The 564,808-nt window shown below is 37.9% G+C and overlaps 53 protein-coding genes, 3 long non-coding RNA genes and 4 other non-coding genes across 155 annotated transcripts in view; 25 read left to right on the top strand and 35 right to left on the bottom strand.

The window, feature by feature from the left end:
- Positions 1 to 4,427: 4,427 nt before the first annotated feature.
- LOC124299425 (U1 spliceosomal RNA) lies at positions 4,428 to 4,593 on the bottom strand. The gene has a single exon (XR_006907013.1). It is a non-coding gene; the product is annotated as a U1 spliceosomal RNA (small nuclear RNA).
- Positions 4,594 to 8,604: 4,011 nt separating this feature from the next.
- Positions 8,605 to 8,766, bottom strand: LOC124299421 (U1 spliceosomal RNA). Its single transcript, XR_006907010.1, has one exon. It is a non-coding gene; the product is annotated as a U1 spliceosomal RNA (small nuclear RNA).
- Positions 8,767 to 12,961: 4,195 nt separating this feature from the next.
- On the bottom strand, positions 12,962 to 20,607 carry LOC124298730 (peroxisome biogenesis factor 1). 2 transcript variants are annotated; one of them, XM_046751138.1, is made up of 15 exons: positions 20,467 to 20,607; positions 19,953 to 20,168; positions 19,734 to 19,848; positions 18,560 to 19,526; positions 18,251 to 18,465; positions 17,990 to 18,146; positions 17,656 to 17,818; positions 17,414 to 17,573; positions 16,557 to 16,879; positions 16,409 to 16,473; positions 16,281 to 16,340; positions 15,986 to 16,172; positions 15,659 to 15,835; positions 13,242 to 13,363; positions 12,962 to 13,114 (listed from the first exon to the last, which is right to left on the bottom strand). In XM_046751138.1, exons 1-15 carry the CDS (start codon positions 20,557 to 20,559, stop codon positions 13,039 to 13,041), a joined length of 3,096 nt encoding a protein of 1,031 aa, XP_046607094.1. In that variant the 5' UTR covers positions 20,560 to 20,607; the 3' UTR covers positions 12,962 to 13,038. The 2 variants fall into 2 exon arrangements, with proteins under 2 accessions (XP_046607094.1, XP_046607095.1); XM_046751139.1 differs by lacking the exon at positions 20,467 to 20,607 and having other exon boundaries at positions 18,560 to 19,545; positions 19,953 to 19,974.
- Positions 13,813 to 13,974, bottom strand: LOC124299410 (U1 spliceosomal RNA). The gene has a single exon (XR_006907004.1). It is a non-coding gene; the product is annotated as a U1 spliceosomal RNA (small nuclear RNA).
- A 12-nt stretch (positions 20,608 to 20,619) lies between the features above and the next one.
- Positions 20,620 to 25,466, top strand: LOC124298735 (G2/mitotic-specific cyclin-B3). Of its 2 annotated transcripts, none has more exons than XM_046751151.1 (8): positions 20,620 to 20,727; positions 22,053 to 22,307; positions 22,435 to 22,761; positions 23,088 to 23,309; positions 23,447 to 23,677; positions 23,761 to 23,916; positions 24,048 to 24,328; positions 24,444 to 25,466. In XM_046751151.1, the coding sequence occupies exons 2-8, from the start codon at positions 22,098 to 22,100 to the stop codon at positions 24,493 to 24,495; spliced, it is 1,479 nt and encodes a 492-aa protein (XP_046607107.1). In that variant the 5' UTR covers positions 20,620 to 20,727; positions 22,053 to 22,097; the 3' UTR covers positions 24,496 to 25,466. The 2 variants fall into 2 exon arrangements, with proteins under 2 accessions (XP_046607107.1, XP_046607106.1); XM_046751150.1 differs by lacking the exon at positions 20,620 to 20,727 and adding an exon at positions 20,951 to 21,134.
- LOC124298731 (run domain Beclin-1-interacting and cysteine-rich domain-containing protein) lies at positions 22,499 to 33,673 on the bottom strand. Of its 2 annotated transcripts, XM_046751141.1 has the most exons (13): positions 33,263 to 33,673; positions 32,987 to 33,138; positions 31,097 to 31,280; positions 29,928 to 30,935; positions 29,662 to 29,827; positions 29,446 to 29,577; positions 29,152 to 29,357; positions 28,906 to 29,048; positions 28,643 to 28,825; positions 28,315 to 28,497; positions 28,062 to 28,215; positions 27,673 to 27,903; positions 22,499 to 22,600 (listed from the first exon to the last, which is right to left on the bottom strand). In XM_046751141.1, exons 1-12 carry the CDS (start codon positions 33,449 to 33,451, stop codon positions 27,703 to 27,705), a joined length of 2,901 nt encoding a protein of 966 aa, XP_046607097.1. In that variant the 5' UTR covers positions 33,452 to 33,673; the 3' UTR covers positions 22,499 to 22,600; positions 27,673 to 27,702. The 2 variants fall into 2 exon arrangements, with proteins under 2 accessions (XP_046607097.1, XP_046607096.1); XM_046751140.1 differs by lacking the exon at positions 22,499 to 22,600 and having other exon boundaries at positions 25,655 to 27,903; positions 33,263 to 33,672.
- Positions 33,674 to 34,179: 506 nt separating this feature from the next.
- Positions 34,180 to 36,044, bottom strand: LOC124298739 (tRNA-dihydrouridine(20) synthase [NAD(P)+]-like). The gene is made up of 4 exons (XM_046751157.1): positions 35,748 to 36,044; positions 34,893 to 35,652; positions 34,477 to 34,803; positions 34,180 to 34,397 (listed from the first exon to the last, which is right to left on the bottom strand). Exons 1-4 carry the CDS (start codon positions 35,908 to 35,910, stop codon positions 34,289 to 34,291), a joined length of 1,359 nt encoding a protein of 452 aa, XP_046607113.1. The 5' UTR covers positions 35,911 to 36,044; the 3' UTR covers positions 34,180 to 34,288.
- A 24-nt stretch (positions 36,045 to 36,068) lies between these two features.
- LOC124298752 (uncharacterized) lies at positions 36,069 to 37,674 on the top strand. 2 transcript variants are annotated; one of them, XM_046751173.1, is made up of 3 exons: positions 36,069 to 36,315; positions 36,609 to 36,777; positions 36,854 to 37,674. In XM_046751173.1, exons 2-3 carry the CDS (start codon positions 36,609 to 36,611, stop codon positions 37,282 to 37,284), a joined length of 600 nt encoding a protein of 199 aa, XP_046607129.1. In that variant the 5' UTR covers positions 36,069 to 36,315; the 3' UTR covers positions 37,285 to 37,674. The 2 variants fall into 2 exon arrangements, with proteins under 2 accessions (XP_046607129.1, XP_046607130.1); XM_046751174.1 differs by lacking the exon at positions 36,069 to 36,315 and adding an exon at positions 36,343 to 36,498.
- Positions 37,256 to 52,509, bottom strand: LOC124298726 (dedicator of cytokinesis protein 9). Of its 9 annotated transcripts, none has more exons than XM_046751125.1 (30): positions 52,295 to 52,509; positions 51,939 to 52,070; positions 51,481 to 51,597; positions 50,839 to 51,023; positions 50,674 to 50,743; positions 50,066 to 50,503; positions 49,383 to 49,877; positions 49,102 to 49,268; positions 48,862 to 49,023; positions 48,518 to 48,597; positions 48,149 to 48,402; positions 47,811 to 48,052; positions 47,528 to 47,621; positions 46,466 to 46,837; positions 46,183 to 46,380; positions 45,899 to 46,045; positions 45,616 to 45,802; positions 45,513 to 45,539; positions 45,006 to 45,184; positions 44,710 to 44,924; positions 44,208 to 44,615; positions 43,838 to 44,138; positions 43,599 to 43,758; positions 42,034 to 42,194; positions 41,362 to 41,691; positions 41,099 to 41,249; positions 40,228 to 40,490; positions 39,780 to 40,137; positions 39,409 to 39,700; positions 37,256 to 39,323 (listed from the first exon to the last, which is right to left on the bottom strand). In XM_046751125.1, the coding sequence occupies exons 2-30, from the start codon at positions 52,035 to 52,037 to the stop codon at positions 39,089 to 39,091; spliced, it is 6,387 nt and encodes a 2,128-aa protein (XP_046607081.1). In that variant the 5' UTR covers positions 52,038 to 52,070; positions 52,295 to 52,509; the 3' UTR covers positions 37,256 to 39,088. The 9 variants fall into 9 exon arrangements, with proteins under 9 accessions (XP_046607081.1, XP_046607083.1, XP_046607080.1 ...); XM_046751127.1 differs by having other exon boundaries at positions 51,939 to 52,109; XM_046751124.1 differs by having other exon boundaries at positions 51,939 to 52,198.
- A 124-nt stretch (positions 52,510 to 52,633) lies between these two features.
- Positions 52,634 to 57,503, top strand: LOC124298737 (protein phosphatase 1L). The gene is made up of 7 exons (XM_046751152.1): positions 52,634 to 53,497; positions 53,608 to 53,805; positions 53,933 to 54,241; positions 54,415 to 54,574; positions 54,789 to 54,919; positions 55,083 to 55,390; positions 55,517 to 57,503. The coding sequence occupies exons 1-7, from the start codon at positions 53,216 to 53,218 to the stop codon at positions 55,596 to 55,598; spliced, it is 1,470 nt and encodes a 489-aa protein (XP_046607108.1). The 5' UTR covers positions 52,634 to 53,215; the 3' UTR covers positions 55,599 to 57,503.
- On the bottom strand, positions 57,057 to 60,176 carry LOC124298740 (cysteine protease ATG4B). Of its 2 annotated transcripts, XM_046751158.1 has the most exons (10): positions 60,004 to 60,174; positions 59,624 to 59,751; positions 59,384 to 59,554; positions 59,092 to 59,269; positions 58,927 to 59,006; positions 58,692 to 58,843; positions 58,525 to 58,603; positions 58,284 to 58,438; positions 58,035 to 58,206; positions 57,057 to 57,945 (listed from the first exon to the last, which is right to left on the bottom strand). In XM_046751158.1, the coding sequence occupies exons 2-10, from the start codon at positions 59,724 to 59,726 to the stop codon at positions 57,878 to 57,880; spliced, it is 1,158 nt and encodes a 385-aa protein (XP_046607114.1). In that variant the 5' UTR covers positions 59,727 to 59,751; positions 60,004 to 60,174; the 3' UTR covers positions 57,057 to 57,877. The 2 variants fall into 2 exon arrangements, with proteins under 2 accessions (XP_046607114.1, XP_046607115.1); XM_046751159.1 differs by lacking the exon at positions 59,384 to 59,554 and having other exon boundaries at positions 60,004 to 60,176.
- Positions 60,177 to 61,036: 860 nt separating this feature from the next.
- LOC124298750 (ras-related protein Rab-14) lies at positions 61,037 to 66,197 on the bottom strand. The gene is made up of 7 exons (XM_046751171.1): positions 65,975 to 66,197; positions 65,389 to 65,502; positions 65,172 to 65,298; positions 63,003 to 63,120; positions 62,732 to 62,850; positions 62,565 to 62,633; positions 61,037 to 62,447 (listed from the first exon to the last, which is right to left on the bottom strand). The coding sequence occupies exons 2-7, from the start codon at positions 65,492 to 65,494 to the stop codon at positions 62,330 to 62,332; spliced, it is 657 nt and encodes a 218-aa protein (XP_046607127.1). The 5' UTR covers positions 65,495 to 65,502; positions 65,975 to 66,197; the 3' UTR covers positions 61,037 to 62,329.
- Positions 66,198 to 66,561: 364 nt separating this feature from the next.
- LOC124298725 (chromodomain-helicase-DNA-binding protein 7) lies at positions 66,562 to 88,820 on the top strand. 5 transcript variants are annotated; one of them, XM_046751120.1, is made up of 24 exons: positions 66,562 to 67,180; positions 71,275 to 74,420; positions 74,490 to 74,890; positions 74,999 to 75,343; positions 75,458 to 75,746; positions 75,827 to 76,660; positions 76,743 to 76,967; positions 77,299 to 77,615; positions 77,740 to 78,214; positions 78,304 to 78,671; positions 78,763 to 78,958; positions 79,057 to 79,362; positions 79,449 to 79,743; positions 79,848 to 80,370; positions 80,557 to 80,646; positions 81,283 to 81,474; positions 82,222 to 82,630; positions 82,710 to 82,995; positions 83,083 to 84,422; positions 84,495 to 84,738; positions 84,848 to 85,121; positions 85,399 to 85,543; positions 85,657 to 86,325; positions 86,407 to 88,820. In XM_046751120.1, exons 2-24 carry the CDS (start codon positions 71,382 to 71,384, stop codon positions 88,078 to 88,080), a joined length of 12,936 nt encoding a protein of 4,311 aa, XP_046607076.1. In that variant the 5' UTR covers positions 66,562 to 67,180; positions 71,275 to 71,381; the 3' UTR covers positions 88,081 to 88,820. The 5 variants fall into 5 exon arrangements, with proteins under 5 accessions (XP_046607076.1, XP_046607077.1, XP_046607074.1 ...); XM_046751121.1 differs by having other exon boundaries at positions 66,562 to 66,897; XM_046751118.1 differs by lacking the exon at positions 66,562 to 67,180 and adding an exon at positions 68,504 to 69,542.
- Positions 88,527 to 90,840, bottom strand: LOC124298749 (peroxiredoxin-6). Of its 3 annotated transcripts, none has more exons than XM_046751167.1 (5): positions 90,642 to 90,840; positions 90,077 to 90,233; positions 89,764 to 89,981; positions 89,621 to 89,693; positions 88,527 to 89,141 (listed from the first exon to the last, which is right to left on the bottom strand). In XM_046751167.1, the coding sequence occupies exons 1-5, from the start codon at positions 90,725 to 90,727 to the stop codon at positions 89,004 to 89,006; spliced, it is 672 nt and encodes a 223-aa protein (XP_046607123.1). In that variant the 5' UTR covers positions 90,728 to 90,840; the 3' UTR covers positions 88,527 to 89,003. The 3 variants fall into 3 exon arrangements, with proteins under 3 accessions (XP_046607123.1, XP_046607125.1, XP_046607124.1); XM_046751168.1 differs by having other exon boundaries at positions 89,010 to 89,141; positions 89,559 to 89,693; XM_046751169.1 differs by lacking the exon at positions 90,077 to 90,233 and having other exon boundaries at positions 90,642 to 90,787.
- A 153-nt stretch (positions 90,841 to 90,993) lies between these two features.
- LOC124298727 (protein abnormal spindle) lies at positions 90,994 to 98,865 on the top strand. 2 transcript variants are annotated; one of them, XM_046751135.1, is made up of 11 exons: positions 90,994 to 91,181; positions 91,413 to 91,586; positions 91,748 to 93,260; positions 93,348 to 93,552; positions 93,638 to 93,835; positions 93,914 to 94,068; positions 94,144 to 96,492; positions 96,601 to 97,299; positions 97,401 to 97,585; positions 97,697 to 97,816; positions 97,891 to 98,865. In XM_046751135.1, the coding sequence occupies exons 1-11, from the start codon at positions 91,170 to 91,172 to the stop codon at positions 98,116 to 98,118; spliced, it is 5,838 nt and encodes a 1,945-aa protein (XP_046607091.1). In that variant the 5' UTR covers positions 90,994 to 91,169; the 3' UTR covers positions 98,119 to 98,865. The 2 variants fall into 2 exon arrangements, with proteins under 2 accessions (XP_046607091.1, XP_046607090.1); XM_046751134.1 differs by having other exon boundaries at positions 90,995 to 91,181; positions 94,144 to 97,299.
- Positions 98,866 to 99,004: 139 nt separating this feature from the next.
- LOC124298743 (protein Mo25) lies at positions 99,005 to 101,853 on the bottom strand. The gene is made up of 8 exons (XM_046751161.1): positions 101,478 to 101,853; positions 100,943 to 101,065; positions 100,702 to 100,869; positions 100,493 to 100,611; positions 100,233 to 100,401; positions 99,585 to 99,749; positions 99,410 to 99,514; positions 99,005 to 99,327 (listed from the first exon to the last, which is right to left on the bottom strand). The coding sequence occupies exons 2-8, from the start codon at positions 101,042 to 101,044 to the stop codon at positions 99,145 to 99,147; spliced, it is 1,011 nt and encodes a 336-aa protein (XP_046607117.1). The 5' UTR covers positions 101,045 to 101,065; positions 101,478 to 101,853; the 3' UTR covers positions 99,005 to 99,144.
- Positions 101,854 to 102,140: 287 nt separating this feature from the next.
- On the top strand, positions 102,141 to 108,342 carry LOC124298728 (zinc finger CCCH domain-containing protein 13-like). The gene is made up of 8 exons (XM_046751136.1): positions 102,141 to 102,803; positions 103,021 to 103,096; positions 103,310 to 103,713; positions 103,781 to 105,481; positions 105,820 to 106,143; positions 106,226 to 107,010; positions 107,087 to 107,201; positions 107,398 to 108,342. Exons 1-8 carry the CDS (start codon positions 102,619 to 102,621, stop codon positions 107,495 to 107,497), a joined length of 3,690 nt encoding a protein of 1,229 aa, XP_046607092.1. The 5' UTR covers positions 102,141 to 102,618; the 3' UTR covers positions 107,498 to 108,342.
- LOC124298738 (SET domain-containing protein SmydA-8-like) lies at positions 107,754 to 110,544 on the bottom strand. 4 transcript variants are annotated; one of them, XM_046751156.1, is made up of 9 exons: positions 110,424 to 110,544; positions 109,959 to 110,174; positions 109,289 to 109,768; positions 108,838 to 109,203; positions 108,624 to 108,758; positions 108,373 to 108,559; positions 108,216 to 108,311; positions 108,038 to 108,129; positions 107,754 to 107,964 (listed from the first exon to the last, which is right to left on the bottom strand). In XM_046751156.1, the coding sequence occupies exons 3-9, from the start codon at positions 109,763 to 109,765 to the stop codon at positions 107,854 to 107,856; spliced, it is 1,464 nt and encodes a 487-aa protein (XP_046607112.1). In that variant the 5' UTR covers positions 109,766 to 109,768; positions 109,959 to 110,174; positions 110,424 to 110,544; the 3' UTR covers positions 107,754 to 107,853. The 4 variants fall into 4 exon arrangements, with proteins under 4 accessions (XP_046607112.1, XP_046607109.1, XP_046607110.1 ...); XM_046751153.1 differs by having other exon boundaries at positions 107,754 to 107,970; XM_046751154.1 differs by lacking the exon at positions 110,424 to 110,544 and adding an exon at positions 110,326 to 110,369 and having other exon boundaries at positions 107,754 to 107,970.
- Positions 110,545 to 110,578: 34 nt separating this feature from the next.
- LOC124298729 (protein eyes shut) lies at positions 110,579 to 116,339 on the top strand. Its single transcript, XM_046751137.1, has 16 exons — positions 110,579 to 110,765; positions 111,124 to 111,264; positions 111,351 to 111,505; positions 111,634 to 111,744; positions 111,805 to 111,912; positions 111,996 to 112,109; positions 112,188 to 113,209; positions 113,299 to 113,609; positions 113,690 to 113,900; positions 113,962 to 114,113; positions 114,198 to 114,334; positions 114,419 to 114,664; positions 114,755 to 114,931; positions 115,057 to 115,285; positions 115,648 to 115,788; positions 115,937 to 116,339. Exons 1-15 carry the CDS (start codon positions 110,758 to 110,760, stop codon positions 115,703 to 115,705), a joined length of 3,180 nt encoding a protein of 1,059 aa, XP_046607093.1. The 5' UTR covers positions 110,579 to 110,757; the 3' UTR covers positions 115,706 to 115,788; positions 115,937 to 116,339.
- On the bottom strand, positions 115,564 to 120,001 carry LOC124298744 (ATP synthase mitochondrial F1 complex assembly factor 2). Of its 4 annotated transcripts, none has more exons than XR_006906877.1 (7): positions 119,720 to 120,001; positions 117,093 to 117,286; positions 116,868 to 116,978; positions 116,584 to 116,764; positions 116,231 to 116,346; positions 115,845 to 116,048; positions 115,564 to 115,723 (listed from the first exon to the last, which is right to left on the bottom strand). XR_006906877.1 is itself a non-coding variant. In XM_046751162.1 (6 exons), the coding sequence occupies exons 1-6, from the start codon at positions 119,901 to 119,903 to the stop codon at positions 115,902 to 115,904; spliced, it is 933 nt and encodes a 310-aa protein (XP_046607118.1). In that variant the 5' UTR covers positions 119,904 to 120,001; the 3' UTR covers positions 115,564 to 115,901. The 4 variants fall into 4 exon arrangements, 2 of the variants coding, with proteins under 2 accessions (XP_046607118.1, XP_046607119.1); XR_006906876.1 differs by having other exon boundaries at positions 115,564 to 115,739; XM_046751162.1 differs by having other exon boundaries at positions 115,564 to 116,048.
- A 2,935-nt stretch (positions 120,002 to 122,936) lies between these two features.
- On the bottom strand, positions 122,937 to 128,845 carry LOC124299339 (disks large-associated protein 5-like). Its single transcript, XM_046752500.1, has 7 exons — positions 128,743 to 128,845; positions 128,375 to 128,625; positions 125,951 to 127,905; positions 125,542 to 125,635; positions 124,848 to 125,013; positions 123,509 to 123,916; positions 122,937 to 123,323 (listed from the first exon to the last, which is right to left on the bottom strand). Exons 1-5 carry the CDS (start codon positions 128,781 to 128,783, stop codon positions 124,904 to 124,906), a joined length of 2,451 nt encoding a protein of 816 aa, XP_046608456.1. The 5' UTR covers positions 128,784 to 128,845; the 3' UTR covers positions 122,937 to 123,323; positions 123,509 to 123,916; positions 124,848 to 124,903.
- On the top strand, positions 124,237 to 145,174 carry LOC124299341 (GTPase-activating protein skywalker). Of its 8 annotated transcripts, none has more exons than XM_046752508.1 (12): positions 124,237 to 124,257; positions 132,476 to 132,937; positions 133,639 to 133,827; positions 134,056 to 134,180; positions 134,791 to 134,937; positions 135,143 to 135,277; positions 135,402 to 135,617; positions 136,849 to 136,878; positions 138,378 to 138,464; positions 140,444 to 140,602; positions 140,809 to 141,038; positions 141,255 to 145,174. In XM_046752508.1, the coding sequence occupies exons 2-12, from the start codon at positions 132,571 to 132,573 to the stop codon at positions 141,394 to 141,396; spliced, it is 1,827 nt and encodes a 608-aa protein (XP_046608464.1). In that variant the 5' UTR covers positions 124,237 to 124,257; positions 132,476 to 132,570; the 3' UTR covers positions 141,397 to 145,174. The 8 variants fall into 8 exon arrangements, with proteins under 8 accessions (XP_046608464.1, XP_046608462.1, XP_046608467.1 ...); XM_046752506.1 differs by lacking the exon at positions 124,237 to 124,257 and adding an exon at positions 129,061 to 129,683; XM_046752507.1 differs by lacking the exon at positions 124,237 to 124,257 and adding an exon at positions 129,754 to 130,141.
- Positions 145,175 to 146,060: 886 nt separating this feature from the next.
- On the top strand, positions 146,061 to 151,346 carry LOC124299342 (bcl-2-related ovarian killer protein homolog B-like). 4 transcript variants are annotated; one of them, XM_046752517.1, is made up of 4 exons: positions 146,061 to 146,129; positions 148,287 to 148,590; positions 148,654 to 149,103; positions 149,247 to 151,346. In XM_046752517.1, the coding sequence occupies exons 2-4, from the start codon at positions 148,339 to 148,341 to the stop codon at positions 149,364 to 149,366; spliced, it is 822 nt and encodes a 273-aa protein (XP_046608473.1). In that variant the 5' UTR covers positions 146,061 to 146,129; positions 148,287 to 148,338; the 3' UTR covers positions 149,367 to 151,346. The 4 variants fall into 4 exon arrangements, with proteins under 4 accessions (XP_046608473.1, XP_046608474.1, XP_046608471.1 ...); XM_046752518.1 differs by lacking the exon at positions 146,061 to 146,129 and adding an exon at positions 147,084 to 147,121; XM_046752515.1 differs by lacking the exon at positions 146,061 to 146,129 and adding an exon at positions 148,051 to 148,192.
- On the bottom strand, positions 149,050 to 154,604 carry LOC124299340 (intraflagellar transport protein 80 homolog). Of its 5 annotated transcripts, none has more exons than XM_046752504.1 (17): positions 154,362 to 154,603; positions 153,999 to 154,177; positions 153,830 to 153,940; positions 153,430 to 153,608; positions 153,216 to 153,305; positions 152,999 to 153,136; positions 152,781 to 152,905; positions 152,420 to 152,668; positions 152,144 to 152,307; positions 151,878 to 152,075; positions 151,653 to 151,803; positions 151,380 to 151,551; positions 151,042 to 151,164; positions 150,736 to 150,875; positions 150,511 to 150,649; positions 150,277 to 150,373; positions 149,050 to 149,089 (listed from the first exon to the last, which is right to left on the bottom strand). In XM_046752504.1, exons 1-16 carry the CDS (start codon positions 154,454 to 154,456, stop codon positions 150,290 to 150,292), a joined length of 2,337 nt encoding a protein of 778 aa, XP_046608460.1. In that variant the 5' UTR covers positions 154,457 to 154,603; the 3' UTR covers positions 149,050 to 149,089; positions 150,277 to 150,289. The 5 variants fall into 5 exon arrangements, with proteins under 5 accessions (XP_046608460.1, XP_046608461.1, XP_046608459.1 ...); XM_046752505.1 differs by lacking the exon at positions 149,050 to 149,089 and adding an exon at positions 149,505 to 149,773 and having other exon boundaries at positions 154,362 to 154,604; XM_046752503.1 differs by lacking the exon at positions 149,050 to 149,089 and adding an exon at positions 149,980 to 150,115 and having other exon boundaries at positions 154,362 to 154,604.
- A 698-nt stretch (positions 154,605 to 155,302) lies between these two features.
- LOC124297970 (lysosome-associated membrane glycoprotein 1) lies at positions 155,303 to 158,936 on the top strand. The gene is made up of 5 exons (XM_046749463.1): positions 155,303 to 155,551; positions 156,982 to 157,265; positions 157,414 to 157,642; positions 157,815 to 158,000; positions 158,111 to 158,936. Exons 1-5 carry the CDS (start codon positions 155,500 to 155,502, stop codon positions 158,248 to 158,250), a joined length of 891 nt encoding a protein of 296 aa, XP_046605419.1. The 5' UTR covers positions 155,303 to 155,499; the 3' UTR covers positions 158,251 to 158,936.
- Positions 158,937 to 159,374: 438 nt separating this feature from the next.
- On the top strand, positions 159,375 to 165,088 carry LOC124297968 (transmembrane protein 164). 3 transcript variants are annotated; one of them, XM_046749461.1, is made up of 6 exons: positions 159,375 to 159,630; positions 160,341 to 160,669; positions 160,739 to 160,855; positions 160,935 to 161,013; positions 161,597 to 161,697; positions 161,882 to 165,088. In XM_046749461.1, exons 2-6 carry the CDS (start codon positions 160,352 to 160,354, stop codon positions 162,176 to 162,178), a joined length of 912 nt encoding a protein of 303 aa, XP_046605417.1. In that variant the 5' UTR covers positions 159,375 to 159,630; positions 160,341 to 160,351; the 3' UTR covers positions 162,179 to 165,088. The 3 variants fall into 3 exon arrangements, with proteins under 3 accessions (XP_046605417.1, XP_046605416.1, XP_046605418.1); XM_046749460.1 differs by lacking the exon at positions 159,375 to 159,630 and adding an exon at positions 159,650 to 159,772; XM_046749462.1 differs by lacking the exon at positions 159,375 to 159,630 and adding an exon at positions 159,814 to 159,879.
- On the bottom strand, positions 164,855 to 168,441 carry LOC124297971 (F-box/SPRY domain-containing protein 1). Its single transcript, XM_046749464.1, has 4 exons — positions 168,101 to 168,441; positions 167,680 to 167,953; positions 167,255 to 167,345; positions 164,855 to 167,171 (listed from the first exon to the last, which is right to left on the bottom strand). The coding sequence occupies exons 1-4, from the start codon at positions 168,403 to 168,405 to the stop codon at positions 167,077 to 167,079; spliced, it is 765 nt and encodes a 254-aa protein (XP_046605420.1). The 5' UTR covers positions 168,406 to 168,441; the 3' UTR covers positions 164,855 to 167,076.
- Positions 168,442 to 168,619: 178 nt separating this feature from the next.
- Positions 168,620 to 175,193, top strand: LOC124297963 (transcription factor Dp-1). 6 transcript variants are annotated; one of them, XM_046749452.1, is made up of 11 exons: positions 168,620 to 168,766; positions 168,931 to 169,029; positions 170,011 to 170,129; positions 170,714 to 170,780; positions 171,117 to 171,214; positions 171,668 to 171,831; positions 172,212 to 172,374; positions 172,558 to 172,919; positions 173,060 to 173,142; positions 173,223 to 173,306; positions 173,391 to 175,193. In XM_046749452.1, exons 2-11 carry the CDS (start codon positions 168,981 to 168,983, stop codon positions 173,627 to 173,629), a joined length of 1,428 nt encoding a protein of 475 aa, XP_046605408.1. In that variant the 5' UTR covers positions 168,620 to 168,766; positions 168,931 to 168,980; the 3' UTR covers positions 173,630 to 175,193. The 6 variants fall into 6 exon arrangements, with proteins under 6 accessions (XP_046605408.1, XP_046605410.1, XP_046605407.1 ...); XM_046749454.1 differs by having other exon boundaries at positions 168,645 to 169,029; positions 172,561 to 172,919; XM_046749451.1 differs by having other exon boundaries at positions 168,646 to 169,029.
- LOC124297974 (COP9 signalosome complex subunit 9) lies at positions 174,956 to 176,328 on the bottom strand. The gene is made up of 3 exons (XM_046749468.1): positions 176,181 to 176,328; positions 175,853 to 175,925; positions 174,956 to 175,729 (listed from the first exon to the last, which is right to left on the bottom strand). Exons 1-3 carry the CDS (start codon positions 176,247 to 176,249, stop codon positions 175,692 to 175,694), a joined length of 180 nt encoding a protein of 59 aa, XP_046605424.1. The 5' UTR covers positions 176,250 to 176,328; the 3' UTR covers positions 174,956 to 175,691.
- A 243-nt stretch (positions 176,329 to 176,571) lies between these two features.
- On the top strand, positions 176,572 to 181,517 carry LOC124297961 (golgin subfamily A member 2-like). Of its 5 annotated transcripts, XM_046749446.1 has the most exons (14): positions 176,581 to 177,013; positions 177,201 to 177,293; positions 177,401 to 177,586; positions 177,908 to 178,096; positions 178,195 to 178,390; positions 178,492 to 178,657; positions 178,742 to 178,883; positions 178,999 to 179,193; positions 179,312 to 179,533; positions 179,612 to 179,797; positions 179,873 to 180,124; positions 180,204 to 180,582; positions 180,658 to 180,858; positions 180,982 to 181,517. In XM_046749446.1, exons 1-14 carry the CDS (start codon positions 176,975 to 176,977, stop codon positions 181,173 to 181,175), a joined length of 2,640 nt encoding a protein of 879 aa, XP_046605402.1. In that variant the 5' UTR covers positions 176,581 to 176,974; the 3' UTR covers positions 181,176 to 181,517. The 5 variants fall into 5 exon arrangements, with proteins under 5 accessions (XP_046605399.1, XP_046605398.1, XP_046605401.1 ...); XM_046749443.1 differs by having other exon boundaries at positions 176,572 to 177,013; positions 177,401 to 178,096; positions 180,985 to 181,517; XM_046749442.1 differs by having other exon boundaries at positions 176,576 to 177,013; positions 177,401 to 178,096.
- Positions 181,518 to 181,581: 64 nt separating this feature from the next.
- On the bottom strand, positions 181,582 to 182,554 carry LOC124297973 (60S ribosomal protein L35). The gene is made up of 3 exons (XM_046749467.1): positions 182,428 to 182,554; positions 182,040 to 182,176; positions 181,582 to 181,887 (listed from the first exon to the last, which is right to left on the bottom strand). The coding sequence occupies exons 1-3, from the start codon at positions 182,428 to 182,430 to the stop codon at positions 181,656 to 181,658; spliced, it is 372 nt and encodes a 123-aa protein (XP_046605423.1). The 5' UTR covers positions 182,431 to 182,554; the 3' UTR covers positions 181,582 to 181,655.
- Positions 182,555 to 183,244: 690 nt separating this feature from the next.
- Positions 183,245 to 185,958, top strand: LOC124297967 (heparin sulfate O-sulfotransferase). Its single transcript, XM_046749459.1, has 8 exons — positions 183,245 to 183,439; positions 183,554 to 183,783; positions 184,028 to 184,113; positions 184,189 to 184,327; positions 184,409 to 184,506; positions 184,629 to 184,786; positions 184,969 to 185,192; positions 185,519 to 185,958. The coding sequence occupies exons 1-7, from the start codon at positions 183,328 to 183,330 to the stop codon at positions 185,178 to 185,180; spliced, it is 1,035 nt and encodes a 344-aa protein (XP_046605415.1). The 5' UTR covers positions 183,245 to 183,327; the 3' UTR covers positions 185,181 to 185,192; positions 185,519 to 185,958.
- Positions 184,977 to 186,724, bottom strand: LOC124297972 (N-terminal Xaa-Pro-Lys N-methyltransferase 1). The gene is made up of 4 exons (XM_046749465.1): positions 186,435 to 186,724; positions 186,041 to 186,227; positions 185,853 to 185,961; positions 184,977 to 185,730 (listed from the first exon to the last, which is right to left on the bottom strand). Exons 1-4 carry the CDS (start codon positions 186,600 to 186,602, stop codon positions 185,475 to 185,477), a joined length of 720 nt encoding a protein of 239 aa, XP_046605421.1. The 5' UTR covers positions 186,603 to 186,724; the 3' UTR covers positions 184,977 to 185,474.
- Positions 186,725 to 186,799: 75 nt separating this feature from the next.
- LOC124297962 (probable pre-mRNA-splicing factor ATP-dependent RNA helicase mog-4) lies at positions 186,800 to 191,542 on the top strand. Of its 2 annotated transcripts, none has more exons than XM_046749449.1 (13): positions 186,800 to 186,940; positions 187,034 to 187,244; positions 187,338 to 187,506; positions 187,589 to 187,830; positions 187,905 to 188,107; positions 188,193 to 188,488; positions 188,675 to 188,979; positions 189,094 to 189,251; positions 189,334 to 189,607; positions 190,015 to 190,450; positions 190,572 to 190,677; positions 190,774 to 190,950; positions 191,049 to 191,542. In XM_046749449.1, exons 2-13 carry the CDS (start codon positions 187,076 to 187,078, stop codon positions 191,178 to 191,180), a joined length of 2,667 nt encoding a protein of 888 aa, XP_046605405.1. In that variant the 5' UTR covers positions 186,800 to 186,940; positions 187,034 to 187,075; the 3' UTR covers positions 191,181 to 191,542. The 2 variants fall into 2 exon arrangements, with proteins under 2 accessions (XP_046605405.1, XP_046605404.1); XM_046749448.1 differs by having other exon boundaries at positions 186,803 to 186,940; positions 187,008 to 187,244.
- Positions 191,543 to 194,035: 2,493 nt separating this feature from the next.
- LOC124297965 (carboxypeptidase B-like) lies at positions 194,036 to 197,918 on the top strand. The gene is made up of 6 exons (XM_046749457.1): positions 194,036 to 194,330; positions 194,449 to 194,643; positions 196,145 to 196,278; positions 196,366 to 196,541; positions 196,630 to 196,861; positions 196,962 to 197,918. The coding sequence occupies exons 1-6, from the start codon at positions 194,066 to 194,068 to the stop codon at positions 197,325 to 197,327; spliced, it is 1,368 nt and encodes a 455-aa protein (XP_046605413.1). The 5' UTR covers positions 194,036 to 194,065; the 3' UTR covers positions 197,328 to 197,918.
- Positions 197,354 to 198,396, bottom strand: LOC124297976 (uncharacterized). The gene is made up of 2 exons (XR_006906697.1): positions 197,945 to 198,396; positions 197,354 to 197,857 (listed from the first exon to the last, which is right to left on the bottom strand). It is a non-coding gene; the product is annotated as an uncharacterized LOC124297976 (long non-coding RNA).
- Positions 198,397 to 198,457: 61 nt separating this feature from the next.
- LOC124297959 (patronin) lies at positions 198,458 to 238,835 on the top strand. 15 transcript variants are annotated; one of them, XM_046749431.1, is made up of 27 exons: positions 198,458 to 198,954; positions 199,430 to 199,787; positions 217,986 to 218,081; positions 218,180 to 218,395; positions 218,650 to 219,104; positions 219,479 to 219,594; positions 220,561 to 220,671; positions 221,803 to 221,884; positions 222,002 to 222,221; positions 222,341 to 222,857; positions 222,974 to 223,140; positions 224,139 to 224,315; positions 227,001 to 227,134; positions 227,213 to 227,357; positions 227,482 to 227,680; positions 227,766 to 227,998; positions 228,818 to 228,992; positions 229,084 to 229,364; positions 229,445 to 229,741; positions 229,866 to 230,102; positions 230,213 to 230,390; positions 231,211 to 231,330; positions 231,792 to 231,887; positions 232,448 to 232,546; positions 234,862 to 235,095; positions 235,182 to 235,464; positions 235,692 to 238,835. In XM_046749431.1, exons 2-27 carry the CDS (start codon positions 199,506 to 199,508, stop codon positions 235,834 to 235,836), a joined length of 5,295 nt encoding a protein of 1,764 aa, XP_046605387.1. In that variant the 5' UTR covers positions 198,458 to 198,954; positions 199,430 to 199,505; the 3' UTR covers positions 235,837 to 238,835. The 15 variants fall into 15 exon arrangements, with proteins under 15 accessions (XP_046605387.1, XP_046605391.1, XP_046605395.1 ...); XM_046749426.1 differs by having other exon boundaries at positions 198,459 to 198,954; positions 227,204 to 227,357; XM_046749432.1 differs by having other exon boundaries at positions 198,459 to 198,954; positions 227,204 to 227,357; positions 234,904 to 235,095.
- LOC124297975 (uncharacterized) lies at positions 226,999 to 228,236 on the bottom strand. Its single transcript, XR_006906696.1, has 3 exons — positions 227,933 to 228,236; positions 227,771 to 227,842; positions 226,999 to 227,674 (listed from the first exon to the last, which is right to left on the bottom strand). It is a non-coding gene; the product is annotated as an uncharacterized LOC124297975 (long non-coding RNA).
- Positions 236,933 to 243,513, bottom strand: LOC124297966 (translocating chain-associated membrane protein 1). Its single transcript, XM_046749458.1, has 7 exons — positions 243,257 to 243,513; positions 242,366 to 242,548; positions 242,119 to 242,234; positions 241,784 to 241,996; positions 241,473 to 241,582; positions 241,048 to 241,335; positions 236,933 to 240,929 (listed from the first exon to the last, which is right to left on the bottom strand). The coding sequence occupies exons 1-7, from the start codon at positions 243,386 to 243,388 to the stop codon at positions 240,832 to 240,834; spliced, it is 1,140 nt and encodes a 379-aa protein (XP_046605414.1). The 5' UTR covers positions 243,389 to 243,513; the 3' UTR covers positions 236,933 to 240,831.
- An 11,210-nt stretch (positions 243,514 to 254,723) lies between these two features.
- Positions 254,724 to 266,921, bottom strand: LOC124298684 (ATP-dependent 6-phosphofructokinase). Of its 6 annotated transcripts, none has more exons than XM_046751030.1 (17): positions 266,780 to 266,921; positions 265,380 to 265,506; positions 264,854 to 265,005; positions 264,526 to 264,715; positions 263,411 to 263,621; positions 262,375 to 262,483; positions 261,303 to 261,491; positions 261,041 to 261,231; positions 260,622 to 260,697; positions 260,372 to 260,398; positions 260,226 to 260,243; positions 259,730 to 259,831; positions 259,459 to 259,665; positions 259,180 to 259,332; positions 258,717 to 259,041; positions 258,394 to 258,616; positions 254,724 to 258,310 (listed from the first exon to the last, which is right to left on the bottom strand). In XM_046751030.1, exons 2-17 carry the CDS (start codon positions 265,471 to 265,473, stop codon positions 258,166 to 258,168), a joined length of 2,412 nt encoding a protein of 803 aa, XP_046606986.1. In that variant the 5' UTR covers positions 265,474 to 265,506; positions 266,780 to 266,921; the 3' UTR covers positions 254,724 to 258,165. The 6 variants fall into 6 exon arrangements, with proteins under 6 accessions (XP_046606986.1, XP_046606985.1, XP_046606984.1 ...); XM_046751029.1 differs by having other exon boundaries at positions 260,226 to 260,246; XM_046751028.1 differs by lacking the exon at positions 262,375 to 262,483 and adding an exon at positions 263,235 to 263,343 and having other exon boundaries at positions 260,226 to 260,246.
- Positions 266,922 to 268,633: 1,712 nt separating this feature from the next.
- Positions 268,634 to 297,634, bottom strand: LOC124298685 (14-3-3 protein zeta). Of its 6 annotated transcripts, none has more exons than XM_046751037.1 (5): positions 297,495 to 297,634; positions 275,893 to 276,200; positions 275,377 to 275,524; positions 273,754 to 273,917; positions 268,634 to 272,154 (listed from the first exon to the last, which is right to left on the bottom strand). In XM_046751037.1, exons 2-5 carry the CDS (start codon positions 276,190 to 276,192, stop codon positions 271,999 to 272,001), a joined length of 768 nt encoding a protein of 255 aa, XP_046606993.1. In that variant the 5' UTR covers positions 276,193 to 276,200; positions 297,495 to 297,634; the 3' UTR covers positions 268,634 to 271,998. The 6 variants fall into 6 exon arrangements, with proteins under 6 accessions (XP_046606993.1, XP_046606996.1, XP_046606991.1 ...); XM_046751040.1 differs by having other exon boundaries at positions 275,377 to 275,500; positions 297,495 to 297,632; XM_046751035.1 differs by lacking the exon at positions 273,754 to 273,917 and adding an exon at positions 274,384 to 274,547 and having other exon boundaries at positions 297,495 to 297,629.
- A 121-nt stretch (positions 297,635 to 297,755) lies between these two features.
- LOC124298686 (mRNA turnover protein 4 homolog) lies at positions 297,756 to 299,308 on the top strand. The gene is made up of 4 exons (XM_046751041.1): positions 297,756 to 297,962; positions 298,163 to 298,467; positions 298,572 to 298,808; positions 299,097 to 299,308. The coding sequence occupies exons 1-4, from the start codon at positions 297,935 to 297,937 to the stop codon at positions 299,247 to 299,249; spliced, it is 723 nt and encodes a 240-aa protein (XP_046606997.1). The 5' UTR covers positions 297,756 to 297,934; the 3' UTR covers positions 299,250 to 299,308.
- Positions 299,309 to 300,164: 856 nt separating this feature from the next.
- Positions 300,165 to 318,224, bottom strand: LOC124296912 (phosphatidate phosphatase LPIN2). 5 transcript variants are annotated; one of them, XR_006906477.1, is made up of 15 exons: positions 317,854 to 318,224; positions 311,099 to 311,388; positions 310,444 to 310,689; positions 309,700 to 309,872; positions 308,664 to 309,522; positions 308,266 to 308,417; positions 307,922 to 308,133; positions 307,503 to 307,685; positions 306,744 to 307,277; positions 306,569 to 306,662; positions 306,230 to 306,497; positions 305,597 to 306,100; positions 305,349 to 305,452; positions 303,696 to 304,390; positions 302,523 to 302,660 (listed from the first exon to the last, which is right to left on the bottom strand). XR_006906477.1 is itself a non-coding variant. In XM_046747342.1 (14 exons), exons 3-14 carry the CDS (start codon positions 310,630 to 310,632, stop codon positions 302,507 to 302,509), a joined length of 3,417 nt encoding a protein of 1,138 aa, XP_046603298.1. In that variant the 5' UTR covers positions 310,633 to 310,689; positions 311,099 to 311,388; positions 317,854 to 318,224; the 3' UTR covers positions 300,165 to 302,506. The 5 variants fall into 5 exon arrangements, 4 of the variants coding, with proteins under 4 accessions (XP_046603298.1, XP_046603299.1, XP_046603297.1 ...); XM_046747342.1 differs by lacking the exon at positions 303,696 to 304,390 and having other exon boundaries at positions 300,165 to 302,660; positions 308,266 to 308,408; XM_046747343.1 differs by lacking the exon at positions 303,696 to 304,390 and having other exon boundaries at positions 300,165 to 302,660; positions 308,664 to 309,498; positions 317,854 to 318,223.
- A 4,037-nt stretch (positions 318,225 to 322,261) lies between these two features.
- Positions 322,262 to 330,006, bottom strand: LOC124297639 (mediator of RNA polymerase II transcription subunit 15). Its single transcript, XM_046748876.1, has 12 exons — positions 329,764 to 330,006; positions 329,551 to 329,638; positions 329,374 to 329,425; positions 329,013 to 329,207; positions 324,526 to 324,800; positions 324,247 to 324,429; positions 324,045 to 324,160; positions 323,898 to 323,980; positions 323,592 to 323,753; positions 323,124 to 323,409; positions 322,874 to 322,976; positions 322,262 to 322,798 (listed from the first exon to the last, which is right to left on the bottom strand). Exons 1-12 carry the CDS (start codon positions 329,823 to 329,825, stop codon positions 322,466 to 322,468), a joined length of 1,938 nt encoding a protein of 645 aa, XP_046604832.1. The 5' UTR covers positions 329,826 to 330,006; the 3' UTR covers positions 322,262 to 322,465.
- A 192-nt stretch (positions 330,007 to 330,198) lies between these two features.
- Positions 330,199 to 332,826, top strand: LOC124297993 (cell division control protein 6 homolog). Its single transcript, XM_046749493.1, has 4 exons — positions 330,199 to 330,776; positions 330,851 to 331,771; positions 331,888 to 332,105; positions 332,175 to 332,826. Exons 1-4 carry the CDS (start codon positions 330,461 to 330,463, stop codon positions 332,406 to 332,408), a joined length of 1,689 nt encoding a protein of 562 aa, XP_046605449.1. The 5' UTR covers positions 330,199 to 330,460; the 3' UTR covers positions 332,409 to 332,826.
- Positions 332,827 to 333,074: 248 nt separating this feature from the next.
- LOC124297953 (mitochondrial fission 1 protein) lies at positions 333,075 to 335,501 on the top strand. The gene is made up of 4 exons (XM_046749419.1): positions 333,075 to 333,213; positions 334,103 to 334,312; positions 334,578 to 334,683; positions 334,777 to 335,501. The coding sequence occupies exons 1-4, from the start codon at positions 333,169 to 333,171 to the stop codon at positions 334,866 to 334,868; spliced, it is 453 nt and encodes a 150-aa protein (XP_046605375.1). The 5' UTR covers positions 333,075 to 333,168; the 3' UTR covers positions 334,869 to 335,501.
- A 1,880-nt stretch (positions 335,502 to 337,381) lies between these two features.
- Positions 337,382 to 340,021, top strand: LOC124298237 (growth hormone-inducible transmembrane protein-like). 2 transcript variants are annotated; one of them, XM_046749980.1, is made up of 5 exons: positions 337,382 to 337,548; positions 337,885 to 338,109; positions 338,571 to 338,682; positions 338,947 to 339,567; positions 339,695 to 340,021. In XM_046749980.1, exons 2-5 carry the CDS (start codon positions 337,908 to 337,910, stop codon positions 339,777 to 339,779), a joined length of 1,020 nt encoding a protein of 339 aa, XP_046605936.1. In that variant the 5' UTR covers positions 337,382 to 337,548; positions 337,885 to 337,907; the 3' UTR covers positions 339,780 to 340,021. The 2 variants fall into 2 exon arrangements, with proteins under 2 accessions (XP_046605936.1, XP_046605937.1); XM_046749981.1 differs by lacking the exon at positions 337,382 to 337,548 and adding an exon at positions 337,587 to 337,656.
- LOC124298230 (TBC1 domain family member 25) lies at positions 339,739 to 345,106 on the bottom strand. Its single transcript, XM_046749969.1, has 9 exons — positions 344,616 to 345,106; positions 344,434 to 344,528; positions 343,999 to 344,108; positions 343,824 to 343,919; positions 343,554 to 343,716; positions 342,533 to 343,184; positions 341,974 to 342,355; positions 341,135 to 341,845; positions 339,739 to 341,025 (listed from the first exon to the last, which is right to left on the bottom strand). Exons 1-9 carry the CDS (start codon positions 344,635 to 344,637, stop codon positions 340,611 to 340,613), a joined length of 2,646 nt encoding a protein of 881 aa, XP_046605925.1. The 5' UTR covers positions 344,638 to 345,106; the 3' UTR covers positions 339,739 to 340,610.
- An 8,377-nt stretch (positions 345,107 to 353,483) lies between these two features.
- On the top strand, positions 353,484 to 367,583 carry LOC124298232 (G-protein coupled receptor Mth2-like). 2 transcript variants are annotated; one of them, XM_046749971.1, is made up of 10 exons: positions 353,484 to 354,899; positions 355,030 to 355,110; positions 356,178 to 356,900; positions 358,869 to 359,157; positions 360,876 to 361,107; positions 362,710 to 362,945; positions 363,398 to 363,476; positions 364,235 to 364,422; positions 365,946 to 366,132; positions 366,492 to 367,583. In XM_046749971.1, exons 3-10 carry the CDS (start codon positions 356,220 to 356,222, stop codon positions 366,820 to 366,822), a joined length of 2,223 nt encoding a protein of 740 aa, XP_046605927.1. In that variant the 5' UTR covers positions 353,484 to 354,899; positions 355,030 to 355,110; positions 356,178 to 356,219; the 3' UTR covers positions 366,823 to 367,583. The 2 variants fall into 2 exon arrangements, with proteins under 2 accessions (XP_046605927.1, XP_046605926.1); XM_046749970.1 differs by having other exon boundaries at positions 353,484 to 355,110.
- A 101-nt stretch (positions 367,584 to 367,684) lies between these two features.
- Positions 367,685 to 440,432, bottom strand: LOC124298229 (neuroligin-1-like). 4 transcript variants are annotated; one of them, XM_046749965.1, is made up of 10 exons: positions 438,372 to 440,432; positions 428,355 to 428,501; positions 417,018 to 417,206; positions 412,644 to 412,900; positions 411,492 to 411,638; positions 409,725 to 410,152; positions 384,187 to 384,451; positions 382,614 to 382,814; positions 374,122 to 374,286; positions 367,685 to 370,029 (listed from the first exon to the last, which is right to left on the bottom strand). In XM_046749965.1, exons 1-10 carry the CDS (start codon positions 438,865 to 438,867, stop codon positions 369,496 to 369,498), a joined length of 2,829 nt encoding a protein of 942 aa, XP_046605921.1. In that variant the 5' UTR covers positions 438,868 to 440,432; the 3' UTR covers positions 367,685 to 369,495. The 4 variants fall into 4 exon arrangements, with proteins under 4 accessions (XP_046605921.1, XP_046605923.1, XP_046605924.1 ...); XM_046749967.1 differs by lacking the exon at positions 428,355 to 428,501; XM_046749968.1 differs by lacking the exon at positions 411,492 to 411,638.
- LOC124298241 (uncharacterized) lies at positions 374,748 to 412,770 on the top strand. Its single transcript, XR_006906760.1, has 3 exons — positions 374,748 to 374,803; positions 396,247 to 396,319; positions 412,632 to 412,770. It is a non-coding gene; the product is annotated as an uncharacterized LOC124298241 (long non-coding RNA).
- A 10,761-nt stretch (positions 440,433 to 451,193) lies between the features above and the next one.
- On the bottom strand, positions 451,194 to 457,883 carry LOC124298233 (ATP-dependent RNA helicase DHX33-like). The gene is made up of 7 exons (XM_046749972.1): positions 457,494 to 457,883; positions 454,035 to 454,652; positions 453,625 to 453,857; positions 453,151 to 453,501; positions 452,694 to 452,892; positions 452,340 to 452,616; positions 451,194 to 451,714 (listed from the first exon to the last, which is right to left on the bottom strand). The coding sequence occupies exons 1-7, from the start codon at positions 457,778 to 457,780 to the stop codon at positions 451,538 to 451,540; spliced, it is 2,142 nt and encodes a 713-aa protein (XP_046605928.1). The 5' UTR covers positions 457,781 to 457,883; the 3' UTR covers positions 451,194 to 451,537.
- A 954-nt stretch (positions 457,884 to 458,837) lies between these two features.
- LOC124298234 (major facilitator superfamily domain-containing protein 1-like) lies at positions 458,838 to 463,419 on the bottom strand. Of its 2 annotated transcripts, none has more exons than XM_046749975.1 (8): positions 463,332 to 463,419; positions 462,779 to 462,922; positions 462,186 to 462,462; positions 461,349 to 461,765; positions 460,704 to 461,015; positions 459,895 to 460,007; positions 459,553 to 459,791; positions 458,838 to 459,444 (listed from the first exon to the last, which is right to left on the bottom strand). In XM_046749975.1, exons 2-8 carry the CDS (start codon positions 462,918 to 462,920, stop codon positions 459,400 to 459,402), a joined length of 1,545 nt encoding a protein of 514 aa, XP_046605931.1. In that variant the 5' UTR covers positions 462,921 to 462,922; positions 463,332 to 463,419; the 3' UTR covers positions 458,838 to 459,399. The 2 variants fall into 2 exon arrangements, with proteins under 2 accessions (XP_046605931.1, XP_046605930.1); XM_046749974.1 differs by having other exon boundaries at positions 463,257 to 463,416.
- Positions 463,420 to 463,817: 398 nt separating this feature from the next.
- Positions 463,818 to 465,857, bottom strand: LOC124298240 (chromatin complexes subunit BAP18). Of its 4 annotated transcripts, none has more exons than XM_046749984.1 (4): positions 465,699 to 465,844; positions 465,189 to 465,280; positions 464,552 to 464,650; positions 463,818 to 464,442 (listed from the first exon to the last, which is right to left on the bottom strand). In XM_046749984.1, the coding sequence occupies exons 1-4, from the start codon at positions 465,714 to 465,716 to the stop codon at positions 464,124 to 464,126; spliced, it is 528 nt and encodes a 175-aa protein (XP_046605940.1). In that variant the 5' UTR covers positions 465,717 to 465,844; the 3' UTR covers positions 463,818 to 464,123. The 4 variants fall into 4 exon arrangements, with proteins under 4 accessions (XP_046605940.1, XP_046605939.1, XP_046605942.1 ...); XM_046749983.1 differs by lacking the exon at positions 465,699 to 465,844 and adding an exon at positions 465,514 to 465,683; XM_046749986.1 differs by lacking the exon at positions 464,552 to 464,650 and having other exon boundaries at positions 465,699 to 465,857.
- A 180-nt stretch (positions 465,858 to 466,037) lies between these two features.
- Positions 466,038 to 467,484, bottom strand: LOC124298238 (probable RNA methyltransferase CG11342). Its single transcript, XM_046749982.1, has 2 exons — positions 466,911 to 467,484; positions 466,038 to 466,660 (listed from the first exon to the last, which is right to left on the bottom strand). Exons 1-2 carry the CDS (start codon positions 467,130 to 467,132, stop codon positions 466,064 to 466,066), a joined length of 819 nt encoding a protein of 272 aa, XP_046605938.1. The 5' UTR covers positions 467,133 to 467,484; the 3' UTR covers positions 466,038 to 466,063.
- A 15,747-nt stretch (positions 467,485 to 483,231) lies between these two features.
- On the top strand, positions 483,232 to 505,370 carry LOC124298236 (tribbles homolog 2-like). 3 transcript variants are annotated; one of them, XM_046749978.1, is made up of 4 exons: positions 483,232 to 483,389; positions 489,929 to 491,062; positions 496,018 to 496,319; positions 502,963 to 505,370. In XM_046749978.1, the coding sequence occupies exons 2-4, from the start codon at positions 490,613 to 490,615 to the stop codon at positions 503,411 to 503,413; spliced, it is 1,203 nt and encodes a 400-aa protein (XP_046605934.1). In that variant the 5' UTR covers positions 483,232 to 483,389; positions 489,929 to 490,612; the 3' UTR covers positions 503,414 to 505,370. The 3 variants fall into 3 exon arrangements, with proteins under 3 accessions (XP_046605934.1, XP_046605935.1, XP_046605933.1); XM_046749979.1 differs by lacking the exon at positions 483,232 to 483,389 and adding an exon at positions 486,766 to 486,789; XM_046749977.1 differs by lacking the exon at positions 483,232 to 483,389 and adding an exon at positions 487,811 to 488,301.
- A 238-nt stretch (positions 505,371 to 505,608) lies between these two features.
- On the bottom strand, positions 505,609 to 509,718 carry LOC124298235 (la protein homolog). Its single transcript, XM_046749976.1, has 7 exons — positions 509,293 to 509,718; positions 508,712 to 509,065; positions 507,402 to 507,544; positions 507,119 to 507,203; positions 506,753 to 507,013; positions 506,401 to 506,542; positions 505,609 to 506,054 (listed from the first exon to the last, which is right to left on the bottom strand). The coding sequence occupies exons 1-7, from the start codon at positions 509,449 to 509,451 to the stop codon at positions 505,960 to 505,962; spliced, it is 1,239 nt and encodes a 412-aa protein (XP_046605932.1). The 5' UTR covers positions 509,452 to 509,718; the 3' UTR covers positions 505,609 to 505,959.
- Positions 506,138 to 506,219, bottom strand: LOC124299419 (small nucleolar RNA U6-53/MBII-28). Its single transcript, XR_006907008.1, has one exon. It is a non-coding gene; the product is annotated as a small nucleolar RNA U6-53/MBII-28 (small nucleolar RNA).
- Positions 509,719 to 523,637: 13,919 nt separating the features above from the next.
- On the top strand, positions 523,638 to 525,596 carry LOC124298862 (translationally-controlled tumor protein homolog). The gene is made up of 5 exons (XM_046751416.1): positions 523,638 to 523,793; positions 524,117 to 524,187; positions 524,278 to 524,465; positions 524,576 to 524,847; positions 525,125 to 525,596. The coding sequence occupies exons 1-4, from the start codon at positions 523,766 to 523,768 to the stop codon at positions 524,805 to 524,807; spliced, it is 519 nt and encodes a 172-aa protein (XP_046607372.1). The 5' UTR covers positions 523,638 to 523,765; the 3' UTR covers positions 524,808 to 524,847; positions 525,125 to 525,596.
- The window catches only part of LOC124298854 (retinoic acid receptor RXR), a 55,196-nt gene continuing 15,084 nt past the window's right edge, over positions 524,697 to 564,808 (bottom strand). The window contains exons 2-6 of one of the 5 annotated variants that reach the window (XM_046751400.1): positions 560,882 to 561,500; positions 538,486 to 538,615; positions 538,009 to 538,179; positions 533,430 to 533,736; positions 524,697 to 533,217 (exon numbers count right to left, since the gene is read on the bottom strand). In XM_046751400.1, the coding sequence (XP_046607356.1) occupies positions 532,618 to 533,217; positions 533,430 to 533,736; positions 538,009 to 538,179; positions 538,486 to 538,615; positions 560,882 to 560,966 (1,293 nt within the window). In that variant the 5' untranslated portion in view covers positions 560,967 to 561,500 and the 3' untranslated portion in view covers positions 524,697 to 532,617. Of the gene's footprint in view, positions 533,218 to 533,429; positions 533,737 to 538,008; positions 538,180 to 538,485; positions 538,616 to 560,881; positions 561,501 to 564,808 lie in introns of those variants that run through there. The other 4 variants (XM_046751403.1, XM_046751401.1, XM_046751404.1 and 1 more) reach the window with 4 other exon arrangements.

Raw genomic sequence — 564,808 nt, forward strand, 5'->3', positions numbered from 1 at the left:
CATTCATCGGCCCGCGTTTCATTTCACTGATAAAACGCATTTCGATAACGATTCGCAAGAAGCTAATTTGCGTTACGAATTGATATTTCGACGCAATCTTAAATTGTTGACCAAAGTTTCGCTATGATAGGAAAGAGTGACAATCGGTAGCGATTGTTGGAACGGTGTATAATGGAAGTAAACACCGATCTCTATTGGATGTTTCTTGTTCCTATTAATATTTTTTTCCATTTTGTAATGGGTTTCACACCTGAAACTCAAAAGTCAAATTCAGTACTGTACAAGCTGCTGGTAGGTTCTGACTTAACGAAAATTTAACCAATTAGGATAGTTGGCTAGACGTTGCCGGTATTGTCCGGTATTGTTGACTTCCGGCGACCCGCGGAGGGACTCGTGCCCTCTCTCCCGATCTATCTACTCTCTGGCGGATTGTCACATTGTTTCCGGTTCTATTGTCTATCGCGTATCTATACATATATACGAATACAACATACGGGGTTGAATAACGTTGAACTACATTACAGTTTCGCGGAGCTTTACCAACCCCGTCATTTTCCTGACCGTATTATACAGTGTACTCGCTCGTTTAGTACAAGAAGATGTTATATAAATAAAAGTAAAACGCGACTCCTGAATTATATCACACGAGATCGTTACAAGGTGACTACATTTTTCACCTTCCATCTGTGTTTAATATTTTTAAACGCATTTCCGGACACTCTCAAAATCGGTGAAAGAACGGAGCAAAATAAAAAGGAATTAGTCTTGCAATCAATATTTTGCCCGAATCGCTTCTGAATCATCTTGAATTCAGATTGAAGTACGAAAATATCGGAAGGGTAGGTGCGGGGTGTGAGCCTTAGGGTAGCCTTCAAAAATTGGTAAAATAGTAGCGATGCGGGTTGGACGGGGACGTTTGTGGAAATGTGAAAATGCAAGAATATATAGAAATATATGTAAGTAGAGATTGGCTCTAAAGCGGCGATAGAATCGCGGCATTTCCCGGGGATGCTCATATATAAGGGAAACTTATGCCGGGCGAATAGCTGAGAGGCGAGGCGAAGCGAAACGAGACACGTAACTTATCTTATCGGAAAGACACTTTGCAAGACGCGCGGACTGGACCAACCAGCCAATGCGGTACTCGGAATAACTGGACGTAACGCGAAATTGAAAAATCTGCCTAACGCATCTCTCTTACCCCAGGGTCGCCCGACTCTGACCGCGTTACCGACAACCGCCGGAAGTCTGACCAGGCCTCGATCAATTCCCGGGAAAGCAGAAAAGTAAATGACAAAAAATTGTGCGTACAAGTGACAGAAGAGAAAAAAAACAAATTTCAAATTCAACATTTCGTATCATTCGTATATCTACCGGGGTTTGAAAAAAACTGACGTATTTTAACTTTTACGAGGAGAAATTTATTTCTCGATAATAAGACGAGGAATGATGGTTGACGAATGACGATCAGTCACCATTTGAGGTGCCCAAACCCAATACGCGGCCGTCTTTTCGGAATTTATACATAGGTACATAGGCAAGCCGTAACGTGAAATAGAAAGGCGTTTACAATAGTATATACCTGTATACCTATATACAGTATGAAAAGATAGAGGAGAGGGGTAGGGAATTGGAGCGAATTTTGAAATATCAATTTGAAACAGCCGGTTATGCGTCATGCTTTCCGCGAGCCTTCCATAATGGCCGGCTTTCCATTTTTATTTCCACTTTTGGTAGGTACGAGTTGACGCGGTAGGCGGGTCGCGATTTTCCAAACTGTTTATACTATTCGGCGCGAGGGATAATAAATACGTATTGGTAGATTATACTACCGCGTATATGCAGGCGTGTCTATTCCGCGGTAAATGCTTCGCCCAATATCTTATACAGCTGGAAGTCCGGGCAATGCTTTACGATATTTTGTTTCCAATCTTCCCGGCGGAACTGGAACGCTCCTCCTTTTCAGCTTATAGCTGGAACACCCTGCAAAGACATTATATGGCCATCGGCCATCACTCGACTTTTATTACCTTTAATCGTAACGAACTACCCGGAGAATGGCTACCGCCGCCACCATTCTCCTTATAAAACACCCTCGCAACGTTATAGGTGCAACCGATTTTCAACCCCAAGTCTTATTTTTCGGCACTCCGTTTTCAACCGGCAATGGTTACCAACGTTACCCGTAATACGGCGTTGCGAAGAAAATCGACAACGGTTCGAGTATTGCTTGACGGAACTAAAAATGTAATGTATATTTTACATATGTGTAGTGAATATATGGACAGCACTTTTTTGGAGTCAAATCTACATCAATTATGGTAGATCTACCTGTAACTCTTATTATCGGATTTGCAAATCTTGTCACAATTGATGTAGATTTAACTAAAAAAATATGCAGTCCGTAAATTCGCCACAGGAGATGTAAAATCTACGATATTTTTCTTTCCATGTTCCATTGCGAATTGGTGGTAAAAAAAATAAATCGCACACTGGCAACAAACAGAATTCAAGTTATAAATTCACGCGAAAAGATGAGGATCCGTCAATTGCCTTCAAATAATACAAACCCCAGAGGGTGGAGAAAAGTTAAGATCCGTCTGAAACCGGCGCAGCACGGCTTATTTTATCACGTTCACCCTCTGGAGCATACAGACATGATTTTATTCTACATATAAGTATAGTTTTCCCCAAGTATGTACGATACAGGCTGCGACACGCGTACGAAACTTTCATATTCTCGAAAAGGATTATCTCCCTGCATGTATAGGAGTATCTTTGTAAATATATAATTTTCGTAACGTTGCAGGATATTCCGACGATTCGGTAGAATCACGCACCAATAAATGCGGCCCGATGCATGCACACACATTTATAATGATACATACGCCTCCACAATGGAGGGATTTGTCACGCATTGATACCTCCTAGTAACACAGCAAGAAAGACCCTCCTTCTGTGCTTTCTCGTCTGCCGCACCAGGCTCGCATATTATTTACGTATCGGGTATAAGTGCGTTGTACCTATCATAATGCACATATGGAACACGACAAAGCTCTTTTAACTGCATCGCAAAATACTTTGCAGTCTGAAATAAAAATAAAAGGTGTGAAAAAATAACTGAAAATGTATACTCGAGGCGACGATCGATTCGGTAAACTATACGTCGATTAACGACTATGCCATTGGGATTTGAGTGTTTCATTTTCGCTAGTGCGGGATAATTAAATACTACTATTTAGAAGCTGTTATACACATATACAGATAGATAGATACGCCGACCAGTAACTGCAGGATGTTTACGACAGCTGTGCAGGTAAAGCGTGGCTGCAGCAGCGATACGGTAAGATTTCAGCAAGATAATCATAAAAAGTATGTATAGGTGTGTGTGTATATATATACATATATAGGTAGGTATACTATATTATAGTAAGGCGCGAATATCTTTTGCGGTGTGGAAAATAGCCTAGGTAAACGAAAGCTAATCGGTTTGCGAGAATATAATTTGTGTTTTTAAATTTCCAGCACTAGGCCGGGTAATTGAATCTCTGCAAGATTACTTCGGCTTCTGAGACGACGGCGACGGCGGCGTCGCGACGTCTCGACCTCTCTCATGTTGCAGCCTCCGGGTTATTTAGGATAGATTATTATACCTTATATACCCGTGGTAAGAGGTGTATCTCAACTCAAATGAAAACGCTTTCATTTATAACAGAGTGAATTGTTGCAAAATTAATTTCCATTTAGACCGTAAAATCCGAACCATTCCAATGCCTCTTCCTTCCAAAACGACATATAAAGTAACGAACAATAAGAGACTAGAATATGTGGAAAAAAGACACAAGCGTCCGGTATAGTACTGGGCGATATCTATCGATATTTACCGATATCGATAATGACAGGTCAAAATATTGAAGTTTTTCATCGATGTTTTACATACTCGATAATCGGTAGTATCTATACTTTTACTGCAATATCGACAAGCGTATTATCAAAATTCAATTTAGAAAAACCTGAAATTCTCATATTAAATGCAGTTTTCTACCGTGTATGTAAGATAAGATCTAATTATCGAGTTATTAAGTGTTTCTACGTCGATAATTATAATAAATTTTCTGTACGGTAAAAATGTTATACAGAATAAATAATTATAGTACTAAAGTCTAAATAAATAAATCATGCCTAAAGCAGTTTTACGTTTCTTTTTTCCACGTAACATATAACCATCCGTATTTTATAGATCGAGATTCGACCAGCAATAATACTGATAAATAGTGATAGAGAAGAGCGCGACGCACATCGATATGAAACAACCGATACAACAGCGAATATCGCCCAAGCTGGCTCGGTAATCATGACAAGTGTCACTCACCGCTCAGCAAACCCGTAGCTCAAGGCACTGATTGATGACCTTTGAATCGGGTTACATCAGGAAAGCGCGAACGCAGTTCCCGACTACCAAAAATAATACGCCCGAGATATCCACATTAGGGATATTCGCAAGGTTTAGCTCGACCGAAGTGCAATGGATCCGAGCCTCGTCCTGAAGGAACCGCCTTGTTGATCGTGGTATCCTCTGCGTCAGGTAAGTATGCTCAGTGTAGGGTCACCAGACTACTTATACAAGTGGCGGTCAGTTTTACATGCGAGAAACGCCCAGGCAAGGCTGCGCCACCTAGCGGTATGTTTGCGAACTAGCCAGACTACTTATACAAGTGGCGGTCAGTTTTACATGCGAGAAACGCCCAGGCAAGGCTGCGCCACCTAGCGGTATGTTTGCGAACTAGCGCAGCTACATGCTGGATGCCGAATGTGAATCTGTAGGACAAGCCTGGCGAGTTGCGATGGCAATAGATACAATTATAACGACCATAGTGTGCTGTTTCTGGACCTTCGAGAATTGAGCCTGTGAACGGAACTACAAAACTATTCTTTCCAGGTGATTATAAACATCGCACGATGTACAATCACTCCTCGGATATCGGCAGAATTTTTTTAAATCGTTCATTTTCTTTCTTCCATTCTTTTTTACCCCCCAGGCGCCGCGACCGCGGACAAAAATCAACGTTCGGTGAAGCTTGAATAAAAAGATAGGCAGCTGGGTAAGCGGTTTGAATACAAACCCGAGCGAGTGTCTCCCCTGCCGAATCAAGACGATCCGGGAGTCTTTGCATTTTATCATATTTTCTTATAGTGTGCAGTGGCTACGCGCTTCGAGAAAGTCGAGCCAAAGTGTGAAGTGGACTGAGTTGCAAGGTTGACTTTGACGGAGTCATAGATTCTGTACCCACAATGACTAAGATTATGAATCGATTGTGTGCAACTCACTTGCTTCTGTTTCACAGATAGAATGATCGCGTCAGTGTTTATTATTCGTAGCAAAAAAAAAGTAGAAAGAACCAATCCAAGTGAGGGACTCCAATAGTCAGCCCTCTTGGCAAGTGCGTTTCATTATCAAGTTCTACACGCCGCGTATCCGTCCTGATAAGATTACGTGATTCTCTGGACGTCAGACGTACAAAGAAAGATACAAAGGAAGCTACAAAGAAAGACGTTGAAAAATATTCTTTGCTCAAACCTGAGCGCGAAACATAAGCCTGAAGAGACTTGCTTCCAGGATCATTATGAAGTTATTCATTATTCAAATACGGGATAGATTAAGCATGATTTAGTTAACTGATTACGACATGTCTACACGACGATTGATTTTTAAAACGCTTCGATAATTACTGCTGAGTGTTTCATGATATTATTATATGTCAGATGACTTCACCTAATACGCGATTTTTACGTCACAGCATTTGCCTAAACATGCTGAAAAGGCCGGAACAAAGCTGTGAAAATTGAAGAGAATTTTTTTGCATCAGTTATACTTATCGCAATGATAAGTCGACAAGCCAAGAAAAGTAAAACGATTGGTAAATAATTATCTATCGATAAGATTAAAACGGTAGAGTGCATTGCCAGGAATGAAACTGTGAGGATAAATTTGGTTTGTGTTTTATTCGAAAAAGCCATTTCGACTTTTCAATCCGTACACCCTGGAGGCAGTTACGCGATATTTACAAGGCGTCGAGGCGTTCGTAACCCTGTTTGCGGCAATTTCTTGTTTCCATCAGGTCCGCAGGCCTGCGGGGCAAATTCAACCCACCAACTTGGCACACAGCAACGCTCCAAGCTATGAAATGACGCGGGCGGTTGCCCACAATCACCTCAACTCCTCCCTGTCCCTACTCGGATAGACATATAAGTGTACCTGTGCATGTAGGTATGCATGAACGTGCACCGCATGCTACCCGACGAAGCAAATCTTGCGAAAAGTAAAACGTCCATTCCTTCGCTTTATATCATCGACGAGTAATTTACCGGAAACAAATGATCATTCGAAACAAGAATTATCACGAAATATCACATGCACCGTCATGATCTGTTGACACAAAGACATCTGTGAAGAGATCAAAGGGGGCAACCGAGCGAGTTCCCTATTCCCTGTTCTTGGTTCGATAATAATTGTAGCAATACGAGAGAAGCCCTTATGGCCTTTCCCCAAGCGCGCATCGATACTCAATTCTATGAATGGAATGAAACGAAAGCATTGATAAGTGAGCTATAACTCGGTTATCGAGGACCTAGATAAACAGGCTGACCAGAAGTGCTATATTTCTTTTCATTCGATCTCAGCACTCGAGATCTTTCAAAAACAATACGTACATGTGATGCGTAGGCGATGGTCGAATTGAAACAGAAATTGTTTTTATCCTAGACAGAAAACAAAAAAATCATGCCGAACGCATGAGCTATTTATAAAATCAACATCTTTGTGAAAAGCTTAAACTCGTTGTTAAAAATCTGTTCGGATTATTTGCCGCTTTGATAAGCAACCCTTATGTCTGCAGAAAGGCTAAAGTGAATATTGACCAAATTAAATGGAACTTTAAATTACAAACGCGATATCAACCCACAATTATATTTCTCGTTCAGGCTCTTTCTAATCAAGCTTCTAAGTACAACGTAATTTTCACATCCTAGCATTACATTTCGGCTGGAATATTAGCGACGGATTAACCCTCATTTCGAACGCGTATTTTCCTCGACATCGAATGTTTGTACAAATCCATTCCTGTAATACGTCCATGCAGATGGTGCATGGGGAATGCTGAAAGCAAACTTTTCAATTTGCCATTCTATCATTGACAATTTCACGCAAATGGAATCTTGACGCGAACCAGGCACCTCGTGGAACGGCCCCTGCAGAACCACATTGGCGTTAAATAAGTGTAACCATCCCCGCATCCTCTGTCACCCCGTACCCCCGGCTCCTACATAATTGCCTGTGAAATCGCTTGATGGGTTTGCCTACGTTGTTTTCCTACTTTCACCTACACTACACCGCACCAATCTTCGCAACCAGAAAAATCTATAGATGTGTTAATCGAGAAACATATTCTCTTTTCTTTTAAGTCGATAAGAATTGGCCAAAACCGGATAAGGATTCTCTTGCATTATCTTGTAATTACTAAAAAAATACAATGAGCAAAAGGGATGCTGTAAAAATTGAGGAACTGTCGAGGGACTTGGAGCGAAACTTGTTATCCGATAGTTAATTAATAGTCGACGACCACAAATAGCGAGGTTGACTATTGCGGAACCGCAATCGCTATGGCGAATCTGCATTACTCGAGCGGTCCCCAGCAGCCTCTGCACCCTTAGACTGTAGGCCAGTCAACCATTTCGCGGTCCAACGCTCGCCCGAAATGACATCGTGATTGTTGTCTAACAATCCCCTAGTGCTTTCGACCCCATCGTTGATGTATGTACCAATGCGTTTAGGGACCAACTCATCCGTGCGCGGAGTAACAAGGGGTAATGAAAAAGGACAAGAATCACTTTACACATTCAATATAAGTCGGTGAAATCTATAACACGCCAATTGTTGTCCATATGCAAATTTTATCAGCAGATAGAACCTTGATATTATACCTGTTTGAATAACAGACGGTAAAACGAACTAAATATTTAGCGACTTCCGGTCGCGAGAGACACGGTATAATAATATAGGAGATGAGAACGGCACTGAGCGAAGAAGGGAATGGAAGAGAGTCAAGGGGAGTGGGAAAAGGCGGTAACTCGGTGATGGCGGAGGACGATTTGAGAAGAAGATAAAACAGTTGTGGTTGTGTCGTTTGCTCCTCTTATCAGCGGGGACACTTTGCCCTACTCCACACCCCTCACCATTCATTCCCCTCAGTCCCAACCGACGCTTCGAGTTTTCTCGCGGTTTCTGCCCAGCTATGACTGTATCTACGTATGTAAAATGAATATACCAGCTGCGTATTGCATGGAATACGTACTAATCACGGAGGATGGTTGATCCCACTACGAGGCGAGACGAGACCCCGAAAATACCATGTTCGTAGGTAAAGAACGAAGGTCTTTCGGAAACACCACGTGCCCTCTATTTACCACCTCCCGATCGGTGGAAGTTCGCGCAATCGTGTCGTCAATATATCGTCGATCGGATTGATCATTGCATCCCGAGCGGATGACAGAGCAGAAGAGTTGACCACACAAATTCGCGGCTGTGTTGTGTTTGAATCAATATGTCTGGGACAGCGCGTACGCAGTCCCAACTACCAAAAATAATACGCCCGAGATATCCACATTAGGGATATTCGCAAGGTTCAGCTCGACCGTAGTGCAATGGAAGAGCCTCGTCTTGGAGGAACCGCCTTGTTGATCACGGTGTCCTCTGCGCCAGGTAAGTATGCTTAGACTCGTTTCAGCAGGCTACTTGAACAAATCGCGGTCAGTTTTACTTGTGAGAAAGACCCCGGAGGTCGCTGCCACGTACGCCACCTAGTGCCTAGCACGTTAACGGTTTCCAAAAGCCTGCGTCAATACTGGCGGATATATACAGGATGAGAAGTAGGCTGCAGTCGGTGCAGGCGCCAGTGAAAAGAACTGGCTGTTGCATATTTTTAGGCGTAGACGTGAGTATTTTCTTACCCAACGTTTCGTGAAACACTGTGGTAACTCATTGAGTTGATATACCTACATCACGGTCAACTTTGACCATAAAAATTAAGTAAAGAACTCGATTATTCAAAAACGTGGGTCTATTCTTAAGAACGTACCAAAGGTATAGTCCAGTCAAAGAGCTGTTGAGACAGAAATATGATATGACGAACGTTTGAAAATACATCTACACGGAAAAAAAATTCAGCTCGTGGAACTAAATATTAGATAGTTACTTGTAAACAGTTCGTCGAACTAAACGTTCTGTTATTGGAAGAGCACTGCATGGTTCGTATAACTGACTGTTAGTCAGCTGTCATAGCTGTACGTTGTTCAGCTCTCTCAGCTAAACAGCTTCGTTCGAAGAGCTAGACCAGAATTTTTCGGCTCCGCTCACAGCGCTTATTATTAAATAGTACAATTATATTGCTATTAGTATTATTTTTCATCATTATTATCATTATTTATTCAGTGTCATTTACATATTTGAATGGACTATTTAAACAATTATCTATCAACTGTATTTAAATCATACTCATGAAATTTGAAGGTTATGAAATATGTCAACGTACCAGAGCACAGCGCAACTTACAGCTCTTAGAGCAAAACCATTCAGCTGTGAGAGCTGAACAACTTGCAGCTATCAGAGCTGACTAATATATAGTTGCTGTAACTACAAGATAGACCGTAGAGTGCGTATAGTTACTGGAGCTGTAGAATACAGTTCGCCGAACAGAATTTTTTTTTCCGTGTAAAGTCAATCGAGTTGAATTTAGTTGAAACAATACTCCCGTAAATTAAACCCACAATAGAACAATTATTGACTTTGAAGAGATCTAATTATTAAATCATTTCTAGAATGAAAACATTTCATTGTCCAAGCGGTTTTAATCCACTAGTGCTAATTTTGTTCGTAAATTAATTCCCCAACCCAACAGCCACATTTTCTATTTGGCTTCTCAGTTGGCAAAAAGAACCATGGTTAGTCAAATCATTATAAATCATGAATAGTAACCCAATCCCTAAATACTCCACTGTCATCCAAAATCTAATTGTGTAGATTTGTAGAGACGTCATTTGCAAACAGTCCTACAATGTCATTACAGTCGATCAAAAAATTTTCTTTTTTACTCTACAAAACATTCAATGGTGAGATTCGTTTAAAGTTATCCAATAATTGTACTATTGCAGTAGGAATTTATGTCTCTCGGTTTTTTAAATGTCTTATTTTTTTTTCTTTTCGGGAATATTGCTTCAACTAGATTAAATTCGATTAACTTAAGTTGCACTTTCAAACTTCCCTGATATCATATTTCTATCTTGGCAGCTCTTTGACTAGACTGTATGTTTGGTACATCCTTAATTTCAAATTGCTTCAGTGACACATACGAATACTTATAAGAGACTATTATGCATATAAATTCATGATGCATTATTGTACGTTAGTTCAAAAGAAAAAATTTCAATAAAAAATTTACAGAGTGATCAGGGTGCAATGCACGATTGCAATAAAAGGTGTGACAAATGAACTGATCGTTTATCAGGGTACAAACTTAATTGAACGTGAAGAAAGTATTTATTCTTGCTGCCATGGCTTATAGCAAACGAATTGAATTGTTGAGAAATATACGTGCCGCAGAAAAAGAGCAAGTAAATTTTGTATTTCATGTAATGTGTCGGGGTAAAAAATAGAAGGGGTTTCTTTCGGGTAATGAGGGAACGGCTGAATGTAGGTTCGGTGGAAGCAGGGAGGTAATAACCATATTTAAAGCTCTTTGTTTCAGGTCCATTTCGCGTAAGCTTTTGGAATACATTTTAGGAGCGATTTCATAATCGCCTTAGCTCCTTATCTTGTAGCGTCCGGAGTCTGGCACAATCGCAGTTACAAGAGAGGCGCGCACTGGTGTAAGTAAAGGTATAAGGAGGGCGTAGGTAAGTATTCCAAGTGATAAAAATTGTGCAGCCCGGGTGAAAATTACCGTCTAACAATTTGTTGAAACGGCCGCGTTATATAAAATGGTGGAGTGATACGGCATAACAAACACTTGCAAAACGCGAGGACGAATCCTACAGGCTAACCGAGTTACGCGAGGTTGAAGGACATTAGTTAACGAAAATTGTGCTAGTTGTCGCATTTTTATACACCCGATGATTACAGTTTCTTACCAAGTTAATACGATTACCTTCGAAGGAGCCAAGTTTACGAAGAATCTCTGAGCTCTGGCTTAAAGGGCGGGAAGAAGGCGAAGGGGCAAGAGGTAGGGGAAATCTTGACAAGGAATGCAAGGAAAAGATCGACAATGCCTCGTGATTTCTTACTGGCCTGAATACCGCCTAATTCTTTCGAATAATCGCATATTTTAAGAACTCTCACCAATGATAAATCAAATTACATTTACTTTTATGCCAACCGTTCATTCATTTGCATCGTCGAAGAAAAGTTCGTTGCCAAACTCTTACTTAATGGAGTGTTGTTAGCTAAATTTTGAATCTTTCACGCCTTCGTCGTCAACTCGTATGTTGTGTACGATAAAAACGACAAAAAGTTAAAGAAACACAAATTGACATTGCCGCGTCTCTGCATCACTAACCATTGTACATGTACTGGTGATGTAAAGTATATTCGCATTTACATCCACATTCGTAAAAATCGGGCGAATATTTTTCGAATGTAATTGTCACAAATAATTAATATTTTGCTTAGAAAAATTATGAAAACAATATGAGATAAGACAAAACACATTAGTTACAAGATAAACTGTTATTATGAAAGTTTCTCTTCACGTTTGAATCGCACTCTAACTTCAAAATTAATTTGTTTATGTTATCAATTTGTCATTAAATAATCAAACAAAGAATTGGCTTAGTTCGGATCAGCTCGGCGATTTCCGGAACAAGATACAAACGACGCTAAATGTGTGGGTGCGACTTGCATAGTGTACCAATGTAGTATCAGTTAATCAATTGTCAACTTTTAGCCATAGAGAAATTGCACCAAATTTAGAATCTATATTCACATTCGCATTAGCGAATATCAATGATAAAATTCGCATCCGCATTCGCATTCGCGAATACTCAAAAATTTACATTCGTTACATCATTGATATACATTATACTGTATAACAAACGTAAATGTAATTTTTCGTAATATACTTTATTATCGGTTAAAAAGAGTTTTTTTTTTTTTTTTTTTTGCGCCTGACTAAACATATTACAAGTGCCGACTGAGATACATCAAATCCTTAAACGATGATGCACATATCCGAAAGTTCTGAGACAAAAATCTTGTTTGAAAGTTAAATTAAATCGTACCGAATTCCGCATAAGGCAGAGAATATTGTAGTTTATCTGTCAGGACATTAGCGTCGTGAAATATGTGCGCGTTACCAAAGTATAGAACTTGAAATCAAGATCCAGGTGAAGTTGAGCGCTCTGAAGTTGCGCGCGCTAGCATCCTTCCTGTTAAGTCGTCCGTGAAAATACTAATTATTATACTGATTATTATTAATACGAAAACTTTACTCCGCGCTGAGTCGCAGGCGAGAAGGCGGAGAAGCAGGAAAGCGAACGGGCTGGAATGAGTGAGTGTGTTTCAGACTGTTGGCGTACCGACAACTTAACCGGAATGGGGTAGCGGGCAGGGGGTGGGAAGGAGGGGGCGAAACACCGGCTCTACACAGCCCTTGGATTATGCTTAGTTGTAATTAAAGCTTCATTATGACCTAGCCAATTAAGATACGCAGCCGCGATTCAAAAATACCTTATCCACCACTTCTGTATATCCCGTAGTTCCTAATATACATGTAAAGTTGGAATTATCACAAAATTCAGATGCGATCGCAGATCATGATTTACAGAATCGACGAAAAATAAAACTCATGTCGCTGCAGAAGCGTTGAGCAGACGCAAAGTTTCACAAGAAATCAATTATCAATTTCGATACATCGTTATGCACAAAATATTTATTGAGTCATTATAATAAGTAATTATCCAATGAATTTGAATGTGTACAGTTCATTTTCATCAAGCTAGCGTAGCTCTTTGACTGTTCTTCAAAATATCCTCGGAAAAGTCTTCGGCCCTGGAGAATTTTGCATAGCTGAAAAGTGAGAGAATGAAGAAGATATTGAAATAAAACAACGAAAGACTCGGAAGAAAGAAAGAAGCGCATATCGCAACCTTCCTTGTAAAACTATTGCACGTCTTCAAAATTAGACGCAACTTACATTCTGTTATACTTAGCCCTCTCGCTCCCATTCAATGACGGTCTCGTTGATGCCAATGCATCGATCAAATGTCTCTGAGTCACACCGACAGTACCCAATGAACCGGAAATCTCCCTTCCGTGCTGAGAAATTCCCAAAATCAAAACGTCATTACAAAACACATATGAGATTGAAATACTTCTCCATATACTCTTGGAAAGCGCACGGCCTAACCTGTAGAATTGCAGCACTTGAAGCCGAGTAGTCAGACAAAAAACAGATAGTGCAGGAGGCCCCTAAAGTGTGGCAAAGAACAAGGAATCCGTAATGTTTATAAACGTTGCCCCGATTAGTATGCGGCCCAAATACTATTCTCGTCACTCCACTCGACGCATAAACGAGTCCGGCAATGCGCTTTCCCAAGTTGTATGGTTCTTCATATGTGAACTACGTTTATCCTCCTACCCCCACCTGTGATTGGCCAACGTATACTCGATATACTCGCGTATACGCGAGGATGCCATAGATACCATGAGTCGATCATATCAATTTCACCTCCGACTGAAGTATATTTCTGTGTTGTTTCATAGATCTGGGACAGCGCGTACGCAGTCCCAACTACCAAAAATAATACGCCCGAGATATCCACATTAGGGATATTCGCAAGGTTCAGCTCGACCGTAGTGCAATGGAAGAGCCTCGTCTTGGAGGAACCGCCTTTTTGATCACGGTATCCTCTGCGCCAGGTAAGTATGCTTTTCCTCGGCAAGGGCGAGTACTTGAATGCATTCGGTCAAATTTTAACTGCGAGAAAGGCGGCAAAAGCGCATGCAGCGGTGGAGGGTATGCGACTCCTAGCAGCAAGAGGAGGAAGTATCGGGGATGTGTAGTCATGCGCTCCAAGACTGTTATCCGCATGCGCATAAACTTTTAAACAATTACACACCATGAAAGCACAAGCGTATAAATGAGATTTGAATACGCATGAGCCGGAAAAGAAACGGTAAAAGCATTCGGACGATGAAAATGAAATTCAAAATAGATTTTCATTTTTATAGAAAGAAAGTGATATAAACAATAAACATGGCAAACATTGCAGGGAATAAATGAGATTCAAAGCGAAAAACGATCACATGCAATCAGATTCAAATTTTCTTTTCATAAACGTACGCAGAATAAATTCATGATTTTTCTTTTGCGAATGAATTTATTCGGTGAATGAAGTATTATATTCACTTTGATAAATAAATTATCCCAGAACAAGCAGATCACAGTGAAATTGCTTAGTTATATGTATAGATATAGGTATACGTGCACGACAGTCCCGCGTTTCTCTATGTGTTATGAGATATTCCACGATTACGACTCCAATTTGCACCACACCGGGAGAATATCGCAAGACGGAAGGGGCGCTCAGAGCGTAAACGCGAAATCAGATAGTTCACAGCACATAGCAGATCGTTGGAAGGCAATGATTAGAAACTATGTTAATTAGACATGCTTCGCTAATGTCACCATCTTATTCGCATTAGTCCCGGCTAAGGTTTAATTCGCTTCTATGATGTCTTGTTACACTAGTCTTGTATTCGACACTATTTTGATCTAGAACGTGAAAAGTGCATGAGCACATTTTTAACGGCAAAAATGGCACCCGGATTTCTTTCCAATAAACGATTCAAGTCCACTCAAATACTTTGTTCAACTTAATAGTTGGAGTTTTGCTATACAGAAACATCGATACGCTATAAGTATAGTCATTTTCAGTACCGCGTATTATGGCGGTAACTTAAAATTATCGTAACGATTCGTTTGCAAAGGTAATTGAAGCCAAATGGCCGGCAATCGAAAGAGATTCACACGTGTGCAAAATGGTATTTCTCTCCCCAAATTATATCTTCAATAACGTTAATTTTTCGACAAAATGGTAGCGCTCGAAAAGCTGCTCACTCAAATATAACTTGGCAGTTTTATTTAATTATTAGATGCTCAATTTAGCAAAAGACAGAGAAACCGAATGAGTATCATTAACCATCAACAATACAGAGAGGTTTCCAAAATTGAACAAATTCCAATTCTTGTCTGTCCTGAAAATTTCATTTTTGCATTTCTTTTAGTCTGGTAAAATTATCATGGCAAATATCAAAGAAAACTCACAAAACAGTCTATTGAAATTATCACATTTTTTTTTTACCTAAAAACTTTAAATCTCAACAGAAATGGCATTCCAATAAAATCTTGGAGTCACATGAACCGCTCTGTACCTTTTATGGTTGAACATGCAAGTCACCGTTTAAATGGCTAAGAAAATACATACACATCTGTTGATATTTCGTAGGGGTTAAAAATAGCAAAGAGTGAAGAGCGATAACACAAAAGTCCACATGATCGCCACAAAAGCATCAACCGATATATGTTGAATTATAGTTATAATAACTTACCGATTTTACAGCAGCCAAATCCTCCTCTAATACGGTAATTCTTGCTTGAGAAAATATAGAATTCAAATCAGCTCCTGTAAAGCCCATTGTTTCAGCTGCCAGGGTATCCAAGTCCAAGGAATTCACATCAAGTTTTTGCGATTCGCACAGAGCTGTTAGTATTTCTTTTCTCTCCGTCTGAAACATGTTAAAGAAGCGAGTTAGATAAATTTTGTAGGTAGCGATGTACATACGAGTAAAACGCGATACGTGGCGTATTTATTTCATCAATAAGCATGCCCATTGATTCGCTTTTTCGTCAATTAATATTTGAATACGAATTAGTACCTTATCTGGTAACGGGCAAAGCAAAGATTTGTCTAAACGCCCTGGACGCAGAAGCGCTGGATCTAGTAAATCGGGTCGTGAGGTGGCGGCGACCACGGCAACTCCTTGCCTACCTTCAACACCGTCTAATTGAGCCAAAAACTGATTCACGACACGATCAGTGACCCCCGTGCTGTCATGGCCCCGTCTGCGTAAGGAAAAAAATAATAATTTGATTATTGCCAATGATCAAGAGAATAATATTATTCACTCGTTTTCCCGGATGAACACAGAAGTTCTTAATACTGCTTCATACCTTGGCGCAAGGCTGTCGAATTCGTCAAAGAATAATACACAAGGTTTGGCGCTGTTTGCTCTGTAGAAAAGAATAAAGGTGGATAAAATGTGGCAAGATCATTTCTTGATCACAAGAAAATTACCAACTTTTCAAATACATTTCGCACAGCCTCTTCGCTAGCTCCAATATATTTCGAAAGCAGCTCTGGACCCTGAGTGGAATATAAACATTCTAGTTACTTTCCACAAAACTAGTATCTTGTCATTTCCTTCGTCTGTAATTCTTATCTGTTACCTTGACGCTAATGAAATTCAATCCACATTCTTTGGCAATTGCACCTGCCAGCATGGTTTTACCAGTTCCTGGTGCTCCGTAGAGCAATACCCCACCTTGCTGTCTTATTGGCGCATTTTTGAAAAGTTCTGGGTACTTCAAGGGCCAGTGAAGAAGCTCTATTAACGATTGCTTCACCTCTGCTAATCCACCTATGTCTGACCATGCGTAACCAGGCCCAGAATATAGATCAATGCCTTGCAAGGACATTGGTACAGATTTGTCCAAGCTTCGGGACAGATCTTCGTCGCAGGCTATCAAAGGAGTTGTCAAGCCACTATTGACTATAACAGAAAACGCAATTCTTGCTACTATCCTTTTTTGCATCGAAAGAGCTTCTCTTAAAAAATTTCCCATTTTGGGACCCGCACGTCTTTTTACGAAACAATGGTCGAATGATTCCGGAGATACGGGGGAGCAGTTTTTAAATTTTGATATATTCGGTAACACAGTAAAAATATCTGTATACTCCTAAAATAAATCAGTAAAGCCGCACCCTATTTGAGGGGTTTAATTTGGGAATATCATGGTCACTCTTCCAAGCTGGTTTTTTTTTTTTTTTTTTTTTTTTTGAGGGGGGGGGGCTAATTTACTGAACATATAAAAACTTGATGACGCTGCTCCCCCATATCTTCGGAAGCAATCGTATGCTCAGGCTAAAACTTATTTGTGAGTATTAAGAAATCATAAAGTATCATTTGACCCTTGTTGCGGACAAATTCGTGCGGACGCCAAAATGGAAAAAGATGCCCTTATTTGAGGGAGGCTCTTTTAATTAACAATCATCAATAATAATGTATCTGTTACTAAAAAATTACCGTGTCGCCTCCAAGCACTAAAGACAGCCTTTTCTACGAATTTGGTCAAGTCTTGTGCTGTCCATCCCTCAGTTTTATTGCCATAATGATTCCAATCGACGTCGTTTGATATTTGCAACTTTGACTTCATAGCTAGCTGGAGAATGTCCATTCGATCCTCCTGGATAAAAAAAAATGTTGAAGAATTCAGTTAGTTATTTAATTACCCGTCAATTTACCAATAGGTATAGAAATTAATATACCTTTTCAAATTCAGGCACTGATAGGATAGTTCTGAAGAGATGAATACCCCGTGGAGCAGCCAACTTCCTATTTATTTTGTCAATACTTATACAGGTAGCTACAACAGCAACGTAATTTACTGCTTGATACTCAGTTATAAGGTTCAACAGCATGTCAGCAGTTCTATGAGAAACGAAGATTTTATTACAAAACAGAATTAATATTGCGAGAAAAACGGCTGAATTGATTTTGAAAATGATCAGGCAATTCACAATAATACTTATTTTCAGGAGAAATTAGTCAAAGTTCATACATATCTGCGTAGTATAGTATCCATCAATGTGAGTCAGTTACCTGACAGTGTTGATTGCATCCGGAGTATTCTCTTCATCAGCCAGAATTTTTCCTGCTATACTGTCCAAATCATCGATAAATAAAATGGCTGGTTGGTAGTAAACGCACTCCAGAATAGCTGGCAGGAAGATTTTGTGTAATGTTTCCACTTTTTTACCTGCAGAAATAATTTTTTTAATACATAAACAATTACATATGATTGATCAAAATTTAGAGTTAAAAACTGGAATACATGTTTATTCGAAGTTACAATTATCCTACCTTTTAATGATTTGCAATCAATCACGTGCACATAAACAAAATTTGGAACTTCTCTAAAAGCCTCTTTCAAAATCTGGCCTACAGTTGTCTTTCCACTACCAACTTTTCCGCATATTAGAATATTTTCTCTGTCATATCCGAAATCTGAAGCTCGATCTAAGCCCAGACTCAGTCCCAAAATAGATTTACATTCTGTTAAAAGAGATCTCAAGCCTCTGAAACAATCATTACCATTATGATTGTTGAATGAAAAAGTTGATTATTTTGTTACAATAATTCACCAATTATAACAAATCAATGGCAACTTACCGCATTGAGATAGTTTGCAAGCATACACTCTCTGGATCCTGTAAGCTTTCCATCTCGTTTTCCACACTAAATACGACATCCTTTACATGTACAGGAGTAGTTTTCAAATCATACAAATCTATCAAAGCGTAGGAAGTTGGGAGTGGGCAGAATTGAACAATGCAAGACTTATCATTCCTCAAACTCAGCACGGATAATGAATTAATAAGCACTTTATCATATATCGATTGTTCTTCGAGGAAATTTTCAAAATCTTCCAAAGAAACTGGATTGTTTTGTGGAAATAATTCTATAGCCGTAACAGGCTGCACTGAGTATTCAATCAATTCTAATGTGACTTTAGCACCCACTTTTAACTTGAGATTATGCCTGAGATTTTCCGACACGTAGACGCTTTTATAAAGCAAATGATTGGCAAAATATTCTCTGTCAATACAGTATGAACACTTTTTCAAAACCTCTTCCAGTACAAATATTTTGGCGACTACTTCTGTTATTAAATTAAGTCCTGCAGTACTGTTAGTTCGCAAATAATTCGTGTTAGTTACTTTAACGAATTGCGTATTCTGCCTCACTTTCTTAACTCGGCAATAAATCTCTCCAGAATGGAAATTCTTTGGTAAAAAACGTTGATTAATAAAAATATTGTACGGCTGTCTCAATAAGGAATCTACAGTGCTCGTGGCCTCTGTGTCTTCTATCCTTTTTACAGGTAGGACCCGGAAAGTCTGAATGATATTCTTCTTTGAATATTTCCCCACTATATTCTCAACAGATTCTTCAATATTTGCCTCTTTTTTCTTATCTGTGTCAGAAAACAAATTCGGTACCACATTTTTAAACGTATCCCAAAGACTATCAGATGAATTTTCTTTATTATCCTCTTTTACTTCCTTTTTCGGAAATGATACTGTTATCTCTGTGAACGGTTGAAGCTTTCCATACCTGTACCTAGGTTCCAGAGACTCTGAAGAGAAAAAGTGAGCCTTAAAAGTGAAAAATTACTTTTTTCTTAGTCCTTGTGTAAGAGTTTTTGAAATGAATTGGTATTTCGATAAAGGGAAACTTTGGATCTTAGGAATTATGATCAAGATCCCTGTTGGCGACAGATTGACCATTTTAAACTCACTATCGGCTTGTGGGTAAACATTTGTGTATTATTAAATATACTCACCAACATGTAATTCAACAGACAGGAACTTTGATATCCAAACAACAATTTGCTGGTCCACCGCGACAATGTTGATCTGGTTTAGTAATGACTCTTGTATTTTGTTGCTCTGCAATTCCTGTAAAACCAAATCTATGTAACAGATAACCAAATAAATAAAAAATAAGTTTATACATTCATCATTAAGGTTTAAAATTCTATATAAAATAATGAAAAACTCACCACAATTTCCCAGTCTTCGGAGCTTTTTGGCATGACAGTGACGTTAGATACAGCAGATGGATGAGCTTCAGACGATGCAAGAACATTATCTCCTTCTTGAATGCCCAAGGCTCTTGCAAAGGTTGCACTGAGCCTTAAGAATTGATCTGGACTCGGCTGAGAGTGCCAAGAGAAATAAAAGTCGCGATCATGATGCGTGATCCTGATGGCATTAGGCTGTAATTCAGTCAACAATACTCATGTAGATTCATTTGAATAGGCCCGATTTTGGTTCAGGGCTGACATTATTGACTTATGTCGCCATCTATGGAAAATTGAGTTAATGTATCGTGAACGACTGCAGTTAGATACTCGAAGAGGGTAAGAAGATATACGCAGATATACGTCCAGTTACATAATGAATGGAATTTACAGTTACAGAAAACAGTAAATGCGCATATTGATAAGATATCAAAACAAAATGGCCGCGTAATAACAATCAGTCAGGTTTGAACAACTATGAATTGGATCATACCTTTGTCGCAAGCTGTCGTTGCCAAGTAGCTGGTAAATAAACGAAGCAATTTTGGACGGTGATATATTTAACTGTGAATCGTTCAGCCTGCATTTTTTCGGAACGTATTGATGAAAATAATGACGTCTTTCAACGTTGAATAGCCGCGGCCGTGGTGGACCTTGCTTACAAACAAAATACGATCGTATCGTTGGCACCCGAGACGCAAGGTCACCGCGGCTACTTGTTGCGCGACAAGCAACGCTTGATCATTCGCTGCCGGTAATGCAAATAGTTCTGAAAATGAATAGTTACGTAATTCATATGTACGTTGACGGTTCTCTCCACCTCAAAATGAATTAGAAAGATGTCGGGTCTTCGTTTTAATCGGTCAACAGACGTACCAAGACGTACTGAGAAGTAAAACGATCGTGCTCGGCAGCCATTTTGTCAAGTGATCGTTAGTTGCATGGGTCGTCGCTAGGGGCCGTGACCGTGGAAAAATCATTGAACCAATCGTATGTCGCGAAATCTCTAACTGTGATATTTTGAACCAGCGTCAACTTCAGTTGCTCTTGAGTCGAGACGAGCGGAAAGTAGTAAAGTAACGTACCAGTTGTTGACGGATTTTTGTTAAATGAAAAAAATTACACGACCCAGGCACAAGGAATTGAATAATAAATATTAAGGTAAAAGTCTCGCGGCTTCTCTTGATCCTTGTAACGAATATATGTGAAGAAATGTGGAGAAATAATTCCCCAAATTATATCTTTCGCTTTTAAGGTCACGATAAAAATGGTGGATCCTTTGGCCAAATTGTAGATCATATCCTTATTAGCATTTCATGTTTTTCACTTATTTTATCACCCGTACTTCATCCCATCGAGTCCTTATGAAGATTGCCTTGATAATTACACAATTATATCGAAATATTCGCGGTAAATAAATTCTCTGGCATTTTGGGCGATGCCAACGACCAACGGGACGTTCGTTCGTTACCCTCGAAAAATTTTGAAATTCCTTCGATTTCTGACTCGAATGTACCGTGATCTCTAGTCCAAAATGTCGCTAGATAATCACTTCACCTGACATCATCCGTACCTAAAATTCTTACAAAAAATATGACAAAGTCTATTACAATGTAACTAGAGGAGTTGTCTTACGCTTAATTTTGACTTATTCCAAAGAAAATATCGCATTATTTTATAAAATAAAAACGCTACTGTTTACTTTCACTAAAGCTAATCGTCAAGTTTAAGAATACTGTCAAATCTGCATGCAAACAATTCTAGTGCATAAGAATCAGTTCTTCGCATTTACTTGTTAACGTTAAAATTCATTTACTTTTGAGGTTATAGCGTCGCGTAATCACGTGACAAGTCAATACATCCGAAATACTTCTTTCAACTGATAGAAAAAAAGATCACAAACTTGACAAACTAGTATAAAAAAAAACCTCGTAACAAAAACTTACGTAATGGTTACTAAAACAGAGAAACTTAAATGCTATGTATTGTACATAGTGTAATATAATGAGAAATTTCCCTTCATGTACGGCACAAAATAGGTTTACCATTTGGTGTTTGATTTAAATAATTCGTTTGCAGAACTTTTTGGGGAACTGTTGACTGTCCCCTTACGTATTACTGAAAATGGCTCCAACCAAAGTGTTAAATGGCCAAAACAAACAGAATGCCACTGGCATAGTAATACGTAAAGGAATCACAACTAGAAGTCACAATTCAATAGCTAATACTAAGCACCTGACAGTTGCAAAAGACCCAAGGATCAAACGCAAAGCAGATGCCTCTCCCTTGAAAGAAAAGACAACAAAAAGATCAGCATTAGGAAATATCACCAATGTAAGTCAGAAAAGCAATAATTCCAAACAGTCGAATAGAGTATCAGTACCAAACTAGACAACTAAACTTAATTAAAACTAAATCATCAATAAACTGATGAATAAAACGCATTTGTCGACATTTACAGGCCATCGGCAAGTCCTTAGGCGCACAAGTCCATGATGTTAAAAAGATCACAAAGAAAGCAGCGACCCAAAACAAGCCATCCACGACTTCCCTACAGTCCCTAGGAAAGATTTTAGCTAAGCCAGACAATGTTGTGCCAATCAAGCCGAAACCACCTGCACGTGTACCTGCCAAAAAAAAGGAAGATGATAAAGTAGAAGTCCCAGCTAAAATAGCAAATGCAAGGCGCAGTTTAGATCTGGAAAAGTCTGAAGATAGTTCGCTGTATGTGAGTGCTTTAGAAGACGCTGACGAGAGTTTGAAAAAATCAACACAGAGTAATTCTAGGGTAAATAAAAAAATCTGTTGGATAGAAAGTAATTTTAAAATCAAGAAATTTGTTACATGTGTGAGAAGAAGCGATTTCGAACAATTCGAGTACACAATAATGGTCCTCACTTAAGTATTGCAGAATTTATTCGCCAACAAATTTTACTGGAAAGATTTAGCTCTGTAGAAGGAAGGTTGATGGTTAAGATAGAAAGCTGCAATTTCAAAATGAGCTGAAAATTGTTTTACATTGATTTGAAGAATAGCTGCAGAAAAATTCATTCATATTCTAATTAAAGACCGCCCTGATATGTAATCTCTAGCATTATCTTCTCTCCATAAAAGGTTGATGCCAAAGATGGTACTGCAAAAGAGCCGGAAGAGAAGGTGCAGGCTTCACCTGATCCAAAAATACCTACTCTTTCGATTGCAACTCGCCTAGATGCTCCGCCTACTAACAAATTACCCACTGGTGTACAGTGGGATTTTGATGCTGAAAATTGGACTGATCCTTACCAAGTTTCTTATTATGCAATGGACACGTTTAATTACCTCAAAAGCCGGGAGGTAAATGTTTAATTGTTATACTTTTGACTAACCTCAAGTGTAAATTAAATTCAGATGAAACAGTTTGCGGAATGTTCAATTCATTATTTATGTATTTTAGCTTAGCATAAACAGGTTATCTGTTCTATTTCTATTAGCCATTGTTCCTGATTGGCGATTATATGGAAAGACAAGTTTGTTTATCTCGATGGATGAGATCTTTACTTGTCGATTGGATGGTTGAGGTCCAAGAATCCTTTGAATTAAACCACGAGACTTTGTATCTAGCTGTTAAATTAGTAGACTTGTACCTCACTAAAGTGACGGTTGGAAAAGAAACGCTCCAACTTTTAGGTGCAGCAAGTTTATTCATCGCAAGCAAATTTGACGTGAGTCTTATGATATTTCCTACTGAAAACACAGTTTGGAAACCAATTATTAGTTCTAGTTACTCAAATTTCACTATCAACAGGAAAGAATTCCGCCTATGGTCGACGACTTTTTGTACATCTGTGATGGTGCATACACACGTCGGGAACTAACTAGGATGGAAATTAACGTTTTGAAAATTATCGACTTCGACCTAGGCATTCCACTTTCTTACAGGTTCCTCAGAAGATACGCCAGGGTTTGTACTTACGCACTATTATAACATGTAAGAATGAAAAACTGATTTGAAGGACTATTAGAACCTGATTTTCAACTTACGAGTAATTCAAAAATGATGAATTGTTAATTCACCATTGGTTTAATGAACAGTGTGCCAAAGTTTCTATGCCAACTCTAACCCTGGCTCGTTACATCTTGGAGTATTCGTTAATGGATTACGCAACAATAATGTACAGCGATAGTAAAATGGCAGCCGCTGCTCTATTCATTGCTTTGCAAATGAAGGATCTAGGTGGCTGGAATGCAACCTTAGAATACTATACGGGACTCAAACTTGAGGAGATTAAAGAAATCGTGCTGGCGCTAAATCAGGGATTACACCGAAAACCTAAAGAAGCATTAGCAACAGTTCGCAACAAATACAGTCATAAGTAAATCGAATTAATATCATCTGCCTAACGTTACCAGCTCATTGCCTAATAAACTTTTAATCTCTACAATAACTAATCGAACAATGTGCTAACAATGCCGCTTTTTTTCTTTCAGGATATTTTTCGAAGTCGCAAAAGTGCCACTGAAAGAAGTATTAGATATATAGTTAGACTTGTAAGTACCGTATTATTAGTAGTTAGATACGGGGCTTGACTGGTTTTTTTTAAATAAAATAAACCTAACTGAAATACCAACCTTACAATTTTGGTTAGGATTCCAAAAGTTTTTCAAACCTGAACATTAAAAATCTAACTGTACCCCGTTTAAAGCAAGAGAAAAGAATTGAAACTGAAAAACTTTAAGTATTACTACCTAGCTACGACCTTTCTTCTTCCAATTTTTTTTTTCGTATATTTTACATTTTAACTCTAGAAATATTTGACGCAGAAACTTGAAACTAGTTTTTACAATTTATATGCACATTTTTATCAAAGTAGAAGCCGAGTTTGTACCAATGTACACTAAGTATTACCCTTTTATTCCCAAACTATTTGTACATGACTAATTTTTCAATGATACTTTACAGTCTCAGAATTTATGAATTATTTTAGTTTTTTTTTTTTTTTTTTTTTGTCCCTCTTGTTTCAAAAATTTATTTTAGCGCCACACGCTTTTACTCAGAACTAATGACTCATTTCTGACGGTTAGAATAATTTTTTTCACTTTAATATCGGTCTTATTACGCTATCATATATATTCCGATTAATTTTATATTTTTTTCTACATTTATATTTTAATATATTAGATAAATGATAATTATTATTAATAAGAATAATAAAGGTAGCGTTATCGTTCGCAGCGCATCTAAATAATAAAGTTAGAATTATCGGAACAAGGTTGAAAATGCAGAAAATTTTCATGTGTGGCGCATTGTTATGGAATTTCGTTCCACTGGTATGATGGTGAGACTGACAGACTGATGCGATGGTAAAAATGATACCACCAGGGTAGAAGGTAAATTTTGAAAATTTTTACGGAAATTAGCTCTAATCCTCTTGTGCCTTGTGCTTATTGGATTGCTCGGGGCATAATGAAATTCGACCACAAAAAAGAGTTGAATAAACAAAATATAACCAATCCATTACTATTTGTTTCTTTGTCAAACCATAAATGTTTGCCAGCTCTCAGTCGGTTCTTCGAATGTCTTTGCAATCTGTGATAAGAATCCCAATATTACGTAAAATAATTCCTGACTGAACTAACAATAACTACATGTATTTTAACTAATGCTAGTTAGTTGTAATTCGTACCTAGAGTTTTTTTTATATATGAGTAAAATTTGAAATTATATCGGCAAAAAATTTTAAAATCAAAAGTACGCATGTGAAACCACATCAGTAAGGTCTCAATGATTTACACAAGCCTCTAAAGATATTTGTACAAACGTCACGTATCAATTTGTACAATATATACGTGACCCTTTTCCAAATGGAATAAGCTGTATATAACTCCAAAAGCTTCTGAAATTCTTTGTTACGGATTTCGAATAGTAATAACCGTAAAACAGTATTTGCGTGTCAGAGCCCCATAAATCTGAGATTTCTCTTAGTGTATATAATAACAATGGTAATAATAATGTAATGTATGTTTCTTTTTTATCATCGATGAATGTACTATGATCTATTTTTATAAATTGTTGTGTGTATGTGAATTATTATAAACGAATACGTTAATATAAATTAATAAAATCATGAGATGTGATTAATTCTGGCAATAAATTTTCCCTTGTACTTGTACGTTCGGCTGATTCCTTAACATCAAAATCGAAAATTCGTTATTCCAATTACTCTGTATAATTTAATTCACCACGATTCTGAAGACAGGACCTTTTTTTGCTTGATCCGTATAGTTGATACAATTTTACTGTGCTCTAAGCTTTACATTTAGTATCCAATTTAAAACTAAAAACGGAAAACCGTTGGTAGTTAACAGAATATTTGCCTTCATCGGCGAATCATTTGATAATTAACGAAATTTCTTTATTAAAAATTATTGATCTGGGCAGATAGTACACCATACATATATTAACAATAATTGGTATAAATTTTTAAAATGCAGGTACACTGTTATTCAACTGGATGTAACAATATTCATATATCTCCGAATCACGAAATGAGACATTTTGCCGCTCATCTTATTTCTTTGAGAACTTTGTGTACACAACCTTTAGAATTTTATTCAGGCTTTTTGGAGAAGATTAAAAATCGTGTAACGAACAACTTGGAATAGATATTGAATTCCTCCTCATTTTTACTGTATCAACTAGATAACGAAGCTTTACTGCTCATTTTGAAACAAGAGCAATAAATGCTGGAGAATTTGAAGTCTAGATGTGGGTATATCCAGTATTCTTTCATATTTAGCGAAACCTGATGATAATTTATTTTATGATTCTAAGACGCCATTTCAGAAATTATATTATAAACAGACATGTAACGGCAATTCGATGTATACACGAGTCAAATAAAATTTTTTTCATCATGTTTTACTCCAAAAACCTTGACTTATAATCAGAACAATACATTAGCAAGGAACTTTCCGGCGCCCGAAATAATGCTGAAATAATCATTTGTTTTGAATAGATTCTAAATTTACATACTGCAGAAAGTTCTGAGAAGTATACCTCAACTGACATTCAGTAACAATACGGGGAAGTTTGAACGACAAAACAGAACTGTTGTTATTGTCTGCAGAATACCATAGAACTACACCATAAATAATATAATATATCATATCACAATTTTTTAGTCATGACTTAAGCTTGGACCCTACTTATTCGGTATTATGTGTCTACTGTCTACCTAGGTCTGAAACTTATCGAATATTTGGGATTTAGAACTGCACTTGTTATCTCATAAGCAACTAGCAATATTTATTTTCAGTAAAGAAAAAGATTGCCCAACAAGAAAAATGACTTCAACTGCTTCATAGCCGCGTTTCGATTGAGTTATACGTTATCTATGTCATATTCCAACAGACTAACTTAGACAATTTTTCTATAAAACTTAATATGGATTAAATTTACATCCATGTAGAAAAAGTAAGAGTTTTTCAGTTTATCAGGTCGCGTAACTATATGTACACCTTCGAATTTATTAGATAAATTATTCACGATTCATATTTTTACAATGCAACGCGATACTGTTAAAAACTGAATTACTAATACTTGCTTCCTATGTACGTATATACACCCAAAGAATAGGTGAATAGCACTGGTCGATAGTAAACTTTACACATACCGAAACTGAATTACAAGGTGTGATGTGAGACATGTGACACCTACCTTGTGGGTGACAACTATGTTTATAATCGATCAAGATGTCTCTTCCATCGGCGTTCGTCTTGCTTCTAATCGTTTACATCTCGGACATTCCTTTCTACTGGACTTCTGTTTGCAATGGGCGTGAAAACACGCTCCGCAATCATCACATCTCATAACTTTTAGCACCTGCCAAGGAAATATAATTTCTTTTGAACAGCATAGTTCGCACACAAATCCCCGAGCTAGACAAAGCTGAAAATAAAATCACAGAATAATTATAAGCCAAAGAATTAAAAATTCACCTGTAACCTCTATTAGCGAATGTAGTAACGATTTTCTTAAAACGTAGAGAAATCGAACAATTATTGGTTGAACCGATGAATTGTGAAAATCTGATGCAAGATGCTTACTTCACATTGCACAACGTGACTGGAACAAGCTTCTACTAAGTCCTTCAATCGTTCAGGCAGCAGTCCAACTTTGACTTGGACAAAATCTTGAATAGCATATACATGTGGATCATTTAGTATGTATATTGGTTCATTATGTAAAGCTTCCTGCAATCTGTACAGAACAGGTGAAAAACCGCTCAATAAGCTATATTCTTTTACTGGAAGACTAAAAGACCTTTATAAATCGAATGCTAATACTGCCAACACTTACTCTACAGCAAATCGGCAGGTGAATAGGAAATCTTTTAGATAGAACAGCTGTGTCCGTAATATTCTAGTTTTTTCTAATTGTTTAATGCGTCTATACAGCAGTGGATTTAAGTCGTTTACTTGAAACAAAGGATCTGCTGTCATTTGATCCAACAATCGATACGAGAAATTTGATACGGAATACCTGCAATCAAATGTAGTTTCCATAGTCTCGCTATCCAAACGCTTATGTAAACTAACTGTGTATTTACTAATTGAATATTTATTAATTATTATCACTTCTTAAGAGTCTAAAATTTTAAGCTTCTAAAGATTGATCATTAAATTACCTATTAAAATCCCATTTGGAAAGAATTTTTCCAGGTAGTATAGTGAGCTGATTGGTATGACATCCAGTGCAAAAATATCTTCCCAAATATTCACAATATCGAAATCGATTCGCATATTCTACAGCAACTTTCATGCCACATCCTGCACACCGATAGTTCTGTTTGGCCATAAGTATTCTCCGTCTGTACATGAAGCGATGTAACGGATTTAAATTGAATATTCATTCGCCCTTAAGTACCGTTAAAATTTATATCAAACTTACACAGGTGCTGGTTGAGGTGTAAAAATGATTTGAGGCCGCGGAGGTGCCCATTCCATCGTTCCACGCAACAGGGTCGCCTGAGTCATGTCCTCATTTTCAGCTTCATCAGGGCTAACAGGCCAGCTAGTTGGCAATGGAAGAAGCTGAAAAAATATTATCAAACTATAAAATCTTCTACTTGAGAAGAAATTTTAGTTTAAGAAATATTATACATATAAAACAAATATTAAATGTCTCATATTTTACCTGCTGTGGGGCATCCTGTTCAGAAACAAGCCACTCCAATTCACTAGCCCTCGGCAATTGTTTTTCACTGAACCGTCTTATGAGACACAAAGCAACACCTTCAGCAGACACAATGCTTTCAGTGAGTGTTGATTCTGTTCCATGCCTCGTCAGAGTTCTACATAATTCAGCCTCCGAATATAACGGTCCCATGGACATAGATACACCTGAGAATTGGACATATTTATGTCAGAAAAAAATAAATGTGCAGTCACTACACATACATCATTGAGATTGATCACAAAGTAAACTTACCGGAGTTTCTTAGTTGAGAAATATTTCTTATGTCACCAACTTCCAAATCGTCAACATCATCTGTTGAAATACTTTCAGATGGTGTTCCTGGTGAAGTCGATAATGGACTGACACTTTGATCAGTTGTTGTAGCTGAAATATATTCCATCCAAATAAAAAAGTTGTAGTAACACAGAAAAAGCTCGTTTATTTACAAAAGTGTTACCTGTTACTTACTATCTGTCTTCCCATCACTGAGAAGATCACGACTCCATGCACCTCTTTGCTTTTCCTGTTGTCTTTGTCGCCGTCGTAGCCTAATTCGTTGTTTTAAATTATTGATCTCCTCATCACTTTCATCAATTATTTCATCAACCAAATTCAACTGATTGTTACATTTCACCTAACAATTTAATAATCAATTCAATCAGGAACAATTACAAATTAAACTGACTTTTAAAGAATAATCAAATCTTAGGCAATAGTGTAGAGTAATTTCAAACCTGTTCAATGGCTGCTATCATAGCTTCAGAAATACTGAAATGCGCGTTTTCTCTATCCAACTCTGCATTAGCCCTAGTAAATTGCGCTGATGACAAAAAGCTTGTGAGACTCTGACCCTCGAGGGGCCTGGGAAAATATCCTGTAGCCATTGGCTGCACACTACTACCGCCGTCTTCCATGAAGCTTTTTTTTGGTGTTCTATAATCCTTCTGACCTTCTACTTCTGAACTCCACGACCCCGTGAATTCCGGAGCTGAATCTGGTAGCAGAGTTGTTTTTCGTCTATCAGTCTTTTGCGTTGCTCCAATCTTAATCGTATTGCTGGTAAGATGCTTCAACTTGAACTCTACAGGTTTCTTAGGCGACTTAGGTAATGCTTCAGTTACACTTTTCACAATATTGTCGTCATAATTCAAAGTATCTGAACTCCCGTCACTTGACTTCATATCTAACTGCTTATCATGCAAGATTTTTACTTTCTTGCGAGACTTTCTTACCGGGCTATTCTTTTTAAAAACTTTTCCGTCTACGTTTGATGTTGTACCCTTAGACTGGACTTCGGTATAATCAACTTTGATTACATTTGATAATTTATACGAGTCAGTGCTACAACTGTATGATGTTCTGTTTGTACCAATAAAAAACTTGGCTGGACTCGTGGGCTGAGGTATAGTTAAATTGTGAAGGTTTTCATGATTTTCGTTTAATGTAGGAAGACTACTCCACACTTTCAGAGAGAAGTCAATATCAGTTTTCGTTATCACTGGCTCAGAATTTATTTTACATTTCCTCTCCTTCATAATACTGCTTGGATTCTCTGAAATCTTTCTATCATTCAAATTTGATTGCGCCATACTCCCAGCTACACCTGTATGATACTTTTCATAGCTATTTGTATTCTCTATATTTACAATACCCCACTTTTTATAAGATAGATTTGTGGGATAAGATGATGATCTGCGATGCCTATTCGGACTATTTTTACCCAAATCCCAATTTGGAAGAAACTGTAATTATATATAGCAAAATTTCATCATATAAATATTAACAAGCATGAGACGAAGTTAATAATATACCTAGCATACTACAAGAAATAAGGAATGGTCTAGAAGGTATCAAATATTTTGTAGTCTGGCAGTAACAGTAAGGCTCAGGTAGATAGACTTACCAAGCATGGATCAATTTCCGTTAAAAGAGAGGGCTGATTCTTTTCGACAGCTCTTAGACAGATAAGAGTAGCTTCTGCAAGACTTTCCTGGCACAAGAAAGCCCAAGGTTCAAGGCAGGACAACAAGTGCTCCTTGTCCGATAAAAGCCAAGAAAGCTTCTGAGAGAGGGAATGACTTTCCAAACTAGAAAAAGACATCAGAAGCTTCTGAATTCTATCAAATGATGATTCTATTGAGCAGATATCAATATCAAATTAATCAGTAAAGTTCACATGTCTAAGCTGTGAACATTATATCACATACCTGGTGCTAGATTAGATAGTAATCATTGTACCATTGCATAATAATAAGATAAATATACCATGAAATATGTATATACCAAGATTGCATGTGCCAATATTGTTTCAGGGGTTACATGGGTTTGGAAATTTCAAAAAATCCATTTTTAACATTTTTTTCACCTAATAGTACAACATGTCAAAAATATTTTCCCAAAGTTTCAAGTCAATTGAAGTAAACGGCTAGGGGAGAGAGCCTTCGGAAATTCCTCTTATTAGGCTAGACCGGCCAGGAGCATCGCAGGTATATCGTTCTTTCTTCAAAACAAAATTTTTGAAGTCAGTGGCCGTGATCTCTCAAAAACAAATGCACCGATCTTATAGAAATTTTGCACACTTCTTCTAGATAGGACTGACTAGTGAACGCATGAAGAATTTTTTTTTCTTCAGTCATAACTTATTTTACAAAGCAATATGTTATGTAAAGTCTACCGAAAAGCGTACTTTTTTGCAAAAAGCTTAGCCAAAAATTCAAATTTCAATTAGAAAAAAATCCTTTGTTCATTCACTAGCTATACTCACCTATTAACAGAAAATATTTGGTGTTTAGATTTCAAATAAAGCTAGCATGGGTTATCGTGACCACCGCAAGATCACTGGGTCTCCAAAATTCAGTTCTGAACAGCTAAATTTTTGAATGCAAATTTTATGAAATATCGTTTAAATATTGTTCTTTCATATGGCTTAAGCTTGAATCAAATAGTCTTTCACTTATATTTTTTTTGAATACGAGAAAATATCCTTTTTTTCTACCTTTGAAACCCATGCAACCCCTTAAATATCCAAATATGAGAGTCTTCTCTGTACTGAAGAATACGTTCTCAAACGGCCATTCTCTGAGAATTTTCAGTTCAAATTTTCAATAGTGTTTAATTCCAAAACAAAAGCTTGTTATAACATGGTAGCCACTAAAAATAGTATATCAAATTCTCTGACCAAAATATATTTTTTCCCTTGATCGAAATTAGAACCAATAGTGCCAATTATTCAAGTATCTAATAAATACAGCTCCGAATCAATCGGTATTCAAAATACCCTTGTGATCTATTTAATGGTTACAAAACCGAGCAATACAAACAATTCTTAGAATTTTGCTTTTTTGTGAAGGAAATTTATTCCTTGTCTTTTCATACGGCCACAAAATGCTCAGACTGATTTAAAAATTCACTGACTTCCCAGTTTACCCTGACTAGTGGCCACCATGTGTTGTACAACTATTCATTGTATATACTCGAATATTAAAATTTAGTACTCCGTTATTACGAGATTGAGATTCTTAGAGAAAATCGGATTTGAGAAAACAATTAGTCATTAAATTTCTGACCGATTCACAAATGCAACTGAAGTTATTTTTGTCATACATTTAGTATTTGCAATACTTACACAATCGCAAATATTTTTAGTTACTATAAAGATAGAATTTCCAGTGTTTTCAGCACTGTCTGATATATTCCTAGTCACTACAGACATGGAGGGACTGGCCAATTTATACTTATTGTTACATAAATAAAATGAATGCAGGAATTATTTTTAATAAACAACTGAAAGTACCTCTTATACAGCCACAACAGATCTTTTCGTGATCCTATCTTTACCGGTATATTTGAAAGATAATCGTCAGACTCATGGACAGATGGGGATGTAGCCAAAGAGGGTTGTAGCCAATTTAACCCTTGTATGAAAACCCAACAATCCGGTTCACCCTTGCAAGTATAGAGTAATAGAAGTAAATTACTTTTTTTATTGAAAGTTTAACTCTATACTTTAACCATTTTACGCAGCGTAATGTACGTTGCAATTTGTGTATGAGAAGCATGTGACTCTCACCATTGAATCGAAGACTCGACTCCCATGCCTGAATATTCTTTCCATGCATTTATGGAGTCGATTCAAACCTCCGTACACATTCCAGACATTAGAGACTTGACTAACTAACAGTCCTTCGACAGTAGATCGAAGGTACTGTAGAAGCTGCTGGTGTTCCCTGATGTGTGGATCTTGCATAGATGTCATCATGATTCTGCATGTAACAAGGCAAATGAGGAATATGGCGATTATATTATCATTTTGCAAACATTATCGGACTCAAGGAGAGGCCATGATTCATGTTATCGGTTTCAAATAATATCGTAATTATACAGTGAATCATAAATCACAGTGCACACTGCACAATTCTGATCTGACAGCCGGAAGCGGGAGGCACGGATCGTACGTATCACAATCGTTAAAAAGTCACGCCCCCTCGACTTCGATCGAATAACATCCTTATTTATTTGCAAAAAAAAAAATCCTTGTTACGTGGTAATTACCTCTCACTCTGTCCAAAGACCTCTGAGTAGCTAGTTTCCGGTTCTGTTCAATGGTTTTCGTATAATAATATGATTCTGCAAAACTCTCATATTTTGTAAACACTCTTCTCACGAGACCAATGTCTATATATTGGAACGTACGCAGTTCAAATTTCAACGGTCGGTAAGGCAGAGTTTGGTCAACGTGTAACTGTGGAACCATATGACCGACTGCTTCGAAACTCCTGGTAACTAGAGTTATGTAGTAGACATACACTTAGCTCGTCCGGCTTGGACAGCTTGGCGCTAGCTTCACATCGCGAAGTACAATGCTTCAACAATGTTCAACCTATAGATAGACGGGATAGACGAACTGTATCACGGTAGGTATGTATACTGTATACAAGGCATTCTATTTAAAACATTTTCAAATTGTAATACTCTGTATTTTTGTACTGAATAGTTTATTTGTTTCTCAATTTATATTTATTGTTCTTTAGTTTTCAGAAAATCTAATCTGTTTAGAAATGTTTCACTTAGCTATTTACTTCACTAAATAGCATATTCACTTAATGATACTTCCATCTTTTGCAAGCTTATCAATGTCTATCGCCCCCAAAGTGCAAAGACAAACTAGTGCAGCTCCTTGCTCAGCCCATTTCTTGTTTTTTTCCCTGAAAAATGAAATAATGTTTTTTACTGTTTGAAGACAAAACGGGTAGCATTAATTCTACACCCAATTTGGATTCTTACCAAAATGAAGAACTGTATTTTTTTCCATTCACTGATACTACTGAGCGAAATAATTTATCTTCTTGCTCAGTATGATAGACTGGGAAATTAGTCCTGTTTTCCTTGGTCCATTTCAAAAGCCTCGTCTTCGGTAGCTCTAGATCATGAGTGTAGCTATTACGTATAAAAGCACACTGCATCACAACCACATCATCCTCTTCAAATTTTCTCTTCACTCCTTTTTGTCGATCTAAAGAGGTGGGGATCACTTGAAACCTACCCTGAATGCCTCTGTCTAAGTACTCTTTCCGTTTAGTCCTGCAATAATCTCCCATATCCCAGATAGAACTGAAAAAAAGTTGAATCATTATTTGCTTCTTCTAGGAAATCTTCACATCATTGAACCCACGATAATTAATGCTTGGTATAAATTTTACCAAATCTGCTGAAGCGTTTGAGCTTCTAGAAACGCTTTTCCTTTTGGAGTTTCCTGTAACTCTCGGAGAATATTTTGTATACAGTACTTTGTATTCGATGGGGCATTGTCGTAGTCAATAGCATATTTTAAATAAGACTGTATTACATCTTCAATGGGGAGTATACCCTCTTTTCGAAATATTGAACAATTCCATTCAGCAGCTCTAGCGAGCATCACACTACTGCAGCCTGTTTCTTCTTTGAATTTCAATATGTCTGAATGTTTTTCGATTTCCTTTGACCCCCCATTTGCAATAACTGGAATCGGCAATTGTTTAGCAACTTCTCTGATTATATGACAGTGATTTACATGTTGTGGTCTTTCATCTTTGGTCCTTCCATGAATCGCGATCGCGGATATACCCGTTGAAACTAGTTCCTTGCACAATGCATAAGTTCTGTCTACCGTTGGAAATATCCTGATCTTACACGTGACAGGAATCATTAATCCATTAACTAGTCTGTTCAGAATTTCCTTGGCCATTTCTGGTTGCTCAAGAAGCGCTGCTCCCATGCCGCCAAGAATTGAAAATTTTTTGGGACATCCCATGTTGACGTCGATACCAGCTACATCGTTCTGCACCATTTTTCCGACTTTCAAGGCTCTCTCTGCATCACAGGTGCCAAGCTGAAGAACAACGAACTTTTTCTCTCGATTGCAAGTTCGGAATATTACGGTACCGTCCGTTTTATCAATAAAATCAACGGTCCCCAAGACGTCTGAAAATTATAAACGAAAAATTGTTTATTCACATTTACTTTAAATTCACCGCCTGCATTGCCATTTCTGATCTCCACTGGTAAGATAGAACTACCATTTTCTCGACGAACCGAGCGTAGCAATTTCCAATCGATAAGCTCTTCTGTATAAACAATGTCAGCGCCGTAATCCAAGGCTAAAAGTCGCATCGGTAGCGTTCCAATGCGGACCATCGGTGCTAAAATAATCTTCTCACTATAATCCAGCCTTTCGTCCATTATAAAAAAAGATGACTTGCTTATCGAACTGACGTTTCAAATCAATTCAAATAACTACTCGATCTTAAAACTTGGAGATAGAATTAAGGGTAGAATAGAATGACGATACACCGGAACTTCACCCATAATAAAGTCACAATTTGTAAACGTCAAAGATCCTTACAGGTTTGATCAACAGATGACTCTGTCCTAAATTTGCAATATGTAACTATTTCCAATTTTTTCTCCGCATCTGACGCAGCATCGGATATGTTATCACCATTCTCTCTCCGTCTGCTACCATCTGCTGGCTGCGCCCATGATCGGGTGTATCTAGCTGTTCCACGGTAGTGCACGGTAGTATGTAAGGCCGTGGGGATTGAGCTGTGCTATCGAAAACGAGTTGGGTTAGGTTAGCTTAGCAAGGTACGTATTCTTTGAAATAAATACCGATCCAAACGAAAGCCGACCTGGATATGTAAGACAAATGTGACGGACGTTTATTCCATATATATAGATTCACAGAATAATAAAATTTCATAACAAACTTGATTGTTATACAAGACCTATCCGGTAATTTGTGTACCAAGATTCGAGCATCAATGAATAGTGAGTTCTTGCCGGAGTAGAGCTGAAGCAGATACTTTGATAATACATTCTTTCTGCCTTTATTACAATTGACTTTTTTAAATAACTTCAGTCCGGGTATCTTGTTTCAGATGACAGATTTGTCAACAACTGTAGCTCACTTAACTAAACTGGGCACCTCGATTGTTTGCATGAAATATTTCAACGATCCATACTCGATTCTTGTGAGCGATAATCATTGGGCTACGAGAGCTTTTCAAATTCTGCTCTTCCACTCCATACTAGGAATTTTTCGATTTGGTAACAACATATAAATAACTGCTGATATAGCTTATTACTTAATAAGGCCAAATAACAATTGAAATTTTTACCACAGGTAATCCAAGCACCTCCAAGTATCTACGTGGATTCTACACATTGTTCTCAAAGATTATCCACACACTACCATTTGCTTTAATCGTTACAGAGATATTGCATTGGAATAAGACAAGTGAACAAATAACTCTAACGTTGTTGATTCTAACGGTTTTTCCCATTGTGTATGAGTCGAGGTCTAAAGAAAGAACAAGACGACACTTGATCGATGTTGCTGTCGGCCTAAACTTATGTGCTCTTATCTATGTCTCCCTTATAAGTAAAAATTACAGTGCTATTAGCCTAGTCGTGTCTTATGCTTTTACACATTTCTTATTAGAAGATATATCTGATCGATATGATGTACCTTACAGAGATCTTCTTCAGTACAGTCTTTGTTTCATGGAAATTTTTTCCATACTAACTCTGAAAGATCTTCAGGGCAATTACTGACCTGTTTTTATACCCATTTTAAGTGCCAAACACACAAAGCTAGGAGAAAACAATAATTGGCTTTGAGCAAATTGAGTGACCTACTTACAAGGAATAGGGTAATTAATTGAATATCAATTTAATGCATTAATTGCAAAGTTCACTGGCCTAAAAATTGGAAAAAGTCCCGTAATTTATTGAACCTTCCATTCGTAATTTGTTTCGTATTTTGAAAGATTGATTCTTTTATAACCACGTATAAGAGCAGAGTCTCTATCTACATATACGTACAATATCTCATATCATTTAGAAATTTATCCAAGTTTAATATACCAGTATATTTCTAATAATGTATTTACAATCGTTTCAAGGAAATTAAAAAATGTGCACGTTATTTTACCTGCTATTTAATCACTTTACTTTCAAATGCAAAACTCTCCATGTATACCTAGTAGCATACTGGATTCTGACCATCCCAACCGAGCTTCCGACACTTGAGATGTGGTCAAAATCCAACACGCCAAGCTTGGAAACGTTATTCTTAGAACTTGGAAAGTGAATTCGAAAAGGTTCGATTTTTTATTTGATAAATTAGATCGGTGGGAATATATGGAGCATAATCAGGATGGTTTCATATTTATCTTTTCCACTGAATTTTTATACCTATGTAGGTATATCTGTATTTTACAAAGCATTATAGATACACATGGTAACAACTGACTTGCAAAAAACGAGTTCATCATTAATTATTAGTATGGAAAAGAGTTAACCATCCCCTAAGCCAATAGGGTTGGAGAATATAACTTAGACAACAAATAAAGATTTATCAAATTCTAGAACTAATTTAATTTGTATGGATGAGAAAAGATTCCTTCAAAATTAAAGCATTTCACTTTTTTTCAAATCAGACCAAGAGTAAATAAAATCCCTAACTTTTTATCATTTTCCACCTCCCTATTTGTTACTGTATGTATATTATCTATACTTGAATATACACATAATTATATACACAATTCATTTAAATAACAAATATTAATGTCAAATAAAACATTCTAACATTTTGAGTTTATTTTAAATTTACATCAACTACTAATTTTCACATAACACTTTTTCACTAAATCACTTAACTATTCGGCAGTACTAATTGAGATTATGATCAAAGTTAGCACATCAAGGAATTGATTTCGACTATCTCATAATTAATTTCAATATAAATTGTGCTTTATACCGATTTACAATAAGATCAGGCATGTAAAATCTTACAAAAACATTTCAACACATCATTGTCATATAATTTACATATAAAAAAATTAATGAAGCTCCATAAAACTCAATTATATAAATACTTGCGGGCCAATGTGCCAATTTGTGAGGTTCCGCAGTAGCTACTATTCCCGATTGATCTATATTTTAATTGATCGAATTTTCATAGTATAGAGATACTTATATATATATTCGCTAATTAGTTTATGGCAAGAAATACAAAATGGCTTCATCGTATTAAAACATGTATCAAATATCTGCTCTAAAATCTTGTTTTAATCTTGGAATCAATTTAACTTACTATTGATCAGATAGAACTGTGTGCTACATTAAAGTAATACCATATAGAAAATTGAATACTCAAAAATTTGTACAACCAAAACTTTACGAACTAGAGCTAAACTGGCTCGAATACTTAGGACGGCTCCAAGATTTTGAAGCATAACTAATCAGTAATTACTGAGAAATATTTATTCGTACATTTGCTATTTTGAGTAATATGTCATTCATTTATTTGTTAACAATAAGCCAACTTCACTTGATCCTATGTTTTTCAATAATCTTAAGCGGTACTCGTGTGGTTATTAGCACCGCTAATAGCACTAAAAAGAGCAGCACTATTCCGCTTAAAACTTCCAACCTGTTCATCAGGCCAGACAGATTCACCTAACAGTGAGGACAAATTCTGACATAATTTTTGGTAATTCTCACGCAAAACTTCTTGATATTCATGCTGATCCGAAGTTATTAATTTGCTGTTTATCTGTAGAGCTGTATAACAGATCTTAACGAATTCCCTGCAAAGATAACAAGTCCACAAAATATTACTCGAATAACAAGTAACAGTATATTCTTAATTAATTGGCTGGCAATCACATTTACCTGAAGACGTCTTTTAAATCTTCAACTTTATCATCGGGGTATTGAGGCGAAAGAGCCGGATCTAGAAATGCTGAGGCATAAGCTAACGGCCCTGCATTAACCGTCACACATACACTACCCTGAAGCCGCAGTTGAAGTTTCTTGGCATCTGCTGGAGCAATCAGAGCAACATCTTCTAGTTCTGCAACTCTTTGTCGCATTTCATCAAGAGCAACTTCAATTGGACTAAGTTCCACAACTCGTTTCTGACAAACTGCGATACGTTTTTTCACATAAGGAAAAGAATATTGTGCTGAAAATAACCGAAAAAGTAGTGAGGTAGTGCATTTATTAAATTGAAAGTGAGAAATTATAGAAATTATTTTGATTACTTGTAAGAATCGTCCGACGCTTCCACTGATCCTCAGGATTACCCCTAGGTTTTCCTTCTCTTGTAAAAGGTGTTTCAAACATAAAACAGCACACATCATGGTTCTGCTCAAATTCAGTAACTCGAATCTCAAGTTCCAATTTTTCGAAATAGGGAATGACATGGGTAACTTGTATGTATGCCATTTTCGGATCTAATTCGCTGTTATTAACAGGCACAGAATCCATTATCATTTTCACAACATCATGACCAAACTTCTCTGAATAAAGTCTATTCAAACGCTCAGATATTTCAGATAAAGATGTTACTTTCGGCTCTTTGTATATGTATTCCTGACCACTTTCATCCTCAAAATATGCCTGAAAAATATAATTTGCATATAAAAGAAAGTCTTGCATATGTGAAAATTCAATATTTAAAAACAAATTATATCCTTCTTTAATTCTCACCGAACCAAAAAAGGCGACTCGATAAAACCTTCCCAGTAGCCTTTTGCCACTTTTAGTGACCTCAACAACTTTATTACATGCTTGAGCTAGGTGTGTATAACAATTGGACAAGGCCTGGTAGTTTCTTTTGCTCTCATACATAGGAATGATTAGCCGATATAATTGGCCCAGCAATTCAAATCTCTCAGCCTTCTCTAACGTTTCTGTACATGCCTCGAGCTGTTCCAGAAGAAGGTATTCATTATAATGAATATCCTGCACACCTGTTGATAAGTTTTTTACTTGTTATGTCACATTTAATATTTTAACGAGCAGCATTCTATGATGTAAATAGCTATAATATCCTATATATGAGTCAATTTACAGGTAGTTGTCTACAAGTGAGTACGAGTTCACCAAAACACCATCAACTATTGATCCCAGTTCTAATATGCAAAAATTATGAATTTTTATCGCATATTTACAAAGTTAGGTACAAAGTGTACTGATTCACAATAAATACTGCATTACATCCTACAAGGTGCATTTTTTTATACACTAAATTATCAAAGTTTTGAAATAATTATGCATTTGTACAAATAGACCAAAAGCATTGGAGAATAAAAACTAGTTTCGATATTGCTAAGTTTTTGTTTGAATTATTAAATCACATGGTAACATATATTTAAACGCTGTCATGGTATACCAAAAATATTGAACTGAATTCCAACTAATATTTGACCGTATCCTTATCCAGATTCCATGTATCTTAAGACGTCAAAACAAAAAGTGATATCTTAATTATTTCTTTATATACCGTGACATTGTCTTTTCAGGCTTAAGCTAGTGTTAGTACTTAGTATATGAAACAAACATGTGCAAGGCAACATACAAATCTCACCAGCATCAAGCTTAAGCCCACGTTCATCTCGTGAAATGTTCACAGAGATCTTGTCAAATGCTTCTGCACCCCACGTATGGATCTTTTTCAACTTTAGATACTCTGCCATTAATGCTGCTATATGCAACTGACAACACGCAGCCTATAAGAAAGTAGTGTAGTGAAGATTTCGAATTGTATTAGGAATAAAAAATTTAGAACGAATGATATAACAATCTTTCTAATCCACATGAAAAAAATTCAATTACTCTTACCTCAGAAAAATTTTCCACCCTTGCGTGATTTCGAGCCATAGTTTCAAGCCAAGTATGTCTCAACTCTGGTGTACTGGCATACGAATTAGCCAAGCTATGCTGTAAGTCTACTAGCATCTCTGGATCATTGTTGTGTTCCCGCATCTGTGCCGTAGCCATTAATACAGTTCTGATTCTTTTAGTTAAATCTTTAACCTCGACTGGAAATCCAGTTCCTTTCATAGCTTTATCAGAAGATGCATAGCTATTGATAAGGGACAGTGATTCTTGAAATCTTGAATTGTTTAGACCGATCACATTTCCTAGCATCTGCGATACAGATATAATCACCTGTAAAGAGATATGCAACTCTATAGATTAAATAGTCTGATCTTTAAGGGAAAATAAACTGCGTACGATTTCTGCTACTTTGAAAATTGCCGAGTACAAACTGACGGGCAGTAGCAGAGGATTAAGAGTGTTTACGTGCCTACAAAGAACATTGCTGGGTTGAATATATTCTTAGAACGCGCTATTTAGACACCTCTGAAAAAAAACGTAAAGACTGACCAAAATTTCCTGCCCAGCATTCCTCAGTACTGAATTGTCGTTCATGTGCACTTTTAGATTATATTACTTCCTTTCTGGAGAAAAAGGAAATTCCTAATATTACATATTAAGCCAGTAATTTACCTGCAGATGTACCCTGGTTAATCCTTTCCTGCTGGTGAACTCAAAATTGCTCCGCATGAGCAAATATAATAAAGCACACGATTCTTGCCTGATTGAACTTAGTTTACTGTTACAGCATCGGAGCAATTCGTAACACAGACGTCCACACAAAACAGCATTACCTATAAATTGGAACGTACATACATGATGAATATTTTACTTTTATTGTTCCACAACTAAACTATAAATTAGTCCGCTTCGTTTGCTTGAATCACAAAAAGTTTACTTTTAATTTTACATTATTTTTACATCACTTTAATCAAATCTGTTAACATTTTACTATACACTTTCACATAGAATTATTTCCACACCAGTCTGAATTGTTTTGACTGTAAGGAATGACTCATGTTCTTCTTAGTATGCTGTCATTTCAATTATTTAGTTATTTTATTACGTTTTGGCTAGTACAGTCAGCTATCTTGATACCTGAAAATTTACTGTAATATATAATATTATACATTGATTTGATCGTTATGCATTCAACATTGACAGTGGTTGATTGTATTATTATTTGTATTCAAATTGTTATTACATTATATGATAAAATATACCTGAATGTAATTTTTACAAAACCTTCAAATTAAATACCGTTTCAGAGTGCTGTATCACATTTCTGTTCTACATCTGTCAACAACTTGACTACTTTGTAGTTTTTGTGAGCCCTAGTGCTTTAAAGTCGACTTTTACGTACTAGTGCTTATCAGAACTACATAGTAGTCTCGTTTTTGACATGGGGTAGCACAGAAAATACTAGGTTTGTGGCACGTGCAAATAAAGGGATTTCTTGATTCGTGTGTGTTTCACACTTGCCTTTGGCTTGTGAGGCTCTTTACATTCGTCGAAAAATCACTATTTTATGGCACTTGCCACGAAAATAACTATTTCAATTGATGGTAAGTTTGATTAAGCTACTTCATACTACAAAGGCTTGAAAAAGTAACATGGCTTACTTAAACATACAAGTATAATTAAGTATCCATTTTGCCACGTCATACCTGAATGAATTGAAAATTTTGTAAAACTAGTTTGTTTCATTTTCTCGTACAAAGTAACAACAACTTGAATACAAAAAATGATACAATTAACACACGTAGATGTTAAACGCATATAAATCTAATTCGTGTATAATATTATGTATATTATTGTAAATTCTTAGATCTGAACATGGCTAGCTGTGCCAGCCAAAACGTTATTTAAAAAATTAAATATTTGAAATGATTGCTTACCGAAATCAACCCAAATGTATACATGCCAACAAAGATTGGAGATTTGTTTCATTGCAATAAAATATACCAAAACAGTTGTGCATGAAATTAACCGTCAATTAGAATTGCAGCTAAGGATAAAAATTACAGATAATAAAAATACATTACGATGCACTATTATAGCTAATAAAATTTGCCGATCCGATACAAAAAAAAAAAAAAAAACCACACCTAAGGACTAGAACTGGTTTATACTGTGAAGACTTTTTGCAATTATTGTCATCGAGACTTTTAAACAAAACCGACTTAAAAATGTTTTACCTTGAAATAAAGTGACGGAGTAGTTGTTCAAAAAGGCTCTAAATCCAGCAAAAACATGTCTTAACAGAGTCTCAGACTGTCCTACTTGTAGAAAAGATAAATAAATGTCAAATATTTTCCGCATTACTGGATTATACCCATCTCCAGTGACAAGAGCATCCTAAGGAAAATGATATCGAAATTTAATAATATTTATTAACTCTGGTGATTTGTTACTAATAGTAAAAAAATTGATGTACCTTGAAATGAATACAGTATAATCCCAAGCAATCGAGTGCTATGAGGCCAACTTCGGTTGCCATATTAGCTTCTAATAACGCTTGATGTAACTTTCCACTCTCATTTTCAGCTAAATTTTCTCGAGCGACTGTATTATGCGTCTGCAGCGTACCAGTCCCAGAAGTTTCAGATGAGAAATCTGGTGGTGCCATCCTGGCAGGTAGAGTCATAGCCTTGACAGTACGTGGCTTCCCACCAGCGCTAGTCGAGTTACTTGCTATCTGTCGCTTTCCCACATATTTAAACTGGTAGAGGCTCATTCTGGAATGAAACGATTTATTCCAATAAGTAATTAAAAATTTTCAGAATAAATGTCTAATCTTTACTTACTCAATGACTGTGAAGAAACTAAGTAATTCAATGTCACTGCACTGCTGCCACCAAGCTATAATCTGGTGATCGCCTAAATGCTTGACAACGAATAGAAAGCAGAGGAGTAGATCTTTGACTTCGGCTGATTGAAGTTTGTCACATCTAGATGAGGTCTGGGTGACGCTTAACGATCGTGAATGACCTTTGTGTTCATGAGTACCATTTTCTGTGGGTTCTCGAATTATAGCAGTTTCCTGAGAAATGTTCGATTGAGATGCTCCGGACATTGTAGATGCATCGGATTCTATGCTTGTGCAGGAATTTCCATTGACTAAACCCTGTCCAGCAATCGCCGCAAAGTATGTGGAGTCCCGAAGATGCATGGAGACTCTGATTGGCGATTGGGTATCCAAATTCAAAGTGAATCTGTAACGGTTGGGAAAAAAATGTATATTGCTACATCGTAAAAAGAATATGGATGTTCTAGAAGAGTTTGAATATATAATTGAATCAAACGTACCTATGCATTGACCTTGGTGTACTAGTACTAGTTGTATTGTTACTGTTGGTATCTCTGTTTAGCAGAAAAGAACTACTACTTGATATTCTGTTTGACGTGTTTTGCTTTCCTTCACTGTTAGATGTACTATCATGTACCAATTCTAGTCTGTGCAAATTTTCCAGCACTATACCTAGCCAAGGTATATATATTGATGCTATTCGACTCAATTGCCCCTGAAATAATATCAATTGTATCGCTATGGGTCATATTCAAAAAATTGTCGAGGAGAAATCATAAACAAATTTCAAACTCACTTTATTTTGATACCGATCATCCAGTTCATGTTTGGCCATCAAATCTCTCAATGTTGCAACTGCAACTTTTCTAATTTGTACAATTTCATTCAACGATGTTTTCACTTCTTGTAAAAGTAAACCAACCAGGAAATGGTGCTTGCAAAAGTTCTCAGACAGGCAATACTCATTCATTAACTCTGTAAGAATTTTGAATATTTGTCTTTAAACATTTTTTTTTAATAACAAAATTCATTTGTCTAATATGGTCAAAGTGCTGGGGAAAATCAATCCACTTTTCACACGTTTGCTAATCTAATTGCCATAAATATTTATGTATGTGCAATTTTGATTGAGAATGTAAGTATTACAGTACAAAACAATGACAAAAATTCTCTGTGCTATGATGTACGAAGAGGAGAAGGAATCTTCAAACGATGTAAACCAATGTGCATATTTCTCTCAACTACTATGGCTACATGAGAAAACCATAATACAGTTTGAGATTATGAATATGGCATAACATACCATCACTATCAGGCTCTGTCTCTGTATCTTCGGAGAGAGGCATAAAATAAATATATTACAAATGTACAGATTGAAGACGTAGTATGTTGTCTGAAATGCTTACCTCTGCTAGTTATTCTTGACTGCATCATCGGCAAATTAAAGGAGACGTAATGTTCGTGGGAGCAAATGATTTGTAAGAACATGAATTTAAAATCATGTAAAGCACGGGGATCGCCAGGTGCAAAATTGTCCATATATGAATTGATTAACCGAAATACAAAGCCTCGATCCATGAATGTCAAACATTTCTGTGACAAGAACAAGAAAATTTCAGAAATTTGTGTGAAATAAACTTCTAATATGGTTCTACAAGTACATATAAGGATATGAAATATATAGCAGACCTTTAAAAAATGTGCGAGGCTTTTGTTCAGCTCCTGGGTTTCAACTGGCATTTCCTTGTATCTCTTCATAAGATATGGCATAATTACATCTAAAAGATTTTCTATGTTCTTATGATATTCTTTGGAAAACCTTTCATTTCTGTGCATCTGAAAGCATGTTGCACTATCTTAATAAACTAGGAATTCTTGGATGTCATGCATGAAGTTAGAACAGGTAAAAATAAAAGTAATCCGATTTTTATGTAAATATTGAATATTTTTTGTAGTATAGCCGTAAATCTAACCTTAATTCTGCCAGTTGTTAGCAAATGCTGTGCCATACTTTTGATCATAATATCAAAGAAAAAACTGGAGTGATGCATAAACTTATTGACTACTAAAAAGTCAGTATTACTCGGTTGTAACAGCGTCGGAAGATGTTTCCCAAGCTCTTCATGTACGGTTGTAATTCCAGTTTCTTTGGATGGAGACACGAATACAAACTATAAATGAAAATATAATTGAAAATGTTTCAAGAATACATGAATAACAAAGAAAAAAAAATAGTTGTACAGCGTAAAAAGTTACCGTAACATAAGCTTGCAGTGTTTCTTTCCGTTCCGCCTCATGCACCATATTAATGATATGTATCAATACCCTGATGATGTATAAGCTTACATCTTCATTAGTTGTAAATATCAGCAATGTAAAAAGTTGGTTCAATATCGTTGGTAGAAACGTGATAGCTGTGACTATTTGAATAGCATGAGCAGCTTTTAATATTTTGCACGTTTCTGATTCGGATGGCATAGCAGATGGCTTGGTATCTAATATTCGCTCAGCATGGCTGAATAGATTATGTAGATGTTGATCTCTGGCAAATACTGTCGAGATAAGTTGAAAGCCAACTGTGAATATTGGACGTTGTGAATCAATCCAAGTTATATCAGGTCCAGCATTCTGTATGGAAAAATACATAAGCTTCTCATGAAATAATTATATTAAAGAGAAAAAAGAGTAGTTAATCTACTAACTTGTTAGAATCTTAAACAAAACTGGGACATTGAATGAAAGGACGTTTTGTGGGTGGAAACAAATAGAAATGAAATACATTACTCTGATACACCTTACAAAAATTGAAGTGTAGTAGTGAATGAATTGAAAGAAAAAAATAAAATAAATAGAACAAATCTTACTTTGTATTGCGTGAAGTGACGAACATGAGGACTTGAACGGTTTTGAGGAAAGCACATAAAATAGCAAAGCGTGAATGAATCTCATCATCACAAAGCATTGTAAATATATAAATAATCAAATTAAAAGGGAAATGAAACAATAGTTATTGAACAGACGTCAGTACAACACATATATACTTAAACTCACGTATATCTGATGAGTGGAAAATGGTTGGTAAGTAAAAATACACACGCAGATAGTGCCCTCACCCAAATCTGCTATGCGCATTGCAAATGCTTGTAGGTAATTAGAACTACTTTGTTATATCTATTTCACATATCTTAATTATTTTTTCCGACCTAATACTGGTCGAAAGAACAAGTCCAAGTATGAGTGATAATTTGAAAGTTGATGAAATGAAGAAGGGCCTTGAAAACACAAATGAAATTAGTGGATGAATGGATATGACCTTACTCTTACCCCTTTCCCTAGGCCTAGGGGTTGGATGGACAGGTAACCGGCTGGTAAATGCGTAGCTACGGGTAACACTTGAACATCCACGTTTAGCCTGATCAAAGCACGTATTTAAGAAGACAAGTTTACGAGCATTGAAGGGTAACAGACTAAATATTTAATAAAGGTAAACACTCGTTGGACACAAAATGGTTTTAACTATTCAAACCTTGTAAGTATGAAGTCTCAATGACCAAACGATCATTTTTTTCGTATTAGTTAAATTGAATCGTGCAAAACGTACCGACCCTTATGCAGCAATGGAGCCCACGAGTATCCAACGCAATTTTCAACCCCGTTCTCTTTTTTCTTATTCATATCACAGCTGATATGATAGAAGGAGAACAGAAGATGATGCTTTGAAGACAATTTTGTCGGTAACCTCATTTTTATTTCTTCGTACCATGAAGGGACTGCGTTATGATGTAGAACTGAGCAAGATGCTTTAAGACGCAAAATCGACAAGCCAGGTTTCCCGTAAATACACTACGTACAAACATATTAATTATTAATATCACCTCATAAGTGAAGTCATGATCAATTACGCTTGTTCGAACAATTAATAAACAAATTCAAATTTACTCTTATGGGCTGAGCATTTTCGCTGTCATTGTCTCTAAGCTCAACAATACAAGCTATGTTTCTTGCTCTCGTAAAAATCTTCTGAGTGTCAAAAGAAAGAGTTTGGGGATAAACATATAGATGATTTATATAAGTGATGTAAGGATGAACTTCTCTTTCCGATGATCCTTCAAATTCGGCAATTTCCAAAGTCGGCTCTGATGTAGGAGGTATAGGAAATGGCTTCAATGGTACAAAAGAAGTCGTTAACGTATCTAGACATATAACGAATAACACAGTTTGAGTACTCTGAATAGGATTACAACGAATTTGGAAAAGACTTCTATTCTTTGTTAGCAAATTATTATAGAAAACAAGTTATGTACTCACTTTCTGGAATTTCTGTGATTGGTTCTATTTTTAGTTTCAACCATCCTGGTATAATTGTGAGCTTACTGAGCTTCTCTGGTCTGTAAACAAGTTACAGGATGATGAATTAACGGAAATTACTGTTTTAGCAGACTGAGTTTCTATGTTTCAAGAAATGTTCTGCTACCACATAATGATTATCAAGATACAGTTCTACTGAGGTTTAAGTGAATTTGTTTTAAATCAAGAAATAACCGACCCTAATATAGATTGAATAATTTTATGGAAAAAAGTAATAAACTTAAAGCACACAAGTAGTACGAACAAATTATTATCATCAATAACGTACAAAGCAAGTTACTTACTTCCTATATTCCGATAAAAGCTTTAATAATTCATCATCTTTGATTTTGTTTCCTTCCTGTCTGTATATTGCTGGGAAGTCTGAGGCAGTGTCTAATTCATTGCTGTATAATCTGAACAAAGGCCTTGCCGCCCAAGCAAAAGGCATTGTGTAATTTCCGAGCCTGAACATTGACAGAAAATAACAATTATTTATCACTTTTAGGTGTATCTGGAAAAAATTCGATGATCGTTTCATTTACCTTTGACATGCGGCTTTAACTTGTTTATGGAGTTTCAGACCAAGTCTAGGATCTTTCGTGGCTCTAATATAAGGTTCAGATGTTTGACAAATACCACCTTGTAATATTTTGTCTATTCTTACAACGAGAAATATGTCAGGATGTGGATTGCTGACGCTAAAGATCGCCTGCAAACAAAAAGAATTCAAGCAACCGCTGAAACTAATCAATGTTGAGCTTCTATGTAAAAATGATTTGTAAATCTTGATATGACATAATAAATCGTTGCATAATTTACACACTTGTTTGGGATACATAAGCCATTCTTTTGGTAGGCTTTTGATTTCTTCTGGCAATGGAACATCCTCTTCCTTTTCAGTCATGATTCCTACTGGGCTCAATTCTTTGGAAATATTTCTAACTACTTCATTGTTGATATCGAAGTGAAAGTTTTCTGTCAATTTCCTGCCATTTCTTACATCAAACAAACATAATGTAGTTTGATAAGGCTCGACCTGGCACAGAGAATCCTTTTCATCTATCGGAGCTTGCAATCTAAACTTCAAGCTCTCACATTTTATTAAAAGTCTTTGTCCAAATTGCTCCTTATAAGGATCTACAGTAGTGTCAGGAGAACTGCCTGTTGGGCTTTTAGCATGCGGTATGTGGGGATATATACAAAATAATCTACGTCTATTCTCACGCCTCGATAATGCTATACTTGTGTCGGTTTCTCTGGAATATCTTATTAACTGAGGGTTCATACTCTGCTCCAAGCCTTTCAAAGTTCCATACACCTATAAAACAGTGAAATTATTACTAATATTATTATTCATTAGAGTCACAGTACATAATAAATGCTGGAAAAATTCTTTTCACCACTTCAAAGCTCTGGTAATTCATATCAAGATGCTAAATTACAATGACATCGGTCCTTCGATAAAGTTTGAGTTTATTGATACTAAAATACAAATTATTATCTTACTTGCATAGGCTGAGGTGATGGGGGCGGTGTAGTGCAAGCTCTTTCTAATGAAGCCGATCTCTTGTCTTCCTGCTGTTTATAGTGTTGAAGTACAGAGCTTAGTTTGAGCAACCAATCTTGTAGTTCGATTTCGCTATCTGCAGCCAAGCTGTAAGACTTGTGTGTTCCTGTCATTCTAAGTTCAAAACAGTATCTTCCACGCTTAGTGTTCCTCACAACTTCAGAGCAGAAATCCATTACTATTGTTAATTTAGCTTCTCCTTTCTTTTCATCCTTAAATAACTCAAGGATGTAGGTCCCATCTACCTCTTGCCTCAAGTGACAGTAACGCCGTTTGAACGATTTGGAACCAATGTGAACAAACATACGATCGCTACCAATCTCAGGACCTTTCATTAAGTATCCCTGCTTTGTAATCCCATCACTTTTAGTTGAATCCTGTTGAGAATATAAAAATTTTACATTATGTAAATTAGCAAATGTAGTATACATATTATCCCGATTGACAAAGGTAAAATTAAAGATAATTTTCATTACCATTGTCAGTACAAATAAAACCGATCAAGATTATGTCAGTGATTATGGTTAGATGTGAGATTATTTCTTACCTCATCTACTTGATCAACTTCTGTGTCAATTTCATATACCTCATCTTTAAGGTAGTCCGAATTTGTTATTCTGCAACATAGTAAGGTGAAGATGGATATTTGTAAGTCTAATTTCAACGGGTCAAATTTTCCATGGCCTGTCACTTCAAAAACCATAATACATACTTCGGTAATTCTAAGTAACTTCCGCTATATGCTGTATATTTATAATGCACCAGGTTCCAATTGGAAGAATATGTTTTAAGGCATTCTTTAGTGAGAAGGCTACAGCCATCTTCGCTCTCAGTACTTTCAGAAACTTGCCGTACGGTAGAGACGACAGTTCTATATCTTCTTGGCAACACGACTTGCTATAAAAGAACACAATATATAGTTAAGAATTCTTTGACCACAGTAACTTTTCTCACATTACTTTCTAGCTCCTCAAAAACACAGCACAAAGATTTCCGACCAGGCTAAATCTGAACTTTAGGAGTTTCTTGTTTAGATTACCAAGGCACATATAAGCTAAATATTTAACATAGAGAGGGTGTGTTAACATTAAGTGTCAAATGTTTACAACGGGAGAGAAAAAAATGAAATTTCCATACAATCTGATAGGCTGATTCAAATCATCATCAGGCATAGTTTATATGGTGGTAATAATAGCCACTTTATTTTAGGTACTAAGTTCGTGAAAAAAAAGTTCCCTTTGTACCAGCCTGTAAATGCTTCAAGCTTTATGTACATGGACTAATCAATGACCAACAAAAATTTTTTAGTTTAAATGTGGTATGTACTGATAAGTACTATGTTTACAAGCTTTACCGAAACATCATCTTGAGGATACAGTAAAAGCTCGCGCTGTGGATCATTTTGCAGAAGAGTTTTGTTCTTCTGTACAAAATTTTCAAAGTCTATGGGATCAACAAGGTGTGGCTTGTTCTGAAATAAATCATAATATGTTTCATTATTACATGAACTAGATGTTTTTATTTAGAAAAGAAGATAAAAGATAAAAATATTTTGCATAGTAGTAGGATGTGTTAGATTACTAGTTAAATAGTGCTGGAGAATACATTTATATCACTGTCAGATACAATTGACAGTGGAATCGATACTCTAATGTATAAAATTGAACAAAGCAAAGAACATGATTCATGAAAGTCAATATGAACTTTCTTAATTACAAAGTATATTCAAGTTTATTGCGCTCCAGAGTTGTTGCATAATTAGCAGCCAGTGGACGATAAAAATAGACGAAAATAGACATGTGTTTGTAGTACCTGTACTGTGCTCTCTCTAACAACCTGTGATACAGTTTCCCTGAGTTGTGCAGCCATCCCCGGTTTTCCCAGACCTCGAGTAAACTTTCTTTCGCTCATCTTGACCGATGTCAAACCATCAATTTATTTCATCTGCATTAATATATAAATACATCACGTAGTACTATACACCTGCGGCAAAACCGACACTTTTTTATCGGCATTATCGCCATATTTGTTTAACGTAGTGTATGACGTAAAGAAATTCCACCTGCTAATCGCTGCGTACGAAAATCCGGTCGCAAAACATCAAGGATATAGAAACGACTGTATTGTGTATAATGCATAGCAAAGATTCATTCCAATTAAATGCTTACATTGGCAATGATGATGATACTTCATATTTTATTTCACTCATCAAAATTTGACGTTTCGTCAGCCATTTTACGGATAGTTTTTCTCTTCCTTATTCCCTATGGGTAACTAAAGAGGAACAAGAGGCAAGCAATCCACTGCACTTATGTGCTGCACCTACCCACTACTGGTATCAACGCATGAGTGTATGTATGTATATATGCAGTACACACACGTATATAAATTTCTAGGATCTACGAGAGATCCCGCACCGGTCCACCGCAGCACCACCGCAGTTCACCGCCGATTGCCGCCGGCTGCGCGGTCGGCGCTTACGATTAGCGCAATCCACGGAGCGCAATTCTCTGTAGGTGCGGTAGGTGCAGTCGCATCAGATTACGGATCGACAGATCGCATTTTGCTTTTCTCAACGCCCACTCCACGATCCGAGGCGCACACGTCGAGATTAGTGCTATAGGCGCTACATCAGCTGATTCTCTCGCAACAGCAGCAGACGAATTCGTCACTCGTATGGTAGAAATTTTCAAAAATTTATCGACCCGTGCGAGTGAATCTGGTGACTTCTGGATGGCCTTTCGAAATTGTGAAATCATCATTTTTGAATCACACGTGCGAACATTTCGCTAATAAGTGCTGTGAGCTTACAGCACGATCACAAATACCTGACATACATGCCTATATCGAGCACACTTATGATCACACGGATAGCCCAACATTGCATGTTTAAAAATAATTGGCTGGGACCCGAGGTTTGTTGCGTGTTACGTAGATCGTGTCGTTTTTTCGTAGACTGGTGCAGTGAATAAACGTAGATCAGTGAAGACAATTGGTAACACGAAAGGAGGCGAACCTTCGCGTCCCAGTTCTGAACGCGAAGGGAATATACTGTGCCTGGAACTGCTAGGAATAAGCTGGGCGATACTATGGAAGATGAATTGGAAGACAAAGTTCTGTACCAAACATACGTCTCACACATGAAACTTATATCAAAATTTGCTGTAGGTATTCCTACAGGGTTTAACACTGGCATTAACACACCCATTGGTTATCTCTGGAGAATCATGCGCATCTACGTTCTAAAGCCTGAAATTCTCGTCTGTGGCGCAGTACTCGTCGTTATGCTCTTTTACCTTCAAGCTGTCGATGTGTGGAGCAGAACATTACTTGGCAGAATTCAATATACTCTCGGTCGATCAACCTCAAAGGTATCAACCACACTCAAATCAAAATATAACTAGTCCTACGGTTAACCCATGCAATATTGCTTGCAGCTGACAATGAGTTGGAATTAAATTTTTTCCCGTTTAAATTCAAGGTTTCGAAGCTTCAGTTTTTAGTCAATAGTTCCGTGAGCAGCGGAGAAAAACTGAGCTGGGAATTGAAAGAAGGTTACATATCAGCTTATGCTGTACAGGGCAGACGAGCACGGATGGAAGACCGTTTCGTAGTTAATGACGATATCAACTGCACTGGTGTCTCATTATTTGCAGTTTTCGATGGACACGGAGGAGAAGTTAGTAGTGTACCTTTGGCTGTTTGTCAAATGCCATATAGAATTATGCTGTCCAGTTAGAAAAACTATTTGTGAAAGGCATATAATTGATGGTTGATGGTTATATTAGTGTTAAATTTCATTTCAGTTCGCTGCCAATTATGCCAGAGATAAATTAATCCCTAATATTAACAACAAAGTCATCGAACTGAAAGATATGATAGCTGGAAGACCGTCGAGAATTAAACCAGAGAACCCTGAGCAAATAAATGATGCTAAATCAAAAAATGATGAAAAAGACAAAACCGACGGGATCACTTCTCTCGAGCGCAAAAAGTCCTTCCGCAAAACTTTGAGCACCTCACTGACTGATGAATCTATGAAAAAAGCCGTCGGCGTTACCGATCCTGAGCTACTGGATAAATTAGATAGTCTTGCTCGTCCAATAACTAGAGAGGTCAGAGTGACAATAAATATAGCCAATATACTCAGCTACTTCCCAATTTTTAAATAATACCATGCATAGGCTATAAACCTCAACAAGTTCTAATAAATTCTTAATATGCTGGCAGTAGATTTAAATAAATTTGCTAATTTGTTAAGATATGTAATTGTAAATAATTAATTTAGGTTCGACCTAGTAGACCGGGCGAAAAGCTGCCACCAAAAATTGATACGGCTAGTTACCTTGATGGTAACAAAATAAACTATGGTAGATTGTTGACAGATGAAGTACTCGCTGTTGATAGACTGTTGGTGGATGCTGCAAAGAAAAATATGGATGTGGCTGGTAATTGTTTTCAAGTCATCATCTACTTATTATTGAAGATTGTCTCTCACAATCAGTAATATTTCATCTGTATCTTACAAAACTGAATTGTGAAATAAATGAGTTGATGGGGATTCATCGAAGCTAAATCTTTCCTCCGGGTGACAAATTCTACACAGTAAGCTTGGGACAAAAGGATCTGCTAATCTTAATACTGAAATTAATACGTTATTAGGCACTACTGCTTTGATAGCTCTACTAGAAGGCAACAAGCTGATTGTTGCCAATGTTGGGGATTCAAGAGGTGTAATGTGTGATGGAAAAGGCAATGCAATCCCACTGTCCTTTGATCATAAGCCACAACAGGTATGCCCTCAAGTGACACTATATGCAGTCAGATATGCCGTGACTTAGCAGTAAAGTAACATAGATTCACAAATTCATTTTCATTTACAGGGTGGTGTAACAATTTTCTTTCTCTGTATCAAATGATGACAAAATATTATTCGCTTCATAAATGTTCTTACAGCGACGGGAGAGTAAGCGAATCAAGGAAGCTGGGGGTTTTGTCACTTTTAATGGAGTCTGGAGAGTAGCTGGGATCTTAGCAACATCCAGAGCTCTCGGAGATTACCCTTTGAAGGATAAAAAGCTAGTGATTGCTGATCCTGATATTCTAACTTTCGACCTGAGTGATCATAATCCAATGTTCCTTGTCCTAGCATCTGATGGACTCTGGGATACATTCACAAATGAGGAAGCTGTTGCCTTTATCAAGGAACGTATTAATGAACCTCACTATGGTGCTAAAAGTATTACTCTACAAAGTTATTACAGGTAAATTATATCTCACCGTATTTCTATCTACGTTATTTTATTTCAAAACGAATAATTATAAACATGATAAAAGGCCTTGATGTTAGTTAGTATTCTTTGAATCATTTTGTCAAATTTATATTCCAGGGGATCCTTGGACAATATTACAGTCGTTGTGATCAACTTGAAGGATCGTAAGTATAGTACAGCTACATCGAAACGAGTTTAATAAACTCATGCTAAATAATGTTTGGCTCCTAAAAGTTATTAAACAGATATCAAGTGTAAAAATTTTCTAGTCATTCATGTAACTACTAGAAAGTAATTTAAATAATAACATTTCACCTTCTGTCTGCGATAATATGGTCATAATTTCAAACTATATTTGATTAAGAGTGTCTGGAAACTATTAACGGCAATTAAATTCATTAACTTTTCTAAATACCCATACATAAGACCGCAGAAACATTTCGACTTTGACTTATCAATGCCTGTGCAAACTTTGTAAGGTGACAAATCATTATATAGGCAATACTGCAAACGAGGAATCACATACTAGCATATTTGTTTAGACCACAGATATTGAATTGCCAAACACCAGGGGGCAGGGAGAGATAAGATAAATATATATACTGTTGAATAAATCCTTAATTTCCAGCTCGCGTATTTGCTTTATCAAAATTTATTACAAATATAGTGAGAACTTACATCGCTTTTTCTCCTGTACTTTTTTCTGATTGTACACGTATTACGTTATTTCTGAAACTATGCCAGTTGACTTCAAATATAATCGTTTATAAATTTGAGTCATTAAAGTTTATGACACTTCAATTATTCTTAATAAAGTGAAGCAGTTCTTAAAACAGTCGTACCAAATTCATCCATTCGATAAATTCAGCTTAGAAATCAGTACAATTATTGTTTATTAGTTTTCTTTTTGTTCTATATTTATTTCTAATTATGAAGCCACTCTTCCTTATGATATATAGCTATGATTCAAATTGTATACAGTTCTATTTTTATTGAGGTCAAATGAGAAGTAAGATAAAATAATCATTAGGCATCACAGGTTTTTTTTTTTGTTTCTTGATTGTAATATGTTTAATCTTAAAACTGGTTAAAAAAAATTTGTTTGCAAATGTATAGATACTTCCAGTAGGATTTCTTTTATTATGTAATATTTCTTACTTATCATGTAATACCACTGAAACATGTACCAAAAAGCTGTTGATTCATACTTTGAGTGGTTAGGATGAAAAATAATTTATAACAGTTTTTGGGTTCTCCTTTTCACTGTCTATAAATTATATACATGTACAATCGCATTTAGACATTACTTGCATTATAATAACCGGCAGATATTGTCGTTTGGTTGATGAAAGCATTCAAATACTTTCTGAATATATTCACATATCAATTTTAAAAAAATGCCAAGTTACAATATATTATTCTAAAAAGTTGCCTTATTTACGCTTTTATATGAATTTCTCAACTGTATCATACCTCTATTTTCAAGTAATTGAAAATATTTTGAACTATATATATAAAATAATATGTATACATGTGTACACGTGTGTGTGTCTGTATATATTTATACAGACACACACGCGGACACACAATTAATACAAACTATATATATATATTTGAAAAAAGCTATTAATCGTTAAATCGACCTTGTTTTTGCTACAAATAACACATCGCGTGTGCCAAATTTATAAAATTTCCGTCATCCTCAAGTAATTAGGGTAAGACATGTCAACCAACCATATTGATCGACAAATGAAATTTATTCGAATATCTATCAAATTTAACAAAGTCTAAAAAAAACTTAATTAGAGTCTATAGCAGTAAAATTTTCACACATATTTATTATATAATTGTTGCATTTTCAAAACCATCTCTCTGTATTTCTTTCAACTTTTTTCTTGCAACAAGTAATACTTGTATAAGAGTATTTTACTCTAAAAGACTCCACGTCTAAGGTACTGCGAAATGTTGCTCATTCTTTTAATATATATTAACAGTAAATTGTAAAATGTCTGGTATCGTAATCGCAATTTTGGCAATGTGGAAAGTTTGCTTTGATTGGTAGCATCGTGCACCTGGCTATTAAACGTTATGTATATTTTTAAAAGATCGAGTTACGCGAATTTATTTGTTCCCATCTACCCAACTCCTCCACTTAAGATTAGACTTACTAAAGCCCCTGCCTATCTTCAAAATTTTATTGAAAAGAAAATTTATAGCTATGAAGACCACGTGAAAAGCTCCAGTACCATATGACAAGTAATTGATATAAGCATTTAATAACTAATGAAGATTTCTTAAACAAAGTCTGTTTTCATTTTAATATTTTATTCTTCAACTAGCTAGCTACACTAAGGCTTACCTTAAATAATTTCAGATAAATTTTATTTTTATTGAAGTCAAATGTACAGAGACGATCTTGTATGTGCGATATTTATACTCCCTTCTCAATTAAGCATTTGTAGAATAGTGCAATTCTGCTTAACCAAGAAATTCAAACTCTTCGTCCGAAGCATCGTATTGACGGTCAAGATTTTCAAATTCCAGTACTGGAAAAATCGTAAGTGAAACTTGGTTATTAAAGTTCACCTGCATCTACTTCTATGCAATCACTGTGAATAAATTTCATTCAACATACTCCCTGAAGCTGCAGCCCCTGCTGCTTCAGCTGTGTAATCATCCACTGGAGACCAATCGGCAGGTTTTTCTGAGCATAATTCAAATAGTGGTTGTTTCTCTGGATTAATCAACTCATCCTGTATCGATTTGCATAACGATTTGAAGTCTTCCTCTGTTGCACAGAAGAAGCACTGTAAGACATTAATATCAGTATTAACGTAATGTAGATAGCTTATTGTCAACTTTTTTTTTCTAATTTACTACTTACCAGAGCAACCGAAGGATCTATTCCAGTTATAGGAATGCGGCTAGCGGATCTACAGTGATAAGTTGTGTCTGTTTCCATCTCGCCTTCCTCAGATTTTTGGTCGACAGAACCAGATCTCTGCGTCGTATGTGGATCAAGGAAAATAACTTCATCACCTGAATCATAAAGAAATTAAATAGTGAATATACAAACATCTTGAGAAAATTTTACCATTGTAATTACAACACTCATAAAAATTTACCAACGCAGCCAATGAAATACAGAGCCAAATTTGGTTTACCACCAATAACACCAAGGGATTGTTCGATTTGGAAAGAAGTCTGCAATAAGAATATTAAATTGCTCTGAAATTTGTCACTTATCTTTTCTTTAGATACGGATTATATTTTCAATAAAGCATAATAATACCTTAAGGCCGTTAACATACACTGGATTAATCTCACTCAGGCCAAGTCTTAGAGGAACGATTAACAATAATGGTTTCCATTCACTAGGTGCTTTCAAAGGCATTTTACCATCTACTTCTACAGTTGTTCCACCTTCTATTTTACACTGTCTCACTGAAATGATCATTTCCACGTATGAATAATTACGTACTACTTGATAACAGCTCAGAGCTTCAATTCCATTATATTTAACTTACTAATGTCATTAACAATTATTGTGTTATCTAGGGCTACGTGTATCGTTATCGAACTCCAGTCGTCGTAGACAACGAGCTTCCTAAAATAAAAAATCTCAGTTACTTAGTTTTCTAATAACAACATTGAGATTTCAAAAAAGTTTATTCATAATTACTCATACATACTTTAAAACCTGTGCTATTGTATTAGGTCCAAACCACTGGCCAACTTCTTTACCTTCGGATGCCCCCATCACAGCAATTTGATGAATAGAAAAAGGAGCAGCTCTACGATCTTCAAATCTATTCAATATTTTTAGATACGTGCTGTCTTTAGTTTCAGGGGTCCAGAGCCAATCTCTTCCTGATTTAATTCAACAACAATACTCCAAATGAGAAAGTGGTACAAAGAAAATCATTTTAAATATTTTAGCTATATAAAGTTAAGTTAGAGGAATTAAATGGCAAATAAAAATACCTAAATGTAAACAAACTAATGCCTGTCCTAAAACCATCTGTCCGCATCTTAGCATGCAGCCCCATCCCTTGTCAGATGTAAAACTGGAGCTAGAACCTCCAATAGGCACGAAACCCTTACGATAAGTGAACCATAATTTGGACTTTATATCACGCCGAATAGCATCAAGTTCTGAAATGATTTTAAAGTTATTATACAGATCAATCAACTGATACTTAATCATTAAAGCTGATTGGTAACCTTTTATGGCATTGTATTTTTTTCCGAGGATCCATACAGGGTCTTGAGTATGTGGAACATCATCAGGTTCATCAGATAAGTTTTGCGTAAACAAGCTGTCCATTTCGATCACCTTTGTTTACAACAGCCTTGGATTGGAATTTTCGAATGTATTGTTAATACAAAAATTGGGGCAAGTTGGGATGAATCAGCAATGTGAGAATTCGCTTAACTACATTATCCTACATGTTACAGGTCATTTTATACATTCAGTATAAATAAATGGTGACCAATAGATAGGGCCAATGTAGGTTATGGTAAGCGATGTTAAACAGCGATCTATTGTCTCCGCATATACAACACGCAATAGCGTTCCATGCTTCTCATGTGTTTTGATTTACCTGTATTTAATAAAGCTGAAAACATTCGTCATCGTATAAACGGTTGTCTAATCATGTAAACCTTTCTTGATAACAGTTTGAACACTCACGATAGAAGCTCTGACTAAGGACTCAGAACTATAAACATTGTTCAACTCTGGTGACAGGTATCAGCTGTATGTGAATATGCATACATACATACACACACACATACGTCAAGCTTCTCTCTCTTTCTCTCGTTTTTTGTCTCTCTGATCCAGCAGAGATCGAGCTTGAGTCTGAATTTTTACTGGTAACAGAATGCTGCTAAGTTGCGGCGGCATTTCGCTTGATTTCGCTGCTAGTGAAAATCCAGCTTGAGGAAGCCTCACTCGCGTTTTTCACATACTCACGGTGTGCCGACGGTCTTACGTACTTCCATATGAGTAGCTTCGTTAAAGAGCTCGCACGAAGTAATACTATTGTGAGAGCTCTATATACTTACTTAGACCCTCATTAACACCCGAATGAGCTGATTTTTTGAAAAATCGTTTGTCGGTTTTTGCTACATAGTAAGTTCCCGAAATCGAGAACATGAAAAACGAGCGTAGACTTTCTAGTACCCTCCGACAAACATATTTGGTAAAGCCCAGTATATGGTGTAACACAAAGCTACTGATCCAGAAAACGACGTAAGATATTATTTGACGATTTGGGCAACTTGATATCAACAATATGCAATCACAGCTCCATCGTAAGGCTAGAATTATGGCACAAATCAACTATAATCGCAACAGTGTTACACAAATATGAACCAATGCAACTACCGAGTCAAGAGTCTGAATGCTACGGAGTCAATATAAAGAAAAATTAATTCCTAAATTGGAAGTTCCTTTTTTTTTTGGCAGAGCTTCAGCAGATTTCTTCTTGATACACTCAGTACTAAAGTCAATATGACTTCTTGACAACACAGCTTTACATTTCCACACCTAAAATGAATGAATTGAGCCCAAAGGTTTCTCAAGCTTGCAACAGTTAAAATTTACATAAAGGAAAATTTGAAAACTTCAATAAATAATACCATACCATGTATACCTGTAATATCAGGAAAGTTTTATTTACATAATTTATTTTTATCATAATAATAATCATACTGATACTTATCAATTATCATCGTTATAATAAATAGAATCAATAGTTTCTTTTTTGTTTAAGATTCGTGAGAACTTACGCTCTCTCTATTAATATCAAATATCTATTTAGATCATACATACATATATCGTATATATATAATATATATATATATATATATATATATATATACTAATGATACGTGGAACGTTATCAAGTAATAACTTATAACAGCAGGCCAAAGCTATGCATGGTTTCCACTACGATTGAAATATGGAATTGCAGTTTAAGGATAAAAATAGGTTTGTTATTATTTTTTCAAAAAATCTTCTGTTTATCAATGCCCATTTTTAGTTGACCAAAAAAGTTCACGTTAGCATTACTGTAATGTGTTAATATGAAACCATTTGAACTAATTTATACCAATTCCCAAAGCATTGACCTCCAGTTATAAAATCAACATGTAAATTCACCTGTGTCTCACAAAAGTAACAGGGTATTGTAGCACAACGGTCTAATCAAGTCAACACCCATTAAATCTGCAGCTTATTTTTACAAGAGAAAGTATTTGTAATAACATTGTATAAATGAAAATAACCGTAGATGGTTGAGTCCGAGCTAAGTAATATAATTTAGCGTTGACGTGATTATTTATTTTCTTCATCTACTCTGGTTAATCATTACTTATCACAATATAGTGGCTATTGTAGAAAGTTTCCTCGAAATCTAAAAAAATTTCCCTTACGCACAACGAATTCTGTGTAACAACTTGAACAATTTTTATATTACTTCTACGCGGATGATACATACTGAAGTTGAAGTTCCCAAACCTTCTCAAAATCATTTAATAAGCAGTATATTATTGGATTGGAAAGAAATCGTGCATAATGTATTAGGCCCTACTAAGTGCTACTCCGTGGTGCCCATATACACATTAACCAGACAATACGTTTTACATTTTTTACACAATGTTCAAACAAAGAATTCAAGGGCAGGCTTAGTGTGAAAAAATTCGCGTATAACGTGTGAACGGTTAATCGTGCTAATATTAATTTAAAAAAAAAACCTTTCATTCGGCATGGTTTTCTGTGCTTCGCATAGTTCCCTTATGAAAAACAGAGAGTAGAAAAAAAAAACGTAATATCCAACAGGACCACTAATTGCTGAAGTTAATGTAAATAATACATGCATCATTACCATTAATGAATTAGTGGACTTATATACAGAAACCTACGGCCTAGCAGGAGCAAGAATCTTTTCCTCCTTGTTGTTCACTAGAAACTCCTTGTAAGTTGGTACGTCCAGGTTGACTTGGATTATGCTGTACTCCAGATTCTGCAGCGTTGAGATCCAGTCTGAAACAAATTAGTGTATCTTGAGAATAAAATAATGAATGACTAAATGCATACAATTGCCTGCCTAAATAAAGCCAATTAGTTTGAAACTTTCCAGTAAAAACTTTAATTATTCACCTGCCATCCTGTATGCTCTGGAATATTTTTTTTGCAGTTTCCAAGAATGCTTCCTCTACATTATGTCCTCTGTGAAAAATGTTCAGTTTTTCGCATTAATTTCTGTATCGCATTTTTGTTGATTTGAATGTCACTTGTTGAACACAGTTGAATGTAAGGCAACTCACGTTTTAGCACTAGCTTCTACGAACATGAGGCCATTTTCATCGGCGAACTGCTTAGCTTCCTCATAAGTAACATCACGCTGCCCTTCGAGATCGCATTTATTTCCAATCAAGAATATCACCTAAAATTGAAAAGATTATATTTTGATGTATTAACTGGATTTTGTGCAAATCTTCTGTCTTACCTCAAACCTTGCAATAAGACTTTATAGGACAATTGTACTACTTATAAACATTGTTCCAAGGTAATATTTGAAAAATTTATCACACTTACAGTGCTGGGATTTGTGAGATTCCTGGTATCTGTTAGCCAACTGCTTAAATGATTATAAGTAGAACGGCGAGTGATATCATATACCATCAATGCCCCAGCAGCACCACGATAGTATGACCTAGGACACAAATGCAATATCTTGTAAAAACCAGTACTTATTCATTCACATAATATTCGCTTACTTGGTTTATTAACAAGATTGAACTATGTCAGTGAAATCAAATGTTAATTACAGATTAAAAAAGTTACAAGTACTGCTACAGTACTCACTTTATTGAAAGCAATTTTCACTGAATTTTTTTCACTAATTTTCATACATATTTGTGAGTATAAGAAAAGAAGTGTACTTAAAGTTTCTTTGATTACACACATTGCTTAATAATTATTCTAATTATAAAGAAAACTTTACCACATAAATTGATATGTGGAAGTTAACACTAACTGGGATAATTCCCTCATAGCATTACTGCCTAACTCAAAGAGTACATTACAAATTGCTGAAAACAAATTTCTTTTCAAAGGGAAACGTCAACTGTGGGGTTCTGACCAGAGGTAAAAAACAATAAAATGCTCTTATGGTAATAGGGGAGCCACTGTGAAATATAAAATCACCTTGTGTAATGCGGCATTACAGCTTAACTCCACTTACCCAGGACCTTATCTGTCCAGATTCATGTCTTAATTGTTTTCGAAATTATATTTGCCGAGAAGAAAGCTTCGAATTTCTTTTGGATTTAAGATCAAACTGGTTCGAGTTACGATTTTTTTTTAAATCGCATATTATAAGAAATTACATCATTAAAGAAGACGTAGTGCTAAAAAGTGAGGTATAACAGTAAAATTTCATTAAAATAAAGTACCCAGTTCGGTTCAAAGTTTAATCAGAAAAAAAAATGGTGAAAAAATCTACAACCTTCAGAAAGGTGATTCACTTCCTTCTAAAATGAAAAAATTGATTTTTTTGTCAAGTAGTTTTTTTGAAAAAAAGGTACATTCGTTATAAACATTTCAAGACCCGGGACATTATGCACTGACTTTATTAAAGAGTGAAAATATTTTCAAGTCAATTCAGGAAAGCCATTGGGATTCGAGACTTGACAATATTTCATGAAGGAATGGAAACAATCCATCTGGGATATCATAAAAAAGGTTATTCCGATTTATTTCAACTAATAAAATTTGAAAACGTTCCCAAAGATTACCATAAGATTCTCAACATTCGAAGATAATACCAGAACATCTTCAAGGGTCACCAGAGTATTCCTGAAGTTTGTACAACATTCCAGATCATTTTCAAAGGTTATCAGAGGACTCTTGACATTTCTAGATGATACCGAAACATTTTTAAGAGTTACTCGAGTATTCTTGTAGTTCAAATAAAGTACCAGAATATTTTCAAATGTTACCAGCTAAAATAAATGGGAATAACATTCTTTACGTCATCTGAGATGGGTTGTTCATTCTTTTACGAAATATTGCTGAATTTCCAATCCTAATGAGTGTCCTGAATCGACTTGACATCATTTTTGGTCTCCAATGAAAATTTGGGGCATAATGTCCCGCGTCTTAAAATGTTCGAACCGAGCGCTTTTTAAGAAACAATTCAGGAGAAATCAATCCTGGTGTACTTCACGAAAAATGAATTTTCTTATTTCGGAATAAAAAAATTACCTTTGGGAGATTTGACATTTTTTCACGATTTTTTTTTATCAAACCTCTGACCGAACTGAGTATTTCATTTCCATGAAATTTTATTGTCAGACCTCACGTTTTGGTGCTACGTGCTCGTGAAAAATGTAATTCTTTAAAAAAAGGCAATTTGAAAAAAAAAATCGTTACTCGAAATCATTTGATTACAAAAGTCTGAAGAAAAATTTGGTAACCTTGCTGGTTAATAGAATTTCGAAAAAAGTTGAGAGATGAATCTAAACAGGTGAGGTCAAGTATAGATCGAGTCCAGCCCTGTTACTTCTGAACCAAGATTCGGCTATCTTCAGTACAGTTTAGTCATGTTCAGTGATGTTAACCTATCTGCGCCCTTCTCTAAAGCGTATAACCTCTGAACCACTCAAAGTTTGCATTCTTTTCGTAATGAAAATAAATTCCAAAAATCTAGTTTATGTTTAGAAAATTTTGACTCTGGTTTATTTGTTCCGGTAATTTACGTACCTAGTTACTGCTCTGAATCGTTCTTGACCAGCAGTATCCCATATCTGAAGCTTTATTTTTTGTCCAGCAACCTCAATGATTCTTGTCCCAAATTCAACCCCAATTGTATGGGGACAATCTGCCATAACTGTAGAAGGGAAAAGAAAAAGAGCATACATTACACAGGTTCATTATCCTCAACGAAGACTAATTCTTGCTGAAATTGTTAAGTACTCACATTTTTTTTCAGTGAACTGATGAAGCAAGCATGATTTTCCCACTCCCATATCACCTATTATGATGTACTTAAATATGTAAGAATAATTATACGGTCCTGCCGACATCTCGATATCTGTAAATAACAGAAAGGACAAATGTAAGTTTGCAGCTCGAGATATGAAAATTGTGTCCGCAGAATAGCAATTACTTGTAATAATAGAATTTTAACCTCATAAGTCCATTTCAATAAATAAAAGAAATATTGAAAAACTTATCAGAACTGTAAAATTTGGGAAAAATTGACAGTGGAAGGAAAATTTTATTCTGCTTTAAAGTATGACTTTAGATCGATTAATATTCAAATGCGTCGACGATGTTAATTCAATGTTCTGTACTTATCCCTATTTTGTAAGGACATATAATGGAAGCAGAAGTAATTAGAGTGACATTTTATCATTTGAAGAGTGATACATCGGAATCATTCCATCCATTGTGGAGTCACTTCAATTAATAATGAAACCGCGACAAAATGCCAGCGGCTGGGAGGATGATGAGCAATGAACATATATAATGTGATATGTCAAAAACGTAAACGTAGTGCCTACCTTTGTGTTTTCACGTGTATTTTTTTCCTCGTACGACTATAAGAGATTTGCCCTTTCTTGATTTTCGGTGGCTGTTATTGCTGGGAATCACGTATTTCCCGGCAGTTTCAATTTCGTTACGATATGAACAATTTTTGTTTGTGGTGTAGTGAATTATTTATCAATCTTGTATACCACAGACAATATGGCAGACTACACTGAGATCAGGCAACAACGACCGATGCACGGCTAGAATCAAACCACAAACTGTTTTGCCCACTTATTTTTAAAATAATTGTGTACAACACAATTAACTTATGCCAAAATAAACCCATTTTCAAGCCAGCTACAGCATCGTAAGAATAATTGAGCTACAATTTCATATGTTTTTGATCAATTCCTGTAAATGGGCGGGAAGTTTAAAGAGCCGGAACTTTAAACACTAATACTGAATAATGTAGTGATCATTGTTGAGAAGGTAAGAAATGTTTGCACGTATATAACATTCAGTACACAATTAGCAAATTTGGGTTAAATCAAACTTGGCATTACGTGATTGTCAGCTGGTGATTTCGCCTCCATATTTGACGGTATGCACGTCATTTCCTTTATGTTGTGGTTGAGCAGTGGCCGACAAACACACATATATTTTTGTCCAAAAAAATGCATCAATTCGAATTAAACAATCACGGCCAAAACAACCTATTGCAAATAATAACTGTCTGATATCTAACAATAAGTTTTTAATAAGCGATGTTGGGGTGTTTACAAGGTATATGAAAAAAATGTATGGCACAAAGAGCGAATACAGAGAAAGGGGGAGAGAGAAAGAGAAAGAGGGAGACACGAGTAAAGAATGACACGTACATACATCATGTATACATATACTTAATACATGGCGTAATGAATACAGTGGGGCATATTTAGATACTAAAAAGCAAAGGGTACGTTGATTGTATATAAGTTTAAAATGAAAGTACTCCATCTTCCTCGCTATTCTAGTATAGAAGTAGAAAATGCAAAAAAATAACAACAATCAAGTGTCGCCGCGGCTTTAACATCGAGTGAACGTCATATTATGTCAGGTTGGACGGATAACCTGCGGCAGCACCGCCGTCTTGTTAGTAATTAACCAAACAAAATGGACACTTAGATAACGATTAAGCGAATGCTCGTGCAATTGTTTTAATTATAATATGTGAAAAAATTGGACTGGATTGTATTATTGTAAGTCTTTTTTATTCATCTCCTTTAATACGTTAAAATAGTTACAATGCTTGGCACAAGAAGCGACGGTCGAAAACATTTTACAATAAATACTTGCACAAGTTCAGTCAAGTACACATCAGGCAGTGCCACATTTCATTAATGATTTTTTCTACCGATTTCATAAACCGGAGCCATAGTAGGATTTTTTAGAATATTTACTCTTTTTAGATGCTATCATCATCGATACTATAATAATACGCGGCATATACTACTTTTCGTAACATTTACGACTCGTGGTACAACTCAGGACTAAAACTTTTTTTTTCATGGCGAACAAGTAAATATTGCTGATGTTTCATTCGTATCTCACACATTGTTGACACGAATAAATAACTGTATAGATATATTTCAAATAAAATAGACGTCAATCTTCTAGTGAATTTTTACATAATTTCTGAAATTAAACTTTTCAGCAACTTTATACAACCTAGACTTATTATTCCAATGACACATGTATGAAGGATTGCATGATAATTTCAGTCAGCTTAATTCTGCGCTGTACTACCAACTTGAATCGTATAATTATAAATTGAACTCTTGCATATATCTTTTTTAATTCTACTGACGTCCCATAGCGATTCTATGAAACGTGCGTTAAGAGCGTATCGATCGATAAAGAGAAGAAACAATGAGTAGAATTTCTCCGCTTAAGAACAACTAGGTGTAATACATGTCGATATATCAATACGCGGAGAGTGGGTCGATTGCATTTTTACAGAATCAATACATGTGTACTCAATGCAAAATAAATATTTTTGCAACAATTGTGATCATGTAATACATGTATCTTCAAATTTCTCGGGCTTGACTGAAGAAATTCAATAGACCCAAAAGCTTTGACAAAGATTTTTCAACTCAAGCCGCGGTGTAAAAGCCGGCGTTGAGTACTTTGCGTGCAAATGAACGTGCCATTTACACACCCATCGAATCGCGCGCTTGTGTGAATATCTATGGACATACCTATATGTACAATTACTTGCCGCATTACACAGTAGTCACACACAACGAAAATTAGACGAAGGTACATATACACCCGGTCGAGAACCACAGGACGCGATTGGTTAATCAAGTATCCTGCAGTGCAATGTCGCTTTATAAGGTAAAATCTGATTGGTTCTCTTTCTCATATAATTCGGGCCTCGCCTTGCGATCGCCAATTGCTTCGTCCGTCTTTTCCACGATACGAAATACCTTATATACCGTATTATTTTCTATGTCGTGATCCTTCCAGAGTTGTATAGCGGCTTACAGCCACAGTATCGTAACAATTAAGCATTCACGGAGGTACCGTTGAGATCGCTAACCTGACGAACGCCGGGCACAGGTTACAGCAGAACGAGACGCATCTCCGAATGAAAGTCTTTGATAGGAGAAAGGATGAGAGAATTTTGAATTACATTTCCTAAAAGTAATCACCTTAGAGACGTTGGTTGGTAATTAATCAGTCTCGTTATCGATTTGTGATATGAATGAATAATTTGATAGTTGCAACGGTTGCCTTCTTGAAAATTATGTAAACTCGAATACACCCGCACGCATACGGTACTGGATTTGTACCTAAAGTACGTTTCCCTGGGTGGGGGGAAAGAGAGCTATCGAGTGAGAGTGCGAGGGAGCGAGACGGAGCGATGTATGTAGAATGATTCGGGCCTATGGACACGCTCGCACCTCGATGGTCCGTGCTACCGCCGCTAGGAAAAAGTCGAGTATCATCACGGGTTGTGTGTCGAGGGACGCTTTTTTCCTGTAAAGTTTTATATGAATTAGTGGCCGGTTCATGTGTTTTCTAATAAACGAACGGTCTGTTATTGGATTTAAGAAAGTGAGGCCGCGTTGTAGTATCGAGCGTTCGCTGTGGTCGCCTTCGAGACTTTAGATGCTCAAGCGGAAATCTCGCGATAATGGCGTACGTTCCGACGACGTTCTGTTGTTTTTTTTACAAAGTGGCTTTGGTAAGCTCGTACAGTTACCCCGTCGCACATCAATCGCGTGTATACCTCGACTGTAAGGTTTAGTGGAACGACGGTTGTCGAGCTAGAAGATCAGTGTCGTTTAATAGAGCTGCCGGAGATATAAATAAGAAGAATTGAATTCAATATTTCGGGAAAGTAATAACGAGGAAGAATGCGAAAAATCTGATAATCTAAAATGCACTGTCAGACTAAAGTAAGAATTTAATTACAAGTGTTCACCGAAACCTCTGCCGATCACCCCGTCTAGAATGTATTCCGAGTTGCTACCTTGATAATATTCAAAAGAGAGGAGCAATTTTGTAATACAAGCATCTGCCCGTAACTATAGATTCTGGAATTTTTATCAGGTTTGTACTAGCTAGCATTTTCTTAATTATCATCCCAATTCTTCCGAATTTTTACACTTCACTGTGCCGCGCACTCGATGTGCTGTGTGCTTGCGCGCGCGCGCGCATGTGTGTGTGTGTGTACCTGCAAACCTCTGTTGGCTTTGTCCGTTCGTATCCGTTTACGTAGTTTTTAATTTCCTGCTTTTCCATCCCCTTAAATATATTTTCATGGCATTGAATTTTTATCGCGACCCCATGTTGTGTTTTGTACTCTTACGCGACACACGATGGCACAGAGCACGCGATGAAGCACGCTACGCGAGCATAGAGCCTATAGATACGCGCATAAAGGGTACAGCAAAGATGATTTATTTTCTCTGTAATTAATGTTGCAACGTTCGCAGTCTTATTCCCGATTTGTTCAAGAATCTGTTACTAATCCTACATTTCCATGGCAGCCAAGTCCTGGAGTAAGTTTATTTACAGTAAAGGTTCAATTCCAAAATCCGCCTTGATCCGATCTCTAGCTTGACTTTGATGATTTATTATTAATATTGTTATTATTATTTCTTTTCTGTGAAATTGTTCGACTTATTCGACATCGAGTTCTAGGTATGTAGTTTAACAAATTTATTTTGGACAAGGTGAGTTTTGATTTTACTCATTGGCCAAGACATGTTTCTGGAATTGAATGATGCTGCATAAATGCAGTAACTTGAACATTACATTTCTAAAAGTTAATTTATGCTTTTTCAGAAATTTTAAATCCTTTTCCCAAATTACAGCATTCCTCACTAGTTTCAAGCTTCGTGTGAAATTTTTACAGATGCAGCTACTAAAAAATAACATCTATTCTATAATTTGAATATACGAGCCTGAAGTTAGCAGCCAGAATTAGCAGCCACATGCTCTAATGTTCATTTGAATAAGGTAGTGAGGTCCGAAAAACAAAATTTTGTGAAATAATTTGAATCCCCAATACTTTGATAGAATTATGAGGATGACACTAAACTGCATTTTTCTATTTTCAAAAAGTTTAACACACTTGGCTACTAACCTTGGCTGTTAGCTTCAGCTTCATTTTGAATTCACTGATGAACTTTATTTTTAACAAATTTGAAACATTAGACTATTCATTAATTTATTCCATTTTTTTCTCATTTTTAAAAAGATCTCCAACATCCTAATTAAGCATAAGTTTAAGTTCTTTCTAGGAGGCTTTGACAGCGTGATATTCAACTCTACCTCAAGATGAATAAATAATGATGCGCCCTGAAGGGGAAAGGTTATAGCGATTATGAGGTTTGAAACCATAAGCGTATAGCTTTTCCCCATTAGTGTGTATCCTAAACAACTTGAAGTGTGGTAAATCTTGTCAAATACTTTATTCATCAGGTATACAGTAATCGAAGATTTGATGATTACATTTTCATATATATATAATGTTTAATTGAACTCTCAGTATATTGTTCAGATAATTATCTTGATGTCTCAGGTCGACGTAAAAGAAAAAATGACACGATTTGTCATGAATTATCGTTGACCTGAGATGCCAAGTATTCTACACATTACATTTTCACCAAAATTTTAGTAGCAGCTAATTAATCGGTTGTAAAGTACGATTTTATCACCTAGAAGTGGTAAAATTAGAGCTGAATATTTTTTTGATCTATATCTGTCTGACAATTAAAATGTAGAATTTTGACAATGCTCAATCAATCTACAGTCATTTCATTATCTGTTGTTTCAGAAGGTATAGAGAACTAATAACGATGGGCACACTACTGGCCATAGGAAAGGTAGTAAAATTCCCTCTTGAGCCTGAGACGGAGGTGAATAGTCGTGCAGCGTAAAGACATGGACTCGTACGATCTATTTGGCGAAGATGTCAGTGGCTCAATGCTCGACGCTCTTCCAGACCTTGGGGGTACTGACCACTTTGACGCGACAGGTGCAACAAACCCGGCGGTAGTCTCCCGAGATGGTCCGAATCCTGGTCCAAATGGAGGCGGGAATTACATCAACCAACCGTACAGCATATCTCAAGAATCTCCTCTGCAAAAATTGACTTCATTCGGTGGATCTGAATTTGGAAGCTCTAACCAACTACAAAATACAACACAACGAAATATGTTCAATCAGAACTTAGCCGGCTTTGATGCTGGGGCTCCTCAGCGAGCTATGGTGCCAGGAGCATTTCAGAATCAAGCGCGTAGCATGGCTCCACAGCACAGAGGTCCTCATCCAGGGGCTGGAAGTCAGTACCCCAGTTATTCGGATAACATGTATTCAATGGAGCAGCAGCATCCCATGACTAGAGGTAATTTGTCAATGGATCCAGGAATGCAAGGATGGCCCGGAAGTGGAGGTGCTTATCCCCAAATCCAAAGACACTATAATCAAATGGCACCTCAACCTACAACATACAGGCAGCATATGCCACAGTACTCACATCAGCAGGATCAGGCGGCATTAAACCAAAAAATACAGCAGCAACAGCAGCAACAGCAACAGCAACAGCAGCAGCAGCAACAGCATTTTAACGCTCAGCAAGGGATGATGGGGAACATGGGTGTCCCTCATCAAGGTATGCAGGGAACAGGAACTGCAGGAGTCTATCAGCATATGGTGGGGCAACAACAGCATTATCAGCAAAGTAATCCTGCAACGATCTATCAAACCCCTTCGGGGTATACTGGCTTCACAAGTGCTATGCACGCGCAGCAACAACCACAGCAACCTCCACAACAGCCACAACGGATGCCTCACCATCTTCCATCTCATCAACCTCATCCCACTCATCAACAGTATCCTCAGCATCCACAGCAAAGCATGGACCCGCAATATTCTCATCACTCAGCTCCCATGTTTAATCAACCTCAACATCCAGGACCTGCGGCACAATTTGGACCAACTAAACATGCAACAAGCCCTCAATATCGAGCTACCTTTCCTCAATTATCGCCTCAAATGTCACCCAGACCTCAAATGTCGCCTCGGCCACCTGCCGTTCAACAACAAATGTCGCCAAGGCCCATCATGTCTCCAGCTAAACCTAGTACACTCTCACCTCATCCTCATTCGCAATTACCACATCAAACATCGAACCAGCCTAATGCTATGTCCGTATCTCCTTGTCCACCAACTTCTATGAATATGAATACATCTGGAGCCTCTCAGCAGAGTACTCTTCAGGCACTTGAACAAATGGTCATACCAGGAGTTGCTGTGCCTAATCCAAATGTAACAAGCCAGGATTATAATCAATTTCAACCTCGTCCTCTTATGCCTCATACGACGAATATTTTGCCCCCACAACCACCTCCACAAAATTCTACGCCGCCTGTCACAGGACCCAGAATGCCATTGTCTAATCAATGGCCGCATCCGCCACAACTGCAGCCACAACAACCGCCACAGCCACCACAACAGCAACCACAACAGCAACAGCAAATTAGATCAAATTTGAATGTGAATGATGGTAGAAATATTATTGAAGTTCAAACAACAGCTAGTTCAGAAACAAATTCTTTGTTTCCTGTCAATGGACCAGAAGGTAACAATGTAGTAGAAACAACGACGCGGGACACCACAGATAACGCACAAAGTGTAAACCCTCCGAAACAGGAAGTGGAAAGTCCTGATCAAACTTCTGCTAATCAAAAATCTGATATGCTCAATCAACCAGCAGAAACAACCCTTCAAAATAGTACGCCAGCTAGTTCTGTGAGCGAGCAAGTAACTCCTATTAAACCAGCGCCTATAGAAGCTGTACAAAGCTTGCCAGCCTCAAGCACTAGTGGCAATATAATCGAGACTGGAGTTATGTCCCCTGTGGTACAGCAATCCACAATAACCCAAAGACCTAATTCCTATCCTAATGTTGAAAGCAATGTGTCAGAGAGCAAAATTACAGAACAGTCTGCCGATGTGAGCACCATATCTTGCCATCAGCCAAATGTAACCACTCCGCCACTAATAAACCAATCTCAGCAACAACAATCGCAGCAACAGCAGCAACAACAACAGGGGCAACAATCGCTTATTTGTCAGCAAGTATCGAGTCAACCTATACCTCAGTCACAGCCTCAAGTAATTCCGACATCTCAGCAGCAGCAGGTGCAGCCGATACTGGGGCAGCAGTCACAGAATCAGCCGCCATCTCTTATGGGACAACAAACCCAACAAACTTCAATCGGGCAGTCACCTCAGGCACAACCACAGCCCCAGCATCAAGTTAATATGATGCCTTCCAACAACTCTATGATTCCACTGCCGATACAGCATCAGCCACAGATGCAGACACAGATCCAAGGCCAAACTCCACAGATACAGAGCCAACCTAGCCAAGTACAACCAGGGTTGATGAGTGTACAGCAAATGCCAGCGGTCGGTCAGGCTGGCAATGTTGTCATGCCTTCTCATCAGACTACTGTTCCTCTCAGTAACACACAACCAACGCATCCACCACATCCAGCTTCAGCAGGAGGGTTCGGAGAGTATACAAATGTTCAAAAACCCAATAATATGTATTCGAACGAGATGATTGTGGGTTCTGGGCAGCAGTACCATGCCAGTGGAGATATTATTGGTGCCAATACAATGCCAGGCATGTATGGGATACCGCAGCCGGCACCACCACCTCCTGTCACTCCAAGTGGATTTACGAATCCTTGTGCTCCCGTAACTCATCACCAGGAGAGAGCGGCTCTTCAACAACAGTTACAAGAGTTGTACTGCATGCCTCCGGCTTCTGAAAATCAAGAGAAAATTGTTAGCTTGCAAGAGCGATTACAAGCTCTTCAACAACATGAGATTAATGATCAGTGCAATGGAGGCCCTCAGTGTATTCTCCAGACGCCAATGTTTACTGCTGCTGTTGTCGATAGTCCTCAGGTAAGTAATTTTTTTTCTCTGTTCAAGGAATATGTTCAGAAAATTGTATCATGTGGCACCATTTTATAGGTTTCAAGCACGACTGGACGAGGTAGAAGTAAAGGTGCTCCTCGCACTAAGAAGAGTAGGAAAAAAGTTGACAAAGAAGTTGTAGCACCAATTATATCACAACAAATAAGTCAGCCTGAGCCGCCATCGTCAGAGAATCTCGTTACCCCTGTGGATAGTAGCAACGTAATAGATAGTATGGCAGATTCTGAGGACCTCAAGCCAACTTCAGGTGACATGGAGGAAGAGTGGAACAAAAACAGAAAGGCTCGATCACCCAGAAAACCGAGAAAACCTAAAGAACCAAAGGAACCAAAAGAACCGAAGATTAAAAAAGAACCTAAGCCACCTAAAGAAGCTAAATCTCCCAAGAGTAGGAAAAAAAAAGAAGCCAAAGAACCAGGTGGAAAACGTGGGAGAAAGTAAGCATGCTTTATTCAATTACTTGAAAATATTTAACAAAAATTGTGTCTAATTGTTCGTTCAGTCTTACTTGACGAATAATTTTTAATCTGCGGTTTCTTTTTTAGAAAAGTTGCTCAGTCAGAATCAGCCGATGAAGAGCCTGCCGTTGAAGCTGAAGAAGCTGTAGTATCTGACTCAGGAGCTGTACAAGATGCTGAAGTGAAGCCAAGTGAGCCTGTGGAAAATGATGAGCAGGAACAAGTTGATTCTTCAACAACGGAGCCAATTGTTACGGAGTGTAAAGAAGATGCAGAAGAGAAAGCTGAACCTGAAGAAGCACCTGAAGAAGATAAAAAACCTGAAATCCCAGAGGAAACCCCTGAAGTTAGTACACCAGTTAAGAAAAAATCGACTGGGAGAAAAAAGTCTGGAGCTAAGGTCAGCATCGGAAGAACACCGCGGAGTTCCAAGTAAGTTTGGTCATTATTGCCCATAGTTAGAGTTCTCTCAACAAAAAAAAAACTACTCCTGTTTCTTTGTAATGTTATCGAACCAGTATGGAAATTCATTAAAATCCATTTTAGGAAGCGAAAAAGTCGCATAGCACCTGATTCAGATGGAGAAGAATTAGCCGCAACACCTCCACCTTCACCAGAAGCTGGTGAAGATTTGAATAAACGGAGATCGGCAAGGAACACACATCGCAAAAAATATGTTGATGATGTTATGCTTAGATTTTCTGACGACGAAGTACCCCTACAAGAAAGTCAAGCTAAGAAAGCTGATGGAAGTAATATCTCTAAGCTACCAGCTGTCAGAAAAGAAGCCGAAGGTGGTGAAGTTGGCCCGAATAAACCCAACTTTGTATATATTGTAAGTGTACTCAACAGCAATTATAAATATCGAGTATAAAATCAAAACAATTATTATTATACGTTATTTTCGTATTGCAGAATACAATGGATGAAGACTCTATGGTTGTGCAACATATTTTATGCATGCGAATGGGAAAAAGAGAAGTAAAACCTGAAGTGAAATTAGAAGTACCTGCTAAGGAGGTAACGACTGAGAAAACTGAAGTTGAACATGAACCTGCACCTGAAACTGAAGCTAAACCTGATGAGGAACCAACCGAGAAAACCGGCGAAGAAGAAAGAGAAGTTGTTGAAGAAGTTACAACGCAGGAAGAAGTGAAATTGGAAACTGCAATGGAAGTGGAGGGCGAAGAAGTAAAGGAGAAACAAAGTGAAAATGATGAAGTGAAAAATAAAGAGATGGAAGTAGAAAAGAATAAAGAAGTAGCAGTTGATAAAGAGAAGGAAGAGGAGAACGAGGAGGATGAAAAAAATGAAGAAGGAAAGAAAGAGCAAGAAAAGACTGTGGTGGAGCAAAACGAAGAAGATAAATCAACCTTGATAAAAGGAGGCGAATCAGAAATGGAAACAGGTGAACAAGACTCCGTGAAAGAACCTGAGGACGAGTCTGAGGTTAGCGAGACAAAAGAAACAGATGCAAACATTGAATCCAAATCAGAAGCAGTGGCACCCTTACCTGAAGCAGAGGAAAAGGAGAAAAAGCAAGAAACACAACAGCTAGAACCAAGCTCGAGTGAAGTTAAGCCTCAGTTTATTGAGGTGGAAGAGTATCTGGTGAAGTATAGAAATTTCTCTTATTTGCATTGCGAGTGGCGTACGGAAGAAGAACTTTACAAAGGAGACAAGAGAATCCAAGCTAAACTAAAAAGGTTTAAGCAGAAGATGCAGCAGAATACGAATATATTTGAGAATGTACGTGTATTCTGGTATTCATTTATTAAATTGTTTAAAGCAACCAACCAAATTATTCACATGTTGTCTAAACTCATTACAGCCAGAGGATGACCCCTTCAATCCGGACTTTGTCGAAGTTGACAGAGTACTTGACGAAGCAACTCATACTGACCCAACAACAGGAGATACTGTCAGACATTTCCTTGTTAAGTGGCGCTCTCTGCAGTATGAAGATTCTACTTGGGAGGTAGAAGAAGATGTTGATCCCGAAAAGATTGCCCAATTTCATAGATTTAATAAAGTGCCACCTAAAGATCAATGGAAGGTATGAGAAGTTCTTTATGAAAATTGACATATGTGACAAAGATCCTGTCCAGATCTCACGAGGTTGACTTAGTACTGTTAACGCAAGGCCACATTAGGGGAAAAATCATTACTTTGCAATTTTAGAATGGTTTTGAAAGAATTAATTGCTCAAAATATGAACACGGTCTACTTCATTATGGTTTACTAAATTTCGGACAGTCCTCAATATCCCGAATAAATAATTTTTCCTAAACATGCATATTATACTAATGTTACTAGCTTCAACCGAATCAGATCTTCGGGTTGTATACATTTAAGTAATCTTTAATTTATTTTTTTATTCCACACAGCCAAAGAAAAAACCTACAGCTGTTGCTTGGCAGAAACTCGATGAGTCCCCAATTTATAAAAGTAACAACAGTTTAAGACCCTATCAGCTTGAGGGTCTAAATTGGTTGCTTTTTTCATGGTACAACGGACATAATTGTATTCTTGCTGATGAGATGGGTCTAGGAAAAACTATTCAATCGCTAACATTCGTAGACGCCGTATATAAGTACGGAATTCGCGGGCCTTTTCTCATCATTGCCCCACTTTCAACTATACCGAATTGGCAGCGAGAATTCGAGGGTTGGACCGACATGAATGTCGTTGTATACCATGGCTCGTAAGCATCTGGAAATGTTTCATTCATCGTGTTGATTGTTCTCTTTTACCATTGCTTTCTCATTTTAATTCAATTCTCTATATACGTTTATTCGTTTTCGTAAGGATTTTTTTTCTGGTTACAGGGCTGCAAGTCGTAATATGCTGCAGGAATATGAGGTGTATTATAAAAATGACAAACGCCAACCGATCAAAGATTTAATCAAGTTTAATGTGCTTATAACAACATTCGAAATAATAATTACGGACTTTAACGAACTGCGTGGCTACAATTGGCGACTGTGTGTAATTGATGAAGCCCACAGACTTAAGAATAGAAACTGCAAGCTACTTGAAGGACTCAGACAGCTGAACTTGGAGCACAGAGTACTTTTATCTGGAACTCCGTTACAAAATAACGTTAATGAACTTTTTTCCCTCCTCAATTTCCTAGAACCGATTCAATTTGCAAGTAGTGAGCAATTTTTGAAAGAGTTTGGCAACTTGAGCAGTGACACTGAAGTTCATAAACTTCAATTGCTGCTGAAACCAATGATGCTTCGACGATTAAAAGAAGATGTTGAAAAATCTCTTGCCCCAAAGGAAGAAACTGTGGTCGAGGTATTTTTTAAATAAATTATATTCATTATTTTCCTTCAATAATTACAGCATACGGCAAAGTACTCATCTAATTAATTAATAATCGACAGGTTGAGTTGACGAATATCCAAAAAAAATATTATCGCGGTATACTGGAAAGAAATTTCTCTTTCCTTGCTAAAGGAACTACGTCTGCTAACATTCCAAATCTGATGAACACGATGATGGAGCTTAGAAAGTGTTGTATTCATCCTTTTTTACTCAACGGTGCTGAAGATCAAATTCAATTAGATTATAAACAAAGCAATGATAAAGAAGACTCAGAGGGTTACTATCATGCCTTAGTGAATAGCTCAGGTAAAATGGTACTCATCGACAAACTTTTACCAAAATTGAAAGCTAGTGGTCATCGCGTCCTTGTATTTAGTCAGATGGTTAAATGCTTGGATCTATTAGAGGATTATCTTGTGTACAAAAAGTAAGTTCTCAATCTGCAACTCTTCATTCATTCATTCATTCAATCGATGACACTAGGAGAGATCTAATATGTGATGTTCGCTTTATCATAGGTATCCATATGAAAGAATCGATGGACGAATTCGTGGAAACCTCCGACAAGCCGCTATTGATCGTTATAGTAAGCCTGATTCTGACAGATTTGTTTTCTTGCTTTGTACAAAAGCTGGTGGACTTGGTATCAATTTGACTGCTGCAGACACAGTTATTATCTATGATAGCGATTGGAACCCACAGAATGACTTGCAGGTGAAGATTAAAGACCACGACGAGTTTCACATTCAAGTGTTTTTTTTTACTTAGTGAGTAAACTTCAAAATATATTCATATTATATATGTCCTGATAGGCACAAGCACGATGCCACAGAATCGGACAGCAAAAAATGGTCAAAGTGTACCGCTTGCTTTGTCGCAATACATATGAGAGAGAAATGTTCGACAAAGCTTCGCTAAAGCTCGGTTTAGATAAAGCTATTCTACAATCAATGAATACTAGTCAAGGAGGCAAGGATCCCAACAACAAACAATTGACAAAGAAAGAGATCGAAGATCTTCTTAAAAAGGGTGCATACGGAGCTATCATGGATGATGATAATGCTGGGGACAAATTTTGCGAAGAGGATATCGATATCATTCTCGAGAGGAGGACGCAGGTAATAAAAATTGTTCAATAGAATTGAAATGAAATACATATCCTATTTCTAATAAGCAGTGTTGCATTAAAATTCTCGTTCAATAGGTCATCACCATTGAAGCAGAAAAAGGCTCAACATTTTCGAAAGCTAGTTTTGCCTGTTCATCAAACAGAACAGATATAAATATTGATGATCCTGATTTCTGGAAGAAATGGGCAAAGAAAGCTGAAATCGACACAACAGAAAAAAAGGAAGAGGACGAACTTGTTATCTCTGAGCCTAGACGTAGAACACAAATTAAACGATATGGACATGATGAATCTGTTGTTGATATGTCTGAACTTGATAGTTCAGATGACAATAGTGATGATGATGTAGGAGGAGGACTTACAGGCAGAGGTACTTTGTGTTTCCTACATTCAGTATTTGATCAAAATTTGTATTGCGTCAATGTAAGAGAATCGAAAAATAAGTAATTGCCTGTTGGGTTTATTTTATTGTAGGTAAAAGACGTCGAGACAAATTTGGCAAAAAGTCTCGCAAATTCTTTGATGAATATGTTCCAAGGGAAGGTGAGGTAGTTTATGGTAATTGGGCACGCAGTGAATGTTTCAAAGTTGAGAGAGGTTTACTTACATTTGGCTGGGGACGGTGGGAAGAGATATTGCAACATAGTCAATTTCGCCGGGGTTGGAGAGAGATAGATGTCGAGGATTGTGCCAGAGTCATTCTTCTCTATTGCCTACGATTCTATCGCGGTGATGAGAAGATACGTAATTTTGTTTGGGATCTGATTACGCCGTTGGAAAATGGTGAAAAAATCAAAACTGTTATGATGAACACAACTGGAAGAAACAGCAGGCAAAAACAGAAAAAGGGTCGCACACGGGAAGGGCGTGAAACTCGAGGGTCCTCTGCCAACAATGGAACAAGCGATCCAAATCATTGGAGTAATGCAGAAAAGTACGATGGGGACATATTCCTAGAGAGTAATTACAAGAAGCATCTAAGTCGTCATGCAAACAAGTGAGTATATTATTTTCTTCACTATGAACTGAAATATTTGATGCCAACTTCTTAAGAATAGCTTCCAATTGTATTGTGTAACGGGTTTTATTTGTTAAAAATCATATAATACCTAAATCTGGTATTTGTATAATATTTTCGACTCCTTTTAATAAATCTGTGAGTGAGATTGTTTGTTGATTTCAGAGTTCTTTTGCGAGTTAGAATGCTGTATTACATCAAACACGAGATCATCGGCGATCTTGTACAGCATATCTCGGATGGTGTTCACGTTAGGTCAGTAACACACATAAAAAGTTTAATGCTACCGTTTTTATTTTGTTACCTCTTTTCTTATCAAGCGATTATTAAAAAACGTCGTGCACTTACACTTACAAGCTTACACAGTGCTTATAGTTGCATGTGCTATGTATTTGTTCTACTATGGGTCCTAATTGTGCCAAGAATGCTCATAGAGCTAAGCTATCTGTTACCTTTGTAGCCATGTCAATGACAGTAGGTCGTCCAATCATACTAATAAAATTCCTATCACCTTGCTCTACGCTACTGACCATTGTAAGCCTGTGCATCAGATACTCTCGGCAACACATCGATCTGGTAAGATCTAGAGTCCAATGCAGTGCACTGTGTTGAGAGGGCAAAAGAAAAAAAATACTCGAATTCAAATTTTAAAGATTCGTTGATATCAGTTTATGTGAGTTCTATAATTCAATTGCAATTTTCGCCACAAATGTGAATATGGTCAAATAAAAAATGGTTCAATGTAGTGTAGGCGAATTTTTCGTAACACAATGGAACTGATATCGTTGAATCGATTTCGAAATTTCAAAGAGATGTTTAAGAGAGTAATTTTCAATTGGCATATTTGAATTGGCAAAAAAAAAAAAAAATCAAAATGGAACCGCCCTACAGTGCTTTGCGGATAAATCCTCCGCAACTGGCGGAGCCTCCAGTGAAATGGTGGGACCTGATGGCAGACAAGTCTTTATTAGTGGGATGCTTCAAACACGGCTACGAGAATTACGATCTGATGAGGGCCGATCCCGCGCTTTCTTTCATTACCAGCTGTCCTCTCCCTCCCCAGACTCAGACCGTTCATGCAAAGTGAGTATCTGTTGGTTACATTTTTTAAAAAAATTTTCCACAAATCTATCCTGACATGCTGTTGCTAATTTATTTTAACACCACCCGCACGCTTACTATGTCTGCTACATATTTATGTTTGCAAAATGGCAAAACTACTGCAACTTGAAAAATGAAAGAGTACGATTTCTGATTAGTACAAGATGAGATGAATTGCAATTAGTTATAGTTAAAGCGCAGATCATTTTGGTACACTGCTTGATACTGAAAATTTGTAAGATGAAATTTCGTTCGTACTCTTCTATTTTTCTACCAGCTTAGTCTTTGAATATAAAAGAATAACGCAGCTTCTGCATTTGCCATTTCCTCTTCAAGTTCCACGTTGGATCGTTTCATTTGATAATGATTCAATTCTTGAATTCAAAATTAGCAATAAATGTGTGTATAGAAGATTCGCTTCGAACGATAGTATAATAAATCAAAACAATAGTACTGATTCTTTAACAAATGTATCATCAAGCCATTTATTCAATTACCAAATGAAATATCTTCAAATTGTATGGACATATCTTTGGCAATCAATAATGCCCGAGAAAGAATGAAAGATGTACATCGTTTTGTCAGAAGCGTAAAAATCTGCGGCAAAAAAAGCAAACATAAGCTTTAACCTTCTTTCATTATTCTCAATAATGTGTAATATTGTCTAATACAAAGTGAAGTTTGAGTTCTGAGGTCTCATATAATTTTAACAACCATGTAATTTTTCAGTAATAGGGATGATAAAAATCTGGAAAACGAAATTGAAGATGGTGAGACATCAGGTCTTGCAAGGGACTGTAAAGATTTGGAAAAATTTGGAGGAGAGACTCCGACTGATTCTCCCGCTATATCGAGTAAAGCTGATACTCCGATACCAGAAGCTAGTGGCAGTCATGATGGCAACGACGGAATAACAGAAGATGATAAAGCCTGGCCATCAGTTGTGGATCTCAATACTCGCCTTCGACGAGTAATATCTTCTTATCAACGCAGTGTGAAAAAAGATGACACGAAACCTGCTCCAAAACTTAAAACTGGAAACGATGGAGAAACTAGTAATCACAATACCGTGGCTAATACTGATCCGCCTCTTAATATGCAGGGATGGGACTTGCAGCAACTTGCTATGTATCTTCTGGTGAGTAAGAAGATTCTACGTTCGTGTAACAAGTAAGAAAGTAATTTACAGATATAATGTCTTCAAAACTTTATTTTAGAAAATGGAACGAAGAGAAAAAATGGAGGCAATGGTAAAAGAGAGAGAGCGAAGCCGATTGGAAGAACAGCGAACTAAGTGGTCTAGACGAGAGGAGAGCGAATTTCTACGTGTTATATCAACATATGGTGTCAATTACGATAGAAAAAAGGCCCAGTACGATTGGACGAAGTTTAAAAGTATAGCTAGGTTTGATAAAAAAACGGACAACGATCTTACAGATTACTACATGTCTTTTAGAGCCATGTGCAAGAAAGCCTGTCACATGAAACTGACTGATGACGATGGTATGCATTACATTGCAATAATCAATGAGAAATAATTCGATTATTTTAGGTCATTCCAATTAATGCATTTCAATACGTATGTTGCAGACATTCCTTTGGATCATCTCAGTGCTAGTAAAGCTCGACAAATATTGGATAGGGTTGATTTATTGAGCAAAATACGTGAAGAGATATTGTCTCATCCTCACTTGGAAGAAAGGTTAATGCTCTGTCAACCTTCAGCTGATACACCAGACTGGTGGCAGCCTGGTAAACATGACAAAGAGCTGTTACTTGGAGCAGCCAAACATGGACTCGGTAGAACGGATATTACGATTCTCAACGATCCTGATTTTTCATTCCATAAAATTTTGAACAAAAGTATATTTAGTGGCGTGCAAAGCGCAAGAATGGACAAATTGGATAAAGCAGTAAAAATTGAGAGTCGTGAAGATATACTGAAGTTTGACAAAGACGAGATTTTAGTGAAACTGGAAAAGGGAGAAGGAACTTTGAAGATCGAGAAAGTTGGTGCAAAAAAAGACAAAGACTCAAGTACAGATAAAAAAGTTGACTCGATGAACTTAGAAAAAAGTCAAGTCGAGTTGACTATTGTCAAGGCAGAAGTCAAGCCCGAAGATAACAGTAGTAGCAGCACACTGACTATTACTACCATTTCTAAACCAAAATCTCCCGAACAAGAAAAATCTTCTGAGGACAATATTGAGAACGAAGAGAAAGGAAAGAGTGAGGATATCAGTGAAAAAGATGCATGTGCCGAAACGATGGACAAAACAGAACAAACGGAAGTAAAAGAAAATGGTCCCATTGTAAACGAAGATCCAGCTCGAGAGATAGAGCCAAAAGTTGAGGATAAAGTAAATGTACCAGAAGAAAAGGAAGAAACTGAAAAACTCGATTCTGAGAAAATTGAAAAAGAAGAAGATCCTCCATCTGAAAAGGAGTCTGAGAAAATGGATGTTGCTGAGGAAAAGCAAGAGGAAGAAGTAGCTAAGGTAACTGAAGATGTCGAGAAAATTGAAAATCAGTCTTCTGAAAAAAGCAAGGAAATTGAGGAAATTGAGAAGCCTAAAGTGATAGAAGTCACTGAAGAGAATGCGGCAGAGAAAACTGAACAAAAGATGCCTACAGTTGTTGAAGAAAAGATGGAGTCTCTAATCGTGAAGAAAGAAGAGATAGAATCTCAGGAAGAGAAGATATCCATTATTGAAAAAGACAGTAATAAGTCTACGAACATAGAAGACAAATGCAGTGTTCAAGCTGCAGAACTCAAGGCTATGTTTCCTGATCTGGAAGTTATTCAACCTCTTTCGCGACTTACGCAAATTGACACATTTGTTTTACGTGACAAAACTATAGATTATACAGAGCCAACTGTCGCTCAGTTGTTGGCACATAGTTATCAAATATCTATAAAATGGCCAAAGGTGATAAATTTTTTTCTATTAAATAAATTTTTTTATCACAATTGTGAACTAATTTACCATTTTACTAAATAGGAACATGCTATTGAGGCTCGGCTGATGCACATTGTTCACGCAATAGAACACAAGGAATGGCCAGTTGCCATAAGTTTTAGTGCTGGCGACGAACCAGAAATAATTTCCAATGAAAAAGAAAGTTCAGAGGTGATCACAATAACCACGGATCATGGGGTAACCCGCTCCATTGGAAGTGGAAATAGCATATCTGCTGCTAAGAAACGAAAAAGGCATATCGCCATTGATGTAGAAACTGAACGAGGTGAGCTTTTTCAAGTATTGCAACACTCGTGAAGATTCAATTTTTTATCAAGGTACATTGAACAGATTCATTCATTCATTTGATGCAAGTTTTCTTAATCTTGTTCCAGCTAAACTGCATGCCCTGCTCAACAGTACTCACATGACTGCTCAACCTCCCTCGGGATTGAGTAAACCAACTGTCTTGACTAATTCAAACTGGGATGTTAATGAAGAATCACAGTCTGAAGAATCTCGTCGTTCTACGCCAGTGCAACCCCCTCCTGCTCATCAACAAGCTCGAACACCTTCGACGCCATTTGACTTCAAGTACACAGTTCCAGGAAAAACTACCATTATCCCTGGAACTTCTAGCACATTAACGCCGATTGATTTATCTGCTGGGTAATATCAAGTAGAATTAATTTTTAAAGATTCAAAGTGATTCGCCACTTTCAATAAAATAAAAAAGGAACAAATAAAGATTAGCGTCGGGAAATTCTTTGCTGGGATTTGAACACTTATTGTGAATTCCCCACACTGGAGATTTTTTCCCTCTGCTGTCTTTTTGCCCTTTTAACTTATACTTGCATTATATATAGAACATTTTTTTTTTTCTTATACATATTTTATTGTAAAAACTTCAAAGCATTGATGGAAATTTCGATATTTTTTGATTCAGATATCCTAAATCCAATCCTGAAACTAACAAAGACATGATGAACGAAGTACAAGACTTTTCTATGCCGAATAAGAGCAAGCAAGTCAGCAGTAATAAAGGAAAGCTAGATAGCATGCTGGAGAAGCTTACGAAAAGAAAAAGTTGTGTAAGTATTCACATCTAATAGTTCTTACCTTAATTGATGTTTCTTTTTACGTACAATATTCCAAGAATAGTTAAGTAGTTATGCAGCTGGTTATATTAATTTTTTTGTTTTAGTCAACTGACGAACCAATAATTGGAAAAGAGAAAAAACGGAAAAAATTAGATGAAATAGTATTAGGTTTGAGCGCCGCAAAGGAACAGCAGAGCACTCACTATCCTGAACATGGCAAAAAGAGTACAATCACGCCGAACGTAACTGTAACTCCAACGTCTGCGCCGATTGGTCTTCCAAATCAACCATCAAGTTCTCAAAAACCATTTTCCATTACCGTTACTTCGATCCCAGCTTCTCGAGCTTCTGGATCCTCGTCTGGCCTGCCACCTCCGGCTTTACACTCGCACAAAGATAGTTTTTCTGCACTATTAGCTCAGGCTGAACAGCAAAACCGTGAGCTTAAAAAACAGCAACAGCAACAGCAACAACATCAGCAGCAGCAATCTCTCATTTCAGCTCACTCATCAAGCAGTCATCGTAAAAGTTATGAAGCTATGATTGCAAATATGAACAAAGTTGCTGATTATTCTAACATCGGGACGTATTCACATGAAGCCAAAGTGAACAAATGGCTTGCTGAACAAACTGCTATAACGGAACAATTAGGAGCCGAGTATTTAAGCGCGCCGAGAAGGAGAAGACCTCGCGTTGATCCTTCGTTGTTAGACTGGAAGAAGTTGACAGGAGACGAGAATGTTGCCGTAATAAACCGACTTACAGGAAAAAAAGTAAATATATATTCTTTGAACACAGAATTCATTTGTCATTCAGTTTGACGTGGGAATTACTTATTCTATATCGTTTTACAGGTAACTGGAACTAAAGCACCACAGTTGAAGAGACTGGGACAATGGTTGATTGAAAACCCGATGTTCGATGTTGATCCAAAGTGGGCCGAACTGGTCAAAGAGCGCGGAAATCTTCCTCACGATCTACAGAAACGTTTACCAGGAGCGGACCGAAGCAGCAACAAAGGAAAAAGTCCGGGCAGGCCACCAATGATGCCAAGCCCAACAGGGCAAGTTTCCGTCAGTCAAGCTAATTTAGCTGCTACATCAATGGCGTCTAGTTTGAGTTTTCCATCGTTGGGAAATCTGAACAATTCACTACTATCAGGCTTATCTCTCGGCAACTTTGATCCCAAAAATAATCCGCTTCTCATGCCATTTGGGGGGCTGCCCAACTTGGGAGCTCTAGGAGGACTTGGGAACCTTGGTAACCTTGGAAATATGAGCTTAACCAATTCCTTATTTGCGAACCTGGCAGGGCTGGGTTTACCTTCATTAGCTGGTATGGAGGCAGCTTTAGGTGCAACGGCTACGAGCACTGCAGATACAAATACTGCGAATTCGTCTAGCGGCGGAAAGAATTCAAACTCTAACAGTGTTGGTGGATCAGGCAAATCAAGAAGCAAGATGGACATCCCCACAAGTAAATCATCTGCTCCATCTACCTCAACATCGTCATCCCTCTCTACAACAACCCCTTTCCCATTCTTCTTTCCCAATCCTAGTCTTTTATATACCCCGCTGGGTCTCGGTGGTCTCAATCCATTTTCAATGCAGCCTGGTGGAGTATCATCTGCCTATGAAAGTCTCGCTCAATGTGGACTTCTCACTCCACCAACATCCACATCGTCGTCACGGAAGACTACATCTACGTCAAACACTTCCCGCCAAAGGGATTCTATAGCAGATACCATGAAGCGAAAAGACAGCGAAAAGAAATCGCGATATGTTACAGATCCGGGTTTGAGTCTGCAACAATATGCTGAAATGGCTCTTCACAGTGATGACAAAAAGCGTACAGAGCCTGACAAGAAAGAAATAATCGAGCTCAGCCAAATTGCTGACTTGTCAGCAAGGCTGGAACGGAAATCTAAGGAACAAGAGATGAAGGAAGCTCTGGAACAGCTCAGCAGAACAAGCGCAGAACTGCTGACTAGGAACTTGGAGGATTTTCAACGACCACCAAAGCGTGGTCGTAGTGCGGATCAAACTTACGATCCACCACCTTCATTGGAAGTAACTCTAGAACCTATTGTGAAGAAGGTCAAGGTAACCGAACCTGACAATGTGAAAGCTGTTGTTACCAGTGAGCCTCTTGATGTAGAGACGCTCTTACGGCCAACAACAGTTTCTAGGCAATCAACTGAAGAAGAAACGACTCCGTCTCTGCCAACTGCAAACGCGAGCAACGTTAAAGAACCCGAAGAACCTCCTCAGGTAGAAGGTAATCCAGTGCCCACCACCTCAAAAACCGAAAGTAAACCGAGTTGCACCGAAAGCAGCGAGGACGATGTAAAAGGCAAAGGAAAGAAAACGCGGAATGTCAAGCGATTAAGTAATGATCCTCCTCCGGAACGCAAGAATCTTCGATCTAGTGCTGGTCGTCAGGCGAGAGCTGCGGCTGAGAGGCAGGCTCGGTTGGAAGGTGAACAACAGCTTGCCGAACAACGAGAAAGTCACGGTGTCACAGAGTAAATGAATGAATGTATTTTATCATCGAATATGCGGATGAATAGGTTGAAATAAGACGTTAATGGAGTACATTGAACGACGACTGATCTTACGTAGCGGTGATCGTTATAATTGTATTAAAATGGACTACGACGATTGTAGCGAGTTTATTATATATGATAATAAAATTAATGATACTATTAATATTACTGATAAAAACTAATGATAAAACTGATGGTAATTTATCGTGAGAGCTGGACACGAGGTACATACATACGAATAAAATATAAATACGCTGACAATTATAGGTATAATAATTATTACAAGTGAACGTGTGATAAGCAAACACACATAAGAAAAATGTGACAGTATTTTGCGAGGTAATACCTAGTTTGTGTGGTAATTAACATTCAATTACATGATAACATAGGTAGTATCGAGTTGAAAAAATTTTTCCCTTTTTCGTTAAATTTATTACCTTTTTTGATCTTATTGGTTTTGACCAGGGACTGTTTTATATACATGCTATTGATTATTGCTATCACTGATATACATACTTATAAAATAATACGCATAATAATCTTACTCATGAAGGTAGTTAAAGTAAACTAGGAATAATTTAAAAAAATCATGTAAATACTAAGGAATCCGATTGGTATTGTAAGCAACACGTGTACTTGGAAAAGTGTATATAAAGCAGTGTACTTTTAATTATACGTTAGGTGAAATAATAATAAACGGCTTCTTTCGTTGTTTGCAATTTATCTGGCAGACAAATTTATTCATATTGTACATACATAAGAAGATTTTATGGTTCGTATGAGAAATCAGGCAACTAAGGCACTTGCCACAAAAAATTACTCTCATTTTTTAGAATGTGCATAGTATTGATACTTGAATATTTGGTTCTTATTGTTCCATATAAAAAATTACGTACATGGAGAAAGTTAAGAGTCTATAGGCTGTTGAATGCAACGAAGATATGGTTTACCAGAAGGTAGACTTATAACTTTAATGTCATCCCCAAATAGAGACTTGGCATCTTTGTCATTGACGGTAGGTTGTATCATAACATCATCTCCGTTCTAAAAAAGTTGTGATTCGTGAATGGTATTTAGAAAATTTGTAAAATTTTTGGAAACCATCCAAGGCCAATTTGTCAAATTTATTGGCTGGCACGTAACAAATTTTGAGATAATTCAATTTTTGATGTAACTAGTATGGTTTGCAAGTCTTTTGCTTGTGTACTGTACATAATGTAATTGTTATGTGACAGTAAAGAAAAAAGTATCTAGAGAACAAAAAAAAATACACTTATGTGTTAGTACTAAAAGTATTCTTTTTTGTACTCCGTTATAAAAAAAACGCAGCCACACTTGCAACCACACTTTTGTTACATAAAGTATCGTGAGCACCATGGAGGTAAAGTCTTTTTCGCCACGTGTATTACAGTATTTGTCTGGCTCGTGCATGCACTCACCTATGACTTGTTACAAACTTACACTTAGCGTAAAAAGATCTACTTTGCCTCCTCGATGCACAATCTACTCTTCATTTCAATTACCTTCCAATCTACAGGTGTTGCTACCTTGTGTTTGTCCGTCAACTGTAGAGAATCAATAACTCTCAAGATTTCACTGTAAAAAAAATGACACATTAACATAAGATTACTTTCCTCCTTCAGACAAAGATAGGCATGATGTATACTCGAAATTCCTTCCTGTTGTAGCTGGATAAAGGATTGAGAGCCTCATTTTCTTCTTAGGGTCTATGATGAAAACTGATCTAGCTGAAACGGGCAAGCCAGTGCTGTCAACTTCATCTGGATCAAGCATTCCTAAAGCTGTCACAATTGTGCGACTTTCATCTTCAATTATAGGATATGGAAAGTTCGCCTCTGTAATTTCACCATAGGCTTTAATATCCTGAAAATGAATTATAATCATTTTATTTGGCATGGAATTATTGATTACATAGATCTTCAGTCATGTTCCTTTAGAAAGTTATCAGCTTTTCGCACCTTGATCCATTGAATGTGTGATTTAACAGAATTACAAGACAAGGCAATAACTTTGACACTTCGCTTCTCAAATTCTGGGATCAACTTTGCTACTCTTGCCAATTCTGTTGTACAGACTGGGGTAAAATCGTTCGGATGAGAAAAGAGAATTGCCCAGCTAAGAACAAGAATTGCTGATTAATATTAAACAAGAAAAAAAAACATCAATCGTTTGTAATCATTTACGAGATGCAATATATTAAAATAATTTGAATACATAGCAAAGGATATTACTGATTGCCAAATGAGAAACAAAACAGATTGATTTCGAATATCTTTTTGGAGAACCGCGAGGTGAGAAAAAAAATGCTTTGAAGTACATCTTAAAGAGAATAGTATCATGTCAACACGACTGGGCTGAGTTCAAAAACCTTACTCGAGTGACTCGAGTATCGTTGTGTCTTTGTTTAATCTCATGTGTTAGACAGAGACAGTATGATATCCGAGTTCACTCGGGTAAGGTTTCTGAACTCAGCCCTGCCGGTAAGATTTATTAGGTTATACGAAAGAGACTTATGAATCTTACGAGTCTCCAATCCATTCGTGAAATTTAATCTGGCCGATATCAGAGTTTGCTGTAAAATTCGGAAATATTTCGCCGAGTAGAACCATATTGAGGGACAATTTTGATTCGTAACCAAAAATCGTTTCGATTAACAAGATTACAATAAATTTGATTGTTTTGCCTGACAACAGAAAAAAATGTAAACAACAACAAAACGTTCCTCAACCATTACATGATTGGTAGGAAACCATCGAACATGCGATTGCTATGTGAAAGGATACCTAACATGAATTCTGGCACTTTCGATTTGATGTGAACTCGGACGTGAGGTCATTGATACAACGCAGCCTATATTCATCGCATTTCGTAACGCCTAGAGTACGTTTACAGTTGTCAAGCTTGAAATTCAAACTTGTATCTTGAGAGGCTAAACCGTTGAACGTTGAATAGTGGGTGTTTTTGGCAAAGTGTATTCATAACGACAATATTACAGATGCATTTCTTACTTTCGTGAGCCAACATTACCTTGAGCTCACTTCACTCTCAACCATGTATTTTGAGGTAATTTTTTAAGCAATTCAAATTACAGTATTACGTGGAAATTTGTAAGGTTCTAACGTTGTTATGAATTACATGCCCAGCATCTCGTTTTTCATAATTTATTGCAGGACACAACTTCATTACTTTAGTTATTTCTGAATCGTTCTTTGAATTCAACAACCAATTATGCTGACACAACTGCCATTTTTATTATTCCTAAATACCTAATAATTGTTTGTTACTTGTACATAGGTTAACATAACACCCAAAGAGAAGGGTGCTGTCATACACACAGAACCAGACACAAAGATCAACTTGTTGTTGGCTCCTTTTCAACCCCAAACTCGTATCCACATCGAAACTGCTCTGAATACAACAGCGCATTCCTACTTGAGCCTACGTAACCCCAGCAATCGTCTATTGAATGTAATTAATAGCTTGAAGCTTTTCAGAAAAATTTACAATACCGGAGAGCTTTGATTGTATCTTAAACGGCAATCTCATTTGAAATTATTCTTGATATACCAGATAAATTATTAATTCAAGCATTTTGTTAATAGAAAGTTAAAATTTTTGCATCATTCTAGATCCATGTTACAAAAAAACCACCATCGGAACGATCCGTCGTGCTCAGTTTGTCGAAATTGAGAGTTGAGGCTGGCCAGGATGTAGAATTGATCATAAGCTGGACTGCTAGGGAACATGGTACATTCCGAGACATAATACAATTAACTGACAGTCGTCGCATAAAGTATGACATTGCATTGACAACTTCTACAACATGTTCGAAAAAACATGGAGTTGTTGAAAAACACACAGAAAATAAGCAACATATATTGGATCATCGAAAAAAGATTCTTACTCAGAATGCACACCCTATGAAAAAATCAGAGTTGAAAAAAGTGTTCAATATGTCTGAAAATATATCCAACAATATCAATTCTCCCTGCAATAGGCACAAGTCTTCCGGCATTTCAAGGTATCAAGGAAAGGAAAATATTTCTACTTATCCAGTCACTGATTGGCAAACTCCAAAGAAAAGTTCCGCAGGGATTCTAGGCCATCGACAAGATTATTCATTGGATGTATCAGCTGCAAAACCTCGTGATTTTTCTATGCTGATAGAATCGGATGTATTTGCTTTAACTCCACATCCGTGGTTCAAAAACGATACAAATAAATCGGAAAATACTGCCTTAGAGAACTCAGAATCATCACCTAATTCTGAAATGCATGAACTGCGACGCCAGACTTATGTAACTGCACCTCTTTTTAAACACAGTACTCATATGAACGAAGATGATCGAGATGGCTTTGAGGATTCTTTATCCCCACAGGAGGCTAGATCCAATCCTAATTCAGATTTTTCATTGCTGCTTAATGACATAAATTTTACATCGAATACACCTCTTACCAAAACTGCTGAAAATTTTCAATTCATTACTGCAGCAAACAATAAGAACGACACTTTTGAAATTGCTAAGGGTTTGGATATTGAAGAATCCTTTCATGTACCATTGGATAAGTTCCCTGAACAAAGCGCGAGTAGTCTCCTAGTACCTACTAGGCTTTCTAGAACTTTTGCAACACTGTCTCCTGTTATGCCAGTTGTAGAGCCTGGAATGTCAAAATATGCAACGTCTTCTTCGCCGATTTGGAGCAATGAAAAACAAGACTTTAGTTCCAATTTAAGAGCTAAATGGGAAAGTTTTAATCTATCTACCACACAGTCCGATATTGGTGCTGTTCAGGAAGTTTTGGGAGCTGATTTATGGGCAAAACCAGTGAACCAATATTCTGTTTTAATAGCGAAAAGTGGGCCAACAAGTTTGGAATCAATTCGGGAGGAAAGTCTCAATTTGACTTCAACAACAAACAAAACTTATGTTAAATCGAGTAACGACTACCTAACTCCAAATATATCTACCACAGGGGCTAATTGCAGATTCGATTTTTCACCGCCTACTAATAACCTTGTCAAAAAAACCTCACCGATTAGAAAGATACCTTCAAGGAAATCTTCTAAAATTAGCAAAGAAAAAAGTATCCAAGAAATACAACATCTCAAAAAGAAAGTTGCTATGAATACATCTTTGAAATGTAAGCTTAGCCAAGTAATTTCCAGCTCACTATAGTCTAGAAATAATTTGTCTGTTAGTCTCTAATTTTTAATTTTTATTTTTTCAGGTAGTGGTAAAGTCTCTATTCCTGGGGTGCGAATCACCAAGCTGTCACTTGCTGGAGTGTCTAGAAAGAGAATCAATAGTGGATTGAACAGAGACTTCGAACCTGAACTTAGCATGAAGCTACATGATCCAGATGACTTTTTCACTACACTCTGCAATCCAGACCCATTTGCTGCAACTACGACAGAAGATCCGTTTCTTGCAGTGTAATTTCTTCAGATAATTAAAGCAGGATAAATCAAATTTGGTTTAAGTTCCGTGCATTTCTCAAAATGGTATAATTGTTTACAGCACTCTGTATTATGATGATAAATGGGTGAAAAACCAGGAATTGGAATTTAAAAAGTGGTTAAACATGCTACTGACTCCTCCTGAACACCTGACATCTAATGTCGATACTCCATTAGTTGATGTTGCAAAAATATGGCAAACATGCCGATCAAAGGAAGATGTTTCACTTGCAGAAACTAAGGAAGCTCTATCTGCCAGGTATTTTTTTTTTATACACATACTTTTATTTAAATGTTCAATTTTCAAATTTGCTAAAGACCCACACTAATTTTTCAGGTATCACACTAATCAAAGACTGAATACATTACGGAGAGCTGCTTGCACATTGCTTTGCAGCAATGAAGTTGTTTCCGTATTATCAAAAGTTACTGTATGTGTTGAAAAAGGAATTCTAGTGATTAGACAAGATCGCGATCTTCATAAAGACATTGGTAAAGCATATTATGATGGAAAAAAGCAACTGAATTTTTCCAAGAAATGATTTAATTTTTTGTACAATTTCCCAGGGTTGCAGAAATTGATTTTGGAACTACTTCTGTGCTATAACCCATTGTGGTTACGAATTAGTTTGGAAGCAATATATGGCGAAACGATCCCACTTAATTCAAATAATGATATTATTCGCTTGAGTAAGTTTCTTTTAACAAGGTTTTTTGCTGACCCACATATCGTCAAGGCTCACTCGCATCCGACAGTCCTAAATCTGCGCCTTCCCACATTTTTCACTGTCATGAATAAGTTCATGCTCAAAAAGTTTCTTTTCATAATTTATTTTCTTGACTATGCGAAGACACATAAATTGATCGGGCATGATCCGTGCCTTTTCCATAAACAGTCAGCTTACAAAGAAAGCAAAAAGATTTTGCTACGATTTTCTCAAGAGCTGCTCAGTGGTGTTGGTGATGTTACACGTGTCTTGAAACCCTATGGGTATATTTTAGTCCACAAGCAAACAGAGTTGGATGAGTACAGTTACGCAGTTGATAATCTTTCCCACGATTTACGAGATGGTGTAAGGCTGTGCAGAATCATGGAGCTCATAACAGGAAAACGAAATTTGACCGCTGTTTGCAGAGTACCTGCTATCTCAAGACTACAAAAAGTCTACAATGTTGATGTTGCCTTGAAAGCACTTACCAGTTCCGGCTATAACATTTGTGGTAATATTACAGCCAAATGTATTGCAGACGGTCACAGAGAAAAGACGCTCTCGTTACTGTGGCAGATTATATACAAGTTCCAAGCCCCACACTTTAATAAAGCTGCAGTAATAATCCAGAAATGGTGGCGGGCTACTCTTTGGTGGGTACGAATAAAAAATTTTTTATTAAAGAGAAAGCATAATGCAGCTTGGGTAATTCAGAGAGCTTGGAGATCATACCTTGCAAAAAGACAACTAAAATATCTCAGGGAAAAAAGAGTGCTTATCCTGTCATTGCAAAATAAAGCTGCTACAGTAATACAATTGAAATGGATTGCTACAGTGCAAATGTGGAAACAAAAAAAACAATTTAAACAAATGAAATTGTCTGCTGTAAAACTTCAAAAATTCTGGAGGAATTACCGAGCCACTAATCTCTTTGTAGTGGCTTTTAAACAAAAACAAACTGCTTGTCGTATTATTCAGCAGCACTGGCGTGCTACACAGTTGATGAGGCTCCAAGTGTCTACTTATTTAATTCTTAAGGATGCTGTTACAAAAATCCAGCGTTGGTGGAAAATAAAATTAATTCAGAAAACTGCCCACAACCATTACCAAGCCATTAAAAAGGCTACGCTATTGGTACAGCGCAAGTGGCGAAGCAATCGTCTTATGAAAATTGAACGGGAAAAATATAAAAAGAAAGTAATCTCAATTAAAACTATTCAGGGCTGGTGGATACGTGAACTTGCTTACAGGAAGGATCGACGAAATTTCTTACTGATGAAAGGTGCTGCACTATTAATTGAAAAATGGTGGCTGCAATGTTCGGTCAAGGGAAAGCTACAAGCTTTGTTGAAAAAGGAAATGAATGCTGTGATAACTTTACAACAAAGATGGCGTGCCATTCAACTTTGTCGGCTCCAAAGAAATGCATTCGTATCACTGAAAAAATCTGTTGTCACTGTTCAAAGGAGATGGCGTGCAATCAGAACTGCAAAATCTGTACAACAATCATACATCTTGAAACGAAAAGCTGCAATTGTTATTCAATCATATTGGAGAAACTGGAGGGTTGGGTTTCAGGTACGCTATTATTTTCTTTCTCTAAAAGCAGCAACTGTTTCCCTGCAGAGTCGTTTTAGAGCTAATAAAGCTGCGTCTCAAACTGCGGACAATTTTAACAAATTGAAACAAAGCACTGTTATTATACAACGTAAATGGAGAGCCACGCTATTGAAAAGACAGATTCGGCAAGAATTCCTTTACAAACGAAATGCAGCAATAATGATTCAAAAAAGATATCGTATGGTCGTTGCACAAAGAAAATACCAGGCGAAAAAACAGTCTGTTATTAAAATACAATTCTGGTGGAAAGCTTGTATTGCAACAAAACAAGCAAAATCTTCTTACAATCTATTGAAATCTACTACAATTCTTCTTCAGCACAAATACAAAGCACGTAAACTTGGTGGGCCGGTTAGAAAAAACTTTTTAACTTTGAAAATCAATGTTACTTTTATTCAACAGAAGTGGAGAGCCAAAAAATTAATGGAACCACACAGAGAAAATTTTATGACAAAACGACAGGCAGTTAATAAAATACAATTATGGTGGAGAGCTTGCCTAATAGCCAATGACGCAAAACTGTCATATGAATTACTTAAATCAAAAACAGTTTACATTCAGCGGCAGTACAGAGCACATAAACTTGGTAATTTGACTAGAAAACAGTTTTTGACTTTAAAACGAAATGTTATCTATATCCAACAAAATTGGAAAGCTAAAAAATTGACACAGATACAGAGGCAAAATTTTCTAGCAAAACAATGGGCTGCTGTTAAGATACAATCATGGTGGAGAGCTTGTCTAACGGCAAAACAAGCTAAAATGCATTATGATTTACTCAAATCTACAACAGTTTTAGTACAACACAAGTACAGAGCATTGAAAATAGGTTCCTCTATTAGAAAGCAGTTTAAGATTTTAAGGTACAGTGTTGTCTACATTCAGCAAAAGTGGCGAGCTAATAAATTGATGCGACTACATAGACATGATTTCGTAGCAAAACGTCAAGCAGTTGTCAAAATTCAAGGTTGGTGGAGAGCTGTAACAGCAAGACGAATTTGTCAAGAAAGTTATAAAACGCAAAGGATTGCAGCAATTCAGCTGCAGAGGTGGTATCGATCAACCATGTATATTCGCTTGGTGAAAGAAAAGTATAAGAAGATTCTACAATCTACTAAAATTATTCAAGCTTGGTGGAGAAATATTTTACGGAAACGACAAATAGTGAGGCAAAGAGAGATTACTTCGGCTGTAAAAATTCAAGCGATTTGGCGAGGCCACAAGCTTCGTCAGTCTCAGAGCCAAGAAATGGTAAAACTACGTGAAAGATCAAAAAAGGCTAGAATGGAAGCTCAACCGTCAGCAACCTTAGGCTACAGATTAAATGTTGCTATTGATGTTGTTCAAGGGTACGAAAATCTCGGAAAATTAACACAAGGACTCACAGCACTGGGTCAGTATCATTGTGTTGTCTCTTATATATTTGCTGCAAATTGTGTTATGGCTGCTTGAAATGCTTTTACAGCTAATTCAACTTTGATCACTGTGTTACAGATACAATAACATACTTGATGCCCGGTGGATGCAAGGCTTTATGTGACGCTAATTTAATTCCCATGCTTTACAACCTATTACATCGTTCTAACAGGTCTCGTCCATGGATGGACATATGTCTCCGAGCCTCCAGTATTCTAGTTTCTATTGCAAAGTATGAACGAACTAAGTCCTATGCTTGGCAGGTAAGAATCTAAGAAGGAAAGTTATACTTCTGTGATCAAAACTTGTGTTTCTCAGTGTTTTCGCATCACATGTAGATTTTAAGTTGAATGAATTTTGGTATTTTCGTTCAGGAGGATCACATTGAGACTATTATACGATTGTTATCAGCAACTATAGAACGAGAAACTAACGTATTTCTCACCTTAGCAACCTTACTGTGGCTGCTTGCTGATACTCCGGAACGCGTCAAGGTATGTACTCTGATAAGCATAATTTGCTCGACTTGAATTCTTCCTCACCAAGATACCGTCCCATATGATTACAGGCTATAGCAGAATCCCCATTGATAGTCAGATCGTTTAGCGCGATGCACAATACAGTATCTAAAAAAAAATCGCGGCTTTCTTTAGGCCCAAAACTACCGCACTTATCTTGTGTTCTTCCGAATTCTAAACCTGACTGGGGATTGAAACACGGTCGTCCGCGTTTGTTTACATCCGTTCATCACGCGGTCTTGATATTATGCAAAAAATTTAAATTGAAGCTTACATAATCGGTCTAATTGTAGTTCTAATATTTTAATAAAGGACATCCTGTACATTAGTGTATTGTTTTTATATGAAAAATTTGTAATTTACGTGTCAACTATTCTTCAATTATTAAGTGAAATAAATTTTTTATTGTATGATGAAAATTATTGCGACTTAATTGTAATTTTTCATCTCTGTACCTGAACCTAAAAGATAATAATGTGAATCAGATTATTTTTTAGTAATACTTTTAATGCAATAAATATAGTAAACAATAATTATTGTTTTGGCGTTACAGTTTAACAGTCAATTCTATACATACACATTGGATTACAACAATTTTGCATAAAATGCTGAAGCAGTAAATGTATATTAATAAAAGTGATACATTTGCTGCATATAAATTAAAAACTTGTGGAGTAAAATTAAGAGTATGGCAGCTACAATAAATTGATCAAAACTAGCTCAATCTTATCATTACGTAGATATGTAATTACGAATAAATTATATATGTATGTGTCAATGTGTATTTGTAAGCACATGGATAAAGCCTTTATGTCCCTCATTCTTAGGCATAAAAGATTTCAATTTGTCAAGAGTTCACTCTGAACCATTCTTGCATACTATTCACATTAAATCAGAAGAACAATATTGAATGTTTTGTATCTTCTTATTTAATCATCACTAAAAGTTGAGGCTACACTATCTCACAGAAGAAAAACTTTTCTAGGTAAAAAAAGTCAGACTACTATCTCGATACATGATTCCAAGTCATCTGAAAAAGGCCAAAGGGCCTACAAATATCGTGAAGAGTAAATTTTATATATTATTTTATTTTTGTTCAATTTTATTCTAAACGCATGCAGAAGGGTTGTACGAACAATTTTTTTTTGTAGCTGCCATACAATCATCTTGAAAATGAATTTATTAATAGAATTAGGAGCACAGTATATAATGGTCTCTGAAGTCTGTATATTACAATAATAAATTGTGAATGTAAATTTTATTTACATAACTACTCAAAAATAATATTATAAAATGATTCCATCTTAATTTTCATGCACAGACTTAAGCTCTTTGATCTGCTTTATTAGATAAGCCTTTTCATCGTTAAACTGCTCGTCCTCTGAACGATCCGTGTGAAAACGTGTGAGGAATTCAATTAATTTTTCTTGATTGCGAAGCAGGATATCCAAAATTGGTTTGGGCTTGTTTGGATTGGCAACAAAAACCTGAAATCATTGGAGAAAGGCAATTGAATAAACGCACTCTTGTTTCTTTGAAAATAAAATCACACTCAGGTGATTTTTCTACCTTAAAAACATGAAAAGCCTCAAATTGAATGTTACGTGACTTTTCCTTAAGCATATTCATCATCAGCTTTAAATTATCAGGATTTGAAATGTACCGAGTCATGACCTGTAACATATAAAATTATGTAGCAACAGATGTTATTTCACTATTTGATTGCTTAATCAAAACAACTTGCCGTGAAATTATGTCTATCCAGAAGGAGTTCTCCCAGTAATTTTAAACTCTGTCGACGTGTTACGTAGTTCTCAGAATTTAATAACCTTTGATAATGTGAGAAGACTTTGTCATAATTCACTTCTAAAAATTCAGCGCTAAGTATTTTATGTCTTGTTAACAATTCCTGAAACAATGAAACTCCTCAGAAAACTTTTTTTCTTTAACAATAATAAGATGTACATAGTAGAAACATATTGATTTAAATTAAATGCTCCAACTTTCTCAAGTTGAAAAAAAACCAGCACAAAATTTAGCTTTTTCTAACCCTTGGTGATGAAGTTTGAAAAATACAGTAGTTTATAGTAAAAAAATGAAATAATCATGTTACTGGGTTTTCTGTTATCATTCTTAATGGCAATCTATACTTTTTTCTAGCGTACCATATGGCATGTTTTTTACGTACATGAAAAGTTATTACATACGAAAACTCTGTAGCAATTGACAGTGAATGATTGGGTATTTCACAAAGAATTTATGAACATAATTTTCAAAGTTTCCCAGAGTGATAAAATTCTTTGACTATTGATGGTTTTTCCGATGTGTTGCCAAGATACTGTACCAACACATTAGTTTAAAAAATTACATATATATGTGTAACGACAACTACCTTAAATGTAGAAAAGGCATCTGATGCAATATCGAACGTCGAAACTTCGACATATCGAAAGAAATTATAAAAATCGTCAGAATAAATCATTATTTTGGCCAATGCCTCATATCGAGCGCATTCCCTCAGCATCGTTCCACAATTTAATGCAATATCTTGATGCTCGTAGCTGAAAGTATAGGAATTCTCTGGTTAAGTTGATTGAATTTTGTTTGAAATTAAAAAACAAAACTGAGTATGATTTATATCTCACAACTTACCCAGACATAAGCGTGAATAATATCTCTGGCTTCGTACAAATATATTCAACTGTTGGCGATCGTGTGCCAATTTGCCTCCGTAAGATATTGTTGAATACCTGAGCCACATCTTTCTTCCCCTGAAGGAATCATACAAAATTATAACAACCTTTTCATATGCACTATTTTGTACTTTATCTCGTTGTGAAAGCAGAGGTTGATGAAGTCACCTCAAAATCAATCCGACTAAGATTCTGGACCAAGAGCAATAGCAGATTGCTGTTGTACAACTCCTGAGCTAGCTGAGCTACGACAATATCAGCTTGAGGCTCTGCTTCGGCGGTCCCATAAAGCATGTTTTTAATATGCACTAAATTTTTGCTGACATCCTCTTGAGCCTGGAAAGATGATTCATGTTTAAATACATAATAGGAATTCTTTTTGACAGGAAACTGGCTACATGCTGCATACCTTCTCTACTTTCTTATCACCACGTTCCAGGGCATTAACGGCCTCTTTTAGAGCCTTTACAACCTCCGCCGGACTCTTTTGAGATTTTCCGAACAGAGGCATGATTTCTTAGAAGATGAAAACCTTGTGGAAAAATTCAAATTTCATACATTTAATTCATTGCACTGGTGAGCAAGGTATAAGTTGGAGTTTGAAGACGAGTAAAAAATATTAATTCAAGAACCAAAAAAGCAAGCCTGTGATTTAATGAAACATTGATTTGCTTAAACTAATTGTGACTAAGTATCCCTAGACTCCATAATTTTTCAGTATAGATTCAGAGATTGTAATGAATCGATTCATATAATGTTAGAGCTTGATAAAAATAGGAATGAATAGGAAAATTTATATTGAAAAGCATGGGGCTAGCTTCAAAGTTTCAGAGTTGAAAAAAATTCGGAAAAAATCTAAACAGTGTTGAGTTGTACATTAAGATAACCTATCGCATAGAAATATAGTTATGTAACTTTGTATTTAAATTATTCAATAAGCTTACCATTCAATAAGTAGTCGAATCAATGTACGCAGTTGTTTCTTAGCACTTATAGCACAGATTTCCCTTTTAGCATTTCATTTATACGTAGAACGATACTGACGTATTTTGCGGTTATAAATAAGTTATTCGAAACCTGTCGAAAATTATATGTTTAAGAAACCTGACGTAGAACGACGTTCTCTATCAATTATTCAATGTGTTTTCAACTTTCCACAGTCTTTTTAATAAGTATTAATCTTTCTTAATCTTTTAATATATCGCATAACTCAAGATTGCCATTTATTACAAGCTCGACACTGACGACTGACATCGGGGGCTGTTGAGGATTCACTATTGGTCATCCTTCTTATTACTGCTTGTTACTGACCGCTCCTATGTCCAATCAACTCGTAGATGTTATTTACGCTCCTTCAAACACGAATAATAGAAAATAATAGAGATGGTTGAAATACTATAACTTCATGATGACTCTAGTGTGACGTTGTAGTCTGACGGTCGATCACGTAACTTTAATTTGGCGTGGCTTCTCTGTGAGCGTGTTTAATACAGTAACGACCACACTGGTATAAACACTTGAAACTCCATGGCGTTGGCTTAAGTTGACTGAAGACTGTTAAACCCTAATGCGGTCTTATGTGCTTATCGGATTGCGTGTTAAACGGTTAGTGCCGATAAAGAAGCTACCGGATAACTATCCTGAACACGGCTTCTTATGGCCCAAGGCCCATTTACGCGCCGGTGTTGGTTACAAGAATTTGTCGAGGGGTTATCACTAATCAGTGGGGGTAATCGTCTTTCAGCGTTCGGGAGTCTCTTTTCTTGCCAGGCTACCGGGTTCTTTCTTAAATCTCCCGTTGAGGAAACTTCTGCATTCGGGGATGTGACATCACAGACATAACCTTTTCCAACTACCGAGAGATGGCCTCACTGCCATTATAAATGAAATAATTAATCCACGAGCTTAACACTCTTCATGGGGCTCGACCCTGCGATTTTAGATTAACTAATTTTGTATGGTGATTGTACCGGATCGTAGGTATCCATTGAGTTTGTTTTTGTGATAGAAGATAGCAAAGTGGGATTTTGCATACCGCAGTTATGTGCTTCCAGTATCAATTTAAAATCGTTTTATGGTGATAATATGTCAAAACCAAACATAAGAAAAATAACAGTTGACCCTTCGAAATGTAACACAGACTCTCGACGACCTAGCGTATTTGAGAGGTTGGGTACCAAACCACCAGCAACTTCCACCGGCCAAAACAATTCCGATTACTGTAGAAATTGGGCTCTGAATGGCAGTTGTTCGTACGGCAAAAGTTGCAAGTATGTTGATTATTTGCAACATGACAATTGGTGACCACATACAGCACCATAAATAATTGTCCTGAAATTCGATCTACCACTCTTTATCAGTAACACGTCGTTACAATTGTCAATATTTTTGTCAAATGTCATGAAACTTATTCATGATCTTCCAGTTAAAAATCAATTTCAAAGTCTTCTATGAAACAATTGGCACATTAACATTTATTTGTACTAGGTATGCAATCACGCACACACTGATCAGCCCATCAAAACGTGTGAAGAAAGATAATGCTCTTACTAATGCAACTGTGGTAAGTGCCTTTGATTCAAAGTTGTCTTCTATATTTACCAGTATTTTTAATTGAGAGATTTATCAAATTGAAATTCCTCCATCAGTTTCGATGATTATACTAACAAGTTTTTTTTCTATCCTTCAAGTGGTTTTGGAATTAATCCAAAGTATTTTTAAATATAATTAATAAATTGCGTTATGACGAATTACCTACCGTTGACTTTTACAATAGCCTAGCGAAGATCCATTCAAGCGAGTCACATCAAAAATTGTAAAAAAGACGTCTCATAGTCCTGATCTTAATTTGGAAGAGTGGAACCAGACAGATCTGGAATACGAAGACGAAAAAGCTTTAGAAAGAAGACTTCAGCTCTTACAAAGAGAATTAGAATTACAAATGAAGAAAGACAAGGAAATTCATGGCAAGGAAAAGACAACAAAACACAAAAAAAAAGCTATGAGTTCATCATCTAGTTCACACAGCTCTAGCACATCCAGCAGCAGCAGTAGCTCTAGTAGTGATGATTCCTCATCTAGCTCCACTTCGGATTCTCGCAAGAAAGTCAAGAAGGTCAAGTCTAAACGACATCACAGTGCATCTTCAGATTATGATGAAGATAAGGAACGAAAAAAGAAGTAAGTACAACATCTGGCATTTTAACTTGAGCTATGTAATGTTTGTTATTTTTAATTTGTTCAACAGGCTTAAGCTTAAAAGACTGGGAACAAAGAATGAAAAACTTATCGTAAAAAAGAAACGCAAGATTGAAGTGTTAAACAAAAAAGAACCAGTTGTAAAAGCAGCTAAGAAAGTTGCTATTTCTTCATCCAGAAAGCATTCTTCTACCAAGGTTAAATCACCAACCATGTCAGCACATGCTTCCTCCAGTAAAGTAAAGGAGCGAAATCGGAGTGAATCCCCAAAACCAAGGAGTAGGGAAGTGGAAAAAGATAAGCATCATAAAAAAATTAGAGAAGATGAGCCTTCATTGAAAGATATAGTGAAGAATAAGGCTACTGATAAATCAAAAGAGTCTGATAAAAATAAAAGTCGCATTGTGGAAGATCGTGTAAAAACTGATGATAAATCAAAACAGAGAGTAAAAGATAAAGAAAGACGTTCTAGAACGCCACCTATTGAGAAATCTAAATACCAGTATCCTAAAGATTTTTCTAATACTAAATCGAGGCGCAGTCGAACTCCAGAGAAACCATTGAGGTCTAAACGAGAGGTAACTCCACTTCGTCACCAGGAGAGTAAAACATCTTCTGGAAGATCCAGAGAGATAGATAAAAAAGAACGTGACTCATACAAAGGAGATCGAAATAAAGACAAAGACGATATTCGTAAAAATGATCCATCCAAATCAAAGCCTTCGTCTAGCCAAGAAGACTCCCATCGTAAGAATGCGGTTCGAGACATCGAGGAGAAAAATTATGTCAGTGAACGCAATCGGCAGCGTAGCAAGGAACGTAGAGATAAGGAGCACAACTTAAGGGATGATAGAAGTCATTCAAGGTTAGGCAGAGATCAGCGTGATTCTCAGCGAGAAAAAGAACGAGAAGAAGTACAGGAAAGGTGTCGAGATAGACAAAGAGAACGAGATCGTGAAAAAGATGCAGTTAAAGTTCGAGAAAGAGATATACCACCACTCATGGCAACAACTGCTATTAATCCTATGGATAAGAATGGTCGGTATGGTCGAGACAAGGATAGATTCAAAGATGGAGGGCTTGACAAAAGTGGACAGAGGGATAGACGGAGTGAGAGAGACCGAGAAAGGTCAGAAAAACCCTTAGATCGAGACAGAGCTTTACAACGATTTGATGCTCGCTATGACAGATCATTGGATAAAGAAATGCTGCCTCACAAAGGTGTGGAAAGAGATAGACAAGAGCGTTTTCCAAGAGAAAGATCTCTTGATCGAGTAGTTGACAAAAACATAGCTGCAGGAGCTCGTGACCATGTTATGGAACGAGAAAATCTTTATGATCGGGACAGGCATAGAAGATTCAATCCTAGGTTTGACAGAGGGCATCCAGCCGATCATGAGCGCAAGGAGCCACCTCATATTCCATCAAAAATAGACAGACTACCGGAACGAAGAGATGGGTCCAGACGCAGCCTAGAAATAGAGAGAAACTACGATAGGGGCTATGCTCGATTGCCACCTGAGCATTGGGAAGAGCCTGAAGAACCTCCAAGAGTTGATTATCGAGATCACCACCCTCATGAAGATGAAAGACGTAAACCAATGGAACCAAGAAGGTACAACAGCCCTTTCGAAGAAAGACGAGGTAGAGATGAACGTCCATCACGCTATGCTATGCAGAGTGAAAGGCCTTTTGAGGATCCACATCTGCCCATATTTTCGGGTGAAAAAATGAGGTCTAGTGTAAACAGGTATAGACCATATACATATAAGATGAACTGTGCATGCAAACCTAAAGCCTGTGCAACAAATATCAAAAAGCAGCAGTCTTTATATAAAAATGTGCTTAGTTAACCACACCTGTGGATAGTCATAATCACATTTTCTTTCTCATACAGTAGCAGACACATTACTTCTATTGCTTGGATAGAAAGTGCGCAGTCCATTCTACATATTAATGGTGTAGACTGATATTAGTTTACATAAAAATTGATTGTATCAGAACTGTCTGGTAGTGTACAGAACTTCATTTGAACTTTACAAATCTTCCAATAATTTTTTTAATCGTCATTTTTTTTTTATATAACAGAGACGAAAGTAGTAATGACAATTGGGATGTCCATCATGAGATGGAGCATGGTAGTCGAGACCGCAATTACCAAACTTCTGACTGGGAGGAACGTGAATGGAGAGCGGCTCGACCTCCGATGTGGGATAGAGAAAGTCCTCCACATTCAGAGGTTCATGAAGAAGAATGGGCTCCACGCTATGACAGCCCTATGCCTGATTGGAAGTTGAATGAAGGCCGAAAATGGGAAAGTTTGCCCCACAATCCACCCCACAATCCACCTCACATCCGAGGACCCTACAGAAATGACAGAATCAAAGAAATAGACTTAGGAGAACTACATAGGTATTGATGATAATAATTAATATTTCGAAAAATTTAGAAGCATAATAGTACCATATTTTATATCAAAAGTTTATGTTTCAAGCAAACGACGTCTACCCTATAGCACTCCGGAATTGAGAGATGAATGCTCTGCTCATGGGTCAAAACAAGGATCTTTACATGGCAGCATGAAGGAAGAACCGATAAATAAAAAATTGATGGAATTAGCGGAGGGTAGGGTCAGGAGGAGCAGAGAGAAATCTGTTGAAAATTTTCAGAAAAGAATTCCACAACGCGAAAAATCGGAAGTTAAAGAATCCCCTTTGGCTGCAGAACCTAAACGTCCATGCTTGGATGAATCTCTCCAAACTTTGCATACGGAGAGTGATTTGAGTGATATCAGCGATGATCCTGATGATATTTTGAATATGGAAGAAGAAGAAAGTGAAACACCAAAATTGCCCTTACCTAAAAAAGGTACAGAGATTAATGAACGAGACGTACTTGTACCAACTCCAGAAGCCTCACAGTTATCACCAAAAGAAATTGTAGAAGAGACTATATTTACCAAGGAAAAAGATACAAACGAACAAATGGAATTCCGAAATATCGAAGAAGAAAATATTGAGAATATGGACTTTGAAGAAATATCCGATGGAGAACTTGAGGAGGATATTAAGACAAGCGGCAAGGGCTTGGGAGATGCTTTGGGTGTAGATTGGGAAAGTTTAGTCAAAGAATCTCAGCCTCGTCGAGTTCTTACCATGAATCAAAATACTGCTCAAAGTCGCTGGCAATGTAAAGCTATATTCCAGCGCATTGGTATCTCTATGAAATATGCAGGGGCGGAAATGGTAGAATCCATAACAAAGAAGTACTGCATAGATGGTAAATCTATATTTTACATATTACTAGTGTTTACTATAATAGCTTCAATTACTTCTTAATTCCACGCTACTTTCAGATGCTGATAAATTTCTTCTGAATGATGTCGCCCTTCTACACAGTGCGATCATGAGGCAGCAATTTATGACTCGGACATCAAGAACTTCATTAATCAGCGAAAATTTACTATGCAGGTAAATTGAGTACAAAAGAAAATAAAGATGCATATTTAGAGAACAGTTGGAAAAGATTACCCAGATTGGTGAAATTTTCGATTACATTTACATAATAGACTTGTCCATAATTAAGATGAAATAATATGATGTGTCATTAATTGATATTTGCCACGCAATTCTAATGAAAATTAATTTTGGTTATTTCAAATTACAGAAATTATGCTGAGGCAAATGAGGACGATGATGAAGAAACTCTGCAACCTTGCACGAGCTTATGTGAAGAAGCAAAGATATTATTACAAAAAGTTACATAGACATTTCTCATATGCATTGGAATTGTTAATATTTTTATCTTTGTATCATTGCTAAGCATAGTTACTTAGTACTTAGAATATATTAGGGGAAATTGTACGTATTCGTGGTCTTAATATATATAATTCTTTTGTGCGCCTTTTTGTATCGTGTAACTTATGAACGACTCGACCGATTGAGATCATATTCACACAAGACATTTGTATTGTCGAGACGATGGTTCATAGCTATGCAAAGATTGATTTTTTTTAACCGCGGGTCAGATTAGCTTCGGTTCTAGAATAGGTCATTGAGTTTGAATGCGGGCGAAGTATGTGAATATGAATTTAATATTCACAATTTCATAATTAATTTATATTTATTTTTTTGTCATACCAGAAACAAGAGACAACAAATCTTTGGGAGCAGTTAAGTCATTTTGTAATATCAATATCGCAGTCTCAAGCAGGTTCTTACTTTCTTCATTCACCTGAAAGTACGTCACGTAAAAGAGTCAATATTCATGATAATTATTTGTTCACAGAAGTCTAAGAATTTTGTACCTGTGACTCAGACTTCTCAATATTAGTTTCTTCATTAAATTGGCGTTTGTTCAGCTCCATCAATGTACTATACAACTCATAAGAGATTAAGCCTAAAATGAGCAGTTATTGAATATTAATGTGGCCACAAAAAAAGATATGGAGAGACGACATTGCAAATATATGTTTCTTAAACTACCTTTCATCTTACATTCGCCACATTTTAAAGTCTCAATCAAGCGTAATAAATCCCTGCAGTATTTTTCCTTGATGCTGAGCTCATCCTTTGTCAAATCTGTAAATCAATTCGACAGAGATACACAACACCTTCAAGTTTGCACAGTAATTGTATTTACCTTCCCACAAAAACTTCTCAGTTCTTCCAAGACAAGATATTATTCTGAGTTTCATATCAACTGCAACGTAATTTGTTGCAGGTACCAAGACCGACAGTTCACTTTTCATGAATCGCAACATCTGCTTAGGATTTTTGTATATCATCTCTTCAATTATACTTCCCAAAGCTGATCGAATTGAAATAATCTAAAAGAAAAAATCAAACGAAGTTTACAAGTACATACTTGTCTGTTTTACGTATGTAACATACTTGTCTGTTTTTCAGGCGTAATCCACATTCTCTGCACTCCCACACTGTTGAAGTATCTAAAGGTTCAACAGCGACTAAAATTCCTGAACACTCCTTACGAGCACAACGCAATGCTCCAAGCAAAGATCCATTTTCCTACGAAGTTATAGAAGATATTGTAATTTTATATAAGTATTTAAAATTATTTAGAGGCACATAGTCAAAATTTCAGTACTAGCGGATCAGTGCATCTACTGCATGTGCAGAAGAAATGTTTAGTGGCAGCTAAATGTCGTCTTCTTAACGTTGTATCCCAAAACAAATCTGTGTAAGTCATAGTTATCTCCTCGTTTTTCTTAATGGGAATAGCAGCTATTACATATAATCTCTGTTGAGAATCGTAATAATGACGAGTATTGGGTGTACAACAATGATTCTGCAAAGCACCCATTGGGTATAAGCCTCGCAAGCTTGTGACAGACTCCCCAACTATTGCAGCTGTTTCAAACGAATTAGTATCCATTACTGCACACACTCGTCTCATGAACTGTTCCTCTATTTGATTCATTTGAATTTTTATACTGCTCTTTAAAAGATCTATCTGTGAAAATATAAATTCATCCAATGACTTTCATATTTTTAATTTGACATACAGTGTCTTTTTTTCACTCAAGTGGTGACCTGACCTCTGAACCATGCTGAGGCCCGGAGTGCCACTGCAGAGTGTAAAGTAGATCTCGCTGTTGCTCGTCTAATAGAAGTGCTCTGATTGGAACTAGTGCTCTAAGTAAGTCATTAGACCAAGAAGAACCGCAAGTGGGTTTCCATGCTTGAAGGAGAGAGCATTCAGCGTCGTGTTCAACTGAGAGTTCACAGACAGAGGAGCAAATTGGAAGGCTGCATCCCTTGTTACAAGGAAACAGAGGACAACCGGTCTTATAGCACACGATGCAGAGCGGCAAATGCTTATCTCGTGTTCTAGGCCCAACTACCAGTGGGGCGTCCACAAAGACAAGCTCTCCAACTGCAATATCTGTTGTGGCAAAAAGTCCTCGTCCTCCGAACAGAGACCCCCCAACAAACCAACTCCTTGAGCCATCCTTTGAAAGATTATTTCTTTCCAAATGAAGGTTCAACATATCTGTGATCGCTTGTTGTTCCATGGTCTGGTGCAAATTGATTTTTAATTTAGTATATTATTTCTGCATTAAAATGTAAACTCTCAGTAATACGAGATAATTTACATATTTATTATGAGTCTAGTGAAGAGTATCAACATGTACCATATTACCTAATTACGTTAGCTAGTAAAATCTAAACACTTGTTCACTTTTACTTTGGTAACATATTACTTACATTTGTGGCTAGTCATCAGTTAGAAATTTCGTTCAGCTAGTGTACTGTTCACATTGAAGGGAGTATAAATTGCACTGCACCAATGCCTCCTGTAGTATGTTTAAAAATAGGACATTCGATTCCAAAATAAATTGGCCTGAATGATCGTGGAGTAATAATTAAAAATTATCGCGACCATCTTACAGAATTCTGATATTTGTAGATTATTTCTTTTTACTGAAATTCATATTAAATATTCAATTATTAGTGAAGTAACTATTTAATATACATACTATTATTGTTATGTTTATATATGTGTTACATATATGTTCAACATAATGGATTAGAAACTCGTTAACAAAGAGAAATATCGTGTCACATTATATACCTCTTGTTTAATCAATACACTTTCATCATACAAAGTTCCTTTATTGAAGTCTGCTGCTTAGGCTACGAAAAATAAATAGAATTTCCGTACATACGTACCATTATTTACATCATTACTGCAAGCGAAAAAATGTGCGATCCTGCAAATACAGCCCGTATGGGATAATTACTTAAGAAAATAGTCATTCATTATTTGTCTAGTGTTCGATGCAAACCCAATTTATCGAACGATCATTTATTAATTATGCTGGTATGAGTATAGACCATTGAGTCGCATTTTACGCACGCGTCTTAGATCTCTCGCGGGCGTGCAATGTGTTGTTTACACGTTGCTATAGCAACTTGCATTCGAAGGACTGTACAAAATTTAGGCTACCAACTAATGTACAAATAATACCTGTTCCAACACCTTGTGATTCTCTAAAGATAAATTATGAACAGGTAACATGATTAATTATTTTTTTCTAATTAGCGCTCATCTAATTACTGTTGTATTATTATTAATTTTATCGATTGTACTTCATCTAGCTGAATAGATTTTGCCTGTAGTAATGAAATTATTATCAAATCATTATCATAATGTGAATTGCTTGCATTTCTTTTCATTGTGTATACAGTATTGTAGTGGTGTAAAGATGTTATTTTTTTAAAGGGAATTTAGCATTATCTAGAAGTTGGGTATGCGAATTGACACCAAATATGAGGACTTTTTTCATGAGAAAACAATAATCAAAGCAACCACCATGTTACTAATTATCATTTTTATTAATTATAATTTTATTTCGTTTTCAATTTACAGAAGAGGCAACCCGACTGGATTATATAAAAACTACCAAACTCTATTAGTAGTATTTACCATCTGTATTATTGCAATATCTTCGGAATCACTATGTAACAGTAATCCATGCATGTATGGAATATGTGTTGATGATTACAACAGGTATGACTCATGAATATCGTAAAGTTATTTCGTACCTTCCAGCTTTCACATGTAAACTTTTATGAATATTCACCTGTAATTTCTAGTAGTAGCTTATATTCATGCTACTGCATCGATGGATATACTGGAATAAATTGTGAGATTAACTGGGATGACTGCTGGTCAAATCCATGCCTCAATGGGGGTATTTGCAGTGATGCGGTTGCTGCTTACAACTGTACCTGTACCGATGGATTCATAGGTGAGGAGCACGTGCAGTACAATGAACAATTATATGTTTATTAGGATTATTCCGGTGAATTGGAATCTGTAGATGATCAATATTGCTGCAAACTCATTAAACCTGTAACAATATATTTGCTATTTCAGGTTTAAATTGCGATGAACGATTCGATGAGTGTTTATACACTCCCTGTCTCAATAATGGTACTTGCATCAATTTTAATGGATTTATGTGCCAATGCCCAGATGGTTATTCAGGTAGGTTGTTCGAACACCAAACGATTATTTAGAAACGATTGATTATTTCATTATTTTCAGGGAAGTATTGCGAAATTGATGCGTCTGTTTGTAATAACACTATCTGCAAAAATTCTGGAGAATGTATCGAAGGTCCTGGACTATTATTCAGCTGTCAATGTACAGATGGCAAGTAAAATACTTGACAAGCAGAATAATAGATGTAATGTTCATAAACTATGTAAACCTTATTAACATTTTTATATCTTTAGGATGGACTGGAGAGTTGTGTGAAAAAGACATAGATGAGTGCCTCGCTTCACCTTGTGAAAATGGAGGACTCTGTATCAATATACCAGCGACTTACACATGTGCCTGTTTATTTGGTAAAAAAAAATTCTTCCGAAAATTAATGTACTATTTAAATTTAGTTCTAAGCTCAAAATAATCTTTCTCATCTGCAGGTTTTACTGGTAAAAATTGTGACAAATCCATAGTGCCTTGTGAAGTAAATGTATGTGAGAATAACGCTGTTTGTTTGCTGGAAGATAATCAAACAGTTTGCTATTGTGTTCCTGACTATCATGGATCGCTTTGTGAGTTGAGATATGACGATTGCGAGGCTAAATTTGCTATGTGCAACAACGGAGGAACTTGCATCGATGGGATCAATAGCTTTACATGTTCTTGTCCTTTGAATTATTATGGTCAAACTTGTGCTGATTACAGTTCTATGGTGACTTCAGAAGAAATTCCTTATTCATCATTGGGAACACCTACCATATCTGCAGCAACATTAATTCCATTTCAAGCTACTAGCACATATAGTACCAAATCTGACAGTACTCCAGATGTTACATCTACAAAATTGATTAAACTTGACACTGAAGAGGCTGTAGAAAGCACAGTGCCGTTTAGTTCAACAAAAACAGTAGTACCCACTAGTACAATTGCATCCACGAGGGAAGATTTTTTACTTGCTTGGACTACGATAAAAACGCTCTTCTCGTCTTCCCCTATAACAGAGGATTCACATCCCCTAATAACGTATACTGCAAGTAACAGCGAAGTTAGTTCTGTTACTGATGAACAAGTTGTTCAAAAGTCCACCACTTCACCAAGCTTGGAAACGGATTTAAGTTTTGCTACCACAGATGAAACAACTCCAACTGATGAAAATATTATTACCACTTCTTCCACAGAAACGCCTAATCAAATAGCAGTAAATATGACAATGAAGCCAATTCGTGTAACAACAAAATTAGTAGATCAACTATCAACCATGACCTCGGAGAAAATAGAAACCCACAGCTCATTCCCCTTCTCAAGATCTAGTACAGATTCTTACACATTAGGAACAGAAACCTTTTTCAATCAGAGTTCGCCAACTGGGATATCTATCAGTACGGAGAGACAACTAACAATTTACAATTGCACGCAAGAACAATGTGATCATAATATAACATGTCAGAATAGCGCAACCGAGGTATATGTGATCTCAAATAATCAATATTATTAAAGACAATTTCAACCATTTGAAAATACGTCATCAATTTTGTTCAAATTTATTTGCAGTGTAATTGTAACTATCCAGATGGTTGTATTCCTAGTCCAGACATTTTGAATGCTGCATTTAATGGAAAGTCTTACATTAGACAATACCTGGCTGTGGATAAAGATGGGAAGGTTCGAATATTCATCAGATTAAAAACTCAATCTAAGAATGGGATACTTGTGCATGCTTTTTTTGATGACGATCGATATATATTGCTGCATATGGAAGTCGGACAGTTGAAATTTCAGTTTTCTTGTGGTTTACAAACAATGCTTTTGGGGGAAATTGATTCTCCAATTAATAATGGTTATGACGTGGACATTGAGATGAGGTAATGAGCTGCTTCGTTCATTCCACACATTCTTTGACATGATCAATGGAGAAAATTATAAGAAAATATCTCCTTTACAGATTCCAATATATGAAAAGCACCAACATCGACAAGTGCTCAGCAATGCTCTTTGTAAATGATACTCTGGCTATGAGCGGAGAACAAGTAGTGTCAACTCAAGATGACATACCGCAGCAAGCTAAACTGCATTTAGGGGGAATCCCACTGGCATTTTCACATTATTTTCCTCATGTTGCTGTAGGATTTATAGGCTGCATGAGTATGCTAAAGGTACTAAAGTTTAATCATTCAAATTTCCATTTTACAATAAGATCAAATTCTTATTTTCCAGATAAACGACATCCATAGACATCTTATTCGTGATGCAATCGATAGTTTTCAAATTGAAGAATGTACTTCATTTCTGTGTCTTGCAAACCCCTGTAAAAATTTTGGAGCCTGCCAGGAAACTGATGGCAAAATATCCTGCAACTGTATGGCTGGGTAAATCTGAGTTGAAATGAATTCAATGGTATTTTTTAAAATCTATTTTGTAATAATGAGCCGTATTAATTGCTAAACGCTTAGGTATACTGGAGAAGTGTGTGAAAGATCTGCGTGTGATGATAACCCATGTCACTACGGAGCATCCTGCATCACTTCTCCAGGGACAGGATTCATGTGCATTTGTCCTCTAGGAACTCATGGGCTGCTTTGTGATGAAGGTGAAGTTCAATTTTAAGTACTTGTCAAATACCTATAATTTTTATCGTCTGCATTTGAAATCTAATTTTGATTGTATTTTATAGATATCATAATCGTGCAGCCAACCTTTACAGTCTTTACACCGGGCCTTTCCTCCTACATAGCTTATGGGTTGATAGGATCTATAAAAGAAAGTCTCGAACTAAAACTAAGATTTATACCTCAATCTGTTGAACAAATATCCCTCATTGCTTACATTGGTCAAAGTGGTCCATATCGTGATTTATCTGACCACCTTGCTATCACTTATGTACGTGGCTACATCATGCTTACTTGGGATTTAGGCTCAGGTACTTTGCACGTAACATCTTTTTAACAAGCTCGAGATGGTAAAAAATTTAAATAACAAATATTCTCAAATAATTTATTAATGCTTCTAGGAGTAAGAAGGATATTCACAAATACCGCTCTAACAACAAAAATGCATCGACCCCACACTCTTAGAGTGGGTAGGAAAGGCAAAGATGCTTGGCTGTCTATTGATGGCCTTGGAAATGTTACTGGACGTTCGGCAGGTTCTATGTCAACTTTGGATGCTGCACCAATTCTTTGGATTGGTAAGTAATAAAAAATTCTTTCCGATGTATATGAAGCGTACTAACATACGTGTGCAATCGATTTATCGAAATTGGCAACAATGATAGTGCCAATTATTACCCCCAAATGAATTGCATTTTTTCAGGTGGCCATAGGACCAAAAATTTTGAAACACTGCCTCATGATTTACCTCTGCATACTGGATTCTTTGGCTGTATATTTGACGTGGAGTTGCGCATTGAAAATAAAATATACCCTGTGGCAAAGACCAACTCTGCTACTGGCAGAGGTATAGGAGAATGTCATCGTAACGAGTGCACTCACAGATCATGCAAAAATGGAGCGGTGTGTTTAAATCACGGACCTACGTACAGGTGGTTTACTAGTTATCAGTTTTACCACAATTTATTCAATGGAAAATGCTCCAAAGATCAAAACTTTTAATTTTTCGTTACGAAACAAACTGTATATGGGAAATTCTATGCCAATTCGACCTGCCGCTAATCCTCACAATTTCCAATTTTGCTTGAAGTTTAATATAGTATTTTGGTGGTCAAAAAAGTAACCCCTGAATTATTTTAGACTTTTTTGACCACTGGTTAGTGCCCCACATATTGTGTTCTTGGTAATTCCCGTAATTCTCGGGGATTAATTGAATTCTGACAAGTATTTTTTATCTTTTATGATTTTATACATTCCATGTATATTAGTGACATTGTAAAATTCTTATTTACAGTTGCGTCTGCACGAAGGATTGGGAAGGACCAGACTGTTCTAAACCAACATCAATGTAGTCATTGTCGTAACTCTTGCTGCCAAAATATATAACTAGACAGAGATTTATAGCCTGACAATTCATAGATACAAACTAAAAATGGTAATAAATAATTAGTAATAAATACTAAACCCATTACGCAATTATATTATACATACATGTTAATTTTATGTAGCAGTTATTGTTTTGCGTAGATTTCTAGGTTTTGTATTCATTCATAAATTGTTCAACTCATCATTTTTTGGTTTAGATGTGGTCCAAGATGAATTCAAGTGGACGAATAACATGGCAGCTGACAATCGCGATTGTAAATCCTGTTTGTTAAGCTCGTGTGACCACTCGACATTCCCCCAAAACGAGACCTAAACATGCAAAAATTAATGTTTCCTAACAAATAGTATTTATAAGACGGTTCCATAAAGGATAACGTGAGTGTCAGTTTGTACTCATGTCTTTAGCACAAAGGAACAAGGATGAATTATATCGTAATAGTAGGTTGTACTTCAGAAACAATTAATTGATCAAATATAAATGAATTTATTGCCTGGTATTCCTCTTCCAAACGAGCCAAAGAAACTGCTGTTTCAACTGAAATAGTTCTCTCAGCTGTGGCCAGTGCCAAAATAACAGATTTCAATGTATCAACAGCATATGTGTATCCTGAAAAATATTCCTTTAATCAATTCTATGGTTTATTGCAATAATGTGTCAACAGCCACAGCCAAGCTCATTAAAATAAAAAAGCAAAGAATGAATACAAGTCTACACAATATGAAAATAAAAAAAAAAAACAATAAATTAACGATTATAACATTCTAAATAAAGACAATACCAATCGGGTAAGTACTTTTCATTTAATGCAAATATTGTGGTGGAAAATTAAGGTACGACACTCGCCTTGCACTGCATTAAAATTGTAGGATAACAAGTGCCTGGCTAATGTTTCTTTTGTTTGCGGAGATACAAGTGGTGCTTTTATACTCAATGTTTTGGTGACATCAACTTGATAACGATCACAAAACCATTGAATTACAGGGTCCCACTTCTTTAATTGAAAATTATACAGATCGCCGGAATCCTGAAAGTAATAAGTCATCAATTATACTCGTGTCTATGACAAATTACTATGATATGATCTTTTACTATGAAATGTTACCATAGAATCAAATATAATGACTTACATTCGTTTGAAAGAGTACAGTATCTGTCTCTAAATAATTAACTATATAGTTGACCATATCCAATTTAGTATGATTATGTGGATTATCCAGTGATGTGCTGACCAAAGCAGTCTGTTGAAAAATTTATATATTATTCTTGATTGGAACATGTGTGAAAATGAATAACAAAAATGGCCATTCTTAACAAGTTTGTTATGCTATTGAAGCTGCGTTCCTTCAACGAACCAAATGCATGTTAGACCTGTCAATTATATCGACTTGGCTATCCCATTCCATGGCTACAGCTAGAGCCAGAGGTTTATTATTGACTTCAAACACCTTCCCTTTTGGAGTTTTTAGTTTTCTCTGATCTAGGGTCACTTCAAACTGATCACCGCTGGACAAAATGTTGGTTTTTCTGTAAAACCTCTTTACAGTAGCTGTTGGATGAATTGGAAATATTTTATTACTTCACAAAGTTCTGTAAGTTTAACTGTATTACTTATGAAGCATGAAATAAGTGGAAGCAGGTTAGAAAATATTGCTAGTATCAATATTCTTAATGTTTGTAGTTACCCATGTGGCGAGTGGCATGTGAAGTAGGCTTAAAAATTTTTAATTTGAAATGAAACATTTTTGAACATTAGTTATAAATTTTGGCTGATTCTAGGCAAGTAAATTTCTATCGACACTGGTAGGCTTAGTGCATACACACATCTAAGGTGTAGGTAGTATCAGGGCACATCATCAGGGACATTCTCAGAGCATAACTCACGTGTACAGAAAGTGTAGTGGAGGAGTGACAGAGAAGTTTAAAATGTTGGTTATAATCTGTCTCTCTCATTCTACGTTTGATTTGTCAATGGGTACGTTCCACTAAACGCCCGCAACGATTGTAACACCCTCTGTATCGTTCCACCTATGGCTCGTGGTCGTCGCGAGCGATCGTTCGACGTCATAGATGACGTCACTGTTCGCGACCACGGGTACGTTCCACTAAACGCCCGCAACGCCATCGACCACGACCGCTGAAATTGTCGTTCCACTAACGTAAAAACGCCGCGGGCGTTGTAGGCAAATGTTATAGTTGGAACGCATATTTGAGCGCTGTGTGCTCATAATATGGCGGCATAGTGGAAACGCGCAGCTGTGGGGGTTGTGCGTAAATAGTTCGCATGGATTCGCGTGAATTTATAGTTGCGTTTTTGATGAAACGAATGAGAGATAATGACCACTATCAGTATTTTCAGCATCTTCCTGCTGCAATTCCACAACCGTTGCAGCCTTTTCTTGTAATGCACTATTCATTAGTGCCGTTGCAAAGTGTAAATGTGGGATAAAAAAACTCAGTTCGTTAGAAAATATATTAGAAACGATGAAAATACATGACTGTTCATGAACACATCTATCGCAAGAAATAATTGGAATTGAATGAAACAATATCTCAAATAATTATTTATATTGATATTTAGAAAATATGATGAGTTCTATTTTTTTCAACAAATAGAATGACGCACACAACAAAAAGTTCTATTTGAGTTTAGGATAAGAAAAACGCAATTTTTTCCCAAACCAAAGTTATTCGATTGAAAATTATCTTTTATCTTCAAAATTAAGGGGCCACTAACCATTTTCGGCACGCCTCGCATCCTCCACTAACACTTTCACTTCCACTGCAATGTCAGTTTCAGGATTATACATAGTTATTTGTCTCGTCGCCGTTGTTGTTTTTTTCGAATTCCCGCCACGTTTTGGTGAGAGCCCACTCTGACCCACCAATATTTTGTGGGCGATGTGGGCGCGATGTGGTCGCGAACAGTGACGTCATCTATGACGTCGAACGATCGCTCGCGACGACCACGAGCCATAGGTGGAACGATACAGAGGGTGTTACAATCGTTGCGGGCGTTTAGTGGAACGTACCCCACATCGCGCCCACATCGCCCACAAAATATTGGTGGGTCAGAGTGGGCTCTCACCAAAACGTGGCGGGAATTCGAAAAAAACAACAACGGCGACGAGACAAATAACTTTGTATAATCCTGAAACTGACATTGCAGTGGAAGTGAAAGTGTTAGTGGAGGATGCGAGGCGTGCCGAAAATGGTTAGTGGCCCCTTAATTTTGAAGATAAAAGATAATTTTCAATCGAATAACTTTGGTTTGGGAAAAAATTGCGTTTTTCTTATCCTAAACTCAAATAGAACTTTTTGTTGTGTGCGTCATTCTATTTGTTGAAAAAAATAGAACTCATCATATTTTCTAAATATCAATATAAATAATTATTTGAGATATTGTTTCATTCAATTCCAATTATTTCTTGCGATAGATGTGTTCATGAACAGTCATGTATTTTCATCGTTTCTAATATATTTTCTAACGAACTGAGTTTTTTTATCCCACATTTACACTTTGCAATGGCACTAATGAATAGTGCATTACAAGAAAAGGCCGCAATGGTTGTGGAATTGCAGCAGGAAGATGCTGAAAATACTGATAGTGGTCATTATCTCTCATTCGTTTCATCAAAAACGCAACTATAAATTCACGCGAATCCATGCGAACTATTTACGCACAACCCCCACAGCTGCGCGTTTCCACTATGCCGCCATATTGTGAGCACACAGCGCTCAAATATGCGTTCCAACTATAACATTTGCCTACAACGCCCGCGGCGTTTTTACGTTAGTGGAACGACAATTTCAGCGGTCGTGGTCGATGGCGTTGCGGGCGTTTAGTGGAACGTACCCAATATGTTTCCTTTCAGCCGATCAAATGGAGGGTGAGAGAGACGGAGAAATTCGAATATATTTATATATATTTCTCTCTTCACTTTGGACGCATTTTTCGCGAGGTTGGTGGATGGTTAGCTACCTCCAGTAGTACGCTGTAAGGATGCTGTAAGCGGACATTTCATCATCCACGAATTTGCTTTCTGCAGTCCCCTTTTTGTCATAAATGTCACCAACGCTGTATAGCCACGGAGGATTAGTCCTTCGTGTAGGCAGCGTTGGCAGAATTGTGCCTGGCATGAACCTAATTTAGTCTGTAGTCTCATGACCTGCAGTGCCAATTTGGCGATGAAACGTTGCAACGTTTACAGAGACACATTGTCAATAGCATGATCTTATTTGTTGTAATTAATCCGCCCGAAAAGCAATAGAGCTCAAACCTACGCCTGACGTCACAGGTAACGGCAATTTGACAGTACCCATCGGAATTCGTTTTGCGCATGCGCTGCGCAGTTTGTTACCGGCAACCGGTCGAGACTTGCTTCGGAGCGCCACCGGTGGAATCCACTTGCTTTCGAACACTCGGAGCGAGAGTACGCGCACCGACAATCCAGTGCACCGACAATTCAGAATTCAGTTCGCACTATTTTTAATCTGTGTAACGTGATCTGATAAGTGTTTGCTGGGAAACTAATACTCTATAATAATTTTAAAAAATCGCAACATAAGTACAAGGAAAAAAGAAGTTATTGAAATAAGAACAGTGTCCAAACATTGAAGGTGAACTTCGTGCCTCGAGTTTTTATTATCCTGTGCAACTTTATCTTTAGTGATCTTGATCCCATCTCTGTGTGGAGTGTCATTTTTCTATTGTTTGTTTGCTGATTTTCGGGGACTGTTTAATTATATTCTTAGCAAGTTTGTTAAGTCGGTTCATGCAGCCAGCTACAGTACACAAAGTGAGAGTGAGCGTGAAATCAAGTGATTATTTTATTAGTTTGAAAAAGACGCAGATGCCGATTGAGATTCTAGAGAATTTTTCCAGAAGTTCTAGATATTTAAGGTTTTTTTCACAGATTATTCGGCACGCCTTTTTTCCGCGTAAATTATTCACTGGCATCGGACACGCTTTCTGCGTGACGGTTGATACGACGAATTTATCAATCGCACCATTTGCGCATTGATTTGGTGAACGGTATTTGAAGAATGAAGCTCGCTTGATGTGCTGAGTCTTCAGCTCTTCAGTCAATCTTGTTACAAATAACCAGACTTTCACATTTGACCGCGTCTTTTGCGCGGTGACTTGATACTTTTCGGTTCTGAGATAAAGCGCAGCATTTGAAAGCCAGCGCTCGACGTGCGAGGATGAAAATCTAGGAGTATACAGTAATAGTGAAAAATTTTGCCTTAAGTACACAGTGCATAAATAAGCGTATTAATGGTCGTATTATTTTCTGTTTCAGGGTAAAACACTAATTATTTCGCTCATACATTGAGATGAGAAATACAGAGCGTTCATTCGGACAAAATATTTACTTCAATAACTCTCAGCAGAAAATTAATATTTTTTTCTGGTACACAATTGACATAATATAAAAAAAAAATTATTATCATTGATACCATCGAATTAAAGACTGTTGCCGCGAATTTCATGTTGGGCTCGACATCACTCTTAGTATCTTGTATTGCGGTATAAGAAAATCCTTCCACCAATTTTCAGATTATGATAGGTGAGGCTTTCAAAAAATATTTCATCCTTCTACAATGAAAATGCACGTGCAAAGAATTTTTAGCAGTAGTAGACACAATTTTTTTCGAACGATTACTTACACATACATTTTCAATCCAGGATGTTGAAATTTTATTACACAACTTATACTACCATAACCCCAAAATTGGTGGATGAATTTTCTCGTAAGAGTTTATTTAATGATTGAAAAACGTTTTTGTGATCACAATTTCACCAAAGTATCCCCTCAACATCCACACACTTCAAATCAGAAAAACTTTGATCAAGAATGTTACCCGATGTATTCGGAAACGATTGAAAATTTAAAGGAATTGGCAGACAATATTAATGATAAGTTTTCTCCTACTTTTTCTTTTTCTAAATAATTACTGGGTCGTTTTCTGTCCTAGAGGTAAATACCCATGTTTGATAGTAGTTAGTGTTCCCACCCTCAGTTTACCACTTTTGAATGTTCATCAGATTTTGAACTTGGCATGGATCTCTTACCTTATGAGGTGAAGACTTGATATATGGAGATTCGAACTCAATCAGCAAGCAGTCTTTTCACTAATAATAATAAATCTATGACCATCCATAACAAATCAATCATCGTTGATTCATAATAAACAGACAGCGAATGATACCAACCAAGAAATGATAAATAAACGACTCATATCATAAAATGTACGAAAATAATATGTATCAAGTACGAAATAAAATAAAGCATATAGTTCCATGCCGTCAAGTAGGCCTGCTCTGGATACCAAGCTGAAAAGAAAAACACGATACCTTACCCCTTGTGGTGGTATGAAAAGAGCACATGTAATTCATTCAATTTAATAAATTTATCATTGGTTCAAATTGTCCGTATTAAATGATCCATTTTTTGATAAATGTACAAATACTATAAATATTTTTATTTAATATATGTTTGCGTATGAATATAAATTGATGGTTTCATGTGCTCAAACCCTTCCTAACGCAACTTGGGACTTTGCATGAAAAATGGCCAGTTTTTATAAGTATTTGTAAAAAGTACTGAAATCTGCATTAGGCAAGTCGTATCTTCATAAATGATAATTGTGAATGTTGTGTGTAATTGCCTTTTTTCAATTTTGTGGTACACAGATACTATACAACTAAGCATAGGTGACGTAATGTTTTACAAAGTTCAATCTAGGTTTACTTGTTTCAAATTCAGTTTCATTGGAAAACGAAGAGATACCACCTAATTATTTCCTCTACTTAAAGCACGTGAAGAATTTTTCATACCAAGATCCAATACAATATATTTTACCACAAGTTGGAAAGCAACCACAAATTCCTTGCCGTCAAAATTTATTGAATTTCTATCAGATAAAAGAGTGAGTATTTGGAGCCAAAAAGTTCACTGTAGAAGCAATTTGAATCCCAATAAACTAACACTCTTGAGAAAAAAAATCAACTTCCAACAGGCACCTAAATTTAGGTGTGGAATGTCATTTTTATACAGATATTATAATCGAATGTGGACCGTCTTGTACCCTTCACTTATGACAAATTAATAACAGTGGTTATATAATTTTTTCATACAAGGCATTGATCGTATTTTGACACCTAATGGAGCTTTTGCAGAAAACAATGTATAGTGTTACTCATATTGTACAATTTATTGATGAGCATGTGCTTACAGTCATAAATTTAAAATCAACTTACTTACGACATGAACCTGTTATAAAGAAATTGTGTGTAGCGATGAGGTTGAACAGAGTATAAATGCGATAAATTAATAAGTCATTGAAATGCGAATAAACTTAAATTTAATTACATTTGTACAGTTCAATCGGTTAGCCAAACAGTGCAATTGTAAATCAAAATATGTAGGCTAATTTTTGTAATATTATAAAACTTAAACTAAATTAATGTGAAATAAAGTTGACTTGTTTATGCAGTAATCGGTGGCATCAAATCGACTCCGCGGCATTCGAGAGCGATCCTAACCCCCAAAGCAAAAATAGCAATGCTTTTCACCAGCGACCTGCAATATTATTATCGATGAATTAACAACCACAGAAAACCTTCAAATAACTTCAAGTAAATCATCAAAATTTATCCTTAAGTTAGTTTATCCCACTACAAATAAGACTAGTACTTTGCATACAATATACACCAGAATAACCTTTACACACAGCATGTTCAAAAATATGCGTTAATAAAGCTCACCATTTAAAGGGGTCATCATAAATGCTCTTAACAAATCGGGAAACATTTGCCATCGTTAATCTCAATGTAATCTTCTTTTATTTTGAATTAATCGACTACCGAGCTAAATTGACAAATTTGGATTGCTAGAGGCAGCTAGAAACAGCTAGAAGCCAGCTGATGGGGATGGGCGATGTTTGTCGATTAATCGAAATGATCGATTATTTTCGGCGATGTTTTTCAGCTTTGATTATTCGATGTTCGATGCTATTCCGCAAATATCGATATAAAACATCGCCGACGCCAACGCCACTAAAACGGTATTAATATGGCGTAAAAATTCAGATTCAATTTCGTACCATCAACATAGGGTTCATACCCGCGTTCGTACTTCGTAAGTCGTTTTAACCGCTGTAGAGATCACCAGTCGTATAACAGTGTTTTCTGGATATGAGTGATCTGAATAGTGAAGGTAATTATTTCATTCAGTTGGCTATATAAATGTAAACATCTGCATTTTTTTTAGAATGTTGATACATAGTTTAAGCAGAGGTATAATCTAATTCGCGGTGATTCTCCACCAGGTAACACTACTATTCTGCAAAAGATTCCTCATAAACAGTGAAATATTATTGTTTTTTAGTTCAGTGGAGACACGATGGTGAGGTAACATATTAATAATTTTGTGATTTTTTTGTAGTAAATCCAGGAGCAGGCGATTGGAAACTAGATCTGGCACTCAAACTACTTAACTCCTTAACGCTTTCAAAGTGAGTGTATAATTTTTAATATTGATTGAAAATATATTAATCAAATAACGGATGAACCGGGAAATGGGTAATTTAAAAAAAATTGCTCTACGAGATAATCGATGTTTTGATTCTTTTTTCCAAAATGCATTATTTAGAAATCGAGTTTTATTCCCAACATAGCTCATCCCAGTCAAAAACTCGGCATCACAATACTGCGATAGCCTTTTGCTGCCCATAAAATTCCACCCAAAGGAGAGCAGCTCAGATACAACAGTTTCTTTCTACTAGCAATTTATCGATTAATATAAGCGCTTCTATTATCTTTGCACTTTCGACGGCCTATCGCCTGTTCAAAAAAATACCCATTAGCTGGCTGACGAGCAATCTATAATCAATGCCCACCGTCGATAGTCCCGGGCCTGATTCTGACTCATTTTTCACTCATGAAAACAAGATTTTCTGTTTAAAGCTGCCTTTTGATTCGTCTAGGTAGCTCATATCACCATTTTTACGACTGAAAAGAGAATCAGAATCAGGCTCCAGATAGCCCCCAAGCGGGCCATTGCACAAAAATACACGTGTATTTCTAAATAATGTCAGATACCCACCGAGCAATACCAGATTAACTAAGTCGCCACATATCTTCATAGGTAATTTAAATTTGTTATTGTTTGAAAGACTTGCGTCTCTCCGATGATTTAGTAATTCGTCGTTTTACGTGCGGAGTCATTGGCTGAACCTGTTCCGAACTCGAACACACTGTACATTCCTCTCCTGTGTAACATAATAGAATTAGGAAATCAAATTTTTCTTTTTCAATGCAAAACTGATTACACAAAAAAGTAAAATGTTATGGGTCAGAGAAAAGCTTGAAACACATGTCGGTAACTGAGCTGTACTCTACCATCTCTCGACTACTGATCTGCATAAATGTGTTTTGTATTCACTGCTTTCATACTATTAAATACAGAAGAGTATTGTTTGGTTACCGATATGCATTTACCGACCACGCACCTCGAAAATCAGTTCCAAAAACCTATTTTATATCAGTCCGCATTACTAAATGAGAAACATGTAAAACGCGAGGATGGACTCTTTCAGGCTCCTCTCTGCACGGGTATTCAAATATTTTTTTCTTGGCATTGACTATGACTCTTTATTGGTCCTGTGTGATATCCTTATCAGCTTAAGAGGATGCCAGAATGAGTCTCTACCAATCGAGTAACATGTCACTTATTTCAACTATTATCAAAGCCTATGCAGCATTGATGCGAAACTGCAACAGTCAGTGCAATCGTTTACCTGTGAATTTAACACTTCTTCTGGTAGATCGTCTTAGCTTTGTACTTTTTGGACTTTCCGGTTGTTTGTTCTCTTTTTGGAGCTTACTTGTTTCCTAGATATGAAACAGAAAAGATAGAAATGTTGAAATTACTAACACTTTTGAATACTATTATATCATTAATAAAATAAAATATACTGAATTCGATTTTATTCATTTTTTACCAGTATACAATTATGCATTCAAATAATCTCATGAGACATTGAGTGCAAACGTATTTTTGTTAACTTTTTGAATGGGTTTCACCTAATTAGGAATTTAAAGCAATAAAATTAACGATTCTAGTGAAGAATCCGTTTTGACGATCAAAAATTTGTTTTTGACCATTAAGTAAAAATATAATCTAAGTGATAGTACACCTGTCATTACCATAGGACTTACTCTATCATAAGAAGTCTCTGCTATATCCGAATGAATGTTTGGAATATCCAGCTTCATTTCCTTGGTAAGTTGTTTCAATACCGATTGACGAGTCGTTCGTGTTACTCTTGCTAGGCCTACAGAATTTTCACTTACTATAATTGAATCTGAAAACTCATTCCTTTCAATTTTGACAATGTTACAATCTTCCAGAGTCCGGAAATTTTTATTCTTTCTACGGTTAGCTTTATCATTGCAAGAAAGTTGAGAACCACTTTGCTCATGGATTTTTTCAGTACACTGTGTTTCAGAATCTGAATCACTTGAATCAAGGCTCAAAAAATCTAGTCTTTTCTTGACGTCTAGTTCTGCTTCAAGCTTTTTATTGATGCTTTCGGAATCGTGCAAAGTAATACTTGATTCTTTACACAAAGGATCATTACTCTTTGTAAATATTTCTTCATTTTCAGCAAAATTCACTTTATTTTGAGATCTTGTGGTACAGGATGCAGACTTGTGAGATTCTGTTTGCTTCAAAATACTTTTTCCTGGTGTTTGTTGGAAGGTCGAAAACGGGATGAGGGGTTCTGACTCAATTTCCAGTGGCTTGAGAATTTGAGAAACTCCAATTGATCTGAGTGCTGAGCGACGATGTTTAGACTCCTCCGAAAATTTTGGATGTGGTAATGGAGTTGATTTTTGAAGACTTCTTGGAATAACAATTTTCTTTGGACTTTCGACCATGAAAAAACCGCCATCAAATTTTACTGTGGGCAAACCTAACGATTCAACACAGGGTTTGCTGGATTCTGAAATGGTGACAGTTGGTGAATTCTGATTTGCTTGTGATTCCATTTTCATTTTTCTAGCAGCTAAGATCATTTCACGGATAGAACTAGGCTTGGAAGCAACATTCTTCTTAGTTACTGCTACTGGTGGCTTAGTTGCTATTTTTTTTGGTTTGATTTTTGTTTGTTCATCCTCTTGCCAATTTCTCTCTTTCAATTGGTTCAATTTTCCAAATCTGGAATCACAGTCTTCCACTTGCATGTACATCATATCCCAGAAACCTTGCAAGTCGTCACAAGTTACCAATTTTTCTCCCAAACCAGTTTCACATTCGGTTATGAGTTTTCGAAATTGTTTTACCTTTTTGTCGATCAACAAATTTGTTTGACCGATTGCTTGATTTATCATGAGTTGAGCATCTTCTGGGGTATCAGGGGCAGATTTTATCATCATCCAATCCCAACAGAGAGCTTTTAGTCTCATAACTTCTCCGTCTGTGGTTTTTCTAAAATATGTTGGCGTTCGCTCTTGGTCTTTTTCAAAAGCTGCAGCAGTTAGTAATTCATTACTGTTTAGTTGCATTGGCACACTATTAGCCATAGTGTTGGCTTGCTGCAGGCGTTTTTGTCTTAAAGCATCTTTCATTCCTGTATTGACAATATAAGGAGAGAAGAATGTAGGAGTAGCAGTAGTGTCATAATTTTGTTTTGGCCCTTGCAATGCTGCCTGGCCAAACAATGGCAAAGATGTTAAACCGATTGGTGGTCTAAACTCGTAATTATCCGGTGCAAACGAACTGTCAGGAATAGGAATTGTCTTTTCAACGCTTTTCACATCTTTGTGTATGTTTCTTTGACTGAACACTTTTGTGATTGGTTTTTTATTCCTTAAAACTATGCCAGCATCAGGTGTATGTGCCTTCATACAAGCTTTCGATGCTAGTCTTTTAGCAGTGGCTCTAGTTATTCTAGGTGGTATGGATGATTTGACCAGTTTTGATGTTGGCAGACTTTGGTGTAGGAAAACAGGAGAATTTAGTTTATGGTGACACACTCCAGCACGAAATACTGGTGGTTTCATTGCCTTTTGAATTTTTTTTTGTAAATCTCGTTCTGCCCTCCATCTTGACAATTTCATTCGTCTATCTTCTTCGATGATTTGATCCTTAGCTTCATCTGTTGAAAAATATAAATTTGTTGATGGTAAAATCTTTCCAATGTGTTAGGAGGATTTTAAAGTAAAATAATTTTTTGGTAAGAAAATTTTAATACAAAAATGTAGGCACATCATGCTATCTGATATGCTGAAAAATGGGTAAAATTGTGCAATACCCGAGGGCTAAATTTTCTACCTCTACCTATCATTATACCGTGCTGTACTTAGAATTATACCATTGGCATTAGGGGTGATCGTGAACTAAGCTGCATACTTGTATGAAATGTTATACTTTTATTTGACTAACGCAGGATATAAAACTTTTTAACAGAGCACTTAACACATCAATTGTCCGAACTCAACACTAAGTTTCTAGCTGATTATTTAGAAAAAAGTACCCGCCATGCTTGTAGCATTATGCTATTTGTTTCGTTGACATGGTTCGAAAGAGAAAATGTTACTGAATAGAAAAATGTACTAAAGTATTACCTTGTACGTTTTCAATACATCCGATGCTGGATGTAGCTGGAGAACCTGATCCGATGATTTTTCTATTAACTGCATATACGGCTGAACGACGTTGTTTTCTAGTATTTGCCTTTTCAACAGCTCTTATAATTCTCGACTCTTCCAAATTGCCGAATCCAATAGCTTTTTTTTTGTAGTGAGTTCTAAGGTCTGCCATATCTTGTCTCTTTTGCTCACTTCGTACCCCTCCAGGATTCTTACAACAACAGCAGCTACAGTAATTTCAACCGAAAATTATTTGAAATAGTGTATTATGGGTACATTCGTATAAACAATCTTCTAATTGGCCACGACTTGTGATCAAGCTATGTTTGACAAGAGAATCTTACTTCGTCCATAAAGCACAAATGGCTACAAAGTTGGTAGACATGTCGGTAGAAATCACTAGAAATGGTGGAATTTATACACCTGGCGCCACGATCGTACCGTTGCATTCTTACATAATGCTATTGTTATTGGTTGATTCCTCTTGTAAATTCAGATTTAACCTGATTTAATCGAACGACTAAGCAAACTAACAATGCACGGCTTATCAAGACCACCTTTTAACCTTAAAACGTAATCAATGTACATATACTCTCATAGCTCTCGTATATTCCACAATAAGCTGTGAAATTGCAGTGTGGCAAGCCGCGAAGAAACGACGAAGACAACTAATTCTACTACCGCTGCGCCTCACACCGGAGCAATTCGCAGTATTCTTCTTTGTGATTTACTATCTTCGACCAGTGAGACATCTGTCTGTAATGACAGTATATTTCGATGGTTGAAATATCATGATACTCGGCTCGACTGTTGTTTCATATTCACGATTTGTGGTTCTGTATTTTTGATATCTATAGAGCTGCATTCTACAATTTATCGTTAGCTAGAACAGATAATAATGTACATATAGTAATGCATCTCAGCAGTGGCAGTGCCAATAATCTAGTTCGTCGCATACGCGGGCAAAGTGGAGTTGTTATAATAAGTTAAAAGGCAGTGGGTCAATTTCAGTGAAAATTGTAAACAGTTCTCAGGTGACCGCGGGTTACGTGTTGCTAATAATTCGCGTCGGGAGTAACCAGTGTTAGCGCACCTGCGAAAAAAGCTCATATTAAATCTATAATTGTCGTCTGCGATTAATGTGTTTAAACCGGAGACTGATTTATTAGTTTTCACAACTGTACATGTTCAACGGTAAAGGATATTATAATATAACTAGAATAGGAACATTTTTGACGCTGGTCGGTGCACTCCGATTGACTCGGGGAACGATTCGGAACTGGCGGTAAGTGGAGTCTTATTTCTCGGGTCTCTAATTAAACAAAAGTCATTCGATAACTCTGACATTAGTGATGTCGATACAGATTTTAACCAGATCTCGCCTGGTTCATAATCAGAACAACAATAATGTCGGTCTTGGAAGAAGAAAAACACTTTATTGTTAACTATGAACGAAGCTAATACGGGAGCTGTGGGCTGCAGATCGCCTGCGCTTTCCGCTGTTTTTCCGCCGTCCCCGACTCCGCCCTGTTGTTAATATTATCTTATTAATATTTATTCTCTGCTTAATTCTCGTTTACATCTCCCGTCAGCCTTCGAGAATGATATCTTAGGTTGTTTCCACCACCTAGTTTCGTATAAATCGCGTATTCCTATCCGGACGTTGTTAAGTGATTTATATTTGATGTAATAAATGTCAGCCCCTGAACGGGACCCTCCCATTCAACTAAAATATAGATGAAGGTTATCATAATTTCTAATTCCTAATGCGTTCTAACAGTTTCTTGAAGCATTTCTTCACTTAAAATATTACCCTTTCATTTTTTTTTTTTTATAATTTTAATTCAACATTCACACATTTTCTGTTCCAATTTTAACACATATTGATCATACTCCACTCCGAACTACTCCTCGAAGGAACATACAGTGGGAATCTTATATGAAAATTTCTAATACCTCATAAAACTTATTACATTGTTTAGTAATTTGAATATAAAATTCCCTCCTATCATCTTTTCTTATCCCGAATCATCCGTGTATTGATATATGCTGAGTCTTCGAAATCTAAAAATTGATTAACTTAAATAACTTTAAAAAAATAAGATGCATCCATGTGCGTATTTTCTTTTGTTGTTTACCTGTGCTGTCCAGTTGTGCTGCATGTATAAATGCCAAGACCAAAAATCACACGCAGGTTCCATTAATTAATCAGCCAAAACTGAGTCTATCAAATATCTCTCTAAAAATTACCTTTGCCATAAATTTACGAAAATTTAAAATACCCAGAGTATTCCAAGGAGTGCAATTACAGTATTGCAGTATACCAGTGTGCACTTTACTTTTGGTAAATATATTTATATAATTCAAGTGCCTTGAGTGGTTCGAAACTACGGTAATAAATATCAGCTGTAGTAAAACACAAGTTGCTTGCGCACCAATGCTCTAATAAAGATACAATAATACATACAGAACCAATAGCCTATAATGGCATTCATAACTACGTATGTTTCATTTCTCAGTTAATCATTTTAGTTTACATGCATGAAGGTAAAATAGCATTGGTATCAATCCATTCAATCACACCACCTAATATCAGTCAGTAGGGAACTTCCTTCCTTGCTTCTGAGATAGTACCTTGGCTAATAATCTGGCACCTAGGGTTGGATTTAAAAGTTCAAAAGTAATCACCGCTATCATATTATTATTAACAATTGAAATATAAGTTATATTTAATTTTCTGCCCATCAACTGTCTTCGTCTTAAAAATATTCTTAGGTGTTTGAATTCAAATTTGAATGTTACAACTATAGTTGATGGTACTCTAGTAGGTGACAAAGTATGGATAAAGCTTTAGTAGATGTGAGATTATAATTATGTTTAGCTTATAATTAAACATCGAATACAAGAGATTAGTTCTATTTCTGTTCTCACGTCTGTATTTGCCTCGCTTACTCTTTTCACTTTCCTTCTTGTTCTACCCATCCATTCTCCAGAAGCAGATAATGAACCGATTCTAGAATGTTTTACCACATGTCACATGCTTTGTTCTGTTCAGCATTTGTGCCTTTGTTCCTTCTTATTTCTATCTCTTTTTATCATCATACGTATTCTTGATCGTTTTCTTATCAAATATAACTGATTTATTCCATTTATTTGTTGTCCAACATCTTTCATGTGAATAATGTGGAGATAGTAACTCAATGTTCATGGAATATTTTTCTTTTAATACTTAACAGATGTAGAAAATTCGTAAATTAAAATATGTTCTTTGATAGCCCCCAAAACTACTATATCAATACATCAAAATGTTACAGGTTCCTAACAAGTTATCATAAAACGTATCAAGTTAAAAGACCGATGAAATTTTTTGAAACCAAGGCGATCTGTTCTCCTAATCCAGATAAGTTATCTCACATGTGATTATTACATCACCGACGAAACTCTTTCCTATTAACTGAATATCAAGCAGTGTACAAGAGATTCTTGTTTGCAATTTCTCAATACATCACTGATTTCGCTGTGTCAAGTGTAATAACTCGCACGAAATTAATTTCTTTAATTCAATTGAAATTCTCCATCCTCAAACCAGAAAATTTGCTTTTCTGGCAGGTTGAAATAAAGCATAGTATATCTTACAGGTTGTTACTTTTAGCGGGTGCCGCTCTCTAATTCAGTGCCAAGTTAAACTGAGCCTAATAGGCTTGCCAATGACGAATCGTCTTTATAGTTAGAACATCTGAAGTCTAACGCAAAGTTACCACCTTGTTTATACAACCAATGAATAGTTCTTCGGTAGAGTTGATTTAACCTGATAATGTGCTCTCAATTAGCACCTGGGATTGTCGTCAAAAATTTTCAAAAACTACACACCGTGTTCCTTCATCCTCGAGTATTGCCAGACTAACTAGTAATTTATCATTTCTATAACCTGCAAGATACAAGCAGCTCCCACACCCCTTTATTTGGTATCTGCAATTCATGAATGTGCATATGATTAAAAACATTCGCATGTTACACCAAACTTCTAGATACAAAGATTGAAGAAACCAATTGGCATTCCGCACTTTTTATTTACAGATGAATATTGAGACATCGCAAGATATGACATAGGCAGACATCCATGACTCTGATCCCATTTAAGATGGATAGTTATAATCCGTAGCAGTTTTGCCATGCTGGTCACGCAATCTCTTTCTCCCATGAACAATCTGCCAAATATGTTGTCAGTGTTGGAGGAAGAATCCAATGTCGATATTGACGATGTGTTTCCACCTCATGTCGACACAACAAATATCGTTATTCATCCAGAGTCACCGACCAGCAAAAAGCAAGCACTAAAGACTTTCAACGAGGTGAATGTGCTTCTACAGTCAGGGAGGAAGAGAGAGGTCAAATTGATCATAAGAGATAATGCTTGGCCACTCAATAATGGCATCAGAGCACAGTTATGGCCAGCGCTTTGCAACCAGCATACTCACGGCAAGAACATGCTGGATGGATTCTATTGGGACATGGTTAATCAAGTATTTGGCACCACAGGTGAGTTTTCACTTGGCTGCATGATATTACAAATTTTATGTTTCCTATTGTTATCACAATTTGTCAAATTAATTTCATCTAATGACTTGATTTTTCTAAGAACTCATTCACTTTGATGGATCTATATGTGAACGAAGAGATATATTGAGTTTATGACTTAGCAGAAATTATTAATCCCTTAACTGTTGCAAAAAATGTCATGCTTTGATCTTATTTAAAAATATTTACAGATATTTGCCACACTGAATTCTATACTTTTCTGTCTATCACCTTAATGATTTTGTTGAAACCCTAGATTGTTTTCACTTTTATGACTAATTAAAATAAGTACGCATGGTTTGCTTGGTGAACTACTGCAAGTATCGATATTGGATGTGATGCTATCTTCATAACAAACTTGATTACTTCTGGCCACACTGTCGTGAAGTAGATTCTAATTTTGATAAATCGGATTTTAATACTATACTTTTATCGCCTTTCGTTTATCAGTACAACAGATACGGCGTTTGCCAGAACAGACTTTTTTTAAAGATTTTTTAAATGGTATAATCATTTTAAGCAAAAACAAATCCTCACTTGTTGAATGCATTGGAAAGTAATTACGCTTTGTTGAAAATAGCTCTTACGCTTCGTGAACCTTGAATGCCAATTTGTCAAATGTGTGAACAATTAATGAAAATATGAAATATATAATTTTACAGAATTACCAGAGAAATCCATTATGCTACCACCATTTGTTGATAGTACACATTGTCTCTCTTACAATCTGACGCGTAAGGGTCGAAGCGTGGCAGACAGAGTTGTATCAGTTCTGGGTTTTGCCTGCCCCGATATCACCTTCAGCCCTTCGCTGTATCCAATAACGGCGCTTCTTCTACACTTCATGCCAGGTTGATTATTCTTATCCTCATCATACCATTTAAGAAACACTATGAAAAATTATTTTATTTATTGAAAATACTTTATTAAGTAATTTATCTGAGATCTTGATCGTCAGCGTACTTTAAGATGAAGATCTATCAGAAATTGCACTGTATCAAAAGAGAGAGTCTATATTTAATACATATTTGCTTACTTTGTGAAAATTGATACTAAACAATATTTTACATCTTTTGCAGAGGAGGAGTGTTATCATTGTATGGCTAGTTTGGTTGCCGCCAAAGAGAAAATGTTCATCACCCAAACAAAACTTCTCTACGAAGTCACATGGAAAACTGTTGAGCAAATAACTAAAAAACATGTGGTACGTAACATGTTAATTGAATAATCTCAGCCTTGGACCATCCGAAATCTAATCAATGTTTACTACTGAAAATTGTTGGCAATAGTACCTCATTATGAAAAAGTGGATTGTCAACAAGATTGCATTTATTTAATAATGTTTATTTAGCAATCATTTTGCCTCAATTTATTAGACTACTTGTTTGAAAGACATGTTGCGTCTTACAGAAACTAGTACAAAAACGGCATGACTTGAGTCACAACACTTTGCATGCGCATCTTGTTATATTTGTACTGAGAAACATTCTGTTAATTTAAAACCAATAAACAAGTCAGTCGATACTCTAATAATTTTAAATGTCAAGATGGTACTGCCAGGATCAGTATTTACAAATATGACTCCATGAGACAGAAATCTATTACTAAGAGTCAACATTGGATTATTAATTTTGTTGACATTTTATTATTGATTTTATAATTTTCCAACGGTCTCTAAAAATGATGGAGTGCACTGTGATAATCAAATTTTCAACCTTGAAAAAATCACATGGTACAATACAAATGAAATTGTTTGTACTACTCACAAAATGCTCGAACAAATTTATAGTGTATGAGTATTTTCATTGATTTAGAAATCTGCTGCCGTACATTTGGCAAGGCATTGTTCCGGGTCAAGGGCCGAGAGAATCTACATGGACTGGACTTGGTGGATTCTGCAGCTACTTCCTTTTCAGCATCTAGTCAGGGTTATGGACTGTTTCTTACACGAAGGCATTAAGGTATTGATAAATAAATGATAAACTATTTTTAGAAACTATAATTAGTATTGAATTTCGTTACAGAAATACTCAACGAATGTATTACATTTAATGTCCAACTTGGTTGCAACTGTAGATTGGAATTGGATCTTGTTTGAATCTTCATTTATTACAATTCATGTGTAATTTCTTGTTAATTTAAAAAAATACATTCTTTTATATTCAGGTCTTCTATCGAGTAGCTATGGCTATAGTTTTGTTATTCTACAAACATTCTTCTGCGCAAAATTCTGAATGGATGAATGAAATTTCAAAAAATGGGATTGACGCAGCTCTATCAAAATTCTGCAGGCAAATTCCAGTAAGTATTGTAGATTCTACGGTAATTTGAACGATTTCAATTCAATGTTTGAAATTTTTTCAAGTCCAGTCTTTTGTTGCTAGATCATAATGAACAATATTTCACAGGCTAATCAAATTCACAGGTGACGCCAGCTAAGTTTTTACGAACTGCTTTTGGAGTGCGGGCTCTTAGTTCGGCCTACATTTCCAGAGTTTTTTTACGCACAGAAATGGCTCTCAAGAGTCGCAGTGTATTAGGATCACGGTCCTTGGCAAGGTCGAGGTCAACTGACAATCTGCCTACGAGCCAGTCTCAGGTCAACATTCAAATGATGTCGCACACGCTCACCATAAGAGAGGTATGTTCCAGAAAACCAAATTCCTAAGACTAAGAATGAATCGATTTAATAAATTTATTATTGATAGTTGTAAGAAATTGGGTAACCAAATTTTACAGCTAACAGAGTTCAAAGTCCATCTATGTTCATTTTATGACATAAAGATATTACAAGTTTCTATTGTATCATTATAAACTCGTGGATCTTGTGCGAAGTTTCACTCTCTGTATGAAGGAGCTATTCTCTTACAGTTGGACAAAGTATCCTATCCAACGAACTTTTCCAAAGACCTTCATACCTCTAATGAATACAAAAACACTGCCTTTAGAGTGTGTAACAACTTGTTTGAGGTGGTATGTACACCATCAAAATAGGCTTTAATTCTCATATACATGTACTTTTTCCTCTGGAACACTTCCGATCAGATTGAATACATTTTCCAAGATTGAAGTATAACTCTACTGCACAATGATTTTTGTTGAAGGTACATTTGGCAAGTCTCTAGTTTATTTTTATTATTACAATTTCACAAAAACGAAAAATGACTTGAGTATCAGTTGAGTCGTCAAGCTTCGGGAATTATTTCAACCACATTGAAAGTCGAATAGCGGTATGTATGCAATATGCGTATGCATATCAGCCGAAGAATTACAGACTGCATGCCTCTTCATTACTTAAAAGCAACAACAATAAGTGTAAAACTTATCTTTCAAGACTGCATCTAGTTTTTAATTTTTATACTACATGTTATATGATATCACTGATACAACCTTTTACGTGAAATTTTTCTCTTGACAAGACTATGATCTCTTTCCATACGGATTTTTGCTCTAATTTAATTTGGTTTTGGTTTATTGTCTCCTCAAAAGTATAATTTAGACATGCAAATCTTGTTGACCAACGTATGCATACTCTGTTAACGCTCTATATTGTATTTGTCAAATCTTTTTCTGCACCAGGGTCTTTGACAGTGTAATCTGTGGTGTCAGCTATACTAACCACACATTATTTCCTTTGTATTTTACTTTGTAGTAATTCTGAAGTAAGATCAATGTCTTATAGGCTTACCAAGGTTCAGGGACATCGCAAACTGATTATACATTTACAAGAAATACACACATACATTACCAGAATTCGTTGATGTACATTTTTCTATAATTCTATTCATCTCACAAATTAATGTTTGGTAAACACACAACCATTTATCCAAAAAGCGTGCGCAGGTTTTTTCAACTATCAAATTTGTTTTCAGAAAGAGTGCGAAGACACGTACAAAGACAGGGTATTGTATAATTATCTTATTGGAAAATGTGTCTTTAGTTTCATGTGCTACCTTTCTGTCCCTGAACTACCTGTTTTACTCACATTCTCATATGCTCGCTCCTTACCATCGTTTTACTTTGGTTTTTTCATCCCTTTATATTTTCTCACCGGCTTTATTATGGATTTTTGCAGCTACGGCCTTTTGACACAGTCAATTAATAATTATACTTGGGTACAGATCAATAATATGGCAGAATTTTTTTGCTCCAGCTTTTAATGTAAAGCTCTGTTTATCTCATTTAAATGCCACTCCAATTTTTTGCTATTGTTATCTCATAATGTTTCTCTTTTATTCTGCGATATTACTTCACTCACACACGAATGCACACAACCAATATTTCGTTTCATCTCGTTGAACCTTGATCTCTATTGAGGAATAATTCATTAAATTGAAAGTTCCAGAGTCATTGCATTTTATTGCTTTCAAATTTTATAATTTCAATCGCGATTGTTATATCGAACAAAACATTGTGCACAATTCTTTTAAAAAACCGTGTGTGTACTGCGATTAACATTTCATCCCAATCTGGTACACAAATTTAGTGAAATTGAAACACATTCAGTCACTACAAAATGTGCCAATATTCTACAGCGGACTTAATAAACCTTCCGAAATTCAATCGTATGATTGATGTATAAAAGTACACGCAACAATTATCAAAATATTCTTGCCAATGTCAAGCAATATGTGTTTTTTATCCAATCAATATGTTTTTATCCTAAACACTCAACATCTGTAGCATTGGGAAAGTATTCTGGTTTTGACACTGCGACATTCAATAAATACAAATACTCAGGCATGTAATAATCTATAAAATCTTCATATTAACATACGGCTTAAAAAAAAGAAAAAATTACTCAATATCTAATTATCCTCTTCACATTATGTTTATTTATAATTTTTTTTGTTTATTTTTTTTTCAGTAAATTGGTTCATTGTGTGTTACCGTAAACATTCAGCATAGGTTTCACAGATGAATATGAATATATTTATTACCTAATGGTCATATGGAGTGAAAACAAGTTGACGTATGTGAAATAGCACGCATGAGTTTTGTAGCATTCAGGTACTTCAAAAATGCACCTAACAAATTCACAGTTGATCCTTCGTATGAAACTACCATGGCAACACAATGCATTCCCTCATACATCTGATTTTTACAAACGTTAAATTCTCACAGTGAATCTGAAGTCTTAAAACTGAAGCTTGGATTTCATTGTGCTGATGCAGTGAGAACGAAAATGTTTTGCTACATTACATCATATTTTAATTCAAGTATTTATAAGTAGTATCATAACTGCTTATCATCAAGTGACACTCTGGTATACCTATTTATTATTGGGCAAAACCAAAACCCAAAAAAGCATGCCATTATGACTGATGGCGTTTGTGTTGTTTTGTGTTGTGCTGCGTTTTGTCGGATGATGACATGATGGAATTAATGGTGGTGGGTGTAGGGAGCACACAGTCCTGGACCGCGCGCTCTCTCCATGGGCGTTTACCCTATTCAAAGTATTCGCTCCCAGATCCTAGATACGCCTGACGTAAGTACCTATCGTCGATGACTAATCCAAATGTCAAGGAAATATTTTTGTAGTTGGATTTGTAAAGACTGTAGCATGTCGATATTGTACCCTCGTCGTACGTAGTGCCCAGAGTAAGTATACTTCGTTTATTGATTGCGTTTAGCAAATGTAAAACAAAAAGAATGTCAATTCTAGTTCAAGTCTGAAATCATTAGAAGCCAATAAAAATTACTTTTGCATGTATAACGGCGATACTATTAGCAGACGAAACAATTTTTTGCGAAGTATACTTTAATGGCTTGTCTACTCGAGTCCTCAAATTATAATTCAATCTAAATTAAAAGCAGTTAACCATACTTGGATATAACAGCAAGAATTCTTTTTCTCGTAATTCGTATTATTACTCCTGCATTACTTTCGCTGATATAAAAACGAAGATATTTTAATGGATTATGTAGGATTTAAAGATAATTTCAAACGAATGTAGTTCCGTTTTTTTTTCCCCCGTTTTTTAAACATTTTTTTAATTTAATTTCGATGGGTTTGAAGAAAGGAAAATGCGTCAGTTAACAGTCACTCTTCCTATAATACAATATTTCCATGCACAGCAGACCAATCCGGTTATTTCCCTCCTGAGATCCGCCAACATCAATCCATTGTATCACAATCCCTATCACACTGTTTCAAACCGACAAGACCTCACTGTGCGCTGTCTCCTGCACCACCATATGGTTTGTGTACGTTTTGTTTTTCTTTGGCCTCTTATGTATGTTATAATTACCACTATATTTAGGCGTCGTGATTGTTCCGAAGCTGTTACCAGTGCTTGTGATAACCAAATACTTGTAGAATCTATTTTGATTCTATCAAAGCAGGTATATCATTCAAGTACCTCGATGGCAATGTTTATTCATATGGAAAAAAAAAAAAATGAAAATAATTTTCATGCAGCTTCGTCAGACAGCAGTTTTTAGCAACATGTTTTGAACTGTACCCTATACGATAAGTTTTTTATATACTTTCCTTAGATTCATGAATTATTTCCAGTGAATTAACAACTATTTTCTTTAAGTTGGTACAGAATTGTAACAGATTAAGAATTGGGGAATTGATTTGGCCAGAAATTATCACATTCGTCATATCCTAAACATGTAATAATTGCCATTTATAGTTACACATACACAAAGACACCACGACTCCTGCTTCTGCAATTGCAAAACATTGCACGAATCACTCACATATTATTTCATTCTTTCCATTTCTCACACAAATATCGTGATATTTTATTGCAAGTAATTTGAGTATGTTACAGTGTGTTACATGCATGCTAGTTAATTATTTTTGCATAAAAAGCATGAGAATGTTGATATTGTTGTAATATTTATAAAACTCCTTGTATTCTTGTTAACATTATACATAAAACCTTATCTATCTTACATGACAGAAAACTATGTCATCACAGAAAGGCGCCTCAATGATGTCAAAATTTCAGGGTTGGAACAACTACCAAAATTGATTGTTTGTCGTAAAGTAACAGTCAAGATTTTTCTTATCCCTCAGAAAGTCTTGATCTACTTTTAAATACCAAACAAGTTATAATTGGTTTCATACGTCAATATTCAAATTTGCTCTGTATATACTATATAACAACTGTAAGACCTGTAATGTATTAGAATTGTTGAAGTTCACCAAACTAATGTTACACTACCTGTTAAAATCGTTCGATAAATTGATTGAATTTGCCCCCCAACTGTCTATATTTATGCTTTTTAGTTGTACTTTATTTCAAACGAATTAGATTTGTCAGCCAAGCGCATGATATGTCGCTTGTTGTGAATTATCGCATTTTTTTTCCCCCCTAATCTATATATTTTTATTATTTCGTTTAGATTGAAATATTGAATAATATATTAATATTTGTCAAGATATATACGTTCTTGGCAACCAGTGGTTTTATGATATTGGTGTCGATTAATCAATCGATACTTATTTCACAGTTATTCACCCTGTGGTCGTGGCTACCTGTACGGATTACCATGTATCAACCAATTTTATTGTATACAACTGAAGAACATGGTTGTTCACTGACAACCTTTTATGTAAGAGTTGAACAACACGAACCTACGCTGCTTATGATAAAAACATGCAACAACGAGGTAATTAGTAACAAGCCTTTTACGAAAGCACAAATAATTCTATCAAGTGCAGAATTACATAAAATATGTTTTTTATCTTAAAGTTAAAACGGTTCTAAATCGTGCGTGTATGTGTAGGTTTAATGTTTGGATAAATAAGAAAATGTGTTTAGTAACTTTGATCCTCTGTAGAACATACTTTTTAACTATTTTTCCTTCTTGGTAAGGTTTTTGGCGCTTATTGTTCAACACGGTGGTGCGAGCGCAATTTAAAAGATGACAAAGGACAGAGACAGGCATATTTCGGGACAGGAGAAACATTCCTGTTCAGTTTGTATCCTGAACGAGCTAAATATCCCTGGGTTGGCATGGATTCATCTCATAATGATCCTAGAGTTCATCATTCTGCCGAATTATTTATGGCTGCTGACACAAAAATGATAACTATCGGCGGCGGGTAATGGAAACAGTTAACTTTTCAATTGTTATGCGCCTTTGGGCATAGGTCTTCTACCATATATGACTAAAATCTGAATAAAAGTCTCGTTTAATTAAATATATTTTGTCTTGAACTGGCAATAATTTACAAAAGGTTGATATAGTTAAATGATAGGATAGAATGGTAATTATTTACTCTTACAATTCTTGTATAATAATTCCATTGATTTCTCAGGGAGGGACAAGCAATATGGATGGACGAAAACATTAGATTTGGGAAAACAGATCGGTGCTCAACGTTCAACAACCCTCCGTTATGTGCCAGCGGTGATTTTGAGATAAGAGTGCTGGAGGTATATGGTTTTGCCGGGGCTTAGTAAGATCGCTATACCGTTTATATCAATTCCCTACTGCCATTAAGCAACTCTCTATGTCTAAACTGTCTTGTCATCGACGTGTCATTTTCGTAAGTTGAGATACTTTAAAAGTATTCTCAGTTTCTGAGAATTAATAATATAGTATTATTACGTGTCTTCTATCATTATTTATTACATCATAGAAGTCATGTTAGGCGCTAATGGTAATAATTGAGATTACATTGAAGAGAAGTCAGTCATTTTTTTTGATTACCTTCGTGTAATTATTTTCTATAGTTACATTGCTTAGATTTATTATATTGTACACATATATTCATCCTTGTATATACAGACAATTGCAACCTCTCATATTATACCGTCTTATATCATGTTATATTATTGCTGTTATACATCCACAAAAGAAAACTTATGGTCAAGAATAATGAAGATATAAGAAACGGGACAGCATTCGCTTCGACAATAATTAATGTTTAATGACGTTGGTCTGGCGTCGAGTTGATTCACATCACATCAAGTGACTAAGATTACATGAATACTTAATATTCATTGGACCAGACGTATTGTTATAAAAAATGTATAATTACTCTATTATATTATTATCATTACTTTATGTTTATTACAAAAGTTTGTATAAACGTGTCGTTTCATAAAAGTTTATTTAATTAGATATTGTTATTCTTAATTTTAATCGGTTAGTAGAGTTTGTATTTATGTTTAAAGCAAACATATATTATATATACATATATATCTACATATACTTATATATTGTATATATATTTATGTACCGTTTCTTGTACATATTATAAATATTGCCCTGTGTAACATGTTAGTACAATCAAAAACATTGTGATCCATGGCCAATGAGAAATTCATAGCAATGCATGTACCCAGTGAATTATATGGCATGGAGGCTTACGCCACTATTTATAGCGAGACTTTGTATTTTTTCCGTTCACATGAATTTAATGAAATTAATCAAACGATTGATTACTTTTATTGTGGCTATATCGGCAGTCGAGTTTTAGATTTGTCTCGATTTAGCATCTCTGGGTCCAATAATACTATAACCCGATTGGAAAAATACTAGATCTTATATTCAGGGCACCCTCTACCTCCAGCCACAAATAAGACAAAGTCGTAATGAAAATTGAACACTATATGATGTACGTACAAAGTACATTTGATATATTATTAAATAATGCCATTAGATTCTACTATACCTCCTTATATACTTCGAGTATGGGAGATTTAGATGAAATATGTTCGGTTTCAAAAAATATTTCTACTTTGGTTGTAAAGACAAATTTTGCTTTAAGGAACCCGTTCATGTACCCAAATTTTATCCCGAAATAATATCTATATAATTGTTTGCTACTCTGCTCTGCAGTACTTGATATTATCATACAGGCGTATATAGGTACGACGTATATAATATCTATCAGATGTATGTTTCATATATTACTTCAAACTATTCACTATTTAGTATAATGTTATAAATATTAGTTTCAAGACATTGTTTGTATTGTATGTATATGTATGTAACAGACGTACGGCATGAGACCGAAATTAAACGCACTTCTAATAGATGATAATTAAAGATTGGCAACTGAAACTATTACGTGGAAGCGATTGACAATAAAATCAATCGTTGTATTTTTTGCTGGCCGAATCGGAATATAATGTAACGTGAAATAACGAGATACGCACATAATGTATTAATCGTACGTTACATTAGAAAATATTTTTTATTACACGTTGTATGGAATTGGCACGACATAAAAAGTTCGCACTAGTAAGCCAAGCAATAATAATATTAAAATGACATAGTATAAACAGCCTTTTGTGATCTCATCAGGGCGATAAAGCGATAACAAAACGCGATAGTATTACAATGAATTCGATTCCTAGAGGTACAATGCGTTTCATGCATGTGCTGCTTAATTTTAAAATTATTTTTATTCCTTCTCGTTACTTGTATGGATTTCACTTTCTAATTGATTTGTCGTTTTACTGTATTACACAATTCTTTTGTCATTTAAAAATATCCTCCCTACAATTTTGTTGCTTGTTCATATGGTATGTACATACATAGACTTGACTAAAGTAAACGCAAATCGTACTGTTGCATTCCAAAATTGTTTTCAACTTGCAAAATGTTATTAAAAATTATAAATATTTACATGTATTTAGCATTCCGAATAGTATTAGAAAAAGTCTCCATTTTTTTTATTACCTCTTTTATTCAACTTGGAACAAAAAATTTCATTTTCAAATATCCTAGATTTGTACAAAAATAGAAATCACGACTTAGCAGAATTTTGTAAGTGTTATGACTAAATAATTCTTCATTGAATAATCAGTCAGTACTAGTCAAGATAATTAAAAAAAATCACCGAGCAGCTTTACGTATCATGCCTTAGCGCAAACGATCGATAACAAGCTATACAAGAAAACATATTGTACCTTTATACAAATTATGTTTAACATTTGAGTTTCATATCAATTTGCTTACATCTATACTAGTGGATATTTTTTAAAATCAAAGTGTATCTTTATCAGCCGAATATATGTGGGATAAGCTTTATGGATGAAAAGTTTAATGCATGATATACATATAAGATTGATTGCTTATCAAATCAATACATCCTACTTCAAAATTTGTGTAATGATTTACAAACGAAGATAATTAATATTGGCTGAATAACCTACATTTGTCTAAATTTATCTTGGTTAAACAAATTCTTGATAAATGATAAAAAGTATTACGTGGAAGGAATGGTAGGTGTATTACGAAGGAACATAGTCTAAATTTATAAAGAAGTAATATATCATACATATGGTAAATTGCCGGTTAAGTAAAAATTAACATATATTTGTGTGCGCGTGTGTGTGTGTATATATATTAAGAATTAATTTCATAAAACAAAAATATATATATATACACACATATTTATTTCTATATGGAATGTTTTAAGGCTTTTTGTGCATAAATTAAGTGTTGCTATATTTGGTTGCTGTTTTTCGAATGAAATTGTTGCTCGTTGATACAATATATTGTTACATATTATAAATATCATTGGTTTTAAATGTGTAAAATTATACTATATATATCATTTGAAATCCTATGTATAATCTACGTACTTGTATCAGCATTGATATGTTTATGCAAAGATTTTTTTTTTTGCCATAAAACTAACTCTTATGTTCCTTTGTGTTTATTGATGTGTCTTCACACGAGTTTTTTGGCACTGCTGTGCGAATAGCTTATAAATGAAGGATGAAAAGAACAGTGGTTGTTCGGTGTCTTTGCATTCATTTCATTGATTGAAGGCAAATCGTAAAGACTGTTAATTAAATTTTGTTGCTATACATATAATCTATTAAAATGTTGGTATAGGAACATATAACAACATATCAGGACAAATGATTTATTCCAACAATCATTCGCTAGTAGAGGATTGTCGAATGTACCCTCCGTACAAAAATTAAAGTATTAACTTAAATCTAGCAGAGTTTGTATCAACGTTGTAGGACATAGCCATTAGATGAAGCAAAATAGGCTCCAACGCTTTAAAATTATTTATTCAAAATATAGCAGACATTAATAATAAAATCATTGAATTACCATGTATGAACCCGAAATTCTTTTATATTTCTCGCCCCATTGTGTTTCATAAACATTGTGCTATGGCATTTGCTACATTAACCAGTACCATCTAGTTAAGCAAATGTTTGACTTCAATAAGTGTAATATACTTGCTCGTTTTAAACAATTTTATTTACTGGTCTTTTGCTTCCTATTTTGAAACCTTGGAATGCTCTGCATCACACAAACATATTGAAACCCGAAACAATTCAATAAAAATAAAAACCTCAATTATTTGTAAAACCTTCAAAAATATTTTTTACGCACATTCATACATAGTCGATCTATATCTCACTTGCACGTGTGATATTCTCTCTCTCTCTCTCTCTCTCTCTCTCTCTCTCTCTCTCTCCCTCTATCTATACATCTGTCAATTGACCCAGATAAAAAATCAAGCTGTTTAAAAAATCAAAACTTGAACGTTTTGCATTTACATTACTATTATTGGATAAAAATTTCAAATGCTAAATGAGTGAAGGTTACAAAGGACCTAACGGTACATCGTAAATATGTTTGCTTGCGCACACATGCCGAATATAAGACCCCATTTAACGTTATATTACATAGCGGGAGGGATTCAGCGGCGAAGCACCTTGCAGCAAATATAAGCAAGTTCGGAATGTTTACTCGCGCCACGTAAGCTTGGGCCGTTAATTCTTTAACTTAAATGAATTACCTAATCCGAATGATAAGTTAAACATACCTATAACTGATATACAAATAGCTTATATAGTCTTTATAGATAATTGGTATGATTTTGGAAATGGTTGATTGTTTATTCGGTAAGAATGCAATATACTAATATTGTAGTGGTCCGCGGCACTGAGAATATGATATACCTATAGTCATTAGTCGTATCATATACGCACTTTACAACTGCTGCATATAATATGTATAGGAACAATTTAAATAGAAAAGTGTAGATATAGACGACGTATCAATATATTCAATGGACATGAGCATAACTATATGCTTATGTATATAACTTGCCTATTATGTCCTGATCATCTAGAATTGTTGTCACGTGCGCATCGACAGAACACTATAGGGATAAGTCATTACATCCTTTGGGCTGCACATTTTAAAGGTGAGTTCATACTATTTGCAATGTATTTATTGATTTTCTACCAGGTTTTATGTACTATTACATTTCTTGCATGATTATAATTACGAAGTTACAACAATACTAATTGTGACTAGTTCATATTGACATATTGGTAGATCATGAAAATCGCATGTGTATAGTATGCATATTCAGCGCAGGTATATTGTACCGAAAAACTTGTCTCCCTACAATATTTTACGACGTCAGTCATTTGTCTATATTGCGCATGTAATAGATTACATAGATATTGTCATATTATACGAAAAATGTCCTACCGAAACTAACGATGTTCTAATTTCGCAATTTCGAACCTTTTAGTCAATTTTGCACATCCATTATATATACCTATATTGAACTTGCAGGTGGCGTGTGTTTGGTTGCCAAAAGTCAGGCGTTTTTATTATCTACGTGTACGCAACTTATGCATACTTATACAGATATGTAAATGATACACAATAGAAATGAATAATTTACTGTAATATTATCTCTCTAATGGCACACTAAATTTATCCCAAAATTTAATGTTCCGTAGCAGTAAAATTTTTCGGCATTGTTGCATCTAACTTAGTAATTTTTATGTACGTTCTACCCATAAAATGACCAAACAAAGAATTATAAAATCTTTAAACAGGTAGGTGCGATACAATGATCGTTTGAAATCGTTCTGATATTTTGTTTCAAGTTACAATGGAATATACAAGTTATTAAATGAATATTGAAATACTACTTAATTTAAAAAATTTACCCAGCATCTGCTTCTTATATGATTTTATTAAATAATAGAGTAATATGTAGTAACGTGACATCGTCGGTACAGATCAAGCACGTAATCTGTTTACATTTTACAAACGAAAGGTAGCTATTTCACAAGGTTCTATACTTCCACACTTCCATGCACCTATACCTATAGAGGATTCGTGACACGTGTAGTTGCAGGCACATAATGCCTATATTTTCGCCTGGAGGAAATTTTTGTAAGTGAACAAAAATAGAAATATTTTCGACCATTAGCACTACTATGTATGTTGCAATACCGCAACCAATTTGTTTAGAAGGCCATACCATACTATACCTATTCATGTATGAGACATACCTGGCCGTCATTACTAATAGTGTAAAGATTTATGAAAATTTCTAAAAAGAATGAGCAGCTGTAATATATAGTGACCGTTAATTGAAATTATAATTAGCACTTTAATGTAGTTATACACAAGACTGTATCAACGTTTTTTTACTAGTATTAGTTGAAATTAATGATAGTAAAGCCTCTTTTCAACTGTCCAAAAATTACTGCAATACACGCATTATACCTATCCGAAGGCATAAATACGTAGCTGGGGGGTCTTGACAGTATGTCAATAGTAATAACTTACAGTACCCACTTGACTTTCATTAGGGATCAAAATGAGTTTTAGATGGCCATTTGTCAATCACAGCATACAGGTTTTAACTTGAGCATCTATAAAACTTTATTACTAACTGAGTACCATAATTGTACATCGTAATGAGAAATAATTCTTCAGTTGACGTAAAATACAAAAAAAGATCCCAACTTACACTCATGAATTAATTTTCAACATTTTATCTTCAGATGCTAATTTTAACTATCGTGAGTTTGATAAATTTTTAAACAGTGCAGACAGAGGTGTCCGACATTTCTTAGGTATGCTACAATATGTTCTCATTTGTAATATTTATCTATATTATTTATGCAACAAAGATTACATATTTCACGAAAATGACGAAAAACTTGAACGTTTTGCTTCCTTTTGCAATATTCATCCGTGTTCCTAAGCCAAAGGCCCTGTTAGCTCATGCATATAATTACAGACTACTTGTTTTTCACTGGTAGTCTGAAGAAGGTCTTCGGATCAACAACGCATAACGTGCTCCGCATGAGAATCATCAGTTCCTGCTGAACAGCTCAGAAATCGTGCCTGCTACATATCTGTGTGTATCATTAAAGCATCAAAGTGATTTAGGAGAGCATACTTTGCTGTGCATGAAATAAAGAGGAAGAAATTTCTAAAAATAACAAATTAATAGTGTGGTATTCGCAAGAGTCTTTGTTGATAGTCTAATTAATCGACATTATTCAAATATTATATCTTTTTTAAACCTGTAAAACTTGTTCAATAGCGGACAACATAATAAGTTGTTACCTGAATGGGAAGATACTTTCTTACTTACCATGTCAGGGATTGTCATGAGTAGCCGTAGCCAAGATGGTGGAGCAAAGGTTATTCATCGAAGGAGCAGTTTGGCAGCATCTTTGCATTCCAATTTGCTCGGTCTCGGATCTACCCACGAATCAACGTCTTTTCACGTAGTTGGTTCAGCACGGCGAAGATTCAGCAATGTTAGTGATGTGGTATCTAGAAAGTTATCGCACACCATTGGCTGGAGATCAGTATCTGCATCTGTGAAAATTGCAGTGTCTCAGGTATGTAAAAACATGGAATATTTAAAATAATTGTCTTCTGACAGTTGGCATATTTTATTTCAGGGAACTTCCTTGTGTGGCCAATACATTCGCAATAGATTGAAGCGTTCAGGAATCTTTCACCGAAAATTGGGATTAAAAAGATTGAGAAGCGAAATAATACTTCCAGGTGGCACAGTAGTTGGAGAAGTTTATCCGGAGCTCACAAGCATTGGTGCAGAGTTAGAGAAAATGCATCCTCATCTTTTCACAAAAATCGGACGGCAAGTGGGATGTAGTACCTTCAGTTCGGAACAAGCTGCCAGTGATGTGTTGACTGATGTATCAAGGGAAATGTTGAGAAACGGGGAAATGACTTGGAGCAAGATAATTGCTTTGTATGCAGTTGCTGGTGGAATAGCAGTGGACTGTGTTCGCCAAGGAAGACCAGAGTATCTCCCAGCTATCCAACATGGAATGATGGAAGTTCTCGAGGATGATTTGGCTGCATGGATTCAAGCTAACGGAGGATGGGTAAATAGTTAATATCAAGGAACTGCTTATCGAATGATGATCAGTAAATTTTATGTTAATTAACCAGAGCAACTGGTACTTTTAAGAATACCATATACAATGAACTAAATGTAACAGGAAAACCAAAATTTGAATGATTTCAGAGTGCCCTGACAACTCGATACAGGCCTGTGGTAAAACCGACTATTTGGCAGGTTTACGGGCTTCCACTATTCCTTTTATTGACTATCATATTCATAGCTGTGATATTTCTATATTCATAAAAACTTATTTAGGATATTTTTATACAATTGAGGAAGGTAAGAGGTATATCATCAGCGAAATTTTTTCATAAGATACCTACATTTAATATATTGACATTGTTAATAGATACAGTAGAAGACAATTTTTAACACTTTGTGCATTAAGTGTAGTATACCAAAATTCAACCAGATTCATAATGTTCTAGTAGGTATCAAACTTACGCCAATTGTTGCCAATAATATACAGTGACATATAACATGGCTCGGTCTCAGTTAGTATTATAAGAATACTTTATTCGTGACAACTGGCCTACATTGAACGACAGATATATAATATTATAATTATTGCAAAATAAGTCCATAATTATAATTTAATTTGGTTGGTTTTACTCTTTTCTTTCACTGATAAAATCGTTTTCGGAATGTCACTGAAATATGTGAAAAAGTTTGGTATATCAGAAATACTAAAAGTTATTCAGAAAGAATTAGAGAACTGTAATATGCTCATATACACATTTATCAGCCATAAGGGGTTTTCAAAAAAATTAAATACTTTTCGAGCAACTCAGAAATGATGAGATAATCAACCAGAGGTCACATTAATCTTTCACAGTCGAAATTTTTTTTCCTTCCATAAGAAATGCATAGCTTCTGGGGATGAAATCATGCCTATTGTGCCTATGTCACGACACTGAGTTAAGTATTACATTTCTCCTGTAATCTGGTAGCAAATTTTTCTCTGAAGATTACATTACATCAAACAGCATGTCCTGGAAAATTCTTATAAAGTCTCTCAATCTGCGAAAAAATTTTCTGAAATACCTACATATTTTTAGTGCTTTAGCAGTGCTTTCAAAGAGACACTTTCACGTCACTTCTATTGCTACTTTATTACAATGCTCTGATAATTCGTGATACGTAGTACACTGACCTGAAATCGTGAATTACAATTCCAAGAAGTTCAACTTCTCAGATTCGTTGTCAAGCTTTTCCGGCTCTTCAGTTGGTTCGGACATTAAGTGAACTTTCTAGCCACCCATTAAAAAAAATTTCGTTATTGACACATGAGCTGGTTAAGAATGAGAAAAATAGTGCATGATAAATGAATATCACGAGTATTTTCAATGTTGAATGGACGGACTAATATAGAACAAATAATCCTCACCTGCTCATTGAATGTATTCACCGTCAGACTTAAATACAATTGATTGGTTTCTTGTTTATTTAGAATACGAAGATACTTTTTGCGAGCCTGTAGTACCGTATCCAACTCTTTCTTATGCCTGGTTGCGAGCTCCAATGCCCTATCATGAAAGCGTAAATCAGCTGTATTTATTGATCAGATATTTAGTATTAAAATTCACAGAACAATAACCTATCATGAATATACCTGTTCCAGTTATATATTTTGATATTGGCATGAATCGCTTCAACAACTAAGCCATTTTGCAGGAGGATTCCTTCTGCAGCCAACAAATCACCTGCCAATAAAGTCATTCCAGCCAGTTTTTCGATTTTATTTGGCAAGAGCTGTCAAAAATTTAATTGTTACCGACAGTGTGGTTGGATCCTCTTTTAATAAGCATGATGTGAAATGTTATTTTTCAACTACCATGTATACGTCTTAGGTATATTATTTGAAAGAGTATAATCGCAATATCTGATTGCTCATAAGTTACAGTTGTGGTTTTCTCACCTTAATGTACTGAATGTAATCAACCTTATCAAATCTGCCTATAGCAGCATATGCCTCTTCTGCAGCACTCAACTCTTTGGCATCTGTTGCCATAACTGCCATAGAAGTCCACAGTATTTCATTCTAAGTAAAAATAAATATCTTGTAAGCTGTGTTGCATATAAACATAAATAGTCATATACTTTTAGTATGTAAAATTTTGTCATACAACATATACTATAAAAATCAAGGTTTCTGTAATGATTAATGCGATTGTCTGTAAAAATGTTCTAGATCAAACTGCTAAAGACTGAATGAAACCATTATAATTGATTATTTAATTTAAACAAGATATTTACCTGTGCAATTCGACACAAGGAAAGTGCATCTTGCCATCTATTATTTATTATATGCTGGTGCAAACTCGTAAAGAAAGTATAAAAGGCAGATGTAACCAGAGCACCATCTCCTCGCCTGACAGTAATTAATCCTCCCTGAACACACACTATATCTGGTTGCTTTCCAAATTCGCTACCGATTCACAAAGTCATTAAAGTTACATACACGTATTACAAATGAAGGACTTGTGTTGTAACTCTAATTTGTTACATGGGTTACATTATTGTTTTTACCTGTTGTTTTTATCGATTCTTGTTTTTCGAATCATTTTTTTATCACTGTAATGCACGCAACTTGGGCATAGCCAAACAGAGAGGGTGACATCTAACATCGCTGCTAAGATATTGGCATCTGTAGCCCATTGAATACTTTGAGCCATAACAGCTGTAAAGATACTTGAGTAAGAATTCAAATTTTAAGCTGTTTTGAGTATTATGTGGCTGATTCAAAGTGCATACCAATCTTGCAAACTCTTCCAAAACCACTAGTTCGAATTGATATTAGAAACAAGTCTCTATTAACATCAATGACTGCTAGTTGTCGCTCAGTAACACTACCAACATGATTCAATGCAAGCTGAGAAACTCCTTGGAGATGGGTGTGGGGTTGCCCTTCCATAATTGGTTTATTACTAGACACTTCTAAAACGTGCAGTACTGAAAAATATGCATCATCATTGGCAACTGCATTGCTACATTAAAGCTACATCAAGTCAATTACTCACATTTATTATTACTCTGATCTCGAATAACGAGCGTGTCGGAACAGAGAGCGATGCACGAAGTATGAATGGGTTCCTGGGTCATGCCTTTCCAACGTGGAATACCCAATAAGCGACCCTGATAACTATACAAGGTAGTAACATTCCATTCCACAAGTAAGAAGTGTCTAAAATTATAATAAAAATGACTTATTAATTGTGATAGCCTTAGAAAAGATTTATGGACTGCATGTTTTCTGTGCACTAATTTGATGTTATTATTCATATTTTTGCACATACTTTTCAGCTAAAATTACAGAAGAAACAGAACCGTTCTTTAAATCGAATATAGCTGGGGTATTCCAGTTGATAGTTGCATAAACATGACACTGGGATGGTGTGATGACGACTAAGTGACCAAATCCAAATTCCATCTTAACTACTCGATCTGATATTTCAAGAGTTTCATGTCGCTCGCTACCAACTTCTCTGACTTCAATCGTCTTACGTCGAACAAGAGTTGCCTCATAGTTGCTCCACTCTAGTCGCCTGATTCAACAAATTGAAATTATGCTAGTGATCAATTTATTAAATATCAAAAAAATTTTCGAAGGTCAAGTGCACTGGACTTGTAGTACAAGTATGTGAAACATTTTTATACCTATCAATAACATGTGCAGTAAGAACTCCACCACCTCCACATGCCATAGCTACCTGTGTACTATCACTTGACCATGCTATGGAATAAATACTTCCAGTGTTGACTTTCTCCAAAGCGTGGGACCACTTGAAAGATAAAAACATTTGGAAACAAACGCATTATTTTTCTGTCAACTAAATGCTAGTATAATTATGATATGACCAAATTGAATAACATACTCCAGTTTTATCACACAATCGGACTGTATTAAAGGATCCGACAGCAAAGTAATCACCGCTGGCACACCAACTAAGTGATACAATTGGATGCTCCATCACACTACTGCAGTATAATTGGTTACCTGTAGAGTCCCAAACCTATTAGAAAGTTGGTAAAATAATGAAATTTTCCATAAATTATACATGTAACCTACTTGCATAATTTTAATATAATTACCTTATATCGACAGTCTTCACCAGCAGATACTATAAGCCCGTGTTTGTGGCTCCATGCAACAGCTAGAATCAGTCCATCATGTCCATGCCACTATCAGTAAATTTAAGAAATGCCCATTCAATTATTTAGTACTCAACTGAGAATATACCCTACTGTGGCCGCAGCTGACTCCAAACAGTTTATAGTGGTTAGTAATAGAACATTTAAGCACTACCTTATGAGGTTTAGCATTTGTGTTGAAAAATTGAACCAAGAGGTGCGCACCCAGTGCATATAGAATTGAAGAACAGTCCGGACTCCATGCAGCACTTAAAGCTGGTTGTCTGCCTCTAGCCACTGTAGATCGAAGCATACCGCTGCGTGACCATATCTTCACAAGCCCATCTTCTCCTGCTGTAATTCATTATTGAGGATAAGTTTTAGAACTACGCATAGGACTATTGTTACAGAAAACATTGTGTGCCCGGCTGTTTCAGTGATTTAAGCAAACGATTATCTTAGATATGGCAGTCCTATTAAAAACGTGTGCAGTTTGAAGTTAACAAAAACAAAGTCACTGAATATTTTATTCTCACTGAATTATTTTGTATACTTGAATTTGTAAGTGACCTTACTCGTCATCAAGGCAGAACCGTCGTTGTTCCATTGGCCGACGAGTGTAGCTCCCTTGTGAGCCTCGACGCTTTTCTCTATTCGTCCATTTTTGTTAATCAAATGAAATTTACCTGTCAACAGAATTAACTTTTATTCTACAATTAAGTCTATTGAAGACAGTGGCATTACCATCAGCTGTTGTAATTAAGAGGATATCGAAAGATTGCTTTTTTGAAGACATACTCGGCTGCATAGGCCGAGGATGCCATTGCATATCCGTTGGGCAGAATTCAGATGGAAAAGTTGTAATTATTGATGAATGCACTGTGCCACCTTCCAGTCGCCAGCATAACAAGATATGGTCTTCACTGCAAGTTTGTGGAAATATGTTAAAATGGTACTTTGTCTGAATTTGAAAAACTATATTATTTTTAATAGGGAATGTATGCACGTGTGTATGTATTTGCATTTGGGAATATATTATATACATGAATAAGTACATTCACAATGGAAAATAAAACGACGTTTTGGACTGTGTGTTTGTATGCATACCCACAAGAATATATTTCTTCAGTAGAGTTCCAAGCTACACACGTGACTAAACCTTTATGTCCATTAGTATTTCGTAATGATATTTTAAATCGCATTGCTCTGGATAATATCTCACCCGTGACCAAAATGACAGAATGAGGCAAAGTGTAAGTATTGCGATCTTTGACGTTTCAGTCAATTATAATTTTCAACGTTGCGTTGCCATTACGCGGGTACGTTGTCATGACAACCAACTTCACAGTGGGTGTATTCCAAAATATACTGGCAGTACTGCAAGTACTGGCAACCGCGTTCCGAAATCGCGCGACAGCTTACTGCCGCCAGTTAGTGACGTCACGAAATTTATTGACATAATAAACTCAATTTAATGAGAAAACTTGATTTTTTTTTACAATGCGTGCATGGTTTATGCTCTGATCCACGCAAGTAACAGTAACGCATGTATTTAGCTGCCTAGTTCTTGACTAATAGGAATGCCAAGAAAATAAATAATTAGCATTCCACGCATATCTGGGTGCTTATTACGGATGTTCATTTTCCACATTTTCCACCACCTAAGCATTCTGATTGGGTTGCAAAATATAGTCAAACAATCAGAATGCGTAATAATGCCACAGATCTCTATTAGATTAGTGGGTAACGCTAAAGTCAGGTCTGTAAGGCCGACTCTAGGGTAGCGCTTCTCTGCCGAATTGGGATTCCTATTAGTCAAAATACTACAGCAGCATTTTGCTGTTTATAAAAATTTAGCTAACAACGGAAAACTACAGATTGTGCGTCTACGTAATTTCACGACATATTTCGGAGTCTAACTGTTGGACGTGTCCGACAGTGTTCGTTAGGACGTCACAGGCCTGGAACGATCGTCACAACCGTTATTAGTCACATACCTATATGTATATAGTACAGTAAAAACTGATCAGTTTGGGGACATAAATCCGTAAGCTGTGGAGACAGGTTCTTTCTTCATAGTCCTCTTTATTTTGCAGTTTACCGAGTTTACGCCATTCGAGTACCTATGGTTGAACTTGCTCAGAAAGTTCCGCATTGTTTGAGATTTGCATTTTATAAGATATTCGAGTGAATATCAGTGCTGAAGTAAATAGTTCCTGGAAATTTATTATCGTTGTATTTAGAAATGTTCCAAACCGCCTTGTTTCTTCTCTGCTCGGTGGCAGTACTGCATTCAGGTAATATCGGAATTTTATTTCAGAAGGATTTCCGAGTTCTTTACAAATCCTTGCAATGGCAGATGATCGATGTTATCGTTTCGTGACGTTGCATTATTGTTTGATGTGACAGCTCACACAAGAGTTAGCCGTGATGAATTTATGCGATCTTGTACAATTACTAATTTCCAATCTCTGAATACTGATTCAGAGCTATGTCCATCTATATGACTATACATTACTCCGTCTTGTTTAAAATATTTCTTTGGAAAAACAACATTGTCAACTTCTGCTAATCTGAATATTGCTACACATCTTTGCTCAATATCAATTCTTTACGTATTCAAGATTACAAATAACTTTTTTCCCCTCAACTTTGGCAGAATGCTGAATTAGTTTGTTAATCTCCTTTTCACATAAATCGATCATTAACAACGAGAATATTTACTTCAACATTTTAAAATGTCTGATGTGGTTAATAGTATTTATCTTTTCCAAGTTAGAGCATAATATTTTTTATTGTATGATGTTTGCCCAATCAGTTTTGAACAATAAGATATTAACTATACCCTGAAGTCAAAGGCCAGTCCAAATCGGTTTCAAATCGAAAGAACAATCCAATGTCAAAAGTATGCTTACACAAATTTAAGTATTTGAAAGTCTGGTTGAGAGACACTGTGAGGTCTGCAGATCAAATTTCACTGTTAACAGTGGATATACTTACAATATGATAACCTTCAATGTAAATATTATGGATACTGTTGACTTATGTCTTGAAAACATCCCAATGAATTATGGATAAAGCTATTTATTCATCACATTTTTTTATGCATGCATTACATGCATATCTACATAAACAATTTCATATTAATACTTCAGGTCATTAAGTACAGTACATTATACACTGTGAGTCAAGTCAGTTGCTTATCTGAGACAAGTGATAGCAATATGTGAAACCAGAACTTCCTTAGTGATATTGAATCCTCTAAAACAAAGAGTGAGCTATTCTGCTCTCAACAGGCCAGTATATCCTTTCTTAACCTTTAGAGGGCTGGTATTTTTCTCTTGAAATTCGATATTTTTTAGAGGCATGATTTATGTATGTAAATAGTTAATACCTCCCGTGGAGTCTCGTAGTTATGCTGGTTCCAAAAAGAGTCAGGTCGGCCTCTAAAGGTTAAGCCATTCTTGAAAATAAATGATGACTAAAGACCACAACAGACATATAAATCCCAGCCAACATTCAACTACCAACAATTTGATTGTTCATAATCTGCATTTTATTGACAAAGTATGTATGTCTTACTATAAAATAAACGATTCTCAACCTGTATTTCTTACAACAAAATTTTATAAGGTAAAGATATGTAAGTTAGGTAAAATTGAACACAAATCAGTCACAGAAAAAACCCATACTTATTTGTAACTCAATTCAGTTTTAATTTTCTCAGGTGCAGAGACTGTTCCAACAAGTAGTTCTATTGACACGAACAGCCTCGTGGCCAGCTCTACTGAAAACACAAATCAACCTACCAATGGAACTACAATTTTCTCATCATCGGTTACACCAATTCCAACCGAAACAACTTCAGTTATGCCTACACCAACGACCACACCCACACCTGTGCCAACTCCAGAAATAGGAAAATGGATCGTCAATGAGACTAACGAAACTTGTATTATAGTAAAGATGGCTGTTCAGTTTAATGTTACATACATCACAACCGATCACAAGGTCTGTGCTAATCTCAGATAGAAACAGATATTGATCAAAATGAAGCATAGTATTCACAGATCAGTAGACCATGTGTTATGATGAAATTATTCTTTCAACCTAATCCTTACTACAATTTGTCTATAATACATAAATTATATTTTTACAGAGTGACTTTCTTGTACTGGATCTACCTGTCAATGAAACTCAAGTCAAAGGCGTATGCGGTGCTTCAAAAGACATTGAACAGAATATTACGATTTCGTGGCTCACAACTCCCAACAGTACCACTCAAAATAATCTGACCCTTCATTTCAGAAAGAATATAACAAAAAATCAATATAGTCTTCACGATTTGCAAGTAGATCTTGCACCTGAAAACTTTCCCCACCTTACCAGTGAGTTGGTTATCTTTTTCTGTCTATTCATACGTTTAGGAGAGATAAATTTAGTTTCTTATTGATAGATATTGAGACTTTGAAGGCAACAAAATTTACATCAATAATGTGGAAAAATGTTACAGGTAGGTCAAAATCATACGATTTATAATAGCTGTTTACTGATTTACAGACTCTTCGATGAGTTTTGAGCATAGGAGCAATCAGTTTACGACAGGACTCTCCAACTCTTACCGTTGCCTGAAGATCCAAACTTTGAACCTAACAAAAGAAGATAATAAAACTGTAGGCGAAATCAAAGTGTCAAACTTACAATTCCAAGCTTTCCACAGTGGCAGTGCCACCAGTTTTGGCTTTGGTAATGAAAAAATACAATCACATAAAATCTTACTTTTATATGTAAACAGAGTACTGTCTGTGAAGAATCACTAATACTCTTGCAACAGTAATGACAAATCATTGTTACAGCTGAGGATTGTGCCTTTGATACTCCAGACATCGTTCCTATCGCAGTAGGATGCGCTCTCGCTCTGCTTGTGGTGATAGTTTTGATTGCGTACCTTGTGGGACGTAGACGCAGTCAAGCTCGTGGTTACCTCAGCATGTAATCAAAGAGATACTTGAACTCGATACAAGAAAAATAATTTTATTGTTAGCATTATCACAATACATAACTATGTATGATTATTGATTACGAAAAGGCGTTACCTTGGTAATATTTCTCATATACCTTTCCGTTGGCATATTCATATCAACAAGATGTGAAAGTTGATTAAAACTTTTGTCTTCTACACAGTTGTGTCTCAACGATGTTCATTCAGTGTTTGCTTTGGCTAGCTATTTGGCATAGGGGGATATAGATTACATATGTGTGCAAACAGTATGAAAAAAACAGCTTCACGAATTTGTGGTATTCAACAGATTTAAAAAGTTATATGTGATTTTTGGAATGAAAATGTGGTATGATATATTTCAGATAAATTTTATTTAATAAAATATCAGTGAAACAACATCAAAGCGTCTGGAGTAATGATTATAGTAGTTACGCCAAATTGTTTACAATAATACAACAACTTTATTGGTAGAATATGAGTCTGTGATTCGTAATATTTCATCCTAAGACTGAGAAAAAAAGAATTTATCCAGGATTGAACGTGGTATAAAACACTTGAGACATATTACGATAGAAAATGTATATATTATTACGATATGCCATTTATTCGATTTTTAATTGAACGTTTATAGTTGTATGCCAGTGCTTTGGTACTTGGTAATAAAATGACGTATTGTTTAACCAATGCAGGCAGTTATTCCGTTATTGGAGCTTCAATTTTCCACGTTTGGCGTGTCTGAAGAATGTAATACCATTTTTTTCACACTACGTATCCGACATTCGTGATCTGCATGCCGCAACCCATCGTTTGATATGTCCGTTTTTACGTAGAGTATACTTGCTGAGCGTATAGCAAGCACCAAATTAATCCCAATTAGAGGATTTCTCACATGAGCCCATCACGTAGTTCATAATATCGAGTCGATACAATGTAAATAAACCCCTTATCTGAATACTACCTCCGACTATTCCTATAAATTTTAGGAAATACATTTCTTTTTCCAACATTTTTAGTATCTGTTTCAAATACGTGCTTCATCGATTCAGTTTACCGCCGCAATATATGCTATATTTTGCGCGTTTGTTATTAGAGGTCGTCATGACAACCGTCTTTAATCGCCTTGCATCAACGGTTTTTAAACAAAGAAAAATTTAACAACACTGGGATCAATTGCTTAAAATTGACCCCTTCTCTCTTTCAAATTTTATTACTAATCCATTTATTATTATGTAGTTTGTTACGTAACCGGACAAAACTTCGTTTTCCCCCTAAACGAATTTCCCGAATTCTAGTAGTGTATATAATACATAAGTCGTTGCATCGCGGAGCGGAGCGAAGCTGCTGCCCGGTTTGATTATCGTATATCCTGATAGCGTAAGTATCGCAAATTTCATTTGGTATGTGTAAACAGAACAATTCTGTTTGTATATAACAATGCAAGAGTTTTGATATTCCATTCGTAATCAATATATGGTTATATTGACACGTATTCACACGTATATCTGTACAGTTCTAGGTGAGATAAATTTGACATTTCGGTTTCATAACCTCACTTAACCTCGTCCTCTTTAATTAATACACACCGTCGCTGACTAATCATCGATTAAAATTCACCTCATCACCGTAATTTCTACACATACTCAGTCATATGTTGATTATTACCGATATCAGAGAATGAGTTATTATCGGTTACGAACTTTTTTTTTGGCACAAATTCCTGGTGCCCTTAACTAAAATCAGACGCCCCATTATCATATTCTAAGAATTTATTTCTTACGAAAGCCTAAGTCTAATGAGTTTTAATTACTCCACTGATTAAACAATTGTTCTTATCCGTGTCTTCTTAAAAGCGTGAAAATTTGTCAGTATGATGAATCTGAACCTATTTGTCTTGCAACTGATAAATCTAAGCTGTCGGAGATTAATGTTAACAATAGAGATTAGTTTTACATTGATTTTATAGTAATTGATGCCCCATGACAAGAAATTAATATTTTCGTTACTTTGCTGATATTTACAGAGCCTTTCGGAATAACATATTATCTCATCAAATCTTGTCTTAGCCGAATAAATTATTGTCTTAGATTCCTTCGTCATGTTGGAGTGGGCATACAGTGGCGTAAATGCTTCTGTGCCTCGCAACGTTGGACCTGAATGTGCAGAATATTTAACGTCATCGCGACGAGTTGTAGAAACTATAGCAGCTACAATTTTAGTCGCAGTCACTGTGATTTGGGGTTTGAAGCGAATAACTCTACCCAAACCTTCACCATATGTGAATCAAGACAGAGTTGGCAAACGAGTATTACTGATATTCATGTCGCTAATCCTTGGAATGGAGATTGGCTTCAAGTTTTCCAGCAGAACTGTGATTTATTTATTGAATCCTTGCCACGTAACAACGGTGATGCAGGTACGCCTAATGAATTACATTAATGCAGTCATTTCGACAAACAAATATTCTTTATTGCTATGTTTTCAGTTGTACTTGTTGGCTGCTGAACCTAGTCAAACTGTTACTGCTATTTTTCGAATACATTTAAATCTATTGAATGGACCACTTTTAGCCTATTTATTCCCAGAAACTGCATCTAGACAAGTGAGTAGCTTATTGTAAGCTATAGTAATGTAATAATAAAGTAATAGTACATACTTTAAAATGATATATGTGTTTCTAGATATTTGTGGATAAGGCTATATACTATATCCAACATGGTTTGATGGTTGTAATTCCATATTACTTACTACGGCTTGGAGGTATGTGCATACGTCAAACTGCGGTGGTATTTATTGTAGATGAATATTTGTTCATGCAAAAAGTTTTAAGCAAAGGCTGGAATATTCTCTCGATCATTAACTTCAAGGTATATTTATATTTTCATCAGATATTTTTTTTTCTATTAGCTGTTATTGACTTGCTTTCGTACTTTGTTCATACTTCAAAAATATGATCTTAACGTATCTGCACGAAGAATTGTAAACAAAAGTGGATAACTATCATTGGAATTCATGTCTCGTTAATTAATAAAGTGGACATTACCTTATACTTATAATTGCCTTGATAACAATGTATCTTGAAAGCTTGGACTTGTTTCACATAAATTTTGCAAGTTTGCATAACTAGGCCTTCGCCTAGTGGTAAGCGATCTTTTTAAAATAATGTGGAATTTACGAATTTTTCCTAACAATATCTGAACAATGATTTAATCATTTCTATAATATAAGATATTCTATGTTATAGTTTTTTTTCTTAAACTGTATTGAATTGTATAAGGTGACAACAAACTTATCGTTCTTGCTTTACAATTTACTGTTTTATGCATTTATATCTTTATTTTAGGATCATATAATGTTGAGCCGTTGTCCGATTTGAGTTGGTCAGTCCTGAGCTATGGCTTAAATCTAGCTTACCATTTTTGGATCCTGCAGGCATTTGCATTGGTGAGTTATAAAAAAAAATCGCCATTACAATTAACATTGAAATATTGTGAAATTAATAATTGATAATCTTGAAAACCAAAAAATAGTATCTTGTATTGAAACACAGCTTAGACTACGACTTATTCAAACCAAGCAAAAATATTCCGCACTATTCAAGGATGTGATGATCATTATGTTCTTGCAGCCTGCCCAAGTGAATTTGAATCATATGTTGTGCCCAGCTGTTTTGGATCCGTTTGAAGGTCAAAATTATCGAGTTTGGGCAACGATTCATCAGTTTCTACTCTGCCCTATACTTTGTAAATTATTTTGTTTTGTATCTAATTTTTTACTCACACAGTTTCCTGTTACTAAAGTTAAGAAGTCACTCGAGTTTCCAATACAGCGTTCAGTTCTCAGTGATGATTGTCTGTATAAACCAAAAGCTAGTGACTCTTCTCTCCAAATTGGCCGTGAAAATGGTCATACACACGTAGATTAAACTCAACTCACATTTTTCGAATAAGTTTTGATTAGGTGCATTGCAATAATGTTACGTGGATCGTAACATTTATTTATATCGCTTAGCGACATGTCACAGATATACCGTACAAAAGTATCAAGACTATCTGGGCAATGATTAATTCTGCACATACCCCATTTTAGTTTATGCAATGAACTCATTATGAAGAACCTTTGATCTTAATTATAACATAGATCTGTAACTCAATGATAATTTTACTATTGAAAACAAAATATTCGTATTATGATCTGATAATTTTAGATCTGTTTGCTGGTATTTATTTCTGAAAACAATCAATTAAAATAGCAAATCATTGTGCTTCATAATTTGTTTTGTTTGGAATACCTGTCATACTACTGATTTTATTTGATCCTTGTAATTGCTAGAAATCTCTTGAAACTTACGAGTTGTGTTTGACGAAATAAAGATTGAATCATCCACACTAGCACATAACACTGTGTGATATTTTTACAAAAATGAAGCATTCATTCATTTATTATTTATACGCATTCATAAAGCATAAAGATATTGATTTTTTAATTGTTGTTCTCTTGTGCAATTCGAAATACTACAGCAATAATTAAAAAATACAAAGTAGATAAGTACAGATTATTGATTCAGTGGAAAATGTATCATATCCAACAGAAGTCGTATCTGTTTTTCAAAATGAATATAAAGTACTATACTAAGCGAATTCAGTTGATTTGGAAGCTTCTACCTAGTACAACAAATTACTTTTATTGCTGTACAATGAATGTTACAACAAATATTGATTGTAAATTTCACATTATAAGTAATATTTGAGATTATTACAGACTGTATTCTCATGGTTACTGGGCATTGAGTTTTCATATAATCTGAAGCTATAATTATTGTACAAAGCTGTGATCAATCCAAGCCTATATTTCTTGAAATTTTTGCTTGAATATAACATTAATGGAAAGATAGAACTAATCATGAATTACAAAATAAGTTTCATTTTGATCTACTGCGTGTGTCGTATCTTTAGTTCTTGCAAAGTGCATTATGCTAAAGCATGCAAGATGTACCAAATGCCGATTTAGAAGCCTAGTTATCAAAAGCCAAAGATAAGTTGATCTTCAATAAATCTGATGTTAGACAAGTATCTTGCCACATATAGGCTTGGATAACGAAATCGGATAATTCCTTTAGAATAGGGTATTCCTACTAGAAGTATAAATAGGGATAAATACATTCAGAACTCTAACTAGTAAGAATTTAAATCCTTACTACTACTTCATATTCAAAATAATGTATTAAATGTAAATTACATAAACAAGGATGTATAAGTTATTGATTTTAGGTAAAGTTCAAACGAAATTAGTAGCTTATTACTAGTCACTATTCTCCTAGTCTGTGATTAGCCAGCGTTGAATATCGCTGGATTAATTTTCAATTTGACATTTTATAGATTGGCATCATTTCACAAACCCTCCTAGCACCGTATTTGGGGGTGAATGGAAATTAATGGACATGGTTATTTAAAAAAAAAAATTAGGAAACTCTGCCACATATTAGTACGTTACGATTCAAGTGCGCGAAGTATGAGATTCTTGCACTACTGTAGTTTGTCGGCCGAGCGAAGTGCGCATGCGTTTCGTATTCTATTTTTTGTAACACCTGTAATGGGAATTGCCCCCAACCCCACCAACCCCGCCACCACCACCACCACTACCACCATTACCTCCTCACCGAAGAGGCTGCGCGAGGTAGCTAATTCCCCAACAATTTCTAAACTGTTAGGTAATGCCGTACAATTGTTAGGTAATGAATATTACCTAACAGAAAACTATATCATAATGAACATCCCCAAATAGTTTTCAATTCTAGCTAACGGTTTTTAAAGTGTAGGGGAATCGGGCGCTTTGCGCGTACTTTTTGGTATGCGAAGTTGAACTTCTCATGCAGGTGTTACAAAAAGATATATTCCTATACTATGGAAAATTAATATAGATGAATACTTTACCCAATTAGTCAGCAAACTGCTGATTATATTAATTATTTCTTATTTAAAACATACGCGTTAAGAATTATGAATTCGTCTGTTGCTGCAGAAGTTGAATATTTGTAAAATACATTTTCACATTCATTTCAAATTTAATATGACTATCAATCACAAAGTGGGCACAATTCTGCCCTGATATTTATTACCGATTCTTCAAGTTTTCCTTCTCGTTACAATTCACGCTTGGCTACAGTTCCTTCAATCTAAGCCTGTAGAATAGTTGAAACAATATTCATCCGTGTAGATATTGCAGAAAGTATAAAATGATGTAGTTACACATGATTGTATCCCCTTTAATATTTCCAAAAATGCTACACCGATTTTCCAACTGTAGATGGTGGAGGATTTCGATCTCAATTTAATCCAAATAGAGGGCTGTAACAAAGATTATCAAAAATACACACGAAAAAATAACAAGTACTTGCGGAATATCTTTTACCGATCCCAACTCTTGATGTAGTTGCCACCAAATATACATATTACCTATTTTTGATAATTGTGATACCGCGTATTAGGTATGTAGGATAGTGTTACATGCATGGAAAGCTGAATTCATTTTTTTCATTTCAAGATAAAATGATTTATTTACAAATATGATCATACATTCGCTTAAAATTTTTTTTTTTGTATTTCATTTTTCAAATATATTTCACAAAATACCCTGATGAGTAGCAGTTACCAATGGGCCGTCATACTTTCAATGAGTAAAAAGTGAAAAGCCAAAATTGAAACTTTTGCGCAGAATTATGGCAAAAAAAAAAAACTTATCTAAAAATTTTGTTAAAAAATTATTACAAGATTGCAGTGCTAGAAGGACTAGGAAAAATAACAACTTACCAGGCATCATATAAATCTTAAATTATCATTAAAGTGATACCTCGGTGGGACGTGAATATATCTCAACAACAAAATAACCATCTCAGCTATCTACAAAACAATAACTAGTCACAAGAATATCAAACGACAAAATAACTCGAGACAAAATAAACAGGGACCAAATAACATAGCTAAATAACCCGTGACAAAAGAACAGGAACTGAATAACCCCACTAATCCCACACACACCAACAAATTGCATACAACAAAAACAGTGTTCCATCACCTCGAGATGTTTTGTCTACGGTTATTTTGTGTTATAAAGTTTTGTCTCATGATATTATTGTTGTGGGTTATTATTGCTGGGGTTATTTTGCGAGATATTTTGTTGTGGAATTAGATGTTTTGAGATATTACATGTAACTGATATCTCTTCCTGTATCGTATCTGTCAGTATTTTTGTATTTGTGAAACCACATTAAAATTTGACGGTATTAAAGGCACTACTCGTTGCATTCCACAGTTTCAAATGGAAAGACCAATCGGGTTTAATGCATACTCTTGTGATTAGTTTGAGTAATAAACTATTTTGAAACACTGAGCACAAACTTAACAAACAGCATTTAAAATACACCTTAACTAAAACCATACGGACACTTCTGAAAAAAAGTTTATTTTTCACAGATGCAATAATCACTATGTACACGATTCTGTACAAAAGTTTAGAAAAAATAATCGACGAATTCTACCTAGGGTAATTCTTAATAAATAGTAATAATTACCAATAAATATGTACATTAGAACATTGTTTTGCTTATTACGACTGTCTCTCCCACTTTGTTAATTTTTAACTCACACACACACACTACCTGCTTTAGCTTTTATAAAAAGGTTGCTATTTATAATTGTCAGAAAGTAGTCGGTCATAGCCTATGGAAATATACAATTTCTTAAAAAATAATTATTCTTACACTGTGGTATTTCAAGATAACAAATTCACCGGAACTTTCATAGAATCAAGCTATAGGATACATCACTGACTTGATTGGTATCTTGAAATCAGTATTGTTATGTTACTAGCAATGAACTTCAGTACATTGTTATACATTATTCTCGCACAATTATACTCTTCAAAATTCCATGTTGACATTTCTGCATGAATCAAAAGCTCACTTACAAAGACTTTGAGCATATTTAACTGTGTAGAGTTAATATAATTAATAATATAATTTTTTCAATTACGTATAGGACATAATCGAGCGCTCAAAATATCCACGCAATAGCAATTGCTACGATGCTTAACCATCAGCATTAGCATTTAGAAGGGTAATCGAGTCAATGTACCAATACTAGCTTGGTTGGCAAGTGAGTGAAATGCAACTTAACCAGATTCAAACTACAGTAGAGCGTCTATTATTCGAACTAATTGGGGGTGGCAATCATTTAGATTATCGAGTTTTCGTATAACCAAACAGTGTGGGAATCAACCCCTAATTCGTTGAACGTAATAGAATATGTACATAAAACATCAGATTCAATATCGGGGCTCACTTTTTTCACAGCTCTGCAGATGAGTAGGAACTGACACTGGAAAGCCAAATGTGTGCAAACTCCTGTCTGGTAGGTGGAGAAGAGGTACGCCGTGCAAGTTTGTGCTTACAATGTCACACAATAATATATGTAGCGGCCTGTTATGCGAAAAACCGGAAATTCAAAGTAAATAATCTTTATGATAACTGACGATTTGGATAAACCGAATCATTGCTCTGATAATTAATATTTTGGATAACTGATGTTCAGAAAATTAATGCTCTACGGTATAAACAGTTCAATAAACAAGCTATGTACGCAATTGTCGCCAATGCTTCGAATTGCGATGCTCATTTTTTACACTTATCCATTATTTATACGCGTTTTTTTGGACTCGCCTTAGTGGAAGTTCTACTTAAACGTAGATATATTTTAACAGACTATCCTCGCGTGGCACATGCTTGAGAGAGTGTTGCAAGTTTACTTCAAAATTTTGCAAAAAGTGTTAGCCATCCAAAGGTGGTCCAAGATATACCATTGAAACTTCTGTATTACCATAAACAGCCGATACGGACGGGTATAATCTCTTGTCGGGTAATCCTGTACAAAAATGTCCACTTCATTAGAAAATACATGAACCAACTATGACAAAATTAACATTGTTGGCAAAAACAATAATATACCTCTAAACGCTACACCCAGGAATTCATAGTTTTTTTCAAAGGACAGTGTGTTGTCATCACAATCCAGTATTACTCTTATTTTCTCACCAATCTGAAATTAGATAAGCTTTTAATAAATTGATGTATCATGTGCTAGAAATTCTGAATTTTCATTTCAATAAAAATATAAACGAGCTCATACCAAGTAAATTATTTTGCATAAGTCTTTCACTCTATAGGACAGATTTGTGAGAAATTAGTAGAAGTTGATAAATTTTCAATTTAATTGGTGGAAAAATTTTTCGACAAATCTTACAGAGTACATGTTGCTGGAATTTTCATTCAAATGAACATTTGGCATTTGAGTCACACCGCGCATTGACTTTTCCTGAAATTTGGTGCCTGCAATTTGATGGATAAGAATATGTAGCAAATTATCAGCTTACCTGATACTTTGGAGCGTTGTTAAGAAGAGGATAATTGCCTTGTGCATCCCCATTGTGTAACAAATGATTGTCGACAAGGTTCCATCCCCAAGAGTGTTCGTCGGAACCAAGTAGAGCTACATACCCTTGGCAGAGTAGAGATGCTTCTTTCGTTGCTATTCCTATCACAGCTACGGTTCCCAAAGGACCTTCCCAAATTACCTCCCACGCATGACGTCCATGGCGGAATCCTATCTTACTCCGAGAGGCATCTGTACTTTGAGCGACTGGATTTCTGGAGGTTGAAAATGAAGCGAATATTGGAATGAAGAAAATCGCTTGGTTTGTGTGAAAATTTAAAGTAACGGGTATGTTGTGTGCATTGAAGTCAACTCAATCACAGCACGTGACAAAACGTAAAATATACTGCTATTGCACCTACCGGTGCAAAGTGAACCCGTTTGGTTTGATGTAAATATTGCGGGAACAATCGTCAGGGTTCCAAGCATGGTAAAAAGCTCGTAATTTGGCTTTATAGGTGGGAACCGATGACAGTAAATCCGACTTGAGCGCTTCTTCAGCGAGTTTTCTAATACAGTGTAACCGCCATACATCATTATTCTCATCGTTCAAAATTCTATACCAGTTCTTACACACCAAGGAACAATTTCGCAAATCGTGCAATTTTAAGTAGGAAAATATCACTTCTAAAACATGATCGGGAACCCTTGACGCTATATCGTCCATTTTGCCGGTCCTACGTGAACGACGGAACAAAATACAGGTGGGATGGAAAGGAAACGAAATAGGGAGGTCGTTCTGCACTGTGATTCGCAGATACATTGATTCACTGACGTTTTGTGTGGTAGCGCTGAGTTCCCCAGCTACACATAATTCGATACTCAATGACTGAAGTTTGCGGTAGACGGGGAACGATGAGGAACGGAGCAAACCACGTGATCAGCACTGGCCAATCAGCTGTTTAGCTTTGTGCTACCGCCAAGCTCGTCTCGGCTCTACTTGCACTAAAAAGCTGTATTTTACTGACGCGTTGTTAATGTCGTGATAACGATTCAACGAGAAGCTGTGTGTCGCGCACGATAGCGCGGTTAGTTTATTTTGATAATTCGCAATATTGTTGATACTTGGTAACCGGGTTTTTACAATATTTACTTCACAAATAGTGCAATGCCGGAGTCGCCATTTTGGTGATACGTCGAGTCCGACCTAACTATTGCACTTATGATCTTTTTATTTTCACGCGAATTTCAGTCCGCTTACGGGATCATATTTGATACCTTCGATATCCAGAAGCATCAGTGATGACCCAGCAAAATAAAACGATGAATTTCTTGATACACGACGCAAATGGTAAGTCGTCCAACTGGCGCGCCAACAATCGGCACGCACGGCTCCGTCTCTGAATATTCCTTGTCGAATGAAGTGTGAAACAATACCTCGTGCGATCAACCGAGGAGCACGTTTTCTAACCAAATTTCACGATTCTTATATTTCGCATATCCATTTCTATTTGGATTCGTCAATTTGATGGCAGGCTCCTTGCTAAACTCAACCACGTTAAAACGTGTGTTTCGCGTTTACTACCAGAATACCGCGAACGAAAGAATGCAATTTCTGCAATCGTTGTTTGTAACCGAATCCTACATTAATAATCTTGATCGAGATTTCTTTCTAAGGATTTACAGAATATCCCAATCACTTTCATTTACTTATCGATAACTAGAACATCCGACTGTATAGTTCTGGATTTCCTTACGTTAAACTTACAATTTACACATTGACACTGACAAATTCTCTGTTCTTTTACTGATATACTTGTGGAATCCATGAATAATAAACAAACATATTTAGTACTGCTCGCGTGATTGTAATTGGTTCACTTTCATTGAGAAATAGCTATTGGAAATTGAAGATTAATGTTAAATGATATTGCTGTTTGGTATTCCTATTTTAGTTAAACTAGCTGTATTGTTTTCACGTAATAACGTGTATTGATAATCAGTCGTACACTGAATATCATTCTTGTAGATCTCAATTAGGATATAAATAATTCATTATTGTTCTTCTTAGCAACAAGGGCATTCCTTATTTGCCTTCAAGATCAATCAGTTGATTTGCCTCTAAAATTTGTGTACTACAGCAGCGTTGACTCTTGAAGGACGAATGCCATTCAATATGAAATCTTAAATATTTCAGTATTCCCTACTGCCAAACACTTGATACTACTCAGAAGAGCCATCTAATGTACATTCATTAGTTGATTAACTGAAGTTTTGGATCATATAAAATTGTTAATCTGTGATACTTTAAAAAAAATAAACTTTCTTACAGGCCAACCACAAGTTATTAAAGTGGTTCCGAGCACGCCGAATAAAGCACTAACTGGGCTTGTTAGCACCACAAATTCCGGGAGTTTGAAGGTATTCAAGACACCTGGCCAAGATACCCAAGTAAATATCATTTAAAATATATAATCAGACTCGCAACATTTGTATCATTTTTCTAATAATTACCATATATTGAAAAATTGCTCTACCAATATTCAACAGGTTTGCAAACATATTTTAATTATGTTATACAATGAGTACACTCCATATTATTCTGCACTCCCATCTTGAATATTTCTTACGGTTCCCATTTGTATGACTACTGAGTATGGTTTATAAAGCTTTCTAAGATGACACTGAAGCTCATATTTATAGACCTATTCGGATGAGCTGATTCATATCACAATTTAACTCAATGGCCACAAACAGGAGATCTCAAAACAAAAATTCAAACTGTCTCACAACATATAGTATTTCTGACGTGTGCTATCTTGTACATTTTTTAATCAAGGGATTCAATAGATGATACGCAGAATTATCCCCGCCTGCTAGTGTAAGCTTCCAGCTTCTAGCTTCAACTTTGTATTTACAGGGTGCCCAGTGGTCAGTTAAATGTGTAGCAATTCGGGGGATATTGAATCACTTAGTGAGTGGGCACCCTGGGTTCATTGTGATGATATTATGACCATTACTGTTTCCACACTCAGGTCTTGTCCAGTGGGACACAAGTACTGAGAACCATCAGTTTGCAAGGTTCTTCAACACCTGGTCAGCGTGAGTATTACAGATTCTTACCTAGTTTCTTGCAGTACATATTGACGGATCCTATGGAAACAGAAGTATTTCGATGGGTCGGATAGAACACTTATATTTTGCCGCGCAATCTAGAATGGACGTAACTCAAAAAGTGTTACAGCATGTCCATACAGAGCTCTATACACAACTTTTAGCATCTTTTAAGATAGATCCGTTTTAGGTCACCCAGTGAAATACGGCCTTTCTATCTGGACTGTCAAAATATGTTTGTTTCTATAGGACCCATCTATATATCTGTCTTTTCAGTTATCAGAAAGTTCACATTTCTCATGTAACAAAATATTTTTCTATTAGGCTTAGTTACCATCCCTGTACAAAGTGCAAAAATGTCATCTGTAAAAGCTGGGGAATCTGTAGTGACAAAAACAATACAACTTACAACTGCTCGAATGGTAGGTTACAACATCATGAGCATTGAGAAAACATGAATCAGGAGCTATTCAAAAAAGACATTAGCTTTTCCTGGGGGATCCTGGATTATGTGGTAGTAGCATAAAGCACACTGGTGGGGGTGCAGATGAACATAATGTTCAGTTACTGTAGGTAGATTTTTAATCATCTGCAGCCCAGGTTGATTTTATTAACGTTAGCTCTACTAGTGTGGTAATATTATATATTATATTAATTTTTATCATTTTGTTAAAAAGTTTCTATTGAAATGAGAGTTTGTATTTTCAGTACCTAAAAACTATTAGAAGTGGATTTGTTAAATATCAATTCAGGGGGATTAAAGTAAATGAATCCATTAAATAAAGTTGATGTATTTTTTGAATGGCCCCTGATAAGCTTGATTGGATTTTGTGTTATGATTTAATTTTTTTTATTCAAATCTTTCCATTCAACAGAATGATTTTAAACAAGCGTTGGTATCCCAGCCTCAACAACAGGCCAGCAGTCAACAGCAGATTGTCAAAGATCAATCTGGAAAGACTTTCATCAGCCCCATTTTGGATCACAGTGGTTCGAGGAAACGACAGGATGTCGAGAGCAGCGATTTTACCCCAGAGTAGTGAGCTTGGACTATTCTTAATAAAAAACTGAACCTTTTCCTGACGGGGTTTATCTCTGAATATTGAATGATGCACACGTTTGGTTTTGAAATACATATCAGGATGAAATATCATAGAACTATTGATCGTCAAGTAGCACAATAAATTCACGAATCTTTCAAAAAGTTCAAAACAGAGGACAGTTTAGAAACTTATCTTTAAGTAAAACATGAATCATTGATTTCAATTTGAAATGTGCAAACATATGTCACTGATATTATCTGACTTATTTATCTTAAAGCAGCGACAACTTTTAAGCATAGGATGCATATCAAAGTATGTGTCTGAAATCGGGAAAGGGTTCGTTTTCCAGATTAATAGATCTGTATTAAATTTACAGCAAACGGAGAAAAACAGAAAAAGTTGGAAAGGGGCTTCGCCATTTCTCTATGAAAGTCTGTGAAAAAGTGAAAAAGAAAGGTACGACATCATATAATGAAGTTGCTGATGAATTAGTTGGCGAATTCACCAACCCTGCGCACATAAATTCGTTAACTGATCAGGTAAATATCTTTTATCGTCGATATTTGGAACCTTGTTGTCTTTTCAGGCAACTCACAGATAGTGCTTCCAAGTTTGATCTTAGGTGCAAAAGTACATAGAGAAATGATCTCAGTCTTGCCAATGAGTGTCAAAATTTGCTTATTCAATTCCAATTTCACTCAGGATTAATATCTCTTTTGCAGCAGTACGATCAGAAAAATATTAGGAGACGTGTATACGATGCATTGAATGTATTGATGGCAATGAATATAATCTCCAAGGAGAAGAAGGAGATAAGATGGTTGGGTTTGCCCACAAATTCGTTACAAGAGTGTTTGTCGTTAGAAAAAGATAAGAAAAAGAAAATAGAGAGAATCAAAGCCAAAACTCAGCAGCTGCATTCGTTAATTTTGCAGCACATATCGTACAAAAATTTAGTTGAACGCAACCATAAAAACGAGAATTTTCATGGACCACCTAAACCTAATTCTGCTATACAGTTGCCATTCATAATAGTTAATACCAGTAAGAAAACTGTTATTGATTGCAGTATTTCAAACGACAAGTAAGTGTCAGTCTTTCTTTTTCATGTAGTATTGTTTTACACAAGATTAGTTCATGTTTTTAATTTACAGGAAAGTTCTATTTGCATATTTTACACGTATCTACGAGTAATGCTTCTTATAATATTTGTATTACTTTCAGAACCGAGTACCTGTTTAATTTTAATGATAAGTTTGAGATCCATGATGACATTGAAGTTCTGAAAAGAATGGGTTTAGCCTTTGGTAAATACTAATTTAATACTTTGTTCCAAATATTGATAAATTTGCACGAAAATCTCGGTACAAATGTACATTTGCTTCAGGCCTTGAGAAAGGAGAATGTACTGATGACGATTTACGGAAAGCAAAAACTATGGTACCAAAGTCCCTTGAAAAATACGTTGAGCGTAAGTAGCTCCAGTTACACTTGATTTTATTTTAAGGTAAAGGTGCTGTGGCATAAATCTAATATTATCAACTAATATCCATAGAATTGGCCTCTGGGGATTTGGAAAGATTCATTCCTGTTACAATTCCTGGGCCGAGTACATCGATGGATGAACTGGAAATAAAATTAGAGGAATCTGGATCTCGGCCACCTTCTTCTTCTCGTACCTCTCTCTCGGAAGATCCTTTGTCTCCACCTTCCCAGTTTTTCTCTGAGGAAGAAGATGAAGAAGAAGAAAGCGACCAGGACGATCAAGTCGACAGTGATCTTGAGGCTAACTAGCATATCCATTCATCATCCTCTTAACATATTTGGTAACCACGAAATTGGGCTTGCGGTGTCGTTTGAATTACACAAACGTAAAATCATTTTTATAGAAACTGAATTATTGCATCACCAGGTGCTTTGTATTATTATTGCGCCACGTTGCCGAAATCGTTGGATGCAACGGATTGATTATACAGTGATTGAATTTTCATGCCTTCTCACTGAAATGGAGTCTCATACCTTACTTGGTTGGCTAATTTTTGCTGACGAAATGATCGAGACAATATCAAGGAAAACATCTTAACATCGCCGAAACAATCTATTTTGGCTGTAGGAAGACTTCAGAATTACATTCATGTTTCAAAACAGCTGAAATTAAATTGTATATTACTGGAAGGTAGATTGTGTTGCAGGTTGAGGAGTGTAATGAACTAATAACAGCGAGTAGGGTACATGTCACTTTCTTTCTTTTATGGAATAGCATAAGGCTAATGCGTAAACGTCCGTAAATCGTATTTCATGCCACTTTGATTGTTATTGCTCGGATACGAAAGCGACGAGTTAGCTAACCGACGTGCACAGGGACTGAAATTCGGTGCTATTTTAATCATGCGTCGTGTCGTGAATTTAGACACTTTAGAATGTATGTACTATAAATAACACAATTATAATCTTACATTAATATTATTACATGTATAAAATATATCTATACCACTCATTTTCTTATGGCACGTTTATGATATCTGTGGTTCACAGCAGGACGCAATATAGCAAAAGAATACAGAGAGAGGTCTAACTAATTTGAAGTGAATAAATTGTGAAATTATTACAAGTGACTGTATATTTTTTTTTTTCTTCAATTCAAGTTTTTAATACATTTTTATTATTTCTGTGTAACTTTACTATTCCGGATATAGAATGCCAAATTTTTATTTGAGCGCAATTTTTTCCGTTAGAAAACATATTTAATTCACTTGATATGGAAAATTCATTGAACTTTAAAAGATTATTTGTAGAAATTTATTTTATGCATACTGCTGTATCGATTTTGCGTATTTTATTAAATTAGTCTTTTACCCAAAATAGGAATTTATGTTGCAGTTCCAGTAATACAAAGTAATCATTAGCTACTTATTAATAATTAATATTCTTCAGTTTAGAAATTGTTATTATTAACAGGATTAAGTGTGATAAGATTATTTAGAAATAGGTATTTACGTAACTTCTCTTATTTCAGAAATATTTCAACTCTTCGTTCCATTAATGAGCATCTTGTAAATGTTTAACATGGCTCAATGCGAATTTTGTTTTTGGATCGAAAAAATATTTTTGAATAATATATAATAATTGCAATCTATGATTAGGTTTGTAAATGATTTTAGAGGTCAGCTACCTACAAACATGTGTTACTGACAGTAACTGATCTGATACTGAATATGTATCATGAGGATAGGGTCTGTAAAGCAGCATCTTCGGATATATGTCAGAAAAGTGTATCTTGTACACAATAATTATTACAACATTTCACAAATAGCTGGATTAATTGAATGATTGTAAATAAATTTGGACCTCTCATTTATATTAATTGGTCGTTATTAAATTACTATGTTCATGCTATACTTAAGCTTGTCTGAATTTTTGCCATTATTTAGGCTAATGCAATTTTTAATTTTCAATTGATATATGAGGCATTGTATTCTGGCTAGATGTAAATAGTTTTCAATGCCATTTAAATAAATTAGTTTCATCTTTAGTTAACTAGGTTCTTTCTATTATTAGCTACTTCTGGTTAACATGTGTGTGCTATATAGATACATTGCTCAGATTGTCACAGCATCCTAAAATCTGAGTTGTAAAGCAGTTGGTGATATTTTGCTTCATTAAGTTCATAATAATTCTCGCGAAGTGAAATGAATATTCAACAGAGTTATCTAACAATAATGAAACAAATATTTTTATAAGAATAGTTTATTCAGCATTGAGTGTTTCATTTTTTGTAACACAAATAATTATATCGGTATTACTCGAACTTATCAAGTTTGAAAGAATTTAAGACCTTTGTTGATCACAGTGTTAATCAGTTCAGATCCTCATCATCGAACAAATCATCGAAATCTAAAATAAATATAGTGTTTTTATCAATGCACATTTCCTGCAGCGCTTTTATAAAAGAATAAAACTTTTTGGCACAGAGTAAAATATATCTTCATCATTATTTGATACAAAACAAATTCTTACCATTGAAAAAGTCAGCATGCACCGCTTTTTCATTAGCAGCAAGATCCATCAACAATCCACTGGATCCACCAGCCTAAATAATGAAAAAAAAAAACATCAATAACTTGCAGAGTATGCAATTTTTTTTTACTACCGAGTAATTTGATCTTGTTTGTCTGGCTGACGGTGTGAGGGTATTGGTCAGTGACGAGCAATTCTAAATCGATGCAATGCAGATATACAATCTAAGTGATCGTCAGCCCAGAAATTAAGTCACATTTAACAGCTTTGGCACGATGGTTTACGATTTGAATGTATGTAATTTATGTTTTAGAATGTTTAACGGAACCTCTTCAAGATCCATATATGGACCAGCGCCTTCGGGGAACATTTCATCGGCCACAACAGTAGGTTTCATGTCGACACAATCAATTACTTGATTTGAAACAACAATTCGACGTAGAAATAGGATGAAAAATTCATATACAATTGTTCTAGTTTAACCATTAAGTGTACATACCTATATGGAAACGTTGACTTGAGAATTCGTAATCAACGACAAAAAGAAAGAGAGAATTACCAAGCAGTGGTCTCATTCTCTGAGTCGGTAAGAGTAGGGAATTTCTGTAGTGCGAATTCAACTACAGAAAAAGTGCGCACCGAGGCCAAAGTTCCTAGAATTCGTCCAATAAACAGGCAAGAAAACCAGTGAAACCACCCGTAAACGCACTTGTGCAGTTGAATTTGCCTTAAGATTCTAAACGAAACCATTAGCGAAACAGCAGTGCTGCCTTTTATGCTCCGCATTTCGTATCGTGTTTGTCGTTTTCGTCAACGTCCTCATAGGTAGAGAGGATCTTCCTCTCTGCCATAGCTTTCTCTTTTTAATCAAGGCTCACTGTGAGGTAGTAGTCCATCTCTATTAGCATGGTGCACAAACACAAATGACTTAATACACCTGCATACCAGGACAATGTGTGTGAGTGGTGAAGTGGCACGTAGAGCGTAACCTCACAATGTTCTGTCATATTGTAATATTTTGCTCTATGTATTGTAAATAATTAATAGAATAAATATTGCGCGTGGATTCTGCACCAAGTACACTGTTTGCTCTTCGTACAGGTCAAAAACGAACCCTCAAAAATGAAAAAATCTGAAAAACTATTAGCAGCCAGAAAAAGGGTGAGAGCAGAGAAAATATAGTTATCTTTTCTGCAAACTTTTCGCTATTATTCATTACCGATAATTTCTAATCAAATTTTCGTTGTAATTACTTTGTGTAATATTTTCAAAATCGAAAATTGTAATGTACACACACAACTCACATGAATTAGTATCACATACTATAATGGATATTTCTGTATCATAGCTTAAGGAATTCCAAATGAGTAAAAGAAGTCACATGGCAGATGATACTTCAAAAGATGTAAACGAAAATACAGAAGAATCTACTCCATCACAGGTGAAGAGAATTTCCGTTGTCCTTATTTAATCTGAACGAAGGTAATACCTTCATTAAAAAGTTTGATCTCTAACCATTAACATGGGGTTTACTTTATGTTTGTACAGATCGACAATACTCTTTATAACTCTGATAATAATTACAACTACCGGAAAATAGGGTCCCCAATAAAAGAGACTCAAACACCATCAATAGACAGCCAAGTTTCTGAAGCCCCTCAGCAAACTTCAGAATCGCATGATTTTTTGGAATTCAATTCCAATGGTGATATCACTTCTGCTGCAACAAAGCTGGTGAATTCTTCAAATCCTATTAGCGTTTTTCAAGACACTGTTGATTTCACTGTTCAAGAAAAACTGTTGGAAGGTTCCAGTATTATATCTAATTTCACAAATATGACAGATGATGTTTCTAATACACATCAAATTAATGAGAATCTGATTAATGTTGAGAATTATTTGACCTCTCAAAATATAACGAATAAAACAGATGAAATTGATTTAGAGCAAGACATTTTATTAAAAAACGAGACACACAATGTAAATGTTCATGCAGAGTCAACTAATAATCGCAGTGGTTTACATACTGAGTATGAATCATTGGTCGGATCTCAGGCGTTGCAGAAAGAATATCTACTACAGATGACATCTGCCGTCACAAACATATTATCAAGTGATATGGAGAGTAAAGAAGTGCCGCAAGAACTTACCTCTGATTTGGAACAGAGAAATCAATTCTTGGCATTCTGCTTGCAAGAACAAAAAGAACTTGTTAACCGATTACATCTTGAAGTCAGCCAATATGTAAGTTTGGTGAAATCATTGGTTCAGACCAATTGACCAGCTAAAATCTTCATATTAAAAAATTATACAATTTCAATGAATTTTTTTTATATTCACAGAGGACGAGAGTGTCAGAACTAGAAATGGTAATGACTACAAAGGATACAGAATTTGAAGCAAAGCTTTATCACGAATTGAATCCACTCAAAGAGCAATTACAACTTCATGCACAAACAACTGGCATTCTTGTAGGAGAAAAAGCTGAGCTTACTGCTGCCCTCGTTCAAAGTCAAACAACTACCAAGCAAAAAATTGGTAAAATTACTTATATTTTGTTAATATAGACTTGGTATTACACGCTAAAAGTAAAAATTTTATACAGTCTAACAGATTGATAATCAATTACTTTTTATCAGCTGAAGTCGAAGAATTAAATGGAAAATTAAAATCGGTCCAACTCCAAGTCTCTGATTTAGAAAGGGAACTGAATTCTGTGAAAAATAGTAGCGAAGATGTCGGAAAAGTGAATAACCAGCTTCAATCTAGCTTCTACTCTTTAGAGGCGAAGTATTCTCAAGTGAAGTAAGTTTGCGCAGCCATGGGCCCTCATTATTACTCTTTTATGACATATCATTGGATCTTTATTGGACGTTTTTATATTCTAAGACAAGAAAAAGACGACTTGGAATTAGAGACCGCTGAATTAAGGCAGAAATTAAATGTTAAAAATACTGAGTTAACTAACATTCAACAAGAATTAAAAGAAAAAACTGCCTTACTGTCCTTGAATGAACTCCGAATACAACAGGTATTTACAGTTTATTATAATCTCTATTCGGAACTCTATGATCAAACCTAAAATTGACCCGAAAATGCAGTGGAAATTAAGTGTCCAGCATGCCATATTCCAATCTAATACCTAGTTACAGATGACTTCTACGACACAAGAAACCCAAGGTATCAGTGAGCAACACCATGTAGTAGCTGCACTGGAACAGCAGTTGAGCCAATTAATGGAAACTCTTAAAGCTGTCAGTAGTGAACGTGACGAAGCTAGTAACCATTACCAAAATTATGTTCAACAACTGAACAACCAAGTTACCACTCTTGCTCTGAAGGTAAGCCAACACGAATTTGCAATTTTGATTGCTGTTCTTAAATTATATTTAAATTGCAACGCTGATTACTGCAAATATTTTTCTGTTGCATCTTATTCATTTATTAATCATTTTTTAGCTCGAGCAAACTACAAAGGAGAATGCAGAAATAAGTAGTCGAGAGCACAGCCTTATTCAACGGTTGTCCGATCTAGAACGCCAAATACAAAGTCAGAAAGAAATACCTGAATCTACACCTCCTGTTATCAATGACAATAAAGAGCGAATTGATGAGTTAGTCAAAAATATTGATCAACTCACTTTAGAACGGGATAGTCTTCGAGCAACACTTCATGAAAAGGTGATTTAACTTTCTGGCTGAACTACAATAGTCCTCTAGAATGAAATTGAATATTTTACTTTGTTTTTTTCAATCTAGGATTCAGATATTGATGCACTCAAGCAAGAAATGGAAGAGTTGCAAGAAATGCGTGCAAGCAATGCTGAGGCGTCCCGTTTAGTCTCTGCTCTAGAAGGTGAAAGATTAGCGGCAGCTCGGGCTGTCTCTCAAAATCAACAGTTGAAACAGCAGTTGAGTGAAATGCAAGATGCTTTCGTCCAACTTGTGAGTTAATTTAGAATAATTATTTAGTACATTGTCAAAGAAACACAGTTTGTGAAAACAATTTTTTCACTATAGAGCAACACAAAACTTGATTTGACGGAGCAGTTACAAGGAGAGAGGTCGATTGGAAGAAAATTGAATGCTCGGTTGAATGATACTGAAAATGAAGTACAGAAATTGAAAGATGAAATGCAGGAAAAGGATTTACTCATGGCTGAGTTAGAGAAAGAAAAATTACACATGGCTCAAATTGCAGATCAAATGCAACACTATCAAGCTCAGTCTAATCAGGCTAGTACCTTGCAGCAAGAACTTCACAATGCGCAGGTAAATGTGACTAATTGGAATCATGAAATGTGCTTGTATACAAAATCAATTTGTTACCAATACAAACATTGGAATTTAGGAACGGATCGAAGTTTTAATGAAAGAAAATCAACAATTGATCAGCGAATTGAATGCTGGGACGATGTTGAATGATTCAACCGTTCAAAATCAAAACATTATACAGCCCAATGGTGAGTGTAACTTGCAAGCATTGAATGACGTGGAAAAACTAAAATTATCAACAGCAACAACACAGACTGACAATGAGTCGTATAGTAATGGTGACACGGCCCCGCCAATTAGTGAACAACAAGCAATGATGTCAGTTTCGCCCGAAGCTGTGAAAAAGTTGGAGGAACGATTTAAACATACTATGGAACGTGTTGCTGAACTCTCAGACGAAAAACAAAGATTGGAACATCTCGTTTTGCAGCTTCAAAGTGAAACCGAAACTATAGGTTAGCGTAGCCACACTGAACCGTTACATTTCAGGTGTAATAAAACCAGGATGTATAATTAAACATCTCTTTCAGGCGAATATGTTACATTGTATCAAAAGCAGCGTGGTGTCCTTCAAGAAAGGGCTAAAGAAAAGGAGGAAGCATTCCGCCAGTTGACAGAACAACGAAACACACAACAAGAACAGCTGCATAAACTCAAAATGCTTGTAGCTGAATTAATTAAAGAGAAAACTACGTCTACCACTACATCTGCATTATCGGATAGTACAAACGGTATATATTAATTCCTGTATTCAGTCCACATTGCTATTTCGATTATGGATTCTAAATGTTTGTTGGTTTTCTCGATTTTTTTTTTTTTTATACATTGTTTCATTTTTAATATGTGTTTTCTAGAAGATGGTCTCGAAGCAAGCAAACATGTGGAAAACAAGACATCCTGTCAATCGGAAGTAGTTGCAGTCAAAGATAAAACTACGTCTCAAATTCTTGATCTTCTAACGGAAATTAAAGAATGCAAGGATACGTGTGCCTTGGAACCTAACTTCCATCCATGCCCGTGGTGTTCAGGAAACTTGATTACAATTTAACCTTAAAACCAGTCATTAACTTATATTGCCTTAAAATTATTCAACTCTCAATTATTATGATTACTATAAACATATTCCTAAACAGAACATGTCAAAATTGTACATAAAATGTTGAAGTATTTCATAAATTTATACAATGTAGTACTTTCTTTTCAGTTTTCCTTTGTTCACTAACTTGCTTGTTTGCCAACTTATCGGCAGACTAAAAGTTATGAATTAAATTTTTTTTAAATTCACTCTCATATATAATTTTTTCTCGGCTTTCAACAACAAAAAGTTCAATAATATTTTGATTATTTAGCATAAACGGGTTGCAAGTAAATGTGAGCATTAAATAAAAATTGCCGATGGTCTTGTTGATGAATAAATTTACAAAGGAAAGGAATTGAAATGAGATATACACAAGTTAAATAAACTATCATAGAATAGTTTTATTGATAAATTTTGTTTTAGTTTTTTGAGTAAGAAATTTAACTGTGTTTAAGCTTTGACGGCATATTTCCTGATGGGGAATGCAGATCGCTTGCGAATTTCTTTCAGAGTCTTACGACTCGCCTGGTAAGGAGTCAAGGCCCTGCGAATTGCTCTGGTCTTCTTTGGCCTCAAGTCAAGGGGCTTGTACTTCTTATTCTTGAACAAGCGTCGTAAATTCTCCTTTTGATACTGGTGCATAACAATGTACACACGAGCAATAGCTTTGCGAACGACGCGACTGAAGGTAAAGAGAAATTCATTGTAAATTAGGCAGCTTTAGTCATTCATTACATTTGACAATAACAGTAAACCGGCTACTACTTATCACATAAATGTAACATAAGTGATTCAGAGCGAAAGATTAAACTATAAAGGGTTAGAACAGCTTACATTTTTGAGAGTTTGGAAGCGGCACCTCCTGTCACTTTGGCAACTCTCAAATTCGTCAATTCGGTTTTGAGCTCATCGAGCTGTTTGAGCAACTCCTTCTTGTCTTTCCTCCTCAGCTCGGAGCACTTGACCTTACCCTGAAATATCAATAGAACACTCACATAACGTCACGCTTAGAACACCTAAACAACAATTACACATGGAAACCGCCAATGTAATAATGTTTTATTCAGGTTAAAACAAAGAAGCAAGTCTAGATTATGGGTATGATTTTACAGACCGGCAATACGTAAAATCAACCTGAATTTGTGTATTTTATTTGTAAAATTATGTATGAAAATGGATTCTTTGGATAAATACGGATAACCGCAGTAAGAAATCCACAAACCATCTTGCTGCTGTTTGGCTTGAAGAAAGAGGGATTCGTAACCGGAACCTGGATTTTAGCTACAGGAAGTCAAGGATTTCAATTCAGTGGCCGTATGCATCACACTTTTGTGTTCTTTCGTATAAAGCCATATGTCAAGTTGACAAAATTCAAAAAATTGACAAGACAAATATTCTTAACATATGAGTTAGTTTGGTTTAGAAATTTTTCAAATTCGCAAAAATATCCTTTCATAAAGCATCTGTTAAATTACAAAACTTTATACCGACTGTACGTTAACGATGCTGACTTAAGAGTAGTTAATTATATCTCCCACAGAGCGCGCTGTCACCGAGACTAACTGTGAGTAGTTATTTATTGTAGAGATCTGAGGACTAGCATTAGCTCCGTAAGTGGTCGTAAAATTCAAAATTCGCCTGACGTCGTATATTACGGCAATCCTCTAAAGCATTTGATCGTGTTGCGTGTAGCTTACGTGGTGTTTTCACTCGGCCATTGAGACCACAGAGATATATAAAGGCCGTGTTCGAAAATTGACTGACAGTACTGTCAGCAATCTTTTATCTCTTTTTCGCTTCCAAGTTCGTGAATAGCTCTGACTCTGTCCTAGGGAATTTTGAGTACTGTCAGTCAATTGACGAACACGGCCAAAATAGAGCGTAAGCAACGGCGTAAGCGACCTGTGAACGGATTTGAATCGGTTCTCTAAAGGACAGAAGATAATAATTCTCCCATTCTCTCTGTCTCTCTACCCATGGAGTGGGGCCAGGAGAGGGGAGAACAGCTAGGCTGCTGGGCTATGCATAAGTGTGTGTGACAGCGCTTTATTTTCATCACTGACAGCGCGATGCTTGCATCGTTCGCTTGTCGCCTAACCTTGTTGCAATATTTTCGTTTAAAATGATAGTGAGAACATTTCCAGTACAGTGGTTTTTCGTGATAGTATTAATACTATTAATTCTATATTTCAAAATAAGAATCAGTTACCTTGAAGAAAGTACTAAAATCCTGCGTAAGTATTTTTACTAATTTATCATTAATCAAATGTGATACAACTTTATGTTATATCACAGATGCATAGAAAATTATAGTCAAACAACGTTCAACCTGATTCTATTAATTTCAGAGAATGCATTGGCTCAGATGGAAAAGCGAAACAACATCGAATCGCTTAGTCACACTGAGGACAGCCCATTATCAAGTGTTGATGATGTGGTCGTGATATACAACAGAGTACCAAAGACAGGCTCCACAAGTTTTGTGGGCATAGTATATGATCTATGCAAACAAAACAAGTATCATTCCTTACACATCAATGTCACCAACAACATGCATACACTTACTCTTCCAAATCAGGTATTTACTAAGAAACCATCTATTGCCCCAGGAGTTGACAGATAAATGTGCTAATTTTGATTGAAACAATCCAAACATCCAAAATTTTGTGCACAGTGTTTGACCTCTAATATACTGGTATAGAATCATGTGCACAAAACTGAAATGCATTGTTTTATTTAACAGAAGTTCAAATGTTTCGGTATTGAATGCATACATTTGAAGGAATTAAAATAGCGTTTACGATAATAGACTTATCTTTCAGGTACAATTTGTAAATAATATTACTCAATGGGATGCAATGAAACCAGCTTTTTATCATGGTCACGTAGCTTTTTTAAACTTTGAAAAGTGAGTATCTTTGTAAGTATTTGAGAACTTTTAGAGAAATTCAATATATTCAACGACTTAATTGATTATTTTCAGATTCGGAGTTAAGCGTACACCGTTGTATATAAATTTATTACGAAAACCTTTGGACAGATTCGTATCTTATTACTACTTTCTAAGATATGGAGATAATTTCCGACCGCACTTAATAAGAAAAAAGCATGGCGACACCAAGGTATTATCAATTAGCATATTCCGCTTCTTTCTTCCTTGTAAGATTATCCTTTGTGAAAATAACATACCTTACATCTTACAGACATTCGACGAGTGCGTCAGACATGGACAACCTGACTGTGATCCAAACAATATGTGGCTTCAAGTTCCGTTCCTCTGTGGACACGAACCTGCTTGTTGGTATGAAGTTTTTACACTTAATATGCTTGGAAATCAATTGACTGAGAATTATTGTGCAATTTCTTATCTTTTATAATCACAAACGTATATTTAGTTGAATGTAATGATTTAATTGATTAAAGGGAAGTCGGTAATCCATGGGCAGTTGCAGAAGCTAAAAGAAATGTAGAAAAACACTACCTCCTAGTTGGAGTCACAGAAGAATTACCAGAATTTGTACAAACTCTTCAGGCTACACTACCACGATTTTTCAAAGGAGCCTACGATCACTTTATGCATAGTAAGACACGTGTTAGATATTAAGGATTGATAATAGTAAAGCATAGCATGTTTTAAAATTCAATCAAATTTTTAATAATTTTTCTAGTCTACTACTTTTATCCACTGGCAATGTCTTTACAATATAACGCAACTACAGTTTGTGATAATTTAAAAAAATCTCAAATCAATTAATTTTTTCAGATAGCAAGTCCCACTTACGACAAACTACCCAAAAAATTGACCCTCTCCCAGAAACTGTAAAGAAAATTCAAAATTCGCAAGTATGGCAGATGGAGAATGATTTATACATGCATGTTTTGGCTCATTTTCACGCAGTAAAAAAGCGTGTTATAAACTCAACGCCGCAGGAAGCGAATCAACACTTCATGTATGAAAAAATCAGACCAAAATGAAATTAAACTATGGTAAATTTTAGAGTATTGAAATATTTTTATTTAGTGAATCGACACTTTGTATCTGAAAAAAATAAACCAGTTGAGTATAAACTTTATTGAATTAAAAAGTGTTAAAATTTTTAAAAATTATTCTTGTGTATGGTTTTCAAGTGGTCTTTCTTGTTTTTCTTTATAATTTAATTCATATCAAAGAATTAAATATTAACAATCATCATATATATATATATATTTATTGTTATGTGCAATGTCGGAATTAAACTGATCTATGTGATAATTGTGAACTATTTATTTCTACTGTAGTACATTGCTCACAGAATTCCGTATGATTTTTCTAGGTCGTAATATGAACATATAAACAGGATAAAGACCTCGTGGAAGTCTGGATTGTTTTTGTTCCTTTACAGAAGAAAATCCAGCCAGATCGAATAAACGTTGTAATTCCTTCAGTGGGCGTGTTACTGAGGAATCCTGTGTATCAACTTCAACGTTTTCAGAACTTGTTATATTTTCTTTTACTATTACCACGCCATTCTCTTTGAGTCCTGCCCTGTTGAATATATTTTACAAAGTTACAGATTACTATTTTACATTGTAAATTATACGGTAAATTCTCATTTCCACTGCAAATTACAGTACTGAAACAAAATATGAATAGCAAATGTTACTAACTGACAGTGGCTGAAAAATTTTATAAAATCGTCATCTTGTAGATGTCCTAAAACCCATTGACACCATATGACATCATACTTCCCTACTTCAGGACAAAAGTTTTGCAGACCTGTAAGAGTAATATCCTGTAAAGTATTACATGTATTATATGTAAATTATTTAAGATTCTCAGGCTTTTACTTTCATACCTATGGGAAAAAATTCCCCAACTCTTTTTGTACGACCAGCGAGGTAAGTTTTTGCTGCTTCTAGAAACTCGGAATTTTGCTCAACCAAATCAACTTTTTTGAAGTGTTTGGTAAGTAGATGTTTTGATATTCTGCCAATTCCAGAACCACAGTCTAAAGCATATTCTTTTCTTGGAGGATTTTTTAACTGAAACGTGCGTTATGTGGAAATCACAGAATATAGATCAAAGTATATTTTTGGAATCAGCCTTCAGATGGATTCCAAAATTATACGAAAGCACATGTGGGTTTGAATTTTGAGGTTACGTTCCTAGGTATCTCGGCATCAATGTGGCGAGCATCAATAAAATATTTATGAAACACAATTTTGCGTAAATTTGACTGAATACCGTACCTTGAAGGCTGATCTTAGAAATAATTCCGACCCTTCGATATCTGTGTTCGAAATGAACCCAAATCCTCCTAACATTCCATCCTCTGTGGCTGGGACTTTAGACCAGTAGTTGGCAGCGTCGGAATAAAAATTTTCAGTCCTTTCGTCATTTTTCTGAATATCATCCATTACTAAATTGATATTTTTAAGGTTTGAGCACTTTTTCTAATTTGTTATACACATCACTTTCATTGTGTAATTTTAAAATGTACCCGGGTTATTCAATTTTTATATCGTGACTTTATTATGATTATTATCGTTTTCCTCGACCGTTCCAAAAGGCAAACTTATTTACCCGAATGTGTTTGTGCATCTCAAACACGATTTTTATGGCTGATTTCAAACTATTTCAAATTAGTGGTCAGGTTTTTTTGTATCGTGGTTTGTTGTTTAACAATCGTATTATCATTCCCGGTCCCGTAAAATACGCACGTTAAACAGTTTTCATACATTTACCAGAACTGTTAGTGAATATTCATCTGTTGTCCAGCAATAACATCGAAATTTAATAATCTGCTTCAACCTTCATTTCAGTTACTAACCGTTGTGATATAATTCAGGACTTAGCCTAGATGAGTCGTTGAGGATTTTAGAAACAGAAAATGCGCAAGTATAGGAGGAAGCAATCGTCGACAGAAGACAGTGACAGTGACAGCGAGGAGGAGAGGCGCAAAAGGGATATTAAGGAAAGGGATGAATTTGCCAAACGTCTCAAGTCCAAAGATGATACGAAGGTGCGCAAGGTTGCTACACCAGCTGGATCCGGGGCTGGTAAGTTTAGGCAAAATGTCCTAAGTTGTTTTATCAGCTTTATACAATCACTTAGTGTTGACATTCATACACTTAATATTATCAAATTTGCAGCGGAAGCAGCCAAGAGACTTAAGGTTATGGAAACTCAATCTCGTGATAAGCTTATTCCTAAACTTCGCGTCGAATCGCGGAGGAAGTATTTAGAGAAACGAAAGGAAGATAAGGTAGCTGAGCTCGAGGCTGACATATTAGACGATGAATATCTCTTTGGAGATGAGATGTGAGTTTTACAGGAGTAGAATACTTTTCTGGTTGGATGGAAGTATTGATTTTCAAAATTATAAATCAAATTCATTTAACAGCCTGACTGAGCGCGAAAAGAGGGAACGAGAACATAAAAAGCAGCTACTTCAACTTGCCAAAGAGCATGAGAAGGCGCGTGAAATGGAACGGGTGCAAAGGTATCACATGCCTCATGAACGAGGCAAAGATGCTGTTGAGCCTGAAACTGTTGACCCAGAACCACCGCAATCTGAGCAAAGCAAATGGGAGTCGGACCAGATGTCATCAGCAGTATTTCGTTTTGGGGCAAAAGATAGAAAAGGTAATAATTCTTCTCACAATTATCAGTAAGATTTGCTTATTTATAATTTTTAAGGAATATTTAATTTTTTACAGCTAAACAGGATTATGATCTGTTGCTGGAAGATGAAGTAGAGTTTGTCCAGGCGCTGCAGATACCAGGAAGCTCCAAGCATAAGAAACAAGCTGTTTCTCCTCCGAAGGAAATGAAAGTTTTAACTACCATTGAAGAGACACAGAAAAGTCTTCCTATATATCCTTTTAAAAATGACTTGATACAGGCTATCAGGGATCATCAGGTGAAGTTTGATATCTGTATTACGATACTCTCATTCATTTGCCTTGTACTCTTTTTACTGTAAGATTTATGTTATGTCTGAACAGGTGTTAATTATTGAGGGAGAAACTGGTTCTGGCAAAACAACTCAGATTCCACAGTATTTATATCAGGCTGGTTTTGCTGATGACAGTAAAGTCATAGGCTGCACTCAGCCCAGAAGAGTTGCTGCAATGTCTGTTGCCGCAAGAGTTGCACATGAAATGGCTGTTAAATTAGGAAACGAAGTTGGATATGCTATTCGATTTGAAGACTGTACTTCTCAGCGTACCCGTATCAAATACATGACTGACGGAACTTTACATCGTGAGTTCCTTAGTGAACCAGATCTTGCTACTTACAGGTATTTGTCCTTAAGTGTATGCTTAACTTTTTTCAAAATAATAAAACCTAATTTCTACTTCAAGAAATTGTACAGTCAGTTTAATTTATTGCATAGATCCATGTTTGACAGCAAAAAGTCATTATATAGATCCATATACCTATGTAAGACTACAAGTAAAAGTATCGAATCTGATTGAATTTTCAGTGTGATGATCATAGATGAAGCTCACGAAAGAACATTGCATACAGACATTTTGTTTGGTTTGGTCAAAGACATAACAAGATTTCGTACAGACCTCAAGCTGTTGATATCTTCGGCTACACTAGATGCCACAAAGTTCAGTGAATTTTTTGACGAGGCACCAATCTTTCGCATACCTGGCCGAAGATTTCCTGTTGACATTTACTATACAAAGGCACCAGAGGCTGATTACATTGACGCTTGCGTTGTATCTATTCTTCAAATACACGCTACTCAACCATCTGGAGATGTACTTGTCTTTCTTACTGGTAAGCATTTATTGAATTTGCATTAAGTAAAAAATGTAGTTCGAATATTTTGTTTTTATATTCGTGGCTGAGCTATGTTCACAGTTCTGTAACAAGTTTGACTGTATCTGATAGGTCAGGATGAAATAGAGACATGCCAGGAGATGTTGCAGGAACGTGTCAGAAGATTAGGGACTAAATTGGCTGAGCTTCTTATCTTACCAGTTTATGCCAACTTACCCAGTGATATGCAAGCAAAGATATTTCAACCTACACCTCCTGGAGCTCGTAAGGTAACAAATATTCCATTATGATTTTGAATAGTTGTTTAAACTTCTTCTGTTAATTACAATCGAGCTGGTTATTTGTTAACAGGTAGTCCTAGCAACAAATATTGCTGAGACATCATTGACAATAGATAATATCGTCTATGTGATTGATCCTGGCTTTGCCAAGCAGAATAATTTCAATTCTCGAACAGGAATGGAGAGCTTGATGGTTGTTCCAATTAGTAAAGCTTCAGCCAATCAAAGAGCAGGCAGAGCTGGCAGAGTCGCCCCGGGAAAATGCTTCCGCTTGTATACTGCTTGGGCATATCAGCACGAACTTGAAGATAACACCGTTCCCGAAATACAGAGGATTAATCTTGGTACAGTATATTTTCAAATTGGCTGTCAATCGCAGAGATAGTCTCAAAGTTCATAACTTCGCCAAAGGCAGAGAACAACGAACGTGATTATATTGGCAATTCCACTCATTTTTGTGACACTGACATGATGTCTATTCATCTGATAGAGATATCTCTACAAAGCGACTAGAAATGAAAAATAAATGTTTCAAGTATACTTTGATCTACTTTCCTTAGAAAAACAGAATAATTTTGTATATTTAGACTTAGTATAAAAATCGCATTTTGGATAATTATTGATTCAAAATGTCTGTTCTGGAGTCAGTGTTATACTATTAGGGAAACAAATACTATCTGTGAGAATAACAGCCTAAAATAGGAATATGCAGATCCCGTTAGCGTGTACATGAACAAAATTAATAATGCAGGTAATGCAGTGTTGACATTGAAGGCACTAGGCATAAACGATTTGGTACATTTCGATTTTTTGGATCCTCCACCGCATGAAACCTTGGTCTTGGCATTAGAACAGCTATACGCACTAGGGGCTTTAAATCATCGTGGAGAACTGACAAAACTTGGTCGTAGGATGGCGGAGTTCCCTCTAGACCCAATGATGGCCAAAATGCTCTTAGCTAGTGAACGCTATCGTTGCTCAGAGGAGATAGCGACTATTGCTGCGATGCTATCTGTTAATGGAGCTATTTTTTACCGTCCGAAAGACAAGATCATCCATGCAGATACTGCAAGAAAAAATTTTCACGTTCCTGGAGGGGATCATCTCACTTTACTGAACGTTTACAATCAGTGGCAGCAGAGCGACTTTAGCACCCATTGGTGTTATGAAAACTTCATTCAGCATAGGTAATTTTTTGTCCTAGCTTTTTAATCCCGATCGTGTTCAGGTTCAACGCTCAGTATCTGCCATTTACAAATGAATATTGTAACAATGAATTAAGTATAATTTAATTTTCATTCTTCATAGGTCCATGAAGAGAGCTAGGGACGTCAGAGAGCAACTTGTAAGCTTAATGCAAAGAGTTGAAATGGAGTTGATATCTGGTATTGATGAAACAATTAACATACGAAAGGTATTCCTGCTAATTGAACATTTTCACTTGATCTGATTATTTGTTATTTTTATGTATGTATTGTACATTTGATATTACTTTATAACTAATTTGCAGGCAATAACAGCTGGTTACTTTTATCATGTTTCACGCCTTTCGAAAGGTGGTCACTACAAAACAGCCAAACACAATCAGACTGTTTCCATCCATCCAAATAGCTCTCTGTTCCAAGAACTGCCTCGATGGCTGCTTTATCACGAGCTCGTATTTACTACCAAAGAATTCATGCGACAGGTAATGATGTTAGTTAACATTAGTTTGGAAATAAAAATCACGCTTATGTCCAAGTTCTGGAGAAGAACTTAGTTTCTAACTTAATCAATCATTTACAGGTAACAGAGATCGAAAGTAAATGGCTTCTCGAAGTAGCACCCCATTATTATAAACCGAAAGAACTCGAAGATTCGACAAATAAGAAGATGCCAAAAGTTACGGGTAGATCAGGTCCTGATGGAACAAATTGATGGGAAAATGTCTTAGTTGGATTAAAATAAGGCTGTGCTTGATATTTGTGTTGATGAAACTAATCAATGGGCACGATTATAAATTTATTTCATACTTCATTCAAAGAGTTGAAAAATTGGCATGCACTTATTTTTGGTATTGTTTACGTATTGTATTTTGTAAATATTAATTGAAGCACACTTGTCATTACTGTACAATAATTCAAGTGATACGACTATGCAGTTGGATGAGTTTTTGAAAACATGATATTTCTAACTGTGACGTACATTAGGAAGTGCGAAGCTTCGGAATCTAATTTACTCAAGGTAAAAAGGTTGATACTGCGTTACAGGTAAAAAGTAAATAAATAATTAAAATATTACGTTATGTACTTTTTTTTTATACAGATCTGATCTGCAGCTTAATTATGGTAACGGGTACTTGCCTGAAGTGCCATATTTTCCAGAAACGAGAATAGTTGCTATAAGTGCATTAAAGAATTTTGAGAATTTTGAAGAAAAACTTCCCAGGCGATTGTTGCTTATCTCATTCGAGGATAGAGAAAATTATATGGTTGTAAATTTAGGAATGCCAATGCTACGTTTTATTCTTTCGTAATTTAAGGCTGAAAGCATTGAGTAACCATCAATAGAAGGTGATTATTTAATGTTGAAAGTTTCGAGTCCGGTTTTCTAATTAGGGGACGAACGTTATCTCGTCGCATATCTCTATTCTTTCTTCGTGTAGCCAAGTCCTATCTGTCAGGAGCGTCAAAACTCGTGCATATTTATGTATTTATTTGTTGTTGTATCAAATCAGAGTTCTTGCCCCGGGCGGTCAGTTCATGGGCAGGCAAAAAGGAAGAAAGCCAGTTTGAGGATTGCGAACACATTTGACGAAGATATTTTACTTGATAATAGAATATAAAAAAAAATTTGAATATACTTCACATGTTCCTAGAGGTTTTTTCATGAAATTTTTTATTTTCTATCAGTCATGAACGAATAGAGTTGAGAAAACGGGTTCTCTTAGGATGAATATGTTGTTTACATATCAACCTGTAACACATTTCTTCAGAATTTTCGTGTGGGTTGATTTTTTATTCAAACAAATCAAATTAACAAAAAATTTTTTGTTCTGGGACTCATGCCCTTATCCCAAACATATTTGAGAAAATACTTGAAGATTCTGAATATTCAATTAATATCTACCTGTTAATTTCTAAATTTTTATGCAGTGAATGTTCATTTCCGAATGAATCACTTCTATCCATTAACCTTCGGAGTACACACCTATTTTTTCTATCACTGAGTATACTCTGGATCTAGGAGACCTCATTTTAAAAATTTTTCATATTTTGGGTAAAAATTCGAAAAAATTTGTGTAAAATCTTGATAACATGTAAACTTGAGAACAGAGTCTGATAGACCCTGTGTATTCTCCGAGGCTTAAAGATATAATTCACAAATAAAGAATTACAGAAATAGATTTTCAGCGAGTACTTCAATTTTCATCATTCGCAATATACAAATCATTTTGCAACAGATATTTTTGCTATTCTTCATTTGTATTTCTCATTGAAACCTTTGTCACCTGAACATTTTTTACCGTGCCATCTACGTTACATGAAATATCTCAGAATATTCAATCAACTATATCTCATATAATACATAGAAAAATGAATACCATACGAGATTTTAGATGTTTGTAGTTCGTAAAATAATCAATCAGAGAAAACATAATATACTCGTACATTTGGAACTTGTTCAAACAGCGCCAAGTCGGAGCATAGGGCACTATGACGAAACATTACGTTACGCCGCCACACTCCCAGTACTATTATTGCAACACCTACTTTTCTGAAATGCCCGAATGAATTTCCAGAACTTAAAAAAGGAAATTGAGTAGATAATTAGATTAAGTCAGTGGTAGAGGGCGGCAGTCATAGGTCATGCCCCCCCCCCCCCCCCACCCCCTTCCCCACATATGGAAACATCCCAGATCCGGCGCTGATTTTTGATTCTACACCTGTCCAAGTTGTATCATACGATATTATGACAGTATCATCAGTATAAGAAAAAACAATATCATCGAGCATAGTATCAAGAAGATCACTATCATATAATTAACCCACAAATGTCAAAGTATTGTACCTTTAGCCACTCTAGTATGGTAATAAGTTACTATATCATTAGTTTTAACTCGTTGCAGCCCATTACTAAGATAGCTGATAAAAAGCTTATGAGCAACACTTTTGATTCCATAGGTGTTTATTTTATGCAGAAGAATTTTGTGGTCTAATGTGTCAAATACTTTGGCAAAGTCAACAAAAGTTATAGCTGTCGGAAAATGATCTATTTTTTCTAGTATCAAATTGGTGATCTTGTCAAGTGCATCAGTTGTTCCACAATTTTTAACGAAGCCAAATTACTTTTTTGATAAGATTTTATAATTATTTAAAATGTTAAAAATCCTGTTGTAGATAATTATTTCAATTATTTTAGCAATATTGAAAATCAGGTATATTGAACTATAGTTTGTCACTAGCAATAAGTGTTTATTACCTCTCTTCTACATAAGTATTATCACAGCATTTTTTAATGCATCATTAATTACATGTTTCAGCGGTTCAGCGATATGGGAAGACAGGTTTTTGATTACTTTAGCATGAATTTCATCAATACCACCCTGTTTTAATTTCAATTTTTTTATTTCTCTGTCAATGTACGTGAAAACTGGAAGGTTCACCGATCGTGAGCTGGAGTTATGCAGACTGTCCGAGTACCGTTACGTTACCCGGTCCAATGCGGTTTCCGAGGGCGTCGCGGAGTTTTCGAGTTCTTTATAGACGGTTAAGTATGTATATAAGAGGTGAGCCAAGTAGCGGTGAGGCCAGTTGAGGACAATGCACCGGCAGATAGTGTCATCGACTCCAATTTCGCGGGGATCACCAAGGTGGATCCGCGGGTTCTATCTCCTTGCATTAATCGCTCTTCAAAGTGTTTCTTCAGCTGTGATAAAATCGCCTTCCGATGCACCCTCGGACGGGGTCGTATTGCGAACTGTAGGAATACCGGAAGAACGCGTTACCTATGAGGGTTCACAAGTCTGGAGGGTTTCCGCTACCGAGGAGCAGTTTGAATACTTATCGTATCTTCAAGACACAGGAGGTACGTCAAGTCTACTGCACACTGAAAATATGATGAGAAAACTGCGTATCTTTTGAGGAGGACAATCTTACCACTAGGATTCATGTATTATGATTATTTGTCTGTATAATACGCACAGATCTGACGAGATGGGCAGGAAATGCTACTGCAGTCGACGTTATGGTACGTCCTGATGATATCCCGCGGGTAACGCGGTTCCTGAGAGAGCGAAGCGTCAATTACGATGTTATTATTCCGGATCTGCAACAAGCGATAGATAAGGAAAACCCACTTCCATCCTTAGAATCAATGGAGGAACTCGAAGGCCGGAAAGGTTCACATTCAATTGCTATTTTCGTAGAACATACCTGTAAATTGCATACTAATTTGTGAGGAGTTAAATAACTGCTAATCTAATTGCTCTGACCGAACGTTTTATGTTATCGCCAATCTCGTATCTTCCAATTCTAGTTATTTTTGATACCCTGCAGAAAGTTTCACTATGCGTCTGTTCCGGCGCCAATTGCCAAATGCATCCGTTTATTTATTTTGAGGGTTTAGGAGCATCAACATGAAATTCCGCACGTGCATGTCATTTCTTGTGAATTTAAAAAAATTGTAGATTGATACATATTATTCTTTCCTGCTTATCTTTCACTGTTGAATAATTGCGAAACGATAGGACTGAATTTGGTTTCTTGACATACCTACCTTTTTTAATTTCTCTTTTTCTTGAATCCCGATTCATTATTTTTCAACAAGTGAATTCAAATTAACGGTCGAACCACGGAGAACTGTGTAAAACTCGACGTAAAACTTCTAAAAACGGTTACATAAAATTAACGATCAATGTCGTACGAACTGTGCCGAAAAATCTGAAAAAATGTCAATAGTAAAATGCGGGGAGTATTTATTTCTTCTCTTTGTGAATTAGAGAAACAATCATCAAAGAATTAGAACGTGATTCTATCTGTAGGATTTACGATTCAAAAGTTTTAACCTGGTGACCTGGATCCTTATATTTATGATGGCAATAACTAATTAACATACAGTTCACATGAGTTTCAAACCGCACGGCCCCTGCTGGTTGATATGAACTAGCGCATTACTTTCCGTACGTGCAATACTTCTATAATTATTACCCACGTGACGCGAACTGTAATGAATGACTTGAATTTGTTATATTCTGAGAATTCTATACTATGAACAAAAATAGAGTCATCTGTACCAATAAATCTTCTTTTAAAATGATTACAAGAGCTCTGGAAGGTTCTATATCAGATATACATCATAAAAATTTCTAATAAAACTTACGCGAATCTCGTTTACGCGCATCTCCCAACACATTTCTGGTTTCTGAAAGTCTGCACTGCGCTCGTAATCACCTGAATTTCATAGTCATTTTTTAGCACGACATGCTTGGTGGCAGGGTACAAAAGCCAGGAAGCCAGGGACCGGGGAACAGGTGCGGGTGCGGTTGCAAGCTCCTAGATATCCATCTCCATATCCTTTTCCTCGTTATCCTGTAGCTAGTAGTGATAGCAGCTTATGGCGCTACAGGGGTGAGCTTGACCACTTATGGGCATGATCATTCTCACGAGTTTACAATGCTGCAAAGTGTTTTTGAAGACTGAAGCGGTCAGAGAAAATATTTGTTGACGATATTTTGAAACTTTTGACAACATTCATAGAGTATTCCAAACTGTCAAACGCGTTCTAAAATATACCGCCTGTTCAAAGTCATTACTCTGCGTAAATTCGTGAGATGTACGATAACACAGACTGCACTATCGACTACTGGGCCTCAAGCCTAATAGTAAAGAGGTTCTTCTTAGGCCACCGAATGGAGTGGTCCAGCTATCATCGGCTGGACGACATCACAGGGTACCTTGATTATTTAGCTCAGACCTTTCCTGATCTGTGCTCCGTTATGACTATAGGAAACTCGGTTGAAGGTCGACCACTCAAGGTGAGACCCTGGTTATTTTCTATTTGTGGAAATTTCGAGCGATAGAAAAGTTGAGATTGATTATTCCTCGTATGGGAATGGTCGTAGGTGCTAAGAATCAGCAATGGAAATGCTAAAGCACCCGCACTCTGGATTGATGGAGGAATCCATGCCAGAGAATGGATATCGCCAGCAGCAGTGACTTACATCATCAATTACCTGGTAGAAAACAGTGAGGAGCTGGAGGAAGATTACTACATTCTGCCAGTGGTGAATCCTGACGGGTAAGGCGAGAAGTGATGTTTGAAAATATTTTTTAGTTTAAACTTAGAGAAGTGTAAACATTATTCTGTACGAATTGTTTTTGTTCAGTTACGAGTATACCTTCAGAGGTGATCGTTTGTGGCGCAAGAATAGAGCAAATCCAGAAAAAGGCGGTGTTTGCATTGGTGCCGATCTAAACAGGAACTTTGGTTATCGATGGGGTGGTCAGGGAGCCAGTAAACAACCTTGTCGAGAAATATTTGCTGGCACTGGACCATTTTCTGAACCGGAAACAAAGGCTATTGAGTCTTTCTTTGCTACAAGTGCAGCCAATTTCAAGGTAAATTATAAAACGTGTTATTTATAACTCTAGGAATCTAGATCAAATTCAATTTTTGTCGACATTAGCAATTTCGAAATTGTATATTTTTTTTTTCCAGGCATATTTAACCTTCCATAGTTATGGCCAATACATCTTATATCCTTGGGGCTACGACAAACGTGTACCGCCAGATTATGCTGATTTGGAACGAGTTGGAAAGCAGGCAGCGGCAGCTATGAAATCAGCAGGTGGTGCTGGCAGCGTTTATACAGTTGGAAACAGTGCTTCCCTTTTATATCCTGCATCCGGTGGAGCGGATGATTGGGCAAAAGCTATTCACAAGATTACATATTCATACACAATTGAGCTCAGGGACCAGGGAAGGCATGGATTTATTCTGCCAGCTCAGTATATAATTCCAACTGCTAAGGAAGCATTGGCGGGTGTTCAAGTGATTGCAAAAGCTGCCAAGCTAGATCCATAGTTGCTTTAATTAATTTAAACAGCATATCATTTTTCATCATATTGCTATCTTTGTTTTTTAATTACATGATTCTCCAGCTACACATTCATCTTTATAATAATTACCAACCGATCAAGATTGCAATTAACATAAATTACTGTTTAATTTCCATGCTGACACAGCTATGGTTGTCTGTTTATCGATTATTTATTACAGTATTTTCCAGCTAGTAGCAATTCGTTTTTTTGCACGTATTTCAATTTTTGAAACTTTTTTGACTTCTGATAAAATGCTGCAAAATATTATGTACACGTGACGATGTATTCGAACATCATTTATATTATCAGCTTACGTATGCTCAAGTACAGTTATGATCAGTTATGATTATGCCTACTTACTATTTATCGTTAATTCACAATGAAAAAGGCTCTAAATTCTGAGTAAAAATATTTGGAATATGTATTACGGCCTTCAGTTTTTGAGCCGTTCTGTAGGAATGTTGTTGACTTATTGTTAGCAGGACATCAACTAATTGGCGCCATTTATCATCGCTAAAAACATAAATATATTATATCAATTATTCAAAAACTCAGAATAATATGACTATGGTTAGCCCTTTGAGTTAAACAATGTCCAACCTGTTAACTGAAGAATGTTCAAACGTCATCCCACAACGTAAGATGGGCGACACCAATAATTTCTATGATCACGTCGCTCGCATCACTTGCCGTCCAGTCACCGAGAAGTACGCTTGATCCGTCTATTTCTAAATTCTTGATGACTACCAAGCGAATAACAACTTAAGTTTCATCAGAATATTCAACACGTTTTAGCTAGAGATTAATTGTGAACATTCCTTAATCAGTGCTGCCGGTGCATTTGAAAATGGCGGTCCAGTTTAGCGCCTGCGGTCCTCGCGCTCCGCCGCGGTCGAAGATTTTGAGGAAACAAGCAAATTTGAAAGTGTATTTCGCGCTTATTTGTCGGATGTTTTCGTAGCCAGGTTATCGGAGTACAGCCTAGATGGCGCTAGTGCCTACACAAATCCGTGTACTACTCTCGGCACTTCGATACGTCCATGGATTTCGATCCCGTATTCGAGTGACGGTTCTCGCAACACTCGCAAGTAGTCAAAATGGAGGTATTCATTTACGGCGATTGGCAAACGTGCAGTAGGCTTGGATATATTTCGCAAAATGGTTGTTGTTCGCGTTAGGTAACTTGACGTTTCGATTAGAAGTGTAAACGTGAACCCGGACAATTGTGATTTGGATGACCAAACCCTCGTTAGCAAACTGTGATTCGGTGCTGTGCATGTGCTGTGTTCTCATCCGTAAGCTGGTGAATTTATCAGATAGAGACACACTATATTTCATCTCGATGTCTGCACCACGGGCCGTTCTTTGATAGTGTGGATCTATCCTCTGGCTGTCAATTAAACACCACTCGTAAAACTACCAAGTGCTCATCCGTCCTTTGTCGTGCGACGTCGCTGTCTAATTTACCGATTTCTTCACACCTAATCCACATTTGTATTCTCAAAACCCAAATTATTATCCATCGTCACTCAATAACCTCATCCGTTGTTTTTAACAACACACACACCCACTTTCTTCTCAACTCTTCTTTTATCGTTACGTTTATTTAGGTACGTACCTGCATTCATTCATATTCATATTCATGCGTGTGTCTTTTCATTCCGCTTCAAAAAGAAAAAGAGAAAAATCTATGAACGACAGGGTGAATCATTCTTTCCCTCCAAGTAGATCTACCTATCCGTTTACACACGTCACTCATTCTCAGGGTTTGAGAATTCTCATTTTGCCATTATCATTCACGTTGAACGGCGTCTCTTTGAAGCAGAATGATATGTGTGTGCTCGAAGTTTTCGTAATTTTCTAATTAAGAACCTAGTGGAGGAATACTGTGATAAGAAATCAAAACATACCAACTGAAAGACGGAAAAAAAATACATCTCCGAACCCTGTCGTTCAAATCGAATTTGTTTATCAAGAGCAGAAAAGTTTTGGAATATTGCACTCTACACAATATTTTCCCCTCACTTATTTATTTATTATTATTATTATTATTATTTTCGATTTGAATTTTGATTTCTCTCCCAGGATATGATAAGAAAAATTGGGACTAGTTTATTTTTGCGTTTGTTATATTTCCCGTTTGGAATGCAGTGTTAACTGGATGTGGAATGCCATTTCGCGTCTGTTCACCCCAGCGAACAACAAATCGTTGTCATTTGAAGAAGATACCCTGTCGGTTAAGTCAGATTCAAAATCTGAGTGCGCTGCTAGTGCTAGTGCTAGTGCTAGTGTGCCAGTGGCTGATATATCCGTAGATGTTTTCGACACAATGGATCGTAACATTGGAGAAGATCGGCGTAAAGGCAGCGGTGGGATTAGTGGAGAGCAAAGACATGCAACCGGAGACTCGGAACATGCTTCAGACACATCTGAGACTCGTTTGGTAAGTTTAAATCATAGAATTAAGCAGATACAGGTTCCCGGTTAAAACGGTGTCTAATCGACATAAAAAATAGCGCACTAACGATAAATTTTCAGTGAAGAAAATAAATTATTAATAAAATTAACTAGCTCATTTTCGCTACAATTGTTGAAATGTCAAAGAAATATAGTTTTATTAATCTTAATTATTGATGTAGCTCATTTTGCACGTACTTTAATTTTCTTTTTGAATCCATCCAAGATGTTTATTTTTGAAGCTTTATAATACATGATTTAAAGAAATAAACAAAAATACCATGTGTAAGATTATTACAAGCTGTGAGTAGAAAACTTGCGCATCATTAAGTCGTGTATCAATCTTATTTAAAATCTGTTTCTGCTGGATTCGAGAGACTTTATTTACATATAAAACAAGCTATAATTTATTATTGCTTAACCAACTCAACTGTGAAAAAATGATACATTTAATTGACATCTGTACTTCTTCACGAATGACTGATTTTCATGCAAAATGGTATGGTATTTAATATTTCTTTCTATTATCTCAAATCTTGGTTTTATAATTATTTTGTTTTGAAACTATTTTGACCCTTCTAGTATAATACAAACGCTAAATTATATTTCTTCCATATTCACTCATATTTCTCAGTGCTTGATGAAAGCTCAGTTATATTTTTTCAAAGTAGTCTTGAACGTTTTATTACTGACCTGAAATTTAATCTGATTTTCTTTTCATCGCATTATTACAAACCTGGAAAACTATTAAACATATCTTGCTATTGTCTGAATCTTTAAAAATCAAAAGCCTTTTTCTCAGTTGTTCTTTTTCTATTAGGTCTGATATTTTGAACAAATTTTGAATAAATGTTTTCTGACTTTTTTCTACGCGCATTCGTAAGAGCGTTTACAGTATTAATAATTAACAGAAATTTGTTCAAACTTAATGCATTTTGGGTCTCTGCGTACCCAGGGTCAGTGCCCTAACTTATTTCAAGATGTAGTTTAGCCGAGTCACTTATAGGGGTGTCTAAAAAGGAGTAAGCATAAGTTTTACAACTATAATCTATAAAAAACTCAATGGATCGGTCACCTTAACACTATATTTAGAATCGTTTCCCCATGACCACTATTCTCTCTCTTTCTTTCACTCCCTTCCATTCCATCGATCACATACCACAAGGAATATTGTAAGTGAGTTGCCTTTTATTCAAATCTTACGACCACAACTGGTATTTTATTATGTTAAAACTCGAGATGACGATGAAAGCAGGGAAACGATATTAATACTCACTTGGTATAACTCTCTTATCCTCTCTTAACTGGTTACTTTTCGTATCTCAATATCGTAATTTAATACCAAGTTGTCGAAACGTGTGGATAAAAAAGCAACAGAAACATTTCGATTCCTTTCTCTCCTCGTGTTACATCTTTACTTTTGACTAAAGATATTCATTAAGCATTGCTTACATATTATGCAACTAGGTTATTGAAACTTGCATCAAGATTCCAAGCTATGTTAAAATTGCTGCTATTATTTCTCGGGGACGCAAAGTTCAAATTACTTAGTGACAATTCAAACCACCTGAGGTAGCCACTGAGTGAGAAATCGGAATCTTACCCACGCGTTTGTCACAATGGAGGTCCTATGCTAATTGAAAGTCAGAGAGCAGACAGCACCAGCACTCTTTGCAGTCAGCTGACTCATGGAATAACAGGCTGGTGGTTCTGCTTTAGTCCTTAGTTAGTATTGGGTAGTCGATTAGTTAACAACGTGAAAAGGAGGTTCAGCGCAATAATTAAATGCGCTTCTTTTTCTCAGTGGTAAGACAGTTGGCTGTGTTCAGGTGGAAACATCAATGAGTTTCAGAGATATTAATTAATCTGACACAAGTGATTCCTTGGATTCGTCGTTTTCCCACATATTAAGAAATTAAAACACAAAATTATTGATTCATAGCAGACTGTGAATTATAAACCAAGTCATTCATCCAATACCTTGATCAGACCTACAAAAATTTATTGGCGTTCATTCTTTTTTTTCTCTTTATTATATTAACTTTTGATTGATATTTTAATTGTTTGTAAAACATTTGTAGGTTTTACTCATACTCGGCATTGTATTTTCTTTCATTTACGAAATATGCAAGATAAGGAGTATCTGGTGTTTATCTTGAATCTTGCCAACTAATCTACTTTTCATTTTACGATGTTTTATAATGCAATTAGCAGTATTAGGTGCCGACGAGTTTTGTAGGTTGACATTTGAGGTATTGATTTAAACGGGTGTGCTTTCTTCATAGTTGAATTCGAATTGAATGACGAATGAAATAACCGCGATTCTAACAATAAATATTGAAATTCCTCAGAGATTTATACATATTAAATAACAGTTCAAGAACGGGACAGAAGAAAATGACGCGAGGGGAAAAAGGAGAAAAGTGGCCTCCAAAAACGTGAACCAATCGCTGAGGAATTTAAAAAAAATGAGTGTATCAAGTTTCATCCTGAAAATAGCGAGTCGGTTGTGGTTCGAAAATTTCATGATTACGGCGACGGTGAGGCTGCACTGAGCCCCATGAGAACTCTCGAGTGAAAGCTGATAAAGAAGCACACTGTTTTCTCTCAGTGTTTGTCTTCTTCCCATCATGGAAATTGCCATGGCATCAGGTCTCCTCAGCTCGCCCTAAGCGCTCAATGAATACCGGATGGTAATAACTACATAGTAGTTTAAGTGAGCCGTGATCCTTAACTGCACACGAAGTACAACTACCGACTTGCCTTTTCGGAATCGGAACCGAATTGAAAAAAAAAAAAAAAAAAAACTTAACAACAGCTGCATGCCATACCTTCAAACAGTTTTTTTTTTCGGTAATACTACCGTATACGTATATATAAATTTCTACTACGTGTCGGTGGTGGTGGTGGTGATAAAAATAAATTAGCTGTTGTCCGAAGGAGGAAAAAACAAATCTTTCGATCACCGCTGCACTTCTCTATAGATGATTCTTTAGAGAGATGGTTAGTGAAGTGATGACAATGACAATGCCTTCGTCGCCGGTTACTGTGCATGGAATAGCAGTCAATAATACCCAAATTGACGCGGAAATGAGGGATATGATCAGGGGTACCAGTATCACCACAGCTTACGTGAGTTATCGTGAGATATTACCACTTCATTATTCCTTTCTGTTATTTTCTTCAATTTTTCATCATCCTTCGTTCTTCATCTCTGTTACAATCGGAGCTTTCGTCCATCCGTCCGTCGATATTTTTACGATTATCTTTCAGACATACATAAATATTAAATATATATATATATATATATATATATAAGCATTGCCGGTTTGTTAGATCGCCAGTAGACATCACGTACCCACATACTGTACACTTTCATTTCAAAAGAGATATCGGCCTACACTCTGATCTATGGACATGTTGTTATAATACCTAACTGTACCTCACTTCCGGCGTACTGCATGTCTATGTCGTCTTTCTTCGAGCACATACACCTCTTCTTCTCGTAGTGTGCGCACCCAGCAGACGATCCCCCTTTTCTTCTGCTCTCTCCACGCCCTGACCCCTTAGGCTACGGAGAAAAATATGCTTGGTGTCGTGTGTAGGCGTGCGACACACCGTCTCACCGTCTCCTTTCATTTATACCAATCATTTCATTACCATTACCATTTTCATTATTATTATGATTATTATTAAAAATAAACGTGTTTTTTTATTTATGGTCTACCGCGTTTGATGTTCACTGGTAACTTACGCGTGCAATTATTTGGCGGATCGAAGCAAACTTTTTTTTTTACATTAGCAATGAATTGAAAACTGAAATCGATTATTCGGGTCTCTGTAACAGCAATGATGGTATTAATTCTGTTTCATGTACCTACTTATAATTCATCGAAAATAGTTGGATGTACGAATGGACAAAGTTGGTTCAATTAAAAAAAAAAAAAAAAAGAAATCTCAAAGTCTAATACACGGTATTTCTCCTTATCACAAATAATAATGACGAAAAAAAAGCAACCGATAACGACGCATGTTTTTCGGTTGATGGGTAAACCATGTGCGCGCTACTCTGGGTCTCGTGATTCAATAGAAACAGCTGATTTTGACAGAACATCAAGGTACACGTGGTTACTCATTTCTATTAAGTCTTGTAAGTATAGTATTATTGAGATTTTTTTTTTTTTTTTTTTCATCACGTACAATCGACAACTGCTGTTGTTGTAATTTGCAAACCAGACGTGGGATTAGGAGAAAATAACAATCCCTGCCTTGTTTTTTCATGAAGAACATGATTAGAAATTTAGCAAATATTTTATATTTAGAGTTTTTCCGACATTATGTTACACCTTTGCATTTTACTTTTGAGGTATACATGTATTCATACTCTTCTCCACTCGGATATCAGTTCTCGCATATTTACCTTGAACATACACTATTTTATGGCATGATGACGACGATTATGTATGGCTTATGGACGTTTCGATAAGATTCTTAAGAGGCTTTTTACAACCCCTCGGATATACACAGAAATGATAACATTCATTTGACTAGTGACTCCGTCATTTCTACCGATCGGGAATGTATCACAAGGGAGAGATTAAAACCCGATGATGAATATCGACTCGGCTCGATATACCCGTTATAAATGATCCGAATCCTTGAAAAGAGAAATAAAAAAATAAACTGCGAAAAGGGATCAAACTTAGAAGTAGAATTGTCTTGGGAAATAAAATAGGTACGATACATATTCACGTGTCGGACGTATTTAGTTATGATTGAGACAGTCGATGAGCAAGTCATCCATATATTTCCGCTCGATAAAATATGCGACGACCATCAGCAATCGAGGAAGTCTCGAATTTTGTCCGAAGGAAGGAGGGCTCGCCCTTCTTCCTCCTACAGCCTGTATATTTATTTGTCCCGAGCAGATCGGTCTGCCTTGAATTAACATACAATGGACTGCTTTCGATGTGTGGACACTCGTTACAAATTACAATGTCGTTTCGCTTTTTTTCTCCTTCGTCTCTCGGTCATGTTAGCCAAACAAAACATTCTTCGGTAGGTCAGAAAAGTTTACGTAAGAATCGATTTTATCTTCATTTCTTTCTAATCGATGAGAAAAAAATTCTCATTCATATTATTTAGATCATATTTAAGGATCGTAAAGGCGTGTAAGACAAAATCGTGCCAAGACAATGAAATTTATGCAAAACGTTCTCACCTTTATTTGAAACACCTGTGTAAAATTTAGAACCGGAGTTATTTTGTTTTTAATCTATCCCGATTTTATATTGAACCTGAAAGTTTCCCATAAGAATAGATGTCACACAAACTCACAAATTTTACACAGGTTTTTAAAATAAAAGTTTAAAAAATTTGTAGAATTTTCATTAACTTGGCACAATGTCGACCTAAACCGAATTCCATGTTTTCCTTTCGTCCTTCAGTCCTGTCGTAAAATTAAATTATATTACAGCATCGCAATCGAACGAAACGTTTAAAGTGTCGACTAAAATATCTTCAGAAATTAATTAATGCGTGTTAGTCTGCGTCGCACTTTTTCGGTGATAAAAGGAACGTGCGTGGGAAAGACGACGACGACGACGAAGTTGGCGTTAGGTACCCAATGAAAATACACATCATACCCTGCAGCAGCGGTAACGGCCCACGTAAATGGTGTGTGTGTGGGTGGTGGGTGCCGGTGGTTGTATAATGAATAAAAAGCCGAATGGAACGTATAAACTTCAGTTACGTCAATTCGAAGATGCAGGAAAAGTTATTCCGAAATCTTTCTTCTTACCAATTCTTGGTATCATTCCGCGCAATATTTTTTCTCTTATTCCACGCACACTCCGATCTTGACGTACAATCGCATATCCTTACATGGGAAAAATTACTTCTCAAAATAGAAAAACTTTGCAAAAAATTTATATCCGTCTCGGCCGTTTAACCGGTGTGTTGTACCTAAACTTGAATTTCACTCCGCGATTAGAACGTGGGCGGCGCGGAGGTGAAAAAAAATTAATGCCGGGATTCGACGAATTTAAAGCCCCAAGTAAGCGGTCCAGCACTTCTCCTCTCTCATTTGGGGCATTCGAAATCCGGGCTGATTCTATTTCGTGCGATGACCAGTGGCTGCTGCTTCCGCCGCTGCTGCCGTAAAAGCAGAGTGAGGAATGACTTATACAAAATTTTGGTACACTTGTCTCGCCGTTAATCGGTTTCAAACCATTTTCTTTTTCTTTTTTTTCTCTCTCTCTTTTTTTTTTTTTTTATCTTTTATCAATCCAAATTTCCGTTTTATTTTACCGAAAAAAAGTAACGATGCCGACTAGAGATGAATAGGAAATGAATGTAACGAACGACATAAAAAAGAGAGAGAGAGAGAGAAGTAAAAAATTTTTAGCTCGCGATGTTACGTAATACAGATTTGGAATTCTGAGTCTCTCCGGACAGAGCGTAAAGATTTGGTCCATGGTCCGTTTTTGACACTTTGCAGACTCATTCATTCGTGTGTGGCCTGTTTTCCTTCCTACTACAAGTGCTGTTCAGGTATATTATTAGACGACTCGTCCCCTCGTCCACCACTGCAGCAGTGCAACGCAGGGCGAGAAGGCATTTCTTCCCCGCTGCTTCCGGGATGGGGAAATATACTACGCATACTAGTTTATCGTATACAGCTTCTCGTCCATGTTTTTAGGGAAAAGAAAGCGCTTTTACCCTTCTATTTAAAAATCCACCGTCTCCGTGTGCTCGTCGTGTCTTGATTAAACATACAATACGAAAACCTGAGAGGAATAAGAGAATGTGCACAGCTTCTGAAAAATTTGAATTTTTTTAACGTTTGTCACGTTGAAAGTAGTATCCGAGATAACCACGTAAGTCAATGTTCCACCACGTGGTTCTTTAATGTACTGACCAACGCAACGTGTATAAGATGTAATGTAAGGCTCCTGCAGTGCTTTAAAAACAAACACGGGTGAAAGTTTTAAACTCTTTGTTGAATCGTTGAAATCTTTTTTTTTTTTTTTAAAGAGCAATGACTACAGTGATGATGTGCGTTTTTCAATAATTATTTTCACTTTTGACGGCAAAGAATTACGTTTCACGACTTTTCCTATTATGATGATTATTTTCTTCGCATCACTTTTCGTCTAAGAAACGGGTTCAATCTCGATCATCCAATCATTAGTCAGATATAAGAATTTAAATCCCGATGATCTTGCACAAAATGCGGAATCTGACGTGACTTCCGGACAAGTTGTTATATATTACACATATAATTTATATAATCAGAGTATATAATAAATAGATACTGTCATATCTTCTTTACACAAATTTCTCCTTCACACCAGTCTGTAAGATGCAAAATTCCGGATTTTTAAAAAGTTTTCTCTCCCGAATTTGCAGTTCTGTACTTTATTATTAATTTTATTTGCACAGTCGATGGAGCGCCGAGTTAGCTCGCCGAGAAGTCGGTTTATAATTATAATTATTCTGTCTGACCCAGTTAGCGACTGGAGAATTGAAGAGGGTACAATACCCGTCGTGTGTGTTTTGCCGAGAATTTGGCATACCTACCTATGCCTGTAATTATTAACGCATGAAAACTAGACGTGAAGAATGATTCTTCCTCTAGAAGCGAGTGCAAAGTATTCTCATGATTGTAAAAATAGGTTTCACCCTTTCCGCATGGTTATATAGGATATAACGTATCGGTTCTTTTTTCATTTCCACAAGTTGAGTCCTTCGGAATTGACCCACCGAGCCAGAGGTGTGGTTCGTGTCACTTTCATACACAAGACACACCCTGAAAACTGTATTCGCGGGTAATTAGGCGACCCATATATTTTTTCTTCCACTTTTCCCCACAAACTCCATCTCTGTACAGATGAAATTCCTTTAATTATTCCTGAACATCTGTGTTATGTCTCTCGCGATAAAGAGAATGACATATTGTGCATACCTACCGATCGCGAAGATTAAGTTCTTCCATCCATGCATACCGTTGTGTACGGAGTGAAGTTCGATAGTTGGGGCTCAGTATCATCATCAAAACGCCGAGATATATACGAATTCAATGAGTTTACTGCAACGGGTTTTTCAAACTGCTCCGATAGCGTCCAAAGTTTACAGAGTGAGGTTGACGACGAAAATACCGAACTTCGTTAATATATATGTAGTAAAAGTGTAATTAAACAAGGCGATATCGATTGAAGTTTACGTATATGCGGTGATCGACCGACAGTCTCTCTCTCTCTCTCTCTCTCTCTCTCTCTCTCTCTCTCTCTCTCTCTCTCTCTCTCTCTCTCTCTCTCTCTCTCTCTCTCTCTCTCTCTCTCTCTATTTCTCTCTCTCTCTCTCTCTCTTGACTACGACGTATCAGTAACATTACCCCAATCCTGCAGCAGACTCACCGACTCACACACGCCCGTTACTCTCTTTCTCTATACCTCCTCCTCTTCATCAACTCTCCTCGACAGGTTCGCTTTGAGTAGGCCGACTTTGGGTATGTCGTTGATGATAATTTGCATATGAGGCCACCTGCGTATCAATTAAGTTTCATTCAGTTTCACAAGAAAACAACGACAGTAACAAGCAGCAACTCCGCCCTGCCTTTACTACCGTACATCATGCAAAAGCACGCGTGATGCATCTCCGATTGCGAGATGCGTTATTACGAAAAGGCGCAAAGCTTCTTCGGTACCGAAAGAGCGTCGGTGTTCCGTCTCGTTGATTGATTCGTTCATTCCTCCTTTCTTCGGCGTCCTGACAAAAAGGACAGGGATCATACAGACGTGCGTACGTATCCGGTGTATCTCCGATTGTGAACTGGACATTGCAGTTTCATCGGCTGTGCCGATGTCGAAAGTCTGGCTCACAATAGACACAACATGTCACTCCTCCTTCTTTTCCCCCTCGAGCCGGTGCAGGTTTAATTGTCAATTAGGTAGGTCCGTCCGTTCACTTAGCTAGTTCAATTATGCGCTAATTTTCTCTCAGCCCTTATTGCTGTTGCCTCGCGTGTACGTTCGACAGGACTGTTTGACAGAGTATAAAACTGCTCCGGACAATCCGCATTCAGTGGGGATTAACAATATGCGGAATAACTATTCATGAATCGGAGTGGTAAAGCTACAATGTCTGTCAGTTGGCAACGGCTATTTAATTGCCCATTCCGAGTCCAATTAGTCGGGTTTTAAAATCACAACAATCTGCACGCGCCTTGAAGTTGGTCGGTTAATGGTTCGACGGCAACGTGCGAATGATCACAAATTGAAGAGTAAGAGGTGGAGGTGGAGAAGGAGGAACAGCGTAATATCTTGTGCTGTTGCATGGATGGCAGGTGCTGCAGGAGGTAAGAATAAACTCGAGTTAGTTAGACACTTAGAGAACTCGACAGACCGTGATCGACGATCTACATACGAAACAGTGCGAGTTCCTGGTGCACGAAGAACCAGCCAACACCCGGTAGACTAGCGTCCAGTATGTAAGTCCGCCTGTCTGCCTGCCTGCCTCGCTGACGATTACACCACCCTCCTTTCCCCGCAAACGATGTACTTACACACTAGTTGAACCCATACTTGAGGCGATTTTACACTAGGCACATACCCACCACCGGGTCAAGTTGGGCTGTATCATCATTCTTCTCATTCTGAGCCTTAGTTAGTTCTTTTCCTACGCCTTACTTGGATGGACTTATTTTATAAAATGCGCCGCCGCTGACGTTGTGATACTCATTTGACGAGGAGCGGGAAATGCTCGCTCGCGTTTCCTTTTCGCGGAACGTAGTGTTGCGATTTCTTTCTTGCGTTCTTTTTTTTTTTTTTTATCTTCATCCTTTGTCAATCATTCATCTCTGTTATCGATATTCTTATACTGTATACATGTGTGTATCGAGTTTAGGGTACGATAGTTTTGTGATACATTACCTTGTACGTATATATACGGTTTCGGATATCGAATGATTTGGATACTTAAGATAATTTTGGTGAGTTATCGCATGTCGTGTAGCAAAGGTCATTCGTTTTTATGTCGGACAGCACTTTTACAAATTAATCTGGGTGGGTCTCTCTCCTCTGCTCAAGTGTGAGGTATACCAGCTACTTCGCTGCTTTATACGCTGCTTGTTGCTTTTCTAGCACATTTATTACTTGACAAGTTTTTCAAACTTTCGTATAACAAGAAAAGTTTCTTGTCGTCAACTTGAAAACGTTGATTCTATAATTTACACAACCTTATATATTTTTCTCTCACCATGTATGCGTTTAAACAAAAAAACGGTTCCTTTTTTTTTGTTCTAAACACCACAAAAATCGAGGAAAAAAAGAAATTATGCCGGTGCGTGCAGGAAAAACGCCAAGTTCCGTTGATAAAGTTAATATTATGTGTATAATGTGTATATATATATATATACACATACATTTATTTAATTGATTGTACAAGCGCGATAAGTCGGAAAATTTAATCGAGTCGTGATACAGGTGTGTTTTTGAGAAAATTAGCAACCTACCCACGTGTGTGTATCTACATAACATGTACATGATACATATGTATGTACATACTAAATTATACAATTTTGCACGATTCGGACGTCTGGAGAATGAAAAAAGTTGCGTATAGTTATAAATATGAGAAGAATAATAAATTTTTCAAGCAAATGAGAAAAAAAGAAAGTCATACAGACGCGCGTGGGCGCTATTTTCGATTTCGCAATATATTTGTCGATCTGCAGTGTATACCCACACCATAAGGTCCATATGAAATAATGTATAACGATGCGAGTCGTCGTCGTCTGTCCAAAATCCACGCCTCCTACTACGAGGCGATCTCATAGAGTTCACTGGTATTTAACGATAACTCGACAAATTATTCATTTATCTTCCCGTCACGTCGTTCTCGACCATACCTTTTATGTACTGCAAAGGATCCGTGTCCACGGTTCACCTATACAGATGTTACACGACGACGATATGCGTGGGCTAACACTTGTGAGAGGCTTTTGCGACCTCCTGCCGCTCATCCGTATCATGCATGCACGCGTCTATAGATTCACACACGCGTTTTGTCCTCCGCCGGCGCGGTATAACATTTATATTATTACGTACGTGCATTATTCTGCATAATAATTGTGCAGATCAAGTAGCGCAGTAATAAACTTCTTTGCGATTACAGTAATTTTTTCAAAAACGTTACTGCTTTCTTTCTTTTTTTGAAAATCTCACGAATTCGTTTGGGGAAATTTCATATATTTTTCACAAATTCGGTGATACGAAACATCGATCATTTCCGTTTATTCTCCCGCGAATTTACAGTAGCCTATGTATTATTATAACAATTTGAAACGTACTTTGGATTTTCTAATTATGTGCTGTAGGATGAAATTCAGTTACGTTGAGACATCGATTTTTAATTTGAATATTTCCCCCCTGTTTCCAATGCTGTTTCGTATCACTGTGCGAAATAATAACTTGATTTACTCACACAAAGATGTCACATACATACGGATTCATACAATAATGATCGTTTCCCGATCCCAGATCATCTTTCACGCATGGTCAGTCACCTAAATCTTTCGATTGTCTAACGCAGAGCTAATCTAGACATCATCTCAGCTTGCTTGACGATTATAATACGAGCGGTATTACTCCGAGCCGTGTCTCCGGCCTCCCTGTGATTATCGCAGCAATCACGATTTATATTAATAAACAACGGACCGAATAACCTCTGTATTTACACTGCAGATCATTGAGAAGAGTTATTAATTATTCAATCTGTAAATCTGAAATTTGATGAAGAATATATTAATGAATGTCCGGAATGAATCACAGTTTTCTTTCTTATCGGTGTACCGAGTACATCAGTTGTTCAAATAGGATAAAAAGATATAATTGTTTTTTTCAATACAGTTCGACCTTGCACTTTCATTATTCCTATTATTTTTAAATATAATTTGAACATGTGTGATTGATTATCGTAATTTCTTATTTCTTGTCCTTTATCGTTCCCATATTACTTTATCACTTTCACTTGAATCGATCGATTCATTCTCGCCGATCTCGATCGAACGACGAAGATTAAATATCTAGCTATCATTTCTTTTTCGCATTAATCGCACATCTCGTGATGAAATTTGGCACGAAGGTCAAAGAGATTAATTGGTCATTGACAGTAGTGCAATAATATAACACACTCGGTTGCTGGCAGGCTGGCTAGATATTATACATAGATATACATATAGAAGGGAATGGGTATTCGGTGGCTAATTATTTCAGTCCGTTCTGCAACGAGTAATCTCCTATACGAGAAGAAGGCGCGTGCTTGTGTTCGTATAAACAATATATTTGTATTATACAATTACGCCGACTTGTATACGTTATATATACGTGCAATTACCGTAACTACGTCTACGTATATTCACATACCTATGTGCTGTATTACTGATGACGATGAATCTTTTTATAGGTTAATATCATCACAAGTCGACTACTTCGCGTTACGAGTTTATGTCTGTGCATATATATATATATATATATATATATATATATATATATATATATATATATATATATATATATATATATATATACGTATATATATATACATACACATAGTTACAATATGTTACATGCGCACGTGGGCAATGCAATGACATTCACTATAGCGCTATAAGTACCTGCATAGATACGTCTAAAGTAGTGCGTCCTATTCTCGTTTTGTTAAAATAAACTCCCCACTGTCGCTTTTTGTACTCTGAAATTTTCAATGTTCTTACTCTTGTGTAATGAATACATGTTACATACACACACACATATATATATGTAAAATGTATAAATTAAAGTCTGATTAAATATCCGGATTGAATTGATTGTCGTAGAGAGTTTTATTGTGATATGGGGAGGAAAAGAGAAAAAGAAGTAATTCTTTATTACACGTGATGCATGTGAAAAGATTTATCTGAAAATCAGTCGCGGAAGCAGCCGGCAACACTTAATTCGTGTCACTCCAGAAGGAACTAGTCGATCCGTTTCCTGCACTCAGATTGATTTGCACTTTGGTAGCTCTTAAAGGGTTTTATCTGCAGCTATTTACTCAGCTGACTCAGACTTGTTCTCCGTACCGAATTATGCCCGAAATATACATGTATTGTTGTTCTTTGCTCAAATATATGATAAGGTATATGCCAGGCATGCGTATTACGCATACCCTGTCTGTCCGTTGAACTTTTCACCGTGAAAATCTTTTATCTCTGATTATTTATATGTACATATGTTCTTAGTGTGCGGCCAACGCTTGCTCATACCGAGATAAGATAATCGGACACGTATAAGATTATCACTTCACTTTCGCAAGAATGTTTCGCAGATATGAATCTCCACGATAATAGTTACGAACTTAAATTCGTGTATTATAGGTATATTAATTATTTTATGGCTTTCGTCAACGATCCACCGTTGAAAATCGAGGATTCCAAAAGTAGCAACGTTAACCGACAATTTAGTGAGTTGAAGTTTGCTAAAGTAATGCTGGAAATGGTTTTCATATTCAATTTACTTTCTAGATCTGGTCGCGGAAATTGCAACCCCCTACGTGATCCCTAATATATCATGCAGATTACGCGTACACACGGTATACCTATATACGTATAATAGTCGTCGTTAGTCGAGTAACGAAATTTTTATACAATTCAAACAATTTTTCGGTAAAAGTAACCGCGTATCGACAACGAGGAATAAGAAATAAACTTACGATGAGAATCCCAAATAAATATTATTCTACGTACCTTATGTACATACCTTTAATCGGTGAAGCGAATTCTTAAGCACGCTCTAAGTTACTCTTTAAACTTCCAAGCCACGTCATTTTATGCCTATGATTTGTAGTTTGATTGCCTGCCTATTCTGCAGATAACGTTCCATTCATGTGCCATAATTTTTTCCCCCATTTTGTACCTCATGCCGTGTACATTCTGTTTGAGAGTCTGAAGTCCTTAAAGAATTTCAGACGGTCCCTTCCTTCCCTGTGCAAATTCTTCAAACGATGATTACTTGAGCGAATTTGAGTGGATATTATAGCAGCTTCTATCGAAAAAGGCGGAATGTGGGCAGATAAATACATCAGGTATTAGATTCAGTTTGCCCAAACTGCTAATATCGAGGCTGAAGGCGTCGTAAATTATTTAAATATTTCCGTTCATAAATTCAGTGTGTTGTTATAGTTGCTATAATGAATCAGCTCATTCTAGAAGTTATTTTTTTTGTACATTTAATTCTGATTCATAATTAAATTCTCGTGATCGACGCTGCATGCAGGAAGAATCGTGCAAAATAGTATATATAATTAAATATACCACATGCATGTACCAGAATGTACCTACAATACTAATTTTCTTACTTACCTATTTACCTATTTACCTGACTACCGCGTCAAGGTTATAACTCCATTTCTTATTCATAAGTGTCGGTATGTGGGAATTAATTTGCCATTCTTAACTCGCTGCTATTAACTGCGCCCCCGACATGCGAAACGTTTAACTAAACAATACCAAATTTTAATACACGTATAGTTCCAAGTATATGGAAAATGTATCGAGGGTCAAGATAGCCAAATTAAGTTATCACAGGAAATTATATACTCTCCAATTTTTTTTTCTTTTTGAAATATATATCTCTTATTCATATTCACAGATTCACTTTTGTTCAGGGAATATGAATGTTAATTCATCTTGCGAAACAGGAGCAAGTATCATTTTTATTGCGATAGTACTTTGCATGTTTTGTTTCAGTATAAAAATAATTCGAATCGGCTTCTCACAAAAATAATCTGTACAAATTTATTTTTGAAGCAAAATCGCGCTTGAAAGGAAAAATTGGATATCGAGATTGAGCACGAATTGCGAATTCTTTTCAGTGGATAAATCATAACCAACCCGTTTCAAAAATGTAAACTGATTCAGATAAGAATTAGTGATTCGAAAGTTCCGAATTTGCAAGAGTTGAAAAAAAGTGTTTGGATTAAATACCAACGAACCCATTCGGATACCGGTTATTATGTGGCGACGACGGTGTATAACGGACTCGGGGTGGGAAACGGGTAAATATCGTGTTTCTCGAGGCTCCTTATTCAGAAAGCAGGAGGAACAAGCTGCTACCCAAATGACGATGACCAGGACTGAGGATCGCTTCCGGAGAGATGATAACACCTGGCGTAAAGTCGAAATCGACAATCGAGAACGCGAGTCAATGACCCGAGGGGAGATCAACCATTTCCTTTTAAATATATAACGCGTATGTATCCGACCGTCTTCCATAAAGAGGCCTAACGCCGCTGCGTGCCAGTTTATGGCAAACCCCATACGTATATACGTTGTACGTAAATGTAATAACATATAAGTCAACGATACGTTGTACATTCATTAGTCAGACCACCGAATCAACAGCGATTGTGGCGACTCGTATATTTCAAGGCGTGTTAATGTCAAAAAATACGATGATTTTTTTTAACAATTATGCAAGCCACGCATGAATTCGTAAAAGCAAAACGGACGAGGCAGTGAGAGTAATGATTTTTTAACTGCTATAGACAAAAACGGAAACCTTATAGCCTCGGAACCTGTCATTTTTAATCAGTGATTAAGCATTGCTGGTATGTCATAACGTTCGTTCGTGTTATTGGTGGGCAGGCTATTATAAGAATATACCGTTACCTACTGTCCACTGCCACATCGAGTATACATAAATAATCATTTCTCCTAATTATATCGCTGGTTCAATAAATTTCTATACAGATTATATTGCGGAGAACCAGATGAAGTGTAGATTCAATTTTGTTATATGCAAGCTTCTCTCCCCTGCTACAGGTATTTAGGTATTCACGTATTATTAAAATTAGTTATACCTACGAACACTTCGATTGTTCGACGTCTGTAAACTGCGCGCACGCAATATTCCTTCATAATGTTATACATAATAATAAGAATGAGAGAAATACGGTCGCTGTACGCACGCTAAAGCCTTTTGTAAAAGTAATGAAAAGTAGATTATTCCTAATCGTAAAAAGACTTACGTTGCCAAATCTCGTTTTTGGGGGGTTGAAATAAAATAGAAAAAACAAAATTAAAATAATTCAAAGGTTCTCTCTCGTACGAAACTCTTAGATACATGTATTATAGCTACGCATAGCTGTTGAAGATTTGGAGAACAGATTGCTCTTCGTTGGTAGTAGTGTACTTGTCTCATACATGTACGTGCCACATAAGTAGGTAGGTATTTCCTGCTTTACGAACGAATGATTTTTTCTCGAGGCCGAGTGACGACGACTCATACATACTTCGCTTGTCAGATCACCTACGGCCTTATATATATATTTAAATATATCGATCTCTTTACTTGGTTCGTTCGTGCGGTTAACAGAGTCGTAAATTGTATGTTATTTTTCGCCGTCTTCCGCGTATTACCGATTCTGGATCATGGAATTAGTATTGACTACCTGAACCTTGATGAGGCAAGGAAATGAAACCAAAACGGTGATGTATCAGCTTTTGATGAAAATAGTAACAGTAATAACGATAACTCTGAAAGAAACTGCTGCAATTAAAGACACAGTAACAGTTGTATCGACTGCAGTTGACAACGTTGAAAATTGTTCGAACAATTAAATGCGACAAGTGTTTCTGCTGAGAGCAATCTCTGAACGCTACGAAAAAGGAGTTGCAAATGCATCATTCGGAGAGAAGTTATTACACCAGCTTGTCTTTTATATACGCGACCTCGAAGTCCATAGCAGAAAACTCGACGTGGCCTCCTCCTGGAACTACATCCTGTTCCTCTCTGACTGGAAGCGCCACTCTTAAGATTTCGACGCTATTATAAAGATAACTGAAGAGATTCTCGAGACCGGCGTCGCCGTTCGTATTCACCACCCCAGAGTATCAGAGAACTTGACATGTCTGAACACTAGAAACAATATACTATACGTAGGAATATCGGAAGTGATCTCGGGACGGCAAGTTGAATAAAATTAACCAGGAAAGAGGTGATTTAAATTTTGGGAAGATATGAGTATTTCTTCTATTCCACACTTAAATCGAAATGTGGTCGATGAAACCTGAACCTTTGCTCATACGTCACTGCTTTCATCCTTTACTTGCGTCGTCCTTAAACTCACCGTGTTACTATTTTTCCACTTTGCAATTAAAGGGATGTGGTATACCGGTGTCTCCAAATGATCAATTACTGGCTTATCGATATATCTATCCTCTTATCATCTTATAAATTCTCCAACATAGAGTGGTTGTACTAAGAGGAGGATAAAACTGACCTGCGATGGTGTCATGGTCTAAATTTATCAAACGGTGGACAGTTTATAGGTACATACAGATGTGCACGGTGTTGGGCACATGCTTTTTATACGTGTATGTATATTGTAATAACGACAAGGATGAAACGCGTTGTAGCTGGTAGCTCTTGGAGTCGTCTTCTCTCTATAATGTACCGCGACACGCGGTGATCACAAATCACAATCAGTTTGTTGGCCTGTGCTGCAGCGGCATAAGGAGTTACAATGGAATTACGTCACATTGACAATCCCAGAAACCAGGCCAGGGTGACGACGATGATTTTGTCTACGCGTTGCGATGACACTGTTCTTTTTCTGATGCTTATGATACTCGATTCCAAGTTACTAGTAGTTCGTTTATTACTCCCGAATTTTGCAATAGAACATTAGCTAGAGAATTCGAGTATTTATTTCCTTTAACACTGGTATGCGAAAAAGAAGAATAAGAATGAGTATTTCACGGCCTTATGTAAAAACTATGATATTAGTCCACGGCTCCGGCATGAGTTCATTGTCAATCGACACCTCCCCGATATTCTTATCTCGGATAAGGTGTGTGTATATACCTGGTGAACCAAGATGATATGGATGCGTGCAGATAGCGAAACATGCGAAGTGGGCACTTTTTCATCTCGCCGTTTAGTTTTAATCTGAACCCAACTCTTTAGACGTTATGAGATAATACCAGGGGAACGATATCTCATCTTTTGCACGAAATTTTCACGCGCTGGTTTCTCTAGAGACTGTTCAACGAGATTGGATGGGCGTTATTGCGAATTGAAACCACTGTTACAATAATGGCCGTTATTCTGCGGTAATACTAAGTTTTTATACATTTTTGTTCCAGGCCAAACAGCGTGCCTCCGTGAAGTGGCTGCTTTCCAAGGCTTACAACAACAACGTGCCGGACAATCTACGAGAGCCGTACTATCGTGATCACGAGGTACGTTATCGGTCGAATTCTTGGTTTTTTGATTGTTTGATTCATTTTCAAACATTGTTTTTTTTTTAACTCTACCTACCTTCTATCACTTATTCTAGGATCAGGAACATTTGAAGCCACAGATAGTCCACTCGCTTTCCAATGCAGAGCTCTACTGTTTGGCGTTGGCCAATATCTACTCGGATCCAAATTACCACAATCAAAACCACCTCGGAATTCTTCAAGCCCTTGCAAGAAAAGGTGTCTTTGTTTCCGAACCGAACAACACTCAGCTGACCGAAACTATCCTTATACAAAATTCACCACTTAAAATGGTTTGTACATACTTCCTAAAATTCTATTTCATATTTTTATAATTTCGGTTGGTAAAATAGAACGTACGGTTGGATCATCGTACATATGCTATATTAGCACGATGATAGTCCAGAAATGTTTGATGTCAATGTTTGTGCTATTGATCAGAATATAAAGTACCTGAAGTACAAAAATTATCAAGCCAACGATCAAGGCTAGATGAATTTAATTACAAGTTCACCAGCATTGATTCTCATAATTTAATTTTTTTCAGTCGGCGCATATGGCTGTGATAGAAGGTTTGATGGTGCTTTATGCAAAGGAAGTAGTTACGGGAGACTGTGTCGTAGCTACAATTAGACGATTTAACCCACAAAGTAACCTGGAAGTGCCGACTGACCATGAGCGAGGACTTCTTCTGTGGATCAGCGAAGCCACTCGGGCTCTAGTTGCCAAGATAAAACTGGAAGAAGGTGCTGGGGATAGATCTCGACTGCCCGACTTACCCTCTGCCACTGATTTCCAGTCTCTGTGCGATGGTGTTGGCCTTGCTGCTGTAGTCGCATTTTACTGCCCAGAAGAGTTGAATTGGAAAGATATTCGGATATCTAAAAGGTTATCCGTCGCTGATGCTCTACACAATTTATTGCTGGTCCAAACGTTTTGTGCCAGATGCTTACCGTACTCTATTTTTCATATGCAAAATGAAGATGTCACCTACATGCGAGGGTAAGTAATCAGTGTTCAGGAATTTCGGGGGTAATTTACACTGGTTTATAAGTACGAATCCCTGAAGTCATTTAAAATGATTTTAGAATAACTCTGCTCGATTCAGTAAATTTCGTACAACTTTAATCGATTTTATACGTTCAAGCAACATTAGTTAATCCTCCGTATTTTGAAGTCATGTTTTATGTGAGACTTGTTGATTCTCAATGATTTGGTATTGTATTTCATGACTCGATTCAAATTTCCAATGTACTGTATTCGTTAATGTCAGCACTATGATGAATTTAGTTATACATATCTTATGAATACTAACTAAATTGCATGAATTGTAATTGTAACATGTATAATAGTATATCTTTCTGTTTTCTTTCCAGATCTATGAAACAAAATTTGATTGTTTTCCTGGCCGACCTGTACAATGTGTTAGAAATTCATCCAGTCAAATCAGTTCGTTATCCAGGCGATGAAAGGGATTCGCAATATTCGAACGGTACATATGGTTTTAAACCATTTGACAAAAACAAAAATTAATATACATTTCAGATACAGTTTGAGCCATATTTAGCAATCGCAACGAAAGAAGCTTTATTATATATCAGTCGACTGTACCACTTATTCATTGAAATTTGTAATTTTGGTGATGGTTTCGGTGTTTGGTGATGGTTATCGTACAAATAATTTATCAAACTTACCTCATTAAATGGTTATTTTTTTAGTACTGTTATGTTTACAATTTACACTTCGAACTGCAGGCAATTATTCTGATTATGAAATATGATAACAGATGATCCCAAGCTTTGCTTACGAAAAATTGAATACTATTGTAGAATTAATTTTTCGTTGCGGTAAGTCATCTCTTGGACTTACAGTTTTAATTTACGAATTTGCACAAATAGCTCACATTGATTTATGACAAAACTTCCCAACTACTGTATTTTCCTAATCGTTTCTCATTAAAGAAAATATCTTAATTCATATGAAATGAAATGGTGTTACTGCAAATGCCTCATATGCACATCATAATATCACACTTTTTCATTGTGTCATTTTATTCGATGTGTTACATTTTTCTCTTAAAATTTATAATCAAGTTTAGAATTAAATTGCCTCTAGTTTGAACGGTATATAACGCTTCTTATCAGTGTCAATACACACAAACATCTTAGAATAAGTAATAGCATCAATTCCCGAGCATTGAATGATCCGATCAGCAATGAAACACGTTTAATATCGACTTGTAATAATGTAATAAGTATATTCTTACTGCAAAGGCACGAGAGTCAAATCTAGAGAGAGAGGTAGCTTAACCCTTAATAATGTTAAAGAAGTATATCAACACCTACCTATCTATAATAATTGCATATTTCTATGGCGTAACCTCTTGATGCTTGATCAACAACGCTATCTGCCTTCCTCTTTCATCACAACCTATGATTCGGTGGTGCTATGGGTCCAGTTTGCCCACGCAATAGCCACGGTGTAGCTCATAAGCGCAGCCTGCCTCAGTCTATAGCTCCGATACCTGACCTACGAAGCAACCTCTCCGTATCCGCTCCAGGCTTCACAGGTATACAAGATACCTAACAATTATCATCTATTTCATTTCCTGGTGTCAAATCTCTTTTCTATTACGTTTCTTTCATTTTTTCATTCGTTTACTTTTTCGTTTTCGAATGTAGAATTGCTAAACAGAAAATTCTACTTCACTGTTTCTGCTGTGTTAAGAAATCTTTTCTAAAATATCTTGAGATGTTGTTTGTCGGTAATTCTATTGCTCCTTGTACTTGTCAACATTTCGAATTGCAATTCAAGTATTTTCAAGATACTTTCCAAGGTATGAAAATTATATTCTTGATCATCATAGATTGTATAATGAAATTTACTGTTTGATGGCATACATTCTTGAGGTATTGTAATCAAGCCTGAGTTTCATATGAAAATACTCTTCATGAAATGTTCTCATACTCAATAAGTAGCCTCACTTGTAAAAATGACAAAGCAAAATATAGGCGCACTGCTTGTTACTAATAACAGCTTGCGTAACACCGTCTTGTGAAAATTGGCAAGTGACACATAGCACGTAGGGAAAATTTTTAAAAGTTTGAAGCACAAAAAATATTGCCTCCACAGCTTGCTCTCAAATTGGCTTGAATATTATCTTATTTTGCATGTGTTTCTTCTTATTTTCATATTTATTCCCAAACGGAAGTGTAAAGATTTGATGTTGTACCAGATACATTTCATGTGTCTTTGGTTTGTGTGATTGTTTTGCAAAGTAAAGTTTCTTTGCTTTATTTTATTTCTTTGTTTCATTTGTTGCGTTTCACATATCAATTTGTTTAAATATGTTCCTTGTTTTTTCACACACACAAAACTTTAAACATCCCATACTGTACTAAAATTCGTCATTTAATTAGCAGCGAATAATTAGTCTGATCATTAGAAATATTTCGTTATAGTGCTACATAGTTTTTTATTTTTAAATTCCGACTGTAAATCTTAATAATTGTACATAATTGAAAAATGTTGCATGTTTGTGAACAATGAACAAATAATGCAAACAATTGATTGAACTAGGTGAAGTAAAATCAGTCACTGATGGTCTGTGCATATGCATATTATGCAATAACTAAGATAAAATAACTAATCTACCATTTTAATGTGCTAAGTATTTGCTATTAATTATATTAATTTCCAGTAATGAAAACACCGTCCTCAAGTTCTGTTAAAAAATCACAATCGTTACAACAGGCGATGGAAAATCAGTCGCACGAAGACAGGTAATTGTTGAAGTGAAAATATTCTTTTTTTTTTTTTATTCAAGTTGTGTTAATATTTTGAGCATATAACTTATTCTCGATCACAATGCATAAATTGTGATACTAACTATTTTACAGGAGAGCAGGAAGCGAAGATAGTTTCGTCGTCCATAGAGGCAAAGGAGTGCCTACTCTGAGCTCCGTAACTGATGAAAAGCTCGCTGCTCGAGCAGAAGCTGCTGGTCGGCCAAGTAATTGGGAAGACCAGAGACGTAGTTCTTATGCAGGCAGGCGTTCGAGGAGAAACAGCGTTACTGATGACTCTCAACTTACAATTGAGAACTTCGGAGGATCTCAGGTGACCAAGATTAATTTAAATACCTACACTGAATCACTATCTCTTGTATACTTGAAGAGTTTCACATATAAGCTGGAATATTTCAGATTTTTTCATTAATCGGATATCTTTACTTGCAGGATAATTTGCACAATTTTGGACGAAATCCTGACAAGGAAGTTGGAGGGCACGTAGGACGCCATAACGTTGCTGAGCCAACTCTTCCTGCCCGATCGAGTGTTCAAGATGTTTATGGCAGTGGTGTGCAACTGATTCTATCAGACAATGGTTATAGTGCAGACGAGCCACCCAGGCTCAAGCGACAAGCATCTAATTCGAGTCTAAACAATGTTACACTAAAAAATATTCTACATTCCAATGAAAATGATAGTAATGTGGACAGTAACAGTTCGAAATTAGCCAGCTTTGCTCAGCTCGGTAGACAGAGCTCTGACAAGGTTATCAATTTCACTTATTCCAATCAAGAGAAAGACGACAACCTTTTGAAAAAAGCTGGCATAGTAGTAAAAAAACAAGTTCAAAATAATGGCAGCACATCGGGCGAAAAAAAGACAACATTCGCCGCACTCCCAAATACGACTACGTGGCAACAACAGAGCAACCAGCACATGCAACAAGCCGAGACTAATACTACTGGTAATTTATTATAATATATACCATTCGATGTACATGTTTATGTTGCAGACGCAAAAGAATTTGGTGTTTTTCAAAATAAGTTCGATAAGTAACATTTTATAATTGAAACCGTATAGATGAAAATGGAGGTAATACAGTCATGGCATCACAGTTGAATAACATCAGGATGAAACTTGAAGAAAAACGACGTCACATAGAAAACGAGAAGCGAAAAATGGAGGTTGTCATGTCTAAGCAGCGGCAAAAAGTTGGCAAAGCTGCATTTTTGCAAGCAGTTACCAAGGTAATGTATAATGCATGGAATTTACAGTGCTACAGGATTTTACCGTTGAAAATATTTCTTTTGAAAGAAACAGCACCTCAATCTGATAATTTAGATTTAATATTCCCCCCGGATAACGGAACTTTTTACTTATTATTTAAAAAAATAAAGCACCAAGTTTTAACAGCCACCTATTGTCCTTAGGCTATTGTAGTTTTGCTAATGGTAAAATCTGCATTGCACAGAATATTTTTTATTTCCTACGAGCTATTTTTCAATTTACTCCACGTATTCTCTTCCTTTTCCCAATCAATTTTAAATGACTGTGTGGTTATTTTGTCTATTTTCCTTATTCGACGCCTACATGCAACGCTGTATGCAAGCTTCTCAGTTTTCCAAACATGCAACAAACAAATCAACATCTTGCACATATCTCGTTTTATTCACACTTATCAGATTTCGAATGTGCGTAGAACATATACGTTCGTAATAAATAACTTTTATACTCACGTTCTATGTACTAGTTTTCACATACTTCATCACTTACGTTTCTTCATCAAATGAATGTAATTATTTCTGTGTTAAAAAATGGTTTATCGTATTAAAATTGTGTTGATAGGGTGCTGGAATGCATGAGGAAAGATATTGTGTTTATTGTTTTACTTTTTGCGCCGAGGCCAAGTATTGATTGAAATTTTTTGGTACAATTGATGTACTGCTCAATGTGCGATTGTAAATAAAAAGTTTATAATATATTTGTAAGCACTTATCGTATGCTGCAAATGGTTGAATCAAATATTACATACTGGCATTAAAAAAATGTAAAATATATTTTAATTGCAACAGTCAGTTGCTGTGCAAGACGTTAAATTGTTTTGCAATTTTATTCTAGATTATCATTTGCTAGTAATGTTTCAAACTCGTTGAATATAATTTTGGCCACGGATGCGACACACGGTGTTTGGTGTGTGGTGGAGGCGTTTGTACTTAACAAGGCACACTGGTTGGGCTGGTTCCAGGGTAAGGTAAAATCCCCTTCATCGTCAACATCAGGGGGTGAAAGCCCTGTGGAATCTGTACCCCCCAGCTCCATTACTTCTGGAAATGTAGGGTTCATCCCTGCAAGTAGTACAGAGACACAACTCGTATCCAACCATCCCCCTCAAGATAAACCACAACGGCCCTTTTCGCTCAAGGTATGCTTTAGTATACAGGCGGCGATTGTACATACACATGCACATTTTCATTGTTTAATTTTTTTCTATGCTTTTCATACCATTCACGATCGGCACAAAATGCTTGCTTCGCTGATATTTTCATTTTACAATATTCATGTCAGAATTTTTATACAATACATATGAAGTTGAAACGTTTATTTTTTGTTGAAATGCAACTGTGGTGCAAAGCTTTCCATGGTTTTCAACGCTTATCTGCAATATCTCCATTTGTTTAAATAACATTTTTTAATCTTAAGCCGTTGTCTTTGCAGCAGCAAAATTTGCCGAAGATCAATTTCTATTTTAGGAGTTTCTATTTCTATTTTTAGAAGCTATTGTTTCAGAAAGCATGTATAGAATTGCATTGTCTCATAGTTTTTCTTTTGTTAATTTCTAATATCCCAGTTCCATTCCCGACACGTATGTATCTGATTGTTCTCGGTGATGGTCTAATCCGGTTTATTCACTTATTTCATACCCATTATTCTCAAACCATCATGCAGATAACCGTGGTTTTATATCTAAGAAATTTATAAAATGTCTTACTCGTACTATAAATCCCAAATGATGAAAAATGCATTAATGGTTGTAAAAAGAATCCTATAATATCATATCGTGAAGGTACTAACGGTTTTAATGTTCCCAATTTCTTACTGAGTTTTATTCTAAAATACATTCAGAATTTGTAGTACATTACCTCACATCTTCATGTCTACTAAAAAATATGAATCATTTATGTCAAGGAAAGACAGTTGCGCTGTTTCGTATTCGTCTTCAATTCATGCAACTGATTTTGAATGTGAAATATGTGTGTTGGGAACATCTTAGTTACCTAAGATATGATATTGATCAAACAATAGGATGAATATGAATCTCTGTCGAGTGACATCTTCGACTTCTATCCCAAGCAGAAGGTCTGGAACAAATATGGACGATTGCTTGTGGAATTTCTCAACTAACTTATTTGTGTCGTATGTTGAACAGGTTATTATTTATTTAAGCAATTTTGAATCAACAGGTGTGTGTTGTCAACTAATCATAAGGGATTCAGATCGATTCAAGTTAAACTTTTCTCATCTCTTGATGAGATTCATTACTTCTCAATTATTGTTTATTAATCAAGTGCAAATTGTTTGGAATGGAAGGAACAAATTTTTTCACTAAGGCTTGTGAGCTTTTCAAGAAATGAAGGCACTTGAAGAGCAAGGAGAAAAGCATTCTGGTGTACTGTGTATATATTAAAATTCAAAGTACTTTTTTGTAATTATAATGAACAAAGATGGCCTTGGTTCAAGTTGACAGCTGAATACTTTTTTATAATGTGATAACTTCATTGATTACTTTTAGGTTTCGGGTTCAAAATTATCCAAAATGTTCGCTCATGCTATTAATAATATATTTTTTTTAATATCCTTATTAGTACCAGCTAAATTCAGCCACAATAGTCAAGATTGTGTCCAAATTTCTAAATCAAATTCTTCAGCAGCATCAAGCCCAGTTGAATTAGTTTTCCAATCAAATTCTCCCACTGAAGACGAGTCAGCTGATTCAATAGAAACATTGTATGGATCTGTAAATTCACAGGAATCTCTGTATTTGTCTGTTACTGATAGTGGTAGTACAAGAGAATCAGTTTATGAGGCTGTCGAAGGAGAATATGTTACAGAAATTGAAGAGATCAAGCTTTCTGACCATATTAAACCTCGATCAAAGCTTACTAAGTACAATAACTTTGATTTTGACTACTATAAATATTTACCGCAAACGAAACTGGAGGATATTGTTCCGTATCAAATCATGACCTCTATTACCTCGCAAAATTTAAAACCAGAACTAGCAGAGGTCTATTCCAATCATGGTCAGGAATCTGTAAACTCATTGAGCTCTGTGATATTGAGCGATGAAAGTTTACCAATTATCAGCGATATTGATTTGAAGTATTTTGATTGCGCTATAAATTCTCAAGCAAGTATATCGAGAGAATTTAACAACCCTGTGAAGCTCGATAACACCTCAGACAATGACGAATTGGAAAAACAAAAGTCCTCTCAAATATTGCATAAAATTGACGATACAGGGGGCTGTAATGAAGATGCCGTGAGAGACCAAACAATGGGTTTGATTCCCAATTCACTTCCACCAAGATGTACAATATATTCGAAGGTCATGGAAGGTGGAAAGAGTCGCGTTAGAGAAACATCTATAAAATTAGCCGATAATGAAGCACTTCACAATGAAAAGCGTAAAATTAAGCTAGTTACTTTGCCTCAAAATCGAAATAGTTGCAAACGCAAAGTAGTGCTTGAGACAATAAGGTAAATTAGAAGAAAAAAATGGGGAAAATTTTTAACCTGATGTATTTGTACTAATGATAGCTATAGTAGGACTTATATTACAAATAATTGTAACAAACCAAACGATTGAAATATTACAGAATTTTAGTAAATAATTTCGTATAAAATATATTGATACGTAGACACCGCAATCTATTACGGGAACGAATGTGGAAACCTTAGTGCTGGTAGCTGAGTCGGGCGATGATTCATCTCTATCAGAAAAAGAAAGCTATCAGGTTTAAATAAAAAAAAAAATGTGCAGCCTTCATAATTTGTTAAACAATAGCTAAATTGTATTTATAACTCAACTAATTGTTTAAAAACCCAGGAAATCAGTGAAGATGTGCGAGATGTGGAACATAAATGGCTTGAGCAGGATGGCAGTGCACCTTTTATCGAAACACGACGCACACCAGACATTGAGAATATGGACATAGATCAGTACCATGAGTCTATATCACAGTTAGTATTTCTATTACTATGCTTTAATTTATATTTATAAATTTTCACATCCCATTTCACTTTTTTCAGAATGAATAGCAGTCTTAGCGAAATTCAAGCAGATATACAGCGGCTAGCCAATCAACAAAATCAAATTCAACAACAACATTTAATGAGCCAACATCAGCAGCAGATGCAGCAACAACTACAGCAATTAAAGAGTTTAAGCCAGCAACATATGCAGGTAAAGGCAACATGTTACAACTGCCAGCAGGAAGAGAAAATTACTTTGTAGATTCTCTGTTCTTTTATTCTGTTTATGTTAAAATGCACAGATTGTACATGGTAAATATCAATTTATTGCACAGAATTATGCCATACCACCAATGAATTCAATACCAACGAGAATTCAGGACCCTCAACAGTCACAGTTCTACTTACATGATCATGCGCAATCTCAGCGACGAACATGGGGTCAACCGTTACCACCTGAAAGCTTAGCGAACGAAATGGCTGCGGCAGGTTATCAGCAGCCAGTTGAACTTCGATATAGTCCACAACCTGCAGGTATAATTTGTTCACTTGGAAAGTTTTTGATGCTTTTTATTCAGAGGACCGAATAATTTGCTTAAATAAAACTGGTGTCATTCAGCTTACCAGCAGGACTCACGACTGTATCAAGATACGAGGACATGGGCTGCGTCTCCTTCTCAGCCAAAAGGATTCGTACTACATGAAATAGCACCGGATCAGAGATATCTCAATGGTGGCGATCATAGTCTTTGTAACAACCAAATGAATCGTTCAGGTTCTACTTACCCTACACCTGCCACACTGTTCAATACAATGCCACCATCATCTGCCAGTCCTCAACATCGAAATGCGGTAAGTATAAAAGAAATAATAAATTACTGAAACTTGTATAATTGGATGAAAGTAACTTGACGAATTTCATAACTTTCACTTGACTTCGCATCAAATTAATGTTGGTGTATAAAGTGACAAATAAGCGCATTCAGCAACAATACTATAGTAAAATCTTTAATCTCAGTTTATAACTTGGCACATCTTGTACGAATGATTGTGAAAATAACAGTACCTACCTGGAGGTCAGATTTACTTCAAATATCTTTGGTCAAAACGTACGTAGGTTTTCCCCCTCCAATATATGGTATAACAGTGATGGTATATGCTGTGTCCAGAACCAGTTGGTGACGTAATTTACGTTTATAGACATAGTGTTGACACCCAACATGGTAGAGTCTTCCCACACTGACGTTCTAATACCTGACACCTACAGTTTGGACCACGACTCGTTTCCCTACCTGATACAGATATTTATTTAAATAAGATGTATCTTTTCTATTCTTCCTCTACCACTAGTTCACACAGTTATAGTAACAAGGTGTGTGCACGTTGCCTCTTGTCATACTGACAAAAACCTCATACTATCATCAATCGCGGAGAGTGACTAAAAGTTTTATAATTGATAAACTCTGCAATTTTACGCTTTAGTTAATTTGTGATATTTGAATATTGATCACGTTTTTATTAATCTACAACCCACTCATAAACGCAGTGACTCATCTCTTAATTTGTGTTTTGCTCAATTTTAGATTTGAAACATCTTTCAGTTGAGCCAATTCGTGTGTTTATATTTTCTGAATGTCCAAAAATATATGAAATCTGTGTTTCTGAATCTAGGTGCACAGAATTAGTCAGCTAATGGGTGAAAGCCCAGAGCAAAAAAGACCTACGGTCCACCATATACCCATAACATGCGAAAGTCCCACGGAGAAACGCCAAGCACCTGTACTGCACACTCCTGTCCCTGCGCCATCAGTTGATGATATGGAGCCTCAAAATATTTCGTTTATTGGTGAGTAGCAGAATTCTCTTGACTGGGTATATCGATTTTTGATGCGTTCAGAAATGGAGTAGTGTTTGGAATATACGCTAATATTATTTAGGAAACGATGACGACCTCTCACACGGAATTCGTGGCTTGAATATCACATCAGGCAGTAGAACGTACAGAAAACCCTCACCCACGAGACCTTCGATATCTAGAAACTCTTTTCAACCGCATTCGTCGCTACGAGAATCAGCGTCTCCGCCATGTGCAACGCCCGAAGTGTCAGCATTTGATACCACAGATCCTGGAGAGAAGGGATTCTACATATCATTCGATAACGACGCACCCAAAAAGCCTAAGCCAGCACTTGGGCAGAAAAGAACGTCTCCGAAGAAGGTAGTCAGTAAAACCAATGAAAACACAAGTAATGGCAACCCATTTTTCTTGTTATTATTTTTCTATCTTCTTCCAAATAGGAAAGGACCGTTTCTTCCTATATCGAGCAAGAAGACTTTACCGTTAGACCTGAATCTCCACCAGCCAGTGCTGCAGAAAGGCAGCGGCAGCTTGAGGCTCAAAGAGATTTGGAAAGAGAAAGGATCAAGCAAGCAGAAGAAAGAGAGCAACAACGACAAGAAATTCGAGATAGGGACATGCAAAGAGAAATGGAGAGAGAACGCCAGAGAGATAGACAGAAGGATAACACTTCAGTTAGCCGACAGGGAAGCGGAATTGGACTTGTTATCGGAACTCAACTAGCCAATCCAGATCCTGTATGTCATTGCATGTACATTTGCATATCTTTGTTTATTTTCGCACATGTTTTATTTATACTATTAATAAGTCTATATTCTGTTATCGTTTGTCAATCTTTGAAGACAGTAATTATACTTTTAGAACTCACTGGATGAAATGGAGAAGAAGAAAGAACGAATAATGCTGCTGTCATTGCAACGGCGACAACAGCAGGAAGAATTGAAGGAGAAAAAAGAAGCTGAGGCGCAAACTCGCAAAGAACAAGAAAAGTTGAAAATGGAAGAAAGGGCACGTAAAAAGGAGGAAGAAAGACAGAAGAGAGCTGCGATTCTTGAACAATATAAGCTTAAAAAGGCGATTGAAGAAGCAGAGAAAGAGGTAATTCTGTAAATGTTTAGTGATCTAATAATTTTTTTTTTTTCGAATCGTAACATTATTCAACTTACAATTAGTGGGATATACGTTTTCATTCTGCTCTTCAATTTCAGGGTAAAATCATTGACAAAGAACTCTTGAATGCGATAAAGCCAACAAAGCTACGTAACAAAACCACACCCAGTCGTCCTCGACCAAAAACAATTCATGTGGATGCGGGTGCTGATTTAGATTCTGGAACCTTGACGCCAAGCCGGGGGAAAAAAGGATCTTCATCTAATCTTAGCACTGGTGAGTTAATCGAAAAATTATTCACCAACGTCCGATGTAATGTGTTCTCTACTCGCATTAATTGACGCCATTGAAACTAAGCACATTCGTAAAACCACAAAGATTGAAATTTTATTTAAATTTCAACTGATACTAAGGGTACTTTCATAATTTGGATAGGTTTCCTTTCAACGAGTGATCAATTATATGCATAATGTGGTACTAAATATACTCAAATGTTTTAACTACGTTGATATAATGCACATTGATGTTGCAAGTACACGTTTCCTGCATGATAAAGTTGACACTAAAGCAATTTTAATTTAGCAATATTTGTGACAATACTACGTAAAAAAAAAAAACTTATCGTTTGTACATGTATGTTCTATTATTAGCTAAATCTTCACAGCGCTGAATGTTTTCTTGATTACACTAGTTTATTGCAATACATACATCATGTTGCCTATATTTTATCTGCTATTATTATTTACATTTCTCTACTTGCTTTGATGATTGAACAAACTCTACATTATCAGACAAAACGCGATTCTACTTAGTACAGATTTAATAAATAAATTGACCAATGTTGTGAAATTAGTCTGAATTCATGCAATAGATTAAAGATCTTATAATAAATGTGACTAGATTTGAAATCAATTGAAAATCGGCTAATGAACAAATTAATGAATCTATAATCATTTCTGTACGGTTCCATAATAAAATTCGATAACCTGGATTGATGACACCAGAAATGCAAGTCTTCCGATTTTGACTTTATCAACTAGACTATGATAGAAAACTCAGTAAAAAAAATTGTTGTGCACTAACACACTTACCATAGCGTCGCTGATATCCCCAACGATGAGACGGGACTACTATCGTGGCTCTCAGGATAGTCTTACTGCCGCCCACCTTGATGACCGTCGCTCAGGTCCCCTTTATCGAGGTGGCAGCCTTAGGGGTACGCAGTACACACACTTTTCACTCCTCTCACCTTGTAAAACAATTACACAGATACCAACAACTTGACAAAAGTCTTAATAATATTTTATCCTTTACACTTTTATAATTTACGCAAAATTTTATATCTATTACCAAACGCATAAGGTCATGGAAAGTTGCTTCCCTTCACCAACTTTATGATATTTTTATCACGTTAAAACACCTGATGATGTTGATGCTATTCTCTAATTCGGTTGAGTAATCAAGATTTTGTTGAGTTGTTTGTCATAGTTAATTTTTAGTTTGTTTTTGTTTCCCTCGGTATAATTAGATGTTATTTATTTTTTTCTGTATAAGCATGGTTTGAGTGCAGTTACATTATGAAAATTTATTCATACGTATATTTGTATACAACTTATCTAGCAATAGAACTCAAATGGCGAAATAATAACTCATTGTAATAATAGCGATCTATTTTAGTTTCTTCTGTAGATTCGCCAGATGATGGTAGAGGATCTTCGCCATGTCGTAGCGTTAATCAACTCGGTCGTCGTGGTTCTTATAAAACATCACGAGGTAAGTTTAGTAAGTAAGCGAAAAAGTTTATGGAGAATGGATTGATCGTTTTTTGACCTTTGGTATTATAAGAGTAGAGCTGTTTCAGGAATCTCTATCATGTATGGATCGCCATGTATATGAATACCCACTTACCTACCTACCTATATCTACCCTGCTGATATTTAAACAAAACAAACAAGAACACAAAATGAAACCTTTTGATCATTTATCAATGATTGTGTGTATGGTTATTTCGGGTATGAGTTATTATTCAGTAGTGGCGCCTGTAGAAAACCCTGTTGATTTTAGAGCGGGACATTGTTATGCACCATTTGCACCGATTGGTATATTTATTATTATTATTGTTATTTTCATGGTTGTCATTACATGAATCTTATTTATTATACCCATGTGTAACTTATGGAATGGCCTGTATGGAAATATTGTCATCTTTTGGCTATTATACTAAGAGTACTAAGAAAAAAGAAATGCACAACAAAAGCATTTCCCCAAAAAATGTATTATTGGCACTACCTCGGTCTCGCCGGTGTAACAACGGAAACGTTACGTTATTACAGATGCACAGGAGCCTCAGCAACAAGTTAGAGGCAGGCCTAAATACCCAACTTACCAAAACTTTAAGGGGAGAAAGTCTAATTCGTTGATGAATTTGTGTGGTAAGGAGAACAGTGAATTGGAATACATACGTTTACCCCTTTTTCTCTATCGTGCAACAATTTTCATATACGTATATGTATATGTATATGAATATACATGTATGTTCTTTACACCGTAAAATTGTAGTAGGCTACTATGTATATACATATTGTAGTTGCATGGTGTCTCAGGTTAAACGCACAGGTGGCAGTTGTACACGTATGTCATATTGGTATACCCCACATGTGTATATTCCACAATAAACGAGACATTGTTTTTCTACATCTATCTCGAACTTTTTTATATGATTCACGGGTGAATTAATAGTTCTGAAATTACGTCTTCCATAAAGCTCTAAACTTTCACAAGTGCTCTATCATACCATGAATATGGTTTATGGAATTGTGGATACAGTTCATGCGTAATATTTTATTTTTTTCTAGAAAACGTACCAAAATTCAATCAATCAACATTATGGTTGATGTGCAGTATGTAACTGATATTTCACTCAGAAGTGGTATAAATTTCTCAAATCAAAGTGACACTAAATAGTTTTTAAATTAGTCTGACGTATAAATTAAATTTTGTCATCTACCTTTAAGGAAAATATTTTAAAATCAAGTCTAAATTTACTGAAATATTAAGAAAGGTATATCGATTTTGAAGTTCAAGCAACATTTTACAGAATGTCTTGTTAATTTTTATTTTCTTGGAACATACAAGAGATGCATTAAACGTTTTCCAAGTGATTATTCATTTCGATAGTAAAAAATTAGCATAAAAAGCATATGAATATCTTGACAGTTTGTACTAGTAAAAATATAATTCAGCATACCTTTTTCTTTGATAGTATGGCATTATATATTCGCACACATTAGTTCGATTATTGTGGAATGCACGAGGTATATACATATGTACAATATATTATATATACACGAATTGCACTGTTTCTATTCATAGCCAAAGTCTCATTAATAACTTCCAAACTAGACTCTGCTTTCCCACAAAATTATGGTAACGGTAATGGTATTCCTATTCTCAGGACACCTTAAACATGCTAATTATTCCTATACTATGTATATAATAAAATAGGTATATATTGTTATTATCTGCATAGTATTAACCCAGTAACAAAGGTTTTTTTTTTTTAATTATGTAATACCACTAGTGAGACTTTGACCTTAGTTTCAGGATATGAAATTTATTTGCTAGCGTAGCTGCAGATGTTCAGTTGAAGCTTGTCGGGCTTTGGTCACTGTATAGCACCGGTTATGGGTTATTGTATAATCGTTGTATTTCAGATCAAGGTCGGTGGTTCCAGTCTAATATTTGGTGTTATTTTTCTCTCATAGTTAGGTTTTACATCGTTAATATTGTCATGCTTCTTCTTCGAGTTCTTGATAATTTGTTGTTCAGTCTTTCATGTACTACATTTGTTTCAGGTATTAATTGTTAGTAATAATAACTAGTCAATCTCTCGATATAGACGAGTATGTGTGGAAACAACAAAGAAAAAGTTAGGAAAAATTACATAGTCAAATGCCATTATTTACGTTTTAGTTCCCATGTTCTCTTCTACAGTAAAAATAATCATAAATAAGTACTTTGTTCTTATAGTCAAATGGTATTTAAATAGTAAAACAACAAAAAAATAGACCATGAACAGCTACTTATTTATTATGCAATCAGCTATTCACAATTTGATGTACAAAGTATTCATAACATAAAGAGTCAACAACTTGAGAAATTCTATAATCGCACTGGAATAAATAAATGCTGTCTATAAACTATGACTATTTTTCAAAAAAGTATGTGATAATAAGTTATACCACATTGAATAGCACAGATCATTAATCATAAACCTGAAAGTTCCACACGTTATATATCAATATTTAATTGAGCATAGAAAATTTCTTATTCATAAGAATAATATTCATCAGCTTTTCATGTAAACTAAATGTGTGTACATTGGGTATGCGGAAATTGTCATGAAATATTGAATTATTTAACTCAGCAACAATTAACGTGCTTTAAAATGATGAAAATAATTCTGCTGTAAAAATTACCTTATGATATCGATATGTATGTTATGAGTTCTTCTGAACAATGCAAGCAATGAAGATGGATATAGTATATGTATTTATTCTCCAAATGAAAAAGAATTCGTAGAAAATCTCTCAAACACTTGTTACTAACTGTGTAATGTAATGTTCTGTAAATACTTATCTAAAAAAAAACAGATAGAAAGAAGCAACTTGCCACTAGATATTTTCTTGCCAGTTTTATTCGCTCCTGCGAGTATTCCATCTTCAAATATTAAGGCTTGCGTTCACAGGTTCGAGTAGTGATCAAGACAGTATGATGTATCGGTACACAGATACGGACAGTGGGCTGGGCAGGGCGACACCTCCGAGACGCGCACCGAGTCCAGGGATGGGCAGTATGAGGCATCTACCGTCACCATCTGGCCCCGGATCACTTCCTCCAGGCCTTATGACAAAACGAAGGATGTTCGATGACGGAAGCAGTGATATTAGCAGTACTCCTAGTTCAATGATGGATTATAACGGTAAGAAAGTAGTTTACATTTTTCTTCCAGGCTAACTTATGTGTATCTATCACTTATCTACCTCTGTCTGTCTTTGTTCTTGACAGGTCCACGATTATACAAACAACCTACCACTAAGTCAAATAGAGGAATTATGTTGAATGCTGTAGAATACTGTGTATTCCCCGGAACAGTGAATAAAGAAGCTAAAAGAAGGGTACTGGATGAAATATCCAGATCGGAAAGCAAGCACTTTCTTATTCTCTTCAGAGATGCCGGTTGCCAATTCAGAGCTCTCTACTCGTACTGTCCTGACAAGGAAGAAGTTTCTAAACTTTACGGCACAGGACCAAAGCAGGTCAACGACAGAATGTTCGACAAGTTTTTCAAGTACGATTGTTATTTTTCGTATTGTACTTCACCCTAAAAAAATACGTTATGATTTCACTAATTCAATCATTCCGTAAGCAATTCGCCACCTTTTTCCCCACTTGACTTGAAACAGTATTTTTGGACTTACTTCGCTTTTCCACCGGTCAACATTACCTAAGTTAGATGTCTGTTCTAGAAACGATATATGATAATCCTGTTCACATCATGGTTTCATTTTCTTTCAGATACAACTCAGGTGGGAAGTGCTTTTCGCAGGTCCATACTAAGCATTTGACCGTAACTATTGACGCATTTACGATACACAACAGTTTGTGGCAAGGAAAAAAAGTTAATCTTCCTAACAAGAAGGATATGGCACTTGTCATATAGTTATACATCAATGTTACATCCGCGTAAGATTGTAGTATGTACTAGTACTACAACTAATTCTACTATTATTACTTCTACTACTACTACTACTATTACTACTACTACTGCTACTACTACTACTACGACTACTATTACTATTATGCCCGCTGTTGTTCATAGTTACTCATTTAATACAAGTCCATATTAAAATTAATATGATTGTTCTGTTCTTAGTAAGTTTTATAAGGCGATGCCCAATCTGTACTGACACTTTATGACGATGATAATTATTTAGTAGAAAATTAGGGAGTCACTAGAATCGCAAAATCTCTGTACGAAAAACAGACTAAACTCGCAAATGCACGTATTTATTTGGAATTGTTAGTAGACATTTAAAAAAAGGGTGAAACTATGACGATGAATTTCTAAACTAAGATTTTATTGGTTCTTTTAGAAAGAAAGAAACTTTCTCCTTGGGGAAACTCTACATCGCTCGTGTCTGTACCGATTGTTTGAATCATAAAACATACTGGTTTCCATAAAGAGAAATAGTTTGTTATGAGTATTTCCTACCAACCTTCAGTATAGTTAATGTAGTAGTAATTATCTTATAAATTTGCAAACGCAACGCCACATAATTGTGTATGCTGCTGTATTAAAGTTGAACTGTGTGACCAGCCTATGATGAAATCACTTTCTCTCTCTCTCTTTTTTTTTTTTTCTCATGAACTCTTAGAAACTGAGTTTAGTCACAAATTCTACTAGGTTTACAGTATTGATGATTTTGAAAGTTTTTTCTTTTCTTCTTTCAACATAAACAAACGCTTTGAATAACCACGGAATGTGATACGTAATAATTATGACAAGATTCAACCATATGTATTTAAATAACACTGTCAGAAATCACGTTTAAATGATTATTATCATTTAACATTGTGCGTATATGTGCTCTATGGAATATGACATTTGAGTAGTAACTTATTGAGAATCTATGCGACGTATTGTGAATTCCATGGCCTAGCAGCAATTAATAAAAGAGTTTTAGTCAGTAAAACTACGATTAATTTTTTTCTTGTTGTTAAAATTTTGTTCTAGAATAGTTTCTTTTTTTTACAAATTTGTTTACCTTATGTTTTCTAAATTATTTTTATTTGCCATGCACAATAGTTAAATCCAGCCTTAGACTTAATTCAATCAAGCAAGATGGAAAAAAATATAACCCGAAATGATGGGCAAATGTTCCTCATTTGTCACAGCAAGTCAATAAACATCTTATTTAGTGCTTCAATATCTCCAAAGAGCATGTTATACCTATTTTTACATCAAAATTAATTATACGCATTTGATTATCTTCAATCAAATATAATCTTTTCTTCTACGTTTACAAACATAAATATACATTTATTTAAAATCTAACGACATTGAATTTTCTCTGCAGGCTACCAGTTGATGTAGGAATCAGATTACTCAAATGAATCCAATAGTAGTCAAATTGCATGTTTTGATCAACGAGTAATGTAAGAAGTTTGAAAAAATGGGGATCGGGAAAAATTACTGTCGTTCGATTTATTTGTTTGATTTTTCTTAAATTTTTTCAAGAATTTTAAGAAGATTATTGGTTGGCATGTGTACGATAAAAAAATATAAGCTAATATTTGAGATAATTTCAAGGTCACATTATATAGATAGTAAATAACATGTTGCTAGTTATTATATATACTTGAAAGTGATTGATTGGTATACATATATTAGTGATCAGCTTACAGTGTAATTGCCATAAATATTTTGTTCGGCAAGGTGAGAATAGATGATTGGTCGTTTAGATATTCACGATTTTAGCCAAGGATTAAACTAACTTTTAATGCTGTGCTGAGAAAAGACGAGAGGCCTTGTACATGACGAATGATTATTGGACAATTACTAGCATTTAGATTAATAAACAACTATATATCGTGCCATAACTTTGAAAAATCTTCTCTTTCCACAGCATTGAAGTTTCCACTATTTTCGATCTTACAATTAGTATTTATCCAACTATCATCACTAACAGCAAACAAACTGTAATGTAATGTCACAAACAGTAGTACTGAATTTCAGTACTTTTAAAAAGACACTTCGAGTATAAGTGTACGTATTCTGTTGTTAAAACCATTTCGTAATACCATTTCTTCTACAAGTTTTTTGTGATCTTTAACATTGATTAATTTATATCTATCGTAATAACTTTCGTTCTACTCGTCAACCTTATAAGGAAAAACTATTTTAAAAAAACGTAACAATAACCATACGACATATCGACGTTTTTAACTTATCCTGGAATCAGTGATGATTTAATTTGGTAATACTTAAGTAAATTCACAACCTTACACAAAAATAACCATCGAAAATTGTAAAATGCACGCATTTATTAATTCGCTATAACAACAGCATTGAGAGTTGAAGAAACTGTCCATAATGACAATATTAATTAAAATAAGGCATGAAGTCAACTTTAAGTGTGTTCGCTGTGTTTGATTTGTAACAGTACAGTAGCAGCAACCAAGATATAACAATTTAGTCACTAATATTAAGATTATCGATGCGAATGTCGTACATTATTCGAACGAAACGATTTGTTGATTCAGCATTAAGAAAAACGTAAAAAATGAATGCAAAGAAATTGATAAATAATGAACAGTTGAATTAGAGAAAACAACATTACATAACATCCTGAAAACTGCTTTGCTTGATATTTATATTTTTTAAAAAGAGAAAATATTATTAGCAAGCTGATATAGGTATCTAAATCCGAAGTATGATTATTATTCTTATTATTATGAATAAAGTCATGAATAAATTACGATTCTCCGAATTGTTCATATGCTGCAGTAACCATCCGTGCTTACTAATAATGAATAATTACCCTTATGTAACGCGATCCCCTAATTTTTAATCGTGATCAAACGTATCAAGTGATGTTTTTTCAATTTATCCATGTCTGTATATATTATGTTTTTATATAAAAACCAAACTACATACTACTTGATATACATATATTTATTAAGTACCCTTAATAAATTAAATAAGACTTGGGTCATATTTTACTGTTAACATCTTACAGCGAAATGTCATCAATAAAAATTAATAACCCATTTCCGATACGTGAGTATTATTTATTATATATAAACTCCGTTTTTACCTCCGGTCAAACAGTTCTCCCTCCAATTCGAGGATCTTATTTGTTCGTGACTTTCTGGACCCGATTTGACGCAGAAACGTCAACTCAGTATTAGGAGAATATATTAAGCAAGGAGCCAAGAGCTTGTAATACTAGAAAACGATTGAAGCCCCGCCCCTTAGTCGACTGCGCAACGAAATAAATTACCGAAGGCGCGACCGAAGGTGTAGCCACGCTCACCACCCATTTTCGTTACGGGCGGAGCTACTAGCCAGCAACCAACTTCGGCCACCTCCTAGTATACTAGCTCCTTGGCAGATATATTCTCCTAGTACCGAGTCGGTATTTCAACGTTGCATTGTGCTCGGAATGTCCGAAAAGTAGAAGCCTGTAATGGCGCTTTTCCTAGCGAATTTTGAATGCATGTAGTTGTGATTGCCGCTAATTTACTAGTGTAATTATGTGTATAACTTCTTGTAAATTGTGATAAGCAATTATCTATGTGAAAAATATAATCTTGTTCTGTACTTTGTGAACTTCGAACTGCAACAAATTTTCGGAATAATAATATTTCACGTTGCCTTGCCGCCGTACAGACTTTTCCGGTTTATAAAAACGGAGTGAAACCCTGAAGAATGGAAAATAATTTTTCCAGGTCTTGATGATCATTATCATTATGCATGGTTATTTATTTTTAGTTCAACCATACATGCATGTTAATTAGATACTATATCTATAGTTATTCCTCAATAACGATAAAGATATAACTAATAACATTTGATTTACTAATAGTGACATTCCAAATATTTCCTGAGTCTGCTTGGAAAGACTTGTCTTCTTGCGAATGTTGAATATCATTTTAAAATACAAATTCCTGTTCGCAGCATAAATTATTGCAAGTATAGTTCATTCTTTCGAGGAGTGAAAGTTTCAATGATAAATTGAAACTAGCAGATAATAGACAAGTTGCCTAAATAGAGTCGTAAGAAAGCACGGATCAATGGCAATGAAAATACTCGTGACCTAGCATGCAAGTTTGAAAATATAATAATATGTTAAAAGAGTTTGTATAAACGCAAATAAAACAATCGAAGGAGATCAACACTACAGAATATATTATTGTATAAGCAGGTTAAGAATTTATGGATACTTGATATCGAATAGAATAAAATAAGTTAAAAATGCATTTATATATATCAACAATAATTTGTTATATTAGCCATCCACACGTATGTAAATATAAGACAATCAAGCGTTTTTGAGTACAGCGATTTACAGTAAAATTGAATTAATTGCACTGCTATTAAACGGAATATTACAAATTACACGCGTCTTAGAGATACTTGGAAAGCTAAGTCATAACTTGCTAACAATTCTGACTGCCGTTAGTTACCTTCCAATATTCGTAATTAATCGATGATTACTCTAAATATTGTATGATTTAGTGAAAAGCCAGCAAGTAATAATGAAATCATTAAAAATATCACCTGTTATAAAAATATAATTAAAATAAAATAAGAACCTCCATTTCATCAAAGAAATCTCTTCAATCAAGAAATTCTCAATTTTTTAAAAAGTAATATTTATTTGAACGATAAAAAATTGACGCATAGGTATAATAATAAGGTAGATATTCTCTACTATTCGATGAAATATTTCTATTGAATGGTTGATATACATGCTTCATTTCCAATTGAAAATACTTATTTGAAAATAATATTCTCTCTCATATTTTCTTTCCTATTGTATGTACAATATGAGCATCAATGCAAATGTATACATGTATATGACACTCGTCAACATTATCGACGAACGTGTTGAAGAACCCCAGCATTAAATCTTGCTGTTGATATGTTCTTTTATTTCGCTTTTCCAGCAGTACGAGATCTTAAGTTCTTGTTTGTTGCCTGATCAACTTCTGGCAGATCGTCATCTTCAGACTGAGTTGATTTTTTACCTAAAAGAAATGAAATAATCATGCCCTTCACTAATCACAGAACAAGATTCAGTACGATATGTCAGTGTTGCACTTATAAATAATTGGAAATAATTTTAAGAATGACAGTAAGGCTCACCCTCTTTTTTTTTAGGTTTTTGTTTGGTCTTCAACTTGCTGACAATTGGGGCATTTGATTCTCGGGAGCGTTGCAGATGCTCTTTAATAAACCTATATAAACGGTCGACCTGAAATAAGACTATTCCAACCAAAGCTGCGTACCGAACAATGGAAACATTAAAATTGCCAGTGGCATAATCCAGAGATGTTTCGGTTTGTGGTAACCCATAGAAAAATACCAGAGCTGCTACTCCAATTGAAATAATCCGGACAGAAATGAATACTGGATTGGCAATTAAAAAGGCAACTGAAAATTGAATAAAATTTAGTTATTAATGTTTTGAATGTGAAAGACAAACCTAAGTATTAGTTGAGGAGTAATAATTCAGAATAAGATAAAGTAGAAAAGTTAATGGGAAATAAAATTTCATTTTTCGAACTTACGTCGTGTACCGCTTTCACTACGATCAACAAACTGTATTATGCGAGCACTGTGCTGTAACGCATCTCCCACGTAATGTAGGACCAACAAAATAACACCCACTTGCTGGAAGCTGTAATTTTACACATCCATAGTGTTTATTTAAAATTATGAATAATATTAGGGTAATAGAAGTATCTCATATGCTTCATCATGTGCAAATCTCAGGTGTTTGAATGCAATAAACATATACTGTTAGTATTTGATGTAAAATATTTGAAAAATCATGGTCTGGACACGAAATAGAATTTGCATAAAAATTAGAAATACATACTTGAAAAAGTACGCTCCAAACGTGAAGAGTAGACCAATAGTGGCTTGTATAACTCGTGGGAAAATTTCCTCTTTCTTAGCACGCTGGAAATACAGTTCTGGGTAGCAATGGAGCCAGTAAGCGAACTGTCCGATAAAAAACAACTTCAGAGAGAAGGATAATAGCGCTGGATAGTCGTCCCAAAGAGATGTAATGTTGAGCAACAAATTTTCTCTACAAAATGGAATATACATTATGTACACATCAATTTAGTCATGTAAAATATTATGAGAATACTTAGAAAATATGCTATCAGCAGATCGATAGTCCTTTTCAGATTGAATCTACTTTATTACCTGATAATGATGTCTGTCCCCCAAATAGCAGAGGAGAGATAGAACACAATCAATTGACTGGATTCATTGAATTGGGAGAGCTTTATTTTACTTAGATGAAGACGTTTAGTGATTTTCTGAAATGAACCGCATTTTATACATATTATTATTATTACAAACTATGTTTCTGGATGTTGGATTATGAAATATATGCATAGCTATAGTAGTTACATACTTAAAAATAATGTAAGTGTATGACGCAACTTACATCAAATATGTATTCTTGAATGACTGCATGCATAACAATCGTGATGAGAAAATAAAAGAAGACTGCACAGGCATCTTTCCACCCTGTCGTGTACTTTTCAGGGGATGGCATTTCTCCAGGGTTTGAAGATGCCGACACATTATGATGAACAGCAATAAATGTGTATGCTAAGGGTGATGTGACCTATTGGAAGATACAAAACGATATAGAGCTTTATAAGAATACTTACAAGCAATGTTGCATGACATGAATACCATAGGAAAAAATTAAGAGGTAACATTTATTTAAAAAATAATATTGATAATGATGTGGTTGATAAATCGTAGTACATGTATGCTGACCTTAACTTTGTAAATGAAAATAATAAATAATACAAGAGTTAAGTGAAAGTTGAAGAGAATAAGGTCGAAAAATGGAGAGAAAATAGGTTAATGGAACAAATAACGGTACAGAAAATAACTGGAAAGGTTCTGGGCAACAGTATTCGTTCTTGAAAATTAATTTATGGAATGCATTTTAAGTGTGATAAAATGGTTATTTGTAGTAAAAAGATTCAATTAAACATTATTGGTAATAACGTAGATGTAATAAAATTAAGGGTAATTCTGTATTTCATGAAAAACATTATTCAATAAATATTAGAAATTAAGCCGGTAATGTTTTCTCCGTACATAAATTATCATAACATATGGCGCGATCAAACGAAAGTTTACGCTTAATAATTAAGTTTCAAGTGATTAGATTCAATTTTAAAGGGACGTGGAAGATTCGAGTGAGTAAAGTGTTCAATTATATCACTGGAATATTATGTATTGGGATGAATTGATAGGTAAATATATGAATACGTCAAATGATAGCTACCGTTCGAAAATCGTTCTATTCTTTACTCACCTGTACCATTAAACCGACGACAAATACCATAGCCACGCACGACACGATGTCGGCATGATTTTGTATAACAAATTCATGGCTGAATATTGGAGGATTTTTGTTCGTATTTTTACGCCCTTTTATCGCAACCATGTCAAAATTGTATGCAGCTCGTTCTGGACGTTCACGATTAAAGCCAGCCTCAGAACGTACTGCGCGATAAAGAAACGCGAACGCTATGGATCACCGACAGTAACGGAGTGCGGTTGCTGCGCTGCGGCTCAAGCCGTCGATGCCAGCGCTGTTAATGTGTCGTGGTGACAACGATACGTTGGCACCACCATCATCAAAACAGTTATTTTTTATTAACTGAGAAAATGTAACATGTCACCCATATTCAAATGTAGAACCGATTGGGTCTGTGGAATAACATCAATGAAATAAATTCAAATATCGTCTGAACAATAAAAATCATTGGTAGATGTTAAGTGTTCGTGTATTGAGTACATTATTACGCATTGTTTCATTTTGGATTCAAATACTGAGCATTTTAAGATCATCTTTCCGATTTAAGATTGTAAGTTATACAGTGACTCGAAACCACAGGGGATAGTTTTCTTTTGATTTCTTACTTCTATACGGCGGCTGGAAAAATTGAATCCAGCGTTTTTGAGAGAACACCTTGACCGTGTTACAAAAATTGAAAGAGGTTACAGTGTTGTTTAAGATGGATTCTTAAAGTGTGAGATTTTTTTTCGAAAATCGATTGAATGGTGCGTGATGAGCGTGGACTGAAGAATATAATAACAGTTGCCCTAATGGGCTTTGGTGAGACAACCGAAAATCGTCGTGCAGCTTACGTCCCCTGAGATGTTCCAACGGTAGAGTTGAGAACTTATTGCAGAACATCAGAGAGTTGCCGATTTCGACATGATGCTGGCTGCATTCACCTTCCCACTAACACAGTCTTCGCAACGATTAGCCCAAGCCAGTATTTAGCCTGTGTGGACTTACCGACTTGTCAGCGATACAAGAAATTATTAATGAGAATAAATTTCTTCCTAAATTCGTAGCAAAACAGTGATTTAATAAAGTTTAGGTACCCGAGAGAAGAATGTATACATATTTATGATGTCCTGATTTGAAGACCTAAAAAGGTGATTACCGGTGATTTTTATTTATTTCTTTTCATTAGGAGAGATAGAACTAACGTTTCTTGAAACTTCGAGTGTATTTTAACACACATTTGAAAGATACGAGCGAAATTTTTCATCATCCAACTGTCGCAGAACGGCAGCGTTATTAGCCGAGCCGTTCACTGAAGAATATATCTGCAGTCAACGGCTGACCATCGAAGGGACTGGTCGCTTGAGTCTGGAATCGGCAGGAGAGATGAAGTGTGTATTTCTTGTATGAAACGTGAAAACTAAAAGCATTATACATCATATCATATCATCATACATCGTACACCATACATCATACATCGTACATCATACATCATACATCATCATACATAGTATTAAAGGTCGGAACCAAAGTTCGGATGTCGGATGTTCAGAAAGTGACGTCACCAATTCAAAATCAGCTAGCCGAATTCCTCAGTCTGGAAACAACCGCGCAGTAGAGCGGACGGATGAGAGTCGCGCTCCGCAAATTTCGAGTACCGGGTTCTCAACCTCCCGGATCCCGCGCTTCGGGTCCGCTACGTATTTCGAGTACCGGGTTCTCAACCTCCCGGATCCCGCGCTTCGGGTCCGCTACGCGGTGAAACTCGACTTCCAGGATAAGCGCTCCGTGGTTCCTGGTTCATGTTTACAATAAATTATTTCAATTCGTTTTTCGCGCAACCCCAAATTCGGTAGCTGTCAGTCCGCTAATAAAATTTCTCGACTTCCAGGATAAGCGCTCCGTGGTTCCTGGTTCATGTTTACAATAAATTATTTCAATTCGTTTTTCGCGCAACCCCAAATTCGGTAGCTGTCAGTCCGCTAATAAAATTTCTCGACTTCCAGGATAAGCGCTCCGTGGTTCCTGCCTCATGTTTACAATAAATTATTTCAATTCGTTTTTCGCGCAACCCCAAATTCGGTAGCTGTCAGTCCGCTAATAAAATTTCTCGACTTCCAGGATAAGCGCTCCGTGGTTCCTGCTTCATGTTTACAATAAATTATTTCAATTCGTTTTTCGCGCAACCCCAAATTCGGTAGCTGTCAGTCCGCTAATAAAATTTCTCGACTTCCAGGATAAGCGCTCCGTGGTTCCTGCTTCATGTTTACAATAAATTATTTCAATTCGTTTTTCGCGCAACCCCAAATTCGGTAGCTGTCAGTCCGCTAATAAAATTTCTCGACTTCCAGGATAAGCGCTCCGTGGTTCCTGGTTCATGTTTACAATAAATTATTTCAATTCGTTTTTCGCGCAACCCCAAATTCGGTAGCTGTCAGTCCGCTAATAAAATTTCTCGACTTCCAGGATAAGCGCTCCGTGGTTCCTGGTTCATGTTTACAATAAATTATTTCAATTCGTTTTTCGCGCAACCCCAAATTCGGTAGCTGTCAGTCCGCTAATAAAATTTCTCGACTTCCAGGATAAGCGCTACGTGGTTCCTGCCTCATGTTTACAATAAATTATTTCAATTCGTTTTTCGCGCAACCCCAAATTCGGTAGCTGTCAGTCCGCTAATAAAATTTCTCGACTTCCAGGATAAGCGCTCCGTAGTTCCTGCTTCATGTTTACAATAAATTATTTCAATTCGTTTTTCGCGCAACCCCAAATTCGGTAGCTGTCAGTCCGCTAATAAAATTTCTCGACTTCCAGGATAAGCGCTCCGTAGTTCCTGCTTCATGTTTACAATAAATTATTTCAATTCGTTTTTCGCGCAACCCCAAATTCGGTAGCTGTCAGTGCGCTAATAAAATTTCTATAACTTTACAATCTTCTCATAATCTTTTTGGTAAAATATGTCGATAAAAAAATTATATCAAACCTTACACATTATTTTTGATTTGTTCTCACGCTGAAAATATTTATTAGTATTCGAGGTATAACTCGAGGTGGTTGGCGGTGGTCGTTGGGGTGGTTAGGGGTGGTTGCGGGTAATCGAGGTGATTCAGGAAGGCGGACGAGGATTTGTGCTCGGTGAGTAAGACACTTTTATAATATTTCATGGCAATTGTAATTATATTTTATCTAAAATATTTCAAACTAGTCATGTTTACATTAAATTATTTCAATTCATTTTTCGCGCAAGTACATATTCAGTAGCTATGAATAAGCTTATACAATTTATTATGTTATTAATTAATTAATTAATCAATTACTCAATTATATTAATCCTTACACAATATTTTCGATGTTTTCTTATACTGAAAATATTTATTACTATTCAAGGTATAACCTGAGGTGGTTATCGGTGGTTGTTGGGGGTGATCGGCGGTGGAAGAAAGACAAGGAGATGAAGGTGGACGAGGATTTGTGCTCGGTGAGTAAAACACTTTTATAATATTTCATGGCAATTGTAATTATATTTCATCTGAAATATTACAAACTTGTCACGTTTACAATAAATTATTTCAATTCATTTTTCGTGCAAGCACGTATTCAGTAGCTATGAATAATCTTATACAATTTACTATATTGTTAATTAATTAATTAATATTCTTATAATATTTGACGGCAATTGTAATTATATTTCATCTGAAATATTACAAACTTGTCACGTTTACAATAAATTATTTCAATTCATTTTTCGTGCAAGCACATATTCAGTAGCTATGAATAATCTTGTACAATTTATTATATTATTAATTAATTGATTAATTACATAATTCCTTACACAATATTTTTGATGTGTTCCTATACTAAAAATATTCATCACTATTCCAGGTATTACCCGAGGTGGTCGGAGGTGGACGAGGAGGAGGAAGAGCTGAACGAGGAGGAGGACCAGGTGGACGAGGAGGAGGACGAGGTGGACGAGGAGGAGGCGGGGTGGGTCGTGGGAGCGGACCTCTCCTCTCCTCAGAGGAGGGGAGGGGGAGGGGCAGGGAAGGGGGAGAGGCGGGCGGGGAGGGGGAAGGGAAGGGAAGGGGAGGTGGGTGGAGGGTGGGAAGGAGGGAGGGAGGGAGGGAGGGAGGAGGGCGGGCGGGCGGGGGCGGGGGGGGGGGGGGGAGGGAGGGCGGCGGGGGGGGGGGGGGGGGGGGGGGAGGGAGGGAGAGAGTAGAGGACGGATGTCAATGCGAGCCCGTTAGAGTTAATACAGCAGTACACCGCCCCCCCCCCGCCGCCCTCCCTCCCCCCCCCCCCCCCGCCCCCGCCCGCCCGCCCTCCTCCCTCCCTCCCTCCCTCCCTCCTTCCCACCCTCCACCCACCTCCCCTTCCCTTCCCTTCCCCCTCCCCGCCCGCCTCTCCCCCTTCCCTGCCCCTCCCCCTCCCCTCCTCTGAGGAGAGGAGAGGTCCGCTCCCACGACCCACCCCGCCTCCTCCTCGTCCACCTCGTCCTCCTCCTCGTCCACCTGGTCCTCCTCCTCGTTCAGCTCTTCCTCCTCCTCGTCCACCTCCGACCACCTCGGGTAATACCTGGAATAGTGATGAATATTTTTAGTATAGGAACACATCAAAAATATTGTGTAAGGAATTATGTAATTAATCAATTAATTAATAATATAATAAATTGTACAAGATTATTCATAGCTACTGAATATGTGCTTGCACGAAAAATGAATTGAAATAATTTATTGTAAACGTGACAAGTTTGTAATATTTCAGATGAAATATAATTACAATTGCCGTCAAATATTATAAGAATATTAATTAATTAATTAACAATATAGTAAATTGTATAAGATTATTCATAGCTACTGAATACGTGCTTGCACGAAAAATGAATTGAAATAATTTATTGTAAACGTGACAAGTTTGTAATATTTCAGATGAAATATAATTACAATTGCCATGAAATATTATAAAAGTGTTTTACTCACCGAGCACAAATCCTCGTCCACCTTCATCTCCTTGTCTTTCTTCCACCGCCGATCACCCCCAACAACCACCGATAACCACCTCAGGTTATACCTTGAATAGTAATAAATATTTTCAGTATAAGAAAACATCGAAAATATTGTGTAAGGATTAATATAATTGAGTAATTGATTAATTAATTAATTAATAACATAATAAATTGTATAAGCTTATTCATAGCTACTGAATATGTACTTGCGCGAAAAATGAATTGAAATAATTTAATGTAAACATGACTAGTTTGAAATATTTTAGATAAAATATAATTACAATTGCCATGAAATATTATAAAAGTGTCTTACTCACCGAGCACAAATCCTCGTCCGCCTTCCTGAATCACCTCGATTACCCGCAACCACCCCTAACCACCCCAACGACCACCGCCAACCACCTCGAGTTATACCTCGAATACTAATAAATATTTTCAGCGTGAGAACAAATCAAAAATAATGTGTAAGGTTTGATATAATTTTTTTATCGACATATTTTACCAAAAAGATTATGAGAAGATTGTAAAGTTATAGAAATTTTATTAGCGCACTGACAGCTACCGAATTTGGGGTTGCGCGAAAAACGAATTGAAATAATTTATTGTAAACATGAACCAGGAACCACGGAGCGCTTATCCTGGAAGTCGAGAAATTTTATTAGCGGACTGACAGCTACGGAATTTGGGGTTGCGCGAAAAACGAATTGAAATAATTTATTGTAAACATGAACCAGGAACCACGGAGCGCTTATCCTGGAAGTCGAGAAATTTTATTAGCGGACTGACAGCTACCGAATTTGGGGTTGCGCGAAAAACGAATTGAAATAATTTATTGTAAACATGAAGCAGGAACCACGGAGCGCTTATCCTGGAAGTCGAGAAATTTTATTAGCGGACTGACAGCTACCGAATTTGGGGTTGCGCGAAAAACGAATTGAAATAATTTATTGTAAACATGAAGCAGGAACCACGGAGCGCTTATCCTGGAAGTCGAGAAATTTTATTAGCGGACTGACAGCTACCGAATTTGGGGTTGCGCGAAAAACGAATTGAAATAATTTATTGTAAACATGAACCAGGAACCACGGAGCGCTTATCCTGGAAGTCGAGAAATTTTATTAGCGGACTGACAGCTACCGAATTTGGGGTTGCGCGAAAAACGAATTGAAATAATTTATTGTAAACATGAAGCAGGAACTACGGAGCGCTTATCCTGGAAGTCGAGAAATTTTATTAGCGGACTGACAGCTACCGAATTTGGGGTTGCGCGAAAAACGAATTGAAATAATTTATTGTAAACATGAGGCAGGAACCACGTAGCGCTTATCCTGGAAGTCGAGAAATTTTATTAGCGGACTGACAGCTACCGAATTTGGGGTTGCGCGAAAAACGAATTGAAATAATTTATTGTAAACATGAACCAGGAACCACGGAGCGCTTATCCTGGAAGTCGAGAAATTTTATTAGCGGACTGACAGCTACCGAATTTGGGGTTGCGCGAAAAACGAATTGAAATAATTTATTGTAAACATGAACCAGGAACCACGGAGCGCTTATCCTGGAAGTCGAGAAATTTTATTAGCGGACTGACAGCTACCGAATTTGGGGTTGCGCGAAAAACGAATTGAAATAATTTATTGTAAACATGAAGCAGGAACCACGGAGCGCTTATCCTGGAAGTCGAGAAATTTTATTAGCGGACTGACAGCTACCGAATTTGGGGTTGCGCGAAAAACGAATTGAAATAATTTATTGTAAACATGAAGCAGGAACCACGGAGCGCTTATCCTGGAAGTCGAGAAATTTTATTAGCGGACTGACAGCTACCGAATTTGGGGTTGCGCGAAAAACGAATTGAAATAATTTATTGTAAACATGAGGCAGGAACCACGGAGCGCTTATCCTGGAAGTCGAGAAATTTTATTAGCGGACTGACAGCTACCGAATTTGGGGTTGCGCGAAAAACGAATTGAAATAATTTATTGTAAACATGAACCAGGAACCACGGAGCGCTTATCCTGGAAGTCGAGAAATTTTATTAGCGGACTGACAGCTACCGAATTTGGGGTTGCGCGAAAAACGAATTGAAATAATTTATTGTAAACATGAACCAGGAACCACGGAGCGCTTATCCTGGAAGTCGAGTTTCACCGCGTAGCGGACCCGAAGCGCGGGATCCGGGAGGTTGAGAACCCGGTACTCGAAATACGTAGCGGACCCGAAGCGCGGGATCCGGGAGGTTGAGAACCCGGTACTCGAAATTTGCGGAGCGCGACTCTCATCCGTCCGCTCTACTGCGCGGTTGTTTCCAGACTGAGGAATTCGGCTAGCTGATTTTGAATTGGTGACGTCACTTTCTGAACATCCGACATCCGAACTTTGGTTCCGACCTTTAATACTATGTATGATGATGTATGATGTATGATGTACGATGTATGATGTATGGTGTACGATGTATGATGATATGATATGATGTATAATGCTTTTAGTTTTCACGTTTCATACAAGAAATACACACTTCATCTCTCCTGCCGATTCCAGACTCAAGCGACCAGTCCCTTCGATGGTCAGCCGTTGACTGCAGATATATTCTTCAGTGAACGGCTCGGCTAATAACGCTGCCGTTCTGCGACAGTTGGATGATGAAAAATTTCGCTCGTATCTTTCAAATGTGTGTTAAAATACACTCGAAGTGTTAAGAAGCGTCGTTCTTTCTCTCCCTATCGCCTTTCTAGGTCTTTAAATCACTGCGCAGCGTTAAATACCGTCTCATATACGAAGCATCCATTTCATCTTAATTAAAATTGGCGCATTCGTGATGTATTACAGTTACTCTGAATTTTTTTCCATCCGAATACTTTTTGAAAAACAATTCTGCTCCTCTACCCAACGCAGATACTTCACTTACGACCAGCTAAAACAACGTTTCGATTCTATGCCTATGAAAATTCAAGATCGAGAGATCAAATGAAAAGTTGTTGGAATAATTATGAATACTAATGTTATGGAATACATCGAGCGCGCGTCGAATAGAATCCCATTTCGAAATGAATAATTCTTCTCTTTTCATATCATAGCTAATCTAGTAATATAGGTAAATAGGATGGTTGGAGGTGTTCGGAAATGGTAGGAGGTGGTCGGCGCTGGCAGAAGGTGATAGGGGATGGTCGAAAGTGGCCATTGATGGTGGGAGGTGGCAGGGGGAGGTAGGAGGTATTCGAAAATGGTAGGACATTTCAAATGTTAAAGTCGACGATGATCCGGTGCATAATTTTATCGTTACAGATTCTCTTTTCCCATGAGGCATAGAGTATTCAACAACGATAATGCAGTCCTTAAAATTCATCATTCATCTCTGTCTGGAAAGATAATTCGCAAGGCGTGGTGTTCTATTCTATTTGCATTATTAGAAAAATACCCGTACTTTACATACACTGTTTCTAATCTTTTGCTGCATTTGGTTTAATCCCCATGCTTCCACAGCACGAATAGTCGGAAATGTTTTTGATTATCCATAATAAAATAAAAGAAGTAACAAAGCTTAAATTTATTGTCAAAGCTCTACTGAATACATCAAACTGAGGTCGAATCAATTCATTTATTATTTGCACATGACCTCTGTATATTTGATAAATTATTCCTAAATACATTGAAACATATGTATTTATAATGAAATTTCATGCAATGGGCTGTGTAAACTATAAACTATAATTTCTATCGAATAGCTGCTTTTATGTCAACAGGGCTTTGAGACTCAGTTCAGTTCGTCTTCCTCCTCGTCCACCTCCGACCACCTCCAATAATCGCCAACCACCTCGAACAACCACCGATAACCACCTCGGGTTGTACCTGGAATAGCAATAAATATTTTCAGTATAAGAACACATCAAAAATATTACGTGAGGATTAATATTTGAAAAGTGCTGGAATAAATTTTTTTTGGCACTATTCGGACGCAATTTCGCGAGACAAATCGATTAAGCGCAGTCCCGATACGTTGCAAGCAGCGGATCAAAAGTGACAGCAAAAAAAACCAGACCCTGTGTTTTCGACATTTTTCAGCAGGTGCTTTTTCCTTCGTAACTTCTTTCTTGTTGATCCCACGCTTTTTTCGCTGCGTTTTCTGGGTTCCTGGGGGTCCAATTAGTCAGGAAAGGGTCATTTAAATCGAATCTGAGACCAAAAATTTTGGCTCCAAAAATGGAAAAAAAGTAAGGCTAACCCCTTTACATTTTTGGCAAAAATCTTGACGATTTTTAGAAGTCCTGGAATAAATTCTTTCTGGCACTATTCCGACGTAATTTTGCGAGAGAAATCGATTGGGCGCAGTCCCAAACGCTGCGATCAACGCATCAAAAGTTACAGCCAAAAAACGAGAACCTGCGTTTTCGACATTTTTCAGCAGGTGCTTTTTCCTTCGCAATTACTCTCCTGTTGATCCCACGCTCTTTTCGCTGCGTTTTCTGAGTTCCTGGGGGTCCAATTAGTCAGGAAAGGGTCATTTAAATCGAATCTGAGACCAAAAATTTTCGGCTCCAAAAATGGAAAAAAAGTAAGGCTAACCCCTTTGCATTTTTGGCGAAAATCTTGACGATTTTGAAAAGTGCTGGAATAAATTCTTTCTGGCACTATTCCGACGTAATTTTGCGAGAGAAATCGATTGGGCACAGTCCCAAGACACTGCGATCAACGCATCAAAAGTTACAGCCAAAAAACCAAGGCCAGCTTCAGTAGCTGTCAATGCGCTGATCAATCATGTCCTTGGTAAAATGTATCAATGAAACATTACGTTGATCCATACACGATATTTTTGACGTGGTCTAAGACTGAAAATATTCATTAGTATTTGAGGTATAACCCGAGGTGGTTAGCGGTGGTCGTTGGACGTGGTTGGTGGTGACGGAGGTGGACGAGGTGGAGGACCAGGAGGAGGAGGACGAGAAACACGAGGAGAACGAGGTGGACGAGGAGGATGAGGATTTGTGCACGGTGAATATAACATTTTTGTAATATTCAATGGCAACTGTAATTATATTTTATCTACAATTATCCAAATTAGTCATGTTTACAATAAATTATTTGAATTAATTTTTCGCGCAAACCCAAATTCAGTAGCCCTCAATGCGCCGATAAAATTTCTATAATTTTTTCATAATCTTCCCATCATCTTCTTGGTAAAATGTGTCAATTAAAAAATTGTGGTAATCCTTACACAATACTTTTCATGTGTTCTAATACTGTAAATATGTATTAGTTATACCTCATAACCCGACGTGGTTAGCGGTGGTCGTTGGAGGTGGTTGGCGGTGGTTGCGGGCAAAGCGTCTCTTCTCCAATCACGAATCACTTCTCTTCAATCTTCTATCGTCGTTCCGCTGCAGGTGATTAATGGCGACATGCCCATTCGTTGTTTTGAAGATTTGTCTTCTGATAATTTTGAACTGCAACCGGCTGACGGGACACTGTACCACTATATTTTTTTTATTTTCATACCTGATGTGTTCTGATGGACGGTTGGTAGATGAGTGTCCCGTCTCCCAGAAGAAAGGTGGGATCAGCCGCGGTGTATCACTCGTAATTCGTTGGTGAGCCAAATTTTCCTTGGTCCTTACTTCGACTCTACCCGCGGTACATTCAAATCGTTACAAATCCAAAGGGGTTAGCCTTATTTTTTTTTTACCAAAAAATCTTTTGTCTCAAAATCGATTCGTATGACCATTTCTGACCGACGCTTTCAGCAACTCTTGACTACTTGCAATCCATTCTCCTCACAAAATTACGTTGTTATAGAGCATGGGCGAACGAATTTCAGCGTTTATGAAATTGTGTAAATTTCGACCGAAAAAATTGAAACGAGTTAGACATGCATTTGTTCGCTAATTTGAAGTAAAAAGCTTGCTTATGATAATCTATAGGAATCATCGTGTTCAGACTAATTGTACTCCAACTAATTCAAAAAGACATTCCGAACATTATAGATCTAACAGCCGGGGAAATACGAAAAAAAGCGAAACGTCCGAGGGCGTTTAGGACCAACGTCGCATTAAATTCTGTGTAAGTGTGAGAAGACACAATATTCAAGCATCAGTTATTTCCAAAAGCAAATACGGCTGAGTTTACGAAGCACCTGGCGTTTTCAAATAATCTTGGGAAAGAGTTACGATAAAGTACATCATTCCCGGTGGAACAGAAATACAAATTTACTGACTATGTTGGATTTTCCCGGTCTGTCACTACCCTGTAATCTGTCTCAGATTCTGTAAGACACCGTAGTAGTATTGATGAATCAACCTGGGTGTCAAAAATAAAAAAATCTTGTCTTTGGACAGATAATTAAACCGATACTGCGTATGTATGAACATATCGTTTCATGTTTCCAAATACATACATTCAACGTACTGCAATGTGTATTTCTGTATTCAACTTGTTTCATTCGGAAGTAATTTTTCACAATGGTCTAAATTAAAAGTTTCGCATAAGCAGGGTAAGACATTGTTTATTTGACAACAATAATGTTGCAATATTATTATAAGCAGATATTTCTATTTTACATCAAATAGGGTACATTATCCACAATTAAAATAGACTATCGATTGATGATTGTGTACAAGATCAGTATAATATGGCATATGTTATAGAATTTGTAGAAGCGTGAAAATAATTTAAGAAATGTTTAACACGAAAATGAATGACGAAATAATACTATCATTTTATAGTAAAATTATACGTATATGTATATGTGTATATATTTACATATAGTTATCGATCAACGATGAGCCAAAAATATACTTTCTTAAAAAATAAACTAAATGTAAATTTCTTCGTTTATATATTAATAAAAAATAATTAATATTGAGTTCAGATATTAACAAATAATACTTCTTTGTCTGTATAAACACAAATCTTTGATTATTTGCATTAAATAATGATGGGTAAAACTCCGTTAAAGATACAAAATAAAATTTGTATCATTTCATATATCTTATTGATGAATGATTTCATCTCATTGGTATATATCAATAACATTTATGCATATATATTCTGTAACAGAGCTAAAAACTTTATATTGTCGTGTATATATGCTTTATAAATAGTTCTTTTTTTTTTTTTTTTGTTAACACTTTGATATACTTTTGTAAGTTGTGCTCACATAATACCTGAATCCAAGTAAACAAAGAGTGCTAAATTTTGAGATTGATAACAAGTATTTGATAAACACATATCTACCACATTTTATCCGAACTTTTTCAATGTTCTTATAGGATTATTATTCAAATTTATGGTGGAAGATTGTAAAGCCTAATTTACTTATGGAAAAGAAATTACTTCAAGGTTTTATGAATAAATCTTCTATTGCCATTTTGTTTTTTCTATAGGTTCATCGTCCTTAGTGTTATGTTGACTCATTAATTATTGAACAATGATTGACATTTTTTGTATGTATAATACATGTTCAAATCAATAGTATATTCATTGTGTAAATGAATACGTATACTTGTTTATGTATACAAATAAATTGGTTGGCTTCAACAGATTTCCAGGAGCAAGTTTGTGTTGGTTTCTTTTAGAGGAGTTATCATGGTACTTTAGCCGGCCAACTTTTAATATCCTGACAATAGCAACTATTTTTTGCATTTTAGTAATTTTTTTCTGTCTGGTTATAATATGTTTTGTTGTAATGCATCATTTTTCTCTGATACAATGAGTATGGATTTTAGCTTTTGTATTTTGTCAACGGTACATTGAAAACGGATAATGCAAAATGACGACAACTGTTCAACAGATTCATTTGCCTCTTTCTAGTCTTCAAATCTTCAAAACTATTCGAAGAATCTTCTATCAATAGTTTGTTACTGTATAAATCATAGGTATACGTGACGTAAATAGATGAATAGAATTGGCAAAGAAAAATAATTTATGCGATTTTATACACGCACGATTTCATTCTTGAATTATTTTCCCTCACATTCTCAAACTTCTTATCATCTCTTACATTCTCATTTTTGGTAATAATTTAGCTTCCAATTTTATGCATTTTTTATCGCAATGAAAATGAATTAATTCTAAGTACCTCTTTGTGGTCGTAAGCCTTAAACTTTAGCAAATTTTTTTTATTAATTACTTTTTTTCATACATCACATGCAATCGACGCGATTCGAGTCAACTTCATCTGTAGAGTCAACTACGATTACGAATTATTTATTGAGGTAGACGAGTGTATTTTCCAAATAGCTTTCGATAGCTTTTAATAATGCTAAACAGAATGATAAAAATTTCTTCCCCAACTTAAAAGTGCCATGCGAATTTTTCCCCTTACCTTTAATCCTATACCACAATAATAGACCACAAAGTTAGCCAAGAAAGTTTTAATTCACAATAGTACCCCATTACGATCTACAAAGTCTTTTTTCGAATAGTTTTTTATTTTTACATTCTGTTTGAGTCACATCCCAATTCATATCTAAAGTAGATCAATTTATTTATATAGCCAAAGAAATAATCATTCCGAATTCATTTGCTTTGTTTTGATAATAATTGCCAATTTTCTTATCGCAAATTGTAGTGAAGAAGTAATGTAATAATAATAACAATATTAATATTAATACTGTAGTCTGATTCTGGCTGAATATATTTTTCATACACTTGCGTTTATAACATTTATTTAATAACCAAATTCCGTAGTTTTCGTTATTCGAATTTGTGTTTCAATTCCTATTTTATAACTTACCTTCTGCTGTTCAGGTACTGTATTTGTACCTATCATATTCTTACCTGAGAATAAACTTGTATTTCGAATGATTTTCTTAAAGTATCAAGTAAATACTTTTCAACCCTACTCTGTAGGATTTTAATTATAGTATTAACTACCTTACATCATCCTCACATATAGATACCATTAAAAATATTTATACTAACTATCTGTGTCATGATAGTTAAAAAACGATAATGTGTACTCACACAAAATTTTATATATTTCAAGAGGCAATATTTAACTTTGTCATTTTTCGTTAGTGAGATTGCATCGATAATGTTACGTAATTAAATCAAATGTACCGTTTTGCGTGTTACCGAATGCATTTGAGAAAAGAACAAAAGCTCATATTCAGAATAATGCTTGGAAGTTATTTTTACGCTAATGACTATGCTTTATCGTCAAAATATATCTTATTAACTTTAACCTTTTGTCTGCACATCGGGTCATTTTGACCCTAAATTTTTCTTTGCACTTGAATAGCTCTGAGCGGTGAGGTCTATATCGGGCACGTTTTCCAATAGTTACATTATTTGTTTTGCAAATCTGACTGCAAAGACATAAAGTTTAATTAAATGATTACAAAAAGTATCTCTACCTTGTATTTCGAGAAGTGCATAGTTGCTAAGATATTGAAAGCTGAGTATTATCTGCAGTCAGATTGACCCAATATGCAATCAACAGGTTGTGACGGAGGTATGCACCGGAAGGGATAAATATGTTATAAGTAACTACTCTAATGTTCAAATGACCGCTATGATGTGATTAGACGCTATAAATAATTACAGTTGTAATAATACAATATGAGTTAGTAGCATGTAGCACAACTTCAACGATCTAGATAGTTGGATAAAAACTTAATTTTCGACAAGTTGATCAAAATCGTGCCCCGTTATAGACTGTTTATGGAGGAAGAAATATAACGATTGATTTTTTGGAATATTGACTGTTCATTACAAATTTTGGGGACTTATTTCAAGCTGTCTTTTATAATTAGTGTCATTTTTGTGGACATTATCCAGAAAACATTATCAAACGTATGATACAGGTAATAAACTACCGGATACCTAGTTATGACCACCTAATCTAAGCTTTAATTGCGCACACGCAGCTCCTAGCCAAGTTCCTGGAGTCATTTTTACCTCATAATATATTTTGAAAATGGCGGATTTACAGGATTGGTTCGTCAACAGTCAAGTCCATCTCTTCAACCGTTATATAAAGACCTTCTTCTTGGTAGGTTGACTCGTGTTTAGCCAAGACTTTCAACAATGGGCGTAACTTCATCCACCATTGATAAGTAGGGATACGATGTCTAAATAAGTGAACGAAGAAATAATAATCATTAAGAAGATGCGTAATTATTATGCAAAGTACCCAATATTTAAATTTACTTACTCGAAATCGGTAACTTCTTTCAATTCTAAAAACGGTGTGTATCTGTATTGACGTCTTACTATTCCCAGCATCACTGCTGTATCTGGGGTAACTGCATTAACTTTTCCATCGGCAGTACTGTGCTTCTTCAACTGTTCAGTAAACCATTCGACGGCTTTAGATCCCATCTTAGTACCCAAATTACGATCAAAGGGAGTCGGCGAACCTCCTTGTTGCATATGTCCTATGTTCAGAAAGTGAATGTATAGTCAATAATAGCCTGATGAGAATAAAGCAAACTTGGAAATAACGTCAAATTATAGATTTCTTAGGACTTTACGAACCAATGATGTTCGATCTGCAACTGAATAATCCCTTTCCCTCCTCACTGAATAACCTCTGCATAAAGTCAGTGTTGTAATTTAAATTGGCACTTTCGTTTCTGAGAATCAATCCTCTCTGAACACCCTCAGACATCTTTGCTGCCATAGCAATAACATCTTGATTTAAATCTTTGATGTTAAATTTCTCTTCAAATATGTATGCAGCATCAGCACCACCTGCCAAACCAGCTACCGTAGCTAGATATCCACAATAACCACCCATTGTTTCAATTATAAACACACGCCGCTTCGTGCCTTGTGCCGATTGACGAATACGGTCACAGATCTGAAAGTTGAATAAATGACTACACTCGTACACGTTTCTTAAACGATGTTTGGAAATTGACATTGAATGCATATGCAATAAAAAAGGAGAAAAAAACATAGATGTGATTTGATATATTTAAATACTATGTCTATATACCTCTGTTATCTCGTTAAGTGCAGTATCACAACCAAGCGAAAATTCGGTGCCTGGTACGTTGTTGCTAATGGTTGCCGGTATCATTGCGATGGGGATCTTAAATTCGTCAAATTTATCTCGAGCATCGCAAAATGTCAATGCTGTTTGGTAGCCCTGAGAAAAGCAAAAAAGAAAGTGAGAACGAGAACAGTGATCAAATTCATTTAATTGAATTCAATTTCACAACCGACATTTGACAATAATCAGACCATTCAGACTTGCAATTTAAAAAAACCATACCTCAAATCCACCAATGATCAGCAATGCTTGAATTCCAAATTCCTTAAGTCTCTGAGCAATTTGCGGTAATTGATCTTCTTTTGGCGGAGCTCTTTTGGTACCTAGATACGCACCACCCTGTGCTACCCAGCCAGTGACAGATGGCCAGTCCAACAATTTAAGTTTGCCAGCGATGAATCCCGGGACACCATCACATATTCCATAAACCTGGAATATTTTTATTCCAGATACGTTTGCGGAATTGCAAATACAATAAAGTATATTCACATACCTTATCCCCACGATAGATGCAGTTTCTAACAAAAGATCTTACAGCAGCATTCATGCCGCACGATGGAGAACCAACATGCATTACAGCCAGAGTGTAATGATCCTGTAAATAAATGTTTGTGTTACAAATATGCAGACTTTGACGAACCATGCAACATGCTTTTAGTATTCAGTATTTGAATAAGGTGTCGAATTCCGTGAAGGGACAATTAAATGAGTAGAAAAAGAGGTGAAATATTGGTGGGTAGTTTATACTTGCAGTGCAATAAGAAAATAAATTCTGTGTATTGAGAAAAACTATTTCACAAACAATTAAAAAACAAAAATTAATAATAATTGTAAGTTCAAATACTAGATAAAGACAATTTTTAACATGCAAGGCAAGATGACAAATGACCATATATGAGTAATTATGATTGCTGAAAATTTTTGGTCCAGAGGCAAGTTCTGAGACGAAGTTGCTTAGGATTAATACTTCACATTTATTTAAGACTTACTTGTCCCCACATAGTGTTCTGCTATGAAATGAGATAGAAGAAAACAGGTAATGTTTATAGATTGATACGAATCACGCAACGAATTCTAATTTATCAAGCGATGCATGATCGTGCGTGAATCACTTAGGGTTGAAGTATAAAATTACCTTTGTCAAGGTGGGGCCGTCATTATCCTAAAGCAGCGTTACAAATATATTTAAATATCATTTATTTCATCAATGTACTCAATCCTACGTAGTAACCACTGCAAGGAAATAACGTGCTTCATTCTCAGAGAAACTTTCATAAAAAATCTACCCTTTAAATTCGATGCATTCTCTCTCGATCACCTTATATAACCGCGTTCTAAATATACGTTGAGAATTTAGTTTAATAGGTTATAACATCTAGTCTTACTTTTCCCAAAGCTGGTTCAGCCGGGGCCTTCAACCGGGTTAACATTTTATAGGTGTCCAAGTTCCGAGCAAATCCTCTGAAATTAGATTATGTGTATAAATAAAATTGTGCAACTAATATAACAACGTTATATATAAACCTCTTCTTTCAACTTCAGAAATAAGTTGGCTTTTTAAAAGTTAGAGTCCGCGCTCACTGGTAACTACTGACACAATCACAAAAAATGTCACGTGCTTTGACTGTCTCATGACCGTAGTGAGCCCAACGTCACAAGTTTCTATAGAAAGCATGCGAAGAAATTTTTTGTCACCATGACAAAAGTCACCAGTGAGCACCTACCCTTACTCAGTATGGCTGCTCTGTAATTTATAGGCAGCCCAATTTTTCGAAATCCATCAGATAGCATTTGCAAGACCTACTTTCCACGTAGTTGAACAGCTAGCTCCCAATTCTTTTCGGCCATTGCCTGAGCCACTGCCTTAGTACGGCGTACGCATTCCATCAAAGGAAGACGAACAGCTTGATTACCATCCAGAGTGACTACGCAGGCTTCTGTGTCCCCTTCTGCCTCCATGAGAGCCATAACTGCTTCGGCACCCATCCTACATCCCTGAAAGTCCGAAAATGCATTATTAGAACTTCAGTTTCGGAAAGTACGATTAGAAGTAAAAGAATTCGCACCAAAACTCTGTCAAAAGCTGACGGATTTCCTCCTCTTTGGACATGTCCTAAAACAGTTATTCGTGTATCTTGATGGAGTTTGTCCACAACGACTTTGTGCACTTTCTCAGCAGTAATCGGGTCCCCATTCCTGTCAACCGCACCCTCTGCGACTATGATGATGTTTAGACGCTGTCCAGTAAGACGCTCCTGAATAAGATTGAAGCAAATTTCAAATCATTAATGATGCATTGTAGAATTATTCAGCAAGGAAGTTATTTGATAAAATTTATTTTATGTACTTACTACAAAAATCTGATATCAGAGTCACTAGACTCCACTCAAATAGCATATTATTTTTATTAGCTGAACGTTAATGTGTTACATTGGCGTCGATACAATTCGTATCGATGTATATAATGTATATGACACATAAGTATGTATAAATAGCAGCAGCATAACTTTAATAAGCAGCTCAAATCTGAAGTTGCACAAATGTTAATGGAATAAAAATTGATCAAATTAATACGTGATGTAATGAGGCTTGTCAAATTTATTGACTAATAACACTTCAATAGATTAGATTGTGTTCGGTACTTTTATGTTTGAAAGTAGACAAAACAATTATTGCATTGGAACACAGTAACGCTCAATGGAATAGTAGAAGCAAGAGCAAATGTGTGAAAAAAAATGACAAGCTTACAATTATTAGAGCAACAGAAAATAGAAAAATTAAATGGAAGTGGTGGAGCTGACCTTAAGATAGATAAAGAGCATACAATACATTATAGAACGAAATATGATGTTTAGTTTTATTCAAAACTATCTGTGATATTAAGACACGATATGCATTGAACTTGGTTGTGAGCTAAAGATATACAGTGGTAGCATCAATATCAAAAGAAAGCAAAGAAATAGCAAGGTGCTCGAAAGTTTTATTTACAATGTATTTTGCTCCAATTTCGGCTGTTTAGATATTCAGAAATAATACCTGTCCATCAACAACAAATAAGAAAAGAAACCAGAGTAATAAAATATATAATATCGGAATTTTCAAATAATCATTCACCATGTAAGAATTTTATAATCACACCTGCAATAACTTTTTGCAGAGCTTGTTAGGCCAATCTTGTTCGGGTGGCCATTCTGGCATGAAGACAAAGTCTGCTTCGGAAGCCATGGCTGCCACCAGAGCTAGGTAACTGTAATATTTCATTGTCAGATCCCGCATGAGGTAATATAGCGTACAGGTACAGATATGTTGCGGCAAATTAATACTTTGTATTAGTTTTCTCAATTTTTATGATGTGAATATATTGAGCAAACAAAATATGAACATAAATTGCTGAATTGCCCACAGAATTTTATCAAAATGTACCGTCAACAGCGATACAGGTCAGGCAGGTTGCGATTCGGTTTTCTTGCTGTACCGTAAATTGTAACTACTACGACTAATACTATGCACTTCTAGGGTGAAATATTCTAGGGTATTGTTTTTGTAGACTATAAATATTTGTAATGAAATGAAAGTATTCTAGCTATGAATTGACTTACGTTAAAGCAGACTAATCTCATGGGGTTTTTATGATTCTTAATTAGTTGAGCTGAACAATATTCACGCGGAAGCAATAGATATTTAGATACGGACAAACGTACGAGTTCGTCTTACCAATGTAATTTGATACGTGTTCTGTACGTATTTATATTCCATCTTCTCCCAAGTCTGTTTTGGAGAATAATTTTGCGCAACATATATAACGATTATATAATTACGAATTGAGACTTAAATTCCTGAAGCTATACAAGAAAGACAATGATTATTTTTTTCAAAATACATAACAATAACTTGAAACACGAGGACATCAAACGTTCGTTAGATCAGGCTGAGTTAGTGGTACAAAACACTCGTAGTGTGTGGGTTGAGAAAATTTTGATAAAATTCATATAACGTGCCTGTTCCAACTTTCTACAAAGTTTTTCAGGCCAGTCTGCAGGGGGCGGACTTTCTGGGAAGAATACATAGTCGGCCTCGGAGGCTAGAGCTCCAACAATAGCCAGGTACCTAACCAATATCAAAACTCGTTCATAATCATAAAATTTTCAATACATATCAACTAGGTAGGACTTACCCACAGTGACGACCCATTACTTCCATGATAAACGTACGTTGATGAGAATAGGCAGTACTAACAATAGCATCTATACTTTCTATAATACGGTGCAAAGCGGAGTCCGTTCCAATAGTCATATCAGTCCCGCAAAAATCATTGTCGATTGATCCCACCATACCAGCGATATGAAGATGTTGATATTTGTCTCTTTGCTCAGGGGTTATTTCACCTTTGAAAATTCAAATAAAATTCATATGTTTATAAAATGTTGCAACTTTTTCCACAAAGCGGCCCTAATTCTAGAAATCATTTTCAAATCTCGGATATCTGCCACGATTTTGTTATTTTTTCTCACACTATTAAAATAGAAAACCTGAAACCTAGCAATGAATTGAAGAGTCAATGAAATAGTTTGAAAAGAGCTTCCAAAAAAGGGCACTTTTTCCGCATTTTGGGGTCTGCACAAATTTTTACAAAACGAGGGCTAAATGATACCTTATGATACCCAAATATTTAGGACAAAAATTTAAAACGAATGCTTCCGGAAATATGGGGGAACAAAGTTGTCAAATTTCAGTATATTCGGTATTAAAGTCCCATAAAAAAAAATTTCAGATTTGCAAAACCAACTATGATATTTCCATTTGTTTTTCGCGCTGAATCCGAATCTGATGTCAAAAATACCTGTATACTCATAAAATAATTCAGTAAAGCAACACCCTATTTTAAGGGATGTTTTGGACTTTACTGAATTATTTATGGGGTTTACGCGTGTTTGCGATGTGAAATTCGGATTCAGTGTCGAAAAATACATGGGAACAGCATGGTCACTCTTCCAAATCTAAAAAAAAAAATTATTAGTTATGGGGATGTGTAACCGAACATATGGAAATTTGACAACTTTACTTTCCTATAACACCGGAAGCATTCGTATACTCAGGCGTTCTTGAGTATAAGGCTCTCATAAGATATCACTTGGTCTTTGTTTCGAAAAAATTCGCGCAGACCCGAAAATAGGCAATTTTTGCGGTTGCTCTTTGTAATGTTAACGAAATTCCTAATTTCTCTCTGCTCTTATGGTAGGGATTCAATTCATTGATTGCTTGAAATGATTCAAACTAAAATCTATGTACCAGCTTCGATGAGCTCTTTCAGGAGTTCTGGCCATTCTTCCTTGAACAAATTAGCTCCCGTCAAAGAACCGTCACCACCGATGACAACCAAGTTAGTAATTCCACGAGCTACCAAATTCTTGGCAGCCTTGCGCCGTCCGGCACGCTCCTTGAAATCCATGCATCGAGCTGATCCAATCACTGTCCCACCCTGGAACAAATTGAGAATACCTTAACTCATGTTCCGAACTTTATGAGTTTAAGTAAATCATAAATTTTGTCGAAAATGGCAAGACTCCAATTTATTTATATTTATTTTGCAAGTATTTTACTCTTGACCACAGCACACCTTGTGAATAATGCAGGATACAGATGACCACGTTGCTTCAACAATATTGTCTCCTCCATCTACCATACCTTGGTAGCCTTCCTTGATAAAGAATACTTTGCAGCCCAAGTAAATACTCATCCGTACTACGGCACGCACTGCCGCATTCATACCTGCAAAAAGTTCGAGACATGCCTACCTGATGGAAATCACCAAATCACACTTAAAGATAGTGACTTAAATAATGATTCAACATTTTTTTACCATTTCTTCAACCTTCTCCATAAAAATTACAAATTTACAAAAATTCAATATTTCAAGGCCATGTTAATGATTGTTTAGCATTTTTCTATGCTAATTAATAGGAATATTTCTTGGTTTCACAAGTCAACAATGAAACTACGTCAGTGAGATGTAATTTTTTTGGTCAAAAACTAAAATAATGACCAATACTTTTTCATTGAGCAGAACGAGTTTCTAGACGCACTACTGACTCCAATCATTCCAATGACTTCGTGACATTTTTATTATTCGTTGAATTTTATACCTTGCGAATCTCCACCACTAGTGAAGACTGCGATACCCTTGCCTTTATGGCTACCGGGTTTAATAAACTTCTGTGCTGCCAGCTCTTCCTCCATGATGTGTAAATATACTTTGCAAACTGGCTGCAACTGTGGGAAAAAAATAACTCTGTTAATTAGTCTATTGAAGTAACAACCTTGTTGAGAATACATACTCATGTTAATATCTAAGTAAACAGATGATTCAAATTGGTTATTTCAGAGGTAGATTTCCACCACATGTATCGCGATAATCTGCCTTTTTTTTGCATTCATCCATTTTATTCTCTCCCTTAGCACGCAAGGATGCTTTCCACATGGTACATTTACAACCTATTGGCATCCGTAATACTGTTAATAAATGAGATCTGGTAATTGAGATCTCGTGATTGAGATATTTCGATCATTTCATGCTGCATATGAAATTTGCCTATTGAGAACTATTTGACGAATCCAATTCGTCCACACCCGTTTCATCACCGCAATCATCAAACCATACATCGGTGTAGCCTCCGTAATGCAGAAAAAAAATCCATGGAAACTAAGTAATGGATATTGAACTACAATAATATGGAAACAAAAATCATATTTAATCACAGAATTTACCACGATGTGAAATAAACATTCCCACGTGACATAAGCTGGATATTTTTCTCAAAAAGAGGTTACTCGGGTCAGTATTGATAATTTAAAAAATAAAATAAAGTTGACAATATTATATATATATATATATATATAAGTAGGTATATATGTATATGCCTTTGCAACAGTCAAGGTTAATTGCTTTGAAGCTTTCATAATTAGTGCAGACTGACTGTTATATTTCGATAAAGTTCCATGATCGTTTTCATCGCTTAAGGTATTTTGATCTTCGACGTAAGCCTGACGGATATTTTGTTATTATATCTGTGATTATTTTTTTGACAGTTAATGTGATCATTTTTACATTCTTTATCGTCACAAGATTCATTTTGGGAATCTGGCGTATTTTCAGAATACGTTATGCTTTTGTGATTTTCAAACGTGGAGTTAGATTGGCGTTTCATGAATCAAGTAGCTAAGCTAATTTAAAAACTCGTGATTTTGAACATCAATGATTGATATAACCTTGGGTTAATCTAATTGAATTAACTATAATGGAATTTTGACATGTTACTCCATATTTTTATCGATATACACAGTTACCACTGAAATTAAATCAAATGAAGATCGACTACCGGAGAAATTTGTGCAAAAATGAGAGAACGACGATCATATAAAGTTTCAATGATGTACGATCAGACACTTTCCGCAATAAGAGGAGAAAAATGGTGATTTTCTTGCCACTACTGTATTGCAGATTCATGAACGTATTAAAAAGCAATGAAGAAGTCTTAATACTCACTAAATTTAAACTCCTATTTCAGAATATTTACGCTCGTTCGCTGACGAAAAATCCTTCCACTTCACACGGGCGGCTGTCAGAAGTCACCTGCACAACGTTTGGACGTTTCAAGGTGACCTTAGAGGGCCCCGCACAACCCCGGACCACCGCTATACGGATACTCGAATAGCAGACGACTTTTCAAAATTCAAAATAGACGGCGCCACGGTACGGCTCGTCAGCCAATTGCAGCACTGTGACGTTCGCGGAAAATTTAACAACCCCAACATTTGAATTTAAAGCGATCCCGAAACACAACTGTCAAGATAGTTTATTTAGAGTTTATTAATATATTTGTACGAACAAAGATTTTATTTTCACTTTGTTGCTAGTATTTGTCAAACAAATTCATGCGTCGCTTACAGTACCCTCGAATAAAAAACGTTCTAAAGATTTAAACATCACATCAATTTCTCGTGAATCAATTACAAAAAAAAATCAATTCCCATACGTGAATCACTGCATCGCAATTTCTTGGAATCTTGCAATCTCTGATGAAATCACGTGTCAGATTTACTTGCAAGAGGTCACCTTGACGCATGACTTACTCGCCCTCCATCGGTTGAACGAAAGGTACAAGAGTAAGAAAAAAAAAAGAAGAGTTTTAACAAACAGGGGATCACATAAAATTCACCTTTCGTCAATTAAAACAATTCTTGCATCAGTCGGGGAGCCTAAAATTGGCGAGAATTTAGAGATTCGAAATGGGGGGCAGTAAAAGTTAGGTACGTGATCTCCCTGTCGTTCTTTCAGCAGCACGTGCCATATGACACGTGTATTAATGGTGAAGAAACTAGCCCCATAGTACTCAGAGCTGAGTGTAACCACGTATACTAACAGTACACCTTTCGTTACGCAGGTAAAAGCTGGGCTAGAAACACAAGTTTCGACCTGAGATCACTACAAAAATATACATAAACATCGTGCAGTATCTGGGCAATGTTGAATAACCTGGTTACAATTTTCTGGCTTTCAGAATCGAAATCTATACTTTATTATCAGATGTCTTTGCGGAAAAAGTGAAGTTTCTTTGCATTCATTACATCGCCAGCGTTGATATATATTAATATTGAAAATTGGAAAATAGTAGCCAATGGCAGTAGCTTGATTCAATTATGGATGGTGTATAACCGCGAAAGCAAATAACGGGGCACGAGAAAATTCAATGTTGTGAAATTAGTCACCGGTAAACTTGAAACAATAGAAAGCGAGGAATTAAAATCAGAGGACGTACTTTGAACCGACGAAATTCTCTGATTTTCACGTTCTGTGAATCGCTAGATTCCCTAAGATAGTAAAATAACTATACGACATAAATTGCAATCTAAAACATGCATACGTATATCTTACTAGAAAATAAATAAGTTTTATTCAAATTACCAGATGATTGTGGAGATTGTTTCTTCATGTCACTCGATGGTAGAATTGTTTCGTCTTGTTTTGGGCTGACCATTGAACACATCAAAACAATAAAAAGGTAATATGAAAAATTACAACTTTCTTTTGTTCACTAGTGTCACAAATGCCCAATTGCATACACACATTCAATTCAAACAACCCGCAAAGCATTCTCAGAATAATTTTGAATTTTAGAAAATAAATAAAAATGACGAGTAATGCGGTGTTTCGACTTGAATTGAATATGTACAATGAGGATATATTTTTCTTTTATTTAGGTTGATTGTGATTTGTTTATCATTGAGTTATATTGTTACGGGGTTTGCTGCTGTAAAAAACTCATCGTTCCTAATGATTTATATAACCTGCAATGATGGTAAGAAAGATAACTGCTCGAAGCAATATAGTAGCATTTTGTATGGTTTTTTCAGACATTTTATCAGAATTTATTATTTCGTGTAAACGTTTATAATAATTATAATTTACAATTACGATGGATGATGATAAATACAAATAGAACAACGTAATTCAGGACAAAGAGTCGTGGCGTCGAGGGTGGCTTGGTGGTTGGAGGGGGGTTCAGGGAAGGGGTGGTGGTGAAGTACGTAATAATGGCGTGTTAATTAATAATAATAGTTAATTATTATTATCAATAATATTATTATTAATATTATACTTTTCTAATGGGAGGAGTTTGCTGTATTTTCTTTTCTTTTTTTTTTTTAAATAAGAGTAAGGTGGAAATTGTTGGATGAGGGGAAGCAGCTAAGAAGTTACAACATACACCGATCAGTGATTAATTTAACGCGATAGCTTTTCTGGTTCTCATTCAAATGATTAAAAAGTTTGTCGATAAAATACTTGAAATTCAAGTATTCCGAAAAATAGGAAAAAGAAAAAGAATTCCGAAGAGGAGGAAAAATACATGAAGAAGAAAGACGTATAAAATTGCCTTGAGAAAACTTCCAAATCAAAGTATGTAGACACAAAATGAGTATAATGTGAGTTTAGGTAAAACTGTGTTTTTTCAAGATAATGAAACTGGTTTTGTTAACAATAATGGGGAAATAGGAAGGAGGAGCGGAAGGGGAATACAAATATTAGGGTCTACTGAGCGAGATTAGGTCGACAAGGGTTAAAAATTCATGAAACCATTACTTATGCCCATTGTTTGGTAGCCCATTTTCACCCAGCGGACCCTGATTGCTTATAAAACTCTCACATTCCATTGAGCAACAAATACATCAGCGATAAAAAAAAATAACAGAAAAAAAAGTGTGTTTCACGTATGTAAGTGACAATTAGCATATTATTTTGGATCCATTGATTGGTAAGGACAATAATCATTGTTACGATTGGTACGATGCAATGTGTGGAACACGAACACGAACACGATCACGATCTAGATCCAGTTCATGATCAAGAGCAAGTCGTTATTTCTGTATGTTTGTTTGGTTTCTGGTTTGTTTGTTGCAACAGACACCGATACACCGAAAATACCAACACGACAGCAACACGTTTACCCAAAATGTATATATCAATTACTTGTATCTGTAATATATATATGTATATATATATATACGAAAAAATAGATATCTTTCGAAACCAGTTACAAGATTATTATTACTTATTACGATTTTTTTCTCTTTCGTGACAACGGATGCATGGATGTTTTATTCAAGAAATATTATGCGTGTCTTTTTTACCTTTACTCAAATCTTCACCATTAATTATTAAATATTTAATACACTAACCGACATCGCTGATATTCAAACCGTGAGGTAAAACTTTTCTTCATACTTTTACAGATACAGCTATAAAAAAGTGAATCTATACGTGTGTTAATTTTTGTGTTATTTTCACTTTTCATACTCAGCTTTACATTTACACACGATTTTTGTGTATCAGTAAATACAGGATTTAAAACTGTGAGTGAATTCATCATGTGGCAAACGATTGCAGTGTTCTTTTTTTTTAAAGAAAGTAATATTCTCACACAATATGTCCGACCAATTGTGTATGTACCAAGAAAAGGATCGCACAACAAAAATATACACATACAATTTTCTTTTTCTCGACCGCAACATGAATTATTATGTAGTAGTAAACATCTCTGGCATGTATGTATATATACATATGTATATATATATATATATTTATATATATATATATATATATTTATTTATATATGATATATAAAGAGGTTTTTTCATTTTTTTTTACTTTTCAAAGGATTTTTCGGTAGGATTAAATGGATTGCAATTGAAGAGCATGGGAAGAGATGAGGGATGGGGAGGGTATCGTTGATATTAAAGTATAGACTTTAAGAAAGCGTGGATTGGTTTGGGATTTTCTTCCTTTTTTTCCTAATACAGCCTCCAGTAATTTACGACAACTGGAGCTATGATTAGCTTAAAAAAAACATGCTTCGTCGATAATACACATTATATTCTTCATCCTGATAATGTGTGCCGGATTCTTCGCAAAATTATGTCGTTTACACATGCAATAATATGGATGTAGTAATAATAATACATGGAATACAGCGAATGCAAACAACGCATCATTGTATAAAAAAAAAAAATGTGAAAATGTAATAAAGATGAAATTAAGTTACCACCGACGTTGTTGTTTCTGTTATCTGTTGTGATTTTTATTTATTCATTTTCATTCTGTTCTTTTTATTTTTTTGATGTTTTTTCCTGTCTTTTGTTTCGGAGTTGAATATCTTAATAATGTATTTTAATTATTCTTCTTTCTCCTTCAGCGTTTGTTTTTTCTTTCATTTGCATTCTTGAACTATATAATATTGTATCCGCTAGACAATGTGAAATTTCATTTTAAATGACAACTGGGTATATAATGTATCAATGCTTCTCTTTTAGCGTATTTTTTAGTTGGTAATTAACAAGATTGGAGGATAGCAATATCGTATGACAAGTAGCTTCTAAAAAAGACCTCATTGTTTTTTTTTTTTTTTTTTTTTTTACTATTTCGATAATCAATTTTTATCAATACCAAACAATATACTGTTGTGCTTTACATAATTCTCCCACATCGTCGTGTTTATTTTTTATTTGCTTCGTTATTTCGATTCGTTAATTGGTTTTATGCTTCCTGCAGCAGTGATAATCAATTTACATGTATAAACACGTACATGTGCGACCGTTCTCGACTGTTGTCTCATTGTTTGGGACGTATTTGGATGTTATTTATTATTTGTTTGTTTACCAAATTTGTTTTTAATTTCATTATTTTGGTATCCTTTGCTTTTCATATACGCGTGGTATAAATTTTCAAATTTCGACTAATACAATCATTTGTTATAGCGAAGAACTCCGCTCTTTCGCCATTAAACAACACAATCTGGAGCATGTGTTTTGTAAGGTTCTTACAACGCTTTTTTCATCATCCACTTAATTTTTACTTGGTTAAAACAGCTCGTTCATTTTCTTTCTTCCTTCCTCTCCCTTTCCGATTTCTTTTTTTCTTTACTCTATTTCTCTATTTCTGTCTTTCTCTCTAACTCAACGATTATAATAATAAGTTGTTTAATATAATGTCGAGATTTAACAATTTCAGACCACGGGTAGTGTGCAAAGAATGCATTTTAATAGAGAAGTTGACTTTTATTAGGAGGAGATTTATATGGAAGGGAAATATATATACGCGAGGGCGAAAGGATACAGGAAATGGGAGTTGGGAGGGAGGACTATAGAATAGGATGTTGTTGTTTTTTCTTTTGTTTTTATATTAGAAGGATTGGACTTAAATTATGAGGGTTAGTTATCTCCTCCTTCCTGTGGTTCATCCCCTTCGTTCTGCGTATCGCTTGTCCATAGGGTAAGGTTATCACGCAACAGCTGCATGATAAGTGTAGAGTCTTTGTAACTATCCTCATTCAATGTGTCTAACTCTGCGATAGCATCGTCGAATGCCTAGAGAAGAAATCCTTATTATTTTCATCAAAAGAGTAAAAATGGAGGAGAAAACTTCAAATGAAAGAAGGACAGAGAAAAATAAAAAGTCTCAAAGCTAATAACAACTTAGTGGTTCATTACTTTCCTCATATTCCATGCAAATTCTCAATAGAAGTTATGAATTGATTCTTATATTGGAATGATTAGAAAAAAAAAAAAAAAGGTAAATAATTCGACAATTTAGCACAGTTTAACGAACTGAAGGTTCTTAAGAATGAGAAACAGAAGATTTCGATAGTTTGAGAAGATGTTAGATTTCAGTACTCATAAGAACCACAGAATAATGGTACTAGAAATAGTACTGGATACATTATGATAAACATTATTTTTCTATGCGCCACATTAGAAACCAACAGACAAAGAGACAACATCATTTGGTAGGATTAAGTGGCGGTCAATCAAAAGAAATATATTAATTAGACACGATTACTAAATTCCTGGAAATTTTTAATTTTCTTTTTAAATACTGACAGTCCTCCAGGCACAAGCGGTAAAAATATAGAATAAAATATCTATATTAATATCCAAGTAATAACGTAAATTTACTATAAGGCAGTGTTGAACAAAATATCTGGTTAGAATATGGTACAAAATCATTAGTAGCACAGTGGAGACATTACACCCTGAACATTCGTTGGCAATTTGCATCCAGCACTGGTCATTCAAGGGATAGTAACAATATCATAGGCAAGCAATGTAAAATAAACTTTAATAAACGGCATGTTAAAAGTTCAGGAAATTCAGAACGAACGAAATCTGTAGGAGACCCAGAGCCTTCAGAGTAGCTAAAAAGAAGTCTATTTTTCATTATGTCTTTCCAATGTGATGAAATGATTTAAAAATATATGATGTGTTCAACATCAATGATACGGATTAGCCATACAAAACGTATTTCATCATAAAATCAGTTGAAATTGATATAATGTAAATGGTGATTTTGATAGATTTGTACAGCACAACAACCAACGCTCTTTTTTAGCTGATATAATTCCACGTATTGATTGAGGCGATTATTTTCTTTGCATTGGACATTTGACTGAACTCAATAATACGTCATTACTATTAGCCATACCAGTAAATTATTTCACCGAAATGTAAAATAATATGTAATAATAGATGATTCTTGTCAGCTAAAAGGCTAATTGACAGCAAAATTCGCAAATACACACCTCACAACTAGACACATTTGTGCATATTGTTAGTATTAGTCGACGGAAAACGAAAATATTCAATTTCAACAACGCTTATTAGTGTTAAAAAGGAATGCCGTAATACCAGAAGTACTGCTGGATATTATTGGAAAGATACTAGAACAAATATGAACAAAGTAAATAAATAAACGAATAAATAAGTGACTAAATAAAAGTGAAAAAGAGAAAGGAAACAGAAATGACGTGTACATCAATTCAAACTTTGATGAAGTATTGAAAATTTATACTTAAACGATCTTGACATTTTTACTTCGCGTTACACCCAGCAATAGTTTGTAGAATAGGATTTTTTATTTTGCAACGTAAATAATTTTAAACTCGCAAACAGAAAACCCATTAATCTGACCTGCTTAGCCAAGTGGCAAGCTCTTGCTGGCGAGTTTATAATTTCATAATAGAAAACGGAGAAGTTGAGGGCGAGCCCAAGCCTGATGGGATGTGTAGGCTGCATTTTGGCCTTGGCTATGTCAAACGCTTCCTGGTATGCCTTTTGGGAGTCTTCCACCACCGCTGTAATGCAAACGAGCCACCATACATTGCAGCAAATCATTCACGTTCAAATTTCTCCAACGCGATTCACATTCACATTGTATGAGACGGTAGTTCAGAAAATGAGTAAAAAAAAAAAAGACGAAATGTAAAGGAGAAAATACAGATAGAGATTCCAGTTACTCATAATAAAATCCACAGTATTGAAATGTGGAATTGTAAATTTAACAACAGCTACTTTAGTAAATCTGATATAAGGTAATACTTGACAAACCGTGATCTCTATTTGATTTAAGGGGAAAAAGATCTGTAATGACGAAAAATTAAAAAGAATTCCCAGTAAAGCAACACAATGATCAGCAATGTCTCCACCAGCAAGCAGCGACCATATCCTTCACCATGTACAACCGCCAGTGCCTTTAAATAAACCTGTACAAAATTTCGATTGAATAGGAAGAGGAAACAGGGAGGGTGGGCGTAACTGTACCTGTTTGGCCAATTGGCAGGCCTTGTCTGGAGAGTTCAGGATCTCGTAATAGAAAACCGAAAAGTTGAGGGCGAGACCCAGCCTGATGGGGTGAGTTGGCTGCATCTGAGACTTGCTGATTTCAAACGCGTCTTGATACGCCTTCTGGCTGTCATCTACCACAGCTTATTTGTAGTAGGGGGGGAGAATTGATTATTTATTTAATATAATACGTCAATAAACGTAAACGACATGCAAGTTATTCAGTCAAAATAATAACCATATTGTTCTAATCACTAAGCATCTAATGAAATTGAAATAGGAAGCTGTTAACTTTGAAAACATTTCAAGAAAGCAGACAATTAATTTCAAGTTTACTTGATTTTTTTTCCAAGCTTTAAGTGAAATGACAAGATAAGAGTAAAAATGTTACTCGCTACTAGCCCTGCAACTCCGGTTTGGAAAAGTTAACAAAATAGTGTGTAACATCGATACCATTTTACGAATTCTATCAATTAAAGGAAGCAAATTTTCAATCTACAATCTTCAAAAGTACCTTCGTCTATACAAAGTGACTGAAGAAACTAAAAAAAAAAGTCAAATCGAAATACTAATGTTAGGTTTTGCAGGAGAAAACAATGCAATGCTTCGTTCAACACGTAAAAAAAATTTGAAGGGTTAATCGAAACCGTCAGCTCATGAGAAATACGTTGATATTCATTGAAATATTCAAAACTTACTAATCATGAGGAATTATATCCACCATGTATGTTCGTAATATTAATATTTAAAGGCAAGAACATACAAAATAAGAATAATCATAATCAAAACTTTGATCTAGATCGGAATTTTCTAAAACCAACAAAATTTGGAGAAATAATGCAAATTGGGTTCAGCATTGATTCAGTACAATTTTATTTGTACAAAAAGTGGGATGATTTGCAAGGATATCATGTAAACTAAGCTTAACGCATTGAACGTATGGCAAATTAAAATGACAATAAATATACGTACTATTTCTGGTATCACCAGTCGCAACCTCTGCGAGATACCTGAAGTAGTCTCCCTTCATCTTAAGGTAGAATACTTTGCTCTCAGGGTTGCTGGCTTTGGGGATCAGGTACTTGTCCAGGAGTCCCTGCAACATAGCGACACCATCTCCCTAAGTTACATATTCATCTACAGTTATTTTGTAAAACGAACCAAACAGCATAATCATCAAAGAATAGATTTGCGACGCAGTAAAATCTGTGGGGAAAAAATGGGATTTGATAGTGCAAGAAGTATATAACTCAAATTTCGAGGCATGGGTTTGAGGTAAACAATCAAAACAAAATTGCCGAGAAAGATTATCATCGATGCAAAAATACTAATCAACAGCTAAAACGAAATATTAATATATTATTAGGTTCAGTCCCTGACATTGAACAAAGAGCAAACAACATTTAGTTTTACTTCAGGTTTCAAAATAAATCACGTCACACGCCTTTACAATAAAAATAAGTATGTAAGCTCGGGATTGATAGTTACCAGAACATCATAGCAAATTTCACGTAGTTCCTTCTCAACCTTTTCCCGGTACTCTTTTGCCATCTGTTGTTTGCGTTCCGAACCTTCTGTCTTCTGCTCAATGGAAGAAATGACTCGCCACGAGCTACGCCGCGCGCCAACAACATTCTTGTAAGCAACAGAAAGCAGGTTCCTCTCTTCGTTTGATAATTCAACACCAGTTTCGGTTACCGCCTTCATTGCGGCTGCCATATCGTCATACCTCTCAGCCTGTTCGGCGAGCTTTGCACGCTGCACCAATTCCTCCTTATCCACGGACATTGTGTCGGCTGAAAAATTAAATAAATTATAATTATAAAAAGTTTTCATGGCTATTAAGGAAAAATTTTTTATATCAACCTATTTGAATAATGTGCGACAGTTGGCAGTTTGTTTAAGACATCATTTCATCCAGAGACTTCCAATTTTTATTACATGAAAAACTCATACTCTTGTTTACAGGTGATGTTATTTGTAGGCAATGGAAAATAAATTTTTTTAAATTGACATTTGTAATGAGTCAAGTAATTAAGTGAACACCTGATCAGAAAGTGTCCATCAATATTACTGCTATTATCAGTTTTTTTTAGGTCATTGAATGATTAAATTAATTATCAAAATTTGTCAGCTTTGTAAAAATTACAACCTGATTTACTTCATTTTATTGATCATGGCGGAACAAAGTTTCGAGAATTGTAAAATTAACTCTTCGTATTTTCGATGAAAATGTTAATCAAGTATGGGAAGCAAATGGAAAGTAAGAACTGGTGTATATAAACAATACAAATTGAGAATTATCGAAGGCAATTAGTTTGACAAATTGCAAGTCACAATTAGCCTAGAAGAGCTTAACGGAAGAATAGAGTTGCTATAATTTGCCTGTATGTATATCTTGTTCTGAGTTCCCGAAATTGTAACGATCATATAATACTAAACAGATAAGAAAAAATACAAATAATGCATCTCTAACATTTGCGTATGAAAGAATTAATTTTTACAACTATCCGAAATCCCATAAATGCACGCATTCGAAACAAAATAATAGTAATATTAATCATAACAGTGACGACAATATGTTTTGCCACAACAAATAAATATATTTATATTTATTGTCAAGCTATGGAAAATTTTCCAAGTACTTTTGGTTCTTATGACTACTTTACGGTAGCGATGAAGAAAACTACCCCGTGTCACCAACATGCTCAAAATAAAATCGAGTACTGAAATAGACACTATTTTGTCCCTTCGCTGTAAAGAATTTGGATCTTGTTATATAGCGTCCAGAGTTTAAGGCAAGAACCAGAAAGACAACAAGAAAGAGATTCCAATAATGTGGTCGTAGGACACTAAAATGCGTTTTATCGGCTTCAAAGTTTATTGCAGGAACATTTTTTACCGGGAAAAACACTGGGAATCACTTATCGGAAAATTTTCCATGGAATTTATATAAAGGAAAAACGACTTACACCGAAACGTATGTATCACGATAGTTTGAACAAATTTTCAACACCGAAAACAGCAACCTTCCGAGAATCTTCCACTACTCCAATACAGGTAAAACTTCAAGACAATTAAAAGTAAACGGAGTATAAGAATATGAAGTTTTCCCGAGATTATACCGTATTCGGAGTGAAAGAGAACCTACGACGAAACTCCGTACCTGTGACCGTTCTTTCGTGTAAGAGTAAGGCCAGGTGCATTCCTGCGATTTGTTGCCTGCTAAGAATACTTTAAGGTCCTACACCCCGCCAGAGGCTATGCAGCCGATCTTTATGTACTATAGCTATAGTAGCCTGTACGCTTTCTAGACAACACAAAGAACAAGCCACCATCTTGAATTTCACGTGCATTGCATCCCCATCATCACGGAAGAAAATAGCTACTAGAGCTGTAAGTGCATCAACGTGATTGCATGCATGCATGCGCGCACACGCGTCTTGAAAACGCGAAATTAAACATTTTAACAAGGAGTATCGCCGTTTGCTGCATCAACGGAGAAGAGAGCATCAACTCATCTTCGTGCAACTGTCGTAAGAGTGCAATATACGTACGAACGAACAAGATATCGGTTATGTAAAAAGTAGCCAACGACCCGAAATGACCCAAGCCCCGTATCAATACCAGACTAAATAAAATCAAATAAAACCTCTCTTCATTATTCTCTTCACACAAAGAACAATTATTTTTAACGACGGATAATCATCGCATTACGCGTAATCTGGAGCAATGAACGTTTGCCGACAAAGGGGTAAGGGAGATTCTGTAGAAACAGTTTTCAACAAGTCAGTACAGACTTCAACCTTTACAAAATACAGTAAGACCGTACAATATCTGTATCGGTAATCCCGTTAATCATCATCGTACACGTTAAATAAATCACTACATTATTATTCTTCGTACAACTTTCGCACTGCCTAAAATTTATCAACAGTCAAAAATAGTAGTGATTCAATCTGTCGCGGCTGGTTCTTGCAGAAATAACTAAACGCCACAAGGACAAAGTGGAAATGGTAAACGCCTCGATATAAGCGTTGGTGCTCAAAGCAGCTGCTGCTTCGTAACGAGGGGCTGCAGACAATACTTAGGTACAAAAAGGTACAGGGATTATAAAGAGAGCGGTCGGAAACGAAGAGTAGAGGAAAAAAAAGATGCAAGAATGAGATACCGCATCTTTCTTTCGAACCGGAAGCCATACGGTCGAGTAGAAGCGGTTTGACTAACGTATGACGTACAGGTGTAACGTAGATATGCGGCGTACATACAATAGTGCACGTAGAACACCGTTGTGGGCGAAGGTCAAAGCTTCGAAGTATTTATGAAATGACGATACAACTTATTATTCTATTTTTTTTTCTCGCTTCAGAATGCAACTGCAGCAACAGCACTGACAGAAACTATGTGTACGTATGGTTTATGTAAAATGTACATATAATACTTGGCAACATAATATCATGTAGATACCAACGTACAGTACATACCATACGTTGATAACTGCGGTAACGGAATAATTATGGAAATATCCCCGTTGCGTAATAACTTTAGAAAGTATACAATAATTTTCCAAGAATTTCTATCCCCGCCCTCAATTGTTTTTCTACCTTTACCTTTTCTTTTCATTAGTTATACTTTTTATACAAGGTGCATGGGACGGCCGCCAAGTCGGAGTGCCTTTAACATTTGTCATACTGACAAACACGTCTCATTACTCGCTTACACGCTCTCGGAATTTTTAGACGCGACTACTTTGTACGTGTCATACATGTGTAATTTAATACTGCTTGGATGCGCTTGTGTAAACAATATTGTGCATCGGATTCTAGAAGGACGAAATCATCGATTCGTGTCAATCGTCAAATGCCAAGCGATGAAATTTATCAACTCCTACGACGACTTCCGGTTACAAAACTTCCTCCTATCGTCTACTTGGTTTGTTTTATTATCTCGCGATGCATGGAAGACGAAATTTCTCAATCATTGCTACGTAAATAGTATACGTTGATTGTATACAGTACATACCCATAGATCTCTGCAAGTTCTACCTGTCGCTATCAATAACTCAACTAAATACCTATAAGCCGCCAGCTTTACCGGATGTATCGCATTTTCCCACATATGCTGTAGCGGGCTTACAGAATTGCTACGGAGAGAAGTGCCGCATCGTGATGCTGATTTCCGGTTGATTCACGTGCATCCGGTAGTACGCGCAACTTTTTGTTCTTCCGTAAAACGCAAGATAATAATAGTAATAATAACAACATCTGTACAAATAATAACAATGACGATATAATTGCCGATTTCAGAATTCGTTGACCGTGCCGTTGACGGAAGAATTCAAAGACGGTTAAGGTATGAGGCTGAAGTTAGTAACGTTATTGTAACGATTCGTATTTCGGAAAACCCGTTACTTCGCAATTTTAGAAATCTCTGAAATGCAGTAAATTATAATAAGGCAAAAGTAATTCGTACTTTCAAAACTTAGCCACGTCCAACTCACTACAAATTTGGAAAATAATGATTTATCCCCTCTAATATTTTGTTACGCTAACGTTACTGACTTCAGCCTCATTAAGGTACCCCTGGGCATATTTTCATAACCTATACTTGACGGATAAGTGGGCCTGAGGACATAAAAAGCCGTGTTGGGATCCGGCAGCTTCTTTATCGGCGGTAACCGTTTGACTCGCAATCTCGCAAGACACAAAAACCCCATTAGATCAACAGTCTTCAATAGTCTTCAGTCAACGACCGTACACAGGTTATATTGAACACATACTAGATCATGACGTAAATTCGAAAATATTCGATGAGATGATCAAGTCACCTGCAACTATCGCATGAGCAAGTGACAATGAAAAAGAATCATTTCGCTATGACTATTCTAAAGCTGAATTGCTAAAACATTGGCTAATTGTTTGTCGTGACTGATATCTCCCACCAACAACCTGCGGTAGTTAATTTGAATCTTGCGGTTGACTGAATCCCCCTATTGCGTTACTCGCCCGCCATGTCTGTTATATTTTGCGTTCGTTATGAACGACATCGATCGATATAACCCGGGAATCCGATTGAAATTGGATTGGTCACGACTAGCGACGAGGGATAGGCGCAACTTCGTGTCTCAGTAGCAATTTTTATGCTCTCTCACTTTCTCAATTTATAATTTCTATGTCAATCAATTTTATTTCCACCCTTTTTTTTACCTTCTTCTAAGAAAATGATTAACGAGATATTACGATATCCGACAGTTGCATACGTGTGTGTGTGTGTGTGCGTGTGTGTGCATAGTCACGTCAAACGACGACAATCATTTTGATAAATAAAATTTGTTTCGTTTTTTTTTATCAAGTTATATTTCTGTACGTACATCGTTATATCTCGCGGGGCTCTATTTATCAGGCCATATTTTATTTACCGAAAGACGCGCGCGGTTGATAAATGATAAAGAAAAATATAAGATAAATTAAAAAAAAGCCTCGTCGCGAAACCGGCGTCGTTCCTTCTCTCTGACCTTATCTATCTTATTCTCAGATTGTTACCGATGCGTACTTGGAATATTACCACCTAACTCTCAATTATAATATCCATGATAAAAACTGTTCTTTATTTCCTGCTTTATTTGATTATTTTTTTCCTTTACTTTCGAATGCATCCGTCGCACATACGATTCACTCGTCAGACTTTGCATTGTTTACTTATTTGGTATACAAGTAATAGGAAAAGATAAAATAAACAGAAATTCATTCTCATTCATCGTTGTGACTTGAACTTATTCGTGTCTTGTTCTTCGGCTTTGTACTACCGTCGATTCGTTCAGCGGTAGCTGCGCTCTCTATAATACTGTCAAGGTATACATATCGCAAAACGATACCAAGAATCTACCCACTAATCCATGCAGCGAGCGCGTGAAAAGTAGTGACGAAAGAAGATTTATCGGAATTCTCGTACGCGCTCTCAATGAAACGTGTGCATCATGCACGTAAAAGATCATTACGACATTATTACACGGGGATAACACCAAGTTATCCACATCCGGCTTAGCCAAGCTACAGTGAATTACTCCGAACTACAGGATTACGGAACAATCGCGCTGTCAGGTTCGGTTAAAAACCGCATTAACCGGATTATATTATAAATCGATCGATAAGGATATACCGCACTCTTGGTATACATACTTCATACATGTAGCGAAAAATTCCCCCTAACAAAATGAATAGGATACGTAATCGCGTTCGAATTTTCGAGAAGTAATTTCCTTCTACGCCCATTGAACACCATTATTTCCAGTACCGTAGATTTCCGATCCGAACGATCGTCGTAGATTTGAGGTTAGATCGTTAGTGGGAGGTAAGAACGATGATCGCCATCAGCAATGCGGATATCTCGTTAGGAACTGGCAGCAGTAGTAGCTGCAGCAGCGCCAAAGGTACAAACTTACATCTTACAATCAGAGCGATCGATGTCGTTGTGACCGGCGCCGCGCAAGATGTCGTAGTTACTTACGTGTCTCACACTCTCAAAGAAAATTCCTCAGGCAAAGGAAATTTACGGTCGTTAACAATGAGCGATCGGGGCCGTAAAATAAGATAGCGAACGAAGTTGTTCGCCGGGCATTCGGACGACGCAAGAACGTAGATGGTGCAATGGAAGCGAAACGAGAAGAAAAAAAAGAATGAAAAAAATAAAAAGAGTAAAAACGGAGCTGAGATACCCGTGTAATTATTCCTTCTCATACCACATCGGATTTTGTTTTTACAATATTACAGGTACAACACAAATATATACATACGTATGTAGTATAAGCGATGCGATCAAATTCACCTACCTCCTGTTTAAACAGTCTTTTGTACAATAAATACGGTTTTAGAAATAAATATACACTCCGTTCGATACACCGGCGGATTTTGGGGGTGTGCGTGTGTGAACGGGCGGGTGGTGCGCGGGGTGGGGGAGGGGATAGAGGAGGGACAAGAACGTGGCTGACTAGATTGAGTCTCCTATATTTAGAGTGGAGGCAGGGGGGAGAGAGGAAAGAAGCGGTACTGCGGTTATGACGAGAAACAATTCTTATTGCCGGTGAAGATTTCTTTGTATCTCGGCCGCGTTACGGATCCCCGGGGGTGTTAAGAAAACTCTACTACGTCTCTTTTCCTATCAGTCACACTTAACACCACACATCACTCGTGGACCACTCCCGCACAACGACTGAGACAGTGTCGAGCGTCGGCCAGGTTCGGACTGGGCCTCGTTTCTCCTCGGCTATCCTCGGCTCGGCTCGGCTCCGTCCTCGGCTATTTCCGCCTCCCGACGCCCGGTAACCGACTATTGATCGTCACTGGCATGGCCGGCAGCCACTGGGTGGGGCATGGCCGATGTACGTCGACAACGACGACGAAGCGTCGTCACCACACCACCGTATCCCGGGACCGCGAACCGAGGCACGCGGTGCCGAGGCACACCGACCAACCAACCACGCGTCATCGACGCCGACACACATTTTTCGTTGCTCTACCATCCCTGCTTTGCTAGTTTTTACAGTCCCTGTACGAGGCTCCCTCAATAAATTATCAAAGTCCCTGGTGAATCCGAAATTTTGGAAGACCCTTTGGGGATCCTTCGTTTTTTACGTCGATACAAAAAGTATAATCGGAGGCATTATGACACGGTTCGTTTTTACAATTAATTACCTGCCCTCACTACGCTTGACTTTCTCAATAGGCGAGTCCAGATCAAACTTCGATAGTTGCCTTAAGGTAGACTTTGGTCTCGACGAATCGATACGTTTCAAATACTCTCGATAAAACTTCTTGTCCGTTCCGCACAGTAAATATTATGCCGATAGAAGACGTATACTGTCGATATACTGCAGGCAAACAACAATGTACTCGAAGTGTCGCTGAAGTTTCGAATCAGTTTTGTAAGTAACTGATTTATAAAAAAAAAAAAAAATTCGTAATTTTTCGTCGTTTTGCAAGCTTTAGCGAATGCTTTAGCATAGCTGGTTCAATTAAATTTTAGGACATAATAAACTCTTATGCGTATACGTAGGTACACACATTGGATTCTTTACATAAAGTGCGCAAGGTTCGAAATATGCGATAGTTTGCGCAATTTGAAAGCTTTATATTTTATTCGATTATACTTCAACTTATATAGAAAAAAAACACAGAAAGAAAGTACCAGGAAAACTTTATTTGCAGAAGCGTCGACAAGAGGATGGCCTTGCTCTAGGTACGCCTTGTCGTATGCAACTCTACATTCACCTCCGTCATACGGCAAGGTAAATCTGGGCGTTTTTGTCAGTGACGAACAGTTCTGTACGTTGTAAGTGTGTTTTGTGTGTAACGGCGTGGAGTTTTGAACGATTAGTAAACCGATGCTGAACAAGGAAGTAGAGAAAGGAGAAATCCGAGAGCCGGAAAGACTTATTTTGAGCATTACCCCGATCAAATTCCGTACAATAAACAAAAAAAGAAAGAAAAAACGCCGACCTGCACACAAACACTTGCTACACGAATTAACGATTTTTATTATCAGAAGATCACGAAGTTAGGCAATAAAAATTAGCGGGTACTTGCAGGGTATTTGACGAGACGTGGTTAAGAGTAAATCGTACACCGTTATACCTATAACGCGCCTGCATATACACGTAGGGTGGTCCTCATTTAGAATGTTGACGAATTTATTCCGGATCACCCCACCAAATCAACTATAAATAATTCAAAAACAATTCACAATTTTTTTCAGATTTTTATATTAACTGTAACCCGTGCCTGTCAGAGGAAGGATTTCCCAATTTAAAATACACGTGTTTCGGACACGTTCTTAGTATATATTTTACTGTAAGAGTAATAATGTTCGAAAAAATCCATGAATGTGAGGTTCTAATGAGCATTAGTGCTACTATCTGAGAAAAAATTCACATCATCATACCAGTTAATACAGACAATTGCATTTCTTATAAATAAAAAGAAAAAGTCAAATTTCTAGGGTGTGCAATTCGTCGAGATTGGTTGGTATGATGATGTGAATTTTTTCTCAGATAGTAGTATTAATACTCACTAAATCTTCGCAATTACAGATTGATCCGAACATCGTCACTCTTACAATAAATTATATGCTGAGAATGTATATGAAACAGGTGTATTTTAAATGGTGATATCCGTCCATTTACAGGTACGGGTTAGAATTGATATAAAAATCTGAGAGTTAGGAAAAAAGGTCTGAAAAAAAATCATCAACACCCTAAGTAAGGATCACCCTATTACACGTGCATACTCTCATGTCTGTATATGTAACAATAAGTATAGGTATACACGCACGCACGCACGCACGCTCCCAAAGCGGATTTAAATTGAATGCGTTATTCGATCGCATCAATCGACTGCATGCATTCCGAACAGCACAGACAATGCTGCCCACTGTTGTATGTGACATGTAGGCAATACGCATGCTAGTCTCATTCGGGCGACAGAGCTACGATCATTTGACGATTGGGATAGGCTGTGAATAATCCTTCGATCGAATGGGAGGTATATGAAATGAAAATACATACAGCAATCTTGCTGCGTGTGACATGTGTATGAACAGTACAGTACAGTGTGATTCACTCTGGCGTCCGTAACCAATTTTTTCGTATTACATACTAAATATAGCATATTACGAAACTAACATTTTCGCTTTCATCATTTGCAACGCCAGATTTTTCTCGTTGGATATCATCTTTATCCAATTTCACCGGCAAATGTGAATAAAATCATCAATGGTATATTTTTTACTCCATCAATCCAGCGCCATGTAGAATTTGTATACTCTTATATGTATATTATTATATGTGTATATATATATATGCGTGTATATAAGATATTATATTTTTTCTTTTCGAGATGGAGATATTTCACCCGAATTCAATATCTCCTGGGTAAGCAGGCAGGCAGGCAGGCAGGCAGGGCTATACGCAGGTATTAAGTGAACCGTGAAAAGGCTTTGAGGGAAAACGAAGGTCGACAAAATTTCACTCGGAGAATCGTGTGTGTGTGTGTGTGTGTGTGTGTGTGTGTGTGTTTGTGTGTGTGGGGGGGGGGGGGGGGGCGTGTATAAAGGTATATACACAGAAAATAAGGGCAAAAAGCTCGAAGGTAAAATCCAACGAAGAAAAAACCAAATTAAACGAACGTGATGTGTAATTAAGCGGAATTTATCTTGTTATTATAATATAAAATACGAAAGAATAAGTGAAGGAAGAAGGATAAAAATATGAGGTAAAATTTACAGAAGATAAAAATCTCCAATGCATCCTATCGCGACTCATTCGCTTATCGCAATAACGCTCAAATATATCCCTGAGCAAACAATTAACGGGATAATAATAATTTGATCAGACTTGCGGACATGTTTACACATTATTTTCACAAGTTTTTTGTCACAATTTATTACAGAACACATCGTCTATCGGTATAATTAGGCCGGTATTCATAATCACTTCTTATTTCCAATACCATCTTTTAATAACGGCATTTTACACACGAATAAAATTAGACTTCTAGACCTGACTCGCAAATAAGAACTGCAACTACGAATTATATTGGTTCGAGTTCGCAAGAATGTCTTCGTATCCGTCTGCGGTATGGAAAAGGAGAGGGGAAAAAAAAGGGAATAAATTATAACTGATATATTAAAAGGATTTCAGTTTTAAGAGTCAACTTTGACGCGTCAAGCAAGAAAGAAAATATGCTAATACAATTCCTTTCATCACGAGACCGTATTAAAAATTCAGACACACCAGCAAATATCTACTATAAAATTCAATTAAAAACAAAAAAAAAAAAGGTAATAATTATTCCGTCTTCGTGACGTTCCATAAGTTGATCGATGGCTCATTTCATGGAAAAGTTTGGTATAGTGAAAAGAAAAGGGAAGAGATTCTAATGGGAAAATATTGTGTATAGGCGTGTGTGTATTTCTTTTTTTCGTTTTAATCGAAAATTTTGAATTCACAAAATGACCAATACGTACGATTACGTGCGACAGTTTTTTTCTTTATCATATATCTATATATGTTAATACATGTGTCTTTCACACTTGTAATACACGTTACGATTATACGCGGTGTATAAAATTCGTTGGGCGGTGATATTCGAGAGTCACGGAGAAAGTGACACACTACCTCCATAAGAGTGACATGCCACTGGCCTTAGACTTACACACTCGCCGTGAACTTATACTTCGTAATATATCGGATCGGACAGATTAAGGTCAAAGAAGATACAGCGTTCCCTTGCTATTATACTCAGGGAGCTGCCTCCTGACACTGACAATGAGCCCTACTAAATCCACTTGGTCACATTTTATTGCTTGATTACGTAACGGATAAGAACTTGTACGACAATGACGATAAATAAATTGAATTCTAACACGGTGACGAAAAATTCATCGGACATGTTCGCTGCGATAACGAGGTACTTTCATTTTACTTAACGGATCACGTATGACTGAAAGGAATAGAGAATATAATAAAGAACTGCTTGCTTATTTGAGGTAAGCGATATTGGGGAAAAATGCCTGTTACATGTGAGACCGTCATAAAAAATTCGGTATGAAAAGTTGCACAAAAAGGAAGGAAAAATCTCTTGACGAGGATAAGGATTTCGAAAATTCCAAGTCACTCAAGAAGGATAATATTCATATGTTACAGTGATTCGCGGTACATGAAATCATCGATCATGCATAAGTTTCGATCCGTACATAGCAGCCTATAAACTTGGTACAAACTCAAACCGTCGGTTAACAAGAAATCTGCTGCTTCTGCAACATCCGAACCATAATATACGTATTATAAGTTAGCGGGGAATCGTTGACCGCAAAATTTATTCCTTTTCCGCAAACCGTCATTGCTGCATAATGACAAAATTACGGAGTTGAAAAATCTCTCGAACAGTCTTATGACGTTTGTTTACGCACAATCTGCGCGCATCTCGACAGCAAGAAAGGAAGGAAATATTTATTGAATTAAGTAACTTTTACCCAGCTTGGCGGTTAACAAGAGTCACTTACTTATGCGAAAAAACAAAGATAGGTGTGGCGAATCCAGGAATGGAGAGAGAGAGAGAGAGAGAGAGAATGATCGAATAGCGTGTACGTGTGGTTAATGACGTCAATGACGATGACGATTATGACAGGGGTGCACGGGGAATTTAATACGTCGAAATATATCTGCTCGATCGTAATGACGATAGGTGTGTAAATGCGTGTGTGTTAGACGTTGAGGGTGCGTGTACAAGTCGAGAGTACGAAAGAAGCGCATTTTGGCGAGGGTGAAGTAAAATATTGATCCACCGGTGCGCGCGCAGCCCCTGCAGCAGAGCTTACCCTCCACCTCCACCACCTCCACCACCCCCATCAATCGCCGTCCTCTCCATCTTCAGCATGACGGTACCCCGCACCCTCGAAATTTCCTCGAAAGATGTAAAATTGATTGATAAAAATAAACTAGAAGTGAAGAATTGTTAATTTATGAGCTATATAATTTTATCCGTTATCCTCAGTCTCGTTATATGGTCAGAAATAGGGTGCATATAATCATTGTTGAAGTTAGTAGCGTTATCGTACCGAATAATGATGAGGAAAAATCGTTATTTCGGAACTTTCGAATTGTTTGAAATTCAGTAAACAGTAATAAAACAAGACTTACTCATATTTCGAAATCTTAGTTCCTTTAGTTGTTCTTTAATGTTTCGTTCGTTTTACAAACTTCAACATCGTTCCATATATGAAAATTTGGTACGTTAGTTTGCTTGTGCGATTATTCTCCCAAGATTTCTTGCTGCAGGGAAAAGAATAATTATCATCGCGCGTACGAATTGTCGTTTTTATTTTTCTCAAATCATGAAAAAAATGCGACATTGTTTGAAAGTGAATTTTGAACGCCCCTATATTGTGTATAATTATCGAGTAATCTACTATAAGGGGACTGAGAATATCCAAAATTATATTTACTTGGGTAATTAATCGATTGAATAATGTCCAGACACAAAGCAGCGCAGCTGAAAAGGAGTCGAGGATTCCTTTATCGCTACTACCTGTACAGAAACCCGTCTGACAATGATGACGAGCCGACAGATTCAGTTCCCAGTTATAGCTGGCGAGACATAGAAGCTGCTGAGTGAAGTTATATTCAAATAAACTCAAACTAAAACAATGTCGATTTCGATACGTGCTTATTGTGTAATATATTTATAGGTTGTCAATATTTTTATAAACGGACTGAATACAACGATGCGCATCAATATAGTTTCGCTAACTCGCGGTGATGGATTTACAAAATGTTTAGTCGTGTTTGTGTTCAAATTTCTCCAGGGTGTGAAATCGAGAATGTAGATAAAAATCTGCTTTCAGGTTTTCGAACCGGCAACCACATCTCGATTCTTGGAAAATTGATATAATTACGAAAGATTTTGTACATTCATGACGACTGACGAATTACAACGCGATTTAACATATTCCGGCATTTGTATAACATGTCGTGTACATACCAAATTGCCCTGCGACATTTTTTATGTACATTAAAATACTGCAACTAGGAATAACAAGGTACAGGGTGTGTACAAAAGGCTTCATCAAAGGAAAAAGCAATAATGTAAGATAAAGATGATGATGATAAATAATTACTGTGGCCTGGGCAGGCACAAATTGGTGAACATATGCTGCAGGTACAATATATACCTCTATAATGTTGCATGAAAGCGTAGAACAAATTCAAAGGCCTCGTTCGCTAGGTTCTCTGGTCCGCGTAATAAAGGAACACTAATTTTGTATTCTCTTTAACGGTCAAAGCTCGAGGATTTTATTCAAGATATTTAAGGCGGATCGTCGTTTTAATCTCGCGGGGTTAATTAGTGGAAAAATCTCTGTCTTCTCATACACCGAACGTGTATAAAACACGAGAAAAAATATAATACCCGTATATAAGTAGATACCTATATTGCGAAAATGTAATCAGAACTCGTGCCAGAAACGCGACGTTTTTTTGATGAGGAAACTTTTTAAAACAGTATGTATACATATATTATTATGCATAGGTATACGTGTAAATGCAAAGGTGAATTTATCTAAAAGTAACCGCAACATTAAATCACTCTTCTAGAAATTTATAAAATTTATCCGACGCCAATCTATACGTTACACGCAAAGTTCCAATGTAAGTCGATCTTAATCCCACGAGCTCAAAGTGTATCAAGGGAGTACATACAGTATATAGTACATGTATACAGAAGTAACTTTTACAAATGAGAAAAGTAGGTGATCCGTGCGGATGAAATTGAGATTTGATTATTATTTATTCACTAGCAAAAGCAGATTTTTTGTCGACCAGCTTACAGAAATAAAGGAATAAAAATTAGGAATGCTGGCGAAAATTCAAGCTTTGTAGTATCACTTATTTACACTGATTGGTGATACATACGCATGTAAGTTGTAGCATGAATATAGAAGTGAATTAATGAACAACGTTTTTCAATTAGAATAAACGTAAGGAGAAAATTTTTTCCATCACTTGTATTTGCATGCAGAAATATTTTCTTACTGTACACACTGAGAATTTTTTCTTTTGGGTACACGTATAGAGTCCCATTTTTGTCGTCACACTTCCATATGAAAGAAAGTTGAAATTGAAAAACATACTATTAAAATCACGAATAACATCCACCCAATTATGACATACTTTTTTCAAAGTTTCAAATGGAATGAAATAACTTTGTTACAATACATATAACGTCGCGCTGTATGTTTATAAGCTGGAAGATTAATATGAACCCAATTCCGTTAATGAGTACGAGGCTATAATCATACGATATACTAACAATAAGCAGGTATATTTTCATTTCGTGACATACTATTCGCTCGCATTGTCGTTATCTATCGCTCATGAACGACTTTCTACGAGACCCGAACCGTGCAGCGTACGTGAAAAACCATTCTCGGCAAAAGAAAGAAGCACAAGCTCCCCGCCAAAATTAAAAACGAGAGAGAGAGAAAAAAAAGTCGGCGTACTTCGCGGTGTGTAAGCGTAAATCTTGTCTTTGTTTTTCAACACCGATTAGCTCGACCGCAATTAATATCAGATCCAAAAATATTATACACGAACAAACCGTCTGCTGCATTAATTTTTACCGACAATTTTCTTACAATTTATCGAATCAAACCCAATACTATTATAATATTTCACAGCAATAACTTTTAGCTGTTCAATTTTTTTCTCTAACGCCCGAATAATAAGGATCGACACTGGTAAAATGTTTCAATTTCGAAAATGGAAGTAACTGCAAGTGCGGCGGTTGAAAGAAAAATTTTATTCTATTCTTTCGTGCAATGCGAATGCATAATAATCCATGCAACGAATAAATGCTCAACTGCAACAGTGAAAATTGCTACACTAAAAATAGCTTCACTTCACCATAGGACAAATATTTATTACAACACCTCGATGGACAACGCGGCGTATCTTTGCGTCCTCATCTTTTATGTACACACATACGCTACCGCTACTCTATAAATGCACCTGTAATATATAGATATATAGTTGCCGCACGTACATCTATTGCCAATTTCAATTCATACATTGGATATTGCTAAAAATCTATAATGCATAGCCCGTGTGGAGCACACGTTCCTTTTGTTCCAGAGCGAAGAAGTAAAAAAAAAAAAAAATATATTTTTGCAACCGCTGTACAATTGAACTAGTAGTGCATTTGCTGCTATATATAGGATGGCGATGAGATATGTGAAATACCTAACCGACTCTGTTGTAAAGAAAAATAAAAAAAAAAAAAAATCCATTTAGCCGCAGACATTGCGAATGTTCCTATCTAAAGTCTAAAAGCTTTCCCGTGTTTTATCTTCTTCTTTTTCTCTTTTAATAAAAATCTAATATGCTAAAAAGCCCGGTGACAAGAATGATGACCGAAAAATGGGCGTTCTTTTCTGATGTATAAGATTAATTTACACGAGGAAATAATTTCCCCAGACTCTCCGACATGATGTTTCCCGTTTCGCCGCTTTTCTCCCCTGTCTGGCATGACTATCGCCGCACTGGAGAGTTCAAGTCTTATAGTACCCTGTATAAGTAGTCCTAAAACACCTCTCGACCTTATCCTCAAATGGTTCGTATTGTAGGCTACAGGTTGCTCATCACACACACACACATACACACAAACCGTACATACTTCATCGTCTCCCGAGGGACGGCGGAACACTCCCGGTAAAATGTTGTTGAATAAACACTTCAGGATGTACATGCACATTATTAATTAATAAACGAGTTTGCTGAAATGCTTTGAACTTTATTGTTTCAATAAAATTATCGAGAGAAGTTTCGCCTGTTTTTTTTTCATCTAAAATTATTTACGTTCAAGGTATATATTATATCTTAGTTCAAGAAATATAATTTTTTAAAAGGCCTTTGATCGTATTTATTCACGCTAAACTGAATGGAATATTTTATTACGTATAGATGAGAAAAAAAAGTTAAAGCAGAAAAAACGTACATTTACCAACCACTCCGCAAATGTTATTCGTTAATTTCAAATTATAAGAACAAGAAAAGTTATAATGAAGGGACATGCCTTGATAAACGTTACCAGGAAAAATAAATGGTTATTATTTATAATAAGAATAAAGAGTAAAAAGGTATCGTAAACGGGAAAAATGTTTCAAAGTTTATCCAGTGTGCGCGCGCGTGTGCGTGTGTAATAATCATATATTTTTCGAAAAACGAATTACAGACGCAGCTGCATTCCAACAAAAAAGCAAATTCATATTTTTTATTCAAATTCGTATTCAATAAATTAGTATGCAATATCAATCAAATAAATATTATCTTAGATTTGACCTTTTAACTATCTTTTTCTTTCCTTCTCTATTTTTGTCTCACGCGTTAAATTGGAACGAATTGTATAGGTGAGCATGTATGTATAATAATACATCATATCTAAAAAGAAATTATATGAGAAAAATTTTCGCTCTCATCGTCAGCGATGTTGTCATTTGCAAGGTATTATTTATAGAGGTAAGAAAAGCGTGCGTCGTTCACCGCATACCTCCTTTATACACAACATATGCATGCATATATATACACGCACACATGCATATATATATATACATCACCGTCACTTCTGTCGCATATTATAATGATGTACAACGTAGACAGAGGCTTTACGACTTATGGTATAATAAATTAATTCTGGCGCTCGACACCTGTGCAAATCATAGCAACAGGATTGAAAAAAAGAAATATATACTCGAGCAGCAACTGGATGCGTCGCAATATGGAAGAAAAATAATGAATGAAATAAAAGGTAAACCAATCCACATACATATAACACTGGAACCGATACAAGAAAACACAATATTACGTACAATTGTTGTCGGTCTTATTAAACATTTATCGTGAGTAAATTAAAAAAGCTCCAATATTGACTGAAATTGCGCAGAATAAGGATAATTAATTAGGTATGTACATTATAATTGTTTCGGTGCAGTGTAACTCACGCCGTACGTTTACGTCCACATTTGCCAAGTGCACCGTGGTACTTTTAAAAGGGAAGGAGATGCGTACGGTGGTGTTAAGTATGCGTTCGCGATGCTTAATACCGATACATGTGTGTGCAAAGCGTGCGTATGTCACGCATAGGTGTAATAGGTAGGCTATATACACAACGCATCGTCATGCCTAGCAGCAGAGAAGAGAGAGAGAGAGAGAGAAAGAGAGAATAATGCGTCAGTGGCTTGGAATAGCCAGTGATGTCAACACGGTACACATTTACCACGCGTCACCCAAAGAAGAGAAGCATGTGGTCAAACCCGGGGTTGTTGGTTAGGTAAAACGATGCGTCTAGGTGTACATGGTCAAGTACCTAGGCTAATCGTAAGCCTGTTCATAATACACGCGTAGCGTCTATTACTTCTATTACGCGGGATAGAAGACGACAGAGGAACGTAATTGCTAAGTAGCAACGCACGCGTTCCATTGCCAAAAATTAATGACAATGATTACAATTTTGCGGCCTGAAGGACCCCCCCCCCCCCCCCCCCAAAGCTCACTAATCAGATCGTTACACGGTCAATTATTATACGCATCACCTGTCGGGCATTCGATATTCGTTGATTAAATACGTAGTTCAATAACTGATTGTCTTATTATTTTCGTTATTCTACTAACAATTATATTATATCATATCACATTGCAGGTGTGAGCGATTTTTTGCATTGCAATTGTGTAATTAACGATGGATCAGATTCTTGTCATCGATTTTGTTCTTTGACGGGTTCGAAGTTTCTTTTTCGTTATTCGCCAGATGCGGATTATTATCGTTGGGTATGTGTATGCGTGTATGTGAATTAAGCAACGTAAATTATAATGTATTTGTAGTGAGTCTACATATACTGAGAACACACGTACATCCGAGGATCGAACGATATTAGGATGTAGTGAGTATTTTCATCTCCGCGAAACTATACGCATACATATATTGTAATATAGGAATACGTAAAAACGGTTGAAAAAAAAATAACTGGCAGTTTTGTAAACACCGTATTTAATTGGTAATTTATTTTTTCATTCCTCTTCTTCAGATTACAGCGCATTTTGTGTTCAAGATTCAACAACGGTATGAAAACTATTGTGTTATAGGTATATATAAAAATGTATATATATATATATATATTCATATACACATGCATATAAGTGGAACGATTCTGACGCACAATAATTTTTTCTGACATAGTTAATACATAAACTATATATATTCTTTTAGAATGAATAGTTTGTACTGACGTTTTCTCTCCTTTTGTGAAATGTGTGCCCAACGCGATGATGTTTGGTTTGATATAATGAGCGTACTAAAGAAAAAAAAAAATGTACATGTAATATATTTTATACTCAATGAAACGGACGCAGCATGCGGTTCAACGCACGCTGTCAATCGCACTATGCGTGTTATGCGCGTATGTAACTCGTTGCTGATACTACAGCACCGAACCCAAATTCTTAATTTGGGAATACGAGAAATGACACGATGTTCAAATCCAATCCGATTCGGTATTGGCTAAATACACACTGCACTATATGTATAAAATGTAGGTATGTATGTATGTATATTTATATAAGGTATGGTGCAAACTATTCGTATCCGAACCTTTATTTTTTGGGAGGGGAGTAAATAAAGGGAAGTAAGCAATAGAAAAAAACATCTGATCTCTAATGTGAACTTTTGCGAGAGGGAAAATTCTTTCACATCCAGTGACGTATGTTAATATAAAAAACAGAAAAGTTATAGGATTGCTCCGTTTTCCTACCGCTGACGGAGTCGAGAACGCATAAATCTGACGTAGTTCATCAGCTAATGATATTATATGTATAAGTATATTTAATCAAATTTGACGCGGTTAAGATATGAATTGAATTTTTCATTCCGCGATCATCTGCATGTGCGTTAAATTCCGTATAAAGAAAAAGAGATTTTCGCCACCGCCATAAGATATCTGTCACTGTCACGCGATATGAACCGGAAGTATCAACCCGTAACAAGATTTTGCTGACCGTTATAGCACAGATTTTGCGTTTCATATAATATACATACCTACATAGAATCATATAAGTAGCAGGAACGATGGTTACGGTAAATAAATACATCGTAGCGATTTCAGACATTAGCTAGTTGTGGAAAATTTTTTGAAATTATAGCATCTTTACGCAAGTACGGAAAAAGTTATTTCAACTTCGAGCGTTAAAGAATTATTTGCATCTACCGGGGATATAACGACGAAGAGGAATAGTAACTCAAATATGACGAATACAACGTGCCCAGTGTACGCACAGAGAAACAAACAACGAGAGGAAAGAAAGGAAGTGTGTAAAGAGAAACTTTAGTCATTACCCATGGCAATTGCCTTATATTATGCACGTATGTGAGTGCGCGTGTGCGTAACAACCTGGTTGAGAAACTCGTCGAGATATTCGCGCCGAGCCTAATATGAATGCATCTATATTATAAAACCGGATGTGACATATTGATATGTTCGAAACAGCTTTCGCGTAGTCGTAAATGAGACACATACGTCTACGCGGAGTTCGCGCATTGCATGCGAATCATTGCACCCCGCAGGTTTTACAAATCGCCGGCGGGTTGCACAAACCCACATTTACTATTTTCTACACTAACAGGCATTACGCTTGATATAAATTAACGTATCGCATCATCCTCTCTGGCACGTGACGTCACGGCTGATAGTAGTAATTTCCATACGGATTATCTCGGCAGCGACGGATCTAAGTGAGCATGCAACAACGCCGAACTCGGCCGAATGCGTGCAGAAATGATAACGCAAAAAAACAAGAAAGAGATACATTTGGAAAATAAATGTGCATGAAAATCACGAAAATCATAAAAATCTTGAGACGCCATCTGCTTATAGGCAAAGGCTTTCGACCTGCCTAGATATGCTAGATAAATCGCGGCGTAGGTACACGGCAGACGTGGGTCACACTACGTACGACACATAATGCATGCACCCACGTGAACGACGTGTGGCCTTGCTTTAATAGATTTATCCACCGTCATGTGATTGAGAATAGATTCTCTGACCAAATAAATTCGAACCAACCAGAATCAGGTGCGTGCGCTTGGAGAGGATAGAGAGAATAAAAAAAATAAAATAAAAATTAAACGTCTATGAAGCTAACAAAGAATTTCTTTGACCGTTGTTTGTTACATTGTGCTGTACGTACGTTGACCTGTGCCAAAGATTGATCTGCCAGGAATCCGATAGATCTTTGGTGCGACATGTAAGTGAACATTGATTTAATGCCGCATATTTGTGAATTTACAACGAGAATTTAAGTCACATGTAGCGATGCGGATAATATCTATTCCAATCCATCGATTTCAATAACAGCGGGGCTAATTAGTTCCCATTTGTTATTGATCAGTCTCGTACAGGTAAACTCACGGTAAGATTTACCGACACAGTAGACATAATTGACGAGAACTAATTTAGTCGCAGTTTTCATTCTATATCCTTCCGTGTGATCGTTAAAACTTTTTCCTGTTACATGATCGTAAAAGTTGAACTAAAAATGAAGTTCAGTTTGGAAAGAAAGGGAAACAAGGCCTGTTGGAGGTTTGAAGACCGGATTGAGATATTAAAGTACGTAATAAGGCGATCCACCTGGATGAGAGAAAGGGCGTGCCTAGTCGTAGGCGTTTGTCACGGTCAAGTATGCGACGTACTTCTACCAAGCTACAACTACGTGTGGCTGCGGATAATTGCACAGTAGGTATGACGAAACGACAACGATGGTACACCGTTTATTACGAAGATTTAAAAATCCGAGGACACGAATCGAGGATTGGAGAGAAAAGTGCGAGCGGTTGGCGAGAAAGAGGGAAATAGAAGAAGGACATCTCCGATTTCTCATGACCATATAAGGAGCTAAATTCTTAAAAAATGATCGCTCATAGTAAGAGTAAAATATGACAGTTTGACATGCGGGTATTGAACGGCGGTAGCACGTGGTTAATGATAGTCTGACAGTCGATAAACGGTGAAATGCCCGAGCACTGTCAGACAGGGATACGTTAAATGCATGTGAAAAAGTTGGACATTTTTTTCGCCGGCAACCTGGCAAAATGGCAAAATGGCGCCCCTGGCGCCTGAGACACTCCTATTAAATGCGTCACTCGAGCCGTACCCTCCGCGGCTACATTCACGCCTATCGCCTTTACTCTTTAGGTACGATCTCGAACCGGAAGATTTAACCCGTCTACTTGACACGGAATATCAAAAATGCCGTCATTACTGACTGGCTCGATTATCCTAGTGATAGGCGCACGACGTCAGTATCTGTATGGCTGCTCGTATATCCGATGTGGAAGCCGCTTTCCAAAATTTCCATCATCTCTAGTTGCTACGGGGTTCACACAGCCCGCAAACGACGTTGCGCACATTTAGCATAAAATTAACACTTCTATCGTATGCACGGAATCTCCGGTTAGCGAGGATTCGGTTTCGATACATTTTTGGTTAAAACTCACCTTTTGAATGCAGAAAGTCGCCTGGAAAATCAAGGCTTCAGCGAATTTCAACGACTCCCGTCTAACACGATCTCACAGAGTGCACTGCCGCTCACCGCCGGAAACCGCCATTTTAGACTACGTTCGATTAGACACTTCCCCTACCATCGATCATAACCTATCTTCATTCGATACGCGCACCGTTTTCAACCCTTGTGCGATAAACATCTTGTGTAATTTTCGAAAATTTTATTGACATACACAATACCTCACCGATGCACTTGCAAATTGAATAAAAATGAATTAATTGTGAAGTTGAATTCAACGTAACCAAAATGGCGTCCACGTTTCCTCCTGACTGTTTACTGGGTGACATTCGAACCGGTGCTACTAGCACATGGTTTGTTTTTTAAATAGTACCTCAAAGTAATCAGACCGTCTGAAAAAACAGAAAGTGAAAGATGCCGAAGTCCAAAAGAGACAAGAAAAGTACGTAAATCACCTCAAACACTATCGCACAAGTGAAATCTGAACCGTTGTCCAGATATTATTTGCACATAACCTATAACTTGATATATACATGCTTGATAGTCGTAACTGATTTTGCATTTGGAATTATAAAAAATTCTCTAATACTAACAAGTTGTTGTAATTATTGAAAAATGATAAATTTTCGTTTCAATTTTCAGTCACACTTACAAAGACCAGCAAGAAGGGACTGGTTCTGAAACAACAGATCGTCGAAGACATCCGTAAATGTGTAACAAAGTATAACAGCATTTTTTTGTTCTCCGTTCAAAACATGAGAAATAACAAACTTAAGGACATCCGGGCTGAATGGAAGGACAGCAGGTTCTTTTTTGGTAAAAACAAAATCATGGCGCTTGGCTTGGGCAAATCTCCCGAGGAAGAAGTCGAAGATGAAATACACAAATTATCTGCCGCTCTCAAAGGCCAGTGTGGGCTCCTCTTCACCAACAGACCTAAGGATGAGGTACTTGATTAATGAAAATGGCAATATACAAATATATAAATGAATTAAGCAAATATATCATATAATTATTTCAGTATTTTTAAAGGTTTTTTTATTTGGGACAGGTCTTGGACTGGATGGAACAATATGGTGAAGAGGATTATGCACGCTCAGGTTTTGTCGCAAATGAGACAATAACAATACCTGAGGGACCGATGCCAGAGTTTGCGCACAGTATAGAACCACATTTGAGGCAGTTGGGACTTCCCACATCACTTCAAAAGGGAGTTGTAACATTGCTCAAGGATCACGAAGTTTGCAAAAAGGGCCAGACACTCACTCCAGAACAAGCCAGAATACTGGTACAACATTTGTATTTGTTTAGCAGATGTTTTCAAGTATATAGATAATTCCATTATAAAAAGCTCAAAGGCTTCGGTTATGTACTCTTTTTTTTTCAATTTGCTCTTCTGTAATTTTAATGCTAGTTCCCTCAATTTTCCATGAATGAAATCCAACACAAAATTTGAGAAAAACTGAAATCCACCCATGCATCTCACAAAAGATTTCTCATGGAATTACATGTATACTTTACAAAGTACCAATTTACTGAATTCAGTATGGAGCATTATTTTTGTACCTTCTTACAGAAACTCATTGGCAAGGTATTAGCAACATTCAAGTTAACGCCTCTTGGGGTATTTGTCAAGAGTGAAGGATACATGCCAATTGCTACAGATGATAACGATGATAATGAAGATGACAATGTAGAGATGGAAACAGAAGACACAACAGATACCTGAAATCAGAATTAAAAATCACCTAAAAATGTACATATTGAATAAAAAATTGTTTTTCCATTTTTGCGGTTTATCATTTCTTGAGTTTGTGAATAAAACCTACAATTCTTTTCTCTTATCTCACATTCCAGAATATCAGTGACAGCAATGCGCCGAGGAAACATGCATGGTCCAAAACAATCTAGTCCTTGAAATCCTGCTAAAAAAAAGCATGCAGTTATTAGAAACAAACGATTTTGAAATCTCTCGTCAGCAGTGCAAATATCAAGATAAATTTAATGAAAAATATTATTACCAAATAATACACAATATTTACACATTCTACATACTCATTCAATGAATAATGAGTTGCATATTAGGATTTACTATATTTTGGATCGTCGGTATGACATGGGTGAGTGAAATAATTAAACGAAATTGTACCTTTTATGTGTATAAAACTTTGAAAAAACTTTTTATTACAATTTCTGATACCAATGTGGGAAATCATTGGATCTAATCTTGTTAATCAACAGATAATATATCATTGGCTGAATGGAACTGTTCCAAAATCTAGTTGTGAAAATTCTAAAAGAGTGGCATTCAAAATCACAGCAAATAATCATAAAAAACGAAGTACTACTTCTGTAGAATCATGGGACATTTCTGATAATGAGGACAACGGAAAGGCAATCACCAGTCACAATGAGCTAACGACGTATCGGGCTAATTTTATTTAGCAAGTAATCTACAGTTTTTGTAGTGTAGCTGAAAAATGACTAAATCTCAATGGTACTGTTTGTATGGTATCTGAAATGAATTCTGGTATGGTTGAATTGAATATCAGAGTGCTATTTCAAACTTTTCGACGCAATTCGTCTGCAAAGGAGTACAAATAAATTTATCAACTACTTTTACAAATTGATAATACTAAAACGGTTAATTATTTTTTTCCCTTTATTATTTGAAACTTGTGTAGATTACAAGATATGATTATTACATTGAATAAACTGTTGCATAGAGAGCTTGATAATATTTAGTTCAAACTTTCATATTTAATTATTTAATCCATTTACTGATAAGGTTTTCTTGATAGTAATAGGTTTTGAGCTCAAACTGCATTCCACTTTGAAAAGGCATAATTATTCTTATCCTCGGAAGATACCTATTGTTTGTTCCTATGCGGAGTGAATAATGTTTATGTAAAATAGTGAGTGAATTGTAGAAGAAATCTTGTCAATTCTTTTTTAATGACGTTCATCAAAATAAATATAAATACGTAATATATCTTATTACGAGCAACTTGCTTTCTCAATTTGGAATGACAATCGTAATAAGTTATATTCCGCTCTCAATGTGTTAGAATTTAAATAAGTTCGACATTCTAATAGCAATATCAGCTCTCTGACAAGAGGATTTCATTAAAATACATTAATTCATGATTATTATCACTAAAACGTATCATTTATAGGCAACAATTATGTGACGACACTGAATGTAAAGCGAAGTGAGCGAATGAAATATAGCTGTGTACACGTGTTGTTCATGTTCCTCAAATCACAGGAATTCAGATCGTCATATCGACTGGAAATTACCTAAACAAAAGGATCGGTAATAACAAGAAAAACTCGAAATATCGAATTATTTATCAGGTAATATCAAAGAAATAGTCGAACACATATTCTAAAATGAAAACTAAATTTTCTTACTAGATACGATAGTATAATACTTAACTAACAAAATCAATAATACCTGGTTACGAAATAAGTTTATATATTTTACATAACGTGACTTACAGACCTGACTAATTTATAACCTGAATAATTTATAATATATACATGTCTTACTAAACGATAATCAATTATTTCATCCAACATATAGTAATTTTACAAATTCTAACTAGATGTGAATGTCTCAAATCTTTTTTATTCCAGTGCCATACGCTTCCAATTTTCACATCAAATTCTTTTTATAAATAAATACAGAGACAAAAATAAAATTAAGAAATTATCGAAGGGTTTTATAAATACAAAAGTATGATTATCTATGTATAATCTAAGTGGAAAATGATCTTTGGTAAAGTAATTACGCATTGCATTGTCAATCAGCGTTGTGTAATTACTTGATGACAAAAATAATACGGAGAGTAATACACACAACAATAAGAAAATATTAAAGATTGAGTTATTTTAATCAATGTCAACTATTATCATACTTTATCACATGAAAAATAAAATGTCACCTCTTCAATTTTTCTCTTAATTTTCTCACCTTTTCAAAACTAACAGTACAACATGTACATTTATAAAGAATTTACCCTGAAATCTTAAGAAGTAATTCATAATATATCAAATAAATTAAACAATAAATCTACAAAAGTAATTTAGATCCGTTTCACTTCGTGCAACAATTTGAGCAGATACTAAATTTAGTTAAATATAACTTTCTCTATCCCCTTGCTCGTAATATCACAATCCAAAAGTCAGTCCTTTTATGTTCCAACTCACCATGATCAATTTGTAACACCAACTGAACAGAAATCTCATTTAAAGAAAATAAATAATAATTGTCTGAGTAACATGGACAAGACAAGAGGTAAATGTTATACACCTGAATTATTGGTTTACAATCAAAACACTTTCAGTGAAAAGCTGGCAGTATGTCGTAAGCAACAGATACTAATCTTTTACAGATTCAATTTATCATCTCTCTTAAAGCAAAAGCAAAACACGTTGACGACGTTTAACCGACTCTCAGATTTCAAGTAGTATTGATTTTATTCAAGTAACTGCCGGCTGTTCCTGCTACTTAAGCTGCTAGGTGCAGTATGAAACCGGCGTGACGTATGCGATGCAAGGAACTAGTACCGAGATTGACAAATAAATAAACAACTGAAGTCCACAAGTTACGTGTTTCACTATGTATCACCTATATTGGAATGTTTTTGGAATAAACAACGTAGACTATGTGTTTTCATAACGTAAAGTAAAGTAAAAGTGGTCGTTCATTTGCTAGTCATTTAAAAAGAAAAAAGAACCGAAATAAATATTAGAAAGCTATGAAAAATACGGGGAGTCAATTCTTTCATTGCAACAAAATTTTTCTTCTTCTTATAGTCAATGACAATTTTGAATGAATAATAAGACAAAATATTTCGTAGCAACACGTCAGCCGGATCATCAGCTGCATCAATACACAGAGTATAAAACTTAGCTAGACAGAACAACTGTTTTAATAAATAATGAGCGATTTATTATTGCTCAGGTGTCGAGTGAAGACGTTTATTGCGTGGTTTGTGTCTCAGTGCTTAGTACTTCTAGATCCGGCAACTCAGGAATTGGCTCTCGCCAGTAAGCAAAATTGCTAAATTCGTCAGTTGCATCTTCAGGCAGGGGGGGAAATAGATGATCTACAATATAGCTCATGTTCGAGTATCTGAAATATAAAACAGAGATAGTAAATTTTTACAAGTTTGGCTTACCACGTGAACATTTAATTAACACATGTAATGTATGCAAGCAGTAATGATTTAGCAGCAGATAAATTATGTGTAACACACAGCACTTCCTTCCAGGCTCAATGGCATTTAATTTATAATGCCAGTATTTTCCACCTGTTCAGTAATGTTCGTCTGAACTGTGTTAAGAACGACTGTTGTTTTACTGCTTAAGCAACAATGACCGTAGTGAATTTGTGAAAATGAAGGTTCAATGGTAAGTATGTAGACTGTCTCGTTCCTAAATTTGAGCAGATTACCAAGTTGTAATAGAGGTATGAAAAGAATGCGAATAGACGTGGCTTGTGAGAATGTACATGAGAGAATATCAGCAACAATCGTTTGTGATATCAATTGGTAAGTTTTCAATTCTATTATGGTATTGGAAAGTCAATGAAAATATTTTGAACTCATAAAAACATTTTTCAATTAAAATAATTGTAAGAATTAGACGAGTAGCCGAGTTACAAACCATCTAGTGTATACTGAGTGCACAATAGTAGAAAACTCAATAAAATATGACAAATTTCATCAATTGCATGCCATCGATAAAAGGTTGGATTAGAAATTGTTTTTATGAGATACGTGAATAAAAATTATCATTAAGGTATTAGATGGATTTGGACACCGTACCCTGTGAAACTAAGCTGATGCACGAATGCGTATAAACAGCAATAACTACAGTTTTGTGATTTGTGTAAACTAACGTACTGGAAGTTCACTAGAAGTACTGAATTGCATATGGTAATGAAATCGGAAGATTTTAGCAATACGAGAAAAACATTGGCAAACCAAACTCTAAAAACGTAAACCTTGTATTAAGAGTTATGGTGTTGAAGGAAATAAGCGTGACATCAAAATTAATTAAATTGTCGAACTCTGAGCGTGAAGAAAGCCAAATGAATCATCAGTCAAGTATATTTAAAAAAATCAAGCCGAGAACAAAAAACAAGTGTGTAGTGTCGAGTGCTTACCCTATACATCATAAGTAGAGAAGTAGCAAGCAGATGTACAACCAAATACGTCATCGGTTTTCGACAATAAATAAAAAATATTATAAAAAATATATGGTCAACAGTCCAGCTGTCACGATATAAAAATACATCTTTTCTTTAAAAAATTGAGGGATCGAAAAGATCATATTTTAGAAGTTGCCTTGTGGTAAACAGCTACCAAAACTTGTATGATGAAATATACATATAATGTAATTACTAAATGTAACTAAGAAAATGATAATGAAACTGGCATGATAATACTACTAAAACCAAAATTTGATTAACTTCTCTTTGTACATTCTCAAGCATTTGTAAACCTCTACGTATGTATGTACATCTATACTGTGCATATACTTTTGATCTGATTCAATATCAGTACCAGGCTGAAGTCTACTCCAACATAGGCATGTAATATCATTTTGTACGAAAGACTAGCTGAGCTGGATTTTAGTATATACTGGGAAAATTCGTAAAACGACCACCATTGATTACATTATTTTGACAAATAATAAGGCAAGTTGATAAAGTCGTCGCAAAATTTGACTAGGATTCATTGACTTGTGAAGGACTTTTTTATTGATTAACTATCTATCGTAGCGTTGTCATCTGTAGAAGTGCAGTGGTATTGCAATGGCGGGAACAAGTCATTGACCACTCCGCTCTGACACGTGTAACTGCAACCACACAAAACAGCCCCATGTCAAAACGACTAAAGTGCTATTAGAATTTTGTTTAAATCGGCTATCCATATACATTGGTTAATCTGCTACACATCCGCAGTGTGCCTATGCCAGCTTATCTTTGCCCAGATGAATCTAGTAGTTCCACATGTTAGGCATCAAGCCGTGAGAGGGAAAAGTATTCACTGTAATACGACAAAACAAAAAATTGCGAACAAAAATTTTACCATTTTTCTGATTGATACACATTTGGGAGCACCATAAAAAAACCTGTCTTATGATTTTCCAACAAGACAGATAACTCTAGTAGAAACTTCATGTGAAAAATTAATATTTGTGAAACGACAGTTGTACAAATTCAAATGTGTAAGGCAAAAATAATCTTTAACAGTAGAGGCGGTTGTACAAAACCTAAACGTGCAATATTAAAGAAATAATTAAAATCCTAATTATAAACGTGCAGCCTTCAAAATTGTATAATATTGTACAAATGAAACCAAGCTATAAACAATGTCATATTTTGACTAATTTACTTCTTTTCACTAAAGTTTTGAATTACTTCTCTGAGGCCAGTCCGAGTACAATTTGGCTGTATGATAAAATCAGATGTATCCTAAGGCCAGGAGTCTTTTTTTGTTTGAAAATACCAAGTGAAACATTTGTTAACAGACTTTTCTAACAAGATGATAAGATTCCTGTCTTTACACAATTGCGAAATTGCAAGAAACCCTAGGTTGCTAGGACTGGTAGCAGAACAAGTGAAATCGACCAGAAATAGCGAAATAATTGACAATATTAAACAAGTATATAAATACTAAGGATTAAATATAGATTAAACTATGATTATTACATTTACAAACCACCGAGCACTACGAATAATCGCAGCAACCAATATCCAGTGGCACAATCAAGTACCGATCACAAACAAATGTGAAAAAAATTAATTACTCACGAGGATTGGAATGTCTGCGTCAGCTCGTGCTTCAATTCTCCGCGATGATTGATCGTGAATATTCTTACTATGGGAATGCCCACTGCTCTGTATGCCCAAACATCCTAGTTCATGAAAAAAAAAAGTGTAAGAGATTTAGTACAAGAAATTGCCAGCAATTGACAGATCGCTTGATTCATAAACACTTCGTTTCAGGACAATACTCTACGCATTTTAGCGTAACAACAGCAAGCGCAAATTAAACTCACGTTTATACGATTTCCATATCCAGCATAGAAAGGCTTGGTGTCTTCTGGAAACAAGGCTTGAATATCGCTGAGGCAAGATATTTTAAACTGTTCTGGTTTTTTTTCGATAACTTCTCGATGAAATGCTGATAGCAAGCTCGTAGGATTAAGTAGCAAAGGTCCTTCAGGCAGAGACAAATCTCCCTGTTTTATACTCTTCAAATATTCCCTGGTGAGCCTAGCCTGGCCAATAGCTCTAGCAGAGAGATACAATAGCTTGTATCCATTATTTTTAATCTTGGTGAATAGCTGAGCAACACCTGATTGCGCCCAGTCTTTACCAACAATCGGTAGAATGTGTCCTAGCACGTCAGATTTCGTTATTGTACCATCTATGTCAGATATAACGATTTTGTCATCCCAACGCCATTTGTAAATGTGACATCTACATCGGGTTGTACCCTGATAAGCGGTTGTCACGCTGAACACTACCTCGTTTGCACCATCCTTCAAACCCAAACTGGCCTACAAAACGTGAAAGAGGAATTTTTAATATAAATTTTGTGTATTGGTTTTGAATTACACTACAGATTACGAGTATTTGACAGCGAGAAAGTCTGAAAAAGTTTACAATATGAGTAATATACGGCTTACAATTTGTTCTGAGGAAAGCCGCAGAGTCTTTCTGTATTTTTCGGTGGATTCATAGTAGGGTCTTCTTTCTATTGGTATTTTGACTCCTTGAGGTTCGTTGCGATTGCTGTCAGAGTCCTCACTGCCACTGTAACCTTCTCCCTCTTGCTCACCATGTGTCTTTTCTCCTTTGTCAAGGAGTGATTCTTCCGGCATATTTGGGAAACTAGTCTGAGCTACGGCCTCAGTTCCCAAGTGCATATCGATTATTTCTTCCTCTTTTTGATCTCTGAAAAATAAATACCATTTATATAATCCTATTGATTTTATCATACGAAACACACAGAATAGAAGACTTACATTCTGATGCTAACTGATGGCACACTCTCCGATAGGGAAGCTTCTTTAACTCCAATAAGCTGTTGTTGAGTTTGGCCGATTATTGGGCCATCAACTAGTGAAGAACAGAAAATTTTTGTTTGACTTATTTGTACAACATATTGCAACTGATGATGGAAAGTGACAAATTAATTACCTTCTGATAAATCCTTTTGTTTTTTAGATGGCTGACTGGAGCGACTCCATGAAAACCAAGAGCTGTAACCAGTACGACCCTCAGTTTTGCCCCCACTTTGCTGTTTCTCGTCCTCGTGAACTGGAGTCAGCATGTAACGAGCACATAAATTCTCTACGGCACTCTGGGGCAAGTGCCTTTGAAAAGCAGCCAAGGTCATGAGGATGGGACAGGCCATAGCCCAGTTATAAAACTTTCCGTTAATTTTTATGACCAAACTTGGATTTTCGAATAGTTTTGGATCACTACAGACATCTTCAAAGTGAAGCAAGTTTTGATGGAATGTTTCCTCAGATGGTCCATCCTTGGAATCTAAGCCACCACAAAGAGACAACGTGACGTCAGCATTGCTATCGAATAGGGAATGTTTTGGCTCTTCAAAATCACTGTCCAGCGATTTAGGGCCGCCGATGGCTCCTTCAACGCTGTTTGGACTCTGAGGTAGACTTGGACCATTTCCAGATTCTGCGTCTTCTTCGTCCAGACTTTTTCCACCTAAAAAATTAAGAAAGAAATTCAGAAATTTGAAAGTTTCTTTACACTAAGTAACTTTTATTTCGTAATACAAAATTTGTTCATGTACAAATAATTTATACACAGTTAGCATGATTAGTTACAAGAAGCAGAACAAAAGCTCAGTATTCTTTATGCATAAGTATGGGTTTACGTATTTCGAGAGAAGAAAAACAATTGTAAGCATAGGCCAATGAGTAGCAATACCTTTAGCAATAGTTGCCCTGTGATGAGACGTTGGCAAATAAAGAGCAGCAACTTCGGGGTCAAGTTCGTCTGCATTCAGATCGCTCAAATATATTCCATCTGATTCTGGATTACGTACAAAGCGAGAATTTGTCCGCTTCATGTAGGCCAATGTACGACTCAAAATCGATTGATGGGCGTCGACTGCCATAAAAGTTAAATTTAGCATATGTTTTCGAAATGGCTAGCAATAGATGAAGAATGAATGATAAAGGCCAAAAAAGGTAGGCTTAAAATTGTTATAGTTTATAAGAAACGAAGTCTGTGCTGAATACAATTTGCTTAGGAATTGATGCTTGTAAGATCTTGCAACTGGGTACTTGCAGGGATTCAAAGCTTGTTACGTTTTTTAGTGAAGTACTAAAAATTTTCATACTTACAGTCAGTAGGCTGATTGGCTACTGTCGAAGTATTCAATGAGCTCCTATGCGATGGTAGAGAAGAGTCGGGAGGAGGGCTTGGCAATTCTCCCCATCTCCAGCTCTGCTGATGCGTCTTCTCATCCTCAATTTCAGCTCTATCTTCAGTGAGCTTACGCATTTCAAATTCTGTATCAGACTGAACTGGAGAACGAGGCCGAGACTCCCGATTTCTAATTGAATGAGATCAGATGCTTTCATATTGAGAATTATAATATTCAATAACAAAATATCTGAACTAACTTGATCTTGGTTTCTTATTATCTGAACTTTTTCTATGTTGAATTGATGAAAGGTAGACTTACTTTGTGATTTCTGTGTCACTGAAGAAATGAAAATCTGATTCTTGACGCGGGACTGTAATTTCTTGCGACAAGGATGACAAGTGGGTTTCCGTAGGTTCAGCTGAAGCGTTATTGGTTTCGACTTCGACAACCGGACTCGGGCCCTTTAATATCTTTAATCAATATATTCGTAATTATCTAATAAGATTAAGTCAATCTAAAGAATATTGTATGCAAGTCTCTTCGAGAATACTAAAAGAGCATCTGCAATGTTAAAAAAACAAATAAAAAGGAATAAACAGCTAAAAACGTAAATTGCTTTCAACGGTACTTTTTCTAGACTGCATTCAAATAAAATGAAGCGATCATTCAATTGAATACTTTTTCAACTTTCAGCATTGTAATCGAAATTCACTTACAGGTTCGCTCTGAGATTCGTCGGCAGCTACGACGTCATTTTCGCTCATTTCAGTCTGACTACTGCTTCCATTACTAGTTTTTCTTTGCACTCCTTTCTTCTTCATAATGCTTCTCCTCTTGCGTTTTCTCTTGGACCCATTGCTACCTTTCGTTTCCTCAATAGTTTCATCCTTGGAATTTTTCTTGGATAAAGAAACGTTTGATTCGTCACTAGACTTTTCCTTGGAACTGCTTTGAGGATCATCCGTTATTGGCCGGAATTCATTATGCACAATGCTTATTTTACGAATTCTTGTATTAGAAGCAACAGCGTTGAAGGTTTTCACAGGTGCTACAGCCGAGGCAGGGTTTGGTTCCTCTCCATCGATATTATCCATATTGAATATCTCCTCGTCATCGTGCTTAGAGTCAATCTGATTATCATCCCACTTTTCTTCCTCTTTGCCTTTCCAATCACTGAGCAAAGCAAATTCGAACTTCTGTCTTTGCTCTACCGGCAGTTCTGGAAAATTTTCTTTAAACAGTCTTTCTCTGTCCTCAGTCTTAAGTGCAGAGTATTGCTCGCGTATCATTTTCTGCTTTTGTTCGGTAGATATAACACCGAAATTTTCGCGAAATATTTTGTCACGTTCCTCTGTAGTCATTGACGCTATTTGAAGCCATTTTTCACGGTGCTCTATTGGGAGATCCGAAAACTGTTCTACAAGAAATTTCTCACGCTCGTCTGACGGCAGCGCTGACATTTCCTCCCATTTCTCACGCTCTATTGACAGCACCGAATCTCTAAGTAGCTTCTCACGTTGTTCTTGCGGAAGTTCCGAGAGCAGGTTGAACCTGAGAAACAAAGTTCCACTCTCCCTAAGAATAGCGTGAACAGCGAAATGAGTTATGAAAATTATAATGTTGAGAGCTAGATACTGGCTGTTTTTTGTTAAATGAAGTAAAGAACGAAAATGGTGCAATCCTAACTTTAAAGGAATGAGCGTTGACAAATGATTGAGTGATATAAACCATGCTGTTAGTGGCTTTGCTTACCTTTGCTGTGGAAAACAACTGTCATGTGGAATTGGAGAGCATGCAAGATGCGGTGGAATTTCTGTGTCAGTTGGTGAACCTCCGCAGCCAACTTCTTCAACGAAAAAAGCTTCCCCAGAGTCACCCAACTTCATGTGAATTTGACGTGGTTCTCCATTTATTTCGATATCAACCTGTGCCAAATAAATGACAAGAATCATTTAATTGTTTCAGAGATGACGTGTCCAATCTGAAGTATTAAGAATGGGAAAATAAAATGTTTTGTCATTTGTAAAGAGAATACCGTTTTTTGAATATCAAAGATGCCCGCTGGTCATGTAGAAAAAGAAAAAAATCAACTACGTAAAGTACATGCATAAACTAGATGTTGAATGCATTTATCCAATCAGGTTTTTTACGATATGTAATCCACTTTATTACGCTATGGATATACATCCATATATTTTCCTCTGTGTTTATCACTCATGTGCAAAATACAAAGAAGTCTAAATAGGGAATGTATTGGAACAGAGCTAAATGGTTAAACAAACAAGTTATTGTTGGCATCATAATCTTGAATTATGTTAGCAAGCATGTAACGACGATAATTGTAGCAAATATAAATTTATGTGATTGACGATGATTAGCTGGTATTACCAGTGCCGTATTCATGATATCTACAACACGAATCATGGAGATGAAAATTACGCAGTAACAGAGTGTGTCAAACTAGGTTTAAAAATTATAAGGAAAAAAAGAACTCACCACTTTCTCCCTCGATCGAAGGACACATAGTTTTCCAAATCTGACGTGAAAAGGTGAACAGGCAAAAGATCCATCAGGCTGTTCGACAACGACCACGTCAATGGCACCAGTTAGAGTAGCAGCGTTTATTTCATTGTAAAAGTCCCTAAAGTTGCTGATGAACTTTCCAATGTAGTTCATGCTGTACATATTGGGTTGTTTTTGCGACCTTTAAAAAGGTCTTTTTGATGCTGTGTGGGTGTTCGCCTAATAAGAGGGTGCGATTTATTGTCAGACATTGACTATAAAGTGTAGAGTGATTTAAACATAAAGCTTCTACAGATTAAAATATAAATCGTTGATAGAATTTTCACCAATTTTCCGAAGCCGTACCGTGACTTTCAATAATTTACCTAACCATATTGACAGCGAGCTGTCATCGAGCCGAAAAGCACGATAATTGTCAAAGTAATCCTGTGACAATACTACACTCTCTCTCTCTCAACGTATTCACAAACCCTTATTACGGATAATTTGGCACTATGCTCGACCGCGCATTACTTCACACACTCGCGAGTCACAAAAGCCGTGTCGGTGAAAAGATTATAAACTCAACTAGTTCATAAAACGATATTATCTATACGTATGAATGAAATGGCAGAACAATTATACGCACTCGATGCCTGTGTGTGTCGATTAAAAAACTCGTCCAGAATCCGACGTCGTGTATCGCCGTATGAAGCAACGGCGATCCTCCTTTGTTCCCTCGCGGCCAGCGATGGCTCGTTCTCTGTGACAAGTTGATATAACAGGCAGACGCTCGCTCCGACGGCTGAGCAGACGGCAGGTTCCTTACGTCAAGTGTCACGTGACTTAAGCTGAGCCAATCATCGCGGCCAAAACCAACGGTCGATAAGACGGGGCTTCCACGTGACCGTAGCGTTCGAACCGCGGGCTTCTGTAAACCTGCGATCAAAGTACAGACATGCATGATGTAGGTGTTACTACACGTAACACGAGCGTGTAGAGCTCGGATGTGAGTCATATATTTACTCGTAAATTACTCGAAAATGATTTTAAGCGACGCTACTAAACTCACTGGAGGAATTCCGAATCGTCGTTAAGTATGATAGTAGGGTTTTAAAAATAAAATAAAAATAGTAATTATACACGGATAAATATAGTTGTGTTTTTATACTCGCTGATCAATGCGATTTATCACAATGAAATAACGTCAAGTCCCTATATTTAAAAGATATTTTTTAGAATCATTACAGAAGGTACTTTTGCCTGGTAAATGTACTGCGAGTAATAATAATTTCTTCGAGTTAGGCTGTAATTGAATGGAAAAAGAATTTACATAAGCAATACTTTTATGAAAGTAAAATTTTGGTCGTACTACTACACAGATTTCAATATTCCGCTGTTCTGTTATATCCATAAACGACCAACGTTAGATGGTAGTCCGATCCGCAGCCTTTCTTCGTACATAAGGATATTTGGAAAACCGTAATGGTTATTTTACATAGAAATTACATAGAAACCCGAGCTGTAATTATGAAGAAAGTACTTATAGGTATGCGTGTACATTGTTAGAAAATGACTTTACTTAAGAAACCCAACAAACACTTCTTGGAGCAACAAGAAGCCATTAATTGTAAGTATGGAACTAATCACAGCGCAATTAAACAAGTCACACCTCACGCTCCAAATGATACGGTCCTGATTGTAAACAACTGCTTTGTCTCCTCCGCGCTTTTTTTACACTGTGGACTTTATTTGTCCCAGTATACGAATTACACTTACTGAGGTCGCAGGTGCAGTGGAATATTACGAAACGACCAACATACCTGCAGTGATTTACTATTTCACGCTCGACGGGTGTACCACTACATTTATAGACGGGTGCATGTATGCGTGCCCAACTCTTGTAATATTGCGTCTTGCATAAGACAGTGAAAGTAATATAACCGTTGCTTGTATTGATCAATCCAAATACGTAGGTACATACCTACACAATATCTTCTTGTACTCCCTTTCCACGGGCCCTTTGTACACACAGGGTGTATATCGATTCACCGCAAGTAGGGGTGATAAGTTGTATAAGATAGCACGAAGCAGTCTATATCTATAGTATAGTTCTCGGAAGCTGTAACTAATTTTCCTTATACCTTCTTTATAATTTGAAATATTTTCAACAGTATCAACTAGAAATTTCATGAGAGTTGCATAAGTATAAAAGCTGTTTGTTCACGCCTGTTTTCCATTTTCGGCGGGGTCAAACCTGAAATGCGATGCATACAATGAAGTCGAGACAGAAAGTAATCACCTATTCTACATAAACTGTACACCTGTGTCGACCAATTATCTTTATTTAACGATTAGAAATCACACCATAATGAAAGAAATCTGGAGGAAAACGACGGCACTTAAAATTTCACCCAAGGTTACAATAGCATGGTAAATTAATTCTTTGGACCGTACGAACGAATGCTGGTAATCGTTTTAACCCTAAGCTAACAAAGGCTAACAAAACAAATCAACATGCAGCCTAATACTGCAGTGTAATCTAATCGAATTAAACTTTGCACTTTGTAATTCCGCCGAACAAAAAATAAAATAAAATAAAAAAGTAAATGTCAAAAATGATTTCATAAGACAAACAGCTCGGTACTGACTAACGGTCAATCGATTAACACGATTACAAGGTATCGGATTGACGGCCAAGGATGATACGTCTGGGTATCGAACAGCACTTTGTCATAATCGCTCGTCAGTAATGTTGGAAATTTCTGACGTCGTAAATGACGAATGTTTTGGGAAACCTTAAAGTTGGAATTAAAAGCCGATTAAGACCCCGTCACAACAATGGTAAAGTTTCAACATGTTTCACCGACGTTATGGGGAAAACGGAAGACGCGTGTTAGTCCCATTTTTGGAACGAAATTTTTCTTATCAACTAGAACGCGGTAAAGACGCGATAACTTCGAGCATGAGTGTTCTGTTTTCTTTAAATCATAGGCCTGCAGATTGACAATAGATTCATTGCCGAAATTTTTTTTTCAAAAATATCATACGTCACGACTGTAGGACAATGCTCTTTTTTGCAAACTCGGTCACTTCACGAGAATTTCTGACTCACTTTAGTCGTGAAAATGAAAAATATGATCCACCTGACTTTGGAGACAAGTTTCGGGTTGTTTCTCGAAGACTTTGGCATGATTTCAAAATACATTCTCTTGGGTAGGAGAAAAATTCCACTCAAAACGAAAATTGGCTTTACCTAAAAAAGATACCTGGTTGCGTAACGTTAGTCTGCCTCCTGTAGCAGATGAAGATACGATGCTGGCTCTGATTCAAGTAACTTGTTGTTCATCTCAAGACGGGGAATATTGATGCAGAGCCAAAAGAGAAGTAGACAACGAAAGAGAAATAGGAAAAGTGAAAAAATTTTCCTACCTCCGTATCTACAATTACGACATAACAAGACTCCTCTACAACTCCTTCCATTTCCAACATTCAGTTTATGTAAAAAGTCTAAAAAACCATTTTCAAATTGCAATAAACCATGTACTTGCGTGAATTTGATACGGCTAGCTATGAAGAATTTATTAATAATTTATCCGTAGTTGTATAATAAGAAATTTCCGGTCTCTTCATAATTATAATTTACAACTGTAAACGTATAACTGACGAATGCTTGGAGGCATGCCAAAATTATTCTCACTGATATTAACGACCCGCCAATTATACCTGACCGTAATGAATCTCGAATGGCAAATAACAATGACAAGCACTTTAAGAGAAAAATTTCTAGCTTTTGATGAGAGAACTGAAGAATACAAAATAGGCAAACCCATTCTCTCGTCTTGTTGTACCCTTTAATGCATTATCCTTCTAATGATCATTCTAACTGTATAGGGGTTTAAACAAATTACGTTAAATACACGATTTGCGTCCCGAGTTCGCGGAATGAAGCGTTATTGGTAAATAACAGTATGGTTAATGCAAAAGCATATTGATAATTCTTTCAGACACAGTACTAAGCGTAAGAAAAAAAGAAAAGAAATTCAGCAGAGATATGATGTATTCGCAGTGTAAGTATAGAAGCCATTTCTTACGGCGAGGATCGAAATTGGTTTAAAAAAAAGTATTCATTGTCTGCAAACAAAGAAAGAAACAGTGGGAGATATACATAGATGTGAAAAAGTACATCTATATTAAATGCACTTCATATAATCAACGTGGGTCATTCACCGCAATGCATATTATCGAACGGAAGCGAAACAAGCTGCTGTCCGTAGGATGATGTGCTTGTACAAGGAAGAAAAGGAGAACAAATGCTACGCACACACGATATAGTACTTGGATAAATATTTTTTTCAAAAATCATGGCCTGCAACCCTTCTTAGTTATACATACACATCCAGATCGTCAAATAATTAACCGATCATCTTACAATTTGCAGTCAAATACGTTTTTCACGATAAGCAGTGAACGATAACATTGAGTCGGAAATATGTTGTTTTGTTCAGAAGACAGTGAGCAAAATTTGTTTATACAATCGACAGTTTAGGAACCGCATAGACGCTTAGTGGTCACTGACTAACTGACTGACGTATTTCCGTTGTTATTGTCAGTTATGGTAGGCCTGTGAGCATATATTGCGCAAGCTTTATAACTCATAATACTTTCTATCTACGATTACCGCTGGAATTTGGCAACGTTTATTAACGGAAAGCGATAAAGAGGGACAGAGAAGGCGAGGAACGTCGGTTACACAAACCACTGGTCCCGGCTTAATCTACACAAATACATGCAAAATCATTGATGAACGAACTTAGTCCGCACAATTGGATACGTATAGTAATACTGATAAGCCGATCAAGTGCTGGGAATCTACCTGTTTGAAAACTTTTACCAAGAGTACCTTATTTACACTAGTGACGCGATTAGGTTGATTAACATCCCTCATAATCAGCATTACACAAATGACGTACGCATATTGTATAATACGAGTGTAGACGTATCGGCTCGAGGTTATAAACTTTATCATGCGAAAGCGATACAACCCGTTAACTTGTGCAAGGGTCGATGCAAAACACGACAATTGCGTGACATCCACGATAACTTGTTGGGCCGGATTTACGTAGCGCTGGTAAACGATAATGAGATTTATGTATGTACCATGCGTTCGAAATAATTCACCGTCAGCTATATTCGTTATTATTATGTTCGCCTCCCGTTCTTTCCTGTTCTATTTGTTATACGAGCATTGATTGTTAAGAAATTTTATCTGCTCTATCGCTCATTGTTGCGGTATACTGTTTATGTATTTCTCAAGATTACGGCCACATGGTGAGTCGACTATTTCCCAGTCATGTGCTGCGATCTACGCTGTCCAAGGCTTGTTTCAAACAAAAATTATAGCCTCGACCAACACGAGGGAAAAGCTTCTAGCGTGTAAGATTTAAATTCGTGTAAAATTCGTGTTACAGTTGAGTATTTAACAGGCATAGTATATGTTAAACACGCGTATTTCGTTATGTAATATTACACCGGTATAAAAAGTTAAATTAGGAGAAATAATCTGCTGTATACGTAACACGCGTATTTATGTACATACACACATGTGTTAGTTGCATAGACATATTTGCGTAAGCAAGCCTTACGCATATGTAATGGATCCGGAATTCCCGATGCGCTTGCTGTAAGAAACGATGACCGAAAGCAAATAGGTTCAAGACTTTGGATCGATAAGGGTTTAGGTATTAATAGAATAAAACTCTTCGGAATACCGATTTGGTCAATTCGTTTCGGTTTAGCGAGGTGCCAAATCGGATGTACCGACTCCTCGCAATATTGCAAAGTTATAAATAGTTTTTATGTACAGTTCGGCCATTATTCCGTTCGGTGTTAACCGTAGCTAAGAGGGACTGCTTGAAGCTGCTGAAGAATTGGAACAGCAGTAACTTGGATTCAAATTTTACTCATATACGCATTGGAACACCGTGAATGACATCTGCCGGCGAGACGGATGCTTGATAATTACGCATTCCACGAAGTAACGTTAATTTGACAATTATAGAGTAAAAAAATAAGGAAAATTACGCGCGAGAGGTTCAAACCGTACAACGGTTACAATAGCTTACACGCGCTCATCAAGAGACGATCAGTGGAAAGTTCTTGATTGTCTTGCCCTCTGGCTACTGCCCAGGATGACGAGTTTGGCCGTGGACCTGGCACTGAATTGACGAAGAAGAGCCTGGCTGCCACGGTCTTGGGTTATTTTTAATACAGTCTCCTGTATTAGGTGCGTTCGTTGAATGCAACAATTCTGCAATTCTTTCACCCGATGCAGCTGTGTACGAAGATAATTGTGCTTTGTATGTTCCCTGGGTAGAACGGGCATGACTGTTCGGTGGATATAGTTCACCACCGATTTCTATAATCGGAATGTATTCGAGGATTATAAGTATTAATTCTCATTATAAAATAAACGACTTCTTTTGTAATACGTGTATCTTCGTTTCCCCTTATTTTCGTGCCTGAAGATATTTAAATCCAAGAGTTCGAGTTCCAGACGTTTTAATCGCGTGAAAAAAATTTATACGTCGATAAATAATAGAAAAAAGACGATTACAAAAATAATGGGTGGGTATAATAATGATAATAATATCTATCTGATATTTGGCATATACGAATAGCCGAGGCACGTGCTCTGATGTAATTTTGTTTTTTCACTCCTGCTTCCTTTTTTCTTCAACTCACGATGATTTAGAAGCGACGAGTGTTGGGTAACGATGATGACGAATTATTACCACTTGGGTATCGTGACGACTTTTTCTATGTAAAAATTGAGGTCGACAAACAAATTCCATCTAATTACATGCAACTTATCGGATTTGATAATTACTACCGTATTAATCAGACCAACTTGACTCGTGGCTCATTGTCAGAAACGTTCGGCTGCTAACGTTGGCGATGCGGTATAGCAATTAGTAAAGCCATTCCGTATTCAATTAGCCGGCGAATCGCGCGTACTTCAAAAAATGCGCGCGGAAGAGCAAAGCGTTGATTGGCTAAATTATTTGAATTACGATCTCGGTTGAGCGGACGATACGCAAAGATCAACCGCGATGAGGGAAAGCCGCACAGAGTGGCGACGGATCGACACTTTCGTATTTAGGCCAGCCGGAGTAACAATTTTCTTTGTACGGAGTTAAACGGAGGATAATTTATCATCCGCAAATTGTACGACCGACGATGAGCGAAGATCCGCACAATTGCGAAACGGCGGGAATGAACTTTGCTGTAAACGCCGGTTGATGATAATTGGCACAATTGTCCATTTGCTTTCAACAGGATACATAAACCTACGCCTAATGATTTATAATTTAAACATAATACATACACCAGCAGTATATTCACCTGGTATAACTGATACCGCAACTCGTCGGATGAGTAATCGTTGAATCTTCAGATTGACTTGATCAAAAAACGTTGCGGTTGTGCGGTTTGAATTTCAGACTAATCGACGTATCCGCGTTCAATTACTTTACTATTCTGTACTCAATATTTACATGATTGTTGAATGCGCAGTTTAAATACTGCCGCACTCGATATCATATATAGTAATTTCCTGTATCCCGTATGCAAGCTATGTTTTACAAAATCGTCACAAACTTTATGAAACACAAGAAAACTAAGCGACAGGAATATCTGGATGTATAGTTGAAGCAGTAATTAGTTAAAGGCAAGATCAACGTCCTCACTACTCGAACACTTGACACGTATTGAAGCGGGAAGTTCTCTCTGGTGTATCGTTCCTTTTACCTTCGTCGCGCTGCTTGGCTGGCGAGTAAACACGCGATTTGTTTTCGCACATGGTGCTTCGTTCTGATTGGCTGATAAGTGAGAAGAACTATCGCCTCGTGCGAAAGAGAAGGTATTCTTTTCTCACTTCAAAACAAACGTAACCGACACGAAATCAACGCTCTTTCCTCACGCACACACAGATATACGCAATACGCATACATCGAGCTTGGTACGACCTTTTTTTTACTATTGAACAAATGCTTCAACAGTAATAACAATGATAATGGTGTAATGGAGAATCAGGTATTCAATATATGCATGCAAACCAGCTTTGACAATTTTGTAACAATTGACCATGATGCAATAATCCAAAGGGTCAAGAGCCTTCTTAATCCTCCGGCCTCGTTCATCTTGACCTATATTAATCAAGGATGAGCTGGTTATTTTCACCGCAATTTTATCGGAGGACATTTTCGACGAGTGAAATGGAAAGAAACGATATAATCGAAACCGATATAAAAATTTGATCAACGAAAGTCGAATGACTCAAATTTATTATACACGGTTATTATCGACCAACGTGTTACTGCATGTTAAATATATAAGATATGTCAAAAATTTTACTCACGTATCTGTAATTAAGAATTGATTGGTAATCGTTGCGTAATTTATTCATTAAATTCAAATTTATACGCGCTTAGAAATATTTTTCACACTGAAAATACATGCTCTACGATACGTCATCTTACGGTGTGTACGATATGCACGTGCGTACCTACGTCGAATTATTACGTATGTACGTACGTATACATATACATATACGTGTGGTTATTATAGTCGAGTAAACAGCATGGTTTTCGCACGCAGAGTGAGAGAGAGAGGATACATAGTAGTACTAAGAATTTGCGATAAGGCACACCCACGGAAAGGAGATACGCGATTGGTCGAATATATGGTTGAATAATAGAAGCGGGGATGAAGAACCGTGTAGGATAGTTACGCTGCAGTTATACGACGCCTACGCGTACACACGTGACCCTGAAAACTGAAACGAAAATACAAGGGGGGCTTGCTTACGATTTTTCTACAACGCAGATGTATTCTTTTCTAACAAACACGACGATAGCGATCATTCTGTCAACAACGTTAACTACACGATGACGGTGAATACTTGTTTACGTTTCCTATTGTTTAAAATTATTTTATTCTTCTCTATCGGATTCAGCCGGCAGATTTACGTGCGATGTAGCGTAAAGTTGAACGCACTTTGTATTACGGTGTGTAACAGACGAGTCGGCGGTACATTGAATGAGACTAGAAATCAGTCTGATAAAGCTTTCAAGTTCTCATTCAATTTTCCCTTTCTCTTTCGAATGAGATTTGCTAATGACCGAAAAAATTTCTTTCAAAAATCTGAAGTGACATTCGGTTTTTTTCTTTTCTAACGGCGAGAAACAAAATTGTTGAATTCGATCCTCCGTATCACGAAATGCAAAATTTCGGGTACGCAGCGTGCATTTGCGGTTCGAAGACTTTAGGATGAACTCAACACCGGAAAGGAGACACGAGACTCTAAAAAAGTTGATTTTTATAGGCCATTGCCGATATTTTAATGAATTAACAATTATACATGTATCGAAGTATATGTATGTACATAAATCACACACATGTGTATAGATGTTTGCCTTGCGAAGAGTCACACCTTCCATCATTGCGTTCGATAATGTAAACAGATTACAACTGGTATGCTAAATTTTTTGCTGTACCCGATTAGGATTCTTTCTCTCGGCTAGTTCCGCGATGTAAGTACGTTAACACGTGACCGAAAAGGTTTCCACAAATGCTTTAGTAACGCACTTTTTTTTTTATCGCCATTCGCCTTTTCAACGTCTTACAATTAGTAAAGGTATAATAGAATTGCGTAGGTATTTGTCTCATTCCTATTAATATCTGTCGAACGATAATTGTATGAAAATGTTTTCCTAATTTGTAATATCAGAAGTAAAGACAGGATCTGCGATTGAGATTATTATTTGCGGTTTTAATTAATGAGCGTAATGCAGTGACAGTTAATTATCAACAGAGTTAGTTATCTCTGGATAAAGATATTATGTACAATGTACATACATACGCATATTAATTATCTAAGTTGGAGCTGAGGCCTTGGAGTTGATTTGCAAAACAATATTTTGGCAAAACTTTGAGATTAGCTGTATACGTGTGGACAGGCTTATTATATGTGTGCGTTTCTGTGTACCAAGGAGATGTTTGCTCACGCATGCTGCTCCCGTCCATTCCTTGCGTATCAAATTACACATGCACATACACCTACCGGCACGTGGCCCACGCTACGCGGTGACAATATTTTATCACCTTTTTTTTTTTTCTCTCGAAGATTGAAAGTGAGATGAAATTCGAAATGTGAACAAGATTCTGCCTCGTGGTTCGGAAATCTTTTCATATCGCGTATTCGTAAAAATATGCATGGGTATTATATCACGAGCAGTATAAAAGAAGATACAAGCGAGTAATCCGCTTAATTAATAATGATTTGATATTTGCAATTCCCGCTGACAAGACGTGCACACGTGTGTTTGACCTTCAGAGAAATTGCGTTGTGTTGTGTCACTTGTAGAAGGGCGAACTTTCTCAAGCTTGGCCCGCAATTGGGATTCGTGTCGAGCAGGATATTATTTATCACGATTCGGATACATGCTATTTTCTACCGAAATTATAACCCACATTTAGCGTACAACGTCGAACAACGTTACCCGAAAATGTGTTCGTAGATATCTCTTCGCAATATCTTGATTCGATGGAGATACAATGTGAAGTGTAGAAACCAAGAGGTGAAACACCTACCGGGTGGTCGGTAAATTACTAAATTCTATTGCATGGAAAGCAAGATGTGTATTAAAGAAATAGGAAAGTAGATGAGCATTGTAATATATCAAGTACTTCAATATTGCTAATATCTAACATCACTCTATCAGTCGTATCAATCATTGTCGATTAATTTATATAACCCATGTATTTAATTCATTTGATGGGTTGATATTTTATTTGCGATCGGTTTTTGCTCCAAAGATCCTTCCTGTCAAGTATTAAGTAAGCACAACATTTTTCTTTCCCATCTATAATTAATCAGGTGAAACATTTATCTTAAAACATGAGATACAAGAGATTATTTAAAAGAATTATAAAAATATTTCCTTTTCGTTTGACGTTTGAACAACTAGTAAATAATAATATTCGATGCTTATTATTACTATTTTTTATTGATAAACCAATCGCAAAGCGGTGCATCAAGACAAAGGAGCATCGTCGGTTGATAAAATTTAACACCCTGCCGTAAGATTTAACGAATGGCATCGGGTGTATCGCCTAAAACGAAAGTACCCAAGTAGTACAGGTTGCGCGTGTTTTTCCATCAAGTCAAGTGACGTAACATTTTTGCCATATCGCTTTTCGAACAGCTGCTATTCGTGCCAAGACTTGTATTAGACCCGATATTTGGAAATGTGTGTTCAATTTTTTCTGTTCGTATTGCAAATACATTACTTACTACACGACTATTTGTACTCTGTGTGCACCATTTGCAATACAGACACTTGCGTATGACCGTGACACATTTGTTAACCGAGTTTTTTTAATCATGTTTGTATACCGTTTTTAGTAGACCTAATTTATACCATATGAATTTAAAGAATATATAACAATTAGGTGGCTGGCAGAAAAATATAGATGTCAACAAAATACTAGAGGAAAATCTTGAAGCTACGTTGGGTACCTAAATGCACACTTTGTTAATACATAAGTACAAAACGTCAGGTACGGCGCCATCTGTTAAAAATCATTCGAATTGAATTAACCTGCAAAACTGTTTTGTCTCGTCTGCTTACTAGTATTTAGAGCAGATTTACAGATATTTTACTTAAGGAAATTGCCAAAGAATAATTGAGATGTTTTACCATTGATCGATGGTTTATTGCTAATTGTTGTCATATGTATAACGAAAATATAAACATTATGAAAAATTGTATTTACAAAACGTTGATTGAGTTTGAACAGGAACTGATGTATAATATTATCTTACTTTTTAGGCTGATTGAATTATATATATGAACTGTTTCACTTACAATGTAAATCTCATATTAAATAGAATGGAAAGGATAATTAAGATTTCTACGATTACTGAGCATTCTTACCGACACATTCAACTCAATTAAAGCCCCATAAGCACCGTTGCAGCCGATACAGGGGTCTGCGTTGGAGCACTGGCCTGCCGTACACTCATTTCCCAAGTATCTAATAGTTGTGAGACGGAGAATCGTCGGGGAAGTTTCGATATGCGAGCATTAAGCGCTTTCTGGACGGCACATAAAAAAGTCGTAGCGTTGTACTCGTGAGGTGCCATTACGCAGCGAGGTGCTGTCAAAGGATAGTCGGCTGGAACTGTTACAGACACTGGCGGAACGCAGGGGAGGTGCCGATCGTCAAGCCAACAGACAAGCTGTATACATTTCGAGCCATTTTGCTGAGCAGCATCTAGGCTGACCTATTCAGTCATGAAATAACAATTGTCATCAAGACTATTTAAAATATCCATCAAAATTTTAGGAATCAGTTTTACCTTGAAACGCTGGTCCAGGCGAGCTATTTCGCCTTGCAAAACGTCTGGTATGTCACTCGTCGGTTCCTCCACTTTCTGTTTTTTCAGCGGGGGAGGTAGTCCTCTGTTGAACAGAAATAATATCATATTTGTTAAAATTTGCGGTGCTGTGATAATGATTGATTCATCATTCGCTAAAAATCATTTTATAACATCTATCAATAAATTGGGAATATTTTTTGCTCAAAAAACGAACGAAAAAACTACTCACTTTATTTCTGGGCCAAACAAAGCCTCTAAACAGGGACCGAATGTTCGTTGCAATGTGTGATTGGCTACTGGACTTTGGAGATGGTTGTTTACAGCGTCTAAGAGAGGACTGAAGAAGTGATGTTCTTTTAGAGTTGTCACTGGGGGTCCGACACTTCCATCCCCTCTCTTGAAGTCCAATTTTTCAAGTACAACTTCACACTTCAGTAGAGTATCCAACGGCATGCGTTTACTGGGGTTTGACAATATCTCCAAGAGCTTTTTCATCTTACTCAGCTTGTCCACATCTGAAATCAAATCCCTAAACTTTTGAATATTGTGTCATAAGTTTTTCATTCAAACTTAAATTAAAAATTAGAACTGCATCAGACCAAAGATGGATCGGTAATTAAATGAGATGCACATGAAAAGGTGCATAAAAAATAGTCATTACATTCCGTGGACCATGTACAATACAACATGAACTCACTTCCTTCATTTCCCATTCTTGCTATCATCCTTCTGAGAGGCTCTATGTATTTACTCAGTTGCCGAACTTTGTCTCTGTACGCTTGGTCCTCTTGCAAAGGACTCGGAGTAGCTCCCATCCCAGCTGGAGTATTCAGCGAGCTGCTTGGGGAAGGCGCCATACCTTCGAAAATGTATGAAAATAACTTATTAATCACTTTAGCAAGTCCTTGAAATGATCAACTTTAGCGCAGGATTGTTTTCTTAATTAAAACGTGGATATCAATTAGATTCACTACAAGATTTGAAATTTCTAATTTATACCTACCCACAGAACGTTGAGGTCCGGCCATCATAGCATGCTGTGGACTCGGTGATGGTACCAATGCAGGTGAAGCGACCATTTGATTACTGTGAAGCGAAATTTTTATTAGACTATCATATCTTTCTTATTTATAGTTCATTAGTTAAGTACCTTGAAGGTGCCAGTCCAGCAGGGCTCGGAGCAGATGGAGACGGACTTTGTCTCAAAAACTGATTTGGAGCTGTGTTTCTTGGCCCAGGAAAACCCAAATTCATCATTTCAGTAGGCTGTGAATACAAGCAGCATGATTTTCGTTAAGAATTGAATTGTCGCAGTGCATTGTTCTACACAGTAGAGTTACATCTAAACTTACCTTACGCTGCATGTGTCCCATTTGCTGCGGCATTTGTGCAGGACCCATTTGCCCCGGACCTATCTGATTTATTTGTGATGGCATTTGATTCATTTGCTGTGGAATTCCTCCTTGCATTCCGGGACCGAGAGGTCCACCCATTTGGTTACCCATTTGCCCTGACATTTGTCCCTGCATCTGACCCTTAGAAGATAAATTAAATAAATAGTGATTCACCACTCAGTAACAAAAGACACCTTGCATATATCTATTATACAGATATCAAATGCTTCCACGAACCTGTATGTTTGGCTGCATTTGTCCGGGACCCATTTGGCTTTGCACAATTTGATTCATTTGACCTGGACCCATTTGATTCATTTGCTGTGGCATGTTTCCTTGATTCATCTGGTTCATTTGGGCCTGCATTGGCCCTCCCTGCATTCCTTGCATCGGGCCCATGTGGCCCATCGGTCCACCGGCTTGTCCAGGTATCATTCCCATCCCTGCCATTTTATTTTGCATCCCCGTCATGCTCATTGCTTGGCCAGGCCGCTGATTCAGACTCTGCAGCACTGTTGATGGTCAGAAAGGTTTTGGTAACTTGGGTTTCGTGTACGCTGCATTTATCTGAATTAATATTTACCCGTGAATGGCTAACTGCAGTACACAGTTCAACAGTGCCAAGACTGAAAACCATTAACCAGCATCACTTTATTTCAATACATCAAATTAGAATTATTAAGCCATTGATTTTCCCATAGCCAGGGCAGAATATCGCTCTCAGTTAATAACAGAAGTAAGCTCCGGAAATTGTCAGGAATCGAAATACTAATAATATATTCACACGAGTTTCATCAATTCAAAATAAATAAATTAGTACTTGTTTCAGTTGGTTAATACAATTGTATAAATATAACGAATAATATATATAATATAAATTTTTATTTCAAAAATAAAGACAGTTCTTAAAAGTGAGGAAATCTTTGGACTAAATAAGTGATAGATATCTAACAGAAATCTCTTAGTAGGATTAGAAAGAAAAAAAACCGAAGACTACTGGTTCAATCATTCCAGGTGCTAGTATTGACTCAAATCATTGAAATCATAACGATCCCCAACCAATTCTCTTTCCATAATTCTGCTGAAGACTTCCTCCAATGTCGATGAGTTAATCAAGCCCAGTCTTCTATGGATAATTTGATCATTCTCATACTGGTCATCGTCTCGCAGGTTTGAAAAGTAATGAAACGTGAAGTCAACAGCGATGATCGAAGTATGTACATTAAAAGTAAATGAGAGCAAAAGCGAATCTCTTATACTTGTCTGTAGAATACCTGGTGGCCATGCGTTATCTCTCATTTCGATTTCCATTTTTGTCATTTTTTCGTTTAACTGAATTACTATATCTAAATAATCATTTTCGACCTTGGCAATAAATAGGTGGAAGTAGTGTTGTTTACGAAAAAAGCTCAGCGCGTCTTCGCGAATCTTTACAACACTGGTTAACACCTTTTTACTGAAAGGATTATGAAACACCTCTAGCGGTCGATGGAATTTTATCGAAGGTGGTATTTGGCATCGACCAAGACTAAATAGCCATTTCCTGAGAATTGGAACGTAGGTGATAATTAATCTTAGTGTAAAGTGTTTTAATATCCGTCCGTCCATTTCCAGGTGGCATTTAAATCTAACTATTTCCTCGGTGAAACGTACCGACATTCCTGTAAACCTTTCTACCTTTTCTCTAAGAGTGGTGTCAGCATGTATTTTTTCTATCCATCTATGATGTGTAATCAACTCTGCATCTCTAAAATCCAATAATTTATATAAGTTTTGTCTCGATGGTGATTCTCGAAGACTTCGAGCTGCACTCGAATTTTCCGAATCGTAACACGGGTCACTTTCAATAGTACTTGCATATTGTGCATAGTACAAGTTTGTATTCCGCTGCATTGTTTCTTTTTCTCTTGCACTCTGTTTTGTTTACACTTTACGAAAAAATTATCAGTGAAAAAATGTCAATATGGAAAAAAATTTTCCCTAGTAATTGGGGGTGAATCTAGAATTGGATTTCTTCTCTGCGTAAAAGTCCAAAAAATGGAATTCAGTATATTATCAATTTTTGCGCAGTTCCTTTCAACAACTTTTTGTCCTACCGGTTACTTGCATACGCATACACATATGTATGGCACGCCGCAAAACCACGGTCTTCGCAAAACTTTGTATGTCGGTAAGGTAGTTGCAAATACTTACCAAATTACACCAGCAGATGTCACTAGCAAAAGCTGATAATTTCAAAGTAATTTCAGATATTACAAATTATTGAAAACTGGAAAATCACAGAAAAATAGTCATTCTTATCGAACTCATACATTTTTTTGCATGGAATCGTAACGCATTAATCTGAACATTGGGTAAAATAGATAATTAGTTTTTACATTTCGTCAAAGGGATAGCAAACTACATCCATGCAAGAGCGATGCCTTCTACCTGTTCAGAAACACAATAGTCGTCAAATTTATTGTATTGCGATTTCCAATGACCTTTAAAAGAATTGGATAATCTATTTTGGGAGTTCGTAAATCGAAATTACAACAGATCAACCAAAAACGTCTCACTGATTTAATTTTGTAAGAGAGTAAAACCAAAGAAAAAACACGAATACCACTACTACCTGATCTGATCTTTTTCCTTTTTCACAAAAAAATACATTATCGTTTTTGCCCAACTCAAGCACAACAGATGTTCGAGGCTAAATCGAAAATAAATAACATTCAATGATGCAAATGTTTGCCTACTGAGAGTGAACTCCCCAGTTTTTGGTTACTAAATTTCAACTTTGATTATCGTCTCAGTATAGTATCAAAAGGTGATAATGCAATTTAAAATCACATGTCTGTAACTGAAAAATAGGAATTCAGCTTCAGTATTCGAGAACCAAATATTGTTCTTTTTATTGAGTGTGCATTGAACAAACTACTTTCCATCAATTCTGTGAATTCTATTTCGAATTTCAAAACATGAAATTAAAATATCAGTATTTAATAATGTCCATGAAAATATTGGACAACTTTGAATGATCTGTCTCAAACACGTTTAACAAATACGAAAACAAAAATGTCAAACAGGAGACAGCTAAAAATACCATTTTAGAAAATAAATTACAATCAAGAAACCTTAAATTAATCCAAACAAATCAACAGTATTCACAGTACGAGAAACAGAGAAACAATTTACACAACTACAGTGATAAAAAATAAAAAGTACGTGGCTGTAAATGAGAGGAAAGCGCCGTAAAAGTATAAAGACATAAGTCAGGTTACATCAAATAAAAAAAAAATTACGAAAATTAAAAAAAAAAAAAAAAAAAAATCTAAAAATGAAATAAAATAAAAGAAATAAATATAACTGCATAGCTAAAAAATCAATTTAAAGTCATGAATAAATAGAAAATACATGAGATGACAAGGAAAACCAAGGTGAGACTGCACGCCGTCGCGCATCCTCAGCAGCTAACAGGTGATTAAAAAAACTCTGTTCGTAGCGCTTCAAAGAACTGGAATTCCTCAACTCGGTTGGAATGCATTCCGGCAACTTATTATTTTTTCTTGCATATAGTGCAAGTGAAAGGAATTCCTGTGAGTGTGTGAAGTCACAGCTATTTGTTTTGCTTACAACTGTCAAAAGCATCTGTGACTGTGAATTTTTTAATATTTTGAACTGATAAGTCGAAGATATGATTTTAAATAAATGACAAGGTCCACAATTTCTGTTGGGAATATGAAGCTTTACGAATACAATGAAAATTCTCCTATGGCACTCATGAAGACATGGATTGCAGAATAATCTATTGTTTGTGGTCATTCAAATAGATAAATTTAAGAAATCTATTACAAGAATACAAAATATACTAGATGACTTTTCAGATTTGGAAAATCAAAAGAATTCATTAACAATTATCATGTTAATAATGTTCCATGTTTGTAAGAATTGCTGTTCGATACCTCAATTATTCGACATCGGGAGTTCATTTACACCTTTCAAAGTGGCAGTCAACTGATCCATGCTCGTTATCGTTATAAATTGCGTAAGCAGCATAATTTTATTGTCCACATACATTTTAACATGCATATTCGCCAAAACAAGAATTGTTTTTCTGATACTGAAGTCGACTTCCACCTATTGTGACTAAAAAAAAGTTTCATGTCCTGTGGTATAACCCCAATTTGTTGAACGTAAAATAGTTTCATGCAGTTGAACTCATATGTTCGTCAAATTAAATTCTGATTTCCCTTTCTCGGTTTCTTGGCTCATATCTGAAAAATTGATCGTTTACAATTACGTGAGCACGTTTCAAATTAAAACTACCGCTGGCTTCTTCACTATTTTGGCTATAGGAATGCTTCAATATGCAATAGTACTGAGCAGTTTTACAAGAGAAGTAAATAAACGTGTACTGCAATTCAAATCGAAACATGGAAGAAAAAATATGAAAAAACAATGTGCTCACACTTTTTCCCAAAAACAATATGACATAGCTAAAATGTGTATTTTGCAAGCAGCAAATCCAGTGTTACTCTGTTTGGCAGAGTCAGCCTTGATCATACACGCAACCAAACTGGTCACATTTTATGTATAGAGTTCAATCTTCTCAGTATAATCTTGCGTTATACACAAATAAACATGCTGACAAGTCTTTCCTAAGAATGCTACTGCGAAATGGTATTCAGTCCTTTTTATCCCTCTCCATACATAAAACTCAATTAATATAATTTCATACTAACAGTTTGTTGCCGTATTAGGTGGAGGCTGCTGTACCATCCCTTGTTGTCCGGGACCGGGTCCTCCCATCCCTAGCATCTGGTTATTTCCTGTACCTTGGCGAGCCAAGGTTTGCAGAGCTCCAATTGGATCTGGCATGCCTTGACCCCCGGCATTCCCAGTTCCAGGTGCCATACCACCGCTAGTTTTTTTGGTATCTGAAAATGGGTGTTTGTGATTATGTGGTTGACGATATGTGAAATTTGTTACAAATGGTTGTGAGATTTACGGACTAGTAAAATACACTGCCAAGTTAGTGTTGTAACCGAGTGTGGAAGATAATGCTAACAATTATGATATTGATATTCATTTGATAAAGCTTACTCATTTCTCTGACGTGGAGTATCAGTCTGGCCACAAAACCCAGGTAGTCCTCCTTGAAATTAAAAGCCAATGAGTTTTAGTGAAAAGATGTAGAGAAGGATGATAAGTAGTTCAAGTATTTTCAGTTAGTTTCGAACGTAATATAAAAATTTCAATAAAATATGTGAGAAATATAACCTTTGTTTTTGCTTTTTGGAAAACGTGATTTTCCATTTCTACGCTGTTTTTTGAAGTCGGCATCCCGGATCTAAGAATCGCTTCATCGCTAAAATGGTAAAAACGAAAACGAACAAATTTAATAATCGAGCAAAATGATGCGTGGCTACTGCAAAAATCTTTTCCGCCTTTGACAGGATGTGTCATAGCGGTAATAATACGGGATAAACTCACATTTTCGCTACAACACTCTGCCTAAATGCTGGCGTACGCCAAGAGCCTTCATCAGCTGCCATACTGGCCCTACTGAATTAACTTATCAAAAGTTTGTACGAATATTTAATTAATTAGCAATTACACGCCGCGATTCAGGCTTTCAATCACGCTTTCAATGCCGTCTAACCACCCACACAACACCCTACAATAAGACGGACTTTGATAAGACCGTGATTTTGATGCTTCTTCCACCAACCAGTGTTGCCAATTGGTTATAATCGGTGAAGCGACTGAAACTATCGTTCCACTGTTGGTCACTTTGGTATTTAGCGTCGTACTGGGGTGGAATGCGGAATAGAACCAGCCAATAAACGTCGAGTTCCTACTGCGTATGCGTGACCTGTTGCGTTACAAGGCAATTCCCGCGTTTTCGAAGTAATTTACCCGCGAAACAGCTGACGCAGTATGCATGCCAGCGACTAGCGAGTGCCGAGTATTCGAGAAAGCAGTTGTCATTGACGCCTGATAGCAGTTAGTAAATTCGCACGGTTATATCGTGTTGCTAATGAACACTCGTAATATCAACTTATGATAAATCAAACGTGTTACATCAAATTCGTCACAAATATTAAAGTGCAGTGAAAGTGAACGGACGATAATTATTGTATAGTTAGTAGTGTTCATATTGCAAGCAAGCCTAGTGCGTGTAGACAAAATGTCTACTATACAAGCAACTATACCCTTTAATATTAGGAAAAAAAGCTCGAAAACTACGTCGTTTTATGGCATTAAAGAGAAAGCTGTGACTGAGGACTTCAGTAATGCGGCGTTAAGACAAATTCCCGAATTGAAATACACCCCTAGGGTTAAAAAAATCGTAACCTTAACAAGCAGCGACTCGGACTCGGATGCTGACGTAGAAAATTCCGCCATAACAAAACGATCGGTAAAATATTCGAGAAAGCGAAATACAACCGACAAAGTCTCGACCCCAAAGAAAAATAATACAGATGGGAAATCTGACCATTCATGTATGTCTTTTCGTAGCTCAAAATTATAGAGAACATCTTGACATATGCTTATCAATAACTGTGTTTTATTCTAGGTGGAAATGGTGCCACTCCTCCCAAACAGAAAAAAATTGAGGAATCATTCTCTCCGTCGACACCATCCAGTATGCTAGGTCTTCTGGATTTAGAATGTGTCGTAGAAGATGTGGAAAAAATCCAAGCAAAAAGGCTTCTTAAATCTTCCAAGTTTCAAAGCGCCCGTAAAGCTCTACACAGTTCAGTATCAGCGAATTTACCTGGGAGGGAAAAAGAGCTGACAGAATTGCGAGAGTTTATATCTCATCGCTTAAAGGACTTTAGTTCCGGTTCTCTCTATGTCTCTGGACCTCCAGGGACAGGGAAAACTGCTTCTCTGTCCAAGATTATGCTTGAGCCAGAGTTCAAGGCGGCGTTCAAAGTGATTTATATTAATTGTACGGCGATAAAGTCAGCTGGTGCTATTTACGCCAAAATCGTTGAAGATCTGGGTCTGAATCTTGCGAAAACTGAGAAGGCGAACAGGTCAACACTTGAAAAGTATCTGAAGTCAAAGCATCAAATGCTCCTACTTGTTCTCGATGAAATAGATCAGCTGACCACCAGAAGTCAGTCGGTTCTCTACACAATTTTTGAATGGCCCTCTAAAGAGGGATCCAAACTTGTTCTAGTCGGAATAGCAAACGCTCTGGACCTTACTGACAGAATTCTTCCTAGGCTACAGGCAAGGTGTGAACTCAGGCCAAAATTGATGCATTTCGCACCTTATTCTAAACAGCAGATAGTCAATATTATCACGGAAAGACTCGAGGAGGCAAATGTATCTGATGTTCTGAATAAAGTAGCTGTGCAAATGTTGGCTGCTAAGGTTGCAGCTATTTCTGGGGACATTAGGAAGGCTTTGGATATCAGCCGTAGAGTCATAGAGATTGCAGAAGCTCAAAGAGTCGCTCAGGTTTTACAGCCCTGTAACGACAATGGTGAGCAATTTGGAGATTGGAAAATTCGAGGATTTTCAATTTAAAAATTACAATCTTAAACTAATTCTTTTGTCGTGTTACCATTGATATGGCATCAGTTAATTTTCGGATTATAGGCAGTAACATTGCGGGAAGTCCACGAATACAACAGGAGATACCTCAAGAGAAATCAGTTGGTTTAAAGGAAGTTGTCATGGTTCTGAACAGCGTTTATGGAGGTGCCCAGAACATCAACAATGAAGAGAGTATATTTCCCTTGCAGCAGAAGCTGCTACTGTGTTCACTCATGCTAATTCTTAATAAGGGCAAGAACAAGGATCTGACGATTGGAATGGTAATTGAACTCGTGGATGGTGATAATAAACTGCGAGAAAATTGAATCAATTTTTTTTCCTATTTGCAGCTGCACGAGGTGTACAAAAAAGTTTGCAAGAAACGAAATATACACATAGTCGACATGTCCGAGTTCGTTAGTTTGTGCTCCCTTGTCGAAACTCGAGGTGTATTAAGAATAGTGGGTAAAAAGGAACCCAGATTATCGAAGGTACATCTACTGTGGGACCAGGAAGAACTTGGAGGAGCATTGCAGGATAAAACTATGATGTCAGAAATTTTAAATGATGCATCTTGTCTGTAGAACGGCTCCAAGATTGTCTATTAGCAGCATCAACGGATAAGACTAGAGTGCCTTTCGTTTTTATTAGAAACAATTTTTAATTAACGTTACGTTTGATTGTAAATTATTTTTTGCGCTACTCGGATTGTTCACGTCTTTTTGAAGTGCACGCGATAATGTTTTGGAAGATTTTTCAATCAATCTTATTTATTATCGATTATTTTATCATACTTCTAAAGCGGCTTATTCACTTATCATAATTGCACAAGTCAACCGAAACAATATTGACGCGCTCTTCGAGTAACATTTTTTCACCCTGTACTGACCGAATAATAATTGTTATTGTACCTAATGAATTAGCCTAATTGCTTAGCAATCATCAATTCCACATTTTGTATGAATGTAGTATCGTGGATTAATAAAGTATTGTATTTATATACGAAGAAGAAATTTTCTTGATGCAATCGCATTCAGTATGCCCTTATTTACTGGTCCATTGATCGAAAGCAAACTCCAACAAAATTCTCAAAAGTTTGAAACGAAAATTTTTTCAACGATTCGTCCCTTGAAACGGAATGGTCGGTAAAGTAAAGTTATCGATAGGAACATAAGATGTATTTAAATTGTTCGCGCTTGTAACGCTTGGCAGTAACAACGCCGATTGGTGCATGGCGACAAGGAAAAGAAGAGAGGGAACTGAGGTATTCATCAGCGTATAAGTCGGTAGGTATTACCAGTGTTAGCAGTTTTTGACGGTGGTGACTAACGTGACATCGGAAACATGGAAGACGTACTGGACGAGGTGGTTTCTTCTGAAGATTTAAAGGTCGGTTGACATTATTTTAATGCAATATTAATTATCACGGTTACGATAATATTCCATGGCATGTGTCGCGGGTGAATTTGACAGAAATTCGAAGTGTATTTTGATTTCTACGAATCGCCGTCTCTACTCCGGGATCGCAGCTAGGCGAGGTTAATAGTCTGAACTGAATAATGGGAGATCCTAAAGATCATTTCTAACATCCGCGACTTACGAATAGTTGGATTCTCTCAGTTCTCCGAATCGTTATCTTTTTATAACAGCTGTTACTCCAGCGATACATTTTTACTTCCTAACAAATCCTGCTGCGTATTCACGACAAAGTCGTACCACCATAACCTTTAAAGTATCGATTCACGCACGACATTGTGCAAATTTAATCTTAATTTCCAGTTCCATTACCGTAGGACCAAATTCGTTATCGACGCGGCATCCGTTTCTTCAAACAAAATACAAATGTATCTATTCAACGGCATGTCACGCAACTCACCAATACGTAATCATTTCAAAATAACGTGACTCACCTATAAAGAATAAGAGAAGAAAAAAAAAAACATAAAAAATGCTAGAGAGAACCTGAAAAATGGGAGTTACTTGTTTATCATTTTTGGTTCTCCAAACTGAATTGACTTTGTAAATTAAACTCTATGATTATTTCTTATGTTGCAGCTTTTTATTACTCCGACATTTTTCCATTTCGAACCTACACATTTCACGACTTCATTTTATCATTTTCAGCACTTTTCTTTGTGTATATCTGAATCTTGATAGCGAGTAACCAACTCACTAAACGTCATGATAGTTACTTGGCTGTAATAGATAATACTATGGTGTATAATATGTTTAATCGTTGTGCAATAATTGTAGGTTTGATTACTCTGATTATTTACAGAAATTCGAAAGAGTTTATCACGAACAGCTGCACGCTTCAAATGTTACCCAAAATGCACAGTTTGAATATGCATGGTGTTTGGTCAGAAGCAAGTACTCGGCAGATATTCGAAAAGGAATTATCTTGCTTGAAGATTTGTTCAACAAAGAAGGAGAGGCGCTAAAACGTGACTGCATATACTACCTAGCGATTGGAAATGCTAGAATAAAAGTATTTATTATTGAATTGAATATTAATATCATTAAACGATGGACTTTATCTTTGTATCTTTAAATAGGGAATAACTAAACCTTTTGCAAATCTCATTGTTTGTCAAGATAACTTTGTAACAGTTTTTACTTTCTAAACATTCTTTGATATAATTTGATTGCTCAAATTAAATTCATAGCCAGTTACCTTTCACGAAGGAGTCTGAAATATCAAAACTCGTGCATTTGAGCTTCAATAACACATCTGTATATCATTTTCTATTAAGGAATACACCAAAGCTTTGTCATATGTGAGAGCGTTTCTGCAAATTGAACCAGGCAACCAGCAGGTCCAGCATTTAGAAACGACAATAAAAAAGAAAATGGAAAAGGGTAAGACTATAAATTTTTTAATATAATATGTTGAAAATATTTATGTAAAAATAATTGTTACCTACAATTTTTTTTTCTCGTTTTTTACCAAAGAGGGACTTGTTGGCATGGCAGTAGCTGGAGGAGTAATAATTGGACTTGCAAGTATTTTGGGATTAGGAATTGCAATGGCAAAGAAGGGTTAATGAACACTGTCAGAGTCTGTGCATCATCGACAATGTTTAATGGCAAACGATGTACAGCAGATAGAGTGATAACTTTTGAGTAAAAAATTACGCTGATACACATATAGTGATGATCTTTGCGTAATACGAATTAAAAATAAATGTATTTTCTTTCCATCATTTCGTTTCGATTTTCAATTTAGGTGAAATAAAAATCGCCTTCCATGTTTTTATACTTATATATTTAAACTGATTTTTAGTAGTGTAATTTGAAAAATTAATTTCTTAAAAAATGTTACCGCATCATGAATTACAGTTCGTATTATTCAAAAATAGGCGGTTAACGTCACAATAATTCCGTAGTAGTTATGGATGCTTGTTTTGGATACATTCCAAAATCTTTAGCAATGCATTATCCTCTTATTGTATAGCTTCCTTGACTTTATTTAAATGTTACATTAAAAAAAAATCTTGTCTCAATTTGTACGCGTAAATTAATATATAAATCGACTATTCGTACTATAGTAGATATATTTATGCTATTTTTAGGCTGTGTATATAAGAATGAAGTTACAGTGTGAAATGATCATATCTATGTTATTTACGGAACCCTAAATAAAATCTGTGTTTCATTCAGTTACCAACACAGACAAAGGCGTTTCTTTTTTCTTTGCATTTCCTGTACACCAGTAATTACCGCATCATTACTTCAATAACCCATTTCTCTTTCCGTACTCATTTCTGATATTTTACAAAAAGTTCGGTAGTATTATAATGAAAATAAATTTCTTACCTCTGAAAATGACATCGAAAGCGTTCAAATTACGCGCCCGGGTGTCTTAACACAAACTATGCGAGCTATTGTTTTCCGTTCTTCAGTCACTAGTTTTTCGAAATATATCGCGCATTGGTCACAGGGAGTTCGTGCGGGGTTTCGAATCAACAGGCAAGCTTGTTACCTTGTAAGAAGTTCCGTTCCTCTCAGATTGCTGGCTGATAAAATTTGAAAATACCGCAAAGATTTGCATGCAACACACAAAGAGGGTGAGTTCCGGTTTCGATGATTGACAATTGACGATCAGTCGGTCGTCGCCGCGTTGTTCTCACGACGACCGTTGAGAAGTTTGAATCCTTTCGCAGCGTCACTATCTGTTCGCGTATCAAATAAATTATACAGAAATTCTACCTGTAAAGGTATACAAGGTGAATCGTTCAAAATACGAAAAACTTTAAAAGTTGTGAAACTATATACGATAACGTGTGGTGCGAGCAGCGCCGATTTTATCTCTGTTCTTCATTTGTTAACCGGTAGGCACATCGCCATTGTCGGTGAACTCGAGCTTACATGTCGTTCAGTGATATTTCGGGAATACGGTGATTAATAATCTGGATTCGTTATTTCCTGAACGTATCTGGTTTCTATTAGTGAATTTCCAATCCTTTTTCGAGAAGAAAGAGCTAGTTAACTCAGTGTTTGTAAGTGAACTTCCCAATTTTTGTTGGTGATTGAAAGCTTTCTTATGTTCTTTTAGATTTTTGTGCCCGCGAGTGAAACGTATGTACGTAATATGACTAGTAAGCTCGCGATTTGCTATGTGTAATATTTTTTCGTCAAAGAATTTTTAATGTAGAATCAAAATAGCTTTACCTAGTTGCCATAGTGAGTGTGGAACCAGATCTACGCAGCCTCAGATTCTTGGAATTTTCGGTGCACGCAAGACACGTACGAAACACAAGATTAACAATAAGCAAATCTGGAACTATTCGAAGCCTGAAATTGGTGAGTCTTATGCTTGTAAATTCTACGCTTTCTTTTCACAGCATCCTGAAATAATTTTCTGTGTCGTTCCTTCTTTTTTATATTTGTTACTCTGCAGTACTTTTGTAGACAAAATATTTGGCAACAGCTAAGAACCAAATTTGTGCAAGCACTGCACTTACCGTGGTGAGGGGTTTTATTGTTACTGCTCACTGGAATAGTAGAAAGAACGTAGTTATTGTATGGAATCCAAATATTTACTCTGAATAAGAAAATAAGAACGAGCTGCGCAGAAGAATCTTTATAAGGAGATTGTCATTGATTCCGAAAACTCTAGTAAATTCCAGAACGTATTTGTATTGCGTATTGGAATGAAAATCCCAAAACGAACATGTTCGTACAAATGTTGGAATTTAGTCAAGCAAAATTGAAAAGCAAAGTTAAATGTAAGCGTAGTTGCTTGATTCAAATATTATGGTCAGGATTTTAACATCGCGTCAAATAGCAAAAATATAAATAATTTTCTTCTACTGATTGTGAGATTGAAAACTTAGAACACCGAAGTAGGAAAGGTTGAAAAATAAACCACCCGACTCATGTATGTTGCTTGAATTTGTTTCCTACAATGAAACAATTATAGGAAAGCGTCATCCAGAATTTTCGAGTATCAATACGTATGTGAATGTGTTTATGCGTATACGATTTGTCCGACTTACGCTACGACCATTCGTTGCGCATGTCACGTGTTGGACGCATATAAAATAATGCGGCGCCACCTGACTTACACTCGTTTTTTACACTTCGGGGAGTATCGAGCTACTCTCAGCTCTAGTTTAAGAAAAACGCAATAGTTCGGTGTCGGCTACGACTTTGGTTTCAACGTTTACGCAGTTTACTTTGATTTTATCCAGAGGAGAAACAATTACACTGTTATTGCGTCATGTGAGTACATATATTATTTATTTGACCGTTGCGTCAGAATCTATCAGGTTATCATCATTACGGAAGTTTTTCTCGATCTTACACGTCGTCGATTAATATTACGCAGTGGTTAGTTCGCCGATTTTATTGTTATTCAAATATCTCACACGAAAGTATCAATTTATTGTACCTATGCATGCATAAAATTTTGATCCTTGTTCACGATATTTTTTTTTGTTTTTTTTTTCATCGGAGTTTTCGCTCACTGACAGAACTTCAATTTTCTTAATCTAACCTCTCAGACATTTTATCTCGGCTGTAAATTATTTGTAATAAATTACTTATCGTCGGTTTTAGAAATTTAAGCAAACCTTTGCAAGATGATGCTGGCACGAGTTTGTCGAGCTTCACTCTCCCCCAATGTTAGTAGTCTACTCAAAACACCGCCAGTTTCAAAATCCTTCATACCAAAGGTTGAAACTGTACGACTTTTGGCCAGCGATGGACGCAGTAGTTTTACTCGCTCTGCTCGGAAAAGGATGACCATTGTTGAAAGGGCTATGGCGCCTGCCGGTGAAGGTGGTACGTTTCATATCTTTAATAATCTTCTACCATATCGCAACTTGCAACTATTGCACATTTGGAGATCCAGGGTACGTCAGGTAATTATTAACTTACCGATGATAGCTTATCCCAGCATTACTGTTAAAAGTGGTTTAGCTGTGTATAAGATTTTCTGTATGCTGTTTTCAAAATGTGACAGATTTGTTGGTTCTAATGAAAATATTAAGATAAGCTGGTTTTATGGAGGATCGTTGTTATGCGTTTAAAAATTAAGGGAATTCCAGTAGAACTTTGCTAATAAGTTTGAAACTTGAGGAAGTTACTTTCACATTGTAACTCTTGCTTAATATCAGAATCATTTCAGTTGTTTTAGATTATTTTCTTAGTTCTAAATGCTGAGTTCTTAGCGATCAGTAGTTGTCCAAGGAATCAGTTTAATTATTCAACTCAATTGCAATATTTTTATACCCTTCTTTCAGCTTACAGTGTAGGTAAAGGAGCCCTTGCTGGATTTTCTGCCGTTGCTTTGGGTGGACTCTGTTATTATGGACTGGGTCTTTCCAAAGCTACCGGTGCCATCGATCACGCTGTGTAAGCATCAAGTATAGAATACGATCAAAGCTTACAGTATTAAGGGCATAGACAACGAGGAAGTTGTCTCAAAAGTGTGAAATAACTCAAACCTTACTAGTCATCATCACCTTTGGCGATTAACATCAAATTCTTTGAATTGTTTAATTTGTTAGGAATAGATTAGAGTCCGATGTATACATTCAATTATTTTCCTTGTCTCGAACAAGGGTTTGTTTTGTCATCAAATTTGTCGTCCAACAGTTATAATCTAAAATTTCTCAGGTATTGGCCAGAACATGTGAAGGAAAGAATCCGAGCAACTTATATGTACTTTGGAGGTTCGATTTTGGTAACAGCAGCGAGCGCAGCTATGTGTCTCAGGTCACCGGCAATGATGAATCTCGTAATGAGACAAGGATGGCTAGCTCTTGGCGCTACTATGGTTGCAATGATTGGCTCAGGCATGGTTGCACAGAGTATTCCTTACAGCCCGGGTTTTGGAGCTAAACAAATCGCGTGGATTGTCCACACTGGAATAATGGGAGCAGTTGTGGCACCAATGTGCCTTCTCGGAGGACCATTGGTGGCCAGAGCTGCCCTGTACACAGCTGGAGTAGTCGGCGGCCTTTCAACAGTCGCAGTATGCGCACCAAGCGATAAATTCTTGTATATGGGGGGACCTCTGGCTATCGGTTTGGGGGTTGTTTTCGTCAGTTCGTTGGGAACCATGTTCTTACCTCCTACTACTGCTTTTGGGGCCGGCTTACATTCAATGGCACTTTACGGAGGTCTTATACTTTTCTCTGGATTTTTACTCTATGATACGCAGAGAATTATTAAGCGCGCCGAAACCCATCCCGCAGTACCATATGCCAATGTGAGGCCTTACGATCCGATCAACAAGTAAGTTGAGTTTTTTTTTTTTTGTGTGGGTTCACCGATTGTATTCATATTTTCTTCTGGAACTTACAGTTAAAACTGAAAAAATCGCGCTGCATACTAGAGAACTCTTATTTTATTCTATTTTCAGTGCAATTTCGATCTACTTGGATACGGTCAACATTTTTATCCGAATTTTATCAATCTTGGCTGGCGGAGGTAACAGGAAGAAATAAATTATGGAAGGTTGTGCGGGAGAAATCTACACGTGATATATTGAATTCTTTTGTATGGTTTGCAACGAAAGTTGGAATGATGAGATGAGCGTAGTTTATTAACATGTACATCTGGAAGAATCATCAGTTGAGAACATATTATTTATGCTAGCTGTAATAATAGTATAATATAAAATAAATCATAAAATTTGAAGTTGTTCTATATAACTTGAAAAATATACGGACTGATTTATTGCCAATAACGTTGACTTGTTTTATAACTTGCGGCCATAAACTGACAAAAACCCGTTTTTTTTTAAATTTCTTTATTTTATAGCAGAGAAAATTAAGTTCAAAAAGTATATACATTATAGACATTGGATATCGTAAGGTATTCTCGAATAAAACTAAATGCACTTTATTGTCTGTTGGTAAGCACATTTTCCTTTTTTTTTTTTCCAAGATAAAGTGAGAACATCTCTATTTCTCAATATTTTACAAACTTAATGTAAAATTTTATCCCTAGCGACAAGCTAGCAGTAATATGTATTTTTAAATAATTAAAATTACTTACATTGATTATGTAATTGGCATGAATACATAAGTTTTTCAAAATACGATAAATACATGATTAAATCTGAATTGATGGGATTTGCTTTATACATAGATTGAAAGTTTTCGACTTAAATCGGGCAGCAAAAACTTGAATTGGTGATTCGTGGAATAATTACATTATTCGCAATGTAAAAAAAAAAAATAAATACAAAGGAAATTAAGTACGTGCGTAGGAACATTCAACAAGTAATGATTCTGGTGTTGATAGCAAGTTTGAAAGTTCAATTAGTTTTGCGTTTAAACGTTGACGTAATCTTGTCGACCGGCTGCGGAATGTCTCCTCAAATAACCGGCGAACAATTGCCTTGCTTGATTCAGTACCCTTGCAACGTTATGCCGTCTCACCATCTTGTCAAAATGCATAGCCATTTCGTTGTAATCCATTTGATTACGCATCACAAAGTCACGATGCTGGAGTAGCAAAGTTATGCACAGGAACATGAGGAATGGATTTCCACCTCCAAATTCGTTGGGCGGTGGAAGAGGGCTGTTGCCCAATTGGTCCTCACTTGTTCCTGCAGGTATTAAGTTTGTTAGCTCTGTTGCCTCTTCGCAGGGCTCTTGAATTGGCTGTGGTGCAACTTCTAATGCTGTTGTATTGTCATTTTGTCTCCAGCTATCTGTACCTTCACTGTCTGAAGCAGATTCTGATCTAAAGGATGAACAAAACAGATATACAACCTATGTTGGACTTGTGTATTTGAGAAAAGGTGGTGGTGACAAGACCTAGAAACAACCTTCAAAGATCTTCAAATAATTACCTTGTAGTACGTTTCAAAAGCCTAATTGGTGTGACTGATTTCACGCCATTTTGGTCTTCAAGAATTTCTCCGTCGTATTCAAGATCCGCCTGCTCATCCGGAGTGGTCGGATGATGCCGTTGTTGTAAAGTGTGCAGGGGATTTTCCCAGACAAATACGTCAGTGGCCGGACTACACCTGGCTACTTCAGTTTCAGTTTCGCTTTCAACTATTTCACTTTCCCTCTTGGAAACAACACAGTCGCATTGCTGTTCACTTGGAGGTGAGGGACCAAAGACTTGCCGATCTAGGGATTCTAATTCCAGTCTCAATTCTCTGGTCATGGAAGTGGTCATTGGAAAAAAATCTGTCGAATCATCAGGCGAGCTCGTTTCATCTCTTACGACCTTGACGACTCCACTTTCGCTTGATACTCTCCGTAACTCTCTCTCGTCACTGGGAGTAACCTTACTCTTGTTTAAAGTTGTGAAGTTTAAAAATTCGTTGAGATTTTTCACAACTCTTGCGCATTTTTTCTCCGCTTCACCTTGATCATTCTTTTCTTTGTTCACTAAGGACAGTCTCTCTCTTAACTCAAACAAATTATTTCGCCTAGTTTTATTTGGCAAGCAGTCCATACTCATATACTTCTCACTGGATACATTCTTTCGGTTTTTAACAGATGTCAAATCGTTTTCTGGCTCTGAAAACGCTTCGTAAGGCGATACGGATCTGTAATAAACAATGTGGTTTTAGACCGAATGTTAAAACTTACAATATTTACAACAACGAATTAATAAAAAATTTGATATGTCTGTTTTCTTCCAAACTAATGAACTCAAATCAGCAATTTGCTTTACCTCTTCGATTCGCCATTTTCACTGGTCGTTTCTAACGAAGGTTCATCCGTACTCAAATTTCTTCTTTTTCCACTAGCTATACTAGCAGATGAGCTTTGTCGCCTAATAGCGCAGACTTTGGTGTAGGCATTCTCCCTTATTTGTTTGACATTTGGACTCGGCGGCGGAGATGCTGGCGGGAACGATACTTCGGCTAGAGAAAGTTCGCCGTTTGGAGGTGAAGCTGGTAAAGCAGCCCAGAGAACTTCCAGCATTCTCAGGGCATCTTCTAAAGCGAATTCTCGTTTCATTTCCAGTAGCAACCAGCGATAACAAAAGAGCAAGTCGTCTGCCTGGTGCAACTTCAAATAGGCGTAAAAGTCTGGGTCATAGTGTTGTAGGCCTGGAGTGAATAATTGTAATTTGTAATTATTTTACAGTTTGAACTTGAATAAAACTATTCCGAGCGATGAAAAGTGAAATTCGGTTATTGTCAATGGATTAAGTTCTTGATGCTTTTACTCTGTTAATCGCTTTACAGTTACCAGTAATTTGTAATAACTTTTCATGTTTGATATACCTTCGGCCAAATGCGCGAATTTCGTTGTCATAGCTATTCCATCAAGCATAAAGTTGTCCTTCAATCTCCGCATCAAAGCGCAGAGGCATATGTAAGCCTGTGCCTCGTCCCTCATAGTGACAAGTAAAGGTGAAGCTAGATCGCTCATTCCTTGGCAGTAGCTCACAGTGGGATGATTTAGTGCGTAAGTTGTTAAGATATTGAACAAGCTCGCGGTATTCTGGTTATCGTCGGACCCACCATAGAACTTGTGATGTCTGTCGGTCCGTAGAACGTCCTTCCTGACCATCCCCGTGACGTACCCTAAATCTCCGACGTTCAGACCCTTTTGTACCAAACCCCTCCACCGTTCTCTCAAGTTCTGATATTCCTGGGCCTTTCTTTTCATATAGTCCATCCGCTCTCGCCCAGACATTCCTTCAGGATACACATTCAGTATGTGTTTCCAAACTACTTTTCTCAGGCTCGGCTCTATGCCTCCGAAATATATCACTGCCCGCAACTCTTTCGATCTGGTCACTTGTCCTATGGGATCTAGAAAGCGTCGAAACTCAGCATCGGTCAGAGGGGGTCGGGACGGCTGGATTGTCTGATGAGAATCGTCTCCCAAATTTCCGAGAGCCCTTTGTACCATGTTCAATGTTCTCTCCATCTGGAAGTGACATTAACTACACTGAAAATATTGTTTTCTTTACTTTGCCTTTTTAATTTGTTCGGAATTCAGTACGCTTGGTAGAATTATAAGTTTTTATAAGGGGATAAAGTTTTATGTCCTAAATAGTTTTTTCTCTGCGTGATACTAACGAGGTATCCAATACATTTTTTTTTATCGATGTCCTCGACAGTCATGAATCTGATAATAGTAAAGCGTATCCAAATGTGATATATGACAATCAGGCTGTTTTTGTATCAGAATACATCATTCCTTATATCTTTTTTAGTTGAGTTGTTTTCTAAACAATACTCAAATAACTGTAACTTCTGGTACCATTTTAAGCCTTGTCATGAAAAAAGTCCTTGCCTTGTTCATGATGAGACCAGGCAACTTGGGTGTTCGATAAGGAAATCCTGTGTCATGTCTGGCAGTAACTTCTTGAGCATTTTGTTCCCAATCACATTCGCAGTCTCCGGTTTCCCCGAATGGTTTTAGATTAACTTGAAGATATAGATAAGGTTCGGATGCACTGAAAGCAATAAAAATATAGATAATAATTTAACATGCACATTACCAGTTTGCTAATTATTTGTTATCACCGACGTGGATACACAGATAATTATTTTAATTTTTTACCTTATAAACGCAGCGTCTAAATCCCAGTCGGATAATAAAAATAGATAAGTTTCTGAGCCATAATCATCTATAGCTCGGTAGGACACGGTGAACTCGCTGGAACAAAATTTAAAAGTATATCAAAGATTTGAAGGGACTGAAATTTCCTCCTCCAATTATTGTTTCATCTTATTACCCTTTTATGTCGAAAGCCTTTATTAAAATACTTTGCAGCACTTCGATCGATGTTATTTGCGGATCTACGCTGAATTTTCTGTACTCCGGCTGATGTCTTGCCTCGCATTTCTATGAACAATTGTTTGCAGTTTAGCGTTAAGACATTCGTTTTAAGAAATTGTTTTTAGCAACCAATACAGTTCTTATCGAATGAAGAAACTGATACAAGCGATTAGCAATTTTTCAATCTAATGCCATAAATTGTCAATTCAAACGAAGAGCCTTATAGTTGTTAATATTAATAAAAAGAAAAGCTAAGAAAACAATCATATGTCAGTTGAATGGCCTTGAAGGTCAAGAGAATCAGGACGTGTTCTCTTTCCTCTTGAAATAACTAAATCCATTTAACAAACAAAGAGAACAGAATTCGTACTCGGTAAACGAACTTAGATACCTTGACTTTGACTCGAACGGCCTCCCTGGGACATCCGAATACTCCTGACATCGTAGCGTTTTTCCGGTGCTTGATGGAACTTTGACAAGGAATTACTACGAAGATTGGGAAGTAACATAGAACTGGGTCATGACTGAGCGGGAAAGGACTGGTTAGAAAATTTCAAAGACGATACGTTGTACCTGTGGCAAGACGGCTGTGCATCGGACACAATTCCTATGGCCTTCTCGAAAAGCTACACCTTAAATGAGGTCGCGTTTGATATCATTGTTCAGTTTTAAGTCTGGGCATGGAAAGCGTGAATTAGGCGAGGTGCGAGCGCTGATGATCGGTCTTATTGCGAGGGCCGACTATTGCTGCTCCAAACGGTAGTTTGACGGTTGTATTCATTTTATTCGGCCGATGCGCAGAGCGGTACGAATGCGAAAGGATTATTCGTCGTTTAAATCTTATCTCATGTGCACTTATTTTTCCAACTGATCAGTCGGCTATGCCCCTAAGGTGCGGGCTAAAAGGTGTAGTTTTTACATTCAAAGCGACAGATTATCACGGGCGGGACCCGAAGTCTGCCGCTTCACCAGAATCTGACAGAACGGACTTCACACTCAACAAACTATCGATTTCAGACCATTTCAGACGTACGGCAGACACACGTTTGCCACCGATGGCCGCCAATGGGCGCCGCCATTGCGCTACGTTCTGTTATCCGCAACTTTGTATGCGTATTTCTCTCCTAAACTACCATTTCAAGATATCATTTAAATCGCAAATATCTGCTACAAGCCTTGCAGGTCCAATTTCTCTTCGTAAATGATTTCATTTGATGGGAAAAACGGAGACCGAATCAACGCCATTTCCATGTATTTGAATTTCCCGCGTATTCAAACTGAATGAGGTCGGCAAATCCTTGTCGGAGCGTGGCGCCATCTAGTATTGTTTAATGACACGGTTTCGATTCGTTCATCGAATATCCCGGCGGTAAGGCGGAGCTTTTTTTTAAGCGCTAGTCGGAATATAAATCATATTGCGAGATGATTTTTAGCGTTTAGTGTTAGTTTATTGTTTCGTGAGTTCCTTAGTATCGGAAAATTGACCTGAAATCATATTTACAAAGAGAAATAAGAATGGGGGTAAGGTTCAATGATGCGAAAGGTGATTATATATTCCTTACAAATTACCTACGCTTATTTTCCATCTGAGGTCTATGCGACAACTATGCGGAACCAGATTTTTATTATTAGAAATAAAATCCTGCAAGTAACTTTTACCGTATGAATGGAATCTTTTTCGATTCATGACATCAATAATGGAATGAGCCGCTGAGCGTGCAGTTTCTGTAAAAGATAACCGCACCACGAAAAACGTGATTTCAAAAAGATGAAAAAAAAAGAACATTTTACTACAACAATTATTTTTGGCTGCGATCGAATTGTTTTGGGTTCAGAAACGCGTGTTGGACAGCAATAAAACCGGGAATTCTGGCATTTTCGCACTCACTCGTGAGCAGAAGATAAATTTTCCAACTCGCAGGATTCTTCGCATTATTCAACAGCTTGTACGTTGTCCACCACTCCCAGGAGCTGTAAAACAGTTGCGTGGAGTGCTGTAATGAATTCCTGAAATATACATGCCTGTATAATACGTGCGCTCTCCGAATAATCCGCGGTCCTTAATGATCAGACCGTGCGGAAGCTGCTGCCTCCGCAGCTTTCACACTGTCGAAGGAAATTTCCATAAACGTTGGTACTTGCCGGAAAGCCGCGAACAAACGAATCAAAACCAACTCGAACAAAACTTCTCTCCTTTGGGGAAGTTTCTGTAAACCCTGGTTTATATTAAATTTCTTTCGCCAACGTGTACAATGATTGTTATTACTTCTTAAATCTCGTTTTCATTACTTTGAAAATTTTTGTTCTCTTGCTAACGTTATTGCCATCATGTTATCCTTATGGCTGTGATCATTATCGGTGGCATCGTCCTTATGACGATATAAAATATCTTCGCCTGCGGCAGATTCTAATTTCTGTTCACGTATGAAAAAGGCGAGGAGTAAGAAACCAGAAAAGGAAGTAAATTTACGTATAAGCTTAGAATTTATTGAACTTTCAGTCTTCAGGTATTAGACATACATAATATAAATTACTCGCGAATATAGTTTGTCTTGTTTACATTTTCTAATTTAAATTCTGCCTATTTTTTCCGTTGGTACTCTACCTTACCTAAACGCAACAATTTGTTCAAGATTTACTAACAACAAGCCGGAACAAACCACGGAGACAGTCTTCGAGATTAAAGATAGATCTTATTGTTAACGCACGAATAAAAAAGATCCGTTACACATCAACCTGGATAATGGCCAATAGACTTTATCGAATTCTAATTTAAACACACTCAAAGGTGTTTCGTCGTCAGTAGTGTACTTCTGCCCTCCCATTTATATAGAATTGCAGAACATAAAATTCTATCAGTTTCTTTGAGCTATTCAAAGTACAGATCACGCTTTCTACAGTGTATTTCTTTCCCAGAGCGAGAGAGAGAGAGTGAGATAAAGAGAAAGATAAAGAGAGATAGAGACTCTTTGAATTACACACAGTAGATATAATCGAGCAGCTTTGATGCGTTAAACATCAGAAGTACTTCGGGAAATTTCGAATATGCTTGTAAAGCAATCGTACTTTGAGTCGTGCCTGAACGTGATAAACGACGTGGAACAAGGAAGAAGATAAAAAACAAACAGGAGCTCAAAGTAGAGAAAAAGAAGAAAAAGCAAGTCTCGTTATATCTGCAGTTTTGACAGAGGCGAGTCTCTGCACGCGGCGTACGTATTAACAAAATCTCGTAAACCAAGATCGGTGTTTATTCGATCTCGATCACACGTTATAGACGCTGCAGACATGATGTATGTAGGTTAACGGGGGTAACAGGCGTTCCACGTGCATTCCTCCGCGAATATTTCTCGACAACGCGTTTTCCCCATACGTAAACATTAAACAATGCGTATGTCTACGACGTCGACGATGTACGAAACAGGCACGTTTTACTTGCAGCTCTCCTGCCCTCTCGTTCTCTCTCACTCTCTCTCTCTCGCTCTTGTCTCTCTCACTCTTCCTCCGCCACGCTTGAAATTATTCACCAGCAATACCGTGGAACTCGATCATATTTTATCGGTTATTAAAGCTGCTTCCGAGTATATCGAACCCTCTAACGACACGGTATAAGCCACGTGAGAGGCTGCGTACGGTGAGCGTTAATCAATTTGTCTTCACTTCCAGTTTACTTCTGTTGATCATAAAATGTGCCAGCATCTATATTTTATGACCCACCCGACGAAGGATATGCGAAACGGTCGATCGCTATCTTATCAGAGGTGAAAAACATACGATTCAAAAGCATACCTTCCGTCTTAATATGTTTAATGCTCTGCGTGACATCCGAGTTTTCGGTTATAATTATGTTTATTCAAGACACCGAATTGGCCTCTTAGATTTCGAAGGAAAAACTTCCTCCTAATCATGATCGTGCAGATTTCTCGATCAGAGACAATACTTTTTATTCTGACGGTTCGGGTTTAATATAGGCGACAGTTTCTTCGTTTTTACCTATAAATATTACGTTCGGGGAGAGGCGAATTCGGTCAGGGTCAGAGGATAGTCCGCATGCGTTGCAGAATTTTATTTGCGCAAAAAAAAATTGGGTCTGTTGAGTGGAGAGCGATTCGGAAGAATTGAAAAAAAAAAAAAATTGAAACTCAAGTACTAAGCAATTACTTAACTTGCGCCAGCTCTCTTAAATCGATTAAATCACTAGCCTCGAGTATGAGTGGACGAAAAAAATACGCGGTCAGATCCTTTCGAATTAGGGTAAATGCCGAGGAAGTGACCACTTCACTCCACTTAATCACAGCAATCACATCGTGGTCGTCAATTAGCGATTCCGTTCGCTGCAATCGGTGATCGTCGATCGGTTGGCAAGTATGTATTTCTTTGTTAGATTCTTTCGCGCAAAATGAGAGAAAGAGAGTACGAGAGAGAGAGAGAGAGAGAGAGAGAGAGAGAGAGAGAGAGAGAGAAAACTTACGGATAAATTTGAAATAACGGTGGAGCGAAGAAAGGAAGAAATAAAGTGAAAAAAGGGGGGAGAAAACTGCAGTATGCAACAAATTAAATTGCACTATAAAACTTTTCGCCCAGTATATAGTTTTCGCGCATCGTACGTATGTATGTATGTTACAGTAATGTTCATTAATAGGTTTCCAGTGGTTCACTATTTTTTTATAATCAAAAGTGGAACGAGTTTTCTTTCCAAGCAAATTTTACGCAGATTTTACGAAGAAACAAACGATACGTTGATCAGAGAGACGTTAAATTCCCATGGAAAGAAAACTCGTTTCAGTTCCGATTCCAAAAAAATAGTGAGCCACTGGGAACCCATTAGTTAAAAAATAAAGATTAGAGGTTCTGTAGGTAAAAATTTGTTCACACTGTTTGTTCCGTATCGTGAACGTAACCTGGAACGCACTGATTAATCGGGGCGGCGCACTTGATTGAAGGTGTCGTTGATGAAAATTTGACCGTGTGCCAACACGGTAGCAAGAGAGTCAACCTGCTTCCGTGCCTTCGTCGTCTTCCTTGCGTGCAATTAATCACCGTCGCGTAGGTCTGAGGTTAAATATTGTCGCCGAAGCGGATGAGCGTGGTTTAATCAGACCCCGCGAAAAACGCCGGGATGCTAATTCCTGGGTAATTGACTCCCCTGTGTGCAAAACCGACGCGCCTAGGTATCGTCTACCTATCCGCAACCATCCGACAGACACACGTGTCGCGTGTTACAGGGTTAATCGCGAAATTGATTGGCCCTGGAATTCGATATACATACATGCGGGAGAACACGAGATGACCGCGCCCTGCGACCACCGTTGTAAGGGGCGGGGTTGAAGATCCGAATTATTTGGTGGTGAAACTTGAAGTGAAGAAATCAAACTTTGATGAAACAACAAAGTTTCGAATGGTCGGAAACACGCCGGCTCAAAGTTCCGAAATGAAAAATTTCGATAATTCAAGGCACGGTAGAGCAAAGTTTCGATTAAGCTACATTCCGGAAAATAAAGTTTCCATAGAGTAATTACGAAAATTATAATATTATCACACAGCGTGGTTTACTCAACGAGCGGGTGTAAGAAATCAGGAAAGCTGAAAATCCGAATGACCTGGATTCCGAATGTAAAAATATCGAAAATCCAAAACGAAGAAAGCTCAAAGTGGCGAAATTTCACCAAACTAGAAATTCACAGAACTGAAAATCTTCGATCACTCGGAACTTCGATCTGCCAGTTTTTTAAATTTTCTTAATTAAGCACCTTCGGAACTTTGACTTGTCGGGGTTTCGGACCATTCGAAATTTTGATGTTTCGTCAGAGTTTGATTTCTTCACTTCAACTTTCACCAGCAAGAAATTTCGACTTTGGCGCTTTCGGAACTTTTCTAATTCGGAATTTGAACCCAGCCCTCGCTGCAACCGACGCGACGACGAAACCTCACGGCTAATGTATTAATTAACTTACTCTCGGTCGAACCGCCGCCCCGTTACCTATATAAATCCTCCGCACCATGGATAGTTTTAACTCACGGAATCCCGCCAATTTATGGACCACTGATCGTATAACCCAACCGTTAAATCGACTCCCCTAGGAGTAGTGTAACAAATTGCGGTAGGACTACCTTGTGTGTTTTAGGTCATTTCTTCTCTCCTCGTACGCGGATGTATAATCTACATGCACTCGCATACGTACGAACGAGGTTCGGGTACCTCGTCGCATTTTTCTCCTTTGTTGACAAATATTTGTGTTTATAGTTTATAGCTACGTGTATACCTATGTGCACAGGTGCGTGCATTATTACCGGTACGTAACATCGGAATAAGGCTAAGCAAGTGCGGCGAGTCGTCGGAAACTTTTTCACCCATTCTGGTGAATCTTGACTTTCGGCACAATATGGGATTTTCACCCCGAGTTTAACTGTCCGTGATATCGAGGTCTGGCCGGGGTGGAAATTCTCAACCGAGATTTTCACACGTGAACGTGAAAATACGAGAGCTAAGTCATTTTTACAACAACGTAGGTGTAACTGGACTTTCTCCGTTCAGTAATTACCAATAATAACCGATCTTGAAATTGCGGAATTCAATTTTGTGACGAAAGATTGTAAAATGTCGATGAAAATTTCAACATTTTCTGCAGTGTGCGAACGATTTTAAAGACTTAATACGGGTACAGGCTCTGGAATATTCTCACTTCGGCACGAGCACGACGCCCACGGTGTTGCGTTTATCAAAATAGCTGACAATATATTAAGCGATTATGCGCCATCCGCCCCTCCATATACATACACTGATGCAAGCCCATAAAAGCATCGCAGATATCGCTCTTAAATTATCCCGAAACGTCAGTTTTGAGGTGTACGGTTAAAATATTACGTAAAGAATACTGAAAATTTGCGTCCCCCTTTTCGACCTGACTGCCTACGGAAAAAAGAATAAAAATATTACTGTAACGAGTAAAGTCGAAAATGATCGGCTCAAATTATCTCGATACAATTGTTGCATATCTAACTTTATACACGTTAATGTTTTACATGTGCGAATACTGGTCGGCAAAGTGAGGCAAAATTTCGAACGAGTAGTGATTAATCGGACATCAATCGATCCCGAACTTTACGCCGTTCCTGCGGCAAACGATTTTCCGTTCGTTGGACGATGTCAGCTGCGTCAACTCTGGAATTTTGGTAAAATGAAAACATGGCGGAAGGTGGTAGGAAAAATTTGTCACGTAACGTTACGAGGGGCGCATAAAGGTCCGTATGTGCGTGACAAAGCGTGCGAGTTGGGATAAAATAGTGGAAAACAGCGGCGTTGCGTAGTGCTTGAATGGCTGGGGCCCCCATAAAAGCTGCGAGTAGCGGTGACGTTGGTCCTGTTTACGTCGATTCGTCGTTCAATATCTGCAGTGGGATAGGAACACGGGATATCAATATCGGGGCATTCAATCTCTCGGACGAAATTGACATTAATGATTAGAAAATTGAAATTGATACGCGCTTACGAATGTAGACCGTATCAGTTTAAAAGTCGAACGATCGATCGAGGCAATTTAAAAAGTTGCAACAAATACTTGTTACAGTCCATCTATCGTATAAATTAATTTTACAATTACCTGTCGTATTCCCTGCTCGTCAATAACCCAAATTATTCCCTGATCAACGATCAACTGAAAATGAAACTCTCCAGCGATAGCGACGAATGAAAAGTACACGCACCTTAAAACGTGCGAACGGACGGGGAGAGTCGGCCTTCCCATAAAATTGTTTATACGTAACACACTTTATCGCCGATTGCTCTTTACTCAAATTGTCATACGTTCGTTGGTAATTAGCTTCTGTCCTCACGACAACCTGTAGGAGCGCCGAGGACTCGGCGCATCGTTTACTAATTAACTGAGACCCGGCATATATATCAGCTGTAATAAAACTGACCCCAGTCACGAATCACGATTCGCGTCAGCTTGTGCAGCCGCATCACGGCTAAGGTTGGAATAATCACTTATTCCACAATCTATGAGTGACGTTAAAACGTACGAGTAGGGCTCGGACAAATATGTATCGGAAATTACAAAATATGTATAAACATGTAAGATGGACTTGAAAAACTGAAATATGGAAAACAAAAAACTGCATTTTCTGGCTCTAAATATCATAATTCATGCAGAAAACCAAATCAGGAATGAAAATGATTGAAATAAAAAATATTTATTCACGTATTAATCCAGGCCCTGCATGAAAGTGTTGAATGCGGCTATAATTGTAAGTCGGTATCAGACGTTAAAAAGGGTGATGAAATTTTGCGCAAAATGTATACAGGTACGTACCTAACTCCTTCGTAATTGGACTAATTGCTGGTTTTTGCCAACGGGCAATTACACCCCTATACTTTTTACATAAATCTAATGCTGATCGTGAGATAAGAATCTAGGACTATTTGATTAGCTTGAAAGTAATTAGCAAATTTAACCGTGGCTGAAAGGGGTGCTAAATGTAGACCGAATGAGTTGCGCTGAAATTTCCGAGGAACCCTTGAACGGCAGTGACATTGGTCACGCAGAAAGCGTCGATTCCACGAACTTACAAATAAATTTTCGGATAAAAGCCGCCACCTTTGTTTCTATGTTCAAAAGTGCCGCGAAGATTCATGGAATTACAACATACCTATTCTCTGTAACAATTATTACCTCGAAAGTCGTCCTATTCAAGGTTTCATCGAAATTTCTTCTAAATTGTAAAACTGACTTCCAGGATGTCACGAGCCGAGTTTTAGAAGCAACAAATGTCAATCCTAAAAGCGTCGCAGCTGTTTTTCCACCGGCATTTTCTTTCCTAAAATCCGAATTTTGTTGCACCGAATTCACGAGACTTTCACGCTTGTATGCGCGTTCAGAAAGTAGGGAAATCTCGGTGAATGGTGAACGAAATTTGTTGGCGGTGATCAAAAGTTGGAAGGATCAATATCTGGAATGGCCGATAAATCGAAGTGTAAAACATGCGAAAATAAAATAACGAAAGATGAATTGTTGGAAATCTTGACTTTTGAAAGTGTCACTGGTCAGTGTTCATTCTATATCGAAATTTCAAATATTGATCCTTCCAAGTTTTGATCACCAGAAAAATTTTTTACACGTCAAAATAGGCCAGCCACTCCTATTTTCGGATTCGACAGAGTTTCCATCCGGAGGATCGACTTGAATCGAGTACAGAGGAGACATTGTTTATACCTCGCGTGCATTATAGGTACACAGATACGAACACATACAGCATGCGATGTGTGATCGCCGACTTTTATCTGTAACTTTACGCTACAGGCGTAACTTAGTCATAGTTTAGAAGAGATTCTTGGTACTGTTTACACTTCGCAGCCGTGCCGACGATTAAATAAATCGCGCGTAATCGCATACCGGTTTCCCGTCTATCTCTTCGCAGCTATTCATTGATCCTCGATCCGGAACATCGTGTTTCGGTATTCGTCGATCACGCGGAAGGCTTACCGCTACTTAACACAGTAATTAATTCAGAAAAAGTATTTCCTTGTCGACCGGTAGCCGTTCGACATCACCTGCATCTGCACATCGTCATCTGGTCTGGACTTTGTTCTGAATAAAGTGACACTACACAAGTGATAAATTGCTGTATAATATTTCCATTGGCACTGAATCCAGCCATCCGTCATCCGGTACTTTTCGCATCGCGATACTTGAGTGTACTCAAATTACTTCCCAAATTGACGCTGACTTGTATTTATCGCAACCTCTTATTCTTTTTCTTACTACTTACAGCAGCATGTTACGTGCACAATATTATACTCAATAGACGTTTATACGGATTTGAGCTTCTGGGACTTTTCGAGCACGTTACTAGTGTGGGCGAGACCTATGTACGTATGCGCCCATCAGTGCCACCTCATGTGGATACATGCCTGACAAAACTTGGATGTGAATCCGTCTATGCACACAGACTATACAGACAAGTTTCTTTGCTTGTGAAAGTACGCCAGGGGCCCATTGAAAAAAAACGCGTTCAAATCAACGTATCTAACTCTTCCAACAGTTAACGCAGTTCGCGCGCATACGTTCGTAAGATAAATTCTCTTTTCGTAGCCTCCAGCGTATCAATTTTCGCGTACCATCAGCCGTTCGTCAAATCATGGACCCAAGTGTCTGTTCAACGGGGAACAGAGTGCGAAGGTGTGATTCTTCGAGTCGTTCGAGGCGTAACTTGAACGGTGCAAAAAATTTCTGAGCAAACAATACAACCGTAAAGGAAGAAAAGGTTCCCAACTATTAGAACGGTCACCAAAGTCAATAACTATAGCCAAGTTCTACAAGGAACTGCGATTCGAGGTAGAGTGTCGATGTGCGCCGCAATGTGGATGTCCGTCGGTGTGTTCCACAGGTTCGGTAAAGCGTGGGTGTGCCATGTGTCGGAGAGCCCGACAGACGGAGGCTAGAGGCTACGGGAGTATCGTAAGCCGGGCAGTCGGTTAGTTCTGTCATGTCTGATCAGTGGTGAAGACCTGCCAGAGAAGGAGGAAGAGACGCGGTGGTTCAGAGGCTCAACCGAAAATGGCCGGCAACCCTTGAAGATGTCGGGGGTGAAAAAGTGCGCGTATCGATACTCGTTCGGACTTTTTCGCAGTTCTACATACGCGTTATATTACCGTTCAACAAATTGAACAGTGACTGTTGAATTCTGACGCGTTTCAGCGTTAACTTGACGCGCTGTTCTCGTCGAATATCGGGGGGATTTTTCGAGCCTCTGATTTGCCGAGTACCCTGTTCGTCAGTGATATCGACGCTGTGTTGTGAAACAAATAATTCACGGACTGTGACGCTTCGCAAAAGATAAAATATTATAGTTGCGACACATGTACGTGTAGTTGGATAAGATTTATCACATTTTAGTACAAATCCGAGGCTGATCACCAGACTCTTTTTCATCCGGCCGTCATTTCGTTCACTCTTTTACTCCGATCCAGACGCCTGTCTTTTTTTTCCAGTACTTCACTCCGGAGCAGACGATTTACGTTCCAGTTTTTCAGCTGTACGCTTAGCGGGATTTTCCTGCCTGTACTCTGACGGTTCGTTGTACAATTTCGTTTTGTTATTATTATTATCATCGTTTTATTTACTTTTACTTTCTTTCGTTTGTAAAGTAAAATACACCGTTCTTTGGGTATGTAAAAACGTCGGACGATCTGCCGTGATTTAATTCGATCTCTTTTTCTCATTCCGTTGAGTTGCAGGAAATTGAAAAGTAATCGAAAATGTAATGAAAAGAAAAGGGTCAATCAATGGCTTTCGTAAAAAACAAAAAAAAAAATACCAAAAATCCTGCATTTCTAAGGTGATACGCGCACGAGCGACTTTCGTTCAAGAATGCATTCCGGCATTTCATGTGTGTAAAGTTTATTGGAATGCGTGCAGGGAAATTTTATCGTATAACACAGGAGCGTTGCACCTGCATCATGATATCATCGAGGTATAACGAAGCATCGGTTAAAACTTTCTTCGACACGTTGATCGATCGTTCTTTCGAAAGTTTCCAACTGCTATAACTGTTCAATGATAAGCATTTTTTTTTTTTTATTCTTTATTGAAAAAGAAAGAAAAAACACTCGGCAATTATCCTTGACAATTTATCTTACGGTCAGTTCGCGTCGGCGTGTTGAAAAATAAATTTTCTCATTCTCCTGGAGATTGCTTGCAAGCTTTTTCTTCCGCTGCTGTTGCTGTGTGTACGGAGAATGTGTTTTATCGGTTTTCTATTCCCTCGTGTCTGATGATAACATACTCCAGGTGACGTGATAAACGAGTGTACTACATGTGTATAACCATCGTACGGTCCGCGTGTAATAAAATGTACTGTCAAATTGTCGTCTTACGGAAGGGTGTGAAAATTCGCTGGTGTCATAGCTCGCGTTCAATTGTAAGATAGAAAAAAATAAAACATATCCAAGGAAAATACCCACTTGTCATTATACATGTACACACATATAAATAAATAAACGCGCAGAGATTCTTCGGTTAGAAAAAGTGGCACAGCGATGAAAAGGCCAAGACGTAAGCCTGCACGAACGGGGCTGATACGCTGTATAATATATCGAGCGTATCGTGCAGCGTGTTTTCTATTTTTCTCTTTCACCAGCCCGCGGTTCGAGAAGCGGAGGACGGCTCTGTTCGTGTCCCGATGGCGCCGTATCGGACGAACTTGATCGAGGTGTCGAACGTGTTGGTGTTCCTGACACTTTTAGCGGTGGAAACATCGCCGGTAAAAGTGGACGAGTCGAGGCCTCCGAGGAGATGCTGCGACCCCGGAAGCTTGGTGACCTTTGACGGAGAATCGTACGCGTGCAAAACGCCACCTCCCGATGCTCCAGAGTTCTTTGAACCGCTCAACTTCGGGCAAAAAAATCTGGGCATTCCCGCCTGCGAGAATGGCGCCAATCTCACGAGCATTCCACTTGCGGATGCAAATTCAACCCATTTGCTGAGCGACTTTTGCATCGACGTTATTCTCAACTCGGAAGACGGCATCGAAACGCGACCGAACGATTCTCCGGATCTTTTGTACTGTACCCGGAACTTGGACACGAATTTGACCGATGGATCCTTGGACGAACCTCGCCACCTTCCGACTGTCTCAAAAATCAGGAGATGCTGCGTCCGTGGCGAGATTTTTAGAATCGATCGGCGCGCCTGCGTGCCGTTGGAAGATTCGGATCGGGATATTTCTACGGGATCTTTGGTCCGCAGTATCGGGTTTGCCCATTTTCTCTATGTCAAAAGAGGCCCACCGATGTGCCAGCACGCTATTGTCGATCAAGAAGTCAATCAGACCGACGTTTCGATCGTGAATGGAAGGATCCAGGTGAATGTTCACAATGTATAATGACGATCGCGTAATCGTCTTGTCTGCAGAATCACGGTTGTAGGACCTTGCGTCGTTTAAACGGGAAGCGTTATATTTTTGAATTCCGAATTCCAAATTGTCGAAATCAATAGCGTCTTTAAAAATTTGAAGAACTATGCTGCAGCGACAAGGTTAGGCGTTAAATTTTCATGAGGATGGAGTTAGTTACGTTACCGTGACAATGCTTGTTTAGGAAAAATCGTTACTTCGCACCTTTAGCAATGTCCGAAATTTATTAAACCATGATAAACCAAACATACATTTATTTTGAAAAAGAAACTACTTAAAAACTATTCTAAAATTGCGCGATTATGATTTTTTCCCTGATGTGTCGTTTCGTTAACGTTACCAACGTTAGCCTCATAAATTGTCACAGCTAATTCGACGCCTAACTTCCAGCTGTAGGGTAGGTATGATCACGTTATCTCGTTCCAGATGCCGCATGCAATATTCATGGAACACGGAGTAGAATATCAGCTGTAGAGGGTTGAGAGTTCAAATAAATTCGATAAGATCCGGTTGAATGCGTGAGGTCCGACCGAATCTTCTCCACCTCTCTTATACATCGCTTACGGAGTGCAAAATTCTTGTATGTTTTTTTTTTTTGTTTTTATTTTTTATCGTCAGTTTTTTTTTCTCACTCCCTACCACTCGGTAATTGAATTCGGTCGTCGTGCAAGTTTGTTGTAATTGTTTCAACGCGGCTTATCTGCAACGTCGTACGTTGGGTATTATAGTCTGCGATATTTTGGGAAAATACTCCATACGAAGTACCAGAACTGTCATCAATTGATCACAGCCGCATCACGTCGGCGTAAGTTCAAAACATTCGAAATAAAAGTAAACATCGAACCGTTTCGTGCACCGATTCAGTGCGAAACAGGGAAATAAGTTTTCACACAACATCATTTGGTCACTTCCTTGAAGCACATCCAAGTATCAATTGCTGCGTATAATAAGCAAGGAAGTTCCGGAAGCTGAGGTCAAAATGTATCCTATAAAGTGCTCCGCTTTATCATCGAGGTTATAGCTGTCGTGCGAATGTGCACGATCCGCGCACGAACGCCGACGTTTGCTTTATTTTTTCTTCTCAAATTAATTGTATACACAAGACCGCGTCAGATATAGTCTGCGTCAAGTTCGGGCTACTTTAGCCGCTTTTTATTCAACGCCTACAATTTTTATGTCTATCTAGTACTCTCAAGTTTATATTATATATACAGTATACACCTACCTACCGCAAAGTTTTTCAATGTCGGTTGACTGAGTGTCCGGAACAGGTATAATATATACTGTGTTATACTCGTGTACGCATATATGGTAATACACGTTGAATCCATCATGGGAGAAACACAGATTTTTTGGTTTCAAAGAATAATTGACACGCGATTAAATCAGTCTGGCAATTTGTGATCTAAACGCGTGGATGCAGATCCGTATAAATATTTGTCAGGCGTACTCTAATTTTATTCTGATAATACGTACAGAGATGATAACGCTCAGCGATTGCAGAAGTAATTTATGTACTATATGTATACATAGAGCAATTAGCGAAAATTTGGACGATGCGTTTGTTCGAAAATTGTGCAACAATTTACGATTCAAGCCGTGCTTCGTTATCATTGAGCCGTAAAATTTTGATTGGAAACGATTTTTGGCTCGATTCGCGAGCTTTATATACCTATAAAATTCGTCCGCGACTGTGCAGTTTTAGCATCTAAATCACATTTCATCGGATCCGCGTGTCGTGGATGGTGGAAGTGGATTTGGCAGACGTACAGAGGGAAAACATAGTAATAATGATAAGATAAAAAATAAATAAATTACGAAACGAATCCCAGAGGGACAGACAAAGAGAGGATAGAACGAAACATCCGCGTTCCGGGGTCGCTTGACGTAAATTTGTCTTATATTCAAACTTCTCAGGTGACGGCGACGAATTCCAACGGCGTTGTCGATCTGCTTGCAACCGATGAAAGCGCCTGTCTCGAATCGGGCAGTTCGCCCGGTCTTCTGGTAGTCAGAGTCTGTCGAGGCGTCGAATACTGTCGCGGTAATACCTGCTTGAGAAAATGTTGCCGGGAAGACGAGGCGCTGGTCGAAACCTCTTGTAAAAAATTACCGGCCGAATTGACGACGCCGAAGCTGCACGAGGAGGTCCGGAATTTGCCGAACCCGGCGGAGAACTCGACGGAACAGGTTTTTAACTCTACCGGTAAGGATGCGAGCACTTTTCCCGCGTAGATCGCTCCCACGATCCTCCCTCACGAAACGACAAATAGCCACGATTTTTTCCGTTTTGTCACGCGCTTTTATTCCGTACGTGTACACCCACACGTAACGACGTGAATTTGTCGATGCGGAAATTTGATACGAAAGAGATCAGATTACTCGGACTCTCGGTAATAAATCATGCGAATTTATTCCGTCTGTCACGCCGATGCCACTATTCCTTTCAAATCAATCATCCCCCTTTTTTACGCCCCACTTCCGCGCGGGTCAAGCTTGTGACAAATCCTTTTTGCACAGCGCGCAACATCCCTCCAGAGCTGTAAGGTTATACGATTCCGATGTGATTATTCTGGAATTTTTCACCGGCAACCTCTTCATAAGCTTGGCCTTTGCTTCTCCTATTTGCGTCAGTCGGCGTTGACAGAGCGATACTCGAATCCACTCTACTGTACGATGCTTGCCAATTAATGTTAATTATCGCCAGCCGAGGGGTGGCGCTCTTTTAACATCTCTGTGAATTTCTAATCAAAGGCACAAAGTAAGTGCTGCACGGAATACCTTGATTCATTGTTTAAACAGAGCACAGCTTGTCGTATCTTCCTATCCACTCCGCTTCTTCGGGCGCGCCCGAGAAACAAAAAATATGGTGACTCGTATTTGTACGACGACTCGACGACGACACCTCTGTGAAATTGGCCCCTTATTATTCGAAAATAGATATTTTCGTTCGGAGTTCCAGCTTCCATTCGAATAGTTCTGGAATTCTTTGTATGCTTTAAAAATAGTGCCGTCGATTTTTGTAGCGAAAATAGAATGTAACACTCGGGGGACCAACTTCACGAAACAGAACCCTAAAGACCGACGCGACTCTATTCAATTCGATAATACCGGAAAATTTCGTTGGAATATTCGTTAGAACCCTTGCTCGTCTACTCAGAGCTCTCGTCAGAACTTCGGGGATGCTGAAAATTAATTTTCGTTGTAAGCAAGGCGCGTGGATATCTTGTTCAATATTTCGGTAATGAAACGAAATAAAAAAAATTCAGTTAGATGGAACTCTAGAACCCTTTGAAATCTTTTTAGAAATCGAAAAAAATTTCGGTATTCAAATAACGGGGCGCCGGCGTTTTTTTATTTTTCATTTTCTTAGTATATGTATAGTAAACAACCTTCGATGCGACGAATAAACGAGTCAACATCGATTTTGACTACCAAAATCGACAGAACTTTTTTTAAAACTCACAAAGAACTCCAGAACTATTCAAATGGAATGTATGACTCGAAAAAATCAATCCGATTTTCGGAAAATTAGGGGCCAAGTTCACAGATGCGACGTCGACGACGTCCGAGAGACGGCGGAGAGCGAAACTGTCGGAGACGATGAAATTGTCTCCTTGTAATTAACCTCGTACTCACGCGAAAAGCGAGACGCAGAGTCGGAACTGGGTTACGAGTTACCTCTGTGGCAGTAGTTCCCTGCTTTTCTAGGCTGCACCTACCCTGCACTCTGGCGTATAATTATTGTCTGCAACCCTTCGCCGACTTTCATCCTCGTTCACCTACTTGCACCCGAGTGTTCGACTCCATTCTTTTCCTCGTTTTTGAAAGGGCGAAACCCGGGTTAACGCGTCGAATAAATCCGCGCGCGCTGTTTTCCCCCTTTCGCTCGAACATTCTTCACGTTATGAAAACCGCTTCCAGAGTACGGACTTCTCGTCGGTAAGCCGTGCTCGTACGGAATGTACGCGGTACTCAAAGACGAGAAATGGCATCTCGTACCGGAAGGAAAACTACACGTTCCCGGTTACCAAACTTACGGGCATCACCAACACTGCATGGACATGTTCTACAACAGCAGCCTCGGACCGGACGGCCTTTATCCATTTGTGTGCTTCGAGGATCCCCCCCTGGAAGAAAATTACTCCGAGGAGAGGTGAAATTTTACTCACTTTAACCCTTTAATGGGCCGTTGAAAAAAGTCATTATTCTCGAAGAAAATTGCTGAAACATCGCACTTTTTCGAAATAGGATATTTCAATTTTCACGCCTAAATGAAAAGTTTTTCAATTGAAATTATTCAGTGAAAACTTTCTCTAGGGGGCGTTACTATTCGTCAAATTGTTTCAGAACTTTCAGATTGAAATTGAAGAAGATATTTTTAAAAATAGTTATTTCCCTCGTGTAGATAAAATGCTACAATGGCAGCTAAAGGGTTAAATCCACGGTGGCTTGGAAAACTTTGTAAGGAAAATCTTGCCGCGAATATAGATGTATATAATATATAGTTTGTCACGGTTCCGCCAACCTTTTCAACTTCTTTCGGAGAGCTGATTAAAAACCCTTTAGAAGACACCCGTATTATATACGTATAAGGAGACTTCTGCAATCGAAACTCTTTCCGAAAGTTGGCTACGGCTTCGATGTTATACCTTCTTTTTTCTTTCCTTCAGTTTATCACAGATTTGTAAACGAATCAAAGTGAAACTCATTTATTTATTTATTTATTCATCTCGCGATCTTTCCGGAAAGCTAACGAAAAATCTTTACGGATAATGCCGTGGAACGTGTTTTTGTAATCACGCAAATTTGTACGTGTACAAAGATTTCGGTTTTCTTTTTCTCTTGGAAACTACGGTAATACTCGGTATCGAAAATTCCTAAAATAATATTGAAATCAAAGTTTGAAGTGTTCAGACTGCTTAGAATAATTGGTAATCGGGGAATTTTTAATATCTGATCTAATTACAAGGAATTTTTTTTCTTCGTTAAAAGACGGTTTACGTCACGTGGGATATGATATTACATCGCGTTAATGAGAAGATAGATCACACGTTATACGTGCAGGGAGGAAATTAGTTTTCTAACGTTGAGCTGGACACGTATGAAGAGAGAAAAAAAAACGGAGTAGACAAAGATCATGTGGGTGTGGCTGATTCGCTCGTTAATAAAGTTTGTCGTTTATAATGTAATTGGTGGACTTACTTGCGGTTAATCACGCGAGCATTCGCCAGGCGGTTCTCGGTTCATATCACAAATTGACGATAATTATTTTCATCCTATGTATACGACGATGAGAATAGATATAATGAAATTAATACCTGTACTCTAGAGGATTTCCTCCCCGCGTTGCGTCATCGTCACTAATCGCCTTTTTATTCATTTATCATGTAGTTTCAACGACTTTCCGTCGTGCCGTTTTAATCAAACCGTCAAACTGCGGCTTCGTTAGTTTTGTTTCATTCGTAAAAACTCTCTCAATTGAACGTGATTTAATTGAAAAACCTCATTGGCATGACGCGCGTTTTGATTTTGCCATCTTTCTCATCTGTTTTAGAATCTCTTGTTCGTCACTTGTCTCGTTTACATATTCTTCTTTCAACAACACCGAGTCTTAATTCGACTATGCCAATTTTCTCATATCTTTTGCCACCTTGTCACGTTGCATTTTTATCAGTCTCCCTCCTTCGAGTAGCAAATAACAAAAACACAAAAAAGGAAAATGAAAAAGGACCATACGACAGTCTCTTACAACCAGGTTTCACGTGAACGCAGTGCTGCAGATGATCGGCTGTACTTTTCTTCTGGTCACATTGCTGGTTTACGTATGTCTACCGACTCTGCAAAACCTCCATGGAAAAACCCTCATGTGTCACGTGGGGAGCCTTTTCGTGGCAATGGCTTGTCTCGCCATCGTTGGCGTCGTAATACCGAACGAGTCTCAAACGCAACGGGAGGATGAAATCGACTTGGAAAACGTCTGCACATTTCTGGGTATGAAATAAGATGATGTTGAGCTGACTTTTTTACCTCTAAAATCCCAGCCTCTTTAACGATTGAATGAAGTCATTATTTTACAGTATTTATTTATTATTACAGTCTCGTAAGTTGCGCTATTCAGCCGCGTAGCAATTTTCGAACAATGAAATTCTTTCTATTCGCCTTACGCCTCTTCGACATCGTTCATCGTGAGTCAGCCGGAAATTAGCGATGATTTAGGTGCTATTACGTCGCCAAATTTGCAGCCACAACGAGTCTATTATGCAAAAGGCTGTTTTGTTTAACGAATGGTTTCGAGAAAACAGCTCACGCCATATTCCGACAGTAATTAACAATCGTTGTCGACCGAGGCTTTTTAACCATTCAATCAGTCCGGTTCAGAAAACGAACGAACCGTTTTTATATTACCGACAATTCTGATCAGGTGTATCTTTCTTCTATTTCAGGGTACACAATGCTATTCTCATTCCTATCCGCCTTCTTCTGGCTGAACGTCATGTGCTTTGACATATGGTGGACTTTCGGGTGAGATATGTGAATGATAATAACGATGATAAATTAAAACCGCGTAAGCTTATTGCCAGAAACGTCCTCGCAAATAATAATGTATCGACACGGTGTCCAGTGGTCTTGGAAGTCTTTGAGGTCCTGGAAACATCCTTGAATTTTTCTTGTGTCCTGTAAGCTTCTACATTTAACACGGCACCGTGATTGCTAACGAAAAGCGAGACGATTCTCTTTCTCAGTTTGCGTACTCGATATTACCGCCCATCGACATTTAACGTCCGTTTGTTTTCCACTTGCGTTGACAAACGAGCTGACCTCATTCTCGCGCTGCAGCTCCGTAATTCCGTCCCATCGTATCCATCAGAACTATACGTCTCTGGCCGGGAAAACAATTACGTTTTATAAAGTTTGTTTATGTGTTCAGCTGCGTCGGCGGAAGCAGAGCCGAGAATGAGATACAAGCCAGCGAGATTTTGAACGCAAAATCCTCATGCGAGTCAAAAGTTTGTGTAGTTAGATGCAAAAATAGATCGGTGATTTATGGAGCTAGGCTCACTCATCTCCTGACAAAAAGTTTCTTCTCTTAATGTCGCCTCGTCACTTTACGTTACAAATTCGTAAGGCAAATAAGCCCAAGAAAGGTTAAAACCTCTTCGTAACACTTACATTAGATCCGTACGTAAACAAAAATCGAAACGCGCCTGAATCACGCCTATATACGTATACGTGTACATTAAACATTCAACATACAACGTAGTTCGTCATCCCTTTATTAGATCTCTGAGGCATTCGGGAAGGACGAACACCAAGAGGCAGGAGGACCATAAACGGTTCATGTTCTATTGCCTCTATGCGTGGGGCTTTGCGGTAATATTTGTCATCGTCGCTATCGCCGCTGATTACACAGAATTTTTACCTGCTCAACTGCGCCCCGGAATGGGGGTTCAGCGATGCTGGTTCTCAAGTGAGTGCATTTGATATCAGTATAAACGCACAACTGATCGGATAAGATACGGATTGGTACTCGATTTTGTACCAGACTGTGGAATTTAAAGCGACACGATTGCTTCTCATCCGACGACACGGTTTGGAAGGCGGTTTTTTTTTTATTTTTTTATTTTTTTTATCGCGAGACGCGTAAGCCGACCGTGCAGGAAATGTCCGGATGGAAGTCAGCTGCAAAGACGGTTCCTCTCTTTTTCTCGGTCGGTTCCTTCCGGCGAATCAGGGGTAAATAATGAGCGGCACTAATTGTAACCAGAGAATCGGGGGTCATTAGTACACGAATCAGTTCCTTGGTTGTAGCGGGTTCGCCGAACGTTCAATTTTTCTTTCCGACTTCTTGCTTTGATTTTAATTGATTGGAGTGAAAGAAAAAGGTAGAGTAATTTTTTTACCCGGGATGTATTTGAGGTGACTTGATGCCGGTTTTTTCGTTTATCGTTCCTCCCTCGATTCAGTCTTCCCAGAACCCGGGTTGGCTAACCGTGTGTTTGTTATATCGTTTTAAAAACAACATCCGTTGACACCGGACACTTCAACGATTCAACAAACAGATTTCTCCCTAAACATAGATTCGCTAATAGTTCCACGAATGTTTGTTAAGTTATCCTCTCAAGTATTCGGAGAATTTCTAAGTGATTTGAACAATATTAGCAGAGTCATGTCGCACGACCCAACCATTAGTTGAAACATAATTAAGCGCTCTTTTGCCGATGTTTCAATTTCTCTGAATCTGAACAATTTTTTCATATATTACGCTCTGTCCAAGCGATGTCAAGAAGATATAGACAAAAAACCTGAAAATACCTGGTTCTTTTGCGACTGATTACATGTTGTTCGTGTAAAGTTCATTGGAAACGCTGAAGAAATGAGAGACAAAGAATTGGGGTACTAACGGGTGTCGTGAAAAGAAAAAGAAAAAAACTGTTCGGTAACCCTTTATTAGAACCTGAAAGGCACTCAACTTCTGCAAAAAATAAAGAGCACCTAATTATGCTGTGCGTCACGTCCACTTTTTCTAAAATAGTTGTGCTGATACTACGCACGATCCGAAGTTTTTCCTAGAGTGCATCAGCCGGCTGATTGCGTATTATACTTTCGACGAGTAATCGGAGCAAGCGATTGCTTCTTCATTTACCAATTCCGTTCGATTAATTAACAGACATTTTTCGCCACGGGGATCTTTCTCGGAGGCAGTTAATTGTCTTCCTTTCAAATATTGTACGAGCCTTTCGTTCGCCGCTCGTTTCGCGAATCGATATTCCATGAAAAATCGATGATCTTCAATTTACGTTATTTCCGTGCGAATGACGCCGGTTCGTTCTATGCTATTCGATGTAGCGATAAAACACGACGTTCCTTCCCGCAGTGCAAATAATACGCTGTTATATCGGCGAGCGAAGCACAGGCGGCAATCAACTTCAATAAGCAGTTCATTAATTTTTAGCACCGCAAACTCATTACTTTCCTTTACGTGTCATTTAGGCGGCTACAGCTTCCATGGTGAGATATTATTTTTCACCGGTCCGGTCTCGATCCAGCTTATCGTTAACGTCGTCCTGTTCATTCTTACGGCCAGGAGGTGTAGCATGGTCAAAGCCGACATCCAGCGACGAGTTAAAATGAACACGTCAGATTCCAGGAGCCGCAGGTTTCACGCTGACAAAAATAAGTAAGATTCACGGACGTCGATACCCTTCACGTCAGTTCTTATCGTTCACTGTTCGTCTTATTGTTGTTCGTCCGTCTCGTTTCTCGTCGTTCTCTTCTCCGCGCGGAAGATCTCAAAGTTCGAAAAGTCTGAAAAACCCCGAAAGACATTATTCGGAGTGGATCTATCAACCGGAGGAAATGCCTTGTTATTTATGAACTCGAGTCAGTCGATAAGATGCAACATCGAGGGGAACAGGTCCGCTAAACTGACGTGAAAAGCCAGCACGATGTGTGCATGGAAGCGTGTTTGTCGGCTCGAAGCGCGACGCGAGACGGAGAAGAATGTCCCGAATAAGCGAATACCTAAACGAATTGCAGATTGATCCTGAATGTTAAGCTCTTCGTCGTAATGGGGATATCCTGGATTCTCGAGGTGATATCCTACTTCCTCAACCACTATCTGACGAACGTCAGTTGGAAAACGGAGTTCTTCTGTGTATCGGACGTCTTCAATTGCCTCCAGGGTCTTATGATATTCGTGCTCTTCGTACTGAAGAAGAAGGTCCTTCACGCGTTGCGACGGAAGTTCGCAAAGGGTGTCGAAAGCCGTCAATGCAGCACCGCCGGTGTTCACGATCCGTACAGAGTCAGGAAGAGCCCCAGCACCAGCACGATACTCTCCACGTTTGCTGTCAGCTCTTCGCCTTGATTGCAGGGAGAAAATGAAATGAAACAAGAGCGTTTCCTTTTACGCGGATCGCGGTAGTCAATTTGCCAGATTGCGGGCAAAGGTTCAGGGAACAGGAAATTTATTATTTCAAGGGATCTCACCCGCTGTGGCAAGAAAGCCAAAGAAAAGGTCAAACCTGATTTGAACAGTCGATTTATCGATTCCGGGGAATTCTGAATGTCAGAGTATTCCAGGAGCCAGATATTTTTGCGTTTCTACTCAACGAAACGATAATGATTATTCAATTTTCTCTCAGTCTTTACACTCGGCAAATATTAGAACTTTGGTTGACTCGAAGAATTGCAGAATATTTGATATTCGGTGGTTTGATTTAAATTTGAGCCAAAGAAACTTACTCGGTTCAACTACTTAGTATACATATACGTTTAATATAGTTGAATTTACATCCAGCTCGTTTCTAAACATTTGTAAATAATTTAAAATAGATGTAATGTTAATTTTTTTATAATACTTATACCATACGTATAACGTCGTGCGTGAAATTGCAGTGATTTGTGGACGTCGGGAAGCTTCGGGAAATATATCTGCTTGAAAGAAAAGAAAAGAGAGGGGAAAGAAAATTGAAAATTATGTCAACAGTCACACGATGCTAACAGTAATTTAAAGATTATGAATCATAATTTTATTACACATACGTATATATAATTACATATACACAATACATATACGCTTACATTCTCAATAAATGTTACCATTCGTATTTTTTTTTTATTCGTGAAGTATTGTTTCATTTTACTTTCTGCGTTTTCCTTTCCATGCACGTTTTTTCTTGCTCACTTTTCCTTCTGCATCGCTACTACTAGTCTTCTTTTTCTTTTTAGCTCATATTTGTGTGTGTGTGTGTGTGTGTGTGTGTATATCTTTACCTTTTCCCCTTTTCGAACGGTCAAGTTCAACTTCGACGTAACTTTCCAGCCCAAGTGATATTATGAATAGTAGAATACACACGCGTGTACTTTTCTACAATTTGATGAATATATCGGAACAATAATAATATAAATACATACAATCCGTACTAACGAACTAACACAAATTCTGGGTTAAAATCATGATGAAATTATATTAGAATAGGGTTCTCATATTATTTCAGTCAAAAATTTCTTACTTGCGCACAATCGTTTTCACAGGTTTGACGATTGCTCCTCGTATTATTCATTCGTTTCAACACAATTCAATTGAAAAATACGTGTAATCATAACGTACCTTTATTCGTTTAACGATAATTATACCGTATAGTTTTGTTAGACGATTATTCGTCAAGTTGATGGAGTGCGTATACCCTACTTTAATTTCTATTCTACGCGCTGTAAATCATATAGGCTACGAAGTAGGAGGGAAAAGAAAATAATCTAAAGCTACATACATCAACCTCCGTGTAAGGGAGGAGTGTACGTTACGTATATATGTACATAGGTTGTAATACAAACGCATGTCGCTTGAGAAACAAACATGCTTGGGAACGTCTGTAACGCTACTAATTAATACCTGTGCGAACAATAAGGTATAACATGAATGTTCACGTAAATACGTCAGAAGTAAGTTATACAATTATCGATCGCAAATCTGCACTCGAATATATACAACCGTTTGTTTTACGCAGTTGAGCACCTACCTGTAACGAGCTGCCAAACTGTTCAAAATTTTACGTACCTGCGTATTATTTTTTATTTTTATCAGTGTTATTATTATTATTCTTATTTTTCATATTCTTATTAGTAACTTATCCTGAAACGGTGATAATTTACGTATGTTTAAAACAAGCTGATATGATATTGAGTAATTTTAGACAGTTTCCATAATGGAAGGAAAATAATTTGAAAAATTGATTTTTCGAACTTGCAGACAATTTAACCGTTTGTCAGCAGTTTGCGTGAATACATTCCGTAAGTCGAAAATTAGCTGGGAATGTTATACGAGCCACAGGTACAAATTCCCTTTGCTCGCATACATGCGGTCAAAAATTCGCTCTAACATTACAAGTGAATATTATGATTCCAAATATTTGTTTCATTGACTCCGATGTTACGGATAAAGTTTTTTTGATCACTTTAACGAGTGAAATGTATGATATATCAAACGTACTAATCGCTGTGTACACGCTGATGTGATGTAATAATTATTCGCTATTATTACGCATGAAGTGTGCAACCGAGAAAAGCTTAATCGCACCCGGAAACATCCCGAACTTCTAAACACAGTCCCGGATCCCTCGAAGTGTTTTAAGGCAACGACGAGAAGAGTTACGGCAGCTCATCTTCGTCGTGGAAAATGTAAAAACGCCGACGAATCGAGTCGAGGAACAAAAGCCTGATGCGATCCGACGGACGCAGCTTAAAGCTACGACAATAACGATACAACGACGACGTCGCGGTGACGATAAATACTGCAGAGAATGATAATTTGACGAGTTTAACAACGGCGGCGGTTAAACGTACACGGTCACGTGGTTAGGTAATAATGCGGAGAATGACGATTTAAAAGGGGAACGATCAGCGAGAGTTTCAGCTTCCCCTTTTAACTCTCCCAATGCTTTACGGATGCGCCGACAAACTCGTTACAGGTATATTCTCGAACAAGGCCCTCCGCGAGCTTCTTCCTTCGAATCGTATTCGGTGAGAGAGTCGTCGCCCGTCAGGGTTTCGTCTCCTCGGCGGCGTCCTCCTCCTCCATGTCGATCTCCTCGTTTATTATCGATATATCTCGCATCGAGGGGCGTCGTATCCTGTTCCACTCCTCGGGCTGCTCGGCTGCTCGCGTCTTTGTAAGAAGCCTGGGACCTGTAAGGGTTATAATGATCGCGCCGATCGGCGCCGTTATCAGGATCGACAGGATGCAGAGCATCAGGACGGTCTCTCCGTATTCCGTCTGCTCGGCGTCGTCGGCGGAAACTTGCTCGAGCGGCGTCGGGCCCAGCGCCGCCTGAACCGTCGCCTTTGCCATCAGGGACAGGGACACGAACACCTTTTCCTTCATGTTCAGGTTCGAGCCGATCGAGACGACCAGCGTCACCAGGATGCGGATCACTATGCCCGCCACCAGAACACCGATTCCCAGGTAGACCGTCGTGCCGTTCAATTCGTTTATCTTTATTTGGGTGCCCGTTATACCGAAGAGGATCGGCTCGAATATCATCCAGAATATCTCGAAGGCCGTTGCAACTGGATTCTGCGAACACACGAACGCGCGTTTCGTTAAGAATTTATTGTCGCGTGGCATGGAAACGCTCAAGTCGAGTGACGGGTGTATGATATGGGGAATTCCGCGTGAAACCCTCACCATTTTTCATTTCGTTTAGAAATTTTTCTACAATTGTTACAGCTCTGAAACAGTCTTTATTTATAAACATTGAGAGCGGTTTTGAAAAGGATCTTTTTAAAACTCTCGAAAACTCTGTTTTTTCCGAAAATTTCGAGAGCGAGTCAATAACGGGCAAATTTTATTTCTATTTTTTTTTTTCAGCACCTAGTTTTTTTTTTATCAACTAAAATATCGTTTAAACGTTTATGTATAAACTTCCAAAAACTATGAAAATTTTGATTTTTCACTTGGAACATCTCGAGACCGGTTTCGTTATGGAGTCGATAAAAAAAAGTTGAATTTGACAAAGAAATAGAGAAAAATCGCTCCATAACGGAATCGATCTTGAAATGTTCCAAATGAATAATAGAAATTTTGAGAATTTTTCGAGAGATTTCGGACCGTTCAAACAACGTTTTAGTTGATCAAAAAATTAAAAGTGCTGACAAAAATGGGAAAAATCCGTCCATCGTGGCACGATCGTGAAATGTTTGGAATATAAAATCCAGTTGCTGAGAATTTTTATGAAAATTTTAAAAAAGATCCTATTCAAAATCACTTTAAATATTTATAAATAATTGAGCAGTTGAATAAGAGATATGAAAAAATTCAAGATGATGTTTTAGAGTTGAGACAATTGCCGAAGATACGTTTCTTTTTCGGTAGATTAGGAGTAGACAATGTATTTGATGTTTAGGATAGATAAGATTAGTCAGACCCGTATATCGATGACAATTAGTTGTCAGATATATTGTTGCTTGGATCAGTTCGGTTGCGCATTATTCAGATAAACGTTAATTGTAAATCACGAAAGCCCGGTTCCAAACTTTGGGAAACTCTGTTGTTACACTTGTTTATCCTTCATTAGACTAGCCGTGAAAATCGTGCTTGCGCTGTAAGGCAATGCCTGTAATAACAGACGGAAAAGTGCTAGTATTACGTTTTCCCTGTAATATAATTGTCAGTTTACAAATTGATTTTTCAACCTTGCGACGGTGTTCGTACGCTTTCAGCGATACTTTCGGGTTCGCTAACTATGTACGCAAAATTGAGGGTTTACATACCGAGAGAGAATCCCGCAGAGGAGAATATCGAGTGTAAAATTATTCCCGAGAAAATTGAATTTCAAGTTTCATTTTAAACGGATTATTCCAGCTTTCACCCTTCTAAATTCGAAAATTTGATCACAGCGGGATTCAAATTTGGCAACAAGCAGCCTATAGTTGTCATCGAAGTTCAACAGATTTTCAAACTTTCAGTCACCTACGTATTTCCGAGTTTTTTTTAATTATTTTTCTCATCTCGCGGCGTTGTTTCCGGTATCTCTGTTGGACCAAGCGCCTGAGCGTTATGAATTTCGCTACGAGATTCCTTCTGATTGTAATCGAAACTAATGCGAGCCCGCAAATTTGCGAAACGTCGAGCACACACATCGAGCCGTAGCAGCCGTGCACCGCGTTCGCCAAATTACACACTTCCGTGGACACGTGTAGGTATGTAGAACAAGGTACGAATAGGTAATGGCGCGATGAAACCTCTGCTCCGAATTGACGGTTGGGATTTCCCTTGCGTATTTACCCATCTCAATTACGATTTCGCTCTCGCCACGAACGGACCTGCGCCATACCTATAGTGCCTTATACAGCAATTGATTATACACGGTGCAATACACGCGATATTCGACAACGCAGTTCTGCAACGAACGCCTCCTTCAAATAAAAATATTACAGGTATCGAGGTTTTGACGTGCCGAATCTGTATCTGCTTTCCATTTTTTCCTGTCACGTATATATTACGTAATATACATTTTTTTTTATCGCTTGAAGTTTAGTATTTGTTGCGTTTGGTTTTTGCTTTAACACTACTTCAGTCTATTTAAATAGTATCCGTACACACAGAACCAGTTCTAACTTGTCGAAAGAGAAAGAAAGTTATCGTTTAACTGGAAAATAATTCGAATTATACCAGTATATAGATTTTCTGACGATTTCAATATTAAAATTTTTCAACTATAAGATTTTTTTTTTATGAACCTTTTTGTTATCCTTAGTGATTAATTATAATTTGTAAACAAAAATAGCGTCTTATTAAGGGGGGGGGGGGGGGGGGCAGCTTGGACGGTCTAAAATCATACCTATTTTTAGGATTTAAAAAAAAAAAATATGATAACAATTGGAGCAATTTGAGTATAAGGGATTTATTATTTATTGTTTCAGGAATGTTCAATAAATTTCCTTTCAAGAGCCTCAAATCTATTATAACTACACATAATAACAAGAAGGAGGAAAAAAAAGTTGTTTTTTTGCAGACCAGTGTAATCGTCAGACGACCACCCGTGCAATTTAACACTTTGGAACGTGAATAACACTGCATGAGGAAAAATTTCACCTCGTCTGTAATTGTTCAGGTAGATTATACGTGAGTGAGTATATCAAACCGATGCAGATGAGGAAAGTAGCGTAAAGTGCAGTTTTAATGGTACGTTGGTCTTTTTTACTTCTCCGTGTTTTTTTTTTTTTTTTTTTTTATTTATTATTTTATTTTGTTTTTAAGGGGGGGGGGTCTGCTCTCGATCCACTTCATTAACCTTATCGGCCCCAACTTGGTTGATTAAAAAGTTTTTCCGCCAGCCTCGGCACTAATATATATGTATAGTATACGTATATATACGCACCTATGTATATTGTGTTATACGTATGTATATACGTATACATATATATGTGTGTAGTAAATAACGGATGAGTTTATTAATTTAATAATTCGCCGCGCCAACGACGGCAGTTTATGTAAGTATATATATATATATATAAGGTATATTAAGTCGATTTTCTTCTCTCGCCTCTTTAAGTAGGTACTTTCTCCTATTCTCCCTCCTCCTCATTTCTCTTAATCTTATATTTCTCCACCATTGTCCTCCCCGTAGCAATTATTACTCACCTCCAAATCAGCCCCCTTTTTTTAAATACTTTAATTAATTTTCTCCCCCCTTTTGGTTATCAAAAATTTCTCCCTGATAGACTAACTATTTATCATCATCATCATTATTATTACTATTATTATTATGGTCATTATTTTATTAATTATTATTATTCTCATTAATTTTACCTCAACCATGAAATTTATTTATTAAACTTCACATTCCGCACTACACCTCTAGGTATTTAGTTATGTGTAATCGCAACAAAGCCGACAAGCACAACAGTCGATCGCATCTTCGCGGCGAATTTCCGCACGGAATACCTTTTCTACCTTATATCGCTTTTCGGCCTCGCATCGATCACGACGCCCCTCCCCCCCTCTGCACCGTTTTCCCCATTTTTCCCATTTTTCCCTCATCCTGCAAAGATTAGCCCATCGCTGATCGTCTAATTCGGGTTCGCCGTGACCCCAACAAGTTCCGTAGCAATTCGATAGAAAAACTATAAACCTGTTACAGGCTACTTCGGAAGGTTCTTCCTCGAAGAGCCGCTGATTGCGTCGTGATTAAACGATTGGTATTCCGAACCAAAAAATATTGGCGATTTTTTTTCTCACCTCTCAGCTCTTCCGTACGAGCGCAGCGGTGTAATTTAATCTCGGGAAGGGTAAAACGAGTAGAAAAATAGTAAAAAAAAATAAAATAAAGTAAAGAAATAAAACTCGGAGAAAAACTCTGATTATCGTTGAATTTCTCAATCTCGTTTATCTGGTAGATATGCACACGGTGGTTGTTTTTACTCGAGTTTTGCAACATCGTCATTCAGTTTGCTGAGGTAACATCATCGGCGCATCGTTCCGTGAAAAGAAGAGAAAACTTTATTTTAGCTTTGGTAGGTCGAATGCAATGATTTTAAAATTCGATCAACTGTAGCCAAATTTTGTTTTTCCGATCGCCGAAAAATTTGTTACAAGCGAATTGCTCACACCATCGGACACGGTTATTAATACTAGAGATATCGCATATAGAGGTGATTCACTCACGTCCTCGACCTCCCATCCGTCCTTTTGCCAGAAGTAGCAACTAACGAAAGCTGCTGCGACGACGCCTAAAGGTCCGGCACCACCGAGTTCGATAGCCTCGCTTCCCAATACGGCGATTAGACCGCCGCCGAGAAGCATCAAGATTCTCAGCGGCACCATGTAGGGCTGTAATACGAAACAAAGTGATCAATAATCGCGTGCGTGACGATGACAATAAATAATAACAATGACAACAATGATCAAAAAGAAATACTGTTGTACAAAAGAGAATGTTTTCAACCATAAGACGATGGTCACACACCTGAAAAACCGGAAAATGTCAGGGGATTTTTAATTTGGTCATGGATCAAACTGAAATTATAAGTTTTTTATCACGAGAATCAGAAATGATTATTTGAGGTAACAAGTTTACTTCTTTTCGTCGAGAAGAGAAATTTTAGTAATTTACTAGAACTGGGAAAGCGTCAGGGAAAACTAGATTTCAGATCGTAGAAAACGTGGAAATGCGATGGAATTTTATATCCCGAAAAAGTTGTGACCACCCGCGCAATCTCTCACCGAATATATTTGCACGCGCAATTTCTCATTCCCAATTATTCAAACAGTAAATTTCGATTGATTTTGTTTCAGTTGCAGTAAAGCTACGCGTCTGTGAATCGCCTCTGCAGTAAGACCGAATACGGTAGGAAAATTAATACATGTACGGTGTATATTTATTTAGGCAGCTATTGTTTTTTCATTTTCGGAAACAGAATCGAAAAGTACTCGGTACGAGGTTCGGACAAATGTAACGCCGGGGTTATACCTACAGGATAACGTTCAGCTGTGTACCTGCAGGACCTCGACTCTTAAGCCAGCGAATATTGCGAGGACCGCATCGCGATATATTGCGAAAGGCCGTTGGACACATTTCATTCGCGACTAATGTGTGTGTGTGTGCAGGATGCGTTCTGTTTCATATAAAACTCCGCCGGGTTAGATGCCTGTGTATTCTACTGCAGGTGTGAAACGATCGCCGGGAAGAAATATCGCCACGAGGCAAATATTTCGCGAAATATTAGCTCAGGTATCTCTGCACAATAATATACCCGCATATGGTCATAGATATGTCGCACGTACGTTTGTTACACGCACCTGAAACATCATGCGTTGCACTTACTTGTACGTATTGATGTGTAAAACGAATAGACGTTGTAGGTGCGTTCACCTGTGTTTATGTTATATCCATACAGGCATAAAGCTAGTCTGGCACGGGCTATATATCACGCAACGATGCAATACCGCGGCTTATCTATGCTGCGTCATAACATTCATCCATATTATATTTATATCGTTGGTACGCGTGTATGCGCGGTTACGATTCATTCGTATAGAGATCGTTTCCAGTTCACAATCAGCGATTTCTCGTGATCTGAATTATTTTGACGTCTTTCAGGGCGATTGCGTAAAAAAAGAGATCCATTTATTCCCTTATCTTGACACATTGAGGCAAATTTAATTTACTATAGGTAATTATAGTAAGATCTATATCGTTACAGTAACGTCTCGAATATTGCTTGATTTGAGAGAAAATGCGACTTCGCTTCATCATTGAACCAGTATAAAAACATACATCAAAGACGAATAGTAACAAACTGCACAACTAGATCGAAGTCATCGTTCTCGGAACAAATAAGGGGTACTAGATTCAAGCGAATGGACTTCGACGAAATCTATTTTTTTGGTTGAAGAATATCTTCTACTTCGTGTGCGGACAGAAGCGAGAGAAAAGTAATCCCCCCCATAAATTACAGGCGTGGTCCTCGTAACACTTTCGACAGCTCCGATACCCAGCTGGTGTGTAACGAAGATTAGCTACGTAACCCTTTGCAGAGCAGAGACGAAAAGTTCGTCACTTTTATGCCTCGCCTCGCCGCCCCGAAATATCCCTGGGGCACCGATTCGGCCGCGGCAATCGCGACCCTCGAACAGATAACCGAGCTACTCGATGAACCTGGAGAGCTCGGGGAGTTCGGCAAGAAAGGAAAGGGAGGCTTATCGACTCCCGCGGGATTAAACCGCGTTCAATTAGCTCGGGGATTACGCGGCTGAAAATGATTATTTTCAAAAAATTTCACTCCCGAAAAATTCTCTTACGCTTCAACTTTCGAGGCAGCTTTTTAAGTCTGCTGGAATTTTTCGCGGTCCAAGTCCCGTTCTAGCTGTAAAATCTGTCAGGGGTGACCGAATTTTCGGTGTATAGAAATTTTTTGATTTCAAACTTTCGAGAATTATTGAAAATGTTGAAAAATCCTTTAAACTCTGTTCACTAGAATTTTCCGACGACTTGCCATCGATAAGAAATAATTAGACCGATTTGCGTGTTAAAAAATTGTTTGGCTTCAGTTTTTTTTTTTTTTTTCCTGCCAGCTTTTTAATCGAGATTGTCTTCTCTCCGGATTCCCGATCGCGAAACTATTTAGCCTCGATTTCGGCCTTCAAAATATGCCCGAATTGGCATTTCGCAAGGTTTTTTTTTATCATCCAAATGCTAATGATCCAATTTGCGCTCGTTAGCTTGCATAAATAATGCGGTATAGATCTATGATGTTTATATAGAGCCGGGTGATAAGCAGTTCCTAATCTATCCCACGTGGATGCTTTACCCGTAGGATACTCGAAGCGGTTATGGGTATCCCGGTGAATAGATGCACTCACGATTAGACAAATTTCGGCCCACGATCAGTTTAGCCGGGATTCCAGCCGCGAGGTACTCGTCCAATTATTGATTGTTGCTCCGGAGTTGGTCGTGAGGTTAGCCGCGAAATCGTTGTGGGCGCGTGGAATATTCTAGTTTCCTCTCAATTTAACTCTCAAGGTTGGTATGTATTGCATCCACTTACCGCAACGCGTGCATTATACGGCATAAATTTATCATTTTCGATTCGCGTTCACTTTTTTGATCAAAAATCATTTCAAAAATATTCCTTTCTGCAGTTTTTCAAATTTTTACGTCCCCCTTTTTTTCCAACGGAACGAACTTGGCGAGGCAAAATAAGCGTCAATTGTATCCGAGAGATCCTTATCTATGTGCCGTTAACATAACGTGCAATAAATTTATACAATCCGGGGATAATAATGTGCGGGTTTATTTTTGAACCGTGATGTTTCGGACTCGTGATGCTTCGAACTTTTTGTTTTTTTTTTTTCATTATATTTTAATCATTGGGTACACTTGCAATTACCTGCAGCAGTGCGCTTTAATCTCTTTGGATTATTCCTATTAGCACTTCGGTCACGAGTGACGGAAAGCTCGTAATCCCCTGAAATAACATAATGCCGATGCGACATTAACTCCGTTGGTAATTAGTCAGGAAGAGGAGAGAAAAAAGGGAAGCGATGGAAATATTGACAGGCCCGTTTACTTTGTCAGCAGATTATCGCTGCGTTGAAAGTCACGATTGTAAATTGTAATTCATAAAAAGATTATTTATAATTGCGCAATATCTTAGGTACGATTTTGATTGTTTTTAATTGGCTTGTTAATATCTTCTTTATACTGTCAAATCACGAGTTCGAAACTACGTGCGTGCCATCGTTATCTGCTAAAATTTCCCAATGATAAATCTTATAATCAAATCGTATATTCATAGCTAAGAAACGATTTATACTTTTTTCGAAACTGCGTTAAGGTTCCTTATTCTGATTCGTACAGATATTTTCAGAAACAATATTCTGGAATAATTCTCGTCCGCCATTCGATTAAAATGAATAAAAAATGGTCTTTCGGATGATTTGCGAATCTAAAATCCGGCTCTCTGATGAACTTGTATCAGCGTAAATGTTGCACAGAATATGTTGTACCAAATCGGTTGTACAGAAATATTTTCCTACAGAAAGGAATTCGAGATTCGCATCGGAAATAATCCTGCATGATTTATTATCCAGAAAAATATTCTGTAGAACAATTCTTCTATAGAATAATTCATGCAGGTTTAGTTCTGGTGTGAATTTCAAATTCGTTTCTGTGGGAAAATATCCTGTAGAAAAATGTTTCTGTAAAAACGAGTCTGTAGAATATTTGCTCTGTGGAACTGATTTCGGTAGAATCGAATCCCATTTGACAAGATGTATATTTGAAGACGAAGCGAAGCTGTTTAACGCAACAATTATTGAGCATAGTTTCTCTATTGAATCGATCATCCTCACGTTACGTCAGTATCATTGATAATGATGAGTAAATATTTTTTTTCCTTGGTTCAATTCAAAAATAAAAAATGATTCAGCTGCACTACTTAAAGTTTGAAAAAATTTTTCCACCGACGTTTTTTCTGTACAACGAAGCGCATTATTTTTAACAGCGAGTAAAACGAAACTCAATTACATAAAATTTCCTTTGAAATTGGAATATTATTATACCCACGATATTCGTATTTCATTTGATCCAATTTTTTCTCCCTCAATTTTACACCCATACATATTTATAGCCACGAATGTCCAGCGATCAAAGAATCGCCCTCTTTATTGCAAATTTCGGATTTCTCGGTTATTCACGGCCGTCGATACGCCGAAGCAATTAAAATTTTCACCAAAATTAAAGCCCTTTACGTACCTCTTGTGCACAGAGAAAACGGAACGCTAAATTATAGGAAATTTACGTTGGTTATTTCTAACATGTAATTACAGTTGTAATGGTTTTTCTCTCTCGTTTCGGCAAAAAACTTGCAATCGCGCCTGAAGCACTGCGGGTGTCGCTGCGGTAAAATGCAGCCCTGCAGCCTCAGGATTGTGCAATATATGAAACTGGGGAGATAATTCGAAAAATTCGACGTTGCACACGTATAGAAAAGTATGAGAAGAATAGATCTGTGAGAAGAAAAAATTCACTATGCGTACAGGAATTAAAAGAAACGAAATTAATTGTTAATTTATCAACACTTGTGTTCTTTATTTTGAATTTATTTACTTTCCTTTGGTTTTTTTTATTTTCTGAAGAAGCTGAAAGACTTCACATCTGTGTTTGAAATTTTCGATTATCATCACTCGGCAGGTGAATTAATTGAGTCTATTAATTACTCCGGCGGTCTCTGAGAGATGAAATAAAGTCGTTTCTAGGATGAATAACAAGGATTTTCTCCAAATTATATACGTCTGTTATAATAACAGAAACCTCAGCTTTACAAGGGGGTTTGATAGTGGAAACTGTTGACCTTGCGAAGCGACGAATCGTATGTATGATAGAATTTAATGTACTACCGAATATCCGACATTGAATCTTTGGTTTAACGTGAACTGAAATTGAAAATCGAGAGTAACGATACGTGGCGATTTATTTTTTATTACGGTAAATTAACATTACAACAGTGTATTTTGATTCGTGAAATCGTTAAATCTGAAAATCATTTAGAAACTTAAGAACGACGCTTACGATTGATTAATTTCCGATCCGTCAGAGTCTCTTCGAAGATTCCCGTTATACTAAAAATCGACGAGACCTGATCACGCGATCGTTGAAAAATCCGGGCTACAGCGCGTAACAGATTCGAAACGGAAGTTGAATAACCGAGGATCCAAAGAACGAAGTAACGAGTAAAGAGGATTCCGGCGTCAGCCTGTTGCCGAATTTTATTTATTCGGTTTCCGTTCGTCGAGCCGCGGAGTCCAACCAGTCAGTTTAATTTTCCCGCTGCGTTCCCGGAACCATAGAAAAGTCGAAGAAGAGGAAGAGAGAGAAAGGAGAGACGCGTCGGTCGGCCCGCCGTTATTGCCCGTAGAGATTGACTGCTGCCACCTTATATTGTGAGGAATTCCCCGGCATTATTGCTTTTTATGGTAAATTCTTTCGGCAAGCGCACGCGCCCACTAAAATCGAATAGAGCGGCTCGAGTCGGCGGAGTTTTCAGAGTATTTTTCTTTTTCTTTTCCATTTACCCTCGGAGTTTCTGTTCTCTCTGTTGTTATTTTTTTTTTTTATTTTTTCCCCTAGTCCCTGTTACTATTTTCGTTTTTTATTCAGCCAAGTTAAAGCCGTTTGCCAAACTGCGCACCTACCTTCCAGCAAAAATTTATCGCATACGATGGTGTATTATCATGTTTCACCCGAAATCGCTTATTCCCTTTCTCATTTATTATACCACGCGCTCCTCGTCTCCGGCGAACAACATTTACAGACCCCCGCAAGTACACGGTGATATTGTACATGGACGTGTGCGTGTTTCTACGGATGAAAAGTGAGTAAAAAGAAAAAAAAAATAAACATTCCTCGCTACTCAAACCGAGAGAAAAAAATCTGCTGCTGCAGTACTGTACGATATTAAGGTACAACATTCGTTGGATTCGAGGCTATTTTTGCAAGGGGGAGCTCGATTGATGTAACAATGTACAGATTTCGTCGGCATGGCGCTGCTGTTTGTTTGTTTTTTTTTTTTTTCCAAAACTTTGGATTCGTGTTTTACTCGTCTGTTAGAAATTTAGTGATAAAAATTCTCTACCAAAATAACGTCAGAAATTATAATACCGTGAAATCAAAGAATCACGAATTAGAACTATCGTCATTTTGTAAAGAATTTTTGGCGAAGTATAGTCAAGTTTCTTTCTTTTTTTTCTTAATGAAGTAATGCGAAATCTCAGGAAGTTCTAGGCTATTAGTCTTTGAAGTTATCTTAGTATTCCGTATGCGGGGATATACAGTCGGTCGGCATGTATACATGTATATTATTGTGTATAGCTGTTTCTCTGAAGGAACGACGCGACGAATTCCTGATCAATTGGCTCCTGCTCTATAATCAGCTGTTAGTCATACGTACAGTCATCCCGGCCCTTGTACCGCACGATCCGCATTCAATCGACCCTAAAATTAAACTCATACCCTGCTCATCCCCACCCGAGTTTACGAAGATACGTAGGAGCCGATTAATAACGAATCAAATCATTACGAAATTAAAACGCTGCACGTTGAGGCCACTTTTTCTTAGTTCCAATACCTGTATTGGCGAACCAAACATTCGAGGGCTCCAAAATTTGCGACAAAGTAGCGAACACCGTGTTACATAATTGCAAGTCACGTTTTTAGTGCTTTTGACATCATTATTTTTAAATGCGTTATCTTGATGATGATTCACCGGCGTCTTCGGGCATCGTATCGAATATAAATATCCAACTATTGGTTAAAAGATGTGATAAATAATGGATCGTGCACTCGTGGTATTGGAGCCTCAATGATGTACCACTGATTTGACGAGTATACTACCAGTTCGTTCAGAACTTGAAAACGGAAATTACTTCACTGCAGAGGTACCACGGACCGCGGTACTTTTCCCGTATTTGTTTCGCGGCGTCCAAAGCGTGGTGCAATATTCAAATTTCACGTCGAATTGCCTCCTGTCTTTGGCAACCATCCCCGAGGATAGATATTGAAATGAATACGTGAAATCAGATATGAACCGGGAGGATTTCCCCACTTTCTACCGATCTCCGTAAACACGTACACACCTACATACGTGGTGTAAAATTTTGTAAAGGCAAATATTTGCCGGGCAAACGAAATGTTTCCACAAACGTTTAAGCGTTACAAGTTTGCTCTGTATACGACCGGAGAGCAACATAGAGATGGAACGTTGGATGTAGATCGAGTCACGGGCGAACCGTTCGAGATTAGCAATTAATTGACTTCTGGTGTCAGTTTAAAAGAAGACCCCGTGAGTATGCCGATATAAATGTAGGCCTGAGATACCCATACCCGAAAAGAGATCGACGTGTATAAGAGTATAAACGAATAAACAAAGCTGATGCGATAAACTGGAGTACATGGTTGTTACGTGCATATAAGTCTCACAGCATAAATATATATATATATATATATATATATATATATATATATATATATATATCTTCGTTTTATGTACGTATAAGTGTAAGCATGTGGTCAATTAACACCGCCATCGCCATGTGACTTCTCGGACCGGGTGTAAAACGAGTTGGCGTGACACATCGATAGGCATGAAATTTGTCACATGACGACGGTCGTAATGCGTGTATCAACAATATTCTCCGGTCCACGTGACTCGCGTAACGTCGAAGTATTTTTATTTTTAATATTCTCCTTGTATCCAGATACTAATCAAAGTCGAGTCGGGCATCGAAACGTTGCCGAAGCGTTACTCTCACGAAAAATACAACAACGTCTCGTTTCGCGTTTTCCTGCGCGACCGGGTGTCGATCTTTACGAAACGATGGTATCGAGTTAAAGAAAATCGCCCCCGTCCAGTTTCATCGACTCGGATACCACTTTTGTCTCGTCTTTCTTTTTCAGGCTTGACACTCCGAGGCTGTCACGCGGTTGAATTTCATTCATTGAGATTGATCGAATAAAAACACCGCTGCTCCATTGCGGACGGTTGTGTGCGACACGTTATATTCCTCGCTGAGCAGTCACGTTGTCCTTAACCAGCCGGACCACGTGCCGACGATTCTAATTGTAAGCGACGGGTGGAAATTCCAATCTCAGTACTCACGTCGTTTTTCTCCGGTACATACTTAGCGAGGAAACCCCAGAGGATGCCGAAACCGATACCACCGCAGATCGAAATCGGTCCCTGCAATATTTGGTACCACAACGCGTCGTTCGAGAACATGATGCTCTTTATGATTCCAAAGATGGCGACCGAGGCCGCGTCGTCCACGCCAGCGATGGCGATCACCAGGGTTGGTATCCCCTGAAAGGAAAGAGACGTTAAAAAAGCCATTATCAAAATCGAAATCGAATCAAAACGAACCTGTGAGAGTAAAAACGAAGGGGAACCGCGTGACTGACCGTTCGTCGAAGGAGGGAAGAGCGAATCGTCAGCAGAGTCTCGTGACCGAAGCCGAGGGAGTTGAGGGGTCAGTCGAGTCAATTGGTATTTGTCACGTTGCTTAGGTCGGGCCCAGATTAGGTTAGGTTAGGTTAGTTCTAAACTAGGGTCACGCCTATGGAAGCTTAGTCGGAGCGATTAATTTCAGCCCTGAAGCTTTCATCGGTGTAATTATTCCGCTGCGCACTCGCCGTCGGCTTAACCGCCGTGGTAAATAGATCAATGAACGCGATTAACTCTCAACTTTGTCGAATTCACACCCAGGGTATATTTTCATCGTAGGGAAATATTTAACCTCTGACAGGCAATGAGGGTGAAATTCTCACTCCGCCCCCCCTCCGAAAATCTTGTACTCTTCGAGCAGACTTTAAGGATTTTGAACCCATTCAACGTTCATTTTTATTTGTTTAGTTCAACTTGATCACTTTGACAATACAACCATTCTATGCGGAATTGTTTGAACTTCGGTTTAAAAATAAAAATCTAGATAGCTTTATTAGAAGTTGAGATATTTGAAATTAATTTCCACTGGGTATTTTTTACACTCGTTGCCACATTTACATTGTCAAATCAACATTTAATTTGTACTCTGTATTTTTTGTTTTTCACTTAGTAGTATATTAAAAAATGGTTAAATCAACCCAAAAATTTTAATGGACCTGGTGGAATATTTTTTTTTTCTAATCGTGTGGTGACATCGATTTTACGTTTTTAGAATTTTCAAATTTGTCGACACGTTCTCACCGGCCGAAAAAATTCTTGAGAAAAGACACACACTCGGTTTCGAATGATTTTCAAAATTCTCTCGTTACCTCGGGACTCGTGAAATTGTCGTTAACCTCGATCGACTCGATTTTTTTGCAACATCCTTGTAAACCCGTGTCGCTAAGGTACGGATAAAACCTCGGTGAACATTAATCGAGAAAATAACGAGAACGTTCCAATCACGTATCGATCATCGAAAGACGAATGTGATTCACACGCTGGTTTCAATGCCGACACATAATGAGAAGGAGTCTTCAGGACAACATTGAGTCTGAATATCGCTGTGTGACGCGATACGGTACGAACGATTTGAATAAATATTGCCGCATCTCCTCGGTACGATAATTAGCCTTTGGTTTTCAATGCCTGCGAAAAGTGAGATAGGGGTGGGGGGGAGGGGGGGAAGGTGAAGGGGGCGGTCAGAACAACATATATTTATATTCCAATTATTGATCCTCGATATTCGCACCTTCGCAACGCCGTATCCTTTTACTCTGAGCCTGAAGAGGCAGGGAACGACCACCGCCGGTGATACAGCGGCTATTATGCTCCCAAGGAGTAGTCCCCACACCCATGGAAGACCCATGAAATACTTGGACGTCACCGCCATCACGCCAGCCTCGACGACCCACGGTATCAAACCTATCTTCGGCACCGTGATTCGCAAACGCTTCAGCGCCTCCGGGTCCAGGTCTAATCCTGCTCTCGTCAGGATTATAACCAGCGCGAACTTCCTGCGGGAAAAAAAGAGAAACAGGATTTTATCGCGCGTGTATCCGGTATGTATATTCCTGGGAAAGAGCGGGCGAGGCTTCGTCGGAATCATTTTACCGAACTGACAATAAGTGAGCTAGCTACTTTTTATTCGGATGTCTCGGCTGTCGTAAGGATCCGTTTTCATTGCTGCTCGAAAAAGAAAGCTGCGATTTCTTGTTGCTAATATGTGTAATTTGCCAGCAATGATTACTGAGTTCACGCGTTAAACGCTTTTTTCTTAAACGAAATTAACGGAGGAACTCGGAAATTCAAATCAGCCGTGCAATTGACTTGCGATTTAAGTCTGCCGAGAAGTGGTCATTTCGTTATTGCTCACAATCATTCGCAACGCGTAACTCAATTCCGATTCGTTTGTAAAACGAGTATCTTGAGAAAATATAAATCGACCCTTTGTTGTATAAAGTGAATACCTTGTCGAATTATTCCGCTGCGATCAAATGATCGTTATAAATACGTACGTCGGCAAAATTTCAGATTGATGCGGAGCATCGTTTTAAGATAAAATCTTATCGTCGATCATATTACCGCTAAACAGCATCTTAGTCTTCGATCTGTACATTAAATCCAAGCACTTATTTTACAACTACGATTGATACGATAAGCGGTTATTAAATTTGATTACAATACGATAGTCGATAATAATTGGTCACGAGTTTTTATTGCCAGTGTTTCGGTGCCTCGGGTCTCGTGATTTTTTATCGGACTCGGCAATACGAAGTTTCTTCTCCTCAACTTTTTCTCGCTAATAACTTTTCCTCGCCTCACCCCTCGTACATCTCGAAATATAATTTTCAGACGCGTTATACAGTCGCAGTTGGTTGGAATTATTCTTGTTATTAATCGTTATTGTTATTATATTCTCGTTAACAGGGCGTCGTCACGCGAAACCGATCAACAAATGAAATGTAAATTTGTTAAGAGAACGGGCAATTATTGTCAACAGCGGCCGATTCAACTAGGTTAAGTAACTTTGAACGCGTCACTGCGAGCTCACACGTTTAAGGTCGTTAAGTGCAATGTATGGACAATAATTAGAGTATATTCGTTGTTTTCACTTTGTTTCTCATTTCAAACGAAAACAAGAAGCCTCTTCTTCTGTTTCTTTCGCTATGCATAACAGCCCGAAACCGATTTTTTTCAACTCCGTGAAAGAGGCAATTCAGCTGCTTCGTAATATCTCAATCTGTCTGCACTATTTTATGGACATGCGTGTGAGGCATTCCACACCAAACCGACCTACGTACGACTCTCATTATCGAACATTTTTTTTTATTCTCAAGTGTGGTGTAGACTGTATAAAAAAAAATATCACCGGGTTTTAGATTTTTGGTACCGAAGGTTTCATTTTTATTGGTCTCAAAAACACGAAAACTCAATTTTCGAATGAATAGCCCCAATCGATTGGCTTCAAACTTTTCTCATGAATCCTGCGTTAAAAAACGAAAATTCTGAAACCGAGATGAAAGTGGGCAAGCCTTCGGTTCAGAACCTGCAGGCGAAACAAGTAGTTGAAAAGTGAGAAAAAAAAACTGTGAAATTTATATTTAATTCGATTTTTCTCACTTTTTAATTACTTGTTTCGCTTGTAGCTTCTGGACTAAAAGCTTGCCCATTTCTATCTCAGTCTCAGAATTTTCCTTTTTTAACAAAGAATTCACGGGAAAAATTCAAATTCATTAAAAGCTATCCATTCGAAAATCGAATATTTCTCATTTCGGCAGCAGTAAAAATCTAACCGGTAGTTTAAATTCTCTAGACTATAATATATTCAAAAATAAATAAAATCGTTGATCGTGAGAGTCAGAAGTCGGTCGGTTTGGGGTGGAATGACTCATATAAATAGAGGGAGCGTATCGTTCGGTATTATCTAATCGCGTAAGTTAAGTACCATTTAGTTCAATCAGTGTAGATCAATGATGGAGCTACTAGCGTGAAACTGATTGTCAGTTCTTGGCTACCCGACATTTAATTAGGGAATTGTTTCGCGCTCGCTTGAATCCCACCTCCACCGGCATTACTGTAATCTTATCTGACGTGTGACTATCCGTTTATAGCAATTCCAACTCGTAATTCCTCTTCAATCTTCACAAAATGTAAGAATACCCATACATGTTTATGCACCGAATTTGGTTACCCAGTTTATCTAAAAAAAAATAACAATCGATATACGGACCGAGGACCCTTGTCATCAATTACTTCTTGTATACATGTATTAAAATACTTGACGGTCGTCGGTTTGAAATCGTCGATAGAAGCTTACGGACGAAAATCGAAAGTGACATATTGTTTTTATTATCTAATGGATTTGTTCCACCTTTTATCTTGCCTGCCGGTACAATAATTTACGATGGGCAAAGATTTACAACCGATATCTTGGAACATATTTTCTTATCGTTCCAGCCTTTCAAAGATCTTTACCTGCAAATTGAATTTCCGGTACAAGTATTTTCTCCGAGTATAAGCTAACATGTGACATTGCGTCGTGCAATTTTCTACACTATTTAAAATTTGAATTTATATTGCGAAACAACGTTTCGTACACCTGCCATGTTTTTAATTTAATCAAAATCGATGTACTAAAAATTGTAAATTTGTTAATTTTTTAATTTGTAATTATCTACGAGGTAACAAAGTTCTAAGCGCCCGTGCCGTCGACCACTTTTTTAATTTACGACCCTAATTAGTCTGCAATTATTACTGATGAAGTTCTCAAGCATAAGTAATTAATTAAAATGTGCTAATGTTTACACTTAATCCAACTGCTGAATTTTGTACTGAAAAAAATTTATTCACAGTTTCAATTATATATGCTCTATACGTGAAAGTTGCCACTCTCTCTCTCTCTCTCTCTTTCTCTCTTTCCCGAGTAACCAGCGGATAAAAAATCGTTCGTGAACACCGACCTGCAGAGCACGGACTAGAATCGAGGACAGAATGAATATTTATCGCACCCTGAACGGTGAGTTGATTTAGTTTATCGGGTCGAAAGGATTCCCAAAAGCGCTTCAAATCCTCACTATTTTTTAATGCGAAATTATGGTCGACCTTCCAAGACGTCAGTTTTATGCGAGCCATCGCGTATCGGCGCAGTTGACTACAACAGCTGCTTAGCAACTGGAAGTCCTATAATAGCCGTGGCGAAAATTGAATTCTGCAAACCCGGACCGATTTGATCGAGCATGCGGCGAATTGTCTGCATTTAGAGAAAATTCATCACCTCAGAATCGCAGAAAATGCACGGATAATGGAAATGTCGAGCGCAACGAAATCCGTCGCGGAATCAAAATTTGGACGCACTCGATTATTTGGCAGAACAGAAAACACGTGGATCACTCGTCGCACGATCTCGTCGGTCGAAGCCTTCGCGTTTTTACAGTCAGCCTCACCGCGTCGTACGTGACTTGGCGCTGAATTAACCCCCGGCTAATGCTTGACGGCAAAAGTTAAACGAGGCAAAGGACACCATTTATTTATTTATTTTTTTCCTTATTCATCATTCCTTACGACAGGCTGGAACATTCACCTTGACATTTGACACAATTTCACGTTATTACAAGCACATAATGCACTTGCACCTTGCACTACGCCGTGAGATCAGATACGCCGATGCCAATGGCGTAGTTTAGTCAACCTCCTCACGTAGTCGAAAGTGTTTCGCTTGGCTAACTAAGCCCGTATTTAAGAGAAATATTTTGGTACTTGAGCTAAGTGAATTATGTTTATCGTACAATTTTGTAAAGAGTTTGGGCAGAATTATGAGGAACTGAGACGGCAATTTCGATTTCCGGCCCCTTGTTTGAAGCTCCTCAGCTATCTGATGGTATTCAATAAATACTGCCGTTAAGGGGGGACTCCGGTGATATTCCGATAACGTCGAGTTTCTCGATTTTGAAACGAAGGAACTTTTGGCTGAAAATTTTCAGCACATCGCTGCCAAAAATTATTTTCGCGTACACTTCTATCGCAGAAGATTGAAATTCGTTTTCAGGACACATACTGCCATAATCTAAATTTTGCTGGACGGCATTTTTGATCACATTTTTTTTTAGTTATTTCAAAAATAAAAAACTCGTTATTATCGAAATTTCACTAGAGTCCCCCCTTGATTTGTTTTCAGCGTTGTGTCACGTGATCGATTTAAGCATTTTCAAGAGAATGCGTATCATTCATTCGTAAAATATCGATTCAATTCGTAATTTCTAGCGATATGATCGTCTTGATGGTAGGAAATGCGCTCTGATTAGCTAGGATTGATAAATTGTCATACGAATAAATAATCGAATAATTTTCAAAATACAATCTGAAAGCTTGTCTTGACGTATCAAAATAAATTCTGCTCACAAGAACGCACTTTCCGATGACAGCGATCGTTCTACGAGAAATTATGAATCGATTCAGTTTCACTTAAGAATGGGATGGATCCTCGTAAAAAAAAACTTTTAAATTCACGCTAAAAACACGTAAACGCGAATTATTGCAGTGTGACGTTGAATGCTGCTACGATAACTACAAGAATCTACAAACGAACAAACATCAGTAGCTACACTATACTTTTGGTAAACGAAATTATAAAGATATGGTTTCTGAAATACACACAATTAAAGATTCTTGTACCCCTGATTGTACATTTCAGTAGTCACACGAAATAACCACGGATCGAGAAACCGATTATCGTATTTTAACTACAGTCGCGAATTTGTTTCAGTTTTATGTTTTTGACTCGAGTACAGACAGCACAGAGTAGCAAACGAAATATTTTCAAATAAAATAAACAAAACTTTGGAGGCAAATACTTCCACATAGTTAGCCCAACGACGCTTAAGCGAGAAATAACTGATACCACGAGGTTTGTCCAAACCACATGGTTAGGTTGACAGCACTTGACGTTTTTTTTCTCTTCCCTGCATATTACGTTTTGAGTCGAGTTACGACGTACGCAGAGTGACCCGGGCTAGGTGGATGTGTACTCGTAACTCGTTAACGTTAGTGAGACGGCGATGCACTTGTGCCGGAGGTTTTTCCTCGACATCGTGCTCGGTGCACAGGTTATGAGAGGGAGGCTACGTTGTCAGCCCGGATCTCATTCTTCTGCATTTTTATTATCACCTACTTCGGGCAGTATATTTTTGGCACAATTGTCAGCCGTGCTGTAGGTAGGTAGGTAGGGTGAAGTCGGAGAAAGGGCGGCCTTAAAAATGAGTACCAATATGCCACCACTCGACGCCGGGAATTTTCTATTGTTCGTTTCGTCTCGCGGGTTAAGTTGGGAGAAGAAGAGGGGACTTTGAACCAGCGAGGAAAGTTCCCATTCGTTTAATTGTAATCCCAATTAAATCCGGCTCGCCTCCACCCTCCCCCCACACCGCACAGCGCGAGGTACCCTAAGGAAAGTCCTTAAAAGAATCACGCTCGCTTTCCTTCCACTCCTAACTATCTCGACCTACTCCTGCACCGGATCCGCACTTTAATCGCCATCTCCTCATTGCTCGTATCATCGCCGAGTTCTAGACGGTTGGTTCGCGAGATGTGCAGCAGTATCGCGGAGAGCACATTTCCTCAATCCCGAGTCAGCCGCGCTTCCAGATATAATCCTGTTCGCATTTGCCTGCTCGCTGACTCGCGTTAATACCTCAAGATGTAATCGCTGCTAAGCGTTCACCGAAAATTCATTCCGTCTACCAAACTGACGATTTCTTTCTCTCTTTCATGCGTGAGAAACGGAGAGCGTATATTCGAGGAAACGGGTGTACGTACGTCGCGGTGTAAGGTACGTTGGACTTTGACTTACCGGAGAATGGACAGGACGGTCGAGTATTTATCGGCGAGGCTGATGAGCCCGGTATTTTGCAGAATCATGCCGGTCATCAGCATCCCGATCAGGGCCGGCAGAGTGGTCAGGGAGAATAACCACCCGCCGAAGTGCGCGGCGATGCAGAGGGCAGCTAGACTGAAGAAGGGTCCTCCCGGAGCGGCGTCCTTGCCTATTATACAGTACAATATGCCCCAGACCATCAGGCCGAGGATGAAGAGCGCGAGTATCCTTGCGAATTTCCTGTAAGTCGGGAAGAAGGGCTGGGGGCAAACCCGCTTCCAGCCGGGCGGCTCCCAGGACGGCGTCGCTTCCTCGTGGCCGTGACATCGCGTGCAAAACGAGTAGAGCCAGGATCTGCGTGCGTTCCGGAAAAGCAATGAAAACGGTTAGGCGTCGTAAGGAAAGGTGAGAATGGGAATCGGGCGGAGATAGATGTGCGATACGAGCAATTGCGCGAAACCGGTTTAATCCCGATGACATTGAGAATCTCGTGTACGCGGCTCTGGTTTACCAGGGCGACCGGAAGCTCCGATGAAAACTAATCCCACGTCATTTTACCCGCGCCCACACCCAACTCCGCAACGCTGCGATGGCCTCACCGGTACCGCACGGCCAGTTTGCATGGAAATTATTCACGATACGTAATACCGAGTTGACGAAAAGTTATTTATCAGGGATTGAAACTTCGTTCGGACTTTTCGGAAAACGGATTCACGTCGTTCGGATACCAGTAATGCAAACTCGCCTCTTCATTTCCTCGGTGTACTCGGTTTTACTCCTGATCGAGCTGCTCAGACTGAGAGCGGACCTCTTCCTTCCGTTCGCGCGTCCATTCTCGATGTTTTCCGAACTTCCGTAGTGGCTTCCGCTGTGAAGAATGGACTTTCTTCGTCCCTCGGAGTTCGGCTCGGAACAGGCGCTGACTTTGCGGTGATGTTCGAAGCCGAAATTGTCGAAGCCGAGGTTTTGCTCGCTTATCGATACCCGCCGCGTCGGCTTCGAGACCTCCTCGAACTCCTTGAGCTTTATCTCCGGCACCGACACGTGGTTTTCCATCTTCCCCGAATCGGACGAGTCCTTCGGCGAATGCACCCTTCACCCTTCTCACTTTCCCCTTTCCGTTGGGGCTCGGTGTCGAAACCTCGAGTCCTTTTCCGACGTGCCGCCTTCCGGAACACCTGGACGCGCACTCCGCGGTCCACTCTTTGGTCTCTCTTAGAGCACCTCGGCGATCGGCGATCGGTCAAAGAAGCCGCAGCGTCCACTATTCATTCGTGACACACCGTGTGATATAATAGAGGACAAGAACGGACAAAAGCGGTTCGCAACGGAGGATGAAAAGATGAAAAAACACACGAAGCGGAGAAAATTGATGATGACGTTCTCGGCACCGTCCTCCTGACATCTGCACAATGAACTACGCTGTCTCTTTTTCTTTTTATCACAGACTTTGGACAACTCGCGGCAACGCCATGCGGACGATCTTCTTTTTCAAAATATGTTATTCAGTCTTGATCGGTAATCAACCGCCCGTCGTTCACCGTCGATGAATCTACGTTCATTTCGGCACTTGGTCGATAAGACCCGTTAATCCCGATTCGAGGAGGGTCGGGACTGCCCAGCCGTTCCTCCCCGGGGACTGTTTTCGTTGCAGCGTCGTCGAGAAGACGTGAATTATCTATCCTTCAATCTATGCGGAGTGGAACGACGAGCCATCAAGCGCACGTCCAGTCCTCTCTTCTCCGCAACTCGTTACTTCTGCTCTCAGCTGGTCGCTGCTCACTGGCAGCTATACGCGACGGTCACTCCGGTGGTTACTGCTCGAGAATTCCTGCAACCGTACAACGTTACGTATGTCAATGTATAATGCACGAGCTCTTCAATAACGCACTCACTCATTCCTCTTCGCTCCTTCCACGCACTCGACACATCCATAACGCACAATGCACGGGCCATTCGTACCGGGCTCACCTACGTGGGTCCCATTTTAATACCGGCAACCGGCAAACGGCGCTACTACACGCTTCGCTCGACTAACGAACGAGCGAATTCGAGGCACACGGTTCTTTCACATCTCGTCTAATCTGCAGCTATCGCGTAGAACCGTGTCGCTTGAATGACGGTCCGCAGTTACAGAAAACTCTGTACGTACATTATTCGGTATCAATTACTGTGATCTCATTTTCCGAGGCGGATAATTCATCGATCGCCGTATCGTGCTTGAATAAAAATTATTCTTGCACACGATCGTCCGATCTTAAAATTTTCTACAGCAGAAACGAATTGGAACATTTCCTGTTACTTCGTACAATATTGTAAATGTGCGTAGTGTTTTTTACGAAGAATTGTTAATTTTCTTCAAAGTATTTTACTGCCTTGGTAAATTTTTTTACTGAGATGATGAAAAATTTTCATCAAAATTTACAAGTTTTTACGAGAAACTTTGCGTATTTGCAATTTTTCCTACAAATTTACACGAAATGTTCCAATTTTCCGGTATAATTCGTAGAAAATCGTAGAAATAATTTTCACCGGGGGAACCTTCGGCACTGACAATTTTCGAGTACTCGAGGAGTACCTACGCATCGAATATTGTAAATCGTGATACTTTACACGCCCTGCACACGATGCGGTATGTACGGAGGGTCATTTTACACGTGTAAATGTGTATTTTTATACCGAAATTATGGGGCTTTCCGGGTCGTTTGTACCGCATCTTCTTATTCTTTCCTCGATATCTCCGATTTTACAGACATGTATTCGTCGAGGTTATAGACAACCGCGCACTTTTCGAGAAATGAAATTCACCGGTACATGCATTATACGCAGTATATATTTATCACCGTTGACATTATGCCTCGACGAGTTACGATCGGACCGAATTTCTCCCTGCGGTATTTATTTCGTCCTCTGACTTTTATGTTTCCCTCTTCGTTTTCTCACAGGTTTCGCCACCTTGGGCCAGTTTTCGCCTACCGTCAACCCGAGCTTCTTTGACTCACTTTTTGAAATTCTCGAGGAGTCTGAGAACCCGCGACAAGTTTCCTTGGCAGTATTTTTACAGCTGAAGTTGGCTATCTTTGATCCTCGAACTCCTTGAACCGGTTGAACTTCGAGCCCGAGTAACTTTGCCCCGCTTACACTCGAGTTCATTTAATATCCCCAATTTCAACCGACTAACAAGACCTTCGATGTCACTTGTATTTACGATAAACATCTTATACAGCTATCTCAACTATCAATTAAAACAACACTGAACACTTTGTTTTCCCGCGTCGTTTACACGATGTAAACGATGCGAAGACTTGTTTTTTACCGGACAAAGCTACCCGAATAGGGTCAATGCTGATGCCCCACTTGACGGTAGTCGAAGGATTGACGGAGATCGAGTTCTGGTTATTTCATTTCACAGTCAAGAAGCGAACAAATAACTTCGATAAAGGTACTTCGGTTCGGAAGAATTCACGTTCAAGTGTTTCAATATCGAATTTTCATTCAATTCTCTCTGACGCGTGTCAATAAATCGAGATTCATTTTCTTTTCGTACTTCAGAAGATTTTCCGAGATTCTTACATTATAACGAACGAATTATTTAATTTTACTTTGAACCCTGTCTTCGAACGTATCGCACTGCTCGACTGGTATTAAAATACTTTTTTTCAAAATAAAAGACGTATCATCGGTAAAAAACCTGCGTACAGTCTGCGAAACTCCTCGGTATCCGTGATTTCGCAAACGGCTTGAGCCATGCGCGACGATGCGACAATTAAGCTCTCCCATAATTCCGCAAGACTTTTTTCTCAGTAGTCTACATTCTGTACTTCTTACATTACAGTCACCGAGTTCGAGTCCTTCGTAACTCTGCTCAAAGACAAACGTTGGAATTTCGTTTCGTGGTACGTGACTTCGGACTGCATTTTTGTCCTGGTCAAGGTTCCATAGTTGCGCGGCTAGCACAACTGGCTGTTAAAATTTCGCCGTAAAAACAACGTCGTCGTCGACGGCGAGTGGAAGCAATTCACGTACAACGTGCGCGTAATGTCGTTAAACACAGAAGCGTAGGATGGGCACAGCTGGAAATCTCATTGACAGTCTATAAAGCGTCTCGTCGGTTACATTATTGCGATTATATCAAGCACGGACTAGTGGGTGTAGGTATACGCAAACAATAAAATTGTCGGTGTCGCGGTGCCCCTTTTGCGGCTTATGGGCGCGTACGTGCATTATCTCTCGATATTCCCAGCTGAATGCGCTGCATTCAGTGCCCCGAGCGATGGAGTTTGGAAAAAGGGAAAATTGGATCGGCGCGAGTTCCGCCGGAAGCGGCCTCGAATTACCGGAAGAATCGAAGAAAGGCTAGGAGGAATAGAGAGGGGGGGGGGGGGGGGGGAGCAGGGCAGAACTCGAGACGCGAATTTTAACACACGGACCGCACTTCTCGTCGAATGATAAGAAGCACTACCTTTGATTATCAAGTAATTCGGTAGCTATTCTCTATACCTGTCGTCCGCCTCGGCGTACAATTTCTCCGACTTCCGGTTTCCTCAAATCGCCTCCGAGCGATCGCCGAATGCTTTTTCACGCATCAACGGATACGTCACACTGTATATTTCGATTCACGCGGCGCGATTTTTTTACCACTTATCCGATGCAGTATCGCCGGAGGAATCGCAGCTCGGAATTCCGAATTCGTCCGTAAATCATTTATACCGAATTTAGGAGTTTAAATTTTTCAGAATTTATGGCCGCGTTTGCCGACACTTTGAAAAAAAAATCCTCGAAAAGCTTACTTCTCCCGCCTCGTCTTACGTTTTTATCGACCAATTTTTTATTTTTTTTTTATTTACGTCATACACACCGCTCGCGCACACTCGACGACGGGATCAGCGACAGGGTGCTGACCGTTTCTCCCTGCTTGCGATATTTATAGTAAATCCGTGGGCATTTGGGCGGCGGATTCGAGAGGCCTGGTGGTGGGGCCCGGTTCTCTCTGCGATCTTAACAGGATCGTGATAATTTGTTGACCAAACAAGAACGTGACTCTGTTACTTGGCGCAGTTAGCGACGCGGCTGCGATGCAGTTTAAATCCAGCTTCCTCCGTTCCTCTCTCCAGCCTCTCTTCTTCGCCAGTCCGAACGATACTCAAGACTGTCGTCGATATTATGTAGACCAGTTTAGCGGTTCGTTCTGTCGGCCAGATCCAATTAGTTCTAATTAACACTGCCGAGGCGTCGGACGCGTATATAATACCTACCAATCGCGGGGGCATCGTGTGTGCCTTGTACAACACGTCTTTCTCTCTCTCTCTTACACACACACATACACATACATGTATACTTATCCGCACAATCTTTCAGACGTCATCCATATCTCTGCACTATGCTACACGCGTCTCTATGTATGACGCCTAATGCCTTATATACCGACGCGACGATTAACCAAGATTATCAATAGAGAGCTGCGCTGGATTCAGCATAAGAAATTGCACTTTGTTAGCAGACGTTGAAGGTTGCTGTTTAAGAAATTCGCATATTTTTCAATTCTCGTTTTTTGAGAGGTTGAAGCTGGTAACGTTGTCCCAACGAAACTTTGGGGAAATAATCGCTATTTTCATAATAATTACAATGATTTTCAAGGAATTAAGATTTTGGAAAATGAGTGTGTTTTATTTTATTACGGGTTACCGAATTTCAGACAATTTCAAAATCGCGAAATAACGCTTTTTCCTCAGCATGAATAGTTACGATAACGTTACTAGCTTCAATGTGATCTTTTTTCTCCCTTGTAACGAAATTAGAAATTTTCTCGAAAATAATGTTAGAAGTGCAATCGTAGAGGAGAATATTTTGTTTTAAAAGTTGTAAATTTTAACCGCATTTTGAAACCTGGGTACCCACACGTCTAGGTGATATTTGAGTTCTGGAAAACTTTTGTTGCAGGGTGCCGAGCATCATCTGGGTCAAACAACACGTGCAGACTCGACACGCGAGGATAGGTCATCCTCATATGGTTGTAAGTTTAAATTTGTCATATTTTTATATTTATATACAGCAGCTGAATTGTGACATAAAATTTTTTTATAACGTCACGCGATATCTTTCCTGTTACGTGTTTCCCCTTCTTTTTGTACCGTTTGTTTTTTTTTCAACCCTCGTCGTTTTACCTTTTTTCTCTGGTCCTCGGAGTGGATGAGTGGATCATACAGCGATGCGAGGCAACGGATGAGGTTCTCGCAGTAGGCTCCGAATAACATAACAAAACAAAAGAAAAGAATAAAAAATAGTAGAGGAAAAGGAAGTTGGAAGTCTTATCAAACTTGTATTATTACGTCATTTTTTTTTTCTTCCCTTTTTATTTTATAGGCCAGTTTTTAAAGATACGTCATGATTACATACGACGAACTTTGGGAAAGTAATTTTTACTCTAAGAAATGAGAGAGACCCTCAAACGGGGGGGGGGGGGGGGGAAGGAAAAAGTTTTGAAACAGCACAGGTTTAATTTTAAAGAGTTTCAACTCACGCTCTTGGATTATACATTTGCTCCTGTAATTCAGTCGAGATTTAAAGAAAAAAAAAAAAAAAAAGATCATCCAATGGGAAGAAAGATGGTGGAACTTTTTACGAAAATGATTAACACGTTCTATTGAAAGAAAGAAGAGAAAAAACAAAATCAGTATCGTTTCTTCGTAGAAATTTCTTCTTTTGAAAAAAAAAAAAAAAAAAAATATAGTTTCGAAAGAACCGGCGGATATTTCGACGCGTCGCCGATAAACGCGGTTTATCCGGGAGGATTAAGGGCGAAGGGCGAAGGGACGGTTCGGAGCGACACGACGCTGCCCTCGAGTCTTGATCTCGAGTCTTCGTCGACGACCCTTCGGTATCGACTTTCAAAGGTTCTCGCCGACCTGCCTTCGTCCGCGAGGAGTGAGCGAGTCGAGAGCAGCGGCGTCATGCACCAAACCCTGGGCTCTTAAATTTATGTCCCGTCAAAGTTATTGGGTCCCACCTTACCCGCCTCCGAATCCCCGAGGGACGCCAACTTCGAGGCCGCCTCGTGTCAGCTTGCGTCCGTGTCCACCTATGCATATTCAGATAAATATATATGTGCCTACCTCGTACACCTTCTACCTTGTGATAAAATTTTCGGGGTGAAAATCGGAGAAGCGCTTAGGAATCGAGGATGTTTCGAATTATTCTAACACTTCGAGCTTCCCATCCACCGTTGAAACGAGCGCCTGATTTAAGGATCGGTGAAAATAACTTGCGTGTTAAATCAGCGGGCAATCGATCGATCCCCGAATCGGTGTCTAATACTACACTTGTTACAGGAGGGATTAGCCTCATTGAATTATAACGAGATTTACGCACCGTATCTTCGCCGTCCAGACTTGATCCAATCTTGATATCGATGGCACAGAGACCCGATTGTCGTAGGTAGCGCGATTATTTTTCCTGACAATCGGTGTTTGTTTTTCTACTCGGGTGAACGACGCAATACAATATCAATTTATGCGATTAAAGTATCGATCGTTATCATTGTCTTGCTTACTTAGTACCTATTTGATATAGCAAGTCAAAGATAAATGAATATTTTCATCTGATATTGAAAAATTTTTCAATGAAACTGTAAATTATTGAAAATCTTTTTTCGCTATTAAAACTTCATACTGGAATTTCCGAAATTTTGATTTCCAATGCACCGTTTCAAAAAAATGTCAAATAATCGATTAATCGATTAATTTTGACCGATTCCATCGAGTCGTGTTCAATTCCTTTTTGGAATCGTTTTTATTTTTATCTCACAATTAGTAGCCATCGCTAGTAACGGGTACTCAATTATCCAGTAGCTTGTAAACACCGGTTTTCCCTCTCTGTCAAACACCTAATCTTGCGTATAACTTTTGCGATTGTGCTTCGAATCTTTTTTTTTTTTTTATTTTGATGTAATCTCGTCTAAAGCGATCGGCGTAACAATGAGCCTCGATTTTTCTTTTATTTCTTTAATTTTAAATTAACGTTCTTGACAATAAGAGGGGGGAAAAAGGGCTCGTTATTCATATTGTAATTACAATCAGTCCCGGGCTAATTGGGTTCTTTTTTAAAGCGGAACGGGAATAAATTCGAGCAACTGAATTTCACCCTCCGCGCGGAATTAGTACCTGTATTATATCGAGGGCATTCCGCGTAACAGGTAGCATAATGTTTGTCATGTTCTACCAATAAAACGAATTTATCGTTCGCAGCCTCGTTCGGATAAGATTATCTGAACGAGTTGTAGTGCGTAAACACGCTAAACACGCGTGTCATCACTGACCGACACCTGGGCCTCGACTTAATCTTAACGATCGTTTTTTCCGGTCCGCGGGAAAACCTGGAAAACCTGGAATTGTCAGGATATTTAAGAGGGGTTATGGAAAACCTGGAATTGTCGTGGGATTTTTTCTTTGGTCGTGAAAAAACTGAAACCATGAGTTCCCTATCATGGAAATTTGGAACGAGTTTTTGAGGTACCTGACAAGTTTACTTTTTTTCGTCGAGAAAACAAATTGGCTTAAATTGACTTTTTTCTACATTATAGTTTTCTTCAATTCGAATTGAACAGGTCAATAAGCTGAACGATTTAGGTTTTAATAACTTACCAAAACTGGGAAAGTGTCAGGGAAAACTAGGTTTTAGGTCCTGGGAAAATCTATAAATGTCACGGAATTTTTTTCACAAATAACTGTGACCACGCTGATTACAGTTAAAGCCTGTATCCTGTTACCAGCAGCAATTCGAGGCTAACTACTTGCTGGCGAATGTCGATGTTACCCGTTAATATATCAACCGTCGAATAGCTCGGTTTCATTTTTCGTAATCAGACACCGCGTAAAAGCTATGCGAGTGAGGCCTCCAATTAGCCATGTCGCAGTTTTTCTCTAATTTCACTGAATTCGCTGTTTGGCGTGAAAAGCTTTTCGTTTCACGGGAGTTAAATTTTTACCGTTTATCACGCGAATCGAGACAAGATTTTTATTAATAATCTCCTCACCTGACCGAGTGGTTTGAAATTAAAAGCAACAAATAAACCGATTCAAACTGCACTTTTGATAATATCTTCCGATTAGTTTGTTGGCACGAAAGTCAATGAACCGAGTGAAACAAGCACCGAATGAAGAAAAATAATCCTGGTAACTACACTGAGAAAAATTTCAGTTGGCACGGTGACTAGAAGAATTGAGTAAAACAGGCATCGTTAAAAAAACTGTTTGAATATTGTTAGTATTACGAAAAACGAGGTGCGCGTAACCATTTTGCGCTATCGTCGATCCTTTTCTGGTAATTGCAACGCAAAATCAGTTTGCTCGGTTTACCGTACTTCTTTAGTTAAATAGGGGAAAGGGGGGTAGCCCCGGCCAGTTTTCTATTTCTATGTGTATGCCAGAAATTAAGGTTCAATAATTAATCTGAATCGCATGAATATTTCACCAAATATATATTTCAACGGAATATCGAACAAAAAAAATTATAAATTATCAACAGCTTAAAAACAAAAAATGTTAATTTCTGGCTTAAATTCATCCTCCGAAAAAAAGTGGCGAGTAGCTCCGGCCACTGCGATATTTAATTCCGGAATCGTTCTTTGGCTACACAAACGTCACACGTGTAGTATAAATCGCCTGGATTTATATCAACGCATTCCTCGTGAGCCCAGTCTTGACATTTGTGGCATCGGATCCAGTCCTCGTCAAATGTTTCGCCACAAATCACGCACTCGGCGTCTTTCTTTTGGCACGCGATTTCGATTCAGCTTTTCTTTTTGTGACGTTCCCTTTTTTCACCGCGATCATCTTTTGCTTTTTTCGGAACTGCTGATTTCTCGATCAGCTGATTTTGATAAGGAGATGACGTCAAAATCTCACTTCTTTGAGTTCTTCTTTTTCGAACGAACAGTCTCTTCTCTGAGGCGTCTGGTAGAGGCAACAAGGTATTCAAAACATCGCTAATTGTTTCAACGCTGTTGGACGTGCGATTAATCGAAATCTTCGTCTGGCGGATAGATGTGGACGGACATGTCGATGTTCTTGGGTGGTTATCCCGATCTCCGGGTAGTGCAATTTTATGAAATTTCGATAAGAAATAGGCTTTTGAATAAATTCGTTTTTTAGCAGAATTATGGCTTCAGCACTAAAATAAATCTTAATTTTTCCAAACCAAAAATTACATGTAAGATTTAGTGCAAGCGTTAAATTTTCGCAACAGTTACAAGGAAATATAGCAACAGTGATCGTAATGAGAAAGAGTAGTAACGGATACTAGACTTTCCGGTAACAGGTAGAAAACTAATTTCCATTTTCTACCTGGAATTATATTTTTCGATAGTGGTAAAAAATGAAAATGGTTGAGGACCGAGCGGCAACATGAACTAGAAATTTCTCTCACAATCAGTGTGCCGTGTTTCTCGCAATTGCAAAGATACTTTGCAGCGGTCGAGGAGGTACGAGGTGTGCGGGTAATACAGAGATATCTATAGGTACACGTTACGAGCAGACTCGGTGACTGCATAATTTATATCGCTGTCTCGATCATTTTAATAGCACTAATTTGCGGCTATACGAACAACCCCACCTACGGAGTGGTCAACTACACCAGACACTGATTTGAAATCCGACACGTCTCGTCGCGTCGCTGCAACGTTCGTTATATTCAGCAGCAGCAGTAACACAAGCCAGGCGTCTGTTGTATTCGCAAATTGGTGTTAATTATTAACGCCATATTTTATGTCGCGTTTTGTCGTACCGTTGTTAGGAGAAAGTCGGATCACCTCTTTGCGCAAGAAGATGAAATTTTCAAACTTCGGTATAGGGGAAATTTAATTTTTTGCCCCGTCCTCTTCTGCTTCTTCTTCCTCTTCTTTTCGCCCTCCTTTTCTCCCACTACTGCAGTTTCTTTGTCAAGGGAACGAGGCTTTTTCCGACGCGGCCATAAATGTCCCGCCGCTCGATCTTCCGGGTAAAAAATACGGGGTCGAGAAGCCTGCTGCGGGGGAAAGAAAGTACCTCAAGCAATTCATATACACCGTAACGATCCTCTCCGCGGCACCCCGAGGACCAGGAACACAGTCTTCCGCCTCTATGTACGGACGAAGACATAGACGCACATAGTTTCCGTCCGAGGTTATAGCCGATGCTTTTTTCTCCACCGCCGGCTAGGTAACTGATTTCACTTTTATCCCGGGCTAATTTATAACTAAGCTTCGAGGCCTCCTCCGTTCTCGGCTTTGCCTCTCCACGGGAATCTCGGCTCTGCCTACACCGTAGAAAATGGCTTTCTCCTCTTGTGGGGAAAGCGGAAAAGGAAAAACGACACAGGAAAATACGAGGGGAGGGGAAAAAATATTCAATCGGTGAGAAAACGATCAAATCCGAACGTCGTGTCGAAGTAGAAATTAAATTCCGTAGAATTCGTTCTTTTATTTGCTTTCTTTTTGCATTTGAAAATTATGGAGTGAAAGAGTATTACGTACGATCAGGTCTCTTATCGAGAGAACTTTATTGTAGTGACAAGTTTGCGGCTAACTTGTGGAGAATTGATATGGAAAGTGGCCGTATCTTTAATAATAATCTCTCCTTCTTCTTCGGTCGGTGGGCAAAAAATTGATGCCAAAGACCGGTGAATGCAGCAGGGAAAGAGGATGACGAGGAGGGAGAGGGAGAGGGAGAAGGAGGAGGGTGAAAAAGTTTGAATCAGCAATTTCTCTCTCCCAGCTCCGGATATTTCCTACCTGCAGAAAACAACCGAGTTCAGCAGTAAATCTCTTGACACGTTTTTGCACAGTTTCATCCCTTTCTTCTTGTCCTTCCATCCTTCCTTCTTTCGTTCGTTCGTTCGTTCATCTGCCTTATCTCGAAGATCCTTTATTTTTGGACAATTCTAAAACGTGCTTCTCATCGATTTATGCATAATAATTGACGGTACTGCGGCAGATGACGCGAAACCGGATCTCGATCTCTTTTTTTTCTTACATACGGTATACTCGATATATTTTCACATTCTGCGGGATTTGAATAGAAAAATGGCATCCGCCACCAGAAAAACGTAAATTTGAAATTTACAAGGACCCGCGTGATTTAAAATATTCATATTTATTCGCAAATTTGAATATTAAAGGCTCGAGCCGTCAGTAATCATCTCTTCTTTCTACACGTAAACAACAATCGATAGCGGATGAAGGTTCAAAGGACGAGGATCACGTTGTTGAATGACTGAAAATTCCTGAAAAGAATGCAAAGTGTACGAATTAAGGTCATGGGCGAAATAAAACCTCGCGTCTCGTTTTAACAATTATTTTAAATGCTTCAGGTATTTATTTAAACAAATGCCAACATTGGAAACATTGATAGATGTATGTCATATTCATATTTGAATGCCGCGAGATCGCATTTGGATTTTCCTTTTTTTTTTTTTTTTTTTTTTTTAATTAAAATTACTTCAATCTTTTTAAATTCTTTCTCATGCAACGGATAATTCAAGACGCTCTATCATGACCGATTTCTCAGATGCAAGAACTAACCCGCACGAGTTTATTTTCTATTTTACAAAATGGTCCCGAAATGAAAATTCGGATACCAGTAAATCCTGAAGCTTTTCAATATATAATTCGTGAATCAGCGGTCCAATTACCGTAATTACAGGATCGTATCGAACTGAGGTAATATCAAGCGTTCAAGTATAATATTTCATCGTGCCTATTTTCAAGAAATCTGCACGCGGATCGAGGCTGAGAGTTTCGGATGGATAATCGAGCATCGATAATCTGGATTTTGTTTTTATTACTTTTTTTTTTTATTTGTAGATTAATTTTTTACTTTTCTTTCGCTTTGTTTTTAAATTTAAAACCCCACGATCAATCTAGACGGAACTTGTCACTTTAAATCACAGTGTCTCTTGGCTTGAAGGTCACTGACTTACACTTACAGTATAGTTATATAGTACACTTTGTTTTACTGCTTATTTTTTTGTTTTTTTTTTTTGTCGTTTTGTTTGTTTGTTTTTTGTTAAATATTAAATTACAATCTTTGTCTTTGTGTGTATAGTAGTAGTAAACTTTCGAACAGTATAATAATATATATAGTATATGTATATATATAATTATATGATGCTTATAGTGCGAGTCTCTTCGGTGGCCCCTTCATGCATTATCCTTACATTCTGCACGGGCGCTTGAAATTACGCGATGAATCGCATCACGAAAGAGGAAATAAACAACGATACACAAATACCCTCGCTTCAATATGTACCGGTCACAGTTTGTCGTGATTTTGATTCCTGTCTTTAACCACTAAAATGTATCTCGGGAATAAATGAATTATACATAAACCAGGTGGAGGGCAGATCGAATTCTCGCGTCGGGATGCGAGCAGCGTAAGGTATACACGGCACCGTATAAATACTTAACCACCGTTGGAAGTGTCCGTTTGTTCCCCGGGCAGACCGGTTAATTATTAAGCCGAAGTATCGCGAGTTTAACCTCCGAGTGAGTGTGTAATAAAAAAAGAGTGGTCTCTTTAAGCGTATACCGAGGGGAGTTTTTAATCAGTCGAATGAATATTTGACGAAGGCGCGGAGAAGAAGAACAAGAAGAACATGAAGGGGAACACAATGGGATGAGACGAAGATGGGGAAGACGGTGAGAGTGAAAATCCCGAGACGCGAAGAGAGGCGATTTTGAAAATAAATAAATAAACAAATAAATAAATAAAGGAAGAAAGAAAAAACACCGCGTGTAATCGGAAAGGTCGATTTCCGCCCGGGGCTCAGACCGATATCTCCTGTATCTGAACCCTCTTCTTGGCGCTGCCGGGTGTTCCGGGTTGTCTGAGTATTCCGGAACCGGAAACGCCGAGGTTGGGGGCCGGGGCCTTGGGCGGGGGTGGAGGCTCCGGCAGCGCGTCGTCGTCGTCGTCGTCAACGCACTGGGGTGTGTGGGACCTGGGCGTGCAGGGGCTGCGGCTGTAGGACGGGGGCTCGGAGATGCGTTTTCCCCCGCCGGGGGGCGGCGAGCACTGAAACTCCTGGAGCTGGAGCTCGAGTTCCTGGGCGAGCTTCGCCTTGTGGGGGGGAGGGCTGGAAGGCGGAGAGTCCGGAAGGTCGAGGGCCAGCCGCTGCTTCCCGGAGGCTTCGTCGATCCCGGAACAGCCGGCCTCGAGGAGTTCCTCCTTCTTCTTGTCGCCGAACGCGGAGAGGGCCGCGTTCCTGTCCCGCTGATGGTAGATACCGGCGAATATAAGGATGTTCAGCAAGAGCAGGAATATCCCGACGGCTATCGTCACCGTCAGCGCCGTCGTGTAGCTCTGGTAGTGGCTCGAGGCCAGCTTCCTCAGCAGGTTGTTGGGCGCCGGACCGAGGTTCGGCTGCTGCGAGGTTCTCGGCGTCGTCGGTACCGCGCTGCTCGACATGTTCGGCCCGCAGTCCGTCGTCGAGATTCCTCCTCCGGGCGAAGCGAGCGACGGCTGCGTCGGCGCAGGCGCGGGAAGCGGTGGCGCTGGGATCGGCATCGCCATGCTCTGCTGTCTCACAGCGCCCTCGTAGAGACTCGGACTGTCCGCCAGGTGGTGGTGGCGCATGCTTATCTCGTAGCCGGGACGGTGCAGCTGCGGGAGTAGGTTCAGCCACAGCGACATCTTGTGACCCCGGTAGTGCGAACGCATCTCCGTTACTCGCAAACTCGCCTCCAGGTACAGCTGGTTTATAGAATCGTACGAGTCCCAGAATGGCGGACTTGACGCCAGCAGCGTCTCGGCCGAGCTTAACGGGCTCGCGCCGTTTGGGTCTCTGGAAAATATATATACACACGGGTGTCGAAAACATTTTCAAGACAATATGCGTGGGTGCCTGGAATATCGGTTTTGGCCGTTTATTAGCCGCTCGTCGTTGACAACTTCTTAACTTTCCTCTTGGCTGTATATACTCGAAAAAGAGTTGGAACGATATGTTCACCACAAAAATTAACAATTTACCTCTTACTGAGTCTCCGCGGTTTTGCCTACAAAGAATCATCTCGGACTATTATCAGATGGACCTCTGTTTCTAGGTGTGAGACCCATTTTTGTCCAATTATATAAGATATATAATTACAGAGAACGATAAGAAGAGAATAATAATATGAGAACGAGTAAACGAATTTTTTGTGACTTTTGGTTCCAATCGACGCCGTTCTTTTTAACTCGGTACTGATGCAATTTAAAAAAAACGTCGGTCAAACCGTTTGTAAATTTTTTTAGTCCGATCACGACTCGAAAGTGGATTAATCGATATGAATGAAATTTGGTTTCTTGGTTTGGCTTCGTTCAACTAAGAACCGATCAAACCGAGCGATTCGCGACTTCTTTTTCTGAGAATGACAATCTTCCCCCAAAATTCATTTTCCCCCACTTATTCAATCGATTACCGACGGGCTGCTTAAATTGGTCGTTGGTATTAATTCAGCTGTCGGGATTTGCATCTCTTCATACGTTAAACAATCCGTTTCGGTAGAATTACCGTACGTGGCGCAACAACTCAAATCAGACCAACGTTCAACTCGAAGCGTTATCAAAATTTCATAAAACTGCAGTCATATCAGTGCACAATGTACGTATACACAATCACTACGATCTGGTGTTTACGTTACAACATACGCCTACAGTCAGCGAAAGCTTTCAAAGTTCCATGAAACCAGTGAATTACCATGAAATATTTGGAAACCCTCCGAGATTCATTGATCAGTAGTGTATACAAGAATTGATAACAGGTCAATCCTTTGGCTCGATATGCGAGGTTTGAGAAATGGTGAACGTTGATTCGTATCACTGCCCGCGTAGTGACCAACCGTGAAAACTGATTCCAGTCGGCATAAAAACACGATGACTGATATCGGATCCGTGTATTTCCCCATTTGTCAAACTCGACTCGTATATTAAATAGGCACTGCAGCGTTTAATGCGGGAGTTGCGATGCCTCGTAGCGGAGTTATATCCTTCTGGTCTTACATTTTTTTTTTTTTACTCTCATGGTACTCGGGAGGGTCTTCCGAGTTCCGTAACCACCGGTGCCGATATAATTAGTGACCCTCGAGTGACCCGGTCAGCGTCGAAATGCGTATGTGTGCGTAGCTGAACGTGCGGAGTCGACGGTATATAATAAATTGTAGCAAACCGTCCGTTGTATGAATATTAATTCTACTTTAGCCTCGACGTTCTCTGGGAGATTTATGAGCTGCATAAAATTCCTGGCTTACACAAGAATTACGCGGTGTTGTGTTACGCATTTTTTCACGATTGAAAAAAAAATATTTATGCCTACGTTGACGTAAAATTAAAAAAATATTCATTTTCAAACGCAACCTGTTTGCTTAACATTTTTTTTTTTCACACACGAAAGCTCTACGCGTACTTTAAGCTCGATCCGTTCGTGTAGACGCTGACTCACGTTCGCAACGATCGTAGAAAAGTTTCAAGATACCAAGCCGCGGATTCCACGACCGTAATTTGCATAAGTTCCGAAACGAAAAGTGGGGAAATGTGTTGCACACGTATCCGAATGGGCATTCTCCTTTTCCCTTTTTCATTCTTTCTGTTTCCTTCTTCGAATCACCCCGTAAAAAACGCTTTCCAAAATGCTCCAAATCACCGTTCAAATCGTAGCTATACCACGTTTCTCTATAAAAGTAACCGACGATCAAACCCTGCAGGTACAAACCTACATAAAATTTACGATTTCCTTTTACCACTGTTGTACGTCCGAATCTCTTCCAGTCCCCTTCTCTTTTCCTATAGAAATGTTTTCATCCCTTGGATATTTACGCGCGGTAGGACAAGGGTCTGAATCTCCGATCTTGTAAAGAAAATCAAAGTACCAAAGGAGTTGCCTGTTAGTGGTTTCAATTTCCATTTCATTGGCAAGCTTAGAGAGACGTCAATTTTAAAGGGTGTTCAGTTGCCCGTTATTTTTTCGCCAAAACGACAGTGTTCTTTTGTTTACCATGTTCTTGTATAACGGAATTTATTCGTTGAATTTATGTCCAGAAAATGGCGAATCAATTCGTTCCAAATATTTGAATATCTTCTTAATCTTGTAATTCCGCGGTGTGATGGGAAAATATTTAAACAAAGTACGACGGCGTTATCCTTAATCTCGCGACAAATATTCGCTATTTGATTGAATTTCCATGATCAAACAGGACTTCGCTAAACCTAAATTTCTCATTACATAAACGAAACATAATGTGAGTTTGTTCAAAAATGTTTATTACAGCTGGAATTTCCAGGTAGGAATTTTCCCTAAAAAAATTTTACCCGCTATTTTCATCTATCTACCCAATTCCTTACGGCAAGATTTCCTTGTGAAATATGCTCGGATGAAAATTGGGACGTTGAGTAAAAAAAGCGATTTCATTTCAATTAGGCATTTCGTTTAAAAATTATTGTTCCGGAAGGCTCTAGGCCGCCTTTTAATAATATGGAAATTTTTAGGGAACCCGCCGGAGGGTGAAAAATTGGGGAGCCAACCGTTGAAACAAGGTCTCTGATCGAGTTAGGCTTTTGTGTTCCGACACCACCGACCCATTACGTATTCAAACATATCGTTTCGCACTGAATCAAATATTTGCACAACATTATGCGTACGTCCGAGTACACATATAGTCGAATGAATAATTCTGTACCAACTCATCGCTGATATTTTGGTGTTGGAATTTTATGGGATTATTTCGTGGGACTCGGAGCACCCGATTCGTTACCGTGCGATTATACTCATAGAGTCCGTAATACGCGGTATCCGAGTATACGAGAATTTGAAACAATTGGGCGTATAATTAGATTCCGCATCTCATTTTGCAAAATCTCGTAACTCTCACGCTCGGGGTTTCGGTGCCTAAAAACTGCGGTATTTATGGGTTTAAACAAACGAATTACAACCAAGGTCCGAATCGATTTAAAACCGCGCTCCAGTCATCCTTGAAATTAATACAACAGCGTATTTCACATTTGCATATCTTTCGTTCTTTTAAAACACGTCCTTGGTGTCGTTTTAGTGTAATTTTCGTGTACACAAGAATTAGAAAAAGGCCAGTTTTTAATGAAATTCGACTAACGTTTTTCCGTGGCGGGGCCGAATGATTGTCGTTTTTTTTTTCTTCCTTTGTTTACTGTGATTGAAAATTCCACCGGCGTAAATCTCGGGTCTAAAAGCATCGGAATTCGATTCACGGGCGAGTTTTCTTCATTTTTCTGCTTCCGAAAGTTCTGGTCTGGTTTTCCGTGTCCGTGATTCACCCTCCTGATAGCACCGACGATAAACTAGGTACCTTACAAATTTTAGCCTTATCGTTTCGATGGGTCTCGAGATATCGTGTTCAGATTGCGAGGCGCGCAGTCTTCGAACGTTTTTATTCTCCGGACCTAGTTTCACGCTGTTTTTAAACCGAAATCGCCTCCATACTTCGGCGTTTAGGTGTTTTTTCCGATGGAAACAATAATTCAGCATAAGGATGTTCTTTTTTCAATCAAAAAGTTGATTGAATGAATTAAAAAAAAATTTAATATCTTGTACGCAAGAAAAAAATACATTTTTTTTATCACAGTTCTCTGACCTTAAAAGCTGCGGAATAACGATTTTTTCTTTCAAAATGCTTCGTCACATTAACGTTGCGAGCTTGAACCTTATCGAAAAAAGCAAGGCAGTAAGAAAAAAGAACACATCCATGCATTCTGTAAGGTTTTATCTCCTGTTGTTATTCTCGACTAATACGGGATGATTCGAGGTATCTCAAGCCAAACGACGTGCATGCTGATGAAAATATCATTTGTCGAAATGTATTATTATACATATAGGTAGACGTGGTTACAGTTGTCAATGCGAACCTTCTAGTTACTAACACAATGGTCTGCAGTTTACAATATTTTTTCAGCCAAACGAAGTCAAGAATATAACGGCATGAAAATATATCCAGGCTGGGCATAATGAAAAACGAACATAGTAAAAAATACGTATCACGTAGTAGATTTCCCGCAACGGCGGCAAAGAAAACTAATTCTCACCTCTCAGGCATGACTACACTTTTCGTTTTATGGTAAAAAATGAAAGGACTCTCGCGGAGAACAATCTAACCCGAGCACGACTGTAGAAATTTATCTCGGCATAACGTTTCACCGCAATACCGCGTAGTTTTTGGTTAAAAGGACGAGGCGAGTCATTTTTCGCGGGGAATATCTCTCCGCGTAACCTTTCCGTCCATGACGCGAACCTTTCGGCCGGATCGAGTTTCCCGGCGAATCGTCTCGAGCCAGGCGAGGAAGGCGACGATAGCCGAGGCTGGCTGTCACCGAGGGTGAAATACAGGGTACAGGGTGAAATTTCGGACCGGGTGGACAAGCCGCTAATGGAGGGCTCGAACTTACCCTCGGCGGACGAAGTTGGCAAGGTAGTGGACGAGCAGTCTGGACAAAGTTTCGTCCGCGGTTGTGAAATTGGTACGCGTGGCCAAGGCGGAGGCCGTCGGCTCGCCGCGGAGCAGCGGAACCCCGAGGAGATAGGGCAGCTCGTCACCCTTCAGGCTGACCCTCTCGCCGGGTTGGAAATGGAAGAAGTAGCCCCGACCTCCGCCCGAGGAATGGAGCAGAGCCAGACGCAGCAGCGGGGCCGCGACCTGACCGTCGCCGAGAAGGGAGAGGAGGCCCTCGCATATCACCGAAGGACTTTGCTCGCCCCGCTCCCAGTCCGTGTACTCGTTCCGCAGGGTCGAATATATCTCGTGGAGGTGGTAGCGGTAGGTGTTCCTCACGTAGGTCCGGAGGATGCGATCTCGCCGCGTCTCGTTCAGACCCTTCTGCAAATCGGAGAAAACTTATCGGTCAGCCACTTTTCACCGTATTTCGTTGGGGGGTCGAAAAGTGCAATGGTCCTGCGACGTCAGAGTAATGACGACTCAATTATATTTCCTTGCAGTCCGTTTTTGTTTTTCGCTCCCGTGAACGACGCAACGTAATATCAATTTGTGTGATTAAAGTATGAATTATTATCATCGTCTTACCTACTGAGTACCACCTATTTCATGTAATAAGCGTGAGATGAACGAATGTTTTTATGTGAAATTGAAAAACATTTTTGATGAAAATGTCAAAACTATCAAAAAATATTTCCGCTGTTAAGACTACGTACTGATATTTACCAAATTAGGATTAGGATTGTTAGCTGCACAATGCTTACAACTCATCTGAAAGAGATTTGTAGAATCAACTACGATTCATAGTGCGTTGGGCAAAAATTATGCAGATTTTCTGAATATTCGTAAAATATTGTCTCTTAATTTGGAGAGGAAGCTTCACCAATTTTTAAAGTATTTTTAGGAGCGTGACAAAATCGATCGTTCGAGGCGTTGTTATTTATAATTTACTACCGATCGAAAAAAAATATCCCTTATCCCTCAGAAGCGTGAAAATTTTCGGAGTTTGAAATTCCGAGCTTGAGGAATACCAAATTTGTAATCTTCCCGAGTTCTTTTGCGGATTAGCTGATTGAAAACTTGATGTGGAATGGAAGGGCGAAGGTATAAGCTTGAATAATCCGAAAATCCCTGCGCGAGAAAAACGAAAAATCCACCCCGCTACGCCGATTGTAAAAAGCAAAAGGTCAGCTGCTTTCCGCCACGATCCATACATCCACATCCCGATATTTTACCCGTAGCAGAACTTTTATCTCCACGCTTATCCGTGCAGGACGCCTCATGAATTGTTAATTTTCCGCCAGAGACACGCGTACGAGTGGGTGTAATATACATATTTTTTCATGAATTTCACGACAACGGAGGAGCGTTGATCGGAAGTTCGAGGAGTCCCGATGAACTCCACGTCGTGGCTTGCAACAACAGAAGCTCCCGGCAGCGAGCCATCGGGATGAATCTCTTCCCGCGATTGCTTGCTTTTTCACGCCGGATACAATATCCTCTCGAGCTGTTATCAAGGAGAACCTGCAGCACGTACGTACGTCGAGGTTTCTCACCCTTCGCCATATCGAGCGGTATCAGCCTCTCTCCGAGCCGATGGCCGCCGATTTATCGGTCAATTTCAATTATCGGATATCCTTCCCGGCCGCCTAAACCACTCTGCAACCCGCGCATACTCCCCGGGAGTCCAGGAGCGATTCATTTATCTTGGCTATCCACTCACCTGAAAATCTTCGTCGGTAAGGTCCAGCCAGGCTTCACCTGAAGTTAATCCCATCAGTAAATCCCGCTGACCAAACGCCGCGTACTCAGCGCCGGGACCCGGGATCACCGATATCAAACCCGAGGATGCCGCCGTCGGCTGGAACGTCTGTGGGATTCGTTATTTTTCCACTTTGTTCCTCGGCTCGATATAATCACTCGCCCGAATGACTCGGACGATCTTTCAAGTCTCTCTCTCTCCTCTCTCTCTCTCTCTCTCTCTCTCTCTCTCTCTCTCTCTCTCTCTCTCTCTCTCCGCCGTTGTTAGGTGGGTAGAATTCTTTTCTACTCCCTCGCATTTGCCTTTCGAAATATCGCGTCCCGGAATCAAGAAGAGTCGTTAAGCGCGGTTTCGGGGAAAATAATATATCGACGTACCGATACCGTTCACCGGGAGGTGTCTAATTGCCTGGAACGACGGCAGCGACTTCACCGTAAATAAAGAATAACGCCATTTTGCATCCGATCGAAGTACGGCTCGAATTACGCCGTCTTTGAGAGCCTGGCTTTTATTTCACTCCGGGGGATCGAGGATTCGAACGTTTGATCAGATTGGATATCTCACGTCGTCCGTGTAAATTGTAACGAAACTTCTTTGATACGAAACTCTGTCGACCGAATCGTCTTGGTTCTCACTCGTCGAAACTCTAAAGAAAGTAAAAATGCACGTTACGATACTTGGCTGGTTATTCCGACGGAACCGAGTTAAATTAAACGAACGAGAAGAAACTCTTGCTCTCATTTCATCCAAGGGTTACAAGCGTTCCAAATCATTCGTTACGGTGGTTGTCCAACACTCAAGATTAGAGTTGAAACCCCTGTATCGACATCCCAGAGCTGGACAACAAAGTCGTAACTTGAGTATAACAAAATATCGAGCAAGTCAATAATTTTATAATACACCGTTATACGTAAGTAGGCAGTAAATGGTCCGGAATTGAGGGTGTAATTTACGATGAATTTAGGGAGCATTTAATAGGGAATTTCCATCTTCTCGCGAGGGGAAAGGCGCACGGAGAATGTATACTTTAGAGGCGGAGAGTCGCCTGTCGAAAGACTTGAAAGTTGGGGGAGGGTTTGTCAGCTCGAGGCCTTATTTCAGTGTCTCGCTAACCTGGTGGGCTGCAATGGGAAGAACGGCGCCGTCGACGAACGGGGCAAAGCCTGAGGTAAATCTTGGAGGATCGAGCCTGACGTCCAAAAGCTGTTCCAGGGATCGAAGCCGGAGACACGGGGCTATGTCGTCCGTCTCTACGTCCCCCGAGCACTCAGACTGCTCGGCAACGCGCCGCTTCACGGATAAAGGATCGCGCTGTATCGCCCACGAAGATAGAGCCGATCCGCCGAGGAGCACCACCCTTTGAACCAGCTCTGAAACAAGGAGAGCGAAAGCGTTACACGCAGAGAAAAGAGGAAGTTATTCTAAAATGTTGACGTTTCAGGGTCCGGAGAATCACCCTCGACCTTTTTCGGACGGTCGTCTATGTGTGTGTGTGTACGTACGTGATCAATTTTTTTCTCCTACCATATCTCGAGAACGTGTTATCGGATTTTAATGACTTTGGCTTTGATTGGTTCGGTACTTTTTCGATTATTCAAATAACAAAAATACAAAAAATTAAATAAAAATGATGATATCTTGAGAACGAATTAATGGATTTGAATGAAAATTGATACCGCCAAGTTTTTCTTGGGTTGCTGATCACGAATCTAAGGTCAGATTTGCAAAATTTAAATTCGGCGTGTTCGGATCACGATGAAAATTCGTACTTGTCGGTTTTTTTAGGTATCTCGTCACGAATCTGAAGTCGAATTGCAAATTTCAAAGTGACGATCCAAAATAGGCGAATTTTATTTTAAAAGGTTCTGATTTTGGTAGAAATTGGAAGGTGGAGGTTTTTTGGTTCACCGATAACGTACCCAAGATTAAACTTCCAGAATTTCTAATTGTAGTTCCCTCATAGTGGTTCAAAATAAAAATTGTCATATTTTAATGTAATATGATATCCGAGGGCCTTAAAAGCGTTAATCGCGAATCTGAATTTGTAGTTCGAAACTCGAATCGGATGTTATTCTTTTTTTTCTCTAAAAACTTGAAACCTGCAGTGTGAAAACGGTCGAGGTTCGAAGGCTCATGGCTAGTCTAAAGCCGCTTGTTCTATTTGATTAGCCCGGAAACGGGGGGCCGAATTTACTTAGAGTGATCTTGAGCGAGATTCGTCAGTCTTTGCAAAGCTTCGACCGGTTATGTAACTAATTTCGATCTTTCGTGGGGTCTTCAATTTAAAGGAAACCCATCAATTTTCGAGCTGCCGCAGGGAATTTTTATGAAATATTTTTTTACGAGGATATTCGCCTGTTTCTTATACTTATGAGGAACTCGAGTTCCTTCCAGCCTGCCTAATTATAATACGACTAGATCTCCGATCAACTGATATACGCTTGAAATAAAAAATTTTGAAACACATTTTGTCGAATTCATCAAATACGGGGACAGAAATATTTTCTGCAGTTGAAATAAATTTTGCTTCACTCGAAAACGCTAATTACTATTTCGACCAATCTTTCGCTGATCCAAACATATTTGGTAAAATCAACAAATCGTTAAATCAACGATGGTCGCATGTTCCAGAAAGTTAACGAATTCCACATCCACGTAGTTGCCGACTTGTACAATATTGACGGAAAACGAAACGACCGAAACGTATGCAACTGAAATATTTGATCACCGCTACGGTTCCGTCACCGCGAAACACGTCTCTCGTGGAAACAGTGAATCTCACTTGTAATTCAGACAAGGTAATTCCTTCCGCTTGATCGGCAAAAAAAGATTGTTACGACGAGTGTAGCTGACAAGCAAAGGATAAGATAAGCCCATTCGTAGCAAGGATCACATCTGCAAGGACTCGAAAACGCGACCCTAGTTCCGCGTTGCCTCGGTTCAACCGCACCTTCGCGGTCTCTTTATTGAGATTTTAGGGCTACCATTTACTTTGTGTTTCTCTCAGGGCTTAGCAAACCTTCGTCATGTACAGCCGCCATCCTCTCTAAGCCCCTTGTATAGAACAGGAATGTAACTCAAAGCTTCGGGGCAGGTACAATATACTATATATATATATATATATATATGTATACACGTATGTATAAAATAATTTTCGCCCGCGAGATCAGCTGCAAACGGAGAAACGTATGCCTAGTTTTCACCGTATTTCACGAGTCCTTCACTTATTGGTTCATGCATTCAAGTTGACGGGATGAGTAGTTCTGAAATGGTAGACCGTGAAAAAAAGCATAGGAACTGACAGACCCAGAGTGTACTCGGTGATCGAAAAATAAGGCGTCTACTCCGCAGGTTAGTGAGACATTAGGCGAAAAGAGAGCGCGCGGATCAAGTAGTACAAATCGTCGATGCAGTCAGACCGTTTTACGATTATCACTGATCTCCGTGTTTCCTCCGAGTATCGGTAATACGAACCTCAGAATTTTACCGCACTTGTCGGTCACTTGAAATTTACTACGAGAAGAGAATAGATGGCGAAAGAATCGGTAAGAAATTCTCTGCAGTTTGGTGAGGTTAATTTGCGCTCGAACGAAACAACAGGGGGATGAAGCATGCACAAAAAACTGATATAGCGTCGTGGAATCTCAAGTATCTCGTTGAATTTTCATCACGCATAATAAAATACATAGGTATATACATACTACATATATATATATATATATATATATATACACACACCTAATATCAGGGGTGATAAATACGAGCTTGTGAAAATTGAAACAAGAGACACCCTGTACAATGTAACTCAGGCCTGAGGCTAGCAAAGCCGGACTTTATAACCGGCTTCAGAAAGTATGGAGGGAGGTTTTTGTACTGCGGATATGTACCCCGGTATGTACACAGGCATCCCGTAGATCCATGTGTGCATGTACATAGGTGTATGTACATATCTAGCCGGAGTGGCGGAGGGCGAGAGTATTGTGTGTCTACCGAATATTAGGCTGGGGTTCGTTAGCGAAAAAGCGACATAATCCTGAGGGCAGTGCGGTTGCAGTTTTGTGCTCGAGTACATCTGCGTTCTACTGTCATCTGCCTCTCTGTGTTTTCACCGCTTGAAGAAGCTTGTTAAACCTCGAGTATCTCGTGTCCAAGGATCGCAGTTCGCCGTTCTTTCGCGGTGAAGAGTTTCTCCTGACTCACCCGGAGACGCACGCACACTTGCATCTTCCCTTGTGCTCTCCACTTGCCGACTCATTTCTAGGATTGTCTCCCCCCCCCCCCCTCTCCCGCCGTTATTTTTTTCACGTTTTTAAAAATCCCAGTTGTACAGCGAAAGGAAAATAGAAATAGATTTAACAAAATTCTGTTTATGGACAGAAAAAGTAACTTGTCTGAATAGGAACCTTTCTTTATTTTTTTTCATCTTTCACCGATAAATTTTTCAAGCGATTCACGGAGTTCGAACAGATCGCTAAAAATTTCACCCTACCGCAATTGAACGAGTTTTCCATGATTCTTTTTGTACTTTTCACTTTTTGTTCTTCGCACCATCATCGCTCGTGCGCGTTGACTCAGCGGACAGAATTGTCATGCCTATTTGACCAGGGAATTGTTTCGAAGCGATTTCATATTTAACCACTCGCCCTTTGACTTTATAGAGTTTGTTGGTTCAACGTCGATTTCTAGGGAGCTCGCGCCAATCTTGTGTCGATTTTGACCGGACGAATCCTTTGGAGCTTGAGCCCAAGTAAATAACACCTTTCCGAGCTTCGAGGCCCACCTTGTCTTCCGTTAACGAGTGACGAGTATCTGGTTGGCTAATTGTAGGATTGAAGCTCGGTATTTGACCTTTGAGGTTTCGATTGAGTTCACCCGGGACGAATAGGCAAACAAAACTGCAAGCCCTGCACTCTGCTATATCATTTTTTTTCTCTCATTTTTTTTCCTTCTTATCTCAGTGATTTAAAGTTTCGTACAAGATATTTTTTCCGCTCAATTTACCCGCGACGTATTTTTTTTTTTTTTTTTTCTCTTTCACCCTACGTTACCGTCGACGAGATAAACTTCCGCTTTCGAAAGCGCGGAGCTCAGCTTTCACGCGGTAGACTTCGATGCTGCACTGCAGAAGCTATCGGCTCGTGCTACAAAGTTTTCTCGATATCCTCCCGCTGAGAGGTTTGCCGATACGATTTCGCTTTATCTAGAATCGCTTCGCCGTTTTATTCCATGTTTGAAGTAGAGGAGAAAAGCACTTGTGGAAAAATGAAAAAAAAAAAAAAAAAAACAAAATGGAAAATAAAAAAGAATAAAGTAGGGAAGAAAACTATTCCGCGATCGACTTCTCGTCCCCCTTTTCCGAGCGAAGCTTCGCGCGAACGAAGATTGAAAACAAAAATGCAATTCACATCACCATCTACTCGGGTAAAATCTCTTTCGCAAATCGCTCGTGTTAGCGGAGCCTGAAATCTGATCCTCGTTCGTAATTACCGCTAGCCATCGGTGAAACTGCCAAAAGATTGGCCAACGCCGCTCCCGTTCCGTGTCCAAGCAGCGTGATGCGTTCTGGGTCGCCGCCAAAAGCGGCCAAATTCTCCCTCAGCCAATGGAGTCCCGCCACCAGATCCATCAGACCGAAATTTCCCTGCGCGCTAGCCTTGGAGCCGGTTTTTAGGAAGCCTGAAAAACGTGGAAAGCACAAACAGAAGCACATTATTGATATTGCAGGTACAATGTATATCTATACAATACGGTCGGACGTTATACTTTTCCTTAAATGTAATGTATAACTGAGGAAATGAAACCGCGGGGGAAAAAAACCACTGTTTCTTTCTTGAGCCATATTTTCACCGCGGATTAAATTGAAAGGGAGCAGAATTATATGTATGTACGCTTAGAATAGAATGGAATGACAGTTATTTTCTCCGCGAGAAGGTTATACGTGTGTGTATATATATATATATACCAAACCTAATTCACAGGGGCGAGGGAAGAAAAAAGAGGAGTCGAAAAAGAAAAATTCAGTGAATAAAATTTCAAGTCGATGATATATTATTTTTCCCGCGTGATAGATGGATAAGGGTCGGATTCTTATCTTCCTTTCTTGCTTCCTTTTTCCTTTTCTCTCCGTTTCACGTTTTTCCTTTTCTTTTTTAATTCTTTTCATAGCTGGCTCCGCAATTACATTCACCTCACGTAGCTTCGCTCTTGAGATCTGCGGCTGAGGGGGGGGGGGGGGTCGGGGGGGGGAGCGGAGGGGGGCTGGACCCGCCGGTGGAACGAAGCTCTGGATGCCCCGCAGAGCCGAATCGAACGAGGGGGTGGAATTCAAAAAGGAAAGAACTTCCGGATGGGGCGAAGACTATTAAACGCACTCCAAGCGCGGGGTAAAAGGCTGCACAAGATGTGAAAAAAAAAAAATTAAAATAGCAAATGCGAAAAGTGCGCACGAGATGTATCCAAGCAGAAAGACTACGAAGACGTATGACGTGTAAAAAACAAAACACCGATTGGCTTACCGCCGTCACTGATTAGCGAACGGAAGCGCCCAAAAAGAGAAAAATGTAAAACGTTCCTATCCGAACCCCTAATTTGTTTTTATTTTGTTTTTATCCCTGTGGCAAACGAACGGGAAAAATTAGGTCGCTAATTGTACGGCATATCGTTAATCTCGGTAGCGTCAATCTCGTCGGTTGTTACTCTTATATTGCATTCACACCCGTATCCTTGCTGCACCACCTTCCATTGTAATGTCTTACCGTTGTTACGTACAACATTATATTATGCTCTTGATCCTTCTTCATTCACCGAGATCACCGCACTCATTGTCATTTTCACTTAACCCAAATAATTACGACAATGGCTCTGCAGACGGCTTTCTACCTTTCAACGAAATATCCACGCCCACGTGTACGGCTGGCAGTTTTTCGGTGGTTGGATGAGGATGAGACGGAGGAGGGGGAGGTGATGGAGGAAGAGGATGATGATGATGACGATGGGGAAGATGAGGATATATCGGCAAAGTTTGCCCGTTCTGATGAGGAGACCTTGTCTTCCAAAGTGCCCGAAATATAATGCTCCTCGTTTTGTTATCTTCATTATTCTCATCCCGATTCATTTTTCTATTACTTTCTTTTTTTTCTTCTTCTTTTTATTCCTCTTTTTTTTTTTTTTTTCATTCGGCACATTTCTAACGTCGCTACGGGCACTGTTTTTCCTTTTCTCTTTTTATAGAAGCCTGAAATAGGTGGAGGTATAACTCTCCTCGCGAAACGTGCTACGGATTATTTACGACCAGATTAAGAAAATGAGTCCGAACCGGGTCGAAGAAGTTATCGGAGAACACGAGTTCTCAAATTGAAATTGATAAATAATGTTCGTTTTATACGATTTCGAGTAATTGCTGATAAAGAAATACCAATCCATTCTACAAAAGGCGCGAATATTTTTTACATCTTAATTTGTATGCCAGAGTAAATTACTCATCATCGTTACATACGTTTCAAGACAACGCAACGGTGAAAGAGTTCACATTATTATCTATCTAATTTTCCTTAAATTACAAATCAAATCGTTTACATTTCAACAGTGCAACATTTCGCCTCTGGTAAAATCGCTGTTGAAATATCGCCGGCCGATCGGCGCTGGGCACCAAAAGCCGTATTGATCGGTCAATAACATTGACGGTGTTTGCGCACCAACCATAACAGAGGTCGAATCGGGAATCGAAACACCGAGGATCGTTTAGTTCCCATCAAACCGATCTCGGATAAACACCTGCTTCGAGCACCGAGTGTTGAGTCGTGATACGACATCGCGGTGTAATAAAGAGTGAACAGGTGAGTGCGTGATCCTTTCTCGACTGGTCGGCAATGTTGCGGTGCAAACACCAGGGGCCATTTATTCACCACGTTACGAGGGTGAGTACGTGTTGGTTGAGTTATAATTCAGGTGACTTTGGCAGCAGGAGTTGATTTGTTGAATTCATTAACGGAAATGAGCTACGATGCATCAACGTTGAACGAAGAATTGTACTTTTGTAGGCGATAACAAAAACTGGATGGAATATATGACGTCATTTTCGTAACGTTGTTACAACGATTCGAAGTTACAGTTGAAATTCATGCGATTCAAAGTTTGTTTCTTGGGTATTCGTAAACGGGACGCCTTTTCGAAAACAAAATTTAACTCGTTCGAGTACAAGTTCTATACAAGTTAAGGTTGTATCGATCGTACGATATAAAACGAAATAGAAAAAAATTGGAAAATGACAAAGTCAAGGTTAATGAGAAATCAAACTCAAGCCAGTTGATCTGGATTTCATCCAATGAATCTATTTGCAATCTAAAACAAAGTCATGAACGGCTAATTCAAACGACGGAATTTTTTAATTATTGGTAATTTGAAAAAAGTCGTATTGCTGTTAATATTATACAATTTTCGCATTTAAAAAAAAACACGCAAAGCAGTGACGTAGCCTTTTTGAAACAAGCCTGTTTCATTTCACTCTGCGGTTTTCAACTACGCTATATTTTTAATGTTTTTCGAATAATTCGATTATAACCACTAAATAATATACCGATGACTATACATATAAGAAGTCAATGAAGCCAAGTTAAATTTTTTAAACCCAAATCGCATTATTTTTGTATTTTGATATAATTTTCCCATCAAAATGCACGGTTACCTATAATGCTTACATCGACGTGAACCCTTGTGCAATAACATATTTATTACCAACAGTGAGCTCTTAGGTAAACAACCGATAATTTCACTCTTCTCTTCTCTTCTCTTCACTTCTCTGTCTTCTCCATATATATATATATATATATATATATATATAAAACTCAACGTTTCGCTGTCTGTCTGTCTGTCTGTCTGTCTGTCCGTATGTTTGCTTGTCACGCCAGAACTCCTGAACCGATTTTGATTCTTTTTTCCCTTACAGATAGCTAAAACGTCTAGCCAGGTTTTAGGCTGTATTTCGTTGCAACGAGATCAATAGTTTCTGTGGTATAACGATATTTGTAAGCCAAGTCGGAACGGGTTGACACACTTAACGCGAACGCTGCCCAAACTCTTTTACAGATAGCGAAAACTTATGTTCAGGAGTTTTCAATCTCTCCGCGAGGTCTATAAAAAGTTCGCGAGAGCATATGGCTCTGTCAAACAGTTTTTGCCCCAAGAATCATTTAAAAATATTCACGGACGGATCCGCAACGAGCTGCACAGCTTTACTACAGCTACCTGCGTACAGAAATCTTTTGTCTCGGACTCTGCAAACAATGATCTCTTTCATCTCTAAATTCCTTCAAAATTATCTCTCGCGTTTTTCTCTCATCGAACGTCTTTTCCCGTTCCACCTCTCGATCTCAACATCTTTTATCGCACTCTCCTCTCCTCAAATTACGTTCCCATCTCCCTCAAACTCGAGCATATTTTTCCACAAGGATGATGCAACGACTGAGCTTTACGCGTTGCGTTGCGTTGGGAGGGGGTTGAGAGGCGTGACGTGGTGAAAAGCTCCGACAACTCGCGGCCAGCGACGCACCCCGTGAGGAGAAGGCCCGGGCCCCGTCAAGGCTGGTATAAACGGCCACAATCAATACGGGGGTTGCCTCGGCCCACGGAGAACGAACGCGCGCTTCCTTCCTTCCCTCCCTACGTACAACACACCCTCCGCCCCCGACCCCCGTCCCTCGCCTATGCCTGTATGCGTCGTTGGGGGTGTGTAACGCCGGCGGAATGTGGGGGACGTACACGTGCGCCAGGGATACGGAGTTAGCACGCTCTACTCTGTAATCTACATGTACCAGCGTCGCGTGTATAGTCCGTTTATAGCGTATATCCGTGGTATATCGGTTAATATTGTATAATCTATGACCAACTATGTGTGAAACCACCCTTTGGTCTCTGCATCGACAGATTTATCGTACGAATTTTAATCCGTTTTATTCCGCTACTCGTTGGTTGGTTCCCTCGATGTTATACAATGAAGGGTGCGAAATCGACTCCGACATCGAGAAGGAAAGTTTCGTACTTTTCAAACTTTTGTTTGACTTTATTTTACGCGGCGGTATTATTGTTCGCGGATATTTTTTACACCCGATCGAAATATTTTTTCACTGTAGTAGTTGTACGATTTTTGTATCGAACTCTTTTCGAAGATGATACTTTGCGACATTTCTCATGAGGTGGGTTCTCATCGATTCTGGGTGATATTTTAAAAAGGGTTTAAGTGTGAGATTTGGGAAGAAAATTTTCGTACAATATTACTGTAATTATATATCTGCCGCAGCTAAGTATGTATAAATTTTTTTACATCTTGTATATTTTTTTTCTACAAAGTTGGTTTGAAAACGTTTCTAATGGTTGCAAAGATTTTTTTCATAGAGTTTCAGTAAATTGTTCGACTCGTTGTTCTAGTTTTGTTAATTTTGGCGAACATTCCGAGTCGTTAAAGCAGTTGAATAATTATCGTAATAGATTAACTGTGCAGGAAATAGAAACTGAGGCTATAAAAGGGATGTTTAAAATAATTGAACCCTGAATTTAACAATACGCACGCGTTTAGGGTTAGAATTTAGCAAACGTTTAGTCGACGTAATTAAATTAAACTCTTACAGCACCTACTGCTTGATGCTGAATAACGTACACGGTACATGCTCGTTTTAACTGCCTTAAAGGTATAAGTTTGTCGGAAGTTTGAGTCAGGTGTTTCATTGAAATACAACCAGTTAGCCACAATGCCTGTTGTATTATACATTTCATCCAATATCCGTATTAAACACGGTCTGCAACACAGATTTCACACACCATACGAGGTATTCCTCGTCAATTCGACAAATAATTCTCCCTCACCATCTTTGACTTCGTTCATAATTATTTTAACGATCGTCGTAAATCTAACTCGAAAAAATTCTCAACTATTCCTCGATCAAAGATGATAATTTTAAACCGAATCCGGAAATGAAATCCATATTTTTACATTCTTATCCGTCTAATTTCAGAAAATTGAAAATTCCCAAATTTGCTTAATTTAGTATTTTTTATTGGTAATTGTAATCATCCGCTTGGTTCATAAAAATTAATAATTACCAATATATATATCAAATGAAGCAAATTTGGGAATTTTTTTTCTCTAATTATTCCAATAAACATAAAGAAACAGTTTCAACTTCCGGATTTGGCCTCAGATGATCGTCTTCGATCGAAGAATTTTTAAGAATTTTTTCGACAATTTATTTAAAAAATGTCATTCTGTTGCGATCTTTGAAAATTTATAAAAAAAAAAAAAAAAGTAGCGGTTGAAGAGAAAAATCTGGCACAGTGTAGAGTTAGAGCAGTCGTATAAAAAAAATTATAAACGAAATTAAATGTTGTGAGGGAAAATCATTCGTCGAGTTGCCGTGGAATACTTCATATACATACATACACACGTGCAATATTGTTATACCCGACCATGTCTTATTATAACATTTTTTGCTTGTCTCATTCTCACCCTCTCGCTCTTTTCACTCTCTTTAAAGTAATAAATACCATTTGGTGTGTCAGTTTGACGGGCGAGTACTGAGGCGTCCAATTTAAGGGTATGAATAACGACTTTTTCATGGTAATAACGTCAATATCGTGTTGTTTTTCCCCCGAATTTTCGTTCGGCCCATACATTACACGTACTATACCGAAGTTATTGGTGCGTGCATACATACGTACATGATATGCGTAGGTTATACATATACCTATAAGCTGGTATCGAAAATATAAAATTATCTGTGCTTCTACACTGCGGTGACAGAAAGAAAGTGAACAAAATTATGTCCGTGCAATGCACAAGTACGGATTGTTGGATAACTTCTGAAAAATTTTCTGTCAAAGAAAATCTGGGTCTTCTTTTCGTCGTTCGCTTCAACTACGGTGTAATCGATTAGTTTATCAGGGCAGAGGGAGAGAGAGGTATTTGGGTGGTTCTGATGGTATTGTTATGAGCTCAGCGTTTCCTTTTTTTCAGTTTAAACAAAAAGAAGAAGCAAAAAAGAAATTTCGGTATTTCACTCCTTGTTTTCTTCCATTCTTCGCTGCTTATCGCTCTAAGGCCCCTGTCAGTTGCCTGCACGTGTATATATATATATATGTATACACAGGGGAAAGGAATTTATTTTCATACTTGAAAAGTTTCCAACAACCCGATTAAATTATTCCATAATGATATGGGTTTATATTATTATAATTATCATTACCATTATTAAATACGCCAACGTATAATGTAATATTATATACAACTCATAGCGAGCGTTTTGTCCCGGGTCACACGAATTTTATCCCGTTTCTCGGTGAAAAATTTTCGTAAAACAATTTTCACGACGTTATACCTATACAGTATATTATAATATGACTATGCGGCAGAGAAGAGAAATGAAAGTGAGAAAAAAAAAGAAAAACCACATTTCTTTCTCCTTTACCTTTTGTTCTTTATATTTTTTATTTCATTTTATTTTATTTCATTTTATATTCCATTTACCTCCGCTTTTGTATATTATTATCAGGCGAATTCCATTCGGCGAAAGTAACGCGAAAATAGAAATATACACGAAGAAACCGGGGTGAATATCACGCTTCGGCGAGACGGTTTCACCGTCGTAAGTTTTTTCCGAGATTCTCGATACCACGCCACCTAGGCGCGTATACCATGTATATGCAATGTGAAAATCAAAATGTGCCAAGAATGTGAAATACACCGCACATACGCGTCCCTTCCTCCTTTCCTCCCGTCCGCCTAGGCGTCCAACCAATTTTCAATGGCTCACCGCCGTCTCTGGTTGTCCGGTTTCGACCCTCGGTTATACGCTAACGGATGGACGTCCCGACGGCGCTTCGGGTCAAGGTTAGGGCTCGCAGATTAACCACGGCGTCCCGACGAGGGCGAGAAAGCGACGGAGGCAGGCCGGATAATTCCCTCGGACTTCCGCGGGGAGCAGAGAGGACGAAAACGGGACGAAGGGTGTCGATCGGACAGCCCGACGATCCTGGAGCAGGATCCGCCGTTTGACGGAGTGATCGTCGACGCTTTTCGTCTCGTTGCGCTGGATTTCCTGCAGTGATTCAGCGATTGCAAAAAGGGATGAAACGCAGGTTCTCGACGTCTGGTGCATGCCGTTCATCGGGAATTCTTTTGTCTCTCTCATTATAACACCCGACCCGCCTTCGTCGTCGTCGTCGACGTCGTCAACGCCGCATTTTCTTTTGAACCATTGTTTTCAGGGAAACCCGGAGACCTCCGAGACCCGCCCCCCGTCTGTACTCTTTTCCTTGCATAATCCGCAAAGATGCAATCAGGATATAAATAAACGTCTGCGGATGCAAAGAGTCGGCGGAGGTGGAGGAGGAGAGAGAGGAACCGCGGGGGAAGCTATAATTCCTATTGTTATGGTCAAATTCCAAGGCTATACTTCGTCGTTAAACTTCCTGCAGTACGTTCCAACGTTTTATTCAATCCGATGCGAAATGAGAACTGCGCGGCGTTATAATTTTGCTCAGCCGTGATATTGCCGTGCAATTTTCATAAAACGTATTTGATTATGGTATTTACCATGGCGAATTGCCAAAATTTCAATTCAGCGGGATGGAATTATTCGCAAGAAAAATCATCTATGATTCATTCACACGACGATGAGAAATTTCAGTTTTTGGTAAACAAAAATTTCCCAACGAACGGGGCTGAACCCTCTCAACAAATTCGTAATTCTCGTTTGAAATATCGCTGGACTATTTTTATTCGTGCTACTAAATTAAACGTTTTAATGTCTGTCGGAAATGGACAAGAATTAACAGTAGAACGACCCCGTGTCTCGCTGAATTCACGTTTATACACGGGGAGAAATAAAATGAAAAAATGCGAATTTACAAGAGACATGCAGATACTTGGAAAAAACAACAAAAAAACTTTGGAAATGGCGGAATGTAATTGACTACGACGCAATATCGGTTGGGGACCGTACGTTTTACTTTTTCTCTACTACCTGGTTGATACATTTTCAAGGAAAACGTCTCGCAGGCCAAATTCCAGAGTTTTCCGATGATCGGAGCCGCCTTTAATGCCTTACGTCGTACGACAGCTGCTTTTACTACAATTGAATCAGACGTGCCGACGTGCAAGAGCGGAGATCTCGGGACACCCGACTCAGATCTATGATTGCTTTTCAAAAGCCCGCAGTGATAAAACGGCGTGATAAAACTGCGCTGGGAAAAAGAATCTCTTGTTGAGACAGACCGACGTAGAAACGTAAAAAGTAACCCTTTATAGAGTTCACTTTGGCAAAATAAAAAAAGGAAAAAAAAAAAGACCGCCTCTGTATCTCTTTTACGATCCTTTATACGCCTGACACATTCGTTCGTGCGGTGAATCGCGAAAGGAAAATTCATGAAGTAACGAGAGACCGGCAAGTAGGAGTGAGAAAATAAAAGAAAAGAAAACTCTGGGAAGATTGTTCTTCGAAAAGTTCTCTCCCGAAACACATCGACGCAGTCTTGACGTTTGCCCGCCGAATTTCTCTCTTCCTCGCCTTCGTCTCAAAATCGTCAACGAGTCAAAGCTCGCTCTTCGAAGGGTTGAGCCGATCGCAGACTCGTTACAACCCCGATAAACCCCTCGAGTATTATACAGGCAGGATATTTTTTGGCAACAACAGCCTCTCGCCTCGCTCTCTCAGCTTCCATCGATCAGCCGACCGAGTGTGCGGCGTCAAGTGGCTGCTTACTTTTCCTAATTGTAATCGGGGACCTGAAACGCTAGGGGGACATTCAGCGTGTAGATTAACCGGTTAAGTATTCACCGGGACCGATTAGCAAACGCCGAACTCCCCGCGCACGAACGTAAATACCCTCTGCAGGCATATTCACCACACACGGCGAAAAGGACGGGCTGCCATGTTCCTCGCTCAAAACGTTACCTTAACCCCAAACGAGGCTGGGCCCAGAGCTACGAATTAATTCCCCCGTAGGCACTAACGCGGTATAAATGTCTCGATTACAGAATTGGTGATACACCCTCTGACACCTGTCTCCTCTCTCTCTCTCTCTCTCTCTCTCTCTCTCTCTCTGTACTAAATAGAAATCAACGTTGGGCTTCGTTCATCTAACCGTCTATTTCTCCATTCGCCTTATACGTTTACAGAACTGGAGTATTCCTCTTTCCACGTGAACTGGAGGGATTCAAAAAGTCAATTAGACTTTGTTGCGGTTTCGGCAGATCTTCTCTTTTTGACAGATCGTTACAAAGTGCTCGGACAATTCTCAAATGGCTTGTATTTTGCCGAAATGTACAATCTGAGTCTCGATTCTCGTATCCCAGATTTTGCGAGTTATATGTATTTTCAGGACAATTGTGTAATACGTGACTACGGTTCGTGTTTGGTTTCTTTCAGCTCTCCGAGGACGATCTGGAAGTGATTCAGGGTTCCCTTTTCGCTGTATCACGTTTGAAGGAAAGGGGGAATTTCCTTTTTCAGTTTTTCGTATTTGAAGGAGCGTAAGGCGGAGGCGGCTTCCCTTCGGGCCATTTTCCTCCTCATTCCCATCCCTTACTCTCCGTCCGCGATAACTTGAGCAGTATAAAATTTACTTTTTCGGAACAATGCGAGAGCTTTGAAAGCTTTTTGTATTATAACGTATATAACAACGAAACGACGAGACTCGACTGCCGCGGATTTAAGGATGACTTTTGTACACTTGACCCGCGAAAGGCGACCGGCGGTATTCGCAGGCACGGGATAGGGTTACGGGAACGGCTTTTGGTCCTCGGATAACTTGTTCGACATCCTTTCAGGAGGAGCTGGAACGGCAGGGAGCTGAGAGTATAGGGTATCGGGTTACGAGATCTTCGGCAAACCCAAAGACAGCTCGTTATCCTTGGCAAATATTCAGAGCAGATCATCGAGCTATTTACATTCAGCGGAAGGAAAGGACCGGGCTTCCGGAGATCCGAAATCCTCGTAAGATTATATCGAGTGATATTCGCCGAGTTCAGATGTTAACCCAGCCCACGATTGACCCTGCAGGTTTCAAATTTCCCGCCTCTCGCGCCAGTCTCTTCTGGATAAAATCACTTTAGTCTCGAACCCTTGTACTCGCATTATGCATGAACCTTTCCCAGCTATGACTTGGCCGCTCTTCTGACTCGACGTGATCATCGACTTTCATGATACTTTCAAGTGTACCCGTCTTGTAGGCCTTCCGAATTTTCCCCAAACTGCCCTGCAGCTCCGCTCTCCGCCGGGAGGTTTTATTGTCAATTTTACACCGTCCTGGGTCCACGAGTGGCAACAGATTTCAATCGAACGGATCTCATAACTATTACCCAGTGTGCGTAGAGAATTTTACCTTATTCGATACGCTTTTCATGCCACCGAAGCTCCTTTGTTTCTATCAATAAACGTTCCACTCGCGGATGAAAATAGAAATTCCTCTCGATCGATACCGACATTGATTCGTTTCGCCACTTGACGTTGATCGTGTAGCCGACAGTAATATCAATAAAATTTCACATTCAAAACGAAGCGAATTGATAAGCAAAAAAACATGTTCCAAAAACTATAGGCTTTACAAAATTCATAACAAGATTATTTATGGCTCATTTCGAAGCACGTTTAAAAAGTACAGCAGATGTACCGATTCTTTGCTCGATGTCAAAGTTTGAGTAGTAGCTTCTAGTACCACACTTCGCGCAGCTATAACGATAAGCGTAGTACGGTCAGATTACAGATGAAATGAGAAGTTATGAAAAAGTAAATAGAAGCGAAGCGCACTTGTAAACTGGTCGGAACCCAAACTCACCCAAAACACCGAGTCGAAAGTTTATGGAGACGACGATGAGCCGGCCCTGGGCCGCCAAAGCTGTTCCATCCAGAGAATTTCCGGCGCCCCAGGAGTACGAGTCGCCGTGGACGAGGAGCAGCGCGGGAAGAAGGTCCGTGGGATTGCCTGGATAAAAATTTGAGAAGAAGAAAATATTGGTCAGTAATCGGCGCCCAGAGAACTTTCGGCGAATTAGGTGACGAAAAGTACGGAGTTGCGTTAAACTCGTAGGCTAGAAGCTCGAGGATTCGGCGGTTCTTAACCATCGTGGCACTGCGGGACAATATCGAACAATGCCGCGGGGGTGAAAAAAATGATTGTCGGTTACAGCGTCGTGATTTAACGCTGACGTATTTCGCGTCTTTATCTCCGCCCCTCTCTTCCCCTCGTTTTATTATATATTTGATATATTTTTCAACAGTACCATAAAATATCCGGGGATAAAAAATCACCACGTCAAAGTAACGAACGACCAGTTTGAGAGTCGGCAAACAGAGCGGGCGGGCTCTTCGCACGGTTCTTCATTTATCTTCCGGATTTTAAGGGTCGCACCGGTTTATCATTTTTGTCTCCGACCTGCTTCTCCTCCTGTCACTCCGCAGCCTCCTTATCTCCTCCTTCTCTCTTTGCCATTCTCCGCGCCTTCGTCCTTCCAACGATACTCGGATAACCGACGAATTTCGCATACCGAAGAGCGAGAGGTCGCTGAATTATCACGAATACTCGTTTCGAGGCCGCTCGGAAACGTCATCGATCCGCGGGTGATCAAAGCTACGTTAACTTTGAACTGCGGTTAAGTTTAACGCGCGTGGTCCTGCCACCTACGATAAGTCTTCCTAAAAAAGTAATACCTACGAGCTTCGATTCAACCCCCTGTTTCCAACCTGTTGCTCACCCTGTGTGCACTTCGCTCGCCGCTATACTTTTCCCACGCATACACAACCGTGTGTGGGTGTTACCTACAGGTACACGCGGTATAGCTGTGCCTTTATCCCGCAGCCTCTGCAGAGGATTAGACGTTCGCCGACGACGCCATGAACTACTGCTCTGCTTTGCCCCCAAACGAATAAACCTCCGCTGGCCGCTTCGGCCTTCCTCCTTCCTCTTCGCTGCAATTTTTATGAGACTAGCAAAGCCCCGGAATCTCGTGTCGTATCATATCCCGGAACTTTTGTAGCCACCAACTAAAACGCTCGCCGGCAACAGCTTGGTTAAATTTTTAGCGAAGCGATCGAAGTGCGAGAGTTACGAATTTAAAACTGGAACATTTTGTCCGGTACGTAATTGCAAAATTTTTGCGTTTCTCCAAACTGTTACTGGAATTTCCTCGAGGTATTTAAATTTTATTACGTACGCTGATCTTGAGGCACGTACGGTTTTAAGGAGATTATCAATGAATTTTCACTCGGAATCGCGGCTTCCACAGTTTCTCGTAAACTTGGCCCGTATTTTACACAGGCTCACGCCGTTGCCGACGGATTTGCAGCCGAACTGGGGATCTGAATAATGGAAGCAAGGAGGGTTCCTATTGATCAAGAAGTTTGCCTCAATCGGCTTACCAGAGCGAATCCAAACGCATGCAGGGTTACTCCGTGATATAGTGCTAATAAAACCTGTCCATACAAATTTGATCAGAAAGTGAATATAGATCCTATTGAATCGCGCTACTGTCGAATGAAAATTCACAGTCTCGATCTACCTCGCATGTTTATCGTATCAGCAAATAATTCGCGTATTTTCAAAGTTCTTTCAAAGTCGAAATCTGACAACGCGTTATAGAATTCAACGTGGCAACGGATATTCCCAGTCGTTCGAAATGTGTTCGATTCCTTTGCTTTTCCTCGTCCCGAAAATGTACTGAATTAAGCGAAGCGACAGCTAGATTGCGTGAAAGCTCGACAATGGGTACCGGAGCAGACATTGCCGCATGAAAAGCACAACTTGAATAGGAGGGTGAACAATTTATTCAGTCCCGAGTTTCGCGGGTACACCAGCTCCGAGTTTTCGGCTTCTCAATATCGGTAGAATGCGTTACATCAAACATTTGTTTGTTCAGATGTCGGTAGGAGGGGGCGGTTTCGGTTATACACGGGGTGGAATTTTATCCGAACTTTTATCAGACTCTGGCCAATCTCCCGAATGACAGCCTCCAAAAATGGCCCGAGGTCAATTCATTTCGGTTGAGTTTCATTCGCTTCGAATGACGGGATTCCCCCGACGATTCTACCGACTAATAAATTCCTCCGAGCGAGAGAGAGAGAGAGAGAGAGAGAGAGAGAAGGACGCGAAGCACATACATGGGTACGAACCGCCTCCCGTTATCCAGACCCAATTCTACATATGTATCACATCCTGAACTCAACTTGTCCAGCGACTCGATTTTAACATCGACGGAGAGTTTTGCCGCGAAAAAAAAAAGAATACTCTGCGAACTTGGAGAGGTCCGTTCGTACGGCAGCTTGGAGGGTCTTGAAATTTGGCAAGAAACCCGGTGCATAAGTTGGATTATTATAGGAGGGAGTTATCGCGTCGGCAAGGAAGGTAGCTCCTCGAGGTTGAGCGCTGGAATATCCTTCGCATTCCGTGCTTTGAGAACCGTATAGCTCTATACCAGCTACTCCTTCTGCGAACGAGCTTACGAAGCGTGAATTAAACGCTTCCAGTTCGCTACTCGAAGCGCGGGGGTCTTTTTAAATCGAGAAGACTCCTTCTATCCAGACAAATGGAAACTCCCGAACGGCGTTGATACGAGCACAAAAGAGAGAATGGGACGGCGGTGACAGGAGGAAAAAGAGGGAAAATTGAGACCGAGGAAAACGCCTTTCTCCTATCCCACCCCCACCCCCCACCACCACTTCGCATTCCGAGTTCCGAGTTGCACTGTAATTCCTCCCTCGGAATATTCCATTGTCCTTCATTTTTCCCCATTCTCGTTTTTTATTAGGCACGCTACAGTAATTGGCTACAACGAGGACTCCGGATGCTACCAACAACAACACGCGATACGTAAAGCCCCGGTTAATCAGTCTCTGAATAATGAATATTTATTCTCGCTTCAGCATAAATACTCTTCTCTACAGTCTGCAGGCTGGCGGTAGAACGCTTTTCCACTCGCGTTCGGTCCTTCGAATAATTAAATGTCTCTGCATCTTCTTATTTTATATCCACCCACTACAGCCGGTATCGTCCCCTCTTTCGAATGAAACAGATCTCGTATAAATTTCAATGATTTTCTTTTTATTTCTACTCCTGAAAGTGTTTCGCTGACTTTCCGACTCCTCGCCGTCTCAATCTAGGTATTAAATTTCTCTTACCAATTAATACCGAGACAACCATTAGGGCATTTGTATATAAGGCAACTCCGACAGACGAGACAGATTTAGACTCAGTCGCGTGGGTAATTATTTTCAGAAAAACCTCAACCTCTCCGAACAGGCTGGATAATAATCAGCGACGCGTACGGATGTTCGGAGTTTCTGAAACTCATTCCAGTTTAGTCCAATCTCTGAAGTCTAACTCTTGAGAGAAAATTTTGACCGAAATCTCGCGGCGTTACGGCGAGTAATGACTTTTAGAATAAAGTAAAAAATTGAACTTTTCTCAAACCAGATGCAGGCTGCCATTCCCATTCATAAAACTCAACCCACAAAAGTGAATACCCCGTATAATTTGAGCAAAAACTGAGGCACCGAAATGAGAAGAAGACGGGACTCGATCGAGTTGAAAAGTTTGACGTATAGTTCTTCATCCGAGAAATGTGCAGAGAGAGAGAGAGAGAGAGAGAGAAAGCTGCCGAATATCTCTGGATAGATTTATCAAAGGCAGCACCGTCGTTTTTTGGGATCCGCAGCGATTCATGCCAAGTGAAGATTTTCTTATGAACGTGACTACTGGAAGTGTTGGCTCCGGTATGTTGTGCTGAAAGGACACGAGGCTACCTCACTCCCGCGGTGCTTGCAGGACTCCCGAGGGACCCAATCGACTGCAATGCACTACGGAATTGAGAGAGCAACGCGTTTCTCGCTTCTGCCAGCTCCGTCGATGCGCCGGTTCAAAACTGCAACTCCGGTTCACTGCAGTGTCTTCTTCCTCCCGGTGCTTCGAGCTCTTAAGTAGTCGGAGTCCGGACCTCGATACTGCAGCCCTGCAGGTCGATATCACCCGTTTCGAGCCCTCTTCAACTTCCCAGCAATCCACACCCCCCCTCCCGCAGACCCATACTCAAGACCATCCGTCCCCCGATATCCTCCAAGTATACCAGACACGCTCGAGAGAGTTCTAACAAGGTGTCGGATATTTATGCGAGTTACCAAGTAAATATACCTTAAAGCATAAGCGTCCGAAACTTTCAGACATCTCTCTCGCGGTGCTTGTGACAGATGGACCGGTTTTGGTTATCTTATTGGTCTCGGTTACAGCCCTGTACGTTACGTGTGATTGGAGAGTAGTACGGTCACAAATGTTACAAAGGTACTTTGATATAAATTAACTATATTTTTTAAACAATAGACTGTACCAAGAGTTGAACACTTTTGTTCAACCTTGTTCAAAGTTTGATTTTAGTCATGAATGAGTAACTGAATAGCGTTATGTAATGAGGTTAACGAATACAAAAGCTCATAGTGTTTAAGTGATCGGAAATGTCAGACATCGGACAGCTGGGTCTCTTGATAGATAACAACATTTTTTGCAGACTCGACTCTCGGAGCAATCTGTGCACTGTCTGAGTATCCTCGTAAAAAGTAAAAGAAAAAAGAAAAAAGAAATAGACATCAAGAGAAAAATACTGTAAGAAATCCTCTCGACCTTGACTCGAGGTTGTATTGAAATAACGGGAATGTCACTGCGACCGTAAAAGTTGTTGAAATTAACATACTTCGAGTACTGCAATCTTGCATATTTTTCTCTCATTTTGTAATATTAAAGCTTACAATGAATGGTGTATAAAAGTGGATTTATTTCACGTAGCGTGTTTTTCGTGTCAGGGGTCTACCGCTTACAATCAAAGTACAATGGTGTTAGAATTTCAACTGAAAATACAACTTCTGTTGCAAAATTTTTGTAACAAGATGAGGTTGCTGTCGAAATTTTATGATACTTGGGATGCTCGTTTACTGGTGAATCAAATTCAAACCAAATTCTGTCGCAAACAATGAAAAAGATCCTTTTTCATAAAAAATTTATTCATAGTTTCAAATTTTCGATATTTCAAACGAGCCTATGAAATTTCATAAAATTTTCACACTGTTTTGACAATACTTCGTTTGTTTGAAACCATTTCAAATTATGATCAGATCAGTTAACCACTGTGCATACCTACATTAATTCGTTCAACATTGTTGAGTAGCAAATGTTTTATACGTTTGTAAAAAAGGCGCACGTTCCATTGTTACTGGAACGAAGTTCTTTAGCTAATCTCTTGAATTACACTGGAAAACAAGATTCTGAATTGGCTAAGCCTCTTTAAGCCAGTATCCACGAGTTCAGACCCGTAAAACATGCCCCGAATACAACATGCTTCCAGACCTCCAGCCTTATCCTCGAAAACACAGGTACGTAACTCTTCGTCTGCGGCTTCAGACGGTGAAAAAATATCCTCGACAACGTGCTGGAAACTATCTGGCAGTTACAACGTTTCGCCCCAGCAAAAGACAGTCGCGATTAGCCGAGTGGCACGAATCTGGAATCTCATTATCCACACAAATGGACGTGACCATGGAGGTCTCACCCACTCGCCAAGAAATCTGTGTGTTCAAGTTTAGGCAGGAGTCCAAAAATTACGTACGTACCAGGCACACACACAATTCGCTTCCTACGTGAAACACACACGCTGCGGAACGAAGGATGCAGCGGGAAGGATTGATCGGTGCTCGAGGATACAGCGATGTCTGAGACTGGGATAAGTCTCGGGATATCCTCGCCGATCGTTTCTCGCTACAACGAGCACACGGCGTCGAGGAGTAGGTACCGAAGTAATCCAGCAACAAGGATTTCCAAATTACCCTCCACCACCCTAGCCTATAATGCGCCACGCCCAGTGTGCAGGCCGCTCTACAGCCCTCGCCGGAGATGAGAAAGGAAAATTAACCGCGCGCCGTTTTACCGCTCGGAAGTAGAACTGCCTCAGGTTCCATTTGAACGAAGTTGCGATCTTTACCCATCCCCTTTGCCCGCCGTCTTTTTAACGACTACCTACTTCTTTACGCCACCGCCGAGTACCTGCACCCGATAATTTGGAGGAGAAAATTGACTATGACAAACATCTGTGATCGGGTTGTCTCACGTGAGTACAAAACTGACTGGACCAAGTCCGACCCTTGTTTTATTGGTGGGAATTCCGAGTCGGAAGTAGAGTACAAGGCTGGTAGGTATATGACGATTTTCGAGAAACCCAAGTTGCCGAGAATATATCGACTGTCAGGAACGAAAATGTGTCGCACGGCGTATGATAATTTTGGTGAAACACGTAAGTACGTGGAAAAAAATTGTTGCGTCTGAGACTCGTGACGCGTGCTATCAGTCCAACCATGACGACAATCCATCCCTTTCAACATTCCCCTCGTGCGCATATCGCGTACCCATACATACCCGCGTCGTGTGAAAAATGTTATAATTTATTTGCCTTTTTTCGACAGTAGAGGGGGAGGGGCGGGAGTGGGGCAGGTATTTACACCCCGGTGCTACTGCAGTTCGCAGTTTTTAGTCCTCGGCACTCAGGCGTGATTTAAACGGTTTTTTGTTCGAACGTTTCACGTTTCAGGCGAGTTTAACCGCTTTTTGTAAGTGCTCACTAAGCTGGTAAAAATTGGCGTATAACTGCGCGGAGGTGAAAGTTAGTTGGTTAGCCTGGTTATACCCCGCGAGCCGTGCTCCCCCGGCGTAAATTGACTCGTAATAACTTCAACTCCATTATACATAGCCTTGTTGAACGTATTACCCGGCTTTTGTGTAGGTTCATAACTGGTACAAGACTACAAAGTGTACAATGTACATGCCCTGTGAATGTTGTCTGTACGTTTCGTCCGCCGGCTGCGTTTATGCTCATTTGTCCGCAGGGGTAGATCAGTTTCCTATTCTTACTCTGAATTAATCGCCTGCGAGGTAATTTCCGTCTACATCGTCTACGACGAGTCGCTACAATACTTGTTTCAGCGATTTTTCTTTCTCCTACCAACACTCGTCCGTGAAAGAGGGTGGTTTTCCAATCGAGAAGATTAAATAGCTTCGCGAAGCTCTGCAACACGGAGGAAGGAAAACAGATGAGTTATAAACTCGCGGCATGGAACCTAAATTAACTTAAAGTAGGCTGCGCACACAACCCGAGAGTTATCTTACGCCGAGCACATGTGCGGACTAATGCCAAAAGTTTTCCCTTGATAAACCTTTGCCGGTAGGCACGTACCCTAAGTCCTTGGCGCTAATTGCGCAAAGTAGATTACCCGGGAAATTTCCATTCCTATTTACATCTGGATGATAATTCGTTTTTAATTTATTTTTATTTTATTTATTTATTTAATTTTTCACCCAATTTCTGCCCGTTCAAAAAAAAAAAAAACACCTCGACCAGTTTGCAAGGATCTTTTGCGTCACGCGTATCGCTCTAACCCTCCCTGTTTGTGAATATTTTGGCGACAACGTGGTGGGATCGACGAATTACGGACAGGCTTGAAATTGTTGGGAAATAAAGCGGCGTCGCGTAAACAATTATTTATCCAATTACATGGCGTGGTTTACTTAGCGTTTCTCCCAGGGTAACACGTACCCACGCACGGGTGACTCGTATAGAATTGATGTCAGCCAGGAAATTATCTCAACTTAGGGGACGAGTGTTGTAACGCGTTGATGCCAAAAAAGTGGTGCTTAACTTTTTCGATTGCTGTTTTTTTCATCCCCTCGTATACGCAGCTGTGTAATACTGTCAGTCTCTTTTTTCCGGGTAACATCGTTAGCTTGGTCATCTTCGTCCTCTCCGCGTGACCCGCAACAAAGTCGAATAACATAATTCAGTTCTGCCAGAGCCGAGCTCGGACGAACGGAGAGACGGTCGATTGGGAAAGAAAAACCAGAACGACTCGGGCAGGAAAGACCAAGTTCGGGATTCGGAAAGTCCGAGAAGCTGCCTGTCGCAAAGATTTATAATCGAGGGGATAACTTTTCCACAAAAGACCTGCGACTCGCGGTTACCAAGCTCCCGCGCAAGCTCTCATCGAGTTTACTGCCCCGCGAAATCGAAAAAAAATCTTTAGAGCCTTTCATTTATCGCGTACATATCCAAGCGACTATCAACTTTTTAACTTTTAAAATACCGAGCTTAAAATCAAGACTGCGGTTTCATATTTCGCTGTTTGATTAAAACTGAACAAATTTGGAACCATGTTAGTTGCACTGCGGCAGATGAGCCGCTCCTAATGAGTGGCTTTGATGGTAACGCGATTGAAGCTTCCATCGTGAAACTACAGCAACTCCTGAAAGGTATTATCCGCTTTTACGGTTCACTCATATTCGGGCCTCTCCGCGTAAACCGCTCTATCTCAATCTTTCCTCCGCACCTTGGACTTTGCTGCGTTACGTGTAACATGGAAGGTACTATTCGAGAAGAAGATTCATACCCGTATTTATTACTGTCGCGTAAAGTGTGAACGAGTTACGTGTAGACTAAGTTTCTGATGACAGCATCGCCTTATTTATGATCCCATTATAGGGAAGCGGTTGAAACGTGACGAAAAATTATGAGAGACTATTTTCTAAACCGTATAATTATATTCCTTTCCTCCGAGTACCCATTTTTCATCGCAATATAGCTTGCAGCTTGGAATCTCATTCCTCTTCAATCATTGCACGTTTGTAATAGGTTGATTTGAATTGAGAACAGGTTTTTCATCACAGTTGGTTCGTGGACCGTTCCTCTGAAATTGAACTTTTTGAATTCAGTATTCTCAGGTGGAGAGTAATGGCAGAGTAATTAATCAACATTGTTTTTATTGCTAATCAATCACCGTCAGCACCAGAATATGGCTAGATACGAGAAGGAGATTATAAAATCAATTTGCGCTCGTGTATGTACTACAAACGACATGCTAACTGCAATTACTTCGGTCTAGAGAACTAAAAGAACGGTTATGAATTGATTTGAGAAATGGGAAAAATACAGCTTCAGTCACGCTGTAATTGTTTTCTGAAACAAGTCCAACGGAAAAAGTTACGCCACTGTCGAGGGTTGAAGCTTTTTGTAACTCGTTGCAGGTCATACATCACCCGTAGAAATCGATGATGGTAATCACACGGGCATTGTAAAAAATCTCATCAAAATTTCCCCCATTCATTATCCGAGCGTCTCTTCTTTGAGAATGACTGGAAGACTCTATCGAGAGAAGTAAGACGATTTTCTTGATGTAAGACCTCCGAGTAATTTGAATTGTTCTAGGAATTTCTAACTATTGTCAGATGTCTACGATCGGTAAACTGATATGAGTTTCAAAAAATCGGAACCTTCAGTCACAACTGTTATGCTTATCATTAGTCACGCGGTATCCCGGAAAGCAATTACGTCGCGACTGAATCCGTATTGCCCCATTCGTCAACGTCAATTCAGACGGAACCGTTCAATTCTTCGTTGAATTCCTTCATCCAGAGCAGCAGTACGGTTTGGGAAATGTGCTTGCATACAATCTTGACTAAATGCATATTTAAGCATTACGCCGAAATAGTATTTTGTGATTCTTCACCGTAAGTTGCGAGACGATATTAACGATTGCATTAGAAAAATCGAAGAAAAAAACATTTGTGAAAGAATTCGATGTGTCCGTGAGCACCCCTCACCTCTCCATCTCAAAGTACAGATTGAAACGTGCATTGATATTCATCCCTGGGTGAGAGGGCGTGTAAAGAGGTACGAATACAGAGTGCGAACAAGGTGAAAATCCGAGACACGAAAGTATCGGCGACGCGTGAATTTGATGGTACGAATTAAACGAGGTCTGGGTGTTGTTGTCTCACCGTGCGGCGTCCTTGGAACGTAGAGGTTCAAGTAGAGGCAGTCCTCGCTGTGGTTGGTGAGAATGGGGGTTATTTTTTGAAGATAGGCCCGCCTCCGAGCGGACTGGGCATCCTCCGGACGCGGCGGCCTCTGGGGGCAGGCGGGTGGCATGGAGTCGGCGACCCTGGTTCCTCGCCAGGGCGTCGGTGTAACCGGAGGCATGTAGCGCAGGGCCCCGGCCGGCGGTGTGGCGTAGGGAACGCCGAGGTAGGCCTCGACGGCGGCGACCCTCGCGACGATTCCGCGCAGCGCTCCGTACCGCGTCCGCACGACCCTGGTCCCGTACTTCTGGCCCTCGGCGAGGGCCGCGACCCCGTTGCTACCGAGGAGGACGACCTGGAGGACGGCGGCGATGCCCAGGGCCCGAAGGGCCGCCGGTTTCCATCCCTCCTGCTGATCTCCGCCGAACGAGGCCCTCTTCTTCCTGGTAGCAGCGCAGGTGGGGGGCGTCCGCATCGCGTCACGCCGCCGCGGGTCTGCCTCCCCGGGTCCCGCATCTGTTTTGGGCCTCGCTGGCCCTCCGTGCAGGATAACCTTCGGATGACCGGATGCCCCCCCGCTGGCCTGTCGCGTCGTACCAAGTTTTACGTCTCGGAAAAATATGAGCCTGAGCTTTCGATCCCGTTCGCTCCGAGCCTGCTGCCGCTACCGTCGACAATGACAACCACAACTTTAACCGATCGACCGGCTTCTGGTTCCAGTCCATTTCCCAGGACTCGCGACCCTGATATGTTTGACGATCCGTTACCGCTGCGTACTCGAACACTCGGCCGATACTCGCTGAGAGACTTCATCGGCGACGCGGTGGTTGCTCGATCGCGTTTCGGTCACTGTTCCATCTCTCTTCTCTCTCTCTCTTTCTCTCCTCCCCTCTACTCTCCAAGTCAACCGGTCGACGATTTCTCGCCGTCAACCTTCGTCGAGCTACTTCATCTAACGGGGGATGGAATTAGTCTGTCATCTGGGGAAGCCCATGCTGAAGCGGACCCAAGCTATCAATTCCTGTATCAATTCGTTAGGAGCGGCTGTGGGGAGGTTGCATATCAGAAGATCCGACACCGGTGATCTTTCGCCAAGACGGAGTGTAGGACAATCGGTTTCCCCCACCCCACAGTATCAAAGTGTCACGCTCCAACTCCAAAGTGCTCAAGCTCCGTTGTGCAATTCCGTGACACGGCTGTCCTCCGGAGTACGGTCCGGCACGTCGAGTCTGGTGTGCCGTCGTAAATAGCCTCGTAACCGCGTTACGTCCGTTCGTCGAAACGAGGCGAGAATCGGACAGTTTCCGATTTAGCACCGCGTACGCTCCTCTGCGTCAAATCCTTCAATAGCACAATTTCGAAGCGTTCGTTAGGACCATATTGTCAATTCTCTCGCGTTCGAAAGCTCCCGGATACCTCCTTACCAAACCGAGCGATGAAACTTTGGTAAGCAAAAACACAAGGCGAGGGTAAACAGGTCCAATTCCTTGCACAGGAGCAACAGCTTGCCGGGTAGAAACACTCCGAGTTAGGTCCGGTCAAGCGAGGGTGGAAAAAAAAAATGTGCGAAAACTCGAGAGGAAGGCGGCGGTGAAGGAGACGAATCGCCTGGCAAGCTTCATCCATCAACAACTCTGTTCTCTCAAACTTGGCCGAACAACAACAACAATATCCTTTCGCGCGTCGATCCGCACATTCCGCAACTACGACACTGTCCCGCGACTATCATGTTCGGAAAAAAAAAAACAAAAAAATGAACCAAGAAAATAAAAATAAAAAACAAGGAATATTTAGTGTCAAAAGTTTGTTTCCTTCATCGAACTCTTCCCAGGATTCCACGTTCCCGTATCCTTTCCCTTTTTATTCCTTCTACCGTAAACCGCAGAAACTCCTGCCGGGTATCGAAACTCCGGAACAGCTGCGTGCGGAGCTCGACGCCGGATTCACCACCCTCGGTCTGTGCAGATACCGCGTAAGTGCGGCTCGCCCCGTCGACGACACCCTGTTCGAGACGTATTCGCCCAGGGTCTACTGGCGCGAACCGGCGCGAGCCACCGGGTCTCACAGGGCGCTTTAGGGCGCCGGGACGCGAGCGTCGGGGCGCCGGGGTCCAGGGCGCAGACGCGCCAACCATCCCCTGGTCGGCGTCCGATCGATAACTCGTCGGCAGACCCTGACTCATCTCGCCTCTCCCTCGCTCCCTCGCCTCTTACCCGATCCGCTGAAGGACGCTGTTCCTTGAAGCCAGCCAGCCAGCCAGCCAGCCAGCCAGTCAGCCTCATCCTGCTGCCTGCCGTGCCTTCGACGCGATTCGGCCAGGGCTTCTTGCTTCCTTCGACGCCCGACGCTAGGTTACACTGCTCAAACGTGGACCATATATAGAGGGATTTCCAGTCGGTACGCACCGCCCGACGTCGGGACGGACGGACTCTTGGCTTTCGCCTTAACTTCCCTGTGAATGGTGTTTCGACAATGGGGAGAAAAATATACTTGGCGTAACAACATCCTCGAGTTAGAGCCTCGTAAAGCATTTTTCTCACGGTGACATGCATTATGCCGGAATCATGAAATTTTCAGAACACTCGCCGCTTCCCTCTTATCCGGCTGCTTGTTGCTTTCTTCGATATTGGATTCTCGTATACGGCTGACAGCTTTTCATTGAAAATTCCCCGTTTACAAGTTACGCTTGACAAGAAAAAATAAAAAAAAAAGGAAAAAAACAAACTACTTCACCGTTCGATAATCGACTGCGGTTTAATCGAGGAGCGCCTTTTCTTCCTATTTACTGTTACCGTCGAACAGACTCGTCGGAAAAAGGGGTGACCGATAACACAGTAGTTCAAGCAGCTGCTGCTGTTGCCGGTGATGCCTGTTGTATCGAAAACGGTTTTTTCGCGATATTAGGGATTTCTTGGGGGATGAAAAAACGGCATTCATAAATTTCAAAGCGTTTTGCAACGCGCGCGGCGTGAGTTCGACAGTCCTTTTTGCGGTCGATAGCATTTCTCAAGTGATATCGGGATAAGGGGAAGCTGGCAGGAACGAAATTATTTTTAAAATTGAGACATGTCTCTTTTTCCTTAACAATTGTATCGCTGAAATCGATACGAATACGATAACTTACGATGGTGTGTCAGGCTCGAAAAAAATTGTTAATTTTCATTTCTTAAATAACATAATTACGAGATAATAAACCAATGTACCCAATAGACTGAAAGTGTTTCTTCCTCGCTTTTTTACACATAAATTTGTCACCGGACAAAACCATACTCAGCCTCGCTTCGCGGACTTGTTTTAGTACGGACGTGTCACCGTAAGAGAGATGTCCGTTCCCGCGTAAAAAACAAAATAGAAAAAGACCAGCAGCAATGCCGTTTTTCATACCTTGAGAAATACGAGTCGTTTAAAAACTCGAAACGTTCGTATTTCGTCCCGTGAAGAACGCTTTGAAATTCGGCGACATAAATTCGTTTTTTTTTTTTTGTCTTTTGCTTCTTTATCATTCTCGTGTTCGTTGAAAAAAATCTCGAGAATCCTGGAGAATAACAGTTTTTTCGCACATCCTGCCGTGTAGAACAACTTTGAATTATGAAAGTGACAATTTTTTTTTGCGTTAAAAAATTGATGGAGAATTTTCACATAGTCGTAAGGAATAGAATTTTCACTAGAAATTTTTATCGTTCCCAAGCATTATACTGCAGGAATAAAACACCACTTCGGTTATAGATTCGTTTTAAACACATAAAAAAAGTGTGCACTTTTCCTCAGTGAGCTATTTGACGCTCGTGGTTTCTTTGGTTAACGCAGCTGTTCGTAATGCAGATCGCGAAATAGCAGGCTCGATACGAGAAAGCCTTTCTGCTCATCGAACAGTAAACACAAGCCATCCCAGACCGTTTGCATCCCGGCACTGCAGGATCATCATTCTTAATTCTTATATAAGACTGGAGCGAGTCGGGAAGGAATAACGAATCGTAATTTTGGCTCGTCCTCATTATTCCTATATTCTTCTCTAGCGATTCATCCTTATTAAACCTTTCACTGCTGCAGTCACCCCTCTTCATAATTCCTCGCTAGCTTTTAGCCCGAGCATCTTCTCTCCGCCGGTCTTTTCTTTCTTTTAGAAATTTCTCAATTCCACTTTCATAGTCTCGCTTTATACAAGCTGCAAGAGAGTTGGGAAGAGGAGGAGAGTGCCTCAGTCACCTGTAAATAAGTAAAGGTAAACTCTGACTGTGGGCTTAGGTATGATACGAGGAAAGATGAGGGCTGGACGAATACAATTTCCCTTTGTCTCTAACAATAACTTTGAATCCTCGCAGACGTACCGATACCGGTGATGCTCAAAATCGCTTTGCGTCTATTCAGTCAACTTTACATTCGGGAAGAAAATCTCAAAACAGATTAACTCGCACTTCGCATCCGGCTTCCGACGAAAAAATCTGATTCTTTCAAACCGGGTGATAAGAAGAAATCCAAGGGGATGAAGGTCGCCTCTTCGAAAACGTCCTGCCCCGAAGCCGAGCCTCTTCTTATAGGAACACTCTTAATCGAACGGTTCCAATCTCGCGATCATTTGGCTATTTACCAATGTAGGTCACACTCTGGGCAAGACCATGAATAGGTATTGCTTTATCGCAAGAGTCGTTTCGTCGCTATACTGTACAGGTTGAGAGAAGAGTTCGGCATCGAGACGAGGCTCTAAATACGTTATTTTTTACATTACTCTAGCCTGGAATGGAAATTATTTACGTAATTAAATAGAAACATTCATTACATCGTTGCGACTTTGACAGTGGCACACTTTCCGTTCGTCTGAAAATTAGAATTATATCACAAATTTATACCTGTATAAATAATTAGAACGTCCAGGTACTAATCGAATCTTTGCACTCATGTAACCACCACGTGTGCCTAATTCTATGGCAAATTGGTCAATTTTTTTTTTTTTCACCATAAATCCGAAATTCCTCCGGTTACTTTTGATTACTTTCAACGATTTAACCATATTCTTTGAAATATCCTCCTATACGTATTTAGAAGATCTTAAAATTCGTGGCTGCAGTTAAGCTGCAAGAGAACGACAAAAAAAAGTGGGTTTCCTTGTTTCTGAAGCACTACAATAGGTACTGGTTTTTTTTTTTTTTTTTTTGTATTTTTATTTTTTATTTTTTAATCACAAAGCTGAGCGACGGCTGCCGGTTCAGTTCAGCTAGAATGCTCTACATTCTATACATACACATGTGCATGTAACGTGTGTACGATGTACATAGAGGCGTATTACGTGCACTCGTTGACCTGGAAAGTATTATATGGAATCTTTGAGATATATAGCATAAAATAGAGTAATAATCCCGAGTATACCTCAGACCTTTATATTAATATTAATTAAAGCGAACCCTGTGAAGTATCTGGGTAATGAACGGGTTCAGCTTGCGGTATGGTGCAAGAAGAGGTGGAAAATGGAAAAAAGAAGAAATAGAACACTGCTATTAAGATGCAATATCAGAAGGATAGTGGAAAAAGAGAATGAGAGGAAAATATTGAAGTTTGAATCATTAAAGTGACGTTTGGACAGTTTCGTCGTTAATTTCTTGTGTTGTAAAACATTTAGCCGGCAGTTTAAACCCCACGGTTAGATATACGTATACCTATTATGTCATAAGATGAAAAAAACAAACCACTTTTTCCAAACAATACGACCAACTTTTCAGGATAACTTTCGCGTTATAAGTTTTGACTTGATGGAAAACTTTACCGGGTATACCTATACACACATTCTTCCGTCAAAGTTCTGAACATTTCCGATAGGATTTTCATAAAACTTGGTCGCTAAGAACTATATCACACACCATACCTCCTACACGTATCTCAGACGCGTATAAATCCATGTCCTAAGTCGACGTACGTGTAACGTACGTTGGTATATACACACGGACAATACGGACAACTCCGCTGATCAAATTTCGTGTCAGATTTGAATCCTGGATGACTAGTTTAATTTGAATTCACCAATGTTTTTCCGCTCTTTGGTACATACGTAACTCTGCGGGGTGTTTAAAGTCAGGTAGTTCCGGATAAGTGCCAATTTCCGCCCCCGTTTCTACCTGCCAGGAAAGAACCCGCGAGTTATTGGTACCTATACCTGGCACTACGCTTCGAGGATTGATGGTCACGTTTACATTTTAGGAGCTTCCCGGGCTATTGGACTGATAATCGCCACCCGCTTTACCGTAGCGGGCTGCTAATTGCGCCCGCAAATATCTTTGGCCATTGACCAATCGCTGCCTCGAACTTGAAGAGACACGTTAAAACTCCCCGTCGAAGCGTTTACTTTCGCACTGACTGTTATAGGCGATCCTTCGGCGCGGATCGACGCAGCGAAAGTTTTTCTGGTTTGATTTTTGTGCTAATTCGATTGAAAGAATAAGTGAAAAACGACAGTTTTCAGTTCACAGTTTCAAATCGAATATAATCATATTTTAACTTGGAGGTTAACACGCGAAAATAGTAGAAGCAAAGTGGTGTGTTCAACGTATGGAATAAGACTGTGAATAATTTCTATTTATACTGCATTGTATCGATTGACTGGATAGCAGAGACCGCTGCAGGTCAATAAATAAACAAAGTAACCACTGGAGCGAGATAAGAAAGTGTAGAGAAAATAGCAACCACTTGTTCGAGTATCAAAGAGCTCGCCTTAAGTTGCGGGGCGTCGATTATACCTCGGAATGTTTTTGATTCTTCTACTTGTCTCGGCGGTTCATCTGCCGGAAATTGTGCGAGGAGCGGAATCTGGATCTGGAGCAATCGCGACGGCTCCACTGACTTTGGTCAAGACGACTTTTAAGTCGTGGTACTCGACGTACAACTTCTACAGGGAGGAAATCAACTTGGGCTATTGTTGGGTAAATTATTTCTTGGACATTCCAACCCTCATGGACACTCTGGCCAATGCTCGGGCGATCGAAATCAACTCCGACAATCCGTCGCCGCTGTTGAAAGGCCTAAACGGGTTGTCCAGCTCGGTGTCATCGTTCCCGAATAAAAAATTCGACGCGGACACGGACGTCATCGACTGGAAAAGCGTCGACAGTGATAAATATTCTACGGAGAACGGCGAAAATGACGATTACGATCGTGGGAGTGGAAGTAGGCCGCCTCATCGCCGGGAGGACCATTACTCTCAAGGGACAGGAAACGCCGCCTCGAAATGGGACACCGAGGACGACAATGCCGGTCAATTTACCGGGAATCAGGAACCGTACAACAACCCAATTTCTACCCAGGCCCAGCAACTTACCACCGATCAAAATTCACCCCGGAACATTTATCTCGGTGAGCATTACACGGAAGAAGACCGTCGTTCTTCGGCCAACGGTTCCCGGGCGTTGACGACAGGCCGGCAATTCGCGTCTCCGGGCCTGAACGACCTGCTTGTTTCCCTGCTGGGCCTCAATCCGCCCCCTGGAATCGGACCGCTTGCGTTTGGCGGGAGAACGAACCCGACGATGTTGATTATGGCCAGACTGATCGGCATCTTCGTGAGGCTCGGACGCCAGGTGATCCAGACCATTGAAAGTAGGAGCTACTTGGCGTGCAGCAAGGACTATCTTATCTCCCAGTTCTTCCGATGGATAAAATCGTGAAGGCGCTGCAAGATAAGAGTCAGTTCGTCGATGTGTACCTTCCTCTCTTCCCCGAGGGAGATTGATGGATTGTTTTCCCTTACTACAAGAACGTATATCACCTACATATCTATCCAGTGGTGAATAGCCGCGGTGATGTTTTGTCGAGGAGGCATATTGAGGAGATACAGTTTCGTCAGCGAGTCTGCCGGAACGATACACTATTGGAAATAATCTGTGTGCAAAGCGTTGAGACTTTCTATATATTTCAAAATTAATACTTGTTTCAATTATATTTTACTTACGTATAAATACTCTTGTAAATGTGCGATACGGTAAATTTCAAAGATGTATTTATGCGTTTTATCGCCATTGTCGGATTACAGACAGATTTTTAGACTTTGAAAAATATCGAACCTCCGTCGTTTCTTCTTGATAACATTCCGTTGTTCCACGAAAATTCAAATTGCTTTCTCCGTCTGCATATCTCTGGATTCTTTTTGTCTTTTTACAAGAAATATTTTATCATTTTCATTCCCCTACGCTTCTAGGACGACTGTAGAAAAGATACCGTACAAGCAGCTTTCCACGTCAGCTGTTACGAGACGGTGATTTTTCTCTCGGTGTTACGGATTTCACGTGGAAAATTTACATCTACCTTTGTACATTATTATACCAACCTATGCTATTTTCGTGATGTAAAGATAAGCCAAACGTAAAGCCACAATTTTTTATCGCTATCGCTGTTATTGTTATTAATATATTCAACCGTACGAGGTGGAGTCTTTGAATTTTTTCATCAAAGGAAGCTTTCGGAATCGGTAAACAAAAACCGGGGCCGATTGAAGCTGAAGCAGGTATATCTCAGTGCATGTACACCACACTAGCCGGAGAAATGAATATGAAAGTATAAGGCGGTATCATAGAGAGAGAGTATAAGATAGGAGATGGCAATTTAGATCCTTTGAAAAGGCTTTCATTCAAAGCGTTGCCAGAGTTACATAATGCCCGATGTGTACCCTAGGAAATTGCGACCTCTCAGGAAGAAAAGAACCACTTATCGCCCCCTCGTTAATATTCAATTCCTAATTACCTGCAGATTCTTCTCGGCGGTAAACGAGAAGGTAGAGAAGAAAAGAAAGAGGTAAAAAAAAATTAAAACAAAAAACAAAAATCGCGGCCACCTACCCTGCAAATGAGTTTCTTGTACACACGAGGGCTTTCTCTCTCTCTCTCTCTCTCTCTCTCTCTCCCTCTCTCTCTTCATCAGAACTGAAGTGAAACCCGCGTTATACGTACCTACATCTACTCGAACAAAGCGCAACCTTTGCCTCTCATCCGTCCCATACGTTACAAACGTGCCCATACGCAGCATGACGTATTTCTTTGCCGGAAATGGTTTTTTGCATTGAATTCTTGAATAACTGCAGTCGTCGGTCTCGTTTACTTTCTTACCCCTGAATTCTCCGCAGGTGCCCGCCGCATATCACTCGCAATAACGGACGGTATTGCGATGATAAAAATTCGAGTGTTATATACCGCATCGGAAAGGAAGGGAGATACGTGGTGGTATATCCTTCGCGGGGAAAAATATCTATACGATTCGTAATATACCTCTACCTACCTACCCGTAGCCATGGTTGAGGGTTGAGGGTTGAGGGTTGAGGGTTGAAAGGAGAAGTAGGGAGGCAGAAAAGGGAGGAAACACCTCCATCGGAAAACCGAGAGGCAGGGAACGCGCTAAGGAAGTGGAAACGACGGGCCTGGAAGGTATATATGTATAGTGATGAGAACGGAATCTATCGTCTCTCTCATTAGAGCCTGAAATATTTCGGGAATTCGTGATGAGGATGGCCTCAGCTACCTTTCGAGATCGTATTTTCGATCCTACGTTCTTGCCTTCATGGTCGAACCGAGTACACACGGTTAACCCTAACTCACCATCCCCTTATCGTTCGACAAAAACAAAACTTTGTCGGTACGAACATTTTTTAATACGGCTAGTTACCTCCTTCAATATATAGTATATTACACGTGTATGTGAACTGCGAAAAATAATTCTGTGCGGACTTCAGTAGACTAAGATTTAAATAGGTGTTAAATTTTCGATCTGACCCCAAAAATTGTTCTGCAAAAGTTCATATTGGACATGTTTTACGATGATATGGGACTTTTTACACATGTAAGCGGAATCGCGTGTCTGAAATATTTCGGTATATCGCTTTAAAATCTTGTCTCACTCAACACTTGACGGAAAGAAAATCTTCACCGTCAAAATGTACATCCAATTTTAAGGTGAATTCAACGCCCTTACAGAAGACAGCTAATTTTATTGTTAGTTCGGTGCCGCGTGCGTGCAGAGTCATTCAGTTTATACGTTATGTGCGTATAAAATTACTTTATACCGGGGTGAAAATTGATGGTGAAAATTGAAAGCGAGTTATTCCGGGGCGGCAGTTCTCGGGTATCAACACGCCGATCCTGGATTGCTCTAGCCCCCGGCGAGAAGGAAGGGCTGCCGGTATCCTAGAAGCGTGCAATAAACGGGTATGGGAATGAGGGGGGGAAATAGGGAAGTAATAGCTGCAGGGGAATGCCGGCGCGCCCCTCAACTTCGCTTCGCTTTCCGCGCGATGGAGTCGCTGATTCGGCTAATGTCATCATCCCTACTGACACGTGGAATGCGATCCGGCTAAGGCGACGCCGCGGCGTGTCTCTTCGCCCGGGAACCTGGAAGACGTAGGGATATTTTGCCAAACTGCGGCACGCCGCGGGGGACGAAGGACGGGGGAATACCGCGATAAGATGCCCGCCCAACACTCCGTGCTAACAATCTCGCGCAATTATGGGTACATTTTCCTCTACCCGGAAGCTCCCGATCGTGAATTAGGAAGAAACTTAGCTTAGCTTCGATACAAAATTACAGGGAACGAGATCGTTACATCCGAACTCGATGTTAATTGAATAGGAAGAAAAATTACGAAGACGTGATTCGAAATCGGTGAATTTTGTTGAAGAAAAGAATAAAAAATTTATTTGATATGAAATTCGTGTTTTTTTTTTTTTTTTTTGTTTTTTTTTTCAATGCCAAAATCGTATAACGCTTGCCTAATTTTGATGCGGAATTATCTAAAAATCGTCTGAAAACAATTTATGCTATAACATTAACGTATGTTCTTCGATCCGACATTATTTCTTGAGTGTAACGTTATTTTGCACAAAACATTTTTGCGATCGACCGAGAGACTCGAGAATAAATTCATCGCAAGTGATTCGAAGAAAGTTAATTGGACTTTGATTAATCAAAATTGGACTAGCGATGTACATTCGGCACTGAAATTATGGTACGGTGGTATGATTGATCCGGAATTCGTGAATTGAGACACATTTGATTTATTTTATTGAATTTTTTTTACTATATTTACGAATTGTTAATTAAATTTCATTTGATGGATTTGAGTCACAGCTTTTGAGCCTCGGTTTCTTCATTCCTTCTCTCAACACTACACGCTGAATCGTTTATTCCGTCTTCTCCTTTAGCATCGATAATTCAGTACTCCTTTCTCATGCCTGGGAAGGAACTGCTTTCATAATTCTCTGAATTATGCATAGCAGGGACTTTCGCGACACCCGGTATATTGAATGAGTCTAATTCAGCGACAAAGTGCGGACATGTATGAGAGAGGCCCGTTAGTCACTTAGTGTCTTTGGAGTTTAGCCATGTAGTGAATTGAAAATTGACCCGGTACTGAAATAGTTTGCATAGCGGTTTTAGCCCCCGATGTATAATGCGAAGGGAATTACACGCGCGATAACGCATTTCACCTAACGATCCAACGGGCAATGTATTAAACGATGCCTAAATACCTGTGACGTTATACCGATACGCGTATTCGTGGAAACCGAAGTGCGCACGGCGTTGATTGTGAGAAATTTCAATATATCTAGCGTTTGTCCAGATCGGCCGTAATTTGCTAGTTCTGCACATCGAATGAGGCATTTTCGATTTATCGCCTGGATGATCGATACGTCCATTCATTTTCCTATAATACGGGCATTCGAGTTTATTCACGTTTATATATCTACCCGCGTATTCATCAGTTGGTCAAACCTTCTTCAAAGGCAACCGTATAAGCGCACATGAGCAGCGGTCTGCATTGCAGTGGTTTAGTACCTGCACACAAGTATAGGTATACGATGTAGAAACCTGTTAGCGAAAATCGGACACACCGAGAACGCGCACCTGTTGTACACGAATAGCACGAAGCCCAAAGTCGATAACATCCACGCCAATTGTGCTTGATAATTCCTGTGTCAAACAAGCGTCTCCGCTTAACAAAGCGTTATTCGTTATTCAGCAACTACGTAAATTAATTCGCAGTTCATCACATTATTGGAATTCATTATTCCATGTGTATAACGCAACACGTATCAACACTTTTTTGTTTTATACAGGTTCGTTAATTCTCTGAAGGGTGAGAACTGGCGAAACTTTAAGGGAATTAAAGTTAAAAATTAGAGATTGATCGAATGTCAAACATGGTTGCGGTTACATTTTACGCATGTAAAATAAAAATCATTCTTAGTGAAACGTATGTTATAGTCCACCAGAATATATGAGACAAATTTTTTCTGGTAGGCTTATCTCTGTTCAGATTCGAATTGAACATCAACCATGAGTGAATCGGTGTTATAGTATTTAAATTAACGATGAATTTGAATCATGTAAACCTGGAAGTTTATATTCTTTAGTGCACGACCTAAATGTCAAAACGATTTTTACACAATCTATCATCGTAACGAAAAACGTAGAGGATTTGAATAACGTCAATTTTTCGAAACATTTACGTCACGCGCGGGTGTCGAACTATCGTAAATTATCGCGTAACAACAACGTCCTGCGAAATTGGAGAGAAAAAAATTAAAGCTAAATTAGATTCACCGAGAAAAAGAGGAAGCGCAGAGCCATGATCAAGCTACTGATATCCCCGTCAATTAGTTACCTGCCCACCCGCGTAATGCAAGTCCACTTATAAATCATAATTTTTCTTTGCTCTAAGTATAATATATTTACGAGGCCCTCCCTGACGGCTTCACTTTGCTTAGAATGAAGTATGGGATTCGTTTGATAAATGAGAAAGGTTCTTTTAATTTTACACAAAATGAACAAATATCAAAGCGTTCGAAATTTATTCCATAAATCAACGGAGGATTTATTGACGATATATTATATATGTATGTACCGATATAATTATTCCTTATAACATGATTCGGTGTATATACACTGGTCCGTGGAATTGGCGAGTATTTAAAAGTATTCGAGAGTTAAAAAAAAAATGTCGGTAATTTCGATCTTTTTTTATTATTTCGGTAACGCGAGAGAGTAAAAAAATCAAAGTATAACCTAATCACGTGTATAATTGTAGATATGTAATTTCTAGCTTAAATAACCGCGTACAGTACAAGACAATAACAAATTGTTTTCCGTGTAATATATAACACGGCGATCGATCAATCTTAGCTGTGCTTTCCTACGGTTATTCCCTTCCCCTCTAACCACGACGACTCTATCGTTGACACGTTGCGTAAAAAGCATCTTCCGGTTGCCACAACTTCCGTGAAGAGCACCAGCCCCGGTTTAGAGCCGTGCAGTACCGAGGAAGGATGAATAGCAACTGGTTGTCTCGTAGAAACCTTGAACAGTGCATTAGAAGTAAGTAAGACGGTGAAGCGGAAGAGCTTCGTTAATTCAATAATTATGGTAATAATTGCACGTAATTTAGTGATCAAGGTTCGCAAAGAGGAAGATAATACAACTTGCGCAATACTAGAATCAGTTCGAGCAAATTTATTGTACTTGAAAAAAAAAACATCGGAAAAAGCGGGTACGTACGTTCTTCTCACTCGTTTTACTCTTTACTCAAACAAATAGAAAAAAAAATGAGGATACATTCAAGAACGAAAAGAAGTTTTCTCAGGTTATTTCATCCTTTTGATCCCCCCACGTTACTTTCCGTCATCTAAAACTTTCCCTATTATAGGTTTTGCGCTAGACAGATTCCGTGCATAGTTCTAAAGAGTGACTGTGACGAGCAGTATTCGATCAAAATTGAACTCTCCTGATTATATTTTCCGTGTCGAGACCAAGCAAAATATGTTCGGAATTTTAATCGTGCAGCTAGGCAAAACGACAACCTTGACACCGCATAAATCCCGGAGAAAATTCTACGAGAGTATGCCGCGTCTGTTACGTGCAATAACTTTTGATCGATTTAGAAAATGAAAGAACGAGGACTGTTTCTCCCCCTTTTTTCCTCACCGTAACGTAAGTCTGGTCCCTCTGCAATTCGGCGAGATTATCGAAGAGCCCCTCAAGCAGCGCCTTTCTCAAGGATTCGGTCGAGGATCCGCAGCTCGATTTTTCCAAATTTGCTCTCTCTGCGAGCGCGGCCAACTGCTTGCGGACTTCCGTCGCGTACTCGAGGTTCCTGTGGTGCAAAAAGTTGTCGTGACACCACAACTTCTTCTGGCTGGTGTTCGCGTACCCTTTGAAGACATTGAGCAGCACCACGTGGTCCCCTTCCGGCGAGGCGAACCTTTGAACCGAATTTTTTTATTCCTAAATTGAAACGTATTGCTCAGCTGCGAGCAATAATTACTCGGGAAATCAGACCTGGCTTTTGCTGCCGCGGCTTTCTCCCGTTTATTCGGAGGCTCGACGAAGACGGACTCTCCTGAGAGCAAGGCCACCACTGTCAGCGCTTCGTCGAGGCAACGGTGCTCCGCCGAGGCCAAAATAACCTTCGTAAAGCGTGGATCCAACGGGAACAGCGACATCGTTCTTCCCAGGGTGGTTAACTGGGGCGGGGAGCCTGTAAGAGAACCCGCAGTGGATGATTGATGGTTGATTTATCTAACGCAGGCTGCCTAGCCGACGAAAAGGGATCCGCCTTACGGTGATTACGCGTATAGGTCTTGAGCTGCGCAAAACCCCTTTACTGACTAACACTGCGACCGCCACGAGATATTAGAGTCCTTTCTCGATAATTCTTGAGACACCAAAGTTAAACTCGCCATTTCGAACCCAAACTGGGGGATGAAAGGATAGAGAAGAAACCAGAAATTCTTACCTTTGACGGCTTCCAGTCTTTCAAGGCAAGAAACGGCTACGTCGACGGCTTCTTTGGGCGGTTTGTCCATGAAATCGAAGGTGGTTATGTCGATACCGATGGCAAGTAGTTGGAGGGCAATACCAGCGAGTGAACATCGCTGGATTTCTGGTACAGGCATCTCGCTCATCTTTTCGAAATCACCTTTAGTGTAGGTTCGGTAACATTTGCCAGGTGCTTCTCGACCCGCTCGTCCAGTTCTCTGCCAGGCTTGAGCTTTCGCCACTTTCTCCACCCGCAGGACGTCCAATCCCGTCGCTGAGTGATGGGTCCGCGCTTTGACCACCCCCGTGTCGATAACGTGCCGGATTCCTGCGGAAAAACGAACCAACGATGTTGTTGTTTTTTTTCTGTCTTTTGCCACTTAACGACGATTTCACCAGGCTGACTTCTTTACACTCATTTTTTCCATCAAGTAAAACTTTTACAACGAACCTCCGATTGTTACGGAAGTCTCCGCAACGTTGGTCGATAAAACCAGCTTCCGCATTCCAGGTGGGGAGGCTTTGAAAGCCTCTAATTGTTGATGAGTCGGCAGAGCCGAGTACAAAGGAAATACTTTCAAAGAAGGGTAGCCTTTGCCTTCCAATTGTTTGGCGGTTTGTCTCGCGACCGTTGACGCTGCCTCGATTTCTTCTTGTCCGGTCAGAAAGACAAGGATGTCCTCGCTGAAATTATTGTTGCGACTTACATTTCCGGTGTACACAATCCTACAACACGCATTCCATGCCCGTCTAAATCAACCAGCTGACTGATCTTGTAAATCTAGTACAGTAATTGGCTGGTTGAGTTGAAACGGAATGTCTGACGTGGATGTAGCAATTATGAAAAAAGAAATCTCTTACTTGGCGGGGGTTTCGCGATGAATATTAAAGATGGTAACCAGAGCTGAGAAAACATAGTCATCCTGAGTTTTCACCGAATGATAAATTTTCACCGGATGCTGACGTCCCTCCAAATAAACAACGGGTGCCTGAAAGTATTTCGTGAACTTGTCGACGTCCATCGTCGCGGACATGACGATCAGCCCGAGGGGCGGCAAGGACTTCAATTTTCGTAACTTCTGAGCCCGTCTTGCGACCCCGAGGAGAACGTCGGTTTGCACGGACCGCTCGTGAGCCTCGTCCAATATCACTATCGAGTAATCGGAAAGAGTTTCGTCCGTCATCGCTTCGCGGACCATCATACCATCGGTCAGGAATTTTATCCTCGTTTGGGCCGATGTTACGTCCTCAAATCTGACGCAGTATCCGACCAATTTCCCGGGTGTAACTCCCTGTTCCTGTGCCACTCGACGCGCCACGCTAACCGCAGCCACTCTTCGGGGCTGCGTTATTCCGATCCGACCCGAAACACCCGCTAAACCAGACGCCAACAGTAGTTGCGGTATTTGCGTAGTTTTCCCGCTTCCCGTTTCCCCTATCACAATCAATGAGCTGTTCTTCTTGATCTCTACCAACAGTCTTGAAAATTCGTCATATTAATCAGCGGTGAACTTAATTGATAATTGAATAACGGGAAGCCAGCCGGAAATATTAAGCTGCTTGAATAAATTGTGATTAGTAACTTTTGTACATTCGTACAAAGTAAAGTGGAGTAAAGACGGTAAAGCGAAACAAAGCAAAGTTGGAAAATCAACCAAACAAGTCTTTGAAGCATACGGTATATTTCACACCAAATTTCTCGACAATATTTCTTTACAAACTAAAAATAGCAAGTTCAATATAGTAGTCTTGCAGTGAAAGATTCCAATTTGAGACTAGGATGTTTAAAAAGAGTTTGTGACCCTTTTCTCGTTCATCGATATTATATTTCTTATAATTTCAGATATTACAAACAAACGTTAGGTTAAAAAAAATCTGATCACATTCCAACTGGCACTCTTTGCTCTAAAAAAATAAGTCCAATTTGCTTGATATCATAGGTTAGATAAAATTACATTATGTCAGTAAAAAAAAATCTTCCACGTTTATAATTGGATTACTACGTAGTTCACTGTGTCTACAGTAATCTTACAAATGCCTCTTCTATAGATTAGCTAGAGTTACAGGAACTCAATCATATTCATAAACCAACATGAATGATACTAAACACTATGTTTAAAAGAACGTCAATAAAACTTCTGAGTAGAAAAACATGCTCGAGAGAATTCAACGGGTATCGGTAAATCGTAGATGGAAAATAATCAGAACCTAAACTGTAAACGCTGAAGAAGAACATGGTATCATAATACACGAGAGATATGTATAGAGACCGTATAATCTACAGTGGATCATAAAATTAAAAATAAGCCAAGCTTCTAGAATTTATTGCTTCACAGTAACATATCGTCAGCTGAGAGCAACATCATCCCATCTCAGAATTTGGTCAAACAAAACCCCGTCTCAGAATTTCGTTAAAAAATCTCGTATATATATCTGGAGATCACTTTGGCCATACGATATTGTTCAGTAAAATTCTGAGATGGGGCTTTGTCGATCCAAAATCTGAGATGAGGTTTTGTTGAACCAAATTCTGAAATAGGATCTTGTTGCTTTCAGTCGACGAGATAGACAATATCTACAGCTAATCTTAAGAAATAGTAACACCAACTGCAGTAACTGTGACCGACAGTCGGTGTGACGCCTGTTATGATACAAATAGCCGGTACATACGCCAGCTGGGATGCCTAACCCCAGGCGCACGCACATGCATCACACTTCACGCAGGCGGCACAGTCGCAGGTTAGTTCACGAGATAGGCGCGACGGTTACCTTACCGATGCCGTAGCAACGCGGTAGTGCTGCGAGAATACCGATTTAGTAAGAAAGGGTGGGAGCTGAACATATTCGAATGGCGGCCATCTTGCGTTGTGTGTATTTTCGTCGGAAAGTAAGCTGAGTTGACTGAGGATACATATCTATAAGGCGTACACTAAGAACTACTTCAAGAGACTAAACAGCATTATCAGTTACTACAACGTTCGTTATTAACATTGCGTGATTATGATGTCCTCCAAAATTATGAAAATAGGCGTGTCGGAAATTTATCTACAAGACACCGACCAAGGATACGATTGGAAAAAATTTATTCATCCGGAGTATGGCTGCAACACCGACGTCTATAAAACCGTCTAGCCGGTACGCATTCTGTAGTATCTTAATATCAAAGAGGATGTTTGATAATTAGCGACCAAATTCCCGTAGCAAATTACTAGATTTACCGCAAAGAGAAACCATTGATTGCGAGAGAGCCCACGCTCGCATTTTTCGTATCCCTGATTTCATAGCATCTTCTGACAGTGCCTCTGACACTAGATTTTTAGAATTAATTTTCGAGATGCATGGTCAGTAAACTCATATCGGTAACCAATCGACACTCTGTCGCATTGAGCATCACGTAGACAATGGGTATTTGTTATTTGTTCAGATTCGAATACTGATGTCCATAAACGTGTTCTGTATACTACATTGTCAGTGTGTATACAGAGCAATTAAACAAAAGACAGTCATAACGCCCGTTGATATAGTTTAACGGCAAAAGATAGAAAATTTTGACTCAATATTTGTCTTCCGCGTAGCATAAATGTACGTTAAGGAACACATATCAGAACTGTTTTCGCTGAATTTGGAAGGAAAATAATTCACGCGCCTCTCAATTCCTAATACCCGGTTTGTGTAATCCAAATGTAATCTCATTGGATCCTAGCAAGTACAGTGTATTTTAAAGTGCAATTGTGTTCACTCGACTCACGAGGTGAAAAGTTATCGCTGGTTTTCCACCGTCGAGATTCTTTGTTCTGCATTTTAGTAGCAAAAGTGGTGAATATTGTGAAAAAAAAATTCAATTCACTACAGTAAGGATTTACTCTCGCCGAGGATGGGCTGATCATCACGACGTAGCATGAGTAAGTCGCATGATTTTAAAATGACTGAGTCTCATAATTAGCTGTTTAAATTAGACCTTGCCTCTCCAAACTAGCATAGACTGGTTTGGATGATTTTTCCTTGAAATGCGCGCTACGAGACACAACCCAATGTGGCCGACCACTTTCTCCATTCTCAATCTTTTTCCCCTCTTCCCACGTCCGTGGCACAGTGGAAAACAGGGCAAAAAAACCACAACCAGCATGGAAAAGTAAAGATGCAACGGCATGCGAGGAATGGAGTGATGCTGGCAGTTACTAGTATAATTTCTAAATGCCTTAACATTAGGAATCATCGATCCGAACAGGTACGGCTTGGAAATGCGAAGCTCATAATGACGAGGAATTTAAGATAGCAGGGGCGTCACACCCGTTGCATCGGCCTCGAGATTTTACTAACCTCTTCCTAAGCTTGTAAACAGGCAGCGATTTCCGTTGTTGTTGAAGGCTGTTATGCTGCGGTGGGTTTATTGTCAACGTTGACGACGTTGACGACGCTTGTTCCGAAGTCGCGACGGAGTCCTCAGTTACCTTTGACAAGGTGCTTTGCTGACAGTCTTCATTTTTACACCTTTTCGCGTTAGTATCACCGAACACAACGGTAGTAGGTCGTTTTGGTGCAAGTTTAGAAAAACTCGAAGTCCCCATAGCACTGTATTTTGAATCCATGTTATCATGGACCCCCATTTCGCAATGAAATTAACGATTATGAAAGAAATTGGCGAATTTTCCAACCAGGCTAACGAATCGAGACGCACGTGGTCACTCACAGCTGTTCGCTAATACGTCACGCCTGAATTCGTTCAGCACCGCTGACCTCGTAGCCAATAAAATACGCTCAGAGGTCCGGAAGGTTAGGTCAGTATTTACTTGAATTTACTGCATTCGAACCTCGAGGATCGGTCTTTTTTGTTTATTTATATTGCTTGCGATCCATCTTTGTTAAAGAATGTTTGTTACAACTCCTGTATTTTCATTGCCATTGTAGTTCTTTTATCGCCCTCTTGTTCAGGACATTTTTAAAGAATGTTATTCCTATGTTATTCGATGAAGATAATCGTACCAGCAATTATGTCTAAATGCAAGCAATTGTACTCACTCTGTAAAGTCTCACAATTTATTAACGGGGACCTCGTTTATTCTAGTTCCGCGTCTAGTTAGTAGAAATTACAATAACAACTTACGAGGGAATTTCAATGTATACTCAGGGTTCGTACGCTTTTTGAAATCTGAAATTCCCCCACTTTTCTAGGGAATTCAGCTTGAAAATAGGATTTTTCCAATAACATTTCAAAAAAAATGCTGCTGATTGATGACAATAATTTCTTTGCACATCAATACTAATACCTTCAATATTACCTAGTAGCTATCTTACTATCTGAGTATTAATTTACAAACAACAGTCTGCGATTTTCAGTAAGAACATAAAAGAAGATTTGGTATTAAATAACATACACAGAATGTATGTAGTAGCGCGACGAAACAAAATTTTAATTGTATTTTTTTTTTAAGATCGATAGTTCTTTGTATAAGTGCAAATTTATTTCTCCGACAGACTCAAAATTTCAGTCTTATTTTCGAAATTCCCTGACTTTTCCTTGTTATAACAAATTCCCTGAGTTCTCCCGATTTTGCAGGTTTTCCCTGTGCGCACGAACCCTGATATTGCTTGGGATTACTAATGGACAGTAGGACGATACATCGAAGCAGTTTGCTTATGTACAGAGTAAATTGGCATGAAGGATATAATATAATGTAAGTGTATATTTTCATACTAGTTAATTTAAGCTAAACTTGGTACATCATGATGAAGTCATTCATTTTACAATTACACTTTGCATTATATAATATAAATTAAAAACTGATTTTTTACTTTACAATAGCTTACTTAATTAGACGCAAAGAAGATAATTTGCGTTTGGTTCATTTCGATTTTTTTTTTTCTTGGTTTTCTTCAGTTTCATTTGCATAGAAAAAATAATCACGACACTAAGGTAGAATATTTTTCATTTTGTCGTCAAATTAGCAGTCAATATTTTGTGGAAAGACCAACACATTCAGTAAAGCGGTAATTTTCATGTAGGTATGTGTACATCAGTCACACTGAATCGGGTGCAATCTACATTCTTCAACCTGCATTTGGTACTCTTTCAGTGTATCACAGTAAACTATATTCCGAATAATCATTTGGGAAGACATAGTGAGCCAAGTGTAGATCCAATCTTATATAAATTTTCAGCTCAAGTTTCTCTTTATACACAGATTTTTTTTAGCTAAATTTTACGTCAAACACAAGACTAATGTTATCATCGTAATGGTCTGTACGCGGGGCCTATGGAAGCTGCTGGCAACTGAAAATAATTGAAAGCAAGAAAATAAAAAACAACTCTTATCACGAGTTGATGATCTCCGCTACTGTAAACTTATTTGCTGTTCAATAATATTTTAATTCTTCTTACGTTTGCTCCTATTCGTGATAAATATCGATTCCGTATATGAATGTCCGAGTGTGGCAGTAGTAAATCGTCCGTCGATAAATCTGACGTTGAGCTTGAATTCAGTAATTTTGCTCTTTCCGTAGCTTCTACCTGTTTGCATCCACCATCGTGAATCTCACGTTGACCTGGAGTCATGTTTAAGTAACCGCCTGTCGTTGTAATGTCAGACAGCCAAATTCCGATAGTGGCAAGAAGGGAAACTGAAACGTAACGAATAATCGAAATGTACACGAGTTTACGTTTTACTATTTTCTGGAGCACTCTCCTTACTCTCCCCCAGTGTATATACTCAATTCAACTTACCGCATAACCATGCCAAGAAAAACATTTCCAACATAAAGTATCCACCAGAATCCACTATCATGCCAGTTAATATTGATACCACTGCTAATCCCAAATTCTGCACAGACTGAGCGCTGTGAACAATATAGAGAAATCAAGTTATTCGCACCAATAAATAGTGTAGATTTGATAGCTCTATGCTAAGTAAAAGAACATTGACTAAAAGCGTTACATCAGCACATCATTTTTCAAATCCTATAGCACTAGCAATAACGAAAAAAGAAAAACGTATCAGTGGATGCTTTAAATCCTACTTCACAACTGATAGCAAAGTAGATTTTTTAGGCAAATGCAGGAATTGAGTTTTAATAAGATTTAATTACTTGTGTTCTAGAATCGGGACAAATGCCTAAGAATTTTGATAAAACTCTACTTTGTTAACTATGATAGTTAAATTTACTATTCTAATAACTGCATTACTATCGTGCAATTGAGGATTAATGGATTATCGATAACTAACAGCGTCAAGATATCCTTTGTCTGTTTTTCCGCTACATTACGTTCGAATAATCATAAAGTTCGTTACAACGAATGCGTCAGCAACAAGTGAGATTACAACGTATAATCTTCAAGTATATGCATAACTTGGATTGGTAAAGGCACGTGCAAGTGTGCATATAACAAATACCGCTTGTTTGGTACACACGAACTTGTATCTATTGCATAGATATGATAACCAGTCTAGTCATAATAACAGCTGTAACAAGTTTGCTGGCAGGGTGAATAACCCTTTTGATATATGATATTTCTCTTATTTTAAGTCAACTTACATTCCATATGCTGTTCCTAATTGGTACTCAGGGATAACAAGAGCGATTAAAGGCCAGAGAGCACTCGCCAACATGGAGTATGACAGACCCAATGTAATCATGCAGATGTAGGGATTTACGAATGTGAAGGTGAGCAATCCATGAGCTACAATGGTACCTAAAATGCTTATAAAAACCCAAGAAACATTCTTTCCCAATCTATCGACTAGGTAGCCCAGTAACGGTGAAGCAAATGCCGAAATTGAGTAGACTAGAGAATTGACATTGTTGGCGGCAGCTGGCGAATAGTCGTACTTTCTTATAAAGAAAACCCTGAAAAAAATTGAAATTGTCAACACTGTGAACCTTTAGTGACCCGTTTGCAAATGGTGATTGAACAGTTATATCATCATAAACTAAATTTATGAGGCTGAAGTTAACATTAACGTAACGATACATCGGGAGAGAAAATTGTTATTGGGCAAGTTTAGGATGACTTTCAAGGAGTTGACTCTTTAGAATTGGTGTATATTTTGTTTATAATGGTTTAATAAATTTCGAAGTCATAAATATGCGAATTAGCGATTTTTCCTAAACATGCATCACGTCATGGTAATGTTACTAACTTCATCCTCATATAAATTTGTTCTTTGGAGATAAACTCACTTTCCTAGGGCGATGAATGGATATATAGCAACATAATAAGCTATGCAGACTACGGCTACCAGCCAAAATACCCCTTTGAAGTCTTTACAGTCTGTTAGTCGAACCACTTCGGGTGTGACACCTTCACCGCGTCTCAACAATCTCTCCGCACGTTTGTCCATGAATGCCAGTAGTACGGCACAAATCATTGATCCGACACAAGTGATTGATGCAAGGAATAGAACAATACCTATGCACTTGTATCCTGAATAAAATTCCGCCACCCAGCTATATATGGGCTCCATTACCAGGAAGTTGACGGTAGATCCAGCTCTGGCAAAGCTGAGCTGTAGCCCAAATACCATGTTCAACTCCTTTCCTTTGAACCACAATACCGCATAACTGTTCTGTGCAACTGCTAGAGATTCTGCTCCAATTCTGTAATCAGAGTTAATATTTCTGTTATTTGTATTTTGTATAATAATTACTCAAAACTTCCAAATATTTGAATTGCATTATCCAAAACTGATGCTTCGTTTTTATATTTATGATCAATTTGATGATTTCAAAAAAAATTTCAAAAATTGAAAGAATTATACCCTATGTAAAATCTAGCTGCTAAACATTAATCATGTTCTAAATAGTTCAGCTTGAAAACAAGTCTATAAAGATTTTTCCTAGTGATTATACAACAGATATCTATTTACTTAATGTGATAAAACTGCAGCATAAAAACAATTATCTTTATATGCTCTGATTCTTCGATCAGGTACATTTTCTCTAGTTCTAGCTTTTCCACATTATGATACAGCTCAACATAACAGGAGAGGTGGAAAATTTTTTTTTAACATATCTTACCCAAAAACAAATCTTCCGAGCATCATTACCCAGAATGCATCAGTGTATGCGCCAAAAGCAAAAATAAATTGACCAATGAGAGTTAGTCCCATGTATATAACCGTGCCAAGTCTTATGCCGAAGACGCTGTCGAGTAAGAATCCCCCGATAAAACAGAAGATCACATTTGGCCATGAATATATGGAGTAGAGTAGTACAAATTTGCTAGTTGTCAGATCTAGGTCACTTTTGAAGTTGTCTTGCAGTGCTCCAGGGTTGTCATAGCAGAAATATGACCCTGAAATGATGTGATGTTAAATTATAATAACATATACTTAAGTAATAACAGTTTTGTAAAAAAAGACTAAATCGTTCATTTACCACGTTATCACTATGATAGTGATAACGGGGTAACAGTTTCATCACTTATACATGTGTACATGCCTTGTACACACATGCCTTATCTGAGGTTGAATATTTTTTTTCTACCTCTTGCTGCTCCGTATAGTCCATACTACCATTACTTTTTACTGGTATGAGCAGAACTACTCGTAAACATTTGTATTCTTATATAGTTGATCTTACTTTGTGTGTACAAAACAAATTTGCCTTACCAAAACCGAGAAGGCACATTAATGCCAGTCCCAGAAATCTGTAGAGTGGTTTCTTTGGGCCACAGCATCCTTGTAGAGCAGCTTCGTCGGAATCCGTTGATTCTATCGTCCTCTGAGGACTCTCCATGATTCCTCCCTCCATACCTTTGTTCGAACAATATATTAATCTATTTTAAATGAATTTCAATCACAATATTTTATATTCGTTTTCCTGTTTTATTTTATTCCATTTGCGAAAACTGCGGGTGCGGAGAAAGATTGGCACGGTCACACTTGTTGCTGTATTGTTGAAATTTAACGCCGACGATTTTATTTTTTTCTCCTCCTTTTTTTGATAGCAATGTATATGACAATACGACTACACGCGAAGATAATGTTTGACGTTTCCGGAAGATATCATCTTGAATTGAAAATTTCAACGATCTTCTATCATTTAAACGATAGGCATTTAGACGCGATACTTTCGTTAATCAATCACCTTTGTTTGATCGATAATTTTAAACCATCACTTTCGTCGTTTCGCAATGGGAGGGCAATGTGTCACTTTGCCAACCTGTCACTCGCAATCTTGCAGACGCCTTTATCCCACCACACAGCTGACGCTTTGATAATTCCACTGGATAATTTCATCCATGCGTACAGTCGCTCTTTGGACAGTGACAATATCACCCATGGTGCGCAAGTCTGCGACGTGAAATACCCTAGAATCGATTCTCGTGATCAATGTGCTCGTTGACATGCACACACCACGTCGTTGACTGAAAATGTATTCTTCATTCTAAATCAGTTTAACCGACATAGCTGCCTATTTCTATTCGTGAACAAATATTAAATAGACATTTTTGTAAAATAAAATTACGGAAGTCAATAGTGACATTTTTTTCAGTGAATTGCACCAATTTATAACGCACTGTGTACTCGCAGTTCACAATGATACCACTACGTGAATATTTCATAACTTTGCAAATTAAATGGAGTTTTCAACTCTGCAATGCCTTAGAGACATAAAAAGTTGATAATCATAGTTACAAAAGATAAATTACGGAAACATACATAAATTTTTATTGAAAAATAATTTCTTTCAAACATCCAAAGTACAGGTTATAATTAATACCTTTGAAAATCTTAATAAATACACATTTTTCCTGTAATATTGAGAATGATCAATCGTATTTCTAATTACCTATACCTATTTACGTTATTAATATTCTTTGCATCAACGCAGAGCAATCAAATGCTTCTCATAAATATACACAATTTTCTCCTACTTATTTTTGAATAAACAACAATATTTACCCAGTAATAAGCTCACCCACCCTTCAAAATATTTTACAACCAACCAAATCTAGGAGGCAACCTCCTCTGTCGCTCCTTCAAACTCTAACTTAACTTGACATTCCTCCGGTAAACCTTCGACGTCTACTTCAGATTCTGGGGCGTTTAACATGTTGAGGGTAACTTCTGCGGATTTACCCATCATGCCTTGATTACCAGCCGCTTGTTGTTTCTGGGTCTGAGCCTGCTGCTGACCTGTTCCGCCTCCCCCACCGCCTCCGCCGCCACCACTTTGCTGGACATTTTGTTGAGAAATAACTTGCTGTTGCCTTATCGGTACCCCGGCTTCTTCGAAAGCTTTTTTCTTAAGCGTCGTTCTTATCTGAGATCTGAAAACCCATTTATTTTAGTGAAAACAAACATAGGACTGACGCAGGAATCGAGAGCTAGTCGCTGAACGATTAAAATCATGAATTTTTTTCTTTCGAGTCAACTTACACTGTTCTTCCCTTGATGTGTTCACTGATTTTGTTCAGATCTTCGCTGAACGTTTTTACAGAATGACGAAGCATTTCAATTTCTTCGTCAGTCCATTTACTAAAGGTAAAAGATCAGAATTTTAGTTTTAGTATAAATTACACACTAAATTTAATTGTTATAATAGTATTAGTCGAAGCTCGAAATATCCACTTCAAAACGTCTAGTCATATAAGTTCTTTCTTCAATTGTTTCCAAGAATGTATCAAAGCAAATGGCAAGTGAACGTCAGAATAATCACCGTTTATGCAGACTTAATGCAAAATCGTATATACCTCGACTATACTCAGGGTCATTTTTTCCTGAGGGTAAAATTATTCATATGCAGGATTACAAGAGAATCATAGGGATGATTTTATCAAATATTCTATGCACTTTGGATATATTTAGGTCTCGTACACATAACGTTGGTCCGAAAAATGTTAGTTACATAAATTTTTCTGTCAAAAATATGAAATCTTGGAGTGGTTATTTTTCCGCTACGAAAAATAGCAATGCCTGATAGATGTCAACATGGCGCTTTTTTTGATACACCACTGAAATTTGGCGCGAGAATGGTTAATCGATAAAAATTAAATAAAATAAATTGTAACCTTACCCGGCGGGTGAATCCGTAGTTGGGTGTAATTGCATGGTAAGTTCTCCCAATTTGTTGAACGCTGCTCCAGCGGCCGTGAATATTTCACCGACCTGAAAGTTACAAGTTTGGGTTAGACATTTGAAGGGACGCCGTGTAGCCGGCCAAGTCGTTTGACGCATCAAAATAATGAAATTCAAAGAGGAATTGAAACGATCGTGACATTTTCGTGATAATCGACATATCCGTCTGTAACCGAAGATGCGATGTATACGTTCTATCGATAAATTTTTATGATTTTCTTGCCAATTATTGGTAATATAAACACAGCACAATATAACCTAACCTTCTGTCCGCTCTCGAGCTCCATGGCTTATGGCTAGATTCTTGGTATATCAGGGGGGAAGTACCAAAGAACACGTGACTTGGGGTGGAAAATGGGGGTGGGAATGGCACCCAATATCCAACGGTAATGGTACTTGGCGGGAAATTTATGGTTAACGTTCCTAAACCGCGATATATCAAACTTACCTTGCTTGCGGAATTCATCTTATATTGTTGTTAAAATCCCGACGACGCCATTGGTTATTCGACATCTCGGCATGCATAGGTATACGTCGTCATACATACATGACATGCTCGCGCGGCGTTGCCGTCCCGCCAAACTTCCATTTTACGTTTTTTATTTATGTATACTTATGTATGCTGCATTCATACCAGCATTTGAATTCAAGTGATATATGTATATATATATCTTATGACGTGCTTCGTGCTTCAATAAAACTAGACTGCTGAATCGAAGTTCAATTTTATACATAATTTAAAAATCAAACTGATAACCGATGACAGTTAGAATTCGAAAACATCGAATGTTTGCAGAAGGTGAAAAACGGTTTTTATTCATTTAAGTCAATTAAATTATCACACTTCGTTTGTTTCCTCTTAAAGATCAACAATTTTCTGCCCCAATCATTATTTCCGGATTCGGTTAATTTATCGAAACCGCAATGTTCGGTGAGAATATTTTCCACGTGAGTATCCATCTCGCCAGTGTATCGCAAACTTTGGAGCATTGGGAAATCCGCAACGTTGGCGCGTTTCAATCGTCTAGAAGCATTCCTGTAGCATTTCCAAGGCTGTGGTTCGACCAGGATAATTCTGGTCTTCTCGCATACCGACCGGAGAAATTGCACGAGGCCCGAATCGCCGTGATTCAAATGTATCCACATTGTAATAGAGAAGCAAAACGCTACATCGAAAAGATCCCTCCCCTTTGACGTCAAGAATTCATCGATCACCCCGCTGCTTTCCGCAGCCATAAAATCCATGCATTTATACGTGACATCGCGCCCCGTGTTCGGGTCGTTACCCTCCTTCGCTCTTTGTATTAGGACTGGGTCCAGGTCCACGCCAAGCAACGACAAGTCAGCATTGTCGGACGATGAGTCGTCGATGTTCGCCCGAAGAAAATCGTACAGCGCTAGCGTCAGATTCTGAAAATGAAAGAAACACAACGTTAGAAACGAAGTAACGAATCTAATCCGGTCAGTTCCAGTCGGTAAGACAGTTTTGAATTACGCTTTTTTCCTCGCTTTATTCCCTCGACAGATGGCAGTAGGAAGTAACAAGAATTGAGTTTCGTATCTCACCGCGTGAAACTGATTAACACGATGGCGTGCGACAGCAGCTGCCGTCAAAGATTTGTACATACAGCCCATACAGCATATAATGATTAATACTCACCCCCGCGTTGCAGCCGACATCCAACCCGACGTACTTCCGGTCGGTTGGGTCCGCGTGCCATACGCCTCGCGGAAGTTGCCGCAGCCGTTCCTCGGCCGGGTGAAATTGGTAATAATTTATAAAATTTCCGTGCCTGCACGCGCCCGGATCCGTTTTATTATGTGTCACCCGGTACCCTCTCGTTTCCGTTTCACTAATTGATCCTTCGTCGTTCGACGACATTTAGCGTTTCTCGGTTAAGCCCCGTAATTCCGACGACAACGATGATAATATAATGCTGCCGTTTACAGAAAGGGGATACACTACGCTGTAGTAGTTTGCAATTCCATACGTTTAACATTCATGCTCAAACGAACTTGCCAACTAGGTGAAAAAAATAACGAATCAACAATGCGATAAACGAGACGTTTCCGGCCATCATAAAAGCAGATTAGTCATTCAAGTTTTATACGGTCGTCATCAGATTATATTACTTCGAATATCAATATTAAAGAATGTTCAAAATTATACAACAATACAGAAACAACATCGAACGGAAGTTGTTGGTGTGCGAAATTAAGCCCCCAACGGTAAATCAGCATGTTCTATGGCCGATTCTTACCACAGATGATGATGCCTGGTAGCGCCATCTTATGGCCATAATGGGAAATATTTTCATGGATCCTTGGCTGGGGATTGCGGCAGGTCGGGAGGGAGGCGCACCGCCCGTCGCGGCACGGGCAGGGGGGGGGGGGATTTTGTCTGCGCATGTGTGCGTGCACGTGACTTAACAACACACATTAACCCCACGTTTACATCGATGTACCGTAAAAAAGGCAAGATTTGCTAAGAGACCGTCGTCGTCGCGCAATTGCAACGGCGGAGCGCCCCGCGCACCAACGGGAAGGATTGGGATAATTCGCGGTGTCCGCGACCCAGTTACTCGCAACCTTCGATTCACCAACTTCGGGGACACCGGCGGGGCTCACCAAAAAAAGTTTAAGTAACGCCACAAATCAATGTCTATATGCATACAGGGTGGCACCGTTTACATACCACTGTATTCACACGTAACCCATTTAACCCTTTTGGAGTATCCTTTGTGATGCAATTTCGTTTGCTCTCTTTTTTTTATTTATTTATTTATTTTTTTTATTCCGTAACGATATTTAGATATTGTCTTACAAAATTGCGAAAAATTAAATTTCACCAAAATCGGATTCAAGGCGTTTCCGAGTTTTTGATAAAGTTTTACAGGTAACTATGTAAATCAGTTTTTCAAAATTATTTTATTCGGTTTAATCCGGAGAAGACGGCTGTTTTATCGAAATAATGAAAAGTAAAAACGGTTAGAATTAAGAAGATACGAACGAATGAACGTGGACACAAATAAAAAGGACAGGTGTATAATCCAGTCTTAACTATAGGTGTGATAAAAGAATGTTCGCACTGCAGCTGCAATGCGCGCGAGCCGGTGGTTGCACAGAGTGCAGCTGGACGTCCGTAAGAAAAACGAGATAAAGAGAGAGAGAGAGAGAGAGAGAGAGAGAGAAAGAGAGAGAGAGCGAGAGAAAGAAAGAGAGAGAGAGCGAGAGAGAGAAGCGGTGGACAATATTTCCACACAATTAACGAATTCACTTCTTCGTCGCCTCCTCTTGTTTTCGAGTAGCATACCTATGTTTATCGAGCAACAATACCCAGACGGGTCGTCATTAACCATCATTATTCATTATACAAAGCCTCGAATGTCTGGACTGTGCAGTCATAAATTAAGAAATAAATGAATATCTACAGGTGTATGAAGTCTTAAACAAATTTCACGCAGGTATCGTGTCGCTACAGACGTAATTAACGACGGTATTTCGTTACGATATGCTAGAATATATATTATGAGTTCTACAGAATTCAAAGAATATAAATTTTATATTATATAAGTATGCATAGTGTACTCGCTGTATAGATACAAAACTGCGGTGTAAGGACAGGAAAAATCCTCATTTCATACATGTACAAAATTGTTTGCAAGAGACTCATATTATTTCGGTAATCCTTATGTTGTAAACTTGAATAAGAATTTCAATTCATCGCTGTTTTGGTTCGGTTCTAAAATTGGCCTGGAAGTGACTTGTTCATACGACGACGTCACTGTGGTAATATAACGTTATTTATTCTCCAGCTTTATTAGTTATTCGTCGAAATCTAGTGTGGCACTAATTTGATTGATCCCGAAGGTCGCTGATTAAATTGGTTGCGTAACGTCATTGAGAATAGATGAAGGGAAAAAGGTTGACAAAAATCTATTCAAACCGTCGGCACCTACGTGATAACAGTTATTCAGGTATGGATTTTGGATATATGTGCTTTACATACTCTTACGTCATGATCCTTGATCGATACGCCCGCACCGTCCGTGACGTCCAGGCCAAATGCCGTTTAACTCGAATCAGTATCCGTTCACGTTATTATTATATTATAAATATCGTTATCCATAAATCATCATGATCTTCGATGTATCGAAATACGCGGTGAACCGTAAAAAGATGATGAGAAATATTAAAATACCAAACCGCGGGATATTCTGCAATCTTTCTACAGATATTGCAGCAGGTGCAAGCCGGCTCGTTACACAAATGTTTTTCTACCACATTGCCTGTGTGTTCACATCTATACACATACGTCCGTGCAAAGGTACGTTTTATACACACATAGGTACGTATGTGTCTCCATTTCTACACATTCACTCGACGGCGACGAAGTTTTGCAAATCTTACGCAAGCCAAATTACTCGCACATTGAATGAAGTACAGGTATATGTGAAATATATCCATAATACTCGGCCAAGATTCGAACGGAGGAGTCTCGCCGCACGTGCCTACAGGCATGTGTATATCCATACATTATACGAGGTATGGTATACCTGTACCTACGAACCAGTGTGCACCGCGAAATTCAACCTTTCCAAAAAGGGACCCACCGTCCCCGGGCCCACGTCTGTCATTCTCGAATTATACGCTGCAAATTACACGGTCAACATGCGCCAGCATGAAAGGAAGAGCCGAGCGGTGAGAGAGACGCGCGGTCCGTGAGTCAGATACAATTATGCAACATTTCCGTTTCTTTCCTGCTTCTTCGATCCTTCGTCGTATATTCTCGTTCTTTTGTTCTCTTTGAAGGAAAATTTCCTCCATCGTTGTCGCTACCTTTTTTCCTGCAGTGCCGATTGCCTACCCATGCCGATTACTGCGAAGTATTGATAACTTAAATTTTAATGCTTTTCCATGGACTGTCTTTTGCGCTGCGGACAATGAGCTGCTTGAGGCGTTAATGGAAGTAGCGTTCTGATTGTGAGCGATCTACAGTTTCAAAATAGACAAAGCCGATAGACCGCCTGCACCCAGGTAGTAAATTTCTTTCACCTAATTCCGGAAATACCCTGTCGCGAGTGGTGTAGCCTAAAACGCGTTCGGCTTTTCCACGTATACCGATGATCCATAAAGTTTTTCGGAGGCCTGGTATTTTCGAAGATGGAGAAGAAAGGAGCGCACAATGCCTCGTCTAAGCTCGATTTTTTTTTCTTCCGTCGTGGTCTCTTTTCGGTGACCGACAGATGTTTGACTAGATTAAAGTCGCCGCTTACAGGAACGTCAGCTGCTGCATCATCGTGAAACCATTTCCAAAGATCAGGTGCCCTCTGTTCGTATGCTCGTGTCTCCGCACCTCACGTACGTCGTTTCGATTGCATCTCGAAGCGGAATTTTATTATTTAAAATCGGTAAAACCGAAACGTCTGTGCGACAATCGTCGACAGCCGTCGAAGAGTCCGAGTGTATGAGAAATCAATCGTTTCATCGAACTGTCATTGCGTGATAGAATTGTATTTCCTGATTATATAAAAATGACTTGCCTAGTTACCGCTCCCTTGGAATCCCCGAATCGTCCATAAATGACGACAGCGAATCCTCGTTATTTCTCTAACAAGGAAATCGATCGTGCAGCGCGTTTTCCGATCTTGAAAGTTATTCTGTACCTACGAACAAAGTAAAAATGTATAGCTGTGCAGCGAAGCCGCCTTATAGGAAAATTGTAAACAAGCGGCGAGAGAAGGCGGAAAGTCATCCGCGTGAACGGCATTAGTTATATTTCCAAGTGCGCATAATGTTGTAGAGAAGGAGTCACATACGTGCCTCGAAGCACGCCATCTACGTGATTCGGCACGCGTGCAACTCCTTCCAGCGTAAAACTGTCGTTACAGGAAACAATTATAAAGCACAGTATTACAACGTAGCATCGATAAACTTTATCGTTTCAATTATTTGCCTCAAAAAATGTCTTGGTAAATGAAAAATGGTACTTAACAGTAGCTGCAAGAGCAATGCCACGCATACTCATCGTCCCCGGAAAGAGGCCGATTGTGAGTTTCAGTTTTCCTGGTCTCGTGCACTCTGCTGGAACGACCTTTGGTGCGTCGTTGGGAAATAGTTCGTAATCGTTACGATGATGACACCCTTCGTTACATTGTGTAAATCACCGTCTCTTATATGATGTTATATGTGCTCGGTATCAGTTTCGGTGTATTACGCAGCTTCGTGCAATCATTGCAGATAGGGACGATGGTCACGGGCTTGTAACATGGAGTGCCGAAATACAACGGCTCACACTCGGCGAGGTTTTTTTTTTACAATGAGGAAAAGAATTAAAAGAATTACATGCACTTCCTTTTTTTCCCCTCCTTTTATACCTACCAACATACTGCACAGGTTACCGTGAATTGCGATTTTATCCAACGCACATGCCGAGAAGTACCGGGTATACATACGTTCCGTAACACTCGTATGTATGGTTTTTATACGCTCTTTTCCTGTCTGGAATCCAAAGAGGTTATAATACGTGACAAGTTCTTCGGATATTTTTTTTGCTTCTGTGAAATGAAACATTTTATTGCTAATTCGTGCTTTATGCAGAGATATAGATTCGTTATCCACGTCATGACGGTTCTAGACTGTATATGTCGCAACTTGCGGAGTAGGAATGACGATCACTTCCTGCTTGCATGGTGTTAAAATTCACCAGCTTGGGAGTAATAAAAAAATCGAAAAATAACAAATTGAATTAATGGACAAAAAAAAAAAAAGTCATTCCGTACGTCGCGCATTTTAACGAACCCTTTACAAATTAGAGAAACAACCATTGATAAACTTAAACACTTACGGACGCGTAAAGTTGAGCAATTTTTCTGCACACGCAACTCGTTTTTCGGTCATTTAATAAGGTGTTCGCTAAACGTATGGTCCCTGAAATATTTGATTGACATAGATTCTTGATTCGCAAATGTGTGCAATGTGCATATATAAGGTTAGCTTTAACTTTTATAGAAATAGAAATTAAATTTTCGTTCCTGTTTATCAATGCTTGTTTGAAAAAAAGAAGAAAAAGAAAAAAAGTGAACGGCGGGCGGAATTTTATATCGCTCGAGTTTACGAAAAGTTGCGCAATCTTTTCGAACACGGATTACGTCCGTGATATTTAAACTCAGCCTTAGTCTCGTGTCTCAATAATTTCAGCAATCCAACAAATAAATGTTCATGTGAATAAATTTTCGTTAACTATCCTCGTAGACGGTTCAGTTTCACTGAGTATTCGCGGTGTTTACGACCCATCGAGTCTGCCTTCTATCTTCCTGCATTTTTATTTCTTTCCCCATTTCCTCCTTCGTGTCATTTTGGACTTTTTCTTTTTTTTTGGGCACAGCGAAGCTGAGCTGGGCAAATATAAACACAAATCGCGTTTCCGCATTCTTGATCCCAGTAAAGGAGGGTGGATCCGTAGGTGGAACAGAAGGGTAAATATTTTTCGTCCCGCACTTCCTACCGTCTTAACGACAATTGAGATTCTGCACAGCTGTTTCCTACCGCTCCTTTGTAACCAGCCGTCCAGTTTAGGGCTTAGAATTTGGAGCTTAGGTACGGCTCCATAGAGGCCCAGAGGGCCAGTCTAAGCCCTCCGAACCCGAAACCCTAAATCGCTAACCGGATATGCCACTGTAGTCTCGAAAAGAAAGCCGGAAAGGCAAATTCCACGGTGTGCACAATGCTTTAGGCCAATTTTTCCCGCAGCATTACGATCGTCGTGATTATTTTACGCGTGTCCTTGTGTCCTCCTTCTTCTATATGTACAATATGTTGCAAACAGTGTCAGAGGTCAGTTCCGTAAATTTTTAAGCATTAAACGAAGAAACAAATACAGTTACGCATAGTTACAAAATTTTATCTTCTCACGCGGGGTTCGTATTACGATACTCGTTAATATAAGATTAGTTTCTCTACTTTCCGTTCCTGTTTTTCTTTTCTCAGTCCACGCAGAGGATTATTATCCCCAGTTTTGGGCAATTTTACGACGAGCATTGGCATCGTTGTCAATAACGCGTGATATTTGATGAAATATTTGGCTATTATGCGCACTAAGTTTAGTTGTTTATCATTTACATAATTAGACTAAAATATTTGCTGTACCCGCAGTCTTGGCATTTACGTAATCGCCGCAACCCGTTGAAAAATCTTCATTTTGATCAACGTATACACCCTGCGTTTTATGTACATGTATATTATATTATATACATATAATAATACACCGTGACGGCTAGAAACTATAAACGGTTTATTATACATGCTTAATCTTTGTCCACGATGTCAAAGTACATCGATAATTTGTTGGTACATATAACGCGTCTTATATACAGCCAACGCGGAGTACAAAGTGGAATTTACATACCATGCCGTACAATACATGCCCACAATACTGTGTAAATCATTTCTACACGCGTGTTTGTGCACAGATGAGTGGGTGTACAATGTAAGTTTGTAAAATCGGTAAGTTATCGGTACATGTACAATGTACAATATCGATACACATTTAAACCCACGTTTAATCTTTCGAGACCACCGGAGCCCGCTCATTTTTACACAATTATCGCGGAGGATGCAAAATGTATGATATGTCTACATATATATATTTTTAACCACGCCGAGTGGTTTATCACATATCCACACATACACGTGCTTGATGAAGTATCCTTACGGGGTTCATAATTTAACCGAATTATTTTCCGCGTAGGTATAATGCTGTGTAAGCCGGTGTTTATTATACTGAAGCGATAAGTCAGAATTTGAATTTCCGTCAATTATTGGCACGTGATTGATCTACTGAAATAATGCAGTTGCTGGATAACTGGTTTTAGTATCATTTGACCTTCTTTCAAACTATTTTTAATCGTTAAGCGCGACACTCGAGTCGTAAATTAATTATTAAAGATGTTTATATCTTATTAACCACCCACTCTATACACAACAAGCTCCTGGGGATATGTTGGCGATAAACTTTCTTTGATACAGAATTGACCTCTCTTATAATCGAATTTTGCAAGAAGCTTTTGCTTTCTGGAAAGAAGAAGAATTTCGAAAACAAACAAACGCCGAGAATGAACGTGTCGAATTATGTCATATAACGGTCGAAAAATGGAAGTTAGAATCTTTCCGCTCATTTGTGTATAAATTTTATACAACAGGATTCTACGAAAACCGTTGCCTAACTGTAAGTTTTTTTCGTATTTTCTTTTCGAAATGTCAAGGGGAATTCTGAAACAAGTGTTGCGCCGCATAAAAAAAAAGCTTAGGTAAAACTTAACTGCGGACATTATTTTTCCGGCGAATTGAACAAATAGCCCTGCAACAATACACCTGTACATTACATTACACAGAGATCTTTATAATACCTGTATACGCATGACGCGATGTATGAAAAGTACTTGTGACGGTGTAAATTCCACGTCGTTACCAACGCGCGTAATTGCATGCATAATAGAAAACGAGAAAGAGGCTATACATATATAAATAGGTATCGAGCGAAGGATATGACGTATCGATCCTCCGATACGTGTATCGTATTCTTGAAGAATAAAAGTCAACGATGACGTTACATTCGGATATCTGACCGCTGCCATCGTTCAGTCAATATTATAATACAGGTATGCCTACTTATACGCAAAGATAGCGAGGAAAGATTATTCTGCTCACGGTGACTGGACCCGGTAGTACGTATACACGTGTACAGACCTTGTATCCACCAAACACGGCCTCTCGGCGTAGGTATACGATGTATGTGTAAATATATATAAATGTACACACACACACACACGCACACCTACGTATACAGGGTAGAAAGACGGAAACCGTCGACTGTATAATATCAAGTGACGCGATTTCCGGGATGTGATACACAGAAGACTAGATGTTTTCTATAAGTATGAGGTAGGTATGTAGGTATGTATGGCGGTGACGTTATTATATGTCAGACCTAGTTGAAAGTCTCCCACGCAATTTTCATTTTCGTTACACCTATACAAGTTATATGCAGCGGATACCTAGATTTATTTTTTTCCTCTTTTCTCGAGTACAATGTCACGCCGATTATATACATGCATATACATATTGATAGGACGAGATGCAATCGGGGAAAGTTGACTGCCACGTACGTATGTATGTCAAATTCACAACGCCGACACATTGATTGCTCGTTTTTAATCAATGATTAATTCCCCACCGTCGTTCGTAGAATCCTTGAGATATCCGGTTCTGATTTACCGTGTGACCCAGAGGATCGAAGACCGGCTTTGTTAACTTACAACTCATACCTGATTGTGAAACGAAACTGAATCAATCACACGCGCGTTTATAAACGAAATTCGGTAGGTATGTACGTATCTACTCAACTGCAATATGCGATGTATCTAAACTTGAATGTCAAGTGCAGTAATTTGTTGGTATGCGCGTATATTTTACTTCGATTCTACACGCGGTATTGAAATCCGTTGACATTATTATATACATGTGTATATATACATGCGTGCGTGTAATATCAATATATATACACATATATATATATGTATATGTATATAGATAAGAGTGTGTTTGTATATATTGGTAATACGTCGGCTGAACTTGGGCCAAATAAAACTGTTAATTTCGTATCTGGGTTCTCTTTTAGGCCAACGGTCACGACGACTCGTACTCGCGGTTATAAAATAATATGTCGAAACGAGTGATCATAGTCCCGAGAATATTACATCAACTTTGAAATTCCCCTGTGCAGTGTGGTTTATTATCGCGCCTATAACATTGCGCGTGTACGTAATGGACATCGGTATTACGGACTACTATGCGTGAGTCCATTGTTTACCGTATAATGTTCCTATCGCGGATCTTTCATTCCGCGCTCCGTGATACGCCGTTGCCCAACTTGTGATGTAGCCGCGGCATAAAACTCGCCTTGCAAAGTTGACTAACGATAAACGAGTGAAAACTCGATCGGCAAAATGTGAAAAAAGAGAACAGGACGGAGCGAAAAGTAATCGAGAACAACTTTAATCAAATGAACTAAATATAGATACACTACAATCACAATGTCGTCTAAACAATAAACACTCGCTCCACGTACGCGTAGCGTCCATAGCGATGTCGGACGAGTATACATAATGTAAATAATGACGGAAAATTAATACAAGATACAGCAAGAACAGAAACAGAAAAAACAAGTGAGCAGACAGAAAATAACTTGAAATAGGTAAGGTCAAAATAAAAAAAAAAAAGAAAGAAATAGAAGAAATTAGAGTAGATTAGAGTGGAGTAAGGAGAGAGAGAGAAAGAGAGAGAGAGAGAGAGAGAGAGAGAGAGAGAGAGCGAGATCCCGGACGTTTGATAGGTTTTGGGCACATAATGATATTATTATAGCCTTGCACGTGACGATCCAACGTCCCGTGCGTGCATCGTGCCGTTATAATTTCGACACCGAGCAGCTCGGCTCGCGGTTTCTTATCGTCCCATTGCCCGATTACGTCCGCCACCGATCACTGTATACTTCATTGTTTTTCCTGCACCTTTTCATTCCGCACCCGGAGAATTGTAATCTGCAGAGAACGTTGCGCGTACATTTTTCCTTGTCATATATCGCTGAATTTATACATATAATTATATTTTATGTCCGAGGTTTGCCTCGTATGCCAATTATAATTTTCGCTAATTAATTTATATCACCAGTTTATGCATACGTATACACCGTGTAATCAGGCAAGAATTACTTAGTTGAGAAAGAGCCGAATTAATGGATCGATATCTTATCTCAAGTCGAACATTGCGGCGATAAGACAAAATATGAAAATAGAAATCATTATTGACGAGGGATTGTAAAGTTTCGAGATGGAGATTTCGAAATATTGTTTTGAATACGAATTTTAGAATAATCGGATGAAATACAAACGGTAGTTAATAATTCAAGAAGTTTATTTGTATATGTAATTAGTTTTACTTTTTTTACCTTACAAATCACCGACAAAACGGATGCGAATTAGACGGACGAATTAATAGCTATTAGCGTGAGAAACACAAAACTTGGCTTCTTTTCACGTGTGTATAATGACCTTAGGTAATTCGGTGTATAATTGTGCTGCTGTAAATTCTCACCGTGTACATAAAGATGGAAACAATTTTCAGACTTCTTATCGCGAGAATTTCGCTTCGGAAAAAAAATTTGTCTCCTGAAACTTCTTCAACTTGTTGCATCAGTCTTGATATATCGAATTCGTTGAATCTCAACTACAGCTGTTAAGAATAAAGTTTTCAGACAAATTCGTTAGTTTTTCCTTCTCCCCAGATCTTTTGTTCTTTTGGTCTTCTCCTGTATCCTGTTAACTTTAACGTTACAAGCAATTGCAAGAAAGCTTCGATTTAAAAAATTCTATAACTTCCAATTTCTAATTCACAAAATTCAATAAATCATTGCGTTAGATTCGGGAGGCGGAAGAATTTGAAATGTACGAAGTCAATAAAGCAACAAAACGAAAACATGATATTGGCATGAAAATAGTCTGTACATTGATTTGGTAATATGTATAGGTATATATATGTATGTATAAAAAAATTACAACAATGCAAATTGACTGGATCATAGATGAGAAATGTTACACGAGCGAAAAAATGTGATCATCACGCGAATGGCCGTGTATAGTGAAATAATAATATAGTATAACGATGTCCATGTACGCGCATATTTGTAATTTTACACTTGCCTATAGACATCTGTGTGTATCTACAGTATTATACACAAGTTATTGCGACGTGTAAATAATAAGTAAAATTTCGCGGGGATCAGAGATTAATCAGACAATCCGGCTGACAAGCCTTGGCTGTATTTGTTTGCCCTCGCGTCCTCCCCCACACTCTACGTATCCGTGACACTTCGTCGCCCACGCGTTCACGTACAATATTATACGCATTTTTTTATCACCAACGCACACCTTTGCCCTGCTTCTACGCTGCGGCCGCGGATCTTCGCGTCACTCAGGCGAATCGTCGAGTTCAGCGCGAATTTATAATAATTGCAAACGCAGAAGTTTGCCTGATTTTAGGTGGGCTTATTTATTTTTTCATTACATTTTCTTTATTATGGTTTGTATTAAACCTCGGAGGAAATTTCCTTCCACTGTATAGAATATTTTCGTACAAGATATGTAACGCGGTGATATCCGTTTTGCGAATATTGTTGGAAAAAATAAAACGGCGGAGCGTGCTAAATTCGCGTTTCTCACGACCGTAGCATTAATATTATCTCATTTCTGCAGTCCAACCAGCGCCATGTTAACCCAGAAGCGAATCATTATCTATCCCCGATTGCCAGCTAAGCTGTTGTAACATTGTATGTGTGTATAAAACTCACATTTTCAACATCCTACGTCTCCCGTACGCGTGATTTTTTCCTCCACCTTTTTGTCCTTACTGAACCTGATTTATGCCGCTACGTCGAAGCAAGGTTTCGACTATTTGTCGATTTTCAATTAACTTTTAATTGAAATCAGCCTGTACTCGCACGAACGTTTATGCTCTATTACGATATAATCATTCTTGTTTTCTTTTTCTTGTATCTGTATTCGTTGACACCTGATTAATATAATTTTGACGATGAGTCACGTTTTAAATTCATTCGTGCGATTTGTAATTTGTTTGGCAAATTTTCACAATAATGGAAGTGATGAAATTATTCGACTTCAAGCGAAACGTGACGAACATCAAAATTGATAATTATTCTACACACTACCGCAAGCCTGTCGATATAATCGTAAAAATAATTAATCTGCGGTATAATATATAGATGAAAAAAAGTACGTTGCGTTACTAAAAACTTGCCTGGTTTTATACGCAATTGCAGGTTTTTCTCATCTGGTTTTCCGTGTACAATATACATATACATTCGCCATAAAATCACTCGCGCATATCGACACTAAAATAAGCCGAAAAAATTTATAAAAATAAGAAAGCTTATATTTTGTGGATACTCCCTTTCGACATCAAAATGTATTATTATTTCTCACATTTATAAATGGTATAAGGTCGCATCAGCCATTATCTTGTTGTTTTTTTTTCTTCTTTATATGACGCAAAACCTGCGGAACGTTAAGATTTATCGATTTCGGGAAGAATTTGAAACAAAGTTTATTTTCTCAAAGACTTGTTTCAACGGAACGGCATAAGGTCGTATGTGGGCATATGCGATGTTACGTTATTAGTGAACGTGATTATTTTTTATAAAGTTCGTGATGAAAAGGCATAATCGACAATACTCACGACCTTTTACCGTTAATTGATCCATTTTTGAATATCAACGTTTTTGAATTCATTCTTATATTTTTCGCCTAAATACAAAGATGAGAAAAAATACGCCTTTGTACCTTTACGCGTGATAAAAGGTCGTGCAATGGCGCATACATCCTTGTACCATTACGTACGCACGCGACATAATTTTTACGGCAGAATAACTCGTTTGTCACTGTGAAATATGCATAAGTATGTACCGAATCACGGAAATAATTTCTTGCGCAACAACTTTTTTCATACATCCACACTGCACACACACACACACACGCAGCGATCGCTAAACGCCTGTGTTAATAAGTGGAGCTAGGTCGAACCTCTCAAGGATACACATGCGTGCGACGTGCAAATTTTTATTCAAATGTTCACACCTGCCGTGTTATTTCCCGCGTTTTCCTTTATATATTCGTAAAACTCACGAAATACGTATGCCGCAATTAGTGTGCACGCATGAATTTCTTGGCTCGTCGATGTTCGCTTTATTCCTGTTTATTCGTATGACAAAAATCGTTTCCAAACATCGCATTAGATATATGTACGTATACACAAAATATCTCTGAATAACTAAGGACAAAATATCCCACGTTCGCGATACGCTAAATGCGATGTTGCAGAGAGATTTTTATCCTCGCCAAATATTTCCGCATGAGCTGTATTTATATATTATGTATTTGTATATATATACATATATATGTATATACGTATCTACCTTGTAGAAATGTAACAAGGAAAGGATCTGAGGGAAAAAGACCTTCCTTACGGTTTGGAATGATTTTACTCATTTCTGATGCTTTTCATTCTCGGTTTCAATTATAAAAACTACAGAATGACATTGGCACATGTGTGTCTCGGCGATCTTGATTTGTATACCGAACAAGTACCGTCGATCACGAGATTATACCGCGAGGCGAAACCTCGCGATAACCGAGGACAAAGCCAATCGTCACGGTTAGTCGTCGCGAGTAGGTATAATTATAATTTGCGGCCGGTGTTTAGGTATTGATTTCACGTATATCCGATTAACCGAGGTGAACATCATGAATAGATCGTAATTGCTTCGACGACAGTGGAATTCGACTTTCAAAACAAACAATAATGTTGTATTATTTAATTACAGTCCGCGTGAAATGCTAGTTTCGTATAATTTCATAAAGAATCTGCAGCCAATGAACGAAAACATCATTATTACAGGATACTCACCCGTGCTTATACATACACGGGTTTCACGTACCTCCGTTACACGTGTATTTATTTATTTTTACGCTGCTCGAGAACTCGGCTTACGCAACGTCGAGTTTACCTTACAGAATTCTCAATCCTCTACACACGTACGTACAATGTACGTGTACAATATATACGCGCCTTTCTAACCGCGAAGTTTAATCTGTCGCAGATATTGCGCACCGAATGGAGGAAAAGAAAAAAAAACAGGCATAACTATTATCGTGATAACGAGTAACAAAAAAAAAAAAAAATTCAATCTGCAAAACGGAACTTGATTTGAGGGGGAAAAAAATCTTTTTACCCTGCAGCGCGTTGTTGCGTAACGTTACAAATTTACGAACATAAATTAACGACTGATAGCATCGTTTATCTTTACGACCTTTCAGATATACATACGCGATTTTGCCAACATAGAATCGATGGAATACTCGACTTAAAAATAAAAGCAAAAAATTGTAGACAACCACAGTACACGAGTTCGTTTCACTCTTTCATTGCAGAATGGAAAATTCTTCTTGGAGCAAATCTATAAAAATAATGACACCCACAGTCCGTTCTAATTGTTCGGGAGTCTTCCCTTTGTGGATCAAACAATGTAGTTGTGATCATCTTGATAGCTTTAGGCATCGCGCATAGATTCGAGTATGGCCTGGCCGATGACACACGCGTATTTTTATAAGGTACGTAAATATGTGTGTATATATATATATATATATATATATATACATTGTACGTATGCACAATATGTTCCATCGATAAAACGACGACTTACAAATGCTGTCCTCGAATGTTTACTCGTCTCGTCGTCAGATGTTGCGGCTAGATGATAGCATTGTGCCTGCGTGAAAAACCTGTACCTATAATACACATATGACATACACGCGTGAAACATTTTTCGTCTCTTTGTCTTATAATTTTTATTATATATATTTCATTTTTTTTTGTCATGTTTAATTTTATTCTCATACTCTTTAAATTTTTCTCATTATCGCGTTATTTGATCAGCGAGCGGGTTTGCGCAGCGGCTACACCACCGACCTAGCGAAATGACGATTGACGGCCTTAAGTAAGGTCATCTGTTGTACATATATCTCCTCCACAGCCGGGGAGGTTGCCTCGACCAAAAGGTGATGCAATCATCTCTTAGGAAATAATATGTCATTTGTTTTCGTTTCTCTTGCTCACTTAATGGCTGGCTCCCCCCGCTCCCCTCTTCCAACACATCATCCTATCCGCTTTGTATAATGTACAGACAATGTTTCCGCAGATAGAGAACGAGTCTTGTCATTTTTCCTTGAGCACTCAAAATTTTTTACCCAGGAAATATCAACATGAATCATTCAATTCGGTTTAGAATTTTATTGCGTACGTTTCATCGTAAAAATTTCGAGAAACTGCACGAGTACGTAAGGATGTGAAAGAAATACCTGTTACTTAGAAAATCTGTAATATTCTGTAATTATTTTGACAACGCCGGTTAGCCGATCATTATTGACGACTTCCTTGAAACTGATCAAAACTGATATCGCGCGTTGTGTAACCCGGACTGAATCGCACCTTGAATGGAGGACGGCGATGACGTTCGACACCGTCAAGTGGCCACCAATCATCGCGCATATTTTGCAAAATTTATCCAAAACAGGCCGTGCCCGTTGGTCGATGATGCGTAGCCCCGAAACTTGACTTCCGCAGCTCGGTTGCACGGTACGATGAAATTTCAGATGATCGTTGAAGTTTATTTGTCTATATTCAATGAAACGTCGGTGTGAAGATCGTCATTCGCTCTATGTTTAACGTTCGATGTGTTTACTTTTGTTTCTCAGGCAGTCTTCGAAAATATGTATTTGTTATCCAGGGTTTATGTTATATTCGTATTTTCATCCTTATTTTTTTCGAATAACGCACTTGGGAATTACCTACGTAAACTATATTGTATGAATTTGGCATAAACAGGGAACTCTGTTGTTTTTGTTGTTCCTGCGTTCGAATTTTACACCCGTGTACAATATACATCGCAATTATATTTTTTTCGTAAGAGAAAAAAATTTGTACGTTGTATCCTACTTTTAAAAAGTAAGGTGGAATAATAAAATCACATAAAAATTTCATCTAAAGATTTCGTAAAATCTCTCTTACTTTAGTGTGCAGAATCGAGATATATGTCGAATGAAACACTTGGCTTCTAGAGGAAAATATATTTCCTCATGATTGGTTGCTTATTGATTCTACTGTCAAAATGATTGTTGTTTGATTTTGCTTTTTAATTTGTACATACAAAAATGCCCAAGATACGTTCAAGGGTTGATTAGCATCATTGAAGAAACAGGATTCGAAAAGGATGCGCGCATCCTGTCTACACGCGTTGCAAGCCATTTATCGTCTACTACTCCTGCTCATATCCGTGTTTGTCCCTTGTACAACAGCTGGGGAAGATCCAAGTATGAAAGGGCCTGCAGCAGCAGCAGCAGCAGCAGCAGGGCGAAGCGGATAAGGAAGAGGATGCCGACCAACGGGCCAACCGATACGTGAAAAAGGACCGAGAGGAAGTCGAAACGAGCGGAAATGGATCTTCCCGAAACCGGTGAGTAAAAATCACCAGCCTAGTTAGTCGAAAAAAAACAGGTCCGTAGAAAAAAGCAAAACCAACGTGACAGAATCGAGCTGCATGTGTCCGAAGTCAGATGTCGCCTACCACAAGTAGCATGACGATGTATCGTTAGGACTTTAGGGATTCGCGGAAAGAAACGAAAATTCGAAATTCGAAAAGGTTTGCCTAATACAACTTGTTTGTCTGTCACTTTTCACAGATACGAGTATGTGACCGACTGCACGCGATTGTTGACAAATGTTGTAAATGTCGAAAGCATCGCTTTATCGTGAGACGCTTCTCGCCCGAGTCGTTGATCGGCGCCAAGGCATGGTTTTAGCCTCAAGCTATCAGCCAGGTATCAATCTGCAGGGCCTGCAGCTGTGGCCCACCAGGTGTCGAACGACGCCGGAATACGGAGCCGTAGGAGAAGCCAGTTTCTCGGGCTGCATTGTTGCATTTGTACTCACCGTCGAGTAACGCTCGATGATTTTGAAAACGAGTAGAGCGACGGTGCAATCGCTCTAACGTCGCACCCTTGATGTCCTTGCGAAATTTCTGAACATCGTGAAGAACGATAAACCGAAGAGCTTTGCAGTCCGTGCGTTCAATGTATGTTAACGAATTGACCGGGCAATTCGTGGTGTACGGTATACCTTTAACGGTATTAGGCGACCTCGGAAAGTTCCGTGGCCATTAATGAATTGTTTACCTTAAAATTTGAAAAGTTTGGTCACAAAAACGCCTAACTGATCATAAATAAAACACCGGGTGATGAATGGGAACAAATTTCAACTGCTAAGGACCTTCCATACTGCAGGTTTGCGAAGGTTGCCGACGGTTCGCCGTTCGGCTCTCGACGACGTCCGTCTTGTCGGTCGTACAACGCAGTGTGTGTGTGCACAGCATGCGTACATTGCTCAGGCCACAAGCTTCTTTCGCAACAATCGTACCCGCGCTAACCTCGTTCGAGGTCATTCAAGCTCGGAAAATGCTAGACGACACGTCAGACTTCAACCGACTGTGCATATCCTGTCCGTATACATGCGTGTAAGAGGTACGTGTATACAACCAACTTGCAGACCTCTGTCACTCCGCCGTTTTACTTAGAAAAATTGTAAATAACATTTTTTCACACTTTTGTAATACGAATATAGAATAGTTATATTTGAATTTCGTACCGAACACGAGATCAATATTTACCGCTTCGTATCTGCTCTCGATTTGACCGCGATTATCCACATTTATTATTAACATGTCCGTTTTATACACATGTTCCTACATGTGATCCACCTCCACCTAGTAACGTACCTCTATATCCGTCATGACGTCGTAAACTCTTCGCCCATCTGTTGTTTAATGTTCCAAGTTTTGTCTTTCGAATGTCACGCAGGCTGATAGTTCTTCGTTCTTTTTGTGCAATTATCGAATTATCTAAAAGACGGTCGTACTCTCAGTCTTCGTTTACGAAAAATTTCAGTTCAACCGTAACAGACGAAGATCCTCTAGCAATTGTCTGCGCGAATGATAGAAAGTTTTCTTTTTCATTTATTACTAACTAATTCTGGAGTTTTTTCAAGCTCGGCGTAATCCTTGGTGGTCAATGTCCCGCTGTAGATACTTACCAGAAATGAAAATTAGAAAAAATGAATACGTGAAAAGATTGTGTAGAGAAATGTTTAAAAAAAATTGCATAACGCTATTTGGGACGAGGTTTCGAAAAGGGCAATTAGTCACATCCGGTGGCGTAAAATCTTTGGCATCGGTTGGTTATGGTTGCTTTTTCGGTTATTCCGGAACCGAAATTGCCACTGCCTAGCCTGCGTACGCACACTCCGTATTCGCCCAACACATGCTCTAACCGAATGCGTACCTTAACTTCTCGGGTATCGCACTCATCGAGACGATTCTCGTCGACGCGGACTGTCGCAATTTTCTATTTCGGTCTACAGAGGCGCGTCAGCTACTTACGCGTCTTTTCACATTTATCAAGCCATAGGTGTCCACATATGTGTAATTAAGCACACCTACGTTCGTACCCAAGTGCTCGAAATTTTTTTCGCATTAACACGCAATACGATGTCTCGATGTATATCTCGAGTGTGCTACTCGTTACGCTGTTATACCGATTCCTGTTACAATAGCTCAATCGCTGCTTCGGACTAATCGCTAAAGGGTAACAAACTTCCGGTTTCCGGTGCATCGAAAGCAAACTTTATCTCCTTGTATTAATTCCAACGTACGTACGTACCTACTGATAAAAACGCACGTTGTGTATAAATGTGTGTGCGTATAAGCGTGGAGTTTACACGCGCAGTGTATACACCCGACGTGTTTTGAGGAACGGTAACAGCTTCTTTTTTTTTATCTTATCTTATTATTCGTAATCGAGAGATCCAGTTCTTTTACCTTTGCTCGGGTTTCCTGCAGGAAACTATTATACAGCATGTATAATATGTATTCATTATTTCCTCGTACAAGCCTCGTATTATGCCGGAATAGAGGAGGAAAAGTTTTCTTTGAGGATAAATTTCACGGGTTCGGAAATACATTTTTCATACACTGTATTGATGCGAGAATAGAACTTTGTTGTGAATATTTTTTGTCGTTCCCCTCGACTCCGCAACAGTCTGATTTGAAACTTGCAATTCCAAAAAGAATCTAACAATGCTTTATACGCTCACGATATGCGTAATAATACGACCTCGAATTGCGGCTCATGCTATATGTGTCCATTATAAAATATTAATACATGTAAGTACAAGTACGACACGGAGTGTGTCAACTACGAGTACAATATCAACGACAGTGTCCCTCTTTTACGGTTTTATGTTGCTCTGCACAGATAGGTGGCGTTACGCCGCTATGTGTACACATACATACACTCGTATACATGTAATACGACATAACTCGAGAGTTCTAACAGCGGCCTCATTTCCTTAAGATCAAGGTGCTAATTAGAATTGCAGGAGGATTGCACCATTCGCTAATTACTGCGTGCAAGCGAAGGTAAGATTATTAGTCAGCGCGTCGGAGCTCGTCGATGCTGCAAACTCGCTTTTAAAGGTATGCTGCATCATGTGTGTGCCTGGGGCCTCCTCTACGCATCTCGACAGAAAGAGACACCTGTCATCGTTTATATAAATACAACTGTCTGTATTATCACGGGCAGGCAATGAAATCTATGCGCGAATGCCTTTTTCCTACCCGTAGGACGGGACAATGTTTCCAATTTAGTTTTCGATGAGTCATAGATTAGTACGAAATAAGGCGCAACGCATTGTCATACGATCTATTATATATTAGCGTCTTTGATGTTTTTGTCCCTCAATCGACTCTCTGCTGTCTCTGGAGAAGGACGAGGATAAGATTGATAAAAAGTACGTCAGTGCAGGTACGAAGTTTGTGAATCTAAAATCTAAATTATATATTTTACGTTTTATACATACAATATACGTATGTACGCGATAAGCTCTTCGCGTCAATCACTCCGCTATTATTTTATATAACCTCACGGTCATCGATCTTCATAAAACTCAAGAACACGTCATTGTTGTCTCGGTTATTATTAAACCAAGCTGTTATGTTTCGGTGGTGTTTTTCTTTCCCTCCGTTTCCTGCGAATAAAAATTTGATTTCTAGTTCGAAATAAGACCACGAAACAGAAACGATGAAAACAAAAAAGAAAAAACATCTTTTCGCGTACAAATCAAGAATTATATACATTCGATGCGAAAACGTGCTCGATTATTTATAACCGCTCGTTCGTAACAGTGTCTACAAAGATTCGACAAGCGTGCAGCACGAAACGGTGTACTTGAGTTTCATAAAAATCGACGTCCATGAAGTTAAAAAGTGGTTAAGGTCATAGTCCCGCATTATTATAAAACGAGCGTAGCGCGAAAAGTTGGAAGCGTAGGAATATAAACACACAAACGGCATTAGGTTAAAAAGTCGAGACAGAGAATCGAGCGTGAACGAAGGAATTCCTCGCTTGTTTTCATTCCTTTTATCTCGTCTCGCTCTTCTCGGCCACCGTGTAGGCAACAACACACATGCACGAAGATCGACGGCGGCGCTGGAACGGCGGTGGAGGGAACGGAGAATATTGCGAAGATCGTTGCAAAAATAGTGTCGGTTGGCCATGAACGGCAGGCTGCCGCAGGTAGGCGATGCCGGTGCGCTGCGCTGCGCGGCGTCGAAGCCTCGGTCGTATTTTAACTTCCCGCCTTGGTTAAAACGGGGCGACACGGCTGTTCCGGCACGTATAAAGCGTTTCGTCGTGGCGCGCAGGCGCGCTGAATCACCTGCGCGTAGGACCAGTGCGCAGCCCGTACATACTTCAGGGCGATGTTTGAGCGCGAGGCGGGGGGGCGGCGGAGCGGGGCGTCGAGTCCCTCGGGTTAATTCACCGACGTTTTCAGTCTACGCTTCGACGTCGTAGAGTTACAAGCACCAAAATGGCGTGCCTGAACAGAATTTCTTCAACCCATTGCTGCTGTGGTTTCTGAGCGGAGGCCGGTCCACAAGTTGGTCCGTCCATAATAACAGGCACGGGATTATAGTCATCGCATAACAACGACAGCTTGATTATTCCTTTTTTTCTAAATACGAATTAATCAGATTACCAAGGAAACGATCGATCGTGCGAGAGTATAAATAAGACAAATAAACACACAAACGACACGACGAGGAAATAAAGAAACTAAGGAAAATCAAGAATAAACATCCATCACCCGTGCGTCTTTGATAACAAGTTCGACCGGTTTGTCCGGAGATTTGTTACTTACTGTTTAATTTATTGTTGTGTGACGGTGAAAAACATACCAATTTCGGACGTGGTACCCCCGTTCAGGAACTAACGGCGATTATTACGATATAACGGTTAAAGATAACAAATTACAAGGTACGAATCAAGGTGTGCGTCCTTCTATGCATACATTATACACAGTAATCATCTTATCACACAGCCAGCCTAATCGGCGCCTAGTAAAAAGGACTATAAAGCTAACACAGAGTAAGAATATTGATAAACTAACGAGACATGACAAAGGAACAAAGTGTTATTAGGAGACTTATTCGACGTGTATTATTGTTATCACGACGATATCATCGTCATCGTCACGTTCTTCTCCTTCTCGCTCCGGTTCAACTTCTTTCCTCGTCTTCTCTCTTACTCAAATTCTAACCGTCGTCATCCTGCTGATTACTCAAACTTAGATCGGCAATATTTCCGTTGGGCAAGAGGTAGTGAATTTAAATTGAATCGAATAATATCGTGGGTGGCCTCGGGTATTCGTAATTGCTATACCAGTCGCGGTTCGACCGTATTTGACACGTAAGCGCTACGAAGAGAGACTCGTGCATGTGTGTGTGTGCGCGTGTGTATGCGTGAGTGCGAGTGGTTGCGGATCGATAGAGGTTCCCATTCGGTTACCCGGTGCAGCAGCCGCCGGCCACCGCTAACCGAACAAAATGAAAAGTAACATTTTGGGGATTAGCTTTTTGTTTTTTTATTTTTTCATTTACTCTCCACAGCCGTGATTCGAATCTTTTTCGAGCCAGTAGTAACAATCGTTCGCAATTTTGATCCGCTATTGGCTTATCTCCGCCATTTTGACCTTATCGAAGGATATCTGGGTGTAGTTCCTCTCTCGTCAACCGATGCTCCGCGTTTCACGACCGTCCACCTACACGCGGCTCTTGCAATTTCGTCGCGTTGTTTCGTCAAGGTTTATTCTCTTTATCTTTTTTTATTCTTTTAAACCCCCCTCCCCCCAATCCTCCGTTCTCATACCGTCAGATCCACGTCGCCGTCTGTTGGACGATCGGAACAGCGCCAGAACACAAACTTGCGTCAGTCAATTTTCCGCGGCTCCTCCCACCTCCACCTATCCTCGTATAAGTTCATTCTTTAAATACGCGTGCTTGCGCGCGTGTGTCGCCTATGCTCAGATCACTCGCATGCCACCGGGCACCCGGACCTGTTACCACGCCCCTGGAGGCTAGACTGTGTGTGTGTGTGTGTGTGTGTGTGTGTGTGTGTGTGTGTGTGTGTGTGTGTGTGTGTGTGTGTGGATGCCCCCCTCCCTTGGCCACGCTACACGCGTGCATACCTAACTCCTCCGCAACTCTGCGAACCCGACCGAAGTTGCAATCCGATTTGCGCAAACGTATCGTATGTGTGAGTATGCGTGAACGTATGTGGATATCGCAAATGTTGCGCGCGTATTAACGTATCATGACACACAAAAAAATAAAAGCAGCGACAGATGCGAAATAAGTGTTGCCAAATTCAAAGATTTGCTTTGTAACTCGTCGGTTTTTATTTTCATTTTTTTTTTTTAATCATCGCCCCTCAAAATTTCTCTCAATCTAAAATCGGCTGGTATCGTACGACGAAAATTGAATTTTCACTTTTCATTCATTAGCAGAAAGCACACTCGTCGAGTTTATAAAATACTTGAATATTACGATGCATGTATTTTTAATACGGTCGTTAATTTTTATATTTTTCCCTTTTTTTGTTACAGTTGAGAATCGAAACCTCGAAGAGATCACGCGAAACGAGAGTATCTGCGATCACCGACTGTGTTAAGGGGACACTCGCAGCCGATCTCTCTCTGTGACCAAGGACTAATATGATGCAAATGTGATTAGGAAGAACAAGTGGATATAAAAGAATGATATAAACCTATTAGCAAGTTGCGGATCAACTATGCAAATAGAATAAAACGTGATATTATTGTCGATACATACGTGTAGTTGTATATTAGTATTGTAATTTGAAAATAGTTAACAGGAAAGAAAACTAATCATACGCATTGGTGTATATATGCAGTTCGACGAAGATTAAACACGATTTTGAGTGGGGCAGAAAACGGAAGATAATATTAGTGAAGCGAAAAGAAAAAAAAACTTTTTCTTACTACGTAAAAAACGTTGATGAAGTGACCACATGAAGTTTTTTTTACAATATAAAATTGTGCCGGGTGAAGATAAAGCGTGACAACAATCAATCGGTATAAAACGAAAACTTTAATGGAAATATTCGACAATATTTGATAAAAATAACTTGAAACGTGAAATATAATAGTCAGGTAGTGTTTTGTAATAACAATAAGTATAATAATAACAATCAGAATCATTGGAAAAACAATATAAATAGTCAAAGGATCGGTGGGAAATAGTGGTGCGTGCGGTATCGTAGTACGAATATGAGAGTTGCTAGGCAGCATCCGTTGCATTTACAAGTGACGCGAACGAATAATGGAAAATTTCTCGTCAATTCGAACGGTAGTCAACACGATGTTGGCGTTCAGCAGCAACGGCAACACCAGTATCTGCAGCAACAGCAACTGCTGCTACAGCAGCAGCAGCAGCAACAGCAACGACAGCAACAACAACAGCAGCAACAACAGCAGCAACAGCAGCAGCAGCAACAGCAGCAAGAGGAACAACAGCAACAGCAACAGCAAAAAACGACGAACGAAGAGACGACGAACAGTAATGTTTCGACGGCGATATTTCCGAGCTGCGAATCCGTCCCGACGCCGAATCATGGACCAACTCTGTTGGGGGAAAGGTTCTTGCTCGTCGGACCCGCCGAGGGCAGCGCGCTGTATCGATGCATCGACGTGAAAACTGGTCAGCAACTCGTTGCCAAGGTCAGTATGAGATCTCAACTAGCCAGATCCTTGTATCTTTGTACACCTAATATACCTGTACCTATTATTAACCTGTTATTAACAACCGGCGGCGTCTTTTGCTCCCGGGTTTTTCGTACAAGGTTCTTCATTCATTCAACATTTGCAATCGTTGTCGTCAAGGTTTTTTTTTTTTTTTTGCTTTTTTTGTTTTTTGCTTTTTTTCTTTGTTCTCCGTGTTTCATCGCTTCGGTAAAATCGAATCAAAGCAATGTGAATTGAATAGCACTCTTACGGATGAATGTTACGATGTAAAAAATTTATAACCACGTACAAAATGGAAAGGACAGAAAAAAACAGATTGCAACGCGATGACAAGAGGATTTTATCGTAATCCTCCGTGTTGCTGTTTGCAGGACGTACTTGTGTTTGCCGGTTGAATTTCGATTACTCATTATTGCGCGGCACCGTAAACCGAATGTGATGTGAAAAGGAAGTTGGACGAAATGTCACGAGAGTTTAACGCGCGTCGAGATAAGGTCGGTGCTCCAATCCTTTGAAATTGCACCTACAGTAAGAAAGAAAGTGAAAAATATTGCTATCCAGCACGCGATTTATTCTCTGCGATATACTCCGTCGTAATGCAAACAACTCGAAACTGTTAAATATTGTTTCGCTGAAGTTGATGATTGCCGTTGAATTAGAGTGAAGAAAAAACACGTCGGATTTTTTTTTTTTTTTCATCCATCTTGGAACGGAAGCGTTGTTGTAGTTATTTCAATGCGAAATTTGATGCACGAAAAATAAAATACCGGTTTTTGTTGCGTCGAAAATTAAAAAACAAGATACCTGATCAAAGTCAAGAACTGAGCCAAGAACCGAATATCATTCACGTCGAATAACATATTATCTGTTTTTCAAGAAGCGCGTAACTTGTTTACATAGCTTATTATAATCGGGCGTCTAAATTCGACACATTCATAAATGACATGAGGAGTATGAGGCGTCTCTTGCTTTTATCACACGTTGACAAGAGTCTTTCTAATTGCAGTGATACGTGTGAAAAGAATATTTTTAACAAACGTACGAAAGATAATAATCATAGTTTAATACGCGTGTATGTGTGTTATTCGCAATAGTACTAAAATCTCTGTGTCAAGGTTCCATGAATAATATAACGTATTCTCACCACACTACATGACGTGTAATATCAACGTAGTTGTGTAATCAAATGACTAAATTTTCTTATCGTTTTTCTCGGCTAGTGTACTTGTGTGTACGCGTAGTGCGTGTAGTACGCCGCTCGGTATGGAAAAACCGTTTTCCCTTCCTCCTAACGGGGTTGAACTTGACTCATTAATTACTTTGTCTGTACGTGTGTACATGTATGTGTAGCGTAAGAAGGTCTATTTCGCCGTATTCCGCAATAACTTGTAACGACTCATTTAGTACGATACCATTTTCCCGATCTAAGCGAGCGATAATCACTTCCGTCTTGAAATTTTCTTCGCTCACAATCAATCGAATCGAATCTTGCGAAATCATTATCGCTCGATAATTGCGCGACGCCTGACTAGCTTCTTCGAGATTACCATTATCATTGTTATTGTTATTACGGGTATGCAGATGCGTATGCAAAGATACGTAATGCAAAATGTGCACACACTATATTGAGTATTGTTCTGCGAGAATTATTGTGCAGTAGGTATCGATGCAGCGCAGAGATCGGACGAATTGCAATATATTATACGTTATACGTCACATACGTATACCTATACGTTTGATCCCTATTTTTGGAATCCTTTGAGATTTGTTTATACAATTCCACACTAGGTATGTAAAAATGAAATATTAGGGTAATAAGGTACAAGGAATAAAGAGGAAAAAAATCCAACTGTCAAAAATGCAAATAACGTATTGTGTACATATCCTACTCACATACGACAAGCGATTGCAACTTATCACCTCGTTGTTATGAAATTTTCAATTATAACGCGCGTGTGTCGCCAGCTCTTGTTTCTTCATCACCTCTGTTGGATGTGTATATTACACATGAGGACATGCATAGATATGTAGACATATATATATACCGCAATTTGCACAACGTATTTATCGCCTGTACATAGGCACATATATAGCGTCATGTTACTAGGTGATCTAACAATTATTAAACTCCGCTGCTGAAACCGACAGGAGTGGCACATTCCGCGAATTAAATTCCTCTGTGTACACGTATATATAATATGCATGTATAATGTAATATCTCCTAGGCCGAATAGCCCGAATGTCTGTCTCTCTCTCCCACCCCTTCTTTGTGCCCTTAAGTGTCTCGGGGCTGTGCACAATGCGAGTTATATACTTCCTTCTAAACCCGATGGTGCCCGTTCATTGAAACACAACGCAATAATAACATGTTGGTAGAAAAACATGAAACGTAAATCCTGTAGCTGTTAGATTCGTTTGCACGATGCGAAAACTCGAGCGCGTAAATGAAGGGATGGAAACAAAAATTGGCAATAATTCGTTTCAATTTGTAGGCACGGTAGTCTTTTTGTAATATGGCTGTTGATGATGTTGCTGATATTATTATTATTATTAATGTTATTGTTGCTGACATCACTAGCTATAGCTTGTGTGGAGTTTCATGTATTTTCATTGCATTGGTCTTTACACCGTCTAAACGTGTCAACTGAAACGATATTGAGAATTTTTATCGATTTGATAGCCTGCAATTCTTATCAAATATAACGATCAAACGACCGCAGTGATTAGAAATGATTTCAATGTCATTTTCGTACGGTTCTTTAGCGTGTACGGATGTTTGTACGCGCGCAGCTATCAGTCATGAAGAAAGACTTCTGGTGCGCACATTGTGTATCACACACATAGTGTGGTACAATTGCCTCTATTATACACATTGATTCAGATGTGATATGAGAAAAATTTTGAAGGTGTAGCTTTTTTGTTTTTTCTTTTTATCATTCGAAATCAGCGAAACAATGCACGAAAGAGAAGATGAGGTCATCAATATGTATATATATATATATATATATGTACCATACATAGTTTATCTCAATGTAGGTACACACAGTTGTTTATTGAAATTTGATAGAAAACGTGGTACATAGAGTATGCACGTGTACGTATGCATACAGTCTTGCAGTTTTAGGTGCTTGTATGCTTAAGGTTGTACTAAACAAAGCGCCATCGCATTCTTACAACGTGCATGACGCGGTCGATGACGTGACCATTATTTTACCGACTGTCGTCATCTGCTTGATTGCGATCCCCGAATTCCCGTCAATCGTGTTTGACTCACATCGTACATAAGTGTCGTTACACGTTCATGCCGCGTGAATGTAGCTACAGTTTCATTGTTCGGATACGCTTATAAATTGAACTTCGAACGCGAGTTCGTATTCTGATTTATTATACGGTTGTAATATTTTTTTTCTTGTTCCAGTTCCTGTTTCTTCTTTTTTTTTTTTTTTTTTTCTTTTTTCTTTTATCGATATCTGCCTTTTCTTTCATACGTAATTGGAAATAAGGAATTTTTTTCCCGTTTAAACCTTTCTTTTCATCACGTCCACAATTTCGTTTCTGCATGCATTCCTGATGTATGTGCATATGTACACATGTGACGGACTATATACGAGGCACACGTTGCATCACGTTGGTACGGATTTATACCGCTGCGTATTTTACGTATGGTACAGCTCTCTGGGTACACAGCAGAGTTTGTGAGGCATAGGCTATTATCTTATAAAAGTCCTCTTTCTACATCGCCTTCGGGCAACGGTTGCTGCACGCTCGTTAACAATTGGGCAAGAATTGACCAAGCTGCAGCAAGATATGGTATAGAGTCGCGCTTCGATTATATACATGTATGTTATACATCTATACTCACCTATCTACCCACCTCGTCTCGAACTCGGCCTAATAACAATATCACTCTCCCATTATGAGAATTGATTACGTAGAGGACAAAAATTAAAAAATAATTATGAAGATATTAAGGATATTAAAAATTCCGTTAGTCAATGGTATGGATGGAACGTTGGAGGAAAAATAAAAAACAAGAAAAAAAACTACACGCAATGCACAAGGCTGCACATGCACTTTTGATATACCTGCCAAAGAATACTCTAAGGATTTTAAAATCGCGTGACAAGGAAATGAGGAATCGTGTACGAATAACAAGTGTAGCGATGAGCTTCAAAATATAACTATGCGTATATGTTTTGATAAAAATATTTCAGTTCAATACAATAATTATCGTACATCATGAATTATTTTATAACTAGACGTTTTATATGGAGTCAAGTTTAACAGCACAGTAATTCAAGTTACCAGTTCTATTCGTTTATTTATGTATGTATAAATGAACCCAAGCTCTGTACAATATATAGTGCAGAACAAAAGGATCACAATTGACCAAATTTTAACCGAACAAGTTTAGAAATATGGTCTATAGAAATGGTCTTATTTTTTTCCTCAATATGGTTAATATACGATCGCTTACGTAAGATGAATGAGAAAATTTCCCACCGCACAGATAAGAGTGCGTAAAGCGTAAAAAGATAGATATATGTATTGTTAAGTAAAGATGAAAGGATGTAGCCAAGTTTGTAACCCGTAAAATGCTGACGGGGCTGATTCGCACGTTGTCGCAATATTGAAAATAAAACGTTTTTCGTACAATATACAATCGATTAACGACCACTACTGTTATACACCGTGTTAGGTAATACGTACGAACTTAACGATGACATCGTTATAACACATCGTACGGTCGTGAAATTTTGAAAAAAAAAAACAAAAAAAAAATTAATTTATATATATATGTATATGTATATCAGTATAACGCAATGGCACGCGTCATCTCTGTACAGAGTTAAAATTGGATTTCCTCATCATCATCATCATCATCACCATTCCAAAGCGTCGTCACCAATCGGTTTCTTATCTTATTACAGGCATTGACTGTCGGCGACAAGGGAGGTCAGGCCCTTCTCGAGGCGCATCTTCGTCTCGACGGAACCGGGGCGGCGAGTGGAATTGCTGGAGTCGTCGACGCGCCTGGTGGACGACGGTATCTTCTCCTCGAGGGACACCACGGCGATCTTCACGCCTACGTAAGAGCCCGTAGACGACTGCGGGAGCCCGAGGCTCGTCGTCTCTTCAGACAGGCTGCCAAGGCCGTTTCAACCTGTCACGAGAACGGCGTCGTTTTACGGGACCTGAAATTACGGAAATTCGTATTCGCCGACGAAGCAAGGTACGAACGCGTTCACGTGAAACGTGATCATCACCGATATTATTACCCGTATGTATGGATAGGCAGGTCACTCTGCGGCGTCTAATTTGGTAGATCGATTGTTAGGAATCCGGCAGGAAAATGCAACTCGTCGATTTTGACAATTCGTACGTCTTTCGGTGGAATCGTAATGTCATTGTGCTCTACTGCAACCATTCGCGGTAACGTTCGGACCCCGATATATCCACGTCTGCACTGCTGCAGTGTGCATTTCGTCGCTTTGCGCCAGAGGCGTTTCAAGTCTGTACCTACCTACCTACCTACCTACCTTCTACCTACTATATCTGTAGCTCTTGCTGCTGCTGCTGCTGCTGCTGCCGTCGTTGCCGGTGTTGGCAAATCAGCATCCACTGCACCAGAGACTCGCTCGCATTCCGTTCTCACACTGTAAAACGACGACAAACTTGTGTGCATGCGTGTTTAATGGATGGATTGTAATATATATATATATATATAGATATTGGTTCTACCGCAAGGGAACGCCAGCGAAAGAAGCGAATATACTTTACCCCCCTTTTACATTTATGTAATAATGTAGACAGATTTTGCAACCACTGCACCGTTCGATCTGCGCGTACCTCTTAATTTGCGAATTTTCAAACAATTGATTCCTTTTTATTTTTGTAATAGGTTCTTCTTCTTCTTTTTTTTTTTGTATTCCTATTCAAGTCATCTCCTCATTGTGTCGATTCGCATCTCGCGCAGTCGTTCCGGTTCTCTCGCATGCCGCCGGTTTTGGCAACCAATGACTTCATGACTTGGAATGATTTCAACCGATTTCTGGTGTTCAGTTTATATTAGACTTGTTGATTTCATGTGATTACATATTGTGTGGATTGCAAAATTACCTGTCACCGCTTCGCGATAAAATTTCATTGCATTCTTCATCCCGATTTCAAAGAAATTTCTATAAATACCGTGTTTTTTCTCCGCATATTTCCGTTTATTCCAATATCCACCCATGTATGTATATTCTCAATATTACTTACACACAACCAACCTTTGTCTTGATCTATTTATTATTTCTTTTGTTTTATTCGCATCGATCTCGAAATGCTTGTTTTGTATTTTATAAACAGATATGTAACTGTACGTTAGTATTTACAGGTGATTGACCGTGAGACGCGAATCTCATGTTCGTCACGTTCTTTGTCCGGGTTCGAATCAGAATTGGAACTCTCCGCTATACACGGATTCAAAGTGACTATAATCCTTCCCGAATGCTCGCTCTAGTTAATTGTAATAGCCTTATTAACGATATTCTTTTCATAGGTAATCCGAATTCAATTTTCTTAAAAGACGTCTTACGGCTTGAATTTCAAAAATTCCGTAACGCGATGCCGTACATTTTTCCGTTGCGATAGGCTTATGAATATACGCGCTAACGCTCTCTGATATTATATACGTTGCGCGCTTTTCTCGCTAGGCAGCGGCGACGTTCTTTTCGTTTGTTCTCTCGTTCGCTTGCCCGACGTGATCTCTCGTCGCGCGAGATGTCGCAAGTTATATGTATTGAAAAGCACACGCGTGTCACATGTGGTGTATACACATATACACACTGTGCATTCATCCCATACACCGTGTACGCATATGCAGGCGTATTCGTATATTGGTTCGTCGACTATGTATCATACTGACGTAAGTCGGCGAGTTTTGAAACTCTCGCATAATTAGGAAACTCTTGAAGCGCCGGACGCGCGTTTAATCCTCGCGTGCAGTGCAACGCGTTTTAACAACGCTGTTTGTCGGTTCTTGCTCGTTGCTGCGGTTGCTTTTTATTCGAAATCACGCATTCGCCCGCGTACACGTAATTGAATATCGGTCAAAGTTCCTCCCTCGCGAGGTATTGTTCATTCGGGAAATATTCCATCACGCACGCTGCGATAGCCACATCTCTCCAATTATTCTGTCTCTTCTCGTGTATAACATGCGCAACGCGGTTGCAGGAAATTCATGTTTTCCGCCTGCAGGTAACGATGAATTGGATGATTAAAAGATTGTCACTGAGGAAAACGGTATAAGCTTGATACACACCTAAATCTAATCATGCAGTTCCTGATGTACGTATGCGTATGTAAATTTGATGATCTACCGAACGAAGTACGTATCACCGAATCCTCTCCCACATAATTTTTTATCTGTCCCCAAGTTGAATGGGTAAATAGGACACGGTATAGAAATTTAGTCACTATAATACCCGCGGGGCGGTGAATCGGGGGCATAATTTATTTGACCCCGATTATACGACGAGGTATAATGATTTCTACGTTTTACTTGCACACCTATGCCTACCCGATATACGCGATACACGCAAGTTACATTTACAACTTTGACTACTTATCGCTCACGCATCTTCGGCGTGACAAATTAAGTATTTACCCTAATGATTTTTCGTTTCTATACTGGTATAGTACCGTATATGTATATCTATTTAGACTGGAAGCTGTAGTCGCGGAAAATAAAATATACCTACCTAGTTGAAACGTCATGGGAGCGATTCGGCTTGAATTTGACTGAAAAATTTGAGTGGACGTGGATTATGGCGATTTTGTTATCGCCCTTCGGAGCGTGTGTATAACATGAAAAGATCCCAGATTGTTTCTAATCCGTCGCTTTAATCATGCTCAAAAGTTTGTTACAAGGATAGCCGTGTGTGTGAGTAACCAGATGAAGAGTAATGAAAACATTTGTAACTACGGTTTAAAGATATGAAATCGTTCGTTCCCGATCTTGATATCATATCGCCCTGTAATAAGGTGTAATATGTATACAATATACTGCAAGATGAAAGCAAGAAATACCTCGTCGGGAGTCCGATCGTCTTATCTTGGGTATATATATATAGCAATAGTTATACGGTGATAAATGCCAACGTACAACGCGCAGCCGTGTATACGTGTACAAGTTGTAGGATGATTGTACCTATAGTGTTGCTGGCATAGAACTGTAACGTTGAACGAATTTCAACTATTTCGCAATCCCGGTCAGTCGACGGACGTTAATGTTACACTTTGTACTACTACAAGTAGGTGTGACCGGTTACGGGTAGTCCGAAATTCGCTACGTTCTACCGGTACCTTATCTCTATTATAAACGTGTAGGTTTAAAACGCGCGGCCGAGTTTTGCGGCAATTCCGCGTATTACACATTACAAATACACTCACGAGAACCGAGTCCCATGCACGTTGCAAACCAGCTTATCGTTATATTACGTAGGTATAATGTGTAATATAATTAATGTGTATACGCAGGTATTTTGTATGCGTGTATAGGTATAGGATGCACGGAATTAAAAGGAACGCAATGTGTATCTTAAGGTTCTTGAACTCTCTCTCCCAAGTCACGACGACGACGACGTGATGACGATAAGTATACGCGGGGCATCGGTATATACCGCGCGCCGGTGAAAGTTTGCGAAGAAAGCAGCTTTTATAATGGTATTCGCAAGGATATTATATCTACAGTGTGATTCATTTTTCACCGTTTCAATTACTTGTCCGCATATTTCGACACACGTGTAACGTATTTATACAATGTAAGTAACTTGAAACAACGATTCGTCATGGGAATATTGATAATTTCACAACGAATTACCGCATCTCACGCGAATCAGTCTGTAATTGGATCATTTTGTGTTCTTTAGAATAATCCTAATCTTTTGCCGAAATCAATACGCGATACTCTTGACACTTTTTTAAATCATTTTTTCCAAATTTCCTTATTGAGCAAGTCCCAGGTGTGCGTATAAAATTCGAATTGATTCATTATCGAAAAAATATGAAACCACATTGTGTCGATAGTTTAATAATTTCCACAGTATAACGGTGTTATATTCTCTTTATTCGTTATTTCGAAATTTACGACTATTATTGGATCGGATCGACGAACATTTTTCGTCCGTCTTACAATAATGTAAGTCATGACAAGTCTGCTATAATCGATTGTCATAAATCATCCTGGATGGTTAAACCAAAGTCACCGTGTTATTAAGCTTCCTATCGATTCTTTAATTTCTTTTTACCTTTCTCCGAACATTATCGCGCGGTTGCTATGCGAATGCAATAATTGTCTGACGTGAGAAAATTTCTGGAAGAATAGGAATTCGAATTTATAAATATCTAGATTTCTCTCGAATCGTTGTCCCGTCTTGTAGGCATATCTATTTACAATCCGAGAACTCCCGCTTACCCGACGGGATGAATACCGAATATGAATATCGTTAACGATACAAGCCTGCGTTATACCTGCCTGTGTGTAGGTACTTTATAAACCGGGTGATGAAACATTGACGATCTTACTGCAGAGGGCATTGACTGACTGACTGACTGACTAACTAACTAAATAACTAACTAACTAACTGACTGGTTCGACTGATGAACCGACGACCCTGTCGTACTTTCTATAGCTTTCTCGGAATTTTTTCGATTTTTTTCTCAAGTCCTTTATTAGTATACGTATACGTATATCTATGTATTACTTGGGCACACTTCCATATGCGGAAATGACTAAAAAGTCGAGATTATGCGTCGACTTACGCGCGGTGAAAGATACCACCAACCATGTGAAACGAAAAAGTATCGCAACGGAAAACATTTCGATGCATGTACCTATATGTAAATATGTAAAGCCGGCTATAGCGATATTCTTACGACAACAAAATACGTAACCTACATATGTGTTATATATACATTCTCTATGAAATCCTCTGTTAACAAGTCTAGTTTTAGATACGTATACGCTACTGTTGGTCAATAAGTCACGGGTAGAATCAATCAAACAGTTTTTAAGAACGTTGAATAATTAATATATAAACTCGAGTGTAAATTACGGCTGAATTAAAAATTCCGTAATGTTACACATTGATGACGGATTGTTGATTTTTCAACTTTATTAAAATCCTGCATCATTCTCCGTCAAATATGTTTACTTATTAATACCTGCCCTATAGACATATTATTATACATCCGCATGCTTGTGATACGCGCGTTATATCGAACTTCCGCGTTGCGTGTCGTTGATCGGCGCCTCTGCGATCTCTTTCTCCTCTTTCTCTCTCTCTCTCTTTCTTTCCATTTCTCGTTCATCTCTTTCTCTCTTTCGTTCTATCTGTTACACGCTGCGAGTTGCTTCATTCATATACTATACGTATACTGTACTCAACCGCGGCAGCGATTTACCAACAGAATGTTATGCCGATGTCCCAATTGATGCTCTTGCTAAATAATCATGTATCTCACACACAAGTTGGTAACGGGTTTCTTAAACCAACGTCGGTGAAATACGCCAGCGAAGGTGTACAACATACGTATATTTATGTACCATATATGTGAATGATTTATAAAGTTAACAGCTGTTTTTTTTTTTATCACTGTTTTTCGATCGACGAGCAACAGAAGGAAAAATCAGTTTTATACTAATTCGACGTCTGGTAACGAACGAAAAAGTTTCGAGGACCGAGGAAATTTTTTTTTTATTTCCATCACGTCACGCAGGAAATAACGTTTCAATTCAAATTTCATACGTTATCATTCAGAGACGGTGACCGGCAGAAAATTTCATTTTTTATATTTAATATTCAAATTGTATCTACTTTAAACTATTTCATACCATATCACGCATGTCCAAAACTCGAGCAGCAGCAGTAGCAGCATCAACGGCAGCACTTGAAGTGAAACGACCGCTACGAATACCGTTTGTGCCACTTCGAAAACAGAATTATATATCGTAATATAGGTACCTATATACTATACGTATACGGGATATTATTTTTTATCTTTTCACGCAGAATAAAATTTTTACTGTTTTTAAGCAAACGAGTATTAAAGAAACGTATGAATGCTTTTTACAATAAGTAAGCGTTTTAAAGATTTAGTTATTCTATTCCTTTATAATTTGCGATCGATATCTCAAGGATGAAAAATATTTAGAACATTTAATATTTTATATTTTTTTGTCCTTTCACTGTGATCTAATAATTTTCTGAAAAAAAAAACAATACCAACAACGGAATATACAGTGAAATACATAAGGACGTTAATATTTGGTTGTAAAATGATTGATATCTTGAATTTATGAAGGAAACATATTACGGTTTTTTTGTTAGAAAATCATTCAATATAATTATTGTAACGAAATTTCATGATACTATGAAACTACTTTTAACATAAACTGAACTGACAAATTATTTCACAATATTTTGTTAATGTATGTTGTTGTCAACTGGATAGTGGTGTGAAAATTATCTGCAACCATACTAAATCCTGTTACACATTTCATCATTGATGAATGTTTTTCTACAATTGGGAAAATTAACTATTTTCGTCGTTTTCACTTCCTCATATAGTAAATGCATTGTTGGGAATAGTACGAGAAGTTGTCTCCGAAATAATACAAATCGAAACAGAGAAAAAAATTATCTATAATTTTGTTGATTGGAGCGACGGTTACTCGCGATGATAACTATGAAACCCGAAAGGATGTACCTATTTAAAATTGATGAAGTATTTAGTAAGCTGTACTTTAAATGCTTTAAAGTTGCATAAGGAATCTCAGAAAGCAGGCGATGAACAAGTTACTGAAAAGCATGTTAATTTTTTGCTTGCAGGACGAAATTACGTTTGGAAAGTTTGGAGGATGCTGTGATCGTCGAAGACGACAATGATAAGCTTGCTGACCGGAGAGGATGTCCGGCGTACGTTGCACCGGAAGTTTTACGCTCCGGACGTGCGTACTCCGGAAAAGCAGCTGACATTTGGTCGCTTGGGGTTCTTCTCTACACAATGCTCGTCGGTCGGTATCCCTTTAACGACGCCGAGCACGCTTCTTTATTCGCTAAAATATCACGTGGACAATTCATCGTTCCTGAAGGACTCAGTCCGAGGGCTCGGTGCCTGGTCAAGGCTCTGCTGAGGAAGGAACCTGCAGAACGTCCGCACGGAGAAGATGTTGTCCGACATCCATGGCTATCAAGACCTCTGAATTATCCTCAACCGGCAGCACGATCACCCTACGATCAGCTCGTACCGCAAGCGGCAACGAATTACTCTCAAGACTGATTATACTGCAAGAATATTCCACTGTGCGATCTTTCGGACAAATGTATTTTTCTTTAGATTTGTGGGTAAATTTGAAACAAAACAAATACACGTGTGTATATATATATTTACTCCTACGCGCGCGCGTATGTTGTGTGTGTATATATATCTAGTTTTCGATTTAGGTTTGTTTGTTTCGTTTCAATTTGATTTGTTTAATATGATCTGGTTTTTTTTTCGAGAAATTGTGATCTTCGGAAAAAGCAGGCCTTCCATTGAACTTAATGAAATGATTTCGATTACAAGTTGAAAAATTCTTGCTGTTTGGCCCATTTTTGGAAAAATATTCATTATTGAAAACCATTCCGCTAACGTTCTCTCACTGACAACCTTTCAAAGCTAACCACATTTTTTGAGATCTCCTAGGACTTATTAGGGCTGAATTCTCTACTAATCGTCAGATTTAGATAAACAAAAAATGACCTGATAGTCGAGAAAGCGAACAGATTTGAACTCTCATTTATGTAGCAACCCTGACAACGTTCCTATATAAATTTTTATGTTTAATAATGCTCCTTTGTCTGCAATTAGTATTAGTTAGTTCGGCCATTGGGTAGTAATTTTTTCCATTTGTGATTGGGTCATGTGAGCACTGTTCTTATTTTGAAAGTACGTGGGAGGTTTTAAGAACGTTGTTAGACTGTATGAAAATAATGGAGAGAATGATTATTATGGTTGCATTCATTGTGTGCGTATTTCATAAAGTGCGCTGGAAATATTGAATTCTTATTTATTTTATTAGTTTGTATAGTCTGTATTCAAGTATGATACGTTGCGTTTACGAATGTAAAAATTTGCTAGGGAATTCATTCGCCGTCATAAATGATACTTGTTTTCTATACGAGTAATTTTGGACAATTTTCAGCGCTGTTCAACTCGTCAACGTTGAGTCGTTTACAGACGTTTATTAAAGAACATAGAACATGTGTTAAATCTGATAGTTTTCGATTTCTTTTGGTCAATAATATTTATAACTGAACATCATGAGTATTGTTTTGATACACTTATAGCACTTCGTGCTAGTTTCCTTGGAATATTGCATTTTTTGTTCATCATCTCATATGCGCAGAAATTCGTTGCACGTGAAAAATGAAACACTGGAATTATTTTTGGTAAATTCCAGGCTCATAGCTCGTTGATATTACTGCGGATTTTATACATGCTGTCCAAAAGATAACAGAGTTAAGAAATTTATATTATAAGAGATCGCACACATATACAGGGTGTCGCAATGTCTATTATCTACAGAATTTAAATACTGTTTTTCTTAACTGAAATATTCGAAAACCAAATTGGTAGGTTACAGAAATTAAAGAAACTGCCGACAGCCTATAGTATATGTATACCACATACTAATAAATATATCACTGATTATAAAGGCATAGGTGGGAAATTGTAATTGTGATTGTTAATTTTAATATTATTTTGTGAGTAAATGCAGTTAAATAATTCTGTAGTAGGGTGAATTGTACGAAGCTAAAATCGCTGTCTTTCTTCCACTTATGAGAGATGTTTCTGAAAATTGATGTCGAGCTATTCAAAAGTCGCAATTTGGCTGGTTGTATAGGCCGTTTTTGTACCTGCGACATTTTGTTGATATCATTTAGTCTCCGACGTAAATTTTAATGACGCGATAAATACGAACTTGCATATGCACCTATGCGTTTATAATTTGGTATTGAAGTTCCGAATATTACACGTTGTTTTCCCCCTATTTCTTAAGTAACTGCTTTTTTCGCCGGGTAGTTGCACCAAGCGTGTTCCTATACATATGAATATAGATTATAATTATATACGACGAATATACTAACGCGATCATGTAAATAATACGTCAATCGAATAAGTCCTACGTATAATTAGGTAGGCTAATTATCAAATCCTGTACATACAAGCAAACACAAAGTCTTTTGAATGTAAACTGACAGCGGAGAATTTGAAATAATTTATTTTAATCTCTAATTTCCGCCATACCACTGGAGGGGGGGAGGGGGGGTGCGTGTGCTTTCTGGAATGATGATCGCGGAGGGGAGTCAAAATACTAAACCTTCATGCCGAAAACCGGGCACATGTACATACCTGGTTCAAACCAGATCAAACCTCACCGGGATTTCGTTGCAAGAGAAGTAGGTCAACAATAAGTAACTGTGCAGTTCATGTATAAGAAATATAAGCCAACTTTTAATTACATTCTGTTAAATTAATACATTATCCTAATATATTATGAACGATACATAATAAACAAAGGAAGGAAGCAGAATGGCAAACGCTGCGGTCATATTCGCCACAATAAACTCAAATGAATGCAGTCTTCAGTAATATTTTTGTCTTCAAATTACTTGAAGGTGTCTCGAGAATTGAAAAAATACTATACATCGCCAATGAAGTTATTACATTGTTGTAATGTAGTATATTTTATATTTATATATAATATATTATATATAGATATTTATATGATTCACGACTCCTCTCTAACGACGGTGTTAACTTGCCTGTTGTATGAGAGTCAGTTACTCGGCCGCTGCGACCTTCTTTGCTGGAGGCTGTTGCTTATCTCGATTTGGGCTGTTTCTCCTTTTGCGTCCACCTCTGTATCCGCCTCGGCCTGAAAATGATAAATACGTAACGCATTATTGAGCTGTATCCCAGTAATCGAGTAAGGTAAAGAGCCTCACTTCAAATAGTAGTTTCCATCAGTGCGTTTAGAAAATTTCAACTCAGCGAGATCCTGAAGATCTCTCAGTATTAGCATGGCTAGTCATCATTTAAACTACTTGAATTTCGATAGTACGTAATCAATTACAATACTGCCTGAAGGGTGACTTGATTTTTCTCAATTGAAATAGGTTAGTAACTGAAATTTATTGGCGAAATACATGATTGATTCACGTTGTGTATAAACATCCAAGGCTCTAAATTTTCTAGAAAACGAAGAATGATAATGTGCTCACCACCTCTTCGGCCGCCACGTTTTCCTTTGTGGTCATATTTCTGTCGGAGATTTGCCATCTCCTCTTTGGCTTTTGCTAAGTATTTGTCCTCTTCTTCGCCTTCCAAAATCCTGCAAGTTACTTCTTTGCCGCTGATTAGAAGCTATAAAGTACAGAGCAATATTCCAGTTAATATATTTCGAATTATAAACTTCGGATACGTCAGAAAAACTGATAAACGCTATTTGTGTGACATTTATATTTCATATCGTTACGGTATCTGCTGTGCTGAAAGTAGCGCAGTGTATACCACGGGTTGTCGAGCTGAAACTCATCTGCATTTTTGAGCGTTCAAAAAAGATATACCGCTCACCTTCCCATTTTCCATCTTTTCGAAAACTGGGAGTGCTGCTTCATCACCCTGGAGTCGAGCCCAGCCCTCCACGTCACCTTTTTTGAAGTCTATGAATGCAACTCTCCCTTCTAAGGCTCCTAGACGTTCCTTGATATCTTCTCGAGTGGTTTCTTCAGAAAGGCCAGACAAATGGATCACAGACCCCTTGGGCAATCCCTTCTCAACTTTTTCTTTCTCTCCATCCTCTGTGTCTTCTTCCCCTTCGGCCTCATCAGCTTCCTAAGACATAATTACAGTATGAAATGTAGAATATTATTCATGGAATCATAATTTCAATTATTCAAGGAGATTAGATAGATTAATTGATTGAAGAAAAATACAAACTTTGTCTCCTTTTTTGCCAGTCTTCTCTGCCTTTTTCAGTCTTCTTTCTTCCTTTTCTTTAGTTTTCTCTATATAGTAGTCTGATCTATACAAAAAAAAGAAGTAACATTATCCACAAATACTACATCCCTACAATAAGATAGATCAGGCGATATGGCTCATGAACGGAGGAAAAATGATTTCCATGTCCTTACGACTAAACACGATTGCATTATACAATTAGTAGTAAGACATCCAATCATATAGAATTGAGAAAAAAAAGAAAGAAACAAAATATACTTACGACCATTTTCTTATCAGTTCAGTATCGTCGTATTTGAGGGACTCCTTCTCCATAAAACTCGTCGCAAGTTCGAGTGTTTTGAATTGAACGAAAATAGAACCTTTGAACTGGAGTTTTTTCTCCTTGTCTTGGTACTTGCGCATCTATAATAATAACAGTATGACAAAACAAGCAGATGAGAAATCAAAGATTCTAGTGTTCGGCAAGTTTAAATTTCAGAATAGATTAATATCCTTGCTGTTTACCGATTTCTAGAGCAAAAAATGATGTTTTCTACGATCGAATCGATACAAACTGATTGGATTAATTGGACCTCAAGGAAGCTAAAAAAGACATCAAGAGCATCGGAGAGCCAACGATTGAGGAATTTTTCGAATGTCGCTCTTGATCTGCTGCTCACAGCAACTCTAAACTCTGCATAATCAATTTCCATCGCAAAATTACAACTGTATAGTGCGTTAACTGATTAATTCTAGCATTATTCAAAATTGTCAAAATTTCGGTAAACAGAATTAAAAGGGGTTTCTTCATTCTACTGATAATTGGAACCGAAAATTTTGCATTACAGAATCGAATCGTGGGATCCTTCCTAGACAAATCCAAACCTCACGAATGCAAAAGACATCAACAACATTGATTACTCTTACTTGATAGCACTTGGATTTAAGGCGTCATGCCCTGGTCTATGCAATGGATTCTTTAGGTGGTTGGAGTACAATGCATCATAACCTACTTAAGGGTATTTATGAGAATCCATTCCATATTTTTGCAAAACATTCGATTAAACTTTGTAGTATTGCTAGCGTTTAGATGTTAAGAAGGACGCTCGGGTCAGCTAAGACCAATACGTTATTGCAAGACTTGACAATTTAATAACTTGGAGACTGTAACCCCAGAGCCCATCTTCCAGCGAGATAAATAGATGAAAAATCTGTATATTTATTTAACCCTGGCCCATTCATGGCATATTCTGTCACAATATCATCATCATTCGACAGCAAATTTTGATAAAGCATTATCTTAATTGTCATATATTTACTATTAGATCGGTCATGTAACGCAATGCTCAACACACGTTAATAAAAATAATTGGAATCGTAAGAAAATGATGTCTGAGACCAACACTGGTATTATACCAATCATATTAGCTATTGAATATTCTATGTAAAATTCCTAGTGTATGTCTAATACATGAAATATTGAGTGTGGATTATAAATTTTGACTGCAACTAATCTGCGTTTATCAATAGTTTCAGATATTTCATTGACTTGCAATAGAACAGGTAATATTTCGTTACTTCGGTACTTACCACAATGTTTTCCACAGGTCCATAAGGCTGGAAAAATACTTTGAGTTTCTCAATATTTGTGTTGTTCAGAGGAAAGCCTTTGGCATACACAGTTCGCTCCTCTTGAGCTTTTCGGTAGGCTTCATCAAAAACTGGTAGAGGATGAGTAGGAGAGCGTCGAAGCTTCTTCTTATCTTCGGAAACTTCCATTAGTTCACTGCTAGCTAACGCCTTGATAATAGTTTCAAGATCAGTGGTCATCGATGCTAGCATCTTGAACTTTAGCAGAACTGACATTGGAATCCAACCCTCATCTAGTTTGGACTGTTCTATCAAGAATTTGTCCCGCTGCATGTTCACGTCGCCGAAGTAGAACTGTAAATTATTCACATTCAAGGATGGTTCATAATTCAATTACAAAAATTCATACTCTAAGACAAGCCTTCATCCATCAGCACTTGTAACGATGACAATTGAAATGAGATTTGGTTAGTGAAGAATAGGGATGGTTAGGTGAGACTGAAGCCGAGGGCGGTTAATGTGGCTTCGTAAAGGACAAATTCGACGTTTTACTGTTGCGAGAATAAAAGTTATGGCCTTACCTCAATCTGGTTTCGGACTTTAGCCAAAAGTTCTGGGTTGGGTTCATCGCCAGTTTTCTGCTCGCCGGTCGGAGTATCCTTAGCCGGGTTATCTTTAACCTCACTTACGGTAGCGTTGGTCTGCTCTTGGGCCTTCGCCACGGCGTTACCGTTCTCCATTTTCTGCGTGATTCAATAATACGTATTTCTTTGTATTGAACTATTTTTCGAAGTGGCTTATACAAGCAGCCGTGAGTTTTAGTTAAATATCACTTCGCTTATTTTCAATGACCAGTTACAAACACGTGCACCGAGAACCTAGTAAATGCTTCGAACGCGAAAACGGAAATGAGAATTAGCGGTACGCTGACGCCAGAAACAACTGTTGGTAAGCGTCGGCCACGAAGTAACACTAGAGAAACCGAACTCAGCCGAAGCCGAGTTCAAAAGTTGGCTCATTATACGTACTGCACGAAAAAGGCCAAGTCCGCAGAACGGAATAGCTACATGCTCGCGCATGCGCTGTTCGCAGTATAGCCGTGTCCTTTTCTTTCTCACTGAGAGTGCGAGCGAGGGTGGTCCATGCAAAATGCCAAACTATCCGAAAGGAAAGCGAGGCAATATAGCCCGAAAATGTGCTTTTCGAGGAAGAAGGTCTGCTGTACGCGCCTGGCATCGCTGATTAATCGGTAAGTCACTACAATCACTAGTTTTCACATGTTGAAACTTTAAACGCGTTTATCTCGAAACAACATTTTCAAAAACTACTCGTGTTGTAGCTCCAAAAGTTATCGACCGATTTCGATGAAGTTTTGGGTGATCACACTCAGCAATATTATCGGAAGGATGTGCCTAAAGTTCGAAAGGTAGCGCGTGAATAAATACCTTTTTAGGGGTCAAGTATGTCGAAAGAAAGGTCGAAAATTCGACCCTTAGAACAAAAGGGCTCCCTAATTTTCAATTTTGAACTTTGTCATCATTTTCTAGGTACATCCTTCCCCTTGATATGTCAATAAAAGAATAACACTTGTTAAATCTTTTTCAGATCAACAGCAAAAGAATGACCACGGTAGCACTTTTCGATGTCACGGAAAACAGGCGTCCCAAGACCCTGAATAACGCCGCCATTTTGTGTATGATCGCAACAAAAATAATTGTTTCTCACCTTTGATGCTTCAATAAAATTATGTTAAAATTTGAAAATTATTAGATAATTTTTTCCCCTCTATTGAAATTATCGAAGAATACCTATTTTTCACGCTCCCTAAGGGATTTCTCCCCATAATGGAGTAGGATCAGGAGTAGAATCAGGAGTAGAAGGAAGAGTGGGAGTGGGATCAGGAGTAGTAGAAGTAGGAGTAGGATCACGAGTAAAGAAAAGCACGTGCTGAAAAATGTCGAAAACACAGGTTCTCGTTTTTTGGCTGTAACTTTTGTTGCGTTCATCGCAGCGTATTGGGACTGCGCCCAATCGATTTCTCTCGCAAAATTCCGTCGGATTAGTGCCAGAAAGATTTTATTCCGGCACTTTTCGAAATCACCAAGATTTTTGCCGAAAATGCAAAGGGGTTAGCCTTGCTTTTTTTTTTAATTTTTTTCATTTTTGGGGCCGAAAATTTTTGGTCTCAGATTCGATTTAAATGACCTTTTCCTGACTGATTGGACCCCCAGGAACTCAGAAATCGCAGCGAAAAGAGCGTGGGATCAACAGCAGAGTAATTGCGAAGGAAAAAGCACCTGCCGAAAAATGTCGAAAACACAGGTTCTCGTTTTTTGGCTGTAACTTTTGATGCGTTCATCGCAGCGTATTGGGACTGCGCCCAATCGATTTCTCTCGCAAAATTCCGTCGGAATAGTGCCAGAAAGATTTGATTCCGGCACTTTTCAAAATCACCAAGATTTTTGCCAAAAATGCAAAGGGGTTAGCCTTGCTTTTTTTTCATTTTTGGAGCCGAAAATTTTTGGTCTCAGATTCGATTTAAATGACCTTTTCCTGACTAATTGGACCCCCAGGAACTCAGAAAACGCAGCGAAAAGAGCGTGGGATCAACAGGAGAGTAATTGCGAAGGAAAAAGCACCTGCCGAAAAATGTCGAAAACGCAGGTTCTCGTTTTTTGGCTGTAACTTTTGATGCGTTCATCGCAGCGTATTGGGACTGCGCCCAATCGATTTCTCTCGCAAAATTACGTCGGAATAGTGCTAGAAAGAATTTATTCCAGCACTTTTCAAAATCGCCAAGATTTTCGCCAAAAATGCATAGGGGTTAGCCTTGCTTTTTTTTCATTTTTGGAGCCGAAAATTTTTGGTCTCAGATTCGATTTAAATGACCTTTTCCTGACTAATTGGACCCCCAGGAACTCAGAAAACGCAGCGAAAAGAGCGTGGGATCAACAGGAGAGTAATTGCGAAGGAAAAAGCACCTGCCGAAAAATGTCGAAAACACAGGTTCTCGTTTTTTGGCTGTAACTTTTGATGCGTTCATCGCAGCGTATTGGGATTGCGCCCAATCGATTTCTCTCGCAAAATTACGTCGGAATAGTGCCAGAAAGAATTTATTCCGGCACTTTTCAATATCGCCAAGATTTTTGCCAAAAATGCAAAGGTTAGCTTTGCTTTTTTTTCATTTTTGGAGCCGAAAATTTTTGGTCTCAGATTCGATTTAAATGACGTTTTCCTGACTAATTGGACCCCCAGGAACTCAGAAAACGCAGCGAAAAGAGCGTGGGATCAACAGGAAAGTAATTGCGAAGGAAAAAACACCTGCCGAAAAATGTCGAAAACACAGGTTCTCGTTTTTTGGCTGTAACTTTTGATGGCTTCATCGCAGCGTATTGATACTGCGCCCAATCGATTTCTCTCGCAAAATTACGTCGGAATAGTGCCGGAAAGAATTTATTCCGGCACTTTTCAAAATCGCCAAGATTTTTGCCAAAAATGCAAAGGGGTTAGCCTTGCTTTTTTATCATTTTTGGAGCCGAAAATTTTTGGTCTCAGATTCGATTTAAATGACCTTTTCCTGACTAATTGGACCCCCAGGAACTCAGAAATCGCAGCGAAAAGAGCGTGGGATCAACAGCAGAGTAATTGCGAAGGAAAAAGCACCTGCCGAAAAATGTCGAAAACACAGGTCCTCGTTTTTTGGCTGTAACTTTTGATGCGTTCATCGCAGCGTATTGGGACTGCGCCCAATCGATTTCTCTCGCAAAACTACGTCGGAATAGTGCTAGAAAGAATTTATTACAGCACTTTTCAAAATCGCCAAGATTTTCGCCAAAAATGCAAAGGGGTTAGCCTTGCTTTTTTTTCATTTTTGGAGCCGAAAATTTTTGGTCTCAGATTCGATTTAAATGACCTTTTCCTGACTAATTGGACCCCCAGGAACTCAGAAATCGCAGCGAAAAGAGCGTGGGATCAACAGCAGAGTAATTGCGAAGGAAAAAGCACCTGCCGAAAAATGTCGAAAACACAGGTTCTCGTTTTTTGGCTGTAACTTTTGATGCGTTCATCGCAGCGTATTGGGACTGCGCCCAATCGATTTCTCTCGCAAAATTCCGTCGGAATAGTGCCAGAACGATTTGATTCCGGCACTTTTCAAAATCACCAAGATTTTTGCCAAAAATGCAAAGGGGTTAGCCTTGCTTTTTTATCATTTTTGGAGCCGAAAATTTTTGGTCTCAGATTCGATTTAAATGACCTTTTCCTGACTAATTGGACCCCCAGGTACTCAGAAAACGCAGCGAAAAGAGCGTGGGATCAACAGGAGAGTAATTGCGAAGGAAAAAGCACCTGCCGAAAAATGTCGAAGACGCAGGTTCTCGTTTTTTGGCTGTAACTTTTGATGCGTTCATCGCAGCGTATTGGGACTGCGCCCAATCGATTTCTCTCGCAAAACTACGTCGGAATAGTGCTAGAAAGAATTTATTCCAGCACTTTTCAAAATCGCCAGGATTTTCGCCAAAAATGCAAAGGGGTTAGCCTTGCTTTTTTTTCATTTTTGGAGCCGAAAATTTTTGGTCTCAGATTCGATTTAAGTAACCTTTTCCTGACTAATTGGACCCTCAGGAACTCAGAAAACGCGGCGAAAAGAGCGTGAAATCAACAAGAGAGTAATTGCGAAGGAAAAAGCACCTGCCGAAAAATGTCGAAAACGCAGGTTCTCGTTTTTTGGCTGTAACTTTTGATGCGTTTATCGCAGCGTATTGGGACTGCGCCCAATCGATTTCTCTCGCAAAATTCCGTCGGAATAGTGCCAGAAAGATTTGATTCCGGCACTTTTCAAAATCACCAAGATTTTTGCCAAAAATGCAAAGGGGTTAGCCTTGCTTTTTTTTCATTTTTGGAGCCGAAAATTTTTGGTCTCAGATTCGATTTAAATTACCTTTTCCTGACTAATTGGACCCCCAGGAACTCAGAAATCGCAGCGAAAAGAGCGTGGGATCAACAGCAGAGTAATTGCGAAGGAAAAAGCACCTGCTGAAAAATGTCAAAAACACAGGTTCTCGTTTTTTGGCTGTAACTTTTGATGCGTTCATCGCAGCGTATTGGGACTGCGCCCAATCGATTTCTCTCGCAAAATTCCGTCGGAATAGTGCCAGAAAGATTTGATTCCGGCACTTTTCAAAATCACCAAGATTTTTGCCAAAAATGCAAAGGGGTTAGCCTTGCTTTTTTTTCATTTTTGGAGCCGAAAATTTTTGGTCTCAGATTCGATTTAAATGACCTTTTCCTGACTAATTGGACCCCCAGGAACTCAGAAATCGCAGCGAAAAGAGCGTGGGATCAACAGCAGAGTAATTGCGAAGGAAAAAGCACCTGCCGAAGAATGTCGAAAACACAGGTCCTCGTTTTTTGGCTGTAACTTTTGATGCGTTCATCGCTGCGTATTGGGACTGCGCCCAATCGATTTCTCTCGCAAAACTACGTCGGAATAGTGCTAGAAAGAATTTATTACAGCACTTTTCAAAATCGCCAAGATTTTCGCCAAAAATGCAAAGGGGTTAGCCTTGCTTTTTTATCATTTTTGGAGCCGAAAATTTTTGGTCTCAGATTCGATTTAAATGACCTTTTCCTGACTAATTGGACCCCCAGGAACTCAGAAATCGCAGCGAAAAGAGCGTGGGATCAACAGCAGAGTAATTGCGAAGGAAAAAGCACCTGCCGAAAAATGTCGAAAACACAGGTCCTCGTTTTTTGGCTGTAACTTTTGATGCGTTCATCGCAGCGTATTGGGACTGCGCCCAATCGATTTCTCTCGCAAAATTCCGTCGGAATAGTGCCAGAACGATTTGATTCCGGCACTTTTCAAAATCACCAAGATTTTTGCCAAAAATGCAAAGGGGTTAGCCTTGCTTTTTTATCATTTTTGGAGCCGAAAATTTTTGGTCTCAGATTCGATTTAAATGACCTTTTCCTGACTAATTGGACCCCCAGGTACTCAGAAAACGCAGCGAAAAGAGCGTGGGATCAACAGGAGAGTAATTGCGAAGGAAAAAGCACCTGCCGAAAAATGTCGAAGACGCAGGTTCTCGTTTTTTGGCTGTAACTTTTGATGCGTTCATCGCAGCGTATTGGGACTGCGCCCAATCGATTTCTCTCGCAAAACTACGTCGGAATAGTGCTAGAAAGAATTTATTCCAGCACTTTTCAAAATCGCCAGGATTTTCGCCAAAAATGCAAAGGGGTTAGCCTTGCTTTTTTTTCATTTTTGGAGCCGAAAATTTTTGGTCTCAGATTCGATTTAAGTAACCTTTTCCTGACTAATTGGACCCTCAGGAACTCAGAAAACGCGGCGAAAAGAGCGTGAAATCAACAAGAGAGTAATTGCGAAGGAAAAAGCACCTGCCGAAAAATGTCGAAAACACAGGTTCTCGTTTTTTGGCTGTAACTTTTGATGCGTTCATCGCAGCGTATTGGGACTGCGCCCAATCGATTTCTCTCGCAAAATTCCGTCGGAATAGTGCCAGAACGATTTGATTCCGGCACTTTTCAAAATCACCAAGATTTTTGCCAAAAATGCAAAGGGGTTAGCCTTGCTTTTTTATCATTTTTGGAGCCGAAAATTTTTGGTCTCAGATTCGATTTAAATGACCTTTTCCTGACTAATTGGACCCCCAGGTACTCAGAAAACGCAGCGAAAAGAGCGTGGGATCAACAGGAGAGTAATTGCGAAGGAAAAAGCACCTGCCGAAAAATGTCGAAGACGCAGGTTCTCGTTTTTTGGCTGTAACTTTTGATGCGTTCATCGCAGCGTATTGGGACTGCGCCCAATCGATTTCTCTCGCAAAACTACGTCGGAATAGTGCTAGAAAGAATTTATTCCAGCACTTTTCAAAATCGCCAGGATTTTCGCCAAAAATGCAAAGGGGTTAGCCTTGCTTTTTTTTCATTTTTGGAGCCGAAAATTTTTGGTCTCAGATTCGATTTAAGTAACCTTTTCCTGACTAATTGGACCCTCAGGAACTCAGAAAACGCGGCGAAAAGAGCGTGAAATCAACAAGAGAGTAATTGCGAAGGAAAAAGCACCTGCCGAAAAATGTCGAAAACGCAGGTTCTCGTTTTTTGGCTGTAACTTTTGATGCGTTCATCGCAGCGTATTGGGACTGCGCCCAATCGATTTCTCTCGCAAAATTACGTAGGAATAGTGCTAGAAAGAATTTATTCCAGCACTTTTCAAAATCGCCAAGATTTTCGCCAAAAATGCAAAGGGGTTAGCCTTGCTTTTTTTTCATTTTTGGAGCCGAAAATTTTTGGTCTAAGATTCGATTTAAATGACCTTTTCCTGACTAATTGGACCCCCAGGAACTCAGAAAACGCAGCGAAAAGAGCGTGGGATCAACAGGAGAGTAATTGCGAAGGAAAAAGCACCTGCCGAAAAATGTCGAAAACACAGGTTCTCGTTTTTTGGCTGTAACTTTTGATGCGTTTATCGCAGCGTATTGGGACTGCGCCCAATCGATTTCTCTCGCAAAATTCCGTCGGAATAGTGCCAGAAAGATTTGATTCCGGCACTTTTCAAAATCACCAAGATTTTTGCCAAAAATGCAAAGGGGTTAGCCTTGCTTTTTTTTCATTTTTGGAGCCGAAAATTTTTGGTCTCAGATTCGATTTAAATTACCTTTTCCTGACTAATTGGACCCCCAGGAACTCAGAAATCGCAGCGAAAAGAGCGTGGGATCAACAGCAGAGTAATTGCGAAGGAAAAAGCACCTGCCGAAAAATGTCGAAAACACAGGTTCTCGTTTTTTGGCTGTAACTTTTGATGCGTTCATCGCAGCGTATTGGGACTGCGCCCAATCGATTTCTCTCGCAAAATTCCGTCGGAATAGTGCCAGAAAGATTTGATTCCGGCACTTTTCAAAATCACCAAGATTTTTGCCAAAAATGCAAAGGGGTTAGCCTTGCTTTTTTTTCATTTTTGGAGCCGAAAATTTTTGGTCTCAGATTCGATTTAAATGACCTTTTCCTGACTAATTGGACCCCCAGGAACTCAGAAATCGCAGCGAAAAGAGCGTGGGATCAACAGCAGAGTAATTGCGAAGGAAAAAGCACCTGCCGAAGAATGTCGAAAACACAGGTCCTCGTTTTTTGGCTGTAACTTTTGATGCGTTCATCGCTGCGTATTGGGACTGCGCCCAATCGATTTCTCTCGCAAAACTACGTCGGAATAGTGCTAGAAAGAATTTATTACAGCACTTTTCAAAATCGCCAAGATTTTCGCCAAAAATGCAAAGGGGTTAGCCTTGCTTTTTTTTCATTTTTGGAGCCGAAAATTTTTGGTCTCAGATTCGATTCAAATGACCTTTTCCTGACTAATTGGACCCCCAGGAACTCAGAAATCGCAGCGAAAAGAGCGTGGGATCAACAGCAGAGTAATTGCGAAGGAAAAAGCACCTGCCGAAAAATGTCGAAAACACAGGTTCTCGTTTTTTGGCTGTAACTTTTGATGCGTTCATCGCAGCGTATTGGGACTGCGCCCAATCGATTTCTCTCGCAAAATTCCGTCGGAATAGTGCCAGAACGATTTGATTCCGGCACTTTTCAAAATCACCAAGATTTTTGCCAAAAATGCAAAGGGGTTAGCCTTGCTTTTTTATCATTTTTGGAGCCGAAAATTTTTGGTCTCAGATTCGATTTAAATGACCTTTTCCTGACTAATTGGACCCCCAGGTACTCAGAAAACGCAGCGAAAAGAGCGTGGGATCAACAGGAGAGTAATTGCGAAGGAAAAAGCACCTGCCGAAAAATGTCGAAGACGCAGGTTCTCGTTTTTTGGCTGTAACTTTTGATGCGTTCATCGCAGCGTATTGGGACTGCGCCCAATCGATTTCTCTCGCAAAACTACGTCGGAATAGTGCTAGAAAGAATTTATTCCAGCACTTTTCAAAATCGCCAAGATTTTCGCCAAAAATGCAAAGGGGTTAGCCTTGCTTTTTTTTCATTTCTGGAGCCGAAAATTTTTGGTCTCAGATTCGATTTAAGTAACCTTTTCCTGACTAATTGGACCCTCAGGAACTCAGAAAACGCGGCGAAAAGAGCGTGAAATCAACAAGAGAGTAATTGCGAAGGAAAAAGCACCTGCCGAAAAATGTCGAAAACGCAGGTTCTCGTTTTTTGGCTGTAACTTTTGATGCGTTCATCGCAGCGTATTGGGACTGCGCCCAATCGATTTCTCTCGCAAAATTACGTCGGAATAGTGCTAGAAAGAATTTATTCCAGCACTTTTCAAAATCGCCAAGATTTTCGCCAAAAATGCAAAGGGGTTAGCCTTGCTTTTTTTTCATTTTTGGAGCCGAAAATTTTTGGTCTAAGATTCGATTTAAATGACCTTTTCCTGACTAATTGGACCCCCAGGAACTCAGAAAACGCAGCGAAAAGAGCGTGGGATCAACAGGAGAGTAATTGCGAAGGAAAAAGCACCTGCCGAAAAATGTCGAAAACACAGGTCCTCGTTTTTTGGCTGTAACTTTTGATGCGTTCATCGCAGCGTATTGGGACTGCGCCCAATCGATTTCTCTCGCAAAATTCCGTCGGAATAGTGCCAGAAAGATTTGATTCCGGCACTTTTCAAAATCGCCAAGATTTTCGCCAAAAATGCAAAGGGGTTAGCCTTGCTTTTTTTTCATTTTTGGAGCCGAAAATTTTTGGTCTCAGATTCGATTTAAATGACCTTTTCCTGACTAATTGGACCCCCAGGAACTCAGAAAACGCAGTGAAAAGAGCGTGGGATCAACAGGAGAGTAATTGCGAAGGAAAAAGCACCTGCCGAAAAATGTCGAAAACACAGGTCCTCGTTTTTTGGCTGTAACTTTTGATGCGTTCATCGCAGCGTATTGGGACTGCGCCCAATCGATTTCTCTCGCAAAACTACGTCGGAATAGTGCTAGAAAGAATTTATTCCAGCACTTTTCAAAATCGCCAGGATTTTCGCCAAAAATGCAAAGGGGTTAGCCTTGCTTTTTTTTCATTTTTGGAGCCGAAAATTTTTGGTCTCAGATTCGATTTAAGTAACCTTTTCCTGACTAATTGGACCCTCAGGAACTCAGAAAACGCAGCGAAAAGAGCGTGGAATCAACAGGAGAGTAATTGCGAAGGAAAAAGCACCTGCCGAAAAATGTCGAAAACGCAGGTTCTCGTTTTTTGGCAGTAACTTTTGATGCGTTCATCGCAGCGTATTGGGACTGCGCCCAATCGATTTCTCTCGCAAAACTACGTCGGAATAGTGCCAGAAAGAATTTATTCCAACACTTTTCAAAATCGCCAAGATTTTCGCCAAAAATGCAAAGGGGTTAGCCTTGCTTTTTTTTCATTTCTGGAGCCGAAAATTTTTGGTCTCAGATTCTATCTAAGGGGAGAAATCCCTTTGGAAGCGTGAAAAATAGGTATTGTTCGATAATTTTAATAGAGGGGAAAAAATTATCCAATAATTTTCAAATTTCAACATAATTTTATTGAAGCATCAAAGGTGAGAAACATTATTTTTGTTGCGATCATACACAAAATGGCGGCGTTATTAAGGGTCTTGGGACGCCTGTTTTCCGTGACATCGAAAAGTGCTACCGTGGTCACTCTTTTGCTGTTGATCTGAAAAAGATTTAACAAGTGTTATTCGTTTATTGACATATTAAGGGGAAGGATGTACCTAAAAAATGATGACAAAGTTCAAAATTGAAAATTAGGGAGCCCTTTCATTCTAAGGGTCGAATTTCCGACCTTTTTGTCGACATACTTGACCCCTAAAAAGGTATTTATTCACGCGCTACCTTTCGAACTTTAGGCACATCCTTCCGATAATATTACTGAGTGTGATCTCCCAAAACTTCATCGAAATCGGTCGATAACTTTTGGAGCTACAACACGAGTAGTTTTTGAAAATGTTGTTTCGAGATAATCGCGTTTAAAGTTTCAACATGTGGAAACTAGTGATCGTAGTGACTTACCGATTAATCAGCGATGTCAGGCGCGTACAGCAGACCTTCTTCTTCCTCGAAAAGCACATTTTCGGGCTATATTGTCTCGCGTTCCTTTCGGATAGTTTGGCATTTTACTTTGGTAAACTCGGTCCTTCGTGACAAAATTTCAAACGAAACTGAATCTGTTTTTCGGGCAACGTTTCGTTCCGTATACCTACCGTTTCACGCTATATGGATATATCTATAATGTCCCCTTTATAAAATTTCTCGAAACATCCGCCTGGTCAAAAAAAAAGGTAGATAAGAACAAGAGATACTCACAGTGCACAAATCCTCGTCATTCTCGTCCTCCTCCTCGTCCACCTTGATCACCCGCAACCACCGCCAACGACCTCCATCGACCACTGCTAACCACTTCGGGTTATACCTCGAATACTAATAAATATTCTTAGGATTAGAACACATCAAAAATATTGTGTATGGATTAATAGAATTCTTCATTGACACATTCTACCAAGATCATTTATTAGCGCAGTGATAGCTACTGAATTTGTGCTTGCGCGAAAAATGAATTGAAATAATTTATTGTAAACGTGACAAGTTTGAAAAATTGTAGATAAAATATAATTACCATTGTCATTAAATATTGTAAAAATGTTATACTTACCGTGCGCAAATCCTCATCCTTTTCGTCCACCTTGTTCTCCTCGTCTTCCTTGTCCTCCTCCTCCTGGTCCTCCACCTCGTCCACCTCGATCACCAGCAACCACCCCTAATCACCTCTGACCACCTCCAAGGACCAACTCCAACCATCTCGGGTTATACCTCGAATACTGATAAGTATTTTAAGTATGAGAACACATCAAAAATGTTGTGTAAGGATTAACATAATTCTTTTATTGACAGATTTGATCAAGGAGATTATGAGAAAATTATAAAAAATTATAAAAATTTTATTAGCGCGTTGATAGCTGCTGGATTTGAGCTTGCGCGAAAAATCCTCCTCGTCCACCTTGTCCTCTCCTTGAAGTCGACTTTCACCAGGTAGTGGACCTTGAGCGCAGAAACTACGGAGCGCATGTCCCTGAAGTTGAGTTTCGCCATGTAGCGAACCTGGAGCGTAGAAACTATGGAGCGGTTGTCCCTGAAGTCGAGTTTCACCAGGTAGCGGATTCGGAGCGCAGGAACAACGGAGCGCTTTTCCTAGAAGTCAAGTTTCACCAGGTAGTGGACCATGAGCGCAGAAACTACGGAGTGCTTGTTCAAACGTCACCAAGTGAAGAATCTGGACAGTCAGAACTACGGAGCACTTGTCCTGGAAGTCGAGTTTCACCAGGTACCGGACCTGGAGCGCAGAAACTACGCAGCGCTTGGTCAAAAGTCACTAGTTCAAGAACCTGGACAGCTAGAACTTCGGAACGATTTTCCTGGATGTCAAAATCCACTAGGTGGTGGACCTGGATAGCCAGAACTACGGAAAATTAGCCCCGAAGGTTAAAAGTCACCAGGTCAAGTACCAGAACAGCCAGAACTACGGAGCACTTGTCCTGGAAGTCGAGTTTCACCAGGTAGCGGACCTGGAGCATAAAAATTACGGAGCGCTTGTTCTAGAACTCGAGTCGCACCAGAAAGCGGACCCGGAGTACAGGAAAGACGGAGGTAGAGAACCCGGTACTCTAAATATGCGGAGCGCGATTCTCATACGTCCACTGTACTGCGCGGTTGTTTCCAGACTGATGAATTTGGCTAGTTGATTTTCGTCTATATAGATCGATCACGTCGGGAGAAAAAAAATTTGGGTGACGTCACTTTCTGAACATCCGAACATCCAAACTTTGGTTTCGAACTGTAGTACTATGGATGATGTATGATGTAGAATGTATGATGATGTATGATGTATGATGTATGATGTATGATGATGATATGATGTATAATGATTTTAGTATTTGCATTTCAGACAAGAAATACGCGCTTCATCTCTCCTGCCGATTCCAGACTCAAGCGGCCAGGCCCTTCGATGGTCAGCCGTTGACTGAAGATATATTCTGTGAGCCAATAACGCTGCCGTTCTGCGACAATTGGATGTTCAAAATTTTTGCTCGTACCTTTCAAATGTGTGTTAAAATACACTCGAAGTTTCCAGAAGCATCGTTCTATCTCTCCCTATCAAAAAAAGAAATCGCCGGCAATCACCTTTTTAGGTCTTTGAATCAGAACACTGCGTTAAATACTGTATTATATACGGAGCATCTCTTTCATCTCGATCAAAATTAGCGCATCCCTGATGTATTACAGTTACTCTGAATTTTTCTCCTTACGAACACTTTTCGAAAAACAATTCTGCTTCTCTGCGCAATGTAGATACTTCACTTGCGAGTAGCTAAAACAGCATTTCGATTCTAAGGCTACGAAAATTCTAGATCGAAAGAGTAAATGAAAGGTTGTTGGAATAATTACGCATAGTAATGTTATAGAACACAAGGCGGAGCGGGGGGACGAAGAGGACGAAAGTGGTCGGAGATGGTCGGAGGTGGTAGGCGCTGGTAGAAGGTGGTAGGGGGTAGGCTAAGCTGGTAAGAGGTGTTAGGGGGTAGTCGGAGGTGTTCGGAAATGGTAGGAGATGGTAGGAGGTGGTAGGAGGTGGTAAGGGGTGGTACGAGGTGGTGAACGGTAGCAAGGGGTGGTAGGAGGTGGACGGAGATGGTCGAAGGTGTTTGGCGGTGGTAGGAGGTGGCAGGAGGTGTTTGGAGGTGGTTGAAGGGGGTAGGAAGTGATCGGTGGCGGTTGAGGAGGACGAGGACGACGAAAAGGACAGGGTCAAGGTAGACGAGGAGGACGAAGGTGGTCGGAGGTGGGAGGAAGTGGTCGACGGTGGTTGGAGGTGCTTGGAGGTTGTTGCGGTAGTTGGCGGCGGACGCGGTTACGCGTCTTCTGACGGGGATGATCGAGCTGATCGACATTTCCAAGTCGCAATCGTCAAGTAGTCTTACATACTAACTTTGTACCGACTCAATCTCAAGTTTCCATACCGACACTACTTTCGTTGCTACGCATGTCGCGGCGGTGCGAACCCGTTAGGTAGAGTCGATAGAGCAAAACCCTCTTACGCTCCCAGGCCCACCTGGGCTCACTTACCCGTCGAAACTGGTCACAAAAATTTACCCAGGGGTAAATTCATCGCATCACATCACATCATACATCTGTCTTTATATTCTTCAGTCAACGACTGCGTATAGCGAGGTTATGACGCATGATTGTCAATCACGCAAGGAAAACATAAAACATCCATGCGGTCGCATATTATTATTATTCTTGCAAGAAACAGAGGATCAAGAGACGCAGGAGTGTCTTGACGTCAAGTTATTACAATATCATAAAGATTCTACAAGTCTCGTAACTCGTTCTAACTTTAAACTCATAACATATTCTCACTTCCCTAAAATTTAAAATTGTTACGTCGTTAAGTGCGAGTCTTTCACTCGCACTCTCTGGATACGTTCCACACGAGATAGGTGGGTCAGAGTAGGCTTTCACCAAACGCGTGTGCGTTCCACCTATAACTATCGCCTACACGCTCGCGGTCTTTTTATGTTAGTGGAACGAGAATTTTAGCGGTCGCGTTCGAGGGCCTTGCGAGCGTAAAGTGGAACGTACCCTCTGTGAGATAGCAAAGGACACGGCTATACTGCGTACAACGCATGCGCGAGCATGTAGCTTTTTCGTTCTGCGGACTTGGCCTTTTACATGCGGTAAATTGAGCCAAACTTTGCCTGCGGAGTTTGGTCTCCTAGTATTTATTTCGTGGTTTTTGGTTACGGAAAGCGTCAGTGGGCTAGCAGACTTTATACATTTTCAGTCAACGCTATCGACGCTACAGGCCTAAAATTCACCATCCATAGGATTCTAAAGATGCCAGTAGACGTCGCTGTGTGCAAATGCGAATAAACCGGATGTTGCGCATTGTCTTGCGCATTATCCGCCCTGTCGTCGATCCATTTTAGCACCGTCCTTTCCGGTTCGCTCTATCGAGTGACTGCGTCTTATTTAGTTTTAGCTGTATACAAATCTTTCTCCATCTTCCACAATGAGGATCTACAAAGATATTTTCACCGGTAATTATATTTCCCTAAACTTATCCTGTTTTTTACAATACGAATTTTCTAAATTTGTAATTCTATACCGGAATTATGAAACGTTCATTATCAACTAAATTTCAAAGTGACATTTCGATAAGCCTCCTTTGTCACATACCAATCTCGGTTAGCTCTAGTAATCCAACCATACGTTCTTATGCTAAAATCATACAAATCACTCAATTATTTCATATTAGTTTGTTTCAAGATTATGGAGAAGATATTTTACACATCTAGATTTCACTTTCTTCCAAGGTAACCTATGAATACATATGTTTCATCGTTTATTTTACGCATTCCAGGTGATGAGATGTTCTCAGATACCTATAAAATAAAACTGGTCGATGACGTCCTCTACGAAGTGTATGGTAGAGTAAGTATATTACCTTCCCAATTACCTCGATTCTTTGACATGTTATTGACGTCCTTAAACGTCGCATCTAACATTCACGCCACATTTCAGCTCGTCACACGCAAGGCTGGATCAATCGAAATAGCAGGATTCAACCCGTCAGCTGAAGAAGCTGACGAAGGTACGGATGAAGCTGTTGAATCAGGAGTTGATGTAGTACTGAATCATCGTCTTCAAGAAACTTTTGCCTTCCATGACAAAAAATCCTACACTCTGTACCTCAAGGATTACATGAAGAAGTAAGTGTTGACATATTTTTTTACAGTCAATGCTCGAAACCATGTTTATTCATTCTTTACTTGTCACGTTAATTCAATTGACTAAATCTTTGCACTTCTCTTAATTTCAGACTAGTTGCCAAACTGGAAGAGAAGGCACCAGATCAGGTTGAAATTTTTAAGACCAACATGAACAAAGTGATGAAAGATATTCTCTCAAGATTCAAGGAGCTACAATTTTTCACTGGCGAATCAATGGATATTGATGGAATTGTTGGTCTAATGGAATACCGTGATATCGACGGTGACTCAGTGCCGGTACTGATGTTCTTTAAGCACGGCCTAGATGAAGAGAAATTCTAAATAATTCTTAGATATGAAACAAATTGTGGAAAAAAATTTTGTAAGTTTATACCATATTTCATAAAAATTTGATCAGCTATATGCAACAGCTGGTCTTATACATGGAAATTCTCGGTCAACATATGTTATCTGTTAACCGATGCACAAACATGTTATATAAAATTGGTGACTGAATTCCCGTTACAATATTTTTAATTATTGTAGCGTCTACGTAAATCAAACAGAATTTGTCAACGATGTGGTTGCACTCTCGTTTCTGAACTGGTTCAAATATTTTTAGTTTAATTCTACATATCTTCTATTTTTATGTGTTACAGATAAGCTGAAGCTAAGACTGCCCACATGGCGACGCCGCTGTGAAATTAAGTTACAAATAACCCTTCCAATTTCCTGTATCAATTGCAGTTTTATTTATCAAAAAGAAACCTAAACAATATTAAACACTATTTGATTGTCTTTCTAAACTGTACATACTCAGATTACTCAGATAAATATTTATCACTTGTCGCATTCAGCTCTTACTTTAAAGACATGACCTCCAATTTGTGAGACTAAACATGATTGTTAGTCTATTTATTTTTTGATTACCACTTCTCTTAACAGATTTAATTTATACACTTGTATTTATTACGGAATGGAAGATGGGGAAAGAAGACGGTAGCACAACACTTCGATCAATAATGCATTGTGAATTATTTACAGCTGTTACATCAATATTAATTATTTTTGTTTCTGAAATAAATTCGATACACCTATGCCTGACGAAATAAACTATTGACGTTTTCATAATCTGGTATTTTGTTCCTTTAAATACCTCAACATCAATTTCAACTTGTATGTATATATTTTTTTCCATTATCAAAAATTAAAATTAGATGTTTTGATTTCATGGATTATAAATTACACCATAAGCGGTAATGATTAAAACAAGCCAGCAATATTTTGCTCGAAGTGACAATACTTTTCCATCGTCATGGTATGACGCAAAAAAAAAATAATAAAAATTAGAGGTAGATGAGGTATGTATTTAATTTTTCAGATATACACATAGATATTGATTTAATAAAACTGAAAGTTTCGTAAAAATATTATATTTAGACAAAATTGGAATAGACAGTCGTACTATATCTTCGCGTTACCGTCACAAATTCGACTGAGAATTGTTACAAATCACCATCATCATATTTTTTATAAAGTACACATGAAAATATTAATTTAGTTTACTATATAATAATATGTACAATTATTCTGTGTTAACTGGTCTTCTCCATATCTTTCTCTAGTCTTTCATCAATAATATATTACTCTTCCTCTTTACAAAACAGTGATTACTCTGATAATGATTAAATGACATTCTAAAACCTGACACATGTGCTTCTTTCCTATTACTGAAAATATTTTGACGTTTACAAAAGCGTTTATATCTAGGTATATTTTTATACATATATGTATATATATATTACTATACATCATATAAATATATTATGTATAGTATAACACATATAATGTCACATCTATGTGTCTATTATAATCATATGTATACGTAAGTGAATTTACCTATCCTAAAACAATTTTTTTTTCCAATTATGCATAGAATATCGCATAAAGTTATAACTAATTTTTATATACTACAGATGAGAATTCTTACACGTCTAATAGAAAATAAAAATAAAATCGCTAGGTGAGAAAGAGGATCAAGTCTAGACAGCTGATTTTGATCTGTCGCAAAAGAAATCAGTAAATATTAATCCGTGTTGAAATTGAATTTCGAGGTAATCAATTTCTTTAGATGATTATCACTTCATCGTTTTTACAGAATTAAAAATTTAAAAAATAGCGTCGTATCAAAGAGATAAAATATTCAGCTATTTGTAAGGTAAATTCTAGTGGAATCGACCGCTGTAACTTTGGGGATCATATAAGTTGCGTAGTGCAATTGGCTCCAGTGAAAAACTGGAATGTTCATTCTGTAGAGCCAACCAACCTGTTTCATTATACAAAACTTATCGTTAATGAAGAAGATGTCTAAGAGAAGATTGGCCGCACACGGTTGTAATCAATAAATTTAATTTTCAATTATTAAGCTACATGCGCGTTCTTGAGCCAAGAAGAACGTTTTTTGGGTGTCGATGCCAAATGAATCAAAGAATTATGGATTGACGCTTCGTTCTTAATCGGGGAGGGGGAGAGGCACCCCTCAAAACTAAAACATTTTATTTATAAGAACAATGTTGCAAGAGAACTATGTCATGGTATTATACGAGTGTAGGAATTATAAAACTGACAAAGAAAAAAAAAAAAGAAAGGAAATGTAGCAATCACGTGATTTATACTCAAATGCATAGAAAACGGCATCAGTGCCGAAAAATTATACATACATCCGTGGACCGCTGACTCGAGCATGGAGAAGTATAATACACAAACACAGAAAAGTGATTCGGAGACATCGCAAGTCAAGATGAAAGCCGAGTCATTATCTGGGGAAATAACAGGTTGTAAATTCATCATGTTAGAATCTATCATGATCAGAGGTTGATTAAGGAAAAAATCCCCTTTCCTCGATAGGGCCAAATGTCAATTCATAATTCTTTCATTCATTTGACCGTAGACACCAAAAAAGCGTCCTTCATACTTTTCACACGGTCGAGAAAAATCCCTGTCAAAGTTCTTGAGCTAACATTACAAAACGTTTAATTTATACAACTTTGTATGCATAATGTGTTACAGACGATCCTAATAATATATTAGACTATTTTAAAGATATAGTGCATGGTATATATTATATACATACATCAGTAACAGTAATGTGTAAGTATTGTTTTATACGACATTTAGATTGAGGAAAGTTAGTACTCTGGCACTTATATAATTTACTAGCTTAGCTCTCATGAAGGTACAGTAAGTTAGTAGGAGAATCACTACTTTTTAATAAGCGGTCATGATAAATCTTGCTCAAACTGCAAGAGGAATTTTCATTGATAAAAGTTTTTGTACTGGTCTAGTTTCGTCTCTGAAAGTAATTGTCTTGCAATTTTTCTGCCATAATTAAGATCCTAATGACTTATAATAATTTAACACTGTTCAATCAATAAGTGACAAGATAGAATCAATAATAAACGACAAGAATTAACTGACCATTGGAACAATAATGTTGAAACAGAATCTAGACCTTGCTCATCTGAGCCTGCTTCATCCATGTTCGCAATTGTTGAAGATCGTCTTCTCTGCGATAGATAAAAATATCTACTTTTTGTTAACTCCTAGTAAATACATCCATTGTAGTTAATCTTTGCTTTTGTGATCTGCTTTCCCTGAAAATGTAATTGTATTTGTATTTCTATCCTTTTTTAACATAGTTGAGTTAACAGGGTTCGTACGCTTTTTGGAACTCGAAATTCCCTGACTTTTCCAGGTGTTCCAGCCTGAAAATATGATTTTTTTCAGTAACCTTCCAAGAAATATGCCGCTGATTAATGACAATTTTTTTGCATATTAATACTAATACCTTCAATATTATCTTATAATTAATTCACTGTCCGACTACTAATTTACAAACAACTGCCAGCGATTTTCAGTAAGAAAAAAACGAGAGGAGGTTAGATATCAAGTAATGTACGTATAAGAACGAGTTTATTTCTTCAAGAAACTTAAAATTCCAGTCTTATTTTCGAAATTCCCTGGCTTTTCCCTGCTGCAAGAAACTCCCTGAGTTTTCTCGGTTTTCCAGGTTTTCCCTGTGCGTACGAACCCTGGTTAATGACACATGAGCTCATAACAGCTCAAGAATGATTGCTCATGAAGAAAAATATAATTAATATTTCTGATCACTCACGCATGTATTGTTATTTCTCTAGTCGGTGTTGTTCGAGTTTTTTGATTACCAAAGCTAAGGTGAGCCGGCAATACCTCGGATTAGCAAGATTCTACTTGTAATACATTTTTTAGAATAGAACAAACCTTTGACTTTTCATCTTTTCAACGAAAACATTATCTTTCGAAGCGTAAATTATCTGGTGAAATATTGCAATACTCCTACTTGTGTTTTATTTTTAAGACATAATGCGCGCTAAGCTGAGAAAACGTTAAATACAATTTGAGCATCGTATTATTCCATTTATCTAAATTATATTATGAAACGACATATGGCAAAAAACGTATACTAGTAATAGACCAAAGACGACGGTGTTGAACAATAACTGATCGTTCATAGTCTAAAGTCTACTAATATTTCATTTTACGTTGACATTTGTAACCAAAAATTATGTATAATATTATCATCAGCTTTTGTATCATTTATATCAGGGATTGATTAGTGATTTTTTAAATGTAATGTTATATTTCCTTATTACAATTATAACATCGTATATATCGCGCAATATAATGCACAATTGAATATTACTTGTAATATTAAATATTTGTAGCTTAATAAAATCTAATCTACTGACCGGCTACTGAGGTTTTCGTATTGTATGTGTTCATTAAAAGATGAGTTACAATTTAGAAATATAGATATTTTTGTTTTATAGTAACATTTATATATTTATTATTTATTTATATTGAAAATCTATGCACAGGTAACAACACTCGCACCCCACAATTCTGTTAAATGTTCGAAACAATTTCTTACCAACGGTTACATTTCTATCGAATTGTGAAACAAACGTACTATTTACGAAATAATAATAACTTATTTATACAGATTATAAATAATTTTCTTCATATATTTACGCATATGTAATTAGGGGAATTGTTCACATTTTTACACAATAGCATAGTATACAAAACCTAACGTTATGAAAAGTCATCACACTAACTTCCTGCAAAATTGACAAAATACATCAAGAATATCTAGGCATTCCATACTTTTTTATGCTTTTTAGTTCCGGTGTTATTTGGCCTATAATTCATTAACGTCAACAAACAAGTTCGCTAATAAGCAATACATTTTATCATAACATTTTATCCACTTTTCAAATTCGTTTCTGAATCCCCATTTTAAATTTCGTACTTTCCGATAAGCTGAATAAAATGTATTATAAACTTGCAGTTGCTTGGAATAATTTCAACTCTAATGCAGTAAAAAAAAAAAAAAAAAAAAAAAAAATTAAAATTAGGAAATAAAAGTTTCCAATTTGATAATAATCATCATGCGAGGACAACAGTAAATACTCTCTTCAATTTCTCTACTTCTTCCTCTTCAAGCCCATAACAATAACCAACAGCTCTAACAATCGTAAGCAATCACACGCAAATAGAAATATTTTTAATAATACAATAATAGTAATTTCTATAATTTAAGAATCTATTCATATCGTAATAGGTATGATCATCCACCTATGATTGATAAAATAATTAATACTAGAAGATGCGAAATTATCGACCATACGATAGCAAAGAATCCTTTTAAAGACACATGAGGAATTAATTCGCTGCTATGTGAACATGTTGATTATTTGGCTTCGCAGTAAGATGACGCAACATTTTTGATCATAGTTGTGTTCAATTTTTCGCATTTATTTTCCTACAAAGAATAATATTTAAATAGTTGAGGGTCTTGAATCCGGCAAGAATATTGATGCCTCCATTCTTTGAAAAATATAACAAAAATGTAAATTGCCCGATTTTCACCTCATTTACTTTGATTATCAGCATTCTCTTCTATCGATTAATTTAACACGAATAATCGTAATCGAAATTTATCTATGCTTGATTCTGATTTCAAATGATCTACAACAGGAAAATATCAATTCAATGCATTATCTTTAGATCAGATTCAAAGCACAACTTGTCAACCAGTAAACTGAATCGGTGATTCACCGAGTACCTAACAAATTCAATTTTATCCACGGTATCATTAATGAAACTATATACATATGCATATAAGTATAATATATTTAGCTTTAACGTTGTAGAGTTTCCATATTATGCGTGGTAGTTGTAAAAATTTAGATCACACGTAATAAGTCGGTGTGAAGAAAATATCTCCGCAACGACCTGTCTTTTTGATAACTAGTCAGACATTCCTATAGAGTCGGAAATAACATTTTTACGTTATTTAAATATTTTTAATAACTGACAGACTGTAACTCCGTCATCAGTTTTGAAAAAACCCTAATGGATAAAAAATACAACAATTGCGATTGTGAATTTTTTACCGTCAACTGAACTGATGTTCGAATTTATTATTTTGAAGATTTCATTTAATTTTCCGAGAATTATGCTACAGATCTTCTTTCTCTATCTATTTATCTATATTGTGTATACAGTATAATCGAACCTTAAAATATCTTATATTATAACACAATACAATGTAATGTGACATACATGCATATGATGCATAAAACATAATCGAAAAAAGAAACAGTTAAATGAATGAATTATCAAATTCTTTTAGCTTGTTCTAATATACAAATAATAATAATAATAAGAAGAAGAAGAATAATAAATTACTGTGATCAAATATCTGCATATTTTGTTGAACCCAAGATTTTTTGGGTTAATATTATTGTTGGATTGTATTTTTATTTACCAAAACAATGATTATGTATAAAAATCATTATTGACGCTACCTTTCGATCGTAGACGAACAAAAGCAGAAATAATATAGTAATTAAAGATTAATTAAAAATTGTGAAAATAACAACTATCTTAGGAACATTATTTCATAACATATGTCTACAGGCATACCTATAATGTAGGAGCCTACGTTCATTCAACCATAGTTCAACAAAAATACAATCCATTATGTTGACATATTATTAGTAAAAATAACAAAATTTCATCTTTTCTGTTGTTACAATTAAGTTTTGCCGGGTGTCCTGACTAACGAATGTGTAAATTGTAAGCCGTAGTTGAAGAATTTCAATAAATAATTGCTAGAGACACTTACTCTTGAGATATGTTTCAGAATAAATATATCAATGACGACATAGTATCGTGATATTTTCGCGATTATGACCATCTCACATGTAAGTCTCTGAATTAATTTTTTCCGAAAATTTTAGTTGACCGATATCCTTTTCTACGTAACTAAGTCTCATTGCAGTCAGATAGCTGATATTCAGAAAATCTTACACTGTGTTCAAATATTTCAGTGTTCCGTCTGACCTGTGCACATATCGTACCATTGAAATTTCGACAGACAATGGAAACGATGCGAGTTTACGGAAAAAAATTATTAATTAATAATCTGCGTACCTTTCTAAATAAAGCGTTCATTAAAGATCGAGTTGAAGTTATATCTCAATACAGCCCATTAGAAATACATCAATTGCAATAGCTAAGAATTTTTGACATTGAATACTTAACTGCTAAATTTCAGAATAGAATAGCACCGTATTTGTATCACGTTTATCTCAATTTTGTCATCACCGAATTTTCTACCTACGCTATGTCTCAACTACCCAATTATTTATATCATACACATTTATCGAGTACACAGATATATGATTATAATTATTATTAGTATTATTATTATTACACGCAATTATAAATTAGAAAAAAATTATGCGCCAATTTACAAAGAACAACGCGTGCCTTGACTTTTTTTCACCTACGGTTTACAACTTACACTTTATTATTTTACCCTGACGCATTTGACGCATAAGCCCCCGAATTTGAAAGTATTAACGATAAAACTGGATATGGGAATGAAAATAATTATAAATAAAAAATCAAAATAAAAAAGAAGAAAAAAAAAACAAACATAATAGGTGGTAATGCGAATACTTCGCTTCTGAAATGGGATTGAAAAAGAATACGTCAGAAGTCACATGTCGGCGTGCCCCAAAATGCGACACACCTCCTGCTCCTAAGGATCTGATGGAGACTCTAACATTTCCATGAGAAACGTATCGATCGGCACGTCTCCTATTAATCTAAAAAAAAACAGATGCTCCAGGCATTTTAAGCTGATAGAACGTAGCGAAGGTAGTCTTAAAAGGAGCTTAGCGAACCGACCAGGTTCGTCAGGTCTAGATGTGCGGGTGTATTCCTCCAACGATGCATAAACCTTTTCCCTGAGTAGCTCGACCTCTTGCCTGGATTTCAAACCACGAGCATCCGGATTGTAAAGAATGATCGATCGCAAACAGCCAAGCTCTGTTTTGTCCACTTTCATTTCCCGCATTTTAGCAACTAGCTCTGTAAGCACTCGTTCAAATATTGTACCAACTCCTGCTTGACGGGCGGAATCACCGTGAACAGTTAATCCTGTTGCAAGAACAATCCCATCCTTGACTTCGATTGACCGGTGAGAAAATGCTGCTATCAGTAGCTCGTTCCATCCAGCTCTGAGAAGAAGTACTTGATCCTCAAGCGGTAGCGAGGTAAACTGAGGAATATGCTTAGCCCACTCAACTAACTGAAACAACTGTTTGTTCGTCGCGTTGCAAATATTAGTTACGGCGTTCTGAAAATGTGAAGACAATGTTTTTATTCGTTTTTACAACTTTCAATGATCTCTTCTTTTATGAAAGACATTTCAAATGTTCTTTATTCATACAATTATACTCGTGCAACATTCACTTTCCTGGCTATTCCCTTTGATCAGTCTGAGATCAAAGATTTAAAATTTACTTCTCGAAGGAAAGGCAATTTCTTCTCAACGGTTTAAACACGTACCTCGTAATTTCCTTGGTGCTCGGTTTTACATTCCACTCTTTTCTCTGCCTCCAGTATGCGCTCTATCGGCATATCAGAGTGCAAACTGCTAGTGCTTTCAACTTCGCTTTGATCTCTTTCCTTGGTACGTTGTCTCTCCTCCTGTACCGCCTCACGTTTCATGCCCATTACCAAACATTTTTGATACCGACAATACTGGCAGCGATTCCTCTGCCTTTTATCTATTATGCACGTCCTCTCTTCCCGGCATGCGTACGACAAGTCTTTGCGTACGGTGCGTTTGAAGAAACCCTTGCATCCCTCGCAGCTGCAATTAAAATCAACGGAAAACGTTCGTTAGTTATAACCGAATCTTGGCATATCGGTGTTAAATTATTCTTGCTTCGGAGCTGATTCGCAACTCCTTTCCTTGACTAAAACGCGAGAAGGTGTTAATCAGAGTTATTGTGAGACTTGCAGCGATCTTTGGATTAAAATACCATTACATTTCTCTCACTAAAGAAAACATGTTCGCCGAAGTTTACACTCACGGTATTTCTCGCAACCAGAGTGGACTTAACGAGTATAAAAATACAAAACCGACTGAAATAAATCGTTTGCGGAATAATATTTTTTTGGCTTGCAGTAGGCAGGCATGCAGAGTTTTGGAGTCAGTCCAAATATAAAAACAGTGGCGTTTGCGGAGACATGAGTCACCCAGCGGAGAGAAGCATGCGTACCCTGCAGAATCTCCCTAACTCACTCACTCTTCTTTAGTACACACTACACGCTTATCCCGTGAAATTATTTCCCAACGTGTAAAACAACATGTTTTATTTGACTGTCGGATTAAAGAGCATTCTGAATAACGATCTAGGGGAAAAGATTTACGGTGTTAGATTTTCTCCCAGAACGAACGAGCATTAGTTGCTAGTTTAACTAGACTCTGAAGACAAATTCTCACGGCATTGATATAATTTAACAAAAATTCATTAGAATCTATTTGAATATACATATAAATACACACATTCATTGATTGTTAGTTTCTTTTTTTTTCTTTCGCAAAACTGGAAAATTAACAACTAACGTCTGAGCTGATAATTGCTCTAAGAAGTATGCATACGAATGACTAGATATGAAATATTATTCAGCTCTGCAGCTGTAACGACATGACTTAAAACGACAGCGGCATTGAAAGAGTTAATAATGCATCCTACGCGCGAAATGAACATCCTACACACATTTACTTCATCCACACTTGCTCGAGATCTTGTACAAGTGCAGTGCATAAATATATAGAAATGTTTAGCACGCGTGCAAGACTGCCCGTCGTTGCCACGCGTCTGTTATTCTCTACAGTTTCTGTTTCTCATAAACATTAAGATCAAAGCAACTACGGTGGTCCAGAATTGAATTAAACAGTCCTTACGCTTGATCATTGGAAAATGATGGAAGGTCTATAGTTCCTCGCGTGTAACGATATCTGCAACAGGCTGCTGATTATTATTATTTATTCGTCATGAACGGAGAGTTTTTTTTTTAGTCTTGCTTTTTTTATATATAAATAAAACTCACATACAGCAATTACAAGCAAACGGAGAATACGATGTTAATAAGTGAAGCAAAAGTAAGTTAACAGTTTATACCATACAATCATTCTTACAAATATATAACCGATTAATAACTAAACGATAACGGTATATTATAATTATACTGCCGTCTCTTTGACCGTTTGCACACTGTTTTAACAGCCAACGCATTTTCGAGACAAGCGGAACATAAAATTAAAAGGCACGGCCGAAGGGCCTAGAGTAAGTAAGGATCACTAGTAATGGCAGGGTAAAAATGATTAGAGAATTCATAAAATGCATGACATACTATGCAGTAATTGTCTGTAAAAGCCTGGCAAAAAGTTCAAACTATAACTGGGAAGAAGTACGGCCGTAAACTTGAGCAATTACCAAGGAAAATTCAAGGCAACACGTAAGAGAGCAATATGCAGTCAAGTTATATGCCCAAGACGACATAAAAGTCAGCAGCTCGAAGCGAACCTGATGTCAATTTTATTCATAGATTCAGGGTAACGATTAAAGGCGGGGACGGAGTATTGTCATTGTTAATTATGCAACCTATTGCGAAGTGGCGAATGAAAATTAATCCCACGCCCGCCAATTAATTACCTGGTTTCCGTAATTCACTATATACATGTATATATGTGTATATTATACACAAGGGAGCAGAGTTTTTCTACTAATTTTCATCGTTACTTAATTAGTTATCGTTCGACGACGAAGATCATGCTGCCCGAAGACCCTTCGCAGAAGGAAGTATGGCTGGGTGGTCAGCAGTGCGTGTGTTACACCTATACACACAATGAGCAAGTCCAAGGTTGCATAGTTGCTTGCACGCGCGTTAAATGCAAGTGTGCGGAATGTATTGCATCTTTGTGTTGCGTGTGTTAATGTCCATACTTCTGATGCAACGCCAATTCCCTTTCCATTTTAACATTCGAACGAACAACATAGATATAAGGTTCACCCGCAGGAATAATAAGTTAGAAGCTTGATTAAACTGGTTAATTTTAACGACGCTGCAGATAATAACGTTAATCTGTTGAAAGGAAAATAACTATTTAGCACCTTTGTAGAATGTACCTGAAGACGTTGAATTTACAAAATCTCATTTTGTTGATGCTGTATTAATAGTTTACTAAATTTCAAGTCCAAAGATGCACCATTCCAATAACGTTACAAACTTCAGTCTGATTAAGTTGAACGGAGAGGTCAAGTGTAAACTCTAGCATTGTGAATTTTTAACGCTTGTACAGATTGAATAACTGGTTTTAGTGAATTTTTAGAACATAAAAAATCGATCCTCAGTCTTATCGAAGGCCTTAAGGGTTCGCCGTTACCTGTTGATTGACACGCATATAGCTATAAGACAAGTTTAAAGAAGATTGGAAGAAACGAGAAACGAGAAACAAGAAACAAACGTCGTTGCCTCAGGGCGGGTTAATTGCATGTAATGATAATGTTTTATTTATAACTTTTTCCACCACTTTTCCACACCAGATATTCGATTACACCCTGTTGCTATGCAGTCGCAAACAGAAATGTTCTTATCACTAGGTAATCTTTATTTTCAGTAACAATAATATATGGAGAGAGAAGGAAGAACTCGCTTTCATGGTACGTTTATAATGAAATCCAATCAATATTTCTTTCATTATTATTATTATTATTATTATTTTTATCATCAAGTAGGCAACAACCGGAACGTATCAAAGCAAAAATATGGACTGTACTCAACTTTATAGAACTATCTGAATATAAATTTGTTGTTTCTTACAGTAAATTTTTCACCCATAACTCACACATATAGAATCACTCTAAACGCATTAACGAGATTGGTACAAATGTTGAAAGATAATACACTACGTGCAAGAAAATTCTTACGAAATATCATCATTACGAGCACTAGCTTAATGAGCATCGGAGAATACCGCGGTATGATAATTTCAGAGTTTTTCCGATAAATAAAAATAGTGAAAAATGCAACAACCAATCAATATTAAGATGTCATAAACACACTTGAAGGAAATTTATCGTCCGGTATAAGATGCATACAGTAGATACGCTGTTCAGCAAACACTCGTACTTTGTTAAGAACTGGTTTAACCTGATGGAAAAAAAACAACAACTTGTAAATCTTGCCTGAGTAGATCTCTTGTGCGCATACGCTGAAATTTTTCTTCGCCGCACTCGCCGGGATGCATGTGCAGTTTTTCATCGTAACTCACCGACAATGCGTCGCCCTTTTCTCTTATCGATTAACGGAGAGGATGAAAAAAAAAAAAACACCCGACCAAAAGATTGTTGGGTTAAAAACTCGCGATCGGAGTATAATCGACATATTTCACACGATTATTATCTTGCCGCCAGATAATAAACTGCACCACAATAAATAACGACAGCATTTCACATCGTTAGCAATTAAAGACGCGTTCAACGTAGCGTCGTCTTATCTGTGACTCGATGATTTTTTGACGTCCCAGCCGTCTGTTCGATCGTGTTTTTACTCAGGGCCAGCGATCTTGTTTCATTACGTTGCTGGTAAAGGTTCAACATCCTGTTGTTACGTAAACATTACAATTACGACCTCGACCTCTCTCTCCCTCACCCTCTCTTCCACTCTGTTCCTTGATCAGTCAAGCTCGTCAACAGGTCGACGGCAATCTTTGTCCATTTTTCATTTCTATTATTATCGATGCCCCAAGGTTGTGATTGACGTTAAATCTGTACACGGATTTATTGACCTCTGATTGAAGAGTAAAACCATCTGCTACTTTACGATTAACGCAAGACCAACAAAAACGAAAACAAAGAAGAGAGAAAAAAAAAATCCCCCGACGTACACGAAAAGAATCTTTTGTACCTGGTTTATTCCTCCTTCGACAAACCTGGATCTCATCCCACTCTGCATCCCATAACACTGGAAGTCTTTTGATTGGTTGGCAGCACAATGTTCGATCTCGCCTGTGTGAACATGGCCTTGCTGCCAAGGCGAAGGAGCCTGTGGTTATAGAGCGTGTGAAACTCACCTGTAAACTCCGTAGTGTTTTCCACTTGCGCGATCCCCGCATATAGAACAGAGGTGTTTGCTTCCTGAGAGAGGATGATTGGGCGGATACGGTGATCCGGCACCTCCTGACTTGCTCTGACCTCCGGGAGACGTGCTGAGCAAACTGCTGTGCCCTCCGATGCTGAATGACCTGAAGAAGAAGTGCGAAACGTGTGTCGCGTTAAATGTTCGACGATCGTCTCTCGATTGCATTGAGACTGCACATTATCTGGTGCTTGGATTGTTTCGCAATTGCCATTGTCAGTCGGGAATCAAACTTTGGATATCAGACCGTATAGTTTTATTACTCAAGTGTTTTGTCTCTTTCTCTTTATTTCTGTCTTTAAAAACAAACGTCGATTGGGTATTACATTTTTCAAAGCTCGGTAAATATATCCGTAAAGAAGGATCGAGAACTGAAGATGAGAGGTATCGAGATATAGAAAATTCCACCTACCCTGGACTGCTGGGTCCTGAGGGACTAAAGCTGCCAGGATTCAAGAGGCTGGAAGCGTCTGGCTTCATTTCCAGAGGACTCTGCGGCCCTGCGGAGGACATTGACAGGTTGCTGTTATCCAAACTCAGCCCTAAAATCATAAATAGATACGATTTGCTTATTACAGTTTCGAAAGTTGATTAGAGGGTGATCGAATAAATATTCATATATCATGTATTATGTGTAAAATAATAAATCCCTCGACTTATTTCAAACTTTATTATCAATTGTCAGAGTGAATCATATGCGGCAAGAGCTAATTGAACGACATACTAATTAGCTTTCGTTACCAACCAGCAGGCAACGAAGTTTAATTGGTTAAATCTATATCGTGTCGCAAGGCATAAGTGGTACCACCCTTCCTCCCTCCCAAAGCTTACGTGAGAAAATATTTGATCTGCGTGGTAAAGGAGTTGTCACGCATGCTGTCTATGTCAAGACCTTCGCATTTCCCTATATATTATACCTGTTGAATAGCTTTTATGCACTGTACGCAGCTTACACTATAATCTCAAACTCTTGCGCTAAACACGCTTGGGGAGCTAAAGAGATCGGCGGACGGCTCAAAGTACGTACAACAAGTCATTACATGTTTAATCGTACAGATATATCGTTAAACTTATGCAACGTTTTATTACACGATATCTCTATATAATATTATAAATATAGAATCTAAGATCTGCAAAGAGCACATTAATTACTGACGCATTCCCGCGAACCTGCAGCAATAGTCGCACGGTGTGTAACCAACCAAGCGGCGGAAATAATTGCTGCAGGAAGTCACCGTTGCCAAGACCTTGTAATCATTAAAAATTCAATCCGCATGGATATCTCGATGCTCAGCGCGGTAGATAAAATCTCAACACTTTTCGCCGTCACATATAATTTAACGTATCGCACGCCTCGTATACATATAATATCAAAGCTTAATTGTTTAGGCATAAAACTTTCGGCAGTTTTTTCGGTGTATTCATTTACATTATTTATGTAAAATATCTCTTGGTCTTTATCTACCTCTTTTATTCAGGTGGAATATCTCGTGACTAATTATAACTGAAATTGACCAAACTTTTCCAAATGAACGGGAAATATTGTTGTTAGAAAAACGGTTAAAAATAGCATAAAGATCGTATCAATGTCAAGGTAAAATATGTAATGACCTCCGTGGAACCTGTTACAGACTTTTATATAATTATAAATTAAAGTTGAGGATAATACAGTGAAAAACGAGACGTAAAGAAAAAAACGGCCATTATTATAATTCGATACATCTTTTATTGAGCATCGTTATATATTTTCAAGACCAGACGGCGTCTCATTATCACGAGATGCTTGAATATACCCTCACGCTTCCAGACAAGAGTAATGTACCAAAATTTATACGACGAAAGTAAGAATAAAGGAAAAAGGGATTAGTTTGTTCTATACAGTAATTTGACGATTTTCTCAACTACAATGTAGAAACCGCGGTGTGCGTGAGAGTTTGGAGGACAAATTGGTTGCGAAAATGACACAGGATGATAAAACGTGTAGGCGCACCGTGGAGCTAATTCAATATCATTGTGCACGTTCGTAAATCCTAATCCAGCGTCCGTCTGATGCGCACTTGGAATTCGCTGGTTATCCCCTTGACGGCTGCCGAGTACATAGGTATATATAGAATAAAAGAGAGAGAGAAAGAGAGAGAGAGAGAGAAATTATGTTGACTCGTAAATAAAAAATTTCAAAACCTGAGCTACCAAGGACAAAGTACGGGAGTGAATTTTGATTATTTCGACTAATTACACTGTAAATATACATAAATTGTGTAATATATTTTCGGAAATCTTACTCAACCACCTGCAATTTGTCAAAATCTTTCAGCGAAAATGAAGACGTGAAAAAAATAGAAAAGGTGAAAAAAAAAGATGGACAGATTGAAGAGGTTGTCTGACCAAGAAGAATATTTACTTTTAATAATTTAGATAATAAGAAGCGATACTTTTCAATAATTTTATTACGAGATAATCGTACGCTGAATATTTATCGGGTAATAATATTCATAACCTACAAAGAAAACGTCGAGAAGTACAAAGGTAAAAAAAATACTGCAACCATATACAAAAGCTTATTGTTAGGCATTGATGTTTCGTTTCAATCTCGAAATCGTTAAAAAAAAAAGGTAGGATAAGATACGTTCGATTTCCACTCTACGATGTGTATTTTTATCCGTAAGGCTATAATTTTCCCAAAAGTCAGCGGAGCAAAGATTTTCCTCTTCCCCTCTGTAACAAATCGATATGTATTGCCATTCATCGATGAATAATAATAAAAATCATCGGTGCAACGTTGCGAATCTAAATATTATTCAACCATTGCGAACTCGACGAAAAAGGGAAAAAATACAAGAAATATTTCAGTGACATTGCAGAAAATAACCTTCCGAATAAAACGAGCCACCATCGTGCATCGTGAAATCGAACGAAACTAGTACATTTCTCAACATCATCATCGATATCTATACCTATAAATAATATAAGCTTCGATTTTACACAATTCCAGTATTGTCTATCTCCATGCCTACACTTTACGTTCAAAGGGACCTTGGAGATTGTCAACTGACGAATATAACGAAAGAATTTAATAAATGGCTAGTCAAGTTACGACCGTCTCGTGAGGATATTAATAAAAAAGTATGTACACTTGGGGACAATAAATCTGATACGGCTAATTTTTTACACTAGACAGTTACGTTGGCAATACGGAGAAATCTACAGCGCCACAGTCGGCCGAGCGCGAAACTAACTCAATCTCAATAAACGTAACATAACCGATGACCGTCGAATCCAACTTTAGAATACCGCGGGGATAATGACTTGTTAGATTGACACGTATTTTAAGGTTAGATTCGACGGTCATGGGTTATGTTACATTTATTGAGATTAAGTTAGTTTCGCGCTCGGCCAACTGTGGCGCTGTAGGTTTCTCTGTGTTGCCAACGTAACTGTCTAGTGTAAACAATTAGCCGTCTCATAGTGATTGTCCCCAAGTGTACGTACGATCGTTGCTTTTTCGTAAGCAACGCAGAAAGAAAGACTCTCTCGCCGTGTCACTGCTAGGAGAGGGGCGGGAAAAGGGAAGGGGAAGGTGAGTGGGGGGGGGGGGGGGGGGGGATTGGGAGGCGGGGGCGTCTCCGAGGCTTGCCGAGCGTCTGTTTGCATCGCCCACGAGCGACCTCGACATCCCTGACCCGGACAACGCGCTTTAAGAAACAGATACGACGCGATGACGCCGCGACGCTCCTCCAACCGAATTCACTCGAGGGATTGACCGGGTCCTTTGTATCGCCTTTGCGTTTGCGTCTAGCGTCTAGCGTCTAGCGTTTACGATTATCGTTTCGCGTAGCTCGCAGGTATCGCCCGCAAATACGTACGCACGTATTTACGTAATTTGAGATATAGCCTCGACGTTTTTCATCTGTTTAAACATCTCTGACTCGGGGGTACTGCACTGCTGCATTAATTAACATACCTCTGCCAGCTGTCCTAACTATAACCCAGTTATAATAATAACATCAACAACGATAATAGTAATAATAATAACTACACCTTCGCCCTTCACTTTAAATAAGCAGCTTGATAGTTTTATACCGAGTATTCGAAGCAAACTCATTCGTTACAACGAAGTGACAAACTCGAATTATTACGTGTTCGTACTCGTAGGCAGATTTGTTTTGTTTTGTACTTTTCACCCTAGACACCGTCTAAAGAATATTGATAGATTGTGCTTCCACGTATTTCGGAACGTCGAAATGATATTTATAGTCGTGAAATCGCGGGGAAAAAAAGAGGAGAATAAAAAAAAATAATTGCCACTTTCACTGAAATATGTAATCTACGCCATACGCCTTCGCGTGTGCAAACACGGCGATACATGTAATTTTATGTTACATGTAACCTATGTATGCACATGTGTATATAGTTTGTATGATGTAGCGATTTATACAGTTGACCAGATGGAAAAAAAACCACGTGAATCGCAAAAATTCTTCAACTGCAAAAGTTTCATAAAAATTGCCTCTTTACTCCAACTCGTGTTCAATCGAGTTCAGAAAGCAGTGAAGCGTCGGTATTTCTGTTCCAATTTATTATTGTCATTGTAAATATAATTTATATATGTACGTAACACATACATTGTACATAGAACTCGACATTTCAATTTTTGCAAAAGATAGCTTTTTAATGAAAAACAAATTAAAAAAAAACAACTTTCAACATTCTCTGTTTAAATATTACATCATCTGCCGCGAATGAAATTTCGTAAAACGTTCATACGATCCAATAAGCTCGTACCAAAATCACAGTTGCACAGAAACGCTGTTTATGAAAGTATATACAATAACGCATAACGTGCTCCGTAAAAATCTTGATAAAACCGAAATGAACTTGTTACGACGACGACGACAGGGGAACCAGAGAAAACTAAACTCAAGTAAAAAAAAAAAAAAAAATATACCAATGAAAAGTATACGTCCATGAAAAAAAAGGTAGATATACGATACCTACAGTACCAAATTCAAGTCACGTTTCTGTACGTATATCTATAACATAAATTATATCAATACAATTGCAATACCTAAATTTTATTATATAATACATTAATCGAGTAATTTTGCAGAATCTTTATAATAAACAAGAAGAATATTAAGAAATCGAAAATCCAGGAATTGTTTAAAATGGGGGGGGGGGGGGGGGGGGACATTATAATCAAACTTGTAGGAAAGAGCATAGATTTCATACATTACTTATCGATCTCTTCGCTTATACCTGTGTAAAGAGCCCGATTATGAGGACGAAGACATCCCCCCCTCCTTCCGAAATGGCATCAGGCTGTGCAACTTGAGCTGACAAGGCCAAGCCGTTCGGGTGCGTCTCTCTCTCTCTCATTCTCTCTCTCTCATTCGCTCTCTCTCTCTCCTTCTTTCTTTCTCCTTCTCGTCGGCGGGCACCTTGACCAGACAAGCGAGCAAACAGAGCCTCCCGCCCTCTTTTTTTTCGTAGCCCCCGCCGCCTTTTCCGCTCACAATCAGCCGCCCCGGAATAACGCGTGGGAGCTAGTGACCTACACCAATGATCGTAGTCTGCAACCGGCGTGGAGTTCTGCACTCTTCTCCACTTCTCCCCCCTTTCGCTGTTCTCCTTCTCTCTCACTTTTCCCTCTCTCGTTCTGTCCCCTTGAGCGCGTCTCGCCGCATTTCGTCTCAACTCGCCTCGTCTCTTTTCACGGTATTATGTGTTGGTGGGTAAAAGGAGCAGCGTGTGTGAACAGCACACAGAGCACACAACGGACTACGGGGTATTTAATTAAAGGGATACGGGGACAATGAGGAGACGATTACAAAGAGATAAAATATAAAATACAAGTAAATGCATGTTATTACGTTGCGGAAAGTTTTTCTTTCCGATGCTCTCGAGCTTTTTTCATTCCTTTCACTCTCGTTTGCTTGCGTATCTTATAAGCATTGTTGGTATTTGGTCAATTTTGCCTCTATTATTTCAGCGTTCCCCGAGGATAATTGAACGTAAATTGAAACCTAAGGATACAGGATTCGTCGGAGAGAAAATTATAAAATAAATACACTGCGTTGATGAAGTTTGCAGACATTATAGATAAATATATATGATGAGAAAGAGTTTCGTTGAACGGCTTGTTAGTCGTAATAAGGAAGAAAAAAAAAAAAACGAAGATACCGAAAATTTCTAATGTACTTTAGCGTGTCATTTCCCGTTTTTAATTTTTTTTTTTTCTAACGATATAAATTCACGTTACATACAAGGTTTGTTTCGTTAAAATTTGCACGCGAAACTTTCAGCGAAAAGTTTCCAATGATACGATGCAGAATAATTTGAGGAAAAAAAAAACCGCAATCAAAAACGACGACGATTCCGTTTAAACTTATCCTCGTGTTTCAACTGATCAATTTCCCCTCGGTAAAGACGGTGAGGACAAAAACGAGAAACGTTAAGAAAAAAACAAAATATACTCGGAATATTAACTGCAGAGTCGTAAAATGTTCAACGAGAATTAAGAAGAGACCTAAATTCTTCTCCGTGTATCTGATCACAAGTAGGCGACGATTTCGACTGATGTGCAAAGAAATGTCTGTTAAAACCTCGCGAGTTTCTATCGCAGTATAACAATTGAACCTTGCGTATACTTCGTCGCAATTTTATACGAACAATAGCAACATAATAAAGTAATACGTAAAAAGATGAAAAAGAAAAGCGAGAGAAGAAATATTATAAAAAATAAAATTTTATAAAAAATATTGTAAAAAGGCTTATGAAGAGTAAAGCAAAAAAAAAAAGAAAAAAAAGATTTGTAGAAAATATGAAAAATATTGAAATGCGAAGACGACGAAGAGAAGGAAAAGAGGCGGACAAGAAAATTACTGGTTTCTTCCCTAAACGACAGCGACGCCAGAAAACGGGTCTAACGACCGTAATAACCTCTGACAAAGACAGGTTGAATAGCATAGTCGATGTGAGATATCGCGATCCGAGATTCATCGACTTGCTTTTTCATTATTTAATTTCCTCTTTTTTACGCGAGCGATATTTTTCGACCGTAAAATATGTGAAAATGATATACTCATCCGGTTCTTTTTGTCTATTTGATTTTTTCTTCCTCTCGCTATATCTGTCGTCTTTTATTCCTTTTTGTCAAACAGGAATGCTGATAACCTTTGGCTGACATTCTTTATACCTATATCGCTCTTACATGCATGAATATTTGTGTGTGTGTACCAAAAAATTCAAACGTATACGTACAGGGTGACGACTCTGACATTGATATTTGTAAATGTGAAATTTTGTAAACTCACCGATGTATTCGATAATCTTCTTGAATTCATTATACGTAGGTACACAAGTGAACCGAATAATTTTTCTCCTATTACAAATTATCATCGCCACGGAATGATGTTGCAAAGAATTTTACAACGGTAAAAAATTATACGATAGGTGTATACGATTTGCGGATGGATATTTTTTGTCGGTATACCTACTTGCGCAAACGAAAATTTCAACAGTTTTTGTTCTCATATATGGTATTATTTTGATGTTGTTTTTTTTTCTAACCCTGCAACCTTCGCAAGAGATCCGATAAAATCTCGAGAATGTAACACGAACGTCCGTCCGATATCTCCGCATGGCAAACTTGCCTACCTTTACATCGACATTTATTTTTACGCAAGGTGTATGATAGGAATCGCGGTTATAATTATAAATTTAAAATCAACAACGAAATTCTCTCCGGCACCTATAAACATTAATTCATAAGAAGCGAGACGACATGAAAAAATTCGTCTTTATCGTCGTTTTTTCAATATACGAAGGATAAGGATAAAAAATTGTTGCAATTCAAGGATTCTGCCTACGAATATTTTGGTATTTTCTACATCACACGTATGCATACGTGCACCGACATGAATCTGCGTACGTAAGTAAATCCCAGTGTAGCGTGCTTAAAGGTATATAATATAATGACACAATTCAAAAGTTTTTTAAAAAAAGATTTTTTATGAGAACGAGTTAAAACAAAATTATATGTACATATGTATAACACAAGACGATGATAATCTTTGTATAAAAATGCAGCAGCAGGGTTAAATGTCAACAGATTTTTTCGATGCCTACGTTTAAAGGTCTTTCATACACGGCTGGTGTGAGCGTTGTTTTATTTTCAGCTTCTCTCGCCGAGTGATCGTATCGCGATAATTCTACTTTATTGACGGATCCCATTTTAATATTTCACGAGAAGAACTCATCAACTTTCTATCATTCGTATAATAAATTCTCTAAATGTATTTAACATTTAGCTTACAATTAATCAGATTCTTCTTCTCATTTTAATTCCTGTTTCAGTTCAATTCCATCATAATTAACCAATCGTCGAATTGCATTACACGTATTAGTGCATACATGCCGTGCTTATGTTTTCTTATTTTTCTCTAGACGTCATAAATATAGGTGTATATGCAATTTTGTCTGCCTTTTTGCCCCCCCTTCCACGCAGTCGACGCGCGGCGACTAAACTTTTGTTGCGTAAAACTTTCGACATTTTAATGACAGAAACTAGTTTCGAATATGGAATTCGGGTTATCTGTAATTGAGTGCCTACGCGCCCGTTCGAATCACCGTAGCGGAGTCCCTCTCGATTTACTATTCAATTAAATTCTACAGTACGTTATATACAGCGATACGTAAAAGACTGGCCATTTCTTTTTTTTTTTTTAACGCCCAATTAATGTTTAACTCTTGAGGAACTTGTGAACTTCGACGAAAACAAAGATTGTATTAAAAAGGAGAGAATTTGTTTTTCTTTTATTCTAATTAAATCGTCTCGATCTTTTGCAAATATCTTACTTTATTTTATATTACAAACTGTCAGATTCCTCGGCTACGGCAGCTTTGTCAAAGCGTACAGTTTGTGCATCTGATCCTCTCACGTTTCATCGGCATTGACCCGAAATGGTAACGTATAGATACACACACACACACACACACATATATATATACATATACGTATAGTTGTGGTATTTAAATATACTGTAAAAATGCATCGCGAGGGAGAAGAAGAAGAAGAAGAAGAAGAAGAAGAAGAAGACCGCGAGTAAAGACGGGAGAGATGTTGATATACAGGAGGGAAACTGGTTTTTTGCAGTCTTAGTAAATGTTATGCCAAAAGTTGTCAGACAGTGACGTCAGCCCCCCCCTCCTTATAAATCCAGTTAAGGGTCTCATTTTTCCACTTTTTCAACTTTCCTCCACTAACAGTAGACCGAGAGTGCAGTGGTTCGATAAAAAGTTGTTGACAATTTTCACGCGTTCGTTCCATGATTTCCCAAATTTAACGTCAATTTTTTTTATCCTCAAAGAAGCCCCGAGAGTTTGAAAATTCGTCGAAAAGGTCTGTTGTACGTAGATGTGCTTAATTCTTTCGACAAATTTCACGAAGTATGGAAGAATGAACGATTATACAAAGCAAGTAGTCGGTGTGCGGTAAAATTTCAAGTTTTTCTGCGCCAGCTATTCTGCTGCACGTAATACTATATTCGTTACACAGATTATTGGCAAACGCATTCGGAGACGAATACAGCGTCGGGTGTCTTTTCACTCATACGATATGAAATGTGTTAAATTGGTTAGGGTGCAATGTGCATACGTTTGCTCAATTCAAAGGTTTATATACGCGTTTGACTCGGTACCGCTAAATTTAGAGAAGCGGTTCCATGACGGATCGCCGCTCTCGCCCGTTTCGTTCGATCGCTGCTGCATCCCGCTGCAGATGGCGCTAAAAGACCCTGCTAAAAGTGATGGGAAGAAAGAAAAAAAAAAAATAGTATACAAAAAAAAAAAAATTAGCAAGTCAACCCGACAGCTATATATACATATAAATATGAAAGAAACGACGCTAAGAAAAATTATAGTTCTTTTCACCTGAGGTTCAAGTTCGTAACGTTATTGTAACGATGCATATTTAGGAAAACTAGTTACTATATTTTGCAGCATGAGAATTTCACTCCCAGTGTGAAAGTGAATAAACCGTGTTACTGCAGCACTGAGAAACTCAAATAGTATAAATTCAATCCGTTAAAAATTATACCACAGTTGCAAACAACAGTAATTTTTCTCTTAATCGTTTTTTGACGTTAACGTGGCTAGCTTGAAACTAGTTTTTTTCTTCCTCTTCGTATTATACGAAAAATGAAGTCAAATTTTTTTAACGCGAGTCTCTTTATCGATCGAATAAGTACAATATTTAGTTTTTCAATCACATGCAGTACAGAAATGAGATAGATATAGAAATGAAAAAAGAAAGGAAAGAATGAAGAAAATAAAATACCGTGATATGTTACACAAATGAGAGAGTAAAAATTGCCTAACTGGTCATCGGTTCAGATTTATTGGCGAAAAAATTCCTGAAAAATTGTTTTGCTTACCACAAAACACGCGAGAAATAAAAGCAGAAGCCCGCAGCGACGCCAGCGGCCGCTCCTCCTAATATCCCTTCTCCTTTCCCCACCCACCGTGAACGGTACAAAAGAAAAAAAAAAAAAATAAATAGATAAAAAAAAAAATTAAAATAAAAAATAAATAAATAAGTAAAAAAGATAATAATCGTGCAAATTCTCGGAACACCGAAATATTGCAAGGCAAGGTTATATTTTCGCTGCGGCAGGTAGGAAATTCTCCGGTTCGTTCGCTACGGGGCAAAGCTCTAAGCAAAATTACCGGTTATGTACCGTCTATACGTGCACACGCATACATATATATATACATGTACACCTAGGCAACGTGAAGGGTGAGATTAGTGGAGGCGGGTCACGCCATCTGGGAAATGCGGACTGCACCCAACTGCATCTAATTTCGCCCCCCCCCCCCTTCACGCCCCGAAACAGGCACTCATACGATCGCATTCGGTAATGTCTGCGTAATTGCGTCGCAATATTAATTAAAAGTCGCGGTCTGCCATATACTGCCTTATTTTATTTTACTTTTTGTTTAAATGTGTTGCTTTTCTTTTCTTTTCTTTTCTTTTCTTTTCATTTCTTTTCATTTCATTTCTATTTTCTTTCATCGGTTTTCACTTTCGTGCTACGACGAGAAAACTTGGATTACAATTTTTCGTACATAGTTTCATTATTGGAAGTTTATTCCTGAGCAATCGCTGTGAACAATCAATGTTGGAGTTTGGTAGAGGTCGTCGGATTTTTAATGACATCGTGATAATTTATTCAGGATAAAATTGTTTGTTTTTTCGTTTTAGACTTAAATGGAAGTTATCGAGGTAGTGCGAACGAGTTGGTTCAATCGATCTTTTCGTAATGAAAACTTGCGTCTCGGTTGATTCAATGAAAAATTGTCGGTTTCAGTGGTTTTTTCAGGAAAAAATCAGCTCGCCTGTGTGATTCGTTCAAATAAAGCTTTTCATACAGCAAATTTTGTTCAACGGTTGATTCATTTATTCCTGTAATAACGAACAATCCCCGCAGGATTCTTTTTATTATAAATTAATGAACTTTGTTTTCTATTTTTTTTTTTTTTTTCTTTTTACTGGACAAATAAATCAAGATACACGTATTTGCGTGAAAAATTTGAATTCCGATTCGTTTTGTTTTCCGCGGGATAAAATTTAATTAAGTTAGAGGAAAAAAAAGGAAAAAAATCGTGAAAACCCTCTAATTCCTGCAAGACAACGATCGCGTAATAAATAAATAATTCCCGACTACCAATTACGCTACTGAAAATACATATTTGCAGTCTGTCAATTAATTATGATTTTCAACTTGTATAACGAATAATAATTATAATAAATATAATTCATACGACGACGGTCGTTAATTTTTTTCACCCCTAATTTAAACATTACCACACGTCCCGGCATATTGTCACGTAATAACTCATAACGACGACGATGAAAAATTTAAATAGATACTTATCGTGCGGAGAGGCACACGCGATGCGTATAAGCTCATTTTACTTACGCACTCGTTTAATACGGAGAATACACGTATCGTATGCCGAGATATGCGTATATTCTATGTACGTGGGTATATATCAGCTTTATTGACGTCTAGCACCTGCAAAACCCACCCAAAAGGGGTGCAGTCAGGCAGCAGGCAGACAGGGAGAAAGGGAGAAAGGGTGAAAGGGAAGGGGTGGTTAACGGAGCAGGCTGACCTTGAACTTAACCCCGGTAAGACGAGCCGATCCATATTCTGGAGCACTGCATCAACGAAACTACGTACGTGCGGCCACCCTTGCACTTCCATTTGCAGCGTCCTTCTTTTATCTCCGAATTAAAGTATGGCAAAGATTTTCTCTTGCTCGATACTAAAACTCGTCAATTTTCAAACGAACAAGAATATGACACGTAAATTAGATTCTTTGCACTTATTCTCGCATAATATTGAATAATTATAAACGATACTGTATTGTGGATAAAATATACTTGGTTATGCAAGTGTAGAAATCAATGATAATAATAACGACGCAAATCACATATTTTCATTCAGTTTAATTTTTACAAGAAAAGAATGATTCCAATTATTAACGCGTTTCTAGCTCACTCCGCGATTTCGATTTTTTATAAGACGTAGAAAATGCAAGTACATCATCAAGAATATAATGTTCTACAAGAATTGCATCAAAAGTCCAGCGTTCAAGTGCCGTATAAAAAAAAAAAAAAAATCCTACTTTAAATATTATCGTCATTTATTGGGCTGATGGTGCAAAACTAGTTTCGATCTACGGTTCCACCACGAAAGATTATATTTTCGTCACTTTTTCGCACGTATTGTATCAAGCTAATGCACTTTTTGCTGATTCGCTTCGTATAGTTTCCCACGAAAGAAACGAATGTGCGCGGATTGGTTTTTTTTTTTTCTTTTTTTTTTTTTTGCGTGTCGCAAATAAGCCACAGTAGCTATAAATACTTCGTGCAGAAGTTAGTGCGAAGTTGTAAGCGTATGGATTTCATGGAAGTGGAACAAATGAATATACCATTTGACATATTGTAGGTGCAATAATATTATAGTTTTCTCGAGTACAACGCAGAATAGCTCGGAATAATCCTCGATCGAATGGACCATTTTTAAAGCTCGTGTAAACGCGGCTGATAACCTGGATGGAGAAAATCGAATGAACCGTTATTAGGTTGATCAATCTGACCATCGTTAAAGGAATAATTCTACCAAGATTATTCTTTTTATCGCGGGTAGAAGTTAGGACCGAATAGAAAAAACAGCGAGAAAACAAACAAAAAATTTTGTTCCATCAAATGATTTGGTACTTGAAATTTTTCATTCCTTTAAATTAATTCGCAGCGCTATCCGCATCGTTATATTTCAAGAGTAAATTACTCCGCATCGCATCGTTAGACTGGTATTTAAAATCGCAAACGGTGTCGCGCTCTAAAATTCGTGCAATCGTTCGTAGGTACGATAAAAAAGACAATTCGTCGATTCGCTGATTCTTATACGTTCTCTTTTCCGCGGTAGTAATTCAATCCGCATGCATATATGTATAAGTATATCTGTATAAAATAAAGTAATTCAATTGTGCGGCGGTGACTCTTGAACAACATGTCGAATAAAAAGAAACAACGAATAAAAACGACACACGCACACACACACACACACACACATATATATATAAAGATACACGGACTACGGAGAGGGGAGAAAAAAGAACCCCGAGAGAAAAAAAGCAAAGGAATTAAGATTGGCATTGAAAAGTTGTTACGAAAAATTCACTCAACGCGAATTGCGTCGCTTTGTTTCACGGTTCAAACCTTAGCGTGTCTATATATTATACATTATATATTACGTACATAACACGTGTCTATATACATACAGCGGCCCGAAATTGAACGAGTCTCCGATCCTCGTTCGTTCAAATACCAGAAATATCGAAATGTATTTTTTATTCATGCACAGCAGCGGTATCGCGGCGAAGCTACAGAGGCAGGCAGAAACAACGCAAACCTTGTATACGTATGCTTGAAATTTATCGACGCATGCGTATCACGTATGCCAATGTATAACATACGTGCATATAAAACGACGCGGCTTCCACAGCGGACAGGGCAAATCGCTTTCAAAGTGTGCATAATGCGCGCTAAACGGAGCAAACGCAGCGACGCGAGAATTCGTCAACGTCGAAAGTGAATGACGATGAAAAAATTGTGTGAAAAATCAGTAACTGGCAAAATTATGATTTTCCATTCCACATTTGCGTGAAAAACTTTCATAATATGACATACAATCTTACAAAGCATAGAAGCATATACATTATTTTGCACGATTTACCGAAGAGAAGAAAAAAAAATAAAAAATGAATTATAGAAATGAAGAGTAACGACAAGTGTAAGAGAGACCTCGTATAAACTGACCTGATTATATCAATTAATTTCATCGCTTTACGCACGCTGTACGCGTGTGAAATGAAAAGAAAATAAAAAAAAAAAAAACGATAAAAAATAGTTCTTCTTTTATCCCCGATACAAAAAATTAGGACCAAATAATCACAGCTAGGCAGAGAATATAATCTGAAATCGCATGTCTGGCCCTGAATGCAGTATAAACAACACCTGTACGCATATCAAATGTGCCTCATGCCAGTATAACATACCTAGGTTATATACATACCCATGTGTAACGCTCGCTTTGACACGAATAGAATTGCATGTACATACCTTTGTATATATATATATATATATATATATATATATATATGTATGTATATATACATAATGGTTACAGAATGTACGTATTACGGATGTGCGGGGAAGGGCGACACGTGGCTCGTCGGTTACGTCAGTGCTAGACGTAACAACAATAGACGACGAGCAGGGAGGGGGGGAGAGAGAGAGAGAGAGAAAGAGAGATATAGGTACGTACATGATGCATAGATACCTACGAGTTTATCCGGGACGGCACGGCGGCATGACACGGGAGGATCGAGGTGGTCATCCGGCGTGAAGGTTATGCCCTCGGCGAAGAAGGAAGGAACGAACGACGCAGCGCGACTTCCTACTACGTTATACTATTCTAGCCTTTCTACGCCACAACGATAACGCGATGCCGCCTCAGCAGCAGCAGCAAAGACGCGGTGCGATGGAATTTTATCTCTCACTGAGGCGCCTGTGCACCAACAGGAACTAGCGGTTCAAGACTGGCCGTAAGCCAGCCCTCGAACTTCCCCTTCTCACTCTGCAGGTTCCAAGTTCATAGGGAAAAGGAAAATTAATGATATCCGATTCGAATTTCGAACTAGAAATTCAGACTCGTGGTGTTAAAGCGTGTAAAGCTCTCGGATACCGTGTTACGTGAAAGTACGACGCTTTTTGTATCATTTTTTTTTTTGGAATCTTGTTATTTGAATAATTGAAACAGTACCGAACCGATAAAATCCAAAATTTTATTCAGACCTAAGTTTTAATAAGCCTCGTCGATTGGGACCAAAATCCCTAGACCTTGAGACTTCGAGATCTAGTGGAAACTCAATTTTCCACTTTCGGGGCGATTACAATGACTTTCGCTTTTCTTTGACTACAGGGAAACGGGAAGTTACAAAAAAGAGAAAGATGAAGCGGATCGCTACCGCGCCCAATGCTAGACGCGCATTATACCCACGTACAGGATTCAAGTACCTGCCATGCCTCCGCAAATACGCACACGACACACTGTGATGCCGTACACACCTCCGTATAGGTATATCAATGCACACGTGCATGTACGACGTGCTGCAACGTACGACATAAAATTATGCGACTACCTACACGTACGTGTACGGGACACGATTTTGCCGGTAAGTATATCGTATATTACACGTTAAATCAGTAAACGGGCGTCGTGTCGTACAGTGATCAATTCACGTAAATTATCTACGATTATAACTCATTTCTGTAGGTACATGACACAACGGCGTTCGTCATGCGGCACAATCGTACTATATTTTTTCCTATATAGTGTGACAGAAAGAAAAGAGAAAAAAAGGCCATTCGGATTTTCAACTTCATCTTCGATAAATTTTTCCACCTGATACGTAGGTACACGCGCTTATAGGTAGGTGTACGTACATAAATTTAATGAGGTCTAGAAAAAAAAAAGAAAAAAATTCACCTTTCAACGAAAACTTGCTCAACAATATGTGAGTTATAATACCGTACAATACACTATAGGTATGTTAAAAATTTTACCATTTTTCAATAATACATATTATACGCATACGCACATCATCTACGTGTAGAGGTTGACTTGAGTTTGAGGTCATTGCCGGGACAAGGTTTTTTTTTTTTTTTTTGAAAAAGAGACCCAACTGCACACGTAGTGCACCTCCATTGTAGGTATCTACGTAAATATTACAATAGGCGTGTTCAACTATGCACGGATAGGCGAGAGCCTCTCTTGGTGCTGCACGCAGCACGGTTTGTTAACAACGGTGCCAAGGTTATGATTGTTACGAGGTATAGAGTTGTAGGTTGGTGGATGTAGGTTCTGTTGGGTAGAGGTATACGCCGTTCAACTTGGCGTAGAGAGCGATTGTTACGTTGCCGCGAGGTTGGCCAGGGCAAGGTCTAGGGCCAAACTCTACCTGTACTCTCCATTCGCTGTAGAAGACCACGAAAAAAAAAATGTGAAAACGACGAAAAGCGAAACGACAGTAGTCGAGGGAGAAGAAAATTGAATGTTTTTTGAAAAGAGTAAAAAAATCCATCGATGTTGCAAGATAGAGTTGAAATTATATTATCGAATATGCGCTGGCATCAATTGCTCCTCAAGAATATTACGATATTACGTATGCTAATTAAACTCTCGTTATAATTACTGCATATAATTATAACCCACTGTGTACATCATTTTGTTTATCCTCTCGTTAAACTTCGTATACTTTAAGCTGTATGAAAAGATCGCTTCAAAGTAATACGAAAATACAAAATACCGAAATCATAAAGAAACGCTTGGACATCGACGTTTTGTTTCAAATCACTTCCAAACTGTTGCGGAAAATCTACCAAATTCGCAATAACTAGTACCGAATTTGTATTACAAAAAAAAGATATCTTACGTAAGGCAAGTGTCCCAGTTATCGACCCTGTCCCAATTATTGAACTTTTTTTGTTGTACCTCTTTGATTCGTAGATACAATTACTAAAAAATAAATTTGTAACGTCTAACCCTCTAGAAATTGGTTTTAGTCATCGAGAAATTCACAATTTGTACCGTCAGTTTATAATTTTACAAAAAAAAAGCTTTAATAATAGGGTAAACTTACCATAGTCTAATCAGTGAAATCGAACAATTATTCTATTAGCTTTTAAACAAAGTAACTACAGACTATATCTAAGCTTCCGTTTACAATTCCAGCAACATCAATTTTTGCATGTTTCGAAGAGATCTTTGCTGTTTATGAAAATTTCTATCCGTGAAAATAACCTCCCCCGCCCACCCCTCGTTCGCGCCAAGAAAAAACGCATAAATAAAAATAAAAAGAGATCGACGCTGTCGAGTGAAGAAGGTTTGAAAGTGAAATAAAATAAAAAATGACGTATGAATCGGTGGAATAATAATAAAATAAATTGCTGAGCGTGATTTGTGCCAGTGGTGCAGCAGGGAAGAGGAGAATAAGAGACGACACATCCGGACGTCGCTGCGACCGACACGGTTTGCCCTTGTCCTGAGAGACCGACCGGCGCAATTAGACAAGGTCAGTTGGAGGTCTGCCAGAAAGACTTTTTGCGCTAAGCGAACGGTAGGTAAATGTACCCGAATACATGCATACCCGTTACACAATCTACCTACGTACAATGCGCGTACAAATACCTACACCTACAACCTTAACGCACGTCCGTATTGTAACCTTGTGCATCGAAAGCCGCCTAATAGGTAGGTAATAATCCAGTTTCGCGGGAACAGAAGTCTCGGTGCTAAGACGTTTAAAATATAACGATGACCGAATTTATGTACGAAAACTAATTGCAAAACGATCCTCGGCCTCGCTCGTAATTTTAAATAAACATACGGGAAAACAACGAAACTTATCACAAGTCGAATAATTATTTATTACGGAAATTTGCATCGTCCCGGACAATGATGCGGGATCGAGTGATCATTTGGTCTCGATTGCGCTTCGAATCCTGCAGCCGGTGGGTAATTCTGAAAAAATACATATTTGGACGAAGGAGATTACGGACCGAAAATTCGGACAAACGTTGCGTAAAGTTCTGATGTATAAAAAAAAAAAAAAAATTAAAAATTTCATTCCTCAAACATTAAACCTGGCTACAATATTTTATTCATTTCACCAGAAATTTCAAAGGTTTTTAAAATCTTCATTTTTCGCATATTCGGAATCGAATATTATATTAATATAAACCTCCCGCGATTATTCACCCGAAAATTTTCCCGACATTCCATTCCGAGAACAGGAGTCGTTGCACCGGAATTCATGCTGCACGCAGGATACACGATATTGCTATCCGTTAACACATGCAAAACACACACGTGAATATAACCGAAATATTCGGGGTAGTAAAAAATAATAAGCGAGCGATGAAAGATGTTTCCTTTGGTCAAAGAGGATTTCTTTTCCTTTTACTTTTTCTTTTTTCCTCGTTTTAGTTTCACACAAAACGAAGCTTCTCGGTATGATAAATTTGAAAAACACTTCGCTTTGCGATATCGCCGGACGCGAGTAAGGAGACGAAAAAAAATAGTCCAAGATATTTAAAATAACCGTAACTACACAATTTTCATCGTTTATTATCACTGTTACTATTATTATTGTTGTCGTTGTTGTTATTATTATTATTATTATTATTATTATTATTATTATTATTATTATTATTATTTTCTATACCGTACATAAATGTAAAGTGCAGTTGCAACGAAAATATTTTTAACTCTATAAGCCAACTACTATACATGTGCGTGAAAAATTCTTTGATGTTTATTCTTAATCAAATGCGGTACAGGAAAACATTCGTACCGTAAATTATCCATGACACGTTTTCAAAAGTGTGTAATACCGTAGGTGAAAAAAAAAAAAAATAACGGAAACGAAAAATTTCACATAGTTGCAAGAGAGAAGAATTCAATGGCTGAAAAAATTACTTGAACATAGATATAAGCTTCGACAATTACAGGCATGATAAAAATTTGTCGTTAACGTAAGTAAAATTAGTGAGTATCGTACGTACACACTGTACACGTTTCACATACATGTATGCAACTGGCTGCAGCGGCAACGCTGAAGCAAACATAAAATTGCACCGGTTATATCTGAAATGCAGCCGCGACCTTGACGCCGCGCCGTGGAACTAGACGTTATGGCAGTTGCGGTCGAGTTGATAAATTATAACGCATATCGTGTCATAGAGTGCGTGAATGCGATTTCGAGTGTAGAGGAGAAGCTTCGCGATTTTCATAAAATCATATTTTCTCACTGGATTTTTCGAAACCAATCGATTACGTCGCTTCTAGCTATGACTCATCATACTTGGGTTGCATAAATTTATATTATTTCCATTTCTTGCTGTCTTTTCGCACGATCGTACATTCAAATAAACGTACTAACAAAGCGTGTATATAACGTACGGATGAAGGGCGGAAAACTTTAGAAGAATGCCAAGTTCAAGGTGCATTTTTCAAAGGTATAATGTACAATGTACAGATTACACATGTATATAAGTAATACATTTGAAATTATATAAATGGTAATCAGTTTCCGTTCAATTCACATTCGAAACACCGGATCGCGATTAAATTTTCTATTATTTCTTCGATACGGGTATCTATTTATCTTTATCCATCGACCCGTTTGTAAAATTTTACGTTTAAAAGAAAAATTTCCCATGAAATTTCCAAATAACGAGTAATAACTAACTGAATAAATCTAATCTGCAGAGCTGTATTTGGCAGGGAATAGCTCGTACACTTATGCAGCTACAAAATTAGTCTTTCTCTGTACGATTCTTTGCCATTCCTTGTACACGACCTTCACCTTTGTCTTTAACCGCGTTAAACAGAATTGACAGTGAATAGCTGTAGAGGAGAGAGAGAAAGAGAGAAAGAGAGAGAGAGAGAGAGAGAGAGAGAGAGAGAGAGAGAGAGAGAGAGAGAGAGAGAGAGAGAGAGAGAAACGGCGCAACAACTTCCATGCATTGCAGCAGCAGCTGTCTGCAGCCGAACGATTGAGGAAAACAAACGAGTAGCGTCCGAATATATTATTAATTTTCGTGTATGCGAATTTGCTCATGATTGTTCAACCGCTCTGACACCCGAAAACAATCGATCACAATACGTATTGACTTTCAAATCATTCCAGAGATGAGAGAATAGAATAACCAAATTAGCATTCAAGTTGTATTCAATTTCGCTGTTCCTTTATTTGTTTCTCTTTTGTAAATTTCACATAATTTATAAAGTAGAAACACGATTTTCGTATCGTATTCGCAGGTGTTTCATTCAACATTTTTCGACAACGAAAATTACCTACGTTTTGGGGTGAATGAAATCTTCTTCGAAGATCGAGGATTTTTCAAAACTCCCGCGTTCTTCTTATCCAAATTCGTGCGTCGACTTCACTTCGATGCAAAGTGTGTTTTTTGTTAATCGCTTCGACACGCGTATAATTGAGAATTTAAATAATCACCATTGTTATATCTGCCGACTATTTCTTTTCTACTTGCATACGTCACGGTGACACAAATGCGTTTATTTATAAATTGTGTATAAAACATCGTTCAAAAATCTTCCATAAATACTCGCGAGGTCGTGAGTTCGGTATAACAATGATTGATCTAAAATGAATTTTTTTATATAATTACATATAACGCGTTCGAATAATTTTTTCACCGCAGTAAGTAATATACGGTCAGACTACAGCCGTAATATGGATTTTCTTCTCACCGTAGGGTTCAACTCGGTTATCTCAGCCAACTCGACAGTTTTCGCTGATATTTCGTTTTTTTCCCCCTTATTGCACATTATTCCCCCCCCCCCCCCCCCCTCCCCTCTATTTTAAACGTGCAGCATAACTTGCGCATAATACTTTTCGCTTAGGTGAGCTGAAAGAGGAATAAAAAAAAATTAAAAAAACGCCTCACGCGGGCAATGCAGGTATTGAATTTTACTTGGACTGCAGGTTGATTGTGCACGTTGTGTCACGCCTAATGTATATAATATACAACACAACGGTGCTGAGATAAGAAGTCACGCGAGAGTAAGTTGCCCGCGTTATAATTTAACCTCATATACGATTTTATAAACTACTAGCAGCCCATCCCGGCTTCGCACGGGCATATAATAATATTAAGTAATAATATAAATGTTATTTTTCTAGAAACTCACTGTAAACATTGTGTATTTTCTTTTATTATATTATTATATGCCCGTGCGAAGCCGGGATGGGTTGCTAGTTATGCTGTTAAAATGTAGCTTATATGACACGTTCGTAGATTTACCATAGCAGCGCCATCTATTGATTACTTACTCAACCCAGTCGAAAGGTATCGACATCTGTTAGAATCATTCGGAGTTAACAGATAATTGTGACTGTCAAATAATAACAGACAAATAATTAGCAATATATTATAATTGCGACTATAATTTGAGATTTAAACTATCCTATCTCTCAAGTTGGATCGAACTGCACATGGTGTGCGTATTTTATTATAATCGGTTAAGTGGTTTAGGAGTCCATTGAGGACAAACATCGTGACACGAGATTTATATATATTAAGATAAGTAAAAATAAATTTTATTACATTTTCGTATTACGTGTCGTGTGAACGACAACGTTGCAAATTATTATTCCTCGTTAAATTTTGCTTTCAGCCGAAACTGCGTGAAGGTGAGGAAGATGACAGCTTCGAGTAAGATTACAAATGCAGCATTTCGAGGCAACGGCTGCGCCGATGTTACGTTATTCAGCGAAAACCGGAGTTTCGCTGCATCATTGCAATTTAATACGCAACATCTCGTTATTGAGTCATAAGAATCACGATCGTACTTTATATGGTTCGCTAAGTGCGTTATATCCCGTAAATAATTTTCCTGCGTGAAACCTTAAATGTCTTCAAAGCGATACTGCGCGAAATTAAAATCATTCATCCGTGTGTTCAACCTAAGGAGAAGCAAACTTTACGCTAATTACATTTATTTCACTTGGCGAATTAGTCTGCTGTCCGCTAAGTTTTAATAATGCTAAGAAGAAAAAAAAAAAAACAATTGACCATCAGGATTACAAAAATTCAAGTTCATCGAATAATAGTCCAATCAATTTATTCCGGACTGTCAATGAATTATTTACAATTAGTCGAATTCACCCAGTATTAACTATATATAAGTTAATAATCTAGCAGAATATTCATGCATTCAAGGTTAGTTTCGACGAATGTCAATTATCCTCACTAAATGTCTTTCCGTTGCAATAAATTAACGATTCTTTCATCACCGCTAACAAAAAAACATTCCGTCAAAACCAATTCGCAATTCAACGTAATTCATTTCCTGCCGATCAATATTTAGAAATTTTTCCCATTTCAATCGAATATAAATTTTTTGACACTCTACGTATATAGTTATATAAAAAGCAATAAAAATATTCGTAAAGTCAAATGAATTCAAATCTATTTATACCGATTCTTTGAGCCTAGGAAGCCTCTTTTCCAATGCAATATGAAAATATCATTCCTATATCGTTCGGAAACGGGTTTTAGACCCTTTTCTTTTTGGATCTCGATGCGGTTGTTTTACCTGAGATTTATATTTACACGAAATCTTTTGCAAAAGCATGTTCGATATACGTACAAGTGTTTCCACGGGCCCAGTGCTGCGCCTGGGTTCCCTGAATGATGGCCGTTACGGACATCATAGGTTTCTCCTTTTTCATCATCTTGAATTCTTCTTTTTTCGCAGCCACTTTGAACAATTCGCGTATTTCTTTCCCGCTTTTCAACACCCTTTTTTATTCCTTTTTTTTCTTCCTTATCCACGATGTAAATTCAATTCTTCGATTATTATCTCCTCGCTACAATTGTTATTATTACGACACAATTTTCTCGCAGAATCTGCATCTTCGTTTATTTATTGCAAATGAAATTTTTCTTTCTCTTTTAGATTCTTTGTACACTGTTGCATATACGTATATGTAACGTATATTTTGAAAATAACGACAAATCACTGGCACGTTTTTTTTTCCTCGCTTTCTTTTGTTAGAAAATTTTGGTATCGTTCACAAATGTTTTACACTTTTCGTTCCCTTTGTCACTGCTTTTGTCGTCGTTGTTGTTTCTGTTGTTATTATTACAAGTTTAAGTTTCCTTTTCAATCAATCTTTTATTCGGCAAAATATAATCCGTTTTGGCGCGCGTTTGCAGCGAGACACGCCTATTAAATACAATTTGCGTAATAGATGAAAATCCTGAAGCTGAAATTATCGTATAATAATCGCACGTGTAACTTTATATTACGTTTGTGAAAGGATTGACAAAATTTTTTTCGAAAACATAAATAACTTTGAAATTTGCCGAAACAAATTTCGAAGCCACATTTTCATCGTCACTAATTCGCACGTTATTCCCACTAGATTAATTGAAATTTCTTCCGTGATCAAATCATTTCGTTAATCGGAAAAATTCGCTTTTCAATGTATCGAAAATACGAAAATAAACGATTTCAGAAAAAAAAAAAAAGAAAAAATACAGTAATTTATTACACAGCATATTCGATAGGCGACTTGCAAGTAATAACTACATATAAATACGTGTAACATCAGTTTACAACTACCGCGAATACCGATGTGAGTTAGGTTACAGGTACCTAAATACCGACTCGCAAGGTGAAGTGAAGTAAAAAGAAACGAGATAAACAAGAGCGAAAAGAAAAAGTGCGACAACAGGAGTTCGACTCGACCCGCAGACCAGCCTTACACTCGTCGCCCGGTCATCGTCTGGGAATTCCTTGGCTCCGAATGACTCCGTGAGTGATTGCTTTTAGAGTTTTAGTTCTACAGCCTATATATACGTGAACAGATGCACAAATGTAGGGACGTACGTAGGTACAGAAGCCGTGCTGCATCCGATACGCTTTTCGCTATTTCTCTTTCCATTCTTTATTTGCTTTTTTATATTTCCTTGTAGGTTTCATTGGTGTTTCTTTTCTTTTATTTCACCTTTTCTTGCTCGCGAAATTTATATCCCCGTACTCGATATACACGCGCAATTTATTGACTAAGCAAAAAGTGTGCAATATATTATACGTATACATACACACTATGTATATTGATATTAGTTCGAGATTATTCGATCGATTGCTTTCACATACGATAATATTGAGCACCGTTTCGCTCTGCGCTGTGCAAATAATGCAGTTATTTTATTAGAATTATCGGAGAGGGAGAGAGAACCGAATAAAAGTTTGAAAGGATGAAAAATTCGCGGTGCATCACTCATCGCGAACGGATGCAAAAGCCTGCAGAGTTCCCCTCTACGTGAACACTCGGCCGGAAGTCGGCGCCGTTTGCCCGGCGACGCGTCGTCATTTATGTATATAGATACATACATATACATATAATAAACCGCCTCCTTTTTTTTTTTTTTCAACCTCCTCAAACGCGGGGCGGTTATAATATGTAATATAACGACGACCGCATCAGCCTCCCTCTCCTCTCGCGTTTCCCATCCACATCCATCATATTCTCGTGCGTGTACATATATGTATAATATCGCGAATACGCATACATATATATATGTATATGTATAATGTGCAGCGCGGCGTGCACGCAACCGAACAAACCTATTTTTGCAAATTTTCGCGTTCTGTTTCAACCCCCCTGTTTTCCCCCCCCACCCCGTTTACTTTACAATTCTTTTTTCCTATTTCGTTAATTTATTATTCCTCTCAACTGTCCGCAGTGTATCCGCACAGTCGGTTGTGTATAAAAATATAACTATTAGCATTTTTCATACAACGAACATCGCGCGACAGGAAGACTTCAAAGGTCGGGGTGGATTTTTTCTTTTACTCTTCAAGTATATAACGGTTGAAAATTTCAAACTCGAATTATACACTTTATGTATACGCGTGTAATAATTCGTGCTGTTTTTTTTTTTTTTTTTTTTTTCTTTCTTATATCCAGTTTTGTAAAAAATTGATAACAACTCCCGACGTTTGGTAGATTTTCGTTGAACATGGGGACGAAGAAATTTGGAAACAGAAATAATGACCAGACGCGAAAATGATTACCGCGTGCAGCAGCCGCTTATCGAGTCGTCGGCGGGCCGCCGGTGGTAAAACGATACGATTGTTTGCCGGAACGACGACGACGCAACGATGCAAGCAGCTAGTCAAGGTGACCGCGTCGCACCTTGCGGATAACCGGCGAAGCAAAAAACAATAAAGAGAGAAAAAATAATGGAGGAAAAAATGGAAAATAAAAGTGTAAAACGTGGAAAATAAGTGGAAAGAGAGAGAGAGAGAATGCAAATTCGTAAGAATTCCAAGGATACCTCAAATGAATTTACATTACACAAATTAATTAGTCAAGACTTTGCAGAAATAAAATACGAACACGTCATGAAATTCAACGTACACACGCTCTTTTGAATAATAATTTTCAAATTTTCTGAAGTATTTCGTACACCGCTCTGCCTTTCACAATATTCTATACATGCAAAAGTAAATAGATATAATGAAATGAATATAAAGTTGAATTTACAGACCGCAGAGAAGAGGAGCCGTAACAGAAACAAATTTTTGAACCGTATCCGAGGTATTTAAATTTTTGCAATTAGTGAAAATATAATTTAGAAATGGAAAAAGAAAAAGAAAACGGCGGAGACGTGTATCACAGACTGCATCTTGCAGGCCAATTGAGGGGATATTTACGTACGTGAGGTACGTATATAATAGGATGAGGGACGATTACCAAGAGCAATGGCCGACTGCAACACGCGACGACGTTAAAAACACGCGAATCAATATACCTATCCTGGGTAAAAAAGGTTCACCTACTACAGTTCTGCAGGGTGGTTAAATCGCTGTTTTCGAAAATACTCCGATTGAACATTTTCACGGCAAAGTTTATCGTTCTTCTTTACAATGAATTTAAGGAATTTTGTCTTTTTGTTCTTTTCCTTTTCAGGTATCGCGCGAAACTTATAAAAAGCAGAGATTTCATTATTTTACCGCACGCAAGTTGTCGCGAAATTACATATGGATGAACCCTGCGGTATTATTCGTTGCATATTATAGCGCGGAATACGGGCGACGTTTCAATATATTATGTGGAACATGGGCACGACGAGTGGCATAAAATTCTCGCTTGTCTGTCTTTTACAGCGCAATAATAACATCGATTATCCATAGTTAAATGAGGTAGAACTTTCCAGCCGTGCAATATGTATTGACCGAGCGTAAATGTGAGATATGGATACGTCTTACGTGCAAGCCTGTCGGCGAACGAATGAAAAAACCAAACAGTTTTATCGAAAAATGTTACGTGTAATGTGAAAATTAAACACAGATTTTATAATTCAGAGAAACGTAAAATTATTATTAAATAAAGAGAGTGCCTGTGTGTGACGAAGCGAGAAAATTTACATTCTCGTACGTTTGATAATTGAAAATTCGCATCTTGTTTTATCTGGTCATTATTTTCATATCAAAAATGTCCGATGCGAGTTGTGGTTTGTTGTAGTGCAAATATTTAATTAAAATTTAGAATTTGGATTGAAT

Source organism: Neodiprion virginianus, chromosome 2 (genome assembly GCF_021901495.1).
Source record: "Neodiprion virginianus isolate iyNeoVirg1 chromosome 2, iyNeoVirg1.1, whole genome shotgun sequence".
NCBI classification, from domain to species: Eukaryota; Metazoa; Arthropoda; class Insecta; order Hymenoptera; family Diprionidae; genus Neodiprion; species Neodiprion virginianus.

Coding starts and splice junctions, on each gene's coding strand:
- LOC124298730 (XM_046751138.1), bottom strand. CDS start 20,559: ATGCAGGCTGAACGATTCACAGTTAAATATATCACCGTCCAAAATTGC. Junction 15,836..15,985: donor TTTGCCCGTTACCAGATAAG/GTACTAATTCGT, acceptor AACATGTTTCAG/ACGGAGAGAAAAGAAATACT. Junction 13,364..15,658: donor ATTTGGCTGCTGTAAAATCG/GTAAGTTATTAT, acceptor GGAATTTCTCAG/CACGGAAGGGAGATTTCCGG.
- LOC124298735 (XM_046751151.1), top strand. CDS start 22,098: ATGGCTCCAACCAAAGTGTTAAATGGCCAAAACAAACAGAATGCCACT. Junction 23,917..24,047: donor TCCTCAGAAGATACGCCAGG/GTTTGTACTTAC, acceptor TTTAATGAACAG/TGTGCCAAAGTTTCTATGCC. Junction 24,329..24,443: donor CGCAACAAATACAGTCATAA/GTAAATCGAATT, acceptor TTTTTCTTTCAG/GATATTTTTCGAAGTCGCAA.
- LOC124298731 (XM_046751141.1), bottom strand. CDS start 33,451: ATGATGACATCTATGCAAGATCCACACATCAGGGAACACCAGCAGCTT. Junction 29,358..29,445: donor TTCTCAACTAAGAAACTCCG/GTAAGTTTACTT, acceptor TCCAATTCTCAG/GTGTATCTATGTCCATGGGA. Junction 27,904..28,061: donor GTCACGTTGTGCAATGTGAA/GTAAGCATCTTG, acceptor TTTTATTTTCAG/CTTTGTCTAGCTCGGGGATT.
- LOC124298739 (XM_046751157.1), bottom strand. CDS start 35,910: ATGGACGAAAGGCTGGATTATAGTGAGAAGATTATTTTAGCACCGATG. Junction 35,653..35,747: donor CTCGGTTCGTCGAGAAAATG/GTAGTTCTATCT, acceptor TATAATTTTCAG/ACGTCTTGGGGACCGTTGAT. Junction 34,804..34,892: donor CAAACGCTTCAGCAGATTTG/GTAAAATTTATA, acceptor ACTTTTTTTCAG/TTCTATCTGGGATATGGGAG.
- LOC124298752 (XM_046751173.1), top strand. CDS start 36,609: ATGACAGATTTGTCAACAACTGTAGCTCACTTAACTAAACTGGGCACC. Junction 36,778..36,853: donor ACTAGGAATTTTTCGATTTG/GTAACAACATAT, acceptor TTTTTACCACAG/GTAATCCAAGCACCTCCAAG.
- LOC124298726 (XM_046751125.1), bottom strand. CDS start 52,037: ATGAGCGAAAGAAAGTTTACTCGAGGTCTGGGAAAACCGGGGATGGCT. Junction 46,838..47,527: donor GCCTAGGGAAAGGGGTAAGA/GTAAGGTCATAT, acceptor TTTTCCATACAG/AATGCTGGACCTGATATAAC. Junction 45,803..45,898: donor GCCTCGCACATTTTTTAAAG/GTCTGCTATATA, acceptor TTCTTGTCACAG/AAATGTTTGACATTCATGGA.
- LOC124298737 (XM_046751152.1), top strand. CDS start 53,216: ATGGAAGATGAATTGGAAGACAAAGTTCTGTACCAAACATACGTCTCA. Junction 53,806..53,932: donor TCGATGGACACGGAGGAGAA/GTTAGTAGTGTA, acceptor ATTTCATTTCAG/TTCGCTGCCAATTATGCCAG. Junction 54,242..54,414: donor CTCGTCCAATAACTAGAGAG/GTCAGAGTGACA, acceptor TAATTAATTTAG/GTTCGACCTAGTAGACCGGG.
- LOC124298740 (XM_046751158.1), bottom strand. CDS start 59,726: ATGGACAGCTTGTTTACGCAAAACTTATCTGATGAACCTGATGATGTT. Junction 59,270..59,383: donor ATTAGTTTGTTTACATTTAG/GTATTTTTATTT, acceptor GAATTAAATCAG/GAAGAGATTGGCTCTGGACC. Junction 59,007..59,091: donor ACAATAGCACAGGTTTTAAA/GTATGTATGAGT, acceptor TTTTTATTTTAG/GAAGCTCGTTGTCTACGACG.
- LOC124298750 (XM_046751171.1), bottom strand. CDS start 65,494: ATGTCGGCAGGACCGTATAATTATTCTTACATATTTAAGTACATCATA. Junction 63,121..65,171: donor CGATTCAGAGCAGTAACTAG/GTACGTAAATTA, acceptor TTTGTGTCCTAG/GTCATACTATCGTGGTGCTG. Junction 62,448..62,564: donor CAGAGCATACAGGATGGCAG/GTGAATAATTAA, acceptor AATTTGTTTCAG/ACTGGATCTCAACGCTGCAG.
- LOC124298725 (XM_046751120.1), top strand. CDS start 71,382: ATGGACTCGTACGATCTATTTGGCGAAGATGTCAGTGGCTCAATGCTC. Junction 78,959..79,056: donor ACCCACAGAATGACTTGCAG/GTGAAGATTAAA, acceptor ATGTCCTGATAG/GCACAAGCACGATGCCACAG. Junction 82,631..82,709: donor AACTTGCTATGTATCTTCTG/GTGAGTAAGAAG, acceptor ACTTTATTTTAG/AAAATGGAACGAAGAGAAAA.
- LOC124298749 (XM_046751167.1), bottom strand. CDS start 90,727: ATGGTTCTACTCGGCGAAATATTTCCGAATTTTACAGCAAACTCTGAT. Junction 89,982..90,076: donor CACACATTCAATGGATCAAG/GTGCGAAAAGCT, acceptor ATTCATTTTCAG/GATATTAAAGCCTATGGTGA. Junction 89,142..89,620: donor CAACACCTGTAGATTGGAAG/GTAATTGAAATG, acceptor CAACTTTTTTAG/AACGGAGATGATGTTATGAT.
- LOC124298727 (XM_046751134.1), top strand. Junction 93,836..93,913: donor AAGGAAGCTCTATCTGCCAG/GTATTTTTTTTT, acceptor CTAATTTTTCAG/GTATCACACTAATCAAAGAC. Junction 94,069..94,143: donor CGATCTTCATAAAGACATTG/GTAAAGCATATT, acceptor ACAATTTCCCAG/GGTTGCAGAAATTGATTTTG.
- LOC124298743 (XM_046751161.1), bottom strand. CDS start 101,044: ATGCCTCTGTTCGGAAAATCTCAAAAGAGTCCGGCGGAGGTTGTAAAG. Junction 100,612..100,701: donor TTAGTCGGATTGATTTTGAG/GTGACTTCATCA, acceptor TGATTCCTTCAG/GGGAAGAAAGATGTGGCTCA. Junction 100,402..100,492: donor TTATTCACGCTTATGTCTGG/GTAAGTTGTGAG, acceptor CTATACTTTCAG/CTACGAGCATCAAGATATTG.
- LOC124298728 (XM_046751136.1), top strand. CDS start 102,619: ATGTCAAAACCAAACATAAGAAAAATAACAGTTGACCCTTCGAAATGT. Junction 103,097..103,309: donor CTCTTACTAATGCAACTGTG/GTAAGTGCCTTT, acceptor CTTTTACAATAG/CCTAGCGAAGATCCATTCAA. Junction 107,202..107,397: donor AGCGAAAATTTACTATGCAG/GTAAATTGAGTA, acceptor TTCAAATTACAG/AAATTATGCTGAGGCAAATG.
- LOC124298738 (XM_046751153.1), bottom strand. CDS start 109,765: ATGGAACAACAAGCGATCACAGATATGTTGAACCTTCATTTGGAAAGA. Junction 108,759..108,837: donor GTAGATGCACTGATCCGCTA/GTACTGAAATTT, acceptor ATAACTTCGTAG/GAAAATGGATCTTTGCTTGG. Junction 108,130..108,215: donor TGGCGAATGTAAGATGAAAG/GTAGTTTAAGAA, acceptor TGCTCATTTTAG/GCTTAATCTCTTATGAGTTG.
- LOC124298729 (XM_046751137.1), top strand. Junction 111,506..111,633: donor CTGTACCGATGGATTCATAG/GTGAGGAGCACG, acceptor TTGCTATTTCAG/GTTTAAATTGCGATGAACGA. Junction 113,610..113,689: donor GACGTGGACATTGAGATGAG/GTAATGAGCTGC, acceptor TCTCCTTTACAG/ATTCCAATATATGAAAAGCA.
- LOC124298744 (XM_046751162.1), bottom strand. CDS start 119,903: ATGAGACTACAGACTAAATTAGGTTCATGCCAGGCACAATTCTGCCAA. Junction 116,979..117,092: donor ACAGGTCTAACATGCATTTG/GTTCGTTGAAGG, acceptor ATTTTTCAACAG/ACTGCTTTGGTCAGCACATC. Junction 116,765..116,867: donor CTGTACTCTTTCAAACGAAT/GTAAGTCATTAT, acceptor TATTACTTTCAG/GATTCCGGCGATCTGTATAA.
- LOC124299339 (XM_046752500.1), bottom strand. CDS start 128,783: ATGTCTACCAACTTTGTAGCCATTTGTGCTTTATGGACGAA. Junction 128,626..128,742: donor ATTTGTGCTTTATGGACGAA/GTAAGATTCTCT, acceptor AAATTACTGTAG/CTGCTGTTGTTGTAAGAATC. Junction 125,014..125,541: donor AAGAAGTGTTAAATTCACAG/GTAAACGATTGC, acceptor TATGTTACACAG/GAGAGGAATGTACAGTGTGT.
- LOC124299341 (XM_046752508.1), top strand. CDS start 132,571: ATGCTGGTCACGCAATCTCTTTCTCCCATGAACAATCTGCCAAATATG. Junction 133,828..134,055: donor TCTTCTACACTTCATGCCAG/GTTGATTATTCT, acceptor CATCTTTTGCAG/AGGAGGAGTGTTATCATTGT. Junction 138,465..140,443: donor AGATCCTAGATACGCCTGAC/GTAAGTACCTAT, acceptor CTTATTTCACAG/TTATTCACCCTGTGGTCGTG.
- LOC124299342 (XM_046752517.1), top strand. CDS start 148,339: ATGTCAGGGATTGTCATGAGTAGCCGTAGCCAAGATGGTGGAGCAAAG. Junction 148,591..148,653: donor TGAAAATTGCAGTGTCTCAG/GTATGTAAAAAC, acceptor ATTTTATTTCAG/GGAACTTCCTTGTGTGGCCA. Junction 149,104..149,246: donor TTCAAGCTAACGGAGGATGG/GTAAATAGTTAA, acceptor GAATGATTTCAG/AGTGCCCTGACAACTCGATA.
- LOC124299340 (XM_046752504.1), bottom strand. CDS start 154,456: ATGCGATTTAAAATATCATTACGAAATACTAATGGACATAAAGGTTTA. Junction 154,178..154,361: donor GAAGAAATATATTCTTGTGG/GTATGCATACAA, acceptor ACAAACTTGCAG/TGAAGACCATATCTTGTTAT. Junction 150,374..150,510: donor TGAATACATTCAATGAGCAG/GTGAGGATTATT, acceptor ATGGGTGGCTAG/AAAGTTCACTTAATGTCCGA.
- LOC124297970 (XM_046749463.1), top strand. CDS start 155,500: ATGTTCCAAACCGCCTTGTTTCTTCTCTGCTCGGTGGCAGTACTGCAT. Junction 155,552..156,981: donor GGTGGCAGTACTGCATTCAG/GTAATATCGGAA, acceptor TAATTTTCTCAG/GTGCAGAGACTGTTCCAACA. Junction 157,266..157,413: donor ACATCACAACCGATCACAAG/GTCTGTGCTAAT, acceptor ATATTTTTACAG/AGTGACTTTCTTGTACTGGA.
- LOC124297968 (XM_046749460.1), top strand. CDS start 159,727: ATGGTTATATTGACACGTATTCACACGTATATCTGTACAGTTCTAG. Junction 159,773..160,340: donor GTATATCTGTACAGTTCTAG/GTGAGATAAATT, acceptor TTATTGTCTTAG/ATTCCTTCGTCATGTTGGAG. Junction 161,698..161,881: donor TCCTGCAGGCATTTGCATTG/GTGAGTTATAAA, acceptor ATGTTCTTGCAG/CCTGCCCAAGTGAATTTGAA.
- LOC124297971 (XM_046749464.1), bottom strand. CDS start 168,405: ATGGACGATATAGCGTCAAGGGTTCCCGATCATGTTTTAGAAGTGATA. Junction 167,346..167,679: donor ACAACGCTCCAAAGTATCAG/GTAAGCTGATAA, acceptor ATCTAATTTCAG/ATTGGTGAGAAAATAAGAGT. Junction 167,172..167,254: donor CCTGGGTGTAGCGTTTAGAG/GTATATTATTGT, acceptor ATTTTTGTACAG/GATTACCCGACAAGAGATTA.
- LOC124297963 (XM_046749452.1), top strand. CDS start 168,981: ATGACCCAGCAAAATAAAACGATGAATTTCTTGATACACGACGCAAAT. Junction 171,215..171,667: donor AACTTACAACTGCTCGAATG/GTAGGTTACAAC, acceptor TCCATTCAACAG/AATGATTTTAAACAAGCGTT. Junction 172,920..173,059: donor TGCAGTATTTCAAACGACAA/GTAAGTGTCAGT, acceptor TATTACTTTCAG/AACCGAGTACCTGTTTAATT.
- LOC124297974 (XM_046749468.1), bottom strand. CDS start 176,249: ATGAAACCTACTGTTGTGGCCGATGAAATGTTCCCCGAAGGCGCTGGT. Junction 175,926..176,180: donor CATATATGGATCTTGAAGAG/GTTCCGTTAAAC, acceptor TTCATTATTTAG/GCTGGTGGATCCAGTGGATT. Junction 175,730..175,852: donor GCATGCTGACTTTTTCAATG/GTAAGAATTTGT, acceptor TATTTATTTTAG/ATTTCGATGATTTGTTCGAT.
- LOC124297961 (XM_046749442.1), top strand. CDS start 176,975: ATGAAAAAATCTGAAAAACTATTAGCAGCCAGAAAAAGG. Junction 179,194..179,311: donor TTACCACTCTTGCTCTGAAG/GTAAGCCAACAC, acceptor ATCATTTTTTAG/CTCGAGCAAACTACAAAGGA. Junction 179,798..179,872: donor AAGATGCTTTCGTCCAACTT/GTGAGTTAATTT, acceptor TTTTCACTATAG/AGCAACACAAAACTTGATTT.
- LOC124297973 (XM_046749467.1), bottom strand. Junction 181,888..182,039: donor GCTTCCAAACTCTCAAAAAT/GTAAGCTGTTCT, acceptor CTTTACCTTCAG/TCGCGTCGTTCGCAAAGCTA.
- LOC124297967 (XM_046749459.1), top strand. CDS start 183,328: ATGATAGTGAGAACATTTCCAGTACAGTGGTTTTTCGTGATAGTATTA. Junction 183,440..183,553: donor AGAAAGTACTAAAATCCTGC/GTAAGTATTTTT, acceptor TATTAATTTCAG/AGAATGCATTGGCTCAGATG. Junction 184,328..184,408: donor AAAAGCATGGCGACACCAAG/GTATTATCAATT, acceptor TACATCTTACAG/ACATTCGACGAGTGCGTCAG.
- LOC124297972 (XM_046749465.1), bottom strand. CDS start 186,602: ATGGATGATATTCAGAAAAATGACGAAAGGACTGAAAATTTTTATTCC. Junction 185,962..186,040: donor TGGGGAATTTTTTCCCATAG/GTATGAAAGTAA, acceptor TTACTCTTACAG/GTCTGCAAAACTTTTGTCCT. Junction 185,731..185,852: donor AAATTTTTCAGCCACTGTCA/GTTAGTAACATT, acceptor TATATTCAACAG/GGCAGGACTCAAAGAGAATG.
- LOC124297962 (XM_046749449.1), top strand. CDS start 187,076: ATGCGCAAGTATAGGAGGAAGCAATCGTCGACAGAAGACAGTGACAGT. Junction 187,831..187,904: donor TGGGGCAAAAGATAGAAAAG/GTAATAATTCTT, acceptor AATTTTTTACAG/CTAAACAGGATTATGATCTG. Junction 190,678..190,773: donor AAACAATTAACATACGAAAG/GTATTCCTGCTA, acceptor ACTAATTTGCAG/GCAATAACAGCTGGTTACTT.
- LOC124297965 (XM_046749457.1), top strand. CDS start 194,066: ATGCACCGGCAGATAGTGTCATCGACTCCAATTTCGCGGGGATCACCA. Junction 194,644..196,144: donor GGAACTCGAAGGCCGGAAAG/GTTCACATTCAA, acceptor GGTTCTTCTTAG/GCCACCGAATGGAGTGGTCC. Junction 196,862..196,961: donor CAAGTGCAGCCAATTTCAAG/GTAAATTATAAA, acceptor TTTTTTTTCCAG/GCATATTTAACCTTCCATAG.
- LOC124297959 (XM_046749426.1), top strand. CDS start 199,506: ATGTGGAATGCCATTTCGCGTCTGTTCACCCCAGCGAACAACAAATCG. Junction 219,595..220,560: donor GGATTCGCAATATTCGAACG/GTACATATGGTT, acceptor CTATGGGTCCAG/TTTGCCCACGCAATAGCCAC. Junction 230,103..230,212: donor TTGAAGAAGCAGAGAAAGAG/GTAATTCTGTAA, acceptor CTTCAATTTCAG/GGTAAAATCATTGACAAAGA.
- LOC124297966 (XM_046749458.1), bottom strand. CDS start 243,388: ATGGTTGCGATAAAAGGGCGTAAAAATACGAACAAAAATCCTCCAATA. Junction 242,235..242,365: donor TTCAAGAATACATATTTGAT/GTAAGTTGCGTC, acceptor GGTTCATTTCAG/AAAATCACTAAACGTCTTCA. Junction 241,336..241,472: donor TAGTGAAAGCGGTACACGAC/GTAAGTTCGAAA, acceptor TTCAATTTTCAG/TTGCCTTTTTAATTGCCAAT.
- LOC124298684 (XM_046751029.1), bottom strand. CDS start 265,473: ATGGAGGAAGAGCTGGCAGCACAGAAGTTTATTAAACCCGGTAGCCAT. Junction 258,617..258,716: donor TTGCAGATCGAACATCATTG/GTTCGTAAAGTC, acceptor TTCTGAACATAG/GACATATGCAACAAGGAGGT. Junction 258,311..258,393: donor AAAGAAGTTACCGATTTCGA/GTAAGTAAATTT, acceptor TCACTTATTTAG/ACATCGTATCCCTACTTATC.
- LOC124298685 (XM_046751037.1), bottom strand. CDS start 276,192: ATGTCCGTGGATAAGGAGGAATTGGTGCAGCGTGCAAAGCTCGCCGAA. Junction 275,525..275,892: donor AAATTTGCTATGATGTTCTG/GTAACTATCAAT, acceptor TATGTAACTTAG/GGAGATGGTGTCGCTATGTT. Junction 273,918..275,376: donor GACTGGTGATACCAGAAATA/GTACGTATATTT, acceptor TTTGCATTACAG/CGGTGGTGGAAGACTCCCAA.
- LOC124298686 (XM_046751041.1), top strand. CDS start 297,935: ATGCCGAAGTCCAAAAGAGACAAGAAAA. Junction 297,963..298,162: donor GTCCAAAAGAGACAAGAAAA/GTACGTAAATCA, acceptor TTCAATTTTCAG/TCACACTTACAAAGACCAGC. Junction 298,468..298,571: donor CCAACAGACCTAAGGATGAG/GTACTTGATTAA, acceptor TATTTGGGACAG/GTCTTGGACTGGATGGAACA.
- LOC124296912 (XM_046747341.1), bottom strand. CDS start 310,632: ATGTACAGCATGAACTACATTGGAAAGTTCATCAGCAACTTTAGGGAC. Junction 308,134..308,265: donor AGTGACACAGAAATCACAAA/GTAAGTCTACCT, acceptor TCATTCAATTAG/AAATCGGGAGTCTCGGCCTC. Junction 307,686..307,921: donor AGCCAATCAGCCTACTGACT/GTAAGTATGAAA, acceptor CTTTTATGGCAG/TCGACGCCCATCAATCGATT.
- LOC124297639 (XM_046748876.1), bottom strand. CDS start 329,825: ATGGCAGCTGATGAAGGCTCTTGGCGTACGCCAGCATTTAGGCAGAGT. Junction 329,639..329,763: donor CAGAGTGTTGTAGCGAAAAT/GTGAGTTTATCC, acceptor TTACCATTTTAG/CGATGAAGCGATTCTTAGAT. Junction 322,799..322,873: donor GCCTGGACCAGCGTTTCAAG/GTAAAACTGATT, acceptor ATGACTGAATAG/GTCAGCCTAGATGCTGCTCA.
- LOC124297993 (XM_046749493.1), top strand. CDS start 330,461: ATGTCTACTATACAAGCAACTATACCCTTTAATATTAGGAAAAAAAGC. Junction 331,772..331,887: donor ACAGCCCTGTAACGACAATG/GTGAGCAATTTG, acceptor TTCGGATTATAG/GCAGTAACATTGCGGGAAGT. Junction 332,106..332,174: donor AGGATCTGACGATTGGAATG/GTAATTGAACTC, acceptor TCCTATTTGCAG/CTGCACGAGGTGTACAAAAA.
- LOC124297953 (XM_046749419.1), top strand. CDS start 333,169: ATGGAAGACGTACTGGACGAGGTGGTTTCTTCTGAAGATTTAAAG. Junction 334,313..334,577: donor TTGGAAATGCTAGAATAAAA/GTATTTATTATT, acceptor TTTTCTATTAAG/GAATACACCAAAGCTTTGTC. Junction 334,684..334,776: donor AAAAAAGAAAATGGAAAAGG/GTAAGACTATAA, acceptor TTTTTACCAAAG/AGGGACTTGTTGGCATGGCA.
- LOC124298237 (XM_046749980.1), top strand. CDS start 337,908: ATGATGCTGGCACGAGTTTGTCGAGCTTCACTCTCCCCCAATGTTAGT. Junction 338,683..338,946: donor GGTGCCATCGATCACGCTGT/GTAAGCATCAAG, acceptor AAAATTTCTCAG/GTATTGGCCAGAACATGTGA. Junction 339,568..339,694: donor CCTTACGATCCGATCAACAA/GTAAGTTGAGTT, acceptor TTCTATTTTCAG/TGCAATTTCGATCTACTTGG.
- LOC124298230 (XM_046749969.1), bottom strand. CDS start 344,637: ATGCACAGCCGTCTTGCCACAG. Junction 344,109..344,433: donor CCGTTCGAGTCAAAGTCAAG/GTATCTAAGTTC, acceptor AATTGTTCATAG/AAATGCGAGGCAAGACATCA. Junction 343,717..343,823: donor TTAGACGCTGCGTTTATAAG/GTAAAAAATTAA, acceptor TATTGCTTTCAG/TGCATCCGAACCTTATCTAT.
- LOC124298232 (XM_046749970.1), top strand. CDS start 356,220: ATGGCGCCGTATCGGACGAACTTGATCGAGGTGTCGAACGTGTTGGTG. Junction 361,108..362,709: donor GAAAATTACTCCGAGGAGAG/GTGAAATTTTAC, acceptor TCTTACAACCAG/GTTTCACGTGAACGCAGTGC. Junction 363,477..364,234: donor GACATATGGTGGACTTTCGG/GTGAGATATGTG, acceptor TCCCTTTATTAG/ATCTCTGAGGCATTCGGGAA.
- LOC124298229 (XM_046749965.1), bottom strand. CDS start 438,867: ATGCGGACGCCCCCCACCTGCGCTGCTACCAGGAAGAAGAGGGCCTCG. Junction 382,815..384,186: donor AAGGATACGGCGTTGCGAAG/GTGCGAATATCG, acceptor CTTTCCTTTCAG/GGGATACCAACCCTGGTGAT. Junction 374,287..382,613: donor ATGTACCGGAGAAAAACGAC/GTGAGTACTGAG, acceptor TTCGTATTACAG/CCCTACATGGTGCCGCTGAG.
- LOC124298233 (XM_046749972.1), bottom strand. CDS start 457,780: ATGGGGGTCCATGATAACATGGATTCAAAATACAGTGCTATGGGGACT. Junction 453,858..454,034: donor CATCGCGAAACCCCCGCCAA/GTAAGAGATTTC, acceptor CAATAATTTCAG/CGAGGACATCCTTGTCTTTC. Junction 452,893..453,150: donor AAGACTGGAAGCCGTCAAAG/GTAAGAATTTCT, acceptor GTTCTCTTACAG/GCTCCCCGCCCCAGTTAACC.
- LOC124298234 (XM_046749975.1), bottom strand. CDS start 462,920: ATGGAGGGAGGAATCATGGAGAGTCCTCAGAGGACGATAGAATCAACG. Junction 461,766..462,185: donor CTCGGAAGATTTGTTTTTGG/GTAAGATATGTT, acceptor CTCTGATTACAG/AATTGGAGCAGAATCTCTAG. Junction 459,445..459,552: donor TATCACGAATAGGAGCAAAC/GTAAGAAGAATT, acceptor AATTATTTTCAG/TTGCCAGCAGCTTCCATAGG.
- LOC124298240 (XM_046749983.1), bottom strand. CDS start 465,537: ATGGAGCTCGAGAGCGGACAGAAG. Junction 465,281..465,513: donor AGCTCGAGAGCGGACAGAAG/GTTAGGTTATAT, acceptor TGTAACTTTCAG/GTCGGTGAAATATTCACGGC. Junction 464,443..464,551: donor CACATCAAGGGAAGAACAGT/GTAAGTTGACTC, acceptor ATGGGTTTTCAG/ATCTCAGATAAGAACGACGC.
- LOC124298238 (XM_046749982.1), bottom strand. CDS start 467,132: ATGTCGTCGAACGACGAAGGATCAATTAGTGAAACGGAAACGAGAGGG. Junction 466,661..466,910: donor ATGTCGGCTGCAACGCGGGG/GTGAGTATTAAT, acceptor TTTCATTTTCAG/AATCTGACGCTAGCGCTGTA.
- LOC124298236 (XM_046749978.1), top strand. CDS start 490,613: ATGAGAGTTGCTAGGCAGCATCCGTTGCATTTACAAGTGACGCGAACG. Junction 491,063..496,017: donor GTCAGCAACTCGTTGCCAAG/GTCAGTATGAGA, acceptor ATCTTATTACAG/GCATTGACTGTCGGCGACAA. Junction 496,320..502,962: donor GTATTCGCCGACGAAGCAAG/GTACGAACGCGT, acceptor TTTTGCTTGCAG/GACGAAATTACGTTTGGAAA.
- LOC124298235 (XM_046749976.1), bottom strand. CDS start 509,451: ATGGAGAACGGTAACGCCGTGGCGAAGGCCCAAGAGCAGACCAACGCT. Junction 509,066..509,292: donor AAGTCCGAAACCAGATTGAG/GTAAGGCCATAA, acceptor AATAATTTACAG/TTCTACTTCGGCGACGTGAA. Junction 506,055..506,400: donor ACGTGGCGGCCGAAGAGGTG/GTGAGCACATTA, acceptor TATCATTTTCAG/GCCGAGGCGGATACAGAGGT.
- LOC124298862 (XM_046751416.1), top strand. CDS start 523,766: ATGAGGATCTACAAAGATATTTTCACCG. Junction 523,794..524,116: donor CTACAAAGATATTTTCACCG/GTAATTATATTT, acceptor TACGCATTCCAG/GTGATGAGATGTTCTCAGAT. Junction 524,188..524,277: donor TCTACGAAGTGTATGGTAGA/GTAAGTATATTA, acceptor GCCACATTTCAG/CTCGTCACACGCAAGGCTGG.